Source organism: Antennarius striatus, chromosome 7 (assembly GCF_040054535.1).
Source record: "Antennarius striatus isolate MH-2024 chromosome 7, ASM4005453v1, whole genome shotgun sequence".
NCBI classification, from domain to species: Eukaryota; Metazoa; Chordata; class Actinopteri; order Lophiiformes; family Antennariidae; genus Antennarius; species Antennarius striatus.
This window is the reverse complement of record NC_090782.1, coordinates 11,212,838-11,788,054: the sequence shown is the minus strand read 5'-3', so window position 1 is coordinate 11,788,054 and position 575,217 is coordinate 11,212,838. Positions and strand designations below refer to the sequence as shown.

The following is a 575,217-nucleotide window of genomic DNA, read 5'->3' as shown; positions in this document are numbered from 1 at the left end:
TGATCACTTTCATCATTCTGATCATCATTCACAGTGGTTTTAATTCCTCTTTCAATGAGTTTGTCAGTAGGACTAATCTAACATGAACTTGTGGACTATCACTATTTTTCATTTACACAACAGAATTTGATGAGCTCAAATTCTTCTGGCAGGACTACCATCTACAGGAAGCCACAGAGGCCATAAAGCATTTTTCATCAAATATACATACTCTATTCCATTCTGTAAGAAACATTCATTCAATGATTTTCCGAACCGTTTCTTCCGCTTTTGCAGGTCATTGGGGTTGCTGGAGCCTCTCCCAGATTTACGGGTGAGAGGCTGGGATATGCCCTGGAGGTGTTGCAAGTGCAACGCGATGAAAAAAGCAAGCAATAGCATTTTACAAGCACTGTTTGATCTGTAAATGTTCTTAAATGCAATTATCTCCTATCTGTTACAGCAAAATTCTTACAGAATAAATATACCTGCCCACGTCAGTGATACGTTAAGACGGGACATCTCCTCAGAGCTTAAGTCATGTAGTCATTCAATGCCATAAAAGACAAGTGTAACAGAGTTATTGACAGTTGTACAAGTTGTATATCTACTGAACACCTGCTGGTGTTCAGTGGTGTTCTCCTGATCAGCTGCTTGAGCTTCATCATCTGTAGATTGGTGTCTTCAGCTGTAGTGGTCCGTCAGGGTCAGCAAGGCCTTTTCTGCTGGCCTAGACATGGTCCGCAACAGAATATTTTATGAATTTTATGGATCGATATATATTTGCTGTACTGCAATAAGCGTTCATCACCACGCTTTGCTGCTCTCTCCTCATTTGCTCCTCATTTAATCTTGTCTCCTTCCTATCCCACATGTCATCCTCCCAACAAATTTTATGTAATCCACCCTACAGTTTTTTCCATAATAGTGTGTCAATAAAGATAAGCAGAGAAGACTGGAAACAAAAACTATATAAAATGCAGTGAAAAATGTCCTGTTATATTCTAAATATTTTACATATGCAAGACAAATCTATTTTTACTGATCTTTTAGAATCAGATATGCCATGAATCATATTATTTTATAGCCCCACATTAAATATACTTCTATTTTTGTTTTAGTCCGGACCATTCCTGGCACAACACAGCTCTTACCATTGGATGCATGGTATGAAAGATAATTACAATGGGCCACTGGATTTTTACCTAAAAAAAAACAACAACTTCTGTGTCTGAAAGCAAAACTACTGAGACTCAAATGTAATAGGGATAGTAATAGGAAAATATTTTTTCAGCTGAATTATAAATTGATTGGGGCTTCAGGGGGTGGCTGGGAGAGCTTTTCAATCATTTATAGCAGATTTACAGTGAAGTCATTGCAAAGAATGACAAAACATACGGACTTTAAATAAGCCAACATATTTAATGAAAGTTCTACAGTATTTACGATTTTGAAAATATATCCAGTAACAGATTTTCTTAAATTCTTTGCACTCGTTCTCATTAGGTTTCTAAGAAAAGGACGTCTCCCTTGAGTTCAACAATTTTTTTCTACCTACAGGTTATATTTACACTATTTATATTCATTCATTCATTTTCTGCCGCTTCATCCGCCGTAGTGGGTCATGGGGAGCTAGAACCTATCTTAGCTGGCACAGGGCGTGAAGCGGGGAACACTCCGGGCATGATGCCAGTGCACCGTGGAGCCACACTCAAAGACAACCATGCACACACACACTCACTCCTAGGGACAATTTGGGATGGGCCAATCAATCTGAAACGCATACTTTTGGAGGTGGGAGGAAGCCGGAGAACTTTGAGACATGGAGAGAGCATGCAAACTCCGCACAGTTCACAATTATTACTACTTGACAGTGTCATCTTATTTGCAGCAAACTGCCAACTTCTGCACTGCCTTACTCTTTGATTCCTTATGGTGTATTTACCGTGATTTGTGAAGTGAAATGCTACGTGCATTCCCATTGGTCTAAATCGTTTCGTATTCATCCAATCGCCAATATGTATACAAACGTGCTAAATTTCTTTGATTTTCTTGTCCACAAAAAATCCATCCGTTTATCCATCCATCTTCTTGAAGACAAGGCAATCGTAATCGTACAGCAGCTTCCAGGTTGTGAGTCTCTGGTTCTGCTGGAGCGACTCCCAGCCTGTGATGGGTGAGAGCTAGGGTGCACCCTGGATAAGATGCCATCGTGGGGTCACAAGACAAATGACCATGCTCTCTCACACTTACAACCTGGCTGTGTAAAATTCACCTAAGCGGCATGTTCTTTGAGGTGGGGGAAAACCAGAGAACCCGGAGAGAACCCATGTAGACACGGTGAGAACCTACAAACTTGTGTAGAGTTGTTGTGGGGCAACAGCGCTACTTATTGCAACACTGTTCTGCCCTTGTTTGCTGAAAACACATAATGAAATTGAGTTGATGGGATCTAATTTTGAATGACACCATTAAAAAGGAAGTACCTTCTCTAAACTTTTCTCACCCGAGTTAGACCATTCACAGAGTGGATCAATTTCAATTAAAATCGGCAGAAATCCATTTATCAGCCACCTGTGGATACCAAGAATCGTTACAACTGTTTCGCCATCCTGCTTTAAATTACATCTCAAAGTTTTTACTGTGTTTGATGAGAAAATAAACTGGGTGAATTGTTGACTTGCCAGCCAAGAAGGAATTTATTCAGTGAAGCCAATTCACATGATTGCACATGATTTTTTTTTAATCTTCAAATTGCCTTAAAAAATTCACTATGAAGTGCTCCTAACATTGTTGAGTTCCTGCAGAGGTGATCAGCTGATGGTGTGACTTCTTTTGAGGTTTGCATGTGAGTAAGCGTATTGTTCTCCAGTTGGTTTAAAGAAACTGCACATTTCTCACAAAAATCCTTAAAAAAAAAAAAAAAATTTCCAGGTCTCTACATATACATAGTGGTCCTCCCTAACCCTACCAACTCCTGGATTCTGGAAAGAAAGGCTTCCCGCATTGACAGAAAAACAGAAAATTGTGCAAGACTCCATAAAAATGATTCGCTTCAGATCAGCACCCATTGTGACATAACAATGGGAGTGACTGACAGTGTGACTGACATATCCTGAGTCCGTCTGCGATAACACTCCCCTCTCCCCGGATGAGGGCGTGTTCAGCCCCGAGGTGAAAGTTCGTGTTCAGGCTAAGGGCGCAGTGTGTGGCAACATCCTGGCTGAGCGCTAGACACTGACAGTTCCTCACAAGCTGTTGAAGTCAGCTGGCATTTGACTAACCAGTTAGTTCTGTCTTGGTCTTTTATGTGTAGCCTGCCTTCTTTTTCTTTTGTGCCTGCACCTTTCAATGTTCATGAGCTTTGTCTGTCAAAGCCTTTCTTGTCTATTCCATCCCCCTCTCAAGGAGAGGATGTGGCTAACGATAGCATGGGCTAATGTTTACAGGCAACATAGCATCACATTGTCATTAAACATGAAACACAACCATGGTCTCTTCCGTTCTTCTTCAGCTGGGACAAAATAGAAGCAGTTATGTTGATTTGTACAACCAGCAACTGAGCAACTAGTGTGTTTAGCTCTGAATGACGACATTGGGACACACTGCTACCATACAGAACTTCACCTCAGAGATGAACACCCCCTTATCTGTGGAGAGGGGAGTGTTCTCACACTGATAGGGTGGGACCATGCAAATCACTCCTTTTAATACATCACGTAAGGTGTTGATTCTGATCAATGTTTTTGAGCATAGTTTCACCAGTTTGTTTGCTGAACAGTTGGTAGGCTGGAATCGGTGTAGAGGTAAATATGTCTTCCTTTTTGTTGGGGGACAGATAGTACTTATAGGAGGTCTCTCTCCTCAAAAGGGCTTGAAGCAACCTATGGATTCAATTTACTTATGAACCACTTTAGTTTAAAATTCCAGCTTATGTCATTTGGAAACACTTGACTAATCCCATTCATTTTGTTTTGTGCCAAAATGAGGCCACACACATACACACACTCATGCATGTCTAAGCAAAACAGCGGGAATGACCTGGGCATTACTGCTGATTGTAGTAATGACGATGTCATTATACTCATTATACTGGTAGAGAGGGACTAAAGCAATAAAAAAAGTGTATTGAAAAGCTGAGACTTGGCTACAGACTGCTGACAGTGCACAGTTGAGTCCAAAAAGGTTCCACCCTGTGCATTCGATCAATTGTTCAGAACAGGGAGAATATGTCACAGCAGCAGTGGGTTGGAGAGTTAGGTCTACCGTAATAATGTGACCATTTTACAAGAAACCCCACCACTTTCCTCTAATCCATTATAAAACAGTTTAACTTTGTCAATGAAAATTAAAGTTCATGTTTCCTCATCACTGAATTCTATGTGGAATTCATTATAAACATCCGCAATCATAGTTCAGCTTTGCTGTTGGCCACTGACCTTGAACTAATTAGGAGTTTTCTGGAGCACACCAACTGCTTACCAAGCCCTTTCCAACTCGGTGGCTGAAACTGATGGGAGCTTGAAAACCATGGATATTTCATTTTTGTGCTGTGACTACTCACAAATACCAACCCTGCAAAAAACCCTTCAATTTCCAAACCATTACACTAAGCGTAAATGTTTCAGCTAAAGTGTTTCCCTGTTGTGCTTGGGTAAGGAGGAAAGACAAGTCTTCCAAGATAACCTTAATATGACAGTCAGAACTCTTTTTCTAATAATGCAAAAGATATTGTCATATGGAATATGATTGATGTGTTAATTAAACATGATTTTTATAGAGTTAAAATGTTTTACTGATGTTTTTACTTCCTCTGATCCTGTCCTGATATTTCACATCTAAGATGATGATTCAGCAATTGTTTCAACAAAAGCAAGTTGGCCTCGGCTGCCTTGTGAAGCCACTAAACACTCTGACAGTGATAAAGCTCTCAGGTTGATGACCAACTCAACTGAATCCAAATCCAAGTCTGTCCTGAAGAGGAGAATCCTGACTTTGTGGACAGGTGGTGTTTGAGGACTTCCTGAAACAACTGGTGCATTTTGATGGAATTAGAGAATCTCTGCCCATAACACTTTAAATTTCAAGCCTTTTCTTCACCACGGACTAGTTTAATGCATTTAATATTTTCACAGACCGGCCTTCAAGGTATAGCAGATAAATACCATAAAAATAAAATCTTAATTTCTGCATGTCATCCGTTTGCATGTCGGCCTATCTTATGCAAATATAGGACTCATTTAACCCAACTAGAAGGCCAAAGATTCCCCAAATTAACACAAGGGACAATCAAATAATGGTCTGAGAGAAAGACCTTCCTCCAAGACCACAAACTTTATTACAAGGCAGCAAAGTACAAACGTAAATTGACCAATTCGGTCTCAATTACCTACAGGAACACTACAAGATTGTAAGTGTAGCTGTAGTCGGGGAGGGGCAAGTTACTGTAAATGAAGCCAGAGTACTCACCGCACTCCGTGCCCAACGCACACACATACTCATACAAAGCAAGAGTAAAACAACATGCAAAGGAAAGATATCAAATGTGAAGGCTGTGCGAAAATTACCACCACATACACACACACACACACACACACACACACACACACACACACACACACACACACACACACACACACACACACACACACACACACACACACACACACACACACACACACACACACTGAGGGGAGTTTGGATCCGAGGTGAGAAACCCTGACCACCAAACAGTCATCCCTAAAAATCAGATATGGAAGGAAATCAATCAATCAATCAACTTTTATTTATATAGCGCTTAATAACATCTGAAGATATTTCAAAGCGCTTTACAGATAGAAAGCCAACAATGCCCTCCAGAGCAAGCATAAGCGACGGTGGCGGGGAATTGTTGGTTCCTAATCCAACAAATAAAAAATAAAAAAATCTGTAGAGAGTGCAGAAAAAAAAATCATCAGTTTTCATTTTTCACCCTGAATATCTTCATAAATAAATATACCCAGATATATAATTTTCAGATCAATGTAAATGTCAATGAAAGCCCTTCGAGACATTCTTTGTGAATCTGGGCTATATAAGAATAAATAAACTTGAAACTATATGACAACTATTCATCATGATCTTAAATTCTTAACATAAACTTACTTATTTACATTTTTAAACACCTCTCTTACTATTTATCTCCTTTTAACATTTTAAATGTAAATGAAGTTTTACATTACTCTTTTTTGACTTTTAACCCAATGTGAGTTTTTTTTTATTTTTTATTTTGCATACTAGTCTGATCACTGAAGGGAAATTAAGAGAGCACACTAGTTCAGGGGGTCAAACTCATTTGAACCAAAGACCACAGCAGCATAACGGCTGTCCTCAAAGGGCCAGATGTAACTAATAAATGTAACTCAGTGTAATGTAAAATAAATGTAACTACTCCTTAATGTTAAATAACTCCGAATTTATTACTTTTCAAGTTACAAATATTACAGTTACAGAGAAAAAAAGTTTGCTTGTTGTTCTGTTGTAACATAAATCCTTTTAACTTGGACTTGATCCTTGATTAACTCCATCAAGCAAGGATCAAACTATCGAAGTGAATAAAGAAAAATAACATCAAACACAAGTTAAGTTAGGATAACTTTGTTCAAGATGTTAAAATGGTTAAATACTGCATTGTGGGAAATGTAGTTTTGGTCAAAGCACACTTTTGACCTTTTTATTTTTAGACACTCTGACCTGTGGTATCTCCAAACAGCAGATGTTTTCTGCTTCTGTTAGCATCCGTTCAGTGTCCACAGAACACAGAAGGTGAAGACATCTCACAATAGAGTAGATAAAGGCATCACTGCAATATGGCTACATCAATTCACCATTAAACTGGAGTGATGGTGGCAAGTATTAGCTCCGTGTGTCTTGTCACAGGACCTGTGACGCGAAACAAAGGAGACCTCCCTACAAGGCCTAGCATAACATGACTTCATGCTAACAGACAACATGAAAAAAAAAAAAAAATTTGAGTCGTTCAGAGCCATGACTTCCTAAAACTCCAAATATCTAATGATGCAGGGAGTGTTTGTTTACCAGATTCTAGGAGTTGGTCGGGTTAGGGAGGACCACTATATACTGTATATGTAGAGACCTGAAAAAGTGTGATTTTCATAATAGGGCCCCTTTAATGCATTCCAGGAACCACATGCAATTGAGGAATCCATGATCAAGATCACAATCCTTTTAACTTATTATTTACGGTAATTTAAACGTTTATGAACCTTCCCCATACTGATATGTAAACCACCTTCTATCTGTATTACCCTTTCCCTGACTCTTATCGACTGTTTAAAGCACTTTTTTGTCTCACAAAGTCCCGGACTGCCGGAACGAGCACACTTCCGGATGCCGTCAGCCAATAGAATGCGTGTATGGTATCACGTGACTGTCGACCAGAAATCCGCGATGAGGTAGAGTCCAATCTTTGATGCGCCAGGGCGCATTGTATTGTAATTACCAAAATAACACAATCTGATATCTTAACACAAACACACATAATATGTTGTCTGTATTTCTTTGATGAAACTACAGGATGTTAGCTTATTTAACCCCACTGTTAGCTTATTAAACCTCACTATTAATAACTTATTTAACCACACTTTTAGCTTATTTAACCACATTATTAGCTTGATTAACCTTAATAAACACACAGACTTGTTCATAACTAGTAAAATAAATCATGAATGTTGGACCTTACACCGTCTTCCTACCGATGCTTGTCTGCTCTGTCGTCAAGACTTCTCTCGTTAGCGTCTGGGTCACTCACCGCTACACTCAGAGTAGTTGACGCGCCACCTTGTGGTGAGGCGTGATAACGCAAACAAATGACACAAATGGGTTTAGTGCCCACGTGACACGATGTGACGTTTGTGTCTTGAGCTGCCGTTGGCAGACTTTAACAGCCGGTCTGAATTCTGATTGGCTGCATCAAAACTTTGAATTCTGACAACATCAAAGCAACAGGCTTCAAAAGCATATATATGTGTGTACAGAGAGAGGTCCATACAGTATCCAGCAGATGTCAGTTCATCATCCTAAGCTTGAGTAGACACAGTTGACCTGATCAGCAGTGACACATCAGTCATGGCTGTGCAGATGCTACTCCAGGTGAATGCCTGTTACTGTGATGTCCAAACACACATTTAGCTGTTAGTGGATTACTGGACATTGAAAAGGCAGGACATGTGCATCTCCTGACTGATTCCTTCAGTTGGCTCATCATGTTTTTCTATAGTCTGTCCCTGTCTCCTGAAACAACACTGGACAGGATTCTGCAAACTTTAACCAAAGCTCAAAATAAGTGCATCTAACAATTTTTTTCTTTCAATTTGGTTATTACTTTTACACCCGAGGCACATTTGAACTGAGATTTTTTTTTGTCCTTTCAGGGGTTACGGTGTACCCACAATTATAGACAGAGTTTTTTCCATTAGTGGGGACATCTATATCTCTGCACACTTATATTTTTCTTCCCTGTCTTCTGTGAAACAAATGATCAGGTGACTGTGTGGTTATTCACATATGTTTGTTTACACAGGAAAAATGTGGAATGGAAGTTGAGAACAATCAGACCACCAACCAGGAGAGCAAGTAAGATCACTTTTCATCATTTTATGGGTCATATTGAATTATTTGTTTGAATGTTTCGACAAGCCCAATATAAAGACATTTTTGTTTTTGTTTCAATTGCATAACTGTGCAAAAAATCTCCTTAAGTATGATCTAATTAATCTATTGTGAAACTGGGTCATGTGTGCTCCTGATGGAATCTGTGAATCACTAATCAACGATCAATATTTTCACTTCAGTGTCAATCATGAGGAGGACCTGAAACAAAGTACAATCCTTGACAGAGTGGACATCTCTGTGTCCAAAACCTCAAGAACAACTGAGACACAAACGAAGAAAACTAAGAAAGCTTTCAGAGGGTGCTGGTGGAAGGTACATTTATCCAAAATGAATATAGCAAATCAGATCTACTGACCAGAACAGTGCAGCCATTTTGTGTCCGTCTCTGCTCTATTTGCTCTATGCCCTACATGTTTTATGTTTTTATACCTGTCAGAAAGCCAAAAAGCCTCTTCTGAACAATAATGTGTCGGAAAACTCCACGTGTGGATCTCCTGATGCAGATGGCAGGTATGACATTCTTTAACTGTTTATTATGGTGCTTGTAATTACTTTGAATTGAATAGTGTATCGATTTGGTTTCATTACCCTGATTAGAACATACAGTGATATCACCATCTTGGTTTCCCTTTGTCACCAGCGTCAACAACATCCAGCTCTGCGGTGGTGATAGTAGTGCTGCAGCCATCACTGAAAATCCATTTGAATGGCTGCAGAGGCTGAAGTTGACAGTGGCTGATGGAGCAGATGAGAAACTCTGTGTTGAGTTAACTGGTTTAAGCAAGTTCGACCAGGAGGTTGACAGCGGAAGTCAACAGGAGGAAGCTAAGGTCACCACACAGCTCTCTGAAGAGGAGTTATCCTGCCTCGGGTCAGCACCAGAAACTCCCTTTTTCAAGTGTGAACCTTTGCTGAAACAGCTTGTAAGTGTAACTAAGGCCAGTCTGATTTTGGTGTTCTTTCTTGTTTAAGGCTCCCCAACTTGGGCATGACGTGCTACATGAATGCCGTCCTTCAAGCTCTCCTGACACTGACTCCCTTTGTTGAGGAGGTCCACAGCCAGAAGGAGGTGTGGGAGTCTGACCATCAATCTGAGCTCTTGAGGTACAGCACCGCCATGGACTCACGCTTTGGCTTCTCCTCTGGTTTCGCATGTGGAGAACAGTGATAACAAAATAATAAACAAATCCCACTCGTCTCATGAATTTTTCTCTTTCTAGAACGTTAATGAATGTTAAAGATTGCTGCCTCTCCAACCATGAGGTAGAGAAAACAGCCACACTGTTTCAGTGCAAGGAGATTGTTGCTTGCTTCAACCCTGAGTTTGATGATGATAAACAGAAAGTTAGTGTGATTTTGATTGAAGTATGTTTTAACTTACATCTCTCCACTAGACTTGTTTTAATATAACATCTTCTGACTCTTTGTTCCTGTTCAGGACGCCGGTGAGTTCCTCAGCTGTATTCTCAACATGCTGGGTTCTCTGAGCACTCATCTGAGCATTGAAGCCCTCATGAAGGACATCACATACACCTGTCCCGTCTCAGCTCACATTGGCTTCCAGATGTTGAACACCAGGACTTGCAAAGGGTACAAATGCTTCCACATTTTTATATCCACAGGGTAGAAATTCCCCATGTTTATTATTTGCATGGATTTGGTTACAGATTATCAAACCAGAATATGTTGTAATAAAACCTGCATTTCAGCTTCTAATTTAAACTGTTCTTTACTGTGCAGATGTGGTGGGATGTCCCAAAAGCAGGAGGACTTCATCAACCTGGCCCTGAGTCCCACATTTGGAGGCACTGTCAACCAGTGTCTCAGGGAATACCTGCAAGTAAGAGTCTAATTTTCCCAGATTTTTGATGCCTTTCCATTCACTTTTGCCCAATTTATTTAAAGATATCAATTTCATCAATGATTTTGATTCCGTACATGAAAACGTTTGAACTAAGCCCTGTTTCTTGCTTCTCTCCTCTCCTGCAGAAGAGCGACCTGGACTACTGGTGTGACTGTGGCTCTACATCCTCATCTGTAATGTGGTCCTTCTCAACTCTGCCAAAGTAAGTCCAATCATTCATCCTCACTGTTGTCCTCCTGTCCTCCTCTCTCAGCTCATTTCTAACCTTTTCTTCCTCCAACTTTCTTATATCAACAGTGTACTCATCATCCAGCTGCAGAGATTCAAGTACACGTTTGAAAGTTACTCATTCACCATCAGAAAACTCCGCCACCCAGTGATTTTATCAAGGCGTCTGAAGGTGGCTCCAACATGTGACACCTCTGAACAGGTGAGAGGAAAAAGCATTTGATCAACAATATTAATGATTAATGTAAACTGAATTTAAAGCAAAAGTCAGCCCGTCAACAATCATGTTGTTTTGAACTGTTTTTTTGTTTTAGGCTCGCTACTCTTTGGTCAGTGTCATCAGCCATTTAAGCCATTCAGCAAGTTCTGGTAAGTGTGTCTGACTTTTTTGGCATTTTTGAATGTTAAAATTTGAGAATGGACTGCCCCTCTAAAGGTAACTAATGTGTCTTTTTCTCTCAGGCCATTACATCTGTGACAGTGTTTACAGACAACAGAGTCAAAATGATGACACGAATCGTTGGCTCACTTTCAATGACGACAAAGTCAAGATGACAACAGCAAACTCTGTGTGTTACAAGCGGATGAGAGACGCCTACTTGCTGTTTTACCAGAAGCAGAAGTAGAAGAGTCAGACCCTGCAGCTGAGAGGCTACCCAGGGATCATGATGACCCCACATGTACCACAGATTTAGAGTTTAGAGATGAACAATATATTTTATATCAGCAAACACAATGATGTTTTATCCAATGGAAAATGAGCTTCTTTGTTTAAGTGCTGCTTTAATGCTGAATTATTATATGTAATCTTTTCCTTTCAGCTTATAATAATATTACATATTATTATATGTAATATTGTATATTATATGTCTTGAGGTATTATGTGACATGTAATTTAATGTTGTATTATTATATGTAATATTGTATATTAAATGTACTGACTGCCAGTAGAATTAACTGCTTAAATTTCCTTTTTAATTGTTTTGGTTCAAAATGTTTGCTGTTTGCAGCAAACTATCAACGACAAATACAGTTGAAATGTAGAGAATCATAGCCGAACATCTGCAGTAACAATAACACAGACTCATTACCACAAGGCAGGAGTGTCTAACTAAATCACGGAAGAGGCCAAAATTCCACACAGCTCCATTTACTGGTTTGTCTGATCAGTCTGTCCATTAGTCTGGGGATAAAAAACCATTGGAATGACACCGGAGTTCAAGCACTGGACAGCAAACACTTGTTATGTTGGGTGTGAGAGTGGAACGCCATCGGCCATGAACAAACACAGCAGGACTCTCAGTCATAGTGTTTACATTACTGATCAGTACAAATAAAAATTAACACTGGTTTGGCCACACACACCTTTAAACCCACATGTCATTACAGTTTTTTTCAGTCGCTAACAAGCATCTGTCCAAACAGAAGTCACATTTTCTAAACTCTTAACACAGACTCACACCTAAAAAGCACAATTGACCAAATGGTTAATTTTTTTCTCAAAAACACATTTTGTTAAATAAACACTAACTCTTTATTTCAAAATAAAACAATTCTTTGTCTGAAACACACAAGAGCATTCTGAACAGAAAACAACAACAACAGCAATTATGAGTCATTTGACTCATAATGCCTGTATCTCTGATATCATCCAAGGCGATGCACCTGGGATAGAACCGATTGGTACGCTGGATCCACCCTTGGTAATGATCAGCTGTGGGTCAATGGGGGGGCAGTGACTCAGCGGTGGAGCAGGTCGTCCAATGTTCCAAGATCGGCAGTTCGATCCCCGCTCCCACCCAAAAATACCCGGAGTTTGAGCTGACAGTGGCAGGTGTCAGCTCACCTCTGGAGCACTGCCGAGGTGCCCTTGAGCAAGGTGCCGTCCCCTTTACAAGTTGCTCATTTGGGCGCACCATAAAGGAGCTGCCCGCCACTCTACATCCCCCTGCATGCGTACAGGACCCCTGTGTGTGTGAGTGAGTGTTCAGGGCCTGTTCACACTAATATATGCATGTATGAATTACTAACACTAGAGTGTGCCACTAATTTCCGTTTCAAGATTAACTGAGTATATAAAATAAAAAGAATATTAAAAATTAAAAAAAAAAATTCAGTTGTTTGTTTATCAGCTGCTATACATTGTTTTGCGAAATGATATCTTTGTAGAAGCAGAGGTTTTTATACTGTATCTAAGGTTTAGAATATTGTTGTTGCTATTGTGGGATGTTGTGTGTTTACATTTGTAAATAATAAAAAAAACCAATCCATAATTTTGTTGGGAGGTATAGCTTGTCTGTTAAGAAAATGAAAGCATTGTGAAAATATGTTCACTGACTGCATAATGAGTGAAAACAACATGGAATGTGTGAATGGTATGGCCACAAAAGACCGATGCTGAGCTAATTGTGTTTAGAGTTTTGAAAATGTGACTGCTCTTTGGAAAAACGCTTGTTAGCGCCTGAAAAAAACTGTAGTGGCACACTCTAGTGTTAGTAATTCATACGTGCGTATACTGTATTAGTGTGAACAGGCCCTGAACACACAATCACACACAGAGGGGTCCTGTACACATGCAGGGGGAGGTAGAGTGGGGGGCAGCTCCTTTATGGCGCGCCCAAATGAGCAACTTGTAAAGGGGACGGCACCTTGCTCAAGGGCGCCTCGGCAGTGCTCCAGAGGTGAGCTGACACCTCCCACTGTCAGCTCAAACTCCGGGTATTTTTGGGTGGGAGTGGGGATCGAACTGCCGATCTTGGAACATTGGACGACCCGCTCTACCACCGAGTCACTGCCCCCCCATTGACACACAGCTGATCATTACCAAGGATGGATCTGGCGTACCAATCGGTTCAATCCCAGGTGCATCGCCTTGGATAATATCAGAGATCATAGAGATTAGAGACAGTAATTTTGTGTTTTTTTACGAAAGCCCCCCTGCCCCCCCTTTTTTCTGGGCTTTTTTCTGTCGTTGTTTTTTGTTGTTCAGAACGCTCTTGTGTGTTTTTATGAATATTTTGTTCACTGTAAGCTTTTTCTGTTCTATCATTTTGTAAACAGTATTTTTACTGTACCTCCTGTAATAAACTGTAAAGGGAAAAAAAACTGATTTGCTCTTCACTAGAATGCTTTTGAATGTGAACATTGCATGTGGACACAAAGCTCCCAACCAAGAAATTTTGTATACATTTTGCAGGCAAATACTAGCAAAATTGAAAATTAGAGGTTTTGGAGATAAAGTCAGAGAGGCCAGACTGAGATGGTTTGGACATGTCCAGAGGAGAGATAGTGAATATAATGGTAGAAGGATGCTGAGTTTTGAACTGCCAGGCAGGAGGCCTAGAGGAAGACCAAAGAGGAGGTTTATGGATGTAATGAGGGAAGACATGAAGGTAGTTGGTGTGAGAGAAGAGGATTCAAAGGACAGGGCTAGATGGAGGAAATTGATTCGCTGTGGCGACCTCTGAAGGGAAAAGCCGAAAGGAAAAGAAGAAGACTAGCAAAATTGAAACATGAAAGTCTATGCAACTTTTGTAATGTCAACAGTACCCAGTATTTTGAACCCTGGTGTACTTTGATTGACTGCATGTACCTTATGAAGTGAAAACAAGCAATATTGTTAGACACAGTGATTTCATTTAGAGTCGAATATCTAGTGTTTTGGTAAAATATGTGCAGACAAAGAATTGTTCTATTTTGAAATGAAGAGTTAGTGTTTATTTAACAAAATGTGTTTTTGAGAAGAAAATTAACCATTTGGACAATTGTGCTTTCAAGGTGTGAGTCTGTGTTAAGAGTTTAGAAAATGTGACTGCTGTTTGGACAAATGCTTGTTAGCGACTGAAAAAAACTGTAATGCACATTTTGAATGACATAATATATTTTCAACTCACTTGTGGAGTGCCTCCAAACATATCGGCTGGGACTGAAGGTGGCCCTCAGGCCAGTCAGAAAACCTGTCCCTTACTGCTGTTACCAAACAGGAAACAGGGTTGTTCAAAGTCTGAGCATAAATTCAGGAGTGTGTTTTTATGGAAAATGACTTAACGACATGAGAGTGCTGCTGAATGTCTAAATGTAGTATAACCCTGTATCATTCATTCATTCATCACTTGTCATTACATCCAGGAGCTCTTCCAGTGGATTGATGAATCTCTTCTGTCACAGAAACAAAGCCATTTAATCAGAGAGCAGAGCAGCAGAGGATGAATTCCTTGTTATGTGAGGGAGGGAGACATTTCAGTCCTAAAATCTGTTGCTGGCGAGTCACCTCATCAAAATGTTCCACCCACAGTGAAACACACACCTGCTTTTTATGAATCCGAAATGTGCAGCTATACAGTAAATCAGTCATCTGAAAATTGAATTACTGCAGCTCCATTCACCCCACACCAATCACAGTGTGAACACGATGCGGGCACCACAAAAGCTTTGTGTCTGAAATGAGATTAGAATGACTAATGTCTGTTGATGTATAATAGTTGTCTCACGCCTTATGAAGATTACACTAGCATTACACATTTTAGAGCCGGTGTATCATACGCTCTCCAGCATTGATGCACACACCACATGAGGTCCAGGAAATTTACCTCTTCTGACTGGCTTTAGTATTCAGTACTGTGGGAAGAAGAAGAAGAAGAAGAAGTATACTTTATTTATCCCGCAACCTGTAAAGGGGACGGCACCTTGCTTAAGGGCGCCTCGGCAGTGTTCCAGAGGTGAGTTGACTCCTCCCACTGTCAGCTCACACTCTGGGTATTTTTGGGTGGGAGTGGGGATTGAACCGCCAATCTTGGAACATTGGACGACCCGCTCCACCGCTGAGTCACTGCCCCCCCATTGACACACAGCTGATCATTACCAAGGGTGGATCCGGCGTACCAAGCGGTTCTATCCCAGGTGCTTCGCCTTGGATGATATCAGAGATCATAGAGATTAGAGACAGTCATTTTGTGTTTTTTTATGTAGGCCCCCCGCCCCCCTTTTTTTCTGGGCATTTTTTTCTGTTGTTTTTTTTTCTTTCAGAATGCTCTTGTGTGTTTCATGGGTATTTTGTTCACTGTAAGCTTTTTCTGTTCTATCATATTGTAAACAGTATTTTTACTGTACCTCCTGTAATAAACTGTAAAGGGAAAAAAATGATTTGCTCTTCACTGGAATGCTTTTGAATGTGAACATTGCATGTGGACACAAAGTTCCCAGCCAAGAAATTTTGTGTACATTTTGCATGCAAATACCAGTAAAACTGAAGCATAAAAGTCTATGTAATTTTTATAATGTCAACAATACCCAGTATTTTGAAACCTGGTGTACTTTGATTGACTGCATGTACCTGAATGAAGTGAAAACAAGAATTATTGTTTGACATGGTAATTTCATTTTGAGCTGAATATCCAGTGTTTTGGTCAAGTGTGTGTACAGAAAAAGATGTATTCTATTTTGAAATGAAGAGTTAGTGTTAATTAATTTTTTACTTGTTAAAAGTCAGTTTGGTAGCATCTGAATGTACAAGAGTCATTTCAGTGCACTTATTTCCTGACTGCACATGCAATTGATGTTTTTCCTGGGTTTATGAAACACTGTGTGCCTTTTCTACGACAATTGATTGGTTAGGATGTTCATAAACCTGTGGAAATGTTAAAAGAATTTGAAAGTGTAAAGGCTCAAGTTATTAAACGTTATTCAATTATTTTTATGGTTTTGTTAGGGTGGTAAATGGATGGAATGTAGATTCATGCCTCACCTATGTCCACCCTGATATGGATGTTGCTGCACATATTAGAGTTTAGCATGCAGCTCCACCTCACAGACCCATCCAGTTAAGCCTAGCACCAGTTTGTGTGGCTGCATAAAGCTGGTGTTGATCACAATTACTCATAAAATGCTTTACATTTAACGGGCCAGGAATTTTTTTGTGAGGTCTTTGAGTTTTATTACTATTAATGTCTCTGTTCTCCAAGCTATTTAACCCCATATTTATCAACTTGTAATTCAAAAACAATAACTCCATGCCCAATCGCTCTCAATTTGCGTTTATGCATCTAACGTTTTTCAGTATACTCAATATATAGTTTTTTCAGACAACTGAGTTATTTAATGCATGGCAACTTACTGTAAGGCATCTATTGTATAAGGTATAAAGTTAATTTGTGATTTACATTATATAGCAGATGTTGATCATGTAGATTTGTTAGGATTCGGCTTTATTTGACCATTGATGTGAAGAAGCACTAATGATTGATGAACTCTGTCTTTTATCATTCTCTATGGTGGAGCTAACAAACGAATACAGCTGAAGGTCAGAAGGAATCTATCAAGAAGGACCTTGAGTCAAACAGAAAAACCTGTAATAAGTTGTAGAAGAATAAAATGCTATTTCTTCTTGAGTTCCAGAAACATTTCAAATAGATTTAAAGATCCATGTAAATAGACTTTTTTCATGAAGAAATTTAAAGTATATAAAGGACTTGCTAATGTATTAAGATATCAAATATAAGTACAGCTGTTATAATGTCATCAATCATTTCTATTGTTAGTGTATAGCAGTTAGAGAAACGGATGAACACCCATTAATGTCCTCATTTCTGTGAGAAACTTTGCTGCTATGTGTGATTAACGACAGATCACTGCCAGTAAATGTTCTGTTGAAAATGAAACACAGCAGCAATGTAGACACCTCTTGGCCATCAAACTCAGTGTGTACTTACCGTACTGAGCAACCATTTGAAGGGAGCATATGCAGGAGATTCAACTACAGCAAAAAACTGAAGCCTGTTTTTTTGGACATGGATTTTGATGTGTAACAGGATGCTGGAGTCCGTCAGGCAGCAGCACACAGGCGTCTTTGAGCTGCATGGACTCCTGACAGGTGGTGTCACTCCTACGCGCTGCAAGCCGCTCAGTCGAGCAGTGCAGATGGTGCGTTGCATGCTGTGTATGTCGACAGATACTGTGTAACCCCCCCATCACCAATTCCTCTTCACAGCATGTCACATGATCTTCTTCTGCAGGAAGGAGTAATAACACAAGCGGTAATGTGTTTTGTATTTACAACAAGGATAGGAAAATATAATGTTGTGTAAAGACTAACGAAACAAACCAGCAAAGCATGAAATCATCGAGCAAAACACTGTTGACAACGATGTCATGAGGTGAAATGAGAGACAATGTTCTGAGTCACAGTATTTACATTACATTTCATGTGGAAGTAATAAATCTGAAAGTTGACTGAAATTTGCACATACCCATCTAAAACATGTAGTCCGAAAGTTGACATGAATTCTGTAGTGAATTCACTAAATGCCGCAAATATTATGAGTCAAAGTGAAGTGAGAACACAAACTGGGACCTGTCTCCTGTCCATCTGTTGTTGGGTATACCACATGCTTAAAAGGAGCAATTTGTAAAATGCTTAGCTTCAGGTACTGTATATTAGGGCAGGACATCACCGCCATGAATATAGCCTGCTACTATATTGTTAGTTGCAGTTATCCATCGCTGTTGCTATAGCAACCAATGATAGCTTTCTGGAACTCAGGCTGTATGGTTGTCCTTTACTGTTTCCTAAGGATAAAGGTGAGAGAATATTTTCTTCCTTGACGTTTTGATCGTTTGGCTTGTTTGTACACTTAGGTTGTAGTAACATGGACTGCCGGTGCACCTGTATGGGTGGTGTCATGACAAGAAAGCCTGAGGATAGCTGGTTCAGTGCAGTAAGCATGGCTGCAGTATAATAACCAGATAGCTTTCTATGCTCTTTTTGATCATGTGATCATGTTAGTTCATTGTATGAATGCTCTGAACTGAAAATCTGGTGGTATCTTACAAATTTCTCCTTTAATCATTGGCAAAAGAAACAAGTTTGGATGTCTTGCGTTTGTGCTCTCACTGCGCAGCAGCCATTTACCCTAGCTTAGCATAAGAAATGGAAACATAGGAACGTAGCTAGTTATACCTAGCTCTTCTAAAGCTCACTGATGAATAAAGGTTGTTTAATCTGGAGATACACAAAAGTAAACATGACAAGCTGTGGAAATCTGTTCTGACCAGAAAATAGTCACAAGATGTGCAGTTCAAGCATTTATGTTCATTAAATAGAACTCATTTGGCGGGCTACCCAGTGATCCATTAAGGTTGTGGATTAATGGTGGTTAGCATGTTTGTAGTCTTCATGCTATGCTAAGTCAACTGACTCTGTTGTAGATCTTAAAACATAAGCACGGTTACCAAGATGTTTAAATACCCCATAAATAACAGCAGTGAATGACTATTTTAAAAAATGCTGGTATGGATCCCATCACCCTCTGACCTTTAAATCAAAGCTACTGCTTGACATCTTAGCACACGGCTAATTGCCCTGATAATCATAGAAGGGAGTCCCAGCAGTCCCAGTGTCGACTGAAAAAAAACAAAAACAGTGAACATCTGGAGGCAAATCAGTTTGAGATTTTAGGAGTCATGTTAAAGCAAAGCTACACTAACCAGCGCTTCACAGAGCTAGCATGCACGACAGCGACCTCTATCCTACCAGCACATTCAAATAAGAAGTGTTTCTTTGTAAATGACTTCCAGATCTCAAACTCAAAGTTCAGAATTCAGTGATCGTATTTGTCCTTGTGCACATTAACGATCAGCAATGTGATGAGGCTTTGTCAGCTATCTCATCATGAGTAGCACGTGGTATTTCATCAACCCCCACTTAATGCTGTATGGGTACAGTTTTATTAACACACCTAAGGGGTTGTTGTGTGAACACTGGAGAGAGTCTGTGCCTCATCCTATGAGGCCGCCCGGCTCCTGAGATGTCAGAGCAGACAGTGATATACAGTCCATCGCTGTGAAACACATCTGTTCATAATTCCCTGTGACTGTCCAGATACAGAATCAGTGAGTGACAGTTCTGTCATTGTCCTGACTCACAATGACAGAAACGACTATTCTGTTCCTTAAAATGAGGAGAGAAATGAGTTGAAAACATCAGTGCATTAATTGACGTAGTAAAGCCAGTAGATTAAGTTGAAGAGGGAGAAGGTGAAAGGGAATATTATCCGTGACCATCTGTCGATGGTGTTCACATCGGTCAGGTCTGGGATTTTGATTTTGAGCTGCGAGGATCTCCTCCGCAGGCGGGTTTTCTTTAAATGTGCGTTTCTATCCAGGCTCGCCTCTCGCGGCGTGCTGGGCTTCCTGTACTGGACCCCCGAGTTGTCAAACATCATGGAGGAAGAGTTGTGGGTCTCGCTCACGGTGGTTGTGATCTCATTTCCTCCCACTTCGTTGTGGATCTCCAAGGTTGTCAGCAAAATGTTCCCCTGGGAGTCGACCTACACACAATAGACAGGAATGCTGTTAAAAATGGGCCCAGCGCTGAGGCTTTGGTGACTGATGACACAGGCGCAGCGCGCCTCAGGCCTCGTGCCGCCGTCTTCTAGAAGGCTGACAGATTGCAGCCTGAGAAACAGAGAGCGGCCTTCAAAAACAGGTTTCTTCTCCCAAAATTAAATCACTTCGCACAAATCAGCTCAAGGTTGGACTGGATGGCTGTAATACTCGTGTCATGACAACTATTGCTTTCCACACAAAACATATAAATCATTCAGACATGTGGCAAAAATAGAAGCACAGTATGAACAAAAATATGGTGGTGACGTGAGAGGAGGTGACTTGGCGAATATATTTTTCTTACCCCATAAAAACAGGATGAACTCACACCTCACTTGCATGATAAAAAACCTCCTTTTGTTAAATCTTTCAGATGTGTGATGAAACAAAGATATCAACATTTATTTATCACAAGAAATTTATGTGAATAACTTTGTGGAATGTGTGAAAACTCATTCTACAAAACTAGAATAAAATCTTCTCATTTGTCTTATTTGGAGTTTTCTCTTGAATCTGATCTGATTAACTCTCATACGTAACACATCCAGGTGTACTTGAATTAGTGGATAAATGGTAAACCTTTTTCAGCAACAACAGATCTACAGATCTTCCTTCCTTCATTCATTATGTATATTTTCATAAAGAAAACATTTTTTTTATTCTGTATTGAAAAACACTGAAAAACAGTGTCTTTCAGTTTTTATGGTAACAGATATATATGAAAAAATGTTAATATGATGATGGTGCTGATAAAACAGAAATTACTTAAACATTTCATAATTCTACAATGTTTTTATGGTAATGGAAATTAGAAATAATAATGAATGTGTGCTTGGGTTTACTCAGAGGATATAAAGGCCACGAACATATTCAGACGACAAGAAGGTGAAACCACAGAGGTGAAGAGAAAGACAAAACATACAGACAGAAATGGTTGGTTGAGATGTTGTGATTAAACACGTTCATCTTGAAATGAGGAGGTCCAACTTTGCTGTGCAGCAGCAAAGTTTCAGAGGAGGTTTTGTAGATGTGACACACAGGCTGTGACAGCCACTCACCCGCCGTGAGTGATGACGCCCCTTTACCTGATTGGACTGTTTAACACATGAAGACTTGCAATTGCGTCCCTCCAGAAAGGACTAGCCAGGAGAAACACAAACACAAACCTTTTCGTTTGAGGTTTTACTCAGAGGCTGGGTGAGAAGGAGGAAGTGGTCTGAACAAGACTACGGTTGACACAGAGCGTGACATCATTTGATCCAAGTGATTAATTTCTACCAATGTGCATGATATGTACACAGTGTATGTCCACATTCTACAATCTGTCTCTACTGAGTATAAACCTTTCTTATTATTTGCAGAAAGATTAGATATTTAATCTCAATCTGACTACAGGGTTTACTTTAGCATTTGAAGCTGTGGACCTCCAGACCTGCTGCCTTTGGGAAATGGATACAGACATATAGAATCTTAAAGACACTGCTATATACATCACACCACATGAACAGAACAGTCGGTACCACAGGTGGAAACTGAAATAATAGGCTTTACATTATAAGGACTGGCTTTACTGCAGTTAGTTTAAAATGCCTGTGGCTCTAAACAGACGACAGACTCTAGCGCACGTGACGCTCTTCTCACCTTGGGTTTATCAAATTTGTCATTATTCGTCTTTAGCGCCTTGTCTGCAAGTTTCTTCTGCATCTGAGGACCTCTTCCAAAGAAGATGTAGTTGACAAAGGCATACTCCAGCAGGGCCAGGAAGACGAAGACGAAGCAGCCCATCAGGTACATGTCTATCGCTTTGACGTAGGGAATTTTGGGCAGAGTCTCTCTTAGATGGGTGTTGATAGTTGTCATGGTAAGGACAGTGGTGATCCCTGGGAAGAAACCCACAAATAAGCTTAATCATAACCAATGTTAATTCACACAGAATTTCTTTTTGTTCCATGTTTTTGTGTCTGCCAGTGAAACAGCCTCTGCTTTACACACTCAACAAAAATAAAAACGCAACACTTTTGTTTTTGCTCCCATTTTTCATTAGGTGGATCTATAATTCATTCCAGATACACAATATTACCATTTCTCTCAAACATTGTTCACAAATCTGTCTAAATGTGTGATAGCGACCACTTCTGCTTTGCTGAGATAATCCATCCCACCTCACAGGTGTGCCACATCAAGATGCTGATCTGACACCATGATTAGTGCACAGGTGTACCTTATACTGCCCACAGTAAAAGGCCACCCTGAAATGCGCAGTTTTGTCTCACAGCAAAATGCCACAGATGCCACAAGCATTGAGGGAGAGTGCAATTGGCATGCTGACAGCTGGAATGTCAACCAGATCTGTTACTCATGCATTGAATGTCCATTTCTCCACCATAAGCGGTCTCCAAAGGCGTTTCAGAGAAAATGGCAGTACATCCAACCAGCCTCACAACCGCAGACCACATGTAACCACACCAGCCCAGGACCTCCATTTCCAGCAGGTTCACCTCCAAGATCCTCTGAGACCAGCCACTCAGACAGCTGCTGAAACAATTGGTTTGCATAACCAAACAATTTCTGCACAAACTGTCAGAAACCGTCTCAGGGAAGCTCAACTGAATGCTCGTCGTCCTCATCGGGGTCTTGACTGACTCCAGATCGTCGCCATAACAGACTTGAGTGGGCAAATGCTCACAATCGATGGCGTCTGGCACGTTGGAGAGGTGTTCTCTTCACGGATGAATCTCGGTTTACATTGTTCAGGGCAGATGGCAGACAGCGTGTGTGGCGTCATGTGGGTGAGCGCTTTGCTGATGTCAATGTTGTGGATCGAGTGGCCCATGGTGAGGGTGGGGTTATGGTATGGGCAGGAATGTGCTATGGACGAAGAGCACAGGTGCATTTTATTGATGGCATTTTGAATGCAAAGAGATACCGTGATGAGATCCTGAGGCCCATTGTTGTGCCATACATCCATGAACATCACATCATGTTTCAGCAAGATAATGCACGGTCCCATGTTGCAATGATCTGTACACAATTCTTGGAAGCTGAAAATGTCCCACTTCTTGCATGGACATGTCACCCATTCAGCATGTTTGGGATGTGCTTGACCGGCGTATACGACAGCGTGTACTAGTTCCCACAAATATCCAGCAACTTTGCACAGCCATTGAAGAGGAGTGGACCAACATTCCACAGGCCACAACTGACAATCTGATAAACTCTATGCGAAGATGTGTTGCACTGCATGAGGCAAATGGTGGTCACACCAGATACTGACTGGTTCTGAGTCCCCAGACCCCCAATAAAGTAAGAAAACCCTGCACATTTCAGAGTGGCCTTTTATTGTGGGCAGTATAAGGTACACCTGTGCACTCATCATGATGTAAGATCAGCATCTTGATGTAGCACACCTGTGAGGTGGGATGGATTATCTCAGCAAAGCGGAAGTGGTCACTACCACACATTTAGACAGATTTGTGAACAATGTTTGAGAGAAATGGTAATATTGTGTTCTGGAATGAATTTTAGATCTTTAAGTCCATCTCATGAAAAATGAGAGCAAAAACAAAAGTGTTGCGTTTATATTTTTGTTGAGTATATTTGAGTTTTTTTCTTAGTCTCATCACTGATGCGCCAACTGGACCAAATAATAACTAATGGATGGTAAAATGTTTAAACATGTTATGATTCCCATATTAATACATTTATTTTCAGCATTCACATTTACCATCATTTTTTGCTGTCAATGGAACAGAAAAGTTTTTTTCTCTCTATAACATTATAAATGAGATACAGTATGTGTAAAAAATCCGTTATCTCAGATCTATATCAAACCCAAGTCATAAAGAAAAGCATGAAAACCTTTCAAGACTGTTATGATGACGTTCCAGGATTCATGTTATTGGCGAGTCTGAACTGACTTACTTGGATGAGCAGGACGTGTTCCTCTATAAGGAAGCCAGGAGCAACCAGACTCAGCAAATACTCAGTAGTGTAGTAATTCCCTCCATAATGTGCAGCAGCAACAACAAATGTGCCCGTGTTGTTTTGTGTCTCCTGAAAGGCTCACCGACCAGGATGACGAGTCTATTTCTGTCGACTCAGGCTTACATAATTAAAATAAAAATGCTGCACACTACAGTCCTCTGTGTGTGTGTGTGTGTTTGGGGGGGGGGGGACGCCGTGGTTTTATGAGATTGATTTCTGCAGAACACGGACAAAAAATCTAAAATCTCTGCAGTCTCAGAGGAGTTACTCTGTAAGTATGAACCAAAGTGTTTTCAGGGCAACAACAACTCAGTTTGTTGTCGTTAACATTAAATCAGCACAAACTGATGGTATCTGCTGTGAACACCCATCCTGGGGGATCTGATCATACCTTTGACACCATCGGATCACAACTGACACCATAATAATGTGTGTCCCGTGTGCCACGTTCAGCCCTCTGCATAAATACATAAACACATCGCCGGGACAAGAGACCAGTGCTCTAATATAATATAAAGCCAAAAAATAACACATTGGTAGTTAAGAATTCACCTTGAACATTCATTCATTCATTGTCAGGACCCACTGCGGCCTGTTCCAGCAGACTGGGGGTGTGAGGCAGGGGACCCTCTCGGTGTGACGCCAGTGCACCGCGGAGCCACACAGAGACAGAGACAACCACATACGCATACATTTACTTTCATGGGGCAATTTGAGACCGGACAATAAACCTGAAGCACATGTTTTTGGAGGTGGGAGGAAGCCGGAGAACCTGGACAGAATCCACGCAGACACTGGGAGAACATGGAAACAGAGCGGGACTCTAACCCGCAACCGCCTTGCTGTGCGGCGACAGCGCTACCCACTGCACCACCTCACCTTGAGCACTGTTTCAAAAACTTGTGATGTCCCCACAAACCTATCCACTCAAAAAACCGACCTACTTCCTAAGGGAGTCTGGGGACATTCAAATTAACTTACAGTATATTATTTATACACATGTTCACATGTACAAATGATTATTGCTATCTTTACGACTACTACATGCATGTCACTATTCTAATAGAGGATAATTTACCTAACCCACCCACCCAGCAATTCTAGCTTAAGAACTCATCACATCGGTTCTGTTCAGGGGTGAACCAATGACAGTCAGGCTATACAGACATTGACAAAATATTTAAACAATGTTTATCTGCTGTTTACAAACTGCAATCTTCATGTGTTCAGTGAAATAGCTCTACTTCCAGTATTACTAATGATGCTTAAAAGACCAAAGAAGACTTTGGCTGACTTCATTAGTTTTCAGCGACACACTCTAATAAGAAATCTCTATCACAGTTATTACTTTAACAATGGACATTTAAAACAATGATACTGAAAACGTTACCCTGTTTAGTATTACATTAGATAAAAACATGCTGTTCCTCATCGTCACAGCCTGTCAATGAACATGATGTGTAAAAAACAACCATGCAGCTTAAAACATTATGCCAAATATGCCATACTATAATAATAAAAACAATAATAATCCTATTATTTCTGTACAATACTGTCATTTCAAATTTTAAACTACAATCATTTAAAAAACATCAGCAAGCTAAACGGCTACATGAATAACAGCTGATTCAGCTTTATTTACCGGGGACAGTTGTCACGTCTAAATCCAGTGCTTCAACTGTCAGAGAAGAGAAGCTTGTTCTCATCTTCCTCTTTACACTGAGGGGGAATTGTGGAATATTACTGTGAATCTGAGGAGAGATTTGTCTCCACATATCTACACATACAGTGAGACTCACACAGACCTTCACCTCAGCTCAAATGGAATTTCCCTCCGTTCATTTTTGAGGCCAGTTACATATCCCTGCAAATTTATTTTGCCTGAGGATACTCATGTGAACATAATGGTAGAGCGGATGGAAACTTGCAGTAAATCACCACCTAGAATTTTCAAATGTCAGGATTGGCAGTTGCTCCTTCTCACTCTCTCCCCCTTGGTGTCACACCTGGGTCCCACCTACCTGTGTGTTGCCACTCCTGGCAGCAGAGCAGCACACCTGTCTTCCATTTTCCAGACCTTCATGAGGACCAGCTTCCCACCATTCATCGCCAGTTTGTTTCGTTTGGACTGCTAGTCAGTATCATCACCGTGGCTCTCGTGACTCAAACCTTGACTTGTGGTAACTCTGTTCTCTCCATGTTTGTAGTTCCGGTCTGCTGCCTGTTGCCTGATCACTTTCCAGCCCACCTGCCTGCTTCAACTACTTACCTCCTGCCCCCCCCCCCCTCCTCAGCCTGGTCATTTGGTCCACCATCTCTCAACATTTTTGTTAAATAATTTTTTTTTCTCTTGCCTCACGTGCTTCGCATTTGGGTCCTACACAGTAAATGACAGTAAATGGTTTTAACTGCAATGATTGTTCCGTGTCTCAGACAGCAGTCTTCTCACTGTGGAGTCCTCACTGTCCCCTGAACAATTCTGTCCCACAAATGTACCAGCTGAGCAGGTGACTGTAAACACAGTTCAATAATTTTTTAATTCCATGCTATGATAACATTATCCTTCTTACATAGCAGTGAATAGATGATTTATGACAACTCTCATTTGGGTCAATATTCCATTAGAGATCAATGTGCTCTGGTGTAGGAAGGTGTTTTCCTGTGGTGACCTGAGCCTCTTACTGTTTCACTCCCAGAGGCATGTGGAAGGTGTGATTGTTAGATCCAGGTCAGCCTCCTATCACACGACAGAGCTAGCAGCCCCAAAAAGGCTGGAATGAAAATACAGCCATGGTAAAACATTTTATTTATCTAAATGCATATGACTTAAGAGAATTCAGAACTGATGTTGCTTATACAAGTCATGTGAATGAAACTGATGATCCTCAACACCACTGACCCTGGGCGTCTGATAACAAGCCCAGTTATGGCATAAAGAATTCTGAAATTTGCTAGAGGGCATTTAAGTTATAATTTGGATTAGAAGATGTCAAAAAAGTTCCTTATTTCTGTTAAACAAAATAATGGACATTACATAAGGGTGGGTGGGATAGGTGAGGAACCACAGGGCATTCATAACATTAACTCTGTAGTGGATCTCTTTGATAAAAACATTTTGCAAATGACAGCCGACCAAATGACAGGTGAAGAAAAAGTTCACTTCCAGTGAGGGACACACACACAAATTCAAACCAGTCAGAGATGCTTTCCTCTGGAATCTGCCCTACGAGTTCTGTTTTCTCTATCAGGCTCCATTTTAATGGTGTGTACCTGGTTAAATAAGTGGTGTGGTAAATGACTGATTAGAGCTTCAAGTTGCTTAAAACAGGTTAGGTCATGAAAATAATAGATTCCCATGACAATGAAGGCCATGTACCTCATGACATCTTTAACTTTTGGAAAAGCTGTGGATTAGGTGAAAAAATTGTCTTCCATTTATTGCAAGGTTGGTCGTTTGAGCCCGAATCGACATGTGAGCTACTTAACCCCAACCTGTTCCATAAGACCTGCTCATTGCTCCTTAGGGATCAGTCAAATGCACAGAAAAATGTCCCCCCAGGGATCAATAAAGTATTGAAAAAAAGGCTCTAACCATGTTTTAAAGAATGATTCTGAAATGCTGTCATATTTTTCACCTTTGCTACGCCAATCACACGTAAATAATAAAATGATTTTCATATTTCAAAAAAGTCTAAATGAGTTTTTGTAACACATTGTTCACTGCACATCCACATTGAACAGCAAACTGCAGGATCTCTGTGCAGCACAAATGACATGTGACTGAATGTGAAACTGAGGTCAACCCACTGCGTGGTAAACGTCATACCTAATGCAACTCTGGCAGCAGAGGCATCGTAATTTATCCAGAACGACACCCAGGACAAGATGGTGATAAGGATAGAGGGCATGTACGTCTGCAGGATGAAGTATCCGATGTTTCGCTTCAGCTTGAAGCTCAGAGACAGTCGAGGGTAGGCACCTGCAGGAAAGCACAGCGAAGAAAGCCCTCTTTAATTCAAGAGGAGTGAGGGGGTGTCTAGCATTCTGTTTTGGTTCCTATGGCAATGGCTTGCGAATTTATTCCATCACCATGGAAACATACAAGCATGGTGCTAATTGCAAATCATCTTTTGAAACTTTGATGCTATGTGTGTGTGTGTGTGTGTGTGTGTGTGTGTGTGTGTGTGTGTGTGTGTGTGTGTGTGTGTGTGTGTGTGTGTGTGTGTGTGTGTGTGTGTGTGTGTGTGTGTGTAAATGCAATAGTAGAGAAAAATGTAAAATTCACAAGTTTCATCACTGATTCACACGAGAGACTTTATCACTTCACAACATGGAGACCAAAGACAGAAAACACATAATGAGCAACCCAGCCTGAACCCACCAGTGGAAAAGACCACGTTCCTGGAAACCAGTTTGTAGTCGACTATGGAGAACTGAGGGAGCTCGATTCTTGTCACTCCAGTCACGGCCGTCTCTCCTCCTTTCCAGTAGAACTCTATGTCGTCTGTTGTGTAGCCATCTGCACAGCCAACAGGGAAGGTGTGATTCATGTGAGCAGAAATGAATTGGGAAACGCAGCTGTCTCATTTTGTTAGCGAGCTTGAATTACTAATATATTTGTATTTGCTGCAGTGTAATCTGGGAGCCTAATTGCTCCCCCTGATTTACAGTAACTCTTCTGAATCACACAGACCCGCCTGGATATGACTGCTGATTACATGAGATGTAAATCATGGGCATGTGTGTCACAGCGGGCAGACAGACTTCTAGAACATGCATGGGAGCCATAATTATCAACAGTGTTAGCGCAGATAGCCATATATTATCATGATGACGGGTGGAGTCAGATGAAGCTGTAATGTGGTCTACTCTAGAATCCACCGTCTGGTCGGAACCAGAATGGACACAGTGGGTCTGACTGGGGGGAGCGAAGCAGGCAATCTGAATGAGATACGACTGTTTAATAAATCAAATGCAATTCCTGTGCAGTTTCTGTCTCCATGAGATGAGGAGTGAGGCTTTAACTTACAACTCTCAATTTCCAGAGTGCAGTTCTGTTCATCCAGCGGGTATCTCCTCAGATCCATCATACAGGCTGCTGTCGTTGTGATTCTGAATCAAAGTGAAGCCACAGCACAGATATACATTACTCGGGCCGCCTTGCTTTAAGTTGTTTGAATGATTGTGTCAAATGCTGGAAAATAGCAAATACAAAGAGATGTGCTAGATTACATTTGACAAGACAAAAAATTGATTTTAAAACTCATTGAGACCCAAACGTCTTTGCTGTACAGTGACATTCATTCTATGTTTGGAAGTCAAGAGTCCCTGTCAGTTTGTGCTGATGGTTTAGAGACCTGCAGTCATACTCTGACAATCCTATCCTCAGCCCAGATTAATTTAAGAGGCATGACCTGAAAGGAGAGCCACTACATTAACAAGCATTAGCATGACAGCAGAAAAAAACACATTTCATTGGCAGCCTCCTAAATGATAGCATAAAGACATGTGATGCAAGTGATAAGAATAAATATAACCTGAGAGCATGAACAATGGATTGCTTGGCGCTCATTAAACTACAGTGGGCAGTGGTCTGGTTGTTGAAAATTGTGTTGAAAATGTTGAAATGTGTGAATACAACTGTTTGTGTGCAAACTTGTATGGATAAATATGCCTGTAGCTGCAATCAGTGATCAAATCTTTCCACAAGTAGCCCTACTGCAGTGGAGTGCAGTCATATGTGTTAAATAATTATAAATAAATAATTCCAGTTGTTTATTCCATTCATCTCAACTCATCATTTTTTTACACTCAAACTTGAAATGAGTTTTCAATCACAAACAAATGACTGAAGTTTTTTTCTTGGACACAGGAGTAAGGCATAACTTGTAGTTCATTTAAATCCATTTTTCTTTTCAGAACACATGATCTACAGCAGTGGTCCCCAACCTCCGGGCCGTCAACCAGTACCGGTCTGTTGATCAACTGGTACCGGGACGCACAGAAAGAATACAGAACTTTTTTTCCGTTTCATTTGTGATCTGATTCTGAACGATGGTTTTTTGGGGATTCTGTCCTCCACGTCTGTCTATGAGTCACTTGACGCTTGTCAAGAGGCTTGCCTCAGTCACATGACTACCTTCTTAAAGGGGATGCTCCAGCTGCAAACACAGAATACATTACCACTATATTGAAACTCACAAGCTAGCAAAACAAACAAGAAACCAACGTTGGTGTTATGTTACGAGGACACTGCCAATAAAGTTGATAAGCACTGGATTCCAGTTTATTATCATATTTAGAAAAAAAAAACAGCTTTTATGCTGGTTGTATTATTTCATTTTGTTGTGTTTACCTGCCTTTAAAGGCCGGTCCGTGAAAATGTTGTCTGACGTTAAACTGGTCCGTGGTGCAAAGAAGGTTGTGTACCAGTGATCTACTCTGCTGCTGGGTAAGTGGACTTGCTGTTCTGAGTACAGCCATTCCATAACAACTGTTGGGGATGGGTGATTACACATATATGGAGAGAAACCTCCTCACCAGCGTTTGTAATAACATGACATTAGATTAAAACAAAAGCATGAACACTGTGTAGTCTCCATGAGTAAAGGCTTTGGGGAAACTATGAAATAAACTGAGAGGACCTACGTGTGGGTTGTCAAGGTAACCACAGTTCTTACCTGAGGCCGTAAAGAACAGTACCATCCGGGTGTAGCCGAATCATGCGGTTCTTGACAGTGACACCATGAACAAAGGACTTCTTGTCGTTGAGGAAGTAGGTGTCTGGGACCCAGAGCTGGTCCGCTACTCTGTTGTCCAGAGTCAGGTTGAGAGGGATCCCTGCATAGGCCAGCCTCTTATCTCTCCAGTACTGCTGGAAGTACATCGTCAGAGTGTAGTCCTGGAGGGGGTGCAGACAAAAGAGCACGGTTACACTCTAAAAGTAGAATCTAATTCTACTACCACACTGTGGTGGATGCAGTAAAAACCAGAGGGTAGAGCACAGACAAAAAAGACTGGCTGGGAGCCAAATGACAAAAAAAAACCACTGTAAAAAAATGTTGTTCTCTGACTCTATAAGTATAGTTTCTGGCAATTCATGTGAGAAAATATAATTATTCACAAGCACTGAAGAAAGAGTTTCATCATCTTCTTTGCATAAAATCCAAAAAAATAGCACGTTTTTTAGTGATTCTCCAGTTCCATAACACTAAACATAATTTGTGCTCTTGTTGTTTGTATTATTCTCAATCAGAATCATAGCGGCAGAATGATGGTTCTCACTTGTTTCACAGACAGTTGGTTTTGATTTATTGATTTCAGTAAAATGGAAGTTCACTCAACTGAGCAAATTTCTTTCCAGGCTAACATTTTTTATGCCTGTCCTTCTAACATTGAGCAAGGTGAAGATTTCTCAAATCCAGAAGTGAAAAAAGTGATAGTTGCAAGATTGACAAATGGCTGTCTCATTAGAATCTTCTGAGTGATCAGACTTCAAGTCTCAATGAGAAAGTTCTGCCAGCTGCACAATCTCAACCTCAAGAGACTCCCGGTCCTGCAGGTACAGCATGAATGCATAGCTTTAGCTCAGTGATGGATAAAAAAAAAAAAAAGTGACAAAAGAAAGATGGACAAACAGACATATTACCAGGCATACATGCAATGTCATGAGGCTATTTTAATAATTTATTTGACATTTGTTTGTAGCCAGTTCCACAAGTGAATCCATCAGAACACAAAAGCTTTTCCAGGCCTTTAATGGAGCTCTTTATTGCTTGCCTGGCGTTGTTCTGCTGACTAATGTCCTTTTAAATAAATAAGCAGGTCTCAGGAAATAAACAAAAACTTGGCTAGCACTGAAAATGCCTACATCTAAATGCTCTGCTGTAATGACATGTCATAAATTGTAAAAATACCTAAATTTCCTTGGGATGTAAAAATCAATAGCAGTGTTTCTTTCTAATTATAGGACCCCACAGTTTGTCAATTAGGGAACCTCATTTTAGACAAATATAAAGAATTCCAATATTTACCCTCAGTGCATTATAGACAGCACCAGAGGAGTGAAGCCGTCGTATGAAGTATAGACTTGTTTTCTGTTTGAAATGTATTACACTAAATGATTTAACTGAAAGAATAATATAATATTGATTTCTATGAATTATTCAGTGTGTGTGTGCGTGAGTGTGTGTAACTCAGGAGACACATTTAGTCTCCAGTCATACCACATGGAAAAAGTTGCCACTAGTTACTGAAGCTGTGGGTTTTCAACCATTTAATTGCCTTTTTTGTTACACAGAGTATTTTGACAGTTGAAATATGATTAATGATACCACTGACTAAAATGTTATATAAAAAATGGGTCATAGACCATTTTTCAAGTTCTCAGAGTAGGTGTAGGCTTTACAGTAGTCGATGTAATTAGGTATAACTGCTGGGTTTTATTTCTTAAGTGTGTGTAGAGAGGCCTTTAGATAGATAGGTAGGTAGGTAGGTAGATAGGTAGGTAGACAGACAGACAGACAGACAGACAGACAGACAGACAGACAGACAGACAGACAGACAGACAGACAGACAGACAGACAGACAGACAGACAGACAGACAGACAGACAGACAGACAGACAGACAGACAGACAGACAGACAGACAGACAGACAGACAGACAGACAGACAGACAGACAGACAGACAGACAGATAGATCGATCCTGCTGTCATTACGCTCTCTCCCACATGGAGCAGAGGTGTGGGCGGGGTGAGTCAACTTCACACATGAGCTGCTCTACTATCAACCCTCTTACTCCAAGTCTGGACCACGGCTATTCCAATCTGTTCTTCATCTTCAGATCCCAGCGCAGCAGTCGACTTTGGCGTCTTATAGACTGATTTAGCATCTCGGAAAAAAAAAAATCACATACCACATAACACACGGAACACTACACCCTCATGCTGACTAACCTGCCGTGTCCCACAGGGCTCTAATCCAGGCCTCCGTGTGTTCCCTGAAGAGGCCTTACAGTTAGGCGACAGGAAGCAGCCCTGATCCAACAACTAACTCACTTGTGAAAATATTTTTGACTGCCTGTCTTATGCAAAAATAACTTCTGTTCTCTTTTCACAGACAGAAAGATTTTCTATGAGGCTCCATGTACTTCAGCAATAAGAATTTTTCTGATTTACTGTGTAATATTTGTTCTTATTCTCCATAAAGCTCTTTGTTTGTAAATGTACATTAATTTTATTACCACTGACTTTGTAGTGGTTAAGACTGTTGGGAATAGTTTTCTATAATACCAGTGCAGAATAAACATTGAATTAATAAGCAAACAATATCTGATCATACACTTTCAATTAAAATAGTCCCAGTAATTTTCCAAAATTTGGGCAGTAAAGAGGGGCACCAGGTAGCACTGTTGCCTTACTGATTCAGTTCCACCTGGGACTTTTCTGTGAAGAGTTTGTACCTTCTCCTTGTGTCTGCATGGGTTCTCTACAGGTTCTCAGGCTTTACCTCAGAAAATATGAAACTTATATTGAACTGCTTGCTGTAAATTTTCCATAGAGTGTGGATCTGTGATGAGCTGGCGTCTTGTCCAGAATGTATCTCACTTTTCAATTACACGATGATTACGGTCATTTCATCTTCAAGAAGATGAATGATTTACCAAAATTTGTGTGCCACATGAGGGAGCCAGCAAATGGCTGAAAAAGAAAAACCATGGTGACGACTTTTTAAATTTCTTGAGCTCTGAGTTCTGACAAAGAGTCAATCCATTGTACTTGCAACTTTCTTTTTCTCTCATCCATGTGTACTTTTCCATCTCATTTCCAAATTTAATGAACATGTTGTACGCTAGATTGGCTAGCTTACGCTAACAGCGCTAAAACTGACAAAAGGTCTTAATTCCTGAGGCACCAGTCCCAGTGGTGACCAGCAGAAAGCACAACCCCATCCTGTGGGGTGTTGTGGTTAGAAAAGGGCTAGATTGGGGAATGGTGTCAGAGAGACAGGAGTAATTATCTCAGGTGTCTGATGTTTTACTCAGTTCTCTTTCCGTCATACTACTTGATGGAACAAGTGAATCCACACAGAGTTAGCAGCAGGAATCTGCTGTTACAGACATTTAAAAATATAAAACTGCAAAAGCACTATCAAATGATAAACATTAGAAATGATTATCAGAATAGTTTTCATGTATCATCTTCTAATTCCTCTCATGATGTAAGATAGTTAGATATAGTATCTGTCTGTCCGTCTATCTATTTTCATTCATTCATCATTTATCCTTCATCCGCTGTTGCAAGTCATGGGGAGCTGGGGCCTATCCCAGCTGACTGAGGGCGTGACGCGGGGGAAACTCCGGGCGCGATGCCAGTGCACCACGGTATCTATCTCTTTATCTATCTTTTTCTATGGTTTAATTAATACGGTCCTAGATCACTTCCATTTAATATTGATTTTGAGATTTTGTTTCACGCATGAGCTTGACATGTATGAAGCACTGACAACTTGTTTTTTGTTTTTTTAAATGTAAAATGTTCTTTAAAAATCAATGTGACAGATTCTTTGTAGAGAACTGTCTGATTGTTCATCACCACCTGTCTGACTGTCTCCTTGCCACCTGTTCCCAGTGTATGTCTGCTGTTGTCAGGTCATGTGCTTTGCCTCCTACCTGCTCCTGTCATTTCCTGTATTACTCCATACTGTGTAGGGGCAGCATTGGCTTAGCGGTAGAGCGGGTCGTCCAATGTTCCCAAGATCGGCGATTCGATTCCCGCTCCCGCCCACCTCGGAGTGTGAGCTGACAGTGGGAGGTGTCAGCTCACCTCCGGAGCACTGCCGAGGCGCCCTTGAGCAAGGCGCCATCCCCTTTTACAAGTTGCTCATTTGGGGCGCACCCTAACCCGCCACTCAACCTCCCTTTACATGCCTACAGGCATGTGTGTGTGTGTGTGTGTGTGTGTGTGTGTGTGTGTGTGTGTGTGTGTGTGCTACAGGGGCCTGTACACACTAACAAGTACGCATGCGTTTGATTGAAGAATTTACTAACTACAGTGTGCTCTTAATTTCCCTTCGAGGATCAGACTTGTATATAAAAAATTTTCAAAATTATTTCCAGTTTTAATAAGTGTCGGTATTCTTTTTGTTCTTTGCTGTTTCGACTTTTCTTTATGGATTTGTTCAGCTCTCCTGTTGTCTGCACTTGCATTAAAGATCAATCTTTAACATAGGATTGATCTTCATGAGTGCTCAGAACTTACTCTCCAGGTGGAGCACTGGAGATCTTTAATTATGGCGTTGTTCCTACAGTCTCTGATACTGAGCAGTTATTACAAACAAGCCATGACTGGAACCTCCACTACGATCAAATGACTAAAGATTACAAGGAAGTAGCCTACATTTTAAAAATACATCTCGATACTCCTTCCTCTTATTTATGTTTATGTGCCCAAAGAGGGGTGTTGTTTGCTGTCAGATATGAAGAACATAAGTGACACAAAGGGGCTTGTTCTCAGCACTAGTGAGTAAATGAGGTCCAGTGGGACTCGTGTTATCTTGGGTTTGCACAGTGCACAGACTAGTGCTCTGATGTGGTTACTGTCTGCCAGTCAAACATTGTCTACGTCAACTTAACGCCAGGATATCTGCTGGGAATACAGGAATAGCACTCACAAACGCTGGGCCCATGCAAGAGGGGTTAATTCATCACTCCATGAGACGTCAAATTTTTCCCAGTAGATTTCAAACATGTGCTATATATATTTTTTACTAACCATCCATTAATAAATTCAGTTTCTGTATCCTCCCACATAATGTTTTACACCACCTTTCATGAAATGATTTTATTCTTTATTCCTAATGACAGTCTTCCTGTAAGTTTCGTAGTTTATTGAAGCAGATGCAGCTGAACTGTTTTTGTAGTTGAGGGTTGGAGCTCAGTAGATTAATAAAAGTCTTAGGATTCAACTTTTCAATCACTCATCGGTTGGACAGAAGTCACAATCTACTTGGGAAACATACACAATGATTACCAGCCAAAGATTTACATGAGATAGGACGTAGTTAATCACAGGAAAACACATGAATGAAACATCTCTAAAATGATCAGTTACTCAGAGACCTGATGTCAAAGAATGTGACTGAGTGTGTGAATACAATTTCAAAGTTTGATATACAGTCAGTTATTTCATTTGTTGCAGCACACCACAACAGGGCACCAGTAAAATGTATTTGCTTTTCTAATGCATGCATTAAGAGCCAACTTTTGTTGGGCATGCTGCCCAGGTCTAAAGCATGTTGAAGTGATCTTTACCACCTATTTGACAATTTTCTCTCTTTATTTTTAATGTGTCTGAGAGAACAACCTCATTATTTGACTGATGGACAATCTCCCTTTCAAGGATCCCAGTCATCTCATGACAACCACACATGCTTGAGAAACACAGAGGCATTTCCCCTCTGGTAACTGCAGATAGTAAAGCCACCACTCTTGAACCATTGTTTTGTACTACATTGGTTTTGATGGTTAACAGCAAGTCTTCTATTCACGCAGCTCGCCTGCTGCTGTGGAAAAAGCAATCTTGGGTGAAAAAAAAAATCTGGTGTGTCCTGTGCAGGACTTAATTAGACATCCTGCTGCCAGAGGAAGTCAACAGATGAGACATAGTCAGGAGGCAGGTTTACCACTGAGATGATAAGTCTCACAGCAATTTGATGAGATATATTCTCATAGAACCTTTTCATATATAATGCCCGAATGAAAACTCTGTAGCTAAATGACAGATGCTTTGTATTAAGCATGAACAGTATTTTCTGTTTTAGGTGTAGGTGTAAAGATTATACTGTTCAGTTCTTCAACCTTGGCTGCTTTCACCTGAATCAGGTATATTAACTCACTAAAAGCACTTAAACTATTTTTATTTTCAGCACTCTCTCAGAGAGCCAGTAGAAGAGCCGTGTTACACAGAGGTTTTATATTCCTGCAGGGTCAAGTCCTACAATTGTGCAACACTAAACACAGAATTGTTCCAGCAAAGTAGAAAACTCAGCATGTTATATAAAGGACCGCACCAGTATTTCTAGCATTTTTGGGGGGGGTGAGTAGCTGCAGACTGAGGCTATCTGGTGGAATATGTGGATACTTTTTGACTAAACCTTCAATATAAATTAGGGAGAACATCTGTAGTGTGAGTTTTAACTCCAGGCAGAAGGTGGATAATGTCAGAAATGTCATAACGGATAGGTGTTCCAGCATGTGATGGATCCATCTTCCAGCTGACTAAGTGTGGCTGCTGGATAAATGTGTAACAATGCCTTTGGGAGGACCTGCTTTATAGCTCGAGGTGCTTTATGTTCATGTACAGGTGGTTCTTTAAAAAAAAGTAGCTGTGGGGGATCACTTCTGAAGGAAAGATCCATAATAAAGACAAAGACACTGCATTTTCTTTGACTGTAACATGATTGTCTAGCTGGCGTGGTGTAATTTAAAAATATGACAATATGGAGGATAAATAGAAATCTTAACTCCCATGTTAAATATAGAGATGAGAGTGAGTAATGGCAGAAATATATTAATCTCCTTTCCTTGACTACAAACTCTGCAGCTCGCCCACACAGGCTATACTGGGAGAATACCTCGTGTGACTCCGACCGCAGGGAAGCCAACTTCCAACACCTTCATGGTCCTCACTTCTTTGAAGAACGATTGTACTCTGATTACTGTATCTTAGACTACATTAATTTAGTGCTAAGCTCTAAATACTGTAGTTTTGATTTTATAGTGAAAATAACTCTCAAAAGTTCACTCAGTATGTTGGTTGTTAAAAATCTTTCAATCACATACAGTATAGACAAACGCAAGGGGTTGCACCACGCACAGACGTTCAACAACACACAAAGCAGGAAATCAGATCAACATTAGAACTACTACTGATTAATAAATCAAGTAGTGAATATATATTAATTGCCAATATATCAAATAAATGTACTTTAGAAATGAGTGAATGTATGTGCAAAACTACTATTGGCCCATAGATTGCTGTCATAAGTTTGTACCAGCATCCTTGTAACATGTTTGCTTGGTTGATTCTCACTGATGACTCAACACTGGCTAATACACGTCCTTGGTACACTTTACATAAGAAGCTACCACATTCAGGTCTACCCATTAAACTGTAACCAATAGCCTACTAGTTGGGAAACAGATCTTGACGAACAGGAACAGACAGAGTGTGATGGGGCCATTCAGAGAGGATTTCCCTGTGGAGTACTTCTAAAGAAAGAGTCCTACAACAGGACCTTGTTATACAGTAGTTTCTCACTCCTCTTAAAGCACTGATCCGATCTAGACTGAGCACAGACTGAGAGTGATTAACTAAATGCAGTCTCTGATCCTATGAAGAGGTTAAAAGCTACTTTAAATAACACATAAGACCATGCATGTGCACAAATACACCTATATTGGGACAAACAAACAATCTGTCAATGATGCCTCAGAGAGACTCAGAAGTAACGGAAGTTTTATTATTATAAAAACATTTAAAAATATGAATAAGACCAAGATTTATTTGACATATAGTCAAGAGTATATACCGTTCAGCTTTGCTTTGTCTCAGTCTGTCCACAAAGTTACAGCTTCACTCATGGAAGTACCGTGAGGCTTAGCTGACAGATGTCTTTTCAATCAAGCTGTGCTGCAGATGACAAGCAGGTCTAATCTTCAGCCATACATCAATATGAAGCCTTCAGTTATCTGAATGGGCACCGGAGTCATCACTCACTCAGCTGTCATTTGTGTCCCGCTCCATTTCAATCTGGATGACATGCCAGGTGCTCTGCAAATATTACACTTCTACCACCAACCACTGAACACCAGAAGTTTCTGGATAACTATTAACCTCTAAAATTACTTATCGAATTCAAACAGATCTTTAGATCTTCTTCAGAGAAATGTAACTGCATTATTGGAAAGTAGTGCTCAACTTACAAACATTCAATTTACGAACATTCGGAGACAAGAACAAACGCAGGACTATTGTCATGCAGTTCCGCGTTCTGCCACAACCCCCATAAGGGCAGCACCGATGCGTTCACGCAGCTCCAACACTCGTCTCCCCATCTTGCTGCTGTTTGTTGTCTATGTGAACATCTCAGAGTGTCAGGCTTCCTTGGATACTTTACTGTTTATCATGGATGTCAAAGCAAAGGATAGTGAAGATAGTGGTCAAGTTAACTGAAGTAACGTAAATTTTATTAATATTTTTTATTAATATTTTTTAAAAACCGACATATAATAAAGAAAGATGCCACTTTGAAATGACCTGCACCTATATTGTTTTTTTTAGCATGTGTTGTTTTTATGTGGTCAAGTTGTCCCCCTGTTGGAACTAAACAATGGGGGAAATGTGTTTTCGGGTGGGTTTCTGCCTGGAAGCATTAACTGACGCTGAACTCTGAATGTTTTGCTATTTGATGTTAACTATTGGTCGAGTTAGCTGAGAAACTTAATGGAAGTAAAACAGAGTAATCAAACATAAGTGGTGTGTAGGACTTTTGATGACATCAGCACAGGAAGCACATCAGCACATAATTCACGTCAGTGTGGTGGAATTCCTCAGTGGATTAAAGCGTGATTTAAAATTAAAATGAACTGAAATGGTGATTATAGATTGAAATTCAATAAATAACGACTTATTCAACTTTAATTCAACTCATGAACAGCCTCTCGCAACAAATTTTGATATTCATATGTTGAGTAATACCTGCATATGAATATCCAGGAGATATGGTGTACATCTTACACTCTAAAGCAGTGGTTCTTAACCTGGGTTTGATCGAACCGTAGGGGTTCGGTGAGTCGGTCTCAGGGGTTCGGCGGAGACGGAGGTCAAGACAAAACACGATGTGTCGGGTGTTTTTGCCGAACATACACGAATCACTGTGTACGTTTGACACATTGTGTCAATTTGTGATGACACGCCCCCCTTAGCCATCACTGGCTGCAGGTGATCACGCTACATCGATTAGCCTACGTGTGCTACAGAGGATTCTGCACACTCAGTAGTCGATTTATGCCTGTCATGATGGTACGTCATATGATTGCTTCCTTAATATTTTAATTCATAGTAACTATGTTGAGCAAAAACAGAAAGTGGTCGGACGAATATGAGCAACGTGAATTTACATGTACTGTATAACGGAACATGATGGGTGTCAGCGTTCTGCATGATTTGCAATGTCAAGTTGAACAACTCTAGTCTGGCACTGGCACAAATAAAGGAAAACGTCCTTAAGGTACATGAAAAACAAAAGAAACAGACTTTGCTGTGAAAATAACATAAGAGTAGCACTTGTCAAGGTGAAGCCACGCATATCTGAACTGGTCTCTCAGTAACAACAGCAGAAGTCACACTGATTTGTAGGTAGGTAAATTTCATGTGAATTCATTCAATGTCTTGGTTTTGTTCTTTGAAAAAAGTTGCATTAATGCACAATTCATTACATACACCAGTAAAACATATACAGTACTTTCTTTGCATATTACAATTACAATTAATTAATTAAGTACATGTAAATTGGAAAACAATGTTGGTGACGTATTCAGTATCTTCAGTTTGAATATTTTTGCTATATATATATATATATGTGTGTGTGTGTGTGTGTGCATATATATTCATTCATCTTCCAACCCGCTTAATCCGCTAACGCAGGTCGCGGGGTAGCCAGTGCCTATCCTGGCAGTCTCAGGGCGTGAGGCGGGGGACACTCTGGGCACGACGCCAGTGTACCGCGGAGCTGTACATATATATATATATATATATATATATATATATATATATATATATATAATTTTTTTTTTTTTTTTTCCTTTTTTTTTTTTACTTTTTTTTTTACTAAAGAAGGGTTCGGTGAGTGAGCAAATGAAACATGCAGGGTTCCGTAGCTCCAACAAGGCTAAGAACTACTGCTCTAAAGATTCTGTGAGTTCCAAACACAGAAATATGCAAGCATAATTAACACACCTAGTTTTGGCTTCACACCAAAAAACACAGGTGATGATTTGTGAAGTTCATCTCCAAACAATTACAAAATCTATTACGTAAATCAGCATTTGGATCAAGACATACAGACATACAGTCTATGTAATCAACACTGAAGTGAATATATAGTATATACTGTAGATTAGACTGGCCTTGGCAACAGCAGATATCCAGTATAAATGAAAAACCTGATCAAAGAGACAGCTTGAAATGGTAGCTGAATTTATTCAGTGCAGCAGGCCTCAGTTTAACATTAGGTCAAAGATTTTGGACCTGATGATTTTTTTCAGTGAGAGTCAATCACATAAGCATATTGACTAACTGGAATCTTTGAGATGCTCTAGTGAGAACAATATGAGGTGAAGCTTCAAATGTCAAAAACTTTAGAGAAGCAACCAGAATTCACCAAGAAAGAATCCAAAAATAGCTGGCTCAGATAATGTACCAGCGGGCTGGTGGGGCTAGATGTTCAGGATACTGAATAAAGTGATCTACAGCTCCAGATACAAAATAAATGGAAGCAGTTCTGATGTGAGGTCACTTTGCCTCAGAGCTCTGTAGATTAAAAGCGTGATTCGTGATTCTGTTGGTTCCTGCACTTTTGATACTCCATCAGGATGGATATTTTTGGACATCTGGCACATCAAGCATGCAGTACCTCATGGACAGGATGAATTTGTTGTCATGAGCAAATCATTTACTGCATATGCTGGAGGGCCACTGGGAGATTGACTAGATCCTCCGTCACTGAAAGAATCTATTTCTCTCTGTCCCATCTGTAAGCCTAGGACCCTTAATACACAGAGCTTGATATGATCCCTACTGAAGAGGGATGCTTTTATACAGTAAATACAACCTGTGACTCTCCAGTTAAAGATGGTGGGGTGTCTGCATGGACAATAGGTGTGGCTAATGAGACCTATGGTAACAGATGAGATTTTCAAAGCTAATGAGAGGTGTAAAAAATGTGTGCCACAGGGAATCACATCTAAAACGCAGCCACTTCAAAATTACTTGGAAAAAAAACAAAAGACAGAAATCCAGCGGTTCTCACTAAGCCACACTCTGCTGGTGTGTGGAGATGCATTAAAATGCAGCGCAGGTACATTTCATCACACAAACTTGTCAGGGCAGCATGTCAGGGCTATTTCCTCTCGGTAGCATGTGACAAGGCATCAAGCTCTGTCAGCAGTTCGGACCAATGATAGATGGCATACAGACTGTTATACTGTAGAGCCCATGGTGTGCCAACCTTAACACACTTGTGCATGCATGCTGACACACACCTCTGAAGGTCCAATTTGTTTTTATATCTGAAAGAAGATGACATAGCAGCACAACTTACTGACCTCGTCTGCTAACAGGATTATTGGGGATGTGCTAGAGTCACAGCCAATGAACCAGATGTAAAACCATACAAGAAGCCATACTATGATACAGCTGATGACAAAAGTGGTTAGATGGCACTCTTACAGTGCCACAAAACCCCTTTTGTTAATACTAAATACTAAATACATACTAAATTCAAATTGTTGTGTTAGTTGTTGAATGTTACCTGTTTTCTAGATTCAAAATGTTTTTTTTAAATAATCATCTCATAAGTAGGGTAGAAGTTTTAACTTGTTACTTTATTAGTAGGTAATAATTAACATGTTACAGATCAGTTAAATCCAGTGACATTAAAAGGTATTGAGTTTCTAGCTTTGAAAATGTAACTATCTGTTTCGAGTAATAATCTGTTACAAATGAACCTAAATAAAATTACTAAGTATTTACAAATTACTTATGGATCCACTGAACACTATAAATGAGAACATGAGGGTTGCCAGGTTTCTTGGCAGAACCATCTGGACCAATTCTTAACAATTTATCAACATTCATAGATGCAGATGGGAAAGAACGCAGCAAATAAAAAGTACAAATACTTGGCACTACTGTAGATGTAGATGCTGATAAGTTGAAGTAAAAGAAGTGAGAAACAAAATATGATTGCCTTATTTGCAATTTTTGTTTGCATCTTACAATTACAATTAATTAATTACGTACATGTAAATTGGAAAACAATGTTGGTGACATATTCAGTATCTTTAGTTTGAATATTTTTGCAATATATTTGCTCATTACAGATAAGTTATACTGCAGCACTTTATGTGGTATTAATGCATGTTTTGTTTTTTTTAATCTAATGGACTTACATCTTGCTGCACAGATGACCAGTAACAACTTGAATCTTGATAAAGAATGACCATGGCCTTTTATCTTTTTTTTTTTAAAATGAACTAACATGACCATAAGGGACTGAAACCAAATTCCTAATAATAGTTTGGAAAACAGATAATTGGTAGTCAGTAAAGCATCAATAAAATATTAGCAGTTTCAGCCTAAAACACCATTGATAAAGCGTTCCCTACAAGTTTCCCTATTTTTCACAATGAAGAACAATAGTTCCTATTAATCTGTAATAGCAAAGAGTTCAGACTGAAGATCTGTATGCAACTTACCATATTGACTTCTGACACCATGTCAATACTCGCCACATCTATACTCATGCCAACAGCAACCGGTGGACCTTGAAATAAACGATAGTAACAAAAAGTAAAACTTAAAAACATTTATAACTATGTGCTGAACGAATTCAGTCTAAAAAAACAAAAATACAATAAAGTAGACACATTTACAACTAGTTGAGTGTAATAAAAGAAGGCAGGGCAACATTAGGGTGACGCGCACCACCGGAGGGAGACCAGACTTACCTCCAAAGTCCGGCCGAAGACGAATATCATATCCCTTCAACAGTTTATCCACGGTCTCCTTCACGTAAGACATGTTCCCCGGTTCGTTGACGCTGAAAGACAGAAGTCGACATGATGGTGACCCTTCCTGGGGAGCCTCTCGGTGCGCCCCGGCGCCAGACACTCACCTCTGGGCGCAGCACATCACCGCCACGACCAGCGGCAGCGACAGAACATCCCAGAGCCCCGATTTCTGGGGTCCCCACATCCCGCGAGTGGAGAGTGGCGCTCAGCGAATGAAGACACGACTACACCGAGAAATCAGGTGAGACTTCCTCCACACTGCGTGGAGCCCGTGAAAACATGCTCCAGGAGCGGGGCAGCGGAGCCGGTAGGGCGCCCCGCACCTCCGTCACTCGGTTAGCAGCAGCGGCTCTGACTCCTCAAAGCCTGTCCGACGTCCAGCAGCGCCTTCATGGAGGTGAAAACCCACTGGCCGCCGCCGCGTGGAGCCGCACGCGTGGAAAGCGGTGTCTGAGGGTGTGAGTAACCCCTCACACCCGCCATACTGACGCTGAATCTGAGTTTGAGACGTGAATATGACTTCATGTCGGTGAGCCTGTCTCACGTGACCGCTGCATGTCCCGAGCCGGGTGTCTCACCGAACGGGAGGCGGGAAGACGTCACCGCTGTCCTCCAGCGCGGGGACATTCAGCACCCCCGTGTTGTATGTCAGCTCTGTTACTGCGGTTAAGAGACTCTCCCTAAACAAACTGTTGGCTGGCTGTCTACATACCAAACAGGTGTGTTACAAATGTCCACTATATAATATTTAAACTACTAAAGCCCGGGAAAAAATTTAATTTGACAAAAGAACAATCCCCTGAATTGAAACTAGGGTTGACTGATTTAAAGTTCTTTTTCTTTTCCTTTCGGCTTTTCCCTTCAGGGGTCGCAACAGTGAATCAGTTGCCTCCATCTAACCTTGTCTTCTGCATCCTCTTCTCTCACACCAACTTACCTTCATTTCTTCTTTCACTACATCCATAAACTTCCTCTTTGGTCTTCCTCTAGGCTTCCTGCCTGGCAGTTCAAAACTCAGCATCCTTCTACCAATATATTCACTATCTCTCCTCTGGACATGTCCAAACCATCTCAGTCTGGCATCTCTGACTTTATCTCCAAAACCTCTAACATGTGCTGTCCCTCTGATGTACTCATTCCTGATCCTATCCTGACAGGTGACAACAGTCACCTCTTCTAGTCTTTGTTGTATCTCATTTTCCACATTCATCAACTCTTCAAAGTACTCTTTCCATCTTCCCATCACACTACTGGCACCTGTCAATAGACTTCCATCCCTATCCTTAATCACCCTAACCTGCTGCACGTCCTTTCCATCTTGGTCTCTCTGTCTTGCCAACCTGTATAGATTAGTCTCTCCCTCCTTACTGTCCAACCTAGCATACGAGTCATCATAAGCTCCTTGTTTGGCCTTTGCTACCTCTACCTTCACCTTCGGCTGCATCTCCCTGTACTCCTGTTTACTCTCCTCAGTCCTCTCAGTGTCCCACTTCTTCTTAGCTAACCTCTTTCTCTGTATACACTCCTGTACCTCCTCATTCCACCACCAAGTCTCCTTAACTACTTTCCTTCCAGATGACACACCAAGTACTCTCCTACCTGTCTCCCTGATCACATTAGCTGTAGTTGTCCAGTCATCTGGGAGCACCTCCTGACCACCCAGAGCCTGTCTTAACTCTTTCCTAAAAACCATGCAACACTTCATTTTTCAGCTTCCACCATTTCGTCTTCTGCTCTTCTTTTGCCCTCTTCATCTTCCACACCACCAGAGTCATCCTACACACCACCATCATATGCTGTTTGGCTACACTCTCGTCTACCGCTACTTTGCAGTCACTGATCTCCTTCACCTCCTACACCATCTACACAAGATGTAGTCAACCTGTGTGCTCCTACCACCACTCTTATAGGTCACCCTATGTTCCTGCCTCTTCTGGAAGAAAGTATTCACTATAGCCATTTCCATCCTTTTTGCAAAGTCAACTACCATCTGCCCTTCTGTATTCCTCTCCTGGACACCAAACCTGCCCAGCACCTCCTCATCACGTCTGTTTCCTGCATCAACATGTCCATTGAAGTCTGAACCAATGACAACTCTCTCACTTCTAGGTATGCTCCGCATCACTTCATCAAAGTACAACCAAAATTTCTCCTCCTCCAGCTCACATCCTACCTGTGGAGCATACCCACTAATAACATTGAACATCACACCTTCGATTTGGACACACAGTATGTCTACCTTCCCTCTCTGCTTCATGTCAGCCAACTCTCTACCTTTTCCTGTCATAGTTCCAACATTCAACGTCTACTCTCAGTCTACAACGTCTACTCTCAGTCCTATACTCTTGGCGTTCCTCTTCTCTCGCTTCCTACAAACACACTTTCCTCTCCTTCTTCGACCAACAGTAGTCCAATTTCCACCGGCACCCTGTAGGTCAACAGCACTGATGGCGGTCATTGTTAACCTGGGCCTCGACCGATCCGGTATGGAAGTCATAGGTTTGATTCGCATGTTTGATTTGGCAGAAGTTTTACGCCAAATGCCCTTCTTGACGCAATCCTCTGTATTTATCCAGGCTTGGGACCGGCACAATAAGACACTGGCTTGTGTCCTCTTGTGGCTACATTGGTTGACTGATTGACTGATTTAAGCATTTCGCCAAATTTCATTTGCCAGCCTTCACTTCACTTCACCTGCTGCTCAGTAAAGTGACGTCTTGTTCCCTGTGAAGGTGAACACTGGGCCTAATGAAGGGTCATGTTTGTGTGTTCTGTCTAAAGACCTCCTTGTCTGGATGGAGACCTCTCACAATTTAGTTTGAGCATGTTCTCAACCCTCAACCCTCACCGCCTGAAAGGAAAGCACCAGACCTCAATGAGGATTTTACAAAGGGAGAGCATGATACCCCCTTTCTCTAAAATGGCTGAACAGAAGGTGTGGACAAAGTTTAGCTGTAATGAAAGAATATAATCTAAGAAGGCACCATCAAGCGTCTCAGAAACACACAGACAAAGAAGTGATTTTCCTTTGAAGGAAGTTCGTTTTCGAACCTGTTGAAAAATGTTTTCACTTCAAAGTACTGACAGATCCATAAGAAAACATTGCGTTATTCATTTAATCATTAAATAATATACAGTCGGGTGGCACGGTGGCGCAGTGGGTAGCACTGCAAGGCGGTTCCGGGTTCGAGTGTGTGGAGTTTGCATGTTCTCCCCGTGTCTCCATGGGTGCTCTCTGGGTTCTCTGGCTTCCTCCCACCTCCAAAAACATGCACTTCAGCTTAATTGTCCGGCCCAAAATTGCCCGTAGTATGTAAGTGTGTGCGTCCGTGTTTGTTTGTGCCTCTGTGTGGCTCTGTGGTGCACTGGCATTGCGCCCGGAGTTTCCCCTGCCTCACGCCCCTAGGGAGCTGAGATAGGCTCCAGCTCCCCACAACAGCGGATAAAGCGCTTCGGCAGATGAATGAATGAGTGAATGAATGAATGAGAATATAATAATTTAGTAGAAGTAATACATTCTGTCTTTAGCTGTTTGCACTGACATGACCAGTAGTTCTCAGAGGCATCATCTTCATTGAACGTTTGCCAATTTCAGCTATATATTGTTCTGTATTGTTAAGGATTTGTGATACTTTCATTCACAAAGTCTAACCAAAATGTTTGTGAATAGCCTTTTCTTCCATCACTAAGACGAGGCAGTGATATGAAGATGCAGGTGTCATTAAACACTATTCTGATGAAACCAACATGTAATAATATTGATTAAAAAAGCAAGTAAATATACTAAAGTAATATCAAAATGGCAAAATAACAAAAATCTTGCATTTCTTTTGACTAGATTAATGTTAATAATAACTTGATTTTTGAAATTTTAATAGTTGTCAAAGAAAAAAGGCTATATTTGTAACTCAATTTGAGTCATCTAAATCTGAGTTACAAGATAATGTTGCTTAAATGTAATAAAAACAGCTTTTGATACAGGATTAGGATGAATTTAGTAGACAGACAGAATTGACACTGCAGGGTTAAGGTCGGGGTCAGTAATGATCTAGTGTTAACATTTGTTAACTTTTTAGCATTTAGCCTAGCATCAACCAGTTATTATTGCTTATGACCATCTCAATCTTTAGCAGGCAGAAGTTGGAGTTTACATAGGCCAGCTCTACATACTTTCCATGGTTCAGAAAACATGACTTAATGTCTTGCGAAAATAAAGTCATCATCTGACAACTAATCAGATTTTCAGGTTTGATCAATGACAAAGATCAGTACTAAATGAATAAGAGTTGTTTGTTCTTGATTCTTTGTAGCAGGTGTGGAAATAAATCTTAAGGTCTGCCGTGAAATTCTTTTGTTTCATTTGATTTAGATTGCTCCCTATCAATATTTGATTAGGCTGTAATCTATACACTTTTCTCCAAGTGCTTGTTTCTGTTTACTACTGTATTTACCAGAGTGGAAGAAGTTCAATAACACTGCAGTATTGTGCTTGGACTGGACTCTCCCCAACCTTTTTCCTCTGAAGACACAGAAGCCTTTCTGTGCATAGTAGAAGTAAGACTCTTCTACTTCTGAACTGTTCAGAGATTGACTCTTACCTTGTATCATAGATGGCGTAGAGCTTCTTGTTCACATCGACAGCATTCCTGTAAACAAAAAACAAGAAAAGCTTTCTGTAAGGTAAAGTACATAAAGAGCACATATTTTGCATAATCCCAGTTGAAGATGGGTTCTCCAAACTCACTGCTGGATCACAAATTACTCTTTGAACTTGATCTTATCTAATAAGATTTCAATTAAATCCACCACCTGTACCTGAATCAGTTGGTTGTGACATGACCTTAATCCCGGTGGAGATAGCTACAGAAAAATGAAATATACTGTAGTGTTCTATTTATATTGCTGGCAGATGTGTGACACATTGTCTCCTCCTGCAATCTGGACCATTAACCACAAAAAATAGGACTATTTCTTTTCAGGTGTATGTCCCACTTCCATCAGGACTACAATAGGCTGCCCTTAGGAGAGTGAAAATGGTGGTAGTGTAATGGATGAAGTTTATAAAAAGTAGTATAGATAAAAGAAAGCATCTCTAGATTTGATCTTTCTTGTCACATCACTATGCTAAAATCAGTCATATAATATTCTAAAAACAGTATTTTCTAATCAGATCTGATACCAGAATGTGGGCATTGAGAGACAGCAACGCTTTAAGGTGTTTGAAAATACAGATGATCTTACAAACTGCTGACTTAGGTTAACCTATAAACCAGGAACAAATGCTTGCTGAAAGCCAAAGTTTTGATTATCATCCCCTTTGAATGTCAGTCAAAACTGAAAGACACATGGATATCAACAGATGGATTTGTGATAATTGAAGTCACTGAAGATGCTTTCTTGCTCTACCTGTGGATTAGTAGAGTATGGGATTTTAAATCTTATTCTATATTGTTTTCATGGAAACATGTTGTGACCTGATGGGTGGTCATTCTCCAGAATTCCTGCAAGACACAAAAGGTTCAAGGGCAAAAAAAGAAAAAAACATTTCCTGACCTCAAGATGTTTCTGGATAGCATCAGCTTTTATATGAAAAGTAAAACAAGTGGTGAACCAGTTTTTACAGACCAAGAGTTTTATAGATTGAAAAAAATAAGGAAAAAAGTAAAAGGCGTGACTGTAGAAGAGATGATTGTAGAGAATGGATTTTTTTTTCTTAATTGTGTCTGTTTGGTTGTTGTTTTTTTTGATAAATGGTTAGATGTTTCTTTATTCAGAAAACGCACAGTACTATTGAAAATCTTTGTAAATCTCTTTTGGATTTCGTATCAACGTGATTATTTTGTAATTCTCTCTCTCTCTCTCTCTCTCTCTCTCTCTCTCTCTCTCTCTCTCTCTCTCTCTCTCTCTCTGTCTCTCTCTCTCCTCCAGTCACCCTTTATCTGTCTCCCCATCTACAATATCTCCTCTTTTCACTGCCCATTTATCCTCTGCTTTCCTGGCTGCTCGTCCATGTGATTGTCCACTCGAGTCCATCTGCACTTCTTGTGGACATGGACCTTTTGCGCAGCTTGCTGCGGGCTCCTCAGGGACCAAACTGAAGGATGGTCAGTCAGCACAAGTGTTGGGACGCCTTTATTTTCAGCTGCCAACATTTTAATCGCTCTGGGGTGAAATAAAGCTCGCTGACAGTCAAATTCGTCCTCGTTCCTTTCGCCAATATTCACTGATTGCGCGCGGATGGAGGTGTCGCTTCTCAGAATCGATGCCTGATATCGAACAGTGATGCGTTTGTGAGATATCCGGGAGAAGTTTGTCTGCGTCTGGAGGGGTGATCGTCGGCAGCTTGAGCTGTGCAGCCGAGAGGTGCTACAGGCCAGAGAACAGTCCGAGATGCTGCGGGAAGCACTGTAGCGCAAACCACGGTGCTGCTGGAGAGAACCTGCACCCGGGCAGCAAGACGGGCTTTTACGTTTTGCGCTCTCCTGAAAGGGAATTCTAGTGTGTAGGGTCGTGGATGAAGGGGATGCGGTGCGGGGTGCGCACGGTCACCGCAACACCGAGGGCTTGACTGTATTTGAGGAGAACGCGCACAGAGGATTGCGGGAGCACGGTGGTGGAGAATCACGGCCTGGGCGGAGACATGCGTGCAGCTTACAGGTAGATGCGATGCACTGAGGGTATGAGGAGAGGGATGACAACAAAAGCACACGCTGTTTGCAAGTTTTAACGTCCAGGAAGAGCAACTTCGAACGCGCCCATTCATCCAGACGTCAGTCAACTTCTGCAGGTCCTGCAGCTGCTGTCCTGTAGCGCCAGAGAGGAAGATTCCCAGAGATTTCCTCAGTGGGTAACGTGATACTAATTTGTGCATTCATTTACTGGCTGCTGGACACTTCAATGCATGCAGTGAGTCAAATACTATTAACTGTAAAAGCTTCTTTCTTCAGGTTACATCATTGTACTTTAGTTGTAATAATATTATTTGATATCTATGATCAATTTCCTCAATTTGCCTGTAAAAAAAAAAAACCCAGATTAAATTAACTGAATACGTTTCAGAGTGGTTTCTGTATATTCAGCTCTGAAGTGAGGGTGTCTGGTTTCAGGAATGGGTGATGGAATGAGCTGCAGCTTGGTCATGACACGTCTGTGGGTCTGTGTCCTGCTGGTGAGCGTCACCTGCCATCTGAGGTGAGGAACTGACTGCTGCAACTCTCCACATTCATTTTGATAAATGTAAACCACAATTAAATAAAAAAGACTTCTGGTACATGCATTAATTTCTCAAATCTGATTGTTGTTTTTTTTAAATAGTACAGTTGGACTATCTCATTCTGAAGCAGTCATTTAAAAATGTTTTTACATGCAGCCTCTCTCAGGATGCAACTGGAACACCCAAGGAGGCCGAGCTGAATGACAACATCACCATCTTCACACGAATCCTGGATGGACTGCTGGATGGTTACGACAACAGACTCCGCCCTGGACTGGGAGGTAAGTCTGCTGGACATTCAAACCGCAACACCTCTGGGTTAAAATACTCACTCCAATACAAGATGAGAACTGATTGTGTCTGCAAGAAAATGTCCTGTGTAGAGCTTTCTGCTACAATAATTACTAATACAACAAGCTCTGTGCTTCTGCTTGGAATTGGAAGATGCTCAGCCTCTATCAATAGCTGTAGAGATTAGAGACCTTCAGAGCCCTCAAAGAGTGTTCCTCTCCACAGCAGCATATGTCTTCCAACTGATTCAGACAGGATATATGTGTCTGCATACATTAAGAGACACCATCAGCTGTTTACATCGCTTTTAAGTGTGATTTAATAGGCCTGTGAACACACCTCAATGGACACGGTGTGCTGATTTGACCTTGGGAAAGCCATTACCCTGTCATTAAACAGCAGCTCCTTAGTTCACAGTGGCAGCAGGTCAGACTGGGCAAGGATGGGAAATTCACAATATAGGGCTGTGAGGAAAAGACCCTGAATCTGGTGGATATAATGCACAGAAGGTGCTGTGTAATTTTAGTGCAGCGATGTTTTGTCACCCAGTGCAGTGCTCAGAGATCACTGCTTGTAAACACTAGTCATCATTATGTATCATGAATTATATCTGAGAATTTTGTCCTCTGAGAGCATCTCACTGATCCTGCAGGTAATTGTCCTGAACACCAGTGAACTGCTCTAAAAATCTCAAGCTGTTTATGGTGTGTTGCATGCATCTGGCATGCAACACACCTTTATTTGTAAATACTTTCCAATATAGCTAATAAAATAGGCATTTGGGTAGAAAACATCATCTGGTCATGATCAGCACATGGGGAGAACTTTCAGCCACTCCAAAAACTAGGCTTTAAAACCCAGAATAATAAACAATAATTAATAATTACTAAACTAGCAATGATTAATAAATACTAAACAGTTGTGGCTCCCTTCTCAAACTGACACAATGCTCAGAGAAACCTAACCCCCACCAGGCCAGTTCAGATTCTCCCATGATGTTATTACACCTATAATTGACAGGCCTATGATAACCCTGGACCACAAAAACCCCAATGACCTGTGATAACTTTACTGTTGTTCGATTCTTAAGTATTCAATTGCAACTATACAGTATTTCACTAATGGTAGTTGTTTTTTTTCTGGATTCAGATCATTAACTTTTCAGAATTCATCAGATTTGACACACGAACAGAATCAGATCAGTTTCAGCTAAAGGTAAAGAGTAATTTTTAAACAATTCTGGATGATCAGGATCATTACCAGAATCTCATACATTGTTCCTGTGACTGTAGCTTATGGTGACAAAAACTTGTGATCATGGTGATCTGATGAATCCAACATTGGTGTAATAAAAAAAAGTAGTATAACAGTTTCCAAATTGCTGTTTAACATCTTTTATTTGTAGTTTGCCCTTTTTTTCTGCACCATGTTCGTCATCCTGATTCCCTTTTGAAGGCACATAGATTTCATCTGTTCTTACAGAAAAGGTGACGGAGATCAAAACCAACATATTCGTCACCAGCTTTGGTCCGGTCTCTGACACTGAAATGGTGAGTCACATTTTTACATTTTCGTTTGTGTTTATTACATTCACATTGTGTTTTATTGAAGTGTATTTAAGCGAGGATCCATGTACACAAACAGCTGTAGTGCTTTAACTCCACACACACTTGCACAGGGTTGAACTGACCGCTGAATGGGTGTGTGTTTGTAGGAGTACACTATCGACGTGTTCTTCCGTCAGAGCTGGAAAGATGAGCGACTGTGCTTCAAAGGGCCGATGGAGATGCTCCCCTTGAATAATCTGTTAGCCAGTAACATCTGGACTCCGGACACTTTTTTCCTGAACGGAAAGAAATCCATCGCACACAATATGACTACACCTAACAAGCTGCTGCGGCTGAAAGATGACGGGACTCTGCTGTACACCATGAGGTAAGCTCAATCGCTCTATCATGGCTGACCTTTACTTGTGTAACGGACCACAGTGGGAGGAACAATTCTCCTGAGCAGTAAAACTTTGAATCCCAGAGCTGAGGAGAGACTCAGAGATGCTGTGTAATCCAGTCAAAGTGGAAGGACGACTAAACATCCATCAGCCTGTAATACATCTTCGGTAATGGTTTTAATAAGCCCTGCTTCTCTCATACAGCCCACACACTCCTACTACATGTCTCAGTGGTGTGTTGATGCATCATTATGCTGCCCTCATGCTGTAACCTGGAGGTCAGAGAGACGGTTTGCCGTCCCCCAGCTCAGAGAACTGGATTTTTCCTCTTCCATCATCTTCATGTCACAGAAACCTTTACTCTGACAGGAAGACAGCCCGGGCACGACCTCATCTGGTGCTAAATCACTGATCCCATTTCATACATTGTGGCCATTATTTAAATTATGCATGAGCTGCTATAGAAATGTGTAAAGTATGTCTAGTTTACATTTTCTTCTTTTAGCACCAGTAATTTCTTTCCTTCCTTTTTTGAGTCCAAGCAATCTAATCCATCCATTCTCAGAGTGGCTTATGGGTGGTATTCGAGTGGAATCCATTTGAGGGGAAAAGATATTATAAAAAGATATTACATCTCAAATGGAAGCATCTCATTAATATCCACTTCGGTGTCCCTACCAACATGCTCTGATGCCTTCAAATCAAATAGCAAAGGAGAGGAAAAAGGAAGATATGTATGTGGGTGTATATCAAAAAATGCCTCTTGATCCATTGATCTGCTTTCTGCAAATATGCAGTACGTTTGTTAAAACTACAATCTTTTTGAAATGACCTCATGATGGCCCACTAATGCCTTTGTGTTTCATGCATGCATTGCTTTCCTATATAAGCAGCACCACACCTAGTGCACCATGAAAATCTCTTCAAACCGGACGATGCGTGCTTTACAGTGCATGTATTTCAGAGACGTTAGTGACGATGATACTATCGATCAAAGTGTGTTCCTATGAATTAAAAACATAATACACGCTCTTGTGTTTGTGAAATAACAATGCTGTTGTTTCAGCTTTTGGTGATTTGTCTGCTAGACTTCACTGTCATCATTGTTCATTATGATTTATTAAGGAGCCTCTACCCTATAGATTTAACTTCACTAATTAAAATGGTTCAGCGCTGCCCATACACGATGAACTCCATTTGTGGGTCGTAATAATGCTGCTATAATAAGCTACACTTACCTTCAAGAGCAGAATGTTCTCTGTAGTTCTACAATCTTTTCTTGTCATTCATCTCAATCATAGAAGAAAACATTTGATTCACACCAACAGAGAGAAGCTCTTGTTTTCATGACTGATTAATTTGCTGATTTTCTCAATTAAAGTTACTGTTTGCTTGTCAAAAGTTCAAAGACCTTTAATGAAAGGAGCAAATCTTCACAAGTGAGAAGTGAGAGCCACAAAAATTCAGCCATGCAACATGGTTTAGACTAGGTAATTAACAGAATAACAAAGGGAGCACTTGAGGACAATCTGGTAAACAGACCAGTAAACATAGACGTGCCCGTGAAAACATGATACTGTTCCAGCATATGAATCCTTTGTGATGCAGTCACTGTTATTGTCTCCCTACTCCTGCTCTCGAATTCACCATTTGCCCATTGAGGCTGGTGAATGTAGATGTGGGCCATATTTTCACTAAAACAGCTGACAAAGCAGATGACCTTTAATATACTGAGATCTCTCCTCTGCAGCAAACTTCAGTCTTATTTATGCACTGTGTTAGTACAGTATAATATAGTGCAGAGAATTATGGGCTGTGGTGGGTGTAAAGCTTTCCTCCACACATACAGTATACTGTATATGAGGCTTATAATTATGTAATGTAAGTAGAGAGTGGTCTCCCAGAGAAAAAAAAAAGCCATAGTTGCCAAATTAAAATCTGGAAATGTCATTTATTTTGTTTTCTGTATTACCAATGCCTCAGTTTATGACTGCAAATATTTTGACGTCACAAGATGCCACCAGCCTCACTGTGAAGTTTATTCTCTCTGAATGCATCCAATGGGTTCCTGCATCATACATTTCTGTTGGTTGCTATGGTTTATGATTAATATCATTGAATATACTGGTTGGCTTTCAAACTACTTTTGAATACACCTTTAAGTCCAAGTTTGCTGAGGATCGAAGAAGTTACCATCATTAGCAGTGACAGTGCAAACATCCTTCTACTGATGAGGCCCATACATCATCATCATGATGAAGATCATTCAGCAAACTGATGAAAGATTTTCGGTAAAACTAGCAACACATCACTAAACATACAGTAATACTTAAGTAGAAAGGAAATATGCAAACCAAATAAGCAAACCAACCAATTAAAATATTATTTTATTAAAATACTATATTATATTATTACATGTGATTATTAATGTCAGATCAAGTTATTTTAGCTTAAAACTGAGGATTCTTTTATGGGCAGTACTTTATTCTACATTTCTTGAACATCATGTCCCACAATTTTTCCTAAACGTAATCGTAATATTATTTATTACCTTCAGGAACACATATCCCGAAGGCTTTAAAGTAGATGCAGTAAGGGAAAAGGTTTTTATTGCTTTTTTATTGAGGTGGAAATTTATAAGAAATTTTAAATCGTCAAATAAAGTATAAATAATAGCAGTAATAGTCAGTATTTTGGTGTGAAATGTTACACCGTTTGGTTCGTGTTACAATTCTGGATATGTCCAGCAGGGCGCAGCATTAGATAAGAACAAGTGTGAGGCTACTGTACTTTTGACTTGATCACTTGATCAGCTCATTTGGGATTTTATTTCTAGGAAAGATTTATTTGTGCTCTTTTCCAGCAACAGGGGGCGCTCTCATCACACAAAATGACCATCCACTACCACTGAACACATTTTATGTAGTTACACTATTCTTCTACAATACTTTATTACTTTATTTTGGAAAAATTAAGCATTTTACTGCACTGGTAGCAATCAGTGACACACTAACAAAGGCACACCCTGATTTCCATTGGTTACTGGACGTATATGAAATTATGCTGCGCCCACATGATACAGGTTATGATAAAAATGGTGATAAATTTGTCTTCTCTACACATTAACTGGTTTGTTTTCTGGTTTGCTTTCAGACTGACTATATCAGCAGAATGCCCCATGCAGCTTGAAGATTTCCCGATGGATGCCCATGCTTGTCCCCTTAAATTTGGAAGCTGTGAGTAACCAACGCTTTAAGCAAATGCACATTGTGAGTAACAACATTAATCACACAAGAAAAGGTGACACATGAGCACTGAAAGTGTTGCCAAATCTTTCCCAATACACTTGAGGTCAGTCGGGAGAAATGTATTGTGTGATTTTGACATGGCATCAGTTTCTGTGTCTAAACTCATGCAGGGGATATGGGGATGGATGTCCCTGGATGTGCCTGACAGGTCACGTCCCTCAGGTAGAAAGCTATTGTTGTGCAGCAGATAGCCATGTAGACACTGACATACTGCTCCTGATTAAGCCATTCATCAAGATGTCAGAGCTGCACTACTGTATCCTTCCCTGCTCCAGCAACAGTAATGGGAAATATTTGAAACACACACAACAGAAATAACTAGAGACAATCACATACTAAATCTACATTTAGAACTAAAATACACTTTCACAAATCCAATCGTACGTCTCACTCATGCTCGGCTACAGAGGCATGAACATATCTCGGGAGCGTCAGTCATGTAATCTTAAGATTAGCTTGTCAGGCCTACCCTGCCACTGATGTGGAGGTTATCTTCGGCCTCGGAATTCTCAGGACATGGTGTTTAAGTGTGATGCATTCCTGGTATTAAGACATTCAGTCACTCCCACTGCTGGTTTATTCACCTCAACCAAACCTGAGACCAGGACAGGGGTAAGCTCAGGCTGCACTAACTTTTCTACTTGCCCCTCAGCTGTCTCGTGTTGGTTAACGGACGAGGAGAAAAGGAAAGTGAAAATCTACCTTGATTAATTAAATAAAGGGTAAATGCTAATCTGGTATCTAGTAGATTCAGTGAAACTGAGATTGAAGGTGGAAATACTACAGTAAATGATCTGCAAGGTCAGCTCTACGCAGCAGCTTGTCTCAGCTTAAGAAATATGCACACAATTAAAAGGAATGGTAGAACACAATTAACATAGATTGTGTTAAATAAAATGAGAAAAATATGAGTTGTTTTTTTTAATATTTGCTTCCTGAAGATAGAAAAGCTGGTATATGGAAGGAATTCATGATTTATGATGGAAATGTGAATAAAAATGCACATTAATTCATGTATTTTTGTTCAATAAGTGAGGATGGTAACCTATTTGGTTCATCGCAACATCGAAAACATCAACAGGTCATCAGCGTAAAATATCTACAGTATATGTAATTGTTTATACATCAATTAATTTGTGATTTACAATATATTCATTGACATATTGCCATTAGGGTATTATGCATTTAGATACATTTTGTGCTGCCTTTTTATTTGAAGACCTATTAGAAGCTGTGAGAGTATTTTATTCTATATCATCTGTAATCATCAGAACACAGGAGATTGAACAAACTGCGCACCATCCAGTAAAATATACAATGCTAACTTGCCTACAGAATGATTTCAAAAACGTAATGTTCAAGTAAAAGTATACCCTATATGAGGGTCTAAGCTGTAAAAGTTGCCATAGTGCAGGGTATCCTGTTTCCTCCGACTCCATTAACTATAGCTAATCCTTTGACCTAATGGACAGCACTCACCCGTGAGCTCCAGGCTTTCAAAGCTGCAGTAGACCTGTCCTGTGCTCTTGTGTTAATCACCTCTCATGGACTGAGCTCTGCTATTAACAGTCCCAGTCTCTGCCTCATGAGGCTGTCAGTGACAGCACACAGGAGTATGTTTGCTCCTGTCTGCCAGGTGTGACAGTAACTTTGGCATACAGTTACATCTGAGTCATGGACTCTTTATTCACCCGCTTCTACACGATGATGTGAAATTTCAGATTCTTGCTCACATGTACCCTTATTGAGTACATACCACCATGAAATTAAAAATGATTGGTTTGGTGTGATGACATAGAGCCCATCAAAAGAAGAACTTATAGAAAGAAGTCATACCAAGGCTATTATGGGCAGAACAAAGCAGTTCATGTTTTTATGTTGTTGCCATAGTAGGTTTTTATATGTTGGATCCATAATATTTTACAAATAAGCCTCAAAATGCAGCCAATAAGAGCAATGAATGTATGACCTCCTCCAACACCCACTGATGGAGGTGACTTCTTAGCTAACTGTCTAGTTCACAGAAGCTGGGAGGTAAAACTGTCCAAACATCATCATATGTTTCTCTATATTTTTGGATACAAAGCATTGTTTGGAGTCCTGATGCTAAGCTATGCTAACCCTCACCTGGCTATAGCTTCATATGTAATGTTTATTATATATTTATATTTTTTACAAATAGCCCATCTGAATGTGAAAGGGAGTAAATTTTCTTAAACTAACTCATAAAATATAAAAAACTAAACACAATTCACTTGACTGATTATAATCTTCATGCCTATTGTCTTTAAATTAACACCAATAGCATGATGCCTCACCATGAAATCACACTTTGATATTCATCACAATCACAAAACGTCCTCTTCACGTTTTTTTCTCATATGTTGGCTGGTTTTCATTTACATTGAAGTCAGGCTTATTTTCTTGACTTTCTTAGGCCAACATCCATTTAATGTTTATTTACCATGAACTAATCGATGCTTTGTGCTTTCTGGGAATTTTTTACTTTGGAAAATTGACTTTTTCTTGCATATGCAATGAACATATGCATTAACAATTAACATTGCCACAAACAGAGGAAAGACAAGTTACTTTTTTCTAACAATCTATCCTTGATGAAATGCACCAGGGGCGAAGTATTAGTATCCATAGCAAAATGTATTTAATGCTTGTTTGTATTAGTTTCGTAGAGCAGGCTTCTCTGTAGTCTGTTGGTAGGTTTACAGGTAAAGTTTTCTCTGTCTGTTCTGTTGGTCATATAGTGATTTTCTTGCAGGGCTTCTAATGAAATAGGAGCTGGCATCACACAGATGAAAATAGGATTAACACCTGTGAATGACCCGAAATACAAATAGACAGCAAGGAGACAGATTATCTGTAAACTCATTAGTATATTTCTTATTTTAGGTCACGTCCTAGCTCTTATTAATGACTGTCCCAAGCTGACATTATGCAGACTGACTGAGCCACTGAATGAGGCTGTATTTGTCCCTCTGAATGTAAGGCATTTTATCATCATTTTAACAGCTGGAGGAAAGACAGTTTTAACTATTCAGTGACAAGTGTTCTGTGACTGCCTGTGGGAAAACAGAGGAAATTACCAAAAGGTCACAGAGTTGGAGAAAGATTTTAAATGAGTCAGGACCGTGGGGAATAGTCTGCAGAATCACAAGGTGTCCACATTCACTTTGGCTTTTCAGCTCATTTGAGGACCACTAAAGCAAAGCATCCAAGATATAACCAATCATTTTCTTTATTAAAAAAAACTAATAGAATAGACAATTTTATGAGAATTACAGAGACAGGAGAAAACATGCAGTGTTTCCTGTGATCAACACAGCAGTTTGGAGACAGTGTTAGTGGTTGTTGTAACGCAACCAACACATCAACATGAGATCACTGTGTGAAGGTTGAGATCACATGATTGTCCTAGTTTGAGCATTTAATATACTTTTTAATTCTCTGTACACAATTGATCATGATGAGCTACAGTGGACATTTAACATGAACTGAAGCAGAGCACAGGATAATCAACAAACCTAATTGAAAGGTTCATTCCATTCTTTAACCTTTAACCTTCGCTAAATGACATATCACTGGACACACACCAGATACAGTTAATATGTAGCATGAACAATGATTCACTTCTGGTAATACAAAGCAGCAGCTCATACAAATAGAGCACACATGAAGCTCAAAAATACTAGAAAATGATGCATCGAGCAGAGAATGTGTGTGTCCTTGTGCTGGTCTATCAGTCAGTATCATCTGTCTGTCATGTCAGTGTTCACGTGTTTATGTTTGAAAACTGTTTTTAAAGGTGACAATCCTAAGACTAATTGCTAACAGGAGATTCAGTCATCTCATCAAACCAAGGGATCTTTTGTCTAGTGTGCTTTCAGTACTACTTTCTTTCATTGTGTTTTTAACCCTCCATCACGGCTCAACATAGAACTCTACCCAGAAATAAGGAGTGCATTTTATGCAGGTCTGCTTATTATTGACTGCTGAAGTGTCAAGTGTTAAGCAGGAAATGAGGGATAACATTCTTATGGGTATACGCATATAAAGATCCAGTGTCTAGTTCCTCTGCCAGTCATACCTGACCCAATGAGACTGTTGCCCCCGAGACCCGGCCCCGGATAAGACGTAAATGATGGATGGATGGATGGAAATTTATAAAATCCTGAAAAAGATTTTATTCTCTCGGATCAAAGCGTTGTCTCATAAACAAAGTTATCCGACTCAGAAAGTGATTCTACTTACTCTTACAATATATTTCAGTCTAATGTGTTGGATAGAAGATTGGTATGAGGCTTTGGTCCATATATTAAATAAAAGTGTGCTTAATATGGTTTAAAACTCACCAAAAAGGTTTGCGAGAAGTCACTAATGTCTGAATTGTCCACTAACATTCACTTCTTAAAACACTATACAGGTAGTCCTTAATCTACATACACAACTGGTTCAGAGAGGCTGTTTGTATGATGAACTGTTCGTAAGAGCAATCATCAGATCGAACTGTTCACTTCGTCTGATATTCGAATAGTCATTCTAACATGTTGTGAAAACTGCATCTGTTGGGTGTTAATTGTAAGCTGCTCAGCGTGGATTGTGGCAGAAAGGGGAACTACAGTAGTCTGAACAACCGCGGTGCGCGGTTGTTCATATCTATGAATGTCTGGAAGTAGGATGCTCGTATATTGAAGACCAACTGTATTGCTTTTTTCGAAAGAAATCATTGATTCCTTACATTTGAGTGAATAGAAAATAAGTCAATGCCATACAATGAAAAACAGTCTTTTAGAACTGCAAGATATTTAATCATACAACTGTTTGTGATCCTCAGTCACGAGTTGCTTCTCTTCACCAAGGTTATTGGTCGGTTGGGGGGTCAGTCGGTCGGTGGGTGGAAGGATTTGCAGGAAACAACCAGTTGACTTTGGGAGCGATGCAGATAAATTTTCCAGGAATGTTTTTTCAACTCTTTGCTTTGGTGTCACCTCTGCTGCTATTTTTATTTTTTCCATGCTACTTTTAAGCATGTTACATAACATGCCTCTTTTAACTTCTTTCATAGAAACTCTGGCCTTCATTTACTGACAAAGCTCTTTAGCTGAGAATAAAAATCACTTATAGCAATAATAAATGAGACTGTTTTGTTGGCTCATGAATCCAGAGAGTTTGTGTTTATTGTCCTAATGTAATGCTGCCCTAGAAAGCCTGGCTGGAGACAGTGCACCGTGTCTTTGAGACAGTAATCCACAGACTGTTTGACTTGGGTCAATCTAAATTGCTGTGAAGTCTTCTAACCTTCTAACACCACAGTTGCTGGATTAGTGCAATGTTGTTAGATTGGATACACACGTAGAGAGAGAGAGATAATCAGAGATAGTGAGGGAGAGGGGGGGGAGGAGAGAAAGAAATAGAGAGAGGGAGGGAGAGAGAGAGATTTCAGATTTGTTTGAAATGCATGGAAATCTAAAACAGGAATTAGAATATTTCACCACCAAAATTAAATAAGTTAAAAATTCCAAAACAATCCCGGAATCATGGAGGAAATCTGTCGGCGCCAACATTCACACACAACATCACACCATTGCTAACATCTGCATATTGTGATACGCTGAAACTGATTACATCAGATCCAAACATGAGCTCTTAACATCAACACCAAGTTAATCTCTGTGTAATGAAGCAGAGTAGGTAAAAGGTCAGGAGTTGTATTACAACCCAACTTCATTTCTTAGTAGCATCTCAGTGAGATATTGTAACCAGAACCTCTGAATAGTTCACAGTTTAGGTTTGCTGCTGCTACTGACTTATATCTGAATATCCAGACAATATTCCAAAGTGTATTCAAGGTTTACAAGACGCCAACGTCTTCCTTTCTACTCTGTGACTTCACGAAAAAATTCTCATCATCACTTTAAATTGTCCTTGAAGGGTGAGACTGATGTTATCTTTAAAGAAGACTAGTTTATCACAGTATATCCCTGTAAAACCACCAAAACCAATGTGTGTGTGTGTGTGTGTGTGTGTGTGTGTGTGTGCGTGTGCGTGCGTGCGTGTGTGCGTGCGTGCGTGTGTGTGTGTGTTTGTGGATGGATGATGGATTAATATCATCTTGAACTGAATTAAATTGATTTATGATAAAACTAAGGATGATATTTGAGGGTTGTTTTTTTTAATTAATATCTTTGTCCACTTAAATTAATTAATTCTTGATCAACAAAAAGTTATAAAAGGTGATTCTTGTTTTATCTTTATTTTATATTATTTTAACCTGCATTATTTTTATTCCATTATATTTGCTTTATTTTTTATTTTATTTTTTTATATTTATTTTTCGAATTGCAGTTCCACCAATTTTGGATGGATCTTTATTTGACGCTATTAATAGCTAAAAGTAATTTTGCCTACCCTTCAGTGACTGAAGATAGTCCTTGATCTAAAAACTGTTCTTTACACTTTTCTAATTTGAAAGTCAAGAGGTGTAAAGGGATATGTTGGTCAGATTTAGAGGAGATCAGGAGGGAAGCAAATCAGTGGTCCTGTACCTGAAAACTAACAAGACCAAAACATCTCTTATGTAACTGTAATCACATAAAATGTCATCTATCAAACTCATCTTTGCTTGATAAGCAGTAACAACAAAAGCTCCCAGAGAACACAACAGTAATACACAAACCTCTCCAGTCTGATGGGGAACAAGCCTTGCCGTTGCATGCTGCTGCTGATTTGTCATTTGCTTTGATCCACTGCAACATTTCATTAGAAGGACCTCAAATTTGACCCTCCACACAGGAGCAATTTGTGGATGAGTATTTTACTGACATGTACACACACAGGCCAGGGAACCAAAATCCCAACAATGAGTTACAGACAATCTACTGCCACCCATTTCAGAATAAATTCTGTCTGACGTAGGAAACGTTACCTTTGTCATTACGCCTGCTACTACCTCATCAATCTACTGATCTGTCGTATATTTCTGAAACATATCAAGACATGCAGCATCCTGCTTCTGGGAGAATTTCATTCAGATATTGTCAATTACTTTGCAGCCAATTCAAACACTGAGCAGTTCTGATTGTGTTGCTTCAACAGATGCGTATCCGGTGTCAGAGGTGGTCTACACGTGGACTCAGGGAGCAGCCAAGTCAGTGGTGGTGGCAGATGAAGGCTCCCGGCTCAATCAGTATCATCTGATTGGTCAGACCGCAGGAACTGAGGACATCTACACCAGCCGAGGTAACAGGCTTCACCTGACCCCCAGATGACCAGACCTCCAATACACACCCCAGCTTCTTACACCTTTCTCTCCTAGAACACCTCAGGCAGGAGTCAGGTTGTTAAGCCCAGGCGTCAGTCCTTCATTCATCTCATTGTTATTACACTGTGTGTCGTCCAGAGATGTTGTGAGGTTGTTGGGTTTTTTTTTTTAAATCAAGCTGGATAGACAATAGATGAGTCACAAGGATTTGAGAATGCCTCCCACACAGAGCCAGCTGTCTCTGGGGCAGCCAGAGAAGGGAAGGGGGGACAAAAAAATCACTTATCTGCGGTCTGAGCCATTGGGTCTGTAGGGTTAATCCGTATGTAGGCCCATCAGTTGTGCTTTTACTGAGTGACGTCACAGCTCTGGGACTGGCTGCTGCGACGGAGCCACGTGGAGGGGTGGGGGGCAACGGTTTAATACCGTTATGTAAAGAAGTATGATAATGCATTTCTGCTGTTTGTAGCTGGTGAGTTTATTACAGAGGGGGTGTTCCTATAGCTTAATGTACATGGAGATAGCTGCTTTATCCTTCATCTGCTGCAGAAAGAGGATGTTTATACTGGATAATGTATGAGAACCAAGGGTTTACTGCTGAGTACATAAAATGTGCTGGAGAAGACGCAAACACTGAACATGTTCAGATTGACAACCCCCACTGCCCTGGCACACAGAGCCAGCATGGTCTTAATTAGCGTTGCTAATCTGAGGTACAAACCCTCTTTACAAGCCAAGAATAGCTCAGCAAAGGGCTCACACTGGGTTCAGGTGACCTGTGACATGACAGGTTAAGCTGAAGAGGATGAAAATATAGCCAGAGGAATTTAATTCTTGACATGCTAAACTTCTAATTTCTTCACTTTGCATCTGCAGGTTGTAATCTGCAGGATGCAATTTGCATTTTCAGTGCAAAAAAAACCACAGCAACAGATGGTTTTGATCTGAACTTACCAGTTGACCAACATAGCTGCGTTGTTTTCCGCTATGAATGGCAGTTCCCCACAGACTTCCCAAAAACCAATCAGTAAAATCCACCACAGTCGCATTTTCATGCCTTGGAGGTTTCCATCCACTTCCAATTCTTGCAGACGGTCAGATGAGGGTGGGATTGGCCCAGTCGTGCCAGCACAGAGCAGGGCTGCCGGCTCGTAGTCCTTGGAGCGAAGACAACACAGGTGTCCTTTTTATTGAGGACATGGTGATTGTCATCGCATTAAGTGGACCATCCAAACTTTGGTCCAGTCCCTCTCAGCCCCCGTCTGCGTTGGTCATCTGTGCACCTGCTGATAATCACTAGTGACCAGGTCTGTTTTAGTGTTCCAGTCAAGCAGGAAAGGATGTTTGACTCCAATCAAGAGTGGCCCGGCCTGACAGAATGGGATGGACTCTCTGTCGCGCACACACACACACACGCGCACACACGCGCACAGACACACACACACACGCACACACACACACACACTCACACACACACACACTCACGCTCACACATACACAGAAAGAGAGAGAAGAGAGAGAGCGAGTGAGGGAGAGACAGTGTGAGAGTAGAGAGATATATACAGGATGCAGATTGTGACAAGGGATTAGTGGGACAGAAAAATCCGATTTTGCCAGGAGAAAGCAACAGTCATCTGTGGATTTTTATAGTTTATCAGACTCCATGGCCCGACAGGATATTTGAGAAAAGAAAAATCCTTCAAATGCAATCTTCAGTTGATTAACAGGATATGATGGTTTCACCACCAACTTATTTTTTTTTAAAATTAATCAGCCCAAACGTCCATGTTCAGATGAGTAGTCAGGCCCGGAGGCTGTCAGGTAAAGTTTACTTTACTTTACATCTGTTGATCACAGCCCACAAGGAACACAACAACAAACACCCTCAGAGATTTTTAATAGGAGGAAAAATACAAGAAACAAGACAAGTTAGACCCTGACTCCTAACCCTAACCCTAACTTAGAATGACTTTAAAAGGTCTCAGCAGAGGAATCCCCCTCGGCAATAGCAGAGGTTAATTCAGTGATTATCAAATACATCAAATGTATTATTATTAGTTCAACATACAATACACATATTCTTTTCCACAGTTCCTGCTATAATGTAATAAAGAGAACTTGTCATAACTTTGGTCAGTTAGAGTTCTGTTTATATAGAGCCAAATTCCAACAGAACTTACATCGAGGCGCATTACAAGAGCAACAGGTTTAGAGATGGTCGACGGTCCAGATACCCAAAAATAACCCAAGGGCAAGAACACAGTGACAGTGTGAGGAATCCTCAAGCAGGTCCAATAATACAGTAATAATAATCAAGGCAACATCAGGTGATTTTAACCAGGACCACAGCAGTAGATCCACTCCATTCAGGGGAACCCATGAGATGAAAAAGGGCCCCAGCAGTCTAAGCTTATAGCAGCAAAGCTAAGGACTAGCTAGTTTTTGCCAGGTTGCTTGCAACATTCCAGCTTGGCTCTTCTACACTAAACAATCTAACATCCTCTGTATGATGTTAGATTGCCTGAAGTCATCCAAAAGCTGTTGCCTTTGCATCAACAATGGTTCCAACTGTACGTTGGCTAACTGTGCACATCCTTCAAGGTTTCAGATCTTGTCTTCTGCCAGACCGACGGTGTGTGTGAAGCATAATGTCTCCTCATCCATCATTATCCATAGTTAAAGAGTGTAGTCCTCCACAAGTATATTAATTTAGCTGCTTTTTAGATTCAGGTTTTCATTACAAAATGTGGCAAAACACTCTAAAGGCCCGGATACACCAAACCATTACTAAACAATACAAACTTGAGGAGGTCTGACCAAAAAGACCAACAGATTCCTCCCTGACATACAACATGTAGACAAAGCACGTTGATTCCATAAACTGGAATCAACGTCTGCTTTGTCGTGCTTTGTCTGCATGAGAGGCGATAGCTCCAAACAGGTGGCAGCTGTGAGAATTCAAGAGTCTAAGTTGCAGACTAGAGGATCTACAGTAGGACTGCACGTGTATAAACTTTCACTGTTCTTTTCTCCACACAGAGAAGGATTTAGCAAAAATTTATTGTTAACACTGTGAGCCTTTCCTCTTGCTTCAGGTCAATACACGGTGATGATGGCTCACTTTTACCTGAAGCGGAAGATCGGCTACTTTGTCATCCAGACCTACATGCCTTGCTTCATGACTGTAATCCTCTCGCAAGTCTCCTTCTGGCTCAACCGGGAGTCCGTGCCAGCACGCACTGTTTTTGGTGAGTTAAGAAGACGTTGACATGACCTGGGATAAGATGCATGATTTAAATGAAGAGTTTACTTCTTCACCAGGCGTGACCACAGTGCTCACCATGACGACTCTCAGCATCAGTGCTCGGAACTCTCTGCCGAAGGTTGCTTACGCTACCGCCATGGATTGGTTCATCGCCGTATGCTACGCCTTCGTCTTCTCCGCCCTCATTGAGTTTGCTACCGTTAACTACTTCACCAAGAGGAGCTGGGCATGGGATGGAAAGAAGGCCATGGAGGCTCAACAGCCAAAGGTGCATCATGTGTGTGTGTGTGTGTGTGTGTGTGTGTGTGTGTGTGCATTTGTATGTGTTTTCAGGTGAGATCTTTTCAGCAGAGGTGCATTCGTATGTGTTTCTATTTAGAAGTGTAATGCTCACTGCTTTTGCAGACTTCCTGCTCTGTTGGGGTAGGGTTAGGTAATGATGTTGCTACATTTAGTGTAATGACACAAACATGAGTTATGCTAGTGTTCAAACATTACTTAACGAGTAAAATGATAGAAGGTGTTGTTTTTATTCTCTCTGAATTTACTGCCCTGTATATAACATAAATGAGTGACCCCTCCTGTAATCACAGTGACCTGTTGGCCATCAGAGACAACGGTCTATTTATCCACTACATGCTTCACTGTGATCATCAGCTAGTTGCTAATTTTCATTACTGCACAAGGGCAAAAATCCCCACTGGCAATATGTTGATGCTCTCCCAGTATTTATATGTATGTGTCACTAACAAGAGTTGTTTGCCCACTATGTTTCTGTCTCCCTGCAGAAGAAGGACCCTTTGGCTTTGTCTAAAAAGCCAAATAACACATGTTCAACTAGTGTGAATTATACAACCAACCTTATGAAGGATGCGTCCATCTCTACCATTTCCAATAGCACAGCTGTACAGCTCAGACCCTGTGAAACCAAGACCCCAGACCCAAAAAAAACTTACAATAGTGTCAGCAAGATTGACAAGATGTCCAGGATAGTATTCCCAGTACTGTTCGGGACCTTCAACCTGGTGTACTGGGCCACGTATCTCAATAGGGAACCAGTGATCAAAGGAGCTGTGTGAGCTTCATTCTCCTGACAACCACTTCAGGATTTCATAACTGGAACGCAATCAACATCAATACCAAGTACTTAGTCCTCTTATCAGAGATATGGTTTCTGAGGTCAAAATTGCATGTCTGTTGCTTCAGGAAAATGTTGCCATGTTTGCCTTGAGTTTGTACATGTGTGATATACAACCGTTCCTTCAAGTCAGTTTCATCTTTCTCATTTCAGAACTCCTGCCATTAATTTCTTTTTGACAGATTTCTTGATTTCATTTTTTTTTAATGATTAGGTATTCTGTTTTTATTTGAGTTCACAGTAGATGACGATACAGCAAGGCCAAATGCTATGCAAAGCAACCTTGTTATTGGATTCAACCTTTATAACTCTTACTTCGTAAGTTGAACTTTGCTTCCTTGTTATAAGTGGATGAATAGCCATGCTAAACGCTGATTGTGTTGCCTTCAGAGTGTGAGAACTCATTATGAATGCACTGAAATGTCATGTATTTACATCTTCAGCAGCCATGTTTTATCAAGACACTTTTTATTTCGTCTGTCTTTTTTTTTGTTTTCCATGAAATGTCTTTTTGTGTATATTTTAAATGAGGACAGATTGCAAGCTAAAGTAATAGTAGCTGCTTCTGTTTCTGGATCACAATGGTGAGAATTCTGTATGTGATGTACATAGTTAAAGGAACATGTATATATGCCCTGCATTAAGAAGAGTGCCATTACGCCAGTAAATTTAGCTTCTATATTATATTATTATATTGCATATACTGGAACAGTGTTAGTCTAGTGCTTCATTGACTGGATATTGAGAAATAAGCAACATCGCTTGAGCTTTTTTCAGTTTTGACAGTATATACAGTATTCTTTTAAATAAAACATTCTCTTTTTAGATCAGTTTGTTATTTCTATAACTTTCATGATGCTAATATTCTTGATAAATATGTGGATGGTTTTAGCAGAACTGTTGTCATGATTCTGAGAAAATTCTGTACTTAAGAAACTTACTGTAACTCAGATTTTCAGGACATTTATAGGGACAGAAAGCATAATTTTGTTACAACCAGGGGATGTGTGATTTCCGGATTTTAGGAAACACAAGATCGCATACTGATATAATTTTTCATCTCATAGAGGAATGATAATGGTATGACATCAAAAATATGCTCAGCCTATTTGCTTGTTTAGCTTGAGTATGATGGTAAGATTGAAGCCACACATCTGTACACTGTGGAGGTACGACGAAATGACAGTTACTTTAGCTTAGCATAAAGTTGGAAACTTCTCTCTTAACTCTCACCCACTCACGTTGTAACCTATTTGTCTGGAAGTGGAACCCGCATCAGTTTAAATGTTTTAGAAGAGCTACTTTATGACTTTAAACAACACAGACGAACCACAGTTATGGTGGACATACATTACTAGAATTTGGGATAAAACTGTAACTCTGATATATGTAACATTTTCTTTCTCTGTTACCTATTTGTATTTCCTGTTTTTGTACAGGAAAAAATTCACTTCCTCTCATTATGCAGGTCCATATTTGTCAGTTTATCTCAGTTCCATTAACTAACTCATTCTGTTATTATTGTTATTAGTAGTAGTAGTAATACTAGTAGTAGTAGTAGTAGTAGTAGTGGTAGTAGTAGTATTGCATGTGAAGTGGTAAGCAGTGTTGACAACACGATTGTGTTTTCATTTTAGTTGTGAAAATCTCAAACAAACATCGTATGGGGTTTTGTAGAAGTCTGCAATTACATAAAGAATAAAGAATTCCTTCTTTATGCTTTCTTCCAGTCTTTATGCTAAGCAAAACTCATTTCTGCCACTTACTTTCTGTTTATTCACATACATGAGAGCTGCATCTCTCCTCAGCAAGAAAGCAAATAAGTGACTGCAATGGAAGTAACCCAAGTTCAAGTGCTTTTTTACAAAGTTGCCTGAAGGCCTCATAAAGCTGAAGATGTTTCATGAGAAGCTTTCACGACTGCTTGCTTCACACCTTAGCAGAGGTTATGCAGCCTTCAGACTTTACTGAATTTTTAGGATCTGAGCATGATGTCTGTATAGGATTAAAATATGAATGTGACTCCATGCCTTCTGTGGGGCCTGTCTCTGTTAGTGTACAGAGCTCACGGGTTGGATTATTAAATTTAGATTATAGGTACATGCTACTCTTGAAATGCAAATATTTGAAGCAATAAATAATACTCTTATAAATGATGACATGTGTCTATGGTAATATGTAATCACTTGACATTCATTTTATTGATGCCTTCGTATCCATAACTGATCCTGTTTGACAATAGCTTTTTCTATATATTGCTACCAGCCAGACCCTCCCCCCTTTGTAAGCACAGTGCTTTCATATTTAGACTGTTTGTTTGTTTTTTTCTTATTTTATTTGAAGGTGTTTTTCTGTATAGGACATGTACATGACCAACTGAAGGATCTGGTCCACAGTGGAAACTTTTAAAAGTGTTTCTCTCTTCTTATTCATATCTTATTCTGAATAAAGCTTCACTTACTCCATCTGTCTGCTGTTGTTGGTCAATACCCTCACTGGAAAAAAATCCTGGTTTAACATAGTAGACATATAGATAAACCATGATTGAGTAGATGGTGTACAAATCTACAGATCATATTTACACACATTTATGCAGCCAATGTGATAAAAGGCTTGCCTTAATCTTGCTTGATGGAACAACGGTCTGCACATGTTTTTCCTTTGATTATGTACATGCACATCCAGATCATGCAGTCACTACAGTTGGTCTGCTGGTAAATCCATCTTGGGTGTCTCTGTGGCAGCAACATCTGGCTCACATCTGTTTGTCAAGGATTTAGTTCCATTTAAGTTGCTTTTTCCATTCAGCAGGCCCATACCCCGCACCAAATTAAGCTGTCACTGATGGCACCAAATGACATCAATCACAGCATATAGCTTGAGAAGGAAAGATGGACTACAGTAAGTGGTGGTGAGGAGGACTGGCTCTCTCACCCACCACTGCAGCACAATCTCATCACATTCGACGCCATCAGAATGTGATATAGCTCCCTGACCTTTATACACACATTAACATGGTCTCACCCAGAAAGAAAAATTGCCTTTATCCAGTTTGTCTTGCTAATGTAAAAAGAATATGTGCAAATATATTTTTGAATAAATAAAACACTCAGATATTATAGATATCTGAGATGTCTGCTAACAGTGGACAGGTGAAGAAAATAATAAAAGACTTCAAAGTAGTCGTGTGTTAAGGAAAGGGATTAGGATTAAAATTATTTTTCCATGTGACTCATATCACATAACACATCAGAAACATACGCAGGAAATGCATTAACCATTCAGTCCATCCAATTATGTAGGATGTAAAAGGGTCTCCATCACTTTTCCTCAATTTGAAGTAGTGTTAAGAGGCTTTTCCCTGGTTTTCTTCATGGTAAGGTCACCTGTTGGTGCACCTTACCATGTTTTGTCCCCTGGAAAGGGCTCCATGGAGGGATGTGATCACAATTAAATGGTATTTGAATGGAATGTGACCATCCCCCCTATATACAGTAGAATGCAATGTAGAATATTGCACATACATACATTGATTTGTCCTGTGGTATTTCTATAAGGCAACGATGTAAATTTAACAAGCATTTGACATAAAAATGTAAATCAAAGCAAAAAAAGAGACTGAAGGTAAATAACAGAGGAGGGGATCAGTTCTGAGGCTGAATACATCTGTAGAGTTGTAGCATGTCTGTCTGAGAATGCTATCTCTTCCCCCTGCTTCACATTCTTCATGCTAAACTAAGTGAATCAATGATCTTTACTATTCTTCCAGTCATCTCCTCTAGCTCTACAGCAAGCTGTTATTTTTGTTGACCTGTCAAACTGATGTACTGTATGTGTGCTGGCTCTGGCTGAAGAACTTGTAGTGGAACTAAAAGTGTTAAGAATGAAAAACCTGTGTGTATGAATAGGCAAATCTAATATAAGGCACTATTCATTATGGGGACTATCTATGACACGTCTGCAAAGCTGCTGAGTCAGTAGGGAAGAGAGGACATTGCTGTACCTTTATGCTCAGACATATGCTGCAGCTACTTTATCAGTATATGTAAGATGTGTAGCTGCTGAATGGACCCAACTCTGATGAAATTTCACTTCTGGAGTGCTGAGTGAACACTTTGCACTGTTACCAAAGACTGCATGTGAATCTGCAGAAACACAACGCAGCTACTGCATCAAACAACATTATATTATATTTTGTATTTATGTGATATTGGTTCTTTGAAGCATACACAGCATGCAGAAAACCCTTCTGCTATTTATTTCAGTGCAGTTGGCTTAGTTTGAAAGTGAACCGAACATTGTAATGTTTGATCACCTTGATACAGCCTACAGTTGTATTTAATGAAACCCCTTTTTAATTAGTCAAGGATTTCAAAATCACAGTAATAAATCTTTAAAGACTTAAAGAGTTAGACTATGTCCAAGACAGAAATGTAACGGGGAAATGAAAGCATTATCAGTAATTACATAAGCATAAAAGATGCTTTTGAAAAGTTAGACTATTCCTTTATTTGTCACATTCTCCACATTCTGCTTTTAAAAGTATAAAACCTGAGGCCTCACTTAAAGGATTGTCTTTGAATGTTGGCTTGAGCAGATTGAGAAAAAAACTTTCATTTCACATTCTGATGTTTTGAAGTGCAAATTCTGTTATTATCTGTGCGACCTTTAATCAACACAATTTGTTGTGTTCCCTTTGTAATCAATAAGAATATTATGTAGTGTTTTCATCTAGTGGCTGAACGAATGCTTGTGCAAATGAAGACGGCAACATTAAAAAGTGTAAATCATTGATGAGACACGCTCTGTTCAGATCTGTGGTGTTTGTGTGCCGATGCAGAGTCATAAAAAATCTTGCTGAAAGGTCAGAAAACTTTTACACTACAAGTTTCAAATGACACACAATGACAAATTGACTCTTTTATTTTCATTCATTCAAAATCAATCACCAACAACGAGCTGAGCAACAACCGAACTACAGTTGACACACGATTACTGTGACACACGTTTATAATGATATTTTCTTTAAATCAATGTTTTGCAACTCCTACTGAAAGAAACACTTAATCTTCATACACACTGGAAGCATTCATGATCATAGCTAATATGAATTTACATATGAATACACATATTTATACACTCTATACATTACATATAATGGGATTTCAAAAACTAATACTCTGAAATCGCGGGAATAATCTGAGCCCATTAAAATGAGGCCTGTTTGGCATTTAAACTGCTCCACCACATTACAGGTGTAATTATACCAGAATATAATAATACAAAATAAACTTGTCCCTAATCATTTCCTGTGGGAGCAGTGAGTCTTGCAGTGGGCAACACATGATTAACGAATGAATAAGGCTGCTGCTGATTTAAGGTGGATGATGAACTGTATATTATGCTCTTATAATGAGCTCCTCCTGCTGCTCTATTTGTCTGCATTTCTCCTTTAAACCAGCAGAGGATGACATTAGTCAGTCAGGCATCACTGCAGGCAGCACCCACCACTGACACACAGTCAGTCAGTACAGTGTCCTGAGCTACTGATTCTTGTTTCCATTGTTTACTTATTAATTTATTTTTATACCTCTTCAAGTACGTATATATATTTTAAGCCCATTGACAGGACTAGGCATTTACACCCAATATTTGTCCTTAGCTAACTAAACATTAAGCGAATAAACAACTGATTTTGGCACCATACCAACGATGCTGTGGCGTCTGGCTGTGATCAAAGGCTTATTTATCCCAGTCATTCACTTTCACCCTTAAAGAGTCTTTGTCTTAGAGGTGAAACACAAGACTTAAATAGAAGGAGAAATTGCTGTTTTGTTAATGGTGCACAAGTGCTTCACTGGGGCCTGGCCAAGGCTGTTCATTTAAAATGACAGCAGAGAAGAGCCAATGGGCTGTCCTGGTATCTCCGAAGGACCCTTTATAAACACCGCTGAGACGGCACGGCTGCTTTCCCCCAAATAATCACAGAAGAAGCCTTCATAACAATGTTCGTGTTGTTTCTTTTTATTTGCTCTACCTTCTTTACTTTTCTGTCTCTGCTTGAAATTATTTAAAGAAGGTACTCCTGGTCAGCAGCTGGGGCAGGAGCTTTCCAAAATTTTTCTCTTTTAGCGTGAATGTTCTGTGCTTGTGTTATTAAAACACAGAACTGGATTTGTTTTAAGTTAACCAGTTCTGACATCTACAATTTTGGATATTTCTAACTTCATTCACTCATTCAGAGGTTGTCTACTGCACCTCTAATGTGTGCATAGGTACCAGTGGTGGACCTAGGCTGTCTGAGGCCCATGGGCTACAGAAGGGGCCCCAGGACACAGAAAGATGTGCTGGCTTCAAGGTAAAACAGTTAAAATAGTTGTATGCAGAATCCAAATGAAAAGTAACTAAGACACAGGTAACTAGTTACAACTTCAGGTGGCTACATCATTTCGTCATTTGATGCACTCCCTAGAGGGCGCTGTACCACACTTTCTCCATTTTAAGCATATCCAGCAATGAAGTGTCTTTTTTATTGTGGTGGAAGGACACCTTAGAGGGCACTTCAGCTCATGTCTCATCTCCTGTAGGCATCAAGCAGGGAACAGTTACAAGAACGACTTCAAATGTAATCTATCTATCTATCTATCTATCTATCTATCTATCTATCTATCTATCTATCTATCTATCTATCTATCTATCTATCTATCTATCTACCTACCTACCTACCTACCTATCTATCTATCTATCTATCTATCTATCTATCTATCTATCTATCTATCTATCTATCTATCTATCTATCTATCTATCTATCTACCTACCTACCTACCTATCTATCTATCTATCTATCCCTCTGTCAAGTGTTTTCAAACAGTACCTTGTTAAACGTCTATTATAATAATAATATTGAAATAATATTTTCTCAAAGTTTTGTACTCCAGTTCTAGTTCGTCTTAACAGAGAGTTTTATTTTCACAGTAATAGGGCAGAAAGAAGACAAAAAAGACATAAAAGGATTCCCTCCTGGTTTGATAGTCGTTTTGAGATGTGGAAAAAGTACCTGTGAAGACAGTGTGGTGACACAGACTCACCAGGAGGACTTTTGGATGAATTCGGCGCGTTCAGAGGACGCCTTCAGCTTGTGCGCACCTGCGTAAAACCATGACTGTCGGCGAGCTGCTGCCTGACAAGTGAGGAGCTGCTCCTGCGTGTGAAAACAAGCGTGGGGAAGGATTTTGATTCTAACAATGATCGGAATTGCTCTGTCTGGATTACAAACCATGCGGTGCATTTCCTTGGCTTTATTCTCCGAGCAGCTCTGACCGTCGTGTCCAGACACCGACACGTGAAGTCTACGGACTCATCACTACGATCACTGGCCACCCGGAGGGAAACATGCCACCCAAAATATTGGCTTATATCTCACTCCTGTCTGTTCTTCACACAGGGTAAGTGGTGCACTTTAGTTCCTAAAGAAACTATTAATGATGTGTTCACTGGTGTTTGTCACTTGTCTGCAGAAGAAAACTTTCCTCTAAACTTTAAATTTACTTGAATGACTTTCATTGAGTATTGAGCCATTTTCCATGCATGCAGGCTGTAGAACACACTCCCCCACAGTACTAACACCCTCGTCTTGTGCGCCTGTGTAGCTCTCTGTCTGTGGACTATGAAGAAGACTATGAGGAGGTTACTGTCAACCAAATGCTGGCTCCTAAATCACAAGACACCGACACCACGGAATTACTCAACAATTTATTGAAAGAATATGATAAGAAACTGCGACCAGATATCGGAGGTAACTGATTCTTTATTTCCATTCTCTGTCATTTTTTCATAACTATTTCTTTTTCACCTGACTAATTGAAAACTGTGAATCAATGATATTCACAGATGTCAATCATCTGTTTCGATTACACTAAAAACTGCCTGAAACCTGAAGATTAAGCTGATGTTTCAAACTCATTCATGTAAAGTTGCTCTTAGATAACATTTAGTGTGTCTCAGTCATGAGAAACATAATAAAGGCAACCCTCGTGCAATATGAGAGTTGCTGTCTCAGAGAAGCCAATATAATATGTAAATATATAAAATAAATATTCTAATAATGTTTTAATAAATACTGTTTATATTACAAGGTCAGGCATCACAGCTGGTTATAACCATTGTGACGACTTATTGTTACCTTCAATTAAAGTCACACTGTTAGGATATCTTCAGCAAAACTATAGTAGTGGCATTTGTCATTGAAATTCATATCTGTGCTTGAAATCAGTAGTAGTGACGCCCCATTGTGTTTCAGATTTATTGACAAAATGCACTATATTTTATGTATTCTACATATTATACTGAAATACACTATATTTTATCTGTTTGCAAAAACCAAAGCAATCAAGAACAGTTTAAATAGCTCAATACAACAGAAATTACAGGAGTTTTTTTTTTTTTTTCGAAAGCATTTCCATAACACATCTTACAATACTGACTACTGCAGTCTCAAAATAATTCAGTGCTTCATGAGAAGCTTGTAGAGACTCAGTAGCTGCTATAACCTGCTGCAAACATGATACATTTCCACACACCAGCGTCATGCAGGAGGAATCTTAGCCCGTTGCTTGTGGATCAAGGACTCCAGTTCTGGAACATTCCTTGTTTATCTGCTGCATAAGGTTCCTCATCCTCATGGATGGCGAGATGCTGATTTCTTAAAAGGTTAACGTTCCATTTCATCAACCTATAGAGCAGCATCCCCAAACATCTGGGCTTTATCTAAATGGTTCTGAGCTGCTAGAGTGATGTTCTCACACTTTGTTGGTGGGCATGGAGCTCTCATGCATGGAGCCCTTATGTAAATGTGAGCTTGAGAGCAAAAAATCATTGTGATTCTTCTGTGGGAATAAGCCTGAGAAGTTCAGAAAAAGGGTTTAACCACATCCCTGCATATATCTCTAATGAGAGATGAAATTGAGAGGTTGAATCATTTTCAGATGGTAGTAGTCAGTAAAAGTAGTGTTTTGTGTTACGTGTGAAGGAAAAAAAATTTGTACTATCTCATGCAGGTTCTGTTCCTCTCTGAAGTGGTTTTTGCAAACAGGTCACCCTTATCCGCCCAAGGATATGATCCATCCAAATGGCATCAAAAGCTGACAGTTTTTGGGTAGAGGCCCTAAAGGTGTGCATTTTATAATCACTTTCTTTGGTTTGCTTTCTTTATTTTCAGATTAACTTTAAACAAGAAGGGAGATTGCTCAGTTTAATTGTTCAGTAGTGAAATTTAAAACCTACAGGCCAAAAATTGTACATTTTGTACATTCTATTATTTCCTTTGGTGTTTACTAAGTAACACAGTCTATAAAATGATAGAAGTTATGGTCTGTCCACATCAGCACAAGCTGAGCATTTCCTGTTTTTACAGTACTTGTGTCCTTGGAAAAACATCACCAGTTGTTGGATGCTTCCCAACTTTCCATGAAAATTTTTTTTTTTTTTAAATTACATTCTCATCCAAGAAACAGCCTTGGGTGTTTTATTTAATTTAGCACAGTTAAAAAATAAAGGAATTAGAATACATTTCATACCGACCACCTGCTCCTGGTTATTCAGTGGTATAACTGAATATAACATTGTTCGTTGTGAAACGCCTGGTTGTTTGACAGAGAATCAGCCAGTTTGCTTCTGACTCGCCTTCAGCAACAAAGGTCAAGATGTGGCTCATCATCATATCCTCATGAATATAAATTACACACTGAGGAAAAAAAAGGGAGACTTTTAGAATCCTCAGATGCTCATTCCATCACGTGTCGTGTATTGTATATGTCAAGTATGAGAGGATCTTTTCATTCAAACTCAGTTTCCACCTCTGTGTCCTCTCTAAATTCCTCTGGAGTCAGGATCAATGTAGTACGATGATCATGTTGTACCAAATGGGTTATTGGTTATTGGCTTCAACTGAAATATTCCTGTTTCATTGTGAGGTTGAAGCTCAAGTGGGTTTAAGACTCAGACTACAGCTTAGAGTGAAGCTGGAGGCCTTATACTATCTTTGTGAACCAATTTATGCTAGCCAGGCATGGGCAGTACAGCCCAGTGTTAAAAAAGCTCAGGGCTAAATTACTGAAGACACTTCTTTTATCAGTAGTTTGTCACCCTGCATTCTCTTCTCAGCCCACCCCAGGCTGCTGATCCCATTCAGACATAACTGCTTCTGGACCTAATAATTTTACTCAACCAAACTGAATCCACAGACTCATGGATCCCTCAATGTTTTGGGGTTGCACCTTGTTTTATTTTGAAATTTCTATTACTTTACATGTCACATTTAACAGTACTTCCTGCTTTTTATGATTGTGATTACGCTCATCTTTGTCATGAGTGCTCACCTCATTTTTTTCTTTATCATTTCAAACCCTCTGAGCAGCCTGCTGTTTTGGAACCCTTTTGGTTCCCTTGACCTAAACTGTGATTCTGTTTGTCAGTTTTGTGTTAGATCCATTTCAGATTTGTTTGTATTATTGGACGTCTCTGTCTCCTGGTGTCCTTGTTCAGTGGTCAGTGTACATCAGGTCAGATTGATGACACATACTCACTTATCAGGTTGTCATTTTAAATTGGTGAGAAACCATTATAAAGTAAATTTTAAATGCACAATTTATATAGCAATATATACAATCATACAAAGATCTTCCTTTAGATTGGTCTCTCATAAAACCTGCTCTCGTTATGCAAAATTAACTTCCTAAAGGCACAGACCCTCTTGGGAAAATGATGCACCTCAGGAAAATAAAGTGAGTAACTAATGCATGTTTACCTTATGGGCAAGACATGTCTGTCACCTTAATAAGAAAAGCTCAAACTTGTTTATCTTCAATGTGGAAGATGTTAGTCACTAAAACATTTCAAATTAAAATGAACTATGTTGACACATTTCAGCAGCATTACCCCAGCGGGGGCACAAGCTACAGAGAAACATGTTTTTATCACTGCTGGTCAACTGTAGTTCCTTCACGCAGTAACACAAATTGGTTGGATTGGTTCATGAGAGGATGAAAAAACTGAAAGCAACCCTCTTCAACATCTCTTCATTTCCTAGGTTCTTAGTATTTAGATATTTTACAGATACAGATAAATTTTACATTTCAGTTTAGTGTGTCTCCATTTTTGTAATTTGAACATTTTTAGCCAATAAAAACAAACACCAAGTTACAAGTTTAAGTGCCACACATGTTGTGACATGGTCCATTTTGCAATAATTGCCTGATTCATTTTTGCCTCGCACCTCAGGAACCAACCATCCATTTACATGGGAATCCTGCAGGAGCTTTCCAGGTTTGCTGTGTGTTAGTCAGGAATGATCTCAGCCTCAACACGATGAATATAAACCTCCACTGACAAGTTGCATCTGTTTCCTGAATAACAGATGTGACACACATTATGTCTCGCCATAAAATCACAACTTCATGTCTTTATATTTCTGTTTGTGTTTAAATTAAATACAAAAAAAGGTGTCAATTACTAAGATTTTGAGGCTCTGGTGGGCAAAATGTTTTTTATTCCACTCAGGTTTTTAGCTGTCGGCTTGAAACCTGAGACGGTGTCCGATTGTCTCTCCTAGGACTCGGCTAAAAAGCCAATAAGATTCCTCCATGTGACTGTCAGGCCTTTTTCATTTCAATTCATGTGTTCTTTTCTCTTGCATATTCTAATAGCAAAGACATGTGCAGTTAACCGAATCACCACACATGAATACTACAAAATGAACCTGGTGTCCCCGAGGGAGGGATGTAATTAATTCAGAAAATGAGTATACCTTAAAAATGTTCAGTAATGCCAGTGAGGGAGACAAGCAGTACTTACTCTGATCCACTCAGCGACATCCCATCCGTGTTTGACTCAGAGTGATTGGGGCCATTGGACTTTTATAACAGGATCTGGACAGTGAACCAGTTCAACTAGTCACTATGTAAGGTCAGGCCTAATAATGTAGGGCTAGTTGTGTTTGCCTCGGGACAGCTGTTGCATGTACAGTATACCACAGCCGTTACTATTGATACCACGCCTGGGTGTTTTCTTTTGGAGATGGGAGACAGATATCACTGTTACCCAGGATGTTGCTGAGGCGGACTAACAGAATTCACCCCTCTTGCCCTTTCATCCTGAGTCAGCTCTTCAGTGTTTCTCTTTTACACGACAATCCTCCTACTCTCTTCTCATACATGTTAAAAAATTGTGACCTTTTTTATTTTTCAAACTTTATTTTTCTCAATCAGTACTAGAGCTTCTGTTGCAGCAGATTTTTAAATACCTTGGTTTTTGTACAGTGGAGCAAATGAGGCTGCACAAGATGGGAAAAAACTGACACTGTGGTATTTTCTGTTTCTCTCATATATACTGTGATGTGAAAAAATCTAAGAACTTCTTACTATCCATCTGTTCATTTCTGTAGCTGCCTCTCCGGTGCAGGGGTGTGGGTGGCTGAGTCTATCGGATAGATTTCTATTGTAGAGCATTATGAGAGTTGTCCTTTTGTATCAAGCAAAAAAAGTTGTAGTTTGACATGTTTGAGTTAATTTCCCCATAGATGAACTTGACATTGCACCTCCTCCAATGCGACAATTGTCCACACACTCCAATGGGATGCTGAAGTGATTTATTACACAACTCCGATATCAACCAACACTTCTGTGCTTAGTGGGGACGAGGATACTATTATTAGAGCCAATGGAAGTGTTTGTTTCTTGGATCTGAAATCAGTTGGAGCAATTTGGAATATATTTATTGTCATTGGTGGAAAAAGCTGATGGGGGCTTTTTTTGGGGGGGCGGGGTTCTGTTGCACGTATTTTACTACCGGGTTAGATAGTAAAGTGTTGATCCTGAAACACATGACAACCAACAAGTGGAAGGCAAAAACTTTGATGTTCACATCATTGGGCAGTGATTTTTTCGTTGAATATGACATAAATTGTTTAGATCTTTGTTAAGTCAGATTCCTATGTGGTCTTAGATCTGGACCTGACACATTGTCATGTGACATGAATGAGAGTCCGAGGAGGAGAGCTATTTAACCACTATTGCTACACTAGGGGTTGGAGAAAGAGCAGGTAGTAATAACTGAGCTTTACTACAGCAGTAAATTAACATAAGATACAGAATCACTTTTAAGTATACAATTTAATATCTATATGACTCAATACGGAGACGGCAGCTCCCAATGTAATCTGGCTTCATGGTTCATTTAACAGATGCTTTCATGTTTTTAATCACACACCCCATCTTTAGTGGAAGATCAGTTTTTACTGTTACCATAAAATGATATTTTTTTCAACTGTATTCTTCACTTTTCAAACAGTCCCATAGAAGTTGGGTCATTACGTCTAAGTCAGTGGTTCTTAACCTGGGTTCGATGAGTCGGTCTCAAGGGTTCGGCGGAGACGGAGGTCAAGACAAAACACCCGATATGATGTGTCGACACTATGTGTCGGGTGTCATTGTCGAACATACATGAATCACTGTACGTTTGACACATCGTGTCAATTCATGATAACACACCCCCCTTAGCCATCACTGGTTGCAGGTGATCACGTGACGCTACATTAGCCTACCTGTGCTACATGGGATTTTGCGCACTCAGTAGTCGATTTATGCCTGTCATGATGGTACGTCATCTGATTGCTTTCTTCATATTTTAATTCATATGTTTAGCAAAAAAAGAAAGTGGTCGGACGAAAATGTGCAACGTGAATTTACATGTACTGTATAACGGAACGTGATGGGAGTCAGCGTTCTGCATGATTTGCAATGTCAAGTTGAGCAACTCTGGTCTCGCACTGGCAAGAATAAAGGACAACTTCCTTCAGCTGCATTGAAGAGAAAAGAAACAGACTTTGCTGTGAAAATGACATAAGAGTTCCTCTTGCCAAGGTGAAGCCACGCATATCTGAACTGGTCTCTCAAAAACAACAGCAGAAGTCACACTGATTTGCAGGTAGGTCATTTCATGTGAGTTCATGCACTGTCTTGGTTTTGTTCTTTGAAAAAGGTGACATTAATGCACAACTCATTAGATACACCAGTAAAACATATACTTATGTCTTAAATTTGAAAAACAATTAAAAAAATTTTTTACTAAAGAAGGGTTCAGTGAGTAAGAATATGAAACCGGCAGGGTTCGGTACCTCCAACAAGGTTAAGAACCACTGGTCTAAGTCTTTGTTCAAGAGTTCATTTTTTGGCATCTCACAGGCGTAATCTTTTGAAATTTGTGATGGTTCTCTCTGATCCTTTGTTTTATTCACTACAATAGAACTCTAAATCACTATATTTGGATTTGGATCTGAAGGTGATGTTGTGTAACTGAGGTGGAACAAAGTGAATAGAGTTTCTTTTTACAGTTTTCTACAAAGATTTCAACTATGAACATTTAGGTTAGGATGAAATATATAGAATGAAAACTGAATATTTCAGTAAAACAAGTGATTTAACTGTCATGTTGAACATGTTGTAAAGTTATTGAAACAAAGTTGAGGTGCCAGCAGGCAAAGAAATACAGTTTATTAACTTGATCAAAATAATATCCATGAGGGTGAGGAGGCAGACTCCTGCTCCAGCAACTGGCAGCGATCAGGGAAGACCTCACATTAGAAGCATTGCCTTGGACAGGAGGTGTTTGTGCGGCTGTGCTCTTCAGGGCTAACTTCCATTAAGACCAAGTACAGGGTACCAAAGAGGTCTGAGCAACAGCAGCCATGTAATGCCTCTCATCCATCAGTTATGTACATCCAGACTCAGGTTTCCTACTGGCAGTAAGTCACATTTTCCCCCTCTGTCATTAAACTCATTATGCAACTATGTGTGCATTGACCACTAGAGTGTGCGAATTTAAGTGTATTTCTCAGGTACCAATGCCACACTTCTCTTTTCTTCCTTTTGGTTGATGTAAACAAAATAAAAAGGGATTGTTGTCCTCAAATTTTCTTCAGGATAATTAAAGTACCTACCCACCCACCTACCCACCTCATGCCCACAAACCCCTCACACACTGTGTGCTACACTGTTAGCCACCAACCATAGCATGTTCTCACCACAGTCAGGGTCTTAGTAATAAACAGTGACCTTTTCACTAAACCACTTTAGGGACTATCTGTTTCTGCTTCTCTGTGTTTTTCCAGACACACACTCACACAAATTCAGCCACACAGTAAATAATTATTCTCTTGTGTATCCTCTATTCCTCCTTGGTTGCCCAGCGGAGAAAATTAACTTGTATGGTTATTTTCAAAGAAGCATTGATATTGTCAATTAGCCTGTTCCATTTTCAAATCCCCTGACCACAGAGCACAGCTAAGTGAATTTGTCATGATGCTGGTCTTTTGAAAGCAGACGGTGCATTAATGTCATTTGACCTTGTCCTCTTAAGTATTAATGAATGTGACCTTTAAAAGCTTGTAATGGCTCATGGTCAGACATTCCCACAGGCATTTCCTCAACATGGCTTGAATGTAAAGTGATAGTACTCCGGTAAATTTTGTCCACACGGAACTGAATCAGCATTTCAGTTTTAGAAATAAGTTTTTAAAAAAAACGTTAATAAAAACTGAGCGGCCACCAGACAAATTTTTTTTACAGCCAATTGGATAGACCAGTGACTATCTTCCCCATCATTTTAACTGTCTAATTGTGTCGTCACGTTTGTGTTGAGTGATTGTGGTCATGGCTGAACTCCCAGCAGTAAGTTAACGCTGCTCTGCCAGGCCTTCAGTAGATTCAGCAGTCAGTAATGAGGCAGGTTGTAGACTCTCACTGATTTATGTGTTTCATCAATGGGTTTACGTCAAATCTCTCACACTGTTCCTTGACTTTAAATTGTTGTGAGGTGATTTAAATGTGCTGAAGGCTCAGTCTGGATATTGCCAAAACAATGCTGATCACAAAACGTTGTAAATACAACTTGAGCACACAAAATATTTTCATTGAATGTGGTCCAGTTCAAATACGACAACTTTCTAAGGGACTCTTCTTTTCCTTTCGGCTTTTCCCTTCAGGGGTCGCCACAGCGAATCAATTGCCTCCATCTAGCCCTGTCCTTTGCATCCTCTTCTCTCACACCAACTACCTTCACGTCCTCCCTCATTACATCCATAAACCTCCTCTTTGGTCTTCTTCTAGGCCTCCTGCCTGGCAGTTCAAAACTCAGCATCCTTCTACCAATATATTCACTATCTCTCCTCTGGACATGTCCAAACCATCTCAATCTGGCCTCTCTGACTTTATCTCTAAAACCTCTAACATGTGCTGTCCCTCTGATGTACTCATTCCTGATCCTATCCTTCCTGGTCACTCCCAGAGAGAACCTCAGCATCTTCATCTCTGCTACCTCCAGCTCTGTCTCCTATCTTTTCCTCAGTGACACTGTCTCTAGACCAAACAAAATCGCTGGTCTCACCACAGTTTTGTACACCTTTCCTTTCATTTTAGCTTAAACTCTTCTATCACACATCACACCTGACACTTTCCTCCACCCGTTCCATCCTGTCTGTACACGCTTCTTCACCTCTTTTCCAGACTCTCCATTGCTCTGGAATGTTGACCCTGAGTACTTAAAATCCTCCACCTTCTTGATCTCTTCTCCCTCTAACCTCACTCTTCCACTTGGGTCCCTCTCATTCACACACATGTACTCTGTCTTACTGAGGCTAACCTTCATTCCTCTCCTTTCCAGGACAAACCTCCACCTCTCTAGCTTCTCCTCCACCTCTTCCCTGCTCTCACTGCAGATCCCAATGTCATCTGCAAACATCATAGTCCATGGGGATTCCTGTCTAACCTCGTCTGTCAGCCTGTCCATCACCATAGCGAACAAGAAGGGGCTCAGAGCTGACCCCTGATGCAGTCCCACCTCCACCTTGAACTCCTCTGTCACACCTACAGCACACCTCACCACTGTCTTACAGTCCTCATACATGTCCTGCACCGCTCTAACATGCTTCTCTGCCACTCCAGACTTCCTCATACAATACCACAGTTCCTCTCTGGGCACCCTGTCATAAGCTTTCTCCAGATCTACAAAAACACAATGCAGCTCTGTTTGGCCTTCTCTGTACTTCTCTATCAACATCCTCAAAGCAAATACTGCATTCATACTGATTCATCTGTAGTACTCTTTTTTGGCATGAAACCATACTGCTACTCATAAATGTTCACTTTTGACCTTAGTCTAGCTTCCACTACTCTTTCCCATAACTTCATTGTATGGCTCATCAGTTTTATTCCTCTGTAGTTCCCACAACTCTGCACATCTCCCTTGTTCTTAAAAATGGGCACCAGCGCACTTCTCCATTCCTCAGGCATCTTCTCACTATCTAAGATCCTGTTGAACAACCCAGTCAGAAACTCTACTGCCACCTCTCCTAGACACTTCCATACCTCTACAGGTATATCATCAGGACCGACTGCCTTTCCACTCTTCATCCTCTTCAGTGCCCTCCTCACTTCATCCTGACTAATATTTGCTACATCCTGGTCCACAACAGTCACCTCTTCTAGTCTTTGTTGTCTTTCATTTTCCACGTTCAAGCACTCTTTCCATCTTCCCATCACACTACTGGCACCTGTCAATAGACTTCCGTCTCTATCCTTAATCACCCTAACCTGCTGCATGTCCTTTCCATCTCTGTGTCTCTGTCTTGCCAACCGGTATAGATCAGTCTCTCCCTCCTTACTGTCCAACCTAGCATACAAGTCATCATAAGCTCCTTGTTTGGCCTTCGCTACCTCTACCTTCACCTTACGCTGCATCTCCCTGTACTCCTGTCTACTCTCCTCAGTCCTCTCAGTGTCCCACTTCCTCTTAGCTATCCTCTTTCTCTGTATACACTCCTGCACCTCCTCATTCCACCACCACCAAATCTCCTTATCTACTATACTTTCCTTCCAGATGACACACCAAGTACTCTCCTACCTGTCTCCCTGATCACATTAGCTGTACAGTAGTTGTCCAGTCATCTGGGAGCACCTCCTGACCACCCAGAGCCTGTCTTAACTCTTTCCTAAAAACCATGCAACACTTCATTTTTCAGCTTCCACCATTTCGTCTTCTGCTCTTCTTTTGCCCTCTTCATCTTCCACACCACCAGAGTCATCCTACACACCACCATCATATGCTGTTTGGCTACACTCTCGTCTACCGCTACTTTGCAGTCACTGATCTCCTTCACCTCCTACACCATCTACGCAAGATGTAGTCTACCTGTGTGCTCCTACCATCACTCTTATAGGTCACCCTACATTCCTGCCTCTTCTGGAAGAAAGTATTCACTACAGCCATTTCCATCCTTTTTGCAAAGTCAACTACTACCTGTCCTTCTTCGTTCCTCTCCTGGATACCAAACCTGCCCATCACTTCCTCATCACCTCTGTTACCTGCACCAACATGTCCATTGAAGTCTGCACCAATAATAACTCTCACTTCTAGGCATGCTCTGCATCACTTCATCAAAGTACAACCAGAATTTCTCCTTATCCAGCTCACATCCTACCTGTGGAGCATACCCACTAACAACATTGAACATCACACCTTCTATTTCTAGCGTCAGACTCATCACTCTATCCGACACTCTTTTTACCTCCAGGACATTCCTAACAAACTCCTCCTTCAAGATAACTCCTATGGAACAACTTGAACCCTGCTCCTAAACTTCTAGACTTGCTACCTTTCCACCTGGTTTCCTGGACACACAGTATGTCTACCTTCCTCCTCTGCATCATGTCAACCAACTCTTTACCTTTTCCTGTCATAGTTCCAACATTCAACATCCCTAATCTAAGTCCTATACTCTTGGCGCTCCTCTTCTCTTTCTTCGTGCAAACACACTTTCCTCCTCTCCTTTTTCAACCAACAGTAATCCAATTTCCACCGGTGCCTTGTAGGCACCGATGGCGGTCGTTGTTAACCTGGGCCTCGACCTATCCGGTATGGAAGTCGTAGGTTTGATTCACATCTTTGATGTGCATAATAAGACACTGGCTTGTGCCCTCTTGCGGCTACATTCTAACACAACTTTCTAAGGGACTAATGGAATAAAATAGACCCTTAAAAGTTGTTTTTCTTTCTCATTAATTTGCATAACGTTAACATTGACACTGTCATAAAGAGCATTCCTCTTTAAAAGCCCTTTGTGTTATGACAGTAGAAACATGTCAGCGCAATGTGTTGCCTTTCTCCCAGGAAAATGAGTGAGGCTTTTGTTCAGACCATCACCTGGTAAGTGAGGCGGTTACAAAAGAGGCTGTCAGGATGCATCAGGCTCAGCTCAGCAGAGGACAGTCGTTGATTGATGTGCTTTTCACTTAAATTCGCACACATAAATCACAGTTCTGGAAATGCTGAGGTTCACCCAGTAATAATAAGTGTCTGAAACTTACCGTATCCTCAGTGTGTATCTTATAGTTAGTTCCTTGGTTGTCAGATGTGTCATCTTTTATTGGTTTGTTATCACTTCTACCAAGAGGATGTGTTGTTTGTTGATTGGATTTTGTGTTTTAGTAGGACTTTTTAAAAAGTAATTACTGAATTTTTTTCGTGAAGGCAAATAACTGCCCAAGGACATCTGTTATGTCATTGGACATTGTTGATGAGCCAGATCATCATGTGCTTATAATTTTTAAAAAGTGTTTGTTTTTTTACCATTCGAGGATGTAGGCAATTACAGATTTTTTGCTTCAAATTTCAGTGACATAAATATTTGGAAGAAAATAACAACCTTAAGAGATCTCCTGGAAGTAACATTGAACATTCTGGATCCTGTGATTCACATTGTTCAAATTTAATGGGCTCACTGCAGATTTGATACTGTGATCTAGATAACCATCAAACTAATAAAGACACCAATGTGAGTTCAGATTCTAGGGACAGGGTTTCATGATCAAGGATTCATATTATGAGGATAAACTCGAGGGACCAGTGTTTCAGGAGCCATGACACCATGGGGAACCGGAGATGGTTGGTGGTGGTGGCCTATGTCTTGCAGTGCCACCCTGTCAAGGCTATCTCTGGTGGACTGCTAGCACATTGTTCTAAAAAATTTTATTAATAATACTGATTTTCAGGAAATTAGTTGAAGATCCTATTGTTTTTTCTGTTGTTCAAACAGAATACAATTGTGTGTTGTTGTTGTTTTGTTTCCCGATCACATGATCCTACTTCATGTATTCTACTCCTCAAGTCTGCTACTAATTGGAAGGATAAGGTTTTAGTCCTGCTGTAACTTGAAGCGTTTTCAGGCATGATAGTGCACCCCAAACTGTTCCTGATGGGAGGTCCATCAGTGTTTAAGCTGAGTGTAGACATGTCATAGGGAGCGTTCAATTAGAGGGGCTGAGCAGGTTGGTAGGTTGCTTGAATGTGGCTTTTTTAAGTCAGTAGAATGTCCTTTTAGCAATTATCCAGACTCAAAACCTTGTGATAGGCAGAAAATGTTGCTACACATGGTAATCTGTCGCTCAAGCAGTCAGTTGTTGAGTCTGTAACAGGAATTCCGATACCAAATGTTTATTTTCAATACTTGCGTTGACCCCAATGATGTTGCAATACATTGTAGGATGTATAAAGGGAACATATTTTAAGACATGAGTATAAAGTGTTTAATTGCAGAACAATTCACCATGACCATGTGACATGAGAATGAACTGGAAAGGGGAACACTCAGAGAATGTGTGACACAATCTGTTTTTTTTTCCACTATTTGTGTCTTGCTGCAAGTTGTTTTTACTTATTTAATCAATTTAATATTTCCTTGCATTGGTGGGGGAGGGACCAAAACTCAGTGTTTCAGTGGTTGATAAAGGCATTGGCCAGCTCTGCACAATGAAATCAATGTATGCATTTTCTGAAAGGTGTTAGAATTATGAACAAGTAATACAAATTCTGAAATAATTCAGGCTCTTTATTAAAAACTAGGGATGAGCGAGTACACCACTATCTGTATCTGTATCTGTTCAACCATTTAAAATATCTGTATAAGTATATGTACTCGGAATGGGCGGGGTTTAATCCGGAAGTGGGTGTATTTTCACCGGAAATGGGTGGGGCTTAAATCGGTGCATTATTTTAAGTCTGAAATTGATATGAATTGATCAGAAGTTGCTTCATTGTTAATTTTAAAACTATTTACAGAACAGCCCCAAAATTTAGATTCAAATCAATGTTTTTGATCACAAAAGTAAGAAGTATTTACAAAAAAGGTTTTTTATGTTCTCAGAACAGGAATATTCTTAAGTGTTTTTTTTATGTATGAATGAATATTAACGAACAGCCTCAGAATTGAGCTTCAATGTTTTTGATCACAATAGTAAAGGAACAATATCTAGAACAAGTGTATGAACTCAGAACATGAAGTGCATTAATGAATAGAACGCATGCAATAGAAAATTACGAACTACAAAGTATGCATGAATAAGAATGGTTATACTCAACACAAATTTTTAAAAACATTCTTTTTAATTTTTATGATTAAAATGTTTTCTTTAATTATGTAACAGTTAAAATATCTATACAGTATATAAATTATTAATTTGAACTGAAGTGAGAAAGTATCAAACTAAGAGCAAGCAGGTAAACAAAACAAAAAAAACCGACCCAAGTGGAGGTAATGCAGTTTCAGCACAACCTCCACCATTTCAGTAAACATTTCTGTGTACAGGATACAAGATTTTAGACAACACCAACAAGAAACAAAACAAAAATAAATTTGTATTCAGATTTATCACATATTTATTTTAAAAAGTAAATCAGTGCAGAAAATGTCAACAGAGGAAGTTGTTCACATCTGTAAAACTATTTTCGAGCTTTATGGGTTCATGAGTAACGGGTAGTTTTTTCCAGGGACTGCCTTCTTTCCTACCTCTGTATATGTCTATGATATACTGCACACCATGGTAGTTTCTATCCATGTCCACACTCAGAGCACTCACCTTGTCTTGAAGCAGAAATTATTCCTCCAGTTCACTGCTGTCCAATTAACCATAGTCACACCTCTAAATCAAAAACTTGTTGTTGTTTTTTAATGTTCAGGGTAACTGCATTGAAACTTAATATAGTTATTTTTCTGATGTTTTGTTGTACCTTTTATGTACTATATAAATTCTTTAAAGAAATATCAGTATTGTGACACTGATTTAAAAGTTTCCCAGGTCTACTTAGCATTCAGAAAGGGAAGCTAATCCCCTTAATCCCTTGAGCAATCATCACCAAGAGGCCTGCCCTCATACAGAGTGGGAAACACCTACTCTGTGCTCCCTGTGCCTTTTTGTGATTGTTGATGAGGACTTATTGAAAATCAAAGATGTATTATCTTCCTGACTAACGAGCCATTCAGGAAAGGATGTGGTGGGAAGACCCGAACCCACTCAGGATAACACAGGCCAACGGAGGTCAAAAAGAATTGATTGGTTTAATGCTTCACATGAGTGGAAGTTTAATCATCTCATTAAACCTTTAAATTCCTCGTAAACAGAACAGGCAGAGATTCCCCTTCAGGTGTTCGTTTGCATCTAAAATTATGTTAGATGTTAAGTTCACACTAAAGGAAGAGACAGAGAGAAAGAGAGAGAGGTTTATTTTACAATGGTTTAAATTAACTCAAACCCTACCAAGTCCACTTTGTTTCATCTTTTTTTTCTTATTATTTTTATTCAGCGAACACTTTTACACAGATCAATGCTGTTCAACAGGTATATTTCTAATTTCATGTGTATATTAAAAAGTAAACCTGTCTCCTATTTCCCATTAAAAAACACCTTGTCAGTCTGTCAACAACGGGACAAGGCTGCAGTTTGTCCTCCCTCTTCATCAGCGGTTAATGTACAGTCATCCATCACGTAGGTTCAGAGATCAAGCTGGACAGAGATTAGCTAATGTCTCTGAAGACCTGTTCATCACTATCTTCTCACCTAAAGGACAAATAAATCTCACCACAGCTCCAGACTTTCCTCTCGTCACTGAAGGACTGTATAAATGTCTCCTATCTCCCTGTTGTTATTTGAACAGCTCACAGTGTCTCAGCCACTCCTGTTGAATGTCTTATGAGACGGCATCCTGAATTTACAAAAGATTTAGTAGACCACCATCCCAATACAGTTCACCAATGACTGAGATGATAAAATATCATTCACGAGACTACTGAGCTCTAGTTTGTTATCTATGTTCCAAACGTTAATGAGCTCTTTCCATTTGCTGCATGACTAGTCCCATTTTAACTGCTGCTAAGTGGCACTTTAGGCAGGTGTAAAATTATAGCTTGCAACACAATCAGTACTGTATAATGAAGAAAGTAATGCAATACAGCTTTATTGCTAAAGGTGCAAATTTTAAAAAGAAAATAATTAACAATTTAACTGCTAATTATTTTGAGTTTTTTACAGCCAGTGACTTAGGCTCATTTTATCCTTACACACAGCTACACTGTTAACCCGGTGAGGTGATTTTTGTCGGTACTGAATACTGGCTCTTTGACATCATGTTGACAGTTACTCCATTCCATTTTAATCTGGAGCTGCACCGATCCGTTGAAAGTTTGATACTATATTTTTATATAAAAATAATTATTTTAATCAATATCCATGCCTAATTCATGAGAAAAGAAAGAAAATGTCATAAAATGCTTGCAATTCATATCATCGTCACTATGAATACAGAGAAAAAAATTGCAAATCCACTTCTTAACTTTGATCATCAAACTAAAATGCCTATTCTGGTCATATATCCAGATCCATCGACATACAGAACTATAGCCTCATCAACCTGAGCATGACGACATTCTCATATTAACATTTCTCTCATGGCATTATTGCACCAAAGTAAAGCCACGTTGAATCTTAGGCATTATGTGAACTGAGGCTTTCCACGTCTTTGTTTGTTTCATAGCTGAATAACATATTAAAATATTGTTTGATGAGGTGAAACTTTTTTCAGTGTCACGAAGAATAAAATCTGACTTATTTGCTTTTCATGGTGTTCTACCTTCATTGAAGGGTTGCAGTTACAGTCCAGAAATGAATGGAGGTAAAATTAAAAAAATATTTGACTATTTTTTCAAGTTGTACAGTAATTGGACATTCTGTTCAGAGACTGGGTTCACAGAAGGTCAAATGATGTCCAATCAGGTCTTTATTGAACTCAATCTGATTCAGGTAGCAATTCAGAAACACAAAATGTAAATTTGTTGCATGATTAAGTGCAAAGTGAAGACCATAAGAAGATGATACATTTTTCTTATAAATTCCTTATACGGAAAGAACACACAGTTTATAATGTGGATGTTTTTAAACTAAATTGTACAAATATAAATGAGCTGTGGTCACACGGTCTCTTGAGCCTGTCGCAGTGGCAACCCTGAACCCAGTGGTAGACACTGGAAGTTAGGGGTGCTGTCAACCTGAAAACGAAATATTGTCAAGCCAATTAAAATCATGGGTCTCTGACAGGTACCAACAAGCCAGGCGAACCACAGCCCAAGCGGTTATGGAGGTAAAAACTCGGGTCTGCGAGGAGTCAAGGAAGCCATTACAGGTTTATTGATCAGCCTCAAACAGATTCTGGCAAACTGTCCGGCATCTCAGGAAATGAAAGCGGTGCACAGCCATTCCCGTTTACAGAGGAGTCAAGGAGCTACTGATCTCGACTGGAGTTATTATTGGGTAGTCGAAGGAATGTTTTGAGGATCTCCTCAATCCCATTACCATATCTTCCACCTAAGAAGCAGTGCCACCAAGGAGCTTGGCACCGAGGTGGTTGCCAAACTCCTTGGTGGCAAGCACTGGGGGTGGATGAGATTTTCCCTGACTACCTAAAGTCTCTGGATGTGCAGGGATCGGCTTTGTTAACACGTCTCTGTAATGTTGCATAGCAGCCGGGGACAGTACCTCTGGATTGGTAGACTGGGGTGGTAGTCTCCCTCTTCAGGGAGACTAGAGGTTACACTCCAACTACAAGGGAACACACTCCTCAGCCTCCCAGGGAAAGTCTATTCCAGGGTACTGGAGAGGAGGATTAGATTCATAGTTGAACCTTGGATTCAGCAGGAACAATGTAGCTTTCAACCCAGTTGTAATATACTGGAACACCTCCTTACTCTTTAGGTGGTTGAGGGTTCACAGGAGTTTGCCCAACCAGTCCATGTGATTTATGGATTTGGAGAAGGCTTGTAACTGCGTCCCTCGTGGAATCTTGTGGTGAATGCTTGAGCAGTGTTGGGTCCAGGGCTTTGTAAGAGCTGCCCGGCACCTTTATGGTTTACATGGCCGGTGATAAATCAGGCCTGTTCTAGGTGCATGTTCGACTTCGGCAGGGTTTCCTTTTTTCACTGGTTCTGTTGATAATCTTTATGGACAGAATTTCCTGGTACAGCCAGAGGCCGGCGGGAGTCTGGTTTTGAGACCTCAGGGTTTCAACTGTTTTTTGCGGATGAACACTCAGGGATCTTCCTGGAAAAGCTAGAAGAAGTGTCTGGGGAGAGAAAAGTGTGAGCATCCCTGCTCAAACTGCTGCCTCTGTGACCCGGCCCTGGATAAATGGTAGAAGATGAATGGATGCATGGACGTGAGAAAAGAAGTGATTCGCACCCGTAGAGGTGCGAATTATGGAGAGATGGTGGCGTGAAGGGCAGCCTCTCAGCAGCGCCTTCGAAGCAGCTTGTGGGGTTCAGTGTCTTGCACAAGGGCACCTTGGCAGAGGTAAACTGATACCTCTCCAGCTACCAGCTCACACTCCAGACTTTTGGTCTACGCTGGACTTGAATCAACCACCCTTCTGTCCCCAAGCCCAGTCCATGTTAACTGAGCTACTGCCAACCCAGGTTTAATAATTATTATTGTATGTGTGTAAATTTTTTTCACTTGATGAATCCTTCTGAGATTACTGATCCATTTAATGAGATAGAATATTTAAGTATGGACGCACTGTTTGAAAATGAAGACAGGTCAGGAGAGATTACAGTATTCAGCTGTGCTGTCTTAACCAGCCGGCAGGGTTGAGTCTCCCCAGTTAATTTCTTGCCTTGCAGGCAGCTCCTCAGGTCACAATTCATCCTGTGAAACAGCTGACATTATTACCTGACGGCTTACACATAATAAGATGTTAACTCACTTCGAGGATTATGTTTGAAGTGCTTGCAGCCCTCTAACATCTTATGTGTTATGAATCAGGTGCTTCTTATTGCATCATTTACTGACATGCATAAAAAGACACAAGTTCTAATTTTAAGGTTTCGGTTTGCTTTTTTCATATTTTCAAATATTCTATATGTTCAGAACTTCAAAGGTGTATGTTTTAGGAGGTTCACACAGCAGATATGCAGCTGGTCTACCAGGTGTTGTATGCTTATGAACACACTTTTTAAAGAACCCGTCTGAGCAGGGATTCTCCAGAAGTGTCCTCCAGTGTGCCAGTTTCCATGTGAACTGCACGCTAGAATTCAGGCTGGCAGGTGGAAAAATTCTCACTGTGCACTTAATTGGCTGAGACAGATAGACTCCAAAGACAGGTAATGTAAAATGATGGAGGAGCTATGTGAGTGTAGATACCCGTGGCAGCAGTGTGTCACACCTGTCAGTTAGCCAGTTTCAAAGTTTAAGCTTCCAATGACAGCTTTGCAGCATGAAATCCTTGACTGCAGCGAAGTCGGGGAAGGCAAACATTGATACACAATGAGTGAAGCCGACAGATCGAGAGGAGAGAGATTGTAGACAAGAGTGAGGTAACACTGGAATTTGACTGAAAATCCTGGTCAATACCAGGACTCCCTGGTGGAGGTGACTGAGGGATCTCTTTCTCCTGCTCATCAGATGTGAAGCTGTATGACTTGTACTTAAAATCCAAAATCCATGAGGAACAAAAAAGCATGCAAAAAAGGCTTTGTTCAAACATAAATGGGAAATCACATCCATGACAATCGAACTATGGTCAAGACATCTCCATGGAATAAAATTGCAACGATTATGGATCTGTCTGAATGCTCGGAAGCTCTGTTCATTTTCAAAACTTGGACAATTTATGTGTCCTGTTCTGAAACACACAACTTTTGTAAAAAGCAAAGAATTTTTACTACACATCGGTAAATATGTGTCTTGTTTTTACAAGATCCAACTGTTTATATCTGCTAAAACAAGTTTATGAAATTGAACTAGTCTTATCCCAACCGGATATAGATCACATCGGATCTGTAGGGCTTTGCATTATTTTTCCATTCATAAACTCCTACTTAGGGTGTAGGCATAAAAATCGTCCTCTTTACTTGCAAAAATTCTGTAAGTAAGTAAAAGTTCAAGCTGTTCTGTAAGAGTGGTTGAGGTCCAGGAAATGTCACGTTAAAAGTCGCGAGTATATATGTAGATGATTGACAGGAGAGACACCAAAGGTATGCCGAGACATCGTGACATCAATTAGAGCAAGAACACAATCACATGAGCAGGAAAACACAGGAAGACGATGTCTGACACAAGAATAGATACAGTAAGTGAAAAAAAACCAGGAAACAAATGTACATGCAAGTGTATGTAAAGAGAACATGTAATTAGATACATTAGAAAAAATGGTCCCCTATAAAGTAGCTGTAATATGTTATATGTAGTGCATATGAATCCTGTCAGTAAATTCCAATGAAGAATAAAAACTTATAGGCTACTGTAGTGATGTGATGCTGATTATGCCACTGCGTGTCGTGTTTGTGATCTTATTTCAGCTGTTAATGAACAAAAACCATCCTCCACCTCCAGGCAAGATTGCAAATGTTGGACTTTGGCCCATCACAGCGCTTCATTTCAGATATGTTAGAGGCACTAACCATGCAGTCATCTGGCACCACAGATATTATTCAGTTAATGATTGGTTTCTGGCTTGGTAACCCACTGAGGAAAAGTGAGATTGAGAAGGAGTGGACTACTTTAAACCTTTTCTAATGTTTCTCCAACAGTCTTGTGGTGCTGGTCATTGACTTGTCACTGAGATGATCCGTAGTGAACAAGTCGAGAGGTGATTTATGGCAACACTTTGTGTGATGAAGTCTAACGTGTGATTATTATTAACAACCACAGCTCCCAGAGGACTGCACCTTGCTGCAGCTACTCACATTTCATTGGAATCAAAACAGCCGATTCTCATTGATCCAACTTCATTCTCTTTGATTAACTAAAGATTCAGGCAGGGTGTCTAAAAGAAAACCTTCATCAGTAATTACTTTCTTTTCTCCACAGTTAAACCGACTGTTATAGATGTGGACATATTTGTCAACAGCATCGGACCAGTGTCATCAATAAACATGGTAAGGAGAACCCTTTTATTGTAGCAGATATCAAATGCAGGCCTTTATGATAAAGATGTTGCTTATTTTCTTTTTTTCTTTTATTTTAAATAGTCCCTGATTAAATATATCAATCATCCACAGGCAAATATTTTTATCTACCTAATTTGATGCGATGATATATTCCAGGTATGCTCCTTAAATTATTTATAAAAACAACAATAATCACTTAAATTGTAATTCATCACAACGAGCAATAATGAATTTTTCATAAGCATATACTGTATGTCAAATATTTCTGAAGTGACACATGAATTAATTTAATGATTTACTGCAGAGGATGATGTGGGATAGTTAGAAAGACAGTGCTTTATTTATTGTTGTGAATGAAGGTCTTCTGTCCTGACTAGCACCAAGACAAATCTTTTTATGGAGTCCAGTTGCTGGTGGTGGTGGTGGCTGATGACTGCTGGCACAGCTGAAAAGATGTTAAGTAGGTCAACACTGGGCGATGGGGGTGGAGGTTAACAGTGGTATAAATGAACCAGAAGTACAGAGCAAAACTTTTTTAAAAACTGCATATTTAGACAGAAAGCTAAAGATGGCGGCGTGTTGCAGTGCTGCTGTACAGATGAGACCAGGTAATGAGTACAGCTGACATGTCAATCAATAGTCTCAGACAACAACAGCAGCAGGTAAAATAGATGTGAAGGATAAAACCTATGAGACTAAACTTTGCCCAAAGTGTACAAAATAATCTCACGAAGCTTCACTTCAATGACAACAAAGCGTGTTGACAAATTTGTTTATTTTTACATCTTGTACCAACCAGCTTAAACACTTTTACTTCCATAAAGGTTATGCTAACAAATGACAATAATTACATGTAAACAAACAAAATTCTTCTCTGAGCCCTCAATTAATGTTACAAAGCTAACAATATCTCAGCCCAGCTGCACTGATTTTAATTGTTTTGTCCACAAAGAGTCTTACGACGTCCAAGTGCAGGGATAACTCTGTGACATGATGACAGAGAATTTTATGATTATGTAATGAATTTATTCACACATTTCTCCAACTGTCTTACCGAGGTGACAGTTTCAAGGATGCTGATGTAACTGGTCAGCTCAGATAATAAAATGATAAGTTGATTGTCCTGCATAACAGTCATTATAATAATAATATATTTATGATTGAGATAAGTCATTGCATATCAGGGACTCACAATAGTTGTGACTCAGACATGTGGCTTTATATTTATTATACAATCACAGCTTTTAAGACTGTACGTGCCTGGGGCACATTAAAGACTTTAGCCTACTGCGTGATGGAAGGAGATGTACACTTCCTCACACCTGAGGGGTTAGCATGATATATTAATGAAAGCACAGTAGAGGTTTGGTCGGAAGCAAGAAATTCCTTGATGGAGTCAGCATGTGTGGATAATGGTTAGGGAGAATTAGTGGAAACCAATTTAAAACTAACAACAGAAATGAACAGATCAGGCATCTTGGCGCTGATCAGGATTGCATTTATTGATCTGATTTCTGGAGATTTTACAGCAAATGTTCAGCATTGAATGATTTACTGCAGAGGATGATGTGGGATAGTTAGAAAGACAGTGCTTTATTTATTATTGTGAATGAAGGTCTTCTGTCCTGACTAGCACCAAGACAAATCCTTTTATGGAGTCCAGTTGCTGGTGGTGGTGGTGGCTGATGACTCTGCTGGCACAGCTGAAAAGATGTTAAGTCTGTCAACACTGGGCGATGGGAGTGGAGGTTAACAGTGGTATGAATGAACCAAAGGTACAGAGCAAAACTCTAAAAAACTTCACATTTAGACATTTAGAATAGTTTATTTCACCTCATTATTATCTGACCTGAGTGATGACCAATAACTAAACCAGAACTCAGGGTACTGTCTGAGTGCTGAAAATACCAGAACTCTGTATTCCAAATATATCTGTAATATGAATTGATTGGCACACAGACCCACAAACAGAGAGAGTGCCTTCCACAGCCACTGATAAGTGATATTTCACCTATACCCAACCCAATTGATACTCAGTATCTGAGCCATCTGAGCATTTTATAGTCAATGGTATGGTGGTGGGTGAGTTAGCAGAGGTGTGTGTAGCTCATTGTTTTTCCTGTCACATAATGCGTTGTTAAATGTCTATATTGCTGTACCACTCTGACGTTAGAGGCTGTGCCCACATGACAAGCAAACCTTTCATATTATAGTCCTGGAATATTCATCATGCATTTATGTAAGCCAGTTATTTGGTTTGATTTATTAGTACTAATGTATGTTCAGGACACATTCATTGCTAACACCCAGAGAAGAATCCATATATAGAATCAATTGTCATACTTGTATTGTTTCTAATTGTGATGCAGTGAACGTTGTTATCCAGGATGTCATGACTCCAGGAGACAGGCGATGATTAATTTCCTTGACCTTGGGAATAAACTGAAGAAATTTTCAACTTCACTGAAACTTTTGAGTGAAATTAATTACATTTTTTTCAAACATTTAATTCTATCATTAGTTTGCTTGTATCAGTTCCCATGATGCAGTGGGGCCATTTACTTACAATACCTCAACGGTTTTAGTGGATTAGCTGCTGTCTCTATTGCAGCAGCAAAGATTTACCTTTAAAGTTAAATCCACATATTTTATTACTGTTTAACAAAAGGAGACATTCCTTACTACAATTAAATGTGAGTTATCACTACATGAATGCGTCTTCTCATCCATCCATTTATTTTATGCACTCTCAGCAAAGATGGAATGAACACTGTCAGCAAATTTTGCACATTTTACCAGGCTGTGCCTCGAACCTCTGCTCAAGGAGGTGTCATTTAAGGGACTCCTCAGATGTCTCAGATCATCAACCACAAAGAAAATTAATGAAACAAATGTAGTAATCAGGGTGGCATGGCGGCGCACAGCAAGGCGTGTCTGGGTTTGAGGCCCGCTCTGCATGGAGTTTGCATGTTCTCCCCGTGTCTGTGTGGGTTCGCGGTGCACTGGTGTTGCGGCCAGAGTGTACCCTGCCTCACGTCCTCAGTTGGCTGAGATAAGCTCTAGCACCCTGTGACCTGTGACAGCAGATGTAGCGGATTTAGAAAATTAATGAATTAATGTACAATTAAGATTTTTTCCTCTCATGTCCACAAGAAATTAAGGAACTTACCTCTAAATCTAAGACTGAGTCCTTTTATTATCTATGACCTGAAAGTCATGCTACTACAGCAATAGACAGTTTTAAAAAGCAAAAGAGCTTTTATTGACTGATTTAAGGACAAGCACTCATTAATTGTACATGATAATGGGGGGAAACTGGAGAACCCGGAGGAAACCCATTCAGACACGGAGAGAACATGGAAACTCTTCACAGAAAGGCCATGTTGGAAAGGATGAGGTTTGAACCCCTGCCCTTCTTGCTGTGAGGCAGCAGTGTTAACCACTACGCCACCATGCTGTCCATAAAGGCTCCACTACAGGTTTTCTCCTCCTTTATGTCTGTGCATGAGGATTTTGCAAATGTATTTTGCCACCTTGACTTTGTGGTGAAGTGCTGCATCTCCTTCTGCACAGTAATTCTTCTACACGCACCATCAGGAGATGGACTCCTGAAGCAGAGGAGGCTCTCAGAGACTGCTACAACACCACGGACTGGGACGTACTGCTGGGTGGACATGGCGAGGACATCGGTGGGATGACCCACTGTCTCTCGGACTATTTAAACACCAAGACAGTTCGGTGTTATCCAAATAACAAGCTGTGGATAACACAAGATGTCAAGGATGTCCTCAACAGGAAAAAGAAGGCATTCAGGACAAAGGATAAGGAGGAGATGATAAAAGCACAGAGGGTGGTCAGACGCTGTATAAAGGAGGCCAAGGACTCTTAGGCCCCGTCCAATCGATATCGGATATTTTAAAAACGCAACTTTTTTGCTGCGTTTACGCCGTCTGTCCACACGACAACGCAGATATCCGGAACGAAAACGCAACTTTTTAAAAACGCTGGCCGAGGTGGGTTTTTTTTAAAACGCTGGGTCTGCGTTGTCGTGTGGACGGTGTATCCGCAACTTTTTTAAAACGCTGACGTCTTGCCTGCGACGAAAACCGCTGTGACATCATATTTATGGGCCCGTGTGTTGTGACAACAAAACACGGAAGATTCCTATTGGATAAAATTTGACTCAATACTGCCACCACATGGTTTGGCATGCTTATAGCCTTCTTCAAAAATGCACTGGTGTGTTTACGTGTGGACGGAGATTTTTTTTAAAACGCTGTGGATTCGTGTGGACGCGAATCGTTTTCGATGCGTTTTTAAAAAGTTCAGTTTTTTTAAAAATCCGCTATCGTGTGGACGGGGCCTTACAGGAGGAAAGTGGAGCAGCAGCTGAGCACCAACAGCATGAGGGACGTCTGGGAAGGTGTGAGAAACATCACTGGACACAAAGCCAGGACCAGAACAGAGGGGGGAGGGGTGCAGAGGGCAAGCGACCTGAATGACTTTTTCAATAGGTTCAACCCCCCCCCCACACACCACTCCCCCACCACGCCCCTACCCACTCCCCCACCACATGCCCTTACCCCACCCTTCCTCTCATCCACCCTTCCACCATAGCTTCCACTCATCTGTAGTTACAGGGGAAGAAGAAGAAGAAGAGGAAGAAGGAGATATACTTTATTGATCCCCTCGGGGAAATTACATTTGTCACTCAGGTGTACAATTGTTACATGTGTTTCACAGTGTGTACAGGCCCCTGAAACAACCACAGCACACAAGGGGCCCTGTAAGCATGCAGTTAGTACACAATACACAACATCAAGCTGTACATCGGGAGGCAGAGTGACGGGCAGCAGCTTCCTGGAGTGCGCCCCAATAGAGCAGCTTGTAGGGGGGACGGCGCCTTGCTCAAGGGCGCCTTGCTCAAGGGCGCCTCAGCAGTGGCTGGGAGGTGAGCTGACGCCTCCCACCGTCAGCTCACACTCCGGAGATGTTCTGGCGGGAGCGGGAATCGATCCACTGATGGCTGGGTGATCTGTCTTCAAGACATCTGCTCTACCGCTGAACCACTGCCGCCCCCCACCATCCCCCTTCCCCCCAGTCCATCCTTCTCCAACAAACCTACCAAACCCCCCTCTGCAGCAGCAGAGCAGCCCCCCTCAATCCCCCTTCGCAGCCCCCCTCAGCCCTCCTACCCCCGAGCGCTCCTCCTCCCCTCATACCACCCCCTATCCTACCTCCATCAAGCCCACCTCAAGCTCCTGTTGATGTTCTATTAGTCTGTGGTCGCCAGCGTACGACAGGAAGCTGTGGGGTGTTGGGGAGGGAGCGTGCCCAAGGCGGATCTCTCCAGGCTAGAAAAGCTGATCAGGCGGGCCAGCTCAGTGGTCGGGATGAAACTGGACCCTCTGGCAACGGTGGCAGAGAAGAGAACCTTGGACAAACGACTGGACATCATGGACAATGTCAGCCACCCTCTGCACACCGTTACTAACAACCAGAGACTGCGCCTCCCAACATGTAGGACCAACAGACTGAAGAACTCCTTCATCCCCCGAGCCATTAAACTGCTCAACTCCTCTCTGGGGGAGATGAAGAAAAAGAGAGTCCACACGAGAGCGGAGGAATGACACAAACAATGCACCAAACAATGTAAACAATATACACACTGTCCATGCCTATCCAGGTTTATTTATTCATGCCCTTTTATTCCTAAGCCCCTTTATGTCTCTGTATTTGTATACTCTTTTTATTTGGTGGGTTATCTATTTATTACTCTTTCTATTTGGTGTTGGCATTACCTTCTGTGTGTCTTTTCTTTCTGTGTACTCACTGTGCTGTGTGCAGTGTGACGGAGAAATTAATTTCCCTGATGAAACCTCCCGAAGGGATGAAGGAAGTCCTACTCTACTCTCTCTCTACTCTAATTGAGTGTTGTTTGTGAGAAGGAAAACTATCACTTCGTCCTTCATTTTGTCCAGACATGATGATAAAGGGTTAGGGTTAGGGTGTGATAAAGCACACCGTGAATGACCCATTCAGAAGAAATAATAAGCCTTTTTAAAACGCAATGAACAACATGCATTGTGGGAGAAGGAAGTCTCTTTGTAATCATAAATAAGCTATTTTTATACCTGTCGGCCATGCAGTGTCCAAGGCAACCTTGTGTCATCCAGAAATTCCTACCAAGAAGAAAACTCCTGACCCTCATACTATTTCCATCCTGTAGAGAGAGGTGCCCAATCATCATACAATGGATATCCAGAGGAGAACAATATTCATACCATTTCATTTCCCACTGTGTATGCATGCTGCTGGCAGGACCGCTGAACATTGTTACTAAGGTTCCTGAAACACACAGCTTATTGTAATTGTACACAGGGCTCCTGCTGCCATTAACAATACATTGAAGATTTTGTATTCACTTAACAAAAATCAGCTTTCAATCTGTGGTCAGCTGGTTCGGCTTAATTACAGGATGGCTCCTATCCTAGAGGAAAAGAATGTTTTTACTTAATGAGGTCATGTGATGAATTAGATTTTTTGGGGGGTGGGGGGGTAGTAGGTTTGGGTAATGAAGTTGTCAGCAGGAGGTCCACATAATGAGGCTCATAAACAGAATAGATCTCAGAACAGAATATTAATATTCAGCCTTGAGGAGTTCAATCAGTGTGGAATGCACATGAAGAAATATTTTTCTCATTTTGCCTTTGTCCATAACGTTTGTGACACCTTTGTGACCAAAGGTCTTGTCATCGTTGGTCTATTTAAACTGAAGACAAATGGAACTGTAGACTCAGACTTTATTTTTGAACTACCAAATCTGCTGCTGTGATCATAGACCAGTGAACTCTCTTGTAAACTTGTGATTACATGAACCTTGTGAAGAATACTGAATTAACTGTGTAATTTAATACATCTTAATACATCTTTAAAATTAATCCTAATCTACATCCTTGTGTAATATACAGCATAGGCTTACTATGACATAGTCAAGTAGTTCTTATATGTATTTGAATTTGCAGTCGTTGCTAAGCTGAACAAGCAAATTAAGTGCTTTGCTGTTCAAGGCTTTAGCACATTGCAGACAGATTCGGTTAATCTGTTTATGAAGAAAAGGAAAACTTGAAAAGCAGATATTCTAAATATAAATATTTAAATACATATAAAATATATGAAGCATTTTTAAACCATTTCTCCATTGTATACCACCACAGGTTGAATTTTGTTTTGCTTCAATATACATCTTCACAGTTCCTACATTATTTTGTGTAACAATGTAACAAAATATAATTTAAATATTTTTACAGTTTTTGGACAATTTGGGTCTATTTTTTATTCCCCCCAAAACATCTACAGATTTGATTTAGTAAACATTAATGAACTTTGTGCAGATTAATAATGATAAGTAATAATGATTAATAATGCAGGTGAGTAGCAATATTATACTCTATATGCAAGTTTGTCATGCCTTAAAATTTATCGCAAATAAAATATTTAGTAGATGGAACTTTGCAAGGGCAGAATTGATGTTCGTTAAGAATTATCACTAAGATTTTTGTTTCACATCTTTCTAGTTGTGATCCTGGGAACCGGAGTCTATCCTTGGAACTGAAATCAAATTAATCTGATGATAAATGCATGTGCTTTAATAAGAGCAGCTGCTACTTTAACCTTTAAACTACAGCATAACTGGGACCCAGCCGTCTACCCATTTTGAATTGTGCTCATCTCTTTCGAACATTTTTTGCATAATATCCACCAAGGATGTGAAACATGTGAGTTAGATGAGGTTGACTGCTCAGTTGAATAGAGTGTTGACAGTTATGGAGATTAATGATGGAATGAAATTAAGTCTTAAGGCACAACGCACAGCACAGAGTGATGACAAATTTGTAACGTGAAGCCACCTCGAGCACATATGTCTGTTCTCTCTTACAGGGTAGGAGGATTGAGTTTTTCCCAGCATCCACTGAGTGAGGAGTTTGTTACACCCTTAGGACATTTTAAGTTTACTGTTCACCTGATCTATGTCATTAAACTGTGGGAAAGAACCCACGCAGATACGGGTAAAAGTAGTTGTCCTGATGCATTTCATGTTTTGCAAGTTGTAAAGCAGTTGTAAAAATCTAACAAGATCAAACAATAATTTTCTCTTTATGTGAAATGCACATAAAGAGAAAACACACCATAATCAAACTTTGATGATGCAAGTTTGTCTTCTTGTCCAAAGTGACCTTTAGCTAAATCTAATGAGAATACGTGGAGCGACTACAAGCCAACAGAGGAGCATGACAAGATGTCTCAAAGCACAGGACAGATGCAGCATGTACTGTAAGCATTTTGCTGCATAATCACAAAGAGCAAGTTTCACACTGCAGTCCTTTTTCGCCCTAGTTTAGAGAGTCTGGTGCAGTGATCATGACTGGAGTTGAGGAAGTGAACCCACTTTAATGTGAAACATATTTTGCCATGAAAACAACTTTCGGTGGGTGTATTTAAAAATGGGTGGTGTGGCTATGGCATCTAAAAGGGAGACTTGTGAAGAAAACAAAACAGCTCAGTGTCACAGAGTAATGAATTGAAAATAGAGGTTTTCTCTATCTAGTTCTGGAGTTCACTGTAATATCCGCTGTAAACCTTTCAAGAACACATCTGATCAATTTTCAATAATGTCTCGTTCATCAATATGACAAAAAGCATGCAACTGTGATGTATAATATTTTGTTCAAATATACTGAAAACATGTATTAGACATAAAAGTAGCATTATTAGCATTCTATAGACAATGTGGTGTTTAGGGGTGTCCTACTCGGGTCAGCTCAGATGGCAGATCCATTAAACCTTAAAACATGCTTTGTACGCATTAGGGAACATGAAGGCCATCATGTGTCTCCATTGTCTTTCACAAAAATAAAAGCTGCACCACTACAGTCAGCACATAGCAGTCTGATTTATATTTTGGTAATTTTTTAAGAGCTGATTAAGTTGCAAAATAATTTCCAACATCGATTGACGTTTAGCCATGTTTATTTCCATTAATGAATACTCTTTAGACCATGTCTAAAGTTAAGGTTATCATGAACAATACCAGCCACCCCCTGCACACCACCTTCTCCCAGCAGAGAAGCACCTTCAGCGGCAGACTGCTGTCACGCAGCACCTCCACAGGCTGAGGTCCTCCTTCGTACCCTGTGCCATCACGGGGTACAATGACTCTCTAGGGAGGAGCGGGGGGAGGTGGCGAGGTCAGCACGTGGTTGAACAGATTGAATTAAATTTTATACTGTTTATATTTTATTTATAAGTTATTATATAAGTCCTGTTAATATGCTGCATGTGTCTGTTAGTGTTGTGTATGTCTTGTGGTATGCCCTGTGATGTCAGTGTTTCTTTTTCTCCTGGTGTTTATCCAGTATTTATTCGCTATGTAATGCCTGAGCAGTGGATATGTACAATTTCCTCCGGGATTATTAAAGTATCTATCTATGTATCTATCTATCTATCTATCTATGTATCTATCTATCTATCTATCTATCTATCTATCTATCTATCTATCTATCTATCTATCTATCTATCTATCTATCTATCTATCTATCTATCTATCTATCTATCTATCTATCTATCTATCTATCTCTGTTGTCATTGGACAACGTTTCAAAACCGCTGGAGAAAATAATCCCTGATAAAATGAGCTGCTTTGCGTGTCCCTGTGTAGCTGTCAACGAGAGAGAATGACAAATAAGGGAATGAAATGTTTCAGTCAAACAATACTGAATCAAAACCAGCAAAGAAGTCTTTTGCCCAGGAGTTTTTCTAGTGATGTTGGTTAAACTACTTCAGAATTGCTGGACTTCCTCACTGTCCACTAAAAAAAAGAATTCCCTGAACTCTAAGACTAGACCATAAAATGAAGAAAAAACCCTGTCAAACTAATACACAACGATAACCATTACGTATTCTTCAGTCTGCAGGCATAAACCAATACACCTTAACAGTTCTGGTGGTATTTCTATGCAATATAAAGCATCTGACAGGTCTGCGTTACTCCAGGGATCTTTTGTTCTGTGCCTCAGCTGGAATGCATTTATCATGTGGGGTCTATCCCGACCTTGCAGCTGCGTCTTTGATTTTACTGAGTTTGTACAGTACAGTACCTCTAAATCAATGGCCTTAATATAGCAGCTCCTCTGATTCATGTGAGGTGAAAGACCCATTTTCTTTACAGCAACGTCTGCATAAATGGCTGAAAACAAACAAGCAGTGGTGAGGAGAAATAGAATCAATATCCTTTCAGCATAGTAATAATTTATTTTCATTATGAAAATACTTAAGATATTAGTAAAAAAAAAGAGAGAATGATAAGAAAAAATGGTGTGTTAGATATTTGCTGTCATCCTCCACCTGCAGACATTTTCATATGATTGTCATATCACTTGTATTCATTTGACGTACAGCATTTCAAGCACTGGTCATTAAATTCTGGATAATGTTCACTTACTTGGAAGCCCCTGAGCTCCATACACTCAAAGGTCACAAGAAACCCCTCGGTGCTGTTGATTATAGACTTTATTCTAATTGGTGAGCTATTCAAACTGGTGGGGAAAAGGTCAAATGCATTACAAGGGTTAGCAGATGCATGGGATGGTGCGGTTTGCCGGAGGAGGGCAGTCCTTCATTGTTACAGTTCACTGTACTCAACACCTTTATCTGAATTTTTATTTTAAACAACAATTCAAAAGCTGCTCAGAATCCCCATATTTCAATGTAACTCAGTGTTATCTGTGTCCATTTTTTCAGCCATGACTAAATCATCTTCCACATTATCTCACATAAGTAGCTACTATGATAGAAGTTCGGTAGAACCTATGCTAAATGGCAAAAATTACCAATTTCATTAATGTGTGTGAAACCATAGCATTTCGTTTAGCCCTGAGTTTGGTGTCAGTCAACCCAAGAACACATTACAGTGGGACCAGTCAATCACAAAACTGCTGCGCTCTGAAGTGTACCGGTACTCTTCTGCATCACCTATTTAACACTATTACTATGATTTACGAACCAAATATTATTTCTATTCATCTGTAATGATGCATTCAGATGCACATTGTGTGTCTGCATCAAGCTAAGCTCTATCCAGATGTATCTTGAGATGTATTTACTCCTGAGGCCTGTACCATAAAGCTTGATGAACCTAGCCGGGCTTCCTCTTACTAATCTGGCTTCACTTACCGAGACATCCGCCCTCCGGATTTTCAGTACCATAAAGCCGGCTATGAACTCACTAATTCAATTCAGGCATGTCCACTCTAGATCTGTGCGCGCTCACACAAAAAGGGTGGAGGTTGCTGCATGCGACCAGTCACAAACATGCAACAAACCGGCCAGAGCGGCATATTTCACAACGGAGGAGCAAACAATAATAATTAATAAATACGAGCAATACAAATCAATAATCCAGGCAAAAAGCAACACAGTTGCAGCTGCCAAACGGCGCAAGGATCGCTGGCACAAAATCGCCGAATGTGTCAATGCGGAAGTTAGTTCTATTATATTACTTCCCCACTATGACTGCACTTGTATATCTGACTACAGTAACATTTGTGTGTTCCATAAATGTATGTGTGTACGACATTTTTCATTATGGCATGTGACTGTAGCCCCCGCGACTTTATGAATAGCTCTACATACTGTGTTCTTCCCGAGGTTTTCGACATTGCCCACAAAGAGTACATATGAATGAATGAATCAATCCATGATTTACTTGAACAAATAATTGATAAATGCCATTTTATCTATGGCTTGCTTGTAACCCATCCAACAAGGGATTTAAGGACATCATAATAATTATGAACATCACTAAGAAATATATTAACTGTGGCAAAAAACGTCAGTGCAATGCACCCTGTCTGCGGGACTGTCAGCGCGTGGTTGCGGTGCGTTACATTACTGATGTAAGGCTCCAGCAGCTGACAGATGTAATGTAACCCCTCTCCCCAAAACCTGTACCTTTCGTACAGTGATTGTTCAGGCAATTCCAACGGATTACAGCGATCTCTAAATATTCTCTCGTGCCTGAGCGCTCTTCGCACAAGCTGTGCACCAAGATCCACGGGTTCTCATAAAACGGACAGCCCGTTTTCCAAGAGAACTGATTGGTCAGTAGGTGGGGCTGTTATACCTGCTGAGCTCTTATCCTGAACTTATCCTGCTCCGGAGCAGGGGTTCAGCATAGGTTACCGCGACAACGTAGCCCGATAGAAAGTCAGCCACCTTTATGGTACCGAAAAGCCAGGGTTAAGCCTGAAGTTATTACACTAAGCCGTAATCCAGCTTTATGGTACAGGCCTCTGGTCACCAACATAACTGTATTTTTAACAGTTTATTATTCACACCTCAAAGTGCTAAAATGACACGTACCAGGAAGGCAACTAGAACAACACCTCTTAAGGGGAACTTCACTTTAAAAATGGTTCCATTTACACTGACGTCAGCCCGTCTGTTGGTCTGAGAGGTGAATCATCCATCAGTATGACTGCCTTCAACAGAAACACGATCCTTCTGTCTGTCTGTCGGTCTGTCTGTCTAATCTGGTGGCAAATTAAAATACCATCTCAGCCCAAGTTATTCAGTTATCCATAGCACCTGTCGCAACATCATGATTTCCTGATCTTGCAAGACACAACCATAACTGAAGTACTATGTTGAAATCAGTTTGGAGCATGATAAAAAAAACACCCACTGCCATGCTTCAGAGTCACCAACCATGTGACATGTTTGTCCCACAGGGAAAACTGTCCACACGCAAAAGCAACCACTTTCTACCTACCTAACCACTTCACGGCACACTCACCCAGAACACATTCTAAACACAGAGCCTCAAACTATGCTTGAGTGCGACTTTTGGTTTTGTAAATATTGTCTAAGGTGAGAAGTCTCACTGAATTAGAGTTTCAGGCTGCTAGTCCACTTGACCTCTGTACCGTTTGTTTAAGTTGTTCTCTTGTTTAGCCCACCCTTATGTAGCTGGCAAAAACCAATCCTGATTTGGTTTCAGAGAGGAAGAAATTTAGATTAGCTCAATTATAGGGTTCAATAGTTTGTAACATTCTATTGCTTGTTTCATTTTGACGCCATGACTTTGTTTATTATCTTTTTATTTCACAATGAGATGATTGATATTCCTCTTATGTTTGTGTGGGAAATGTGTAATTGGAGTGAATCACCTTTTTGCTGGTAGCTAGCCTAGATTTGTCTATGGATTTTCTTCAAACCATGTTTTTCATACTCAACCACATAGCCTTTTGTAAAATAACCCTTTCAGTGAATTTAATGAAGATGTCACAGGTTTATGCACAGCCACATGATGCTTTTGTGTCAGTGAGCCACAGACAACAAAATAAAACAAAGACTGCTTTACATCAGTATTATCAGGTGCTTTAGGCTACAGCGAAGTGTAATGTATAGTGACTAGTGTGTGCAAGTACTGGGTTTGAGCCTGGTGTGAGTGGGTCTGTGATTGGGTTTATCTCACCTGACAAATTTCAGCTTGGATACAGTAGCTAAAGGCACATATTTTAGTTTTATAGTGTGTGAAGCTAAATGGTTTGTGGCCAACATGTATAATAAAACTGTTAAAATGGTGAATGAAGTTATTAATCTAACACACAGAAGTAGCAGGTGAGTAATTGAAATGAATACTGCTCCTTCTGGTAAAAATAAAGGATGATAGATGGCATACAGATGTGCTGATGAAATATAAAATCTTATTTAACAACAAAATGTTATTCTTAGGTTGGAAGTGAAGCTGTGCCTTTTTCTTTTTCTCCAAGAAAAAGGTCAGCATTAAATACGTATAAATGTTTTTAAATAAAATGAAATCAAAGGTCTTGATCTTTTCTTGTAGGAATACCAAATCGACATCATCTTTGCCCAGACGTGGACGGACAGCCGTCTCAGATACAACAGCACAATGAAAAAATTGACTCTTAACAGCAATATGGTTGGACTTATATGGCTACCGGATACCATCTTCAGAAACTCCAAGACTGCTGACTCCCACTGGATCACAATGCCCAATCAGCTGCTCAGAATATGGAATGATGGGAAGATACTTTACACCTTAAGGTAAACACTGAAAAGGTTTTTGTCTTTACTGAGAACTGAGAAAACATCAGAGACATTTAAAACGTAGCTTCAGTGGAGAAATGAAATCCAAAGTCAAAACAAACTGATGTATTGTTGAATATTCATTAGCATTACATTTCTAACAAAATGATGACACATTGTATAATAGAATGGAATAGTGAAAAAAGGTTCATCACAGTTCTTAAGACATTCGGTCAATGATACAAAAAAAATACTTGATTTGACATTTTCCACTAAAAGACCAGGGTAAGATTTACATCCCTGTTTAGAGCCCTGGTTGTTTGTAATAAGGCCCCCACATACTGAGATAATACAGTACATTTAAAAGTTCCTGATTCATTTGAAACTCAATTTACAGATCCTTGAATTTTTGCTTTTCTTAAATTGCAGTTTACACAAGTAAACAAAAAGAAGGTATTTTAAATGTCCTGTTTACTACCTGTAAAAATGTCACTGGTCTCAAGCTTCTGTAAGACATACTTTAGCGAAATATATAATATTGGGACTTCTTGGCAGCTTCTAAATTTAAACAATGACTTATGGTACATACATTTATTTAAATTTGAAGAATATAGTTATAAATTATAAATCAATAAAGAATATAAAATCACATTTTAATGTCAGCATAATTAAATAAGTGATCATTTAATCTTCCTGGAAATGACTTGGAATAATCAATTCGATCAGTTTATATTGCATCAGATTGTAGATCAGTCTTATATACTTTGAAATATACACAAATTATTTTATGATTGAAAAGTCCTTCAGAAGAACAGCACAAAAGCAATTATCTACTGTCATTACCAATGGTAAATGATAATCGTGCCCTAAAGCAGTATGTGATGGAAGCACGGGTTCACTATTAAAATAAACTGCACATTAAGCACAAAGCATTTCAAAGGGCTCCTCTGTGTTTTAGTCTAGTATCAATATATAGTGCTTGCTCATTGCGAATATCAAGCATTTTGGAGTTTTCTACTGTTTTGCCCTGATGTAGTTGAGAAAGTTAGTGGAGCTTGACCTTCATTGCTTATTAAAGCAGATAAGTAGAATCAGGTGAGACAAATTGGTGGATAAGTTAAAGACAGAAATATATTAAACCAGACCATGTGACCCTTACATAGAAGAACCCCTACAGGTCAATCATGCCAAGAGGTAGAGAGAGCTCAGAGGACCTCAGGAAGTAGTCCTCGTTAATCTGGGGAAAGATATGAAGTCACTTTTAAAAAATCTGCCTCATTGTTCCACCATATGACAGTTCTGCAAAAGAGTAAAAGACCTTTAATATCAGCAAGAGCCATGAATAATCATAATTTTTGATGCATCTTGGACACACGCCTCAACAATCAGAAAACTCGGTCAACATGTTTGACATGGGAGGTTTGCTAGGAAGAAGCCTCTAGTCTCAGAGAAGAACAAACCTGCCTGTCTCAACTTTGCCAGAAAGCACCTGGAGGAGTCTTAAGCCTTTTTGGATACATTCATTGGACAGATGGGTTCAAAATTGAATTTGGCAAAAACTTAATGTTGCTACCACCAAAAGAACATTCTCCCAAAAGTGAAGCATGGTAGTGGCAATGTCCCACGCATTCTTTTAATCCTCAAGAACTGAAAAAACTCCACAAACCCCAGAGAATCATGAATTCTGAGGAATAGTGTAAAATTTTGCTACATAACCTGAAGCCATCCGTTGTGAAGTCAAAGCTAGCAGAAGATGAATCATGCAACATGACAATGATCCAAAGCATTCCAGCAATACAAGCAAAGAAGAGCTCAAGAAGATTTGTGTTGTGCATGGACCCAGTCAGAGACACCGTCTCTCGAGTCACTTTTTGCTCGTCCTACAGTAGATGTGAGAAACTGATGTCACTATAGAACCCAATTGGTTGAAGTTACTGCTGTGAAAGGAGTTATGATACCCTATCCACCAAAGGCCTGGACATACTTTTGGAACCACAAACTCTTAGTTTTGTGATGATCTGTGTCTGCCATATGTGTTCTTCCTTATTCATACGTGCCTGGCTTTGTCTTCTTATTTATTGGTTTTCATTTCTGGTTTTCTGTTACTGCCATATTCTAGATTTGTTGCACCTGGTCTTGTTATCCTTGATTGTCTCATTTTTCACCCTCACGCATTCAGGTGATCATTTGTTCCACCTGCATCTAATTTTGCATGTCACTTCCTGCTCCGTGTACTTACTGTACTTCACTGCAGTGTAGCTTTGTCAATGTTGATCAGTATTTGTTTGTGCACAGAGCCGTGTATGCAATTCGTTGGTTTGTTACTTCCTTGACTGTTTCCGTACAACCACCAGATTACCTAGCCTCGTTTTGTATTTTTCTGGATCCTACCCTTGCCTGTTTTGACCACGATCTTTGTCTTTTGCTGTCTTTTGTATAACCTTTGCCCTGTCTCTTTGGATTATGATTTTTGTCCTGCCTCTTATGTCGCCTCTTGACACTGATCCGCTGTGTTTTTTTGGCTGTGAAACAAAACAAATAAAAGGCTTTTGATTTTTTTGGCACTTTGACTCTTGCGCCTGGTTTTTTCAGAGACTGTAACAGGTTTTTCTTATATCAACCACTTTTGGTAAAGAATAATATAAATATTTCTTTTCTTTGAGTCCATTGTTTGTAATGTCATTGCTGTGAATTGGGGTGTAACTACTGTAAATAATTTAGTACTTATTAAATTAAAAAATCATACCATTAAGGTAGGCTTCCTAAATCTTAAGCAGCACTGTATATGTCTAATACAGTAATCCTTCATGTATTCGCGCTTCAAGATGCATGGCTTCACTACATTGTGGATTTTTAGTAGGTAGTCATGTGATACCGTACACGCATGCTATTGGCTGCCAGCATTCTTGCTTGCGTTGCGTTCCAAGACTTACAGAAAGCAGTGCACTTCTGTGTATTAAAGAAATACTTTTTTTTAATACAAAAGTGTTTTAAACAGTCTATGAGAGTGTGGGAAAAGGTAATACAGATATAAAGTATCTGGTATGAGGTATCTGGTTTAATTTCAGTATGGGGAGCTTCATAAACTTTTAAATTAGCTTTAATAGTAAAATTAATGGTTTGTCGCTATGTCACAAAATTTTGTTTTTTGCAAGTTGTCCAGGAACACATTAAACACGAGTAACGAGGGATTACTGTATATGTAAATACCATATACGCAGTGTGTTTTTGCCACATGTTTTAATAAAATCTTTCTCCGTTGTTCACATTGTTGGAAGGTAACAAATGACATGAGTGAGCAAATTACCTTAGAGAAATAAATAGAAACATGAATTCTATTTGATAGTCGGGTTCCATAGAAAACCCATCTAGATAGTCTTTAATGCAGTTCAATTGATATTCAGTATTCAGGGCTGTGCAAACTTTGCGGAAGACAATGAAATGTCATTGGGTATTAATTGTGGACTGGCTTGGCTCCAGTAAGTGGAGATGACATTTTGTGATATCCGTGCCTCTCGCCCATCCATGATATAGTCCCAATCCTATGCTCTAATGAGGTTTAAAGATCATTTCAGAATTACATTACAAAGGTTTCTTTACTGTCTTTTTATTCTTGCTGTCTTGTATCTTTTGGAAGATGCACAATGTGTTTCACAACTGAAAACAGATCATCCACAGGGAGCAACCCGTGTCTAGATCACTGAATTTAGACAATGTCATGGAGCCTGTGATGGAAATCGTCAACTCCATCCACACACATGTGATTAACAACAGGCAATAAGAACCTCATGGTGGCCTGTTGCACTGAACGGTAAGGTGGCTGTCAAAAGGCCAGGTACGCTCTTGCTTCTTTGAGCGTTTGGATGCTGTGAAATTGTTGATGTACGAGAAGGTCAAGGACTATCCCGAGCTCTTGGACCTCCAGTGGATTATGGACATGGCCTTTGTGGTCGACATTCTATGTAACTTGGACAGACTGAACTTGACCGTGCAGAGGAATTTAATGATGCTGCCTGTTGTGGTGCAAATTGTGTTTACATCTGTCAACAAACTGAAGCTGTTCAAGGTGCATATTCAAAGAGGATATTTAATGAATTGCCCACTCTGCTAAAATCCAGCGGGCAAGTCACCAGCATCCCCTTGAATAAACAAAGGGCCAGATATGCAACACTGGTTGAAAACCTGAACAACCTATTTCTGTGATCTACAACTGAAAAGGCCCAGGATGTAATTACTATACTCATTTACTCGTTTAATGTTGAGGTGGACTGTTTGAAATCCCCTCTGGTCACAGATGAGGCTGCAACTGAGTTGGAGATGAGTGATCTTTGTGAGGAGGACCAAATGAAACCTGCTTTAAGGGAAGGGACCATTGAGTTCTAGAAAATTGTGCCTATGGAAAAATACCACCATGTCAAACAGGCTGCACTTAAAATACTGTCAATGTTTGGGTCAGCACACATCTGCAAGCCTGTTTTTTACCCTGAAACAAAGCATCAATTTGTTCTGACTGACACCCCTGAAAGAATAGCATCCAGTGGCAACAAGTGAAATCAATCCAGATTTGAAAAGGGTTAGTCAAGCCGAGGAATGCCAGACGTCGCAATGTCCATTGTTGAAAATGACTGGTCTGTTGTCTGAGAACTTTTCTATCATTATTGTGTGTGTGTGTGTGTGTGTGTGTGTGTGTGTGTGTGTGTGTGTGTGTGTGTGTGTGTGTGTGTGTGTGTGTGTGTGTGTGTGTGTGTGTGTGTGTGTGTGTGTGTGTGAGGAAGGGATGGCGTGATGTTCATGTGTGCCCATGTGTATGATGTGGTTCTTTGTGGTAACACAGTAACAAATGTGGTTCTTAGTCTCTGACTGGACAGAAATGTACTTTAATGATCCCCTTGGGGAAATTAGTTTTCCACTCGCAGTCTATATGACTGGGTGGCCCTCCCTGCTCTATGTGCATTGGTAGAATGACCCTGCAGCCACAGCTGGTCACTCATCGCTATCTGTGTTATGACCTTTAAGAATGAGAACAGTAGATGAGCCCCAGAAAACCACTGCCCCCCTGTGGCCACCCATGGACAGCTGCTTACTTTCTGCCCTTAAATTAGGGGAATAACGGTGGTCGAAATGAGGAAAACAAAGGCTCTTTCTTTCATCTCTATTGAACTGTTTTGTTTCACAGAATTAAAATAGAATTTATTAATTCATATTCGATACATTCAGTATCAGTCGTACAGTCAAAGCAGTAAGTAGCTTACGGTTGTGCTGCCATGCTATCTTTCATGGAGTGATAGTAACTACAAAGAAACTCTTTCAAGGTCATAAAACATAATTTTTCTTACAGACAACACTGCAATAACACTTACTGCTGACTTGTTCCCAGTTTTACAGTGCATTGTGTGCAGTAATTAGCTTAAATAAGGCAGATAATGGTGGGCAAAATCAGGAAGATCACAGAATGAAGCTCTTGCACTCACTCATCTCTATTGAATGAGGAGGCAGGTAATACCTCAGGGCCTCTACCATAGCCCCGAAACATTACCCTACGATCACAGAACAACCTGTCACACATATGCATAAAGTACATTACATATGCTTGTAGCTGTATATAGTACAAACAATACCATAAATAATTTGAAGAAAATAACTTTGATGATTGCAGCAGCTGAGTTCAGCATCTGGTCTCTAGTGGGTTACCACCAGACTTCAGATTTGTACCCCATAAATACTTAGAATAATAGAATAGAATTGAAATCAACCATGTTGTCAGTAAACCTACGACCTAAATTTACTGTTAACCTATTTTTGTCATTGTGTATTCCTCCCATTAACTATAATCATGGAAGTGCTTCAAGAATCCTTCACGACATCCTGTGTCATTCAGCTCACCTTAAGTGCCGTGACTCATAACAGAATTATTTTGTGTTTGAGTTGAATAAACTGAAACAAGCTCCCAATGTATTTACTGCTACTTGCGATGGAGAGGAGTTATTAACCTATTCTTTTTTGGTATAGTGTTTTGGCATTAGTCTTTACATATTATTAAATTAATTTCCTACCCCTAAAATAAGAAAACAGTTTTATCGGTAATGCTTACACACTGGAAACAACAGAAGAGACTCACTCATTTTCAGCTTCTGTTTTGGGGTGCTGTTTAGCTGTGGCCCCATCTGGTCTCCTTTTAACTAGACTGGAGGCGCCACTGCTCAAGAAAGAAAGTGCTGAGGGGAATGTGTCTAAGGGGCTTAAGATTGTTCTCGTGGTCATAACATTTGTACGCTTCCAGCATTTTGGAATAGCAATGCACAATATGAACACACAACACAGATAGCAGCTTTTTGTCTGCAGGGCAGAGTAGCATGACTTTTTATCAGTTCTTTCCTTGAAAGTAAAAAGACAGAAAGAAAATTCAAATGGTCACAAGTTCAGTGTGATCTTCTTCAAAAACAAACTTCAGGGACTCTCTTACACCCTGTTGAACATCAGGAGGCAGCTAAGTGTGTGAAGCCTTATAACATCTAGACAGGTGCAAATGATGGAGACAGAACCATGTTTGTTTTGGGGGTTTTGTTATTTTTTTGCTTTAAAATGCAGTCTTATGTGTGCACAAAGAAACAGTGCACTTTGTCAAAATGACAATTCTTCTGTAAATGTATGGCTTGTGCCTCAACAGAGAAAAACAGGCTGTCTTGACTTTGTACACATTCTATGGAAACCAAACCATTTTATAGCATGATTTCCCTGTTTTGTTCTGTTATTATTTATCAAGCTTATTTTAATCATTGTTTGCATTATTTACTAGCAGTGATGTACAACAGACTGGCTGAATTCTTCTTTTCCTAAAGGCCAGTGATGGTCTAGATTACAATCACTCATTCCCTGCAGCTCTTCCTGTGTTGATGGGGAAATGATCAGTGTGATGAGTGGATGAGGATCTGAAAACATCATAAAGTATAACAAAGCTTTTAAAGTGTTCAGACTACCTCTGAGAGGAAAGGATACGTTTGGCATCCATTTGCTTCTGGGAGAAAACTCCAAAGATAATTAATATATCTTTTAAAAATAACATACAAAAAGTATTTTGCACTGGATAAACTTTGAGAGCAACATATAAAGTTTTTTGTTGTTTTGTTTCAGGCTGACAATAAACGCAGAATGCCAGCTGCAGCTTCACAACTTTCCGATGGACGAACATTCCTGTCCACTGATCTTCTCCAGCTGTGAGTTGACCTTGAAGTTCTTTATAGAGACAATCTGGAGGCGCAACATCTGTCTGTCTCTCTAGAGTCTGTATCTACAGCATGTGACATCAGGTTTGGAATATGAGGTTCTGGTTTATTTTAATGTTTATATATTTCCACGTGCCCCTCAACGTTTGCATCACATCTGGCCTGCAGCTGCTTGTGAACTGTTTGTGGTGGAAAAGCAGATGGAGACATGTTGAAGTGGCCACAGTCAAGTCTTCCCTGTTGGTTAGACATACAGTACATTCTTTAGCACCTCCAAATGGGCTGTGTAGCTGCAGTAGTCCATCCATCAGCTTGGCTCATTCTGGTCAGCATATCCAGCATATCAGGATGTTTCTTCAAATGTCCTCAAATTTGGACTTGATCAACTTTATTGTGACATCATGAAATTCTGGAAAAAAAAATTCTTGTGATAATTCAACTCCGAGATTGTGACCACATTATGACAATAATCCATGTATATATCTTCTTGGTTGAAAATGTTTTGATTATCAGAATCAGCTTTAGTTGAACATGTCGTGATGACCCTCACCTCCGCAAACAGGTTGTGTGATTGTTTCAGTTTGTTTGTCTGTTTGCAGGATTATGCAGAATTTATGACCCAAAGTATTCCAAATATGATTCACTTTGGTGATGTTCTAGATCTGGATCTGGACCTGGTCCTTTTTCAAGGACTCTTTAATATTGGGAGGCGATTGTCATCATTTTGGGCTTATAACTATAGAACTATGCAAGCCAACTGTCTATCAACAATTAGGATTAACTCCAGCACAAAACAATCCACATGTTACTGCTTTGGCAAAGGTTTGCAATGGACAAGTGCTCTTGTTGCACCTTTGATGTAGTGCTCTATTAGTCCCCTGCACAAATATATGAAGACAGCATGTGTCTCATTCAGGAATATCCACTGCAAACATCCAATCCAATTCAATCCATTTAATTTCTATTGCACAATTTATTGAAACACAAGGTTTCCAAAGTGCTGCAGTCAATAAATGAACAACACAATAGATGCAACAGACCATAAAACAGTGAACATAATGCAATGAAATGAATTATCAAATAGAAAATCCAATAAAATTGGTTAAAATTAGTTAAAAAGTGAAATAAAATCAGATAAAAGCAATTAAAATAATGTTCAATAATATACAAAATTAAACGTACTATATGTCAAAATATTGACGATTTTTATTTATATATATATATTAATGTAAAGCCATTATTACATCAGGTCTGGATAGACACTGAAGTAATTGGTGTGACTTGACTGGCTGCTTGAGGCATATAGGCATATAGATGTTTGTCAGTCCTTCCAGTCCTTTTAGTCCTTCTGTCTGTCAGTGTGTTATAGGTGTTATTGGATTAACATGAAGCAGCAGTGATTAACGTTTCTCTTCAGTGTTAAGAGTTTGTTTTCCGATTTGTTCCTAGTTGAGTGTTGATCTATTCTGTTCAGTGTGTGTCATCATTGAAAGCCATGAATTCAGACAGGAGACTATGAACCTGTGTTCTGTGCTCTGAGCTACAATGCATTCACTGTCTGAGCTTGGTAGCTGCTAGCCGGATGAAGCGCAAGTACTGGAAATGAAATATCAGAACCTCACACAATTATTGCTGTATAATAGGTTCCCATAAGGCACAGAGCTCCGCGGGGGAGGATTTGCCTAACGTAACCTACTGTAAAATAATTTAATGGGGCTCTTTGCGACCATATGTGATATTTAAGGGGTTGTCGGTACATCCAGCAGGACATCCAGCAGCATTGATAGTGATGTACAGATGAAGCGTGATCTCTTGTGGGTCTCACAGATATTTATTACCAAACTCACAATGTGATTTAATATGACGGCCTCTGGCATCTTGTGCAGCACATTAGAATGTAGAACCTACTGACTACCACGTGTGGACCCATCCTACTGTGGTTCATCAAACCATCTCCTAAAACCACAGGACATCATCAGGCATTACACTGGTTTCCATGACAATGTTTGTGACTTCTGGTTAATAGAGGTGGACGTATTTTCAAAGCCAGTGCATGTGGTGATTGGAATAATTACCTAATAGCAATGTAAGCATGAAAAGTGTTTAACAGTCAGACGTCCAGAGAATCCGTGCACGCTGTAGATTATAAGCGGAGGGTAGAAGCCGTAGAATATCTTAAACATGGGATAAACATATGATTTTTTTTAAATGATATCATTCTTTAATCACAATTCCACATTAATAGATACATTGGATGTGTAACTAGGAGATAATGTGTCTGTTAATTAAAGCTGCTACAATCAATACACTTTATGTTTGATAAAATCACTGTCTGTGATTTACAATGTATTTTACTGCTGATACATATCATCATCGAGATCCAGGACTGTTTTAAAGAGTTCTTAACCCTTGTGGAATTACTTCAAGGATAAGTAGGTGTGTGTGTGTGGGGGGGGGGGGATACTCACATCACATCTTCAGATCTAGAAAACATCAGAGTCTGATCTGGATCCACAAATCCAGAGCTGGTGATCCACAATGTTATAGTCAGTGACTTACATCCAGAAGAAATAACATTAATGAAAGATTATTTCTTGACCAGCTATCAAGCTGATCTGAAATTCTAGTTGATGGCCCGGACTGAGTCATTATTAAGGTCAGCAATTATTAAATTCAGTCATTCTTTTCGGTGTGCAGAATGGACAAAATGACTTACAACAGGTTTTATTTGCAAATCTATGTAATGGAATGTGATTGGGAAGAAATCCCAATACGACTTGATAGATTACATTTTTCATAGTAATAAATAACAGTTAAAAAAAATAAGTATGGTAATCGGAAATTGCTATCAGGAAACTTCTTCATTTTGATTGCATTTCTGTTAAATATTATCTCTACCTTAATGACACTGTAACCTTTTAAATGATTACTTCTTTATTGTCACATACCTAATTCTTATACTTATTAATTAAATTTTGTAATGTGATTTTTAATGAATATTCAGTTGAACTTTTTTCTTCAGGCATCAAGGTATCTCTGTTGTGGAGATGGAAAGAGTGTTTCTGAGTTGGTGATATTTCTCTAGAATCCAAAAAGAGGAATATTGTCAATTGAATTTCCTTCAAAGGACATTTCCTATTTTATGGTGTTATGAAGACTGTGAAACAGAATGCAGCTGAAGCCTACTAAACATATATCTTTTATAAATGCACCATGTATGAGCCCATGACTAATGTTTTATGCATATATGTCCTACACAATGTTGCTCCATCACTGTTAGCATTCACAAGGGTTTGCTTTGTGCGTTTGACTGTGAGCTGTTATTTCATGAGGATAACCTAAAGAGCGACTGATTATTCTTTAATGACATCATTCATAATAAATGAGAAAATGTGGCGAAGGTTAATGGAAATCCGTCATGAAGCCTGTTTAAAAACAATTAGTAGTTTGTGACCTCGTCCCTCACAGTTAATGTACTGTATTTGTTAACTAAAACTCTATTACATAAAATTGCTATCAGGAAACGTCATCATTTTGTTAGCATTTCTGTTCAAATGATTGTGTCTGTTTAATACAGGATGGAACCAGCTCTATGCTAAAACATAAATGCAATCATTAAGCCATCATTAACTCACATGATGGATTAAAAAAGCACTCCAGGACTCCTTGCTCATCATGTGAAGGTCAGGTCCACATCAAGAAGGATTCCGTGCATTATCGAACCACAGCTTCCATTTAATCAACTTTCCTTCAGCTTCTGTCTTTGTTCCAGACTGTCTTTTCATTAGCCAGCCTCCAGCATCAGACAAATGTTGCTCTGAGTTGCCCTAGGTCTTCTTTGCACAGGACATCCATCATTTACGATGTACCAGGTAGCTCCAAGGGTCACACACAAACATATTCTGTGTAATTGCAGACGGATACCCGAGAGATGAGATGATTTACAAGTGGAGGAAGAACTCTGTGGAGGCGGCTGACCAAAAGTCATGGCGTCTCTACCAGTTTGATTTTATGGGCCTGAGAAACACGACAGACATAATAGAGACTACAGCAGGTAGGTTTGTTTCTCCCTCAGCAGTGGATATTTAGTTTTATATGACGCTGGGTTTGAAGAAGTACTGCCAGGAATCACTTCTCCGTATCGATTTACGGGCAACATACAATGTCATATGTGATATACGGAATTAATATCTACAATTTGAGGAGAAGACTACTAAATCATTTTCTAAGAAGGCGAGAAAACACATAGAGATGATGAATGAGCCAGTATCCACACATACTTCCCCATACATGAACTGTTTACTATAATTTCTTTATTGGGTAAATAAAAAAGTGAAGGTCCTGGTGAAAGCAGTCAATTCATAGATGAAAGAACAAATCCATAAAACTACTTGCTGTCTGATGATCATTTATGTAACAGCATCTTCTTTTTTACACCATTATGAAGTACAAGTCTCAAAGACATCTCTTTCTGTCATTGGAGCTCTTTATTTAACCACTGCTTTTACCAAACCTTGTTACAGACTGTTTAGAGCCGTTGAGCTGCACATCAGATTACATCCTCATGCTTCAAATAAATTTCCTCATTCAATGTATTAAACGTTGTCATATTCCAGATCACTGCCTTCTCATAGACCTGTCTTGGTACTGGTTCTGTAGTTTGTGGGTCATTTATTATCTGCTTATCGATGCTTCACATGATGACTCATGATTTCTTGTCTCCATCAGGAAAAGAACAGATCCTGGAATGGGTTCTATCACTCTGTCACATTTACTTTTCAGGGCATAATTAACAAATTGTTAAACATTTTTTCACAAAACTTTCTACACACAATAACCAGATACTGAACTGGTGCCTTTTTGTGTTATATGCATTTTTGTTGTTTTATTTTTTCAGTTCTTATGTTTATAATTTTGATTAAGGCTCTTTTATGTGTAAGGTTGGTCTCAAGCACAACACAAAAGTGGTCCAATATTGAACACATCTCTAAGGCGCCTTATTCATATTATTTCATTTACATACATTTAAAAAAAAAAAAATTTAAATTAAAAGAGAAAATAACATTTCGATCAAAAGCCATTAACTGAAATCTTAAGTCTGTCCTTCTTGGATGTAACACACACACGATTGATGATCTTGAATATTTCATTCTTTCTGATGCTATTTGGGGTTATTTTGCTCATATTAGGTACGTGTGTGTTAACTGTCACACTGAGAGTGTTGTTTTTTTCTCATACAGGTGATTATGTGGTGATGACAGTGTACTTTGACCTAAGCAGAAGAATGGGCTACTTCACCATCCAGACTTATATTCCCTGCATTCTCACTGTGGTTCTCTCCTGGGTGTCCTTCTGGATCAAAAAAGACGCAACTCCGGCCAGAACAGCCTTAGGTAGTACGATCTCACAGCAGCTCAGTAACTCACACCAGCACGCACTATTTATGTCTGGAATTTTGCTTTCAAAAATAGTAGCAATAAGTGCAAAGTAGACATCATCTCGAGGTTGTACTTCTCAGTTTGAACACTTGAACCTTACTTTGCTTTGACTGCTCTGTCTTTCTGTGCTGTCATCTATAATGCATGCATGTATGTTTGTCACCTAACTTGAGTCTCTCCATCTGCTTTTTATGTTTTTGGTGTGCTTTGTTTCCCTCTTTTGCACATGCTCTCTATTAGTTGTTGTCCAGTCCTGTGGAACATTTGGTGAAGGTAAATGATTAAAACCATTTTTCTCTGCTTAAACTTGGTTCATTGCTCTCTGTCTTGAGTGTGTTTTGATTTGCTGGGGCTTACAGTCAATGAGATGTTAAAGTACTGTAGTGCGGTTTCTGAACTGTAGACAGGTGTTGTATAATACAAAGAAACAATAATGTAAATTAATGTAATGTAATGTAACAGTTTAATGCAACTTCAACAACAGAGCCTTAACTTCCCATTTTCAGCACAATATTTTCAAACACAGTTGGAAGTGGTTGCACCTGTGTAATTTCTGAAGGTTTTGCTTACTGAAATGTGTTTCTCTCTATTTTTTGGTGAGGTGGTTTGTTCATGAGGAAAACGAACCTTGAATTTATTGCCACTAACACTGAAAGTTCATAAAGTGTACATGAAAGCACTTAGACACAGCAGAGAGCAGAGAACATAAACCAGCCAGTAAACACCAAATCACATTGATTCTAGCAGCACTGGGCCCTCTACAGACATAGATCTTTAGACCTATGCCCATAACATTAGTTGATTTATTAAATTTGCTGATTTATTCTAAAATAATTTTTACGATTTCTGAAAGTGTCAAATTCAATTCACCCCAAGTCATTGGTGTTTGAGTCCAAGTCATGTTGCAAGATGTTTCTGATTTTGTCAAGTCAATTTAAACTAATCATATTTATGATTTAAGTCCAAGTCATGTGACTTCAATGAGGTCCTATTTGGACCTCAGTGATTGGTAGTTACTATGCTGAGTACTAAGTAAGCTGGAAGACAAGAGCTTTGCGGAGTTTCCTCTCCTCAAACCTACCATTCTTACTACCATTAAGTGCAGATCTGTCACAGCATTGGCAGAAGACAGGTACATGTGATCATACTGAGATAAGTATGAGATATCCATTTAAAATCAATGGTACCAGCCTGTTACCACGGCAACCACAGTGAAATAGCAACAGATGTTTTGGGGGGGTTTAATAGGGAGAGGATAGTGGAGGGAGGAAAGAATGAAATCATGTAGAGATTTTTGAGGGATTCAGGTTCTTCAGAGTAAGGTCAAAAATCACCGCAGCTTCTACAAGTGATGTTGTCAAGATACAGACAAGGATAACATTAATGCAACAAGATGGAGATTATTTTACAGGTAAGTCCAGCCAGCGTCAAACATCTGACCAGAAGCTGTGAACAACTAGCTGGAGAACTTAGCAGAGCTTCAGGTAAATAAAAGTCATGTTTTCCTAAGCAGTTGTTGGATACCAAAAACAACAGCTTGAGTTGTAACACAACTTTTTTCCAATCAGAGTTATCATTTGTCTTTTTAATATAAAGAGTAAGGACCTTGACTCCACCGGCCTCCATCATAAAGACCAGGTATATTTTGAACTTGATGTGTAATGGATGGATAACTTACTTAGTAGTCAGTCGTAGCTCTGCGGGAGTCCAGACTCTTGGACTGTTTCAAATGAGCCCATGGTTCACTGATGGAAGCTCCAGAATCAGTAAGTCCTCCAGGAGGAGTGTCCAATAATTGGTCAACAGAATTCTGAAACTGAAGTGTTTGTCTCGTCCTTGGGTTGAAACACAACTGTGTGCCTCTAGTGATTGGAGCAGAGCCCGAAGTGAGTTTGTCTTGTTCCCTTCAGGTATAACCACTGTGCTGACAATGACGACCCTCAGCAGCGTGGCCAGGACGTCACTACCCAGAGTGTCCTACATCACTGCCATGGACCTCTTTGTGACCGTCTGCTTCCTCTTTGTCTTTGCTGCTCTGATGGAGTATGCAACGTTAAATTATTATTCATACAGCACTCGAAGACCCAGATACATGGAACCAAAACAATCGGTGAGTTGGCCTGTGTGTGTAATTTATTTCTGTTCAAACTGTTCAAATTGATATGGTAAGATAAACTTTATTGATCCCATAATACAGCTCAAGAGACAGAAAAAAATAATACCATAACCTAATTTTAAAAAATCTGTGTAATAAGTGACTGGCCATGGACACTGCATGCTGGTTAACTCAAATACCAGCCAAGTACCACAATAATGGAATATAAAACAGAATTTCCGTTTGGCACATTCCCATCCTTTCATCCAAGGACATGGTCATCCATCATTTATCTGCCCCGATGCGAGAACCACTTCAAAATGAAATGTGTTCTTGTCTGCCACATTCTCAACACTCCCACTGAAATTCTTTACCAGTTAAATAGAAAGACAGTGAGAACATAATCAAACTAGGATGACAACTATCAAATTAGGAAAATCAGATATGAATCAGCAATTCTAAATGGAAGGTCCTTTCAGTGCTTGGAATCTTTTCAGAAACACACTTTAGTGTTAAAATGATTAAACAAAGTTTATTACTAAGTTGTTATGATGAACATGAATGTGACAACAGAGAGGAGAACATCATTTCCTGTTAAGACAGAAAATATGTGTTTGCTGTCATATTCATTTTCACAATATCATATACAATGCTTTGGTAGCATCATTTCCTAAAGTAACCTGATGTGAATTTCTAAGCAATGCAAGAAAGAAAAGAAAAAAGATGTCCGTTAAAGTGATGTCCTCATGTTCCAGCATAATGTCACTTTATTTCTTCTGATAGAAGGTCGTTTTCTTATCCTGGGGCTGAAATAGAAACATCTTCCAGGGTTGAGATGATGTGACGCTGCCCTTCATAAGCTCTTCTGATAAGATTGTTACTATTTTAAGGGGTGCTGCATCAGTCTGAAGAAGCTTTCATGGCAGACAAACTCTTTCAGTCATCGACTGAAGAAGGGGATGGAACATGTCACGTCTTGTTCTGTGCTGAGCTCTGAGACTCTTATCCACCACCAAAGTGTGCAGCAGCTACCTGAACATACAGTAGATGAGGTGGAGGCTCAAGTCTTTATGGATATAAAGACGAACATTTTAACAGAAGTATAATGGGGCGGCTGTGGCTCAGTTGGTAGAGCGGATCGTCCGATGATCACAGAATCGGCGGTTCGATTCCAGCTCCCGACCAGCCATCTTCGAAGTGTGAACTGAAAGTGGGAGGTGGCAGCTCACCTCCTGAGCACTGCCGAGACGCCCTTGAGCAAGGCGCCGTGCCTCTCACAAGCTGCTCATTAGGACGCACCTTGAAGTAGCTGCCCCTTGGTCTGTCTCCCTCTGTATTTGAATTACATGCCTTCAGGCCCCTGGTGTGTGTGTGTGTGTGTGTGTGTGTGTGTGTGTGTGTGTGTGTGTGTGTGTGTGTGTGTGTGTGTGTGTGTGTGTGTGTGTGTGTGTGTGTTTCTGGGGCCTGGAAACACACATATACAGTGTATATGCATGTTTAAAAAATACAGTATACCATGAGTGAAAAAATAATTTCCCCATGGGGACAATAAAGTTTGTTTCTTCTTCTTGTATAGTATAAGTATTTTTTAATAGAGTAAAACAAATATAGCCTGTATACCCGTGAAACTACACAAAACATCATTGCAAGGTAGTGTCGTATTTGCTCTAGTCCGGCTTAATGGGCCTGTCTTAATCAATAAATGGGCATACATGCGTTAAAATGAGAATTTTGTAGTATTATCATAAACAATGTTGTCTGATTTTATTCTCATCATCATAATATTGTCAACCCAATCTTTGTATTTTCTCTTTATGTCCCTACTATTCCTGACTATACCCTTAGTCTTACAGACATTATATTAAAAGAAATCATAAGATATGGTACAAATGAAAAGACAATATTTAGAGTTTTGTATGATTTCTCTCATTTCTTTTGACCTAAAGAGATGGCTGATAACTTTATGTACCAAGATGTCTTTATCTGTAATGGGGAATAAACAGTTGTATGTCAGCTTCTGTGGAACTAGAAAAACAGTTTGAAGTCTGAGAAAGCTATTCTTAATGATGTCATCTAAGAAAAACACACTATTGACCCACTAGGGTTAACACCAGAGACACGACATGAATTAAATTGTCTGTATGTGCAATGATGTAATATTAGCTGTAAAAAAAAACAAAAAATTGAATATTCATGAAACAGGATGTCTGAGATGTCTCTGGAGCAAACTGAAAAACCTGATCAGCTGATGAAAACTGCCTCCTCTTCTTCTCAGAACTACTCTGTCCTGGATGTGGGACCGCCACACAGTGTCATCGCTTTAAACAACTCCATATACTGGCAGGACTTTGAGGACACCTGTGTCTACGAGTGCCTGGATGGGAAGGACTGCCAGAGCTTCTTCTGCTGCTTTGAGGAGTGTAAAGAAGGAGGGTGGAGAAAAGGTCACGTCCACATTGATCTACTTGAGCTGGACTCATACTCACGTGTCTTTTTCCCCACCTCCTTTTTGCTGTTCAACATTGTCTACTGGGTGGGATATCTCTACCTTTAGCACATTGCAGGAGTTTGGTCATGCAAAAGACTGCACAGTTAAACATAATAATATGGGAACACCAAATAAACTCTTTACCTGGAGATAAATGAGGAAGGGCAGTGCTTGTCTGCAGACATCTCTGCCTCTGTGACTTCAGGTATGAGAATACAACACAATACTGCTGCACACAGAGGCACAGTTAAAACAAAGAAGGAAATTTGCTTTCAAGAGGTTGATTCGTGTTTTAAGGATTGTTCTGGCACGTTATTATCCAGCCATCAGTCAAATCCAGTTGATGAAAATCCAAGGACATTCAAACCATTCATAGTGCCTTCCTCTGGAGGGGTTGATGCTGTCTGCTACAATAATCAGGGAATAATAATTTATTAATAATTTATAAAAATAAATAGAATAGCTTGGCTTTGACTGATTACGGCTGTACTTATATGTTCATGTATTTCGTCACACTGACTTTCAGTCATTAGGTTTGACTCATTCCTGCTTGTAACACTAGCACCCCCATACGGGTAAAATAACGAGAAAGGGAAGAGTCGAACTAACCTCCTGACAGAAAGAACAATAATTTCTGCTTTAATTGCATATATTGTCATGTCAGACAATGTGACCAGAGCGATGTATATGCATCTTTATTTATGTTTGTGTTCATACAGGCAACAGCTCTCATTGAGGTATCCAGAATGTGCATCTAGGGGTTGTATAGACTTTAAAAGCCTTGTATGAGAAGGTTTCCACTGCAACAGGCCATCCAATGTAGAGCACCGGTGCTCATTCCAGTACTATTAAAGAGATTCATTTATTTGACCCCTTGCAAATGCAAAGATGAGAAATCCTATCACTCTAAATATGCAGCTACTGTTAGCATCCAGATAGCTTATCTTAGCAATAAGACTGGAAACAGCAAGGCTGATTCTATACATATGTAGCAAAAACATATATGCCTACAAACAAATAAAACACAATATTTCAACTACAAATTTTCCCAAGACATTTTGAGTGTGAATGATCCTAAAAAGATTAATTAACATTAATTGTATTAATTAATAATTATTATTTACTATTAACGTACTTATTGCAAAATATAACGTAATATAACGTACAGTATAATGTAATAGAAATATAATTTAGGTTCAAAAGCTAGATGTGCTGTGTGGGTTAGGGTAATGTACAATAGTTGCAGTATTAGAAGTAGAGGTTGTAGTAGAATCAAGGGTGAAAGAGAGACAGGTGCAAAATACCTGACACTAGGACTACCCATAGTAAGACAAAGTAATATTTAGCAGTAATTTGTCTTAATATTAAGTGATGGCTTAGTAGATGTAGCAGTAAAAGCTGTGGCCCTATTGACAGTAGTGGCAGCAAGACATACAATAAAATAGTCCAGACATTAGTGGTGGAGGCTGATGATGCTGGTGAAGCTAATGAATGATGGGGGGTGATGAGGAGGTGGAGGGAGTGCAAAACAATGGCATTATTGAAGAGTCATATATAAAAAGACAGCAGCAAGATGATTGGCTGACAGCGAAGGTGAGCTGGTGTGCTATTGGACAGATGCGACCAGCTGATAACAGCTGCTTGCAACTGAATAATTCAGGAAAATGAGAATGGATGTGGGAACAAGTGTGAATAACAGAATGACGCAGAGAGATAACTTTATTATGAGAGCATGAAGGTTTAGTCTTCCTGACTGAACTTACACAAGCACTTAATTTCAATGCATCATGGCCCCAAACAGCAGCACATGTTATGCATGATCATGTCAGTTTCTAATTATTTCTGATTGATTTTTTTCCCTTTCTTATTGTTTTCACTTAAAAAGCTTAATATGTAATTTGGTGTATTATTTGTTTGGGCCCTGCTTTGCAAATTAAACACACAATATTACAGAGATACATTTTCTTACCATTTGAACAAAGAAATGAAGGCAGTTACCAGTCTTTAATGCTAATATTTGCTAACTGGCAAAGGGATTCAGCTCCATCTACAATAAACGTATATGAGCCTATTCTCATTTTATCTTTTATTCTGAGAAAAAAATATAAAGCCAATGTTAAAAGCTGTCCCAAGTGTTTCTTTGGAATAAATGTTGATTTTATTAGGTTAATGGATCGTTGTGGGTGGTATGCTCTACATGTCTAATTCTTTCTATATCATCACGACTTCGGTAGTTGCAAGAACAACAAATTTAATTTTACACAAAAGAGGCCTTGTGTGCACGTCCAGTGTTGCAAGCCTATTTGTAGATTATAATAAAGCAGTATCTCATAGATTTATTTTGAGCTGCAGCCCAAACATTCTCTGGAAGAAGTAACAAAAAAAATCAATTATTTTTTTCTGTTTGTTTTGGGTTTTTCCGAGCACAGTTTGAAGTGACAAAAACCAAATTTAATATGCTTAGTGTCATTTATATATTTACTGTAGGCTCACATTTGATGTTCCAACAAATAGGGATAACTCATCTCTGTGTGGCTGTTGACTCCAGTTTGCACACAGCATTCAATAAAACACTCTCCTGAGGATGTTGTTATGTATCTAGAAGAACAATTATAGTTTTGATATGAATCAGAAGTTGACTTTCCTGTTTAGATGTTGCATTAGTAACTCTTAAATTGCCTTAGTGTAGCCCAGCCAGAGCTGAGATGAACACCAGAAACATATTTACCTCCGATAATAACCTCAGCATGGTGAAGAACAATTCAGTGCAAGCTACTTCTTTTCCATGGGTTGTGTACTTTTTATATTCAATTTTAACTGTTCTGTCCTTCTATTAGATTTACTGTTTGTGCCAAATGTCACATATGTGCCCTGTCATCTATATTTTCTTGTCTGACTGACCCTAAAATGTTTTGGTACTGTGCATACAGAGTAGTATGTTGGGGAAAAACAAATATAATAGACAAAAAGCTGGCTGTTTTGAATTGTGTGGTATTTGGTGTTTGCCAGTTTTGATGCTGTGAAACTCATTATTCCTGACGGGAGAAGTAAACTCAGCCAACACTGCTGTAAAGTGTCGTCTGCTTTGCCTGCAGATAAGTGAAGCGTTGAATGAAACTGGATGCATCCACATATGTTAGTGCACCTGTTCAGCCCATCTCCTCAACACAACACACCCACACCAGTTCCTTTTCTATTCTTTTAGTTGGTAATGCAGTCATTCGTGAGATTAATCATACTTAACAATAATGAGAGCAATAACAAGCTTTTTGTTTTCTTTTTTTTTACGTTTTGCTGCCCACAATGTGAATACAGAACTGTTGTTTTGTATCAGATTTATGATCACTGTTTGTTTTGCAGTTGATTCGTGTCAATGGAGCAATATGCTTCCAAGTTCTGAGGGGCAATGCAATAAAGTATTCTGAGTGGTGCTATAATTTATGTTAGCTCTTGCGTTGCCATCTCAAAATAAAAACTGATTACATTTTTTTTTTAAAACAATGCAAAAATTACTTATTTTGGACAATTTTATTCATAAGACAACTGACGTGCTTCACTGTGGTGAAGCATGTGTCGCAGATTCCAGGTGTCCACCCTGGGATTGATCATTTCTATGTTTGCATTCCACCAGTAGAACCTTCTAATGCAGACCAGACTGTTGCCTGTGTGAATTATTATCACTGTCGCCTAAAGCACATCTACGAGACAGTTCTTGCATCATTCAACTCAATAGGTTTTCTCTAAGACTCAAATATATGTTAAGAGTTATTGAAAACATGGCTGTGGGTCGACTCTGGAATTTCACTATTATTGCTATTATTAGATTTTACTGAGACTATTTAGATGGATAAATAAAAACTGTATACAGAAGTTGTATAGGTGGTACTTTGATGGGGTCTACATAGAACATTTATGCATCCCAATCATGCTTTATTTAGCACGATGAAAAATTTGGACAAAACAATTCAATGTGCCTTTAAGATGATGCTATGGACTTTTCTTTGTCACAGCTGATCCTTACATACCATTTGAAGAGCCTAATTTCTACACTTCATGTCTTATTTACTGTTGCTTTTGCTTCATGTTTTTCCAGTGTGGACAGTCCACATTGTTTAGTGTTATCTTTCCAGATTGTGGGAGAGCAAAGAGGGTAAACAGTAGCTGGGATTTGATCCCAGGCCAGAATGTATGTGTGTGGTTCCAGACTGAATGAAGGAACTAGCTCTGGGCCTCATGAGAATCAGTAGGATTATGTAGATGGGGCATTTGAGGAACAGATATTTAAACCAGAAACATATCTGTCAGTCAGTAATGTGCTATGTAAATCACTTGCAAAGAAAGTTGTTTGTTATTGTGGATCTGAAATTGTTTCACTTAAACAGTGATTTGGTAATGTTGATTTGAAGTACAATAAACTTTAAAAATGTGTCCACATCCAGTGAGTATTTTTATAATAATAAGCCAAAGATACTTCTGTTTCAGTTCGTTCTCGCTTGTGTTCAAGGAAATGGTTGTCTTGTGGAACAATCTTAGTAGAAAGAGAGACGATGTGACACGACTGCTCATTCACTGATGTGTGGCTGAGATGCTGCACCTGCTGAACAGGACTGTGTTCCAGCCAAACCCTGTAGCCATATCAGCTATTTCCGACTTGCTCAACACACGATATTCAACTGTACACTTGCTTTTTTTTTTGTGACTCCAGCATGACATAGATAATGTAAATCTTGACTAAAAGGTGGGGTAAAGTTGAGATCATGCTCCTCGGCATTGTGATGTTCTTGGGTTGAGTCATTGTTCATGACTCTGCTCTGTCAGTTCCAGCATCTACAATCCATCGCTGCCACCTGTACATGATATATTTGAAGCATGCATTGCTACCAAGGACCAGGATATATGGAATAAAGTTGTTGTTTTTTTATAAATCTACATCAGTGCAGTTGATTATGTATCTCAAATGTCCTTTAAACTGATTGTTTTAGGAAGACTGAATGGTCTGCCTCCCAGGATAGACTCAGCCAAAAATCCAAATTAAGAAATATTGACATCTTGGTCAAGTCATTCCACTCATAAACTGTTAACAGCCTCCAAGAAAAAGATTAAATTGGTTCCAGTCTTCAACAAGCAAAATGTTTAAACCAGTTACAAGGTAGAGATTATTCACCTTGCAATAGAAAGCTTTTTCAAACTGGCTTCAAATTAAATGTGACTTGTCCTGAAGTGAATAAAACTTTTGTCTAAGTAGAGGAACGTCATTCGGATATCGCTTTGAAAAAGATTATAAATAAATTATGTTATCAGTTTTCCATTCCACCAGAAGGGAATAATGCGAGCTTCTGCACTGAACATGGTACTGAACTGAACAGACTGATATTAAACAACCTTCAATCTGTATTACCTTTTCCCACATTCTTGTTGACTGTTTAAAGTCACCCCCCTTGCTTCCAGCGAGGGACTCACTGGTGTGTGAAAGTGTGTGAATGGCCCGGTGGTGGTCGGAGAGGCAGTTGGTGCAGATGTACTGATCCAGGGCAGCTGTGACTGCACATGTATTTCACCATCACAAGTGTTAATGAATAATTGAACCACTGTGAGGACTTTGAGTGTCCACAAAAAAACTGCAACATAAATCTAATCCATTATTATTATTATTATTATTACTCACCTTATCCTCCCTCTCTCTTCAAGTTATAAACCTAATCTGTTTATTTAGGGCACGTGTGTCAAATTCATGGCCGAGTCACCAATTCATTTAACTGAGGAATAATTAGTTGTAATCTTATCAAATTGATGTTGCCAGTTCAGAATACTGCTGGTACTTGACAGTACAATACATATGAAATCTGTTTGGCTTGCAACATAGCACGTGTCTTGAATGTTGGGCCCCTTGTGTGATTGAGATATTAAATTCACACTTCAGGCCAGCATGGTGGCCCTGCTGCCTTATAGCAGGAAGGTCCCGGGTTCCGTTACACCCCGCTTTCCACCTTTCTGTGCGGAGTAAACTTGTTTTCTCCGTGTCTGTGTGGATTCTCTTCAGATTCCCAGCCTTCCTCCCACCTCCAAAAACACGAGACGTAGGTGACATGCTAATTGGACATGCTGTCCCTATGTGTGTTTAATGGCATGAATATTTGTCTGTCTTGGCCCTGCAATGGCATGACTGCAAAACATACTGACCTAATCCTCAGATTATTTCAGTATGTTTCAGTGGACTAATCTTTCATCATGACATTCTAGTGACAACTATAACTTCTACCTAATTTGGTCCAGTGTTGTAACCGATGACATCATCAACACTGTAAAAAAAAATGACAAGGACAATGAATATGAACAAAAACACAAGATTTAAAAATATTCAAAGTCTTTCACATTAACCAGTGACCCATTTTTAATCTAATTATTGCAGTTAAAAACTGTGCAGAGTGGATGTTGACAGGATAACGGCAACAGATTAAAGAAACAAAAGCAGGGAAGACTGGAGAATGTCTCAACTGTAAAAACATGTCTTTGTAAAATCTTTTTGAAAGCAGGTGCAAAACGCTGGCAGGAAGAGAGTACAGAGATTAGAACAAGCAGGGTGCAATCTGTTGGGGGGAGGAGGGGGCAGAATGAATGTGTCCACACTGAACAGCCTTCTTTTCGTTGCTGTAAATGGGCCAGACGTTGGTTTGTTTGCCACTCAGAAGTTCTCAGAGATATGGAAACAAGGGATAAATGCTGCAGATGACCCCAACAGAAAAGAAAAGACCACATGAAGTCTGACATCAGAGCAAACTTTTTACTTTCGGCATTAGGCTAAATCCTCTTGCCATGTTGGTGTGATCAGCCTTATCCATGGTCCTGAAGTCAAATTCGGACATCTTCATCATCTTCATCTTCTACATTATCACCGGCAAAGAAAATTAAATGTTTCATATCTTTTTAAGTTTGTGTTAAATATGAATGGTCAACGGGTTTAGGGTCGTAGGGTCTAACATTAACTTAAAGAATTAGGGTAGTTGCTTACTTATTTTTCATGACAACCATAGTCTAATAATCAAGAACTATTACACTGAGTGGAAAATCATAAAATGATGCAGCAATAATGCTGTGAAATTTTATTTGATCCTACCTGAATTTTCTGGCTTTTACCTGTATTTAGGGACCTGATATTGGTGCTGGTAGGATTGGATATGTTTTCTTTCCTTAAAAAATAACAGCATTTAAAACCTTTATTTACACAGGTTATTGCTGAAAAACACTTTTTCACAGCACTGTAAAATTAATCCTGACTGTTACTGAAGTTTTAATGTTTGACTAATTGGAAATGATTGTTGCGCAGACTTCTGGAACCATAAGGGGAATAGTTTTCTTTTAAATTAGTGCTATTTTTGTTGTAAAATACACAAGAATAAAAAAAATTAAATTAATAAAAAGCTATGACTTCTAAATTAAAATATGCTGAGGATGGTCAGAATACAGTCTACGATAAATGTTTCCATGAAGATGAGCATTTCTATATTTTCATCTGTACAGGTGCATTTTATACACCAACAGACATTAAAGAAGTCCAGCTTCATGCCATTCATAGATCATCACTGTATCTCCCAGATTACTCGGCAAAGTGGTAGTTACCATGGAAACTGGTTTTTCTGATATAAGGAAAGCCAATGCAAGATCTAATCACAGGCGTTGATGGGCATCTGACTCGTTTTTGTTGGCTGGCCTTGACGGCATTTTTCTCTTTTGCATTTCTCTGCAATTTTCAAAGTTTCCTTCCAACTTGGAAAATAATCCGCTTCAAGACATGTTCTAATACAAAAGAGAACACATGGGTTAATGTGTTTGTTTGTTTGTTTGTTTGTTTGTTTGTTTGTTTGTTTGTTTGTTTGTTTGTTGTTTTACCAGGGCCCTATTTCATACAGGAATTTGTCTCTCCATCTGTCAACTGTCTTAAAATATTTTGTTAACGTTTTTCATTTTATTGAGAAAAATGAGAAATGAGAATTTTTTTTATTTATTTATTCTTTTTACTGTCTTCTGTTTCTGCGAAGTAATTAAATGGGTCTATTGATTGATGGGTTTTGTATTCCATTAATCCATCTTCAGCCGCTTATCCGGGGCGATAGTCTCAGGAGGGATGCCCATACTTCCCACTCCCCAGACACGTCTTCCAGCTCCTCCGGGGGGATCCCGAGGCATTCCCAGGCCAGCCGAGAGACATAGTCTGGCGGGTACTCCCCTCTCAACAGCCAGTGACCATCAACGGCAGTGAGGTGGAGGTGGTAGGAAACTCTAAGTACCTGGGACTGCAGCTAGACAGCAAACTGGTCACTCAACAAGGACTGTGAACAAGAAGGGGCAGAGCAGGATGTACTTCCTAAGGAGGCTGGCCTCCTTCAACATTTGTCCTGAGCTCCTTCTCATGTTCTATCAGTCTGTCGTTTCCAGTGTGCTGTCATACGCCATTGTGTGTTGGGGTGGGGGGGCCAGGAAAAGAGACATGGACCGTATTAACAGACTCAGCCGCAGAGCGGGCTCAGTGGTCGGGCTGAGCCTGGACTCTGTGGAGACACTTCTGGAGAGCATCTGTAAGGTTTATTTGGCAGGACTCCTTATCTCTGTACTCTCTGGTCGGTGTTTCAGAAACTATGGCAAAACAATAACTGAGACTTAGCCTGACGTTAGCTTGTGCCAGACTGTAACTGGGCTTAAACAATAATAAACTTGTTTCATCAAACTGAGGATTTTTTTCTGTTATTTCTCTGTTGAAGTCAGCGGGACTTGAAGGAAAAGCTTGAAGACATTTCTTCCTCTCATCCAAGAGGCTTCTTCAGTTCAAAGTTAGCGTAATTCAACACAGAAATCTACCATGACCTGGGTGACTGAGAATCTCCAGAGTGATGTTCTTCTGGTTGTTGTTTGTAAAAGGTTCTCCACAGATTTTAAATCTGAAGCTGCCCTTCAATTTTTGTCAGTTCGGTCATCTTCTTCAACATGAAAAGCTTTTAGTCATCACGTCTTCAGTCCCTTCAGGTCACAGGCAATAACGGAGCCAATCCCAGCTAACTATAGGCGAGAGGCAGGGTAAACCCTGGACAAATTGCCAGTTCATCGCAGTGCCTTAGAGAAAGACAGACACCCATTTCCTCTCACACTCTCACCTACGGACAATTTGGAGTGGTCGATTCACCTAAGCTGTGTGTTTTTGGGGGTGGGAGGATGCAGGAGAGGACCCACACAGACACGGGGAGAACATACTAACTGCACAGGAAGGAATTGATCGAACTTGGAACCTTCTTTCTGTGAGGCAACAGCACTACCCACTGTGCTACGCCACTGCCCCCATTTTTTCTGTTTTAATTTAAATATTTTTGGAATTTTAATATATTTACACATTTACCTACACTCGTATTTGAGTAAAAAATGTGTTCACTTTCCTCCCTGTGATTCTCACCCAGTGGTGCGCTCAGGAACTGAAATTTAAGATCATTAATTTCACTCAATTGTTGTTGGTGCTGATCTATTTTGTTCCCTAATACATCTGTAAAAGGCTTTCTACTGTTTCACTTTGAAGATGGAATGTGATAAAAGATAGTGTGCATACCATCATGAATTTTTTTCTTTTGTTGCATGGAGTATTTGCCTGTTTTGTTTCAGACATCAGAAAGTCAACAAACACATTTCTGATGTAATCTTTGGCTTCAAAGAACACTCAGTCTGATATTGATATCTCCAGTAGACTTGAGCAGCTTCTTAAACATGTTTTGAGGAAGGTTTTGATATTATTCCCTTCAATTATATGGTATGTTAAACCCAAAGAGGTTTCAATAGATAATTCACCAATTAATGGTTTCAGCATTATTTGTCTCACCAAAACAAAATCTTACTTTCCCAAACTATTAATAATTATACATATATAACATGTCTATAAATCGATTTGAAATTCATTTTGATATATTTTGCAAGTGAGTTCTTCTTCTGAAGCGTCAGACCCCAGGGTTGCATTGGCTACCGGCTTTATTCCATGCCCTAAAACTTAAAAGTAATCACACTCTGAATATTTTATTAACTCTTTTATCTCCTGTAATATTAAAATTACATTAGATTCAGTGGTTTCCTCTTCCACAATTATGTCACATCTGATTGAACATTTCTCACCTTTACAATTCTCATTGACATTCAAGTCATGTCAAAACTTGTAAACATAAAACTACAGACATGTTGCCATGTTTTTACCAGCGTCTCCTTAGCAACCAGGGGAAACTACATCCTGAAATTCATGTTAATCTGACCACATCTGCATCCTGCTGGTTTCTCTTGTTCATCCTGTGCTCATAGACAACACACCCACACAGAAGGCCATCTCTGTGTGCCAAATGGTGCTATCTCCAGGACAGTTTTGAGTGTTATGAGCGCTGGGACGTATTCGTCCAACATCCCCCGTCATTCTGGTGACCAAAAACTGAAAGCATAAATGACCATAATATGACAGTTCTCACTCTGATAGTCATGAAATGCTTTTAAAAGATGTTTTTGCCCAAATAAAAGACACCATCCACATCAATGTCCACTCTTATTGTCATGGTCCCAGTTTTCCCACCGCCCGCCACCGGATTCCTATCACTACTAAAGCTCAGCTCAGACGTCAGTTCACTGCCGGGTTGTTTTCTGCCCCTCCCACTCTAAAACTATGAATGTGAACTTCTCCTCTGATGTTCTGCATGTGGGTCCTTACCCCTCCCCTAACGCTCATGTTTGTCTGTGCACTCTGTGCTCTAGCAGTCCTGTGGTGAAGTGATGTCTGCAGACGACATAGTCATGGTTGAATTGAATCATTGTGGAGACGACTAAACAGATGATCATGGGACTTGAGAATAAAGAGGGTAAAATACAACTTCTTCCAGACTAGCATAATTTATTTATATTTATATCAATGACAAATATTATTTATTCTGTGTGTTGTAAAGTAACTTAATTTTTCCCATTGTAAACTTCCCTTCCACCTGATGTTAATGCAGCTTCATTAGAAATACAAAAAATGTTTGAGACTCCCCCAAACATAAAAAAAAAAAAAACCAGACAAGTGACAGGACAAGGCCACCTCAGGGGTGATTCATATCTCAGCCCCTCTGGCCTCATCAGTGGGTCCACCCACATCCACAGGTCCTTGAATCACCACCCGTTAGTCAAAACTGAGTCTGCAGATAGACCTCCCAGACATGTGGGCCAGTAAACCAAACTAATTACCTTAAAAATCTTCCAGATACTCCAGACTCTCACTAGATTAATTCCCCGTTGTGACGCCACAGGCATTGATTCATAAATACTTGACATTCACTGTCTGTAAATGTCAATTTTTAGAACACGATGACGTCACTTCATTTCAGTTATGACAACTTCAGAATCCAAAAAACAAGAGAATAACTAGACATGGAAACTCCTGCCTCATGGATTTCCTCAGTCTTTGTCTCTTCTTTGTCTCCTTGAAATCATAAAGACAGTTTCTCATTAACTGACTGAAGCTTTAACTGTACTCCTCTGTGTGTGTGTGTGTGTGTGTGTGTGTGTGTGTGTGTGTGTGTGTGTGTGTGTGTGTGTGTGTGTGTGTGTGTGTGTGTGTGTGTGTGTGTGTGTTCATGTGTGCGTGCATGTGTGTGTGTTTGTGTGTCCTGCGTGAAAGTCCTCTCAAGTCATCTGAGTGTAAGTCAAAGTCACTTTGATTCCTGATTAAGTCAGAGTCAAGTAAGTCTCTTGGCCTCAAATGTCTGCCAGGACAAATGACACCAGTCCCCCACCTGTAGTAAAAGCCCTAACCCTAACCCAACACCAATAGAAAGTCCACAAAACCTTTGTGGAGCATGACATTAAAACAGCATTCTGATGAAATGACTTCATACAACATTTGCAATATAATCAAGTGTCCAGAAAATAGTTGACATGCACGTTTCAAAGCTATAATTGTAACTGCAGCCTCTAAGGTTAGGGTTACCTTGGTGTCAAATGTCTACAGATCCAGTGAACCGTTTTTGGGGGGTTTTGTGTGTGTCAATGTCAGAGTGGCAACATACTCCCTCTGCTCCTCTCTGTTTCTACTGTTTTCCTCTTTCTCATCTATCTCTCTCCCATCTGTTCACGTTTCCAGGGTTTGATGACCTGAACTGACCTTGTGGATCTTCTTCAAATGACATGAAGCTTGCGGGCTACTACAGACTACAGTGAGACATGCAGGAAACAAAAAAGCAAACACATCTTTTCAATCCATTTTGTGATCTTCTCCAGATTATGACCCATGAGCTGTATTCATTTCAGAAGAATACTAAAATGATGCTCCACTTTGAAGCAACGAAATCTTCTGGGAATTACAAGCTGCATGCAAGAGACGTGAGAAAAGAGCATTACAGTACTCAGAGAAAGTAGATATTTACCCCAAACAAAGTTGTTACACATTACATTCAAATTCATTAAGTCATATAAATAAAATAATAAATAAATGAATAAATGTTTTTAAAATCGTGTACCTTGATGTTCATGATTGGGTGGAATATACTGTAAGTGACAATTCATTACAAATGATGTAATAAGCAAGAAATCTAATTCCATGCAGTATACTACAAAAGAGTGAAAAGGCCTTAGAGGGGGAAAAAACAGACGAGAGACGATTTCATTACAGCAAGTAAATTGTTCTTTTAAACAGCTGCTGTTCTCACAATTAAAATAGGAGTATGAGAGACTGATCCGGTCTGTTCTGGTATCATGGTTTCCTAGATTTCCGATGTTAGAAGATTCTGTCCTTGTTGGTAGCTGGTGTTTGGTGTCATCACCTGATGCCAGCTTGCCAACATTATAAGAATAAATGACTAAAGATATTTTTATGTCAGGCAGAGGGTGGTTGGATGTGCATGTCTCAAGACAGACTAGACTTTGCCATTTTTGTTGAAAATCAGCATTGCGATAAAAGAAGAGGTGAAAGTACATTTTAAATAAGACGAACTATCTCATTAGTCGTGCTCAGTATGCAGACAGTGAACACATCCAGTACAAAAGCAGTGTGAATACAGAAGACTATATTATAAGCTTTATGAAAATATACCAGGAACACTAATCCTGTTGTGCTGTGAATAGTCAAGAAAAACAACTTTTAAGGCTTTTAAGTTTCACATCAGTGCTGACAATGTGAGTTTTGATAATCTGAGAATCACGATTCAAGCAGTCATTGGACTTGACATGAAAATAGGTTCCAAGTCATCAAAATCTGTGTGAAGTTTAAAAATGAAAAACTAACCCTAACCCTAAGTCCATCAAAATTCTAAATGAATTGAAGGTCAAATGTCATCTGTTGCATCTCAACTAGTGGAAACATGAAAGACGTTTCTGTGAAACCTCAGGAACATCTTGCCTGCCTTTGAGGTTATACACCCTCTGCTGGAAACAATAAACAAAGGGTTAATGCACATTGAAGGCTGTGCAAGGTTTCCAATGGGATGGAGCCAAAAGCACTTTGGTGGGCACACATTTCCAATCTGATACTGTCTGATCCGGACACACCCGACCAATTAATCACCTCATCTCCTATTCTCAAGACTTTGTATAATGGTACTGGACAGTACAGACCTTGTTCCCTTCAGATGGGGAAGCAAACCATTGAACTTGTCTATTATCTCAATGGGGTCCTTTTTTTCATCTGAGGTTATACGTGTGTGTGTCTATCCATGAACATTTTTGATTTGAAATTTAGAAATGTCTCATTACCAGTAGAAACACAAAACCTATGTTCTAGAAACAAACTAGAAACACACCAACTAGCTTCTGGTGACAATAGATTCTACTTGCTATTACTCCCTCATCCTCATCACTTTCTCTTTTCACTTTCTTTATATGTCTACTGCAGTCTTCTTCTTTCTTTTTTTCATTTTTGTGTGTCAGTGCAGAAAGTGAATACAAAACAATTGATATGCAAATTTTGTTGCTGCAGTTTACAATTACAATTGTGCTAATATTTCAATTAAAAGTTGATATGTAAGGGAATTTCATTTAAATATGCATTTCAAACCTTTACACAAACTATGGAAAAAACATTGAGCTTTCCAGTCCAATGGATGGATGGTTTTAATGTTAGCTAACAGGGTAGGTGATTCATTCAAGTAAACCAGTCATACTCAAGATGGATGGTGACTGTGGTTCAACATTTTTAACAGAGGCTATTTGTCAGTTGATGTCTGGAGAAGAATGTTATTAAGAAGAATTGTTCTGATAGATAAATAGAAGATGAATGTCATACAATATCTTTGCAGCGCCAAAGTAAGAGTTATTTTTAGGAAATAAATTGGAAGTCAGAAAACAGGCAGGTAGCACTGCCACTTGCTGCAGGACAAGGGCAAGTTCAGGCAAGCTGAAGCCCTTGGTTGTGATAAAGGACAACATGTTATGTTACAATTATCTAATGGTAGCTAGTCAATATAGGACACATGTGGCTGGAGGGGTTCACACTACCACAACAAAACATTACTATTATCGATAGTCACAATAATAGCAATAATATACTATATAAATCGTCAATATTTGTCAATTTTAAATATGGAATGCACCATTAATGCATATGTAAAACATGATAGACAAAACATCTGTGTAAAATATTTGTTTTTCATGCAGAAGTTCAGGTCTGGAACGACAAAAAATTCACCCTCAGCAGGTGGGCTTATGTAGCCAATCAGCTAATCAGTTTCCTCAAATCAAACTTAAGAAAAGTGATTGTTGATATCACCCCAAGTGAACTCGAGACTCCACTGAATTTGGAACTGTTCGTTATGAGAGACAATTTTATTATGACAAAAATGGCGCCCCCTGTCTAGGGAAAAGAGAAGTGAAGAGCCGATAGAAGTCACTGCAATCTGATGTACGATTTCAAGGGGAGCGTAAAATGAAATAACAATTAATTATTTAACCTCAAAGTAGGAACATGTTTTTCTACCTTAATTTTTTGTATTTATTTTTGCTGAGATGTTTGGTAAAATTCATTTGATACGGCACAAAAGATTTCAACAAATTAAACTACTATACTGGTGTGCTGTTATTTTTAACTTTTGAAATAAGCCAAGGTATAACTTAAGATTCATATTGAACATGAAAGAGTAAGCCTTCTTTCCATGTTACTTATGGCCTTTGAATCTTCTCTAATATTTGATATTAAAAAAAAGACAACCAGTTGGAACTCAGCGTACAACAACAATGACTGAAATGACAGTTATATATCTTATCATGTAGACAGTTGGTTATCAACTATGCTAAACTTAATTTGGTATATTTTACCTGCTGGTATATATTCATGACATTATTTGTATAAGATAGAGTTTGGATATAACTTGCATGTAACAGGACTGAAGTACTACACTCATTGGCATTGGGTGCCATTTAATCATGCACACAACATCAAGATAAAAAATCCCTTTAATTAAATGCTGCAGTCTTACTTCTCATCTTTGTACCATCTTGTACATGTCTATATACAGTGATCACTGAAAATGTAATACATTTTTGCCATAGATATGCAAAGAAGCATTATCTGAGTACACCATGGTAACAAGGCGGGTGAGTTTTTATCAACTGGGATCACCACTGTGGTTCAATAGGGAAGAGACAATGCTGACTTTCACTCTGAAACCTTTTGTCTGTTGGCTTGAAGAGAAAAAATAATGGGCCTTTAATAACTCCCTTTTGAATGTTGCGTGCTGTGACACATAGCTATCACAAGTAAGTGCAACATCTTGGGAAGTGAAGGATGATTCCATCTGAATCAGAATGAAGCTTAGTGTATGCAAGAGTTTCTAGGTTTGGGCTTCAACCACATACCTGATCTGACCAACGGACTATTTAGTTCTAGTCTGGTTAAACTTTCTAATGAGTGAGAACCTTTATTTACATTCAGATTTAAAGACCACCTGCTGTGACTTGACCCTCAGTGGCAGCTGGCTCTATGCGGGGCTCAAACCCTGCTCAGATATCCATATATGACATTCCTTAAGATACTGTATACTGTTGGATACTGACCTGGGTACCCAGATGAAAGAGACAACTCTTAAAGGGGACATATTATGAATAACTCATCTTTCCAGTGTCTCTACACAAGTCATTATACAGTACTATATATTTGTTTTCTCCAGCATATATACATATATTTTTTACATTCCCGTGCATCTTGTTGACCATATTGACCTCATTTTGGGTCAGAATGGATGCAGAAGCATCTTGCTGTATGGCAACAGCTTTTCCCACTGTGCACCATGCTGCCCTAGTTTTCTTTTATTTCAGTGTAACACAATCTTGTGTATAGCTATTTCTGCATCCTGTAGTGAGAACTCATCAAAACAAACAGGTTTGAGACCAGGATGATCAAGACTGATCTCCTGCAAGACACCAGTGTCCCTAAAACTTTTTACAAAATATTTTTTGTGGATGTATATGTTTTAAAATCATTGTCATGGCAATAACGTTCATATTCACAAGTGAAAACACACTATGAAACTGTGGCGATTATGGACCAAAACAAAAAAAGATGTGGCCCTAACAGTCAGTCAGGAAGTTGAAATTCATTATAAAGGCAGTAAGGGTGTGAAGAGTTGCATATTCAAGAGGCTGCTACCTGTAGGTCTATATATAAAAGTCTATATATAAAAGTCCATACTGATATGTGAAAAACTTACCTGAAAAATGTGAGGATAAGCAACAATCCAAAAATATTTTGTTGCCTTAAAGCTTAGTTATAAAGCAATGATGTGCAGAGCTTAAAATTTCAGATCACTTCATAAATGTAGCTTTATTTGAAACACAATGTTCTAAAAAAAATCAGCGTGAGCCAACTTGAATAAGAAACATCACAACCTTTATTGTCCACATCGTTCTCTGTCCATTTTTCAACTCAATAACTGTTGTATTTCTTTCTGAGACATATTTGTGAGGCTGAGATTTGGGCAGTTAACAAAAACATCTTTATAAAATCCCTTTCAGTGGATTCTGTGGTTCATTCAAAACGTCAAGACACATTTGGTAAACTAAGAGTGAAATGGTTTAAAACAAATTATACAGCACCCCTAACGTCACCAAAAGCATGTCTGAATTGTGGAGTAAACAATAAGAATGAATGTGTGACAATCAGCCACTCCCACTGAGGCACTGAAACCCCATACAGCATTAAGGACTGGGACCATTCTTTAAAAAAAGACACATTTCCTTCCCTTGAACTAACTTTTGCTGAGGACAAAAAGATTCAAGTTTTTGACAGTGTTGTTAAGCCAAAAGACAGAGCTCCAAGAATGATTGCATGACCATTCTCATTTTGTCAGATGTTTTGGTCAAAGCTTCTGTACTTCTCATTCATGTTGGTCTCCACTTTTGTGAAAGTCATCTTCCTGAATATGTCTCCTGTGCATCCTTTAGGGGCTGTAATCTGACTGGTCAATCAGTTTACACACCACATTACAGTAAGATGAATGCTTTGAGTCTCTCTGGCTCTGTACAGTAATGGATTACATGTTCCATCCCAGTCCAATGTGAGTGGCGAGCAGGTAGCACATGCCGATCGTACATGTCATAATCATCATAGGGAATCCTAGCCTGTAAGAAGCAAGAAAAGCATAGATTACAGTTTACGCTTTGTTAATATACTGTAATCTAGTGTTTGGATAAATCTAGTGAAATAGACGTACTAATGAGGAAACAACACTGGCATTAATAGTAAATAAAGAAGAACATGATCGAGATATGATCTGGATCATGAAAAGTTAATAGCGGTTATATTCATAAAGCCTCCTTTATGAATTTTCATTAACCGCTGTTATGCATATCTCTACGCCATATTTGTCATAGTGATACATGTTATAATCCTTAACACTTTGCCCCATGATGTAAATGTCTGTCCAATCACCATAAGGTCAGAGCTGCACAGCTGCCCAACACTGACCTGTTTTGCTCACGGATACTTCAGCCTGAGGGTGAATTCCTTTTCACTATTTACAGGTCTAAAGCAATTCCATGACTACAGGTGAGAGATGGGGTACACCCTGGACGCATCGCCAGTGCATCGACAGACAACCATTCGTGCATGCACTCATACTGACAGATAATTTAGAATGATCAGTTCATCTAAGTAACATGTTTTTGGAGGTGGGAGGAAGCCAGAGACCCCGGAGTGAACGCGCGCAGACACAGAAAGAACATGCAAACAAAAGCAACAGTTCTACCCATTAAATCTCAACAGGTTTGAGTAAAGCAGGTAAGAGGAAAGCATATGCATGTAGAAAGAATGTGAAAACATTTCAAGAGCACATAATCAGCTGTGCAGTGCAAACTACAGTGTAGGTTGCAGTTAACAGACTTAAATTTGTTGTTAATCTGTGATATTTTCAACCATTTACAAAGCCTATATGACAAAAACCAAACTGGTCAGTGTGAAGACTCAACTCAAGTAACAATGTCAAAATGAAGCAGAATTCCAGGTCAGGCTGCTTTCTACGTTGTTCATTCCTCATTTAGTATCATAAATTTGCAATGTGTCCTCTGATAACTCAGATCTGCATATGTTCAGTTGGATATCTGCCATGTCCTATATGGACACATGGCTGCTTAAATGGCCACAGATCTGTTTGCCCTCAGTCTCTGACACGGATCAGATTTGAAAGCTAAAAATAGAGGCTACATGTATATTGAATGTGACAGGGATTCGTTTTAAATTGGAGAAGCATTTGAAAATGGAGTACCACTACTAAATCATCAAGGGAACCAGTATCATTTGAAGCTGGTCAAGGATGGACTCCAAAAACATGTCTGGACCAAATGAACCTGAAAATAACTATAAACTTGCAAATGACATACTTCACAGCATTAGAGGTCCATATAACTGTGTTTATTTTCTAGTGGGCTGGTACAAGATGTTCATCACACACCTATACTGTATGTGTTATTTAGACTTACACATTCACCTCTAGTATTTGATTGTGTGAGGAGGCTGAACCTAAAGGAACCCACAAAAACCAATTGTAAAACAGCGCAAGTTACAGACAGAATAATCTATCAGTTGTAACAACAATGCTGACTCTTCTGGAACAGATTTGTTAAACCTATAAAATTATCAGATTGGATTTGCTCAAGGTGTTTCATGGTGCTTTTGTTTGAAACTACAAACTGGTGATGTGATATTGTTTGCATGACAAAACCATAGAGCATCCAGTGGGGATGTGTGAACACAGTTCAACAAATGTCTGATCAGGAGAGGAATTTGAAATGAAAATGTGTAATTAAATATGTCCCATGTGGTCGTGTTTCTCACTTGAATTACATTTGACTTCTAGAACAAGTGAGAAAATATGGACAGTTTCAAAAACACATAAGAATGAGTTACTGTACACACATCAAAAATAAAGATGAAAGAAAAGATCAAAATAAAGAGACAATAAATTTGATCAACTAGTACTGTATTTACATTTTCATTGAATAGTGTCTGAAGTATTGTCATTATTAATTCATTATTTATACAGACTCCCCCTGATCCAGACAATACTATGATTCCCCATTTAAAGATGACCTTTGACCTTGCCCAATATCGAGTCTTTTTAACTGAAGAATCTTCGGTTAAACAGTAAATATAAGTGTGATCATAAGCAATAATTGTGTATCAATTAATTACTTTTTCTTACAACAACAATTTTTTCATTGGAATGAATTAATTATGCAGTTTATATTCAATATGCATGTGAAAATGTCAAATTGGTAATTGAACTAAGGATGAATGTGTCTAGTCAAGCACTTAAACTCATTAATAATGATTTCAGAGCAGCGTGCTGGGGAATTTAAAATGCAACAGAGTCAGAGGGATCTTCTAAGTAGCCAACAGAACAAAGGTCACAGTGATTACCATTTTTATTTACACATCAAATGGTAAATAAGGAGTGAATAAATATGAGAACCCAGAAAAATGTTGGACAGAAACAGAAAGAAGAAGAATAAAATGCCTATCAGTATTCTGAACAATTATTTACAATAATTTACTTTTCAATCTATCTTATACAGGTATACCGCATCCTAACTCTTAACATCCCCTGCTCATCATGAATCATGGATGCAGGCCAACTTTTCATTCATCCATAACCCTTGACTGATCAAGGAAAACCACCACCATCATTTAACCACTCATTCTAATTTAGATCACCTCAACTGCTAAGTATTATTGGTCAAAATAACTTCATCTTCACGTTCTTTGTTTCTTCTCGATAATGTAGAGCTGGTTAAATCTGATGTAGTAAGTTAAACTACTGAACAGAAAACGTCAGACTAGCTGAACACAGCATTCAACCTCAGGCCCAGGGTCGCACAGCTCAATGGTGCCTACACTGATCTACCATAAACCTAAGTTTATTCTGAACTGCTCAGTATGATATACATATAGATATAGCTATAGCTTTTTAAGTTGTACTTTAATCAAAATATATAGAAACGGAAATATGGTTGTACAAGGTCAAGGTCTCTAAATAGCCCATTAACACAAGACGGCTGTGATTTATCTCTTTGTGGAATGAATGTCCGGTTAAGATGGATGCAGAAAGGAATCTAAAGTGTTATCATAATCAGACAAGCTGAGGTCACCCCTACCAGTAAATCTCCTTTTGCTGAGAAATACCTATTCTCCATCAAAGGGACAGGGGAAAGATGAGAAACAGAGAGAAACAAGTTTCACCTTGTTGGAACAAAGATACCATCTCCTTGTGATCTTCCACATTGACTTAATTGCATATTTTTGAAGCTCTTTGAAAGTTCCGATGCAATCTCAAAGACCTCCAACAGGAGGTATGTGCTTGTCTGACTGACATGAGACAGCGCTGCTGCCTACGACATTGGCCTGTGCTCCTCATTGTGTGGATGAGTTGCAAAATGCTCAGACACAGTTTTGAGGCTGTGGTGTGGTACAAAAAGTTTTATTTGTACCTTAAAATAAATACAAGATTGTTCTGTCTGGTTGCAGTGCAGGCCATGTTTTATGTAAAAAAAAAAAAATTCTCATGCATGTGACCAATGTTCCCAGCACAGATCTGGAGGCTGGTTATCTGCAGTCGGATGTGGTTTCAGAATGTCTGCCAGTCTGTCACGAACAGCTTCATTCCAGCTCAGAAACAATCAATAATAAATTATAAATTAATGATACCAACTCCAGTGATTCTTTTTTGTGTTTCGTTTAGCTAATTACCAGTGTGTGCTAGAGTGTACTGACAATCCCTCCGGGGATCAATAAAGTTGATTAAATTAATTTAAATTAAAATTAAATCACAAAATCACTAGTCATTCTTAGTGATTAATGAATAATTTTTGCATGCTCTTACTCTTCCTAACAATATGTGCAAGTTGATTTCCATAATATATTCTTTTAATTGTTTTTATTTGGAACTTAAGTGTTTTTAAAAAAGGGCGGCACGGTGGTGCAGTGGGTAGCGATGTGGCCGCGCAGCTATGCGATTCTGGGTTCGAGTCCCGCTCTGTGCGGAGTTTGCATGCTCTCCCCGTGTCTGTGTGGGTTCTCTCCGGGTTCTCCGGCTTCCTCCCACCTCCAAAAACATGCGCTTCAGGTTTATTGGCTGGTCCCAAATTGCCCGTAGGAATGAGTGTGTGTGTGCGTGGTTGTCTGTCTTTGCGTGTGGCTCCACGGTGCACTGGGGTCGTGCCCAGAGTGTCCCCCGCTTCATGCCCTATGCCAGATGGGATAGACTCCACCTCCCGTGGCCCGCTACAGCGGATAAAGCGGAAGAAAATGGATGGAGATTAAAACTTCTTTCAGTTTGGCCCTGAAGACATCAAAACTCAGCATTGGGGGGATGATATATTACACCTACGATGAGATTTTTCCCATTTTAATACTAAATGGTGAGATTTTCTGCTATTATAATATCATCACAAATCCCCACATTGCATTTTGAGGACATACAGAGGAAAACGCCACCACCAGATCTGCCATGTCTGTTCTTGGTAAACAACTTGTACCAAGCAAGGTTTAAAATCATTGTCAGATTGTAGGTTGTGCTGGTAGGCAGGGAGACTTGATCATCATGATGCTTATTCAAGCATGATTCAAGGTTTCCTCTATTATAACGGTCATGACCCCTGAGATTTCTCCTGTCAGGGTCAATAATGTTAATGTTTTTCCACCGTTTTTGGGTTAAAGCAGCTGAAGCTGAATGTCTTTTGTCTGCTCTTGGTCAGCAGGGGTCAGTACCTACCAAAAGGGGTCTAAGTAATGACAATGGGAGAACATGATCATTCATGAGTGTGCAAGGCTCATTGATTCATAAATTACCCATTGGCGTGAGTGTGTACATGAGTTATTGTTTGTCGTACACGTGGTTCTGTGATGCTCCAGCGACACGTTCGGAGGGTAGCCCGCCTCTCACCCATAGTCAGCTGGGATAGACCCTAGCATAACTCAAGACCCGCAGAGGGAAAAGCAGCTGTAGATGAGACAATTACAGTCGTCTTGCCTACAAGAGGATGGATGGATGGATGGATGGATGGATGGATGGATGGATGGATGGATGGATGGATGGATGGATGGATGGATGTAAGGACGGATGGACCAGCTAACTGCTCATTCACTCTTTTCCTTTGTGATAGTTTATCAATAAGTATCTCCATCCCTGTTGACTCATCTGGACTCCGAATGTATCTACAGCACTAATCAGTCTCAGATACCTGGAGTCACAGACAACTGCTATCCTCCTCACCCGTCTCTCTGAACAGCTGCAACCCTTCCCAATTACAGGCAAAGCGGCGAAGCGTCAGCCTCTAGCTATGCTACTGTCTGCTAACTGGAAACAGCAGCAAGGTAAGAGAGACAAAGTCGATGTGCTGCAATTGCACCCATTCCTTTCATGAAAAACATCAAGTAGATGGGCAATCTCCAGTATTTCCAGTACAATAAAAAGTGTGTTAACAAACAAACACAAAACTATGTAATGGTATTTTCCAGTTTTACCCAGATTTTTGGGAAGAATATGATGAAAAAAAGAAACAAAATGGCATGGCGATACTGTTAAAGTGTACCTTTTGGTATTTATTCTTTCACAGTAAGCAGTGATGAGCTCACTAAATATCTTCTACCCATTCTGCCTTAGGAACCCAACAAAACTGGACAAAATCATAATGGAGGATGCTAAAAACCCTGGATAAATTAGTCTTTAAATGTGAAAATGCCCAGACCAGTTTCCCCATAGGCAAAGTCCCAGAATTCAATGGAGGGAATTCAATGGAGGCAGAAGGGCTTGCTTGGTGTATATTTACAGTACATAACCCATCAAGGTCAGAAATTATAACCTTTTTATATAACTTTGTTTTTTTAATTCCAGCTTAAAAATTGTTTTTTGATACAATAAAAAAATTTCAGTGAACAACGGTTGAGAGACTTTTGGTTTTTGCCCAAACTAAACTCAGCATATGAAGGCTGTTAGCAGAAAAGTAGACCTTCAGGCACTGTAGGCTATGAGATTCAAAGTAATGCACAAGCCTGGCTTGATATCCACAGAGACAAACTTACAAAGATCTTTTATTCTGGACCAATTGATTTGATTGATTTGATTTGATATTGTATGTCTGGGAGAGAAGGGTTACCTGAAGAACTCCATGAAAGAAAAGCCGTATCCGTGTTGTTCAGCGATGCCTGCACACACGACATTGGCTGACGCGCCTATCAAAGTACCATTTCCTGTGTAGATAGGAAAGAAAAATGCTCAAAAAATCTGCCATTTTTTAAAGAATCTATGCAAATGTTTCTATATCATGACTTCATTATATAAAATGTGTGAAGAAGGGCACTAATTAAATCACTAATCATTAATACCTTTCCGGATATTTTCACCTTCAACCTTGCTTTAAGTTTTGCCATGTTTATTATACTAAAGGCAACATTTTGACAGTCTGAATGTTTGTTCTCTTCAGCACATCTCACATCTGAACTGGTGTCAGAATGCGGATGGAGCTGGGCAGCAGAACATGACACTGGATCAATACAGGTCTGTCACACTACACTTGATTAAACTGAAACACAGTGACAGCTCTCTAACCCTGTCTTTCTTTGTGTCCACCCACTTGAAGAGCCACACTGATGGTCCAGCTGCTCATGTCTGGGCAGGGCCAAGTGTGAGGCCTTGGACTGCTCTCAGCCCAGCCTGACCTCCACAGGTCATACAGGCTGTCACCTGGAGAATATGATGCCCCCTGGATAAAGATCTACACATTTCCAACAGGGGGTGAGTTATAAAGTCCCTGGTGACTGCAAGGAAGGTGTATCTTTATCGCCTCACTACCTGGTTTATATTTTGATTACATGAAGAGGACAGAAATACCAGCTTACCCCCCAGGCAGGCTCCCATTGCTAAGGCAAATATGAGAGGTTTTACAGGCAGGTTCACATCCACATCCTGACTGAGATTGATGAGAACTGGAATCTGTGGGTGCAGAGATAGATGGGAAGTAATTAAAAACATGCACTGCTTTTAGATTTACGGCTTCGTTGCTGAAGTCATCACAAATAGTTGTTCAACATGAACAAATTACCACAAGGCAGTCAGAGACTGCAACATCCCGCAACACCCCTGAATTCAAAATTTTACCCTGACCTACTTGCACAGGTCAAAGATCAAAGCTCATGCTCTGACCCACCTTCGTAGATCAACGCAGTAGCTTTGATCTATGGTCTTACTCACACTGGCCTTCTCCCTAGCCTTTCTATCTTACCCGGTTTCTCAAGGTCATCAGCTCATTTTCATCCTCTTTGCCACCCATGTGAGGTGTTTTTTGTTCCATCTTTCTATCTGCAATGGTTACGAAGATATTTGGCAGACTAACGGACGAACGAACGGACAGACAGACACGAAAACTGATGATTACAATACATTTGTATCCCACTTTGAAGCGGGATGTAAATACATACGTCGGGGCTCCATCTATTATATGGTGTGTGATGGCTTTTACATTCAACACTCATACAAGGCAGTGACGTGCGGTCAGAGGAGGGACGGCCTCACCTGCCATTACAAAAAGAAAAAAATGGAAAATGGAAAAAATAAATGTTTATATTTATCCAGTGATGTGTATTATAAAGTTATTTTCCGTTTAACGTCACAAATTTTACATTACTTTTTACTCAAAATCCCTGAATTTTCACTTTTACCTCTGAAATACGGAGAAGAGACCTGCGGTGAGGCACCAGCCAGCCGAGCCTCACCATGGATTGCGCAATGGCTCGGCTAGCTGCGCTGGTATGCTTTTCAGTGAGACCGTAATGCTATCTCTCTATATGTCACTTTTAAAATGTTGAAACATGTTTACTTTATGAACTAAATTTCCATAATTTAACAATTGTATATAATGTACAGTGTTTTTTGTCAACAACTGTATGTCTGTAACGCCTTTCTTGAGTTGAGCGGTCCTGAAACGACTGGGAAAAGGAACGAAGTGAGGCACGCAGTTCTTGTGCCTCATGCTAGAGGGCGCTGGTGATCCCACGGATTCGGCCAAGGAAGTCGACTCCTCGGCCAAAGAAAGAAGATTATGATGAAGTCAGTGCCTCACCAGACATGAACCTCACCGCACGTTACTGATGCAAGGGCTTCTGATCCCAACATGCTTGCAGAGCAAAATGAACTTTCCCGGAAACTGGATTATTTTCTGATTAAATTATTCAAATTTACCCTAAATATAAATGTAAAATATTAAAGCGTTCATGTGTAGTGAAGTAGACAATACTAACTTGGTGTGGCCATGTAGACCCACTGATGTGCTGTATTAACGGAGTGCTCTGAGCACCATCTCTAGGTGCATAGCTAGCAGAAAGGTGTGTTAGTCTGGCTCGGTCCAAAGGATGTAACATTCATCTATATTTTTAACTGTATTAATTAGTGGGCTGATAAGGTGTTAGGTTTATTGTTGGACAGGCGAGCTATTTGCAGGTTTGTTAATCTAAGATTGCTGCTGCTAGCTGTGAGTGCTTTCACTCACAGCTAGAAGGATGTAGTGCTTTATTAGACCTGCACTAAAAAAAATTAAATCAATTTGAAGAATTGCTTTATAAGCAGAGAAACACTTCAGTTAAAGAAAAGGCTATCTTCAAACTTTTTAATGAATGAATTGAAAAGTCAAAAATCTGTCAGTTTGATTCTAGAGGAATAACATCTCACTCTGTCAAGGGAATAATGTCTCCTTTTGTCACTGTCATCTTAATTGAGCACACTGGCGCAGCTCTGAAACTTCGATCTTTAAATAATCTTAATTTTCAGTAAAACGGACAGCTGATAACATTTGTACATAATTCATAAGCATCTGACAGAATACACGTAGACTCACAATCTGGCTTTCAATCTAAAGTCACACAGTGTGAGAGTGGTAATGTGGTCTGTGTGTAGCGCTGGGTAGCTAACGTTCATACGGCCTGGTGGGGACACACAGGGCTTGTTAGCCTGAATCCAGTCCAGAGCGACTGCTAGGTGTGTGGCTGATAGAAGCGCTAAAGGAAAACTTGTGTAGGTGGTTTGAAAAGATTTAAAGACAGATTTGTATATTTCCACGTGGTGGAATGTCGGGTTTGATTGGCCACTTCCAAATTGCCCGTACGAGTTAGTGTGTGTGTGTGTGTGTGTGCATGGTTGTCTGTCTTTGTGTGTGGCTCCGCGGTGCACTGGCGTCGTGCCCGGAGTGTCCCCTGCCTCACGCCCTATGCCAGCTGAGATAGGCTCCAGCTCCCTGTGACCCTCTACGACGGATGAAGCCGCAGAAAATGAATGAATGAATGAATGAATGAATGAATGTGTTTAGATGTGCCAAAACTGTTGGAGTTGATCCCTACTGATCCCTACTGCTCTGAAGGTCGATGTTAAAACTGTAGGCCTCTCACACAATTAAAATGTCTGTCTCAGGCATCCGCTGACCTGCCAGGGTCTCTTTATTAGACTTTATCAGGCTGGGCAAGATAATGAAAGGAAAGATTGTTTTGGTAACAACAGAAGAAACTTTCTTTTTGCCAGAAAATATTCTCATCAAGTTTTCCCTAATTAACGGCTGAAGTGCCAGACTGCTGCCTTGCTTGTCAGGAAGGACTCACCCATACTGTGTGGTTCATGTTGGTGGCCTGAATTAGAGGACCTGCCAGATGCACCTGTGTGAGCAATGGGATTATTCTGCTTTTTGACTTTGATTAAGAAGATGACCTGTGGGGAGTGTTTGTGTTGGATCCACTTGCATATATATGTATTAGCGGTAATTTAGGCCCAGGGTGGTCATGTGAAAATTTATGAAATAGTTGTAGGTTTTCTGTTAAGTTATGTTTAATGAGCGAATATGAAATACTTGCTATAGTGTGGAACATGATGGGAATGTTTTCTTTTTCATGTGTGTGTTATTTCACAGGGGTGAGGAGGAGTATGGGGCTTCGTGCCACAGCCTCTTACCATGGTGGCAGTGAAGGGAATGTTGTCAATGAGAGACGAAGCCAGAGCAGAGACCCACATCACCAAGATAATGGCTATAGCCAGCCGCTGGTCCTCTGGCACAGCCTGAGAGGGGAGATAAGAGAACATATTCATTGTCAGTCAGACACATGCACACACTGTTTTAAATCAAACTAACCAGTTGTATCATTCTTAGACACTGAATCTCCCCTTAAGGACCAAAGCCGCAGACGATGCAGATGTCTGCATGTGACACAGATGGTGGGCCTCAAGAGTTTTATATCAGTGATCTGCTGCATATGGACAGCAAGTTCAATTCTCCACATGTAGGGACCATGATGTAGTTTGTGGTCTTGTGATGGTCGTCTACTGTGTGTGCGTGTAGGTTAAAGATAATAATATCTCCCCCTTCCATGTTCTGCTTCTTGTTAAGGCTGTACAGTTGTACTGTAGCTCATCCATGGTCTGTGGAGGCTGAGCAGGTCAGAAGCAGCCCACCTGTCATTTGTGATCATGACTCTAACGCAAGTTGACTGAGGTATCTGGTGCAATCTCTGGCCAAGAAACAACTCAGATACATGATGCACACATAGCTGGAAACTAGTCAGATTGCTTCAGCCGTCAGGAAGAATCAGATGTAAACAAAATAATTGGATTCAGAGCACAATGAAAAGAGCAATAAGCATGGAATGTCCAATTATCAATTATAGATTATCATAGAAAAAACTCACTTTAATAAGCAGTGCTGTCTGTTCTCCAATATAGTCAATGAGCTGCAGCTGGGCTAAAGCCTGAAAAGAAAACAATAATACAAAGAGATTGTTAGTGTAAAAATCTGATTAGTGGGATTAAACCACTTTTATTGACTCCTAAGGCACAAAGGAAAGTCTATTGGTGTTGTGATCAAAAGTAAATGATCGCATAGTGGTGTCCCTTCACTATGGGGACTACTGTTTGATGCTACACCATGTTAATGGAATTCAACACAAGTTGTCTCAAACACTCAAGGGCATTCAACAAAGCAGCCTCGGTGCTGATAGTATAGCTCTAAGAACAGCCTTTCAAATGGAGCTATACGGGACAGCTCACTGTCCAATCTACTCTATAATATAAAGTCTATATGTATCTAAATATTGGAACTTTTTCAAGGATGTAACCTACATACTGTACACCACTCATCCCACAAATTAATGTTTCTCATAAATATGGCACAATTTAAAAGGGAAAGAAAAAGGCTTTCCAATGGTGGAATTGTCACAATAAAGAAGTTACCGAAAACTAATTTTCTTCCATTGATACATATTGTAGCTTAAATCAAATTTATGTTTTTGCTTTTCTATTATCTTTCATGTGATCAAAAAGCCCTTCAAAAATATCAGTGATTTTCCATTAAGAAAAAAATCCAATAACATATGAAATACCTCCATCAAAACAAAGAGGCCAGCAAAGAACAGTAATGTGGCCCATTCCACCCGATGCAAGATGATCTCAAAGTCCTGGATGTCGGCGAGAACAAGAAGCCACAGAGCGCCCAGGATTGCAATCCAACCTAAGAAAGGACAAAAAACATTTATCTCCCTTTGCTGTGAAAAACACTCCCACAAACATAAAAATATTTCAGAATGTTTTGTAGGAGACAATGAGCTCAGTGTAGTGTATGAGTATAGTTCACAAAAACACAAGGTGATGTTCAGGGCGCCTCAAATTAACTCAGATCTGCTCTCTGTTCATTTTGAATCAAACCCTCATTGTTGGAGGTATATTGCGATATTTCTACCTATACAGACGATATTCCGGTAAAACCTCTGTGGATTAAACTCCTTGTTTCTTTTCCTACATGCAGAATAAACCCAATTCACTGCTAACACACCACCAGAGTCCAGATAACTCACTCAATAAATACGTTTTTATCTAACTGTAACTAGCATGTCTTATGTAATTAAATAAAGTTCATTTCAAAGTTCAAAGAGGTTTGTGCTGCAGCTGGAGTTGTCATACAGTATGGTTGGATAAGAAACTCACTATCAATTCTAATCCATATAAATGTTAGAGTTTAAAGGAAGAATCAATAATTCTGTGCAAGGAGACTCCGTCAAATAAGAATCTATGAAACTTGGTCTTCAACTGTTTGATTTTTCCATTTTAAAATCTGTTATCAACTATGCTGATTTTTGGACAAAGACTTATATAGACTAATCCAATCTACATTGTTTTATTCTTTCATTTCACCTTTATTTTGGCATATTAAAATACCCATACAAACAACAGGACATCCACTTAAAACACTGCGGCATCTAAACAAAACTGATACTTCCGTCCATCATCGGTTTCATCATAATGCCTTTCTATTTATCTAAGGATATGTATAATAACTACATTTTTCATACCCTGGGTGCCACACAATCAAACCAGCTGGAGAGAGGTAGATGCCAAGGCTGCTGAGGAACGCAGGAAGTAAATAAAGATATAACAGTGCTCCTGTCAGTGGACAGGGATGTCCAAGCCTCCAAATCAATGATATGGTGAGTTTGTAGCTGACACAACCACACATGAATTAAAGGATGAGCCAATGATTTGAAAATCTTTCCAAGTGTAGTTAATAAAAGTTTAATGAAGACATCGTTTAAATGAACAGACTAGCCCTACTGCATAAGTCATTGCTGACTGTGACCCAGGTTTGGACAGAAGCTCATTCCTCCAGAGACAGGAAACACACCACTGTGGGGTCATTCTCATTTCATAAATGTCACAGGGAGGTAACCTGATAGTCGCTTAATTAACCGGGTACATTTGTGGGCCTCAGCAGAGAGGGGAGAGAAGACACGGTGGGCTTGCAGACAGACTTATTAACTTTAGTGACAATTTAGCGACGGCGTTGGTATTAATGAGACGTTGGGGCTGTTGGGTTGTCACATCAGAGTGTCAGACAGATGAGATCCAACCCTCAACCTCACCCAGATGTCCAGATTCATAAGCAGACCTGAAATATGCAAATCTACACATTCAAGCCTTGTTGGCCTCCATTAGCAGATTGGGTAACCAGTCACACTCCATGATGCTCACACTGACAGAAACGCTCACACCGCATACAACTCCAGCTACACTATAAAACAGCATGAATAGCTGTGGACTTTGGACTCCAAATTATCTTTAATAACACAACACATTACAAATGTGTTTTGTTGTGTTTCTGGTAACCAGAAACATAACTAAATATTTAAGTCTTGAGTTAGGTTTTTTCGTCAAAACAAAGCTAGAACTAGAACGAAGGCAGTCACAGACTACAACATCCCGCAACACCCATGAATTCAAAATTTTACCCTGACCTACCTGCATAGGTCAAAGATGAAAGCTAGTGTTCTGACCTGTTCTGACCATAGATCAAAGCTACTCACACTGGCCTCCCTCGTCTTTCTATCTTATCCGGTTCCTGAGTGTACAAAAGTTGAAATTTGACCTTAACCTAGTTTTCTCAAGTTGAAGGTCATCATTTCATTTTCATCCCCTTAGCTGCCCGAGTAATGCGTTTTTTGTTACATCTTTCTATCTGCAACGGTTGCGAAGATTTTGGTGGACTAACTAACGTACGGACCCCTAACCCAAACCCTAATGAACCCTAGCCCTAACGCTAATGAACCCTAACCCTAACCCTGATGAATCCTAGCCCTAACCCTAATGAACCCTAGCCCTAACCCTAATGAACCCTAACCCTAACCCTAATGAACCCTAATCCTAATGCTAACCCTAACCCCTAACCCCTAACCCTAAACACTGACAATTACAATACATCACCGCTTTGAAGCGGGATGTAATTATGCTGATGAATGGGGAAGAAAACTAAATAATACACATTCATTCACTAATTTTCTACCGTTAATTCCTCTTATTACAGGTCCTGGGGGTTGCTGGAGCTTATCCCAGCTGACCTGCAGCAAAGAGGCAGGGGACACTACAAGCATGGAGCCACATGTGGCAGAGCCACATGGAAGACAAACAGTCACTCACACACACACTTACACCTAAAGACAATTTTGAACTACCAATTCACCTATGGTGCATGCTCTTGGGGGTGGGAGGAAGCCAGAGAACCCAGAGAGAACCCACGCAGACATGGGGAGAACATGCAGACTCCGCGCAGAGCGTGACTCGAACCCTGAACCATCTTGCTGTGAGGAGAGAGCTACTCACTGCTCCACCATGCTACCTATTTTATATATATATATATATTTTATTTTTTTTATATTGCTATATTATACTGAGCTCCTTGATTTGCCAAATTAGGATAAAATTATTTAAAGAATAATTTATGTTCTCGGGAGCTTAAATGCATTATGCAAGAAGTGCACACAGCATTTGACTGTTCTGTATTCTTTAAAAAAATGTCATTGTTGGCTTTTCAGTCATATATTTATTGAGTTTACTCGTGATGTCTCAGCAGAGAAGCTCTAGTTTGTCATTCTTTATGCAGAATGTGCAGAATAATGACTAAATATAATACAATTATGAAAATTGGTTTCCATTCACCCTGGGGAAATTCAGTGTAAAACATAACCCTCCTTAACCTCCATAACCCTCCTTAACCCTCCCCAAGCATACAATTAAAGAAGTAAACTGGAGTTTAAAGTTTTAGGAAAACCAAATCAAAGAGTTAAAGCTGAGCTGATATTTAAAAAGGTCATTAGATTTATTATTTCCTTGAAACTAGTTTAAACCATGATTATATCAGTGTTAAATGTGCATATATGTTATTTATTTTCCATCTTAAAATATGTACACTTTGCAGCTTCTCTGTAAATCAAGGTTATTGCTACCTATATTTGCCAAGAAATTCTTTGAAACACAACTCTGTGATTTCAAACTAAATTATTTCATCAAAATACAATTTACGGCTTGAGAGGAACATAATCCATTAACATACGTTTGGAAATGCAGCAGTTAAATATGTCTGTTGCAGTCGGGTCTAAAAGCAGTTCAGTATCCATGTAATTTGTTGCTTGCATTTGCACATCAGGCCATTATCTGTGACAGAACCCACTGTGTTGAATAATTACATGACAGCACTGTTAATCCCTAGTGGAGTTTATAAAAACAGTGCCATAATAATAATAATGAGATGGTGCTGTGCTTACCCAAATCAAGATGAATGCTGGGGACGAAGGAATTGACAAAGAACATGAAGATCACCACGCCAAGGACGGACACACACTTCACCAACAGAACCTTGTCTGTTATTCTGTGCTGTGTAGGATAGAATTGTATTCTTTTATCATCCATGTTTGTGTTAGGCTAGGTTCCAAATACTTGTCATTCAGCTGGCATCGAGTCACAACAGTCACAACAGACAGGGAACATGTTTCAGGCCGTATGAGAACCTACCTTCTTCTGCAGCTCTTGAATGTTTTGCTCCCAGTTCTTATCCTCCTGAGAGATTTGTCTGTCAGACACGGAAGCATTTTAACCTTCTTTTTCTTAGTGCTGATACACACTTAATTTCAAAATATTTGTCATATCATAGACGGTTGTGTCTATAATCTACACCTAAGTTGTTGCATGATGGCTCAGATATTTGTTTCATTCATATAATGTCTCCATAATGTGCAAGACTACTTAAAATGTGTTCATGTGAAATTTAGTTGGGGTGTTCTTTTAACCTTTGGAAAGTCTTCATCATCTTGCGGAGCAGGCTTTCCAGGTTGAGGACCTTCTGCATCAGGAGGCATTTAACAGCTGTCTCCTCTCGGCTGGCCGGGTTGATGCGCTGAGCCGTCTGCCTCCAGACCAGGATCTCGTGTTTGAGTTCTACAGGAGCAGGAGAAACGGGACAGGTCATACGGATGCCTATAGAGTGCACAATCCACAAATGGACTGAAAATGAATCCATTATAATCTATTGACTGGGAACAGCTCCTACAGCTGACTGAGAGGCCAGAAAGATGTTTCCAGTAAACATACTGCGACCCCCATAGAGGGATGAATGCAGGCAGCCTATGGACACATCGACCTGCTCAGGAACAGCTGATGATGAAGCACAGATCCAGCCTGAGGGAGCTGGCTGCCTGTGTAGACATCAGCGGGTGACATCCCTTTTCGGGAAGGTTGCTAGGTGACCGTAATAGAATCTGACACATGGCAAAAATTACATTTCCATAAGTACATCTTTACAATTGCTACTCATAGCAGGGGTTCTAGAGCTGTTTTAGCTGCATTGCTATAGGAAGGGTGGTTGGGTGGGAGAAATTTAAACTCCACAGGGTGAGATTAACAGGGCCTGTATGTAGGGGCTTCCTTCAATCTGCATAGGACTCATTGTGAAAACACGGATCCTTTGAGGGAGTCTTCAGCACTGCTTCACCGGGAGAATGGTGCTTCCCTCTTCTATCAGTGCTGATCATTATCTGTATCCCTGGGCTCTCATATGCAAATATCTGCAGCCAATATGATGGAGGACACAGTTACTGTCCAAAGTAAATACTCCCTGTGGGTCCTGGTCCTGTTCCTGTTCTACGAACTCTCCTCCAGACACATTCAGGTCCTGAAGGATGGCTAAATAAGTGTCTCTTCTGCGTGGAGGGATTAGCTATAGGCTTTATACAACAGCACAATGTGGAAAGAGATTGGAGCCTAGATGGGAATCCTGTTCTTCTCTCAGCATGAGTGAAGCCACTTTTAATGCCAAGTTGTCGAAGCATAACCAGAATATAAAGAGTTTTTCCTCACTGGTGAGTCATCAGACTCCTGAGGGAGCAGACAGAGACAAAAGGTGAACGTTTTTCACCACAGAGGAAAGTGCTGAACTCAGCCATCAATATGAGTCCCCAATTAAAGTAGTTCGTAACCACATTTACCGAAGCAAATGTCTGACTTTACACCGGAAATGCAACTTTAAGTCTAGTTTTAAGTTGGAAAAAAGGGAACAATTCACCTGCATTATTGAAAACATTCTTTTCCTAAAATTTATTTATCTGTCTGCACTGTGTGTGCTATGTTTGAGCCCAGTGACAAAATTATTGGAGTGAACACCTGTGATCTTCAAAATTTTTAAGAACAACCAATCATTTTTGTATTATTCATGTTCTGAATTGTGTAATACTAATTTTCAATAAATTTCTGCAATATTTTAACCATCCTCTGGGGCATTAGTCATAATTGTCTGCTCCGATGCATAGAGGATGAATTAATTTCTTTTGATTGTGTTTCATAATTAAACACTTCAAACTCTCCTGCATGAAAAGTATTTCTTCAAAGAAACACACATGTAAAATAAAATCTCAACTCACCAACTATTTCAATGGACTCTTTGTTGTAGAGTTTTTTGTTCCAGTACAGCATCCGTAGGAAAGGAAAGGAGGTGAAGAGGACAAGGCATATTCCAAGAAACATGTAGCCGGTGAAACTGGCAAAATCAATCCCCTGTATGACAAAAAGTAATGATGTGTCAGGTAACACAACAGATAATCACGCTGGGGTCTGTTGTGATGAGGAACTGTGTTGCTCTGTATACAAACGTGATGAATGAATGAATGAATGAATGCTTTTTATTTCGAACATGTGCGCAGAAAAAGAATAATCAAGACAACAATAATACTAATAACACACAAAAAAATTCCCAAAAAGGAGTAGGATGAAGCATAAGCTTATTTAATCCTACCCCTTCAAGAGCGGGACTCGAACCCGGAATATGGTGTTCTGAGAAAGTATGAGGTTAAGACTCAGCTTTACTGTCTATTGAGGCAGAGAACAACATTATGCAGAAGCAATACTAGTATTTAAATGTTTATAGGTACATCAGGAGAAATAAATAGAGGTATATATTTAGTGGCATTTTAAGCAATAAATGCTTAGATTTGGGGGCGGCATGGTGGCACAGTGGGTAGCACTGTTGCCTCACAACATGGCGGGTTAGGGTTCGAGTCCCACTCTGTGTGGAGTTCGCATGCTCTCCCTGGGTCTGCGTGGGTTCTCTCCGGGTTCTCCGGCTTCCTCCCACCTCCCAAAGCATGCGCTTCAGGTTGATTGGCTGGTCCCAAATTGCCCGTAGGAGTGAGTGTGTGTGTGTGTGTGTGTGTGTGTGTGTGTGTGTGTGTGTGTGTGTGTGTGTGTGTGTGTGTGTGTGTGTGTGTGTGTGTGTGTGTGTGTGTGTGTGTGTGTGTGTGTGTGTGCATGATTGTTTGTCTTTGTGTGTGGCTCTGCGGTGCACTGGCGTCGTGCCCGGAGTGTCCCCCGCCTCACACCCTGTGCCAGCTGGTATAGGCTCCAGCTCCCCGTGACCCGCTACGGTGGATGAAGCGGCAGAAAATGAATGAATGAATGCTTAGATTTGAAGGTGTGACATAAAAACACAAAGAAGCTGTATGTTGTGGAGACAGAGGCATCATCAAGGTTCTTTATGTCCACCAAGCTATGATGATCTTTATATTTCTCCCAAAACAGTCCTTTCCAAACACTAGATTATAAATAAATAAGTAAATAAATGAATAAATTGAAGTATGTCCTTCTATTTAAAAATCAATCAACATCATCTATGTGTTAATCTATTTCTTGAAAGATAAATACTCAGGGTACAGGCTTCAGGATGGAGAGTTAGGGCTGAGTTATTTATACTGTCTTTATTCTTATAGCTACACAAGGATAAAGAATAGCAATAAATAGTGACCTACTATTATTGGATTTGTGCTACTTCTGGTTATAACAAAAGCCAAAGAAGGAGGAGTAAAATAGGGCTGACTTGATGAAACATTCAGTAGGATAACAACATATGGCAAAAAAATAATAAAATTCTCGTTTATGGTCTGAAAGTTATCCAATCATGTTTGTTTACATTAAAAAAAACAGTGTAATGGGTATGCAGAAGTAATTTTGGTCACATCAATTGAGAGGTAGATTAAATGCAAAGGTTAGTTTCCTGCCTTGCAGTTTAATTTCATCATAGTGACACCTTGTCACCTATCTCATACAGAAAATCCCAGACCTCTCCTGTATTCATGCTCTCAGGCCTCATGGGTTAACGTTAGCTACTCCTGCTAACCTGGAGTGAATGAAAGAAATCAAACTAAAAATCAATCAATAACCACTGTAACAAATTCCCACATCCTGCATCCAAATTTCAAGTAGAAAGACATAATAGTGCACAAACTAGAGAATTCTGTCTGTGAGTTTGTGTCTGTACTGTGTCTCTGTTTGCAGCACTCAGCTATGAGACGTGTCCATTTCAGAGCCAGTCTTAACAACTCCTCAGAACGGTTGGAAGAGACCCATTTGGCAGGACGATGTCCCTCAAAAAAAAAAAGAAGCACACCTAAAGGGGGTTAAGATTTTTATATGCACCATGCTAACTTGTTCTGCAACAAATCAAATACAAGGACACTGTGATGAGGGACAAAATCACCTAAACACACATTTCACAGCTGTGCCATTCTTTCTATCTCTGGATTTCTCCTGAAAATCCTCTCGAGGCAAACATGCAAACAAACAGGAAAGCAAACCTTGCATGCACACACACACATAAAAAGTCCTTATCAGCAGCCAGACATGACTGAATGAGCACGCTGCTGCTGGTGGTGCTGCTGCTGTGACCCAGCGGTTCTGTCAGCTTGGAAATGCAGCCAAGACAAACCGGATAGCAGGCTGTGGGGGGGTACATACTGCTGCACCTGCAACGTCTAAAATGTCACGCATAGCATGCAGATGCCACACTGAGCAGGGTGCAAATGTCATGTATTCCAGTGATCCAACATTTTATCTCTCTGAGAAGATAAAGAGAGAGTTTGAAGAGTATTTAATGAAGTTGTTTTCATTGAAATGAGTTGGACAAATACAGTTATGTAGCACTCATGTGAGTTGATCGTACATACTGGGTTTTCACAGGATCCTACAGGGGGGTTGGAGAATTTCAGAAGCAAAGGAGGTTAAGAAAATCCTTTTTTTCAATCACTATGACAACAAAACTGAAGAAATGAAAAACAATAAGTCTTAAATAACATGAGAATCACTGATATATTACCCTCAGCGAGGTGGTGCAAAGACAGATGTCACAAATGTCTCAAATACGTCATCTGCCGGATTTTCAGGTACCTAATGTCACATTACTGCATCCACATTGACGTCTGATCAGACACTTATTACAAAGAAAGATCTCCAACAGGCCCTGACCTGTCGCTGCAGACGACCAGATTCATTCTAGCATGAGAAGGTGTGGAGTCGTGGATGAATTTGCTGTAGGAGTGGAAGGCAGCAGGTACAGCAGTTCTGACTCCACAGGCTTCACCAATAATTACACCTGTCTCAGAACAGCTGTGGTACCGCTAATAACTGGGTTTGATACAGTAATAATTATACTAACAAATATGTACAACTCAAATCACATCAATGTCTGACGATGGAAAGACTTCTGATGTGATGGTAGGTGACGCTGGGCAGGTGTCACAGTTTCTTCCTCCGGTGTTTTGGCACTTTTAATTCCAATGATTTATGACAGTGACAGCAACAACATAAATTGGTTCCACTGCAATCCCTTGTCCATTCATCACCTGAACATCAGTATATAAATACACGGAGGGATTGTGCTAAACAAAGATAACACGTGTAGAAAGCAGCAAACACAGTTGATTAAAACGAGTCAGGACGTACCCACAACTCTTAGGTCATGAGTGTCAGAGATAATGAGAGAAACCTGAAGGTAAATGAAAGAAGGAAAGTCAGATAGGAGACTCTCATTTTGATGAGATTGTTAGAGACCAACAAAATTAAAAATCCATGAAAAGGTGGTGATTAAATTAAAAAAATTATTTGCAACATGTTTTTTACTTTTGTAGATTTGATCAAAGTGAATGATGATTTATCATCTCCATTTATGTACAATAATAATTTATGTACAGTAATAATAATAATAATTACTCCTCCACTTAATAATAATAATAATAATAATAATTACTCCTCCACTTACGTGGTTGAGAGAAGTCAAATGCAAAATATGGAGGCTGCCATGTTGGTGATGGTTTATGAGGCAATTTAACAAAGCGCAGCATGTGGATGGAAAGATTTTAAAGTTGCACCTCATCAATTTTGACAACAGTAGTCCCTCACGGCAACAGAATGTCTATCATTTATGCGTTTGTCTTGTGTAAAATGACAACATGACCATCAAACATGACAACATGCCCATCCTCATTGTCACCTGTTAACTGAGCTAAAAGTAGCTAAAGTTACAGGACTGCATACTTATTGCAGCTGAAACCTGTTGCTCTATTTATTGATTTTATATATTTTTATTGTTGATTCTTAACTGGACTTTGTATACAGTAATTCTGTACAGTGTCCTTGAGTGTCAAGAAAGGTGCCTTTAAATATATTGTATTATTATTATTATTATTATTATTGTTGTTGTTGTTGTTGTTGTTGTTTTTGTTATTATTATTATTGCTATTATTATTATTATTACTTGTCTCTAATTGGACTGGCTGCACCAGAACCTATTAAAATGTCAGGGTTTCGTTTGGTGTTGAGACAAAAACACTGGTTAACAGAGGTGATCAGATAGTTTTGTACGTACCTACAGTATTTATAAAGGCATTTTACGGAATAACAGAAGTTTACCAGTTTCCTCAGTAAGCATGTATTCCTGCTACTTAAGGGGTCCCTCTCACCTCATGAGGACAGTGCTGTTTGCTAGGTGTGTGGTTTGTGTCAGATTACATTGGCACAATATATTAGTGTGTGTTTAGACAGAGAGGTGAAAGTGCCTACTTCTTTGCGCAGGTTCTGATTCGACACTATAATCACATTGGGAGGATCTCCGACAGCTGTGGCAGCCCCTCCAATGTTGGTAAAGATTACTTCTGCAATCAGGACATGTCTGGGGTCTAGGTTAAGCACCTCACACAACCTGCAAAATCAGAGAGAGAAAAGCCCTTTAGCCCCGATTAGATTGGGGGGAAATAAGTGCATGCATAAAAAAAAGGATAAACCGTATTAGTCCTTAAACATTGTGTCTGCAGAGGATATCCACTCACTTGACTGGAAAACAAATTACTGCACCATTTTTCCCAGATTTGTGTCGTATTTTCTCAGTGTCTAATTTACACTGAGTCGAATTTCATCTATACTCTGACCTTCTAAAAACAATTTTAGGACTTAATAATAGTTTATTGTAACAACTTGATTCAAGGGCATGAAACAGAGATCCAGTGAAGGAGCGGAGGAGGGGGTGGCACACATACAGCCAGGTTTCTAAAGTTAATTGAACTTGTGTGTCTCGGTTCTTTTTTTAAAAAAGCGTATGGGGGGGGGTTTATTTTCAAGAATATTTGGTGAGCAAATATTCTTGATGATAAACCAAACCGTGGCTTTGGTTTATTATCAAAATTTACTAAATTTGACCAAAAAAGAGAGAGAGAATACGACAACAGCACAAGAACTGAAAAGACAGATTCTTTTCATTGAGCTTATCAAATCTGATATACAAATACATACATAACATCTAATACAATTCCTTTTAAATAAAAAAATCCTGCTTCAATGAGGGCCGATAGCAAACAACAGCAAGACGGACATTTAAGATACCTTATGGTGACTGGGGTGAAAAGCATCATGGTGGTCACATTGTCCAGAAAAGCAGAGAGAATGGCAGCGATGAGACAGAGGATGATGATCATTGGCCACACTCTTCCTCTGGATAACTGGTAAGCCTGCAGGAAGAAATCTTTCGATAAGTTACTGATAAAGAAAGTACTAAAATAAAGCTGATATCTTGTTTTACCTGAAGTACACTTGCAAGAAGGACAAACAGTCTGTGGAGTGTGCATCTGTCATCAGTACAGACGACTCACAAAACTTCTGAGATATGTTTCAGGTTGCTTACTTCCATTATTAGCAGTGACAAAACAAGTTAATGTATCCTGATATATAATGTGGTACGACAGAACTCCAAAACCCCGATCCAATGCTGTTCTAGGTCGTAGCTTAACAGTCCCACCTTTTTTTTAATAGAATAATGCCGTGTCAAAGCTGTTCTCAGGAAACATATTTTAATTTGGAGGGCCTGCCCTTGTCCAACCCACAATTAAAATTCATGAGCCTGCATGATCCCTCTGTTCTCTAGGTCTGACTGTTGCTGTACCTGAAGGACAGACGCCCTCCTTCAACATCTATGCAGAATATTCAGCAGTAAATGGAGCAGCTGGAGTTCTTTAAAAGATGGGAGGAATCCTGTACAGAGGATGAGGGTCTTATCTTCTTCAACCTCAGTGTGTGTGTGTGTGTGTGTGTGTGTGTGTGTGTGTGTGTGTGTGTGTGTGTGTGTGTGTGTGTGTGTGTGTGTGTGTGTGTGTGTGTGTGTGTGAACCCTGATTTGTGCTAGATCCTATGTTGATAATGTGGTGTCATTGTGAAATAGATTTGCCCTCAACCTGCTGAAATAAAGATTTTTTTGACAGATCCAGATTTGACCAGAACCACAACAAAATATATAATCAAAATGAAAAGCAAAAGCAAACTAACAAAAACCAAGCTTCCTTGAAAAGTAAAAAGTTCGTCTACTCAAAGAAGCTCCTGTCAGTTGACGTAAGTGGCCTAGTTTTATGATGCATCCTGTCAGCAGGTTCAAGCTGAACCGTTGGGTCAGGATGTGAAGACAGACAACTTACTTAGGTCAACTTACTGTATGTTGTGAAGATCAACATCAGAGTTCAAATAGGACAACATAAAACTACAGGCTCGTCACGTTTCAGCGCTGATTTCAAAAATAGCTCAAAGCCTGTCACCTTTGAGACAACTTTAGCAGTTTTCGTAGACCCACTCAACCACCAAATAGTGTATCGCTGAAACGTACAAGCTACAGTTACTGAAATGACAGCTATACTCTAAATGTCCAACGATGTCATTGACTTGTCATTTCCTTTGAGAACTTGGCTCCGTTGTTGTCGTCACTCACCTTCACTGCACAATAATCAAAGAAGCCAGTCTCTGAAAAAATAGCCACAAGCACCATCTGGAAGAAAAACATAGAAGCAACAATTTTCTATGTTATTACAAGATTATATGTCATCAAATAAGTGGTTGCTATAGGCAACAACAACACTGTCACAAGAGATGGTTGGTGAGACAGATATCCCACTAAGCTCCACTTCAGGATATTAATCCACTCTTTACAGTAAGACAACAACATCGTCCAAAAACACATCAAAAGTAGGTTTATTGTTCATATGTGCCAATGATTGCTTGTTTAAAAGTGTATTTTATTTCCAGTAAATACCAGGTATCTGAAATGTTTTGCCCTTAGGATTGGAATCTTTCCACAAAGTTCATCTGTTGTGTTTCTCATAATGTGATGAAATTTTCAGAGGCAGCTGTTGATAATGGAATTTGTCCAAAGGAAGCAACCATCTGTGATCATGCATCAGTATGAGCTGAGATCACAGATCTGAAAGACTTTCTGAATCATGACTGTTGATTATTTGTCATATAGGAGCACTGACATGAAAGTTAAAAAGAGTGTGAGAAGAAATATTTAATTCATTAATAATTCAGGTGGATTTCAGCGTTTCAGGCGAACTGTTGAATTTGATCCCCAGTACATGGGAGATATTTACATGAAGTTTCTTGAAAAAATATAAAACAGTTTTGATCCCGAAATGAAGCTTTAAGTCTATGCTACATCTGATGATTGTACTACCAAAGTATCCAGTTTTTTTCTTCTGTTGTCTTTTGTTTTTTTGTGTGTTAAAGCTTTCAGTCTAAAATGATTGTGGTTTATTATCAATTATGTGTAAATAATCACTCCAGAGTCTAACCATGCCAAAGAGAAGAGCCAGCGTCTCGTAGTCGATCCATTCCACCACGGTAACCAGACTGGGCCGCTGTGGACCACACAGAGAGAATAATTACATTCATTAGCAAAGATTTAGGAGGAAAAGGCAGGAAGAAAAGACTCAGATTAAATTAGTCTGAAATACACAAATCCCCAGTTGAGATCAGAGACAGTTAATTTCAGAACAGGACTGCACTCATCCTCCGGGTGTGTTTAACACGTGTATTTGAGCTGCAGTGGGAAAGCCTCAGAAATAACACTAATGATTCTCCCAGTGCACCTCACGGGATCAGTGCCTTCAGGTGGGAATCCTAATTAATATTATTAATTATACATTTCTGTGTGTTAGTTTCCAGCATACCGTAATGAGACCTACACTATAATAACTCCTGCAGTCGTGATGCAGCTGTTTCACACAAACGATCCAATTTCTTTCATTAAACCTTGAGAGAAACATAATTGCTCGAATCTAGAAGCTTGAGGGGAAGATTATCTGACTGATCCAAAATCATTTCATGTTAAATGAAATTCTTTCAATTTGTTTTATTTATATGGTCACTTTGAATCCTTACAGAAGATCAATAGATAGTTGTATTAGGAGCAAAGGAGAGTGGTTTTTAACTAATTGAACCACGGCTCATTCAAGAAATTAAGCAACACTTTTTAGTTAAATTGTGCATATTACTAGCAAGGTACCTCCTAGATAAAATAATAACAGTTGTAGTTCAAGATTTTTAATACAAGAAATGGATGAAATCACCAGAAGCTGATGACATTTCTTATGTCATTAAAAGAGTGTAAAAGAGACGTACATCACCAATGACAGCCAGGGCAGCCAGGGCTGCCAGAGATCCCAGCATGGAGGCCAAAGTTCGGTGCACAATCTGAGAATTCAAGACATTCTTTGATTTATTATTATTTATTTACTTATTTCACATTAAGATTTTTGGGATATATATATATCATTATTATCTGGCATCTTTCTATCACACATGTATTTATACCCCATCTCAATAAAATATCCAAATAAGATTTGCTGCAGCAGGACACGATGAGTCAATAATTCATTTTGAAGTTTGTGTTCTATCATGTATGACTTAAATACAGAACATCACAGGGATGACAGAAACATGTCCATAATACTATAAGACCTGACCTCCTTCACTATCACCACTGTCAGATGTGATGCATACCATTATCAAAGATTGAGGCATGTGAGAACAAACTTAAGGCTTCTATATTGGCAGATTTAATCTGAGTAAATGATGCTGCATGATAACTCTGTCGTATGCATTTGATTAGAACATCATCTTCAATGCACACTGACCTCGACTGAACTAGTCAACATAAAACTGGGTCCTGTCACTCAAAATGACTGTTAACAAAAATTTCTCTTTTATCACAGATGTGCTTAGATAATAAAGAAAAACAAGAGCATCTTCATCCTCTGCTTTTGTCTTCATCAAAAGTGACAAAATAAAAAGTGTGGTGTTATTCTGTTTTAGGCATGTGTGTGTGTGTGTGTGTGTGTGTGTGTGTGTGTGTGTGCGCGCGTGTGTGTGTGTGTGTGCGCGTGTGTGCGCGTGTGTGTGTGTGTGTGTGTGTGTGTGTGTGTGTGTGTGTGTGTGTGTGTGTGTGTGTGTGTGTGTGTGGTAGGAACTGGAACCTTTTGCATCCATCATTAAATCTCAGTAGGTGTAAATTGAGATTATTTAGCAGCTCATCAACGTAATGACATCTATCTAGAAAATGAGCTCCCATCATCATTCATACATGATTAATTTACACCAAATCAACTAGTATCAACCAAATGATCCATCAGTGACACGTTCCATTTTAAATAATGGTAAATCTACTGATTAGCATTATGGAATCAGTGTCACATTAAAGCCTGTGCACTTCTATAGATCCTGTTTTCATTATGGCTCAAATTCAGTATTGACAACTGTAATTATTAGTGGAAATAGAAGAAACAATACTTTCATTCACATCAACTCCTAATCTGGTCAATCAGCTGATATTTTTGTTCATCATGAGTTGTAGCATCAATCTAATCTAATCTAATCTAATCTAATCTAATCTAATCTAATCTAATCTAATCTAATCTAATCTAATCTAATCTAATCTAATCTAATCTAATCTAATCTAATCTAATCTAATCTGATCTATTCACACATAAAAGACTTGTGCTGATCTAAAACACAATCAATCAAGACGACGACCAGACGAGTGTTTGGACCTTAAAAAAATAGCTGACAAAATTCAGACTGTGACAGATGCTATCAAGCTGCACTTTTGGAAATGTAGACTCTCTTCTGATGCATTTCAGGTACAAGTCTGTATGCAAATAATCTGTTCCATAAAGTCCCTCAAGTTTACTGAAGTGCAACAGTAAATACTAGATCACAACTTTTGGAATATGATTTGGTGTCAGAACCTTTAATAGAGTATTATAGAGTATAGAGTAGAGTAATATAACATATTGTACTGGGAAAAGTCTGAAGCATGACAGGCCAGTTACCTCAAAGATGATGAGAATGTAGACTCCAGCCAGGATGATTCCGGCGATGGCCACCTGCGTCTCCACGCTGACGAAGAGCGACTGGTGGGTCATGGATAATGGCACCACCTCATTATTCTGCAGGAAGGCCTGAACCGTGATGGCGATGGGGTCACTGTGTGGGAAAGGAGGCAGCAGAGGACAATGTAGGTGGTGTTGTTTCTCATCTAACATTATGATCCTTTAATGAGACACTGCCATAAGTAATCAATTATTTTGCATTGGAATGCAGAAGCAGAAATAATTAAGGCTCCTTTGTTTTTATCTAGATGAACCCTCCCTGATAACACTCATGCAGTACTAGCTCTGAGTACCTGCTAAGCATCTCAAATGTTTTTGTTAACAATATCTGGTCACTTCGTTCAGCATGTAGAGGAATGGTCCAGTTGTGGATCACCTGTTGACACAGAACAGAACAACTGAGTTCACCTGTCACTGCATTTCACACACGATGCCTTCAGAATGAGTCTTCACCTGCTGGGCCCTCCTCCTGCGTTGTCCCGGCTGCTCCGTCTGCTCCACCTGGATCAGGATGTACTCCTGACTGGTGAGGTCGATCATTCCTCCGGCGAAGGGTCCCCCCACCTGCAGCTTCAGCAACGCATTGTCTCGGAAATCTGTCAGATTCATAGCTGATGGGACGGTCAAGAGAAAACTGTGGATGTGTTGGATGTGAGTTCAAAGGGAAAATGTACTATTTACTGTATGTCTGAGGATGTCTTTCCTCTTAACTCTCCTATTCCTCTCATGTAGTATTTATAGTGGAGATCCTCATGAACTAAACACATTTTAAACATTTGTCAAAGTCGTTCATATTTTTTTTTCTATCTACATCCCACTTCTCTGTTTACTAAAAACCCGTTATGCTTGATGCAACCCACTGTTTGAGTTGCAGTTTCAGAAATCAGCAAAAAATTTCACAGTGCAGCTGCAAAGGATACAGAAACTGTCTGTTGAAGACACCGCCAGCATCCTCCAGGGGTTGTCTCGATCTGGATACATGCTGAAGAACAACTGGAGCCAAAGGATGATCATCAACGTTATTCACCTCAATCAGAGCACAAATCCACCTCAAGTACCAGTTTTCACATCCGAATCAGATTCTTGACATTTACGTTGTATCATATGTCACAGGATATACTGTACACGCAGCATCCCTATACTGCTGTTGCAAGACATGTTTGAGGCAGTGACAGGACACCTTTAAGCACAGATTGCTTTGTCTTATAATATATCTGCAGCTGTTCCAGAAAGACACATCCACTTACGCTGCAGAGGATGACAATAGCAAAGATTGCAGCAACTCTGGAGACTCTGAAGCAGCATCTGAAAAGTCACAGATTGTAGAGTTATTGTACCAGTAACGAAGATAAAACGATGAACTATTTTATCACATAATAAACACTAAATGCATCTGAATGAATGGACCTTTATTGTGTGTATTTGTTCAGGTCACTAAGCGAGCTGATATACCATATATCCCATGATATCAGTGACAACACGAGGGGCCTCACTTCATGTTGTTGGTGAGTCTGAAGTAGAGGCTGAGGTTGTCCAGGGGGTCGTTCTTGTCCGTGGAGCCGGAGCGGGACAGGGACAGGCTGGTGACCTCACTGCCCAGCCGGTACCTCTTCTCCAGATCCAGGGATCCGCTGTCCCAGGCTGCTTGGCCCTCAATGAAGCCTGGGTCATGTATGGTCATGTAGGTAATACTGGGGGGTGGGGTGCACATGCTTCAGCATCAGCCATCAATTTAGACAACATTAGTATTCTTTATTGAACTGTAATGTCGATGACAGTTTGTCATTGTGAATGAAGAGGATTTGTTATTTAAGTAATATAAAAAGTCCACTAAATTCTTAAACTGCTTCAGTTAAAATCAGACACACACGCTGATTATGAAGCCCAGCTGCATTAAATTAATAATATAAAGAAATTGTGAAATGAATAATGACTTGAATAAATTATGTTGTCCTCAAATGTGACACTGTACTACAAAAAATTTATAAACTACTTAAAGTCACCTTATTATGATAAAATATTATTATTTTAGCATTGCTCACATTTTACTTCATGATGTCACTTTTAATGATGGTGGTGTTTCTTATTTTTTATTTAATGTGTGATAGTTTGATTTTCCATTATCTTAAGTATTACTCACCTGTCATCTGGGGAGAATTTCAGCAGAGGTGACCTCTCTGAAACATTGGCTGAGTTTGTTTTACCTCTGAGGATATTAAACATGCTGAAATTGTGCCTGAAAAAAAAAAATCCAAAGAAATACAATGAGAAGAAAAATGGTAAAATATAAATCTGAGATTTTCAAAAACACAGAAAACAGACGGTTTGTGGACTTTGACAGTGACATCAAATCTCTCAGCTGTCAGCTAGTGCCTGTTCGAGGCTGAGCTACAGACCCTTTACAGCCGGGGGTGAGAGAAAGGTGGGCGAGCAGCTGGTGCTTCAACACCTGAGGAGATCATTAGTGTGTCTCCCATCATCCTGCTGCTGCACAGGATCCCAGAGGCTGCAGAGGGCTGCTGCCCTCTGAGCATCACAGCTGGGTCCAAAACAATCTCTCTGACACACACACACACACACGTACACACACACACACGCACGCACGCACGCACGCACGCACGCACGCACGCACACACACACACTTGTCTTTTAAATCTGGTTAGGAATATTTCAATGTGAATCTTGCAGAACCAGTGCCTTCCTGTTATTCATTTAAACCAATCCACTATTTCATCAAATCTGAAGTCATCCTGGAAATACTCTGTAAAGTGTAGAGATGTCATGATAAGAGTTATGTAATGGAATCCCAACCCACTGAGCCAAAACTGTTCAAAGGAAATCAACTGAAAATTAAAGGTTCCTCTCCACTAATCTTGCAACAAGTTTTTGCTCTTTGCTCTGAAAAAGGTTGAGTACTTCAACATGTCCTTTGCTCATCCAAATCAAGCAGCTATGATTATTGTTAGTACTGTGATTTGATTAATATATTATTATTGTTTTCGATTGTTAGTAATCAGTCGCATCACAAGTGTTGTATAAGGGAGGTAATTAAGAAATAATGTCTTTCTTCTTTCATTCATTCATTTTCTATCGCTTTGTCCACCTTAGCGGGTCACGGGGAGCTGGAGCCTATCCCAGCTGGCATAGGGAGTGCTATTGTTGTTTTTATCGTACGAGTCTAGCAGAGTTACCCACCATACTCCCAACAGTTGGGGGCTCGGACTATGGCATGGGTGTTGGATAAAGCAGCAGATTACAATAAAGAAGTCTGCCACATTAATCCTCTTAGATACTCTTATACAACTATAAAGAGATTTACTGCATGTCTACAAATGTTTTCTCCCCTCGTCTTTGACTCTGATCCTGTCCCCTAGATGTGACTTGGCTTGGAGTTTAGAAGATGACTTTTTAGAGAGGAGTTAAGGACCTTGGGCAGAACAAAACCTGAGGCTTAAAATGGGAAGAATTACACAACGGTTCCTTTTAGGACACCTCAGTCAGATTAATATGATTAATTTTGCCCTACGAGAAATAAAGCATATTTTAAAGGAGTGGCTGTTCATTCTACTGATGCAGCGTTATTAAATATATTGTTTTATAGTCTGCATATTAATGATTTTTGATTAATTTGATATTATTTAATAGTTCGTTTCTTTTTTTACCACTAGGGGGCAGTGGTCACAGGGCAACAATGGCAGTATGGTCTTTCCAGTTGAGACCTCTGTCAAATACAGTATAAGCTAATTTAAACTCAAAACTGGTCATAGCAAAATTAGGATGCATTCAGAGTTATGTGTCTGGTCACATGTAAAAAAGAAAACACTGTAGAAAAAAACAATGTAGATTTAAAAACACTCAATCGCCTCATAGCAGCTCTCCATCAATTCCTGTGAAAAAGTATTGTCTCTGTTGTTAATAAATGTGAAACTATGTTCACCAGCCAACTTCTAAGTCATCGTGTTTGTCCTTCACTGCAGGGACTGTAGCATGCAGTAGGTTTATCAGGGCCTTTGTCTCCACAATGATGATGTGGGATGTGAGAGTGAAGTGCTGCTGGCAGTAAAACTAAAACAATAAGCTAAAAACAAATCTCTGCAGATCTAAGAAAAATAACAGACTGAAGAGATTTCTCTGTGGGTTTGTGTGCCACAATGCATGGTTTCGTATTTGGGTTCAAACTATTTATTGTATCAGTTCTAATATTGCACCATGGTAAATTAAAAGAACACAACAAAACAGTAACTGCATATTAAAAATCTCATGTCCCCTTCATTTAGAGAAAGTCTCTCGGTATCATCTGATCCTGGGTCAGTTGGATGAAGGCAGATTTGGATTCATAGTTGGGTGATTGTTCAACATCGCTTTCATAGGAGAAAAGGTGGAAAAAGGTGGAAAAAGTGGACAAATTGGCAGAAGATTGATGAACTTCCCTCTAAGATGAATATGATGCCATCTCCTGCAGTCAAACTCCGTGTGTTTATATCAATAGTTTGATCATAAACACTGTACATCATAACATCAGCTCACAGCTGATGCCATGTTTATTTTTCTTCTCTGTCCTTCAGTTCAGCCATTGCCTGAACAGACAAATAGCCTCAGAGCATCCAAAAGAACAAACCCACTGTACATGCATGATTACATTTCCAACTGCTGCAGGTTCACTCTTTATAGTTCCAGTCTAAGTGTCCATTAGACCATCACTTGTTTACTTTATGACCATGTTTAGTCATTTTCATATTTATTATGTAACCTGAGTCATGTTTTTAGTGTATGATCTCGATGTGTGGTGAAAATTCTTGTTGCACCTACAAGAACTCAAGAATTTAATCACCTGACTGCCTCTCTAGAGATTAAAATGTTGATCTCCATCATTGTCCTGTCAAACATAAAAGAGGTAATCCACTCTACTATAGTCCCTTGCAGGAGACACATAGCTATAAGCTGTAGTACACTGTCACATGCAACTTTTACTTAATGAGTTAATGAAGTAAAGAATTCCACAGTTTAATCCCAACAGTCACACCCATGAGTTTGAGATTGGTATCCCCCTGAGTGAATGAGATACACACACACACACACACACACACACACACACACACACACACACTGGGCTCTCTATGGGCAACTCGTTTCCGCCTATGTTCATGCATCCCCTTCAGGATTTGCCCAACATGGCATGTGCAACGTGAGGCGAGACAATGAAGGCTAAAAACTTAATAAACCAGAACACAAAAGAAATTAAATAAGTAAAACCTACCAACCTTTCAAATAGTGCCTTAAACAATAGTTTGGGTCAGCAGAATCAAATATTAAACATGTTGCTAACATGCAGTGTTTTCCCATTTTATGTTAATATGTTGAATTTATTTATTAGCAGATAAGGAGAAACACTAAATTCAGGAGCGACTGATGAATACGACTCCATTTAATCTACTATTGGTCCTGTGAGTTGAGGTAGTAAAAATATAAATGTTGATTACAGGAGCCATGAAGACAGATAAACTCTCAGTGCTACATTCACTGACACCCAGACCTATTCCGCTGGAGAGACTACAATACACACACACACGCACGCACGTCGTCAATCAGTCAGTCATTATCCGCCGCAGCGGGTCACGACGGCATAGGGCGTGAGGCGGGGGACATTCCGAGCACAACGCCAGTGCACCGCGGAGCCACACAAGACATACAACCATGCACACACACACACACCCATTCCTACAGGCAATTTGGCCAATCAACCTGAAGCGCACGCTTTTGGAGGTGGGAGGAAGCCGGAGAACCCGGAGAGAACCCACGCAGACACGGGGATCGGCATCGTGTGGACGGGGCCTGAAGTTAAGTAGAATATCATCCTTCCTAGACCAGAATTGGATCTCAACGGAAATTTCATATTTTGTGGGCATTAGTTTATTATTTATTATATCCATTAGACTATGGAGATGCCAGTTGCTTCTATTGACTCAATCCATTCAATTCTTGAAATTTGACAATAAACTATTGCATGTTGTACGATATATGTTGTCATTAATCCCCCTAGGGAGAGCAGAGTTCAGAAGTCATACCCATCGTCTTGTCGAACAGGCACAAAGCTTTCAGCGTGGATGACACACTGTCCTGAGGGTAGAACTGCAGACTGCTGCAGCTTCTGGGTTTCTCTCCTCTCTGAAATGCCCTGCAGCAAACGCAGCTCCCCCAGGTTCACTGCGACATCCTCTGGTGACCTCAGGCTGTTCCTGCCCTGATGGCCTTGGGCCGACGTCTGAGACATCTCAATCTCCAGGTTGCTTTTGTTCTCCAAATACATGGTGGCACAGCTGGAGGGGAAAAGAAGAGTTTCCATTAAAAAAATGTACGATTTAGCAGTTAAACCTGGGATCCTCATTTTTCACCATTTGCTGCACATAAAAATAGTCAAAAATTTGCTATTATCAATTAGATGTTAGTGTGATTTGGGCCATTTGACAAACATGAGTCAATTTATTACTTCTTTGTGTTCAGCTCCTATCTTCATCTTTGGGTTTTTGTAGGTCTTTTTAAGGTTTATTTTGTAGGTCTTTTTAAGGTTATTGTCACAACAGTGACAGTAAATAAATCAATGAAGTCGAATTTGATAACCCCAACAATGAACTGAAAGATGCATAAAAGTTGCGGTAAGGTTTACTCAGCGTACTCCTGTCACATAGAAGTAGTCATGTGATCGATCCCAAGATGTGAATGTTGATTATAGCAGCTTTATTCAAGTGAGAAAGAGCACCTTCAGAAAGTCTGCCACCTAAAGAAAACCCCAGCTGTTACTGACTAAACTTTTCAAAAGGAGGACTGAGGAGGAGTGATGCATGTGAGGCTGCTGGCCTCGATAAAGTCCTCGGTCATGTGCTCAATGCCTGTGCTGAGCAGCTGACCTGGGTCCTGGCGTCTTGAATCTCTCATTAGGCCAGGCAGTTGATCCTACGAGCTGTAAAACAACCTCCATTGTGTCGGTCGAAACATTCAACAACCACCACCCTGTTGCTCTTGGAGAGGCAGGTCTGAGGTCATGTCTCCCTCCCTTGATAACCTCCAACTCAACTCAGGCGAGTGTAAGCGTCACCCCGCCCACACCGACCTGCATGACAAGACCCCCGGTAGCACTCAACACCACCATCCCCTCCATGATCTTGTGGAAGCCATGACATTAACCCCTTCGTCTGCAACTGGAGACTGGACTTCCTAACAAACAAACCCCTATTTTTTGGGGGGTTAGACAACCTCACCTCCTCTACCCTCACCTGGAGCACCGGCATCCTGCATGGCTACAAGCTCCTAGACTCCCACTTCAATCCCATCATGAACATACAGTATAGCAGTGGGTCTCATCAGAAACCACAATGAGGAGGGCCACTACATGTATGGTGTGCCATCCAATTGTGGCACATTTGCCAACACCCACATAAACGGGACAGAGGATGGGCGTGACCCCAACCTCTTCTTCCCCAGTGTTTACGTCTCTGAATATCTCTCTTGGTCCCTAAACACATCTACACTGGTCAAGAAAGCTCTTCAGCTCCTCTTCATGGGGAGACGAAGGAAAGGCCATCAGTCTCCTCAGATTCTGGTGAATTTCTACCAGTTTACCATAGAGCATTCTCACGAATGCATTCTCTTCTTTCTTTATTCCATGTAAATTAGCAATGTACCTTGATAATAGGCTGATCTTAGTGCAGTTTATAGTGTTTTATTGCATTCTGTGTGTGTATTCACTTCATGAGACAATCATGTACTCTTTAGTCAGGTGATATCTCCATACATTACATGTAAATTACCCAATCACAATGTAATATTCTTTATTTCCCTTAAACGTCTGTTTGTGTATATTTTTGTAAATCAGTATGTGTTTGACTATTTATTTGCATTCTGGTGAGGTGTCAAACTTTTTTGTTGTTCTACACTTGTGCTGTGAAATGACAACATTCAATTTAAACTAATCTAATCTAGTGAATAAACCTTAGAAGAACAGCTCTGTCCAGCACAGAAGGATTAAATTACCATCATCCCATATACACCTGGAGTATCTCGCAGGGTTTTCTCAACCTGCTGCACTTCAAGCTTAATAAATCTTCAGACAAAAAAAAAACAATAAACAGATAAAACATGCAAACCGTTCAGCAGTATTGAAAATACCATTAAATGCACTGAAGTGTACACAGATTGGTATATAGGTGGAACCAAACAACTGCTCCACAAGCACATGGAACAGTACAGGAGATCCAGTTGTTCTGTAAGGTGTCCTTGAGTGTGAAGAAAGGCGCCTTTAAATAAAATTTACTTTTATTATTATTTTTTAAATTATTATTATTATTGTTGTTGTTGTTATTGTTATTGTTTAGAATGCATTAAGACAGCTGAGTGATCCATGGTGCCTGTCAAAGCCAGCAGGGGGTCTGGGTGTGAAGTCATTTTAAACATACACACCAATAGAAAAACCATATGAACTTGATGAACTTGATAGGATTACTGTACTGCGCATGTTATAAGTACAGAGAGAAAGAAAGACACACACACACACACACACGCAAATGGCACTGATCACATAATCTTCAATTCTCATTGGTTGAGCTTATTAGTAACCGAAACAATCATCACTTATTATTGATTCAAATCCATACTCACTACTTTATACCTCATGTTGTTTTTTGTTTGTATGCTAGATTGCTTTCTTGCTTCACATAATATTCTTCTCAAATAAATGTATCGTGCCTCATCATTGAGAAAAATGATGCCATTATAATTACATCGTATCTGTGTGACCACATGACAAACCTAAACACACACAGAGGTCAGTCACTGACACAGGAGGACTATATATGCTAAAGTTTTTTTTTTTAGATATACATTTTCCAAGAAAATACCACAAAATATACTGAGCGTTAACAATCAACCAGACATCCATCTACGTCAGTAGAAAATGACATGTACAAAGATTCTGTGGCTCTCTTTCAGGACGTAGTTCTTAAGTCTCCCTGAAGCCGAGTCCTCGAGTGACAGTGGAGTAAAACCACATAGAAATGTTCTGAAGCAAAGTTTAAATACAAACTTTAAGAAAAATTCAAAAACTTCTTATAGAGCAACTTCAGGAATTTAAAGAATTTATGAGACTTACCTTCAAACACAAAAATTTCCAAATGATAATGATGAAGAGGAAGGCAGGGCTGGAGGTGATGATAACGACAATAGTGGTGGTGATGATGATGATGATGATGATGATGATGATGATGATGATGATCAAGCTTGTGATGATACACAGTGAACATCCAGCAGTAAATGTTAACTGATGCAGACAATCCTGCAGGTTGTGTTTGTGTGTTCCTGTTTTTTTGCTGTTATATTTGATCACAGTGGTTTGACCAGAGACTGAGGTGTTTCCTTCACCCTGAGCTCCCCAGTCTGGAGGAGTTTAGAAGGAGGTGTGGTGTTTGAGTGTGTGTGTGTGTGTGTGTGTGTGTGTGTGTGTGTGTGTGTGTGTGTGTGTGTGTGTGTGTGTGTGTGTGTGTGTGTGTGTGTGTGTGTGTGTGTGTGTGTGTGTGTGTGTGTGTGTGTGTGTGTGTGTGTGTGTGTGTGTGTGTGTGTGTGTGTGTGTGTGTTGGGGGAGTGTCACAATATACTCTGAACGAATCACTGCAAACTTTCCCTTTCAGTCAGACTTCCAGACATTTTTTTAAAGCTTGTCTCCGCAGGGGCCGTTTGGGTTACCAATCTGAGACTTAGTCATATTCAGTTGATCAATGTTTAATGTTTTAAGCAAGTTAAATTCAACAATGGGGTTTAATATTTACAAATGAGACATAGGAAGGAGCACCATTAGCAGCTATGGCTCAGTCAAAGACCGTGTCTTTAATCCTTCATTACATTTAAATTTTACCCCCCCCAAAAAAAGGATTAGGATTTTAACATTCTGGCATTCATGTGTAAAATACACAGTACCTGACTGACAGGAAGTAAATGATTAGGAACTCCTTCCACTAAAACCCTTTCCACAGTGACTGTCATCTATTGGTGAAGTGTGCAATATCAGCATCAAATATATAATTCAATATTCATTCATCCTCCAAAAATGCCCCCCGCATCTGAGGGCTGACAATCAGTTGAATTCCACAACACGCCTGTTCCATTCTCAGAACTCAGTGAAGACAGTGGATCCCATTGATTCCTGTTGGATGGAGTCACCTGCTCTGGAATCACTGTTGCCTGTGACATCAGACAATGAAAGCTGCACACAGAAGATGTCCTGGGGGGAGACGGGATTCTGGTCTTGTGGGATGGTGTGAGACAGCTGCATGAAAAGAGCAATCACATGTACGCCAAGGAGAGAGGAGAGCGTGCCAGCGGCGCTGGGTGATGTACATACATACTTTACAAAATAATGCTGCCTTGGTGAGGCTGTGATGTTTAAGGTACTGATTGCTGATAGTCTGGCCATCATGAGACACAAAAATCATTATCAGCATGATCTTGAGGTGTGATTGAACCCTAAGGGAAAATGTAGTGAATGTATTTCAGAGGTAATAGTTTCAACCACTACTAAGGCTCCCATCTTATTGAATTTCAACCAAATAAGGAAGAAATAATGAGCACTTCAAATGTTGCACTACTGGAAACTGATGCAAATAAAGGTGGTCACAAAGTCGAAGTCCTAATAATGTAGAGCTATTACAATAAACAGTGTATTCATTGGTCTTACTCTGTAGTTACGGTGGTGGTAGTAGTAGTAATTATAGTAGTAGTAATAGTAGTAGTAGTAGTAGTAGTAGTGCAGTGGTAGTATTAGTAGTAGGTGCACTAGTAGTAGTAATAGTAGTAGTAGAGTTAGTACTAGTTCTAGTTAGTACTAGTAGTAATAGTAGTAGTGCTGCTGGTGGTAGTAGAAGTAGTAGTAGAGGTAGTAGTCGTAGTAGTAGTAATAGTAGTAGTAATAGTATTAGTAGCAGTAGTACTAGTAGTATAGTAGTAGTAGTATTAATAGTAGTAGGAGTGTTTTTTTATTACTAGTGGTAGTGGTATTAATAGTAGTTACAGTAGTTGTAAAGGTAGTAGTGGTGGTAGTAGTAGTAGAGATAGTTGTAGTAATGTAGTGATAGTAGAACAAATTGTAGCAGTAGTAGTAGCAGAGATAGTAGTAGTAATAGTAGTAGTAGTAGGTGCAGTAGTACTAGTAGTAATAGTAGTTGTAGAGATAGGAGTAGTAAGTACTAGTACTAGTTAGTACTAGTAGTAATAGTAGTAGTCCTGCTGGTGGTAGTAGAAGTAGTAGTAGAGGTAGTGGTAGTCCTCTTCTTTTCCTTTCGGCTTTTCCCTTCAGGGGTCGCCCCAGTGAATCAGTTGCCTCCATCTAACCCTGTCTTCTGCATCCTCTTCTCTCACACCAACTACCTTCATGTCCTCTTTCACTACATCCATAAACCTCCTCTTTGGTCTTCCTTTAGGCCTCCTGCCTGGCAGTTCAAAACTCAGTAGTAATAGTAGTATTAATAGTAGTAGTAGTAGTAGTTGTCTTATTAGTAAAGTTGTATTAATAGTAGTTGTAGAATATGGACAGGGTTCAATTGTAGTAGTAGTAGTAGTAGTAGTAGTAGTAGTAGTAGTAGTAGTACTAGTAGTAGCAATAGCAGTAGTATTACAGTTTTTTTCAGTCGCTAACCAGCGTTTGTCCAAACAGCAGTCACATTTTCTAAACTCTTAACACAGACTCAGACCTTGAAAGCACAATTGTCCAAATGGTTAATTTTCTTCTCAAATACACATTTTGCTAAATAAACACTAACTCTTCATTTCAAAATAGAACACTTCTTTGTCTGCACACACAATTTTTGGTTTTTTATGTACTCCAGCTTCACCAAATATTTTATACATTTTGTTTCATGAGAAATAAAGTGGAAGACTACCGGTAACTATAATTAGCGTGCTGGAATTTTGACCCTGGTTGATCGTGAAAGCACGAGAGGAGATTGGGTAAAGAGGAGATCTCAAATTGTCTTATATACCAAGTGGTGAATGCTGTAGTGAGAATGGATGATTGGCCAAATTTTGTTTTTATGCCATGAGATCTACCCACACTGCTTTTGTGATTGACCAGTCGACCACGATCAACCCTCGTCTACAGAATCAAGAGTTCCAATTGGATGGGACAGACACGTTTGGTTTGGAGTTCGGAAGAGTCATAGTGAGCAAGTTGTGATTCAGTAATCCTCAATGGGGGGTCAGCAATACACAGATTAGCATCATGAGCCAAAACATGAAGAAAATAATGTTAAAAGCAATTGTGTACTTGACTAGCAGTCATAGCAGAGAGACTGGTGCTCAAGGAGCCAGAGATCTCCAGCTAGTCCCACTCAAAAGTCTGGACCAACTTAAGTCTAAAAACATGCAAAAAAATAGAAGACCAGTGAGAATAAAGTGCTTCCACTGCTTTCAGGGCTCAATAAACTATGAAAAAAATAGTGAGATAGTTTTGTTGTTGTCAATGTTCTGTTTTTATCGAAGTAAGGTTTAAAGGTCATGGAGACAGAAGAACAGCTAACAAAGTTTTGAATGTGTCTTATTGCTGGTGTAAATGGATGAGCTTTGTCTTACAGGACAGGACTATACTGACCTGGGATCAGTGTAGTTAGTGACATTAACAAATCCTCTCGTGACTCCCTTTAGTGGTCAGGGAAGGTTTGATTCATGGGATAGTTTAAAAAGCAATATCAATCAATGGATTAATATGAATCAATCAGACTCATGTGTTGGGGGTCATGTTGCGGTCACACTGTGGCAAAGTGGGTAGCTCTGTTGCGTCACAGCAAGGAGGTCCTCGGTTCTATTCCACCTGGGGCCATTCTGTGAACCGAACTGATCCCTCCAGATTTCCCGTAGGTATGACTGTGAGTGTGAATGGGTGTTTGTGTTTCTATGTGGCCCTGCCATGAACTGGCATCTTATCCAGGGTGTACCCTGCATCTGCCTGATGTTACTAGGCTCCAGTGTAAACCCACAACCCGGATCCAGAGAAGTGGCTAAAGAAAATTGCCTTCAAGAAAAAGAATGAATGAATGAATGAATGAATGGATGGATGGATGGATGGATGGATGGATGGATGGATGGATGGATGGATGGATGGATGGATGGATGGATGGATGGATGGATGGATGAATGAATGAATTATTGAATGAGTGAAAGAGAGAATCTTCATACTCATACATACTTCATACATCTTCATAATTTATACATACATAACAGATTATGGTCTATTCCCCTCCTCAAACACCAGAGGAACTTAAGATGTGCACTCATAATTGGCTTCTTTTTGAATTTAAACTTGATATTCATTTCAGTTTGATTAGGTTTAAAACATTTCTAGTATCAGGGCCTTCACACCCAAAGTTTCTAATTTTTTAAACATCGCAAAGCTCATCTGGTCTTGGCACCAGTGGTTCCAGGTGTTGGATGAGAATGAACTCCAATAAATCAGACATTGAACCAATTAAAAAGAAGCTCCACCATCATGAAAAACAATATTTTTGTGCAGGTTGTCATCAAAATCCAGTACCTTCATTACCCACAAGGCCATTCAAATGTTGAATTTGAAACGTAACACTACTGGTGGCTAATGTACCCTTGCTAGACTGCAGCAGAGATGAGGGAAGCTCTCTGCTTTTCAAACACTTTTCCTTTCTCTTATTTTTTGTTGCCTCTGGCACAAACTGACACCACCTCAAGGGACATCAACGGAGGACATTAATCAGACGTTACACAGGTCCCAGCAGAGCTCCGAACGGCATTCTATACAGGAAGTAGAGGCCCCTGACACCTGTAATCACACACACACACGCACACACACACACACACACACACACACACACACACGCACACGCATGCCTGTATGCAACCACCCAGGCAGGCAGGCAGGCAGGCAGGCAGGCAGGCAGGCAGGCAGGCAGACAGACAGACAGACAGACAGACAGTCAGGCAGACAGACAGACAGACAGACAGACAGACAGACAGACAGACAGACAGACAGACAGACAGACAGACAGACAGACAGACAGACAGACAGACAGACAGTCAGGCAGACAGACAGACAGACAGACAGACAGACAGACAGACAGACAGACAGACAGACAGACAGACAGACAGACAGACAGACAGACAGACAGACAGCTGGTCTCTGCTTTGACAACACGTGACTGCCCTTGGAGATCCGAGGGGAGCACCACTGTTTCGTGTCGGTGACGCTGACCCTCGTCTCTGATCAGCTGGCTCTGTTTCATCTGTTATCAGTGATGACCTTCTGACTGGTGGAGAGAAGCATCTCTATCTGAGAACGGTTGTAGGGTCTGCTGATCTACCGCTAGGAGCCAGTTTAAATCAATGAGATAATTTGCCAAATATATTTATAACAGTAATTGGTCTTGTGCATAAAGTGAGACCGCCTTCTAAGCAACAGTGACTTACTGTTTGTGACCTACTGCTGAAAAGATCACTGGTGTCTCTCTCCCTTCCCTTACAGACATTTATAAAACCCGCCTCACCCGCAAAGCCATCAGCATTGCAGGTGATCCCACGCACCCCTCTCACAACCTTTTCAGCCTGCTGCCATCAGGTAGGAGACTGCAGAGTCTGTGAACCAGCAGGCTCAGGGACAGTTTCTTTTACCAGGCGGTCAGGTGGCTCCCTGCTCTGCCCCCTGCCGCAGCTCTGAACTCTACCCACACCCTGCTCTGCCCCCTCCCCAGCACCTGACCACCTATCTCTCCCTCCCCCCGTCAACTCAGGGACTGTGCACACATCACTTCCCCGATGGGATTAGAGTGTATAGAGATGTTAACCATCCCTTGTGTTTTGTCTTATACTTCGTGCTGTACTGTCTAATGTACTGTCTTTGTTGTACTGCTTAGAATAGAAAGCCTTTATTGTCACTATAGGTGGTAAAATGAGATTTGGGCTTGTTGCACTGCCTGTGTTGTACTGCCTATGTTGTCCTGCCTGTGTTGTCCTGCCTGTGTTGTACTATTTGTGTTGTCCCGTGTTGTACTACCTGTGTTGTACTGCCTGTTGTACTACCTGTGTTGTACTGCCTGTTGTACTGTCTGGGGGTTGTACTGCCTGTTGTACTGTCTACCGTGGCTCAGAGAAGACTGCAATTTAATCTGTATTGTATGTCGTGCATATATGGTACATTTGACAATAAAGCTGACTTTGACTTTGACTTACTCCGGCCGATTGATTGGGACTGACTGGGTCAGTCACGACCAGTGACGTGCGGTCATGGGAGGCAGGTGAGGCACGGCCTCACCTGCCATAATGAGAGAGAAAAAATGAAAAATGGAAGAAATAAATTAAATGGCTATATTTATCCAATGATGAGTATTATAAAGTTATTTTATATTCAAAATGGCAAATATTAGGTTATTTTTTACTCAAAATCGCTGAATTGTCGCATTTACCGCTGAAATACTGAAGAGACCTGCGGTGAGGCACCAGCCAGCCGAGCCTCACCATGGATTGATCAATGGCTCGTCTAGCTGCACTGGTATGCTTTTCAGTGAGACCGTAATGCTATCTCTCTATATGTCGCTATTAAAATGTTCAAACACGTTTGCTCTATGAACTAAATTTCCTTAATTTAGCTAATGTATGCAATGTACAGTGTTTTTGTCAACAACTTCATGAGTGTAACGTCTTTCTTGGGTTGAGCGGTCCTGAAACCGCTGTGACAAGGCACTACGTGAGGCACGATGCTGTCGTGCCTCAACGGTAGGGGGCGCTGGTGATCCCAGGGATTCTTCTTCCTCGGCCGTAGAAGAAGTGACAGCAAACTACAGCCATTCATTTGTTTTCCGCTCGCCTTGCCTTACCATATTTTATTTTTCGCTGCTTTTTTTCAGAAGGAGCGGTGCATGGACTTCATTTATAAGTAAACGCAACATATAAACAAACATGTAGGTGACAGCATAATGTATTTTTAAATCAAATGTGCTTATTTGTGTGCTACAGTACAGGATCATATGTTTGTAAATCTAATTATGATGAGATCAGTGCCTCACCATCCATGAACCTCACCGCACATCACAGGTCACAACTGCAATTCAACCATTGCGATCGAACTGTGCATAGTTGTAAGCCAGTGAGCCATGTTTAATTCCTGGAGAGGCTGGGTGGGACAATGTCTGAGGGTGCTGGGTTAGGAAATGAGACAGTGTAACCCAAAACAGAATAAATTCCAAATGCTTTGGATGCTCTGCAAAACATTGGTGAAATGCCATGACAGAAGGGAAGTTGTGAAATGTTTAAAGACACTTGACTTGACCATTCAAAAGGTAAAAGGTTTCACTAGAAACAGACAATTACAACATGATGGACGAGGACCATCAACAGTGAAAAATGTTTCACACAAAAGCACTTGTAAATAATCTGAGGATTCCTCCGTATAAAGACCATAATATCATGGAAAGATTTAGATAATCACTTGAAATGTTTGACCTGTCAGCATTAAATCTGACATGATTCTACAAAGCATATTAAGTGACATGAAATGAAGTCAAACATGAGAGGAGGAGAGAGTAGGGGAGAAAATAAGAGGAGGAGAGAGGGTCTGAAAGGAGGCACCGGTCTGAAGGTGGTGGATTTGTGGTGACTAGTTTGTTTATAATGTGGTTCAGATTTAACACAACACAGGTAACCAATAACTATCATACTGTTTTAGCCAGTGTTATTGATTTCTGGTGGGAAATATGTTCAAGACAAGGAAAATTAATTGAATATTGTAACTCAAAAGAAAATATTTAAAGCTGTTTGTAGTTTAAGCTTGAGGCTGTGTTCGAATTTTTCTAGGGGGCAAGCAGATTCTTCCAGAATACTTTTCATTCATTACATGAATGAATTACAAATCATCAGACAAAAATAAAGTCAATTGGACTTGTTACAAAAGCTTGAAGACATTTTATGTCCATCTTAAGGCCTCTTGGATAGAACAAGAATGTGTGTTGTGGGATTTATGTTAATGTATTGATCCTAATAATAATGTGAAACAATATATTTTTTAAATTCTGCACAGGGGTCATATTCTTGCAGCGATCTGAGTCACAAGCAACAAAAAAAAGTGATTCTAAAATTTAAAATGAAAATCACATATTTTAAATCCTTATAAGCCACGGCTGCAGTTGGATAATGTGAACACATACAGAACAGTCAGGTTCATTGTGTGGCAGTTGAAGGTAACGTGATGGGGTTAATTCTTCCCTTCCACTCCCCTCCCTCACTCCTTATATGGAAGAGCACCTGACTCCCACCAGTGGAACACACCTTGTGATTATTTCAGAAAAAACACTAAGTCCATAAAGAATGCTAATTATTTTTAAGCCATTTCAAGCCAAAAGCTTGCGAAACAGAGGTTTACTCTGTATTTGATCTACGCACAACCACGCGTGAATCTACAAGTGTGAGAAGTGGGTGTGGAAAAAAATACACACACACACTTGGGGTGTACTACGTCCAGAAAACATGAGAAATGTGAAGTCTACGCTTGAGTGAGCATGTGTCTCGAGATCCCCCACAAATCACTTTTATTTTCCAAGCATGAGGAAGGTTCAGCCTTTAGAGACCGAACACCCTAGACTCCAGCCTGGTGGGAGGGGGGCTACTACAGGATACGCCTGTAATCCCACAGAGCTACAGGAGGTGTCGAGGTCACAGGCCATCTCCCTCCTGTTGCAGCCTTCGTAGCCGTTACTGAACAAACCTAAACCCACACCTGGTTTTTGACCTAAGCGCTGACTGCTTAAATGAATGAAAGAACAAACTTGTCTGACCTAGTTTGGAGAGTTCATTGTGATGGTTTTGTGAAGGGAGCACCTTCTCATGGCACTTCAAATACCTTAGTCCAGAGTCCATCTAATCTACGGACCACAAGGAGCCAAACAAATAGGTCATTTTGGAATTATGACAAACATTGCTTTCATCACTGAGTTGTACAACCACGAGATTAAACAATGATTGTAGAATATTTGAACAAAAAAATGACAAAGCTTTTGTCTTTTTTGTTTGAATTTATTAACAGAAATTTTTATCAACATTGAATATGCATTAATAAGACCTTCTGTGAATACATGGCACAATCATTTTATATACATTCTTCAGGGAGACAGTGCACAAACTATGGTTCAGGGGATTAAATCCAAGATCTTAAAATGACTCTTCAGTAGGCTCTGACTGAGCCCAGTGACAATTTACAAACTAGGAACAGGTAATTCACACTAACAAGAGGGAGAACTCTACCACAGTGCTAGGCAGGAGCCGTGATGTGTTCTCTGTAATGATACATATACTGTATGATTCCCAAGTAACACAACGTGTGCAGTTGATCACCCCACTTTATTTTAAAGAAACTACCGGTACATCAGAGCAAACCAGTGTTTGTTCCTCTCTTCAGCTTATAGTGCTTTAAAGCCCATTGCACATTTATCCTCAGATCTTGGCGTCTAAGGAGATCGCCTTTATGAAATTGTACTTTAATCGGTGAGCTTCTAATTCAGTGTCCCGTCAAGTAGTCCTGGGTAGAGTCTGAAGCGAAGGAGTCCGCATCCTCATTATCGGAGTCTTCACTGCTGTCGTCGGCAGCGGGCTCCCCGGACAGGGCGATCCGGGCGTAGTCATCCGTGTCGATAGACTTGCAGAAGTGAATGGCGTACTTCAACTTCTCCTCCAGCACCTGTTTGCATGAATACCTGGGCAGCTTCAACAGGAAGAAACACGTGTAGGACTCTGGCAGGAAGTGGTCAGGTGGGTTGTACTTGTCCAGCACCTGTGAACAGAGGATGATGTCTGTGAGGTTCGGCCCAGTACATTCTACAGTGTCTGCTTTCAGTTTCAGAGTGGAACAGTGACAGTAGTCATCAATCAGTGAGGAGAGAAAGGAAGTGGGTGAGCAGTCAACCAACACAAAAACAGGCAGCAGGTAGAACAGCCTAAACGTACATTATAGTATAAATGTTGCTCTCCTCCATCTACTTTCTTGTAGAACATCTCAATGTGTCTCTGGCTGCTCAGTATTAATCTGATGTTGAGAGATGCAATGATGTGATTTGCAATTCTATTGAACAGGAGCGTGTCAGTTGGAGCGTTTCACACCGGAATGGCTGAAGGATGTCTGACCTCCTATAATGTCTCATTCTCTGGTATGAGTTCAGACCTGCTCACCTTGGGAAATATTTTGAAGAGCTACTGTAACTTTGAGCTCAGAGGCTTTCACTCCAGTTCACTGAACACAACTGTGACATCGAGTGAGTCAACATGTAAATCATCAGGGAAGAAAATGCCACATTTCTTGAGAAGAACACTTAACAAACAGACATTAAGATTTGGAGGAGTTGTTTTAGCGGCTTGTGTGAAGAATCTGACGTCAGATCAGAGGAGGATGAACCCCAGATAAAGACCTGAGACTAAAACACTTGCTCTGGTTTATATGATAAAAATGTTTATAATATGATAATACACTTGCCTCAAACATATTTCATTGTATGTGTGCAAACTGATCACAATTGGATCTTGAAAAGTGTAAATCTTTATATTGTATTGTATCACAGCAGTATCACAAGACAATGTCAACTATGAATGAAATCTGATTTCAATGTTATCTACTAACTAAATAATAGAATTAGCTGACAGGATTCAAATCAAACAGGTCTGATAATCATGTCAATCAACACACAGAAAATAATATAGAACTTTACTGGCATTAATATTTTCCCAAAGTTCAACAGTTTCAGATATACTCTTCCATTTGAAGTTTTGTTTTCTCATGTGACTCTGGAATCTCATAGTGGGCTCAGGCTGGAGTTTTTGTGCCAAAGCTGATAAATCTGAATCTCAGACTGACTGACCTCAGATGCCCCAGATGTCTTCTTCCAAAATGGTGATTCATTTAGTCTGCATAACAATTACACTACTATTCAGTGTTTTATAACGAGTCTTTGTGTGTTTGTCAGGCTGTGAATACTATTTGGTCAATTTAGTTGACTCAAGTTCGTGAAACTGGTGATGGATGTGTTCTGAGAGTTGCAGATTGTGTCTGCGTGTAATGCCTGGCATACTTGTGTTTCCCAATGAGTGGTCTTTCCTCTCTCAGAAGATGAGCAGGAGGATCTGGTTTAATTGTTTCTAAAAAAAATTCTACACATGTACTCCTTATTCTAATTTATTTGTTTTTAGAGCTTTATTTCATAATGAGGCCTTGGCCTTGTCTTGGCCCTTAAACAATTTGAAGTTTAGCTCTGCTTGTTTTCCACGTGATGGGAATTTTTAATTCACATCTCCAAACTGGAGGTCAGTTAGGGGTTGGGAAAATGTCTTGTCCCATGAGGAGTAGCAATGAATAGTCACTATCAATAAGTGTGGTGTCAGTGTAATTCTGTTTATGAGGCATTGGTCTCCTTCCTTGGTGAATGGACACCTGGAATCATTTGTCCCTCAGTGAGGAGATGAACAGTGGATACAAACACTCAGACAGACAGCAGAATAATTGAGGCGTTCTCTTCTTCATCTCTTTAGAGTGTTTGTTGGTGGAACAAAGACTCAGAATCATTTCACTATTCTGTGCATAAAGATTTAAACATGACAGGCTGTGGTTTCTTCTAGCTGCTGCTTGTAAAACAATAAGTCTGACAAAAAAAACCTCCTGGAAATTACGTCTGCTTTTATGCCAGTTTTTACAAACATTAAACTCTTAATTAAACATTAAACTGAATTCACTAATTCTTACCTGAACAACAAAATCTCGTCCACGGAAGTCAGCGATGGTGCGAGGCAGACGCGTGCGGCCCCAGACGAACCTGAGGAAGAGCGACCTCTCTGTGTTGGAGAAAGATTCCATGACCTCCCAGAACCACTGGATGAGCGGAGATGTAGGCTCCACCCCTTTGTATGTGGCCACTGACTTGAGCAGGTGGAGGGGGATGTCTGGGCTCCCACACACCTGAGGAGATGACAACATTTAAGAGTTACTCACGGACACAACCTGAGGACAAAGGTCACTTCACAACCTGCTCTCACTAACCATCGTTTCCAGTTCATAGCCAGTGAAAAGTGACAGCAAGGGGACTGGAACGACCCGAGCCATTCCCTCACGCACAGCAGAGACCTGCTCATCAAACTCATGGAGCCTGAAGACAGAATGAAATAAAAAAAGTTTAACCCTAAAATAAAACCTGTGAAGGGTCAGCTCTGCTCAGTTAGTCGGGTTCCTCGCCTGTAGTTAATCGCCAGGCGGACGTATTCTGCTCGGTTCTCCAGGGTAATGTGGGAGTACTTGGAGCTGAGCTGGATGTCCTGGCCGCTGGCGTTGGGTACGGTGAAAGGTAAGGTCATGGCCTCGAACTCCTCAGCAGTGGCCTCATTGTCTCGGATGTACATCAAGCCGGGAATAAAATCCTTATCAACCTGGGAAGTACAGAACAGATAAGCGATTTATATTCAATCTATCCATTTGTCATCACAACCTAGAATTTTATAGTGTGTGTGTGTGTGTGTGTGTGTGTGTGTGCGCGCGCTCTCATGCTCTCAACTCAGTCCTGCTGAGCTCCACTGGGATCCACTCTTTCTTCAGATTAATTTGACAACCAACCTTTGTTCATATCTCAAGGGCAGAACCACATAACAAGAGCAGCTTTGTGAAGAGGAAGATTCTTCTTCATAGTGATGGTTCGGGAGCTCATGATCCCAGTGTGAGGGCAGGAGAGCACTCACACCATCTATTAAACAAGACTGAGACTGTAGCTGATGACTTACTTTCCCTTCAAAGAATGTAAAATAATCAGCACCTTTGCAAAGAACAAGTCAAGTACGAAATGAAAGTACAGCTCGGGGAGCATGGTGGTTAGGCTAAAGTTTAATCTGAAAGGAGACGTAAAGGAATGTGCTTTCTGCAGGTTATAAAACTGATCACAAGGGCTTAAAATGTTACATCACTCGTGACAAGGAGAGACTTTCTTTTTCGTTTGTGAGAGCAGAGACAGCGCAGCAAGAGACAAAGTGAAGTTAGGGGAAATGTGAATGGTGCTTCACGTAAAAAAAAAAAAAATCACACCCATCGGTCACACTGAGAGAGTTGTGTTGTCAGAAATCAGCAGATGAAAACACAAAAATGTAGGAATGTGTGCCTGACACTCCCAGTGACGCGTAATGATGGGATTGCATGACACGAAGGACGAAGAAATAAAAGGAAAAACCGAACTGTTGACATTCAAAACAGCCACGAGTCAAACGTCACACCAAGATTACAGCCCTCTTAATAACTTACTTTTTTTGAAACTACAGCTGTTGTAAAAATGGAAATGATGAAAAACAGGAATAATTTATTTCAGATTAAGGCAGCCTGATTCATACACTGATCCACTGATTAAGTGGTTTGTTTTTTACTGCTGTTTAAAAAGTCATTATCTGTTACTAACAGACACAACATGTTTGGATAATTCTATGAGAGACCATGTTCTCATGATATATAATCGAACTCTGTTTATATGAGTGATTCCTGCATGAGACCTGGTGTATTCTCACTCATCAGTGTGTGTGATTGTACCTCACTGAGGTCAGCAATGGTCAGGTTCATGCCTGCCAGTTGTTTCCACACCGGCTCTGCCAGATTCAGGCTAAGAGGGCTTCCAGTCCGGATTGCGATGCCCAGCAGCACTCCTGCAGACACGGCAGCACATTACATACAGATCAAATACCAACCGTTATCTGTCACCGTGCTGTGCAGTGTTTCACTGAAACAGCAGAAATGTATATATACATAGATAATGAAGTATGCCCATTGGTCAGGCTGGCTGTTTGATCAGTGAAAATGTTCAAACACATGCATCTCTATAGGTTTCCTTAGCAAGGATTAACACCCCACAAGACCCGGCTGGGAGATTAACTGTATCATACCCAGGAAGCGGAACATGCTCATATGCAGAGAGGATTTGGCTGCGGGGTTGAGCAGGAAACAGTCCCTGTTGGCACCAGACTCATCACGGCCATTAGGGGTGACGATGAGCAGCGGAGTCAGGGCGTTTTGAAGCTCCTCACACATTTCAGCGATAGATTCGCTGTAGCCTCCCCCACAGTCGTCCACAGACTCCCCTGATGAAGAAAGAGAGGGCACACATCCTTCATTCTACTGTTAATTTAACATTAATCTTAAAGAATATATCAGAGGTGAAACAATGAGACGTGACAGCGAAGCACGTACCCACAAATTTGACCTTCCACACTCGGTGAGGGAGCAGCAGGTTGTCTGGGCTGAATGAACTCATTTTGGCACACATCTGACCAAATACCGACTTTGTCCCATCAGGACCTGCCAACCCGCCTTTGCTACGGGAACGCTTCACCTGGAGGTTGAAAGAACAGGGGGAAAAAAGGGGTTTGTTACTGTTCAGCATTAATAACTTCCTGCTAGGAACGGGTACTGGGTAGGACAGCTCTCTGCATCACAAATACCACTGGAACTAGCAGACCAGTCTAAAATCTCAGTCCAGAACTCCTGGACAGCACTAATCGCAGAAAAAATCTGTTACGAAAGACATCACATGCCAGGAGCTTGTATGGAATACAGCCTCCTGGTGAGAACGAGAGGAAGAGGGGGAGGCAGCTATGATTCCACTACAGTGAGAGGGAGCAGGAAGACTAAGAGAGAGTTAAAAGTGATTGTGAAACAGGTGATGAGTGAGTAGATGTTAAACTGGTTTCTGTTTTCGTGAATTTCCTTCTGTACCTGTATCCTGTTGAGCTCCACCACAGGTCCATGCTGTCTGTCCCTCACCATTGTGGCTTGAACCACCTTCCTGAAAGCTGCTTCCTGTTCCACCAAACATATAAAGCATATCAAACAAAAGCTCTGCACTATTCTACTATGAATTTAAACAGATCCCTTTTAGTAAGTCTCTAATTCTTTCTGGAATTTAAATCCTAACTAACTTACCTTTCCCTGGGAGATAAGGATGCCCCTAAGCGTGTCAAAGCCCACAGAGGGTCCATGTCCTGCCTGACCCAGCCGACCCTCGAGGTCAAACATGGGTATACAGGGGCAGAAGAGCTCTGAGATGTGATGGAGAAGCAGCAGCCTGTTCCTCAGCGCCATGATGGGGATCTCCTGCAGGTGGTTGTACTCCATGGGAACCTTTAAGACATACAAGCACTCATACATCAGCGACAGACATCTGATGATCTGCAATGATATCGCTGTCAGCGAGGCGTTACTGCCATCTACTGGAACATGTGGAGCCAACATACAAACTAATGCGTTACCTGAGCAGGCAGCTTCCCAGCATTAGTGGGCTTGCTGGTGGACCAGGCGAGGGTGTGGGCAGAGCCACAAGCCACCCTGTTGATTTTCTTTCCCTGCAGTGCAGCCACCAGCCGTGGCCTCTGGATGGCATTGGTGGTGCCATCTCCAAGTTGGCCCTCGTCGTTGTCACCCCACGTGTAAACCTCTCCTGAGCCAAACACAACAAGCAACGTTTTCTGTCAAGCTGCAACGCAACCTGAGGCCCGTATCATAAAGCTGGATCACGGCTTAGCAAGATAACTTCAGCTTAACCCTGGCTTTTCGGTACCATAAAGGTGGCTGACTTTCTATCGGGCTACGTTGTAGTGGTAACCTATGCTGAACACCTAACCTGCTCCGGAGCAGGATAAGTTCAGGATAAGAGCTCAGCAGGTATATCAGCCCCACCTACTGACCAATCAGTTCTCTTGGAAAATGGGCTGTCCGTTTTATGAGAACCCGTGGATCTTGGTGCACAGCTTGTGCGAAGAGCGCTCAGGCACGAGAGAATATTTAGAGATCGCTGTAATACGTTGGAATTGCCTGAACAATCACTGTACGAAAGGTACAGGTTTTGGGGAGAGGGGTTACATTACATCTGTCAGCTGCTGGAGCCTTACATCAGTAATGTAACGCACCGCAACCACGCGCTGACAGTCCCGCAGACAGTGTGCATTGCACTGAGGTTTTTTGCCACAGTTAATATATTTCTTAGTGATGTTCATAATTATTATGATGTCCTTAAATCCCTCGTTGGATGGGTTACAAGCAATTCACAGATAAAATGCCATAATCAATGACTTGTTTCAGTAAATCATGTATTGATTCATTCATTCATATGTACTCTCTGTTGGCAATGTCAAAAACCTTGGGAAGAACACAGTATGTAGAGCTATTCATAAAGTCGCGGAGGCTACAGTCACATGCCATAATGAAAAATGTCGTACACACATACATTTATGGAACACACAAATGTTACTGTAGTCAGATATACAAGTGCAGTCATAGTGGGGAAGTAATATTATAATAGAACTAACTTCCGCATTGACACAGTCGGCGATTTTGTGCCAGCGATCCTTGCGCTGTTTGGCAGCTGCAACTGTGTTGCTTTTTGCCGGGATTATTGATTTGTATTGCTCGTATTTATTAATTATTATTGTTTGCTCCTCCATTGTGAAATATGCGGCTAGGGCCGGTTTATGGCATGTTTGCGATTGGTTGCATGCAGCAACCTCCGCCCTTTTAATGTGAGCGCGCACAGATCTAGAGTGGACATGCCTGAATTGAATTAGTGAGTTGATAGCCGGCTTTATGGTACCGAAAATCCGGAGGGTGGATGTCTCGGTAAGTGAAGCCAGATAAGTAAGAGGAAGCCCGGCTAGGTTAATCAAGCCTTATGGTACAGGCCTCTGATGAGACCGAATTATATCAACTGGCAAGATGGCAGAGAAAACTTAACCAAGCCAACAGATGCATCAGTGGGAAATGTGCACAAAAATGTGAATCGTGCATTGTATGGTCTATCCTACCATCCTCTGTACAGCACACACAGTGCAGCGACCCCGTGGCAATGGCAATGACCTTTTTTCCTTGCAGCCCCTGTACTTGTCTGGGCCGTCGAACATGGTCATCGGAGCCGTGGCCCAGACGGTGATAGTCGCCTTTGCCCCTAAGGATGACAGGGGTTGGACATACAACTGAGTTATAGCCTCTCAAATGTGACAAACAGGTCATGGCAGATCCTTAGTTCAGCCCTGAAGAGTACGTACCATGTGTACACCGCTCCAGATTTAGTGAGAGCGACAGAAAACTGAGATCCACACTCCACCTTGACCACTCCAAGGCCAGTGAGAGAGTCAATCTAAAAACAAGGAAACGGCTTAGCAAGCATTTCATGGAGCTAAATGTAAAACCTTTGTGTAACTGAACTCCCTGGAACTCATGTAAAGGTTTAATGTCACACCCAATTAATAGAGCCATCGCCTGACTGGCGACTAATATTTAGATTATACATGCTGAAGGAGGTAAATTTAGCTGATGACTGGGAAGACAACTGCTGGTGGGATGAGTGGCAGGCTTTGTTTTAAAAAGCTTCCAGATGGAAGTTTACACATTAAAGTAACGAGCCGTCTTTGCACCAAAGGACAGAATGTCTGAATTACCATTTTCAAACATTCTGATCCCTTTAACCAGGTTGGTGTGTGTTACACTGCACACATGCATTTGTTGTGACTCGCCCTTAAATAAGGTGTCAGTGTTTGTCGTATTCATATCATTTGAAGCTCCTGATTAATCACAGCCTATTATTGTAAAATACTTTTTTTCTGAATCAGCTGACACCACTGCTGTTTCTTCATTGGAGCACAGCTGAATAAATGGTGACCAGAAAAGGTCAGCTGAACAACAGGTGATGTCATCATGTCTTATTCATTTTATGCATAATCTTGGTCACGGCTAGAACTCTTGTTGCCGGGAAACAGAGTGGAATGTCAATCCTAAAAGACGCATACTTCCTATGTACTCTGCCTGTGTGTGCCTGCTTTATGCTCTGTGCCTGAACTCAGACTGACTGAAGAGCAGATTTCTTATCTGTCAGTAATTTGAGAGAAAAAAAATCTACTTTTCAGGAGGTGAAAAAATGTGGTTCCTTAAACTATTCCTTCAACATCATCTGTGACAGACCCAAATTCTAAACCTTATGCCTAGTTGTTGTCACTACATACAGTATGTCGCCAGAAACATACTGTAACATCTGTGCATTTAGAATAACTAGGAGAATGAAATGACTCTCCTGCTGACCTTCCATCTTTGCTGCTGTGTAAATTACTTTACCTTCATGGGAATTTTGCAGCCATCACTGCCTCCTCGCCCCAATTTGCCGTAGTCGCCATCTCCCCAGGACCAGACCATGTCATCATCTGTTAGACACAAAGTCTGGGCATCCCCGCTGCCGCAGGCTACGTCAATGACCCTGTGTCCCTGCAGTGCATCCACCTGGAAATGGTACACAGACAGCAACATCAGCTTAATGTCAGTGTAACCATGTCAGAGTGAGGCTGAGTCAAGTGTGATTCCTGTTCAAACAGGCTTTTTTGGGTGCAGTGACAAACTTAGAGGGTACTACATGTGTAAATTCTTTCTAGAGCTAGGACAAACTGAGCTGAAGAGCACTAACCAGCTTGGGTTTGAGCTGGTCCTCGCTGTCCCCGTGACCCAACCGTCCATAGCGCCCTTTGCCCCAGGTGAAGAGCTCTCCACTGGTGGTGATGCAAGCGCTGTGTGCCCCTCCTGCTGCTATATCCACAACTTCAACGCCCCTCAAGGACTCGATCACACGGGGGCGGTCACACGGACTGAAGTCATGAGGAGGCACAGTTACAGGATGAGCAATTCATATCATCTGCATGTGTTAAGGTTTTAGATCAGTGGTTCTTAACCCTGGGTTCGATCGAACCCTAGGGGTTCGCTGAGTTGGCTGTCACACGGACTGAAGTCATGAGGAGGCACAGTTACAGGATGAGCAATTCATATCATCTGCTTCATCTGCATGTGTTAAGGTTTTAGATCAGTGGTTCTTAACCCTGGGTTCGATCGAACCCTAGGGGTTCGCTGAGTTGGTCTCAGGGATTTGGCGGAGACAGTGGTCAACACACACGAATCACTGTGTATGTTTGACACATCGTGTCAATTCGTGATGACACGCCCCCCTTAGCCATCACTGGCTGCAGGTGATCACGTGACGCTACATCGATTAGCCTACCTGTGCTACATGGGATTTTGTGCACTCAGTAGTCGATTTATGCCTGTCATGATGGTACGTCATGTGATAGCTTTCTTAATATTTTAATTCATGATAACTATGTTGAGCAAAAAAAGAAAGTGGTCGGACGAATATGTGCAAAGTGAATTTACATGTACTGTATAACGGAACGTGATGAGAGTCAGCGTTCTGCATGATTTGCAATGTCAAGTTGAGCAACTCTAGTCTAACACCAAACATAAAGGAACACTTCCTTAAGCTGCATGGAAAACAAAAGAAACAGACTGCTGTGAAAATGACATCAGAGTAGCACTTGCCAAGGTGAAGCCACTCATATCTGAACTGGTCTCTCAATAACAACAGCAGAAGTCACACTGATTTGCAGGTAGGTCATTTCATGTGAGTTCATGCACCGTCTTGGTTTTGTTCTTTGAAAAAGGTGACATTAATAGACAATTCATTAAATACACCAGTAAAACATATACTTATCTCTTAAATTAAAAAAAAAAAAAAAAAATTTACTAAAGAAGGGTTCGGTGAGTGAGCATATGAAACTGTCAGGGTTTGGTACCTCCAACAAGGTTAAGAACCACTGTTTTAGATATATGGATTCATATTAACTTGGTGTTAAAAGTTCAAAAGTGCATTATAGTTAAGCCCCAACCTTCTGTTCCCGTGGCCGAGTTTCCCATCCTCCGCCTCCCCCCACGAGTAGACCTCTCCCTCAGAGGACAGTGCCAGGCAGTGCTTCCCTCCAGAGTTCACAGCCACTTTCCTGATGAAGACATGCTGGATGGACTCCAGTAAGGTGGGCGTGGACACAGACTCTGTGCCCCCAATACCCAGTCTGCCCCCTGCTCCATATCCTGTGGCATACAGCTGAGGATCAACAAGACTGCTGTTAGTTGTACAGCATATTACATGTTACTGGTTGACATTGCTGATCAATACAACTGCTGGAATGGATTACAATTAAAAACAGAGTGTTTCAGTAAATGCTCTCTACATGAAAACACATACTAAACTCATAATAAATGAAACTAAATCCTATAATTGTTTTACCATCACAGATAGCACGAGAGTGACGACTGGGTTTATGATTAATGTTCAACAAGACATCATCAAGATCTCAATGCCTTTTTGACCACATGTGAGGTGAATATGGTCAACAAGCCCATAACCCAGAGAAATAAAGCACTTCAGAAGTAATTCCCTTTTGAAATGCTTTAATATAAACATATTCAATATAAATGTGATTTTAGTATCGGATGAATACTTTCAGTACCTCAACAGAAGGGGGTAACGACAAACAGGGAAGGAATGAAGTGATTCTATCTGTACCGCCCCAGCTTAAAAATACCTTTCCATCAGCAGTGACTGCAAACAGGGTCTGCTCTCCACCAATAAGCTGCACTGGCCGCAATGTAGCAAGGGCTTCAGTGGGCGTGGGCACCTTGACCTTTGCCCCCTCGATGCCCCCCAGCTGTCCTCTGTGGTTGTGGCCCCAGCCATAGATTGTGCCACTCCCTCCAGCAGAGAGGGTCCAGTCGTCTGGTCTCCTGTTCATCCACTGTACAAGCTGCTCATCGTGCTCACGCTTAAAAAGGTCATGGCTCTCATGGAGACCGTTCATGCTCTCGTGATCAGCCATGAGCTCACGAACCTTCTTTGTGACCTTTAAAAGCAGAGAAATGGATTAGGAACATTCGCAAGTCAGCATTTAATGAGGAAAAGCGCAGGCCGGCACCGAAGTCAGAGCCTGGTACACTGACCTCATCCAAGAAAGGTCTTGGTAGGGAAGTTCTTTTGTCTAGAGCCACGGCAACTCTAGAGGCAGTGCAGTACCGGCGGAACCAGGCCCACTTATGGGTCTCAGCACAACAGGGTAAGGTGTCAAGCTCTAGATCGCAGGCTAGAGCTACCAACACCTGAAAAAAATGTTTAAATTAGCCACAGACAGTAACTGAAATTCTGTGTAGAAATTCATTAAATATTGAGTTGGTGAGGAAATATATCTGAACATACCTTGAAAAACGGACTATGAAGCAGCTGCTTCCCTCCCCGGACAATCGGGTCCTCATACTCGTACTGTCTCTGGAGAGCCTCTGGCAGCCCCTTGACCAGAGCCGCCAGTGCACTACCTGTGAAACTCTGAAATGCAGATCATGCATCAACTGCAACTCATAGGACGTTATGAAATGCATTCTAAATCCATGCTTTGCTTTATTTTTGTAAGAGTTCTCAGATAAGTCACACTGCAGTAACTGTGTATGAGGTGAGGGACATAAAAAGCTGTTGGGCAAGACTCAACCCAAATACTACAACAGATTCTCTCGTGCTTGGTACAGAAAGAACAAGCTGTCACAATAAAAGTGAAAGGTAATGAATTAAAAACAAGGCTATCAACACTTGTTTAAATAAAACATAATTTTTACATTTATTTGTGAAAGTAAACGTAACATTGATAACAGCATTTGTGCAAATATTTTGTGAAATATTATTTTGCATTCATATTATAAAGTGATGTTTTACTCACCATAGAGCGAGCCTCGCCTTCACTGTCCCCCAGCAGCCTGTTGATGTTGATGGACTGACCGTACTCTGTGGTCAGAAGCTTTCGTAGTCTCTGCAGAGCCCACATCCTGTGTCCCGCAGCTGACAACATGACATCATATACAGCATGAATATATGATTCAAACAGAAATGTATTATCCGTACGTAGACATAAAAAAAGTCATGCCAGACCTAGCGCACTAAGCTGGGCACAAGCAGCGAGGGAGGCAGCCAGGCGAGGTACAATACTCCTGTTGGAGGCAAAGTTGAGCCTGAAGTCCAGCAAACAGGTGACCAGGTCCATGGAGGGGCAGGACAAGATACAGCGATCTGACAACAAGTCTTTGGGACCTGAAGAGTTGAACCAAAAAAGACTGAGTGTCACAGGGCACTGTATATGACAGAGCTGAAGTGCAATATATATATACAGTATATATAAAGTATATATAGTGGGATTTCAGAAACACACCCTGTCAAATCATACATGCTTTAGTGTGTCAGAGGTATGCTCACAACAGCATCACCTATCTGGTTTATTTATGCCAATGAACAGAGATTGTTTACCACCTGGTGACAAAATCAGTGAAAGCTTATTTGATGTACAGAGCATCTCACCAGCAGCAGGCATGATGGGATAGACAGTGAAGCGCCAGCCCCAGCCGTTCACAGAGCCATCACTGGTGAATTTCCATTTCAGCTCGTCTCCAGGGATTCTTAACTCACTGGACCAGTCGGACCACTCCCGACCTGGAGGAGACACACAGCAGGCCCCCGCATTCAGTTCTGATTCTTTGGCAAAAACCTCTACACATACATTCCTCCTGTCATCACCTGATCTGACAGAGACAATCCGATTGGCTCCATCCATGATTGTTAACGGGTCGTGGCGTCTCTCAGTTGAACACTGTCGGTCAAACTCTATCCTCAGGCCTTCAGCACCTACCAGAAGGAAACAGAGAAAACGTCTGTCGTAATGAACGTGTTCCTGAGGAGGGTCTCAAGGTACAAAGACCACAGAATGACATCGTTTTCTATTCTTACCCGGAATCTTCACAGTGCCGCTGGTAGACGTATCATCTGTGTACGGGTGACTGCTTTCTACCACAACTGGTTGAGAAGACAAACGGCCACTCTGTGAGTCTGTGGCGACGTCCTCCAGCTCGGTGACACACAACTCCAGCAGCATGTCAGCAACCTGCACACCATAATGAGAGCTCGCCACATCTAATGCTGTAATGGTTTTAAATCACTCATCTACATGGAATCAGGACATAGCATTCAGGAGGTCACCTGTGGATATGCAGTCCCCATGCCGGACAGCACAGCAGACAGCACCTCCTTCCCCTTCTCCCCTGAGCGATAAGATACTGCCAGTTTGAGCAGGTCCACCATGATACGCGTGTCATCAGGCACCAACAGACAGGTGAACTCATCAAGGTACTGAGGCTCTGGGCCGACCACTTTACTTTGACTCTCAGAGTCCTAAAGATGAAGATGAAACAAGTATATGACTGAGTTAGGAACACGTGGTTAAAGTTACAGAACAGACACGCTCAGTTGGACAGACTAGCCTCTTTTGTCTTGGTCATGGTTTCTGCTATAATGCTCGCTGCTCCCGGGTCATCAGTAACGGGTATGAAAGGACGCGATGAGGCTCCAGAGGCAGATGGAGTCATGGCTGACGATGGAGTGACTGCTTCTTCTGATGAAGGAACCTGACAAAGAAAAGAACAAATTTATTAGCTACTCCAATAAGATGCGACATACTCTAATCAACTTTCTAATTACTAGAGTACACTACTGCACACATGATTCAGATTCCCTTCACACATAAAACCCTCTTTTGTATGAAGGGAATGTGAATCAGTGAACTTTCACCTCAGCTGTTGTCCTCATTCTCTTCATCTCACATCGGTTCTCTTAAGCTACTGCTATAGCAAAAAGACAGCTGCTTCACCAGAAACTGAGAAACACTTTTAACTTATTGTGAAGGGGTCACAAGAAATTCAATGTATTTGTCACTGTGATTAGTCTTAAAACATTAACACTTATTTTCTAAATTTTTCTCCATTCATTGTCTTTAATTACACTTACAATACCTAACCATGGTCACGATACCTAACCATGGGTGACACAAAGTTCACCCCTTGATACAAAGTTATAAACTACAAAAGAAATTTTTAAAAATTAAAAAATTAAAAACTTGTGGTAAGAAAAATCTGAGAAAAGTTGAAATTCTCCCAAAAGCTTGAGCAATGTTTCCACATGCTTTGCTGAGTTGTGCAGCTACACAGATGGTCATTATGGAAATAATGACCATTTCATGGTTACTGTTTAGCAGAACTTAAGCGCTAGAATTGTTCAAGGCAGCACATTTATTACCAAAACATTATTGTGGGAAAACCCTCCCTGACATTTCATAAATACTGTTTCTGCGTGTAAAATTAAAGTGTCATTAGTTTAAGTTCCTCACCTCTCCTTTCTTGTCCTGCCAGGGATTGGGACTGACTCGCTCCTCAGCCTCAGGCAGGACGGGTGGACCGTCCTCATCACTCACGGTGGATGAGGATGAGGAGTCTGATGGAGGGACAGGCGAGCTGGAAGGACACTCTGCAGGCAGAATCATGCTGGCTGGCATCAGAGCACCGACCACTGCATCCCTGTGGGAACACATGTTCTGTCAGCACAATACTTACTGATGACAATTCCCAGGGAAAGTCATCAGAATAATTTAAAGGTCACATATTCAGGTAATCCTGCTCTGGAGTTACGCCTCAACAGGGCATATCTAACCTCTAGTTTGCTATGCAGGTGGCATTTAGCGTCACAAATTACATGTAGACAAGTCTAGACTTCCTCTGATTGTCCAACTGTCACATCCAAGTTCTACTTTTTCAATAACATCCAACCGTTATTAATATTTATTAGCTATTCCATGCTTTCCTTCCAACATTTTGATGACTTGAGTGTGTTTGTATGTATAATAATCCCTAGTTTATTCGCGCTTCAAGATGCATGGCTTCACTACATCATGGATTTTTATTAGGGAAGCCACGTGATACCGTACACGCATACTATTGGATGACAGCATCACAGACAGACTCACAGAACGCAGCACACTTCACAACAATTTTCTTTATTACAAGTGTTTTAAACAGTCTATAAGAATGTGGGAGAGGGTAATACAGATACTGTATAAGGTGGCTTAATATTAGTATGGCGAGGGTTCATAAAATACCGTAAATAATAAAATATATAGTTTGTTGCTATCTCGCGGAATTTTTTATTTCACTGGTGGTCCTGGAACGCATTAACCGCGAGTAACGAGGGATTACTGTAATCTGTGTTTACGGTTCAAGTCTCTTCTCTTTGATGTGGGACAAAAAGTCGTTGGACTGGCTGAGTAGCAGCTACATGCTGTGCATCCAATTCTTCTGACCCACTAGGAGAGGACGTACAGAAATCTTACCTGGCATACATGATTTGAAGAGCTGACAATACATGAGACAGGGCCTGCTGTTTGGCCAAGTTGCCGTCCAAGCTGAGTAGGATCTTTGCCAACGAGGGTCGGTTTGGCTTTATGTTGCTCTGCCCGTTCATCTTGTTGCTCACTGATGAGGAGTCACTGTCTGACTGGACGCCTGCAGGGAGCAGCAACACAACAATGAGACACACAGTCAGTGACATGAAACACCGTGAGAGCAACAACACGGGAGAAGAATGTCCAACCTTCGCTTGGAGAGTAGCTGCTACAGCTACCTAGACAAACACCGAATATCCCCCAGAATTGGCATCTGTAGACGCCAATTATGGGATCACGTTTTTCACTGGGGAGGGCTGGGGGACAGTTTGGTGGAGCTCATCAGTGAAAATCAGGCTTCTAGTCATAGAATTTAGCATCATGACGACTGATTAAGTTATAGAACAGAAGATGGCAAATCAGAGGAAAAAGAAGAAATTGCGGCCACTTCTGATGCAACAAAGTTTGCGTATGTCAGAGCACACCCGCAAGCATATACGGTATCGCTCTGAGAGAAGCATCTTGGGATCGGTCCAAGGACAGAAAGAAAACAGATAAATGTTGGAGCGTCGGAGTAAGTCTGTCGAAGAAGATCAACTGAAACAAAGCACTGGCAGCAAGCAGTTCTAAACGGATCATTAAGGACAATAATTCTCATAACAGGTTCAATTCAAATGCAAGTAATGAATTACAACAATATTTATCGGTGCATTACCTATTCAGACACTAATTAAGAATTATTTTTGTGTAATAATTTCAAACACGCCTCAAAATGTGCTTTTACTGTGATTTTTTCCCTTTCTAGAATGACTGAGTCTGGGCAGGTGCTTTGTGTTAATAACCTAAATACGATGCTCCCAGGGAGTCCCTGGCCGTCTGGAAAAGCACTGGCTCGTGAACTGAAGGCGTGGTCACATCCACAGTCGTCCAAGCAACGCTGTGAGATGAACCACATGCCACTCGAGTGATCTTCTGTCCCTCCAGACCCTGCACCAGGGTAGGCTTCCTGTTAACTGTGGTGGTTCCATTCCCCTGCTGTCCGTGATCGTTGTCGCCCCACGCATACACCTGAAACCAATACAACACCATCACTAGATTTCAATATTCATTCCTGTGAGCATCTGTCAATCACCTGAAGTAAATTAACTTCCTTTTCCAAGCTAGTGCATGAATAACACTGCCATGAGAAGAACTAAAGGCACCACTGACAGGCCTCAGCTTCTCTAAAATTGTCATTATTGAATGTTTTCAAAGGGAATGTATTAATCAACATGAAATAAATCATGTAATAGAAAACATCAGAGGTTTCTGGTGAAGTTGAGGGAGAATCGGTAAACAAACTCACATCTGGATCAGTGCTTTCAGCGGTACATTAAAGACTAAAGATTAAATTCACTTTACTTATCCCTCAATGGAGAAATTATCTTTACACTCATTCATTCATACATTTACACACACACACACACACACACACACACACACACACACACATATATGGTGTGTGTGTGTGTATCACAGCACAACGTTGTGTACAGGCCCCTAGAACAAACACAACACACTGGGGGCCTGTAGGTCTGCAATTAGTACAGCAGTACAGGGGAGGCAGAGTGACGGGTCATGACTTCAGGGTGTGCTCCTAATGATCAGCTTGTAGGGGGGACGGCGCCTTGCTCAAGGGCACCTCGACAGTGACCGGGAGCTGAGACCTCCCACAGGTAGGATGGACGGCAGGAGCGAGAATCAAACCACCAATGTCTAGTCATAAGGCATCCGCTCTACCACTGAGCTACTGCCAACCCAAACAAAACCCCAACCCCAAACCCCCCAACATGACTACCAGTACGTTACTGTGTGCTTTGGTTTATAAAAACTCTGCTGGCCGAGGCCAGAACCAACCTGTCCGGTGTCCGTCACAGCCAAACAGTGCAAAGCCCCAACAGCAACATGGACGATCTTTTTGCCCCTCAGTCCCTCCACCATCTGAGGCTTACGCACATGCACATCAGTGCCATGGCCCAAACGGAAGTAGTCGCCTTTACCCCTGTTTGGAAACAGACTCTGATTGAAAGACAAGAAGGGAGGTGGTTCTAATCACACAGCCTTCATCTCGTTCGTCCGTCTTACCAGGTCCACACAACTCCAGATTTAGTGAGAGCCAAAGAGAACTGCGCCCCACATTCGATTTGGCAGACACCCTGTCCGTTGAGTCTCTCTATGTTCTGAGGAATGTTGCAGCCCTCACTGCCTCCACGACCCAGCTTCCCAAAATCCCCATCGCCCCAGGAGAACACCAGTCCTGATGAAATCAAACACATAAAGCCAAAAACACTGAAACACATTTCACAAAGCAAAACATTTTATGTATATGAATACTAAAAATAATTTACTGACTCTTGTCTAAACGCCACAGGATCAAAAATACCTTCATCAGTGAGGGCCAGAGTTTGAGCGTCCCGACTCCCACAAGCCACCTGGATAACACGGTGTCCCAGAAGCACTTTAACCTGGATGACAAACACATACCATTGTGCAAAGACTTAATATGGCAGCGAGATTGATTTGGCCTTTATTAAACTTAAATCTAGTCGCGTCCCTGTGAAGACCTGAGTTATGCTGACATACCAGTTTAGGCCTCAGCTGAGTGGTGTTGTCTCCATGTCCCAGGCGGCCGTATTCCCCCAAACCCCAGCTGTACAGCTCCCCGCTGGAGGTGATGGCAGCACTGTGAGAACTGCCGCAGGCTATGTCACGGATACGCTTGGTCTTCAGGGCCTCTATTAACCGAGGCTTGTCACAGTTCCTGCCACAAAACATCATTCCCCTTTCTTTAATCCCATCACACTAATGAGTCACTTTTCAACACATCCACGACTTGGGGTAAAAGTAGAATTGAGAAAACAACGTACATTCTGCTAAAGTGTCCTAGTTTTCCATCATCTCCCTCTCCCCAGGAGAAGACCTTTCCATCCACAGTCAGGGCCATGGCGTGGCGGCCCCCAGAATGCACAGCGACCTTCTTCACCACATAGTTACTGAGTGCTGTGATTTGACGGGGGATGGGAATGGTCCCACTGGACAGGCCCAAGCCTAACCTGCCATTAGTGGCTTCTCCACATGCATAAATCTTCCCCTCGACTGTCACTGTGACACACACACAATGTTAACACCGAAAAATACTGATGTCTATTATATAACAATACTAAGTTCTATAACATCAATCTCCCACCTGCAAAGAGGCTTTTGGAACCGCCAGCCACTTGAACAACATTGAGTGCAGATAGAGTTTCAGAGAAGGAGGGCACTTTGATCTGTGAAGGACACAAACCAACCAGATTAGAGCTTCTGAGTGTCTCCCTCAGGCTCAACGTGACTATGTATCCGGTCCCATTTGTCGTACGCTGGTGGCTAAATCGTGTCCGTTCCATCCTCTGATGCGCTTCCACAACATAAATAAGCATTGTTAAAATATAACCATTCACAACATGGGCCTTTGTTACACAACTGATATTCAAGAAGATAAACACAATCACTGTAACTGCTTCATTTGAGTATTTTCATTTTACTATTTCAGATATTTTAATCATATTCAATTTAAAATTTAAAACTTTTTGCTCCTCCACATTTACATAATTGAAAAAATTATTTTGAAGGTGAAGATTTAATAATAAACAAGTATCAGATTTCAGAGTTAAAGTTCATTTACCTTGAGCAGCTATAACATCATCAGATAAATTTGAAGAAAACATTTCATTGATAAACTTTTTGTCCAGATGAATTAATTAACATATAGTGCATGTTTCAACCATACTGTCAAATACACTGCAGCTGTACCTTAGAACCCTTGAGTCCTCCCAGCTGATCCTTGTCATTCAGACCCCATACAAACACTTTGGTCCTGATGGTGGCTGCTGACTCCAATCCTGCAGACTTCTTACGAGCAAGGCTAAAGAACCAAACAGAAACACACAGAGTAAAATACTACTAATACTCCTTTTCGTTTTAATTGAAATGCCTTTGCCTTGATCGTTTGAAAAATAGTGATGTCCAAAGAACTTAACTCTTATTTACTGGGTTTAGACCACATGAACAGATCTAACATACTCCTAATGTCTGTCAATGATCTTAAACCAGTGTTAAACTTCAAAAATGACACTGAACTCTAAGAATGTACATATATCCAGTTCAAAATTTTTAATTCATTAATTACTGTGTCAAAACACAAACTGAAACAAATAAATAGAGGGTATATGGTCTGTAAGATTGATGTTTCCTCAAGATGATAAAAACATCCACAACCACATGTTTCTTGGACTGCATACCTCCCAGTGGCAGTTTTATCATCATCCTCTTCTTCATTGTCAGACGCCAGGAAAGGGACAGTGGCCAGGTCTTCATCCTCTGCTCTGATCCGTCCAACGATGCCAAGTCCATGAATCTTGCAGTCAATACCAGAGCTGCGGCACTGTTTGATTGCAATCTCAATGTACCTGTGATACTGGAGAGGAAGGCATTCAAGCTAATTATTATAACACACAAGACAGAAAAGAATGATTTGAAAACAATGTCTTCAACCAACCTCAGTGCAGTCACTGAGAAGGAAGGCGTTGGTGTCTGTCGGATTGATGTTGATAGTCTTCAGTTCTATCAAGTTATTCAAAGAGCTGCCACCTGAATAACCAGGGAAAAAAAGCAACAAAATGTAGAAATACATAGACAAACCTTGGTTTCCGACCACAATTCGTTCCAGAAGGCCGTTCGAATAGCAATTTGCTCGAATTCCAAATACATTTTTCCCATTACAAATAATGTAAATGGTTGTTCCAAGACACTAGAAAACTACCTTTTTTCAACATATGTTATTTCATAATGTCATTTATATATCAAATTGTATAGTAATAAAACATATCAAAGAAATGTAAAAGAAAGAAGCAAACACAAGAAACAAACAAACAAAAACATCAACGTAATCAGGTTAGCCTAAGGTATGAGTTACTGTCGTCTTTTGGACAGAAGTTTACAGTACTGTAACTCACACCATAGGCAATGGAACGCAAATTAAGTGAATAATTATTGAATACAGTAAACTAAAATAAAAAGCACATTACCGTCACATTTTCTTTCGACTTTTCTCGCCTTTTCTCGTGTGAGAAAAAGGTGTTTGTTTCACATTCGCGTCCAAATTTTGTTCGACTTCTAAGACGATAAAATTCCGAATATTTTGGTCGAATTTCGATTTGTTCAATGTCTAAAGCGTTCGAAAACCAAAGTTTGCTTGTAAATGTCAAGAGCAGGAAGAACTATTTAAAGTGCAAACAACAGATAATGACACACAGCATTTGTCCAATATAAATGCATTTTGAAAAAACAAAACAAAAAATACTTGCCTGACACCACAACTAGTGAAGGCATGTAGCTGCTGTCTGCAGGATCCACGGTCATTTTCAGCCTGTGCACAAGAACGTCAGGGAAGAGCTCGAGTCGAATCCAGTGCTGCAGAGGGAAGAATGGGAAGACCCGTAAAGTGTTACACTTTAAAAGCTGAGCTAAAGCACACTGCCATCCAGCTTAATAGAGCGTGCGATCTCCTACTTTTCCTTGTGAGCCAGAGGACTGCCAACACTGATCGCTGCAGTCAATGAGGCGTGACGCCTGGTTAACGGAGGATGAGACATTGAGGCTCTTGACAGCACGAGACCAATCATCAATCAGCATCCCTCGCTGGCTGCTGTGATGCTTCTTGAGTTGTTTTCCTGAACGTCCACAAAATGCTGGAGATTGGCCTGAATGAAGACAAAATGAACATTTTTACTCATACAGGGAAAAATTAACTCTTGTGATACCATAAAGGGAGAACGGGTGACTGACCAGGCTCATTGATTCTTCCAAAGGAATGCCGGGTGTTATGTTTGCGAGTCTTGAAGCACGTTTCACAGAAGTCAAAGTCTTCACAGTTTCTACATTTGAACCTGGCACCGTTTATGGGGAACATCTGGCAGCCGTCACATCTGCAGGCAACACAAGATGATATATGAACAGCATGTTAAAATGTACAGTTAAACGGTTTGACAGAAACTTTAAACATGTCTATACCTCACTCCAGGGTGAATACTGGGCACCAGTTCCATTTCAGATAACAAGCCAGTCCAGTGGGACTGCTGAGGGAAGTCCACAATCACATCCTTACCATTGGCACTGAAAGCTGAAAATAAAAGCAGTAACAGTTGAAGGTGTGTTTTCTTTACGTTGAAAGGGGAGACTTTCCAAGTATATTCATATCATTAACATGCACGTATCATCATACCATGAATATTGTTAAACTCTTAACTGTCACTGACTACTCATCTCAAAGATTTGGATATATTAGTAGTGGGCATAAAAAAACGCAGGAGTTAAAAATAGAATAGAATTCAGATCAACTAAGATCTGTAATCTAACGCCATCTCAATTTAAAAAGAGGGAATCTAACCAAACAATGAACAAACTACAATATATGCCGTCCGCAATATAACCATGAAACTGTTTCACAGATCCATTTCAGAAACATTTAGTTGTTCAACAACATGGACTGGCCAATTTTATGACAAGACAATCTTTCCAGTGTTAAATATACAGCAATACCTCGAGATACGAATATAATTTGTTCTATGACTGAGCTTGCAAGTCAAACAACTCATAACTCAAACAAATTTTCCCCATTTTAATTAGCTGAAATCATTTCAATCCACTCCAACCTTGTAAAAAATAGCCTCAAACTCCCTAAATTATGAAAAAAAGCACATATTTTTATCATCCAATAGGCATGCATACTCTTCCTTTTCAGAATCAATTATATATAAGCTACATAAACATAATTAAGTATGGAAAAATACACAAAAGTCACAAAAACACATGAGCTACATCTTCACAATGTGAAAGAGAATGAGATCCGGTCTCAGCTGATGTTGTATCCACCAACCAACTAGAAGTGGTGTCTTGAAGCACGGCTCGTATCTCAAAAAACTTGTATGTCGAGCAGCTCGTATCTCAACGTACTACTGTATGGTCATAACTGAGGTGTGAGGTCAGGTATTAAAGAACGTAACCTGAACAGAATAATGACAGACTTGATTTTTCTAACAACAGAGAGCTCACCTTTTACAACACCGACACTCCTGTGAGTGACAGAGCCCCATTTGTACTTGGGTGTGGTGACTGTGGGCTTCACCCTGACTTTGTCACCAATCTTTATATGAGAAGGAGAACTCTGTGGTGGGAATCCTACAAAAACAAAAGACACAACACATGGCAAAGGTGAGTAAAAAAACATGTTGCTAAGGTTCTCCTGAAATGGCTTGTTTCACACTGGATTACCAAGTAGCTCGATGTGGATGTAGCGAACCCAGTAAGTTCCTCCTTTCTGCTGCCAGTCACACTGCACGTTTAAATCATGAAGTCCATCTCTGTCCAGCTTAATAACTTTCCCAACATCTCCTTCATACACTTCCTCATAAGTTCTGCAGCACTTCACCATCATCCCCACCTGCAGAGAAGTCAGGTTCAGTCAGCTCCAATGTGTCACGTTTCCGTAATGCAGCGCTAGGTAGTGTTTAAACGGCTGCTGAACTCACCTGAATGTTCTCTCTCACATATACAGCATAATCATCATTGCTTTGAAAATCTGACCTCTTCTTAAATGTCTGGCTTTCAGTTACCACAGCACCTGGAGGCTAACGTGACACACACATGGCAATAATATTAATTATGTTAACAAAAAAATGAGTGGATTTAGGGAAATGTGAAAAAGAAGATAGCGTACCACTGGGAATGTCAGCTCTGTCTCCTCTAGCTCCTCCAGCACCTCCTCATCGGAGTATTCATCGGACACGGTGTCGGCGTCCGACAGCTCTGTGACATGAATGTCTGGATGGTCCAGCAGCCAGCCCACCAGAGACTCCACGCCTATGGGACAGTGGAAGCTTCATTTTAAAGCGTAGCTCAAAACATTAGATAAAAAATATGGCAGACACAGAGTTACTGTGGTTGCCAGGGTGATATTAACACAAGACTCAAATATATTTGTGTCTGATGAAACCTGTACCTGGTACACCTGAAGCACTGCCTGTGGTTCCAGACAGCGACTTCAAAGCAAATTCAATGTTTTTCCGTGGGAAACCCATTTCCATGAGCTGGAGGACAATGGGCAGCGGGGGCACGGGGGAGGTCTTCTGTTTCTTCTGTTTGGGAGGTCGGACATGCTGTACAGTCACAGGAGTGGTGGCCTCACTGGAGCTGCTCTCCTCAAACAGTGGAGAGGAAGGGTGGGCAGACTCCACAGCCAGGTACTGACACACCGCCAGAGCTGCAGCCTAAATCCAGTCACACACACATCACCCCAAGGTCAGTCTGAGTACTTCAACTCTAATCTACTAACCCTAACCACTGACAACGGGTTACTACAGAACGCTACACCGATTCACCTCCATCTCCTGCCTGTCAAAAATCGCCTTGATAGGAGAAGGCTGAGTGGCAGCAGACAGTAGCTGCTGCAGGAGGATCAATGGAGGCAGGGGGCCCTCAGGGGACAAGTCACCAACGTCGGAGGGTGAGGCAGCTGGATCCTCTACAAACACAAAAAAGGGGGGGTCACAAAAAAAGCACAAATAGGATGGACATGAGGAGCTTCAAAGTTGAGTTTATAGAAGAATGTTTTCCCAACTTTGAACTAATGTGTAATCTCAGGAACACTTCTGGGAGGGGGGGGGGGTGAGTTCAGACACTGACCAGTCACTCCTGCACTGGATTCAAAGACATTGAATTAACTGTGCAAAGAAATATTTCTGACCAGAAAACCCACTGGATTCAGGATGCTGTCACAATCCAGGAGGTTTGGAGAGTAATTCCTCTTGATTTGGTCAAAACATAAATAAAAATTGAGACTGTCTTAACATTTTAACTTAGTTTTACTTGTAAAGGAAGTGAATCCACAATTACAAAAACCTTTGCACATGACTATTGTTTATGTTCATTCTGTGACCTCTGCAAAAAAAACAACAACACTAAATAGAACTGAACATATCATCTTGCCACTTCTTCAGACCTGAATGTCTTCAGCCTAGTCCTGATATGTTTGATCCTCTGATTTCTTAGTTTATGAAACAGAGGAGGGAGGAGCCTAAATGTGGAGCCTCAGAGGGAGAAGGAACATGGAGCTGCTCACAAGTTACTGATCCTGAAAAGCAAACCCTTCACAGGGCTAAGTCTTACCACTGGGGTTCGGCCCGATGTCCACCACTGCTGACTGGGAGAGGATCTGCCTGAGTTTGTCCTGATGAGAGAGGAGTGCCCGTGCTGCCTTTAAAATGTACAGCCTCAGCTGCTGGCACCGCAACAAATGGAGGTCCACCTGGTCAGCTGGAAACAGAACAGTTCTGACTGAATCCATCGGAATATGCATTAGCTATGAACACAAAAGCAAAGCATCCTCCACAGCTACAAACATGTCACAATCAACAGCAGCAAAGACGGAATGACATAAGGGATGGTTACCATATATTTCTCTAGTGCAGACACAAAACACCATTTGCTAAGTATCTCTTGTGTACCTGTAAGGCCTCGACTCAGAGACTTCTTCATGCGTTGTTTCTCTAATTTGCTTCCAGCCAGGCTGACCAGCTGGGCCCAAACTGCTAGCATCGGCTCAGTGAAGGGCAGATTCTGCACCGTGAAAGTTACTGCAGGCAGCTGAGAAAAATGACAACAAAGGAAGGAAATCCTTATTGTTTCATAAACGCGTAAATTATGAAGGAGCGAATGCACTATATGAGAATGTAAAAATTTTCTATACTGGTTTGAGATGGCTGAGCAAGCAAACCCTATGGGTCCTCATCTCATGGAACTGGACAGTGATGCGTCCTTTCGGAGTGATGTGAGTAACTGTTCCTTCTCCATACTCCTCATGAATAACTTGGCCTCCGAGCCTGAGGCGTCCATCAATTCCTCCAATGACTGCCAGCACTGCCATCAGACTTCCCACTCCAGGACCATCTGAATCAGGAAAATACTCCTCCAGGAAGCACTGAAACAGAGAGAGGGGGCATTAACAAGTGCTATCATGTTAGAACAGATAAATTACATCAATGGAGAGAGTTTTCATTTCAATGTGCAATAATTGAATATTGCAGAATAATACAATTCTACTCACTGCTTCAGACTGGCAGCCAGCCATAACATCTCCAATGGAGCTGAGTTGAGTGTTGATATAATCATTAATCATGCAGTTCCACTGGCCAAGAGAGTGCAGAGTGCGCAAAACAGAAACAATCTCCTCAGCCAGGGTGCTGCTGTGAGTGGCCGTAAGAGATGCTTGGGGCCGGGACTTTCTCCTTCGCAGGGAACCTTCTGTGTGCAGGAAGAAGAAATTGCATTTACAACACAAATTTAAGATAGATTTCAAATGTGCACATGATCAACGTACCTCTGAGAAGTGGTAGGTCTGAGGAGCAGGTGATGAGTAAGCTTCCCAAGAAGGTAAACAACTTTTCCACCAGGAATTTCATGTCCTGAGAACGTTCTGTCTTGTCCCATGAGGGTAGGACTGCCTGCAGAAGACGTAGTGCCAGAATCTGAAAATACAAAAGGGTGGACAAGTGTTACTAGCAGATTCCCATCTTGAAATATTTCACACACAACAGATGAACAAAAATTTTCATAACAGGAAAGAAAATTTTAATAATGATATTTCCTTCATATCAAGTCATTGGTCTAACTGACGAGCGGGACTGAGAAAATTAGCCCTCATCCAGAAAATGAGACAGTTTCCAATAAAATTGGTCTGTAAGTAAGCCAGAGAGCATGTCATAACCAGCACAAAAGGCACATCTGACGCAATCATTGCTTGTCCTACCTGTCTCTGCAGTGTTATGGCATTGAAGGACTGGTGGCCTTCAACAATGCGGATGAGCAGGCCGATCCATGCAGAAGTGCTGAGCGTGCTACACATCTGGGGCATGAGAGCAATGCTTCGTATGAAGCCCAGGGTGCACCAGCTCCTGTGCTGCTCCCGTGAGACCAGTCTGTGGGAGTGAGAGCCTGGCAACAAAGATTGGTGCAGTTAGAATAAGACGGAACTCCAAAACCTGTCTTGGAAACACACATTTGTCCTCATCAGCATTCTAACTACCTGTAATGTCGTTGGCTCCACTTTCCACCAACATCCTCAGCAGTCCACAGAGGGTCCGTGTGGCGTCTGTTTGCAACACCTCTGCATAGATGCCAGCTGACAGAGACAGCGTCTTCAACAAGTTGACGGTGCTGGTTAGCATCATGGCTGTCGGGTGGCTGCTCTTCTGCATCAGCTCGCCTTCTGAAGCGACGAGGGGATGTTGTACACATCTTTAATTCATCCTCACTTGAAGATGTGATATTGCTTTGAAACAAACTTGATAACTGACCTATGTCATCCTCTGTGTCCGAGTCTTCAGTGGGGGGTTGGGCAGCTGGTGGTGGCTCTGCCAGTTTGAGGTCATATTTACCCTCTTTGCCCATCCTGTAGGAATTTGTGCTGCCAGTGTCCCACTGGACCCGGATCCAGCCATCTTCTCCCAGCTCCCCAATGACCCGACCAAGACCTGGTGCTGGTCCATCCTATGCAAGACATGGGGAGGGTCAAACGCTCAACACCAGGCTTCTCTTTACTCTTTTATAGAGTAATTATTTCGTAGTAATTGTGATTTGGCAGCCTATCAACAGCCAAAGCAGCTGTAATATAACATATGTTCAGGTACCTGATCTCCCCATTTCCAATCAACTCCCCTCATCACCCTGGTGCCTATCTTCATCATGGCAGCGAGCTCAGGGCCAGAGGCGGGTAGTGGGGCAGGAGCAGCCTCCTTTCTGGACTCTTCCAGTACGGTGGCCGAGCCTGCGAGTGCAGATGAACCAAGGTCCTCTTCGTTGCTGTCTGTACTAGGCCCTGAATATAAGACAAAGGAAGACATCAAACACCTCAATCCAAAGATGTATGCCCATTAGTTTCTATTCTGTCCGGGTTGCATGTGTTTGCCTGGACAGTGCTCACCTATGAGTCGGAGTATACTTTGTGTGAGGGCCAGTGTTCCAGAATTAAGCAGAAGACTAAGGCTGTTGGCCCCGTGTTTCAGGGACAGCATGTGTATCATGGACAGGAGGAACCGTGCTTGTGGAATGGTGCCAAGACTTGGTCCAGCTGGGTTCTCATCAGTGATGGTCTGTAACGGAACAGGCTGCACACCTGGTTAAACAACACAAAGACAACAAGTCAAAGACCCAAAGGATAAGAGGATTAGCTTTCACTCAGATAAAGCAGTTGTACAACCTTGAGACTTACAGAGCTCTTTGAAGCGGGCACTGGCCTCAAGCAGGATGTTGCGAACATTGTGGATGGCCCAGGAATACAACTTTCCAAATGTTACCTCCAAAAGCATGCGGTTGAAGGGAGGGATCAGATCCACGTCCTTCAGGCAGTCGGACAAGGGCTCTCTGTGAAGGAGAGGGATGATGTTTTAAAGGTTTACAACTCGCCACAACACAAAAAAGACAAAAATATCACACAATTATTAGCATTTTATTGTCACACAAAATCAAATGACCTGACTGAATGACATCAACTTCAAGCTCACTTATTTAATACTCCAACATCACTTAAATCAATCATCACTTCAAGAGTTTAGGGACACTTTTTTTTCCCCACAAATTCCTAGCTTACCCGATGTTGGACCCCTCTGGTATGACTCTTTGCCATCCACAGAGCATTGCATACTGTACAGATGGCAACAGGAAGCTTTTGGAGGCCAACTTCAGCATAGTGTCGATGCCCTCAAGTCTCACTTCTGCTCTCTCCAACTACGATCAAATGACATCCGTCAATTTCTTCACGTTTCAGCTAAATTATCGACATCTTTTTGTCCATTATTTTGTACCTAATCACAACGAATACTTCATTGATGATCCATTGCTTACAATCACCTGTTTGAGAAGACATTTTCGCATCTTCTCTACATCAAGGGGTTCCTCTTTTAGTGCAAACTCCACAACTGTGGCCATGAGGCTCGACTGGGAAAAGACACCCTGAACACTGTGTTTCAGCCACCGGTACTTTTGAACATTGGCTACGGTGTTCAGAAGTGGATGCCACTTGTCCTGCTGTAAAAGATATTATTAAAAAAATACAGAACTTTGAATAATTGCGAAGATGTTTTCAATCATTTACTGTCCATGAAGCCTGGTATACATTTTGTTAAAACTGATCACAGAAGATTGTGAATAAAAATCTGGTCCCATTAAAAACCTTCTAAAGAAGATTTCAACAATGAATGCATTTATTATATTTAATACCAACCTTGGTTGTCCTGCTAGTAGGAGATTTCCTGTCCACAGGTGTGGGACTGATCTGGACATTAGGCTCTCCTTCATTGGTCCCTTCATTCTCCAGCTTTGGTTCTTCTAGGTCAGTAGAATCTGACTTCTTAGGCACTGTAAAAGACATAACACAATTAATCTAAAATGTGAAAAAAAGAACATCACTGACCGGTAGGTCTGGAATTACAGTATTTTCCGCACTATAAGGCGCACCGGATAATAAGGCACACACAATAAAAAATAAATAAAATTTATTTGATAAACTGCAGCGGCTGTAGTTGCGCAATCCGTCCACTAGATAGAGCCACGCTGCTAAGACAGTCATGATTACATTCATGACTTCCTGACTACCTTTGAATGGCCCCTATTGTTATGTCAATAAGCCATTCTGAGCCTCATCAAGGAAACCTGATCACTTGATCATCTTAGAAAGAAGACAACACGCATATTAAAAAACCTGACATTAAAAACTGGTTGAATTCATTACGAGTGCAGTCAGTGCGAACAGAGCGGATTATTTTCTGATCTGAAGTTCGAAACAGATATTTAAGCTCCGACGTTCGTCTTCATTTATTAATTAAATATTGTTTCGATCGATCGGAAGTCCAGTCGGAGTTGAGGTGCAGCTATTTGCTGCTGTGTGCAATAAACAATTTTTTAACTAGTTTTTAATGTCAGGCTGCTAATTTACTGGCAAATATGACGCTGTTTTACTCCTAGAACTGACTTTAACGTCGGTGTCTCACCGCCGTGAATCTCACAGCACAGCTGCAGACAGAATACACAAGCCTGAATGCGCCCCTCCGCCGCCCGCCCAGAGCTATCAACTACATTTGTAAATCAATTGCAGTACAGTACACACCTTTGTCTAGCAGTGACTGCTCTTGAAATTTCAGAAAAGGCTGGAAGTTCAGCTTTCAGGGTCTTTCATTCACCTTTATGCCAGTTTCTCCGTGTGTTTCCACAGACTAATAGAATGGACCGTCACTAGATTCCAGATGACAGCACAATGGCATTTTTTAGACAGATTAAGTTTAAAGTGAGTTATTTCCGACGCCAAATAGTTAGGAAATACTGAGATCAGTCAGTCAGTCAAACTTTATTAATAGAATTGTTGAAAGTTCCTTATTTTTTCCTACGTAATCACCGGTGCTCCTACAGTCTGCTCTACCGTCTGAGCAGCTCAGTTAGAGCCGGGACTTCGGTGACGCCCCTTGACTACCGTTGTTAGGGGGCGTAGGCCCGAGTGCCTTGTGACGGTGCTCCTCTGGTGGTGGAGTGCCGGATTTTTTCAGCGATCATGTTTTTAACCAATATTAATATGAATATTAATCCATATATAAAACACACCGGATTATAAGGCGCACTACGGGTTTCTGAGAAAATTTTAGGCCTTTAGGTGCGCCTTATAGTGCGGAAAATACGGTACCTACCTCTTTTTTTCCTGCGGTCCCTGATCAGCTTCTGGGTGATCCTCCTCCAACGTGGCTGAGAGCTCAGCAGCTTCAGTTTAGAAACTATAGACAGGTCGTTGCTTACGGCTGGACGCAGCTCATTAAACAAGAACCGCAGACGCTCGATGACAGGGGCACACACCTCTTTGTAGGAGCGGCCTTGTTCCTGATGAGTCTGAAGTAAAAAGGACAAAAAATAAAACCTTGACCACTTTGTTTTCCTTGTGTCTACTGAAGTCCAGAATTTATTAATAATACCTTAATTAAAGAACACTTTGCCTGGTAGACCATGCGGCACACATCAATCACAGATTTCGGGAGGGACCTCTGTTTCCCCTGGTCCACACCCAAGGCACATTGACTGACAAGTGAAAGAGCAATGTGACCTGTGATAGAAAGAAAGTTTATACAGTGTTGCTGTCCAAATAAGGATCAGCATTTCGGATACACAAAAGTGGTTGATGTAAGAATTTAGAAATGCAAAGAACAAAGATTTCAATGTACATGTCGGTTCAGAAAACACTGACAAGCTAATTTCAACAACAATGTGAGACAAAATGATTTCTTAATTCCTCAAACAGCCTTTGTGAAACCAGTTGCTAGGTTACCAAGGTCTTGATGTTTGAGCAGGCAGCAGAGCAACAGGCGACCAACTTCCTCTACAGGGTGCTCCGGAGGGAAAGTGATGGGCGTAATAAGATGGTACTGCTTACAGCAACGCTCTATTTGGCACAGGAAGTCCTATAATTTGATGGCACAAAACATGAGAGCATGACTGCATCCATCTGGTCCACAGCTGCTGTGTCCCTACATTGTTCAGTGTTGGATCATTGCTGTCACATCCTTACCTTAACAGCGTGGTCCTGAGTGTTGTTGTCAGCAATGGCCTGCAGGAAAGGCTGTGCGTGGTCACTAAGGGTTATTCTTCGGGAGTAGAGTTTGGCTTTGTCTGGAGTGGTTGTACCGAGAGAGCTGCAGTGGTCTTCATCCTTCTCTTCGTTGTAGTTATAATGGATCTGACTAGTCTGCAGGCCTCCAGAGAATATGGAGGACTGGAGCCATTCTGAGAGAAATAATGAAGAAAAGCAATTTAAAAGGTTTAATTTGATACGCATACTGTGTGATTTTTCAGACTGAGATGCTTTAAAGTAACCTACTGGCACATTCAATCTCCATTGGCGACAGTGGAGTGCTCTTGGCCAGGTAGGAAGCGTGGAGACCCAGCAGCAGCCCCAGGTTCCTCTCAGTGTCAATTAGTGGGGAGGACAGACTGCTGAGGTCTGGAGTAGTGACTGTCTCCTGGTTAGGCTGTTGATGATAAAATATCAATATATCAGTGAGTGGACCCCACTATGAAGTATGTAGAATGTGTATTGGGATAGTCAGTACCTCCATGTACTGGCCCACACAGAAAGCTTGCATCGACTCTCTGGTGTCTTCAAACTGCAGAGCAGCTTCCAAAGCGACCACTGGGTCCTCTCCTGCAAACTGGGCTGTGAAAGGAGTTTAAGAAAATTCCTAAGATTATGGTATAGTGAATGGCGGCACAGTGGATAGCGCTGTCGCCTCACAGCAAGGAGGTCTGGCCTTCAAATCCACTTGAGACGCTCTGTTTGAACTTTGCATGTTCTCTCTCTGTGTGCGGTCTCTTTAGCTTCACTGGCATCCTTATAGGTGAATTGTTGACTTTGTACACATGACATGTGATGGGTTATTTTCCTTTTATGTGGCCCTGTGATAACCAACTTTTCCAGGGTGCACCCCATTATTGAAATAAACTGCGATTTCTAGAAGCAAAAAATAAATGAAAATATGTCCAGCTGTGTTCAGACTTGTTAAGTAGTGAAAAATGTCAATAATTCACCATATTCTCTTTGACATTGAGAAGAAGTGTTACATTCCGAAAAACATTTATGTAGCTTCACAGAAAAAAAACTGTAGATGGGATTTGATTTAAAATGTAAACAAGGCAGTCATAGACTGCAACATCCCGTGACGTCCCTGAATTAAAAATTTTACCCTGACCTACTTCCATCCATTTTCTGCTGCTGTATCCACCGTAGCGAGTCACGGGGAGCTGGATCCTATCCCAGCTGGCCGGTATAGGCTCCAGCAGGAGAACTGGAGAAGGGTGGGTGGGTTCTCTGCGTGGATTCTCCAGAGAAGCCGGAGAACCCTCACAGACACAGGGAGAGCATGCAAACTCTGCACAGAGCAGAACTCGAACCCGGACCCGCCTTGTTGTGAGGCGACAGCGCTACCCACTGCGCCACCCCCGACCTATTTGCATTGGTCAAAGATCAAAGCTAGAGCTCTGACCTACTGTCATTGATCAAAGCACTAGCTTTGATCTATGGTCTTACTCACACTGGCCTTCTCCCTCGTCTTTCTATCTTATCCGGTTCCTGAGTGCACAAATTGAACTTTGACCTTGACCTAGTTTTCTTAAGGTGAAGGTCATCATCTCATTTTCATCCCCTTTGCCGCCCAAGTAATGTGCTTTTTGTTTCACCTTTCTATCTGAAACGGTTGCGAAGATATTTGGTGGACATACTAACGGATGGACGGATGAACCAACACAATTACCCGCTTTGAGACGGGATGTAAAAAAAAAAAAAAACCACACACAAACACACCCACGCACTTGGATGTTCACAATCATGAGAAATGACCAGTAAAATTAAACTCTTGCTGAAGAGAAATTCCTCTCCTAGTGGAGAATATAGGAAGTGGAATGAATAAGACTGATCACGTGAACGTGGCTGCTCTCTGTTCCAATCCCTACTCCTAGGGGTGCGTTTGATTTTTCAAATCTCAATTTTAAAGGTAAAGCAATAGTTGTAGACTCAAATGCTCAAAAGAAAATGGGGGCCAGCATTCAACTAATTTATTCATGGGTAACTTAAATCAATTGCTGCATAGTTACCATTTGATAACATATGATTAGGGTGGGTGTTACCATTGGACTGCCCAAAAGATTCATTAGAAATAATTCTGTCAAATAAAAAACCACCTTAAAAACATGGTCCGAAGCAAACAAAAAGTTAAATATCCCCATGCCAACTTACGGAGCAACAGAAACAGAGTGGGTCAGGCATAGATAAAAACAGAATTTAAATCACACACAGATATTAGGACTGACTAAAAAGTAATCTGCAGTTGTCCTACATTTTCTTTGCTTGTTTAAGCTGTGTCTCTAAAGATATCACTGCACTGAATGTGTAAATTAACACAAAGAATTAATTGAAGAAAAAATGTTAAATCAAATTCCAAAAATGCATTTTTAACCCCACCTAGAACACTGTTTCCTGTAAGCGACTGGGACTGAGCCTGGAAGTCCTTGATGTCGTAGACCTTCCCTTCAATGACCGTCCAGAAACCCCCGTCTTTATTGTGGTTCTCCAGGTCAGCCTTGCGAATGAGAGAAACCTCCTCATTGTTCTTCGAACTCTGCCCCGTGAAAAAGGATCCTGCAACAGCCAAATAGGAACATATTACAGTCTAAACTTAACCCAAACTAACGCCACCTGTATATCTTCAATTAATTGAACAGGAATTATTTATGTGAAGTGATTTTTTAGACACAATAATAATACTCTTTTTAGAAATGCACGAATCGGTAATGATTTTTATTTTTACAAAGGGTAGTTATTATTTCTGTCTGGTCCGGTTGTCCTCTCAACACAATCTGTAACTAGCACAACAGATTAGATACGTTCAATTTGATCCCCTCGATAAAGAGTTACTTAAACTCAAAAAAGGACTGAATGTGTATCATTACAACAAAACCTCCTGCTTTTGGTTTGCTCCACGTTTCTGGTCCTCACAACAGGTAGTTCTTGGAATGTACAGTAGTCAAGCTAACTGTAGGTAGAGCTGGAATAAGGAGCTGCTGTTGACTGCCTCTGTATGCACCTATATTCTGATGGACTCACGTTAACTGGTAATAGCTAAGTATTAAATAAATTCATACTTGTAAACATCATCAACAGGAGGCTGTTAATGTTCATCTTTGGTTATTTTCAAAATGCAGTAAAAGCAATTCATCTTCACATTGTTCAGAAACAGGAGTAATAGTCAATTTGTCTGTTACCCAAAATGCCTGGCCAAGCCAGGTCCTCATTGTCATCCCTCTCATGTCCCGGGGCCAGGTGGTTGAAACGGTCAAGATGCTCCAGTAGTCCAGCAAGGAGAGGTATAGAACCAGTCTCCTGCATCACACCTGAGTCGATGGTGAGAAGGAGTAGGATGGACACCACCAGCTCTGGCAGCAACACCCCTTGCAAAGAAAAAACAACAAGGCATCTTTCCATAACGCTCAAAATGCCCTACAATGCATTCAGACCATAAATAGTGTAGTGAGATTTACCAGTTAGATCTCCTTCAATTACACGAGAGACTTCAGCAAAGTGGCGGTGACCAGTAGAGGCAATGTTGGTTGCCACTGGAAGGATGTCTCCAATGTGCGTACACACAAGGGCAATGTACTTCTTTAACAAGGAACCTACACCCAGAAGCTCTGGATCTGCAAACACAAAAAGAGAAATCTGAAGGACGTGGAGCACATGTTCAAACCTGAAAGCCGTCTCCTATCATTTAGATGAATAGAAACAAACATTTGGCTTGAATACAGAACTTACAGAACTTACCATATCCACTGTGCTCCTCTGAGCTGTTGACCCCCAGGTAGAGCTTGCTCACCAGCAGCCTCTGGAAGCGCAGCAACAGGTCCAGAGAGGCGGAGCGTTCCTTGCTGACATGTTCTGCCTCTAAAAAGTTGGAGATTCTTCGAGCAACATCCTTCAGCCTCGCAATGGTTTGGGAGGCTATGTTCCTGCAAATCAGAATGAGCGAATTAACAAGCTGATGACAAAGGATTACTCTGAATCACTTGATTTGGGCAAACAGCAGGTACCTCAGCAACTGTTGTACAAGCTGCACTAGAGGCAAACTTTGCTTTCCAGCAGACTCATAGATGCCTGTGTTGATGAGATCTTTGTCCAGCATAGTGCGACAACGGTGCATAGTGGAAACGTTGGCTTCTTGCTCATCAATCTCTTTCTCTTTCTGAGCCTCCTTCTTTGCTTCAATATCCTGTCAGGACAAGAATTTACAAAGTGATTCATCTATCCAATGAGGGTGATTCCAGGACCTCGAGGATGTGGATGAAGCAGATTTTAGCAATTACAATTCAGCGTTACAATTCCGGTGGTTCACAAATTGTGCAACATGTTTAAAAACTACATTTCCACAATGGAAGAAAACTGTGGGGTTGAATGAAAGAAGCTGACTAACTACGTAGAGAGAGGAGTTAGGACTCATACGCAGAATACTGACCTGTATCTCAGCAGTAATGGCTGCATTCAGAGCAGATTCCAACCCTCCGTCGGCCATCAGGCTGCTGACCAACAGGTCAATCATAAAACGCCGTCCAGGGCTCACACTCATTTCATTTCCAGAGGCTGAAACAGGAACTTTTTTTTTTAACTCTATCGTATACTGAACGGCCTGCTAGACGTTTACTCAGCAGCATCAAATGTTCTAAATTTTACCTACCTGCATTAGGCAGAAGTGACGATAATGCCCTCGCCCTTTCCTCGGCAGTGGGCAGCAGCACCGACCAGCCGCTCTGAAGAACTGCTTGGGCAGCTGCTTGCACAGTATTGAGCACTCCAGCATTGCTAGCTAGCACAACCACCGTTTGTTTCAGGTTGTTAAGCAACATGCTGCCGAGCCCCAACCCCAGCTCCTCGGGATCCACCTGGTTACTGATGGCTGCATGAAGCTGATGAGGAAGGTTTGAGAGTTATTCAAAAACACAAGTCAACAAAGGAAATAAACTGTAGTGTAAACTCTAAATTCCAAACTGGAGTGTAAACAGAACCTAAAGCTACAGTTTGTCACCTACCTGGAGCCTGAGGAGGTTAAGCGTGGCCACTATCATGCACTCCTTCTCCTGCGGCGGAGGCCAGTCTGAGCTGCCGTCCATGCCTTCGCTGATGTGTCGCAGAAGCAGGTCTAGCTGCTCAAAGGTCATGGGACAAACGTCCACTACAAAGGGCACCCGCTGTCCAACAGACCACTCAGAGCACGACGACCAGGCAAAACTCTGAATACACAAACACACTGTTACGTTTGGGTCCATCACCAAAAGAATCCAAAGTCAGTCAGTTTTGTCTTACCTGTCCCGGGCCACAGGAGACTCCCACTATGTGCTTGGAGTTGAGGCCTGGAAGTGCTTTAGGCTGCTTCTTGTTAGAGAAGAGCGTATCAAAATGCTGCAGCTTATCATTGCTGCCCCAACTGTGAACCTCTCCATCCTCAGTGAGGGCTAAACAGTGTGTCGAACCCACAGCAACATCCAAAACTTTCTTTCCTGATTGCATACAGAACAGACGACCATCAGTCTTTGTGATCTAAATTCTTACAATGGTAACGTACAATATTAAAAGGTGACAGTAAACTCACCCTGAAGACTCTCAAGCAGCTTGGGATAGCGAACATGCTCATCAGTGCCATGACCCAGGCGCTGGTTATCTCCTTTCCCCCAGGTGTACACTTGGCCATCTTTGGTGAGGGCCACTGAGAACTGGCTACCACAGCATACTTTCACTATGTCCAAGTCCTGCAGTTTCTCCACAAGTTTAGGCGTTTTGCAGCCATCACTGCCTCCTCTGCCCAGTTTACCATAGTCTCCATCCCCCCAGGACCAAACCTGGCCTGCAGAAACAGACAGTTTTCATCATAATGTATTCCATGATGCATCAAAGTCAAAGAGATCTTCTTTCTTACCGTTCTCTGTCACAGCAAGTGTTTGTGCATCACCGCTTCCGCATGCCACATCCACCACCTTTAGACCCTTCAATGCTGTCACCAGCACGGGCGTGGTCTGATCCTCACTGGAGCCTGTAAACCCAACCAGGCAACAACTCTTTTTAGTGACATGCCAGGCAATTATTCAAGGTGAAGCAGTTCAATGCAGCTTACCATGACCTAGCCGACCATAGTTCCCTCTGCCCCACGTGTAGAGTTCACCATCAGCAGTAATGGCAGCGCTGTATGTGCTCCCACAAGCAATTTGTACCACATGCTTTCCTGTCTGTTTCCCGTTGAAGGCCGTGATCATTGTGGGTTCTTCTAGATACCTGAAATGAAGTGAATATGGAAATGGTGTATGCTTATTTTTACCATCAAATAAAAAAAGCTTTCAGTTAATTTGAAAAGTAAGAACATTTGATTTGAGGATTAATTTAAGCCTTTAAATGTTAGTTGTTGTTTTTACATGCAGTCAGTGGCAGCAGTGGAAGCTTTGTCCTTTTTTGCACAATAACCTCAACAGGGGACATAACGCAAACATCATCACATGTTTATTGGCTTTGCTTGTTTTAATGCATCAATGCCATAAACCCATGGTTTTAGTATTGTTTAAGAATGCTGGAAACAAAAAGTCCTGTCAATTTGGAAGTCCCAGAATTTTTCTAGTTGCTTACGTCGTGTCTCCATGTCCAAGTCGGCCTCCATCGCCACAGCCCCATGAGAACACCTCCCCGTTGGAGGACAGCGCTAAAAAGTGCTGTCCGTCAGGATGAGCTGCCAGCTTCACGGTCTTTCTGGAGCTCAGGCCATGGATTAGCATGGGAGACTGCAAAAAAGTGACTGAGTGACCCAATCTGCAAACGGAACACAGCAACTTCTGCAACTCAGACATAAAGTGGGTTCACCAGAGAACTGACCAGCGTTGTGCTCTTGTAGTTCTGAGTGTAAACAGCACCGCTGCTGGACAGAATGAGGAACCCTTTTTCTGAACAGACAATTTGTGTGACTCCAAGGCTTGACAGGGCCTTACAGTGAATGGGCCCACTCACATTAGCATAAAGTTTCCAGCCCAACAGGCCCCAGGCGATTACCTCCTGCAAAGTTCCCTGAAATAAAGGAAGGAGACATCACATGATGATCATCTGTCACTGTGGTTACAGTTCTTCCATTTGACGATATACATAATCAAATGTTTAAGTTTGGTTAATTTAATTCATGCCATTTATAACTGCTGCTCAAAATTACACAAAGGAGACTGCAGAGCAAAGGTATGTATAGTATAAAAAACTGAGAGGCTTTGCACAGGAAATAAATTAAAGGAGCAGCATTACTGAGCTAAAAAAAACACTCAACTCGTTGCCAGTTGAAAAAGAAAGTTGTCACCTTGTGTGATGTGGGGGAGTTACAGTGAGGGGGGCTGCAGGGGGAGGCCAAGCGGTCCAAGTGAGCCATGATCACCACAGCTGTCTGACGAAGGTCAATCGCCAGATCATTATCCTGCGGCAAAGTCAGGTAGCGCAAGAAGCTCTCATTTGGACTCAGGGGGGCTATGGGGATCTGGAAAAAAACATCCAAAAAGATTTGATGTCTTGATTCTCAACCAGAAAAAAACAACTAATGACTGTCTCATTAGTGTATGTCTAATTTAGGAGTTTTCTTGTTTTTTCAGTGTTCTATCGGTCACCTCAGCTTCGTCTTCTGGAATGGGCTCCTCCTTGCTGTTGTGTATGTTCTGAAAGCGCAGCAAGAGTGGCAGCAAAGGGGCGCTGGTTCCCTGGGTGGAGCGCTCATTATCCATCTCTCTGGTGCCGCTTTCCCAAAGGCGCAGTAGCAACAGAACGGCAGACAGCAGCTGACTGGGGAGACAAAAAAAAGAAAATAATCAACATGAGCTATCAACATGGGGCTGTCAGCAGACATCGAAGCTCTGTGGCTACCTGAGAGTGCCCCTCTGTATAGCCAGCTCCAGCAAGATGGCCAGGGCCAGGTGCTGGTCCTGAAGAGGAATGTTGCCTTTGGGACCAGTACTTCCATATATGTCACTGACCCCAAAGACAAGACGCAAGAATTACAAAAGCTCATCCAGCAAATTTAGCAGTGTACAGAATTAAGTGATGACCAATAAATATCAAACCTGAGGAACTTTGTGGCCCTCTCCACAACCTCCAGCCACACTGATGACACAGTTCCCTCATCAAACAGCGTTGCCTCTGGCAGGGCACGAAGGGCATCCAGAGATTCCTGGAGGAGCTCGCTACACAGATCTGCATCATCACCTGCAACACACAAACCCATCTTTGTTTTAAATATGGCTGCTGCACACACAATACTGAGGACACTCAAAAACATACAAGTATTAATGAAGGCAAAACAAAGATATCCTAACAACGTAATGTCATATTTTCTTAAATCTGGGAACACCATTAATGCCACTGTGCATAAAATAATACAGACATGTCAGATATCTGATATAACACAGATTTTTTATTCATTCTATACAAGGGAAATAGGAACTATTAGTACATCACTTATTGATTCAGAGCTTCTTGATGAATTTGATCCTGACCCTGCAAAGACCAACAACCATCTTCTAAGGAGTAAGAAAAAAAGGTAGCAACTTCACCACAAAAGACTGGAATTTAAAAAAAAAAAAAGGTCCAGTACTTCTCTATGTATTCATTCAGAATGTGGCGGATGAACGAAAACATTGTTACTTGTCTGCTGGACTAACAATGTATTCAAGGAATACAGCTGGACTGAGGATGAGAGGCATAACTGTGAGTGTGTGTGCACTGCTCATGTTACAGGAAGGCTAGCGAGATGAGGTGGACTCTTTGTTCCCACCCAGTCCCTGTGGACTGGTGCTCTCAAGATCAAATCAGTACACGAAACAAAAGCAACATATCCATGTATCTCAATAGTAAAGACAACCTTGTAGCACTAGCACATTTTGACTGACATAAGCTGAGATGATGAACTGTGTTATACTGCATATTACTTGATATTCTAATATAAATCAAATACATTTTTTAATCCTAAAGGTTGAACCAGACGTCCCCACAATTCTACTTCTGGTTGTCTGTGATGATGGAGTCTTAAACACGTGTGATGACAGTTTGTTTGTCGCAATGATTACAAAATAAAGTACACTTTGTCTTTCTTCCAAAAAAATACTGAGTGAATTTGGGGCATGGACCAAAAACAAAGCCGATAACTTTAGTGTGACTCTGGATAAAGGGTTGATGCAGGAAATATTTCATACCTTTGCAGACAGGGGGAGGATTGTTTAGCAAAGATACTGAGTGTTAAGCTAGTTTATGAAAAACCATCAATGTGCATCCTAACATTCATTGTCTCATGAAGACTAGCAGGATGGAACACTGCACTTGTGTATTAACAGATCATGTGCTGGGTAGGCGCCCAAGGCTGCTGTATACAATGTTAAGTTACAGCAGTGACAAACCAACAGTCAGCTGCACCATTTACATCTGTAGCTTCTGGAGTCAAATGCCTTCAACAGACGAACTGTACACCAAAAAAAATGTTTAATAAACTATACATGACTAAAAGCTGTCATCAACAACATCACAGAAGACAATTTATATCATTAGTGGGGAGCAATTAATATCCTATTAATAAATGCAAGTTAACATGATATAAGCGTTGACAGTCAGGAAATTCTTTGTTTTACTATGATTCTAAAATATTTTTTAAAAATCACAAAATATGTTGACACATGAATAATACCATTCAAATTTATTTGAAACTTTGAAGACTGAAACTTACTTGAAAATGTGACAAATGCAGAGTCCAACTTTATATACTGTATATATATCACAGAAAGAAACTATCATTGATATACACACACACACACACACACACACACACACACACACACACACACACACACAGATTCAATCACCGAAGGGAAATTAGTGGCACACTCTACTTAGTTGAATCATGCATACGTGTTAGTGTGTACAGGCCCTGAACACACAAACACACACACGGCGTGCCTGTACGAGTGCAGGGGAGGTAGTGTGGCAGGCAGCTCCTTTGTGGTGCACCCAAATGAGCAACTTGTAAAGGTGATGGCGCCTTGCTCAAGGGCACCTCGGCAGTGCTCTGGACATTAACTGACATCTCCCACTGTCAGCTCACACTCCAGGTGTTTTTTTTGGGCGGGAGCGGGAATCAAACCGCTGATCTTAGAACATTGGACGACCCGCTCTACCGTCCGCTCTACCACTGAGCCATTACCGCCCCATAAACACAATGCATCAAAAAATAGTCGTCAAGGAAGTCACATTGTTGCAAATGTCCTAAAAAAAAATTCCAACACTTTACATCCGCAGGTTCTTCCACTGTCCATGTCACCACAACATCTCTGCGCATTTGATCTATTTTCATAGATCTAGTTTCCTGCATGTTTCGCTAAAAATAGCAGTCCCTCCATGTTGATTCTGCAACTTCCTAGAAAAAGAATTGATACCCTTAAACTTCTTCAGCTGTAGAAATACAACCAGCTCCTCTGTGATAGAGATTCATCTCTGATTGTTCACAATTCCTCAGCCTTTCCTTTTCTGGTATTATTAATCAATGACATTTCAGAGGAACGTCTAATCAAATGTCTCATATTGTGTTTGACACATTCCTATCAGCGACAGTAGGACTACCACCAGAGAAACTCTTGCAGCTTCGGTCTGATACCCTAAGCAAAGCTAAAAACACAGCATTAAGAAATATGTTGTTGTTTACTATGAGCCGCTTGTAAAATGGTGCAACACATTCATCCCAACCTACTGAACAACAGCTGTTGACCTGTCATTGCCCCCCTACTCGGTGCAAAACATCTTCATTACACCCGGACATTCTTACCTGACCTCCAGGCTCGCCGCAGGAAAGCAAAGGCAAAAGAGAGAGCTGCTCTGGAGCCGACCAAGGCCAGACCTTCAACGCCTTTACTGACCGGACGAGGGCTAAAGAATCACAAATAAAAAATAAACAAGGATGAATGCAGGATATAATAGTGTGTGGCCTCAGAAAGAATATAAAGTTCAACTAGCAAGCGTGAACAATGCCCTGAAATTTTTACTAGGAATTTCCTCCGGGATTAATAAAGTATCTATCTATCTATCTATCTATCTATCACTATTTTGTACATTCACTATGGTTCATTTTAATTATCATTACCTCTTATTGTCAGCAGCAGGCAGTGGAGGGCTGGGGGGCGTCTTCCAGTGGACCTCGTACTTCTCCTCCATCATGCTGTGGCTGAGGGAGATGTGGTAGCGCTCCAGGATCACCAGGCGCTGACACAGGCGCTGAGCAGACAGAGTACTTTTGGCCATCTGAACCGAGAGCTTCTGCTGGTCATCCACCAAAACCATCAGACAGTCCTTCAGCTCAGTTTCCTCTGAACACAAACAAAATGTCAATGAAGACATGAATATCTAAAGCATTATGGAAAGAATTTGTTACCTATAGTTTATCACAGAAAGAAACAATCATTGAAATTTGAGTCCAAGTTTACTTCAAACACATACAGACTGAATATGAATGTTACTAAAATTAAACTGTGACAAGTGTGTTCACATTTGTAATACACTACTTATTAAGTCTGTTTTTAATTATTAAAAAATACACGAAGGTTCCAATCCCAAATAAATGGAAAGAATTCCTTCAGGAAGGATATCGAGCGCAAAATGTTTACCAATTATAATGTGATCCAGTGCGACAGACCCAAGTGGGAGAATGCCAAAACGACAGGAAAAAAAAAAGACATTATCTTGTCTTAAAAATGTCCCATTAACCAAAAAAATCTTACTGACTTTTTTTAGGCAGAAATATTAAAATGAGTTGAATGTTTAACAGTTTTATTCACACTGCATTTAGTTTTTTTCACGACCTTCCGCCTCATTCTCTGCCACTCCCTCGAAGTTACAAGCAACCAAATTACATTAATCTTTGGGCTGATGAAACTTCTGTGATGATACGCAACCCGACAAAATATATGTTGTTTTAATATACGGATCCGGAACACATTAGCATGAATGTCTGTGTCATACCTACAATATTGAACAAAGCCTGAGAGATGGAAAGAAAACATTTTTTATGACCAATCTAAGACAATGTCCACAAATCTTTAACAGCAGTTAGACTGCATTTAAATTTTTACTTGACAATTTGGCAGTTTAATACATATGAAAAAGGAACAGTGGATGAGAGAAGACAAGCAAAAATGCTGATGTTTGTGCATTTCTGTAATCAAACTGCTAACTTTAAAAATCCAAGCTGAAATTTGATCTAAATTTTGAATGTAACTGTAAACGTAGAAGGTATTATATACTGCAAAGATTATTAACTTTTCTGTTTATCAAATACAACATATATAACTTTGCAATCGGTGTTGAAACCTTTTTTTACCGTTACATCATTATGACATTAGCAGTGTGGAATAAAGTGGTAAATACTCCTGCACTGTTCTTTGACCAGCAGCCCTGTTCTGATCTGGTTAGGATACATGCTTTACTACTATGCTTGTATCCATACTGCAGCTCTGCAAGAAAGACAAGATGAGTCAAAATAGCAGGTCTGAAATCCACTTAAGCTTTATGTAAGCCTGACTGGCCTGAGGTTGTATGAGTATACAATCAGCTGTCCTGAGCTGTCAGGACATATATGAGTCCCATTCAAACATGGGCTCAATTTATTACACATAGCCCATGGCTAAAAGCTAACGCTAGACAACTGATAAACTCAAAGGGTTCAGTGAAAAACAAGACCGCTGCTAGGATTCAGAGCAACTCAGTCACTCTTCCCTGCACCATTCTGCCCTCCACACAATAGGTTGGGTTTGGGCTCTAACCACTGAGATCAACATGTTCCAGATATTCAACCATTCAGTGGAAAAGAAGGAAGTGTGCTGTTTGAACTTTAAGCATCGGTGACAGAGCAGCCCCCTCCCTCCCCTCCCAAAGCAGTGTGCTTATCTCGCAACTCCATAACACGCTCCTACCCTATCCTACCAGTAAACACAGCGAGGGTCAGGGACGTCACCCGTGTGGGCCACATTATAACACCTACCAAGAGGCGCCCAGGAGTAAAAATAACTACTTAGACCTTCAGACTACGACTCATTTCAGTTTCCACAACTCACGTGCCAAGCAAGACACAAATACATCCGTGTGACCTAAGAGACACAAAATTAATAAACGTCAAAGGCCTTCAGGCGTTGTGAAACCACCTGCTGGCAGCATGGTATCCATTACCAATGTTGGAAACAAAAAGGTGTAAAATAGCAAAAGCTGCAACAGGAAAACAGGGCTCTGCGACAGGACCCACAACAGGACATTTTGTACCCTGATGCATTGAAACCTTTTTGTGCAGCTCTCACCTGGCTGCCGTCCCCAGTCCCAAGTGTCAATGATGGTGTGATGCACAGATGATGTCGTCTCCTCCTCCTCCTTCTTTTCTTTGTCATTTGGTTCTTCCTTCTTCTGGGTTACGAAGCAATCAGTGCAATCCTCTGGAAGAACAAAATTAAATTCTAGTATTCTTGTCCAACAGAGAGGATCAAAAGCAAATCCTAGTCATTAAGTTACGGAGTACATGTGTAACTAACATGTGTACTAACAGATGACAGCAATGTAATAAAACAAGGGGTACATGAATAATGTAATCTCTTAGTGCCATACCAGTGTGAGCCGATTCTTCTCTGTTGAATGATATCTCTTCATCATTGACCATTTCATTCCACATCTCACTAAGCCCCTCAGGAGAGAACATCCGCTGCAACAGAAAAAGAAACACAAGGAAATCAGCACAACGTATTTAATAAAAAAAACACATGTACTCACTTGATTATGTTTGACACTGGTTTGGCATAATAACAATAACAATAATAATATACCGGTATATATACGGTATAGCAATTGTCATTCAACAAATGCAGCATTGAATCTTTCATAATAAAGAATCTGCAAACACAGTGCTAAAAAAATAAAAGAAAAACAGAAATAGAATATAAATGGAACAGATAAATTACAACAGATATACAATTTCATCCGGGAGAAATAAACTATCTATCTACGCATAAAAATTAGCCAAATTGAGGATAAAATACAATATAGAAAATTAAAGTCAAGCCAAAAATAAGATCAAAATCAAGTACAGATATACAAAACAGAGCACTACTGAGCTCCAGTAGGTGGGAGAATGTGAGATGTCCAAGTGAAGAGACATTTTAAACACACAGACACACCCACACACACACACGAACACACAGACACACACACACAAACCAGACACTCAGACACACAGACACAGACACAGACACAGACACAGACACAGACACAGACACACACACACACACACACACACACACACACACACACACACACACACACACACACACACACACACACACAGGACCTATACAGATAAAAATAATAAGAGTGATAAGTAGCTACGTTCTGTGCCTTGCTCAAGGGCCCCCCATCTTGTAGTTTTTTAACACTTCTGCTAATAAACCAACAAAGAAACTAAAACGGATATTTAATGAATGAGATCATAAATAGTGGCACTATCGCTTATAGAACACTTCAAGGATAGATCTGCAGTGCAAATATGCCATTCACCTTGAGAGTATAACATTCAGACTTTTTCCTCACTACGAAAAATGAGCACCAACCTTGTTCTCAAGGATGCAACCACTTAAATATCAGAAACCATAGAGCCTACAGACACCAAAGCAGACACACAGGAATAAAGCTTCCATAAGCAGCACTGAGACGACTACTGATGCAAAACAACCTCGAATTTTACCTCTCATTTAGCTCAAAACAGGATTTCTAGAATTTCACGGGTGCAGTTTGTGGTTGGGATTATTGGGCTCACTGTATGACAAATCTGTAGTATGAGTAATCTCTAAGGCCATCATGTGTTGATTGAATACCTCATAAATTGGGATAGGACAGGATGGTGGCGCGTGCCCACACAGTGGTTCCTCTCTCTCCCGCTAGAGCGGTTCTTCAGTGTTTTTTTACCGCCTGTGGGTCTGAGAGGACTGTAATTTCATCTGTGCTGTATGTCGTGCATATGTTACATTTGACAATCAAGTTGACTATGACTGACTATAATTACAGCAATCACATGATTGTTTTCACAACAGAGACCTTTCCATTACCTTTTCAATCAGGCTTATGAGCCTAACCTTAGGATACCCCACAACACAGAAAACAACAACTATCTGAATAAGGATCATGCAGAACAGCAATATTTCGTGTGATCCGACATGTCAGCTAATTACAACATACTGTATATAGTCATTGTTCAGTTTGCCGTTTCATTCTTCTCAAGCTTAAAAGCAGAATTTTGACTTTTTATGCTATCTAGTGTGACATGCATCTACTTTTTAGCAAAAGTTTAAATCACTTCCATCAGAAAAATTACTGACTGACTTTAGAAATAATTAGTGTCTACAAGGAGCAGTGCAGTACATTCTATTACAGCAATAACCATATGGGAGAATTGCAGATAAGATGTAGTTGGATGAACGGAGCAAAATAAAATATTTCTACAAAAAAACTGTCAAATAGAATTTTTATTTCTACCCATCAAATGTGACTAGCACGATGTTATCCTAATTTGAGGAAGCAGTAATTTTCACATGTGTCACTCCTTACATACCTGTAAGTCAATCTTCAACCATTTGTCATGAAATCTCAGCTGAGCATCAAGAGTGAAAGATTGAGAAGGCATCTTCCCCTCTCCTTTCCTGGCTGCAAAGCAGCCAACCTGCATGATAGACAAGAGAGGAGATAGTTATTAAGACGCTAGACAAACACAGTACAGTAGTACAAACATATGTTAAGAGTCTGCTAATAATGCCTGATATAAAAGGGTTCGCATCATTAGAATGCTCCTATTCAGGGGCCTTTTTCATTATGTTTATCAAATAAACTGGCTAGTTTGTCTTATATTCACTTGATTCAGTTCCATAAAGCAAATTTTTTTAATATATAGCTGGCGCAGCATTCAAATGTTCCGGGTGGACCCCGTGGAACAAAAAAATGAAATAATTATAATTAGAACCAAAAATAATGGTGCACATACTGTAATATAAAATCAGGTTAATGATTGGAATGATAAAGAAAATGCTAAAATAAATTTGAAAATACTAAACTGATAATCAAGAAAGACAAAACATAACATGGGATGCTGGAAACATTAGCTGGTAAGGGCACACTGGCTTTACCATACAAGTCCAATATATAGTAGTTACTAATGCACTACTAATTCTACATACTAATAGTAAGTTACTATGGAAACAGCCTAGAAAACTCAAGTTTCGGTTGCTTAGCCAGAAAGAAAACAGTGATGCCTCTGTGGTGCCGCAACATAACCTGAGTTTAACAGAGACACTCGCTCAGAGCATTAAAGATGAGATAAAGTCATGTAAAACCAAATTAAAAATCAAAGCTATCATATCATTAATAGGTTCAACTGAGAATACGGTGTGTCTGCATCAAAGCTGACGGTGTGAACACAGCAGTAAACTGGCTGGATGAGCTAAAACAGCGATTAATGGAGCTGATTTAGCTTCAATTTATTTGTTAGTTTTTTGTGTCAGGCTTCAAATAAATCCTCGTGTAGTGTCGAGGCCCCAGAATCACTACTTTAAATTCAATAAAATAGATTAATACGGGCAATGTTTTTAAGTCAAAATATAACATGACTTCACACTGGTGACCTGCCAGTTTCCTCCAATTACACCCCAAAAACATAAAACCGATACCAATCGACAAAGCACGGGACTTAATCATTCCTAATTCTATGGTACATCCTAAAATATTAAAGCGATTATTAATAACTTAAGTCCTATGTAAACATTAAGTGATGCTGTTCACAATGCAAAATGATCACGTATTCCTTCAATTTTTTTTACTAATATTAAGACATGTAACACAATGTCACTTCGTTGTGTTAGCCATGGCTTTACTATGTAGTGATTGACGTGAGTTTCCGGATAGATATCTAGCCATGATTATAACGTTACATTATACTTTAATAGCAAAACCAGAATATCATATCAATAAATGCTACCAAGGACATATTCTCTGTTAACCTTGATACACTGGTTTTAACACGGTTATCACATCTAATAACAGATTCGGATGTTTACAACAGACAGATACAGCATCCGCACGTAGCAACGCAGCACCTACTTGAGGTAATTCTCACGTTAGCTTGGCAGCTAAAGCTAACTTCTTAGCCTCCTAGACAGCTAATACAAGCACAGCGTCAGCTAGCTAACGCTAAACTAGCGTTAATAATTCTTCATATAATGCACCATGACACTGAAATCAATTGGATGAAACCTACGCAGAAGTTCGCAAACACAGTGGGTTCAGTGTCATTTGTGATAACAAATATCTAAATTACCTGTGCTCGCTTCTCAAGCTATTCTCGTCCCCTCAGCTGCTTTGCTGCTGCATTAGCGAAAGGTTCATAATGGACTTGATTGACAGATCTCGGACTGAGGCACGAGGCATGGAAACAAACTACGTAAACGTAACTGCCAGATCTACTGCGATCGTAATGCACTACGGCAGCCCGGTGACGGGCGGGTCGGCCGCTGACTCTTTCTCCGCCCGCTCGTGCCGATCGGTAACATAATATGTGCACTCCTTTTTAGATGCAAGGCGGGACATAGGAGGGGAGGGGTGGGCCTGCAACGAGGGAAAATCTTCCGCTAGTTGGCGGTGTGTCTCATTTTATATCAAATAAAATACAGTACATTACAGTACTGTACTGTATATGTATACCCTATTTCATGAAACAAATGCTTCCCACACTGTATATAAATTCAAACACATGAAAACAGGTTTGGCAGAAAAGTTGACGTAAGCAATCTCCGTTCATCGAGGCAGTCAAATACAATGTCAATCCCAGCAGTCATTGGGTCCAAATTAAATTTTTATTAAAAGATCCCATGTATAGGTCGATGATAACTTCATATAGACCTATCTTACTGCCATGGACAAGAAATTAGAATTTTCTTTTTGGTTGGAAACCAGGCCATCCCAAAGCAATCCTAGACATATGTAGAATGTCACCAAATATTTTCACTACCAGCAAACCTTATTCGCCTTAAACAAAACATAAACATCGGGTGCAAAGGTGCCGCGCATGCGCACTTGTACACTTCCCTAATTCAAACCACGAAGTTGGCCTGACGATCTGGAAGATATTTGACGATCAGCTGATGTGATTGACATCATCCAGATTTATGCCTGCCGGCACGGTTCACGGCGGCGCCTCGTCGCCCGGGGCTGGAGTGCTCATAGCGGTGTTATCAAGTTTCATCAACGGCTCGACTTTTGTGCTTCACAAAAAGGGAATCCTGCGCTCCCGTGACAGAGGTAGACAGACCGCAGACGCATCAGTGATCGTTATGCACTTTATTCTGAATCTTTATCCTGAGACTTCCCGTGTGAATTCTTCTGTTTCCAGGCGGCTCGTACCTGACGGATGTGGTGTGGTGGACTGGAACAGTGTCCAGTGAGTACTGCGCCATCTATCGCCACTGGATGCCCTTTAATCCATATGACAAACCATATCATATTCTCTGTCCCTTATTTCAATATTTATTCATCTTCATAAATGCATAATATAGTACAGTAATTTCTTTTTTTAGTGGTTGTCGGTCAAATTGGTAATTTCTTGGCGTACAACGTAGCCCCTGCTGTGATAGTGACACCACTGGGAGCACTGGGAGTGTTATTTGGGTAAGTAAAATTTAAAACACTTGTAATGTGACATTTTGGTGAAAATACAATGACCAAAATTTTTATAAAGCAGCATAATGTTGTTATACTTGAGTAAGAGATATTTGTTTTTCACTGAAATGCCCTACTCTGTATGCCAGATATTTAAAAAAAAAAAAACACTTCTATGTCCTTCACTTTCTCCTCTATTCTTAGCAGCATTAGAACCTTATATCTGAATCTGAACATACAACAGCTGATCAGACGGGTTTGTTACCTCAGTCATTTGTATTGTTAACACTAAAACTACTTCAGTCTGTATAAATCACTGCTGCTGTCACTTTAAGCCTCTCCATCCTACTTTCATCCCATTGTATACATCGTCCAGATTTTACACCATTAACACTTTTCAGGAATCCATGAATTGCTTCATTTATCTTGCAACAAGACTTTGTTGTGTGATACAGGGCCGTGCTGTCCTCTTGGATCTTGAAGGAGCATTTAAATGTCTTGGGAAAACTGGGCTGTGTATTGTGCTGCTGTGGCTCCGTCACGTTGATCATCCACGCTCCTAAAGCACAGGTTGTAACATCGAGGCTGCAGTTAGAAGAGCGGCTGTCGGACCCAGGTGACCTGTTTATGTTTCTACTTTTAACTCATTCCAGTATTTGAAAAATGTGTCCTCCAGCATTTTTAATGATGAAGTAATCATTAGAAGTGTTACAAATGACAATATGATTTTTCTCATCCTGCAGCATTGATACTTTATGCCTTCTCGGTGCTCCTGCTGCTGCTCATACTAATTGTGTGGATTGCTCCATCTCATGGCACGTCCAACATAATGGTCTATGCTGTCATATGTTCCCTTTTGGGAGGTTTCACGGTTCCCAGCAGTAAAGGACTTGGCCTGGTTGCACAAGACGCCTTTGGACAAGGGCCCTCGAGCAGCAGAGCCCTGGCTCTCTTTGTGGGGCTGCTGGGAACGCTGGCTCTCAGCATCCTGACACAGTTCTTCTTCATCAACAAGGCCCTAGAATGTTTCAGCTCCAGCACATTTGAAGCCATCTACTATGTGACGTTCACATCTACTGTCATTCTTGCCTCTGCTATTGTTTTCAAGGAGTGGACAGAGCTGACTTTAACTGATAGTCTCGCCATGCTTTGTGGTCTGGCAACAGTGTGTGTTGGAGTGATTTTACTCCGCATTTCTCAAGAGGCTTTGATTACTTGGAAGAAGAAGACAGACTGACTGAGATCTCTTGATGAGTTTTGTGCAATACTGAATTTCTTGTAACATACAGTTCAAATTTAATTTGTGAAATCCACTTTAAATGAATAAAACTTGAATATAGCTGTAACTTACACTCAACAGTTTACTCTTATGTTTGATTAGTTTTAATGAAACTGCAACTACCTCTCATTGCTTTTAAGCAGCTCACTCAGATATATGTGTATATGTCTCTATTAATATTTTCCAATACTAACAAATAGCCTAACAAGACATTGGTAATTATTTAACAAGAACCCAAATAATTCTGTTTACTTTTATGTTGAGTGTTTGCCTTTAGTATTCCACCAATAATAGACTGAATTGAGGTAGAATCCTCTACACAACAGCTCATTTAGTGTGAGCCAAATTATTTAATGCAGTATTTTCTTTGGTGCAGGTGTTGTATGGAAAATGAACATCAACTATCACTGATTTGTGTCAGTACATTTATAAAACTAATCTACAAAATGAGCCTTTGTTCTGTGATTATTAGCCGTTTTGTCGGGTTGCGTTGTGGTTAGGTTACACGAGGGATTTAAACAAGATCTGTTTTTTGTTTATTTTTATGTTTACACTCATTTCTAGTAGTGTTTGTGTCAGCTTTGTGCTGGCTTTGGTGAGCATTTGTTGTATTGACAGATCCGTGAGAAATATACCATCATTACAGCTAAAAGGCCTCTATTGATGGGAGTTTGGTTATCTTTTGTTATTTCTAAATGTATTAGTTGACTGTTGTGGTGAAGAAGGAGCTGAGTCGCAAGACGTAGCTCTCGATTTACCGGTCACTCTACGTTCCTACTCTCACCTGTGGTCATGAGATTTGGGTCATGACCGAAAGGACAAGATCCCGAATACAAGGGGCTGGAATGAGTTTCCTCCGTAGAGTGTCTGGGCACCCCCTTAGAGATAGGGTGAGGAGCTCAGTCACCAGGGAGGAGCTCGGAGTAGAGCCGCTGCTCCTCCACCTCGAGCGGAGCCAGCTGAGGTGGCTCAGGCTTCTGTTGAGGATGCCTCCTGGATGCCTCCCTGGGGATGTTTTCCGGGCATGTCCTACCAGGAGGGTCCTCGAGGAAGACCTAGGACACGCTGGAGGGACTATGTCTCTCGGCTGGCCTGGGATCGCCTCGGACTCCCCCCGGAGGAGCTGGAGGAGGTGTCTGGGGAGAGGGAAGTATGGGCATCCCTACTGAGACTGTTGCCCCCGCGACCCGGCCCCGGATAAACGGTTGATGATGGATGGATGGATGGATGGAAAGTTGACTGTTGTGTATCTACAGGTTGTAATTACAAATAATTACGACCTGTAGGCTGTAATTATTTGTAATTGATATCCTTTGTAATTAAAGTTGTGGCAACAAACACAAATAGAAGTTGTTCTTGTTCTGAAAGCCATCATTAAAACACAGTTAATGTGCCTTAATCCTTCACAATCCTTAATCCTGTAGCAGCAAACTTTGCCACATATACCTTTATATTAAGGACCTTTGCCATTTGTGTTTTGTACAATTACATGCATACAATATCAGTTTAGGCTCATTTGCTATTGATTTATCACATAGGGAAAAACTCAAAAAAACAAAAACTTTAAACATCTGTGCACTGCAGAGGTGCCTTTTAATATATTAAGAGAGCTGTAACCATTTTATTTATTTGAAATGAGTTTATTTTTGAATTAACTACTCCTTAAATGCAGTTAGGAGGACATCTTTAACAATTTTGTATGATTAATTCTTAGTAAATTTTACTGTCAATGCAGAAGACAGGGTTAGATGGAGGCAATTGATTTGATGTGGCGACCCCTGAAGGGAAAAGCCGAAAGGAGAAGAAGAACTTTTGCTGCCAAACTTAGTTTTCTACAATAGGATAAACATGCATAGGTTCTGATGTGATTCATGTTGAATATAAACTTATTAAGTAAGCTTTTGTTCACAAACCTTTAGTAAGTCCAGTGTTGCTAACTTTCGTTAACACCAGGTTCATGAGCTCCAGCCTCCTTTGTGTGACCCGACACACCTGTGGGACTGCGCCTCAGCCAGCAGAGGGCGCACGGTTCAAAGGTCACGTCTCTGCCGTTGACAGACGGAGAGTCTCGCGGTGCGGCAGTGAAGCTAAACGGCGTGGGAACTGGCTGAATGTAAAGAAGGGAGAATGCTATGTCAAGCTAAGGCCCAGGCTGCCTTTTAGCTAACCTCTAGCTGCTGTGTGCTCGTTGGAGGAACCAGACAACTTTAAACTGGTATGTAACTCTCATAGTAGCCTATTAAACCTAGCCAGCAACCTGTACCCTTGCTAAATGCTAACTGATTTCTGATAAGCCAACCAGTTAGCCGTATGGCTAATGTAAGCTAACGTGGATAACACGTCTCATTCTAGACGCTCGATGGTGTTAAAATAATCCTAACGTGACTCTGTGGCACCATTGTGTAGTGTGTTTTCTTCTAAGAATGGTGTGGTCGTAATTAATAATCGAATACTTGTTTAACCGACTGTTGAAAGCGACTTAACGCTAGCTGGTCCCAGAGCTGTAGCTAGCCTGTTCAGGTCAGGAGCAGTGACACTTCCGGAATTCCTTTCTTTAGAAGAAGGATGTTGACAGAGCAGCGGAGTCACTCAAAGTTCTTTCATGTGTAACACCCAGACAACCGGTTGGCTTGTCAGCAGTCACTTGTGTGTCAATGTGCGACCAGGCAGCAGTAACAGTAGATAGATGGATATTTTCTCCACATCTAATCATACCTCATACTGTAACCTCACCTGTGAGAATGGTAAGTCACTGCATTGCTTCACCTGTGCGCTGTGTCTGTCATAGCTGATACGTATACTTTTGTTTTCTTCCATATGTCCTGCTCCCAGGTGTCGTTGCTAACCAGAACAGTAGTTTTGGTCAGCATCTACGTTGTTGGGTCATAAATGTGACAGACGACAACAACATAACCAGCCTCAATATGGGTCAGGACAGAGGGAAGTATGACTTCTATATAGGTCTAGGATTAGCCATCAGCTCCAGCATCTTCATCGGGGGCAGTTTTATCCTCAAGAAGAAAGGACTTCTGAGACTGGCGAAGAAGGGGTCGATGCGGGCAGGTACTGGATTTTTGTCAGTGTTTAATGGGCATGCAGTTCACCCTACACAGAAATCCTTTAGAAACTGTTAGCAGAGTTAAGGCACTCCCTGATCTATTTATGGAATACTTGACAGTTGACTAATAAGTCATACTTTACAAAGCCATGTCTATATTTTCGAACGTCTGTGTGTGTGTGTGTGTGTGTGTGTGTGTGTGTGTGTGTGTGTGTATGTGTGTATGAGTTAACAGCACTCCATTTCACTGTACCCATACTTAACTAGGCCTGTTTATTTATTTTTTATTTGTATACCTATTTATGATTTTCTATTTGTATATTCTTGATGGGTTATTTATTAATCTTTCTATTTGGTTTTGTACTACTTTTTATGTGCTGGTGCTTTCTGTGTGCTTTTTCTGTGTTTTGTGTACTTACTGTGCTGTGTGCGATGGAGAAATTCATTTCCCTGACGGAACCTCCTTAAGGGATAAAGTTATACTCTACTATACTCTATTTATCACCTAGTGCACATTAACTTCATTTCACCTGTCCTTCACCTTGGTTTCAATGCACATGTCTAATTGTAGTCATGATAGAGGTTTTGCTTACATGCGACTGATTTTTTTACGAGTTTACGAGTGGAGTCACGTTTTAAAAATAGTGTTCATTCCTCTGCTCGTCAGGACAGGGCGGTCATGCATATCTGAAAGAATGGCTGTGGTGGGCTGGCTTACTGTCAAGTAAGTAATGACAATCTTCAGCTAAGATATAAATGGAGTTAAATAATGTTGATTAAAATTAGTTTAGCTAACTTGTGCATAATTTGTAATACTTTTACTTCAAATTATTTGCAATTAATGTATTTTGTAATTAAGTTTTTGCAGCACACAAACCTCAAGCACTTGTTTTTCTGTGCCTGTTGTAATTATAACACACTTAACCTAATTTTCCTTAATCTGTCACAGTGGGAGCTGGTGAAGCAGCAAACTTTGCAGCATACGCCTTTGCTCCTGCGACTCTTGTCACCCCACTGGGAGCCCTCAGCGTGCTTGTCAGGTACAGACAACATCCTGAGTGTCTTGGAACAATGTTTTCCTAATATTTGTATGGATAGATTTATGTAGTAGAGTTACTACAGTTCACCATGAATGCCATTGCAGTGCCGTGCTGTCATCTTACTTCCTGACTGAGCGGTTAAACCTGCATGGGAAGCTTGGTTGCCTGCTTAGCATCTTGGGTTCCACTACCATGGTAATTCACGCTCCGCAGGAAGAAGAGATCAACAGCCTTGAACACATGACTAAGAAACTGGTTGACCCAGGTACAGTAAAAAAAAATTCAAAGCAAAATATTGTTATTGATTCACAAATGTTTACATCCTTGTCACCCTTTGTCAAAAACTTAGAAGATAAAATAGATGAAATCATTATTTCTTATAAAATATATAGATATATCTGTAGATCAAACACGAAGAGTTTTAGACATAATTCTTCATCCATGATTGCCATCTTAAGCCTTGTTTACCTCTCTTTCTTAGGGTTTTTTATCTTTGCCACTCTAGTCATCATTGTGGCTCTCATCTTCATATTTGTTGTGGGTCCACGCCACGGTCAGACAAATATCCTGGTGTACATCACCATCTGTTCAGTCATCGGGGCTCTGTCAGTGTCCTGTGTCAAAGGACTGGGAATCGCCATTAAGGAAGCAATTGCTGGGAAAAATGTGGTGAGCAATCCACTGGCATGGATCCTGCTTGTGGGTCTGGTCGCTTGTGTGAGCACTCAGATCAACTACCTGAACAAGGCTTTGGATATCTTCAACACCTCCCTGGTGACTCCTATCTACTACGTCTTCTTCACCACATCTGTGCTCACGTGTTCTGCCATCCTGTTCAAGGAATGGGAGCACATGGGCACAGACGATGTGATCGGAACGCTCAGCGGCTTCCTCACTATCATCGTGGGGATCTTCTTGCTCCATGCCTTCAAAGACATTAGCATTAGCTTGGCTTCTCTCGCTGTGTCCATGAGGAAGGAGGAGCGAGCCGTTCCAACTGCCAATGGCATGGGGTCCCACGGCACCTACGAACTGCTGTCGAATGAGTCCACAGAGGATGTGGAGGACAGGGAAATGGGATTGCCTTTTGACAGCATCTCTAGGAGAAATGGGGCAATGGCGTCCTCATTGGATCATTAAAGAACCCCTCCCCCCCTTCACCAACTGTGGCATTGTTGTAGTATAAGAATGAAGAAGACAATCAGCTCTAAGGGGAAGGTGACTGTGACAGACCAGTGGATTGTATTTGTTTTTATTTGCCTTACTGTTCTCACTATGACCTGGTCATATTCCATTCTTTAGAACTGAAATTCATTCCTGAAGCGCTGTAAATATGAGTTTTATAAGAAATGTTTTGCTATGTGTATATATGTATGTACAGTATATACATATTCATGCACTGACTTACTTTCTATAAATCAAATGTTTAATATATTCTACATGGGGTCCTGCTGACAAAGATGACAATTAAATGGACGGTCACTTTGATTTTGTCATGATACTTGAAAGTAACACATCTTTGTTGGACGTCATTCTGAACTTTTTTCTAGCATTTACCTGAAAAGCTCACGAGATAAACCAACAGATTTGTTACATATTTATTGAATTAAAATGATTAAAACATTGAAACAAGGCACAGTGAATAAATGCTTGACACAGGTATGAATGATTACTTTTCAATTTTCTTTAAAATGTATTGCATGCTTGTTCGACAATATAGAAAGTACAACATTGCTTTCACCCTGCTTAAAATTAAGCTGCTGTTCAAAACTAATATTTCACCACCGCAAGTTTTAAATACTCAACTGTTAAAACTAATTTCCCTCCCCTGATCTACAGCTTTCTGCAAGTATAAAACAGTAGTTCATCCAAAATTGGGAAATATCGATTCATTTCTGATAAGGCACAAGTGAATACAAAAAAAAATTGACAAATGAGGCCCTACTTGCTTACATTTAATGGTCCTGGACTTGAAGTAAAGGAGGAATATTTGTGGATACTCTGATAATGCTGCCAGTGTTTCAAAGTTGATGCTGGTGGTCAGTATGGCCTCAGCTGCTGGCGAGCGACTGGTGTATCGGTGGCTGGAAGCAGCGGACATGCTCCACCGGCATGTTCTCCCCATCTCCAGACTTCAGGTACTTGTTCAGGATGGCAAAAATCTCATTGTTGAGGACCTGGAATTTACGGATTCTGTCGACCATCTTTTTCAGCGGCTAAGAAAGAGAATATAAAACCTTATTGAGCCTTCAGTGTGTTGTGATCGTAGAAAACTATTTGACTAAAACGTGTTTAGTCACGCCTTGCTTACTCAGTGGTAAGACAACAGATAAGCGTTCTCTCAGGTTAAGGTCATGAACGGGTTCTGGGTGTAGTCTGCATAACAACAGGAGGTCATGTAATTACAATATCATGAACAAATTTATTTCAGTAATTCCGTTCAAAAAATGAAACTGGAATGTTAAATTCAATCATTACACAGACTGATGTGTTTCAAATGTTTGTTCCCTCTTAATTTTGATGATTATACCTGAATACTAATGAAAATCCCAAATTCAATATCTCAGAAAATAAGAATGTTGTGGAATGGATGAATATTGAAACTACCTGGTGCCACATACTAATCAGCTATTTGACACAACACACACACAGAGGCTTTTAAACAGTCTCTCAGGCCATGTCCACGCACAGCCGGGTACTTTTAAAAATATATATATTTTCCTACAGTTAGGCCCATCGTTCACACGACAAGGCATATCTCCATGACAAAAATGAAGGTTTTTCAAAATGCTGGCTGAAGTGAAGATTTTTTAAAACACTGAGTGTGCATTTTCATGTGAACAGATGAAACAGGAGTTTTTGGTAATAAAATGTCTTGCCTGCAATAAAACCTGCGGTGACATTGTGTGTGTGTGTGACCCGTGTGACCATGTAAAAACAGCACAGAGGTCGCCAAAACCGTGTTGTGGGATCGTCCTCATCTCATTGTCCATGGAACCCTATTTTAATGTACAAAGACAATAACATTCATTCATGTTCCTCGCTAATGACACAGACGAAGGTTCTGGGTCAAACCAGGATCCACTGCCTGATGGTGGGAGAACTTTAAGATGGAAGTTGTCCTCTAGGAGGAATGGCATGAGAATTTCAACACGTTCATGTCCTCTCTCCAGTCGTTCTTGGAGTTGTTACAGAGTTGTTCTGCCTATAAAAGTGATGATCAACGCACTTACGTGTTTACGTGTGGATGGAGATTTTTTTGAAAACGGTGTCGTGTGGATGCAAATTATTTTCTAAGCGGAGGGAAAAAAATAATTTTTAAAAATTCCCGGCTATGTGTGGACATGGCCTCAGTCATGGGAAGACAGCTGACCTGACAGTCATCCAACAGACGACCTCTGGCACCTTGTACAAGGAGGGCAAAACACCAAAGGTCATTGCCAGAGACTGGCTGTTCACAGAGCTCTGTGTCCAAGCACATCAATAGAGGTGAAGGGAAGGAAAGGATGTGGTAGAAAAGAGTGGACAAACAGGTACAACTGCACAATGGAGAGGATTGTCAAACAAAACCAATCCAAAAATGTGGGGGAGATTCACAAAGAGTGGACTGCACCAGACTTACTGCTTCAAGAACCACCGCCCACACACGTATCAAGACGTGGATCCAGGTGTCGCATTCCTGGTGTCAAACCACGCTTGAACAAGAGACAGTGTCAGAAGAGTCGCCTGGGCTAAAGTTCTAGAGTACTTCCTGCTTCCTGCAGCTGACCGACTTGAGGGAGATGTAGATTTTATTTTCCAACTTGGACTTGACCACAGCTACCAGTACCTGCTTGAAGGACCAGGGTATCCCTGTTCTTTATTGGCCAGCAAACTCGCCTGACCTTAACCCCATAGAAAATCCATGAGGCATTATGAAAAGTGATACGCCAGTCCCATGGATGCAAAAGAGCAGAAGGCCACTATCAGAGCAACCTGGGCTCTCATGACACCTGGACGGCGACACAGACTGATGGACTCCACGCCACACGTGGCTGCAGCAATTCAGGCAAAAGGAGCCCCAGGTAAGTACTGAGTGTTGGGCATGATCATACTTTCATTTGCAGAAAGTCTTTTGTATCAGTCTTAATATTCTAATTTTCTGAGACATTGAATTGTCATCAGTATTCAGGTATAATCATCAAAATTAAGGGACACATTTACATTATACCAGTCTGTGTATGATGAATGAATATAAGTTTCACTTTTTGAAAAGACTTACTGAAATAAACAATTATATGATATTGTAATTACTATACCTGACCAGAGAATCTCGAGTTTGCTGATCAACAGCATTTCTGCTGCTTTAAGTGACAGTCTAATCATTGTGTCTCAAACTCACCACGCTCTTGATAACCTCATCCTTGCCGTCGTGCTTCTGCACCTTGAGCAGGTGATAGCTGAAGTCGAGGATGTCGAAGCGCCTGTGCTGTCCAAGGAGAGCGATGATCATGCAGCCGGCCCAGTGGAGGCCGTCCCCGAAGCACTGCCTGGAAAACAGGTAGTGGAGTGCATGAATAAAGCTGGAGGACCTCAAATCACATGTGTTGGTATGATGCCGTGCAGATGCCACACTCACTCCACTGTGAACTCGTGGGCTCCCACAGGGATGCAGTAGACGAACTGCATGGCGCTCCAGAGACGATGAAACTCCACGCACTCGTCAACGTGCATCACACCGTTGCTAGGCAGCGGTCCACGCCAGATGGGGTCGTCTAAGAAGCCGCGCACACGGGTGAGGATGACCTCGAACATGGACAAGCCGCAGCACAGCCTCTCTTTGGTCAGGAGGTCGCCCTCACGAGCGATGGCAATTTGCTAATGGAAGAGAGAAAGGTTGTCATAGCAGAAATCTGAAGCTGTGGTTTTCAACACGTTCACTGGTGACACTTTGACTTGGATTCTGCACTGGACTGGCTGCTACCTGTGGGGTTCCAAGGCGCTCTATCAGTGGAACCATATGGAGGGCAGTGTATTTGGCTTCTAGGCGCTTCATCTTAGCATCGAGGCGTTCCCCCTCTGCAAGGAAGAGGAAAGCATCAATGACTACAAGTGTAATGTCTGCAGTAAGACCATCTGTGCATCCTGATCTCATTTATTCCTGAGAGCTCAATTTAAGAACATTGGTTGTTGCAGCACCGAGTTGCTGTAAACACTATTTCTTCCTGCTCAGACATGAAGGCCACTCCTTTTTAGGTGCAACTATGTGGATTTGGAACATCACAACATGACTGCAGGATTTGCATACACAATGAAATAAAATGTGACACACCACATAAAAAATAAAGTAGTGATTGACTTGAATTCTAAAGAAAACCTCTAAATCATTACACAACTGCTTCTCTATTTTTGCAAGAGATACATGGGACACATTTCAAGAATGCGGTGAATGGGATCTACCATGGTTACACAATGACCCGCCTCTCTCTGTCTCTGATTGGCTCAGCACAATAACAGCATTTCAAATGTTGCCCTTCGCTGGAATAACGGGAAGTGTACACTGTTATGATTTGTCAATACAGTACTGTATATTGTAACACTGGACTAACACAAATCTACACCTGTGACGTAAACGACCACCAACATGAACACTTTCCTCTTTCTCACACACACACACACACACACACACACACACACACACACACACACACACACACACACACACACACACACACACACACACACACACACACACACACACACACACACACACACACACACACACACACACACACACACACACACACACACACACACACTTATTAACTCCTTAATCTATTACACTCTTAATTTCTCCACCACCTGAACAAAACATCATAACCACCAGCTTGAGTCAAAGTTTGTGACAAAATACAAACATTCACAAAGATAATCAGAAGAATTGATGGCTTTGCAGTCACATCACAAAGTGTTAGTGTCAACACGTGACAAACAACTGACAACTGAGAGTTTAATTCGTTCCGTGACCGGCCTCGTAAGTCAAACTACTCGTAGTTTTTTTCCCTATTTAAAATAACTAAAATAATTTTAATACCTTCCAGTCTTGTAAAAAAGCCTCCAACCACCTATATTATGTGAAAAAACACATTTTGTAATTTCATTGTATTTATCTATTTGATTTATTATTTAATTTTATGTTTTATTTTATTTTTTAGCGTGACAGCCCCATCGAAACTCAAAACATTCATGTTTAGTTGTCAGCAGAAAGCCACAGAGAGAGATGTTGAGTCTCGTTGTGATTCTTTCTCAAATGTTCACTATAACCTTTTACTCTTGTGATTCTTGCCAAATTCATAGTTTTGTCACACATCCAAAAACGTATCTTATTGAATCTTATAGCATAATACCTAAAACCGGATTTAACTCAAGATGCAGCTGCTTAATTGGATAAACACGATGGCAGTCGCTGCATGAGGATAACAGTGACAGAAAATTTAAAGACTGATATTTAAATGAAAAATGTGATATCTTCTGAATGGAGCCATAAAATGTTATCTTATGTGGAAGTAGAGTTAATGCACATAAACTTAAACCTCCTTGTTTTCACTTGTAGAGAGAAACAGTCTTTGTGTGTCTCTTGAACCATTTTCCAACATTTTGTATTTCTAGTCGCTTTATTGAACACCTTTATTTAATAGGAATTGAAGTCAAGAATCGTGTGTGTGTGTGTGTGTGTATGTGTGTGTGTGTAACAATCATTGTGTGATGGTGTGATACTGTAATGGGTGTTGTTTAACTTTAAATTTAAATACTGGTATTTCATGTCATCCTTTGTGATTGTAATGTCTTTGTACAAACTTTTGGATAATCTTGTCGCTCCCTTGACAGACAGGGATGAAGTTTAACTAAATCATCATTGTCATGCAATGGAAATCAGAAACAAAGAAAACTGGATCATAGTGCTGCCTTGGTAGGATGAAATTGAAATAAAAATGTTGACCATTATCCCCTCATTTAAATAATTATGAAGCCATTTCTCTAAATGACTACCAGCATTTCACTCACCTTGAAAATAATACAGCATAAAAGCTACTTCTATACAGCACTGACAGACAGCAGGTTGTACAGAGTAGCTTCGGAACACCTGCCAAGTCCCTCAATTCATACACATAACAAACATAACATTTAAATATGCTGTAAGTTCTTTTTCATTCACCTTTGACATGGACTCTTGGAAGGATGTTCTGAAAAGGAGCAGCGTGCAGCAAATCACACACTTCTTCTTGTGACTGTGAGACAGAACAGTGAAGTCAAATAACATTAACATACAAAGTATGTTTGAACTGTTTCCTGACAAAGTGACATTTATTCATATTGCTCCAGGTGAATCCCGTACCAGACTCTGCTCGCTCAGCAGACAGAACAGGATGGCGTTGCCCACTTCTCTCAGGTTCTGAAAACACACCGTCTTGAGCTCAGCGTATTCAACAATGTCCTTCAACTGATGGTGAAAGAACTCCAGGATCCCTGAAACACACAGAGAACCTCATTTCCCACCTTATTTCACACCCGTCACACTGTCTGGTTCAGCTGATTGTGCAGCACAGCTAATTTTGTGAAGAACACAGTTAGTGCATGCTTTCAGGAGTTTTAATTTTGTGCAGCTGACTGGTCTGAGATCAGTCTCAGTCAGCACACACAGCCTGGCTAATTACCTGGGGATCCATACTCGTGTCGGGGAAGTCTGCAGATCTTCGGCATCACTTCCATCAGGGTCTTCACATACTGCATGATGGTGCCCTGAAGCTGTTCAAGAGAAAGTTAGCGTTACACACCAAAGTAAACGCAGCAGCTCAATGAAGAAACAATGAAGATCAGACACGTGAAAAGCTCGGAGCTCCGTTTGTTTACTGAGTTCACATCCGTCTCCTAAGTAACAAAGAACCCCAATTATGCATTCCACACACCTTTACTGAAAAACCAGTCCTACTCACCAGGCTCTTGACAACCTTCAAGAGCTCCTCCATCACCACAGCGATGCCCTGGTATCCCAGAAGTCTGCACATGACCTTGATGTGTGGCGGACCCACAAAATTCCTGTAGGCACCATAGATGCTGCTGTACGCCAGGTTCAGAGTCTACATTCAGCAGAAGGAGAAGGACTGAATATTTGTCGGGCAGATGCAACACATCTTATCCAGTCTTTTAAAGCTATTGTTAAATCATGGCCTTCATATTTACAAGAAGAACTCAAAAGTAATCTCCACTGCCTTTGGTGTATTTGTGGCTATTGTCACATTTTCACAGGGAAGATTGTAAACACAAACATAGAAAACACGAAGAACAACATTGGTTCATTTTGAACTTTTCACACAATGTAGTTAATAAATTAAGATAAATAATTAATTAAAATAATTACAGATTTTGGGACATTTGTTGTGCAGAGTTTAGACTTTAGCCTGAGGGTGGCGCTAGAGGAGAGCTCATGGGGTGTTAAAGATAATGCATATATTATATTTCTGCATACAAGTGAACATGTTTGCATGGAGGGAGCATCTGTGTCAGACGGCCACATCTCCAACATAAGGAATCATCCTCTGGGGACCACGACACTGAACAGCACATTTCATGACAATCTGGAAAATGCCAGATTTTGCTGCCGAATAAACGTTGGCACAGATGGACCGGCGGGACACATTTCAAATCCCCCATCAGAGATTTTAAGAAACCAGGGCAAAGACCAAATAGTTCATTGAATATGAATTAATTATCTAGATCAACGGACATTTCTGGCAATAAATTCGAATATTGGAATGTTAATCAAATAGTCAACTTGAACAGTTTCTACTAAGTCCACTCTAACATCACTGCTACAGATTTGTGATCCCTCTCTCTCCTGTCACCACTGAGTTAAAGCTGCTGCTCTAATCCAGCAGCACTGCCACTAGTGTGCCAGCAGCAGATCAGGACGGACAAATCTCTGGTCCACTCCTGAGGTTTACAAATCAAGCAGTGCCCAGACTCAGACCTGCAGATCCAGCGACAGCTGCACAGATGCTAATATGATTGAATAGCCAGACCACGGCATCGTCTCACGGAAGCAGCACCTCAGGCTCAGCAGATCGGTGCGTTCAACATGTGTGTTTATGGTAAGTCTGCCCGATCGCTCTCTGAATGGATGGTCACCAATGGTCTCTACATCACTGCTATGGAGACACATTTGCTGGATGCAACTTATGAAAGGATTCATAAACAAGTGTCATTAGTGAGAGAACAGAGCTGTCTTGTCTCAGAACTTGTACAGTAGTCAGACGTAAGCCTGGTGACTGATAGAAATTTAAATGACTTAAATAAACCAGGAATCTCTGGAGATTGTAATTTATTTAGAAAAGTCCACTAACAACATAATTTGATTGTATATTTTGTATCTCACTTCCAATGAGCACCACATTCTGCATCCGTTCAAGCAAAAGGGAAGCAAAGTGAGCACTTGGTGTAAATGGTACACTGAGTTTAAATTCAAGACCACATCTTTTTATCATTTTAGTGAAAAAGTCATTGTTATTAAAATGTTGAACTCAAACCTGAAGCCAGTTCAAGCTGTACCAGTGTGTTTGTTCTACTCCAGGTTATCACATCATCACCTGTCATGTAACAGGTGACTTAACAGGACAGATGAGCCTCTTCAAAAATAGTCTCGCATTACGTAATCTGCTGGACATCTGGACTTATGCTCACCTCCCTACCAGCGCTGCAGTTTTTTGCAGATAGGCTCTCGAACAATGCTTATTCTCCTTTCTTTGTTTCACTTCTCCTGCTCTAGATAATGTGTGTAAGACAGGCATGCAGTCCTTTTCAGAGATCATATTTGACCCAATGAATGAGATGTATAGGTAGGATATTTTAAAGTTAATTTGCATCTTTACCTAGCATAAGTGAGTATAGCATTTTCCGCACTATAAGGCACACTGGATTATAAAACGCACCCTTAATGATTTATTTATTTTATAATTATAACCTGAATTTCCCTTGGGATCATTAAAGTATATATCTATCTATCTATCTAATTTATTCCACATAAAAGGTGCACCAGAACAGAATGTCATCATTATGCATTATGAAGGAAGACGGCTGAGAAATTATGGCTCTATAACACCTGGAATTTCATGCTCTCTCTTTTTGCAGTGCAGTTTTTCATTCATAAACTGTAACAACTGAGGACAACTTGACCACCATTTCCAAGAGAGCAGCAGACAGAGAGCATTATGGGGGTCGTGGTCTACAACATATCGGCCTCGTCAGCTAGAGTGAGCTGGCCCCCATCCCCCACCTGCCTGGACACCTTCTACAGCGTCATGTATGACCCCAACTGGAACAGCCTGCTGATGGGCTACAAGCGCAAGAGCTTCATGCACGAGGAACGCATCCCCGTCAGTCAGACAAACACACACCTGGCCAACCTCCTCCCTCAGACCCCGTATTTCTTGTGTGTGACGTGTCAGGCAGCCAATCCGGTGCGAGATCAGTGTCAGGTGTTCAGCACTCAGAGTGATAGCAGTGAGGGTCACGACCGGGGCGGCTGGGAGCTTGCCATGGGCGTCTGGCTGACGTGCTGCATCTTGCTCCTGGTCATTGCCGGTATTCTGCTGTGGGGGTGTCTCCACACCGTCTGCTCAGTCCCCCATCAGGCTCCAGACGGATGCCATGTTTCCACCAACTCCATACATCAAGACATGACCGGGTCCAGACACCTCTACCCCCCCAGACGCAACAGCGAGGACCCCGTCAAACACGCCACCCTCATACAACGGCCCCTCCTCTCAACGCAGACCACCAGCCACATAATTACCCAAAACCACGAGCTGAGGGCCCTCGCTAAGCTGTGTGGCTCAGAGCCAGTATGAATCAACTGGATTAAGGTCACAGCCAAGTTTTGAATTATCCATTATCCACAGAGAAAATCTACGGAGGCCGGGACATGCAAGCGATATCTGATTATTTTAGATCTTGAATGAATAGTCTGTGCTTTGAGGGGTCTATCAATAAACAACGAAAATGAACGATGACCATCTGTCTGACCCAATGAAGGAAGAAATGTAAATATAGGAGGTAACATCTGAGAGCTTATTCACTTTCTGAATGAAAGGCACAAAATCTAAGTATGTTATTTCTTTTTAATAGTATGTGCTCTCCATTAAAATGTAATTACAGCAGCTCTGAATAAAGTCAATGAAAACAAATGTAGTCTTATGATGTCAGATGGAATAATGTAAATTGCAGTCTTTATTGTCTTGAATCACTAACACTGATGTATTATTGTTCACTGATGAAGTCCTAATAAGAACCCAGAGTGTGAAAATAAACACATTTTCAACAAACACTCGATCTAATAGTTGGTGCTGTTTAGAGATCGTTACTCTGAGTGACCGGGTTCAAAAAGTGACCCTGTCTTAGAGGAAAAATGTACAGTTTAGCTCTTTGAGCTCCACAAGGAGCTGCCTGTCTCTCCTTCCACTGAAGGCTCACATCTCCACAACTAAACCACCAAAAAAAAATCAAATCAAAAGAGAGAACTGGAAGTAAAAGAGAAAATACATATTTTTAAGTCCCTTGAAACTGAAAGATTCATCAAATGTTATGGATTATTGAACTACAAAGTACTGTAGCTCCTTTTAGCCCAGTCAAATCTTTCAGGACATTTTAAACTGACTGCGTTGTTAGTTTGAAACAATGAAAAATTATTTTTCCAGGCTGGAGCTCAACACGGACAAGTCATCATGCCGTACCGACTGTGTGCTGATTGGCGGGTGTGTTTGTTTTATCCCAAGCGTTAGCTTGCAGCTCTAAAACACACCTGGTTCACATCCCCACATAAGCAGATTAAGCACTCAGAGTTGTGCAACCTGACCATCATCAGATCTAATTCATGTTTATTTTATTATTTAGAGTCTGGGTCTGTTTTGCTAATTCGTTTATGGTGGTACCAAATGTTCATGTCACTCAGGATTGTGTGTTAACTGTGTGCATGTTTGGAACAGCTTGTTTGGATGAAAGGTTTTCAGCTGAAAATCAGCCTTCAGGTTTTAAATCATGGCTAACAGTCAGAAACTGACTTCATGCAAATCAGGCTGTGATTTCACCATCATCAGAATGTGAGCACAAAAATTAAAATAAAAATGAGTACAGGGACATTTGTGAAATCACAAATTACTAACACGCACACTAAAGAGGTCATACACAGTCTGATAGCAATCCCTAAAAATATCCCCCATTCATCATAACTTGCAAATGAGCTGATCTCTCATCTCATTCACTGTGGTTAATGAGTTTACTGACCTTTGACCCGTACAGGTAATGCGGCTGAGCGTTGGGTGGTTTGTCCCTTTGGAACTCCTGAGAGAAGGGCAGGATAGTGCGCACAAACCTGAACACACACATAGAGAACCAACATGTTTCACACATAACTTGTGTATCACAACCCCTGGGTGTGTGACGGACATGGCAGCAGAGCACAGGATGTTTAAACACTCAGTTGTGTTACTGACAGTTAATCATTTAAAATGTGAAAAATCACTGATTCAAAGCGGTGAAATATCAGAAGTTACATCCACATCAGCGCCGACAAGATCAGTGTTTTTCACCAAACAATTGTTGAACAATATTAGCATTTTTTCCCCACACACAGCTTTTCTAAAACAACAAGGTTGCAATATTGAGTAAAACATTTGTAAATAATAAGATTACCAACAAGAAACTGATGTGAAGTCACCCAGTTTTACTCCTGCAGTCGTCTCTTGGGAAAGACAGCTGCTGTTTTTCTATGACTACTTCTAAATAATGCTGGATGTATTAATTTACATGTCGTGTTTGATATGTATTTAGCATTGAGCCAATATCGTCACTACTTGTCAGCAGCTTGCTGGCAGAAAACTTCACGGCGCAGGAAGTGTTGCAATAGTGTACCACAGGACAAGTTAGGCAGGGATGGCTGTTGGATCAGACCTTCAATCTTTCATTGTTTCTAAACTGTATAGTCCTTTATTTTATTTTTTCATCAATACTTAGTGCCCCCCCCGAATAGTTCCTATTCTATGCGTGTTGTTGTAAATTCAACTTGCAAATTATTGCCGGGAAGTGATTTGTTTTTTGTACTAAACCTCTTTTTGCAAGATCAGTTTCGTCTAAGTACCACATGCACACGCGTGACTCCACGTTATTGTATTCATAGTAACAACTGATCACAACTACACACCTGTTGGTGGAGCCGTTGTAGCAGTAGTTGGGTAAGAAATCATAATTGAGCTCCCAGAAGACGTGCAGTGTTATCCGTCCGTAGGGGGCCGACACGTTGTGGTTGGCCTCACGGAACATGGCGTCCAGGCTGTCCAGAGTCAAGAACTTACTCAGGAGCTTGTGCGTCAAGCGGTTGATGTCCAGAAGACCTTCCAGTTCCTTTAACCAAATAATACAGAAAATATAGTCCACACAGGACACATGAATAGGAGGAAGCATAAATACACTGAAACAAGAGACCATTATTTATTCAAGGGGATAAAAGTTCCTACCATGATGGAGGTGAGGTCCTCACTCTCAAAGCGGTTGATGGCTAACTCTAAGGATTTGTAAAGGGCAGCTGAGACCCTCTGAGTGATCAGCCTGTTCAGATCAATGGAGCGGCCTAGAAGCTGAGGAGCATCACCAGTTAGTGAGGCCAAAACGACTTGAGAAATATCATGAGGATAGAGAACAGACGGGTTAAAAGGTTTGGTTCATTCAGTACCTGGACATGACGCTGCTTCAGGAGCGTCTCGTAGCGATTGGAGGGCGGCCAGGGAATGTTGGCCCCTTGACTCTTACAGTCTGCTCTCAGACGTTTGTCCAGGAGAAGACTGATGGATTCAGATAAAAAGACAGTGAGTATGAGTCTCTGCGTTTGTTGTATAATTTCTTAAGGAGTGATCCATTAAAGCAGTGATTCCACCTCTACGTCTGACACAGCATCACATCACCCCTATTCTGTGTTTTAAAAGCATCACTTTAAGTTGTTTAACTGTTGCTTACAGGTTTTAGTGTTTTGTCTTTCCATCATTCAACAATAAATACATTAACCTCAACATTTCTGCTACTGCTAATCAAAAGCTAACTGACAGCACCGGAGGACTGTTCTGTGTGTAGTTTGCATGTTCTCCCACCTCTGTGTGGGTTCCCTGTGGGTCTTCCAGCTTCCTCCCTCCACCTCAAACAGGGAGGAGCAGTGAACTGATAACTCTAAATTACCCGCTGGTGTGAATGTACATGTGGTTGGCTTCATAGTCTTTCTACATGGCCCTGTAATCAACAGACAGCTTGTCCAGGCTGCACCGTGCCTCTCAGCCAATGACAGCTGGGATAGGCTGAGGTTGGGAATTATTGTACTACAACACAGCTATACTGGAATAACTGAAAACATGAGAATGAACAGAGACTGAATTGTGAATTTCACCCACCTTCCTGCCAGAATCTTATAGTAAGCAAATATCTGATCAGCCAGCTTGTAGACAAACTGATCGAAGCACAAGTTCACCTGAAATACAAGCAAATGAAATGGGTATGTTTGAGAAAACATGTTTTGCTCTGTGATGACTATGTCAACAGAGAGGTAACAAGTCTTCACAATTTGTGCCGAGAGAGTTTCAGTTGTTAAAGGGAATAGAATGATTAAAACATGGAGCCAGCAGTGGGAGAAAAGAAAATGTCCATTCTCATTGTTCTTTGTTACATGTTATAGCCCACGGCATGTTACATTCTGAAGTTGAAATTAACCAAGTCCCTTTTCATGTGCATGAACTCCAAATGCAAACCATTCTGCTACTACAGTTACACAATGACCAGAATTGTATCACAATGGTGCATAAACCGGTTCCAAGTGGAGAATAAATGCATGGAAATTGTGTAGGAAGTTGAGAGTCTCTGTTGTTGCTCCAATTATCTAGTAAATAAAATAAATGTTTCATTACCTCAGCTTCTATCTCATCATAAAGGAACTGCTTCTTGAATTTGGTCAGGGCGTAGTTTGCGCTGTCATTGTACAAATCCAGGGGGTACAGCACGTATCTGAAGAAATAAAAAAAGACATTTTAATTCAAACATAACTTTATGTTAAACATTACAGACTGTATCAACTACAGCCTTGGCGTAGCGGTAAAACTGGAAAAGTAGTTAACCAACAACTCAGTAAATGTTTGGGAGGTGAATTTGATACTTTCAACAATAAACATTTATTTTGTTAAAATGCAGATTTTCAGCATTTTTGCTCAAACAGTTAATGAATTCCATCCCTGTCAATCCGTGCCAGCTGACATGCTTACATGATTATGTAAAACCTGCTACATATCAATGTAATCCTGCAGCAAAGATTTAACAGAGACACAAAAACATTTAGGCTTAATCTCTATTTTTAGGATTCTACACAGGGTCATTTTTTATACACATTCAACAGAAGAGGCAGTCATTAAGGTTGTTTTTCGCCTCTAGCTGGTTGTCTCGTCAACACAAAGCACAGAATAACTTGGGAAAAGTCATATACAGAATTGACGTCTCAGTGCTTTAAGACAATAAAACACTCGTCTTTGCCGTCAGGGGAAACATGATTTTTTTAAAACCCATAGTTGCTGCTTTTATGTTCAAACCTGTCATTATTCCAAAATTAACTTCTCAACTCCTCTAAAATATGAAGGCATTTGTATTCTCAAAAACAAACTTGAAAAACCTGAAATGTTTCCAGATAAAAAACATTGAAGAGAAACGTTTAAAGTGACTGTTTCACTGCGAGATAAAGCAAACAGATGCACATTGCTGTCCCTACTCCATCATGGAGGCTTCCTTTGTCTCCAGGATGTGGTCGGTCAGGATCCAGGGCATGGACATCTCGATGGGGAACTGGATCCTGCGGCCCATCGTGAGCTCCAGGAAGAACTCCCTGAACCAGAGCTGGGACAGGTCACAGCACTGCTGCAAGGTCTCTGAAGAGAAAGACAGGTTCAATGAGAGACGTCTAAGGGCCGTTTTAAGGGCCATGGAGCGTTATGGGATCAAATTGCCCCGTCTGTCTCACCACTGAAGTTCAACAGATGAGTATAGAAGAAGGATTCACGGTGAAACTTCTCGATGTCCAGGATGGTGGGGCCCTCCAGACTGCTGCGCAGAGTCTTCTTGGAGCCACTTTTGTCTGCAATGAGAGACTCCAGCATCGTCCTCACCATGTAGAGCTGCACAGACAGGGAGGTCCCAGTTACATAAAAGCTTTTTGAGGAAAGGAACAGAGAGGACTGGTTCTAGTGGGACAGACAGGAGGAGAGGACTGGTTTTAGTGCACTGACATGGTAAACCTGAGATGTTCAATTGAGAGACAAATGAGAATATTGTGACAGAAGATCCATGTATTGACATTCAGACACGGGAGACATCCACTGAGTTGCCTAGTTACAGAATAGCATGCGTGTGTGTGAGCGCATGTGTGTGATGTGGTGTGCAAAAACTGCAGCAGTGTTTGCAGCATGGCGACATTTCATTCACTTCAGCTTCTTCTTTTCAAACCCCCCACAGCTTTGGCCGGTTCCTCTTATTCACGGTCATTTTCATTGTCCTAGTTTAATCTTGTTTTCCGCTTTATTGCAGAGGACGATGGTGCTAATTTATATTACGCTGTGAGTTTATTTTTTCCTTTGGACATTTGTGGTCTTTCCACAACAGCAGGGAATCTAGAGTTCTTTTTAATTATCGACTAAAACACTCAGGAGTTCACCTCACGCTCTCAGACCATCCTCAATCCATCTCAAACACTCGCTACTTAAAATAGTTGCGGTAAAAGCTTTTGAATCTGGGCGGATAAACACAGAAGGCGATTCTTTTACTGACCTTATGGTCCTGCACCTGGAAAACAGATTAATTCTTGGAATTGACCTCTAAGCTGATAAATCTGCCTGGTTTATGCAACATAAGGGACACCAATGTCAAATGAAACTGAAAACCAATCCAACACTTAACCGACCAGTACTGACTCAGTGGTGATGTGCATGAATCTAAATGAGGTAATACTAACTAATGCGAATCAGACATAATGTAAGGACAAACCAGAACATGCTACAGGGCAGAGGAACCCCGCATAAAATCTCCTCAGCTCTTATCTCTCTGATCCAGGACTGATTCAACTGTGACGTGTGGAGTTCAGACCTGCTGATGCTAGAGTGCTGCATTAGCCTGATTAACATGAACCTCAGTCAGTGCTAGATCTGCGAGGCACAGGAACATTTAAAGCAAGGTGCACAACCTGAGTGCTGGAGGGCCCCACAGCGCGACGTGGAACCTTGATGTCAAATCCACCCTTGGGATCTTTCTCTCCACGGAGGGCGGGATCGTTGTGTGGCTCCCGGCCCGTCTCCCAATCGCACACAGTCTTCCGAATGGCCTGGAGGACGCTGTAGTGAGAGTGAAATCCAACGAATACAATGAGTTTTCTATCAAACTCTGGGCTAAGAAGCACCAGCAGTCAGGCACACATAACTGGTGCGTATAGCTTCCACTGGGAGTTATGTTATAATACAAGAAGTAATCAAAATAATGGTACGAAAGATTAAAATATTAAATGAATATGTTCATTCATCACTACTACTCTTTTCACCTAATATTTAGTTATTAGATCCATGGTTATTCCAAAGCTGTGGTTTTTCTAAGCATATCCCAAAATTAAATGTAATAGTAATTAACAAAATTGTTCGACTATGGATTTGTCGCCGTCTTTTTCTAAACTGTGATTACTGCGGTCACGCCAACCTCTGGATGACGTTTTTCTTCTTCTTGATGGCCTGTCTCAGGGGGTCACGCAGAGACACTTGAGCAAAGTCCTGCAGAGCGGAGTAGATGGTGTGGCGGATGGCGTGATTGAACACACTCTCCATGCGTCCCATCAGCACCTGCAGTCCCTTTATCATCGCCATCACCTGCCAAAAGCACAGCATTTAGCTGGTAACCGGGCTGATAGCAGATGTGTGTGTGGGATGAAGTCACAACTGACCTCGACGAGAGCAAACTTCTCCTCACTGGTGTAGTTGTATCTGGTGGCTCTTTCATACTCCTCGGCGTTGTCAGGACACTCTTTGTTGGAGTACTTGTCAGTTGGATGAACCAGTTTCCAGGAGTACTGAGAGGAAAGTTCATAAAAGATGTGACCGGAGAACAAAGTCAGAGTTATGTCTATTAATGTATTATCCTTTGTTTTAATGTATTATTCACTGTGCAAGCATTTTTCATCAAAGGAATAACAGATTATACAGAACAGAGGCTCACAAAAAAATCATCATCAGAAAAATATCAATTACTTTACTGAACAACTATAATACAAACATATATTTGCATAAATATATATTAAGTGTCGACAAAAAAAAGTAGTTGTACAATTTCAAATGCAAGTTCAATTAAATTCAAAACAAATAAACACAGAAAATGTTGCTTTTTACTGAACATTAATTAGCAGATAATAAGACCAGAAGCTCTCAGTGAACATATACCTAAGAGTTTCCAGGCTGTTTCAGTATGCAATACTGTAACCATGGTGATGTCACTGTGTTGACTGTGTTTGGCTCTATGTATTGTGTACTAATTACTTTGTCATGCATCAGTCACATTTCACATCCACTGTCTCAACATTTAATCATCTCTTTCCTGAGGCAGATCCATCCTTACAAAAAAATAAATAGAAGAGGGAAAAATGTTTTTTAACACAAAACGAAAATAAGATGGATAAAATAGACGCGGGATGACCAAGCAAAAATCGGTATGAATCAAATAACATTAACCTTTCCCTTAAATTGTTTTTCATATCCCTTTTGGCGGGGCAAAAAAATCTGAACTCTGCATCCAGATACAGATCTGCTTTCAAAATGTAAGCAACACTTCCGTGACTTTCAATCACTGCTTCCAAAACACTTTATATTGATTCATTAATACCTTCCTGTCACAAAAAGACAAGGGTGGACGATGACTTTATCCAATTCTGTAAAAAAATCATCAATACAGTATAAAGTAAAAATCTGCTCAATTTGAGCTTCCTCACCACTTCCATGACATGAGCACTCCACTGGGAGAGCAGCTGCATGCCCTGCAGCGCCAAGTCGAACAGCTTCCTGTACTCAGCATCCGTCTTTCTAGCCTCCTGACGGCCTGATCCGGTCACAACCTACACACACACACGCACACACACACACACACACACACACACACACACACACACAGGTGAACATTCATCAAACTGAACACTACATGCTCACCTGTACCGGCCTACTTAAATCCAAATCAAAAGCAAAGCGTGACATCATTGAGATGTCCATTCAGTCAGTCAGTTAACTTTTTTGTGAAACCCATTGTCATCTGTTAAAAAGCTACTTCCTTCAGTGCTGAGAATACAAATGCCCTCACATATTAGATGGTCTATCTGTGGTGAGGTTCATGGCGGCGAGGTACTGACGTTAAAGTCAGTTTTACGAGCCAGACAGAGTGGCGTATTTGTCATTAAATGAACAGCCTTACATTAAAAACTGGATAAAAAATATTTGCAATGCAAAGTGCAGCAGCAGCTGAGCCTCACCTCAGGTTGAACTACTGATCGAAAAAAGATTTAATTAATAAAAGACCAACATTGGAGCTTAAAGATCATAACCTTAAACTTGTTCTTTTCAAAGCAAGTGGTACACTTACTGTATAATGACTTTTTACCAGTATTTCATGTCAGGCTGCTCATGAAATGTAAGTACGCCACTCTATTTGGCTCGTAAAAATGACGTCAACATCAGTGCCTCACCGCCATGAACCTCACCGCAAACCATTGCCTACCTGTGACGATAATATCTGAGTCAAAGACTGGCAGGAGATGAATTTAATGTCTAAAGGTATGAAGCAATAGTGTGTATGCGCCGTATATTGCCACTCTTCAATCTGACACACTATCCCAGTGGAATGCCACACTAACCTCACTGTTGCTGTAACGAGCCAGCTCAGAGATGAAGCGCATGTGATCCTCACGGATCTGAATCATCTGCTCACAGATGTTGTACTGGGGGCTGCTGGATATAGATGTGCAGGTCCACCTGTGGGGTGACAGGAAGGCGTTCTTATTAAGAACAAAGACAGGCCAACACTGAAAACCACAAAAGAAAATGAAGAAGCCCACAGTATAAAGTAAATGCAATATGGCCTTGTGTAAAACATACCAGATTAAATGATTAAATAATAACAATACAAATACTATGGACAAATTTATTCTTTCTATTACCTTTTTCAGCTAAAACCTAACATAAATGTGTGAACACAGTCAAAAATGGTTTTGAGGATATGACCATTTCCATTATGATGCTAACATGTACATCACACTAAACCAAAGTATTAGATGAATTATAGTTTCATCCTGATGATGGCACACAGAATGTGACGCTGTCATCACTCATTCTGAAGTTGTGTCAGTCATTTGATGGAAAACCAAAGTTATCCTGGTTTAAATCAACTGACGGATGAACAAACAAACACTGCTCTCCATTGAAAGATGTCACTACAAACTACTGTTCTCCTCAGTATGTTGTCAGAGAGATCCGGGAAGCTGGGTGTTTAGACAGTTTTCAGTTGGGTTTATTAGCAATAAATACGAAAAATGGAGGTCCCATCTCTAAAATTTAGCAGTATAATAATAATTACAATCCTACTCTAAACTCATACCTGTAGTTCAGAGCTACTCTCCATTCTTCATACAGACATACTATTCCAGCATAAAGAAACAGTTCATTGATAAATTGAGCTTTACCTGTATTACAGCTGCAGACAAGCTTTCAGACATTTAATAAAGAGCTTAATGTTCATCTTTACATTTCACGCTGACACATTCCATATTGTCTCGATCACTTGTTTTACAGGATGATTTGTTTTTCCCGGCCCTAACTCAGACTGATCATATGGAAGAACGGTTCATTTGACCTGGATTTGTTCTCTTCAAAGTGAGCGCTGGTCTTGATGTACCGGGACAACTCGATCTGCATGTCACCAAACAGCGGAACCACCTGGAGTTGCTGGAATCACACAGAACACAGTTTGCATATTCCACACCATATTAAACAGAGGAAGTGCTGGAGAATATGAAATGGAAAAGAGGGTGATAAACAAAATAGTCTCCAGCTGTTGAAGGGGAAAATGTCCAAATAGTTTAATTTGTGAATAAACTAAAATGAAAGTCCTGACATTATTTTGTCTTTTGAAATTTTAGTCACTTCAAAGGAAAACAAAACAAGTGTTTTTTGGTAAAACTGAAATCAAATGTATTGATTCCACATAGGCTTTTTCATAATTTCCTCAGATTTCATTATTAAAATGAGTCAGTGAGTCAATCAATCAGTGATGAAACCAAGTAGAAAAAGTTCACTGATTTGAGGTGTTTATTATTTAAAAGGAAGTTGCATACATTCAGCTGTTGTCAGTTACTGTGAAGATGGAAGATGGTTTCTTTATCTGGTGCAATCATTGCAAAAAAATCTGTTATGAGAATGATTAAGCTGGATGCACAGCTTGGATATGTTGTTCTAACAAAGTTGATACAATATCTCAAAAGCCATTCTGACCTAAAGGAGGATGTCCAGAGTAATTCCAAACGTCTGGGAGTCACTCACTGGATGAGGTTCATTTGTCTCGTTTTATAACATGTGGTTGTGTGAGGATGTAAAGAGGATGTTGTGTGAAGCTTGACTTATCCAGAATGTCTTCCACCTAATTGTGTAAGACTAAAACTGATTAACTTCACTGATTTATACAAATTTATTTTGAAGAAACCTAAAAGAAATCATAAGATAAATATAATACAGCATTTCAACAGAATAAAAAAAACATTTACAATCAAGGAGACCTCTTTACATGGAACCTGGTTGGATGAGTATAAAAATTAAACCAAAACTGGGGGTGAGCAAAATACAACCCAACAAAATAAGAGCCTACATTTTCTTTGTGGATATACAGTACATCCATACCTTAAAAAACTTGTCGATCCTGGACAGGTTGATTCTCTTCTTTGCATCTAATTTGTAGATGTTACTGCTGTTCCCATCCATGAGGTACAAACCAAACCCCATCACCTAAGAGGTAGACAAATAAAACGTGAAAAGTAATTCCAACAATGCTCCAGGAATGATTTAAAAGTGAATGGGAATGCAGGGGCATTCCCAATCCAAGTTTCTTCCTGCAGATTCAGGATTTCACCTACTTTGAGCAGCATGTGTTTCTCACTAGGGGTGAGATACATCTTGTTCTCGTAGTAATCGACACATAGGTTGACAATGTCAGCCAGCAGCTCCTCGTATCCATTAATCACTTCCAGTTGCTGCTGCAAAGACTGCCAAAGAGCACAGAAGAGATGATGGGATGTTAAATTATAATGCTTTATTCATTTCGATATTCTGAATTCTCCTGACATTTATCAAGGCATGTAAAAAACATTCTCAGGAAACCTTTTGAAATCACTTTTGTAAATTGAAATGTCAGCTGCTGTTTGTGTTCTTAATCAATGTCCATAAATCAGAATAAACACAACTAAATTATAGTCATTACATCATAATCATACTGACTGAACATCATTAAGCCCATTGGACTGACCTGAGTGATTTTATTGTGGTTTGCCAGGAACATGGATAAAGTCTGAGACTCCTGGATGGATGATGGCTCAGACATTTTTCTCAGGAACTGTGCAGCTCTGGGAAAAACAAAACCATTTTTACTAACTGTGGGCTGCATTGACACCCAGACAGGATGCCCATATAATGTTGTGAGACTTACACTTTCACTTACAAAATCACAGGAAAAAGTTCTGTTTAGAACCAAAGTAACATGGATTGTAAGGTTTCATTATATCAGTCAAAATGCATATTGAATAGCAATAGATAATATATATGGTCTAATACAAGATAATAAGAATCTAATAGATAATAATTTAAATCTAAGATGTGAAGCCAAATCTCATTGTACCATGTACAGAAGAAAAAGAATGAGAACAAGAACAAAAACAAGAAGAAGAAAAGGAAAGATGCAGGAGCAGGAAACTTTTTGATAATGATTTATATCCCAAAGTTTTTTCTGTACATCTAGAAAAATTATTAAATTACAAAAACAGGATGACTTGCTAATAATGTGTGGCGCGTGTCCCTTTGTCCTTACAGTAATACATGAGACAAATAAACTATGAAAGTCACTCTCTAGCCATTCATGTAGAGACAATCTGAGCATTCATCAAACCAGCCAGAGAGACTGGTCAACTAAATCCTGAGGTGTGATGTTGGGTTGAGAGAAGATTGGTTTTCATGGCTGCTGAGTCATGCTGCCATCTAGTGGTTGTGTGTCAGCATGACTAATGTTCCTGGGTACCGTTTGTAAGCAGAGTGGTCGTTCTTGACGCTGCATTTCATGTTCTTCAGCTCGTCCAGCACGGCGAACATGTTGATGAACTTCCCCAGGGTCAGCAGGTACGCCTCGGACACAAAGTCCTTCCTGCGCTCGGTGTGACACAGGCGCCGCACTTCTCCACAGAAGCGGTCGATGGCTGTTCGCTGCAGGACAGAAGGGTTAGGTTTAGAAAACATCCAACATGTAGCAGACAGTGAAGGAAAGTCGCTGCTGGAAGTACCTGAAAGTACATGAAGTTCATCAGCTTGGTGACCTCAGGCTCCAGGACCTCCACCGTCTTCTCGTAAATCTCCACTCTGTTTGGCTGTTCGTTGCACTTCACCTGAGACACAGGGACAAGCAATCGTAAAAAATTAGAACCTCCCGAGGCATTTGTTCACAGTGCTATTATCATATGAGACCAGGACTGAAACATTCATTTCAATGTTGATTTAAATGGAAATTAATCTTTATTTTCCTTTCTTTTGGTCTTAACTAGTCCAAATGTAAAAGAAAAAAAAATATTCAATTTACAGCGATACTAATCATGACCTGCACACCCTCAGATTTAACAGGCTGACGCTACTAATATTGATTGGGTGTAGCATAGGCATAGTGTTAGTACCGAGGTTACCTGAGGTATTGCACGTGAGCAGCTCCTCCAGGTGTAGAGCATGATGGCGTACTCCTGCCCCTCCTCCAGCATCTCGTTCTAATTCAACAAACAGAACAACTCATTCATATTGACGACTGAAAATCACCAAAGAGGAATCAGACTTCTTTGTTGAATAGCATGACCAAAGACAAACGACATGGTCTTTGTTGTGGTCTTCGTGAGGACATGAAGACCACATTGAGTGTTTCCTAAGTGGATGGCAGTGAGTGGATCAGCCTGCCTTTGTACAAAGTCCTGTTTTTATTCAGATCCAGAGCTTTGATCCCTCGCTAATTAAACATAAAGCCCTCCTCTTCCTGTGAGGAGATGCCAACAGGCCGTGTATTTCTGGGCCTGGACTCTACGAGCAAACAATACCAGACTCTGATGGGACTGACGGGGTCCAAAACATTACTGAGATGAAAGAATGACATGAATCAGTGCTTATGATGCTTCCACAGATGAGTGGCCCTGCTGCCGTACCATGCTGGAGTGGACGGTGGCCTGCTCGATGTATCTGGCGATGCCGGTGACAAACGCATTTCGGTCCTCAAAGTTGGTGTTGAAGTTTGGCTGTGGATCATGGGAAATCATGATTAGAAACAAATCAAACTTGTCGACGTGTTAGACACCTGACATATTCCACACTGCTGTTGAATGTTCCTCAAGAAAAGGATACATCCAATCAGATCAAGCTACAGAGTTAGACACCTGACATATTCCACACTGCTGTTGAATGTTCCTCAAGAAAAGGATACATCCAATCAGATCAAGCTACAGATTTGAAGTTATAATGGTGCATTCTTGAGCTGGTTACTGAACGTATGCTGATAACTGCTGATCGACACGCTGCCTTTTGTAACATGAAACAAGATCATATCTCTGTCTGTATATAACAAATGGTTTATTTACATTAAGTGAACGGAGTATGAAGAAATGCTGCCTAAAAATATTTGAATAAATAAATTTAACAGGGAATTACTGATGGCTCCAAACTGCCTCAACTAGCTTATCTATTTTCTATACTCGAGGCCTTTCCAGGAAACATGGATGTCATAGATATATTTTTAATTGATGCAGGTGACAGCTCGGGGATTGTTTGGATTTCTTTTCATGTTCTTTCCCCAAATATACAATTTACTATTTAATTGCCACCTTTAACCTGAAAGGCAAAAGTTATGACTCCACTGTGGGTGAAACAGACACGGAGAGTTTGGTTTGAATAAAAACTCCAGCTGCTGCAGTTTTTCATAAAAAAGGGTTAACATCTTTTTTAAATATATCTTATATTTTGTGTTTCCCACAGCAGAAACAATCTAAAACAAACGTGGTCACACAAAGAAATTTGTTGACTAGCAGCCTCCAGAGCAAACCACTGATTCTCCGCCTGGACAGGTCATTATGTGTCACACAACCGTCAGCACTGACCTGATACATCACTGAGGAGGGGAGGGGCTCAATGCAGGGCTGCTGGTCCGGGAGGGGCAGCTCCTCCAGCAGGTCCACGTTGGAGAGAGCATCCTCCAACGTCACAGTGGACGTCATGTTGCTGAAAGGACAGAAACAAATACATTTATAACTTTCTTTCTGGTGCAAAAAGGACCTAGATCATTGTTTTTGAACAACGATCCAAAGGTTATTCTTGCAGGAACACTACTTCCTGCAAGAATAACCTACACATCAATAAAAGTGAGGCTGAGTCATGGCCTCTGCACTGATGATCACAAACTCAACGAATCTGGTAGCAGTTCACCGCTAATTCATTAAAATCTCTCCTCCATCTGGCCATAGGTTTTCCTGAAACAACAATTCTGAACAATTTTGGCACTTAGCATAAAGACCCTTCCAGATGTGTCTAGAACAACAAAGTTAACACAGGTTCAACAGAGTTTAATACCCAGATCTTCTGGCTTCATGTTTGTCATGTTGTACATTTTAACGTTGAGAACACGAATCAGGATGTTTAGAGGAATAACGATAATATTTTAGCATGATTCACAAAAGTCACTCGAAAAACCATGACAATAGAGATCTTCCATAATGACAGAATTAAATGTCTGCTGTGTGAATTCTACTCTACCTATGTCTCCTTAAATTATAAAAAATAAGGAAAGAACTTTGGTACCAATCAAAATTATTGACAAAAAGAAGTTTTTCTGCAAACAAAAAGAACCAAATAAAAAATTGACTGTAGTAAATAAAACAAGGCAGTCAAAGACTGCAACATCCCGCGACACCCCTGAATTCAAAATTTTACTCTGACCTACTTTCATAGGTCAGGGTCATTTATGATCCAACATGTAACTGGTGCATTCTATTTGCCACGAGGTTTCAGAGATTTGTACCTAAAAAGGTATAAAAGTGGAAAATGTGACCTTCACCTAGTTTTTTAAGGTCAAAGTTGTGATCTTTAATTTTCATCCCCTTGCCTCCCTGAATATAACGCCTTTTATTTGTCTTTCTATCTTATCTAGTTCCTGAGATATGTGCAAAAATATCTCAGGAATGAAATATCTCAGACCATAGATCAAAGCACAAGCTTTGATCTATGGTCTTACTCACACTGCCGTTCTCCCTCGTCTTTCTATCTTATCCGGTTCCTGGGTGTACAAAAGTTGAAATTTGACCTTGACATTGTTTTCTCAAGGTCAACGTTATCATCTCATTTTCATCCCCCTTGCCGCCCGAGTAATGTGCTTTTTGTTTCATCTTTCTATCTGCAACGGTTGGGAAGCTTTGGTGGACTAACAAATGGACGGACAGACGAACACAAAAACACTGACAATTACATCACCACTTTGCAGGATGTAATGACATTACACGAGAATACCGGTAGTTTAGTGTTGGATTTGTAGTTATGCAGCATGCTTTTATTTTCTCACACTGGCTGTTTGCCGTCAGTCACTCTGAACTGTGAAAACAACCTGCAGCGATCTGAGTCAACAGTCAAATAATCAGTGAATAACCCCCAAAAGCAGCTCCCAGTTTGCACAGGGACAGAGGTCACTGTACTTCATGTGAAACTACATCACAGGGAAAATGAATACCTTCATGGATCATTATAATATACAGTGATAAAGAAACGTCTACTTCTAAGGCCGTAGAAAACGTTCAGTAACATGACGGTAGTTAGCAGGCTCACTGACCTACTCCAAAACCCTCCGGCACATAAATTACTTGGATAATACCAAACGATAAATGGGAATCATCTGAGTAACTTCTAGCAAATCACATACAATTCTAAGTGGAGGTCCCTCTCCTTGCAGCAAACAGGAACATGAAGTCACTCCATAACTGATCGCTTCAGAACTTCCGCGCAGCTCTTTGCCCTCTTTGATACATGTGAAGCTGTTTTGATGCTTTAATGTCTTTAATGTTCATAGAATCAATGACTTTAAAGATAAGCAACAGTCATTCCTACCCCTCAGTTAGCTGGTCATTAATTTAAATATTTCCTTGCGAACTCACATGGTAAACTTTTGGGGTTGGGACAAATGATTTGTGCTCCTACCTGCAACCCTGGTAGAATCTTTGGTCCTAGAAAGTCTGTCATCATAATTACAGACATGGAGAGATGCTCCCTGGATATATAAATCCTGCTCTGTGACTTAACACAGTTCTGAGGGGCCAGACTTCCCATAAACATGAATTCTGTTCTTGACCACAAAATACTAATGGATAACATCAACTCAACAGCCTGCAAGTTGAAGTTCAGGTACAGGTGGGTCAAGACAATTATGTCAAACAAATGTCAAATAAAACGGCGTTTGTAGTTTTGGAGTAGCCCTGTCAAAGTCTGGTCCTGAGCCCGACTGAGAGGCTGAGGCAAAACCTGAAGGAGCAGCTCACGCTCACAAAACCTCCAATGTGGATGCTCTGAAGCAGCTCCACAAAGAACGGACAGACAGAATTCTAATTTTGTGTTTCTGGTTGGCTCTGTTTATGTAAAATTTTATTTGAAAAGACAATACAGGAAAGTAAGAGAGATGCACTAAAGTTAAAAAAAAGATTTCATAACCCTGTACCCAAGATTATGGATAAAGGCGAAGTGTCCTCTGGTTACAGATTAGCAAAAGTCATCTGAAGATAAAGATGAAATATCCCCTAAAATCCACAAACAAAATTATAAAAGTGTACCAGAATATGACAGGTCTCCAATTCTTCAGGTGAGGTAGACTATGTAGTTCCAGGAATAGGCCATGCAGAAGATGGCAAAACTTGTATTTCATCATAACAAAAGGCAAAATTTCTTACTTTGGTTCATTCAACCACAAAGAAGAGTGACCCTAGAATGCACTATATTTGTCATGTATGCTAAAAAAAACAAAGAAAAAGATGATGGGTGAACAAATGGGGCAGCATGGTGGTGCAGTGAGTAGCGCTGTCATCCCGCAGCAAGGCGATTCCGAGTTCGAGTCCCGCTCTGTGCGGAGTTTGTACAACACTGGTGTTTCACAAGCATTGTGCACTTATTGAAAATAAGTAAGGATACGTCAGTGATGGTCTGTGAACTCAATGAACTCATCACGGAGAGGTAGGGCTGTCAGGCGATTAAAAAAATTAATCTAATTACAGGATTTGTAATTAATTAATCTAATTAATCGCATTTTAATCTCATACCTGCTAAAGGCCCCCAAATAAAGAATTTGAATTCTAGGACATTACAAAATTTCAATAGAATGCACCAAGAGGAGAAAATTTGAAATCCACATTTTTATTGGTTAAGTGTGCTTTATAAATGAAATTCAAAATAAAAAAGGCCAAGCACATCAGCAAACCAATTAGGCCAGGTGCATTTCTCAAAAATGCAATACAAATACAGCTAAATAAAATAAATAAAATCAGAAATAAAATAAGGCTGAGTCTCAAATAGGCACATAAGCAGACTCTCAATCAAAATGAATACTAAAGCTGACTCAATACAGCAATTCAAAATGAATAGTATAAAATACCTCCAAATAAGGCTAAAGGGTAAGCTTAATGTTCACAACTGTGTCCTTGACATGTTTTGCATTTAAATGATACGTTGCTTTGGTGATATGAAAATTCTCTTTTACAAAAGGTACCTATAATAATAATAATAACAATAATAATAATAATGGATTAGATTTATATAGTACTTTTCTGGACACTCAAAGACGCTTTACATCGGATTCTTTATTCATTCACTTCTCATTCATACTTGGTGATGGTAAACTACGTGTGTAGCCACAGCTGCCCTGGGGCAGACTGATGGAGGCGTCTACAGCGCAGATTGGCAGCGCAGAATCACCGCGTTTATGTTGATAGTCCCGTCTGTTCTTTTTATAAATAAACTTTCCGCCCAAAGGTCAGAGTGTGCTTTGCCTCGCTCTCCCGTGTCGCGTCTATCTCTGTTGTCAGTCACCCTGCTTTTGACTAGTGGCGCAGGTAGGAAGTGACGTCACTGCAGCCTACGCGTCCCTCAATGGGCCAAATTTGCCACTCGCGATTAATTGCGTTAATTTTTATAGCGCATTAATTTGCAGCGTAATTAATTAATCTAACGCGTTAAAGTGACAGCCCTAGTTTTAAGTCTTCATTTCATTCGTTTCTTCTCATGTGCAATCATGGTCTTGCCGTGATTAAATGAACAACCTCCAGTGGTGCTACACCATTACTGTTCACCTAAACAATGAGCACAAACACAGATGAATGCAAAGCATGGACCAGTGGCTCCATCCATATCAGCAAACACCTTTAACATGGAGTTTAACTGACTTGCTCTTTTTTTAGAAGGAATAGAGACTTTTGTCAGACTAACTGCTGGGAGGGTCTTCCATTCATCACTATGAAGGACAAAAAAACATCCCAAGATGTTCCTTTAGATGTGAAGAGACTGATACACTTATAGAAACTTCGTTCAGAATCTCAAGAGTTTTGGGCAGAAATATGGAGAAAGGATTTGCAGCCCATTAGACAGTCAGAGGATAAGGCCACGCAGCAGTGAGGTTCAATAATTAATTGTGTGTTTTAGGATTACTGGGATTGTATTTGTGTGCGGGACATATTGGGTGGAGATATCCAAATACAGTAGTATTCATCTTTTTTAGAAGTAATAAGCCAGATAACTTATCTCCATGCATTTGGTGATTTGCTACTGCAGTGACTTCTGGGAAACGTGATATTCATGTCCCAACTTGGATCTTTAACCTTGAGGTTCTTTTCAACACCACACCTGGAATGTAGCTGATAGGCTTTCTTTCTGAGTGAGATAACTAGACGATGCCAGTGTGTGTCTGTTCAGTATGAAGGTCTAATGCAGGCCTGAACAAATGAACAAATCGATCTATTCTACACACATGTACAATGCATTTTGTTACCATAACTTCTTCTCCTTTCAACATTTCCCTTCAGGGGTCGCCACAACAAATCAGTAGCCTTCAGCTAACCCTGTCTTCTGCATCCTCTTCTCTCACACCAACTACCTTTATGTCCTTTTTCACTAAATCCATAAAACTCCTCTGTGTTCTTCCTTTCTTGTGGCTTCATTCATCTTGTTAGCATAGCGACATTGTCATAATGTTATGGCTCTGACATGATGAACTTGAAATGACACGATGCCCAAGTGCAGACTCAGAGCTTTAAGAGCATTATAGGATGTTTGTCCATCCTGGTGAAAGTACAGGAACAGATAGTGTCCATGCAATGTAGACGTTGAGTTGAGTGTCAGCAGTCTGATCTCTTAATCCTCATAAACTGTTATTTGATTATTAATTTCCTATAGACTTATTCGTATCAAATGCTTTTTCACTTCTATAGGGGTAAAAATAGGTATGGGAAATTGTGAAATACAGTTTTTAGATAAAAGAGGAAGTCCAAGGGGAAGCAGTAAGTACAGCAATTTTGAGAAGTTTTCCAAACTGAAGTGCAGTCAAGCCAGCATCAAACCAGAATAAAGGTCAGTTACAGAGGGAAGTCAGAGCCCAGACACAATGCATGTGATAACTATGAACATTTAAACTGAACGCAACTAAAGCAAGAGGGGATGCACACAGTTATTTGTTTCAAATACACAACTATAACAAGACCACAGCGTCTACAGACGTCTCCACTACCAGCAGGAGGTGATAGCAAAGTCACCACTGATCCTGACAGGTAACACTTCCTGCTGAAGTTGTTCACCATGTGATTGTAGGAGCTCTCTGTAATTACACTGTAAGGAGATTAAGCCAGCCTCAAGAAGGTAACCTGATGAAACACGAGGCAGTACCACACCACAACAGCAGAACGGCACCAGATATACCTCACATCAGCTTCTTGGATTTATATTCAAATCACGAAAGAGAGTTCAGGGGACAAGAAGAATAACAATAATAAACCTAGACGCATCATGTTTACATGTTAACAGTGATATCTGTATGGCCCCTGAATCCCAGCCAGGATAGCATACAGACCCAGAATGCTCCAATCAGCCAGCTGAACTCATTTAATGCCACCAATTGACTTAAAATTACAAACACCTCTTCTCACACTGTGTAATCTGGTTGTGCAGGTACAATAATAACCTGATAGTTTGTGCAGCTAATGGTAGCATAGGCTAATCAAATAGTCGTCACATTGTCATTAACTCACTGACCGTCAATGTTGTCTATAGACATCAATTCCGTTTTTCAAATTTGAGGGCAGGGAAACAGTTTGAGTTCGTCAGGAAAAAACCGGGCTTCTAATCATGGAATTTAGCATGATGACAACTGATCCAGTTACGGAACAGAGGATGGCAGATCAGAGGAAGATGGAGAAGCTGCAGCACCTAACGATTAAACAAAGTTTAGGTATGTCAATCGTCTCATCCTCAGCTGCTGATCCGCTTTGCGGGTCTGCTGGAGCCTATCCCAGCTGGTTGTGGGCGACACCCGGGGTACACCCCAGACAGACAACGAATCACACTCACACCTACGGACAACTTAGACTGTTCAATTCAGTCAAATTTGTTTTTTTGAGATGGGAGGAGGCCAGATAACCCAGAGAGAACCCACACATGGAAAATATACAACATGTGTTTGAGGGTAATCAAACACAAAACCTTCTTGCTGTCAGACCATAGCACTACACACTGTGCCACTATGCCACCCATACCAAACAGATGAGATGTTATGTTTGACACCTTTAACCGAGCTCAGCCATAGGAGCAGCTTACCCTGAAGTAGATGGGACAGCAGCAAACTACGCTCTGCAGAACATGTATCAGAAATGTTCTCTAGAACAGAGATTAAAACACTGTCATTTAATCTCAACTTTCATCATAAATCTCAACAGAAACAAAAGCATATCTTTACTTAAAAGTCAAATAGATAGATAGATAGATAGATAGATAGATAGATAGATAGATAGATAGATAGATAGATAGATAGATAGATAGATAGATAGATAGATAGATACGTTATTAATCCCGGAGGAAATGCTATATTTTATTTGAGTCATATTTTAAATATACTGTACATCTACAACACAAAAACATATCTATGGTCTCAAAACTAATATAATAAATATTTAATTTGTGACAAAAACAGGAGCAGTGGTGAATTAAAAACCACCGTTCTATTCCAGTAGCTTCACCACACTGCCTTAGAGAGTAGAATGGATACAGTAAAGGGGATTTTAATCCTCATTTGCCCTTCTAGTCTCTGAGATGCCACTCAACCACCGGAAGTAGAAACCCACACCACTTTCACCAAGATAAAAAAAACCAACTTTGATCCATCAAAGATATCCACTTTTATCTGTCCTCAACTTCCTCTGAGCAGAACAAGAAGAGCAGACAAGTTTAATGAACACTTGAAGCATCAGTTTCCACATAGTCTGTAAGCTATTTTATAAATAACACCAGATAATTCACTATGAACAAACGTGTGCAAATGCCAGAGAAGAACGTGATCCCAACCAAACAGGGACTCGGTCCTCTGGACTAAACACTCGCTGACCGCGTCTGCGTCCAAAACATTAAAATAACTTCGTCATTTTTTTAAACTAACTCCAGCTGTCAGAGCTGACTCAGAAAGAACACCACCCCAACCCCACCAGGGTGAACCCCACGTCCACTAGCCGTGTGGTGGCTGTGGAGTCTAGGGAGTGGAGCCGTCACTGTACCCTACAGTAATGGCCGGATCTCTGCTCCGAGCCGGGGCCTGAGATTAGTCACCGCCCGGGCCGGGACTACCAACAGGCCCGGCGCCCAACGAGCTGCTCACCCGCCTCGGTCCGACTAACAACACCTCCCCGTAAGACGCGACTCCTTAGCGGGTTAACTTTCACGAAAAGTCGTTGAGAAGGCGACACCCAAACATGTCTGTCAGCTTTTTCCCCCCACCGTTGGAAAGAAACAAAGTCTGGAAGCAACTTCACGTCCCGTCGGTTCTGCTCACCCGGAGTTGGTCGGTTAGCGAGGAGAAGTTCTGCCGACAGAACCCGACATGTACCGGCGGGTTGAAACCCTCTACCGACCGGGGCGTCCGGTCCTGGAAGTCTGAAGAGTTCTTTCTGCTTCGGGTCGGGACTACCAGGGGCGGGGGAGGAGAGCAGGAGTTCCTGTCCCTCAATGAGGGAAACTCAACAGGAAACTCCGCTCGGCGCTGCGCTGCCGGTGTCCTCCAGCAGGGCGGGTCAGGGAGCTGCGGGATGGGGAGGCGCGGGATGGGGAGGTGCGGGATGGGGAGGCGCGGGATGGGGAGGCGCGGGATGGGGAGGCGCGGGATGGGGAGGCGCGGGCGGAGGAATGTGCTGGAGGACACCGGGTGGGGTTGTCCAAAAAGACCACTCGGTCGACTCCAGGGACACGCATGAGTTAAACTTTACTTAACTCGTTAAGGCCATCCAGGATTTTCATACTTCTACCTCATCATTTGATGTTTTGGTGTGTTGTTTTTTGTTTTGTTTGTTTTGTTTTTTTTGTTTTTTTTTCGGAAACCCCGATGTTTACAATCTACATTTTGCATGCGAAAAAATTTCAAAATTTAGCAAAAAAATATATACAAATTTATGTTGATCAAAAAAAACGATTTTTCTGGTAATTAGTTCAATGTTCAGGCTTTAAGTAATTCTTCACCATGTAATGAATGAAAATGTATTTATTGTATATGTTAAGAAAATAAGTCCCGCTCTGTGTGGAGTTCGCATGCTCTCCCCGTGTCCGCGTGGGTTCTCTCCGGGTTCTCCGGCTTCCCCCCACCTCCCAAAGCATGCGCTTCAGGTTAACGGTCCCAAATTGCCCGTAGGAGTGAGTGTGTGCGACGCCAGTGCTCTGCAGTGCACTGGCGTCGTGCCCGGAGTGTCCCCTGCCTCACGCCCTATGCCAGCTGGGATAGGCTCCAGCTCCCCGTGACCTGCAGCGGCGGTACTTGAAAATGAATGAATGAATGTTAAGAAAATTGAATTAACAGTTTGTTACTAATAATAGCACTGCATCCTCACAACTAGAAGGTTCAGGACTTAAGTCCTTTCTGTACATAGTTTCTATGTTCCCCCCGTGTGGGGGGGTTCTCTCCGGGTTCCCACCTCCAAAAACCTGCATTTCAGGTGAACTGATCATTCCAAATTGTGCCTGAGTGATTGTTTACCTTTCATGGCTCCGCGGTGCACCGGCGTTGTTTCTGGAGTGCCCCCACCTCTAAGCTCGTAAGTGCACTGAGATAGGCTACCCCCTGAACCGTGAAATCAGAAGAAGCCAATAAGAAGATAAGTGAATGCATAATACGTGGCATTCACGGCCAAAACATGATAAAATAAGTAATCAAAAAGGGGGGAAAAGGTCCTTTCAACAATCAAGCAATTCTTTTCAAATGAGATCAAATGTCATTTGGTTCCAACAACATTGACCAATGGAATAAAAGACTTCCTTTCAGCCTGATCCGTTAGGGGTCAGGCTGAGCGAAAACAAACTTTATGCTGCATTTATCTGGGTGTGGGACCGGCCTACAGGCCACGAGCTTGAGCTCTCGTAGGGCTGTGTATGCTGAACGATGTACAACTGAATACATATTTTTATTAATATCGATTAGATATAACATTCATTTGATCATTTTCTGAAAGTGTTTATCCATCATAAATTCAGCAGAGGACTGGAGCCTAACCCAGCTGACGTTAGGCCAAAGAGACACATACAACCACTCTCATACGTCTATAGGCCCTTTTAGAGTCACCAGTACAGCTCTACTGCACATACCTCAGAAGAGAAGTCTGAGAACCCAGAGGGGTTTACAACACACACACACACACACACACACACACACACACACACACACACACACACACACACACACACACACACACACTGCTAGGATAGATGTTTGTGTATGCAAAATTGTTTTGTTGCCATGAATACACAAGGTAAAGCTAAAAACACAGACAATTGTGCCAACAATCCATAAAACACTGCTTGTTTTACGATCTTCATATTCATCAATTGTCAAGCTGTCACTTTCCACTGATGCCATGTGTGCTAGACTCCTTGCATGGTGGCCTAATCTGGACCAGAACATTGATCTGGATCATGAGTAAAGGGAAAATGGACTGCAGGTACACCAGGTGATCTTGTGTGGCATTAGAAGACGATCTATATTCCAAGTCTCAGCTGATTATACGCTCTTGATGGGGACTGAGACTGTATACACCAGCAGCCAAAATGTTTCCTTTGCAGGGTGGCTGAGTTCAGTTTTAGACAGGGTGAGATGCCAGGTCATTCAAAGGGAGCTTAGAGTAAAGTAGATGCTCATTTGCATAGAAAGGAGCCAGTTGAGATAATTCAGGCATCTGATTAGGAACTCTCAAGGGCTTTTCCCTTTAGAGGGTTTCTGACAAACGAAACAACGGAGACTGCTTCCTTGACTTGACCCAACTCCAGATAGATGGATGATTAAATGTCTTCAGGATGGGCCATCTCATGAAGTTGGGGGCAGATTGGACAATGGATAGTAATTACTTTAACAACGTATCAAAAATTTCCAAACTCTCAAGATGTAGTTAATTATTTGTCTATGTGGCTCTGATGAACACACAACTTGTACAGGGTGAAACCAGGTCTCCAACCAAATGCCAGCTGGGATAGGCTCCAACCCTCGCACTACCCCACACAGGATAGGAATAGACAGAAATAGATAAAACAATTCTGCTGTAAAACACCCCACAAATAGGGCGCATGGTGGTGCAGTGGGTAGAGAATTCGCCTCACAGCAAGAACCTACCAACATTTGTTGTGATATCCTCCTCAGTCAGACATCTATTCAGACCAAGAGCTGAGTCTGTAATATTAACAAAGTCTCACAATAAAACTTTCACATTACATTGAAAGATTTATTGTGCATATATGTACACATTTATACAATCCACATAAACAAGTCATTAAAAACACCTTTTCAAAAACTTTCTACATAGAAGCTGATGTATGTTTTCAAGCACCTTGTTGGACAATAAATACAATCTGCTGGCACATAGTCCATCTCCAAAAGTCCCAGCAGGACGTCAAATAATACTGCATGGAGCACATCATCAGGAACAATGACAACAGGAAAGAGATGGAGAACCAGAAAATGGAGTTCATTGCCCAAAAGAGAGACATGCATGGTTCCTCAGCACTGTTCAAAGCCCGCCATCAGGGAGAGAGCCAGGGACTCCACTGCAGCAGAGGGGAAAGGAAAGCCACTTGATTCATTGTGCTTGATTTATTTCTTTCTATGCAAAAGTTGTGAAGAAAATAACATCTGGATCAAATTAATGAAGGATCCATGTTTTGCTTACAGTGAGGGAACGAGCCACGGCACACGGCCTTGTTGAGTATCGTCACAAGGAACATGTGACAGTTTTTGAAGTCTGATTCCATTTTGTCGATGGCCTCGATCCTGGAAGTTAAAGACAGGTAAAGTATTGATACAAGCAGGCTGGTCAAGGAAGCTGCAGCAGCACAGATTTTAGGGATCATTACTTCAGAGACATACAACACTTTAGTGTCAGCACACCCCTTACTCTGAGATCTTCTAGAATTTTCACCTCCAATATGACGAGGATTGTGCAGTGCTCTGTGCAACTTAAACTCACTTCATTAAATTCATGTATGAAATTGCTTACTTCCAAACGTCAAATCCAGTTTGCCATCGATCAGAGAAAATGAGGACCAGATTCAGAACCTTCATTATTGCCTCTTTGACAAAACTGACCTGAGGAAACAACAGAATTGGTCGACAGCAGATACCTGACGAGTCACAAGTAGACCAAGGAGAGCCGAATTGTGACTTCAAAGAGAGAAGTGCAACTCAAGCAAAGGACAGTCAGCGGCAGTTACCTTCTCCCTCAGTAGACACCGATCGTGGATCGTTGCCAGATATCTGTAGTGGATCTTGATCAACTGGTCCAAATCCTTTGCTTCCTGTACTTGGTGCTGAAATTCTAGTCCTGTGCTGTGCAGAATCTGTAAAGGAGCAACGTTTAAGATCGTAAAGAAATGATCAAAATTAAAGTTAAAATGGTCTATGAATGCACCACCAGTGGATGCAGTGGATGTTTAAATGACTGTCTCACCCTGGTTGTGATGTAATTGTGCAGGCTGTTGACAAAGTGCATCAGTTTGACCCGCAGCAGACACATCCTGTGGATCTGCTGGTTTATAGGCTCTTTGGCCTTCACTTCTTCTGAGAGAGTCCCCTCCAGTTTCTTAGTGACATCTGTGAAATCTATGAGAAACAACATTAATTTCATACATCAGAAACAATACAATGGTTGCGTGGGTCTTCTGTTTGACTGGTGAGGAGAGAGAAACCTAGCAGCCCTTTACCAATCAGCAGCAGACTATTTCCTACACTGACCCAACCAATTCACACATGACCATGTTGTTGTAAAAGGAGCTTCATTCTAGAGGACCGGATATTTCAAAGAGCCACCTAAAGCCTTACCACTAAATCGAAGTGTGTCTAAACTGTACTTGGCCCATTTGATCTGCAGCAGCAGGAGAAACACTTGGTTGTAGATCTTCTGACACTCAGAGCTGATCACGATGTCAACGGGCCAGGGAACCTGTGGAACCAATGATAAGTTAACATCAACATGGCAGTTTAAATGTGAACAAACTGTAAGCACATACAGTATATTCTCAGTGTTTACCTTATAACTCAGGGTAAGCACCTCAAGATTGTTCACGGGATGTTTTTTCCTGGCAGGGTCGATCGGCTCCAGGAGAACAGTCAGCCTATCAAGTATTAAGTGATGGGATATAGTAGCTTTTCAAGATATAAAAAAACCTTTTTGATTATCAAAACACTCTACTCCAGTTCTTTACTTATGTGTTTGTAATACCTGCTGCTATCCTCAGGGTGGCGCTGTCCCACTGCCTCCTGCAGCTGGACATTGAGAAAAGACAGTTGCTGCCAGCTCTCCTTCTCCTGCACCTTATCAAAGATGGCCGTGTAAAAATCATACATGGTGTCTCCAGCTTCCAGCAGGAAGTAGTTCCTCATAGCCTGGAGGTATTCCAGCAGCCTGCAGGGGAATCAAGGAATTCAAATGCTGCACATGCAGGACAGAAAGCTCTCATATACTGAGAGTCAGTGGGCATTCTTACTTGTAGTCCTTCTTCAGAGTCTTCATCAGGTTTCCGCAGCATTCAATGTACCTCCTCTCAATGTGGGGGTAGAGACAGGAGCGCAGAGTGAGCTCGAAAGTTTGGCAGGTGATGGCCTGAGATGAGCGATCCACAATGAAATCACCTCCAGAGAAACGCTCGTGGAAGTCACTCTGCTCCAAGTAGAGCCTGAGAAGAGAAACAATCAGAGCTACTGCAGACTGTTAGAAACTCTAGAACTCAACAAGACTAAAACAGCTTTAAAATCCAATTTTTGCAAAGAACCAGATAGGAGATTTAAAATAAAACAGCAGTTCATATAGACCATCATATAATAATGGCTAATTTGAAGCCCTAGGCTTCATCTCAAAAGCACATCTGAACATTATAGCCGTTTTATTTGACTTCTAATTGAGAACAATGTTTCGTCTTACCTGGCAAAGTTGATAGCCAAGAGTGGATCATGGACGTCGTCGATCTCCAGGTGCTGTGCTATGATTGACTGCATCTTTATGAGGCTCCTCTTAGTGGCTTGTTGTTCAGTCACCGTGTCTGTGGGTGACTCTTCGCGGCTGCACAGGCGTGACTGCACCGACTCCAGAAACAACGTATACAAACTCTTCCTCTCTGCATCTACGGGATGACATTTTGGCATTGTTTAAAATTTTGCATTGCATTGTTTACTGAAGAAAACTAAAAACCGAATGACCTCTGGAGGATCCCTCTGACTGTTCAGCCTCTTTGCAGTCCAGGTTTTTGAGCAGCTGCATTGACTTCCCGGCCATGATGATCTGCTTGAGCACAGGCTTGAGGAAGGACACCATGGTGAGCTGCCTGTTGCTGGAGCCCTGATCCCCCCCAGAGCTGCCACTGGCTGCGTCGTTCAGCTTCTCCTCATTCTCCACCGTCTCAGACACACTGTACAGTGTGTAGGTGGCGTACCAGAAGTCTCTGTGGTTCACTGGGACATGCTTGTTTCTGGGCAAAGATGTCTGTCAGTTAGCCCTGCCACCATAACATTGGGTTACGAAGTTATATAGTTGATAAACAGTCAATGTTTTAAACCTCTGAATGATGAACTCCTTGGCAGGGTCAAACAGGTGGCCGTGAACAATCCACTCATCCACAATCTCCAGATAAGGTCTGACAGTCTCAGTCCATAGAGAAAATAACAAGGCCACCTAACAAGGATGACAACATACAGGAATAATCACATAGACCACTTCTTCCCTTACAAAGCTTGATGAATTCGGCTTTTTGAGTTTATTCACCGAGTTCAAAGTTGTAAAACAAACTCACTGCTTGCTCTGACGCTTCCCCCACGCTGTCATACTCAATAATAGCTTTGTACAGTGTGTTGAGCAAATGGGAAGCACGCACGACATTCGGGGTCTCACTGGGAACTTCTGCGACGCCCGTGCAGAAAACTTTGTGCAGCACCTTGATCTGTGCCAAGTGAGGGTTGAGCCGCTCCAGGACTGCAGACAGGGTGACTGTCTCATCTGGAACAAACAACACCTCCAACACTTGTAGAACAAGTTCCAGAATATTACAACAACTTGTGTTTGAAGATTTTCACCATGTAGAAATGTCTGTGTAGGTTCTCAGTCATCCAGGTCACGGTTATCCACAAAAGCTGTTTGAGTCGATCCACTGGACGTTAAGAAACTTGAAGTCAACTGAAGAAGTCTCTTGGATGAGAGACGAAACGTCTTCAAGAACTTCGTTAACGTCCAGTGGATCGACTCAAACAGCTTGTGGATAACCATGTAGAAAAGAGCAACTTGAAGGAAACAAAAAATGTACATGTGCATCACAGAATTAAAACGGAAGTGTGTGTATATTAAACTCCTGTTGATTTTCTACTGCACCAGCTAAAGGTAAACAAGCTAATTATTGATTACCACATCATACAGAGACTGACTCCATGTTCCTCGCCTGCTGGCCCTGTTCCAAAGACATTATTGTTACCATCTTTCTAATGTCACTCATAAAAAATGATGGGCTACCATCTTTATTCCTGAGTTCCACCACGGCTTTATTACATGTGTTTACGTGTCTTTGAACAGTCATTTTTATAAATCTTCCTCTATAAAAATAAAATCCTTCATTTAAAGACACCACAAAAAATGAAATGCATAATAGTACAGGGTCCAATCAATCAATCAATGCTTTTTTTTTATTTTAAAATAAATTTTCTCCCCACCAATTACTGCTTAAACCTCTACTCCACTACTCAAATGCGTGCTAACATCTACCAGGCACTCAAAGCTAACAGGGATTTTTCTGTCTTGGGCTTCGTAACATCACTTTTGTGATTCGTGCATTTTATGAGACAAAGATTCTTTTTGTTGGCTATTTGCTAAGAAAGCAAATCACATCAAAATGACAATATGCTCAATTATGCTTGGGTATCAAAACAATGATGACAGTATTGCCTGATGCCTCATCAAACATAGTCCAACTTCTTTTACTATAATCACAAGATACAACATGTTGTATTTATCCAATAGGCTGAGTCTCGAAGCCACGACACAAACTGATTCATGTAGTTTTCCATTATTACCTGTAAATAATACCAGTCTAATCTTGTATTGGTATTATAGTATGTGGTCACAGCATCATACAGGAATACTGACCATTACATATGAGCTCCCTCTCAATTGTCGTCAGCTCTTCTTTGAAGCCAGTGAAGTATTTGTTGAGTGCCCACACAAAGGCCTGATAGGTCCTGAAGGGAGGTTCAGAACCCTTCTTGGAGCCGTAGGCGGAACCGGAGCCTGGTGGGCAGGCCTCCGAGCTGTACCCCGTCACCTCATCTATGAACCTCTGCAGCCTGAACACTGCCTGCCCGTACACAGCAATATGCTCCAGCACAGAGTGCAGACAGTTCTGCAGCACAGAAAAACAACAGAGTCTTTCTCAAAGTGGACAGACAACACATTCATTCAGATACAATACAAGCTATTTTTATGTCTTACACTGGTCAGATGAGTTACAACCACATTGTTCCGTACCGACACCTTTCCATCATGGTGTTGGAATATGAAGTGTTTCTTAACCCCACAGAGGAGCCTGCAACACAACAGACACCCATCTTAACCTTGATAACAAAACAATAGTATCAATATGAGAGTGCAAAAAAGAAGATAATAAAAGTTTACAATATGGAGAAAGTGTCTGAATTTCTTTGGCGCAATAACAGAAGTGACACACCAAAGCTTTGCAACATCTTACCACAATGTCTCCCGGATTACTTGTGTCTCTGTGACAAAGGCCTTTTCTTCTGGCACATACAATGGATCTGTGTTATACAAGTGTTGATCCCTGACGAGAGAGATGCTGATCATGAATGTCTTGGTAACACAATTCACAAACATTCAAAAATAATGTTACATTTGTCAGGTACATACAGTTTAAAAATGATTCACTGATATTAACAATTTTTGTCTTATATTGGGGTTTAGGGCACTATTTTTTCTCCTAGAACATAATTTAATACAGTAAAATAAAATAGAAATTGAAGTAGCTTACAATGTTTAATTGACACCTTAATTATTCTTAGATTGTCAGACATGAAAAAAACTGTTTATGATACAACTGGTAATGGCTTGTATATAAGGGGAATCTGGGATACAAGTATCACACTTAAATATTGCATTTTAGCAATAGTCAAAAAACAAACTGAAAAATATAAAATTAAGTCAATTAATTTCAATTAAGTTCCAATATCAAATAATATTTTTGCATGACCAAATACATAGTAAACGTTATTTATTTATCCTGTTAGATTGCTAGAAGACACAGACTACAGAGTGAATAGCAATTCTTTAATAAAAATTACATGTGTGTAATTCAACAACTCAATATCATGGTGGCATAAAACATGGTGGCATACTCTTAAAACAAAATTTACTTTAATTTTTACTTTAATCTTCAAATATTTACATGTACTTTGAATAACTTTGGCACACCTATCCTGTGCGTATAGAAAGCCTGTCTTTATTGCTGTAAAATATTTGACATTGCTCTAAGTGTAAGAAAAAGCTATGTTTTCATGATACATTCTGAAGTGAAGTGAGTTTGGTGTCTTACCACACATTGAGTAAGTTGGAGTGTAAATGTAAGCTGTGTGGGAAGCGAGGAGCGTGAGCCACCCAGTAGGGCGTCACCACATGCTGCTCCAGCCACACCCGGGCATCAGGCTCACCCACTGGAACACACAAACAAAATTTACTCTGAAATAGCTTCAATGCAGACCAAAACACGGCTTCATTGCTTCTGTTTGTTAATTTCATAATGGATTCTGCCATCTATTCAGTCTTACAACACTGTGTGGCATTTCCTCACCATTCCATTTAACTTGAACTGTCTTGTTATTGTTGTCCTGGTCTTCCTGAGGCGTTCTGTCCAACTGGATCCCGGAGTCCTCTCTGCTGATTGGCTGCTGGCCATCATCCTCCTCACTCTCCTCTTCAGACCACTCCTAAACACAGTTAGAACTGATTTTATTCTTTTGCACCGCTCACTTTACCGCTCTTATGCACTATAGTGTTGTGTCTATTGTAAAGGTCTTCTCTCTCCGTACACATGTACAGGCTGTGCTTGACAGTTTTATGACAATTATTATGCATGTCTAACCTCAGGTTAGTTCTATTCAAATCCAGCAAATAATGATTTACTCACAGGGGTATCTGGGTATGGTCCAGTAAAAACTTCCTCACCCTCCATCAGATATCTAGGCCAGTCAAATGTGTCTTCTTCTGTAGACACAAGATGTCACGATAATGAGTGACATGTACAGGTAAGTGTTTTCAAACTACGTAAAACTGTCACATGAGAAGGTAAGTGTGTGAGACACATTCTCTCACCATCCTCCTTCACCCTGGGTCGCTCGGTAAAGTCGATGTTTGACGGGGACTTCGATAAGTGGAGCAGCAGCGACAGTAGGCTGAAGTGTACATCAGTCTGCAATAAAATCAAGAGGAAAGAAGCATCTATGGTGTGCATCTTGTCGGTGAAGGGTATCTATCTGGATCGGTGTTAGGATCACTGATAGGTCAGCCTCAGTCAAAGCTATACCTTTACCTTTGCTCCATCTGTATTTGGTAAAGGTGAGTTCAGAAACTCTTCAGTCAACCTCTTCCAGCTTTCCGCTTTATTCAGGTCTGAGTGGACCATGAGCTTCTCGTGGATTCTGGAAACAAAGCAGATTACGAATACATGAAAATAACAACAAAAGTAATGTCGACCTCAGTGCTAAATATCAACAACTGTCAAAGCTCCAATTTAATGAAATAGATGAACCTGTTACTAAACACTGCACGGAAATGCAAATTAACCACGAATCGAATTAAAAAGACTCACTGACCCACTTATGTTGCGTTGGATTTTATGGCTGTCCACGTCCAAGAAGCGATGAAACCTGTGAAGAACCGAGACTGTCACTGGCTACCCACACTACAGCTGATGTTTGTTTACATGTTAGCAGCTAACGAGTCACCGCTCATCTTGTCACTAGCTAAATCACCTGAAATTTGACCAAGCGAATTTCATAGCCATCTGAAAGTTCTGGTCATCCTCGTCCTCGACTCCACCGATGCATCTGATCAACTTCTTTGTTTCCCTCTCCGTCTCCTTTTCGAAGGTGCTCCAGTGAGCCATGTTGCTGCTGACGGTGGGCTAGCAGCTAGCTAAATGCTACATGGGCATAAGTGGAAACAGCTATTTGACAGACCGGATGTGGATGCTAGCTACACCGTTAATACGGACGAGGAAATGTTAGCATGACCGTGTCATTTAACGAAAAGACACGGTCGATTTCACTCACACTTCATGAATTCTGTCGCTATAGCAATGCTAAAACATGGACCCTACTACTGTCAAGGTATGAACTGTCCCACAGTCCCTCTGATTGGCTAGTACTCGTTTTGATGAGTTAGTCGTTAGTAATGAGAGTGACTGATTGGCTGGAGTTAGGCCAGCGCTGCTGGGATAAACCAATCAGAGTTAGAGTGGGGCGGGACATGGTATCACAATAGTAGGAGGATATAGTATATTCGCGCGCATTAAGTCCCTCCCAGCTCCCACAACAATCGAGGACGAACACACAAACGTTTATTGAAAGAGAATTAAAACTGGACTCTACTGTATAAGAAAGAATTTTTTTTTAAAAACTTAGTCCCATAATTCTTTGCAACCTAGTGACGATACAGGGGCAGCTGTGAATCTGGGCTATATCAAATTAAATAAACTTGAAACGTGCTGATTTAATGTCGCTCCGCCTCGCTCGCTAACGGACTACTTGTTGGAACGAACCGTTCAACGCGAGAAAACGTGTTGAAAACAGTCCTGTGTGAAGTGGTGCTGTGTCTTTGATGGGGCGTGGTTAAAGCCCATTTACACACACACACAACACACACACACATGCTCCTTTCTCTTGCACACGTAACTTTACTGAGGCGACCACGGCGCGCAATGTTGCGCTGATCAGATGTGGATGTAGGAGCGAACCCTTCCCGGAGAGAGGAAATGAAGAGAAGGCTGAATAAAAAATATTTGATTCTGATCCTGGCGTATTCAGGTTTACTCCTTCTAATCCCGTACGTGTTAGATTACCGGGATAAATCCGCTCAGCACACCAGACGCGGACCGCCGCAGCAGCAGCTCCGATGCCCGGACTTGGAGAACACGGTCGCCCAAATGTGGGGTAACGGGTACGGACTGAACGCCAGCGACGCCACGGAGCACACCGTCAACAGGAGTCAGACCCGGATCCACGTCTACCTACACGCCACCTGGAGGACCGGCTCCTCGTTTCTGGGGGAGTTGTTCAACCAGCACCCCGATGTCTTCTACCTGTACGAGCCGATGTGGCACATCTGGCAGGCTTTGTACCCGGGGGACGCGGCCAGCCTCCAGGGCGCCGTGCGGGACATGATGAACGCGCTGTACCGCTGCGACTTCTCGGTCCTCAAACTTTACGCCGGCTCTCAGAACATCACCACCTCGTTCATATTCGGATGGAAACTGAACAAGGTGATATGTTCGCAGCCGCTGTGTGACGCACACAAGCGACACGAAATCGGTCTGGTGAAAGAGGACCAGTGCGCAAAGTGCAAGAAGCGCGATATCAGGGAGCTGGAGAAGGAGTGTAAGAAGTACCCGGTGATGGTGATCAAAGGGGTGCGCGTTTTGGACCTGAGCACGCTGGTCCCCCTGATGAAAGATCCCACCATAAACCTGCAGATCGTTCAGCTGTTCAGAGACCCGAGGGCCGTGCACAACTCCCGCCTCAAGTCCAAGCAAGCCCTGGTGAAGGAGAGCATCCAGGTGCTGAGGAGCAAGAAACAGACCGACAAATACAAGCGGCTGCTGATGCCGAACGCCAAGGTGAACCGAGCCGAGGGCTACGTGTCCACCGCCATGGAGCTCATCTGTGACAACTGGCTGAGCGACATGATGCTGGTCACCAACGCGCCTCCCTGGGTGAGGAGGAACTACTTCCGCATCCGCTACGAGGACCTGGTCCTGCGCCCCATGGAGGAGCTCCAGAGGCTCTACCGCTTCTCCAACCTGTCCACGTCCCCCGCTTTGGAGAAGTTTGCGCTGAACATGACGCACGGCCAGGGCTATTCGTCAGACAGGCCGTTCCTGATATCATCACGGGATGCGAAGGAGGCGATCTATGCCTGGAGGGAGCGACTCAACGTGGAGCAGATAAAGCAGGTGGAGGCCTACTGCAGTGAGGTGATGAGACAGCTGGGGTATCCCAAGAACAGCCTGGACAAATCCACATGAGGAATCCGAGGATTAAAGGTGCGCTTATGAAGGTTTAATTGCTACAGAGATGGGAAGATGGGCTTTTGTTGTATGAAACAAGACGGAAGGGGTGGTGCACACACTGTTTTTAAAACTACACCCCTGTCAGGATAGGAAGTTGATGATAGAACCAAAAATACCCATCACATCTGTTCTGACCCTTGACCTGTGACCCACTCCTGACTGGAAAACTGCATTCATGCAAGAACCAATAGAACACTAAATTTGCATTCACTTAAACTCGGGACATAGGCAGCAAGATTGATGTGTTTAATTTAAAGCTCCACTTCCACTGAGTAGAGTAATTTGAGTGTACGAATCCTGGTCACTTTTCCATCTGCGCGTTTGTCTCTGATTTTTATACCATGACTTTGGTTCAACTTTCAACTTCCAATGTGGAAACCTAAAAGGTACATGAGCCATAACCATTTTTACATATTTGACCTTTTTTAATTGAAAACCAAACAACAGACGCATTATATTTTTCAGAGTTTTTCTAAATGACAAGTTACGCCTGGAGTTCACCTCTGATTTTAATAACATTTGATATTCTGGACAAACACGCTGTCTGTAAAGAATCTACCTGTTTGATCGTGTTCTCCTCTATGTATTATCTTTACACCCACACTGTACCCTTATCTCAAATGCCGCTGGGACCCCATATCCCTCTTAGTTCTCTGTCATGTAAATGAGTCATATGTCAGGCTTTTGAGAATTGCATTCCAATTTTGCCATTTAGAAACAAATGATGCCACTGTAAGATTTTTTTTTATTGTTACCAGACAAAGACAGTCACAGAATTATTTGTCCCTCCATAACCACTGACTGATCTGCTGTTTAAGAAAGGCCTCTTTGTTTCCCCTGGCAGTGGATAGCGGGGGGCTGGCAGTGAGTCTCTGGGCTCTGCTGTCAAGAAGGGGGTCATTGTGTATGGCTGTCCGTGACAGGGTAGAGCCTCCAGGGTTACCACCAGCCTGTCTCCACCAGCTTTCATAAGCGAACCCTTTAGAACTGCTCTGCCTCTATGGAGCAGAAAAAAGGGAAGGAGTCTTGGGGTGCCTCCTATTGCAATGCCTCCTCTTATACATTCACTTTAAGTGAGCAACTGGGATGTTTTATACAGGAACGGTTTATCCAAAAATGAAAATTTGGTTTTTATATTCTCACCTTAAAACAGGTGGAAGGTCTCTGTCCCGACTAACGACTGACTAACTTCAGCAACAGTGCTGGGACTTGCTTTAAAATGTATGTACAGGAGATAAAGCGTAAAATGATTCCATAACACTCACAAGTTGTAATATTAGTCCCAAAAAATCAACTGAAAATTATTTTAAAACACGTTTTTCAGACATTTGAAGATGAAAAGCTCTGTAGCCTGCAAGCTAACAGAGACAGCACCCTATGATGGTAGATCGCACTGCTAGACAAAATCAAGCTTGTATGTTTTTCAGTATTTTTAGGAGAATGCTGCAACTGTTTTTCCAGAAATGTTTTGAGGATGATTGGACCTCAATCTCACTATCCATCAGCAGTGGGGTGATTACATGATAACTGAATTATAATTTCTGGTCTGTTTATTTAAGGGTTTTAGTTTAATCTTTGGGGGGGTTTTTTCTCTCTCTCTCTCCCAGGGGCCTGGTATTCGAGACTGAGGGCAAAAGGTGGAATTAAACAAGCAGCTGGAATGCGTTCCACCGGGAGCTCACAGGAATGGCTCTTAGGTTGTTTTCCTTCAGCTGGAGTCGGGTCGATGAACTGGAGAAAATCCAAGTGGAAAGTGCAACTGTTCACACAGTTGCATTTGATACAGAGAGACGGCAGCTTATAATTCTTACAGTGTTACCTCTTTAACAGGAGTCAGATCGGAGCAGATAGACCATGTATGTAAATGATAGAGGACAAAAGAAGGAAGAGAGATGAGGCAGGGTTGTGCCTCTATCCTTCTGTCCTTTTAGTAGCACTAATCCCTCCACAAATCCCCAGCAGGCAAGGGCCATAAAAAGCCCCAGAGGGGAACCTTCTTGGGAGATTACTGCCAGCGTCCAGGGTGGCAGCATCAGCTTCACCTGCACAACGTAACCGACTGGCCTGCTGCTAAGCATGGCAGTAATCTCAAGCATTACCGATGCTTAACTACAGTTGGCTCACTAACAATGCCAGTGTGGATGCTTTGAAAGGAGAAACTACAGTATTTTGTAGAGAAGAGGCCAGACTGAGGAGCTATTGTTCCACCCCCGGCCCCTCAGGAATCTGGACAGCTGCGGTCGCCCCACTGACAAAACACTCACAAGGCTGTGAAATTTTCTAAGATTTCACAGATGTGTCTTGGAGAGCGGTCTCTGCCCTCTGAGAATGAGCCCTTCTGCAGGTTGCATGAAGGCAACAGACGGTACTGATTCATGTTGTTCATCTTTATTATTATTTGTAGCTATGTTTGGTAAATTGCTGGGACACCCCTCCGGCTGTTGAGGAGGGAGAAAGTCTAGACCAGCATCCACTTGTTCAACTTAAGAAGTTGGTTCTGTGATACTAGCTGTGGGCGGAATGCCTGATGAAGTTCTGTTGACGAAGACATAACGATGAGAATATTTAAACTGACTTCAATAAAGGGTTGGTTAAAAACTACATGTGTTTTTGTCGTGTGCAGTGATGCTGAATGGGATTACGTTTTGATGGCTTGGGGACGAAGATTTAAAACACTATACTTAGCATCATAGTGTGTGTGTGTGTGTGTGTGTGTGTGTGTGTTCACAGCTGTATAATGTAGGTTAGTATTTAACATCCATTGTTCAGTGTGTTATGGTTATTGGTCCGTTAAAATATGTCACAAGACTCACCAGATTAAAAATGTATTTTAAACTTTATTTCCACATTTACCAGAATTTGTTTTACTGATTGCTGCAGTAAAAACTATTCATCTCACTGGACATCATCCTCATAACAAAAAACACTGTTAATTACAGTATCTGTTGTTAAATACTCAGCCAATCTTTACAGATTTACTTTTGCAAAGGCTCGAAATTTTTTATTCTTTTAAATTAAATTCTGTATTCCCAGACTACCAGACAATAAACACTGCTGACCCGAAAGCACAACAAAGATTGCTTCCAGTGTCCCACTCTTCCAGATTAGACACACAAGCTTTGGATGCTGCTTCGTGGAACAGTTAAGGAAAACTCAGATGTTTGGGGTCTCAGTCAGCGGAATGTCTGGAGGAGGGAGGATGAAGCTGAAAGAACACTCAACCTACAGCGAAGCACGGCGGTGCTTCAGTGACGCTCTGGAGCTGCTTTGCTTCCTCAGACACTGGAAACCTGCAGCTTTCACATGGATTCTATCAAGGATTAAGAAGTCCTCATCGTCAGTGAGGAAGGTGAAGTAACTGGAAGTTCCAAAAGGACAAGAATCCCAAACACACCTCAAGGTCCACTAGGACCTGTTGTATTGCAAACTATTTCAAACCTAACAGTTAGCTGGAATAAGCTGATGCAGAAACACATGCAGTTCATGTGGGATTGTATTCTAATAGTATTCTAGTATCATAACGATAGTGTGGTTTAGTTTCTTTTATGGATTATTGGAGAAAATGAACACAGCTGATTGGCTCACAATTTGGCAGTTTTTATTAACATGGTGACATGCAAGCCATGGCAGGTAGAATCAGGCAGCCAGTTACCTTTGCAGCACGTCCTCACATCAACAAGTGAGTGACAGCTCATGGTTCTCAGGTACAGATTGTAAATAAAGCCAGAAAAATGACTGACAGCACAGTAGTCAGGAGATGAGTGCTCATGAGGGTTGTAATAGGCCCTCGAGTGTCTTCTGCCTAAGGTAAAGTGCTAAACGCTGCTATTTTATATGTCCACAGACAACAGTTGACTATTAGTTTACTGACCACAAACTGCTCCCATGATGCACAAAAACACTGCAGAGCAGAAACTGAAGAAATTCAACCGAACTGATTTAGAATCACAAGGCAGTGACTACCTACTTACTTAGTGTGAAAGGATCTATCTGGAGGATGGGTAACCTAACCATATTTCTGAACATCTCTGATCACCATGTAGCAAATGATGAATGAGTGATTTTTTTTAATGTCACACGTCGACGTGCTTCAGTTTCAGACTGTGAAAGAAGTCAGAGCGCACAGCTTCAGTCTAGATGACCCACAGTTCCTGCAGCTCGACTACAGCTTACGTAACTACATTCATTTCCTCTTCACAGTCCTCAGCCATAAAACTTGTGCAGCGATTCTACTCGGTGTGAAATCCTCAGATCCAACTTGCACAATCAAGCTTTTAACACCAGCCCCCGTGCAACATCCAGTGTGTGCAGCAAAAACAAGACAGCATGTGCTGTGAGGTGAATCTTAAATGGTTAGCCGTTTACATGTGGAGAAGGGAGCTCAAAATGTGAGAGGCTGCGGAAAAAAGACTAAATTAAAAAAAACCTACCAACTACTAGGGTGACTAGTTAGTTCCTCCAGCTGCTCCATTAGCTTTAAGAGCTGGGTTTAGCTCTTTACACACTATAAAGTCTATCAATATGCTACTGCATAGTAATATGCAAATGACAAAATATTTCCCCTCATAAACACGTTGCAGGAGTAATTCCTAAAGCCGTAGATGCAGTAGGAGGACTTAACATCAGTCAGAGACACCCCCACCATGGTGTTGAACCTAAACGTGACAGGCCCATTATGACTCCTTTATCATAACCTAATTTGGTATCACTTTAGTGTCATAATGACTTATTATATTTGCAAGTTTTCTTCCACATGTGCCACAGTTCCACCCAGCTTTCATTATAATCTGGGTCACATTAATAGACTGGTCCAACAACTGTTCAAGTATCGTGCAATGTTCAAGAAAAGCAGACACACACACACACACACACACACACACACACACACACACACACACACACACACACACACACACACACACACACACACACACACACACACACACACACACACACTCACACACACACACACACTGAAGTTTATCTCCTGGAGTTTCATGAAAATCTGTCAAGCAGTTTTTGTGTGATCTGTTTGACAAACAGATGAATGGTGGCAAAAGCGTAACCTATCTGGTGTGGATGCATGGAGCTAAAGCCATCATTTTGATCATATGAAGGATTTACATGTTTGACTCTTAAAACAATTTTGTCATTTTAAGGTGCTCTGCATCGCTGGAGGCAACTGGGCAACAGGGGATATAAAGTACTGATTTAAGTTATCTGTATTGAATCTTGCATACAGCTGCAAAGATTTATAAAATGATGCATCATTTGGTGCCAAATTAGAAACTTAATGATTATTTTACTCTCCACACTGTCAAAAGAAGCTGGATTTGCTCTTGGTTGTTATCAATAACACTTTCTACATTCAGGGTAAAGCCAATGATAGCAGCTGGTAATAAATTTGCCTATTTTTTAAATATAATTGGCCAATAACGTAATAAAAGTCCTGAACCGATAACACAATAATTTTTTGGCTGATAATGTAATAATTTATTACTAACCTTAACCCATAATTATTACGTTACACTTTTAGCCACAAGACCCTGACCCCTTACCCCAACCACTAACCCTAACGCCTAATTATTACGTTATTAGCCGAAAGTTATTACGGTATCTTCTGCTGTTACATTAGTGGCTTCTTCAAGGTTGTTGTTCTCAGATGGAGTCCATATGATTGTGTGCAGAGAATAGGTGATGGATGTTGATAAATGACCATCCCTAAACATCTGATTTAATGTAATAAGTTAAAGGATGACAGGAAATCAATGGTATATTTCATTAGTTATTAAGTGCAACCTGTGCATGCATGCAATCATACCTTTACTAAATTTAGCTTAAAGCTAAAGCTCATACCAATAGTCCCCTGGCATTTTGTAGACTATAGCAGTACATGTGGTCGACATAGTTTTTTTTTTTTTAATATTCCAAGTTATGAAGAAGGCTTGCCCTTAAGTTTGTATTGTTGGTTTTTTTTGTCTCAAAGTTGCTCATCGGCTGCGTAATCATTTTTTAAAGCTTTTGGAAATCAGTATTATATCACAGAAAACAATATAATTAACATCAAAACACTTAGTCTTTCATGTTATTGAGAAAATCAAGTCAGTAAACAGAAAATGATCCAGACCCGTCCAAAGGGACAACAGTCATGGGATGGAATGCAGTGAAAAAAGCAGTTCCAGTCCAGAGGAACAAAGAACATCATTGTTGCTAATTACATGCTCACGTTGTTCACCCCATTACTTCAGCCTCCACAGGCTGTGGTGGTGGAGAGGGTGCCTCCTTTACTGTCCTCCTCCACAGTCCTCGCATCACAATCCGCAGCATCTTCACAAACTCCACACTGGTCTGTTCAGATCCAGAAGAATGGCTAGAAACTATTCTAGGGCAGATTTCCAGGCCCCGTTCCATTATTGTACTTTTGTCCTCTCCGGATGGTCAATCACAGTCGCACGTTAACTTTCACATGAGGATTTTTTTTTGTACTCATGCCCTGCATGAAGTTTCCCCTCCAGTGTATGCAGACGAACCAATCAATGAAACTGTGTCACAGTTAAAGTAAAGGGAGAGAATATTCTCCAGCTCCTAATGAGGCTCACAGAGATCTTCTCCCAGGCCTGGACGGATCTGAGCTGCTTGGGACCCTCACCTCTCATCTACTATAATTTCTCCACTCCACTTTATCTCTGTGGGAGTGGACCATCTGCCTGCAGAACGTATCGAGCTTGAGGGTGGTGTGGAATTGAGGGAAGTTCAGGGACAGTGCAGGCAAAAAGACTGAAGGGTCAGGCGTTCTCCTCAATGGGGAAAACTAGGTGTGTTCCACGGCTCAGCAGCTCCTGCTCGCGGAAGTCCAGCTCACGTTCCAGCACCTCCTCTGAGGTGCTGCCACTCCGTTTTCCATTCGCGCTCCAGCCCGACCCTCCGGCTGCATCCCCTCCTCCGTTGGAGGCCCCGTTGGATGTGATGGCGGTGTCACCGAACATGAAGGTCAGGTCACCGTCGTTGTTGAGGAGGTCGGAGTCGTGATCCCTCAGCTGCTCGTGGTTCTGTTAACACATTCACAACAGAGCGTGAAGGGAGGGATGGGAAACATGAAGGGGGGGCACACAGAGTGGTACAGTACAAAGGCTTGTGAGGGGAGGATGCTGTAGTCTCACGGGAGGAGGAGACGTTCACTTATGAGACTCGGCTTCAAACAGGAAACCACCAGTTGGAATAAATCCAGTACAGTATATATTGTAAGAGCATAGGCACTAAATATTGCATTGTGGGTAAGCAATCATGTTACAAAACTACAGCGTGCGCTTCTCGCAGCTCTAACTGACTGGCTGACAATCAATGGTCTGTCTATGTCCCCCGGGGAGAACCGGATGAGTCGACACTGGGTCAGCAGGGATTACTCTGATGAGGGGATTAAAACAAAGAGATGACATAACCCCTTCTCTCCAGCTGGGAAATAAAAAATAAACCCTTCAGACATTTTATGGATTAAATAAGTATGGCTGCTTTCTATTAGAATAGTCAAATCACATTAAGGCAAACTAAGATTTTACTGCAGAAGGAATAAAGAAGGCAGACTAAAGATAAAAAAGACAACTGTAACTTAAAAGATGAATGTGGTCATTCATTGTAATTGGAAATAACTTTCTAAAACATAGATGAAAGGTTCTATATGTGTAGCCAAAACTGTAAACACTGTGAATCAAAAATTATTTAAAAAGTCAGTGATTTATTGGTGGTCTCTTAAAATGAATGTAGGCACTGTAGTATTTTTCTTTTTTTTAAATTTTATTATTATTATTTTCCACAAAAATGTTTACTCTGAGTATAAGTTAGTTACAAAGTTATAATAGGACTTGACTGTCAGAGACTTGCAGGCATGTCCACCTCCTTGTAAGACTTAAGATTTTCACCTATAAATAACACATATGAAAACTTTGAATCAAAACCTAGATGTTTAAAAAAATAGTAATTTAAATGGAGTAAAAACAAGAAAAACAAGATTCAAACTTGAATTTCCTGTGTGAGAGATCGTAACAACTGGACCTCCTTATATAACATTATTAACAGCGCACAATAAACCTTTTAGTTCTTTTGATGAAACATTTGGTTTCTGGAAAGAATTCACTGAATTTCCATAAGGACTGTAAAATGAAGACTTGAAGGCGCTCCACAAAGTTGGCATGTATGTAGTTGACAAGAGAAGGCTGGTTACGTCTTTTCACTGAATTTTTTGACTAATTTTTTGACTAATATAGCCGCAAGAGGACACATGCCAGTGTCTTATTGTGCCGGTCCCAAGCCCGGATAAATACAGAGGGTTGTGTCAGGAAGGGCATCTGACATAAAACCGCCATCAGTGCTGTTGACCTACAGGGTGCCGATGGAAATTGGACTACTGTTGGCCGAAGAAGAAGAGGAGGAAAGTGTGCCCGTTGGAAGAGAGAGAAGAGGAACGCCAAGAGTATAGGACTGAGAGTAGGGTCATTGAATGTTGGAACTATGACAGGAAGAGGTAGAGAGTTGGTTGACATGATGCAGAGGAGGAAGGTAGACATCCTGTGTGTCCAGGAGACCAGGTGGAAAGGTAGCAAGGCTAGGAGTTTAGAAGCAGGGTTCAAGTTGTTCTATCATGGTGTAGATAGGAAGAGAAATGGAGTAGGAGTTATCTTAAAGGAGGAGTTTGTTAAGAACATCCTGGAGGTAAAAAGAGTGTCGGATAGAGTGATGAGTCTGAAGCTAGAAATTGAAGGTTTGATGTTCAATGCTGTTAGTGGGTATGTGCCACACGTAGGATGTTAGCTGGAGGAGAAGGAGGATTCTGGTTGGACTTTGATGAAGTGATGCAGAGCATGCCTAGAAGTGAGAGAGTTGTCATTGGTGCAGACTTTAATGGACATGTTGGTGCAGGAAACAGAGGTGATGAGGAGGTGATGGGCAGGTTTGGTATCCAAGAGAGGAACGCAGAAGGACAGATGGTGGTTGACTTTGCAAAAAGCATGGAAGTGGCTATAGTGAATACTTTCTTCCAGAAGAGGCAGGAACATAGAGTGACCTATAAGAGTGGTGGTAAGAGCACACAGGTAGACTACATCTTGTGTAGACGGCGTAACCTGAAGGAGATCAGTGACTGTAAAGTAGTGGTAGGTGAGAGTGTAGCCAAACAGCATAGAATGGTGGTGTGTAGAAGAGTTGATTAACATGGAAAATGAGAGAGAACAAAGACAAGAAGATGTGACTGTTGTGGACCAAGAAGTAGCAAAGATTAGTCAGGATGAAGTGAGGAGGGCATTGACGAGGATGAAGACTGGAAAGGCAGTTGGTCCTGATGATATACCTGTAGAGGTTTGGAAGTGTCTAGGAGAGGTGGCAGTATAGGGTTTCTGACTGGGTTGTTCAACAGGATCTTAGATAGTGAGAAGATGCCTGAGGAATGGAGGAGAAGTGTGCTGGTGGCCATTTTTAAGAACAAGGGAGATGTGCAGAGTTGTGGCAACTACAGAGGAATAAAGCTGATGAGCCATACAATGAAGTTATGGGAAAGAGTAGTTGAAGCTAGACTAAGGGCAGAAGCTAGCATTTGTGAGCAGCAGTATGGTTTCATGCCAAAAAAAGAGTACTACAGATGCAGTATTTGCTTTGAGGACGTTGATAGAGAAGTACAGAGAAGGCCAGACGGAGCTGCATTGTGTTTTTGTAGATCTGGAGAAAGCTTATGACAGGGTGCCCAGAGAGGAACTGTAGTATTGTATGAAGAAGTCTGGACTGGCAGAGAAGTATGTTAGAGCGGTGCAGGACATGTATGAGGACTGTAAGACAGTGGTGAGGTGTGCTGTAGGTGTGACAGAGGAGTTCAAGGTGGAGGTGGGTCTTCATCAGGGATCAGCTCTGAGCCCCTTCTTGTTTGCTATGGTGATGGACAGGCTGACAGACGAGGTTAGACAGGAATCTCCATGGACTATGATGTTTGCAGATGACATTGGGATCTGCAGTGAGAGCAGGGAACAGGTGGAGGAGAAGCTAGAGAGGTGGAGGTTTGTCCTGGAAAGGAGAGGAATGAAGGTTAGCTGCAGTAAGACAGAGTACATGTGTGTGAATGAGAGGGACCCAGGTGGAAGAGTGAGGTTACAGGGAGAAGAGATCAAGAAGGTGGAGGATTTTAAGTACTTAGGGTCAACAGTCCAGAGCAATGGAGAGTGTAGAAAAGAGGTGAAGAAGAGTGTACAGGCAGGATGGAACAGGTGGAGGAAAGTGTCAGGTGTGATGTGTGATAGAAGAGTTTCAGCTAAAATGAAAGGAAAGGTGTACACAACTGTGGTGAGACCAGTGATGTTGTTTGGTCTAGAGACAGTGTCCCTGAGGAAAAGACAGGAGACAGAGCTGGAGGTAGCAGAGATGAAGATGCTGAGTTTCTCTTTGGGAGTGACCAGGATGGATAGGATCAGGAATGAGTACATCAGAGGGACAGCACATGTTAGAGGTTTTGGAGATAAGTCAGAGAGGCCAGACTGAGATGGTTTGGACATGTCCAGAGGAGAGATAGTGAATATATTGGTAGAAGGATGTTGAGTTTTGAACTGCCAGGCAGGAGGCCTAGAGGAAGACCAAAGACGAGGTTTATGGATGTAGTGAAAGAGGACATGAAGGTAGTTGGTGTGAGAGAAGAGGATGCAGAAGACAGGGTTAGATGGAGGCAACTGATTCGCTGTGGCGACCCCTGAAGGGAAAAGCCGAAAGGAAAAGAAGTTTGAATTTTTTGACTAAAATTTAAAAAATAGAATTTTACCAGACATATTCTTGACGGTGAGTATAATTTATTTATTTTTAGACTTTTCTTTGGCATATAATGTACAATTAAAATTATTTTTATATTTGTCTATTCTTAAAAAACCCTTACAAAGACTAAATTTCCAGCTTAGAGCCCTATTTTAAATTAAATTCATTTGGAATCAACAGGAAAGTTTCAAGTTTCAAGTTTATTTATTCTTATATAGCCCAGATTCACATTCAACAATGTCTCAAAGGGCTTTACAATCTGCACATAGACCATTGTGCACTGCGAGCAGTACGACCCTCACATCGGATAAGGAAAAACTCCCCCCAAAACACATTCAATGACATCCGTAACTACAGGGGCTTCGGTGCAGCATTAAATCAAAGGACTACAGAACTACACTCCCTAGGAATTACATTTTAATAACAATCTGTGTCTCATTTCCAGTACGGAAATGTCATTTAAATGTTGGAGCCCAGCATAGACCGAGACTCTGTGGTTGACTGATAGCAGAGAGAATTATGTCCAAAAGAAATTAAAGTATTTCACATGGATTGAATTCAAGTGTGACCATCCAGTCAGAGGAGGTTTGTGTTTAAAATATTTGAGTGGGCTCTGCACGATGGCTTTCAGACCTGCGATCATCATTGACGTGGAGCTGAAAAGAGTCTTTCCTGCCTGTTGAATGCCCAAAGGCCTCTCGACTGTCCGTTTTCCATGAGCTTTGTTTGCTTGCTGGCAGGCACTTTGATAGCATTGCAACTCTACTGAGAGAAAACCCTTCAGTATTCAAAGAGTATTTCTCAAGATCCAGGCTCAGGTCTGACCAGAAGAACAGGAAGTGAAAAACCCTCATTTATTCATGAGTTCAAGGAATTCCTTGGTTAAAATGTTATTTTCTGGTAATAACTAATTAGAAACAAGTAAAATCAAATGTATGATTTTGATTCTACCAGCATTAAAACATGGGACATTCTACATTTCTACATTTAAACACGTTTTAATTAATCTTGTCTGTTGAATAAATGTCACATACTCTCAAAGAAGAATAAAAATACATTAGATCTGTGAAAAGGTAAGCATCATTTTTAGCAAATGAAAACTATTCCCATGTCCTGTGCTAACATTGAAATGATGAACTTAGGAAGGGGTGTTTTCATTTCATTGTGTCTTAACAAGAAATATTTGATTTTCCTCACTTTCTGACACATAACACTAACAAACAGGTAGCTACCTAGATTAGCCTCCTTCAGAAGGTAACAAACTCAGTCTATACTACAGTCTTCTATACTGTTTATTTAAATAAATTTAACAGATGATATAATGTGTTATATACTAAACTAGCGGGAACCCGTGGAAATTCCACGATAGAAACAATAATATCAGACTTCGTTTGTTTTCTTGTTTTTCTTCGCCGTCACAAGAAAACAAACCGCTGTGTCCAAAGAAACCGTAACGGCTCCGTGTGTGTGGGACGGACTAACGCTAAGATGAAGGCCGCTTTGGCGTTATGGTCCGGCCGTCTGGGTTCGTGAGTTTGGTCCTGGTGAATAAAGCATCAGGGTTCCCCACACGACAACGTGACGTCCGTCACAATCAAAGAATATTAACCGCTATGTTTGACAAAGCCAAAATGGCTCCCTTAGTGAGAGGCATGAAGACCGGAGCTAGTGGCCCCAACTTCTGGGTAGACACGGGAAGGTGACAGCGTGAGGTTTTCAAGTGAGCTTATTCAAATATATAGGTGGGAAGATAGGAGAAACTGGTGGGTGGGTTTATTAATATTGGACTGGACCAGGCTAGCTGTTCACCCATTGCTATTCACTGCTAAGCTAACTGGCTCCTAGTGTTATCCGTCTTCTCCTTCCATCTGTGTGTCGATTCTTTAGGCTTCCTTCAGTGTAAACGTTTGTTGGTGGCAGCCTGTGTGGGTTCTCACCTCGTAGGCCTGAGGGCTGGTCAGACAGCTGGCCAGCGGTCCACAGTAGGCCGGTAGGGTGGAGGTGAGCGGTGGGCCGCTGTGTGTCAGAATGGGCTTCAGGTAACTGGACAGCCATTAAGGAGAATGACGTGAATACTTTCAGTAGATGGATGTTAATGCCTCACAGCTACACCACTACATCATATTATTATTATTTAAAGACTGTATGAACCGTAATGAGGTCCTACATTAAAGACTAACTAATCTTTAACATGTTATAGGTCAAATGTAACTAATTGGGAATAAAAGATATCAACATTAAACCCAAGAAGACGCTTGTCAGTTTAAATTGTCTTGATATATTTTAAAGAATGCAGAAAATGTCAAATTGTCCTTTAGCCTTGTTCTGGGACAGTTCCAAGATGTTGAACAGTTTATTCATCAGGCACCATGTCAGAGCATACTGGTTTTCATCAACAAGAAAAGCCAAATGCTGCTCTTAGTAAAATACAAACTATAATCCAACAGAGCATGACTGACACGGAATTACAGTGTGACTCTCTCTTCCCACAGTGAGCGGGAAACATTTCAAATGATTAATTATGACTGAACGGTGCTGAGGGTGTCTGCCAGCAGGATATATTTGGAGTCTAAATCTCTGTGGGATTCTATCACCTGCTGAGGATAAGGTGACTTTGTGACGCTTGGCAGCAGAGAGGGAACCAATAAGCTTGTCTGCTTTTTTTGTGTAATTAGTTAGAATTGCACTGTTGGACTAATCTGGTTTAACCAGGTAGCATTGAAAAACACAAAAATCAGTACATGGAAGTCCCTGCACCATGTTTTCCTCTGATGCGTTGGGACGACTGTATCTAACATGTGTTACCAGAGAGAAAGCCTCTAACACAGCAGCTCCATCTTCAGCAGCTACCAACAACCACCTGGGGAGGCAGCTGTCGAGACCAGGTGGGAGGAAGAGGAGGATGAGATGCTAAGCACTGAAGCAGAGGCTGTAATTCAGAACAATAAAACAACAACTGAGACTATACATATCATATATAGAGTAGAAAGGGAAAGAGGCCAATCCCCCTGAGTGGATGCATGACCCAATAAAAGCAGATGTGAGCGTTGTGTGAAACAAATGATTATTCTGTGGTCGAGCAGCAAATTGTTGGAAGGCCGTCCTTCTTTCTGTGAAGCAGGGAACACGAAAGGATACTTGTGATCAAAGGTGTACCACAGTCTGAAGAGCCAAGCACTCTCCTGTTTAGTTCTACTTTGTCCTTCAGCCTGGCTGCCATCCTAAAGAAAAAACAGACATAAACGTGAGGTTATGTTTTGTTTTTCCTGTATCATTACTGTTTATTCTGTTGGGCTCTTTTTGCCATTTGTTTCTATGTATTGTGTTCAAGTGTGTATTGTATATTACTTATGAGTCATATAGTATATTTCACACAATTCAGAGTCAAAATGACAAATGTACATCATAATTACTCATGTTTAGTTATTTAAGTGATCTACATTGTCTGAAAAATATTTTTTGACAATACAATTTTCAAATTTTTAGTTTAGAAATGTAATGTTTTTTAAAAAAATTAAAAATTTAATATTTAAATTTTTAAATTTTAATCTAGTCTTTTAATTTTAATCTAATCTAAAATTTTTAAAATAAATTTCTTTCAATTAAAAAATATCTAACATTATTTTAAATCTTAACTCATTCTCATATACACATATTTTACAAGAGCTCTAATCAAATAAGTGACCTTCTCTCTCTGCATGCGACAGTGGGTTTAAACTTGAAAGAGTAATAAGCTTCACCATTAAAAGAGAAAAAATATTGAGATGTGCTTTGAGTTCATTGCACACCACAGCAGCCATTCTGTCTGCCGTCTCTTTCCACACATTCAGCTGCACCTCTCTAGATCACGTGCATCTCCAGATGTGCTGAGTGTGCTCCATAACCACATTAAATTGCAGAAGTAGAAGTGTTTCAGCTGATAAAGCAACATTCGAAATCACAATTAGTTGGCTGCAACGTCCTCACCCCCTGTAAGACCTGGAAGCTGTCTCCACCAGGCTGTAGGTCTTGATCCGGATCCACACCAACCCTGACAAGTGAAAGAAGAAAGAAAATATTCACTATAATAAAAAGCAATTATTTTAATTTCACAAAGGCTGTTTTGATTTGATGATCGATGCAAATCAGTAGCATTTGTCAGTCCACTACTTTATTTAACGTGATTTCTCTATAGAGGTTAACACTTTTGAGTTGGATGTTTTGTGCAACATTTGACCCAAAAGCTTTATGAACAGGTTATCACCAACACCCTAAAGCACCGCCCAGCCACCACTGACCCAGAAACAGAGACCCTCCAGCAAGCAAGATTAAATGATGCTCATCATATGATTACAGTATATGATGTTGTGTGTGAACATAAGTCATGTGACATATCTTCCTGTTGTTTAAGAAACCATTTTAAAAACTAGATCATCTGTAAACCTTAAACAATGCAGAGATCAATGCTTCTTTACTCAATGTCAGGAAACAGGGTTCTTCTAACCGTAACCCATAATTAACACAGAAATTACTGACACATTGATATTATCAGATACAAAACAAGCACAAGCAAGGCTTAAAACAGCCAGAACAGATGTTATCCCATATCGAAGATGGATGAAACAAAATAAAACAAACACTGTGCTACAGCGGACGAAGCGGCAGAAGATGAATGAATGAATGTCTTAACAAAGCGTAGCCTTTTGTCAGAATACAGCTGTCAGTGCAATGTCCTTCTTCAAACTATTTAAAAAATGCTCTTAAGTCTTCAAAAAGCCTCATTGACAATTATTCTCCTCTCATGTCTCCATATTAATATGAAGCCAAGAAAATCAGCTACCACTCACTGCTCTGCCCCTGTTGTAGAAGACACAACTGTTGAATGTCCTTTGAATGACTGCCGTTTGTATCTATAAAGGAAGTCTTCTGGATCGTAGCCACACATCTAAATACCAAAGTCCTTGAAATCTGTCATACAGACAATAAGTGATAGGCCTCTGAATTCACTGGTCACAGCCAAAAAACAAATGTTAGATGAATGTAAGGCCTAATTTCTGCAAATGTCCAGCAGATTTGTGATGCATGATTAAAATACAGTTATGAGTGATTCTGGAGATAGGGAACAGGTGTCCCCTGGAACGGGATAACGCCTGGGCCCTATAGTTTAAATAGTGAGCCTATTAAAAGCCATACACGATTAATCAATATGTCAGTGAGGTAATGATGGAAAATGATGGATACTGGTAATAAAAAATATGAGGAGTGGTGGGCAGACTGAGACACAGTCGCACTACTGACCCTTTAGAATGAAAGAGAGCATGGAGCAATATTTTGAGCCTGCCTCAAACTGTTTTCACCTGTCCTGCAGGAATAAACACCTGTTGACTTTGAATATAACTGTGTACAGTATTTTCCGCACTATAAGGCACACCTAAAAGCCTTTAATTTTCTCAAAAACCAACAGTGCACCTTATAATCGGTGTGCCTCATACATGAAAAAAGTTTTAAAATAGGCCATTCATTGAAGGTGCATCTTATAGTCCAGTACGCCTTATAGTGCGGAAAATACTGTATTACATTTTCTTGCTAAGGTAGAACCTCAGATTTGATTAACATGGTTTGTAGCAGTTAGGATACATAGAGATTTGATCACATCTGGACGAGGACCTGGGAACAACCTGGACATCCCCTGCGTTTATCATTTGGGCTAAGCTAATCTAAGATAAGCTAAGCAGCTGCAGACGACAGCCCCAGCAGCCAACGTCCTCAGCTCATAATCAGCATCAACAAGAATGAAATTTGGAAACTTGTTGCATGCTTCCATTAGACGAACACATTCCAGTCATTGTAGCTGGACATGAATAATTTCCCTGTGGTGTCTCTTACCAACAGAGAGGGATTTAAATGAACACAAGAAGATTTTAAAGGGGCACTTTTAATTCACATAAGCTCTGGAGCAGTTGAGTCTAATCCTGGTGGACAGAGGCCAAAGCAGCTAACAGCCTTTTATGGTTACGGTAAATCTGAAACAGTAAGTGAAACTAATGAGAAACTCAACACTTGTCTCAGACAAAATCCTTCTGAGCGAAAACGTAATGAATGTATTCTTCTCCTGAGCAGCTTGATAAGGAGCAGCCGACACGGGGACTCTACACGACTCCGCACAGGATCTTCAGCAGCACAGAGGTCATCGGACATGCAAAGACAAAGAAGTGCAAACCCTGCGAGGGCTGCATCAGGAAGGATCTGTGAGATTAGGACTGCAGTGGGGCCCAGAAGAGAGGCCCCTCCCAGCACACATCACCACTGATAAGCAACAGTCTGGGGCGGCAGACGTTCAATCCACTAGGTCCAGGCTTGGGGAACAGAAGATGGCTGATTCAAGACCAGTGTGGACCAAAATCCATGGAGCATGAACTGGTAATCGGAGGGGTGCCGGTTCACCTTGTGAGCACAGCGGAGATGCCCTTGAGCATGGCACTGAGCTCCAAGTAACTCATTTGGCGCTATGTGGCTGCCTGCTGCTCTACCATCATGCTCTTCCTGTTTTTATGCTTTGTGTGTGTGCTTTGGCCTGTATATACAGTATGTGTGTGTGGAACATACTGTATATAAGAGTGGAAAAATAATACACAGTATTATCTGCACTATAAGGCGCACTGGACTACAAAGCACACCTTCAACAAATGGCCTACTTTAAAGCTTTTTATACATATGGATTATAAGGCATACACTGGATTATGAGGCACACTGTCGGTTTTTGAGAACATTAAAGGCTTTTAGGTGCGCCTTATAGCGCAGAAAATATTGTACTGTAATCATCTCTCCAGGGATGATTACAGTATGCCGATCAACATTACAGCATCTTATGTCTTCACAAATGCAAATACTTATGTGAGTGTCCCACTTACTTAAATTCACACTCTGACCTTTAACACTAACTCTAAAAACACTTCCTCCTTAAATCCATTACAACAGTCATCACCAACTGTTTAGTTTTCAGGGTTTCGCTCCTCCAGGGATGACAGTCCTGAACACAGTGAAAACATTGTGGTGCCGCTCTCACTCAGTCTCCATCCTCATTCTGCAAACACTTTGCAGATCAGTTCACACATATATGCTTCTTCTGGGCAACAGTGTGTGTGTGTGACTCATTCTTTGCACTGCCGTGTGAAAAACCAGAGAAACCTCTAGAGAGAGCTTTCAGCCTGGAAAGTCATCCAACAGCAGCACCTCCACCAGAGCTGCAAGCCTGTTCTCCTAAAATCCCACAAATCGTCCAGAGTTCACCTTTTACTGTCGAGGATATGAAACAGTAACTCCGTGTTTCCCTTAATCAAAAAACCAGAAGTAAGCAGCAAGAAGCAGATTCAGATTTGTAGCAACCACACTTTCCCAACACCAGCGAGTTTGCACACAGTCAGATACGACACCTGAAGTACTTCCATTCCCCATGTCGGCGTTGATCTTCCTGAAACGCTCTGCCACCTCCAGCGCTGTTACATCAACAAACACACACACGCTCAGCATCAAGTACATTGAAGATGAAGTATCAGGTAATAAATTTAGTGAGTCTTTTTTTAAAAATAACTATATTGTGTGTTGGATGTTTATTTAAAGAACGGGGACGGTCCCAAAGCAACATGAACATCTGAGGTCTCAGGTTTAACCCTAACTTTATATCCACTTATTGACTGAATGTCATCTGTGTGTTCATACTTTGGATTCAAGCATGTCCTCTTTATCATTCTCCGGAAGAATGGTTTACAGTCAGTGTTCGGTAAAGTGTATGTCAGGAGGAGGGGAGAGCGTAAGCGGATAAAAACACCCACTAGTTTGAAATCTGTAATTGGTAACAGCCTCTGCTTTGGCGCAGAGGCACTGCAGATGTTTAGACAGACAAAAAAACATTTAAAAAACAACCCCAAAACACTGGATTTAATACCCACAGTTTCACTTTCAAGTCTTATCAAGTTCCAGATGAGACTCAATCTCTGTGTACAATATCACAGGCAGGAAAAATAATTTTATTTGAAGGTTTAACAGCGAGTGTCATAACAGACATGGAGCAGGAGCAGACAATGACGAGCAGAGCGATGCATCCCATAAAAACAGAGGAACACTGAAGTGTGGTGACACTAGCTGTGGAATCAAAGAAACACCACTGCTGCTTTTTCTGCGCCTGTTCCTAGTTTTCAGAGACGTATCAATGGCATAAAATTCTTAACTTACAGTTAAGTTAATTAATGAAATACAACTTTACATTTATTGACTCTTATGTACTGCAGGTCAAAAATGATAAGATCACATCCTGTTTAATGAATGTTGCTATTGGAATCAGGGTTGTGGTTTCAGCTCAGTGTCAACGAACTGTTTATTTTTGGTCAGCAAGTTTTAGTTTCATCAGCTTCACACATCACACGACGCCTAGAGTGAAACTTCTGCTTCTTTCAGTGCTGCATTTCCTTCTTCTATTCATCTTTTGACTACCACTTCAGCTTCTTGCAGTATTACACTCAGCACCGGTGTAACTCGGACAACCTTTAATTCTGTTTTAACAATCTGCTCTAAAAAAAAACCCTAACACATGCTAGGAGTTTAAGTCCAATCTTCAGCAGTGGGGTTGAGGGATCTACAGCTCTAAACGATCTCAGAGGGCTCTGTTTCTGTCTCCCCTGCTGGGCCTCGGTGATAAGCTGCACGTCTGCCCGCTAAAAAAACATTCATCAAAACACAAGAACAGAAACCCTTTCCTCTCTGAATCCAGACGCCTCCTAACCCAGCACCAGTCCTCCATCATATTCCTGCTATTAAAACTCGCAGCATCACCACGACTGACTTTTTTGACACCTCAGTCAAAGGAGTGGCTCATAACAATAGTAAATACTACTTGAAAAGTCTTATTCAGTGTTTAATACAGGCAAATAGACTGTAAGTAAACATGCAGTCAGGCATTGTTTAATTCCATATATTATTTGATGTCTGGCTGCTCCTCACAGCTTTGAAGTTCACCCCATAAAGAGGAAAAACATGTAGATTTATACACATACAAAGAAAATGATGTCTACATTTGAGCTGAGATCAGCCTGACATGCACCGCATGTCTCTGTTACCATGGCAATGACTTCATCTGGGAGATCTTGGCAGCACACTAAATATCCAACAAACACCATAGTTGCTGCTCGGCATTACTCATATTAAACAGAGTCTGCTCACTCAGTCTGCTGCCGTCACACACATCGCCAGCCCATAATCTGCTTTTTCATGATGGACACAAACTCAGAGAGGAGAGGTTGGACTTCAAGCACACAGATGGAGAAACGGCAAACATCCCATCACCTATAGCATCTCGGCAATTCAGGAACAATGAGATTTAGAGTGTGAAAACCTGCAGGATTTCAGGCTGCAGGAAAACAGAAGATTTTTTTAAAGATGCCATTTAAGTTCCTGTAGGCTGCAAGCTCTATTTGAATGAAAGGAAAACCATGGGACATGGTAAGTCAGCCAGAGGACAGATCTCTGAACACAAGATCATGATGAAACCAGAAGGCAGTTGTATATCAAGCAACCTTGTTTTCATTATTTGTAGTCCAGTAACTGTGGGAATAATCTGATTAATCTGATGTCACGAAACAAATGGAGGACAGAATCAAGTAAATCAGTGTTCAGATGTGTGAAACTGTAAAGCAGGAGTTATCATTAATTACAGTGTAAATATAGTTATTTTTGTTGTGATGACTTGATCCACTGAAAGTACGTCACAAAATCATGTCACCTGATGTGGAGCCAGGACAGCATTGGTGTTGTCCCACCACCGAACACCCAGACGGTGAAGAAGACGATGAGCAGCGTGGTGGTGAACATCATCTGGCGGGCATAGGTGGCCGTGTCCCGGATGGCCAGAGCGAACGCCATGGCCCCCCTCAGACCTGGAGGGAGTTTCCCATCAGAAACCCATCAGTGGATCAACAGAAAATCTGCTGCCTGATTAGAAGCACGTTACAGATTCTAAAACACTCGTGGTTTTTATACTGTTAGAAAATCAAATCAAGTGCCTCCAAAATGATTTTGTAATATTTGTAATATTTCACAGATCAAATGCTTGAAAATCACATTAATCAACAATAATCATAATGTAGAATCCTGAATCATGTTCAATCTCTTCTGTACCAGCAAACATCATCATGTGCTGGAAGTTTCCCTTGATCTTGTGTCTTCTGCCGAGGTTTAGCAGGAAGGACAGCGGGTAAATGTTGAACGCTCTTCCAATGAATATGGCAATCTGGCAGGCAGGTCAAGAGATCATCTGAACAATTTATTGATTCTGAGTAAAGTAACATATAATATTTTTTTAGCATGATCTGATTCTTTTTGAACTACAGCAGCAAAGGTCTTTTCAGATGTGGAAAACAAAGCTCTAATTAAGGGTGAGCTCCAAATAACTACACAATCACGTCAGACTGTTTGGCCTTAAAGGATACAAAAGCCCCTAAGATGAAGATTGGGCTGAAGATGTGATTCTGGAAGGTGAACAAAGCCAGACCCATGTAAGAGAAGATGAAATTCTCAGCCAGGAAGTGAAGGACCTCGAATAGCTGCAGGGAAAACAACATTTATCATCAGCTCAGTGCAGTAGAAATAAGAAAACGTTAGTTTGTTCAGTTTCGCAGGCGTTCCCAAGCTGCACTGGTTCAAACCCTCTCCCCCTGGGAGCTATGTGCTTCATATGTTCCCTCACAATCCAGCCAGGCTTTAGGAGCTGTTTTCTATTTCCTCTCCTGGGGCACCAGGGTAGTTACACAACTGACTTCATCCATCCTCGCTCTGGGAAAAAGACACGGGTCAAACACATTGACAGACAGTTGTCTGTGTTCACACTGCCTTTGTCTCCAATCTGATCTTTTTAGTCTGACAGCTCATTATGAAAATTTAATATAAACCTGATTAAAATTTTAACCTCATTTCTCCCAGTTGCTGTCGGCTCTATCCTCCATTGCTGGCAGAACATGATGTGAGCGTGGTCACTGGTAGAAAAGCCACATATATTCTGATATGACTGTTCACACTGCTTTTACGTTAGCAGTAATAAGATTTGCACCTGATTTTGGATTAAAATATGAAAATAGCTAAGAAAAGCTGAGATTTGGTTTCAGATTTGGTGATTTGGTGTCCTGAAAAAACATATCTGAGTCAAATAAATGAAAAATAAAATTTGATGTAGTTGTATTTTCCTGCAGTGTGAACGTAGCCACAGACACATGCGATTGTTTGAACCTCCGCATTGTAAACAGTGTGTGCAGCTTACACCAGAAGTCTGCCACAAACTGGTCCACAATGTGTCACGCTGCATGTTGTCTACATCTTAATCTGTATCCTGTCTGTCAAACTGAACCCCGCTGGGAAGCCAACAGTCTAGTGAAGAGGGATGTCCTCACACAACTCCGATTAAGGTCCCAGCAGGCTGATCACTGAGCCATCTGTCACCGGCACAATATTCCAACAATCAGGGGCTTCAAACAGTCCAAATAAATCAAAAACAATGGATGCTGTGCGAGCAGGAAGATGGCTGAAGCTACCTGCTTGGTGCGCTTTGTGGACTCTTCAGATAGGTTATTGTAGGTGTAGTGAGCCTGTGTGATGCCACAGAACAGCACAGCCACGACACCTAGGGGACAACACACACACACACACACACACACACACACACACACACTGAGTACAGTGAATGAAACACAGTAAAACTAGGATGTAAATAACTCTTAAGTAGGAACATCAGAATTAAAGTGGCTCGCTTTTTAGATCTGTTTTCAAATCACATTCCTCCAGTTTAAACTCCTCACACTAACATTATTTGGCATAAATGATAGTAAAGCATGTGGAGAATGATCAGACTAGTTATTACTTATGCAATAAAAACCTTCCAAAACATATCTTTAAAGTAGAGACAAGAAATTGACAGAGAGGAACTACTGACACTGTTAGATAATTGAAGTTGAAAAAATGAGAACATTACATGGACAGAGAAAGTTTGATGAGAGATTTATTTGTGTTGCTTTATGAGAAATGTAGGATTCTATGTTTTTAGAGCTTCACAACAACAAAGGGAAAACGGATATATGTTGTCTACTACCTACACTTTGGTCAGTCTTAATATGTCTGGGTGTATCGGCTGCAGAGAATAAAACGTGAACCTCTTTAATATTCTATCAGAGGAAAAGGAAGGAACTTTACATTGATGTCCTGCTATTGGAAAACCTCTGGTGTGGACAAACCTGATGTGTGCATCCCTGGGATGTGCTTCAAGAAAAATGTGTGCATCCCAACATGATGTTTATGCCTGCCAAAAGTAATAACAGAGTATACCGTAGAAGTGTATGCAAAAATATTGAGTTTTGCCAAGAGCACAATATAAAAACTAAATGAACTGTTTATTTCAATGTTTTTATTATAACTGTTAACTGTTTAAGTAAAAAAAGTGAAGTTATACATAAGTTTTAGCAAAATGTTAAAGCCAAGTAGTCTTTTTTTTAAAAAAGAAAAAACAGTATTAGAAATAAAGAAAAATGTAATAGAAGTTTTTTTTCACTTTTGCTTTTCACTTAATATTTTTCTTTGCCTTTAATTTATATACTGTATTCTCCTGTGGACTCTGCACCAAGCTTACAGAGCCTTCTCCACACACATTTCAGTAATATCTGTCTTTTTCTTCGTTAACTTTTGATTGTTTTTTATGAGAGAAAGCACTCACTGTCACTTGCTTTTTCTCCAACGTTTGCATCTTTTTCAGAGGCATGGTGATAATGAATCAATCAACCTAATGAGCGACAGCTTATGGCTGCTCAGGAGGGTCTAACTAACTCCTCACTCTCACTGCAGCGTGTAAAATGAGCAGATGTTGTGTTGCCGTTTGGTCGATTTTAATAAGGCTGAATCACGCAGGTGAGTCTCATAATATAACATAATGGCGATTTCCGGGTTCAAAATTTAAGTGGAGAAATGGAAGAATTGTGAATATTTTTGTTGAATGGAAGTGCATTTAGAGCTTGCGTCCCAGGGACTCACGCTGTCTGCTGATCGTGCATCCCTGTCATTAAATGTGGACGCACGCAAACCAGAACACTGATAACTTCTAAATTAATAGACACAAAATCAAATTGATTTCATTAAGATCACACGTATGCAGGGTCTCTTTCTATTCTCACCACAGCTGTCATGTCCCTACATACCTTCACCATCACACTGTGTTGATGCTCACCTGTGAACCTACAGGCCTCGGCTAGCAGGAAGGTGCTCCACGACATGAGGAAGAAGAGCGCCGTCTCCAGCAGCGGGAAGCAGTGTAGCTTTGTAAACTTGGTGACGTGGAGTTGAACATTAAGGCACAACACTGTCTGGGAACTTTACAAATTCCGATAAGTCAAATAAGACACACAACGACACTTCAATGTGGAAATGAGACATCATACTTTAACTTTGAAGTGGACTTTTGAGAAAGGATATGAGAGCCGTGACAACACCTGTGGCCGCACCCATCACAAAGGAGCCGCTGAAAATCCCCAGGAAAACCCCCACGGATTTGAAAAAGGCTGAGGCGTCAAACATGTGTGTGTTTGCACCGCTGGGCTGATAAGCCACAATAGACCTAAAATATCAAACAAGACATTATAGCAGGGGTGAACCATAAAACTATTTATAAAACTTTTGATTTATGGATTTCTATATAAATGAATGAGGCCTCCTTTTGCAACAGTGTGTGCAGCTGGGATCATAAACAGGCTCTGCTGGAGGTTGGTCTGACATCCTCCACTAGAGGGAGGCAGAGAGCTCTCTATCTGTGGAGGGGAGCTCAGCTCTGCCTCACATGACTGGTGAATTTCACCATCAGGAAGCAGAGAGCTCTAAACCACAGACAGATATTAACCTTGTAAAAGAAAAAAATTAAAATTTGAATCTTGCAGAAATGCGTCTTACGATGACAACACAATGGCCACAGCATCATTCATGACACTTTCTCCAAACAGCAGAGCGTAGAGATCCCCGTCTGCGTGGAGCTCATTGAAGATGGCCAACACCGTGACTGCAGGGACAGCAACGCAGACCAGACATTCAATCTGTCATTTGTTTTACACACAGCCTTATTCATGTTACTCTATTCTGCCTGTGGCATACCAGGGTCTGTGGCAGAGATAATGGCACCAAAGAAAAGGCAGTCAGTGTAGTAGAACTTGTCAGTCAGCTGTCCGACCTGTTGCATCAGTTTGACCACACCGTACATCAGATTCCTGGAGATAGAAGGCAAGAACAGCGCATCACTGGTGTGATATCTGGCGTGTGTGATTCACTTCACTGTAAATGTTCGGCACAGGAAATCTTCCATCTATGAAAACAATTAGAGGCTGTTTGTAAGTTGAAATGTTCATAAGTCATTGTTTATTATCGACAAGCTTATGCCATCACTACTCTAAATACTAACAAATATTCCCTAAGACGTACCAGAAATGGTAACAGGACATAAAAACAACACATAATAAATTAAATACTGCAGTACTGTAATGTAACTTTTACATCTCTGGCCTCTACACCTCCTCGTTGCTGATGCTCTTCCTGCTAATCAAAAGTCCAACATGCTACTTTACGCTTGATTACTCTGTTTTTTTTCCATGAAGTTTCTCAATAAACTCGGCCGATAGTTAACATTAAAACAACAAAACATTCAGAGTTCAGTGTTCTAAATTCAAAAAACTGTTAATGCTTCCGGGCAGAAACCTAAACCAGCCAACATTGGTTCCTACTTTTACCTGAGCACCAACTATTCCCAGGAGACCCAATGCGTCATTTGTCTCCTACAGGGGGACAACCCCGTCAATACTTTTAAATAATAAAATAACAGACAGGTTGTGACAGAGTTGCTGATGCTAATTTTTTAACCAGACAAGAATTCTCGACCAACAGGAGGATCTACAGTGGAGCAAACTATTCACTTAGTCTTATATTTGCTGAGTTACTTTGACATGATGTGAAATCTGAATTTCATGTTACGCTGCTTGATGAGGGCTGAAGTAGTCAGATATGGCGGCACACGGTTGTTCACATCTACGAATGTTTGTAAGTTGGATGTTTGTATCTTGAAGACTACCTGTACGTCAGTGAGGGCAGAAGGTCACCAAGCATCAAACACAGCAACAGAACATTTAAACCTGACAGGTCCTGAACAGATGGCAGACACTCACCCAATGACAAAACAGGAGATGGCCGTACCAAGAAATGCGTAGGTTATGATGGAGCCCAGATTCCTGAAGAAGTGTCTCTGGAAAATACAAGAAGAATTTAAGACGAGAAGAGAAAACATACATCAAGCAAAAGTTTACAGAGTTGCAGGCAGAAGCAAAGATGATTCAACCCTCTTTGCATATCAGGCTTGTTGGCAAAATTTACTATTTGTCAGTTTCATCTTCCTCATAGACAGCAAGAAATTTTCTTCTCAACTGTCCTGACACTTGATGAATCCATCTTCCCCATGCTGCTGGTTTCTAGTGTCTGTGGGAGCAATGCAGCCTGAGAACATCCCAGAACCACGGCTATGCTTCAATGACCAGTCTTCTCTTCATCATATGATTCATCTTTCACTCCTCCTCCTCCAGACGTACCACTAACGCCAAAAGATTTGCAAGGGTGTTTTGTTATAAGTTATTAAATGGCATCCAATAATTCTGAAGCTGTGGTAGTAATTTCCCTTCCATCTGTAGCTTTTCTCTTCCATTGTCAGACACTGTAGAGGTTTGATTAGACATTCTTCATCTTTCTTTTCTTCAGATCAGTAAAGGCCTCCGGCGTGTCACTCCCCATCGAACAGGACTACAGTCACAATGTACACTCAGCTGTTTAACTGGCTTTAAAACAAACTCTTTCTATAGCAAATACGTCTTCTGATCACTTCAAGTGCTGAGAAACTAAATATTTGCAGATCTCCAGAATATGAGTTTCTTCCTCACTGAACGTCGGAAGCGGTTCTTGTATAAACAAAAAAAACAAACCTAAGCAAACAGAAAAATGTGTGCAATGATGATTCCATCCAGGATGAAACGTTTAACAGCATCTGATCGTGTCTAAATGTGCATGAATTAGAGTCCTGTGCTTCCCTCAGCAGATTTGAACAGATAATGAACTGAATCAATAAATTAATGACCACAGAGACACACAAACACAAAAGCTGCACACTCCTGCTTGTCTTTTCAACTTCAGGCTTCACAAGAACTCCCAGTGCAAAGGAAAACTGTGACCTCTTCTTCCTGCTGAGATACTTAAGAAATTCCATGTTGAACTAGAAATCATTTGGAGTAAAGACCAGCCAAGGCAGGTCATCCTTACACCGTGTCATTTCAACTAAAACAAACAGTCCCTTGTTCAGTTGACCCTCGTGATGCCACGCTTTGCTTCAAAAACCCCTAGAATCTGGAATCACATCGAAATCATTATCCTTTTGACAGTTATTGAAGAGCAACTATAATTGACTGATAATGGTTTTCTTCAGGGCGGAGCGCCAAAGCTGGATCGCTTCTTCCACGTCACCAGTCTACCCTCCAGTTTTATCTATCCAGAAGTTAATCTGTCAGTGATAAAAATATCCAAAACACTTAAACATTGGATAAATAGACCAAAACCGTTTCATCCTTGATGGTGGTGATGACAGGTTTCGTGTAAAAAAAACACACCAATCCTTACATCCTGCAGCAGAAACCAAAAGCAGCCTCAGATCACACACAAACATTTATAACCGTATTATAACAAAGGCTTGGGGCTACCAAACAAACCTCCTCGGTTTAGCTATTGGAATCGAGGTTGTAACCACTGACTGCAGCCTCGTAGCACAAAGTGGACAGGAAGTGGGGTTGAGGATGAAACGCGCCATCAAACGACTTTGAGGTAACTGACACCTTTGTTGTTTTTTTATTTGTTGGTTGTCTGCTCTCAGACCAGCTGACTGCTTTCTCCTGTGTCTAACAATCTTCTCGGTGTGAGTCAGGTTTGGTTTATTTCGTAGCGGTCAGATCACATGATCCAGTTTTTCCTTGGTGGTTTGTTGTGGGATGCCATAGTCTTTTTTTCATATCTAGGTTTTTGTTGGTTTACTCTGTTATCTGACGTTTGGACTCATGTAGATTACAAACGCTGCTGGATTTGAATGACTGTGGTGAACCTACTTTGGTTTTATTGACTAATGATTAAAGTTCTCCATTCTGTGCTCCTTACAATGTGACATTTAACTAACACGGCATGTTGGCATACGAGCCTTTGACTATTAACACAACACTACGACTGAAACTGAGGGGGCTAGTTTAGCAAGTACTGAACATGTTTTAGATTGTACCTTATGAGTCATTATTGCTAACAATTCATCTCACATGACATCGAACAGTTGCTGAGATGTTTAGGAGCAAAAGGCTTGATCAAACGGGTGTCATCCAGGCTGCTAATGTGGCTAAAAGCAGAAATCAGTTTGCTTTTAATGTATGGACATCTATATGAATGAATGAGGACTCCTTTTGCATATATGTATATGGTCAGATCCTTACAGGTTACCTGCAACAGGATAATCCCCCTCATTCATCTGGCCTGATATAATCTATCACTATTCATCCTAATCAGAATATATAAGATGACACCATCTGATAATTTTTTTTTAATTTTCCATTATTTCATGGACACTAAAGCAACTAAAACCTACAATTGTCAAATGTAAGATTCTCCAGCTGCTGTATCAGAAATTCACAAACTGTTAACATGGTGGATTGAAAATTCACAGAGTGGAGCCACTTCAAGGATTAAGAAATCTGTTGCTCAACAGTCAAAAGCAGAACCCATCCTACTGTTGGCTGTTTCTGACTTCATGAGCATAAATTACAGGAAAAGAGGAAATAACAGTCAAATGCTCGGGACTTTCCTTTAAATAGAAAGCTAATGTTCAAGAACAAATGCTTTCATTTTGGCCAGTGAAGGTTTTCTGTCCAAAAAGATCACCTGGTTCACAAAACTTCATCACCTCACTTCATTGTGCATCATGAGACGTCTGCTCTGAAAGACTTAACAGTGCTGATGTAAAAATGACCTCTTACCTTCTTCAGACTGTACCCAGCATGGAAGATAATGGGAGGCAGCAAAATGTTGAAGAAAACCTCGGGGTCAAAAGTCACCTGGAAAAGATTTTTTTTTTTTTTAAAGAGTCAGCAAGGTAAATCTAGCAAAATGTAATTTTAATTTTTTCCCCTTGTGTTTGCTTGCTTGTTTGTTTGTTTGTTTGTTTGTTTGTTTGTCAGTGACACCATGCAAAAACTACTTAACACACTTTCATGAATATTGATTGGATGGTTGGGCATCAAACCCATTCAAGGGTTATGATATTTTTCTGCTATGTTGAACTTCACGAGACCTTTATGGACTGTCTTTATGGATCATCCTCAAATCATGACTAAACTAATCAAATATTGTTGTTGTTTTTTTTAATAACTGTGAAGTCAGTAATGCCATTCCAGATTTTAGTGGTTGGATCATGATAGAGAAGTAATCCGATGAGGGCGACTTGGGATGGAAGTTACATAATGGGGGGGCTGATCTTCCCTGGTTGAGGTCTACTGGTGTTCTGACTGTCACCTTTCTCAGCATATCATTCTGCTCCACGTTGTTAATCTCTCTGGAGTTGATTTCTCCTTTGAGGGCGTACTCAAAGAACTTGCCGCTGACATTCAGCAGCAGGGTGCTGACGGGCCCCTTGTTCAGCGTGCAGCTCAGCGGAGCCTTGTTGTGGTAGCTGGTGGCAGGGATGCCGTACCGCAGGATCACCCCGACCAGCAAACCTGATGGAATCAGAGGAGAAATCAATGACAGCCAGACAAACATCAGTACTGGAAAATGTATGTATGCTTTTGATTTGCGAGCCCTGCAGCAGCACAGAAGAAAAATTAGACACTGTTGGGAGGATGAACGCCAGAAAGAAGGGAATGAGGCAAGCAGTTGGAGAACATAAATCATCTGATGGGACAGTTATCTGCAGGACACATTGGAGAGCAACACTGCCAGTGCTGTGCTGTCGTCCTATCACAGAGTTAGCCTGATGCATCTAACCCTGGCTTTGACCAAACCAGACAACAAACAATGAGCATTTATTAGAAGGTTGACTAAATGATAGCAGAGTTTTTAGCTGTTGTTTCTTAAAAGATGTCTTCTAATGACAGAATTTATAGAGGAAAATTGCATATTTTAGAATAAGAACGTCAACCCTGCAACACTTGATGGTCTTGTGACTCATTAACATATGATGCATTGATTGGTCTTGATTATCACGTCTCAGTAAGCAGCTGAGCGTTCCAACTGAAAAACATGGTTTCCAGTAAAGTCTGCTGGACAGCAAATCAATACGGTGACAAGGTTCCCACTTGGCAGCGCTTCCACACTGGTGTCAGTCCAAACAACACACTGGGCTCGAACACAAGCATTTAACTTTAGCATTTCAAACTGGATCCAGCTTTTCATTAAAGCTATGAGTTCATCCTATCTGAATAAATATGACTCATAATTCATTAGCCAGAATGGAAAATGTGCACATGAATTATGTGTAATTTATGAGTTAATTATGAGTTAATTATGGCCTGGTGTCAGGAAGGAGTACATCCCATAGTAAAATTATTAGTGTTTTTTCAGCTTCAGAACATTACCCACATTTGATGAGGTCACAAACAAAACTAAACTGGAAGAACGTCAAAACACTGTTTACCTTCAGAGCACTAAAAACAAGTCAAAGTCTTCCTCCTGTGAAGTCTGTTGTTAATGACTGACATCTGCAGCACTGAATGGAATAGGCTTGAGATATGAGTGGAGACCAAACACAGATGTGCTGTCGCTGTAGTCTGAACTGAAATAATTCAACTCAGGATTATCCATCACTCATTGTGGCAGTCGTTACAGACCCTGGTTGTATCACTTCATCATGATTGATCATTTATTCCAGAGACAGACTTTAATTTTGCCTTAAATTGCAGTGAAATAAGCAGAATTTTGGTTTCTTCTCTGCATCTGTTAGAAAATAAAACTCTGGCACATAAATATATCCAACTCACAGCCAGTGTCGGTCTGAGTGATCACCATCATGAACTCTGCTGTCCTTCTCTTGTATTTCCTGGCCTTAATTACCAAACTCCTTTTGGTTAACCGGTTTTTTTTTTCTCTTGTAGTTTAAACATTTCCCCTAATTCTCTAAGAATAAACCCGACCCCTGAGGGTATCCTAGGAGATGAAATAGATTATAGTATGCACATAGGCCTCTGTTATCTAATTTCTTACATTTGCGCGCATGGCGCTTGTCCAAGTTTCCTGACATATATCGGGGCTGTGCTTCCCGGTCAGACATGAATGAAGCCACACATGCATGGAGATCTGAGACGGCACCTTCTACATCTAACAGCTATGGCCCGGCTGTGTGCGCCGGTGGAACGCAGAGATGCGCGTCAGTGGGTTTTAATCATCTCCGCATTTCCAGCCTCCTCTGTGCCAGCAGCAGGCAGACTGAATCACGCAAAACCAGCGGGATGGTGGTGTAGATGTGAAGGAGAGACACTGCATGTGGGTGTATGTCCATTCAACATATAATCCCATAAGCCTCACCGTAAATCATTGCCAGTCCGGTTTCGTGAAGAAAACGGAAGCGTCTGTGCTTGAAGAGCCATATGGTGAGAATCGTTAAGGTCAAAAGGAAAATGAATGTCAGCAAATTAACGCTGTCCCGACGGTGACTTTCCTCAGCTTCCTTCTCACTGGCAAGTTCCTCCATTCCGTCTCCCTCCGCCCTCAGTCCCGACACCGCGGTCAGTAGGATCCAAACGGGGAGCATCGTGTCCGGCAGCGCCAGGGCTGCGCTGCGCTTCGGATGTCGGAGAGCGTCCATGGCGCAGGATGATGCTGACAGCCCGCCGCCTCTACGACCTGTCACTACTGGCAGGCATGCGCCTCCAGAGCCGAGCGAGCAAACAACCTTGTGTTAGAAGAGCAGTTCAACCTTTTAAAGACACACTGCACCACGGAGCACTGCGCTGCCCTGCTGGTGGGAACTGACGCGCACCGTCACCCGAGTAGAAGGACTCCGAGCTGCTGAGCCATTGTCCTGGCGTTTTGATGAATAAGCAATTCGAGGGTCTGTCAAAACAGGAACTTCACATGGGTTGGACGTTAGAAGTTTTTTGTTTTTTTTCTTTGCAAGATCAGTAAAAACAAATATCCGCTGTGGATACTGCGGCCTTGGTAGTGATAAAGAAGAGTTGAGAGGTGGGACCCTGCGTTATGCTCTGGGGTACCATATCTATTTGCCAGCAATCTTGCACATGTATGCTAAATTTTTCGAGTCCGTACTTCACCTTTTCACATATTTGAATGAAAACAGTTGCAGTAGTCTCCTGCATAACTTGGCTTTTTTTTTAATTTATAGAAAGGAAAGGTCAATTGTATCCAATTGTCCATATCCTTCCAAAAATGTCTTTTCCCTCACGCCTTCATCTTCCACCTATTGCAGAAATTAATCCAGTAGTTTTTGCAAACCCACAAACAGAGTGATAAAGAAAATAAAGACAAATACAAAAAGGTTATATTGACAGAAAAACAAAATTAGTGCGAATCGCGCATTATATCAGGTCCCAACACATGCATCATTTCTAAAAAAAATAAACACAATAATGCAAAATGTGTATTTAACAGGTTTTTTTGTTTATGACACTTTAATAATTGCTGTGCTTGGTCTCCATTCCTACATTGTGTATTATCCTTTCTTCATACGGTACGTGTGTGAGTTAGTAGAACAAATAAAACATATACATCTATTGTCTTATTATACGATACTGTGTCATTTTGCCAGGCACATCTTTATTTTCGTGCTGAGGTCCACTTGTGTTATTGTTGACCCTGAGTACTGATGGAAATACATGATATTAATTCTGGTCACCTCTTCAGTGACTGACACTCTAATACTGCCTGTGCCAAGTGGACTATTTCACTCTCTCGCCTTGTAACATGTTACATTCTGCACACAGACTGTGTTAAGCGTATTACTAAGATGGTCCTTTTCACAAAGCTTTTACCATATATTCCACAAGTGCAGCAGAATAATATAGTTGGTCAGTCACTTGATGGTTGTATGGCAACACATAATGACGAGGGATGAACACAAAAGCCAAGCTTCAAAGCATCTTCCACAGGGGCATGAAGGGGATTACCTATTATTAGAGCGTCCTAGTGGCTTAAGTTGCAGGCTAATCTTATGTCTGCTTGGACACGTTTACATGATTGCAGCTTGTTGTGCTCAATTGTCATCTTTTCAACTGCAGTTTATACTACAATCACGTAAATCTACATGGAGGAAATCGTCACACGTTATTCGCATTAATTGAATAAAATCTTTTGGGTCATTTATGATTTAGATTAGGCAATTATTTAATTTAACATAACCTATTTACATGGACTAGTAGCCTTGATCATGATTTTTGAGGCGAAGACTACACCTTCAGTCCTGTATGGCGTAAACGTTGCTTAGTGGATGAGGCGTTCAAGGGTGATTGGCAAAATGAGACTTTTTCTTACGAGGGGGTATTTTAATTATTGATGTCTATGGCGTTTATATACAGTAATATAGAATGTATATTTTGCCACTGAATAATATAGACGTAGCTACCATTTCAAATTGAAATCGGGCAGAATATTTTTTAAAACTTTGTATTCGCTATAGTGCTTTTTATTCATTCATTCATTCATTCATTTTCAAGTACCGCCGCTGCATCCTCCGCAGCGGGTCACGGGGAGCTGGAGCCAATCCCAGCTGGCATAGAGCGTGAGGCGGGGGACACTCCGTGCACGACGCCAGTGCACCGCGGAGCCACATACAAAGACGCACACACACTCCTACGGGCAATTTGGGACCGGCCAATCAGCCTGAAGCGCATGTTTTTGGAGGTGGGAGGAAGCCGTAGAATCTGGAGAGAACCCACGCAGACACGGGGAGAGGTTTTTATATTATGCTCAAAAACATTTAAACATTTGTAAAATACAATTCCTGCATTATAAAAACGCATCATGAGCGCACACACCCTCTTTCCGTCCCATGACTAAATCAACGTCTGTAATTGGCTAATTCTGACTACGACTCTGGATTCCGATTGGTTCCTAAACGAAGCGAGGAAACAGGAAGTTGAAAAAAAATCTTGTCAACTAAAGTACACGGAAGCTTCTACCTCAAAAATTGCACTGCGCAAACTATTGTTGCAGAAAGACCATTTGGCTTATTTGGTCGCCATTGAAATACGAAAATGGGGTGTTTCTTTTCGAAAAAATCCAAAAGAAAGTCATCCGGAAAAGAGGATCTTACACCGACGACCACGACTGTCGAAACTACGACAAGCAACGCGGTTCCCCTTGGCAACAACACAGAGGAGGCACCAAAACAGTACAGCTGGGATAAAAGAGAAAAGGTAACACGCATGAAAACATAAAACTCAAAACAAAGGCTTAGCGTAGATTAATTACTGTTTGGTGAAATTGGTGGCATTTTAACTGGCGAAACTTGATAAACATTTAAAGCCGTTTGAAGTCGCTTCCAGGTGGATGAAAAGAGGTGAAATTAGATATTTCTCCATTAATCTGAGTCATAGATTCCAAATCCAGGTCGTGTTTTAGTCTTTTGAACCTGCTCTGTGGGAGTCACTGTGTTTCACCGACCACTGACGATACCTTATCTCTATTTTTTATTTACATAAGATTTTCTGAGTGCGGGAGCTACGGGCATGGCGCATATGTGCTGAGATTCATTGCGCCACTTCATTGTTTATGCAATCCAAATTACCGCAATTTACTCTACTTAATACATCAACTGTCAGGTATGCACCCAGGGTTGCACCACCCCGTGCTATTAGTAAGTTGAGAATAGTTTTGAGTTTTAAACTCAAAGCCTGTCAGCGTCTCTCTTCATGCACCCATCCTTATCTCATTATAGGATTACTGTACTACACACACTGTATGCAGGGGTTACTGTCGGTGCACACACTCCAGTTAATGTGGTCTTCACTTCCGTTTGGACTCCTGCAATGTCACACCCCAATCATTATGAAGTAAATAAAGCGTAACCTAATGCATTCTTTAGTGTTTAGCAATTTAATGAGTCTCACAATAGTTTACACATGTGTCAGTCTTGGAGTGTCACTAATGTATTGAAAGGTCAAACAAATACTAGCAGACTAAAAATATAGATGACATCCACAATTGTTATAAGAATGTCTGAAATGCTTGATATGCTCAGTCGCACAAGACAATTTTTGAGCAACATTCAGCAGAGCACACACCTGAACCCCGGCCCAACAATCCTAGGATTGGCCTATATCCAACCTACAGGGATCTTAAATGATAAATCATGATTTTTTTGTGTAAAAGATAACACAGCACACCCTAATCTGAGCTGGTTTATAACTGTATCTGTGTTAGCCTCCACAGATAACACATATCTCCATGTGATTCCATATAGAGGTTAATAACAATCAGCCTCTACCAACAAAAGATCTGGATCTGAATTCTGTGATAAACAGTTTCAAATGCCTCAATGTAGTTAATGTTTAAATGTCTAAAATGCTCAATATTGAGTTTTTAAAGAACCATGTCTCTAGCTGGATGCACACCAGATACAGACATATCCTTCCACTAAATTTTGTGGAAATCAGTTTAGTAATTTTTGGAAAATCCTGTAGTGAAAAAAAAAAGATCCAGAGCCGATTTAATAGATCTGTCCCAGGACACGGCCCAACACCTCCACAAAATTTGTAAAATTAGTTTATAACTTTTCAAATAACTGTGCTGACAACCAAATATAAATAACCTGCAAGTGTGGGTGAAAACATCCTCTTGGCAGAAGAGCTCATCAGTCTTGTTATTTGATGATGGAGGTGAGATTGTCATTTGCAGGTGTGGTTCAAACAAGTAAAGCCTCTAAATATACTGTTAGAAAACTCATCCAGTCACTTTTCTCTTTCACAGGTCGATCCTAAAGATTACATGCTGACTGGGCTCAAAGATGTCACCGTGGGTCGTCTGCCTGGAAAGCTGAACGGACAACAGTTTGTCATCCAAGAGTGTGAGAACTGCAACATCTACGTGTTGGACCACTCAGCGACTATCACCATCGACGACTGTGTCAACTGCCGTATTGTTCTGGGACCTGTCAAGGGAAGCGTCTTCTTCAGAGACTGCAAAGACATCAAGTGTGTGGTTGCTTGTCAGCAGTTTCGCACGCGGGACTGTAAAAAGATGGATGTCTTCTTATGTTGTGCCACTCAGCCCATCATCGAGTCGTCTACAGGTATGAAGTTTGGCTGCTATCAGTACTACTACGCTGAGCTGGGCTTCCACTTTAAGGACGCAGGGCTCAGCATATTCAACAACAACTGGAGCAACATCCACGACTTCACACCCGTGTCTGGAGAGAACAACTGGAGCCTGCTGCCAGAGACTTCGGCAGTTCAGGATTTTGTGCCGGTCCCAGACGCCGAGTCTGAATTCAAATCTGTGCGAATTTCCACCGACCCCTCACGCAGCATTGTGCCTTTGACAAAGGGAGGGAGGCGTAAGGACAGCGAAGAGTCCTGCCTCTTTGTTTTCTTCGCTGGAGAGTACGCCACTGCAAATGCTCGCAAAATGATTGATGAGGTGAGAAGAGTGAACGAAGCTGAGTGTGAGGAGCTATCAGGAGCATGTGTAGGTTAGGAATGGAAAGAATGGTGGTGGCATCAGAGCTGACCTCCTGATACTCTCTGCTAAAGATTAGCTGCAGTCAGCCAAACTTTAAATGTGCTTTAAAATGCTGCAGGCTGAATTAAGTTAAATCTTGAACAGTAGCAACCTTCCATTAAATGTCTTTCAAATAATCCAAAACAGTTTTATCAATCTCAGGATGGATACCATCGGGATTAAATTGATAACATCAGGACAGAAGACGTTTTTATTACAATTCCTCCCATATTTGATTTTAAAATGCTGGCTTCTGCAGTTGAGGCTGCCGCACAAATAATCAGTGGCTTTTTTGACACATTTGTGGGATACATGTTTCATGAATTATTAGTTAAATATAAACAATTAAAAGGTTTTGTCTGCTTAGAAATGTCTGTCTTCTAAGTCATCTACAAATGAAGTATGATGTTTCAGAATGCTAGGCCTCTACTCTAAGCTGCCTTTTTAGCTATACAAACATTCAAGAGATGTTTCTGTTACTGCCAAAGTATGCATTACTCATTCACTCAAGTATGAGACTGGATCCACATGTGACAGTCAGGGCATGTTGCTGCAAGATTCTTTTCTTCTACAGTTTCTCTCCAGTGTGTTCATGCATCGAGGATATTTGTCAGTGCTTGACTTTTTTTTTTTCTGCAAACCTTTGATTTTTTTTGTTCAACTTCTCATTTACGCAGGCGATTGCTAAAGGTTTTGTGCTGATCCAGACCAAGCATGTCTCAATGCGACCTGAGGAGGCAAAGAGGGTGTTTCAGAATGATGCAGAAGACCTTGTGGAGTTAATTAAAAAAGGTACAGTAGTTGGTGATTCTGTTTAGCTTCTCAGGAACTCAGATGCAGAGAGCTGATTGATATGCCTACAGGTGAAGGTGTAGGGTGAACTAACAGTGTACGTTCTATCTGCATCTCCTCCAAAACTTGCTAGACAGAATTGAGCTAAATTTAGCACATGATTTGCTGAAACCCTGAAAGTGTTTTTCTCAGTTAGTTTGTGCTATTAGCCAAATTTGAGTGTAAACTATTTGAATGTTGTTCTGTCATTGCTCTGCTGTGATAGAGATTGTGTTCTGTCCACATCGGCAGAAATTTATTTAGATGCAACATTTCATTCAGGGCCTCTGTTTTAATTAAAAATGACAAGTCCCAGGATTTAGATGTTTCTGTCTCTCCACTAAAGGTCCTGTCACTGCCCTGGAGCTGAACGGTGACGGAGTCGTGGAGGCCTGCAAGAACATTGCTAATGAAATGTTCAGTGGGACAAAGGTAATTATGCTGTAGTTGTGCCACATTGGATCATATTTGTTTTCTAGAAAAACTCAAACCTTGAAAATTTTCTCTTTTTTTTTTCCCCTGCAGATTTTTGTCTCTGATAACAAAAACACATCCTCTCGGGACGTGGACAACTTCTTTAACTTCGCTGACATGCAGATGGGCTTGTGAATTGAAGCGTAAACGGCTCGTCGGTTATTTAATCCCAGCCATTCGTTTCAGTTTGAACAAGAGTAGATTTGATTCTTTCCCTGTTTCCTTCTCAAACGATATGTGGAGAAACAACATATAAAGAATTGTGTTTGATGAAGTCTCATTCATGTGTCTGTTGATTAAATTCACCACCGATCCTCCAGAAACAGGTGCTGTCAACTTTTCATCCTTTAGTTGCTACATGTGCTGTGAATATTTATATTTCTAAGAATGTATTCAGTAATTTGGATGCTTCTATCTGTTGTGAATGTATCTCCTTGCTGGTAATGTAATTAATTTTAATGTATAGCTTTGTTTTTCTTAACTGTCTCGAATCATCACTGCAGTGAAAAATAAGCATGAGCACAAGAATGCCTGAGGAAAAACTATTTTCTATATGTAGGTCAAGTTCTTCTTGCCGCTGAGGATTTATTTGTGTTTGTGTTTTGGACTTTGGACTCTTTTAAACTGTATTTATGAATGCTAGATGAACGATTGCTAGATTTCTATTAGGCCAAAGCTGAGAATGTTTATCTTGCTGTTCAATCAGACTCACTGATGTGTTCACACTAAACAGTGTGAACACGTGCTGACTGTTCAATGTAGGCCACTCTTGGATTATTTTTTTATTTTGTCATTTGTCATGTTTGTTTTATACCCTTGACTGAATGTTTTTGTATAGACAAAAATTAGTGTATTTTGTTATATTTTAGTGAAAGTTGTGACTTCCTTTTTGGAATAAGACATTTTTTCATGTAAACTAAGGAGTATGTGATTCATCACTGAGGCTGGTCATTGAGTGACAGACTTGAACAAAACATTTATAATTATGAAATACTGGAATTAATCCTTCCCCTGGAGTTAGATTACTTTTATTTTTTCCCCTGAATGAAACCCCTTTGATAAAGGTTTTCCATTAGAAAAAAAAAGTATTAGAAACATCCTATTTTCTCTTCATAGTGCAATCAACATCTTTGTAAATCAAAGAGCTCTTAATGTTTACCTTGAAGAGTTGAACATTTTTGAATAATCTGAATAGATATTCTCTGGTTGTGTGTTTTTGCAATGTTATGAACACAACTAATCAACTTCATAAATCATCTTTTTGCCAGGTGATTGAATGTTAGGCACAGCTTTAATGCTTTTCTGAATCAGGAAGTTCACTACAGCATGCTGTTGACTTATCAGTTTTCATTTCACTTCCACCTCCTAACATCATTTTTGATCATTTGGCTCAGTGTCAGTGGTTCCTGTGACGTTTGACCTCACCCAGCCGGTGCTGGGGCCTGCGACTTCATTATCAGTGACAACTGATTCATGCCGATTTCTTTAAGTCTGCAATCAGCCTGTTGTATCATTTGGTTTTGTAGTTTCCATTAAGAAGAAAAAGGAACAAAGTAATAATTTACTGTTGTATTTGTAAGTCTTTTCTACTTGTGCATTCAGTTTTTTGTAGAGCAATCTGTGTTTTCCAGTGCACACCTGATTGTAATGTGTGGTTTCTACACTGACACTCTGTCTTGATAAAGTGACATTAAAGGTCATAAGATATCTGACAACAACCATGACTGGTTACTTCTTCCTACCGCTGCAGAAAAAGAAAACCACATGTTTACCTTGTGCTGGCATGTTATCAAGGTTTGTCATTAGGACTACTCAAACACTATTTAAGTGAGGGTTGGACCTATTCAGGGACAAGCTATTTAAAAATTTAGTGTGAAATTTTTCAGGAAGCATAGTAATAGTCTTTTGGAGAGGTGGTGTCTGTGAGTATTTGGAGGTAAAGAAAAACATTTTTTTTTTTTTAAATTAAAAGATTAAAATCAAAGAAAAAGATTAAATCCATCACGAAGCCTGTATTCTAGATATAAATTACTGTTTGGAACCTAGGATGTGGCCATGAGTCGCTTTCGGACACATTGGATGAAAGGTGGTCGGGCCTCGGTGGAGATAGTGTACTCGCTATGCTAGTTACCAACCTACTCTGCGTACGTGGTATAAAAGAGAGACGCCAAGACATAAAACGAGCGCACCCTGGATGCCTTGAGTCGGCGGGGATTAGGACCCGGCGGGATGCGCGGTACAATAGAGCTGTTGTTCCGTAGTGGTGTACAGATTGGAGCTTCTGACTGTGGTGGGATACAGAAAAACTACATTTAATCCGCATCTGGAAGCACAGCCTGTGTTTTTAGCCGTGGATCGTGGGAGCTGTGAGTGGACGGGAACGTGTGTGGAGTAAGGCGGGCGGTGGAGCGTGGACTGGAGGTAAGGGGGAAGGAATGTGAACAATATGTTCGTGTATCCAGTGCGGCTCGGTGTGCCAGGATTTGCCCTGGTTGGTCTGTCCAGGCCACGGGGCCTGTTCCCGTTCATTCCCGGGTCCTTTAACACTTTCACTTCATTTCCCGTGGCCCACGCGGCTCTCATAACACGCCGGTCCCTGCTTTGCATAACAATCTCACTCGGCTCAGTGGGTATTTGTCTTAATGGCTTTAGGAAGTGACATCTTTGTGTAATGGTGGCGCCCATGTTTGATTTTTTTCCCAGCCTGCAGTGAAGCCCACTTCAGGCCTGCGCGTGCGAGCGTGTTTGGCGCCAACGAGGCTGTCTGGGAAGGGTCGCGAGTCGGTCGGGTTACTGTTCGACTAGTTCTCAGTCCAGACTAGTTAACGGTGGCGGACACCCACCCGTCCCGCCAGAACAGCTGCAGGTAGGAGTCCCCCCGTGTAAACACGGCACTAATCGCTCGTTTGTTGGTTAATTCCTGTCACATCACTGGAGTCTTTATAATGTGATGTCATATCCGTGCGCTAACCCAGACTACACTGTCTGTGTGACGTGACGTAAGGAGGTGGCAGTGTGACGTCACACCGGCCGGAGCTGCAGTGGTTCCTGCAGTGGAGTTCAGCTGGTGGGGTCTGATCCTGACCTGTCGTGGGGCAGAGAGTGGGTGAAGGTTCAACTCCCACTGATTGGTTTTCATTTTGTCTGGAGCAGCTGGTTATTATTTAGTTTGAGTTATTTCTGTTGTATCACACACAAGAAATCATCCCACAGTCACTGTGACCATTTTTGTAGTCTGACTAAAACATTCCTGTGCTAAAAGTGTAAAATTCCACAGTGACCTATTAAAACTGGAGTGCACTCAAAAGTTCCTTCCTAGTCTTTTGTCACATGTGTTTTATTGTTAATCATTGATTTGATGTTATAAGGATTCCTTTGGAAACTTTTATTTTAATTAAGGTTAAGGAATTTTAGAATTACTTCAAACTAGCCTAATTGTCAACATGTGTTTACATTTCAGTCCTCATTTCAGGTCATCATTATCATTTTGTCTGCTGGTGACAGTTTAAGGAAAAGATCAACACAGAACAGGTTCTGATTTGCATGTAGCTCTTATGTTTAACCACACCCAGCTCCAAGCGGGGCCTTTTACACGTTTAAGACTGAAAATAGGTCATTTTCGCCCCAATCATTGGCTTCAAAAGAAATGAAACCATTGCGTATGCTACCCGACCAACAATAGTTGGTTTCTGATTTAGAAAAAATAGTCGGTAAGATTTTTTTGTGAGCAGCAGTATGGTTTCATGCCAATTTGTGAGCAGTTATATGGTTTCATGCCAAAAAAGAGTACTACAGATGCAGTATTTACTTTATGGATTGTGGTAGAGAACTACAGAGAATGCCAAACGGAGCTGCATTGTGTTTTTGTAGATCTGGAGAAAACTTATGACAGGGTGTCCAGAAAGGAACTGTGGTATTGTACGAGAAAGTCTGGAGTGGCAGAGAAGTATGTTAGAGCGGTGCAGGACATGTATGAGGACTGTAAGACAGTGGTGAGGTGTGCTGTAGGTGTGACGGAGGAGTTCAAGGTGGAGGTGGGACTGCATCAGGGATCAGCTCTGAGCCCCTTCTTGTTCGCTATGGTGATGGACAGGCTGACAGACGAGGTTAGACAGGAATCTCCATGGACTATGATGTTTGCAGATGACATTGTGATCTGAAGTGAGAGCAGGGAACAGGTGGAGGAGAAGCTAGAGAGGTGGAGGTTTGTCCTGGAAAGGAGAGAAATGAAGGTTAGCCGCAGTAAGACAGAATACATGTGTGTGAATCAGAGGGACACACTTAGGGTCAACAGTCCAGAGCAATGGAGAGTGTGGAAAAGGGGTGAAGAAGCGTGTACAGGCAGGATGGAACGGGTGGAGGAAAGTGTCAGGTGTGATGTGTGATAGAAGAGTTTCAGATGAAATGAAAGTTGTACAAAACTGTGGTGAGACCAGCGATGTTGTTTGGTCTAGAGACAGTGTCACTGAGGAAAAGACAGGAGACAGAGCTGGAGGTAGCAGAGATGAAGATGCTGAGGTTCTCTTTGGGAGTGACCAGGAAGGATAGGATCAGGAATGAGTACATCAGAGGGACAGCACATGTTAGAGGTTTTGGAGATAAAGTCAGAGAGGCCAGACTGAGATGGTTTGGACATGTCCAGAGGAGAGATAGTGAATATATTGGTAGAAGGATGCTGAGTTTTGAACTGCCAGGCAGGAGGCCTAGAGGAAGACCAAAGAGGAGGTTTATGGATGCAGTGAAAGAGGACATGAAGGTATTTGGTGTGAGAGAAGAGGATGCAGAAGACAGGGTTAGATGGAGGCAATTGATTCGCTGTGGTGACCCCTGATGGGAAAAGCCAAAAGGAAAAGAAGGAGTCGGTAAGATTTTATCTGTTTTCTGGACAAAACTGCAAAGTTTGTTTTGAAACTGTTTTTTTTTTGGCTCTAATAGTAGTTGTTGGTTTAGTCTATGATGGTGTTTAATGATAGTGTTGTGTCTTTTCTCAACATTAATTGTCATAGTTGTCACTTTCAAAGTTTTGTGGCCTCCGTTCGGTTTCCTTATGGAGTGCCTTCCTTTTCTAAACAGCTCCGTAATGGAGCTTCCCTCCCCAGCAGCCTGGCACACTTCAGATGGGATAGCTGAACTCCCTGGTGAACCCACAGACAGCCACTTGTGAGCAGTGTTCATTTGTAGTGAGATCAGATCACCATCAATGTCTGACTGATGGTTCCTTGAACCAAACTCTTACCCCAACGAATCAAATCCAGATCTTTTCTGATGTTTTTGTGCTGGTGATGATGGACACTAGGGCTGCATGATTGTGGGGAAAAAATGTGAATCCTAATTTTTGATATTCACAAATCTCCGACAAGGTTTCTTTTTCCCTAAAGAGAAATGTTTTATGAACTTTCTCCTCAAACTCTTCCTCACTCAGTCGTCTGATTTGAAACATTTCCGCTGCCAAGGCTTTCCGCCTCCCTAAGTCACATGGTCACAAGCTGTGCTCTCATAGGTTCAGGGAGAATCAATATTAGTGCTGCATTCAGGGACCTTTGGATTCTGTAGACAAATGTGGCAGCATTTGGATGGAGTAGTCGGAAAATGCAGAACAATCATTTAAAACTGAGATCACCGTGATGGTTGAATCAAAATCTTATAATCTGTAATCGTGAAAAGCATTCAACCAGCTGTGTTTTCTAATTTCTGTTGTATATGTAGTTCATCCAGAGAAATATCTGCAATATTAATTGTTCATGCATTGTCTGATGAGGAGTTTTGAGTCCCTGAACACAACGTTTGCAGCGTTCAGGGATGGAGACTCCTGTCAGGAGGAGATGAGTTCTGATTTTTATCTCCAAAACAGCGCTGAGATTTAGTCGGGAGGTGACTGACGTCAGCGTTTACAGGGAAACTGACTTGTAGCCTGTATTTATACAAAAATACACTAATCTGGTGAGAATCATTGTGATGATATTCCAGTGCTGCAGCAAGGAGTCAGTTAAAGCTTTGATTGGTTTTCTGATCGCTTTGAACTCTAGGAAATTGGGATCAGCACTTTCCAAAGGTTTGTGATGCTTCATAGATTAAATATCAGTTAGTCACCCTGTTGGTTGAAACTAAACAGATCAATAAATTATGGAAATGATATTTGATTTCAGCTCACAGTACAGAGTGTGTGTGAATCAGTGGGGTGGACGACGGACCTGTGGCGCTGTGTGTGTGTGCGTGCGTGTGTTTGTGTGTGTGTGTGGGCGTTATCTGCCAACAGCCTCCTAACGCCCTGAGTGCAGCCATTCATGTCCTCACTGTGGTGCAGCTGGCCCGGCTTCATGCTCCTGCCCTCCTGTCCCGGACGGGAATGTGAGGCTGGAACAGCCTGCTACTGTATTTAGGCTGCTGTGGGTTTGAGTCCCGTCGTATTTTGAAATGTTTCACTGAATCCTTTGAGCGCTTCAGCAAAAATGGAAGCCCGTTGCTGTTTTTGACTTGACCTTAAACTGCCAGCATTTAAGTAAAAGATGCAAAACTTGGACAAATCATCACCATTACAACCATAATGTTAAATTTATGCAGTTAGCTACTTCCTGGTGGCTTCTGGGGTTCAGGAACACAAATTGAAATGGTGGTGTCAGATTTTTATGAGGATAAGTCTTCTTTACCAAACACAGAAACAAAAAGAACATACGACATAAACCAGATCTGGGGAGGCCCAGAAATTTGTAGCCGCCAAGCTAAATGCGTAGCCACGTGCCCCACCTGGAAGGTACACAAGTCTGCCTGTGTGCGCAGATGATGAGCTGGACTGGAAGGTGGAGCGAGGACAGATACTGAGTTCTTGGTGAAGTAGAGGATTTTACTTTAAAGAAGCCATTTGATAACTTCTTTTCAAACACTTTTAGGATCCCAGAGCTACTGGAGTTTTTATTTATTCATTTTTATTGTGCTATGATTCTTCTGATGTTGATTTTTGAAGTAACTCTCCATCTTAATCATACATGCTTTGTGGAAAGTGAGCAGGAAATGTAAGCAGAGACTGTTTAATATCATAACCAGTGCCTGCACACTTCTGCTCAATGCTTTATTTTGAGTCTGTGCTAAATAATTCACAGTTCGGTTTCCAGCCAAACACTTATATTTAGAAAAGTCAAACGTTTTGCGCCTGCTACATCTTTTTCTTTTACTACTTCCTTTGCTTGTCGTGCTAACGTTTATTTCTGTTTGCAGACAGAGCATTAAGTGCGTTAAGGACTTATCAGAGGAATCTACTAGCATGCTTTTCAATTTGAAATTTATGGTGAGTCACTATTTGTTCGGATTGAGTGAAAAAAAGATCTTAAAGTTTAATTCACTGTGACTTTAAGCACCACCAGTTGATATATCTTAAAGAGTTGTGAATGTCTTTTTCCGCAGGATGTTACAGGATGAAACGCCTCAAGTCCTCAAGTAGCAGCGACAGTTCTGACAATGAGAGTGAGTCGTCCATCCAGAGGAGCCCTTGACATACAATATTTTTTGCACTATAAGGCGCACCTAAAAGCCTTTAATTATCTCAAAAACCAACAGTGCGCCTTATAATCCAGTGCGCCTTGTATATGAAAACAGTTTTGCAATAGGCCATCAATTGGAGGGGCACCTTTATAATCAGAAACGCCTTTTAACAGATGCGCCTTATATCTGAAAAAAAGTTTTGGAATGTGCCATTCATTGAAGGTGCACCTTATAGTTCAGAAAATACTGTAAATCGTTTAGGGTATCCACTCTTTGATTCACTCTTTATCTATGCAGGTCCCTCTACGTCCTTCTTCTCCTCTAACAAGGATGGTAGTAATCATGGAACCCCCGCCTCCCACCAGAAGAAACCAGCTGAAGTAAGTCCCCGTCCCTATTGTCGTTCTGTCGGCTAAATGTGAGCAGTCGTTTGTGTGATGGTGCGTCATCGCGTCTCTCACAGGTGTTCAGAAAAGACCTGATCAGTGCAATGAAGCTGCCGGACTCCCACCATGTGCCCCCGGAGGACTACTACCTGCTGGCAGACACCTGGAAGCAGGAGTGGGAGAAAGGCGTTCAGGTGCTGGCCAGTCCAGACACCATCCCAGAGGCGTCGGTCAGGTGGGACGTCAAGATATCCCAGCATGGAATGCTTCGTTTTTATTGAGGTTTCATGCTGACAGATTTTCACTGTGTGTGTTTCGCTTTCAGAGTTATTGCACAGAAAACCAAGGAGGTGCTTTACACCCACCAGAAGAAGTACATCCAGTGCTGGAGCCAGGAGTCCAAAGAGCTGGGCGTGGTGAACATCAGAGAGCTGGCTGAGGCCATGTGTCGCTACGATCTGGACGACGTGGACCTTTATTGGCTGCATGTGATCAACAGAGAGCTGCAGCTCATGGGTAAGGGAGCGGATCGTACGGCGGTAATTCGTCAGGACAGCAGAGCGCAGTTAGCATCATATTAGGCCACCCCAGCAGTCTGCTGGGCTCGTCTGACCGCTTGGGGTTTTCTTTTTGTTTGCCTTGCAGGCGAGGAGCCTATAGACGAGCTGACGATGGAGCGAGCCATGGAGGCCCTGGAGAGGCAGTGCCATGACAACATGAAACACGCCATCGAGACTGTGGAAGGCCTGGGGATTGAATACGACGAGGACGTCATCTGTGACGTGTGCCGCTCTCCCGACAGTGAAGAGGGCAACGACATGGTGTTCTGTGATAAGTGCAACATCTGTGTGCATCAGGTGATTCTGTGCTTTCACCTCAGAATAAATACTTATTCAGTTAAGATAAGATTTAAGAGTTTCACTGACGAGCTCCTCCAGACTCCCCATTGAAAATTGTAACTGATGTCTATAGATGTCAATGGCAGCCAGTGAGTTAAGTCCAAATCAGTGCCTTGAAATAGTTTTTTTCTTATTTTCAGTCATTAACTGATCCAACCCGCTGCTCTCTCCACAGGCCTGTTATGGTATCGTCAAAGTGCCTGTTGGAAACTGGCTGTGCAGGACGTGTGTCCTGGGCCTCGACCCCCAGTGCCTCCTCTGCCCTAAGAAGGGTGGTGCGATGAAGGCCACTCGTGCCGGCACCAAGTGGGCTCATGTTAGTTGTGCCTTGTGGATTCCGGAGGTAAATACACTTATATCATCTGCTTTCTGTTTAGATCTGTTATTCTACTGGAAACATTGCATCAGCTCTTATTGTGACGGACATTCTCCTGTTGGTAGGTGAGCATCGCTTGTCCTGAGAGGATGGAGCCCATCACCAAAGTGTCCCACATCCCACCCAGCCGCTGGTCCCTCATATGCAGTCTGTGTAAACTGAAGACGGGTGCTTGCATCCAGGTGAGTGTGTGTCCTCACGGACTGCACTAGTGTGTACTGTAACCACATCAACACAGCGATCCTTAAGGAATCCGTCCCGAAACATCTCCCCACGTACAAACTGTCCAATAAATACCTCCTTTGATTGGGTTAGAAGCTCTAGCTTGCCCTGCTTCATTGTAGGTAGAAGACATTCATTTCCGTTCCAGAAACTCTCCATCAGTGGAACATCACTGAGTTACTGAAGGGTCATGGTTCTATGAAGCCCTGTTTGTGGATAATCTCTTTCCTTTCAAGAGCGATACGAGAATTTAGACACCACTCTTGTCTATGTGTGCTAATTATGAAGCTACAGCTAGTCAGTAGCTGGTACCTTACCAGAGAAATGAAGGGCTGAAAATTTTGTACATCCATAGGTCGCAGCAGTTTGACCATAAAGTCGCAGGTTTTGAGGTGTTGTAACATGGGATGTTTGGATTGAGTCAGTCCTTCATCTCCAGCGTCTCACCATCGATTCATTGACGCCAAGTTTACATGCAGCAGCTCCGTTTCCTACATTGACAGCCAGATCGATTGCCTTTAACTTAAAAGCGGCATCATACGTCTTTCTTTGCGTTTTCGTCATAAGGGGTGTTCATGATGTGCAAAACACAATCAAACTCCAGCAGCGTCTTCCTCGCCGCATTATCTTTTCAACCCATCTGGCTCGCTCTCGTACTTCCTGCTAGAACACTTCCTGCAGCCGTTGGCCCGTAAAAAAACTACAGATTAGTTGTGTGTTTGTTTAAGCTTCAGGGTTCAAAGTGTGTGAAAAAAAGTAGCAGTTTATAGTCTGGAAACTATTGTAATCCTGCACTCAGCGACAACACACTCATAAAATGTTAATGTGGAGTTTGTATGTTCTCCTCATGTCTGCATGGATTCCCTTTGGGTTCTCTGGCTTCCTCAAACCTCCAAAAACATGCAGCTTAGGTGAACTGGTCACACCAAATTATCTGTTTGGTTGTCTGTCTTCTGTGTGGCCCTGCGATGAGCAGGCGTCTTATCCGGGGTGTACCCCTCTTCTCATTACCAACAGGGATAGGTTCCAGCTGCCTTTTGGCCTGTACTTTTGATAATCATCTGAAGACAAGATGATTATGATTGTCTTGCTCAAGAAAATGAATGAAACTGAGGTATTTACAGTAATCCCTCGCGCATTTGTGCATCAACACGTGCGACTTGACATCATCGCGGATTTTTAGTAGGTAGTCACGTGATGCCATATGTGCATTCTATTGGCTGACGGCAACCGGAAGTGCTTTAAACAGTCGATCAGCGTGTGGGAAAAGGTAATACAGATAGAAGGTTGTTTAATATCTGTATGGGGAGGGTTCATAAACTTTTAAATTACCTTAAATAATAAGATAAATAGTTTTTGTCCCTGTATCGCAAAATTTGTTATTCACGTGTGGTTCCTGGAACGCATTAATCACGAGTAATGAGGGAGCACTGTACTGGCTTGTTTCTTATCTTCTTGTAAAATCAGGCAGATTGGCTGCTTCCAAGCAGACAGTCTCCTTGTTGTAGTTTCATATTTAGTGTAAAAAATTAAGAGTGGTGTTAACTTAAAATATATTTGGCAAAAGGTACATTTTTGTTAATCAAAAATTTATTGTGCCGCTAAAACAATCACACAACACTACATACTGAATGAATTTATTAATGCTGCTGTGACCTCAGTCCCAGTGACTTCCTGTTAACATGATAACCTGCCTCCACCTGTCTACCAGTGCTCTGTAAAGAACTGCACCATCCCCTTTCACGTGACGTGTGCCTTTGAGCACAGCCTGGAGATGAAGACCATTCTAGATGAAGGAGATGAAGTCAAGTTCAAGTCATTCTGCCTCAAGCACAGCAAGTCTAAAACAGGGGAGACTGGCCTGAGCCCAGCTCGCTCCAAACCAGCTGCAGAGGTGGAGAAGGTCGGTCAGCGGGCGCAAAGACTGCAGGAGCTGGAGGAGGAGTTCTACGCTCTGATCCAGCTGCAGGAGGTAGCCCAAGCCCTGGGGCTCTCAGACCGCCTGGCAGACTTCATCTACCAGTATTGGAAGCTGAAGAGGAAATCCAACTTCAACAGAGCTCTGCTGCCCCCTAAGGAGGAGGAGGAGAACGTGGTGCTTCAGCCTCAAGAGGACAGCATCCACACACGAATGCGCATGTTCATGCACCTGCGGCAGGATTTGGAAAGGGTTAGTGTTCCAAATATTCATCAGCGTCTCCCAATGTTTAAAAAAAAAAGATTTGTTTTTCTGGCCCCAGCCCAACCCTAGTTACAGGGGATGGTGTATTTTAAGATCATTCTGTTAGCTGTTTGAAGTCTTTATGCACTCATCTGCCATATTCTGGGTAGATACCATTTGATATTTGTAGGGATGTATGAAATTTTATTGATTTATTTTCATTGCACTTTATTTAGATAGTGAAGCCTTGTTTTTAATCAAGCATGTATTAATGTGAATGTTTTGTCTTTTCCATTTTCCCATGGAGCAGGTCAGGAACTTGTGCTACATGGTGAGTCGACGGGAGAAACTGAAGCTTCTGCAGAGTAAAGCCCAGGAGCAGATGTTCAACCTCCATGTGAAGCTCATGGACCAGGAGGTGTCTGCTGGTGAGGCCTCTGCTCTTCTGTCAGCATTATCAGAACAGTTGATTCAAAAAGTTCTTGAGTGTTCAATCTTTTTTTAATCTGAGTCTCTTTATGTCAGCAGGCCTTCCTTCTTCATTCCCAGCAGAGAGCGTTCTGTTCCACCCCCCTCCCAGGATAACTCTGAAGCTGAAAATGCCCAAGACCTTAAGTCTTGGAAATGGAAATCCCAGCTCCAAATTTGGCAACGGGCCGCTCTGCCCGGACAACAGTGGGAATGTTACTGAGCTGGCGGGTGAAGGACTGGGTCAGGGGAAGCCTCTTATGCACTCGCGCGGTCGAAGAGAGGAACGCTCCAACGGGCGCCTATCATCCAGCTCGGCCCCGCCCCTTAAACTCACGGGCAAACCTTTGGCGCTGCAGGCCGCGCTGCACGGACACCCCTCCCACAGTAACAGCAAGCTGGACCTGGACCGAGCGTGTGTGGCTAAACCCAACGGCCTCGCTGACAAGTTTGTGTCTCAGAAGGACAGTTCCTGCCAGACGCCCGGCGGCCAGGACGCCTCCCATCAGCCTCTGGACAAGAGCAGCTTTCGTAAGTCCGCCATGGAGCACTTTGGCAGGTCCTTCAAGGAGGCAACTATTAACCTGGTACGGACCACAGCCGACCTCCGGGCGTCGGACAAACTGTCCCGAGAGGGCTCGGCTAAGGAGAGGCTGTGGGCTAAACCCTCGTCTGAACACAAAGTAAAAACGTCCAGATCGTACCAGGACAGCGATGGCTACTGTCCTGACCTGGAGCTCAGCGACTCGGAGCCCGAAGCCAGAGGGAGGCACCGGCGCCTGGCCAGGCTGCATCAGCCAGACGCCCCGAGGAAAGGAGTCAGTCCAGGGAAACAGTCGCTGGGCTCCAGACACACCATGCAGAGGTGACAGCTGATGGCTGAGCCCCATTCCACCCCATCAGGAACCGGACTGGAGCTCATGCGGCTCCATAAATGACAGAAAATGCCTGCCGGTCGTCAAGAACATCTCCCTGTTGGTTCCGTAGGAGAACGTAGCTCTGTGCTGCTAAGAGGAACAGTTCTGCCATGATCATGTTAGTGTTACATTTTGTAGTCTTTATGAAATACCCCCACACACACACACACAAACATACTGGCCTCTCATTACTGCTGTACACGTCCACATCGTGATGTAAATAACGTTTGACAGAAGGAACTGCTTCACTGATCCTTCAACTGCAAAATCAAAGTTGTCCAAAGTTGCAGTAAGTGAACCCAGACTGGATCTAGAATCTGCTGCAGCGACTTCTGGTACACAGACAACAAACAGACTTGTTCCCATTTTAGATTTGTCCATTAGTGGAGTAGTTTTTATCGACACAAAGCCTTCTGTGTGTAGGGATACAGTTTTACATTATTAGTACCTTCAGTCATGGGATAAATGTGTGAGACAGGATAATTACATTCCTTGAGGTGATCTTCAGTGATGTAGTTGTGCCTGAGTTTATTAACAAAAGCTGGAATCGTTCATTTTATTACTGAACTCATCACATGATCCGCCCTGAGGATCGCAGACAGAACTCAAAATCACATTTGGAACTGTTTTCAGTCTTTTCTGTTCCTTGTGTTCATTTTTTTAAACAAATGAATAAAAAATGAATGTGACCTAGATTTACTGTCAAGTTTTAATACTTGTCTCGCTCCAAAATTCAATGTCTGTATCTCACAAATCACACATACCAGCTTTACCACACATTCCACATGTATTATCTGTGACACAGTCATGTCATTTGACAATTGTAGTTTTAAATTACAAGTAAATTTTTGTGATTTCAGTGAAAATTTTTTTTTTTGCTGATTCTATGGTTGATGTCTGGAACAGATCTCATCAATTAGGTATATGTTTTAGCTTCACTGAACTTTAGACATAACTTTTAGTAGTCATGTGATTCTTTATAAATTTTATTTGACTTTTCTTCATTGTCCATGTTATATACCAAAAACAATACTTAAAGGATTAAGGACATTTTGTATGCAGATGTATTTACCATGTTTCACAAAAATCCATCAAGTAAATTTTCTGTGATCCTTCAGACTGAACCAGACCATCCATCTTCACGTTCTTCATTCCTCACTGATTTTCAAAATCTGTAAAGGGACCTGGCCAAGGCTGCAGCACAGAAGCTGATCCAGTCAGTAGATGGTAGATCCAAACAACTAGAAATGAATAAAGGATTGATAACGATTCAAAACATTCGTGTTTTCATACACAAAGTTTTATTCGGTACAGTGACAGCAAATTTCATCTCGACAGTTTTGCTGAAAGTAAATGCAAACAAACACGCAGTTTATATTGATCTGCTCTCCACTACATGCTAACAATAATATTGTCGCCAGTCAGCTGAGGGAGTGGAATCAGTTTGTCTTCTTGTTTATTGATGTGTTGATGAAGCTGAAGTTATCTGAACAAACTGACAGCTGAATCAATTCATTCTGGGGAAGCACAAAGGTCACAGTCCTAAAGTCAAAACGTGTTCATTCAGATGTGTGTTCAGGGAAAAGACATCTTTGGTATATGTACAGTATAAAACTAGAAAATGTAGACACAGATTTAAACATTTGATCTTAATCTATTTTTAAATGTTTTTAAACCTTGCCTTACTGACTACTTCAGCTGTTATCTTATTCCACATTCTGATGCTCCAAACATCACAGAGCTACAGATACATCTACCTATTTAATAACAGCAGCTGTAGATTATATATAACCTTTCATAAGATAACCCTTTTTAAAGGACTTTGGCATAGCCTGATAATATCTAACAGGCTGCTGATCAGAGGTAAAATATCTGTAAGCAGTTTTGTGAGGTGTGGTCCAGGACAACGGGTTATTGGTTCACAGGAGGAAATAACACAAGTTAGAGACACACAGCGGTGTGTTTGTCTGGATTTTATTTTTTGTCCACACTAAAATGTTTCAGAAAACTAAATTAATTGAAGTATTAGTCAAAGGTAACACAAGTAAACATAAAAGGATTTTATAATTGAACGTTTTTATTATTGAGGAAAATTATTGAGAAAAAAACATGATCAGGTTTCTGAATTAGTTTCTAAATAATATTGAAATAAATATTATTGGTAATAATATAGTAACCATATACATAAATATAATTTAAATAAAATTTTAAATTATGTAATTTTTTTAATACATATTTTATTTTATTTTTTTCTTTGCTATGCTGCTTGATAACATTTGACGCTGCTGACTGGCGCGTATCTGGCCACACCCCCTCAGTGACGTCACCTCAGGTGCTTGTCAGTCAGCCCCGGATGGGATCTACCTGCTGTGGCTGCGGCTGTGTGGCTGTGGGGTCTGCGGTGAGCTGGGCTTCCACACCGTGTCCGTGGGCTCTTTAAGAACGAGTGTTCGTGTCTCTGCTGATCCGTGGGCAGCAGGCGGCGCCGCCGCCCTCCCCGCTCCCCACTCCCTCTGCTGCCGCACCGGCTGACACCCACCCGGGGCGTGGAGCGGCTGCGTCCCTCCGATGCCGCTGAAGCAGCCCGATCAGGAGTGGATGTTTCCCCGCGGTGGGTGATCGACAGTGATCCCGGGTTGTGCAGGTGTAAACGGTAACGGGACCGAGCCGGGGCGTGTTAGCGGGTAGGATGGACGACTTCTGGAGCCCCCCGGCGGTTTCAATCATCGTGTTGGGTGGATCACCTGGTTCGGCTGGTTTGGGCGCAGCAGTTTGACCAAGTGAGTAATGAACGAGACGGAAGCTGTCGTGTGACTCCGTGGGACTCTGAAGGTGAAGTTTAACACTAAAAACACAGAAAATGTCCCACAGCGGCTTCGCTCGTCCATCTCAGCGAGTGTTCGTGTGAATCCAGAGCCAGAGCTGTGTGACATGTCCTCGATGTCCGGGCTGAGCCTCGGAGAGCTGCCCATGGAGAGCTGGATGTCCCAGCTGCCCGGAGCTCTGTGGGACACCCCGCTGGAACACCTGGCCATCCCCGGTGGGTGATGGGTGGCTATTATTACTACATACATGTGATGTATGACTGACTTAAATAATAATAATAATAATAATAATAATAATAATAATAATAAATAGTAGTAGTAGTAGTAGTAATCCTTTAATGATCCCCATAGGGAAATAATTGTTTCCTCTCTAAAAAAATCATATACTTATATATGATATACTTATATATATACGGCAGGATGGAACAGGTGGAGAAAAGTGTCAGGTGTGATAGAAGAGTTTCAGATAAAATGAAAGGGAAGGTGTACAAAACTGTGGTGAGACCAGTGATGTTGTTTGGTCTAGAGACAGTGTCATTGAGGAAAAGACAGGAGACAGAGCTGGAGGTAGCAGAGATGGAGGTTCTCTTTGGGAGTGACCAGGAAGGATAGGATCAGGAATGAGTACATCAGAGGGACAGCACATGTTAGAGGTTTTGGAGATAAAGACAGAGGCCAGACTGAGATGGTTTGGACATGTCCAGAGGAGAGATAGTGAATATATTGGTAGAAGGATGCTGAGTTTTGAACTGCCAGGCAGGAGGCCTAAAGGAAGACCAAAGAGGAGGTTTATGGATGTAGTGAGAGAAGACATGAAGGTAGTTGGTGTGAGAGAAGAGGATGCAGAAGACAGGGTTAGATGGAGGCAAGTGATTAGCTGTGGTGACCCCTGAAGGGAGAAGCTGAAAGGAAAAGAAGACATCGAACTAGCCCACACATACACACACACACACACACACACACAAAAGTGCATGTAAGGACCTTCCCTGCTCAAGTGCACCTCGGCAGTGCTCAGAACCTGGCACCTCTCCACTGCCAGTTCACACTTCAAAATTTTTGGTCCACATGGGTCTTGAACCAGCCACCCTCTAGTGCCCACCCCAGTACTTAGTGGACTGAGCTACTGCAGCCCCCTAAATATAGCCGCTTTAACTGCTTACACATTGTAAACTCTTTAGATGTATGGATAAATATAAATAAAGTAAACGTAAGCAGTTTGTTTCACTATGAGTCACAGATGCACTTAGATCCCTCCGTCATCCATCCTTTTTCTTTCCATTATCTGAGCTGGATTGCGGTAGCAGCCTGAGTGAGGCTGTTCCAGCCGTTCCTCATCCCATCAACACTTTAGGATACGAGTTGTATCGTCTCTCCACTGAATGGAAGGACTGGGTCCACCCTTGGATCTTCTTCCGGGTGGATGTGCTTCCTCCAGAGGGGCACACCCAGGACTCATCTGAACCAAAGGCCTGAATGACCTCAGCAGGCTCCTGTAGGGGTCGAAGGGCATCGTCTCTGCTCCACAACACATAGAAATACAGAAACACACTTAAAACGTCAACAACACAACATGCAGTTTATTTACATTGTGTTATTTGCTGTGTGTTGATACATAAGTGAAATTTTCCTTTGTATACCTGTGTTTGTGTCTGTTGGCTCATGTTTCCTGTACATCATATTTATCCTATTTCCATTTAGGCAGCCACAATGCAATCACCTACTGTCTGGACACGAACGACAGATCTCCTGTTGACCTGACTCAGCCACACATGCTACAAAAGCTCGACAAATACATGAAGCCCCTCATCCGCCCCTTTTTGTACAAGTGGGCGATAACACAGGTAATTAATCTGAGAACTAATCGATCACCTTGTTGTTTCTAGAGAAATGTTTTAAAGCTGGAGCTCACTTGTGCATTTGTTTTCCTTGTTTGTTTGTTTTTTGCAGGACTCCACTATAAAGCAGCAGCTGGACTGTGGGGTCAGATACTGTGACCTGAGAATCGCACACAGGCCCAACGACAGCTCCACGGATCTGTACTTCTACCACGGTGTTTACACCACACTCACTGTGGAGGTGAGGTAACAAACACCAGTGAACACATAACCTCACTGACAGTTAACTGGAAGATAAGAAGGAAATGCTAAACTGTTGTGTAAAAGCAGCACAAGGACAAAAGATTAAGAAAATACATAAACTCAGCCATGATATGGAACTAATGTTTGTTAATATCAGCCATAAAAACTATGAAACACAATTACGACTGTGGCAACAGAACCAGTTGTTGAGATAAGGCTGAGGGTTGTGCACAAACCAGCAGCTTGTGTTTTCTTTGCAGACAGTTCTGATGGAGATTAAAGAGTGGCTGGATGATCATCCTAAAGAGGTGGTCATCCTCTCCTTCAGCCATTTCCTCGGCCTGAACCATGAACTTCACGCGCTGCTGCTCACAACTATACGGAACATATTCACCTCCAAACTCTGTCCCAAAACAGTACGACTTCTTCCATTTTAAATAAGCGCTTAAGGACTAAAGCTGGCTTTGATTATATTATTATTGTTGTCAATGAATCTTGGGAACAGGCCCAAACCAACATGAATCCCACAGACTAGTATCTTCTGTGTCCTCCTGACATTCAGCACCAATATGTTCTAATCCACAGCTCACAAATACATTTTTTACTCCTGTTTGAGTAACATTTATTAAAACCAATGGTGCTCAAGTGTTGAAACAATATATTACCGGTATATCTGAAAATTGACTGCTAGTTTTGGCTTAGGCCAAAACTATGGGTTTCATGAGGTGGAATCACACTGCTTTCAATCAACAAATTATCTATATACTATAACACCTGACAATGAAATTAAACCTTTTATTCTGTTGATTTCAGGAAATGCTAACTCTTCGAAACCTGTGGGCATTAGGGTGCTCAGTGATCGTGTCCTATGAACACAACATAGTCAGCTGTCACAGTGACCTGTGGCCTCATATTCCTTACTGGTGGGCCAACAAATGTCAAGCAGAGGCTCTTATTGAGGCATTTGAACACAGGAAAAAACATGGCCGGCCAGGTATTGTGCGATTATGAATAAAACTTCGCTTTTTTAAAAAATAATGCAGTATTTTGCCACTGAAATGCATGTATTTGTGCTTCAGTAGGTTTTTTTGTCACTGGAATCAATCTGACAGAGGACCTGAAGTACATCTGCACACACCCGACGGAGTCCCTGAAGGACCTGGTGATGTCCACGTATCCCATCCTGCTGAGCTGGGTGAAGGAGCAGACTCCTGGCTCCCGAGAAGACTCTCTCAATATCATTGCAGGGGACTTTATCTCAGAGAGCCAGTTTGTACCAACTGTTGTCGCACTGAATGATAAACTGCTGAATAGGTCCACATGACTTGTTACCATTTTGCATTAATCTGCAAAAAAATGTGAAACACAGCATGAAAAATACTTGAGCTTATTTTGTTAGGAGTGACACAAAAACACTCAAACACTCAATGCACTGCAGTGAAATATGCATTTTGGTCTTGAAGCTGCTTGAACGCTGCTTTGGTATTTTTGACTTGCACCCAGTTTGCTTACATTTAATTCACTCTTTATGCAATGTGCTTCAGAGGTGACCAGTTTCATGTTATGGTGACCAAAGCAATAATGATATAACTCATCTCACTTTAACGTAGGCATTTTAGATGAGTAAGCACAAGAAATATTTAATAAGCACATGTTAATGTGACGCTAGTCATGACCTTTTATAATTATGAGATGAAGTAGCTAATCTTCATCACCTACAATACAGTACATGTATTCTTAGTGAAGGTAGACATTACATGTATGCAATATGCATGGAATATTTATTTGCATGGACTGAAACTTGACTGTTCTTTTTATGATCTACTCTAGCCAACAGGTACAGCCTTTATTTGAAGTAAAGACTTCACCTATGTGCCTGTGGGAATAAGCTTTTACAGTATACAAGTGTTTTATAGCAAATAGTCACACTTTCATTCTATGAACATCCAGATTTATAAATCAGTGTTAAATTGTTTCCTTCAAATATGACATCACTGGAGTAAATCTCCACTCCCTGTGGCATTTGTTTCACTTACACAAAAGAATTGTCTATGGTGCTTTCAGGCCACAAAGAGCCATGTGGGTAAAAATCTTTTGTGTTTCCTGATACTATGTTTTCCATTGCAATGCTTTACTGTTACCTCACAATAGTTTGTGTACCATTGTTCATCTGAAACTCTGCTGCTCTGGGATCCTTTCAGTCCAAACATTTTCATGGTTGATAACATGATGGGGAATTGCTTATGTAAAGATCTGCTACACACATGAGTTCATTATAGGAGTCTTAACCTTGTAAAATTAAATCTTACTACACATATCCAGATAATGTCTTCTACACTCAGCCTGATTCATAGAGCTATTTACAATGAGGGAAATAAGGGTCATTAATATATTTAGCACTACAAAATGGAGTTCTAATTATTGTCACAAAATCAATTTCCTCAGTTCAACGAGCCAAAGTCACATATTACTTAAAAAGAATAACACTTAAATTTGTGTTTATTTTGCATTTAAAGTATATGGCTTGAACTTCAAAATGAAATAAACAGTTTAATATTTATTACTTGAGTCTTCCCTGATTCTCGCATATTTTGTTGTCTTTCATTTAAAGAGGCTCTGTGTTGTTTACAGTTATAAAAATGTGTCATGGTGACATTAAAATACTGTATGCTAAAACATAATTATTATACACATACAATATTTACTTGAACATGTGTGGCTCCGTTAGGCTTCCGTACTTCCTGGTGTAGTGTGCGTCCCGTGACCAAAGGTGTCGGAATTTGTAGTTCATCTGTAACTTTTGCTCCGCCTCCAATCAAACGTCATAGTAACGAAGCCGGAGGTGTTTTGGCTATTTTAGTTTTATTGTGTTCATAATCACTTCCTGTATAGGAACACATACATATTTTAACGACAGTTCCACAGGAACGACCGAATCTAGCGTAACTCTACCGACAACAACACCGCGGAAGAACCAGGAAATTCAAACCTCCCATCACATCGATCAATTGAAGGAATGAGACGGATTGATCAGGTCATATGATGACCGGTGGAGACCGTCTGCTGCTGCCGGCCAACATGGAACCAAGCGCCCAGGACTGGATGTCGGCTCTGCCCGAGGAGCTGTGGGACGTCCCCCTGTCCAGCCTGGCGTTACCCGGTAACCTCACCTGTAACCTCACCTGTAACCTCACCTGTAGCCTCACCTGTCCGTGGGTTCATGCTTCTTCTGACCTGATGGTGACGTCAGATCAGATCATACACATACAGGCTGTTGATCGTGTGTTTAGCTCGAGCAGCACAGGGTATTTCTGGTTCAGAGTTGGTATGAGGAGCTCTAACATGTGGGGGGTGATCCACCTGTGTGACCAGGGAGCCATGACGCCATGAGTTACTGCCTTGACATCAACTCCCCCCTGGTGCCTTCAGAACCAGACACCTTCAGGCTCCTGGATGGGCTTCTCTCCTGCCTCACTAGACCGCTCATATTTAAATGGACAACAACACAGGTATGAATGTGTGAAGGCACACAGAAGCTAAGAGCTGATCAAATTATTGATAAATAGTGGTGTGAGGATCTCAATGGGAGGCAGGTTTTGTGTTTTCACCTATTGTTCCTGAAACAAGGAGCAGCAACACGTCCAGAACCTCTGACCTGCAGTCCAGCGATGAAGACTTGGATGACTGACCCATTTACATGCGCACATTGGATCACTGTTGACCTTGATTATATTACGAGTAGGCTATCGATACTGATTAATAGCATTAAACAATTTTTTTTGGAAAGTCTATTTTTACCTTAAATTTAAAATGTAGTGAGCGGATAAACATTTGTTTCATAAGTACGGCAGCATCGTCACTAGATCGATGAAATAAATTTTTACCGCAAATACTGAATTAAGATATTGATTTTTCAACATGAGATTGATATAGGAAGTGATATTGTATCACTAGTAAATACTTCACAATCCACCCACTCACCACCTTGTCCCAGATGTTCACTAGTAATCCAGTTTGTTTGTGGTTCATCCATTTGCATCTGTTTCAGCCTCAGTTTTGATGTTGAGAATCAAATCTGTTTATTTAGAGACATTTTTTCACTGTGAACAGGCATCAAATGCAACTGCCCTAATCTGTTTAATCATTTAAGGATTGGAATAACACATTTGAACAATTTAATCGTTTATAAAAATGGTGAAACAAATATATACGACTATCAGACATTTTTCTATAGAGCTCCTATAAACGTCTCATTTCTCTTCCTCGCAGGACAAAAGCATCGAGGAGCAGCTCTCGATGGGGATTCGCTACTTCGACCTTCGCATTGCACACAAACCCAACGATTCCTCCAGCGACCTGTACTTCACACACATCATCTACACACACCTAACCGCTTTGGTGAGAACCGTCACTGGTTTAAACCTTCAGTTTGCTCTCCTGCAGAAGGTCATTATAAAATGTGCCTCCTCTACAGGATGCTCTGCTGTCTGTTGCCAGCTGGCTGCACTCTCATCCAAAGGAGATCGTTATTCTCGCTTGCAGTCATTTTGAAGGAATCAATGATCAACTCCATCAAGCCTTCATTTTTACCCTGAAGAAGCTATTTGGTTCAAAGCTCTGCCCCCGGACAGTGAGTGTTGTCTCCACACAGCTGATTCATGATGTGAAACTTGCCTGAAACAACCTTTTCTGCCCCCACAGGAATCCGACCTCACCTTACGGAGTCTGTGGTCATCCGGCTATCAGGTCATCCTGTCTTATGACTCCGAGACAGCGCTGAGTCATCAAGAGCTGTGGCCCGCCATTCCCTACTGGTGGGCCAACCAGCGCACAGCGAAGGGAGTGATCAGTTACCTCGAGTTTGAAAAAGACCTGGGACGTCCAGGTGAGTTTCACTCCCACTTTGGTTCTTCTTTCCTGTTATTCGGGTGTGTCTTTAAGAAGCTATTCTGTTTATTTGCGTTCTTTCTTCCAAAAGATGGCTTCTTCGTTTCGGGCCTGAACCTGACGGCTGATCGCTCTTACATCATCAAGAACCCAAAGCAATCCCTGCGGACGCTGACTTTCAGTAACTGGGAGAGTTTGAGGAAATGGTTGGAGGACCAGCACCCGGGGTCCAGCCCCAGGAGCCTCAACATCATAGCAGGAGACTTTTTGGGTCCACTTCCTCTCTGCTCTCTGGTCATTGCACTGAACCAGAAACTACTAAAGAAGAATTCCATTAAGTGAAAGATATAAAGCTGTGATTTTATTTTACAAGAATCATTCTTAAAATTACTACTGCATACCTGATTTTTTCTTCTGTATATTTTTGTCACTTTCAGATTTGTGTCTACATTTAAAATGTCTGCTGATGTGATTAAGGGCTTTATAAATAAAATTGATTGATTGATTGATTAAAGGATTAACATCCTTGTTACAATCCTTGTTGTCAATGACATCAGAGGCCGATGAGTGAATGGCATTTGTCACTACGTATATTGTTTGTAGCTTGAGAAGGCAGCTGGGCATCAGTCAAAATGATGATGCGACATTCAAGAGACACAACAATGATAAAGAAGAGATTAGCAGAGAACGAGCCAGATCAGCTCTGTGAGGCTGGACAAATTCACCTCAAGTGTTTTCAATGCTCAATTTAACTAACTATTTTTTTAAACTATTGTTTGTCGTTTCTTTGGTGATGACATCCTGCAGCAGGAACAATTCCTACCCTCTTCCTTTAGCTACCTGCCTCCGAACAGTTTCTTAAAGCGTCCATACGCAGCGCTGCTGATGATGACCTCAACCACAGCTGAGCCTGTGTCTGCTTCCACCTGCACATCCTGTACTGTCGCTTCCTTGTACAGCCAACTGTGGATGAAGATGAGCATTTACTGTTGATGAGCCCTTGCATTAAAAACAAAAGCATAGTGAGAAAAAAAGTCGATCTCACCTTAACTGAGGACTGCTGAGGTCAACTTTGATGTCCAAACAGAGTCTTCCTGTGGCGTTCATAACCTTCTCCTCCACTGTGTTCTTCAGCTCTTCCAGGCCCCGTTCTTCCAGGGCAGATATGGACAGTGCATCTAGTTCAGTGGGCTGATAGCTGAGGGGGGCAAAACACAATACCTACTTTCATTTTCTGAAGATTAAACCACAGTCCATCTCAACCCCATTCACACAACAGATATATTACCCAGGCAAGAAACATTCAGCCCATCAAATGTTCTCCATCAATGACTTTTTTCAATCCGGTTTGCCTTTATAGATCAGCCACAGCATAAAAAGTAATCTGGCATGCAGGATTTGTTTGTCTTACTTGTCGATGAGGTCAATTTTATTGTGGACTTCTATCATGGAGCTCATCAGCCTGTCAGGAATTTGCAGCTTTGTGAGGACATTGAGCACATTCACCTTCTGATTGACTGTCTCTGGGTGACTGATGTCTCTGACGTGAACCAAAAGATCCTGGAGGTGCAACAAGAACAAGCTTCTCTGAAAAACTGCAGTCACGCTAAAAATGTCCAAACATTCAAAGATCCAAACAGCCTTCATTTGATCACAAAAAGCCTTGAAATGAGCAGGAGGTACTCACTGAGTGTTTAATATCTTCAAGCGTGGCAGAGAAGGAGTCGATGAGCCGGTGGGGTAACTGGGAAAGAAAGCCAATGCTGTCCACATACAGGACTTTCATGTGATTGGGCAACTGGCCACCGTGGACGGTGACATCAAGGGTCGCGAAAAGTTTGTTTCTGGGCTGTAGGCCGTCGTCACCCGTCAGCGCTTTGATCAGAGTGGTTTTTCCTTGACAGACAGAAGAACATAAAGCAAAAGTGGTCCATAGCAGAAAACTTCAGCCCAAACATCAGATTTCCCAACTGGGCCGGTCTCTCACCACAGTTCGTGTATCCTAACACGGACACGATGGGGAACTCCTTGTGTTTACGCTGAGATCGGAGGAGGTTTCTCCTTTTTTGCACTTTTCCCAGCACTGAGCGTATCTTGATCTCTCGCTCCTTCAACAGTCGCTGCTGGACCTCAAACAGGGTTTCACCTGCAAAGACCAATCACTGAGCTGGAGCTCCTCTCTGACACTCATCCACGCTCCGCTGACTAACACACTCTGCTGACTATTATTCAGGTGTCAAGAATTTACCTGAACCGCCGATATATCTTGCTCCTCCGCCCTGCTGATCCAAGTTTGCCATTTCATTTTTCAGACGAGATCTACCACATCACATAAAAACAGATCAGAGCCCCGGTCCCACAGCAAAACATGTTTTAACATGGTTAAAACACAGGAAAATCTAGATTAGCTATGGGATATTTTGAGCAAGCAACGCTACCTCAACAAGGGTATCTCTGCCAGAGAGATCTGCAACTTGGCCTCTTTAGTTTTGGCATTGCAACGGAAGATGTGGAGCACCACCGTATATCTGTCAAAGACTTTCACCCCCCATGCATCTTCCAGCTCCTTCTGTGTGGATGAAAAATATTGATGTTCAAAACGTTTCTTTACCCAGCCAGTAAGCAATCCCATGATCTCACCTCAGACAAAGGAGACAGACGCTCAACGTTCACAAAAACAGCAGTGATTCCTGCAGTGTTCCTGATTTTCTCTGAAGGGAGGATGAAACACAAATCCATCACATCAAGCGTCACTGATCCGACGAATAAACTCACAGGTGGACACAAAGTAGACGCCTGATACCTGTCAGAGACTGGAAGTTGCCTTTGCCAAATATCTTCTTCTTCTCTGGTGTCTTGGTGGAAACAATGGCCTTATTTACCACTCTCCAGTCGTCCAAAGTGTTAACCAGCCCCACAGCCTCCGCCATCATCAGATCAGCTACAAACATCGTTTAAATGAGTGTTAAACCACTCAGCAGGATCCATACACTCCCATCCATGTTCCTGTCTTCTTACCTGTGGTCAGGAACTGCTTCCTACTGCCCCACTTGACGTCAGGGTGAACGATGAACACCCTGTGGTGGCCCTCCCCGGTGCCCACAGGAACATGCTGCTGGAACAACTCTTCCGCCTCTCGATCATCAATGACATCTTCCTCCTCCTCCTCCTCCTCCTCGGTTAGGTTTCTATAGCGACCAACGCTGGAGTCATCCGTGCTGCTCAGGTTCGGTGCAGAGAGAGCAAACCCCCTGAGGTGTGCAGCGAGGACCTGGGGTGTGTGATGGGGTGTGTGATGGGGTGTGTGATGGGGTGTCCAGGTCGTCAGTGCTCTCTGACAGCTCAGTGTCCAGTGTCGGTGCAGGAATGGTCGCCATGACTGAATCCCCCTCAGTGTTGTCATGTTGCTCTACTGCTGCTGGTTGTCTACTGTAGACCTACCATGTGACAATGCTGCTGAAGAGTCTAAATGTTGGCCTACGTTAAAATAACACCAACCAAAAAGCGGTGAGCCGTAGAGTCACAGATAGAAAATATTTTCACACTTAATAATCATGTCTGACGTTAACACTGGGGTCAGTTGTTTCTGCTAAAAAGTAAAACATGCTATCTGTTGTGTATCTGGTGCGGATGCATTATGGGACATTTTCTTCCAGAATTATGTCCACCAGGAAGTGTTTCTTCACACGTTCTGTACGACACCGTAAATTAGTCTATCTACTAAACGTTTTAAGAATTTAAAATGTATATAAAAACGTATAAATACAATTCATAAACATTTATGTATCTCGCAAATTCTCCTTGAACGGAATAATATACGCAAATTGGAAGGAAGCGGAGCCTACAAGACCATTCGCTGAGAAAAAAGTATTTATTTTGTAGTTCTGTTATACGTCATCTCCGGTGTCGTCATTTCCTTTAAGTGTTCGCAAAAAACAGCTACACTAAGAAACACACAAAAACATGGACTATAGCGTTAACAGAAATACTGAGTTGAACAAAATAAAATTTATATTTTGGTTCTCTATCATCTCAGTTTAGTCCGTTCTTTGGTGGAGTTCAGGGGAATTTTAAATGTAATTTTCAGTTATATTTCACTGCAAGTCCATGAAGACTAGTACTGTATTTCTGATTTGTAAATGTCTTCTGTCAGGGAGGGAAGCCAATTAAAGGGCTGAATCATTTTGTTAAAAAACTTTATTTTTTGTTTGGATTCATGTATTTTTTATTAAAAATATCTCCAGTGAAAGAAAGGACTGTCTGGATTGGGAATATAATTCTATAAAATAAAATAAAAACAAGTGGCTTTCAGATTTTCTACAAACTATTTTCTGAATAAAAAGTTCAGACAAGCCTCTTAAAACACGTGGCTACACCATCATAGCATCACTACTGTATTCATGAGAAGCGGATCCGATTATTTTTATTTCACTAATTATACAAGTGACAATGTTTTAAACACTTTTATCGATTTCAAACTTGCATTAATACTATTTTGCCAGTAAAATATTATGAACAAGGGTTCTGGGGAAAAATATATCACTTTCCAACCATCTAGGGATTGTTCGCGTCTGTAGTTGGGACGGAGAGGAATTAGGGTGGTGTGTGTGTGTGTGTGTGTGTGTGTGTGTATGTGTGTGTGTGTGTGCGCGCGTGCGTGTGTGTGTGTGTGTGTGTGTGTGTGATCACTGTCTTCTACTGCTTACCTCACAGAGGGCGTGTGTCACCTGAAGGAGTCCAACAGGTTGGGTAAATCCTGGTAGTGTGTCCCCTTTCAGGACGGTGTCTGCTCAATGAAAGGAGGCTGTTGTTTCTCGTGCTGTGCTGAACGATTTCTCTCGTATTTTTGGACAATCAGACGACGAAACAAAAGGCGAGATTAACACCAGAAGAATGGGAGAACAAGCCGCGACTTGACTGACAATAACTTCCTTCAAAGAAAGGAAATGTTTTGGGGGAGTTAAAGGAACGAGCAGGATCCAGAGACCGGGTTTAGACCCCAGGGAGCGGGCTTAGAACCCAGGGAACGGGCGGGAACGACCACTGATGGACCCCTCTTTAGATCTAACCTGGATCATTTTGGAGTGTTTTTGCGTCTATCGCGCGCAAATGCGCCCTCAGAGCGCGATGTGGCGCACAGGACTGCTGCTGTGTTTACTCAGTTCCTGCTCCTGTCTGGGTGAGATGATTCTGTTAAGTCATCCATGTTTAAACAGAAAAACAATCACACCGACCTTACCGGTGATTAACATGTGCTCTGTTCCATCTCTGCAGAAGAGTGCGTCCTTGGAATAGTTGGACAGCCGGTGTCGCTGCCCTGTCTGTCCCCTAACTTGGACAATCTGACCAACTTCTCCATTGAGTGGAGGAGAGATGATGAGGTAGTGCTGAGGTCTGTGTTTGAGGACAATAAAAACGTGGAGGAACTGAGCGCCAACAGCGCCAACATCCCAGATGATGCTGCTCAGACTGGTAACTTCTCGCTGGAGCTGCCCACGGTTCATCCTACGGAGCACAACAAGACCTACAGTCTGATCGTCATCTCAGAAGAAGATTCAAACGCTGCCATGTGCACCGTTTGCCTCAACATAGCAGGTCAGTGTCAGGCAGCAGATCTCAGCCCATGTTGTCAAGACATCCACTCATGTTTCTGTTGGCTGTTTGCAGCCAGTTTCAGTTTGCCAACGCTGCTGCAGATGGAGAACAATGAGGAGGGAGATGAGATGAGCTTCCACTGCCACTCTCGTGGTGGCTTCCCAGAGCCATCCATCCATTGGCTCATCAACAACACCGAGGAGCCCCCCGAGGGCTCGGTGAGGACTGTGGCGCTGCCTCTGCCAGACTCCCATCTGTTCAATGTCACCAGCTTCCTGACCATGAACGTCTCCCAGGGCTCCAGCGTGACCTGCGGCGTGGAAAATCAGCTCATGAACCAAACCTTGGCATCAACAATCCGTGAGTAGTGGATGAGTCATGAAGCTTCAGGGGAGCTCCAGTGGGTTACACCCGGTTCGCTAATGTCTGGTTCTTATTGGTGCCCAGTTGGAGTCAAGGACAGCCGTGTGGTGGTCCGAGCATCAGAGGCCATGTGGATCTTCAGCACAGCTCTCTGTGCAGTGGTTGGGGTCTTGGTGATAATCGGGGTCGGCTACCAGATTTTCTTGGACAGGTTAAGTAAGAAGAAGAAGATCGTATATGAACAATCAATAAGAGGTAGGAATCCAAAAACTGTCACACGAGACACTGATCGGCTCAGATGCTGTTTAATTCAAAATAATTCAGAGTTCATAATTTTAATCTATTCTTTGGGCTATAGATGTTATAAAATTTGAAAAATAAAAGCATAAGAATATAGAAATACATATGCAGTCGAAAGATAAAACAAGAAAGACACTCATTAGAATGCCTACATTCACAAAGGACCAGTTTCCAGATGCAGAATTTGTATCAGCTGATTATTACATTTTACTTATACAGGTTTCTCTGTAGATACCAGACCCCTAAGTAGCCCAGAATAATTTGACTTTTTCCCTTGAGAAGTTACAGATGATGTAGAAAAACAAATTATTGACCTAAAAAAAGTTGATTGGTTCAATTGTGGCTGTAAACCAAACCTCCCACCAAGTTTCATAGAAATCAATTCAGTAGTTTTTGTGTTATCCTGCTTATAATCAAACAACAGCTCGACAGATGAAAACAAAAAGTAAAAATAAAGAACAGGAATTACAAAACGAGGATTTACCAGGAATAAAAGGATCTACACAGAAATCAATGTCCCTCAGAGCAATAAAATACATTTGAGGATGTGACCTAAAACCTTTATGTCACACATAAATGTGTGTGTGTGTGTGTGCGTGCGCGCGCGCACGCGCGTGCATGTTTGTTTGTGTTTGTGTGCGTTTTATTAGCAATGGCTGGTGCCACTTTTTAGCAAACATGGTGAGGACACTTGTTTAGTCAGTTATGAGGTCAGTCGTGCATTAAACCACAGATATCTGACTGTGTGAATCCCAACCTGGTGCTCATGACTCTGGAGGTGAAAATCATGTGACACGTTACACGAACAGTCAACACTCTCTAATGCATTTTTCTTGGGGATCTGATGAAGTAAATTACTGTAACTGAAAATTAAAATCAAATATTCCTCCCCTACTGCAAACTGAGGGCTGGAATCTCATGATGATTCCAGCCCTTAAGAATGAAGCTAACGATTGTTGTTTGATCCTACGACTGTATTGGAATGTTTCCAGAGGAAAATTTGAATGAAATTGAATATTTTCTTGACATTTGATGTAGTGTCACAGATGTTCGTTTCAGTGTGGAATTGTTCCCAACAGGGTGTGACAGCAGAGGTCTGGTGCTTGGACTGGTTGATCCTGAACAGCCACTGTCACCATCGGGGGTGGTTCAGGATCAGTCAACCAATCAGAGCATTGCTCCTGAATAATTCTAATAACTTGTTGTGTTCAGTTTGGGAAAATTCTGATGAAAGTAAAACTGAAATAAGTATAGTTTTCTGAATATAAACTTGGGTCATTTTTTCATTAAGAACTGTGGTTTTAAATGCTTCCTGTCAGGAAACAAAAGACGAAGTCCGTACCCGAACACCGAGGTGACGGAGGAAACAGAGGTGATGAAGTCAGACCCAAAGGAGACTAACGTTTAAAAGTGGACTAATTACAACGTTGTTGACCCAACACCTCATACTGTAAAATATGTGTTTCTGACACTAGTGGGTCACCCACTAATACACTACATACGTATATCATGCTTTCATATTCTTCTGTTTCCCACAGCTATGACTTGTTTTAATAAAGATTTAAAAAATCACTCATGGAGCTCTTTGAGTTCTACTGTGTTTAAATTTTCCCATCATGGCAGAAACATGACAGTGAAAATGTGGGCAGAAATCAATGAAGGAGAAATTGAGAAATTTATATCTCCAAAAACAAAACAAAACATTAAAAAAAACTCTTCAAAAGTGCAACCTGAAGAAGAGAGTAACTTTAGAGTCCTTGAACTTCTTTAAGCCTTCATTTTGGTGTCACATGGCGTCAGCTGCTTCATTCCTATCTGGTGTCTTTGCACCTTCCTCTCCAGGTTGCAGCGATCAGTTCAATCCTTCCTTCACAATGTAGATATCGTCCCGACGCTGTGCTGTAATCGGGATCTGTTGCCGGATTTCTGCTAAATACTGAAGGTCTGGGATCAGATAGAGAGGGGATAAGTGTAGGCTCTATCAATACTGTCTGCAGATACAAGCAGAGCGCCGATTCGCTCACCAATGTCAGCATAAATCACGGTCTCCTCTGCTCCGGCTTTTGAGATGACTTCTCCCCTGAAACCACAGATTTCAACAATGTCAACTCTGCAACGTTTAAAACCTAGAAACATTCAGACAGCAGGAGAACAAAAAACTTTCAATATGATCCAGTATCTGACCACCTGCAGTCTCTGATGCAACGTTGATCTTATTTGTCTCTTCGTTTTATGTTGCTCAGAGTTTACAAAGTCTCACTCTGGGATTCTGTAGATTTTACTCCGCATTATTTACTTGAAAAATTAAATCTTTTATAATAAAACCTGTGATCGTTCATTAGATTCATCTTTAAACAAAAACAGTACACCTTAAGTTGTACGTCAACTTCAATAATTTTGCATATTAATAAAGTTGATGGGGTATTTTATTTAGGCAATGCGCCTCTAAAAAGTTGGTTTTGGGTTAATAACAGTTGTGTAACACCAAATACACCAGTCTAGGCTACGTGGGCAAATAATCCATTAGTTTAACAACAAGGTGCGATAACCACAGACCGCAAAATCAGTAAAAGATGCGAAGGATCAGGGGAACCACTACATACGGGGCAAAAACAGAAACAAGCATTGAGTACCCCTGGTATTCATCTCCTTATGCGACACATCATTAAAACTCACAAGACTCACTTGTACAACAATGTCCTGAGAAACCGTCACATCTGTGATGCTGACAGGTACAGACAGGCTTTTGAACATGTGGTGCCATACAGACAAAGTTCTCTTCAGGGACATCTTGATTATTACAGAGAAACAGTGAAGATATATTCTGCTGCCTTACAACAGCGAATTAAAGAGTTCAGCTACAAGACTGGTCCCTGTCCAAGTCCAGACCTGTCCCCAGTTCAAAAACCATGAAATTTGAAAACCAAATATGACAACAGAGATCTCAAACTATTGATAATCAACTTCAGTCATAAATCAAGAAGAAATAGGAAGAATTCAACTCTAAAACTTCCTCATTTAGTGTTGTCTGTTCCTGAACACCGAGGGTTGATAGAACACAAGTGAAAATGAACCTGTCACGGCTGTGGGACACACAGCCGTGAGTTGAGTATCTGACACTGAGGCCAACTGTCTTTGGTAAACACATCTACCCACTTCCGTGTCACTTACACACATAAAGAGTGGAACCAACTGTGAGCCTTTTATTTGTCTTTCAGCCGGTTCTCTGTTTAATTGGACATTTCATGCCTTCTTTCACGTTGCTGTGGCTTCACAGCATGTCTGATGGACAATCTTCTGTCCACTGCTTCCTTGTAGTTTTAGCTTATGAATTCACTCTATTACAGTCACAAAGTTACACTGTTCTTACTGTACCATGGGTTAACAACAGTGCTGTGACCCCAAGCGATATACGAAGCCGTCTCATCCCTGGCAGGAGATGCTGTGGCCACATAAAGCTGGTTATCCAGGGCCCTGTCAGGGATACAATACAATCTGGGATGTTAATCGTATAAATGGGACATATAAATCATTGTCAGAGGAACATATAGAATATCAACTAATTATTTTTCTGAAGTAAAGTTTTTAGCACCTGCCCCTCTGCAGTAGTTCCCAGTGGGCCGGACCCGTGGTCATGTTGAAGGCTCCTGGGTAGACCAGCAGCTGACAGCCTGGAGGCAAACAGGACAACCTGATCAACAGTCGAACTCAGCAGCGGAAACAGCAGACGGCCAAAGAACAGTCGAGTCACGTACCTTTCTTACTGTAGAGTTGAGCCAGCTCAGCAAACCTCAAGTCATAACAGATCCCCACGCCCACTTTACAGAATGCTGTTATTGCAGAGAAGACATGTTAAAATGATGCTCGTCATTTTAACATGTCAGGAAGTCAGGAGGAGTCACTCACGTGTTTCAAACACGGACAAACGGTTGCCTGGGCTCAGGACCTCAGACTCCTGAAAGCGGATTTTCCCGGGAACATCAATGTCAAAAAGGTGAATCTGTGACAGATGGAGGGAAGCACCTTGAGCTGGTGAACGTGGGCCTAAAAGCTCTTTGAGGTTTAAACCGAGGGTCCAGTAGCACACACACCTTCCTGTGCTTCAGCAGCAGCTGTCCGTCAGGCCCAAACACTGTACAGGTGTTGTACAACTTCCCTTCATCTTCTTCAGGGATTGATCCTGGTGAACGACACATATCGCAAACGGTTCAATTTCATTAAAAAAATTCCAGAATCAAACAACATGCATACACATCCCAGAGTTACACCTGAGAAAGACTATCATCTGAGTTAACAGGTACCCACTGAAGGGAAGGTACTCCCACACCTCCAGTGTGTAAGTGACCCCACCAGGCCTCCTTACCTCCCACTAGATAAACCTTGTTCTCCTTCGCGGCCTCCGCCAGCAGCTGGGTGGACTCTCCTGGGATCCTCTCAGCATACGCTGGGAAGAAGCTGGTTCCATAGGGGGAGTTGAAGCACTCCTGTGTTAATGACAAGTAGCAGAAGTTGTTTGTTTGTTTTCTGTCTTAATCACGCCCTCTCCCTAAAGGTGATTATTGTTGTAGTTCCACCGATTAAATCCATAGTTAAAACGCATCTACATTTACGACCACCACATCCCATCAAAACACTTGTGTGTGCATCTATATCAGTGACCCCCAACCCCCAACTTGACCCTGGGTCAATTTTATTCATGATCTGATTCTGAATTATGTTTTGTTTTGGTAAATAACCAGATTCTCTCCTACACATCTGTCTTGACGCTTGTCAAGATGCTTGCCTCAGTCACATGACTACCTTCTTAAAGGGGCCGCTCCCTTTAAGAATACATTACAGTAGGGGTCCTCAAACTTTTTCCTGTAAGGGCCACATAACTTTCCCCTTCTCTGATGGGGGGGGCCAGGGTCAGTTTGTAACATAAAAACTGCGAAGATCGAAGGGGTGCTTAAATGTAAACATTTACTGTCTTCTAGAATCAAATGTTAATAATCCTTTTCGGTTATTATGTCATTTGGAAGTTGTGCTTTTTCACTTGCTCCCCCCCAAAAAAAGCGCTAGTTTTACCTCACATGCTTCTATGTGTGAATACATGTCCAAATGCGTTTCCCCAAGCTAGCAAAAGAAAGGAAAAACAAACGACTTTAGAGAGAATAAAAGAGTCAGTGAGGGGACAGAAGAACTTACTACTTAAAAGAAGGAGAAAGCTGCAACAGCACGCTGGCTGTTAGCTTGAGCACAACAACAAAAACAAGAAGCCATTGATAGACGTTTTGACACCGACGACTTTATTTTTGTGAGTAAGGAGCACGAACAGACCTTCAAGCTGCCATGTTTCAGCACCAGCTGTTAGAACCGACCGACCCCAGCCTGCACGTCGACTCACCGGCAGCAGCACCAACTGGCTGCCTCGACCCGCAGCTTCCTTCACCAGACCGCGGGCTCTGCTCAGGTTGTCCGCCTTGACGCTGGACACATGCAGCTGGATCACAGCCAGACGGAACGCTGGCACAACAGACCGTCACTATGTTTTAGTACCTTTTAACTTTACACGTGAATGTCAGTGACTGGAGGACGTGTCGGTGGACTGCAGCACAGATAATTAACTGATAATTATAAGAGTCGATTAGTTATAACACAAATTAACAACAGGGAGATGTGTACTTACTGGACATCGCTTTTGCTAAAGTTGACATGTATGCAGAAGTGTTCGGTGTCACAGTCCAGAGGAAACCAACGCGTCACGTGATTCCAGGGGCGCGGAATTGCTTTTCAAAATAAGAGTCTTAATGTAGTCCACAGCCTTGGTATGGCTTCATGAAACTAAAGTTCAGTCAAACCACATGAAGAACATCTGTAGATGTGAGTTGAATCTATTCACATCTACACGCTACTCTGGAACTCTTCCGTAACGTTTGTGTGACGTTACGAATTTTTATTGCGAAGCTTGCAGACGCCCCGTTAGTACGTCATCAGGGAGGGACGGAAAAATTCAGTTGTAACATTAGAAAACTTTTAAAAACATTGAGTGTGACCGATGAGTGTCTTAAGTCCTGGTTCACCTGCCTTATCTGTAAACTAGGTAATAGTAGAGTTAGGTTTAATGATTAGTCGTTTATTTCTAGTTGAGTTCATTGTGGTAAAACCTGTGGTAACATTAATTTGTTCACTTGACTTGAAGACTCAGCTGCTAAGTTAGCCTGATTGAAAAACTCCAGGCTGCATCGTTTGAATGAGTGGTTGCTGAAAATATTTTGTAGGTTTACAATTTGCATGGAAAGTTAACTTCTCCAACATTACAGCAAGAGGAAAGAATGGTTATTAAGTAATTTTAGTGCAGTATAGTGAACAGAATAACAAACGGATCATATTAAGAGTTGGATTTGACCTCAGTACTTGAAATGGACTTTCATATCCAAATTAAACGTAATGTAAAGAAAGACATTTGGCTATTGGTTATTCTTTCCTGGTTTTCACATGGAATGAAAATATATCTTAAACCAAAGAAGCCGATAAATCCATTTAGCAAATAACTTCCCAACCCGGAGGAAGAATGTAGGCACCCCCTGAATGGCTTATTGACTTTAAATTTACAAGAAAGCAAATACCACTGTTTTTATGTAAACGTACAGAATAACAAGTAAACAGCTGAGGTTAAATATTCTCCATTTATTAAAAACAGTAATGCTTAGAAAATAATAGCAGTACAGTAAGGTGCAAATAACACTCAAGATTGAGACAAATTGACTAGTGGTGACATCCTAGCCAGTGGTTTTACAGAGCAATGTAATACAACTGGTAGAGATGTTCCAGTCAATACTGAAAAATCACAAAATTACAACATACTGCATGGATTAGATGGGAATGCAATGAAAGGCCGATGTAAAACAAGTCAATTCACGAGTCTCTGATTCAAGTTTTGGTTTCCACTATGTTTAAATTGGACCACTCCCCACCGTTTCATTTAAAATAGACAAATGGGACTCTCTGGAAATTACTTTCATCTGGAGCCGTCAAAAATATGCTGCATCACTGTAGACACGCTTGAACCAGCCTACGCAGCTGGACTTTGACAAAAATGAATAAATGAGAACAAAGCAGGGAAAGACCAAATCAGATTCAGAGATTAGAGGAAAAGCAGGAAGGTATGCGACAGGTTGCCAGGATCATTCTTCACAGGCATGAGGCCAAAGGCAACAGCGGCACACAGGTGAAACCTATTTCACTTCCACAATGGAGAACAGACCAAATTCCAAATATAGATATAATGAATTTACTTCTTACACATTCTTTTCATTCCCATGCCTAAAAGTGCAAAGGACAGTTCTTGCTGCAAAAATCTTTTATTTGTAAATATGTGGAAAGTAGCAGCATTCCAGATGATTAAAAAAATATTTGTTATAGGATCATTGAGAAGACTAAGTCACAGGATGATTCCAAATTGGATGGAAAATTACTTTGGGCTATGAATCGTTGTTGAGATCTACGTCAAACTGTTACGGAATGAGGTTAGTGATGAGGTTAAGCAGATAGAATGAATAGAAAGAAACGGGAGCTGGTTGGAAGTCAGTTTTACTGCATATTCTAACTATCAGGATTTGCTCTCAATGAGACGCAAAAGTCTGTGCTGATAAAGAGCGGCTTACACAACATATACTTCACATATTTATAAATGTCCTCAATGCCTGTCGGACAATAAAAGATCAAATACAGTTACGGTGGTCTTGTCTCATGTGCTAGCACTGCTTTGTGCTATTTGTTTTTGGTGAGGGGGTGCCTTAATAGTGACCAAATCTACAGAATGTTAAAACCATTTGAAGCAGGATCTGTTTTTTTTTTTGTAAACACACCTGTAAACAAGAACTGTTGGTTGTTGAAACTAAACAAACATCTTTTCCTAGAATCATCCAGAAACACCCCTAATACAGCAAAATGAAAAGAAAATCCTATCAAAGGGAGGAATTCTGCAGTTAAACCACCACACAGTTATACTGGGTCGGAAAAGATACTTTTAGTCTAAATGTTGAGTTGGTTCAAAGAAAGCTACTCTAAATTTTCTAAATGAAGAGGTTTGTTAGAGCTGCATACGTTGAGTACAAAACACGTGGGTCAAAAATGAGACACTGGAAAAGAGGATCGAGGCAGAGACTGAGCGGGTCAGTCCGTACGCTACGTTAAGGCCAAAGGAAAGCTGATAAAGTAGAATTGCACAGCGATGAAATCACGATTTATCAATAATCAACAGAAACATACAGTATAATCAATATTGTCTTAAATTAGAATAAGAACGGTTGATGACTGCAGAGCACCTAAGTGTGTCATCATCCAGTCAGTCCCACAGGCCTGTAGTCAACAGTGTGTCCCCAGGTCCCAGACAAAGACAACACAGAGCTTCACAGTCCGCTGCATTGGGTCTGTCCAGGAGGGACAGCAGGAGAATCTCACTCCTGGCAGACGGAGGTGTTTCTTACAGTTTGTGTCTCCGCTGGCCATCAGACCCTGTTTCATTTACGAGCTCTCCAGAGCATCCAGGACTTTCATGATCTGCTGCTTAATGACTTTAGTGGCATCGCCTGCATTGGGTATCAAGTATCTGAGACGGGAGGAAAGCAGAGGACACAAGTAATGACTACCAATAAACAGGATACTAATACTGTTTGTCTTTTTGCAAAACAAAAACTGAGTTTGAGTTGTTCACACCAGTCCAGTTCCAGTATGTATCTGTGTCTGCCCAGACTCACATGATAAATGTTGTGACTGGAGTGCTGGGATTATATGAATAACATATTGAACTACCTTCAATGAGGTAAAGCAGAGTGGATCAAAGCGCGGTTTCACACTTAAGTGCTGCGTTGCCTCTCCTGACTTCAGACAGCGTAACCAGCACCAACTCATTAACAATGATAGTTTTATGATCAGTGAAATATGAGATGTGAAATCAGTACCTCTCGACTGCTGAGATCTCCACTCCAGCTGAGTTGTTGCTGCCAAACTTGAAGGTGATGAGTTCTGGGTGCTTCTTTTTGGATGTGATCTTCACCACGGAGCTCAGTGCTTGTCTGGACTGGATGTAGGCGAAGCCTCTCCTCGAGGCGATCTCCCGCAGACAGTACATGTGAGTCGCCGTGATCAACAAGTGGCTGAGGAAACAGCAGATTAAAGTCTGTCATGGATTCCCACATGAATGTGATGGTTCATGTTTGAGGAAGAAAAAAAAGAATAGTCATGTTTACATGAAAGTTCTTGATTCTTGAGTTCCTGCTTTGACAACTCACCTCGGGAACATGTGTCCAGTTTCTTTTACCTCATTACACGGAATGTGATGTTTCACATCTGGTTTGTGTATCCAAGTCTGAACATTGACAACTTCCTTCCTGTCCTCGTCTGACATGGAGGAGCTGTCGATCTCATCTGAAGAAATGACGAATACAAAAAAACAATTTATTGTTTCTTATTTACAAATCTCACCTTATTTGAACTCATTAGCTTAATTTCCACTGCCGTGACACGCAGTGGACTTTACCAGTATCGTACTCTTCTTCATCAGCGATACTGAAAACAGGCTTTACCCCACGGTACGGTTTGCCAACCCGGTCGCTGCTACTCACGTGTCTGTAGAGGGAAAGCAACGGATGTGAGTTTCATGAATGCCTGTGATGAAACATGTGTAACACAAAGCCTTCACACAGAGATGGCACGACAAACTCCAGGCTGCAGTAAGACATTCTTAAATCGCTACCACCAAATTAAGCTGTTAGATTTAAAGAAAAGGGTTAATGAGACATTAAGAGAACCTAGAGATTAGTTTGTATTTGATATTCAGGGCTATATGCAGCAAATTATAGTGTTTTTATCTGATTCACACTGGATTCATCTTTCTGCAAAGCCCTGCTTATCATCTAAAAGAACAACAAAATGGAGAAACAGGTTGATACGAGCATCTGTAAGCAAACAGCAGTGACAGGTTCTGCTAAGACCCTTCATGTGTTCAGACTAGAGTAGGGTTGATCCAGGCTAATAATTCAAACAGGTGTGGTTTGAAGCAACAGACTGAATTCCACCACAAGGTGAAAGACTAAATTCAACATCTGAGGCAATGAATGGGAGTACAGCAACACCACAATCCACCAGGACAACTGTGACACTCTCAGCATCACTCAGAGAACTTTTCTTCTTAAAAGTCCTAATATCACAAAAATAAATTAAAAAATTTTTTTTCAAATCTTTCAGCCTGGTGTAGGTTGAGAAAACATGGCAGCGGTCCTGAGAGATAACACCGACTTGCTGAATGCTGCATGCAAACATAACGATTAGCGGCTAAATCAACTTTCATGACATCAGACCGGTTCATTCATCGAATTAGACAGAGTCCCTCTAGCCAATCCTACTGGAAAGAAAGTAACAGCAGCCTCAGGGGGTTGTGGATGTACAGATGATTCGGTGCGTCCTGACAGGCCACAGCAGCTTCAGTGGTGAACCAAACAGCAGTGGTGAGTGTTGTTAGTGAAAGCATGGACAGAACCGTGGCACCTCTTCAGCAGCCTGGCCATACTGTATGGGTAACGCGGTGTTACATGAGTGGCGTGGGCAGAGATGCTGCTGCTAAGCATGCGTTAATGTGACCCAGACGTCGTTCCCTAGGACCCGGCGGACTGGCACTGGTCTACAGCCAGTGGACATGCTGGTGACAAGCAGCTTGATGTCAGTTTAGCTCTTACCGATCAGGAGCCACCTTCTCTGGCCAGGGCAGATTGAAAGATATTCTAGTATGAAATAAGGCACAAGGAATGGTGAACTGAAAATACAATAAACTGTCAAACTAAACGACGTTAGTCAGTGTTTGGTTTGATGGCTGCAGGTTGTGTAATATTTGACCAGCAGTGTGATTTTCCCCAAATAAAATGCAGTAGCAGCCAATATGTGCTACTATGTCAATTTTGGTTGATTTCACATTTAAGAAATGTGACGTTTGTTTTCTACATGAGGTGACTTAACTGCCTTTGCTTTTATTCAAGTTTTAATTAAGAATCAAAACACAAGAGAAGGAAATAGGCCTCACCTTTCTACAGGGGTGGAGGTGTTCTCGATAAAGCTGATCATCTTTTCTTTCACGTTTACTGATTTGGACTTGAGAGCAAAAGTCATTTTGTTGACCAGGGACTTGACGCCTTTGCCATCTCCAGGGCCACTCAGCGACTCTCCCTGTGTCAAAAGGAAAAATGATGCTTTCAAAAAGAGCAATAAGATGGAAACATCAATGCAGAGCAAGGTCCTGCTGCATCTGTTCCTAAATGTTTTTGGCCGTCTTACATCAGCAGAGCTGAGGCTGCTGTGGGATCCTGAGGTGCTGACGATCCAGTGGAGGTAAGATGAGTCGAGGCCCTCAACATTCATGTCGACAAGATGCTTCTGTAGAGCTGCAATCACACAACTCTGAATTGTCACTTCTAACAAATGTTGAAACTGCTTATATGGCCAGAGGCGTACAAAACTAAGCATGGAGACAGAGACAAAAACTTTCATGATGGGGGTTGTCAAGTGATCTACTATAATAATAGTAATGACCATCCACTTACCCATGAAACCTCCTTTCGCAATGCTGACATATTCCTTGTTTTTCTGAGGCAAGAAAGAATAATTAGCAAAATGCAAAGTAAAATGCAAACACGCAAAAATAAGGGATTTTTAGTTATATCTATCAACCTCCATACCCCCCACCTGCAGGAAATGTGCCAGCACCATGTTCATGTACATGTCCTCCTCCTCCCTTCCGCTGCCCATGAAGCACAGGTGCTCCCCGCTGGCAATGGAGCCAGACTCCAAAGACTGCTTCTGAGCCTCCAGGAGGGATTTCACCGACAGGGCAAACTCAGATGGGTTCTGAAGCATCTGAGGGGAATAAAGGATAACACACTCATTATTCTGCTATTATTGGTATTCTCCACACATCTGAGAATCAATACAGACTGCTCTCACCAGGTCTGAGTCCAGATGGAAAGCTGTGGAGAGGTGTCCAGAGTTATACTGCTCTGCAGGCCGACAGTCCACCACAAAGAAACGGACCCCATCCTAAAAATAAAGGTGCGATATCACAAGAGTGTTTACTTTAATTCTATGTACACGTCTAACTCTCAAATAGTGAAAACTTTATTGTGTAGATGAGGACAGTGTGACTATTAATGACCTGCTGCAGCTGGTTGGCCTGCAGGATCTCAGGGACAGACACGGGGAGGCAGAGAGCCTGACTCAAGTCAGTGTCCTCCTCTTTCAGCATCACCAGGCTGCTTCCAAACAGATTTTGGTTCATCTATGGAGGAAAAAACACACATTAATACTGCAGTTTGATTCTTCTCAGCACTATTCCATCCAGCAGTTTATCTGCTCATCTCGCTTTACCTTTCGGAGTGACAAAGGTGTCTTGCTCTGGTAATACTGAGCCAAAGAAAACAAATCTTCAATGTCCTCTGCCTCCAGCAGAGAAGGAGATGCTTCCAGCATTTCTATTACAAAGAAAACCTTTTAGGTCCAGTGTTTAAAATAACATCAAACAATCCCAAAATAAAACAGCAAAACAAACTCACTGATGATTTCCTCTTTGCTGTCTCCTTCTTGTGCAAGGATGCTCTCTCTGAGGACAAACCAGAGAAATACAATTATAATTCAAATTTATATTCAAGGTTCTTCAGCATGATCGTGTGTCACTGTACAGCCTCTTACTTGGCATTGACGAGGATGATGAGCATGAGGAAAAAGATGAGGAAGGGGTCAGCCTGCGGGAGGTAGAAGTCCCACAGGGCCTGCGTAACTTCTGGAAGGCAGTGGCTGGAAAACAGACTTCCCATCTTTGAGGAAATACAAACAAGGATATAAAAATGTTTATGATTAAAAAAACCCAAAATGTTTCAGAATAACTTGGAAGAAGCTGTGAAAAACAAATGCACACCCAGTTGATGGCATAGGAGTCCGGTGTGATTTTTTTGGTATCCAAGAAGGAGCAGAGCTCTGGCTCATGGTACTGCAGCAGTAGTCTGTACAGGTGGAACGGCCGACCGTTTGTCACACAGTCCCTGAAACAAGACAGACGTTACTATTCAGATTTGTTCTCCAGACTTCCTGTGAGTGGAATATGAAGCATGAATAAATGTTGCTCCGACCTGGGGATGTATTTGTTCATGAAAGCATAGAAGCAGTTGTACAGGTCGCTGCGGGGCAGCCCCAGCCCTAGAAGTGGTTTCAGCAGGTGCGGCCAGGCCAGGTCCGGAGTGAAGGAAATGTTTCGGGATTTGCAGTAGAAAGTGATGACTGACTCAACATCGGACACCATGTCATTCTTCTCTTCCTCCGACACCCCCAGCTGGTCTGAAGATGGAAACCCAAGCAGGAAGCGTTGGTTGGGTTTTTATAGAAGTATCAGCACAGAATGATGGAATTCTCATTTGGTATTCAAAAACAAAAAAGCAGAGTGAAGGAGAATGTGCAGTGGTGAAGAAATCTAATGTGTGATAAACCTGAAAGACTAAATAACACACGAAGGACCTCTGGATGCCTGGTTCTTCCGTGCATCATTCTCACAAGATGCTTATTTTGGACTCTTGAGAAAAGTTGTAAGAAAAGGTATTTGTGTTTCTAAAATCATAACAACAATGAATGTAGTCCAATAAACACAATTTTTGGTTCTCTCCTGCCGTTTCTTTGCGTTTGTGTTTGTGTGTATGCTTTAAAAAAAACTCTACAAGAAGAGGCCTACGAGTCCATTCTGTGGATGTTTTGGTTAAAAAAAATTAATGTAATCTCAAAAGACCCATTTTCTGTTTCTGTGTGATGATGCTCCTTTTATGATTTCTGCTTGTAATTTAACAGTAATTCAATGCATGGGCAGAATGTTGTCCTTTTGGAGGGGGCGGCAGTGGCTCAGCGGTAGAGCAGATGTCCTGTAGAAAGATCGCTCCAGCCATCGGTGGATCGAATCCCGCTCCCACCAGGATACTACAAGAGTGTGAGCTGACAGTGGGAGGCGTCAGCTCACCGCTCAGCCACTGCCGAGGTGCCCCTGAGCAAGGCGCCGTCCCCCCCTACAAGCTGCTCAATTGGGGTGCGTTCCGAAAGCCGCTGCCCGTCACTCTGCCTCCCGATGCATAGTTTAATGTTGTGTAATAACTGCATGCTTACAGGCCACCTTGTGTGCTGTGTTCAGGGGGCTGTATACACTGTATGTTAAACTAACACCAAAAAAAAGTATATACCTGGGTGACAATGTAATGTAGATTAATTGGAATTAACTTCTTCTTTTTAACAATTCATCTTGTGTAAATGTACCTCCTATCCACAACACAATTAGACTATTTATAGTTCAGAAAATGTGTTTTGCTTGTAGTGGCTGATGTTATTATGAGCTCGCAGCTGTCTGGTCGGCTCACTTCTTTCTAACTGCAGCAGATAAATTAGGATTTGGAACCTGACGTTCTCCAAACCAAACTGGTGTGTGTGTGTGTGTGTGTTTGCACTCTTGAAGTAACTCCAACAATTCAGGACCGTGTCAAGGAGTCCACTCACCAATCAGCTGTTGACTGCGGTTGTGAATGAGGGTTTGTTCTAGTAAATCAAGAACGCCGTCCCACGGAGACAGACTGTCTCCTTTACCAGAGACATTGAGAGCAATCTGCCAACAAAAAGACAAGATTTATCTGTGAGCCAATCAGCTACTGATACCAGAACACTTCATGATCACATGTTTCTGGATTTGTTAACTGTCTCATTAAAAAAACAAAAACAGTAAACCCGGCCAGAAAATGTGTCACCTATTACTTTGGTTTTCAATTTTGTAATGTTACAACAGTATTTATTCATCTCATACAAGTGAATAACTATTATTATCAAAGTTACAGAGCATTCTCTAGTGTGCATGAAGCCTTTCGTATGGCGTCACATGACCCTGAATACACATCTCATCTCAGCAGCCCATTTATCTGACAAAAAGACACTGACTTTCTGATATACAGGCTTCAATAAACATTACTAGCGGCAATTCATTCGCTCCTACACAATGTCAATTCCACATCTTGGGATAAATGAAGTTTATCTTCTATTTATCTTCCCTTTTTTGTTTTACAGCTCACCATAAAGAGTCAAATTGCTCTGTAGACGTGGACGGTTTCTTTTCTTTTTTTTTTGCACTGGACGCCCTCATGCCACAACTGATACACAACTTGAACCCCCACGTCTACATAAGATCAAGAGTTAGCCATCACCTATCAATCCAGCTATCATCCTGTGTACACTGTTATAAAAACAATTCTGCTTTTGCAATAGGCAGTGTTTTTCAGCAAGTATGGACGGTTTCATCTTGTATTTCTCACCTTCCACATTTTGACTCTGTGTTGAGCTGAATCCTCTTGAACCAGGAAGAGTCCTCTCTCCATCTCCATGTCTGAGCCACCGGAGTCCAAAGCCTCAGCTAGATCCTGGTCCCTGAAGAAAAATAGAAAACACAGTTAAAGGGTCAATAGATTAACCACGACACACAGGTAAAATCTCCATTTAATATTTATTAACTTTTAATAACATCAGAATAATCCTTGCTGTTTACACTGTGAATAATTAAGTCTTTTATGAAGCACGTTGTAACTTTGAAATATGTTAGATAATTAAAGTTATTTTGCTATGATAAAATTGTTTTTACCATCAACAAAATGGAAAAAATAACCTATACTCACATCAGCTATCCTGATAGTTAACTGATTATTTAATCAGGTACCTAAGTTACAAAGTTTGGCCAGACGAAAGGAAACAGCCATCATCTTCTGTCAACCAATCTCTGCACAAAGAGCGTGGTTTATAATGGGACATTAAAATATTTGGTTTTTCTTTGCAATAAAACAAAATTTGCTGTATATTGCTGGTCTATTTATAACAGGTGGTTTTCTCCTGCAGATACCATCACAAACAGGATATTTCTATGATTATCTCCAAACCACTCAGGTTTCTAACTAGTCTGACAGGTCAGACACTTGTCATTCGGTTCTGATTAGATCCGATCAGAGCAGCTGGAGCTTCTGGTTCACATTAAAGGGAAGCAAAACACGTCAAATGCAAAAAAAAATTAACAGATGCCAACAAATGTTTACCGTAGCTTTTCAGGAAGTTGTGCTTTAATTAACGACTGCAATTATATTCCATCAAAGAAAACTTGGCTAATTAGCTTTAGCTGACTAGCTGTCAGGCACTAGCTTGTACGAGCTGGTTGTAGACCACTGGTAACTACTGGGATCAACATGTCACCACTATGTGAAGCTACATGAAAACTGTATCATCATACCTTGACAAGTTTGTTGAGAATAGAAAATATTTTCACGTCATTCAGCAAACAAATACTTACCAGGTTCCCTGAAGGGCTTCGTCCGCGGCATCCGCCATTGTGTTTGACGAGTCACGTCATTCGGCGTCAACAGTCCAAATCTCGCGATATCTTGACTCGGACTAACGCGCATTTTGGGGTGCCACGTGACCGCAATGTATTAGTTCGGATTCCACAGAGATGGATTTTTAGATATGTTGAGAAAGTATATCTGCGATATACTTTCTCAACATAATCAGATAGAAACTTTAAAATTTTGCCTTTGTCATTAAAATAAATTACATACACCCCCACCAATAAAAAAAACATGCGGACGACTGGACAATCCACCGCTGAACACAACCGGATCTACTGTATATCAGACCATTGACCAGATGACAGATTAAATACATATTTGGGGTTATATGCATTGGGCCAGAGTACAGTAACAAACAGATGGCACCGATATCCAGATAATACAGATTCAGTCATTCAATTGCATCGGAGAAATTTGGGTTCACCCCTGGAAACGCTGGCGGTGCAGTTCTGCAGAGGGTGTTTCTGAAGAGTAACATGTTTTGCAGGTAAGAAAAAAACTTTTGAAGGTAATACTTATTCCAGGAATTATAAATTTATTAGCATTCATATTCTCTTTCACTTTGGTCACCATACATGTAGTTGAATGATAGTGTAGCATATACCAAACGGCCTCACATTTAATTATAACTGCATTTTTTTTCAAAGGCTACTGTATGTTTGAATGTTCCAACTTCAAAAAAGTTTTTTTTTTTTGTTTAGCAGTTTTTACCAGATTTTATTGTAACATTCAGTAATACAAATAGCCATCACTGCTGATAAATGAACACCAGAGGGGTATTAGAATTTAGTTTTCCCAACATTAACATTCAGCATTGGTGAATAAAGTTATTATTTTTACAAAGCGCGGATGCTACTTGAGAAGTAAATCATGCATGATAGATCCTGCATGTAGATTGGAAATAAGGCTGGGGGGGGGGAAAATCACAATAAAATAGAAAGTTGATGTTTTCTGATTAAAGTGAGTTAGGAAAAAGAGCACTGAACACCCAATCCTTTATGACATCTTCAGACACTAAAGGCAATTCAAGAAAAAAAACTTAAAAGCTAAAGTTCATCAAGAGTTTCTAATCAAGTGTTTTTCCCAGTCTCTTAAAGTTGGGGTTTTCCTAGTGTTCCAAGACAACACGCGAGTTGCATTTACGATTATGAAGTGAACATACCGCACAAAGTATATAAAAAAAAAAAACAGGCAGTGCCAACATTAAAAAACAAAAACAAAAAAAAACACTTCAGGATGCTAAACTAAGCCTTCTGACGCCCCATGTCCATGGAACCAGTTTCAGCACACAAACACTGACATTACACATTATTTTAAACTTGCATTCAGAACTGAAAATGTTCATATTTGGAAGAAGGTGGACAAAACCACTTCAGATCAAACATAAATTAAGTATGAGCTGTCCATTATAACTCTTCATTAAACTCACAGCATTTTTGGGAGATTTGTGTGTCACAAAAACGTCCTAGTCAGCAATTCAGACTGCATACAATTCAATTCTCTTACACTTTACATAAAGACTTATTTTTAAACACGAATACATGGCCGTTCATGTATTTTCTCTCCAGATGACAGTCTCTAGGGTTAGACAGCAATATTCTGGTTGAATTGTCAACTAAGCAAAGCAATGACGTGACCCCACACTCCCCTGGCCTTCCGCCCAGATGGAACCGCGAATCAACCAAAGGTCCTGACCACAGCCTTGGTCTGAACATAAGCAGAACTCCTCTGTGATAACATGAAAATCTTAATGTGATGTAAACAGAGCATTCAGGGCCTTTCCTTTTTTCTTACATAAATCAGTACTCAAAACAAAGTCAGACAATTGTAGTTTTAACACGGTAATAAAGACATTGGCAATCAGTTGGTGGAAAAGTTACAGTGTCGGAGGTTTCAGCCCATACTTCCTTGCCACTTCTGTTTGGGCATATGCTGCATCACATAATGAGTACAAATGGGCCATCTCCATCTCTGACTTGGCTAGGTTGATCGCCTTGTTGAACATGTCTATTGCCTTGTCCAGGTTGCCCCTGAAAGGAAAGTTTAATGGTTATTATGAGCTCCTGAAGGATTTTTATAATGTTCATTGTTGGTCAGTTTGTTAGTCTCACCTTTGAACTTCAATGGTTCCCATCGTCTCATAGGCAAAGTCACACTTGTTGTCTATTTCAATTGCCTTACTGATGAGATCTAGACCCAAGTCAAGGTCTTGTTTCCACTGGAGCTGTAATAAGCTGGTCATAAGACATAGACAAATTTTAACAAGTTATGATGACATCTACAAGTTGTTGTAACCGATATGTCTCTATAAAGGTAAACAAGCCTACCCCTTGTGAACGTATGTGGTCGCATTGTCTGGTTCCAGTTCGATACACTTGTCATACATCTCGTCTGCTTTTCCAAACTGCTGCTGATCAGTCAAAGCCTGAAAAAATACACCACTGGACTGTAATGAACACATCAACAAGGCCTGTATCTGCTTTGTTGTCTGAAGTAGCCCTGGCACGGCACCCGGACTTCAACTTTGTGTGAGCTATGGAAAACAGTGATGTTGGACATCCTTGTAGTTTCTAGTAGTCTCAATAATCAGACAAGAGTGATATCTGCTCTGTGCAAAGACATGCATTTGTCTGTTTATTCTGATAGTTTTGATAGTGATATTGATACTGAAATTTTGCATGACATATACAGTGCTATTCAATTTTAAACTTTAAACTACTTTTACTATACACTATTCATTTATGTTAATTCAAATTTCTAAATCTTGATGAATTACAAGATTTAGAAGAAACCATTTTTTATCCATTGAAACATTTATTTAAAGGGGTAATATTATGAAAAACACATTTTGCCTGATCTCTAACCCTACTAGCTCCTAGAATGAGGTAAACAAGCAGGTCGTGGATACTGTTCAGCCCACAAACTGGTGAAACGGTGCTCAAAATCAGAATCAGCTCCTTTCCTGACATAACAAAAAAGATTTATAACCTGGCCCCTTCTGCATGAGAAATCCCCCCTCTAACCAGATAAGGGCATGTTCATCCCTGGGGTGAAGTGTGTCCAGCGGCAAGGTAACAGTGTGTCTCAATGTCGTCACTCAGAGCTAGACACGCTAGTTGCTCAGTTGTTGGTTGCACAAATCAACATAACTGCTTCTATTCTGTCCCAATCTAAGAACAGAAGAGACCGTGGTTGTGTTTCATGTTTAATTACAACGCGCAGGCTGCGTTGGCTGTAAACATTAGCCCATGCTACCGTTAGCCACATCATCTGTCAGAGTGGCGTGTAAACGACAAGGTAGGCGTTGACAAATAGAGCTCATTAGCATTTAAAGGTGCAGGAACAGAAACAGCCTGTTCTCAGTAGAGCTCATCTTAACGACTAATAAACAGCTGAAATTCAGTACCACGGATCAGTTTGGGGCAATCCCTTTTGAATACAGTCTAGTTGGACATCAGACAGTTGTGTGAAATTGATTAGAAAGAGTATGAGACCTTTGAATAAAAAAAATTTTTTTCATAAAATGTGAAGAAAAAAATTTATCCTTTGCCTCATTAAGACTATAACACATCTAAGCTATTATGCTATAAAATCATCCAGTGAAATGAGAACAGAAAATCAGTGATTATTTTACCTGAGCATAAAGAGCGTAGCCCTCAGCACACTTGGGGAACCGTCTAATAACATCCTCAAAGCCATCCATTGCTGTCTGCACTTGTGATGGGTTGTTTCCAGTATATGCTTGCCTGTACTGAAGAGCAGAAGAATAAACTCAGTGTCTAGACAACAGGCAGGGGGAGGAGGGACAGAAAGGTTAAAACACAAATTCACTTTAAATGTTAGTAAGTGACATAATGGCGCGCTGGCTGATACCATTTGTCTATGATAATACCTTAATGGCGCTTAATAGCTGTGTGAGCAGACATTATCCAGCTTGTCACTCCCATTTCCAAAAACCCATAAAATACAGGTGTTCAAACATGACCATAACACAAATAAAAAACTGAAGTCAATCAACAAATGACACCAGGAAACAGAAAATGACTATCTACATCTCTAGATTTAGCCACAAGACAGTGAATATCCTCACAATAATGGAGGTGGTCTGGGTTTAAAAAGCTTCTGTTCAAGAATTGACATGCTGGAACACGTTTAGCTCGATCAGTGGAGCATCTGCTAGAGATTCCTATTCTGCATTTCTTCCCCCCATTCACTCCTGCTGTCTCTTCTTGTGCGAGTGGCAAAGACGTCAAAACATCCAAAAAGGATTGTGCTGTTTAACTCATTGGCTGCCACTGACATAGACATCAATGCTGTTTTTCAACTGGTAGGGTTGTAACTCATGTCAAGAAGAACAAAAGACAGCAAGTACAGTACATCTCAAAAGTTAAAAGTTTTCGTTAAACACATTGTTTCCCATGATACATTAAGATCTATTAGTAAGAGTGAGCAAAATAAATCATTATTAACAAAACAGAAATTTAATATATATTCTGTTCTGTATTGTGTTTGACTATTTTCAAACATTTGGGTGAAGTATTTACCAGAGCAAAACATTTCTGTGCCTGGGCGAGAGCAGAGTCAGGCCTGAGCAGGATGCACTCATCAAAGTCTCCCACTGCCTCGTCTACCTGGTCCAGCAAGATTTTCAGCTGAGAGGAAACAAGCCTTTAGACAAAGAGCTGCTGCCTAAGCAAGATATTTCAAATTTTAAGCTCCGATCAGTTAAAAACAACATGTTAGCTACCTGACCCCTGTGGTGATACACATCAGGGTTGCGTGTGTCGATCTCGGCTGCCATGTTGAAATCTTGTGTGGAGAGCAGCGGCTGCTGCTGCTGCATATACATGCTTCCACGCTTGATTAAAGCATTGGCTCGTAGCTGCAACAAGCAAGAGACAGGACAGAGTTTTTACATCCCTATTATCTTATTATCCACTGGCCTAGTAATGTGATCGGCTAAGAACAGGCTACCAAATTAAAGACAGTACCTTCACATTAGCGTCCTGCATGTTGATTACACGGTCTAAGTCAGGCTGTGCAGCTGTAGCGTTGCCAATCAGCAAGTAAAACGTGGCGCGCAGCAAGAGGGCCTCTGCAGTGTATCGACCACCTGACTCCATCTCCTTGGTGCATTCACTGATGATTTTGTCATAGTTCTCCTCCTCCATGTACTGCTTTGCCTTCAGGTAGCCAGAGCTAAAACAGATGAACAAACAGAAGAGGACAGTAAAAATCTCACAGGTGATAAGTCACAGTTCGAAAAACCCCCAAATTGTGAAGTAAGACAAGACAAATATGCTTTTCCCATTATGTAAGAGGCTTCAGATTGAACTCAGTTCTGTTCCACCTCTGGGTCTGTCATTGACAGATGTAATGGTGGACAAGAGCTGCATTATATATCATTTCTTGGTAGGTGCCACAATGCGAACATGTACAACAGTCACACTATAAAACAAGCAACGGAAAATAAACTAAACAAGCCATTGAGCAACTTTCTGGCTTCTTGATGTAAAAAAGAAAACTCCCAAGTTTGTCATTTTTCATCAATAATCTTCAAAAAAAGTAAGTGACTTTAGTCAGGTTTGTTCTTCCATCAAGTTAATTAATGACTAACATGATGGGAACATTAGAATACATGTAAATAACACAACTGTGACACACAAGACAAACTTTGAAACTTAATTTGTTAGGATACTTTTAAGGTACCCCAAGTGAAATTTTATGCTTAGTCACATCTCCGCATCTTTCACAGGAACAAACTAATAATGACCAGCGATAATGTAGTCATAGCAATGATTTACCTGATTCTTTGACTTTTCTGCTGGCACCACCAGCTGACTAATATTTCTATTTCTTCTCTAAACTCATAAATATTATCTCAATAAAATTCCCAACATTCAACATTTGGTGAACAATTAGTGAACTCTAAGATTCTTATAGCTGTCCGACCAGCACCAAGTTCAGGTTGGACATTCTCTGTAAAATATCTTACTGCAATTAAAAATAAGTAGTAAAACATAATTTTTGATGTCCGCCCACTGTAAACTTTCTGTGCTCAAAGTCAAGCGTGAATGAAAACGATGAAGTAAAAAAAGTTTTCCCTTTCACCCCATCAACCCTTCACATTTTTCAGCATCTTGCTGTATGTCACCAGTTCTTTCAACCCAGCTTTTACACCTACAACACGTCTCAGGCCAAGTACACACTGTCTGACCTGCCGGGGACCTCAGCCGCCTCGCCCTCCTTGTCCTTGTCTTCATCTTTCTTCTCTCCCTTCTGCAGGGGTTGTGAGATAATGTCATCTGTGAATGAGCTGAAGTACGATTTGATGAACTGAGGAGAGGGCATCATTGGTTCACGGTTCTAAAGAAGAGGGGTTTCAAAAGTTTGCTGTGACAATTCAGTGAAATAAATGTACAAAAAAACGTTGTGAAAACTGGACACACCTTGTATTTCTCTTTAGCCTTCTCTTTCCCCAGCTGTTTCAGCACCTTGTCTGCTAGCAACATGCTCTGCTGGTTCTGGAAAGCCTCAAGGATACACACCGCTGTGACATCTGGAGGACACATAGGAAGCAAAAGTGACTGAGTGAGCCACAAAGCACTACATTTTTTATACACACACACACACACACACACACACACACACACACACACACACACACAAACACACACATTATAGAAAAAAAAAAGAAAACAGTCTCCTACCCTCTAGACACTCTCTTTTGTTGTCTAGTTTTTCCAGTGCTTTCGCCCTCCTGAACAGAGCCTTGATGTAACGTGGATTCAACTCCACAGCCTGACAACAGTCCTCCACCACTTCTGTCCATTTCAACTGAAATAGTTGTAACAATTTAAAAGGAATGCATTCTGAAATATATCAACATCTGAAAATACAGCAGTCAATAGATGTCCACTATTCGGGGAAAACTGTACAGCACACCCAGGGTTTGGTCTTACGACACCACTGGTTTGTTTAGTGTGAACAGACAGACATCACATTTAACTCTGGGAGGTAAAGGTTCAGTCATTTAAGTTGTAAAGACATTAATTTGTACAGAGTCTATTACACACCAACCAAAACAGCCCCACTTTTTCAGCTGGTATTTTAATTTGAGATTTGAGAAAATAATTTTGGGTTTTTTTCTTCAAAATGCACTGTCAGTAGTGGTACAGTAAATAAATTCAGTGACAAGGAAGGTGTGTTGATTTGGATGGCTCTCTATCTGCAGCATCTTTGGGAAGGTGTGTGTAGACATACCCTCATTATAGAAATGGATGGACAAAATATACAAAGAGGTATCTCAAAAACTAGCAACCACAGGGACATTTAAAAGAATCCGCCAACCTGCTGTTCATAGGCTGCCGCTCTGTTCTGGAAGAACGTGGATAAATCACTCTTATGGTCTGCAGGGCAGAGACCAATTGCCTCTGTGTAACACTGGATGGCATTCTCATATTTGCCAGCCTTGAAGTATTTGTTTCCCTTGTTCTTTGCAGCTTGGGCCCGATCCAAAGGGCTCTAAATGAGAGAGAGAAAGAGTGAAAGAGAGAGGGGGGGGGGGGTTAAAGAAATAATTGATAGTTCTCCTGTGACCCAATGTACTGGTTTACGCATGAAAATGCTTGACTACATCTTTCTCTCATACAGAAGATATTATTTTTTTCCTTCATTTTCATTATGCAACACCAGTAATAATAAGCTTAATTTGTATAGCACCTTTCATGCATGAAATGCAGATGAAAGTGTATCTCTATAAAGTGTTTAAAAAGGGCCATTAATGATAAAAGAACATTAAAACACAATCAAAATATAAGCATTGACAGGCTGTGCTATTGGACTGCACATGGATGCCAAGGACTGAATGAAAGAAATATTTAAAAGAACTACAATAACACAAACTTTATGGCAAAAACTGCAATGCTGCGCAGCTTTTGATGGACAAGTTCACATGTCTAAGTAAACAACCTTTTTTCACATGCAATACATCAACCAGTGTGTTGGCTGAGGCACACAGACTAGCATGTTAGCCAGCATTCAGATAGTACATTAAGGTCATTATAAAGATGTAATAACAGCTACTTATAATATATTCATCCTTATTGGTGACACTTCATGACAATTTGACTGGTATGACACAGTCAAAGCAAGCGTTAATTAAAACCCAAGACATTAGCTAAGTCAAAGAAGCCGCACATTATTGCAGAGATGTTCATAGTGGCTGTAACCACAAAAACTGAACACAATGCTGGCTCCTGCCAGATTTTACAACCGACAAGTAGATCAATTACATTTCTAGCTCGCACCCATGCATGCATGCACATATGTGTGAGAGTGTGTTTGTATATGTGTGTACATGGGTATTAGTTGTTAGAAGGATGCAGAGTGTATGTTGCTACACACATTTCAAACAGGGCTGACTCAAGATTTCATAGACTCTTTTTTTGTGACTGGAATCTCTACCTTTTCCTGTCATAGTTCCAACATTAAACGTCCCTACTCTTTGTCCTATACTCTTGGCGCTCCTCTTTCTTCATGCGAATGCACTTTCCTCCTCTCCTTCTTCGACCAACAGTAATCCAATTTCCACCGGCACCCTGTAGGTCAACAGCGCCTATGGCGGTTGTTGTTAACCTGGGCCTCGACCGATCCGGTATGGAAGTCATAGGTTTGATTCGCATCTTTGATTTGGCAAAAGTTTTTTGCCGGATGCCCTTCCTGACGCAACCCTCTGTATTTATCCGGGCTTGGGACCGGCACTATAAGACACTGGCTTGTGCCCTCTTGCGGCTACATTTGTGACTGGAATAAAATGTGTTTTGTTTACCATCAGTGATTTTATGTTATCAACAAAAATATTAATTAAAAAAAATCTATATTGGCAGATCCAAATCAATAATTTTTACCTGGAACTTAAATATATGAAATCCTTCTGAATGACTGAATCTTAATAATAACATGCCTCACTCAAAAAATCCATGCCCAATGCAATTTGCTTCTTTCCAAATGCTTTCTAATCCCTTAGACTAAGATTGAACACCGTTGTGGAACATCATGTATTGTCTATGCCTGAATATTTGTTATTTTCACTTGCACATTAAACACAATCTCATCAGAAACAACTGACATTATTTAAGCGTATCTTGCGGACAATCAAATATAGTTGATCAGGTTGCCTCCTCCAAACCAGCATGGCGAAGGTCAAGTCTCTACTAAGTATGTACAGTATAATGGGGATTCATCAACAGCATCACACTCAACATCTGAGTCGTCATAGGACTCCGTGTACTTTGTGAAATAGTAAATAATATAGGTGAGAAAATCACGTGTTCACTTTTCACGACTATAGTATAATGACCTCAGACAGAACTCGGTAGCCCAAGTGTGGCTGGAACTAAGAACTAAAGCACTGACCGAGCAAAACTGCTCCAATAATAACATACTGTTGCCTCTAGACTGTGATAAAGTGAAAAAATGATCGATCAATACATAAAATAACTGTATTGAAAGGATACCGAAACTGAAATTACACAAATACCCGCCTCCGTCACATACAGACATGGCAACGTTAGCAAAGGCCAACAGACAAGCTAGCTTCATGTATTTCTATACAGCAAGTTATCAGTTGCGCATTTATTGTTCAACATGCATGGTATTTAATTAGCTAATTTACGCTTGTACTGTTAGCTTAGAAAGCTAGCTAGCATTTAACATTGCCTGATCCCGTTCTGAGGGGCTGGTTGATGTCGGCCTAGCTCTGATGAGGGTAGCTGACAGACTACAGTCCTAGTATGTAAGTGTCCTTGACTGCACTTTACCGGCATCTTTACTCAACAGACCGCATGCAATGGACCATGAACGCTCAAGCTACGGTGCTACAACATGCTAGCAGCAGCGGCGGGAGGGCGCGCGGCTACAGTCACGTTACCATGTTCTCCTGGTCCGGGGCGGCTCGCGCTCCGTCGCTTTGGCCCTGCGACGGGCTCGCGCTGCCTTCTGGAGTTATCCGCTCACCGGTTCCACTGCTTTCCTTCCTGCTGCGATTCCACAGGTAAACCGCCCCGACTCCTAACACGATAGGAGTCCCGACGAGCAGAGCCAGCTGCCAACGCGGGAGTCCGGTGCCGGACGGCGGCTCGACTGGCTTCGAAGCAGCCATGATAAGCACGGAGCGAGAGCTAGCCACACACCACTACAAGCAGCGTGAGGGACCGCCGTCTCTTCTTCCTGTGCTCGGCGAGGTCATCCCAGGGAATCATGGGAAAAGCCTAGTGGCAGGCAAGTCACGAGAAAAGGTAGTTGTAGTTCTCTAACTGCATGTTGTAGTCCAAACATCACTTACGAGGATTAAAGACAACCGCTTTTAAAGACACGAGGAGTAAGTTTCCTTGGTACTACAGCAGAACGTTTTAGTTGCTCGTTAGGATTACATTAGAGTCCAAGTTGCGCTGAGACGCAGCAGAACATTAGATCGGAATCACAATAACTATGACGAAGACTTTAACAGGTGCCCGTTGGAAAATGTTATAAAAATGTTGCAAGTACAATCTCCAGTACTAAAACATTTACAGAATAGAAATAAATCAACAAAGAAGAAAAAACCCCGAAAGAGAATATAGTAATATTGATATTAAGTAGTCTATCCTGACGTGATAATCATTGCCAAAATTACCATCTAGTTTCCAGTGCGTGCATAGTCTATTTCGTAGAATGTAACACACACACACGCACAGGCACAGGCACACGCACACGTGCAGGTTGGATGCAGCCACCAGATGGCAGTGCTGTTGACTTTATCTATGATATACAGGTAATCGCTATAATAATAATAATAATAATAACAATAATAATAATAATAAAGAATAATATTAATTTCGTTGTAATAAATGACCAATGTAGTTACAAATTTTGTGTACTTCAGTCAGTATGTACAACTATATTTTTTAAAAGACAGTGGAAAATACATTGTTGACATTAAAAAAATTGTATTATCACAATCATTTTTTTGGTCAACTTCGTCTATTTACAGTGCATAGGCATTTCAGCTGTAACTTGCGAAATGTTACTTTAAATTCTGGATATTTTAAATTTTATTACACATGTTTGTGTCCTTGCTAAATTCAGTCGCTTCACTGTCCCATTTCAGGTCTTTGAGCTGCCCTGTCTGGACACTGCTGGAGTCTGACTATCAATTTATGCCCAAGGCCATGTGTCCTCAAACAGCGACCAGCACTGAACACTTTTCAGAGCCAACTGTATTTAGCTAGTCAGCCCGGTCCTCTCAACAACACAAACATTTGATAAGCTTTCCCTTCATGGGGTGGTCTTTAATATAAAAAGTAGTTACCTGGTCACATAACACAGCGATTGTTTCATTCAGTTTTTTGAGATGAATTCAAATACATGTTTAAATCTAATAAAAAGCCTTCCATTTCAAATTCTTACAAAAATAATGACAAATATGTAAAACACTTTGATTTGTTCAGATTTACCAAAAACACACTGTTGCCCTCGTGGCAGTACCTTGCTCACTGTCACAGGATCTCGTTTGGAAAAGCCATAAAATCCATTTCATCCTTTGAATTACAACACATGATGAGACACTTTAACCATATACTATGTATGACTGTGTATGTGCTGCGCCTCTCTTTACATTTCATGCAGATACTGCTATATAAAGGTGAAAAGAGCTGGTGATAGTGTTGACAGCAAGGATGTCTGATCATCTGGCTATTCCAGACTCTTCTTGTTATTCCTGTAAAATCTGCCTGCTATTTTTAGCACCGCCTGGATTAACTTTAGTCGCTGCCACTTGATGTTTGGAAACCTGTGACCACTGAAAATTGGCTGCACTCCTATGATACTGCAAATAGTTTAAATGAAGAGACCAGGAGCTTTGAAAATCAGGAGCTTTTGAAAATCACCAATGGAAATCCGTTATTGAAGTGAAATAATTACATCACATGCTAATGCATGTACATTTTATTTACACAATCTGCATGGAGAAGAAATTAAGATCATTGAGATTGTTGCCTCTGAAATGATTTGCAGCTTTTGATACTTTCAGTTTTTCCAGAATTATTTTTAAATTCATATGCAGCCGTAGTAGTACCTTCTCCTGGAACTGAAAACTGAGATGAATGGAGCTTTACACAAGTAGGCATTTAGCAGTATTTAAAAATGTAACAGTACTTATTTATATTTAAACAATTCATTAGATTAGGATTAATAGATTTTTAATCTGAAATAGCATATTAAAATTCACTGATGGACAGTCCATGTAACATAGGATGCCACTCTACAGTGTGTCACATATTTAACATCATGATTTTTAAAAAAATCTTGTACAGTTTGTTAGTGACATGGCCTGGTGGTAAAGTGACCCTGTACGTCAACACAAAAGGTTTAACTGGGCTCAAATCCTTGTGATCCTTTACTTTGTGGGGTGTACATGTTCTCCCCTGGTCTCTGACGGATCTCTCCCGGTACTCTGGGTCCTCTGGCTTCCTTCCACAGTCCAAAAGAGCACACTACAGGTGAATATTTTGCTACACATATGAATTGACTGTGTGTGTGAATGTGAGCATGAATGTTTATTTGTCTTTCCTGTCATGAACTGGTGTGCAGGGTATTTCCTTCCCAATGTCAGCTGGGATAGGCTCCAGTGACCCTGCATAGGATCAGCAGTGACAGAAAATGGATAGATGGATCATTGGAGTGTAAAATATTAATGTGTTACATTAATGTCTTCCTCTGCACTATGTACTTTCAAACTATAAATTGAACGTATGGTAAAAATTATGTGTTTATCATGTGTTTTGCTAAAGGATAAATAAATGTACTCCATAACATCTGACATACAAAATGTGTTTGTTGATATGTCTTCACACATATGCAGATGTCGCTTCCTCTCTGCCCTGTGTAACAGAAGCCACAGGCTCTCATCACACGCTGGTGGATAAGGGTGGCCTGCACTCCATAATTATTGACAGGTTTGATGTACTCTGCTCGTGGAAAGTATGGGGAAATTGGAGTTTGAGTTGTCTACCCTCAGGCCTGTGACTGTAATGGAAAGATTAAAAGCAGTGGTCACATCAGCCCCCCAGTGCCAAAATACTAGCCATCCTTCTCTGCCTCCCACCTCCCTGTCTACTCCCCATCATCTCTGATTTTACTTTCTCCCAGCAACGATAACCAGATTAATGGGGATTCGCTTCCACAAAAGCTAAGCCGTTTATTTTTAGTTCATCTAAAATTAAAACTACAGCAGCAGTGCTAATTGAAGTGAGTTACCGTTGCCTTATTGGACAGGATTGTGTAGTACAGCAGACAGTAAGCCGGGGCATCAGCAGGTTGGCCCAGCATTGCCTTTACCCTCAGTGCCACCGGGCTTGGATCACACTTTCTTTTGCTCCCTGCAACTCCCCACCATGTCTCTCAGGCTCCTGCCTGCCTTTGTTGTGGATAATGATGAGGATGATGATGGAAACTTCACCAAATGGATGAGCAGCTATTGGGGTCATGGAACAGAAGCTGGACACTCCAGAGATAGGAAGGGTAGTTTCAGGAGACCTGCAAGAACAAATGCGGACCGGAGAGCGTCACTCCCAACTGTGGTGAGGACCGCTAGCATTTAATAACACTGAATGTGATCTTGTTGAATGTACAATGTTAAAGTTCAAATTGTCATGTTTGACTGACCACAGCATAAAAAGTGAAAACTGATGTAACTGATGTAACTCTGTGATGCTACTGTTAGAAATACTTGGATACATAATACAACATACAACATAAATAATTAATCAAATAATTATGATTAAACAATTAGCAATGTGTTGCTGTGGTAGACGGAGGGCTACAGTGAAGTCGGTGCTGGGTACACGGGGAGATCAAGACACCTGCTTAACAAAATATTTTAGGGGAGACATGGCTACCAATAGAAATCAAGTGAGGCACTAGTTAAAGCCCCCTGCTGACAGTACCCATCACCTCAGTATGGACAACCAGCAAAAATTATCTCTCATGATATATGGTTGAAGTAGAAATAAATTATTCTGTATCAGTTTTGGCTCATGACAGCATCAGCATGTATGCATACACACTGTAGGGCTGTGAGTGCTTGTCTGTAGCCTGTCTTGAACGTACAGTAGACCATAAACCTCCTCCAGGACTCCAGTACACACACACCCATACACACACACGCACACACACACACACACACACACACACACACACACACACACACACACACACACACACACACACACACACACACACACACACACACACACACACACACACACACACACACACATACATGCACATATAAAGTGTTGTACAGAACTGACTTTATACTGGTTAATTTTACTTCCTGAAACTGATGTTGTTTTAGACATTACACAGCATTTTGTCCAAATGAAGCTGACAGTTTTGTATGTTTTTCAGTTATGGAATGAATATAGGACGAGGCTGTCAGCACAATCTACACACACATCCTCTAAACATCAGAGGGACAAGCATTAATTTGAATCTGCTTAGTTCATGTGTTTCCACTGAAAGCTAAGCTTTCTCACATAAAGCTAAATCCACATTGTGTCCACATTTGAAAGTCTTCCGTTTATTTGAAATATGCAAATATCAGCGTTAACAGGCAGGTAAAGTAAAGCAGAAGCAGATGATAATATGATGGCACAGGCTCATATATATCGACCAACAGCTGCAGCTCAACTGAACATGTGATTTATTTTCAATGTCAAAGTCTCTGCCAGCAGAGATCAACCTCAGCATTTTATCTGGAGGAGGATTGAGCCTAATGACACAACCTAATCCATGAATAAATAAATATTTACTGCTATATAGAACTCAAACACATCACACAGTGTTTCAAACCGCGGAGCTCCTTGTACTCACACTAGGCGTAATTACCAGGAAGGATCTTCTAAGCATGGTACGTATTAGGTTTCACTGTGGGACATATTGTTTGTATTGTATGACACATGCGTCACTCTGGATTGTTTTTGGTTAATTATTTCATTATTGACTTTAATAACAGTGGACTAAGTTGTACTTTATTTTGGCTGTTACCTTGTAAACTCGCCTTCTGTTCACAGCTTAGAGTTACTTAGTAGGTTACTTAAGAACATTAGGAGAGATTAAACTACACACAAACACTCAGCGTAGCTGTCCATTTGGTCCATTGTTAGTCACATTTCCAGCTATTATGGAAATATTACACTATTGATTTCCTTTGGGCTGAGATCAATTTTCCAGTTGTGTAATGGCAGATATTCTCTGTGGTCCACAGTCACAACTAGATGCCATGAAGCTGAACAGGCTGCACGCAGCAGCGATGGCACCGACCCCGAGCCACATCAAAACCAGAGAGGAGAAGGGGGAGGTCAGGCACCACCAGAGGGTCCGTCGTGCCTCCTCAGATGACAACAGCCGTCCCAAATCAGCCATCCCAGAGAACCGCATCACCACCATCCCAGAGCTCACAGAGTCGATCGAGAGGAGGCTCTGTCTCACTGATAAGAAGTCCATGTCTCTGGTGACCATGATGCATACGAATGTTTTATAGTTTTATTTACTAGCCTGATGTTCAATCAGTATCACGATCAGATTCGTTCATTGTGATTCGTTCAAAGTTAAAGTTGATTCCTTCTTTTACAGACTGATGACAAGAAGTTGTGTCTCGTCTGTCATGAGGAGTTGAGGAAGACTGGAGGGGGGGTACAGGAGCTGCACTGTACGCACCGCTTTCACAAAGAGGTAACACATCTCTACCAGTCACACAGGGCGTAATGCATCCTGTTGCAAAAGAATCTCGTTCACTCCTCTCCCAGCATGTCAGATCCTCTGTGCAGCTTATTCTCTTATGTGCATGAGTTAAAAGGGGGTGAAAACAACACTTGAAACCTTTCTCCGAAGCATGGTCTACCCTACAGACCCCCTTGTCTGAGGACTTGACACATAAGAGATCACAATATCTCCATTTGATTGGTATGAAGGTGGTTCGAAGATTAGAGCAGTGTCGGCCTCGAAGCAGCAGTGAGGCCGCAGTCGTTCAGATGAGGCTGTCAGACGTGAGGAGGAAATCAGCAGACGGCCCCATCACCACAGAGAAGGAGCAGAATGCACTCCGACGTCAGCTGTCCCTGAGGAGACATCGTTGATATCATTCTGTGGAGGGAGGTGACATACTGTTGGAAAAGTGGTTGGTTTTCACTGACACACTACGGACCAGAAGTCTCCTGATCTTTTCCCACAAATTGGTGTAATGTTTATGTGAAGATCTCACAGCCTTGACTGTGCTTTCACGATTTTAACTTTCTCATCAGTGTGTCAGAAGCAAAACATGAGAATTCATAAATGAATCTTCAAGACAAAAAGTAGCTTCAAGAAGTTAGAATACAGTATATGTATTTTTAGGAGTTGATATAAATTGTGCGGTAAAAAAAGAGTGGGTGTGTATAATTGATATAAAATTTATAACACTTTTCCTGCTACGAGCTGAATTGAAATATTATATGACTTAATATCTGGTAAAGAATATGGGCTTCTATGTAACACCACTTTGAGCACTGCTGTCATACTGTAATCTGATATAATGTTAAGTTATATATGACAAGTTAAAGAATATGATTATCTTCTAGTCATAAAATAGTTTAAGAAGATTTTTCATTAGGAGAGTATTTTTGAGTATTTTTACCACATTTAGAAAATCTTTCAGCAGACCCACATTATAACAGTAATAACAGTATGAAAATTTAAAATTGCTGCATATATATTAAAGATGGCACTTAGAGTAGATTTAATCAATTTACCTCAGCCACTGTTATTTATTTTATCTATAGATTTCTACTGAAACCATATACTTTAGACTTGTAACACAATGTCTGTCATTTTCATTGTTGTGTGCGTTGTTACTGAAAAAAGTTAAAATGAATAACCAAGGAAATATATTCCCACATCATCTACTTACTATGTGACCTGCTTTCTAAAGCATTGTTTGGTCTCTAACTTACAGCTCCTCTTCAAAAGTAGAGTATAAATATAAATATTTCAAAATTATGTCCCCTCAGCTCAGAGTCAGTGGTAACTGTGTTGGTCAGCATCTTAAAAATGACATCAGGGAGGATCACCAAGAAAGCAGAGGCATTCAGTTGGGCTAAGGAAAATAGATGCAATATTATAAAAATAATCAATATTTTCAATGTGTTTCAGTGCATGGAGCAGTGGCTGTGGAGGAAACAGATGTGTCCCACATGTTGTGTCCATGTGTCCATGGTGAAGCCCCTCCACTGGCCTTCATCTAGAACCAAAGTCCCTTAACAGTCTTGCGTTCACACCTGCTGTATCTGCATGCTGATGTGACCCACTGACCCCCCCCCCCACCTCAACAACACCTCAGTCCCACTGCATGAACCTGCAATACCATCATCTGTTACGTGAGACCCTGAGTGGACACTGTGTGGGAGTAATGGGCCCGCTCAGTACAACGATTTGGAGGGATGTCAAACTCTTAATCTGTTTAAAACGATAACTGTTTTGCATAAGTCACTGCTCTAAGTAGACGTTTTTCCTGCATTTTGTCATTATTATGTTATTAAAAATCCCAGAACTCAGTGCTGAACCACACCTGTAGTTTATAAATCCATATTCCACAAAATGAATTCTATTCTATTCTTACAGTTTGTGTTGTTGCACATCTCATTTCCCTTAAAGGACTGGTATTTTAGGAATGATTTGATTTCCGTTAGAGAATTGTGGGGCAGATAGGTACTGCTTTCATTTGTGTGTTTTGGCTCTAGCTAGCAGCTGATTAGCTTCGCTCAGCACAAGCACTGAAAACAAACTGAGCTATGACTGATTTTTGTAATGTTGGTCTGAAGATAGAGATTTTTTGTTGATAGAGCCAGGCTAGCTGTGTGGAAGCGAAATAATGCATGTGTAGGTCACATTTCAAATCAGAGGAAACACAATCAAATGTACAATCAAATGTACCACCCTGTTTCCAGTCCTTATGATAAACCAACTACCAGGTGGCTTTAATATGATTTACCCAAAATGCTAAACGATTTGTTTTGTTGTGTAATTCAACTTTTTATTTCATTTCCATTTATATAAACAACAACTGACATCATTGGTATCAGTAATGGTTCAGTAATAATATTGAAATACTCTCTGACTTAAAGTACTTGATATTATAGCCTGACAGATTAGAATATGAGTTAATACTTTCAAGTAACTCTGGTAGTGACTCAGCAGACTCTGCTATTACAACTAAATGCCATCTGCATACATAAATAACTTATTTTCTCTTCCACTTGCCCTCTTCCCAAACAGAAAGTATTCTTGATGTGAATCCAATGTTAATTTGAAGAAAAGGATTTGAGCTCCTTTGTTAATGTGTTGCTGAACACCTCATCCTGGAGAAACTACCCAGTATTCAGTGTCCACATGTCTTGTCTGTCTTTGTAGATCTATATGTCACTCTGCCGTGTCAACGTCACTCCAAACCGTTTCTATGACATTTAATCAACCATCTAAAATATTAGAGAGCTTATTTAAGTGCTTAGGTTTATATTTATTATTGAAACTGTATTTACGATTCTCTCTTGTCTGTCAACAACCAAGTTAATGCTATATACTAACTGACTTCAGAATATCATATTTGCATTTTCAAGTGAGCTGGCTGTGCTATTATGTGTTGTAGACTCAGTCTAAGTCAGAGACAGGAATGCATTTTCTGGTACAGTATCTGACAATGGTACATAATAAATTACGACATAAACAACTTTAACTTCACTAAAATGAATATGTGACTGAGTGCATGTAGCTGAGTTCATCTTGTATTCATGAAATGTGCTCTTCAACTGTTAAATTGATAAAAATTGACTCCTATTTCCACTGGAGAAATGAGCCTGCTCCATCTTCCTGAAATGTTTTGCATGTGAAAATATTTTGGAGTGCTAAATGTCCAGTAGAATTTAACTGCTTGTATATAAATGTATCTAAATTAGCATGCAATTATATAAACACAATTTTATTACTACTAACAGAAATTCCACGCAGGAACCAAGAGGAATCCATATTTACACAGACAAAGTTTATTACTATCAAATTATTCATTTTGTTCATCTTCTTATCCGCTTCTTCCACTTTCATGGGTCACGTGGGTTGCTGGAGCCTATCTCAGCGGACATATGGGCGAGAGGCGGGGTACACACCGGCTGCAAAACTGGCGCACTGAGGAGCCACACGAAAGACAAACAAACACACACGCGCACACAGACACACACACACACACACACACACATACATCTATCAACCAATTCACCAGAAGTGCATGCTGTGGAGGAGGGAGGAAGCCGCAGAACCCGGAGAGAACCCACTAAATGAAGCTACCAAGTTTTATTTTATCCCTTTAACTGTGAAATGATGTAATTCCATACTTTACTGTCCTTTAAGAGTCAAACTTTTGAATACTTTAACTACAACAACAAGCATTTGAACATTTTAAGGATCTTGCCTGGAACCAAACTTAAACTGGATTAAATGACCAGTGCAGATGTTTGAAAGACAAAGAGAAAGTACAATCAACAGACAACAACCCCTCAGATGCTCTGGTCACTGTATTCATGTGAATAAACTGTTGACACACAGTACAGTACTGTCCTCCACTTGTGGCTTTGGCTTGTTAAATGAAAGCACATTGGCTTGACATGCTCTTGTTTAAAGTGGTTTTCTTTAAACAATCATCCACTTTTCTGTCTGTCTGTCTCTCGCCCTTTCTTACTGGTCTACAATCATAAGAAATAGCTGCTTTATCCTGCAGTTTAACCTTTCACAAATACACACATTTATTTTATTTATTTATATAGCGCTTAATCACATCTAAAGACATTTCAAAGCCTTTTACAGATAGAAAGCCAATAATGCCCTCCAGAGCAAGCATAAGCGACGGTGGCAGGGAAAAACTCCCTCATTGAGGAAGAAACTCCGGGCAGGACCCAGGCTCTGGAGGGCGGTCACCCGCTTTGACCTGTTGGTTAGGAAAGAGAAATACAATGGGGAAAGAAATAGGTCAAGTAAAACAGACAGAGGGAGAGGGAGAGAGAGGCAGATAGGCCAGTTTGAGTTAAATGTCCATAGTGAGCTGTTGCTGAATTGGGGGTGGGATTTCCAGGCCTCTGAATAGCCTGTCTTCCATCCGCGTTCTCCACCTGTGGAACAGAGGCACAAAGACAGTATCGTGCAGACAAAGAGTGTGATTTGACAGTAGTAATAAATTCTAGGAGCATAGAAAGATAAAGAAAGAGAAGGAGAAGTGACAGAAGCTCCAGAGTATCTCCCTTTAACGGGAGAGACAGAGAAAAATACCCTCAGCAGCCTAAACCTGTAGCAGCATACCTAGTTGGGTGTGTGTTATTTCTAATTGTAGGCACTATCAAAGAGGAGGGTTTGTAGTCTACTCTTAAATAAGCTGAGAGTGTCTGCCCCCCGGACCGAGGCAGGGAGTTCCTGAAGCTTCTGCCTCCTGTTCTACTCTTAAAAACCAGACGGGTCACCAGAAATCCTACATCCTCGGATCGAAGGGCCCTGGGTGGGTGATACACTTCAATAAGATCTTCAATGTAAAACAGAGCCTTACAGTGGAGAGCTTTATATGTAATCATAAGGAGTTTGAATTGTATTCTATAATTAATCGGGAGCCAATGTAGTGATGCTAGGACAGGAGAGATGCATTCTCTCCTCCCAGGTCAAGTCAGTAAGCGGGCAGCTGCATTCTGAACTAACTGTAGAGTCCTAATAGAGGAGCTAGGACAGCCCGATAATAAGGAATTGCGTTAATCTAATATAGAAGACATGAATGATTTTTTTATGCGTCTTTAAGGGATAAGAAATTTCTAACTTTCGCAATATTTCGCAAGTGAAAGAAGGCTGTCTGGGATACAAACTTGATATGAGAATCAAAAGACAGATCTTGATCAAAAATCACTCCCAAGTTCCTGACTTCGTTGGTGGAGGATAGAGCAATGCTATCTAAGTGAATTGCAATGTTAGAGAAATCAATTCTAAGATGCTTCGGCCCAATAATAATGACTTCAGTTTTGTTACTGTTCAACATTAAGAAATTGTGAAGCATCCAGGATTTAATATCCCTGAGGCAGGTTTCCAATTTATTTAGCTGATCAGATTCATTTTTAAAAAATTGATAAATGTAATTGAGTATCGTCAGCATAACAATGAAAATTAATGTTATGTTTCCTTATAATATATCCCAATGGTAACATATACAGATACACATTAAATAAAAATACATTTTAAATAAATGAATATACACATTATGAACAGAGGGTGGTAAAAAATCATATGAGTCAAGGTGGTTTTAGAATCATGTATTTCTGTGATTGTTAGATATCTAAGTAGTGTCCTGGAATTTAGGCATACAATTAATATAATTTCAACTCCTTCATTCCACACTTCCTTATACTCCATATAGGTCCTCATAATCATAATGAAGGAGGGATGTACAGTAATGTGTTTTTCCATTACTCTAAATTTACAGGTGTTCTCTGCTGAGGCAGCATTTCACTAAACTAGATCTTGGGCGGGGATCGGTTCAAGGCCCATGTGGTCCAAAATGTTCGGAGTGTGAAATGGCAGTGGAGAGGTGCAAGTTCACCTCCTGAGCACTGCTGAGGTGCCCTTGAGCAAGGCACCGTCTCCTTACAAGTTGCTCAATTGGGGGCATTTCAGGTGATGACCTCTTGATCATTGAGAGAATACCAAGATCTTTCTTTCTTCCATTACCTGTTGTTTCTTCTTCTGTTTAGGGTCTGAATGATGAGAAGAAACCTGTGCTTCTCTGTTCCAAATAATGAATAAATAGATGATTGATTTGGAATTACTGTGATTAGTGCTGTGATCTGTGGGTTTTATGTCCAGTGTTTCCAATCAGAGAAGGATCCATCCTCCTGGTGCAGGACAAGAACGTCCCCTGCTGAAGTCTACGTGCCGGAGGTCATGTGTCTGGGATGGAAAATAGCGGTTTACACTCAGACAGGGAGGCGGAGTGGAAGTGCACACGTGGACATCTGAGACCGACGGGAGCTCCAGCCAATCACAGGACAGGACTGTGACGTCACTCATCATTATCATCCAATGGGATAGTTTCATTAGGACAGACTTGAAAACGGCATAGACTTGGAAAAAATAAGAAAAAAGGGGCTGGAAGACGATGTGGTTTGGAGGCTGCAGGGAGTCGATCGAGTAATCTGCCTGTCTTGTTTCTAATAAGGGGTTAGAAGGAAAATCGCTGTTTGATTTTCTTTTTTTAATAGCATTTATTAAACTGGAACATGAGACTTTTTTGACTGTTGACTGATTTCTCAACTTTTCATCTTCAGGAGCTACTTTGGTAAGAGACCTCCTCTATATTTATACCTAAAGGAATTCTAAAGCTTGTGAGGTATTAAAATGTATTTGTAAAATAGTATAAATAAATAAATTAACCACACTAAAGTTTTATATATGAACCAGGCGTTGTGCAGCATAATTGCGTTTTTCCCATTAGGCTTATGTAAGAAATACTTAATGTTTTCGACTTGGCTCACTTTTAGGCCACATTTATATGTTGATCCACACCAAATAATCATGAACACGTTTAACTCTTGTCTTTTATCACTTCTTTTCGTTCTTCGCCTTCTTTTATCAGCTGAGTTAATAACTTAAAAGAACTCTTTACGCATAAGCTTTACATTCTTTTGTCCGCTGCGTTAGAGTCAACAACCCAGTGATCACACATGACAAGACAAGAATGGCTGAAAAAATGGTATATTAATGGTAATTTACTGTAAGAATAAAAATGATGCATATATTTTCATTATATTTGAAGACATTTGCAAGTGGTCCATAAAACAGACTTAATCAGACGTCTTTACTACCTGGATAAAAATAGAAAAAAAACAGCTGATGTTTTTTAAAAGAACGGCACTTCAAGCCCATCTCTTTGGCGTTGTGTTATTCATATAATAATCAAAAAGTAGTCAAATATTTTGCGGAGGGAGTATTTAGGTTTAAGAAGAAGAGAAGCATATCACGGACTATTCAAAAGATATTTAACAGACAATGCACGCAACAAATAGGCATCAGGCCTAGTAGTTGTAAAGTATTGTTGAAATTTAATTGTATTTTGGATAATTATTAACACATATACAGTACATTAGATTATTATTATAATCGGTCAGGGTAGGGCTAGAACATAGTAGAGTGGCACCCTGATGTTAAATAGATGTCATGATGAATAAGTGTCTGATTTGAATACGAAAATAAACGTCAGAGACCTCAATATTGAACCCAGTTAGGCTAAAGTGTTATATAATTTTATTAAGTCATTTCCACTCATAAATATTCAATAATAGTTTACTCTCCAAAATACAAAATGTAAACCCAAAATTTGTTGTTTATATTGTTTTGTAATCAGGCTAAAACTGGAGACTCCTTTATCAACACTGGAGAGACATGTAGCTGTGATTGCCATGGCAACCAAAGTGTTTTCCTCTGTCTGGAGAGGGTGCACTGGCAGTGGGCCATCTGACACAGATGAGCCCGGTTTAACATCAAACAGTCACTCTTTATTGAATGTCCTCTTTCTAATGGTTGCGTTGCTGGGAGGAATATTGTCATCTCCATCTCAAAGAGGCGACAGCCAGGCACCGTTTTCTCTTTCTCTCCATTGATTTCACTCCTTTTTTCTCAGAGTATGTTATAGCTTGTTTATTACCAGGGCACTGTAACTAAAAAGCTTCATAAGGGGTAATCTTCTGTTTTGTTTTTGAAGGGGGGGGCACTGCCAAAACACACAATAATTATGTGTGATTATAATGCTTAACTAAATTACAGGTAGTTGGACTGTTTCTCCATTGCTTACACACAGCTCGCCATGCTAAAAATACTGTATAACCATTAGAAGAATTGATTGATGTGTGTTATTACATAACACAAATTAAGTTCTATTCATTTTTTCACCCTTTGTTATTTCTCTGTCCTGATTTTTTTGTTTGTTAGGCTGCTTTTTCGTTCTATGTTTTAGGCTGCGTAAGTCATGGGAAGCTTCAAGGGTCATGCACTCCCTGGAAGCTTCTTCCTGGTCGCTGGGATCTGGTGGACAGGAAAACACTCCCTGTGGCACACCACCCGCAGGAACAAGAACATAGGGTCCAGTCGACTGGCAGGCAGAGCCCTGCAGCGCCGCCTGGAGATCCTGGAAAGCTCCGTCATATTCTTCTTCTCTTTTGTTGGTTAGTATGTGACAACAGCAGCGAGCTGATCGAGGCAGTAATGACTGATGAATGAATGAGTGTGATACAAGTAATCAGATGTAGTGTTCACTCTTCTGACGGTTTTTTCCACTGTGATCTTCAGGGATACTGGCAGAACAGTTTCTAGCAAATGGGCCGAGGTTCCAGCTCTATGACTCCACAGAGAGACACTGGGTGTCTCTAATGATCTGGCAGCATTCCACCATGTACCTGTTCTTCGGCCTGGCTGGAGCTTTGTCTCTGATCATCCACACCACAGAGGCTGCGCCGCTAGCACTGGATAGGATAATGCTGGCGGTCGCCTTCTTTAATGAAGGTAAGACACCCATAGTCAGATGCTGTCGATCAGGTTATCAGTGCATCCATGTGACTAACCGCCTCAATTATTTGAGTCTATTGTCTTTAGCAGTACTGATTTTGTGTATGTGTTCCACTCTCATCAATGATTTTATTGTTTGTGTTGTTTTGTCTGTTGGTTTGTTGCCTTAGAGACATTTGCACAAAACTTTTAGGCCATATCTGTTTTGACAAATTGGATTGTTCAGCATCGGCAGAGATCGGCTCTGCATTGAACGCCCTTTTCCTTTCACATCAGTCGAACAATATGACAGCATTTCCGTGTACTCCAGGTGGCTGCAAAAGGAAAGTGTTTCCGCCCTGGGCAAACAGTCAGCAACATCATTAATAGATTAAAAGAGACTAGTTGCCATTTAAAACAATGAGAAACACCAAAGCTCCATTTAGCATCTTGATAAATTTACTAAAAACATTTTGAAAAAGGTGAGGAAAGCTTAAAGCTCTTCCTCACACTGACCCACACACAGATTGAACATCATACCCAAGACTTATGCAGAATAAGGCATACCCTACAGTTATCATTTCAAATATGTTTCTGACTTTACTGATGGATATCTTTATAGTTTAATAGTTTTACAATCTCTAGTTTCTTATATATTAATTAACACATTGCAGATAGCTGTTTATATTGTACATTTCTGTTTATTGTGTATTTTACTGCTTTATGTGCTTTCAGTTGCCCCTTGGGGACAAATAAAGTTTGAAATTGAATTTGAATTGAGTATACTTTGGTCTTTTACTGCTTTATGTGCTATCAATCGCCCCTCGGGGACAAATAAATTTTTTTGAATCTGAATTTGAATTGAATATACAGTATGTAAGTCTTTTTTTAAAAACAAATACAGTTTATTTGATAATAACTACACAGACAGAAATGTATGAGGAAGAAAAGAAATACAGGGGCTGAAGAAATTTTTCTTTAACAATTTTTGTGTTTTTCCATTGATGAGCATCTCTTTATTTTGGCAGGATTTCTGTTCTTCTTCCATCTCCATGGCAGGAGTATGCTGGATGTTCATGTCCATCAGCTCCTTCTCTACTCCATCTTTGGCAGCGCTCTCCTTGCTTTCCTAGAGGTCTTCCATCGAGGTAACATCCTCCTGGAGCTGCTCCGCTGCACCCTCACCGTCCTGCAGGGCAGCTGGTTCTGGCAGGTAAATTTGAGTCTGAGTATGTGCATGTTAGAGCAGAAGTCAGGGCAGTGCAGCATAATTCACGGTGCTGCTTTGGCCTCAGATCGGATTTGTGCTGTATCCTCCCCACGGTCCTGAGTGGGACTTGGACGATCACAACAACATGATGTTTGTCACCGTGTGTTATTCCTGGCACCTCGCCTTTGCCTTGCTCGCCGTGAGCGTTCTCTATTGCACTGTCAGCTGGTGAGAACCTTTTTGGTCTTGCAAATTTATCTATTCTGGGATTGGGTCACTCATAGCATTGTATTGAGCTCTGTCTTTTGTTGTGTGTTTTCTGTAGTGTGGTTCGTTCCAGATTGAGGAGGACTCCTCCAATGGAAATGGGACTTCTGAAGCCCAGAGAGAGGGATGCAGAGTCAGAAGATGAGATTTTATGAAAAGGTCACGCCCACTGATGGTCTTATCAAATATCAGGGATATAATGTTTATTGGTCCAGCATCAGGAAGACAGGAAGCAAGGCATGCAGACAGAGAGGGGACAGGACTTATATCAGGATGCCTTGCTGTACAAATACTGTATTCCTCTACCTCTGCCTTTTACAACCAGCTGTCAACCCGTTTAGCCTTACTCTATTTGGTAAATGCTATTTATTTAATGTGACCTTATGCTTTTCATATATACTGTCATGTTATTTTTATTGATTAATTTGCACACACTGTATGTGAGAACATTAACTCAAAAGGGAACACTTTTTTTAACCGGTTGGGTGCTTTTTATCTCATTCGCCAAAAAACTTTTGACATTTGGTGTCAACAAGTATTATTTTACATTTTTGTTTTCATTTCACAATGTTACTATTTGCTTTTTGATAATATTTGATAATAGATATTAGTATTGTTAATGTTTGCCTTTCATTTTCAATTATGTAATATTTTATGCCATAAATATGTTTGTGTGTGTGTGTGTGTGTGTGTGTGTGTGTGTGTGTGTGTGTGTGTGTGTGTGTGTGTGTGTGTGTTTGTGTATTATAATATATATTGAGTATACCAGCACTATCTGTTGAATTCATGCCTTACCTTACACACTCTCTGATGACTACACAGTTTGTACAATTAATCTCCATAATAAATGACTTCCCTTTTTTCACTGAAATAGTAAACTCATGTTATATTTCATGGATTCCATGTGAATGTCATTATCACTACATTATGTCATCAGGAAGTAGGAATATTTTTTTTCCTGTTCAGTGCTCCTGTTCACTCAAGACATATAAGAATGCAACATATCACCAATGACGACAGACGCTAAAAAAAGATCGTCTGTGATGAGGACCAATCACTCTTCTCAAAAAGTGATACGTCCGCTACAAACGGTACACTACGGTACGCTACAAACGCGCAACAGTGGTTTACGACTGAATTAAAGTCATTATCAATCATTTTGCATATGAGTAATCAATCAGTCTGCAAACGATTGATCAGGGGCTCTAGCACAACACAACGAACCAGTGGACCGGTTGAAAGAACATGTTTCTAATCACTGCTTTAAAAAATTCCTTAACCACAACAATTGATCCATGACAAAAACAGTTGAAGATTATTTTTCATTAGTTTCATTTTATAGTCACTAATCATTGCTCTATTTTATAACTGAAATATTTCATAGGGATGGGAAAAAATATGTAATGAACTTAATAATAAAGGGAAAAACACCGGACTACAGTTTCACACTCACTGTCATAAAATGCTTTAAATCCTTGTCATCCGGATAAAATCGACTGACGTCTCAATGTTGCGTGTCGTTGATTTGATTTTGCGTTAAATTGGGATCAGAGTGAGACCTCTGTATCTGCTATTTGAACAGGTAACTTCACCTGACAGCTCACAGGCCTCCCAGCAGTCACGTGAAGAGGCTGTCCATCCTCGTACATTTAAGGAAACAGGTAAACTTTTCACCTGGCTCCCGGAAACAAGCAGTTCATAGCATCAGTTCGGTTCCGTCCACACGGATCTCAGCTATGGATAAACTCAAATCGGTTCTAAGCGGCGAAGAGGCGCGCAGCGACGACCGAACCATTATAGAGGTGAGGGGGTGAGCTTCAGGTGACAAGTGTTACTTACATGAAACGCGAACGATGACAACTATTCTGTGTGATGCAGACCGTCAATGAAGCCTCCACGATGAGCTGGGCTACGCGCGTCAGGGGGTTCGTCGCCTGCTTCGTGGTGGGGGCCGCCTGCACCGTTCTGGTAACATCTGCATTTTTAACAGCTAATCTGTTGCAGTCCCATACAATAGGGAAGAGGCAGCGAGCGGCCATGTGGCTCTACTGGTTCTTCTAGCCCTGAGGAATGCTGAAAACCAGTAGTCATTCATTCTCAGCTGAACCCTGGAGTTAAATGTCACCAACCAGCCTCATGTCTGTCTTACAGGGAGTGTGTATGCTCTTCATCCCCAGGATTGGTATCACACTCTTCATTGTGTTTTACACCTTTGGGAACATATGTGCTCTGGGTAGGTGAGTATCCACAGCAATGAGAACTCATCACATTCAAACAGTTTACTGGGTTTAAAACAAAACAACCTCCTACTCGACTCATTTATCTATCTTTATGTTACAAATAGACTGCGCGGATATACTGTTCATTTTATTGGGTACACCTTGCTTCTACTGGGTTGGATCTGCTTTTGCTTTCAGAACTGTCTAATCCATTGTGTCAAATGGCATTGTTCCTGAATTCGAAGTTTACGCTATTGGTCTAATGATCCTATCCAGTACCCTGGAATAGAGTTTTCCTCCATGCGATGTTACATAGTCACGCCAACCAAGACAATTCCCGTACATCCTGAGACTACAGGTACTCGGAGTGCATCTCATATAATAAAGTGCCCTGTCACTGAGGAGCTTTTCAACCACCTCATATTTTTTCCACCGCTCAACAAAATCCTCAGCCAAGAGCAGCAGTTCCCTGCCTCTACTGTAAATAGTCTTGGTGGTGCATCGCTTCCTGAGGTATCGAACAGTTAGCCTGGATTTCGTTGAGGCTGATTGATAGTCCTTCTCCACAGCCTCCCTAAACTTCTGAGACTCAAGTTTTGTCTTGCATGACCACTCAGGCCATGGTATGGCAGGTACACGTTAGTTGTGTCCTGACTCCTTCAAGTCATAAATGCTTGATAAGACTCCTTTTTAAAAATGTTTTTTTTTTATATACTATTCTGATCCTTGAAGGGAAATTACGAGCACACTCTAGTTAGTGAAACACTTCAATCGCATGCACACATGTTAGTTTTTACAGGCCCCTGTAGCACACTCATGCCTGTAGGCTGCCTGCCACTCTACCTCCCCTGCATGCATGCAGGGAAGGTAGAGTGGCGGGCAGCTCCTTCATCCTACACTCCTTCATCGTACGCCCCAAATGAGCAACTTTTAAAGGGGGACGGTGCCTTACTCAAGAGTGCCTCGGCAGTGCTCCGGAGGTGAGCTGACACCTCCCAATGTCAGCTCACCTCCGGGTGTTTTTTTTTTCTTGGGCGGGAGCAGGAATCAAACCGCCAATCTTAGGAACATTGGACGACCTGCTCAACCGCCCGCTGTACCACTGAGCCACTGCCGCCCATAAGAGGGATGCTTGCCAGCATCCCTTACTTATTGCGTCCATCCCCAAGTTTGTGTGTTGCCACAACAGGCACTGGAAGTCTTATGACCACAGCTCTGAGTAGGACGTGGAGAGCATGGTCCACTCTGGCTCAGTACGCCTTCCCTGGGATCTGGGAGAAGCTCTCCCAGACGTTAGAGTGGACAGTGTGGACAGACCCTCATGACACGTTTCGGCCTGTCGAGTCTGCCTGGGCAACTGCTCCGCCAGTGGATCCAGCTCTTCACCAGGTGCCTCTCTCTTCGTCGAGGTCCAATGACAACAACCAAGTCTATCATTGACCTCCGGCCTGGGGAGTCCTGGTGCCATGTGCGCTAATGGACACCTCTGTGCTCAACAAGGTGTTTGTTATGGACAAACTGACTATCACAGGAGGCCAGGAACAGAACACGACTCACCCGACTCACATTCAGGTAGAGGAGGAAACCCTACCAGGAGAATAAATTCCCTGACAACATAGGTCCTAGGATCAATCGGACACTCAAACTCCCCCACCACGATAAGATAGCAGTTCAAGGTTAAGGGGAGGGAGGGTTGACTATATAAATGTTAATTTTCATACTTGCCTTTTACAGACACACTGTTCTGCAGATTGACTGATAATATTTTGATGATATTATAATCTGCAGATGATGAAATCATTTCCTGCATTTTTGTTTTGAAGCGTATTGTTCTTAAATGGCTGGACTACATAGATTTTTGCTAGTTGATGAGTCTCTCCCATTTGTGCTTGCGATTTGTCCAATAAGTGTTAACATGGGCAGCATGTTCATACTTTTAAAAGTTACTTCATGTTTATTCCATGACCCTGTCTCACAGCACCATGTTTCTGATGGGACCTGTGAAGCAGTTAAAACGGATGTGTGACAAAACCAGAGCACTAGCCACCACAATCATGATTGTAAGTGTACAAAACCAGTGATGAGTTTTCTTTTCACTCTGTTCCATGCATCTATAGCTGCATGTGATCAATCCTCAGTCTAATAGGCCACTCATTTTTGAACACATAATGACATTAGCCTTGACAGAAAACTGAATATGGCTTGTTTCTAATCGAAATGTACTCTGTCACAAAGTGAGGAAAGAAAAAGAACAAAAGATGTTGATGTATAAGGATGCATTCCTGAAGAGCTATTGTCCAACACCAACCAGCATGTCATAGCAGCATCCATGTTTTCATTCTTTTTCTTCCTTTGTGTTTTCTAGACATGTCTTGTGTTGACTCTCTGCGCTGCATTCTGGGTGAGTGAGAGCAGCAGCAGTTCTGATCACTTCTGACCTTTAGTTGAAGTCCTTCAGGCAGCAACGATCTTTTTCTTTCTTACAGTGGAAGAACTTTGGACTTGCTTTACTTTTTGTTATTTTGCAAATCTTGTCATTTTCCTGGTGAGTACCAATTTCTCTGCATGAATTTTAGTGTTGGATTAAGTCAAATGTTGTTGTTTTTTTCTTTTTGCAGGTACAGTCTGTCGTACATCCCGTTTGTGAGGTGTGTTATTTGGACACAATTTATTTCATTAATCCCAGTTGTTTCCAAATCAAAATGTCAATTTAAGCTTGTCTTGACATGTGAACTTTGTGAAATCTTTTCCAGGGAAGCGATATTGAGGTTGGTGGCACTCTGCCTGAAGTGAAGTCCTGTGATGGTACGCCGAGTTCCGGTTTGATGAAGTGTTTTAACAAAGGTGCCGGTCTTTAACTGAAGTTACAGAAACGGGTTCCTGGTTCTGTTTCAGAGAGTCTATGACTCTTCTTCCTGCAAATACCCAGGCTACAGTTGTTTTATCTCCAAAGTGTGTCATTCACTGCACTTTCTGTTTTGGTAGGTACCAATTATTTGAGAAATTTCTATGTGTGTATTTGATTACTAATGTGTTAATATTTATGATAAATGAACGTGTTGATGGATTCATAATTAAAATATAATTGAGTTATTTTCACTAATGAGACGTAAAGGGAAATGCACCACAGCCGCAATACGAAATAAATGAGAGATGGAGCTTTCATATGAAGTGACAATTGTGGGCTAAAATAGAAAGATGCCAAACAGAATAATGTGTTTTTATTTAGCATCATTTAATGCAACATCCCTACAAGAACATTAGTACTGATTACATCATATTTTCATATATCTTATAGAAAGGTTTGTTCTGTAAGACTGTATAAGCATTTAAATTGTGTTATTTGTATATGTGTTTAACCTCGCTTTTCTTGAATGTTATTTTAAATGTAGCTCACTGCACAAAGACTTTTCAGTAGTTATATTTATAAGCATGACCAAAGAGTTTGGGCTTCATGGAGGCTGTGTAGTCAGCAGCATTGGAGACTCGTGTTGACAATGCATGAATGAAGTTTTAAGATTATTTTTAACCTGATGTCATGAATGAATTTCATCCAATTATTCTCATAGTAATCTATAATGGGACCTCCATTCAGTCACAGCACCAGTTGTGTATTCATATTTGTCTTTTGTTTCCATTAGAACATGAATAGTTATAGTTATTTATAAATTTTAAATATAAATGTGAATGTGAGAAAAATTAAAATGTACAAAAGTACCACGTGTGTTGTTTTTCTTTTATGATACGTAATGACACTGCCTATGGAGCAGAGGTGGAGCACATTAGAGTCCTGTACAGTATTACTTGTATCTATGTGGGCGAACATGACTTCTTCTACCCACCAATCCTACTCTGCTCAATAAAGTAATATATGATGTAGGATTATATTTAAATAATGCAATGGAATATACTGTGCATCATCTATTTAGTCCTGAGACATTAGATAAATTATGGTATCGTGAAATTGAGTTTTAAAAAACCAAACAAAAACCCACCGCAAAAAATGACCCAAAGAAAACGAATTTGTTATTTTCCCAAATTTATTTTCCATATCTACAGCAAGCATACGGTATATTTAATTTCCTTTAAATTGCCTTTGTCAGGTCACGTAATTTAATTTTCAATTTTGAGGAAAATGATAATACCCTACATTCAACTGACAACTAGACTGTTCTACACACACATGAACTCAAACAATGGATATACTGTAGTTAAGTTTGAAAGTATTGATTATGAAAATCAATAAAAATCAAAGATTTTCTTTGTGTGCATATATATATATACTATATATATATATATATATATATATATATATATAGTATATACATATGTACAGTTATATATTCACACACACACACACACACACACACACAGGTATAGATACAGTAGGTAGATTATACAAGCTACTTGAAACTGCTATGAAACAATGTAGAAAATACAAATATTAGTACCCTGTAGGAATAAAAATATGCAGTTCATACATGAAGATGGATATATTGAACATAATTTCCTGTGGCATGTCGTTTCTGTTGTTAATTTATAACAATCATTATTGTTTTCAAAATACTTTTCAGTATCTTTATTCATATTGCCAGGCAGGAGGCCTAGAGGAAGACCAAGAAGGAGGTTTATGGATATAGTGAAAGAGGACATGAAAGAGGACATGAAGGTAGTTGATGTGAGAGAAGAGGATGCAGAAGACAGGGTTAGATGGCGGCAACAGATTCGCTGTGGCGACCCCTGAAGGGAAAAACCCAAAGGAAGAAGACGTCATTGAGGGTTCAGGCTCTTCAGGGCTGTCCCAACTCATCCTCCTATTCCTCGATTGATTTTTGTCTTCGGTCTCACTGTCTTTCCTTCTGCGCTTCTTTCCTCTCTGCCAAGGAAGGTCTTCGAGGAGTCTAACAGCTCAGGGCTCCTGAGGGATTCAAATAAGATCAGCAGCAAAAGGGTCATGGTGGAGCTGCTAGTCGGGAGGGTCAACCTCATCCTCTTCGTTGTCTGTTGTGATTCCATATACATCATCTTTCTCCAAAAAATCTGAGTTGTAACAAGAGTCTTCAGAGTACCAGGAATCGTCATCAGACTCAGTCTCGATATCTGACTCATTCTCAATCCCGTAGAGTTCTGGAGGGTTTGGATCAGGAAGCAAGAGGTAGAAGCCAGTGCCTGAAGGGACAAAAGTTAAAACAGACTTGTAATTATAAACATCAAGACAGTAAATATTTAGGATTAACTAAGCATCCATGTTATAATTCCACTTGTCCCTCAGTTTGGATGACCTTTTGCTCAGAAACTGCGTGTGCCTATGACTGTGTCCCGATTATCGAGGTCGTGCGAACAGTGAAAGGACAGTCAAGCAATCCATGTAATTTACACAGGCCAGTAGTACACATGAATGTGTGAAAGTAAAAACTACAACCTAACCATGAACAAACTACAGCTGTAAAGTCCACGTCACTAAGCAAGTGGCGCATAAGTCATCTTCAATATAGGGTGCAAAGCTGAATGTTAAGGGTACAAGGCTGAAAACTGGGTGTGTGAGGATGAAAATAGGGATGTCTTAACTCATCCTCTTCTTCCTTGTTTGACTTTCCTCTTCGTTCTCACCGTCCTCCCTCCTGTGCTTCTCTCCTCTTTGCAGAGGGAGGTTTTGCAGGAGTCTAACAGCTTGGGGCTGCTGAGGGACTTCTACAAGATCAGCAGCAAAACGGTCACAGTGGAGCTGCTGGTCAGAAGGGCCAGGAGGGTCATCCTCTCCTTTGTCTGTTGTGATTTCATATCCATTATCTTCCATAGAAAAATTTGAGCTGTAACAAGACTCTGTAAAGGACCTGGAATCATCATCAGACTCACCTTCCTCATTGCTGTGTCCAGACCTGATGAATTCTGGAGGGTTTGGTTGAGGAAGCAAGAGGTAGAAGCCATTGCCTGAAGGGATGAAAGTTAAAACAGCCTTCTATTTATAGATATTAAAACAATACATAGTTATGATTAACTAAGCAACAACGTGAAAAAATATTGTGCACACAAATCTAGAAATCTATTGTTCCGTGAAGAGTGTGAAGTATACTGTATATTCAGTTACGAGTATAAGGGGTATTATTGTTCATCAATAGAAGTGAGAGAATATACAGTTCATGAAAGTCCTGCAGCTCAACAGCTACACAATGACATTAAAAATTATTTAGCATGCAAGCAGGTGTCTCCACCAGAAGCTATGTGGAGAATGTCTAAGTTTCGCATGCACGCTACATCTGACACTGTTCACAGACTTAGGGTTGAAAACCAGCACTGGGTCTTTTTGCAAAGAGGAGATGCAGAGAGCAGCAGCGTAAGCATGCAACCACTGCTACGGTGTGCTTTGCACTTAATGAGCATAATTTAAATGCATGCACCCACTTAAATCAGAACATACCACTGCACTATGTTGTCAACAACTCAACAAAAATTTGGACCCCCAGAATGAGGAACACAAATGTCATCAGCAGGATGTATACAGTTAATCCAACTGATGTAAAACAACCAGCTATTCAAGTTGGTAACCACCATGGTGTTTTTGATACATTTACTAATAAACATAGACAAATAGCAGAAGTGATTTGCGACCGGGGCGAAAACCGCGTTGTCTCTCCTGAATCTGCAGTTTGACTATAGGTCGAACCCACTGTCTCATCTGGTCCTTCAGAAAGAAAGAGGGGTGAGGAGTCTCTTCCAACAATTCAACCACCACAAGGCTGCAGGCCCAGACTCCATCTCTCCCTCCACCTTGAAGCATTGTGCCAACCAGCTGGCTCCGGTGTTCACTCACATCTTCAACACCTCACTGGAGACCTGCCACGTACCAGCGTGCTCCAAGACTTCAGCCATTGTCCCAGTCCCCAAGAAGACAAGGATCACAAGACTTAATGACTACAGACCCGTTGCTCTGACATCTGTAGTCATGAAGTCCTTTGAGCGCCTTGTCTTGACCCACCTCAAGGACATTACTGGTAACTTCCTGGACCCTCTACAGTTTGCCTACAGAGCCAACAGATCTGTAGACAATGCTTTAAACACGGCACTGCACTTTGTAGTCCAGCACCTGGACTGCCCAGGATCCTACGCCAGGATTCTGTTAGTGGACTTAAGTTCTGCTTTCAATACAATCGTCCCAGCTCTGCTCCATGACAAGCTCTCCCAGCTGAATGTGCCCGTGCCCATGTGCAGATGGATTACGGACTTCCTGACAGACAGACGGCAGTTTGTGAGGCTGGGGAAGCACGTCTCCGACACCCGGACTATCAGCACTGGATCCCCTCAAGGTTGCGTTCTTTCCCCTCTGCTCTTCTCCCTGTACACTAACTGCTGCACATCTGATCACAAGTCTGTCAAACTCCTGAAGCTGACGACACCACCTTCATCGGCCTCATCTCTGATGGGGATGAGTTGGTCTGCAGAAGGGAGTTGGACCGGCTGGTATCATGGTGCAGCAGGAACACCCTGGAGCTCAATGCTCTCAAAACAGTGGAGATGATAGTGGACTTCAGGAAAGACCCTCCTGCCCTCCCCCCCATCATCATCTGTGACTGTCCAGTGACCTTCCACTTCTTGGGCACCACCATCTCCCGGGAGCTCAAATGGGAGCAGAACATCAGCTCCCTCAACAAGAAGGCTCAGCAGAGGATGCATTTCTTGCGGCAGCTGAAGAAGTTTCACCTCCCTCTGAAGATGCTGGTGAACTTCTACACTGCCACCATTCAATCAATTCTCACATCCTCCATGACAATGTGGTTTGCTGCGGCCAGGGACAAGGCCAAGCTTCAGCATGTCATCCGCTTGGCAGAAAAGGTGATCGGCTCCCACACCTTGAGGAACTGTTCGACACAAGGACCCGTGAACGTGCAGCCAGGATTGCTGCTGACCTCTCTCATCCCGGCCACAACCTGTTCCAGACCCTCCCCCCTGGCAAGAGGCAATGGTCCATCTGGGCCAGGACATCACGCCACAAAAATAGCTTCTTCCCCACTGCAGTCAGCCTCATGAACAATGCCCCCCCCCCCCAGGTAACCATCCGCTCCTCACTGCTCTGCAAAGACAGTTTACTCTTTGGGCTTTTAAAAAAAAAAAAAAATCACCTGTAAACACCAACCATAACCTCACCTAATGTAAATTGTAAATATTTTTTTTATTCCTTATTCCTATTCCTTATTATTCCTTATTGCTTCTCTTCTACATTTGGATGCACCGACACTGCGTCAAGTTCCTCGTGTGGTAAACTTCACTGTACCTGGCAATAAACTATTTTCTGATTCAGATATCCTCAGTTGAGGTCAGCAGTTCTCTGCCTCTACTGTAAAGAGTGTTGGCTGCGCACCCCTTTCCCCTCCTAAGGTGCTGAATGGTTAGCCAGAATTTCTTAGAGGCTGACCAATAGTCCTCCTCCATGGCCTCCCCGAACTCCACCCAGAGCTTTTGCCTCTGCGACTACTCGAGCTGCCTCTGGAGTCCTACAATTCAGCAAGATTTGGTAGGACTCCTTCTTCAGCTTGACAGCATCCTTTAACCCCCCCAACACCAGATGGTGTTGGGGGGGTTACTGCCACGACAGGCACCAGAGACCTTGCAACCACAGCTCCGAGCAGCCGCTTCGACAATGGAGGTGGAGAATATGGAGAATATGACTCAATGTCCCCAGCCTCCTGTAGGTTCTGAGAGAAGCTCTCCCGGAGGTGGGAGTTGAAGACCTCACTGACAGAGGGTTCTGACAGATGTTGCCAACAGACTCTCAAAACACGTCGGGGTCTGCAGAGACTGTCCGGTCCCCTGCTCTGTCAAAGATTTAGTTCACCACTAGGTGGTGAGTGGTTGATAGCTCTGCCCCTCTCTTCACCCAAGTGTCCAACACGCTGTCGGAGATCTGATCATCATTGACCTCCAGCCTAGGTGGTGCCATGTGCACTTATGGACATCCATGTGGTTGAGCAAGGCGTTTGTTATGGACAAACAATAACAGAACACCACTCGTGTTCAGATCTGGGAGGCCGTTCATTCTAATCACCCCTTTCTAGATTTCACTGACATTGCCCACATGAGTGTTGAAGTCCCCAAGGAGAACAATGGAGTCCTCATTCGGAGCACTAATTCAGTACCCCTCCCAGGGACTCCAAGAAGGCCACTGCTGTTTGGCCTGTAGGCCAACCTGTCACCAACCCGAAAGCACAAGGACACAACCCTCTTGTTCACTGGGGTGAACTCCAACATATGACGCCTCTCACCTTGGGCAACACCAGAAAAATGGAACCTTCAAAAATGTTTCAACCTCTGCCTGAAATTAATTTATTATTGAAATACATCATTCCTGGAAATAACATACAACAAAACACAGAATCCATTAATATAATATAATATAATATAATATAATATAATATAATATAATATAATATAATATAATATAATATAATATAACATAAGGTAAGATGAGATAAGATAAAATAAGGTAAGATAAGATAAGATAATATAACATGCTATACATTTAATATAAAATATAATACAGACAGCATGGTGGCACTGTGGGTAGTGCTGTAGCAAGAAGGTTCCAGGTTCGTTCTTTTCTGTGTGGAGTTTGTATGTTCTCTCTGTGTCTCCGTTGGTTCTCTCATGACTCTCCTGCTTCCTCCCATATCCCAAACTTGGGTGAATTGATCACAATAATTGCCCGAAGGTGTGAGTGTATTTGTCCTGTGGTCCCGCAATTAGTCTCGCAACATTCTGTTAATTGTGTATGATGTAGAAGTTGACTTTAGACACACGCCGTCCAAAAGTCTCAATAAAATGTTAACAGGTTAGTGCTAATTTTACAAACATAATAAGAGTTAACAGATAGCTTTTTAAATTCAGCATGATTGCACTTTCTTTTCTAAGCGTCAAAACTCACACTGCGCTTTTACTGTGCAAATAAGGAATTAATGTTACTTACAATGTAAAAGAAATCCCAAAATCCTGGGGGCTCCTGGCTGCAGCTGCCTCACGTCGCACATGCTCTTGACCTTTCAGTATGGAAGCACTTGTCACACTGCAAGAAGTTAGCGGGGATTTCTACACCCCACTGGAACTACAAAGCTTTGATCTCTGTGATGTGTCATCGAGATCAAAGTACAAGCTGATGATGCAACCAAAGCATATGGAGACTGTTAGTTCCTGAGCGATGCCAGTGGAGCATCATGGTTACGATAGTTTTTTAAATATTTTTTTAATCTAACCTTTGGAGGAGAAGCTAGTGAGGTGGAGGTTTGTCCTGGAAAGGAGAGGAATGAAGGTTAGCCACAGTAAGACAGAGTACATGTGTGTGAATGAGAGGGACCCAAGTGGAAGAGTAAGGTTAGAGGGAGAAGAGATCAAGAAGGTGGAGGATTTTAAGTACTTAGGCTCAACAGTCCAGAGCAATGGAGAGTGTGGAAAAGAGGTGAAGAAGTGTGTACAGGCAGGATGGAACGGGTGGAGGAAAGTGTCAGGTGTGATGTGTGATAGAAGAGTTTCAGCTAAAATGAAAGGAAAGGTGTACAAAACTGTGGTGAGACCAGCGATGTTGTTTGGTCTAGAGACAGTGTCACTGAGGAAAAGACAGGAGACAGAGCTGGAGGTATCAGAGATGAAGATGCTGAGGTTCTCTTTGGCAGTGACCAGGAAGGATAGGATCAGGAATGAGTACATCAGAGGGACAGCACATGTTAGAGGTTTTAGAGATAAAGTCAGAGAGGCCAGACTGAGATGGTTTGGACATGTCCAGAGGAGAGATAGTGAATATATTGGTAGAAGGATGCTGAGTTTTGAACTGCCAGGCAGGAGACCTAGAGGAAGACCAAAGAGGAGGTTTATGGATGTAATGAGGGAAGACATGAAGGTAGTTGGTGTGAGAGAAGAGGATTCAAAGGACAGGGCTAGATGGAGGAAATTGATTCGCTGTGGCGACCCCTGAAGGGAAAAGCCGAAAGGAAAAGAAGAAGAAGAATCTAACCTTTATTTAATCAGGAACCTTGAGTTAGAATAACTCCGCCAGGGAGTCCGGGCCAAGACAGACGGCAAAGTGTTACACGATACACAAATAATACAATAAATAAATGAAATATAAATAAATAATATAATAATCATATAAATAATACAAAACACAATACACAAAAGCCACAGAATACACCATAATTGACACACAACACACACTGGGGTACAATTAATAACGGACAGATCGAAGGAACTAAAAGAGAAGCCCTCGCAATTATTAGGAATAAAACAAACAATGAATTTTAAAAAGGTTTGAATACCTAGGGGCGGAAGTGGCTCAGTGGTAGAGCGCGTGGTAAAGCAAGTCGTCCTATGATTCAAGATAGGCGGTTTGGTTCCCACTCCCGCCCAAAAACACCCAGAGTGTGAGCTAACAGTGGGAAGTGTCAGCTCACACTCCGGAGCACTGCTGAGGCACCCTTGAGCAAGGCGCCATCCTATTTACAAATTGCTCATGAATGGCGCACCATGAAGGAGCTGCCTGCCACTCTACCTTACCTTGCATGCCTACAGGACCCCTTGTGTGTGTGTGCGTGTGCTACAGGAGCCTGTACACACTATTATGTATGTATGCGTGCTTTTGAACTAACGACTAACTAGAGTGTGCCTTCTTAATTTCCCTTCGGGGATCAAATCAGTATATAAAATTACAAGAATAAATTAATTTAGAGAAACAACATGGTTTGTTAGTTACGGACATCATTTAATCTCCCAGCAGACACCGGAGATCCACTCACGTAATTTATTCTGCTCACATGGAGTCTAACAGAGAAATGTCAAGCTTAATCAATAAATCTACAAATCCCCCACCTAGTAGAGGGATTTAAAACACCCCCAATCAACCAAAACAAAGTGACACCATAAACGTAGCATATACTGTATTATAATAACATTTCCCTCTTTGAGGACAGGTAGAAGAAAAGAAAACATGAAGTACGTCTAAGAATGGAAAGATAGAGGCATGGAGTGCTAGAAGAACAAAGACAAGACGTCAATAAGTTCTCATTTCAAAATTAATAATACATATTATTTTAGTAAACTGCTGTTTTTTTATATTTGTGTGTAACAGTTAAATATTAGTCCCTGATGTACAGCTTGAAATTACACTCTTTGGCGACTGATAAAAGTCATGTAAAAAAAGTGTTGCGTTATATGCTGTAAGTCTATATTATGTTTATATGCTCTTTAATTAAACCTCTGCTCGAAATAAATTTATTACTGAAAATACAAATAACATCTCACAAAACGCATGTAATTAACGTGGGTCCCGTTAGTCTTAAAATTAAAGTAAGTCTGAAAATCAATAAAATTCTAAAGTTTTCTCTTTGTGTATGTTTTTTGCACGTTGTTGTTTTCCTTCCCTGTTTCCTGGAGGGGCGTGTCCAAACGAGACGCGCCTTTTTCCGGATTCACGTGATCCAGTCAGGAAGTGAAGTTGAGTTTAATGCCAGCGGATGTTTCTGTCTGTACATGTCCCTGTTAGATTCCCGTACAACTAGTCCGGTCGATCTGCAGACATGACAGACATTTTGCTTAAGATTAAAAATACCTTAACGGAGAAAAAGAAGACTTCATTTTCACAGCGTGATTTAGAGAAGTTTGGATTAAGAGGTATAATGATTCTGTAACTTATTCAACAAATATTTACGTGACGATTTGAACTACATTTGAATGGACATCATGTATTTATGGTAGTTTATTTCGCAGTTTTACTTTTTTAATAAATCCTCTTGTCATACTCGTGCTTTTATTTCCACTTCATTAAACGATCGTCTATACTGTAGTTTGTGTTGTTGCTGTACAGTATTTGAGTTCTAGCCGTGATGAGTTGTCCCGTTGTCTCCTCACAGGCATCCAGCTAAGACCCTACCAGCTGGATGGGGTGCAGTGGCTGACCCAGTGTCTGAAGAACCAGCAAGGCTGCATTTTAGGAGACGAGATGGGTTTGGGAAAAACCTGTCAGGTGTGGGATCAATAAATCTCTGATAACTACATTAATAACAAAAACATATGACGGTATCTAATCAAAATACTGAACCACCATGTTGTTCTTCAGTAAGGGATTCTCCGTCTGAGATGTGGTTGTCAGAAAAGATCACTATCCTCTTTCACCTCAGTCATGATCAGACAATCTGTTCCCCTGTTAAAATTCACAATAAAAGCAATTACACTCAATCATGGAAGAAACATACTTAATTTATCCCTGCAGGGAAATTATTCTTTCCAGGATTTTTTGTAAAATCTATTTTCCCACACAAATAAGTGTACAAGCCCCTGCTGACTCACACACATACACTGCCTGTCCATACTCCAAACATTTAGTCCACTCGGGTCTTGAACCAGACACCCTCCGGTCCCCAGCCAAAGACCTAATGGACTGAGCTACTACCATTCCCCCAAGGGCAACCAAATTAGCTGATCAAACACTTATTCAGTATTTATTATTAATATCATGACATGAATTTTCTATTTTTGTATATAACTAAGTAGCTAACTAACTGGCATATTTTGACACACCTAATTTACATTTCTGCTTTTCCTACTTCATCATCTCAAAATAAATCAATTTAATTTTCAGTTTTATTTGTATAACACTGAATCATTACATGTTATATGGAGTCCCTTGACAAGAAGCATAGGTCTAGATCACGCTTGGTGACAGTGCTGGGGAACAACTGCCTTTTAACAGGCAGTAAACTTGAGCAAAATTAAGACTTAAGTTTGTTGAAGACGTTTCACTTCTCATCCAAGAGCTTTCTTCAGTTCTGACTTGTAGGGATATAAAGATACAGCTGTCCCATTTTCTCTGCAGATTAAATGATTTGTAATTTTTTTCTGCAGACAATTTCCTTGCTTCTGTATGCATCGGAGTCCCTCGGGAAGAAAGGTCTGTTCCTGGTGCTGAGTCCACTCTCTGTAATGGATAATTGGAGAAAGGAGTTAGAATGGTACAGCCACATGCAGATATAACCATACACCTCTTTTCTATTGTGACACAATCACCTGCCATCTCCACTGTCTCTCTTAGACTGTACTTTATTTAACTTGTGGTTTACTCTGGTAGCTTCGCCCCCTGTCTGACTGTGCTGTGTTACAAGGGGGACAAAGAGAGACGAGCTGAGCTTCAGCAGGAAATGGACACAGAGGATTTTCAAGTTCTTCTCACTACATATGAGGTCTGTTGCTCATTTGAGTGAACAAAAGCACTAAACTTTATTTTGAGAGTGACTCAAAGAATGAAAAAAAAAAACCCCTTTCATTGACAGCTGTGCCTCAAAGATGCTTCTTTCTTGAGACGGTGAGTGCAGATTTGTCCACTGAGCTTCTGAGAAGAAATAGTCCACCTGCTAGGAATGATATCATGATTCTGTAGTGATCGTCTTTCATACAATAAGTTCATGTTCCTGAGTAAAAACAAACTTCACCCTATTCTTCAGGTGGAAGTGGAACGTGCTTGTTGTAGATGAAGCTCACAGACTGAAGAGTCAGAGTTCACTATTGCACAAAGTCTTAACACAGGTACGGAGCTGCAGCTGGCGGTACAAATTTAATGCTCTACCGACCTGGTTTAATCATTGGTGTTTGTCGTGTGTGTGTACATGTGTGTGTGTTGTATATAGTTTCCAGCTGATTTCAGGGTCCTGCTGACAGGGACGCCCATCCAAAACAACCTGCAGGAGCTCTACTCCCTGCTCAGCTTCATTCAGCCCAGTATTTTTGCAGTGGATGACACAGATTACTTTGTGAACTTTTACTCCAGTGTACAAAGTCAGCCTGCTCTCGGTAAGGTGGTCTCTGTGTATGATATGACCACAAGGATGGAGATGACAAGTGGAGAATTAAATATCCAGGGTTGTTTATCCAAACACGGACAAGCAAATGCCAGATTTTGGAATACACTAGTTGCACAAGTTTCTCTGTATTTTTTGTACTGTGTACTGAAGATGCTGTTTAACTAAGCTATGGTGTAGGGATCAGCAACTGACTGTCTAGACAGCAAATCCTTCTGACATTAAGGGAAAGTAAATGGGCATATTTGTAACTGATGTCATCACAGGGACTGGTAGAATGGTGCATTACACATTGAAGGCAAAGTAAAATAGTGTTTTAGTCAACAGTGGTGTCAAGTGAACCAGAAAAACAGTTTGGACTTCAGCCAAGGCGAAGTTCTGACATCCTGCTAAAAGGCTTTAGTTGACTACTTCGGCTGTAGAGCCTGAGGACTTGCTCACTAACTCAACACTGACCCTCCATGTCACCTGTATGTTTCTGTCTCCAGCTGCTGAGCTGCAGAGTGTCCTGGAGCCCTTTCTGCTGCGTAGAGTCAAATCAGAGGTGGCTGTAGATCTACCAAAGAAAACAGAGCTGGTGGTGTATCACGGCATGTCGGCGCTGCAGAAAAAATACTACAAAGCCCTTCTGATGAAGGATCCAGGTGAGACTGGTATACCATGGTGTCTAACCCAGTACACACACATACACACACACACACACACACACACACACACACACACACACACACACACACACACACACACACACACACACACACACAGACACACACACACACACACACACACACACACACACACACACACACACACACACACACACACACACAGACACGCAGGTATGGATAAGTAGATTATACCTATAGTCAGTTGCTTTTCATCATCTTCAAAATGCATCAAAGAAGTGAAAGCATTGGTAGGAAGTCACCATCCAGCTGTCCTGGGACATGAACCCACAAGATGTTAAGAAGCTACATGAGAGCTGGATGCCATTAAACTATTTCCTGTCAAAGGAATAGGATCAGTGCCCCAAGTCACTGTAGCAGTTGTTTAAAAAGAATGAGGACAGTAAAACTTGTAAACCTTGAATCATTTCACATTCTGTTCACATGATTCTCTTGTTTCCAGAGGCTTTTGGGAATGATCAGGGAAACAAGAACCGGCTTCTGAACATCTTGATGAACCTGAGGAAGTGTGTTGGCCACCCATACCTGTTTGATGGTGAGATGTGCTCAGTGGTAAATGAACGGTGAAAGAGGTATTTGTGATTGTACAGGAACAGGTTAATGTTGGTCCCTGTTTCGTGGTTAGGTGTGGAGCCGGAGCCGTTTGAGATGGGGGAGCATCTCATTGAAGCCAGTGGGAAGCTCTGCCTACTGGACAGCATGCTGACTTACCTTCATAAAGGGTTTGACTGTCTAGTATCAGTTTTTAGGCTCCACCTGGTGGTACTTTACGCACATTGTGACTGATACTGTATTTGTTTTAGACACATATTCCACTATGAACAGTGTCTTATTGCTTTAACACTCTCTTGTTGGTGAAGTGGTCACCGGGTCTTGCTGTTCTCTCAAATGACGAGGATGCTGGATATTCTTCAGGATTACATGGAATACAGAGGTGAGACCGTGTAGTGTCTCAATGTTTTTAAGTGGCATATGTTTCAATGACTTTTGAAAACATTACAATCAACTTTCATACACATTCTTTTGAAACATAAAAAAAGGGTTAAAGTAATCCCTCGTTACTCGCAGTTAATGCGTTCCAGGACCAACCGCAAAAAATGAAATTGCGCGATATAGCGACCAAGTATTTATTTCATTATTTACAGTAATTGAAATATTTTTGAACAGTCCCCATACTGATATTAAACCATCTTATATCTGTATTACCTTTTCCCACACTCTTATAGACTTGTTACACCCCTGGTGTTTCTTATGGTGGGCAGGGATGACGCACACAATATGCCTTGAACGGTCTTTATTTGGCAACCAGCCTTAGCTAGGAACAAAAAAGAACTGACAACGATTTCCTACTCACACTCTCACTCCCGCTCTCCTGCCCACCTTCTCAGTGTCACAAACACAAGCAGAACACACACACACACACATAGGCCAACTGTGTTCTCCACAGAGATCAGTGCTAACTTGAACTTTTCCTCTCAGGTTATAGTTATGAACGTTTGGATGGGTCTGTCCGAGGAGAAGAACGAAATCTAGCGGTGAAAAACTTCAGCACCAAAGACATCTTTGTGTTTCTCCTCAGCACTAAAGCAGGTGACTGAAGCACTAAACAATCCACATGAAGGCAAACTGTTTCTGATCATGTTTGTTGTGTCCATGCATGTGGGACTGTCAGTGACTACCTTAGTTCTTACTCCAATGATGAAATCAATAACATTACTGTGAATCAATTACTGCTGTGTTGACTACAAACAAACCAACTTGAACCATGTTATTTATGTTCAATCTCACTAAAGTACAATACTGTAATCAAATCTCATACTATTATATCAAACAGGAATTTTCACGCCAAAATTGTAGTTTATGTATAGTTGTAACAAAAATTGAGGAATGACCTCCAGACACAGAACCACTTCCTCCAAACTCACACTCTGTCCCCTTCTGTTTGGCTTGTCTGCTGCTCAGTGACCCTGTGCCACCTCGCTTGATGCAGACACAGGTCCAAACATTGTCTCCTCTACCCCGACCTGTTCGATAGCCAGTTAGTTAAAGCGCTACTCTAGGATACAGCGAGCAAACTGCCCACTGTTCCAGATCTCAATGAACTAAATGAGATTCACAAAGACTGTCTGAGAATGTCAGAATAACATGTTCAATACTTCCTCATATCAACAGTCAAAAAGGTTATCGAGCTTGGCCTAAACAGCAAATGTCAGGTTTTTGATGTTGCTCCATAGATGTGACCTCCCCTGCTGCTGCTCTGAGGCCACAGAGAAGGTGTTTAGTTCATACACCAGAAATGTGACCTCTCAACTTAACCACTGATTTGTCTTAATTATTTTATTATTTTGCCAACTTCATTTTCATTTCCATTATTCTCATGAAAATTCTCATTTTTATGAGAATAGTACCAAATACAATCCTTCTTTCCTTAACATTTTATAGTACAGGTATTATTAGGAAATAAGACAAATCTAAATACATTACTGTTTGCTTAGTAAACAGGCATAGAAAAGATGGTATTTCCTACAAGGTTACATGTTTAAAATGAATCTGAACACCATCATGTTTCATGTATTTAATTTGAATTTCACTCATGGGAAGCTGTCCTACACATCACAAAGATCTCAGGCCACTTAATTTCATTCTTTAAATTGTATGAAAAAATAAAACTGTAAACTCTTATTCACAGTTTATGAACTAGATGTGCTGTATAAAGATTGGAGTTGTTCAAGACATCAAAGTGATTAATTACATCCTCTACACATTGTACCAAGTGTGGGGTAATTTTGCATTTTGAGTCCACAGTGACTGTGTTGCAAGCTTCACTGCACATCTAAATCCTCTGCTAAGTTCAGAGACGCGACAGAGAGGGAAGTAGTCTGATGATAAAGATCAGCGCTGTGACAGGATGACAACCCGCTGAAAATGTGAATGTTAGAAGAGAGAATTTCCTGCCACAGATTGTCGGTTTTGTTGTGATTCCTGAAACTTCATGAGTAAATAAGCAGAAATTGCTTCAAGTGAAATCTGTAGTCTTTCTAGACGTTGGTCTTTGACTGTTCAACAATCCGTCTCTGCAGGGGGAGTGGGCTTGAACCTCACAGCTGCTGACACAGTTATTTTCATGGACAGCGATTTCAACCCTCAAAATGACTTACAGGCTGCTGCCCGCTGCCATCGGATTGGTCAAAATAGGTGATGTGTGTTAAAAATGATTCGTAGCAGAAATGCTCCGACATGATGTTACGGAGATTATCAGACATCATTCAGACATCAGTTATTTTAAGGCTTTGAACGTGTAGGTCATCGGCACAGGGCTATACTCCTTTAACAAAAATAGTAAAAACAGATGCTGGACAACAAGAGAAATTGTCTAGTTTTTTCCACATATTATTCTTTGGCCAAGGTTGGAGTGTACTTCACCCATAATGCAACTCGACCACCTACTGTTAGAGGTTCTGTTGTTGGGTTGTGTTGTTCTACATGTAGATAATGTAGCCTCCATCTTCTAGCCCACAGCGGACATGAGCACCTCTGTCCAACTCCACCATCCCAAGTTTTCATTTTCAGTTTTGTAATCTTCAAGAGGACATTATTCAGACATCACTCAGCTCCATGTGGACACACAGAAAGGCTTTATACAGTTTCACACAGTAGAAATACTCTGCTACACCTAAATACATGAAGTTTTGAATATAACGGCAGGTAGGCCAAGCACTTAAATGAAAGGTGCTACTGAGGTGCATTATGGGAACTGAAGTCTGAATCAAACTGCATTCAAGGGACTAAAATTCAACCCCTGTTGCATTCTATTCTTTAGAATTCTGTCTCCCCTAAGCATAATAACGCTAAAACCTTGGGGAATGCCTCCAATCTGTAATCTGACTGATTTTTGACAGGCCGGTGAAGGTGGTCCGCCTCCTCGCCAGGGATACTGTGGAGGAGATCATGTACTCCCGCGCCGTGTCCAAGTTACAGCTGACCAACACGGTTATTGAAGAAGGACGCTTCTCTTTGCTAGACCAGGCTCAGTCAGCTGCTGCAGGCCTGAAGGTCTGTGATTCCCACAAAAACATCACGTACATTCTTCCTCTGCCCTCTCCAGTTGCTACAGCTGCAGTGCTCTTCTTCTTCACCTTTAATTGTCCCGTCCCGTGTTTCCTAACTTTACAGCTAAGTGAGATCTTGAAGTTTGGGATAGACAAGCTCTTGTCATCAGAGGAAAGCTCTGTGCAGGATGTGGAACTAGAGAAGATCCTCGGTCCATCACGTGGGGCTGAATGGGTGGAGGATGAGGACTTCCCCCTACTCAGAGAGGAGGAAGAGGCGGAAGAGAACCATTCTGACTCGGATGGGCCTAGTATGTTTTATATTTTAATCATGTCTCTGGCATGTAAATGTCTCTCTTTCACTTTTGGTTCCCAACCTGCAAACGTAGCCACACATGAAAACACACTGCAGACTTAATTTTTATGTCCATGTTTTCCCGTAAGTCATACTCTACTCTCCCGTCCTTCAGACCACATGTACTGCTTTGAGGGGAAGGATTACAGTAAGGACCCCAGCTCTGAGGACCAGAAGGGCTTCGGCCGTCTCCTGGAGGAGCAGCTGGAGGAGTTGCAGAGTGCTGTCAAAGAGGGAAGAGCGTTACGGCACAAAGCTGGAGTAAGATTCCTTCAGCTCCTGGATGATGAGAGCGTGTTTGAGATGTGACAGCATCGCGTTTATTTGAAACATGCCTGTGTTGCAGGGGAGGTTCTAGATGGGGATGTTGTATCAGTTTGACGTGCAAATTGTATGTTTATGTAGGCAGCGGCTATGTTTTGATACTCGTTAATTTTTCATTTCGTTTAACTTTTAAATACATTTTGCTTTATTGTGCTTTACACATACACGGATCGTTCCCATATGGACCTACAGTGTTATACATTTGCATACAAATGTCTGTTCTAGATTTTACATATGACAAAAATTGTTTCCCTTTTAGAAACACAGCTAAAGAAATTAATGATCAACCATTCAGAAGATGACATAAATGTGAAGGATTCAGAACTAAATTAAAAAACAGTATTCACTGTCTTTACACAGTTTTTAAAGTTTGAAAATTTTTAATTGCTGAACAACTTGAATATAAACCTAAAAGAAAAGCTTGACTTTAGATTTGGTGTTTAATTGATGCTCTCACTCACAAATAACTGGAAATCTTTATCACTGTGACTGTGATTTTGGTCTTATAGCATTTAAATAAAGTTTAAAGTGTTTAGAATTCAAGAATCAGTTTTAGCAGACATTTACCGCTATTTATTTTCTTTAGCATTTCCTCCGTGTGCTCCCAGGTTTCACTGTCAGCAGCTCTTGTGTATCCATCAAGGAAGAGGAAACCTCTCTCTGAGGCTGAGCTGGAGCAGCGGCGACAGAAACGGCAAGAGGCTGCCGCCAAGAGAGCCAAACTTCAGGAGGACGCAAAGAATAAACAAGAAGAGCAGAAACTCAAGAAAAAGTAAAGCTTCATCCCTCAGTTATTTCCCCTTCCCTCACAGAGCTTCAACATTTTTGTCACAGTTTGCCATCGCTCTGTTCCATGCAGAATGGCATGGTGGGAGTCGTGCGGCTACAGATCACGTTGTCTGCCTTCCTTGGACAGTGAAGAAGAAGAAGAGGAAGAGGAGGATGAGGATGATAACAGCGTGTGCTCCGCTGACGCAGACAGCACAGCCATACACTACGTACTGGGGGACGTCACTCATCCTCACACGGCTCAGGGAAACGCCATCATCGTCCACTGCGTCGGTAGGACGCCTGTACGACCTCGTCTCCGTGGCTCCAACGTGTCTCCTGGTGTAAAGACAACATTTTTTCTTCATTTGTTTTTATTTAGACGATTCAGGCAGGTGGGGCAGAGGAGGCTTGTTCACCGCTCTGGAAGGGAGGTCAGATGAACCGCGAAAGCAGTACGAGTTGGCTGGCAAGATGAAAGGTGTGTTAGCCGCTCTGTCATCACACTCAAGTGTTTGTTTGGTCTATAAAGTGTACCGTGTTCTTTCTTTTAGATTTGGACCTTGGTAATGTGGTGCTCTTCCCCATAGATGACAAACAGTCCAGATTAGACGGCCAGGATCAAGTAAGCCCAGTCTGAGTGAAACTCAGCTATCTGAAATGCATATTTGTTTTGTATTTAATTACATTTATGCGTGTTCTGCTTCTTAGCAACATGTTTAATCATGAATTCTTGTGGTTTCATGTGTCACGGTAGTATTTACATTCTGTTAAAGCGGCATCCGGCTGGATTGTGGTGATTCTTTTAACTCGATACAATCTCCTTCCTGTCACCTCAGTTAGCCCTGATTGTGGCGCAGCAAAGAGACAAAGCCAACAATCTGTCTGGGATCTCTCTGACAGCTCTGGATGAAGGACTTAAAAAGATTTACGCCGCAGCCAAAAGAAATAAGGGTACAGTAAAACAATTAATAAGTATCACAGCAGTTTCATCAAGTGGAAATGTTCATAGTGGAACTGTACATAATTTCTGTGAGGCCATCCAGCTTTAAATTAACATCTGTCTTCCTACTAACACACTGATAATTAAGTCTGAGTAATGACAGGAAGAAAGGATCGTGTGATTATTGTTGGACAGGCTTGACAAGATGTGCGAGACACAATGTGTGTGTGTGTTTGTGTGTGTGTGTGTGTGTGCGTGCGTGTGTGCGTGCGTGTGTGTGTGTGTGTCAGTCTGCTTGTGCAAAAAAACAAAACACAACACAACAATCGGAGGAGGTATTATTCCATCAGCCCATCAGAAGGCTCAGAGCTGAACCGTCCAACCTTTTGTAGAGCTTCCTGTTAATGAGAGCCGCTTCAAACATCTCAACAGAAACATGTCAAGTCAGGCACGCCGGCTCCTTTGACACACAGAACAGTACAATCCTGACATTGTTTCTGAATTCTGTTCCCGGAAAAGCGAGCGTCCATCTTCCTCGCATCGGACACTCCACCAAAGGCTTCAACTGGTACGGCACAGAGAGGCTGATCAGGAAGCAGCTGGCCTCAAGAGGCATCGCCACCTTCATGTATCCTTCAGAGTGGAGGAGCTAAACAGGAATCTTTTCCCAGAAGCTGACAGATCCGTGTCTTTTTCCCTTAAATTGACTGACAGATATTATCACAGCAGAACAGCAAAGAAACCTGCCCCCACCTCCAGGCCATCATCATCATCATCATCCTCCTCCTCCCCCCAACCACAGCTGCGTAACACAGAGAAAGTGAAAGATGAGGCAGAAGGAGAATCCCCCGGCCCCTCCACTTCTCTCCAGGGCCCTGTCCCCCCGGGGTTCCCCAGTTTCATGAGGGGAGTGCGAGTGTTTTTCTACAACCTGCCTGCGTCAGAAAGGAAGAGGCTGGCCCGCTACCTCATCACATATCCTCTCAGTCTTAATGTCGCTGTGTTGAGCTGATGGGCTGCATGCATGTCTTCCTGTGAGATCAGTCCTAGCAGACAGTTCATGTGTTTTAAGTGTGATCACATGTTTTGGGGGGGCTTATGAGGCAGTGAGTCTTCTACATATTTACATTTCTGATTGTATTACGATGTCAAAATGTCACTGCTCCTTAGCTTCAGTGCACCTATGATGGAGACGAGGAGGACATCATGAGTCCGGAAGTCACCCACATAGTTGCAGAGGTGGAGAGCAGCTTCCACAGGCGGGTTAGTAGCTGACTGAAGATCACTGATAGTCATCTGACCTCTGCTTTACACCGGCGGTTTTGCTAAGCTGCACCTGTCATGTATGGGACAGCTTTTTAACACAACTTTGTTCATCTAGACCACTTGTATCAAACTCAAGGGCCGGGGGCCAAATGTGGCCCGCCACATCATTTTATGTGCCCTGCGAGAGCATAAAAGGTCAGAGTGTCTAAAAATAAATAGGTCGAAAGTGTGCTTTTGAACAAAAACTACATTTCCCACAATGCAGTAATTACGCCCCATTTTAACTTTGAGAAAAACTTTTTAAACAAAGTTAATGTTCTAACTTGTGTTTGATGTTATTTTTCTTTATTCTCTCACCATTATGCTGATGTGGCCCTCGGTGAGAATGAGTTTGACACCCCTGGTCTAGACAGAGGCTGTTTGTTTTAGCAGCTTGTGCACATAGTAGAAACAGAAACATGTGAAGAAATCTATAATTAAAAGTTAAATAATGACAACAAAATTGGTAGATGATGATAATAAAATACACTACTGAGTTCAATAAGAAAAAATACACTTGAGCATTTAAAAGAAGAATAAGATAAGATGGCTTAAAGTTGATGTTACACAAGCAGATCAATGTCCATCAAAAGCCCTCTTCCAGAACACACAGCAGCAGCCACAGCGGTGTGTGTGAAATGTGTGTCTGTAATGTGTGTGTGAACAGGAGCTGCAGGAGCTGGCGGGTCGTTACACTCAGGCTGTTCCTGTGCAGAAGGGCTGGCTGGAGTCCTGCTTCTCCAGGCAGCTACAAGTCAGCTGCGCTCCGTTCCTGTTGGCATGGAAGCGCGTCGGTGACGTCACCGGTCCAGATAGGTCCAATGAATGAGACTAGAATAAAATAAAAGAGGAATAGTGTGAAACCTGAGTCACTGGCTTCTTCTTTGTGTGTGTGTGTGTGTGTGTGTGTGTGTGTGTGTGTGTGTGTGTGTGTGTGTGTGTGTGTGTGTGTGTGTGTGTGTGTGTGTGTGTGTGTGTGTGTGTGTGTGTGTGTGTGTGTGTGTGTGTGTGTGTGTGTGTGTGTGTGTCAGACAGTGGTTAAGGTGGAGCCAGTCGGCGGGCGGTGCTGCGCGGCTCCACAGTCCTCACCGCAGTCAGTCAGTGTTTATCATCGTGTCGGGGAATAGGTGCGAGTGGACGAGTTGTGTGTGTGTGTGTGTGTGTGTCTGTGTCTGTGTGTGTGTGTGACTATATGGACAGGAGTTTGTGTTTTTAAGCTGAGATCTTGGCGCGTCGCTCGGAGGACTTGTAGGAGTTGGTCCGTCAGGAGCGCAGCGGTGAGGTAATAACGCTTCACTTACACGTAATAGAACCAATCTAACAAACTACTTGACGTATGGATGTGTTTATTCGAATTTTACTATTATTTGTATTTTTGAATTTATCTTTAAAAATCATTTTTTTGAGTGTGAAACATGATGGAACGCCCAATTTGTTCATAAGTTTGGATAACATTTGAAATAATTTAGCAGTCTTTTTTTTTTTTTGACCATACATGTAATATTTTGACTATTCTGTTCTTCTACTGACAGTAGGATCTAATTAACGTGGCGCACGTTGCCTGAAAGGTCAACCGATGGCTTTCTGCGCGCAGTGATATGTGAGGTGGTGAGGCGCGTCGCGTGCGTTCGGCTGTGCTGCGGTTGTGTCGGTTTATGAGGAGCAAGTGACGCGAGGGAAGCTGATCGCGTGTGATTGGATGAGCAGAGACAGAGCGGCCCTCAGCTGGAGGTCTGGAAGAACCAGATGAAAAACCCGACGCCTGTTCGTGTTTTACTGAAATAAATGCCTTCCCACTCCTCCCCGACAAAGGCCTCCAGTTTTGTAACATTCCTGGTTTACCTGTTGTAACCACCTTCTTCAGATCCCAGTAGTGATGTTCTATGGGATCCGAGCCAGGTGACTTATGGTTACTGTAGATCCAGGACTTCTTCTGACACCAAGTCTTGGTGGACCTCGAGGTCCTTTTGGAACTCCCGATGACTTCGTCTTCCTCCCTGCTTTTTGCCAAAAATATACAGTGGGAGTTGAATAATCATTCTTTGAACTGTATCTGGGTCAGTGTTTGTGCTAAGGTAACATCTATGTGGTAGATTTGAGATGTCTGGGGGGAAAAAAATTTTATGTTCACGTTTGTAATGATGTTGTGAAAAGAATAGTGAGGATACGGCTGTGAATCAGAGGTACCATCACGGAAAAATCCAAAGTCACATTTGAATCTTTTTGAAGTCTTGCTGATTTTCCGTCTGAGTGTGTGTTCTGGTGGTGAGAGGCATCATTTCCTTATTCCCACATGAGAGTTTGTCTCCTGAGTATTAACCACCAGTCATTCAGAGAAAAGTCCCCTGTGTGGGAGACGCCGCTCGCGGCTGCATCTCATGCAAATCAAAAGGACATCAACATGAGTGTGGGCTGACATCACCATCAGCTTTGTGAATACCTTTAATGGTAACCTAGCAGCTCGACGCTGTGACATGGACAAAACGGACGTTGCTCTACTTTTAATCAGTCTTTTGAAATGTGTTTTTGTGAGCAGAGGTTCCTGTGGGGCGTCAATCACACACACATGGACGTCAGGAGGAAGAGGCCTGATGATGATGCCCTCTTCTGTGTTCTCAGCTTCAGCACCAAACAGGTGAACACAGTCGACCCCTTTGGTTTCAAAGGATACCCATGTGATTGAAGATGATTAGGAGCGTGTTTCTTCTTCACAGTCACGCTACTCAGTTGAGCCGATGTAACATGCCTGAGGAGGATGATGAAACCATGAGCACAGCAGAGCAGGAAGCCAGCACCGTGCCCACCTCCAACCCCCACCTCAGTGACACCGGCGCGCTCCCGGAGTGCCCCGCTCCTCCTGTTGACTCTCTGTTCAGTGGGCAGAGGCTGGATGGGCAGCAGGAACGCAAAGACACCCTCACTCACCCCTTCCTGAGCTACGTGTCGTACCTGCCGCCCCGCAGCCTGCCCGTCGGCTACGGCCAGCCGACCCCGTTCCCCAGTCGGGCCGACAGCTCTTGGCTTCACCGCAGCTTGACCAGCAGCTGGTTTGGGAATCCCAGCAGCCTCCCGTCTTCTCTGAGCCACAAAGATTACTGGAGCAGTCCTGAGGACGGCTGCATGCTGAGACACAAGCCCCCGTCCTCGTCTGGGAGGCACAGCAGCGGCGCCAGCAGCCTGGAGCAGCCACTGTCCCTGTGCTCCAACCCGCCTTCGGCCAACCTCTACCACCACTCCCTGCCACCCTACACCTGCTCACCCCAGGGGGCCGCTTGCTGCGCCCAATGCCCCGCAGAGGCATTCATCAGGCAGCCTGTGGCCCACACGCCGGTGTGGCCCCTGTATCACCAGGCTCACGGCCCCTATGGTGAGTGTACCGTCCACCAACTCCAGACTCAGGTTCATGTTTTGTGCTAAACATGTTGTTTCCTTTCAGAGCCGGGAGACTGCAGACGTCACGGATCTGGATACACACACATGTAAGTAGTTAGACGTGTGCTGCTCCACTTGTGTCTCTACGTTCGGTCTCTATACGTCTGGTGTCTTTACGTCTGATGTGTCCACGTCTGGTGTCTCCACATCTGGTATCTCTATGTCTGGTGTCTCTATGTCTGGTCTCTCCACGTCTGGTATCTGTACGTCTGGCGTGTCCATGTCTGGTGTCTCTACGTCTGGTCTCTCCACGTCTGGTATCTCTATGTCTGGTGTCTCTATGTCTGGTATCTCTATGTCTGGTGTCTGTATGTCTGGTGTCTCTATGTCTGGTGTCTCCACGTCTGGTGTGTCCATGTCTGGTGTCTCCATGTCTGGTGTCTCCACGTCTGGTGTGTCCATGTCTGGTGTCTCCATGTCTGGTGTGTCCATGTCTGGTGTGTCTACGTCTGGTGTGTCTCTATGTCTGGTTTCTCTACGTCTGGTATCTCTACGTCTGGTGTCTCTACGTCTCCTATCTCTACGTCTCCTGTCTCTACGTCTCCTGTCTCCACGTGTAACTGAAGCTCCTTTCCTCCCTGTAGTGGACCCAAAGCTCTGGCCAAAGAGAACAGCCCTCCTTACAGCACACAGCTCTCTCTGGAGCAGCGTGAGTGTTGACCAGCGGCCAATGCAGACTGTCACTGTTGACAGAGCCACTTCTTTATCTATGTGTGTATGTATTCTTCCTGATTAACAGGGCGGGTGTTCGTTACCTACGAAGCAGACAACGACAAGCACGTCAATGAAATCATCAACTTCGTTGCCCTGCTGCGACACAACGGATTCGATACGCATGTACGTACCGGTAGTTTCATCTGGGATGATGAAGACAGGAAGGGGTGACGTTAGAAAATAAAGCTTTACAGAGCGTGCGTTTATTGTTAATTAGATTATTTGGACTCTTTTTACAAATGCCAGAGTTTTGCTGTTTCCACATTTCCACACTACTGTAAATACGTCAGTAACGTCGGGGAAAGTTTGAAAAACATGTTCATAAGATTGAGTCAGGAAGCATCGGGATGCCCCGAATGTTTGCCTATCACTTTCTAGTCATGTGCATATCAATAAAGTTTAATTAGACTGAATGACTAATTGAAACAGATGAATCAGCGTAAACAGAAATTCACTATTAAAAAAACCAACATTGTTCAAATCATTTAAATACTGTCTGAGTGTGAGCTTTCGTTGTGTTCAACATGCCGTCGTCTTGGGCCTGTAGGCAAACACCAGATAAATACCAACGAATCATGTTTATGAACACAAACTCTTGTGTTGTTGTGTTGTAGTTTGCAGTCACAGATCGGCCTGTTGGGTGTAGTTTGTTGACTGGTGTGTTTGTTGTTTGTCTCAGATCGATATTTTTGAGCAGCAGTTCAGGAGTATAAGCAAGATAGACTTCATGGAGCGCTACCTCAGTGAGGTGAGAACCAAACTAAAGGAAGTCTTTCTGCAGGTTCCACTACAGTCCAATAAACACTCTGATCTTCAACCCTGTCCACAGAAGGATTACCTGATCATCATCATCATCAGTCCAAAGTACTATCAGACAGTGACAGCACCCCCCGTTGGCCTGGAGAACGATGAGCGAACCTTCAACACCGTCTACATACACAAACAGGTTCGCAGTCAACACTGAAACATTCACTTACAATTTTTCTCTTTTTTGCTGAGTCATTGTTCCTTGTTTGTGCCATGCAGCTCCAGAATGAGTTCATCCACAACGGAAGCAAGAACTTCAGGTTCATCCCCATCGTGTTCCCTGGAGCTAGAAAGGTGAGTGGTGTGGTCCAGGTTAGGAGGAGTGCTTCTACACGAGAACCTTCTACTAAAAATGATCTCCTGTTCTACTCTTCGATCCCAGACCCACCCGTCTGGCACACCAAGAGTTCTCGGTTCTTGTCGGTCTGATTGGAGCTCAAACCTCACCAGTCGGCCTCTCTGCTGCCTGTGTTTCTCCTCAGTGTCACGTACCCAACTGGCTTCAGAACACACACGTTTACGCGTGGCCACGCGACAGAGACGACATCCTGCGCCGACTGATGAGAGTGGAGAAGTACAACCCGCCCCCCATCGGGTCGCTGCCCACCATAGTCTCCATCCCCATCTAGAGAACCCCGACCTGAGGGGGCAGACTGGACTGACCTGGTGAACAGACACACAGCGCAGGGCGGTTTAGTGACTGTGACGTTTGTGGGTGCTGTGTTAGTGTTTCTCATCCTGTAAATTGTGTAATTATTTCCTTGACATTACTCATGAAGCACAGGTGAAGTTCCACTCGTGTTGTGACGTTAACAGATGAGCTGTTTGATCTCTGCAGGTCATCATGCCATGCTTCATTAACCCATGAATCAGCCGTGTAGGTTAGACGTCACAGTTCCCAGATTTGTTCAGGTGACTGAGCAACTTATCATGGTTAATAATCAGATGATTTTATTAGCAGAATGGAGCAGTAGGGTTTTATGGTAAGTAAACACGTCCCGAGTCCAGGCTTCATCATTGCCGTGTCTATCTAAAGCAAACAGACTAGCAGCTGGATGGAGATAGTGCTGTACAAAATGATTTTTACAGCGCATGGTAGAAAGTGTTTGAGATTTTCTTTCAGCATTATTTGAAGCGTATTTTAAATGATTGACTGTTTCTGCGCATTTTGGTCTTTTTACTACAAATCAAGCCACTGGTTTTTTGGGGAGCTGTGATGAAATTGTAGTTTCCAAAGTCTGATTGTCATAGCCTGTTAAAAGGCAAAATTGGTATTTTGATCAGATACAACAGAGAATGGGAGATATTTTTAATTTTTTGCACTGCAGTCATCTTAGGTGGATTCATTGTAAAACCAAAGACATCAGAAATAATTACAAAAACAAGACGTGTGTCTTTCGGAGATCATTTTGTCAGACAAAAGAAACACGTCTTGTGTTTGGGAGAACATTGACAAGCAGAGACCTGGGTCTGGTTTGCCTGTGGGGCAATAGGTGTTTGTTGCAGACAGCCAACTGCATTTTTCTGCATCAACAGTACAAAGAAAGTTGAAGGCGTGATTTTCTATCAATGACAGCTCCACCAAAGAGCTGCTGCGTTTGATTCTAGTGGTGTCTGCGTAAAGACTCAAACAGGATGTTCTATCAAGACGAGCAGCTGACACAGCTGCCTGCCCGGTGTGGTAGGGCTTCTCAAGAATCAGCGATTTCAAACCTCAAATGGGTCATCACAGCCGTGTGCGGTTAGACAGCAATCACATGGAACGTTATGACACTTTTTTAAAAAATGTGTTCTCCATCCCTGCAGAAATTTAAAAAATCCTCTAGTAGCTACATCTGGAACAATGTAGAACGGGTCGGGTGTCACAAGGTGGTTTAATGGGTTTATCTTCACAAGAGGTAACACTGCAGATGTTCATACAGACATCATAAAAAAATTAATACAGTGTTTCATATATTCATCCATATATTGAAAAGTACATGAAATAATAATCTTAATAACAAAACAAAAAGACAACGACATCTGTAATAAAAGTGGATTACAAAGTGACATTTTATGTAAATAACTCTTAAGAATTAGGTAACAGAAAACAAAATCAGACAATAGTTCCATGTAACTGTATGTAAAAACATTGAAGTGCTATTTGTTCAAAGCTACAAAAGACATTTAAAAAGCAGGAAGTGTTTTTTAATTTCCTTCAAGGAAAAGTACTATAAAATAAGTTACAGTACAGTGAATTTGTCCAAGCCGACTTTTGTTCCCGTCTTCCAGCCTTTCGTAAGCACGATCTCAGGAGTAACTCGTACAGGAGTAGAGACGCCGTTTCCCCACAAAGGAGATGAACAGCCGGGCCGTTTGTCCATAACTGAGTGTCGAGTGTGATTTATAATAGTCGCACAAACACTTCTGAAAACATGAAACCTTCTAATCTTCAACATCAACTGTGTGTCAACCTGCCCGCTTCCTGGGTAGAAAGAACTTTGTACTTCATGAGCTCAGAAAATTTGACAAATACTTCATGTTTAGTCACAGAACACAGAGGCGAGCTCTCAGACGTCATCCGCTGGCAAAGGAGGTATGTTGAACCTTGGTCTAGTGAAAAAAGCCATTTTCTCTCTGCAGAAAGGAGAACAGAAAATGATGTCATTGTTCTACATTGTAATAAAATCAACAGTGCTGTAAACAAAATGACAAACATGATTATTTCTATTTTGGAAAGGTTTTTATTTGATGTAGTGGTTTTAAGTGATAATGAAATGGTGTCATGTCTTTGTTTTCATGTTGGATTAGTTTCTCAATAATGTCTGTAGTAATACTGTACTGTGTGTATTCATACCTAAACGGTTCTCATTTCCTGCCCTTTGTGGACTTTATTAAATTCAAGGACCAAACACTTCATTATTCATGCTCATTTTTTACGAGAGAACATTGCATTCTGTGTTGTTTGTCGCCTGTAAATTGCCCCACACACACACAGAAATTTCACACACACAGAATGAAACGACACAGCTTCACACTCAGCTGTTTCTGTGATACCAAAACAATGCTGTACAACCACTGAAGCTCGTGGGACTAGATTCTTATTTGGATCCACACAACACCGCATGCTGAGGTTTAAAGTTCTTCCAACCTGGTAGTCATGTTGGACCGCCGCCCTGAGGCAATCTGGTTGCTCAAAAATCCCAAGCATGCAGAAAAGCAGACATAACTTTTATTATTCAATTATTATTGAAAGAACCTTACGGCATTTATAGTTGAACCCTAATATATATTTTTCGTTCAATTAAAGATATTTCACTGCATCGTTTCTGCAAAATTATTTTTTTAAAGTTTATATCAATGTATGAAACCAGTCTTCAAAATATTTATGAGCCCATAAGAACACATAAATGCTGCTCTCAACCAGTTTTTGGTTCCTAGCTCGCCTCCTCTGGAACCGCTTTACTGAACTCTTATTTCATTGGCTGAAAATGAGGCCTTTCCAGGAATGTACCTGTTTTTGTCAATGTTTCATTTTATAATAACCACACCTGTAGGCGGGACCCGCCTGCAGCATGACGTCAACCATCAGCCTGCAGGCGGGATCATGGAGGACAGATTTCTGAAGCATTATTCCCTGGAACAGAACGACGTAATGCCTCATCTGATAAAAACCTGGACCCACCCTTTAATCTGAATCCACACAAACCAACAGAAACAAACCATTCAGAAAGAGAACCAGAGGCTTCTTGTTAAAGAGCTCCACATTTAGGTTTATAATCTGCATCATCAGCAACTCTGAAGCTCCGCCTTTCGTCAGCGTGACAGAACAACCCCCACCTGAATGTTTGCACCGGCAGGGGCTCCTTCTGGCTCTGACCCCTCATCTGCAGAACCTCTTTGGAGGCCTTCCTCAGCCTCCTCTCTGCTGCCTCCTCCTGACGCTGCTCCTGCTTGGTCTGGGTGGCCTGTGGATCGACCAAACACAACGCATGAGACCGACTTTTGTGCATCTCTCGGAGCAACTGTTGCTGCAGCTCCACCCCACCTGTCTCTGGGCCTCCTTGAGGAGGCAGCGAAAGCGCTCGTCCCTCAGGGCCCAGTGGGGGAGCTCCGTCTCCTCCCTGACGTGCGTCTCCTCCAGGCGCAGCTTCAGCTCCCTCAGGGTGTTCAGCTCCTCCATCAGCTGCCTCTGACGCGTCCGGCAGGCCTGGAGGTCCAGCTCCAGGTCCAGGGAGGTGCGTGTCGGCTGCTCGGCCAGAGAGGAGCGGTAGGACTGCTGCTGAAACACACACACATACACACACACACACATCTCAGGAACACGTATAACTCACACACACAGTCCTGACAGGAATGATGAAGACTACCTGCTTATATCGCAGCGTCCTCCTTTCCAGAGTGTTCCTGACAAACGGTGATTTCTTTGGTAGAGTTGAGCTGTCGCTGTCGCTGCGATACAACTGGAAGGTAACAACCATCATGACATCATCACGGGGCTGTCAGCCAATCAGAACGTTAACTGTGAACCATCAGCTGCCGGCCCTCACCCTGCAGACGTACTGACTCCGGGCTCCGGGAGAGAAGGTCTGAGAGCGAACGATGGTACTACCGCGCATGAAAGGCGAAGCGTGACCCCAGCGGCCCCCCCTCTCTTTGGGCCGGACTCGCACCGGCTCCGGGAACAGACCCTCCGTCATGGTGGCCTTCTCCACCTGCAGAAACACACCCACAGCTCTGCCAGGCGTCTGTCTGCACACGGCCGGGCTGCGGGCCGCCCCTCCTGCGGACCTTACCCTCACTGTGGACAGCTTGGTGGTCCGAACACAGCGCCCTCCGCTGGTGATGCAGATGCCCTCTGCACACAGGCCCTCCGAGTAGGCCGCCGTGAACGCCGTGCTGTTGCTGCAGCCGCTGTCCACCGACTCCGCCTGCCAGCTCCTGAAAAACACACACACCCGTCATTTGAACACAAGCTGAAGGCAAAAAAGAAAAAGGAAAAGAAGAGCAAGTTTTGAACTAAACATGACAGAACTTGGTTGCAGCAGAAACTGACTGCACCTTTCAGATGCCACTTCTCCAGACTCATCCTTCTTCTGTAGCCGCTGCAGCTCCACCTCTCCCTCCTGCTCCTCCAGATGGGTGGTGGTGGTGGTGGGGGTGGTGCGTGACAACAGCGTGCAGGAGGCGTCCTGGGATGTCAAAGAGCCATCTGTCAGAAACTGATCTCAACAGCATTCTACCGGAGGGCTAGTTTGGCTGGTGAGACACCTCGTTGTTCATTAGACACTTCATTAGACCCCCACTGGAGCTACGGGCCGCTAACATTATCAAGCAGAATTCTTTCAATTCTACAGCAAAGCAGTTCTTTGTTTTTTCCCCCCACAACAAATCAGCTTTGCTCATTTGTTTGGTTAAAGGCTTTTTTCTATTTACAAAAACTCACTCAAAACTATAAAATCTCTCTAAACACTTTTATATCAGGTGCTACAAAAACAGAGGCACAGGCCGAAGTCCTCACATTGTTGTGAAATCTGTCTGAACAGGTAAAAAAACGCAAGAAAAAAACAAATAATTTCCACAAAATGACATTTATTTTCCTACCTTCACCTCATCTGACATCGTCTAATAAAATGACTCAAACTGTTTTGGAAGTCAAACACAAAACTGCTTCCACACTACATAATTCAAACCTGTTTGTCACCACCTCTATATAATTACAAACCTCATGTTAGGTGCGTGTGAAAAGTTGTGAATCGACATCCAAACCTGATGTCTCTGCCAGAGAATTGACGATCTGTCCTGATGAATTAGCACCAGTGTTCTCACTATGTTCAATGTTAAGTCTGACTTTTGGTGTTGGTTGTGGTCCTGCCAGATTTTTCACAGACAGAAACAAACAAAAAAAAAAAATCCTGGAGTCCTAGAAGGAGAGCAAACGTCCTCTCATCAAACATTTGACTAAATTTCCTGTAAACTCTGTGTCCTGTGGCGTCTGCTGGATGAGAGCGTGTTCAATCTGACATGTTTGTATTTACTGTATCTTCATGTTCCACGACTGATGCCACTTCTGCTCTCCTGTGTGCATCGAGGGGCCACTTTAGTTTATTTGTTTATTTATTTACCACTTTAGCAGCTTATTTGATCCTGAGATGTTCTTATTGAACAAATAATCCTAATGACAAACAGCTGATATTGTTTTCTCTACTAACAAGCATAAGATAAAACCTTTCACTAATAATCTGTTAGAAGCCACTCAACTTTTACATTTCTCTTGCCTGTCTGATCATGAGCTGATCTTGCCTTTTGTTTTCTCTAACACTCCCTGTGACGCTTCTCTCAGTCTCCTTGAAGCCGGTACCTCAGATCACCTGCAGCATTCAGCCATGTGACCTCTGAACTCTGATCCTACTCACTGAATGAATGGCTGGGTGCTTCTTTACCATGGCTCTGGGCCTTTGCTCCTCTTCCTGGCTGTCCTGGTGTCTGCGGTGGCCGAGGCTCTTCTGCTCAGTTCGGGGAAACTCTGCTCCGCTCAGCGTCTGCACTCTGTGCCAGTGGTAAACCATCTCTGCAGAGCCCTCATACTCCACCAGGCTCACCTGGGCCGTGCCCTGCAGGGACACACAACATGCACAAATGTACAGTATGATTCAGATCAGCACTGCCTTCTCCATCATCAGCGGTGTCGCTGCTCGGCCTTCCAGACCCACCAGCAGATCCTCCTGCGCCTGAGGTCCCAGTGAGCAGACAGAAAGCTGCAGAGCGCACACCGCCAGGGTGTTAGCCGCCACAGGAATGCGGAAGACTTCATTGAAACTCATGTGGGATTGCGGCTCCAACGCTGAGCAGCAGTAAAACGCACAGGCCCGGCCGGCGTCCAGCGGAATCAAGTGCACCTTCACGTACCTGGACAGGAAATGATGTCATGACCAGAAATGAAGCGATTTGACATCGCTGTAGTCTTTTTTTGTGTCGAACTGAAACAAATTTCTATTTGAAATTCATTTTACAATCAAAGCAGAAACGGATTCGTCTGTTTAATCTGTCCGCTGCTGCGTTCTGCAGGATATTCGACTGGTATAGCTCTTTTTTTCAAACGTAATTTTCAATAGAAACAAAACAGACTTGATCGGTTTGAACAGATGAGTTGATGGTGAGCAGAGACGAGGAGGAGCGGGGGTTAAAACTAAGGTACAGTATTTTCCGCACTATAAGGTGCACTGGATTATAAGGCGCACCTTCAATGGATACCTATTCCAATTGTTTTTTCCATATATAAGGCGCACTGGATCATAAGCCAAATTGTCGCTTATTGAGAAAATTAAAGGCTATTAGTTGCGCCTTATAGTGTGGAAAATGCTATAAAGTATAGAATTGTAATTTCGAGCGAACCCAGTAACACTGACGTTTAATGGTTGTGAATCAGGTCCTGGAATTTAATAATATTCCTTTCCAGCTTTAGATGATGATGACCTACTTTCTCTGCACCCCTACAACTCATGAATTATGTGTTCCACCTGTCCCTGTCATTTCTGTTCCAGTTCCTCCTGAATATTTTCTCTTTCACCCTGCAGGCAGGCATGTCCTGATGGAGTCTTTTTTTCTACTTTACTTCCAATAATCTTAAAATATTTCACGGAAAGAACACGTTCTCCTGTAGAAGCAAACATGAGACATAGTTGTCAACATGTCAGTCGCGTGACGCTTGTTTCTACAGTACATACTTACGTAAGAGTTTAAACAGATGTGAAAGGATACAGAGATACTCTAGAACGTCAAATCAAAGGGTCGACATAAATGATATCTCAGCTGGAAGAGGCTGGAAGTTTTTAAGGTGGATCTACAAGAGGATTCAACATATTTCCCAGCAGTCAAACAGATTCTAGGTGTTACAGATGTTTCCTCTCATGCAGACTTCATTCTAGCACTGATTGGAAACGTCTGGGACGGTTTGACTTCAGCCTTGGAGAGCAGCTTCGTCTTTTCATTCAGAATCACAAACGTCAGCTCATGTTAGCAGGAGGATCAACAGACGAACGTTTGAGCAGATACTGCATCTCCACTTCAAACTGATTGATCTGCAAACACATGAGGCGCTGAGGGGACGGCGTGGAGATGTTTCTCCCAGAAGAGACAACACGTGGACCGACATATGAATGTGATTTGTGATGCCTTTTTATTTTAGAGCTTGTGCGTCCAATTTTAAATAACTTGTTAAAAAAAGAACAGCCACAGCAGAACTTCATTAGGTTTCCTTTTAGGGTGTTTTTTTTTAATTTAATGAAAGAAATTTATTTACAAATGAAGAGTTATTGATCTCTGATTTCCAATTCATCTGATCCACCATATCTCCGAAGATTGCTTGGTTTACTTACAGGTCAAGTGAGGTTCATTCATTCCACACTGAAGTCACCTGTCGCTATGGTAACGTCACTGACCTCAGTAACTCCATGTAATCATAATCAGCTTGTGCTTGTGGCACACAACTCAAGGAAAATTTCTGCTCCTGCATTGCTTTTTGCTTTTTCAGTTTACCACAGAGTTTAATCAAGTACTAAACATATTCTGCACATATCTGACCATTTTTTGAGGAATCTGGATCATCAAACATCTAACATAAACAGTAAGGAGAAAGAATGAAAAAGGTTTAAATTTAGAGAAGAATCATCTTTTAAAATGTGTCTGTTGGTGATGGAGTTCAGCTCCAGACAGAAGCGTCACTGACCCACAGCTGCTGCTGGACGGATGTGTTCTACCTACTCTAAGACGCCATACGTACAGTAGGATGTATGGATGCATTTACTCTGCTCATCTAACACAGACATTGTCTTTATTGTTTGCCCCCAAGACTCTTCTTCAGATTCAAGTTACAGTGGTACATGTACTTACGAATAACTCTACTTACGACGTTTTCTACTTACGAGACGCCTCAACAGGAAAATATTGCCTCTAGTTACGAAAGAAATTTAGAGTTACGAAAGGTAAAAATACAGTATGGGCTGATACTCGCAGCTCCCAAAGGTTCCTGAACGCAACATTCTTATAGCTGCTCTGCCATTGGCTATTACGTAGCATCCTGGCATCCCATTGGCTAAGAGGGACCTCCTCGTAGCCAATGAGGAGGTCCCTCATTGGCTAAGGACGCTGTATAGGTGTCTATGCACAAGCTGAATAGGTGTCTATGCAGCGTCCTCATCATTCGGCCCTCGATCCATGACATGTTTTGATAGTTTTACGTAAATATATTAACTATGGTATTCACTATGGACCCCAAGAAAGTGACGGAGAAAAGAGGAAAGGAAAGACGAAGTAAAGAGTTTTTTTGTCCGTACAAACAAAGCAAGAAATAATAGAAAAGCATGAAACAGGGATGCGTTTGTTTAATCTCACCAAAGAATATGGGCGTAATGCATCTACAATCGACAAGTTATTAAAACAAAAGGAAGTTTAAGGAGTTTAATGCATCATGTGGGTGGTTGGAGAAGTTCAAAAGGAGGACTGGAATTCACTCTGTTGTTCGGCATCATGAGATAGGAGCGCATGAACCAAAGAAGGCAAAAAAACAATGGGGACAGCAGTTAAAAGGTAAATGACCATCATATTTATTCTTTATTCTTTGTTTTTTACATTATGCAAAACTCGCATTTATTGTGTAATAATCTAATCGTAACATGTATTTGTTACATGTTTTGATGCATTTTTATGCTTTATAAAACATTTATGTCTGAATTTTGGGGGGCTTGGAACCGATTAGGGCATTTGCATGGAAAACGCGTCTCTACTTATGAAATTTTCTACTTACGTAATTTCTTCCAGAACCAATTAATTTCGTAAGTAGAGGTACCACTGTATTTGATAGTCACAGCTGAAAAGGAGATTCTCTTTGTGTCACTTCACAGTAATGTTTTGAAATATCTTGAGCCGTGACCCTCATGATGATATTTCACCTTAACTCCTAAATATGCATAGGTTAAAGGTTCAGACATCACCCTACCCCTAGTTTCCAGATGTGCTGCTAAGCTAAGCTAAACCATATTCCTGCTTCTGATTTAACACGTAGACATTTTGTCACCTAACGTCCACAGAAAATACAAAAATATGTTTCAACTGTTTTTTTTTAATCATCAGTACTCACACTTTATGTCCGTCTCTCACAATGGACCGGTTCAGGTTCTTGAGCTGTAGCACATGCAGCCGCAGGGAGTGACAGCTGGATTCCCACCTGTACAACAGGAATTGGGGTGAGTAATTGAAGCCACACACACACTGGACTTGTGAACACCCAGAATTTACTCACAGCAGGCCCAGATGGATTTGGGTGGGCTCGCTCAGAGCCGTCATCTCTTTCATGTAGTTCATCTCATCCGATTCCTCTGCCCTGTTGGAGGAACGAGATGAGGAATAAACTGCTGAATAAGATGCTGATGTCAAAACCAAGCTGCACTGCAGTTTTCTCCTCTGACACTGGAGGGAGTAGTTCCTCCAATTTAGTACTGTGTGGGTTAGGGCGGCCCATCTCTCACCTTCGGCCCCAGGCCTCGAACACACCGCTGTCTGTCGCCAGGGCGTCCTCTGACATGCCTGCAGAGACCCTCCTGGCCCTCCTGCCACTCCGGTTCCCACTGTTGCCCCTCAGAGTCACCCCTAACCAGGAAAACACACCCAGTTAATGATCAGGGAGTTCTGATTCTGTGCAAGAAGGCTGACATCTCCCCCACTTGCCTGTGGAAGTGAACGCCCCTTGAGCGCCGGCGTCTCTGTGATGCCCCACAGCGGGGCCAACCGCGTCCTCGCTGCTCAACATGACGCCGTGCGCCAGCGGCTGCGACTGCGCCCGCAGACCCTCAAGCAGCCCACGGCCCGCCTGCTCCATGTACTCCTCCGTCATCTGGATGAGAGGGCAGTCCTGGGGGGCAGAGTGGTAGGGTGTGTCCATGGGAGAGCTGGGGGGCGACAAGGAGGAAAGAGAAGAGCGAGACGAGAGGGACGCCAGCGACTGAGGGGTGTCGTGGGAGCGTTTGCTCTTGCTCTGGGCCAGAGGGTCGGGGTTGAAGATGGAGCAGTCTCTGGCCACCGCCTCCAGAGGCAGCAGGTAGCGTAAGTGGGGGTCATGTGGCTCCCCGAGCCCGTCGTGACGCTCATACTGCGGGACACCGTAGATGTCGGTGAAGCTGATGGAGCTGAGGGACCCCCGGCTGGAGGCCAGGGACCCCCGGCTGGAGGCCAGAGACCCCCGGCTGCTGCTGGACGACACCGTCAGAGAACTGGCCGACATGCTGGGGACACAGAAGAGAACACACACATCAGACCAGAATCAGAGGTGCTCTGGACACGCTGAAGCGGGGGCAGTGGAGGTGTGGGCACCTCTTCAGCTGCGTGTGAAGGTAGGTGGTGATGCGCGTGGCCTCCTCCAGCTGCCTCAGCAGGACGTTCCTCTTCTCCTGCTGCAGGATCCTGTCGCCGGGAACAGTCAGTCAGTTTCATGAGGCAAATGAGGCAACAAGTTGATATTTAATTATCTTAAAAACAGTTTGCAATTTAGGAACTGAAATCTCAGGTTCAAAATATCAGCTTCTCGTTTTTAAGAATGCACTTATTTATATTAAGAAATCTGTCATCAGCTACTGCAGCGCATCTCCTTACAGATCGTATCGCTCTTGTTCTGGTCTCACTCCATTGGCTACCTGAGTCTTCTAGAACTGATTTTCAGATTGTATTTTTGTTTTTTAAATCTCTCGATAGGCTGGACTCTCAGATCTGATTCACATCCATTCACGTGCACCATGGAAGTCCGAGATTCACGGAACGCAGCACACTTCTGGATGCCATCAGCCAATACAATGCACGTACGGTATCACGTGACTGCTTACCAAAAATCTGCGATGAGGTGAAGTCGCGGGCTTTGATGTGCGAATGCGCTCTGTAATCTTATGTTAATAACATTTGTCTTCTATCAAGGTCAGTGTCAAAGCGTAGAAGCTATAACTACTGAATTCGCGCCACCATCCCGCTCACCTCTGATTGGCTCCCTGGCTCTGGGAGCTGTGGGCTCTCTGCACCTCCTCCTCCAGCCTGCAGCGCTCCTCCTCCAGCTGCAGTAACGTCTCCGGAGGATGCTGCTGCTTGCTGACCAGGATGATCTCCTGCAGGAGGGCCTCCTTCTCACGCAGGAGCTGCATGAAGTCCCGATCCCGGTCGGCCTCGGCTCGCCCCGACCAGCTCTCGCTGTCCAGCTGTGCTAGCTGGTGCTGGATGCTCTGCACTCTGGGAAAGTAGCGAAGAAGGAACATCATGTAGAGCAAAAAACGTATGTAGAATGTTCTCCTGACATCTGGCACAGGCTCAACGGCTGGTACACATGACACACAGTTATTAGAGATCACACTTTAGCGTAGCCACCATCCTACAGTTAAACATTCAGATATAGTGACAAACATTAGGGAAGGACTTTCTATCCACGTTTTTCATTTATAATGTTGCTTCAACCAGAACTTTTTGTCAACGTATACTCTTAACTGTACTATAATAAAAGTCTTTCTTTCCACACCTGGCACATTCCCCAAAAAAAATGTTTATTTTGAATAAGAATTTTGATTTCGCTGAACTTTTAATAGTTTAGAGCGTTGATGTGACTGTTAGATACATCCTCTGAGTTCTCACTCACAGCGACATTTACTGAAGCAGCTCCACATGACTCAGCAGACACTCGATGACTCCCAGCAGTCATCGTCTACCTGCTGTCTTACAGGTGACCCCCACCATCACCTTCACTCAGACGGGTGTCAGTGGGACCTCAGAGTCCTCACGCCAATGAAATAATCGTGTTTATGTATGCTGTATTTCAGACGGGGTGACTCAGTGACAAAACATGCAAGTTTCCACAGGTCTTCCCCCCTCCCTCTCTGATGTCATGGGCTGGCACTGCTGCTGCTCAGTCACTGCAGCAACACGAGTCCTGTTTCAAACGTGTGCACAAAGCCAGCGTGACGACATTCTTCCCGCTGCATCTGCTGTCACGCTGTTGTTCTACAGCTGAGGTTCACATAACTACTGGACGTTATTAAAAATGAACATTGAGGGAGCGTGTGTTCAACTCCTACGCTTGCGTTTGTTGATTCTACCCGGGTTATAATTCAGCCTTCGAGCTGAGCGGAGATATATTTGACTGAACAGTGCGAGTGTTAAACCACCTTGTGGAGGAGCGGGGTGTGCACCAGGCAGGCGGTGGGCTGCACACACACAAAGGCAGCACACAGTCAGCAGCGTAGCGGGGAAGAATTTGACCACCCAGCTCATTCCTCTGGCCAGACGTCGCTCGGCAGCCAAATACTATTCATAACACGCCCTCCCAGCGGACGGCGAGGCAGAGCCAGGAGGAGGCTGATGGTGTGAGTCACAGCTGCGTGACGGTGTGTCACACGACTACAACTGATAAACAGCCGACAAAAACACTCACTTTTTCTTTGCTTCCTCGTACTGCCAGTTCACTTTGACTTTGTCCACTAAATGTGAGGACTCCTGGGAACCGTACTGCAACAAAGACACAATCAGAGATCAGACATGCCCACAGGTTACAGAGCACACCACAACATTTCTCATTGTAGATCTATGAAGTGAGCTTCTAGCAGGTGATCTCACCTCTCCCATGATGTCCGTCTGACAGCCGGTGTCACAGAACTGCTGCAGGCTGCATGAATCCTCCACGGGTCCAGTGCTGTTCGCTACCTCGTTGGACGAGTCGCCAATAATTAAGCTGCTTTGGAAGTTCATGGTCAGCTTGGCCAGGCTCTGTGGGACGGAGGAGAGATTAAAAATGAAACAGGATATTAAAAAGACACGTAATAATATCATCTAAAAAAATACAAGGAATAAGATGAACGGGAAAAAAATGGTGATGCTAATTTCAAACTGTTTCATTAACGTTGTGTCTTTTGACTCCTGTTTGTGTTCATAAACAAAGACATGAGAAAATTCCTCTAAACGCAGCAGAACAATCTGAATCATCGCACCTCATTCATAAACTCCATTACAGCTTTTTGCTTTGCTGACAAATTTGGAGATGCGGTCAGTGATTCAGATATCTAGAACTGTGTTGGATGTTGGTGATGATGCAGTAGAACAAGCTGACAGACACTAGAGGTCAGCAGAGAATATTCCAGCGAAGCTTTCTGGCCGGCGGGAGCAGGGGCTACCTGGATGAGGTCCTGCCTCTCCTTTTCGCCCGTGCTGATGGCCTTCTTGATGCTGCGCAGCTCGTTGAAGATGGCTTGAGCCTCGTCCAGCTTGTAGTTCGTTTGACTGCAGGACATCTTCCTGTCGATCCTGTAGTACAAACACACACAGTAAGATATGTGTTTGGTGGTGGAGGAATCAAACCTCATTGAATCAGTTGATGTTTTTAACAAGCAGTTTGTAGTAAAAACCACTTATATATGATCAAATGTGAGACCTCTCCCCAACTTGTACCAGAGTCGACTAGAATAAAACTAAATAAACATCAAAAACTTAATTATCTGAGTGTCAGTCTCATTATTTCTGTATATTTTCTTTTCTTTCCAGCTATGTATTTTGTTTTAAAACCATAAGAAAAATTAAAATATGTCCAAACATTGCATCTACAAGCCCTGTAAGCCTTTTAAGCTTCCCAAACACTCATCTTATTGTAGTCTAGGCTGACATCAATAGATCCTTCAACTTGATAAAACATAATAAAACTTATAAAGTGAATCATTATGCTCATTAGATCATTTCAACAGATTTAAATATAAATGATTCCTCTCAGCTGGTAAAGCTAAAATGTACCTGCTGGGCATCATTTCACTGACAACCATCACACCATTAGTCTGCAGCAGAAGAATTCCATCTCTTATTATTATTTTGGGCCTGTGGTCTGTTATGAAATCCTGACACTGCATGTGATGGTTTGGTGTAAATGCCAGCCTCTGTCTCCACATGCTGGGACATTGTTCAGGCCTTTGAAGAGCTGCTGTGATTGGACGAGACAAATATGAATCCATAAATCCACCTACTAACTCAACTTCTTCCCTGGAGTCTCTGTGCTTTATGTCCTTTTAGGTTTTCTCAGGTTCACCCCTCATCACCCATCCGCTGTAGACCTGCTCTTCCCATCCCCTAACCTAATCATCGGCTGGAGTCCAGCTTCTTTTTTTCCTCCCCGCCACCATAATATTTCACCCCTCATCCGCCCATCCGCTGTGGACCTGCACCTCCAAGCCCACCAGTATCACCCCTCATCTATCCATCGGCTAGAGTCCTGCTTCCTTTCTTCCTCCGTGCCGCCATATAGTCATCCACGCAGCTGTAATGGGGCCTTGAATTTACCAATGGGAAACATGTATAGAAGACAACAACCCCAATCGTCTAACTATAACCACATTGACACTGTCTCTATCTGGTCTATCTGCCACTCTCTCTCTGTCTCTTTCCCTGTTCTTATCTTCCTTTAATTTCTTTTCCACCCAACCGGTCGAGGCGGATGGCCGCCCAAAAGAGTCTGGGTCCTGTCCGGAGTTTCTACCTCATCGAGGGAGTTTTTCCCCGCCACTGTCGCTTATGCTTGCTCTGGAGGGTTCAGTTGGGTTTCTCTGTCTGTTAAAGCGCTTTGAAATGTCTGTTGTCATGATTAAGCGCTATATAAATAAAACTTGATTCACTTGATTGATAAGGAGACCAATCGATCCTCGTCTGTCTGGATCAATAACAGATCATCTAACGACCAAAACCTGCTTTGAAGTGAATGGTCATGTATGCTAGAATGTAGGTATGATGGTGGTGGTGGTGGTGGGGGTTCTCGGTTTGCTGGTGGGTGCCTCCTCCATCACTGGGCTGGCCTCCGCTCTCACCACAGCCGCTTCCTCCACTCTCCTTCAACGGCAGGTACTGTTCATCCACCCAGCCCTGCCTCTGCCTCCCCAAACAAGCCCTGCTTTGTCCCCCCACCCCCACCCCCACCCAACCACATTGGCAGCACTTGGGAGTTTATATTCTTAGAAAAAGAAAAAAAAGGGCCCTACCCACCTCTCAGTGCCTGCTTGTATTGAACCCTGTGTAGTTTCGCCTGAAGTGATTGGATCTTTAATTCCCAGGTGAGACGCTGGTGAACATGTAGTGAAAACCTGACTCATCCATCCAGATGAGAGGAATTAGAAACGAGGAGGTCAGATTCCTGCAGACCAAACTGTCCAAGAGAGGTGAACTCCCACATTTTTTTTTTTTTTGGAAGGGGCAGTGAAAATGAGGCCGTTAGTCCGTTTTATCTGACATGACACAGAACGGCCAATTAGCTGTGCTGCTGACGCCGGCTGATGGAGGAGAACAACAAACGTACGCTTGGCCCCCACCTCAGAGGGCAACAACAAACCTAGACTAACGATAGGACACACACACACACACACACACACACACACACACACACACACACACACACACACACTGGAACTCAAAGGGAGGATGCATCCATATTTTCTGTATTCTCCCTGCTATTCTGGGAATCGCTCGAGTCGACTTCTATCTGTGAGATAAGCGACTCTGCCAGGACTCAGGAAGTGCAAAGGAATTTGCTGCCAGATATCTCTGTGTTTTTGAAACTCGCTCTGGAGCCCACACCTCCCTTCCCTCTCTCTCCCTCTCTCTCCCCCCTCCTCCTCCTCTCTCCACGGAGCAACTTCCTCTCCAGGCTGGGCCTTGGCTCCCTGCACTCCACTGGTGCATCCTCTTCCTGAGGTGGAGTCCCCTTTTCCATCAAAACTCCCTCCATTTGCCCTTTTTCTCAAACACCCCCCCCCCTGCAAGAGGTGGAGTTTATGATTCTAACATGAAATTTGGGAGCATTCAGAAATGTTTCTACGACATAAGACGCTACGTTGAATGAGTTAAAAAAAAAAAAGGAAAGACAGAACAGCTGCTTCTGAAATACTAGAGAAGAGCGTCTCATGATTGTTTACTTCAGAGCTGAAACGGGTCCTTCTGTTCTGAAACCCAAACAAATCTGTACTTGGGTGGATTGAATAAACATTCAAACAATTCTGAACTACTTGAAACACTTTTAAGAACATTTACATTTTGTAAAGGAAGAACAAGAAGCAGAAAGGGAGAGGTGAAGAACGAGGATGAAGCTGAGACGGAGTGAAAAACGGGGGGAAAGGCCGCTGGGCGGGGGGCAGCGGCGCCGAGCGTTAGAGGAAGGAGAAGGGTGGTCATGGGAGGAAGGGTGGGTGTGTGTGTGTGTGTGTGTGTGTGTGTGTGTGTGTGTGTGTGTGTGTGTGTGTGTGTGGGACATGGATACACAGGAACACTCACTCCTGCAGGGTCTCCACTCCCATTTCCTTGTAGTGCAGCTCCTGCTTCACCTGGGCCAGCTCCTGCTTCAGCCTGGAGAGCTGGGGACACACACGGCACAGCACCGGTTTACCATGGCGCACAACGGCTCACTCACCACATCACCAGGCAAAACTGCTGAGTCATGACTATTAACATACAGGAATGTGCCTCTGCTTGTACAGCGATGTACGCACACACTCACACACACAATGCCTGATTTAAGTTTGATTCTGGATAGATTCTGTTCCTGTGGTCGATATTAATTCAGTATTTTTTGCTCCACATTTTACATGTCAGCTTTATTTAACTTGTCAAAGTTACTCTACAAACTAAAAGCATTTATACAACATCCTGAGTTTGGCTCCATCCTCAGATGTTAAGAGAAAATCCTGTTTTCACATTTGATAGATGTGAGCGTTCACCAGGGGTTCAGATGAAAGATGCTGCCGAGCTGCATTATGGGAAATGTTTGGCCGGCCTTGACCCACACTGTGCTCATTTGATGATCGAATCGCATTTTATATTTAGATACTCTATTGTCTGACAACTCCAGTAGTCTAATGTGGAGCGTCGCAGCAGGAACCGCTGACTGGACGGAGGAGGACCTCCGGAAGCAAGATGGCTATGAAGGACTTCAGTTCATGTGTGTTTAGATTTTAAACGACAAGGTAAAGAACCGATTAGATAATAAAATCAGTTAAAACTATTTCTCCCAATGAGCAGCATTAAAACGACGTCCTCCTCCTCCTCAGGCTAAACAGGAAACACCCTCACTCATGTGACTGGTCCCAGAGCACTGTCCAACCTGACCTAGCCTCTGCCTGACCCTTTGATGGTGATCTCATCCTCATCCTCTGGAGGCCCCCCCAGGCCAGAGCCACAGTATCCTGTAGGGGCCACACCCCAGCCCCCTTTCTACCCAATATGCCCCTCACAGCAGCCCATTGTTCTCCTGCGATAATGACTTACCCGCTCCCGTCTACAAGCTATTTCCACTTTGATTTGGTCGGGGTCGTATTTCGCGTTGGAAGACAGACCAGAGAGCGCTGTGAACACACAGAGACAAAGACACAGGGATCAGCGGTGTGTGTGTGTGTGTGTGTGTGTGTGTGTGTGTGGGTGGGTGGATGGGTGATTTCAGAGTCAACGTCTGATGTTTGAAGGAGGATCTAGAGTTGCCCCCCCCCCCCCCCAGGACACTGGACACTGGGTGGAGGTTGATAAATAACAGGGTGGGGTGAACAAGTAATGGAGGGTTGGAAGATTTCCTGCACCCCCAACCAGTTCCTGAAGGGAAATCAGCCGTATGGGACAGACAACCCGGTCAGTCAAGGTCATGTGTGTGAACTCTGGTGTGTGTGTGTGTGTGTGTGTGTGTGTGTGTGTGTGTGTGTGTGTGTGTGTGTGTGCCTTACTGCTGGTGATGGAGCGGCTGTCCTCTGACAGCTCGTTGAACAGCAGCATCTCCTGCTGAGCCAGCTCCAGGCGCTGCTGCTTCACCAGGTAGATCTCCTTCTTGGCTTTGAGGGCCTCCTGGGCCACCACCAGGTACTCCTTCAGCATGCGCTCCTGCTCCTGCCGCCACTGCGTGCGTGGGTTCTCGATCTGGGTGGTCTCTGCAGACCGGACACAATGAGAGGGACTCACATTCAAACGATCCTTCAGACGAGTGATGGAATCCCAGAGCAGAGCCCTGTGGTGCCCGACACACACACACTCTACTTTCATTCATTCCACACTGAGTGGTGTTTTTAATTCATTCTACATCTTACACACGTGGGCGGATAAAAGCAGACACTCACTGTTGATGTGGTCGATGTAGTAAACCCCCACTTGCTGGTCGTAAACCTCCTCCCATCCGAGTGGCAGCTCATCGCCGACACAGTCAGCAAACGTCAGCGGCTTGGTGATCCTGAAATCATTTGAAATCCATTCAGCCCAAACGTAAGGGGTACACACCACACACACACACCACACACACACCCACACACACGAGTGCTTTGTCTTATCATGTGAAGACTTGCTACACTCAACCACCTCCACTTCTGTATCCAGTTACCCAGAGAACCCTGCTCCATTTATCATGATTATAAAATCAATTTTATGTCTTCACCTTCTGCATCTTCATGACAAATTTTTCATCTAATAAGATAAAGAAAATGAAGAAGCAGAGAAAACAGTTGACACAAAGTAGAACATCACAATTTAACACAGACACAGGGATGTAGAGCTACACTCGTGTTCAACTAAAACGATTGCTATCGCTGTCAAAAGCCAAACTGCAGTAAGTTCACATTTAATCACAATTATTCAACGCTCACTGTGGACTTTGGTTTGATTGGATGAGGAATTAAGCCAGTGTGGATCGCACCGTGTTAAAAAAACAAGAACTGACATCTTCCTTTAGTTTCCAGGGATCCCTTCAAACCCTGTGGATAAACACTCACCTAAAGGCCTCATGATTTACTGAACCCTATGTGGCGAGTGGGCGTACAAACTCGGAGTGTCAGGCTGTTTACATGACGATGACAGGGCAGAACTAATGACATCAGACCTACACACAACCAAATCCATGGAGGTACACACATGAGCATGCTGTGAGGCGGCAGGCCTGATGACAGCAGCACACACTGCAGAATAACCATCTGTTCCATCAGTCAGCACAAACTACAGGTTCGGTGGCGGCGACCCGTTCCATCAGGGGGCACCCGGGGCCCCGTTCTGGAATGGTGTGCTTCCAGCGATAGGACAAGCCTGGAGAGAGAGACTGAGGTTTTCTACACCACGTTCCTCAGGAGAGGAGCTCCACAAAACTCACTCCATCACATCATGGTGTTCATGCAAAAACCACGAGACAAATTCTACCAGTTCCACTCAGAACCACTCTGACTGGTTCGCAACAGCCAGTAAAACCTCTAGTGTGCAGCTTACCCAAAATATCTTCAGAGATATCAGCGGCACTCATGCATGTTTCCCTCAGTGTCTCCTACAACTATGTCTTTTTGGCTCCTGCCGTCCTGCCTGCATGGGCTGAAGGCGATCCTAATTAATGAACGCTCACACGGGCTTCCCAGAAACCCTCCACAATGCCTCAGATTCAGTCAACTCCCTTCGCATTTCACACATTTTTGGACAATTCTACGGACCTCGTCACATACGTGGAGCTCTGCAGGCACAGCGAGAGGACAGTCAAATTATTCTTTCATATAATTCTGAGAAAAAATGAGATGAATGTGATCATGACTGAAACAAAAGGTAACTCTGACCTAAAACATACATTAATGATCACAAGACACAGTTGAACAGATGAGAGATTTTGTGAGAATTTTCCTTTCACTCCTGGACACTTTAGTAAACATAATGTAATGTAACGTCTGAGCTGTTCAAATCATTTTCACAATTAATCAATTCTTTGCTTTTAAATGTCAAGTGTCAGGTTCAAACAACCTTCATCAAGAAATACCAAAACACTTCCAGAGAGATCCTGAAGCCATGTCTTTAAAAGCCTTGTTGTGTCCAAACCTCAGATAATCTATCATTGAATTTAGCGATTGCTAACCTTTCTGGCTTGTGACTGTTGGTCGTGAACACTCCCAAAGACGGATGTGAAGACTTTAATTTGTTTTAATTTGCATCGTCCCATGAAGCTACTCAATATTTAATGAGAAATAAAGTGTCTAATACAATAAAGTATTCATCATGGAGATGTTTTCCTTCCTGTTCCATAATTTGTTCTCCATCCTGTCCTGCCTCTGATGACTTGTGGGATCTTTCTAAAGGGAGGCACAGCTTGAGAACTGGATAAATTAAGCAACAGCTCTGCCTCATTGATCAAACACTGTACTGAAGTCACACGTAAGCCAACGTCTAGAAGGATTTTAACATGAGCCTGGTGCCTGCAGTCAAACAGCAGGACAAAGCAAACACAGACACACTCCCACCTGCTCCTGCTTTAAGTGTTTGTTGAAGGTAAACGAATGCCAGGACATTAACTGCACTTATAAATACTTAAAAACCACTCATCCCAGGCAGAGGGGCTTTAAGTCGACCGAGTCATGTATGAAATACGCTGCATGATGTGGGGGGGGGGTGTTCAGTCCTCAGCTGACCCTCGACCTCCTCCGAGGGAAAAAACATGTCCTCTCAGATTTGGATCTGAACATCTGAATGTTTGGTTTGTTCCACAGTCTTGTGACGGCAGCCTCTGCTGATTTTCTTTTCTTTTTTTTTTTGCGAGTCATGATTCGGTCTTGGGAGCTTCTGAAACCAGAATTCTGACGTAAACCATGACAAACATTTATTACGATAACCTTCATCCTCAACTCTGTATCATTAACCAGTCTGGTAGTGGGCTGGATTACCACTGTGTGCTAACACCCTTCATCAGTCGTCATCATCGCCTAGGAGAGTGTGAGGCTTCACTCCGGTACGTCAGCCATAACACTGATTACTGTAATAACTGTGTGACTACAGGATTATTGTAATGCTGAAGGTCTCAACCTTTCTGAATGGATCACTAGAGCTGTTCATGGTCAATCATAGTCCCCAGAAGATGAACCCCACATGAGACTCTTCTTTTAGCTTCCTTCAGCACCATCAGATGGTTAAAACCATTTTTTTCAAGATGAAGACGTCATTTGGGGATTGGCACGGAATTGATGGGACTGTTGAAATATTCATGATCTCCTGAGGATGATTGTCACAACCAATTCCCATAGTTTGTGTTTACTTAATGCTAAACTACTCCAAACCCACATTGATTTTTATCAGTCTGCATTTCCGTGATATTGTCATGCAAAAAATAATCTGGGATACTCAACAGACATTATATTTAACCCACTTCTAAATGTGTCTCAGCATTTGTCCGTCACTCTTAAATAAGCAGAATGAAACTGACAGAGGCTTTAACGGACGTTCAGCTGTGGAAGACTGACATCGCTAGGCACGCCTCACCACCACCACCAAACCAAATATATTTAGGTGTCAGAGACATTTGCTCATTCTAGAATAATCTGTGCCATCCTGGGTTGTCTCCAGAGGATATTTCTATCTGAAGCAACAGGCCTTGTTATATTTTATCCTGGAACACAACCAGCCTGGTTTGATTTGAGCTACTAGCTACTAGCTCAACCACAATCGCTACAAGATGACTCTCCTGTTTTCTCATTGGATCAACTCCATATTAATAAAAACATGCAGTTGATTTCTCCGCTGTAACTTCATTTGGGACGCTGTCGCCGTGACCTCAGTTCAGGAGCGCGGGAAGATGAACGCTGACACAGATGTTTCATTGAGTAATGGCTGACTGTATAAATACAGTAAACACTAACGTGATAAAACTGAGTCAACCACAGCAGCCTGTTAGTGAGCAACACGCCTCAAACAAATCACAACAACAAACTCATCCAACAGCTGACATCCGTTCATCATCCCATCCGGCTGCTGGAATCGACCAATAAGAAGACAGATTTTACCTCGATGGGTCAATAACGGAATTCTGGATGTTTTAGTTTTACTCTGATGCGAACCACAGACACCACCTGCCTTCACTCTCATATTGTTAGCTGGTCTCCATGGCAACTGACTGACAGTCTGGGAAAAAAAATGGCCACAAGTGTTGTTGGTTTTCAAATTCCTCTCCATGTTAAAAAAGAAATGTGAAAACAACTTTGGAAGGAATGTCATTTATGCACAGCCTCTCTGAGGGCCGCTGTGGCATCTGGGAGCAGCTGACAGACATCCGTTTCTCCCATTATGTGTAGAATCCTATGGAAATAGGTCTCCTATAAGTAGACTGACAGCTCTGTCTCTGGACACATTTAGACGCCGTCTGGATGCCGTCTACCCACCTCACAACTACCTAGTTTACCCCAAGGAAGGCAGAAGACACAACCAGAGAGAGAACACTTCATTCTTATTCAGAGGGCGTTAAAGTCTGACCAAATTAAAGTTGTCACCAAACAAGCAGCTGTTGAATCCCAGCAGGAGGTCTCCTGCTCGTTTCTAGTCTGTTGTTTCTACGACATTTTTCTTTCTTTGTGAATAAGAACTCTACAAATGTGTTGAAGGAAAAAAAGGACAATGGTGGCCGAGAGCTGGAGGTTGGTCCACCGAGTCTGGCATGTCCTGTTTAGGAAGCACTCTTCACAATATACACATAAAACCCCAGCCCCGCCGCCTCAGAGGGGCATCGACACATCCTGACAACTGATGTGAAGTTATTTCCACACAACCGAGCGTGTTTTTATTGTTGTAAACCATCCAAAAGGAATGGTGATGGGGGGAACAACAGCAGGTGGTACTGTCTGGATCCATCAGAGCTGGATTTACAATACATGACGGAGGTGGAATTCGAAGAACATATGGAGAACACAGAAAACACACAAGGCAGAATGACACGGGCAACCCCCCCCCCCCCAAAAAGGGAAAAAAATAGCATCATAATGAAAACACTGGGGAAGCAAAATAACAGCAGGGTTCAGCACATATGAATAACCTTTGGGCGCTGGAACCACAGCTCACCCTTTCCAGGATAATTGAATTTGGTGTGCTTTGTGACCGAGCATAAAGGCCTCCCTTTGCTGAGCGGCAGGCCGGCCGTGCTTGTTGCATAATAGAGCTAATAAAGGGGGCCTACGGGGCCCGGCGTGGAGAGGAGGAGGTCGACACGTGGGAACGGCCTCTGTTCTGCTGCTTTGTCTGGGGCCCGAAAGTGAGCAGAGCCCCTGGGCATTAGTGCAGGCATGCCTCACATAACGCTCATTCCACAGTCACAGAAAAGCCCACTGAGGAGGGGGGTTTATCGGCGGGGCTGCCTCCAGCCAACTCAGGTACCCATCGTCCCTCATGGTGGCCACTGGGTGTGAATGTACCGAACGCAGAGCCTCCTCTGAATGCTGGACTGGGCCCTCAGCAGCCCAGAGATCTGTGTTCAGACTTTAATCTGATCCTCCACTGCTGGCTGTAATCTAACAGTCCAATCCAGCCCCCCACCCCCACACCACCGCCCACGGGCCTCGGCGTACCAGCGGGAACAAACTTGACCTCTGGGTGACACGGTGCATCACCATCATCACTGACATTTCTTCCTGAGCTCAATGGCTCATGTGTTTCAGTGATGATTCAGCGCTCACACACCTCGCCGTGGGTCAGCAGACTCACACACAACGGGCCGCCATAGTGGGAGACGCTGAACACGCCAGCTCTGACAACAGCTGTGTGACACAAACTGTTGCATCACTCAGCTTTGGTTTCTGATGATGAGGAGTTGGCCAGAACAACCCAACGCCTTCAAACACAGACCGGAAAAGACCCAAAACATGGACATCTTAGTGTAAAAGTGTTCAGAAGCTAAACAGAAGGCCAGTTGTGTCAGATTTTTCCTTCACGGTTCTCCTTCTAGGTGATGGAGGTGTGGAGTGTAACACCACGTCGCCCTGAATGAGAACCGTTCTGTGTGCTCTTCATATTCTCCCATTGTCTGCTTCACTTCCCCATCTTCATACCCACTTCTAAAACATGCTAAGGGAGTGAGGCGGTCATCTCAGGTGAACACTGGCTACATGTTCAGGGTGTACCACGCCTCAGGCCAGCTGAGAGGGGCTCCAGCATCAGTGAGCGTTCTCACTTGGAGAGCATCCACAGGGGTTCTGATGTGTCACATCAGCAGGAACAAGATTCATACCTGAGATAGGACCACGAATGAAAGTGGTTCAAAACTGTAACTAAAATGATCAGAACTTGAAAAAACAAGAAGGATCCAAATCCAGTTTGAGCAAAGGAATCACATTTGAGGCATGTCTGAGTGAAGGAAGCATCTTAGCGCTGAGAAACGATGCTTTGAGGCCGGTGGTCCAACTAAAAACCCATTTTTGTGACCAGAAGTTTGAACATTTGTTGATGGGTAATTTCAACATTTCATGTCAATAAATCAACCTTGTACTAAATCTCTTAAAATATTCAACAAATTAAACAATACACAAAAATATTTCCTAGTAATTCATTAAATATTTCAGGATGCAGGGCTCTGATTAGAACAGCAGACTGTGAGCTTCAGGGCTGAACCCTGAAGTGGGCATCAGGTGGTGACAGCAGACCTTCCTTTGGTGGACAGAATCGCTACATCAGTGAGCTGCACCACAACAAATACAATAACGAACCAATGCAGTCAGAGACCGCAACATCCCGCGACACCCCTGAATTCAAAATTTTACCCTGCCCTACTTGCATAGATCAGAGATCAAAGCACTAGCTGTTATCTACGGTCTCACTCACGCTGGCCTTCTCCCTTGTCTTTCTATCTTATCCTGTTCCTGAGTGTACAAAAGTTGAAATTTGACCTTGACCTAGTTTTCTTAAGGTCAAGGTCATTATCTCAATCACATCCCCTTTGCCACCCAGGTAATGTGCTTTTTCTTTCATCTTTCTATCTGCAACGGCTGTGAAGATAATTGGTGGACACCCTAACAGACGAACGAACGAACACAGAAACACTGACAATTACAATACATCACCGCTTTGAAGAGGGATGTAAAAATCAGTTTTTGGTCATGTAATCAGAAAACCCCCAGGTCCCCACTGAAAGCTGATGATGAAGAGATGCTGCTATCTCCACACAACAATGCTTCATCAACCAACAGCAAGGAAGAAGAGGAGGAGGAGGAGGAGGAGGAGGACTGAAGGAAATCATGTTTGACTTATCAAGATGAAGATCATATGAACAGATCCAGTTCAAAATGCCACACAGACGGAAACAGAGTCACATGTGTTTCCCACAGCACCCGTTTCACTCAGGCCTGTGGATTTTTGCCGTTCCCAGGTGATGCTGCCGTGTTAGAATATTTGTTCTAATCCCAGTAATCTCACATAGTCTGCTCTGAATGCCGGATTGAGCTCCGTTCAGGGCTGGTCAAATCCCAGTCCCTACAAACACACATCCTTAGAGCTTTCCCAGTGGCCCAAGTAGCATTCCTGACATATTTTCACAAAGATTTCTGGGAGTTGGAGTTTAACAGTGTGGCTGCGTTGCACTCCTTCTCCAACGCAGTGAAACACACTTTTAAAGGGTCATTATGGGATAAACCAACAACATCATTATGGGGGACAGACTGACACCCGGCTGGACTGGACACATTTCTGAGAACAGAAAGTTGGTGAATAACAAAAGCTGTGTGTGTGTGTGTGTGTGTGTGTGTGTGTGTGTGTGTGTGTGTGTGTGTGTGTGTGTGTACCACGAATGTTTCAGGACAGTGGCAGCCATAAATCTACAGACTCTGTATGTTTGAGGCAGACATGAGGAGAGGTAAACCAGGCAGACCCAGGCTGGGATTCGAACCCACCTCGTTCGACTCCAACCTGAGGCTGAGTCAGGGGGGGGGGGGGATAGAGGAACGCTGGGCGTTACATCCCGTGTTTGTATGGGGGCGGCACTTCTACTGCCAAATGTCATCTGATTCATCGTTTGTGGCGACAATATCTCCCACAATGTGATGTCACATTCAGAGCACTGGTGGGAATTTACTCCCCTGACCCCCCTAATCTGAAGCAGTCCCCCTCTCTAGACCCTTCTGATTTACACTAGTGTGTTCTGACTTGAATTCCAGTGATTTACAGTGTGTGTGTGTGTGTGTGTGTGTGTGTGTGTGTCCCCGAGCCGTCAGCCTACCTGTCTCTGGGGTCGATCCATGACGTCTGCCGGGTGTTGTGGTCGATGAAGAACACCCTGCCGTCATAGTCCCGGGCTTCCTCCCAGCCCGCGGGCAGCGGCAGCTCGGAGCTCTCTCTCCGCTTCCCGCCGCTCAGCCGCGGCATGGCGTCGGGCTGCTGGGGCGGCTCGAGCCCTCTGCCCCGCGTCTTTCCCCCCGGATAGCGCTGGCGGCTCACTGCATTCCCACCAGCTCCACCTCCGCCAACTTCCTCCGACAGAAAGTAGAGCCGTAAATGGAAAAGTTTCCACCGAGTTGTCCGTTGAGAAGAGTCCCGTTATCGGTACATCCACGCTTCTGCTTCACTCCCCCCAACAAAAAGTAGTCCCCACCGCGGCGCTCTCACGCTCCTCGGTCCTCCATGTTCGCCTCCTCCACCATATTTCATTCCTCCGTGTCCATATTCGGCTAGGGGGGATTTGCATAAACGGTCGGACGTACGACAGACGGAGCTCCTCTGACCAATGGGAGACGTTCACGGCCCGACGCTGCGATGGAAGTTGTGAAAATAAAGTTGGTAACGTGTATTTAATGGTTTACCTCAACGATCATCCAGACAAGCGGTGAGGGTAGAAACAGCATTAAACGTCTCTCACAGGAGAGTTCCGTGTTCAAATAACAACCTGTGGATTTGCTGACAAAACTGAATATTAACTTCATATAATCAATAATTTATCACTGTCAATGTGTAAAACGTGTCTGGTTATAAGCGTGTTTGTTGTTGACAGGAGTTTAGTGTAGTTTAAATCCAGAGAATAGACGGCCGCAGGGTTCGCTGTTTACAGACAGGTTTAAACTAGTGCAGCAGCGCCACCTGGTGTCTTCTATAGCAACTACAACTACACCACGTTACAAAGCGGCTGTAAACACATACTGTACTGACATTTATATAAACTTGTATGTGCGTGATTTATCCAGACAATAACAATAAAATAAACAGTAATACAACTAACAAGCAGTAAAAACTATATCATATATTTGATGAAACACTAATGAAACCATAAAATATGTTTGGGTATTTTTTTTCTTTCATGGACAACTGCTGAGTAACTAATATAAATTCTAAGAATCAGAAGGTGAGGGATTATGTGAGTCGACATTTATTCATTCAGAATTTGACTATAATGATGAAAATGACTATTACTTAACACTAAATAAATATCTCTGTTCTTCAGGATCACAACTTAGTAGGCATTTTCAAAGGGGCAGAAAATATACAAATCTATGGATTTGAAGTTCAATGCAATACGCAGGGATTTTCAAAATGTTTGAATCTAGCACCATCAGGGTGGTGTGGTCTGACCACAAGCTATACCTATTTATAAACCCTTCACCATTAATTACGTTGCAGCAAGATCTATTCTGTCATTTTTAACAAAACTTTTTCCCGTCATGAAATTTATATGTCAGTCAAGTTCACTGAAAATTAATCGTGTCTTGTGAAGCCATTCTGAATGAGAATCTCATTCTAAGATTTTATTATTCTAGTTCGTGCTTTAATAGGTCTGATGTCAGTCATTTGATAATTCCTCCATTCATTAATTGGTTTTCTATATCCGCTTCATACGCTGTCGCGGGTCGCGGGATGCTGGAGCCTATTCCAACCGACTGGGCATGTGAGGCAGGGGACACTCTTGGTGCGACATCAGTGCACCACTGAGGCACATACATGACAGACAGACACTCACGTACACACTCACACCTACTGAACCTACTGAACCTTGTATAGAGATGTTAACCATCCCTTGTGTTTTGTCTTATACTTCGTGCTGTACTGTCTGTGTTGTACTGCTTGTTGCACTGCCTGTGTTGTACTGCCTGTCTTGTACTGCCTGTGTTGTACTGCTTGTGTAGTACTGCTTGTTGCACTGCATGTGTTGTACTGTCTGTGTTGTCCCGTGTTGTACTACCTGTGTTGTACTGCCTGTTGTACTGTCTGTGTTGTACTGCCTGTTGTACTGTCTACCGTGGGTCAGAGAGGACTACAATTTCATCTGTGCTGTATGTCGTGCATACATGGTACATTTGACAATAAAGCTGACTTTGACTTTGACTTTGAATTTGGGACTGGCCAATTCACCTAAGGTACATGTTTGTTGACGTTGGAAGAATTTAAATTAAATAAAAGGTTCTTCATTTATAGTCATGAATGGCCACTAAAATAATGAGTATTAAATTACCGTGTAATACACAATACCAGTCAACATTTCTATTGGTAGATAAATCACACCTATAGGTTGAATCACATACTGTACAGTATTTCTTTAGTGGTAATGCATGAGTTTGATACTGTGGATAGAGGTTTTTTGATGACCACTATCTGCAACCAGCAGGAACTACAACAACAAGACTTTTTTTCACCTAGCTGTAACTTTTATTCAGATTTTTGATTCACTGATTTTAGTATCAACTATTGTTTCATTGGGAATTTCCATAATTTCCATAGACTACCATGACATTTCTAGAAAAAGTTAAGTTGTTAAGTCTATTCTTTGGCATACTTATTCCATAGCATATGTCTGTCAATCACATCTCACACATCAGTCTGAATTTCCACTGGTTATTGACTGAGGTTTTCATATCAGATATCAGCTGTTCTGATCAGCTGGTCACATTGATCCATATCACATTGCTACTGACTTTTTAAAATATTGTGTGTAACTTTGGATTAGTTCTGTTGTTATCCACATCCGCCACTTCGCAAAACATATTTACCAATTTCATCATTTCACCAGTCTCAACAGAGTCATTGGCCACCTCCACCGCCAGTGCCTGAACTCCACAGGGGTGATTTATGTTGCTACTTCTTAGGACAAATGTCATTCCATCACAATCTCTCTGAAGATCCAAAGACTTTCCACAGGTAAAATTACAGCATGTCGTAACTATTAATAACTATTACTGTTATTAATTCATTTGTCTCCTGAAGGAATTCTGTGCTTTGAGTCATTACCAGCCATTGGTGCAGCTTGAAAACCTACAAAACCTTGTAGTGTGTGTGCGTGTGTGTGCGTGTGTGTGCGTGTGTGTGCGCGTGTGCGTGTGTGTGTGTGCGTGTGTGTGTGTGTGTGCGTGCACGGGAATGTGTTGGGTCTCTGTAAAGACGTCAGAGCAGTCAGCTGAGTTGACGGAGAAGGAGGAGTGTGGCAGTCTGGGGGTCTTATCTGTGCATTTTTGTTGGTGTGTTTGTTCCTGCTTGTGTACCTCTGTGTGTGTTTATGGCTGGAAGACATTTGTTCTCATCACAGTTTTGATCTCTTGCCTCCTACGATCGTTTCCCACAAGCTACGTAGTGTTCATGCGAGAACACACTGCTGCTTCTGTTGTAGTCACATGCAGCACAAAGCCTGACTCTGACCTGGCTATCATGATCGATTCTAAAGTATATTAACTGTTTTTATTAATTGTGAGACATTTCACATTTTATCTCCTTTGTGTCATTTTATGGCACTGACAATACTTGAATTATTTCCCCTGGAAGACTTCATTGTACATTAATAATAGCTTATTTATGGCTATGATGTCATAAGTCCAGATGTACACTTTGAGGACAGAACTGATTGTTGTTGAAAGGAGTCAAAATCTCTAACACATGTTTTAAAGTAGAGTTGTATGGTATTTTTGAAGGCAGCTCAGGTTCTGAGAAGCTTATCTTTGATTGGCATTCATAAATAATGGTTTGACCGTGCTGTCGTGAGTTGGCCCACAATTGTTTATTCATACAGCTGCCTTGTTGTCTTTGTCAGGCCACACAGGATGAACATGAATGGACATCAGGGAGTTCATTTCATACATAAAAATGTACTAGATTACATACTGTCTGCATGTCTGCCTTTGGGATTTCAGCTCCTGCTGCTCATTGGCACAGCAGCGGGAGCAGGAGGACCACAAAGGGGAGGGCCCAACAGGCCCCCTCTCCTCCCTGCAACAGAAAATGTGTTCTCCTCTGAGTGGGAACTATTTGTGAAAGCGCTCACAATCCAGCACCGGAGCAGTCAACTCTAACCACCAGGTGTTCTGGGCAGCTTCATTCCTGACTGACATCCACAGGCCTCTCCATCTCGAGTGCGTCCAGAGAAGAAGACCTCTTGTGGCTCTGTCAAGCGTGACCAGAGCGAGAACGAGAGATGGACGCCTGCGCCTGTGCTGTGGAGCTGCTTGGCATGCTGGTGTATGTTGGAGCGTGGCTGTGCGCTTTAGCCACCACTATTTTACCGCAGTGGCTGACCATGTCCACCACGCTGCTGCCGGTGGAGAGCTACGAGCTGGGTCTGTGGGAGACGTGCGTGGTCCAGGATGTTGGAGGAATGGAGTGCAGAGCTTATGACAGCTTGCTGGGCCTGTCCAGAGACCTGAAGCTGGCGCGCATCCTCATGTGTGCATCCCTGGCTGTGGGCATGCTGGGAATGCTGGTGGCCATTCCTGGACTCTACTTGGTGAACAGCTGTAAGGGACACGGAGGCTACAGAACCAAGAGGACTTTAACCGTCATCGGCGGGGTGATGGCAATGATTTCTGGAGTGCTGTGTCTTATTCCAGTGTCCTACATGGCCCATTTAGCTGTGATACATTTCTTTGATGATACTGTACCTGATGTGGTGCCACGGTGGGAGTTTGGCGATGCCCTTTTCTGTGGATGGGCCGGAGGGTTTTTTTTTATTGTGGCCGGGGTCCTTCTGGTCACCTCTTGCTTATATTCCCAGGTGGAGCCTCAGCCTGTCCTGCAGCGGAGATACCAGGTCATGAGTACCGATGTTTCCTTCAAGAAGCGTGCAGAGTATATTTAATAAAGCACAAGCGATGAAATTATTACCTGTTTAGGAACTGACAGCACAACTCAATGACCCGTAGAACTGCACTTCAAACTGCTTTAATATAATGATATAAACAAATGGGTCTTTAAAGGCAGCATCTTGTATGAGGCTTGCTTCCACTTGTGGATTTTGATGAAAACAGCTTTAGAAAACATTGAAAATGAAACTTTATAGAACAAAATCCACCAAAGCTCCACTGAATATGTGTTGCCGTTGTCTTGCACAATCTATACCTGCACAATTTAACACTAAATTTTCCGAAAACCTGCTGTGACCAGTAAAAATGACTATTTTTTTAACATATGTTTTATAAAATGATTTATTTTCCTTACTCTGGGGTAGTGTCAGAATATATTTCTTCGTATTTATGCAGACAAAGAATACAATATTGTTTCTAGAGTGTTTCATAGGACTTTGTTTAAAATGCTGTGGTTGTAAATTATTATTGATACTAAACTACATAGAAAACACAAGTTATTTGCTTAAATGCTGTGCTGTGGAGCACATTCAGATGATTCATATAAAGAATTCTATTGAAATTCTATTCCGTAAATTGTCTTTTTTTCATTTGAAAATGATAATAAAAATATTTTTGCATTTGATGTTGAAATATGCTGAATACGATCATTTCTTTTATCTTTTGCCTGTACAATGAGAAGCTGTGGCATGAGTCCAAATGATAGGTCTTTCCGTGAGAGGTGGAAACAACTAACCCTAACCCTAACCCTAACCCCCTAACCCTAACCCTAACCCTAACCCTAACCCCCTAACCCTAACCCTAACCTAACCCTAACCCTAAACCTAACCCTAACCCCCTAACCCTAACCCTAACCCTAACACCCTAACCCTAACCCTAACCCTAACCCTAACCCTAACCCTAACCCCTAACCCTAACCCTAACCCCTAACCCCTAACCCTAACCCTAACCCCTAACCCTAACCCTAACCCTATCTTATTTTGGTCTGGAGTGGTCACTGGTCGCTGCAGACAGCCAGCTCAGCAGAAGAGTGGGGTGACTGAAAACAGTCGCCTCGGTCAGTTAGGTGTGTCTGCAGCGGTGGAAACACAGCTTGAGACTAATTCCATCAGATTTCCTGGTCACTTGCTGAGCTAAGCTGTATTTAATGAATGCTCTAATGGGCAGCATGTACTGTGAAGAATGTAGAACAGGTTGCCCTCACAGCACTCACTTTGACATAATTACACAAATTTGCCAAAGGTCAGAGGGCGCTGCTGCTCTCTGCACTCCATCTATACCTGTCATCTACATCCACACAGGTAGAGACACATATGTGTTGTTGCAGCGAGGGGAGAACAGTTTTAAAGCTGATCATTGGAACATTTTGCATAGTCAGTAATTACAGAATGAAGTTAATCGGTGATAATGATGTTGTCACAGAAGCAAATGTTACCTAAGAAGCTAAAGACAATATAAAAATGGTCCTGTCAGGCCTTGCATTGAGGATTTAGAGGCGTCCTCTCACAGGAGGTGTCTCCCAGTGCAGTGAAAACAACTGCAGAGATGTTCTTTTTGATTATTGTAAGTACTGTGGGAGCGGCTTGGCAACACCGGAAATTGCATGCAGTCTTCTTGAAAGGAATTAAAACAATCAGATGGCAAATGAAGAACCCCATTCAGACAGGCTGATAAGGAAACTGCTCACAGCAACGGACAATATGAGCAGATTTACTGCCTTTAAAATGACTGATGCACTATGACCCTCCATATTGGCCGTTCAGATGATAAGGTGAGATTCAAACGTCAAGATATGATCTAAATTATAGTATTGTATAATAGATTTTCAACTGCTTAACGCTAACAGATAAAGCATCGTGATAACAGTCACTGCATCTGAAAACAAAGCTCCTCATGTGTCTCATCACACAGGAAGGGATGAAGAAAACACTACATATCACAAGTAAAGGTGTTGTATGTGACGACTGATCAACAACTGATTACACTGATTGCATCAATAGTAGAAGTGTTCAATCTGTGGGGAAATAGTGTTTTGACATTTTCAGATTTCTAATCCTCAGGCACTTATAGACATACATTCTTTTGTGTCCATAATAATGGAGCTGGTTTAGTTCATTTACATACAGCTGGATGTTCAGATCCCAGTCAAAATGTTAACAACTTGTTTTGATCATATATTTCTTGGAGTGGTGAGGTATGGCCAAAACAACACACACCTTGATTTAATGGTGGTCCAGACCATTACAGGACCACGATGCATTGCATTGTTACTCACTACTTGCTCAAGGCGTTCCACAGGGAAACGCTTGACAAAGAGCTGCACCTTTATTTCTTCCTATAGAGGACACCAGACTAATGATTTTAACAATAGTTGAATTATAATTGTTTTGGTTTTTTTTAAATTCACCTGTTGTTGTTGAGGAGTGGAGTTAAAAACAAATTTTTCCAACCTGAGATGTAGCGTCATGATAGCTATTACACCAAGTGTCAAAAGAACAAAACAAAACACACACATTCAAGTATATTAGGATGCTCTGTACTTCACAAGATTTGTTTAGTATAATTACACAACGTTTACCCTGGCAATATTTTTATATGATCTTAATGTCTTGGATTTGATTGAAGGAAATTAACATGCAACTCATCACTCAGTCCTGTTTGGAATGTTAACTCTGTGGAACATAACTAACAGAAAACAACCTGTCATGAACTGTCCTCAGGGGTCATCGCTGTAAATCTGTAGCGGGCACAGATTAGCTCATGCTCACGCTAACAGGTGTTTTATCTTACGCTATGCTTTACTTTGTCTTCCGTTGTTTTCTAATCACGTTTCCTCTTTTGAACATTATAGTTTATTCGGTGTATGACTTACCTTAACCCATTAGATAAAATAGAACCAGCTGTAGGTTTTATGTCAGCCTTATCTGAAGAAGGGAATGTGCAAGAAAGACGTGGGAGGGTGTTGTAGACAAAGAGAGATGTAATGAGAATGTTCAAATACTTTTCCCAAATCTTTTATCTGGGCTAGAGGAATGTTTCTGAATCTTGTTGAGTTAGGGTTGATCCAGTTAATAATGTGTTTGTCCTGTTACAGATCACTGGAACAGAATAAGCAGTTTTCCTCTTTTTTTTGATAAAGCACCTGATGATCTCAGCAGACCGATCAGAACCGGTCTACCTTTCATCCTCTCCTGCAACTCGTGTTTTTGACGGAGATCTGTGCTCGGATGAAGAGAGGCTTTTGTTTCCCGGCAGCTCGCCGCCTCCAAGGTGGCCACTGGGCAACAGCGTGTGTCTGTGTGTAAGTCCTCCATGGCAACAATACTAAGGTGCCCCCCCCCCCTCCATGCTCACATGCCTGCTCTCGTCAGCCTCCTACCCACGTCACATGAGCCGGACCCTCCGTCAACCTGACCCAGCGAGGCCCCTCAGAAGCCCACACCCTGACATTTCATCTCATATCCTCTGTGTGGTGATAAAACCGATCGGTCGTGTCAGAGTGATCGATAACTCCAGACAACACGATTGGATAACACAAGAGATTAACTTTATTATTACCTGTTCCTGAACTGTGGTTTTACACATCCAGAACACCTGTGTCCTCGAACTGCATGTCAAACACAATCTAGTCCCTTGTTTACGCCAATCAAGATACTGCTGTTAATAATTCATCATGTGAGAAAGGTGTTGTTGGTACTGATGAACCAAAACACAACTTAGATTATTCTGAATTCTTTTTTTAAAGTTGATTTTACATTTCAGTTTGGTTTTTTTTTACACCTGGTTTGATATTCTATCTGAATTGGCTGTTTTGTTTTGTTTTTTTAAATCCAGCACAAAGTTGCCCTACAAAGGCAAACTGCAGTATCTATCCTTCTATCTCATTCTATAGCCTCTGAATCAGTTACATATTTTATGTTTCAGCTCCACTGTGCTTCATATGATCCTTCCTGAGTCATTTCCCATCATGAAGCTTCTCCATGGTGAAAGGTGGGATTATCCATCCCACGCTTGTTTGAAAGTTCAGATGACCGTGACAGGGTCGTTTCTGTCCAGGCACCGTGGAGGGGGTCCCTGATGTCTTTGGGTGGGTCTGAGCTCAGGCCCGTCCAGGCGTAGCGGTAGCAAAGGAAAACCGTCCCACTGGTGAGCATCACGACGGAGGCGAATACTCCCACTCCAATGGCTGGGCCGACGTGCTGCCTCACCGGAGCAGAGAGCTGGAAGTCAGGAGGAAAGTCTATGGTGCTGTTGGTCAGAACCGAGCTCATGTTCCACAACAGGGGTATCAAACAGAACACCGCTGTCAGAATATACAACATCCCCGCCAGCAGGAAGTTGAGCCTCAGGTGCTTCCGATCCTCCACGGAGAAGTAGGCCAACCTCACGGCAGACGCAGCACTGATGTTCGCCGCCATGCCGGAGATCACCGCCAGCATCATCAGAACCTGAGCCACAGCGATCTCTGCCGGCGCAAAGCCATCTGAGATGCCGATGCTGTGACAGGTCTCAAATTTAGGAAAGAGGGGGCTGTTGAAACACACCCTCCAGATGCCCACCCAGGCCACGCCCGAGGTGATGACAGACACATCGGGTACCTGCCACAGACGCCACTCATTCATGCCAACCGTGGCCATGATGAGGATCCACGCCAGAAACCCGGACGTCAGGCCAAAGAACTGCCAGTGAGCTGTGTGAACCAGGTGTCTCATGCTTCTCAGTGTGACTGTTGGTGCTCAGAGAGGCCGATGGTGGACATGGTAGAGTCAAAACATCCGTCACACCTGCTGAAAACACAAACATCTGCAGCGTGTTAAAGCAGCTTAGAATGAAGTCAGGTTTGATTTCTATACTCATTATTAGTCTCACATTTAATGGCACTTAGAAATACTGTATAACATCACAAATTGAAGAATGGAAAATAGATGTGGAAATATGGAAATAGAAATAATACACATGGATAATATGAAACAAAGATGATTTGCTCCAATTTACCTTCAATTCCAGAATCAAAAAGCTCAGAACTCTTATACTGGAACATCATCATAAAGAAGTATAGGAATAACAGTTAGAGAAAAGGAGTCCCCGAACTATCACTGTTGTATTCTCTCTAATGCGAAAAGTCATTGTTGAACCAGAGAAAAGCCCTTTTGTGAGGATAGCACTAACATATTTCTGAAAACATGAAAGGAAATGCTCTGCAATGATCTTAAATCATTCTTTCAGATCTGCCTGGTCTGACAGATGATCTGTGTGTTTAGACGCCTCCATGAATAAATGAAGCATGCAATTCTTTTGCTATGAGATGCTGATACTGTGGTGTCCTGTAGCCAAGAGGCATTTCACCATTAAAATGAGATTTCAACATTTCTCTACATATTCTTTACTGGGACCACTAAATAAATGAAGCAGAACTCTCTTTTACCAAACCTCAGCAACATACACATTACATAAACTACTTAAGGTCAGTTTGACCCAGTAAACTCAAAGCTTTTTAATATTCAAGTGCTCAGTATACAAACAGTATAAGAAGACTTTTTTTCAAGACACTGAATCCTGAACAGGGACGGTGTGTGGGTAAAAACCTCAATACTCTACTGCTCCAGTCAGGCAGCTATTACCTTAGCAAGTTTGGTAAAATAAACACCAATACCATCAAAGATTAAAATTCAGATTTGGATAAATGGTGTAGTTCCTGTTTTGCAGTAACCTGTTGGTAAACCGACTCAATACTGTAGTTAATGTTTGCCCATTGAAAGATTTACATAAGTAGTATAATAAACTGAGTGAACTGATGACCCTTCTGGTGGATTCACTCACCTGAATGGGGAGATCCCGTTCTCTTTGGTAAACACCAAACCTCTCCTGTAGTTGCTCAAAGAGAAGCAGAATAATTTTTCTCACCTCGCTCCGATAAATGAGGACGGCCGCCGCACCTTAATGTTAGAGGTATTCCTCGTCAAGTCACCAGCGTCCACATTATCAGGGGTCAGGAGGAAGTGGTGAAGTTAATGAATGATAGTGGAACATATTCTGAAGTCAATCAGACACTCCAGTGAGGGCCAGCAGACTCTTTATTTGACACAAAGGAGCTCAGCTGATTAAGTGTTAAGAGTCAGGCTGAAGCAAAGCAGGAAGCCTGTGACCAAACATCATCATATGTACAGAACACATCGCCCAATCGGGTTCACCGTTAGAAAACAAAATTAGCATCTGAAATTTAGACATTGATAAACTGATGATGAAAATGCACAAAATGCTTTGTAGTGATTTACCTCAGTAAGTTGTTGAAAAGCCATCAACAATGCTGAGAAAATATATATTCATCTGGAAGAACAGTAGCTATGTGGTAGCTATGGATTCAACATCTGCTCCAAGAATATAATAAAACCACAGTGAATTCATCAGATAACATACACACCTGATCAGCAGATACCTTCCAATCTCACAATCTAAGCTATTATTCTTGGCTGTGAATTAAACAGAGCAGCACTGACGGATGCAACATGCACTAGTGGATTAAAAGATGGTGCCATGGGCGACACTCAAGGCCCGTCTAATGTGGATTATACTTGAGAATAAATCTGAATTTGAAGTGCTAACTTTTATTCCATTTAGTGAAGGTGAACAAGTGCTCTTTAAAATGCTCAGTGTCTGCACAACTTTTCTTCAGGATCATTCACTAACATTTCATCATGTTCATCTGGGGTTTATTGAAGAGGAAAAAGCTCTTCAGTGAAATTGTAGCCAAAAAAAACCTTTCTTCTAAGCAGCCATTAGTTTATTAATGTTGACAAAACCCTTTGTGTTTGTTGAAATATTTGGCCAGTTCTTTTAGATTAAGTGAAAAGAGGTACAGAATGTGAAATTATTTAAATGTAAAACATGATAAATACTTCTAGTCGCCCAGCGTGTGACACACATCTGAGGGCTTAAATCAGTTAAAATACTGTCCCCTCCTGTGTGGATTGAAAAGGCTAAAATAAATTACTAAAAACATAATACAACAAAGGAAAACGGCATCAAACACAGTAGATAGAGTGGTTGGATGATGCCAGGAAAAGCAGCATCTTTCACAAAGGAGTGACTTGTGGATGGTGTCAGTCCTGTCCAGCTGGGGTAAGAGTAGATATGAAGCAGTACCCCGTAGGCTGATGAGGCCTCACAGAACTATATCTAGTAAAGCAGGTCATCTCAGCTCTGTCTCCCTCTGCTGGACACACACCTCCACTGCTACTTACAGACAACTTGCTCAAGTAGCCAACATCCTCAGAAGGTGAGCCTCTGCTCGATGGGCAGGCTGTCCATCAGACACTTGAGCTGTTCTTCGCCCAGTTTGATTTTATCCTCCAGTTTGCGCTGCTCGATGATGAGCGCAGACTTCATCTTGACAAAGTGCTCGTAGTCTGTGAGGGTGTCCTCCTCCAGATAGTTGGCAAGAATTTCATAAACCACACGCTCCCGACGGTCCAGATTCTCTTTCAGCTCTTTTGCGTCCTCGTGCTGTCGAATTAACAGCTTCCGCTTCTCAATCAATGTGTGCTGTGGATGAAAGAAGGGATGTGATGAGATGTATCAAGGAACAAAGCACAGGAAGCAAATCTTTTTCTTCATGGTTCACATTCACTCACTCTCTCCTCAGCAGTAGCATCCTCCTCCAGGCTGTTGAGGGCATTCTCCACCCTGGCCAGACGACCCGATAGGGACAGCAGCAGGCTCACCACCTTGTCCAGGTCCCCCACAAACATCCGGAACTTATCGTGCTCATTGGGTTTGCACACCTGCTGGACGTGGACCTCCACCTCATCTCCCAGAGCGTTGTTGTCCAGGATGTCCTCCTGAAGACTCTCCCGGGCCTCCCGCAAAACCTGAAGCTTCTTGCTGAGGCTGTCAATCAGCTCTTGCTGCATAAACAGAAGACATGCCTTAATGTCATTTCTTTCTAAGAGAAACTAAACTTTCCTAGCATGCTTACTCCTAAAATGTCGGATTTTGTTCCCACATGAACACTAAATATGAAAGTGATGGTTGTTACCTTCTTGTTGGCCAGATCAATATCCAGTTCGTCTTCAGTGTCTTCCTCCTCTGGTTCCTGCTCCTGCATGTCCTTCATCTTAATGAGCAGCTCAGCTTTGGGAGCAGATGTGCTGTAATATGTAGAGCTGGTAACCATGGTGACAGCCGCTGCCATGCCGTCTTCCTTTTCCCTGAAATGAAAAGAAATAAAGTTCCTCAAATTACATTAAGTACAAACACTTTCATATCAATGTCATGTCTCCGGATTGTGTGTGATTCCGTATGATTTTGTGTGTGTGTGTGTGTGTGTGTGTGTGTGTGTGTGTGTGTGTGTGTGTGTGTGTGTGTGTGTGTAGTATGGAGGGAGCGGCCTTCTTAGTAATTGTTTTTCTTTCTGTATTTTTAACTCTGTAAAGCAATTTGCATTGCAAGTTCTTGCATGAAAAGTGATTTATAAATAAAGTTGATTTAATTTTCTTATTTTAGGTCACCAATTTCAAAAATATAACTAGTTTGCCAATTCCTGACTTGAAGCTCTGTAGTAAGAAACTCTTCTTATAATGCTTTGAAATTAAAATTATTCACAGTGTAAAAATGTTCAAAACATAAGCAGGTGAGAAGAATTTGGTAAATTTATCTAATCTTTCGTTCAATCATCCTGATTTGTTTGTGAATTATTTGACAGACAGCCTGCCTGTGGTTGGATGAATCCATGTGTGCATGTAGAGGGAGGTGAGTATTTTATGTACAGCAGGTAAAGAACCTTAGTTTACCACAGATACAATAACTACTGTAGAGCTGACCTTTCCTCAGCAGGCAGGGGGGCTGTCTGCTTTGGGGGCAACTTCCTGCGCTGGTGAGCCCCATCCAACAGCTGCTCCCCTTGAGGGAAGATTCCCTCCATCAAGTCCATTGTGGTCATTTTTCTGTTATCGAGGATATCAGCTAGTGATTTATCTTTTCCCATGATGTCCCTGGCCAGATCCTCTCTCTTCTGATCCTCAGACGTTCCTCTGGTTGCTGGTACATCATTGTTGCCGGATTCGTCTGTGGTCTGACTGCTGCACGTGATGTGATCTCTCACACTACTCATGTAAGGGTCTCTCTGGGGCTTTGGGTCCATCTGTGCTGCTGCACTACTGTCAGCCTCCTTCTGGCGAGTAAAGGCGTAGAAGCCCGAGTCCTGCCCCGCTGCTCCCAGACTACTGAGACCGGTTGAAGCAGGAGCCACAGGCTCCATGGAGGGGAGATCGCTGTGCTGCAGAAACGGACAGCTCTCCTTCTCTGTGACTCCCTCTGAGTGTACAATCCTGACAGGCACTTTCTTCACCACAGAATTTTGGTTTTCTGTCATATGTTCCATCCTGAAATGTTAGAGAAACACTCTTACAAAATAAAGTAGGTATTTTCCATTTAACTTCAACCGTTAAACAACAAAAAGAAAACTCTGGCTGCAGTTACTTCAGCCATATGTTCATTTAAAGTTTCATTGCAAGATGGAAACCGAGACTTCCTTCCATGGCTAATTCATCTGGAATATCCAAACCATCTGGACTCCTCTCACCGCTTTGGCTTCTGCTAGCTGTAATCCTACTGTACAGCTAAAAATTAACAACTGAAAATATCAATTAGCTCTTGATCATGAAATTGGACCACTTTTTAGTCATATAATCGCAGAATGCCGCAATGTGGAGTAGTAAGAGGGATTTGTTAGACAGTGGCCTGATAGCTCTCACATGTTGATTCGTTGACAGTCAGCTCCTTTGTACAAGTAGCAAAAGGACAAGACAAGAGGAAGTGCCACTGTTGTCTGACTACAACAGCTAGTAAACAGTCGCAGCAATAAAAATGTGAACAAACAAAAAAAGTTTACCTGTTTGAATGTTCATCCGGTAGAGAGGCTGGCGGCTTGTCACTGAGTCTCTGAGGAAAAAACTGTGGAGATGGAGAGCGCTGCCCCTCCATAGTGGCCAGCCCTGAAGGTCTGTGGGAGGAAGCTGGGGGAGAGAAGCCAGGCTGAAGATTGGACGTTGATAGATGATGAACTGCCCCTTGTCCTTTGTCCTCCAGTCCTCTGACTTGCTCAGAATCACCCTTTGCAGCGAGGTTAGTTACAAAGACGGACTTGGGGTCAGGGTTAGGAGAGCAGTGGGTGAAGCCCTCGCTCTGGGAACCACTGAGGGACTTGAGGGAGTCAACCTCTGGGAATCTGGGTGGAGGCGACTTCTCCAGTGCAAAGGACTTCTTCCTGGGCCCGGACGGAGGCTCAGTGTGGTGGTGTTCCTCTGGGTGAGGGAGGGCCGACTCTGTGAGACTGTGAGAAATAGATGATGGTCTGTGGTTCACCGCTGCAGGGGCAGTTCTGTGTCTGCTGTCAGGGCTGGCTCCCATCATGGGCGGAGGGGGTGGTGCTGGGTAATGTTCAAACTCCACAGACTTTTCTCTAAATATGCAGTCACCAAGTGCTCTGTCAGGGAGCCTGAGAAACACAATAGAAAGCTTTAAATTACACAGTGTAAAAGCCAGGCAGCACCAACTATCATCTGCAGCTAAATCAAATAATACACTGTGGCAAAAGCTGTATTCATCTCACCAGCAGCCACTGTGATTATACCAGTGCGACAACACACACGTCTCCTTCCCTACGGCACGACTCTTCCTTGGTAACTATTCAGCTGGCGGCCTGATGAATACTTCAGTACCCACAAGTCAGCGTAGAGAGAAATAATCTTCCAATGTAGAGAAGCAAGATTGAATCACTTTTTCCTGCCTGAATCATACTTGCAGTTTTTAACTCTTTGTAGGTAAAGCTAGTTTAATGTTTGAGATCACATTAGAAAAAGATCTGAACCAGTATGTAGTCTGTAATCTAGTTTGTAACACAGTGACATGTAATGATGTCATTAGATGTGAACTGTAAGGCGAAAACCCACAAAACCATCAAATACTTCAAGGCCACAGAAAACGCTTCTGTGTGGTCACATACAAATTGAATTGAGAGCACTCCGACACACACATCACACTGCTTTGATTAACTGTACTGACTTTGTGGTCACAAGACACAGCGCTGTGACTGACAGATGCCGAAAAGCATCTGTTGGTCACAACTGCTGCTACAGCTCCCACCCTCCATCACACCTCAGAACTCCATCACATGGAGAGCCGGTGTTATTACTGCAGTATCTAGTAGGACAAATACGAGTTATGCTGCCACAGTGACAGCAAATTCAAGGTAGTTCACAAATCACACTTATTTATGTAAAATATGACACTAGTAATTAACCTGGACACACAACAATAACTGGTAACACAGTAATTTTTATGGATACAGTCTCATTTTTAAGGGCATCCACTAGCTTGTCTGTCTGCAGGATTACTCAAAAAGTTATGGCCAGATACCATGTGATTCTAGGGGTAGACTTTCGTGGTCAATATTATGAGACTCAAACTACCATGGGAGCATTACTAATAAATGTAGATATATAAATACTATAAGTTCAGTGACGTTAAGAAGACTTAATGGAGGTAAATTCTTGTCTAGATGCTGGAGCTCCTCAAAAGAAGTTCAAACACTATAGCCATCACAACCTTTTATTAAACTAGAATTTACAACTACACTGTTACTTGTAAAACAGGATGCAAATATATTTGAATAAATAAAAAGCCATGCTAGAAAATTAGTCAAAATAAATATAGAACAGATTCAAGCACAGCCTGTTAAACTAATCTAAAAATTAAAGTATTGTCCTGACTCACCCCATGTACTACTGCTGTAATTTCCGTGGAAGAGAAGTAAAAGCAGGCGTTTAGCGTCTGATGAAAATGACTGAAGCCACCTGTTGGTATCTCTTTACGCTCATATCCATGACACCACGTGGGTGGGGCGCACCTCCATACACTCATCTCCCTGACTTCTCAATGACAATAACATCCTCTTTATTGTTCCTGTCATGCAAATGTGAGTGTCATATGGGGTTGGCCCTACAATGAGGTTGCACAAGATGAGACACTCTACACCCATGAATGAGTTTCACCTGTGGGCGGTAATGCATTAAGACTCCTGAATAACTGGTTACAAACCATGAAGTCATTGCTCCCACATCACCATGCAGTTAAAAATGTAAATATAATATTGACGCTTTTCATTTGGTAACATGATATCACATTAATGCTATGTGCTACCTCTGCTATCCCTCCCATAAATCAGTCACGAAAGAGGAAGACTTAATCTAAAGTGGCCAAACCAAAGTTATTTATGAGTTCATAAAATTATTTTATCATCTAGGTTTAAATGTTTCTCAATTCTCAAAAAAGTATATTAGGGGATTTTTGTGAGTTGTGATTGAAGGTTATCCTGTCTATAGCTCTTGGGTGACTCTATTCTTCTCCTACACCTACATCTGTTCATATGCATGGCAGCCAGCAGTGTGCAAACTCCATGAAGGTCGAGTAATGTTACGTGTCTGCTTAACTTGCCTGACTCATGCTCAAGTTCCATGGAATCTTTTTTTTCCATAGTTAGAGAAAATGCTACATCAAGTGGAAAGAGATCCCTGCACCAACCCCTCCATCCAGATGTGAACCTAGTGTACACCAACCAACAAATGAAGACGCAAATTCTATGTTCGTCACTTCAGTTTGTCTCTTTAGCAAGCTATTAGTCTGATGCTCAAGGGAAATGTCGTTATATTGTTTGGTTCAAAAGACAAGTTTACTGGATTTTTAATTACAGGATCAATAATAGTTGACCAAGTTTTAAAGCAATCCATTTCCCAGTTCTTAACGTAAACCTCATGGTGGAAAATGAATGTCTCTACAGAATTTCATGACATTTCATCCAATATCTGTTGAACCTTTTCCATCCACAACCATATGATGGTTATGGCTAGAAACTATAACCATGATAAATCCATGCCTTCAGAACTCCAGTCCTCATTACATTCTGACAGATGGCGGAACACTTCCTCACTGTCTCAAACGAGGTCAGCTGCTTTGCCTAGGCCAGTGAGCCTTCTCTAGACGACACAGAGCGCAGCCAGAGATACGACTTATGTTGTCACAGCTGCACCAAGGCAGTGCCACTGGTATGCTGCCACAGATTACAAAGACTTCACTGTTCCTCTACTACTTTACAGTACTCTATTATTGATGAAACTCTGTAGTAGAAACACAACAACCCCACAATAAGTACAGACAAAAAATAAATACAAAGAACAAATGTCCAGTTGTTAACTCTGAGAGAACTTCAGAATATCCAAAATGCCAGAAACCAATAGCAAAGGAAAAATATGGCTATTGGACACTGAGACCAAACATAGTCCCACTGAAAAAAAGATATTGCTGTATTGCCTAGAACAAATGAAATGTACTCACCTTGTAGTAGAGTTGAGTGGTTCAGTAGGTTCACTCTCAGTCTGGGAATATTCCATCTCAGCCTTTGAAGGGATTGGAATTGAACAAACACAATGTTAGTGATAGAAAACCATCCAAATAATCCAAAGAAAAGTCTTCAAGTCATTCAAAGATCAAAGTTCCTGTCTTTTGTTGATTATGTTTCCAAACTCACGTTGAAGGTTTCTAGCTTACAGTTGTGAAAAAAGCAGGTTGATGGTACTCTCCTTTCCTTAAGCTAAGGGTGTGTCATATGAACAAACATGGATTAATATTTGACTTGGCTCTTTCCTTTTCTCCTTTCACTTCACTCAGTATGTTTGTATATTTGAAATGTGAAGCCATTTGAGGACTTGATTGTGTTAAAACATTTAAGCTACAAAAGCTAAGTTACAACAACCAAGAGACCATTCTTCTATTTTTCCAATAAAATGCCTGTTCCTCATTTCTTTCGGCTTTTTCCTTCGCCACAGCAGATTAGTTGCCTCCATCTAACCCTGTCTTCTGCATCCTCTTCTCTCACACCAACTACCTTCATGTCCTCTCTCACTACATCCATAAACCTCCTCTTTGGTCTTCCTCTAGGCCTCCTGCCTGGCAGTTCAAAACTCAGCATCCTTCTACCAATATATTCACTATCTCTCCTCTGGACATGTCCAAACCATCTCAGTCTTGCCTCTCTGACTTTATCTCCAAAACCTCTATAACATGTGCTGTCCCTCTGATGTACTCATTCCTGATCCTATCCTTCCTGGTCACTCCCAAAGAGAACCTCAGCATCTTAATCTCTGCTACCTCCAGCTCTGTCTCCTGTCTTTTCCTCAGTGACACTGTCTCTAGACCAAATGAAATGCCTGTTTAAGTTTTTTTTTTTATACATGTCTAATAATCTTTTCTCACCTGGCTAGACATGTTAGATGAAGGAGATGATCGGGATCTCTCATGGAAACAGGTAGTTTGGGTTCTTTCGTCTGGTCCTGGATCAAGGATGTTATCAGCTGATGGATAGCGGGCAGAGGATATAGTTGCAGGTTTGCTTTTCTGTATATTCCACTTCGCTTCATATTCAGCAAATGTGCCCAGTCTTTGTTGGTTTAGGAAAGACAGCTTATCTGTGGAATAAGGCTCTTCAGTGTGTTCTCTGCTCCTGGTGTCTTTCAACATTTCTGGCCCTGTTTCACTGGTTGTGGAAAGACTTCTGACCTTGGTATCTGTGGGGCTCTTGGTATGGCTCTGAGGTGGATTGTGACTGGAGAAAGCAGATTTCCCACTTTCTATAAAAAGCTTCTGTTCACCTAGTGAGGAGCTTGCATTTTGATTGTGCGTGGGATCTTCCTTCACCCCAATTTCATGGATTTTATCAGGTTCAGAGAAAGACCTCACCTTCTTCTCAGCAGGAAAACGCTTCCGACCACCAATTCGACTTACCTGACCACTGGCTTGCACTGATTTACTCATGAAAGGCTCCAAGACATTTGGCACTGGAGTAGCATCTTTGCTAGTTAGCATCGAGGGGGGGTAATTGGACAAGGCTTCTGCCACAGGGTGCTCAAGTAAAACAGGTTCCAGGTCTTTTCTTCTAAAAGATGTAGCCATGAGCACCCTTGCTTGTGCTTCCTTCAGATTAACTTTATAGGTATTGCTGAAGGTGCCTTCAGCAGAGGTTGGCGTGTTTTTTTCCGTGGACTTCCAGACACCCTGATTGCCTTCCGTCTCAACTTCACTACCAGGAAGGGTAGCTGCACTCTTACTTTTCTGCATCTTTGCTTTTCTCATCTGAATCTCATTCCTTAGTGTGGTGGCAAATCGTTCACTGCGTCTCACCTGCTTGCTCTCAAAGAACTCAGGGTCTGGGTCGGCTGCCACTGGATCTGCATCATCCATAAACAGAGAGTGTAGCATTGGAGTGGCCTGGGAGCAGATCTTGTTGCTCCCTTGGCAGGGACGTCTGATATCTTGGGGTAATTCTCTATGTTGCAGAGGCTGAGACCTGCGCTGTTCAGACTGTTTGCCTGAACGATAACTCACAAACTGCGCGTCTGTATTTTGTGTGTTTTGACCTCTCTGGAATGCCCTGTCATCACAACTGGACATAGGTGTAGACTTTTCCAGTACACAAAATCCTTGTTGCTTGATGTGTCCATTACTGTCTTTAATGTGCGAGGAGTGCTGCTGAGGCAGACTGTACTTTGATTTTGTCTGTGGGCAAAGGGAGTTCTGTTCATTTCCAGTCTGCCCCAGGTCTGTGCTTGTAGCACTCTTCATGTCCTCTGATTTTCCTGGCTGTGTAGGCAAACATGTTGTGACACAGTAATAACGACTTTGTCCACTGATGTCAGAGTTTTGGTCAGTGGCTGTGGGAGACAAGGAGGTGCTTAAATTCTTTCTATGGTTTTGGCCAAAATGTTGTGGAGAACCATTGGTAGGCAGTACCTGCATGCTAGAATAGTGGACACCTACGTTCTGTGGCTTTGGTACAGATGTGGTCCAGGGCTGTGAATAAAAAGTGCTTTTGTCACTATGATGCCTTTGATGGGAGGGCTGGCCCTGTCGAACGTCACTGCTGGACAGAGAGAACTGCTTGTTTGAGACAAACTGCTTAAGACCTGTTTTATCGGATGAAGTGTAAAAAACATTGTCAGTTTTTGGGGATAGGTTGTGGCTGCGGCGATTTTCATTGGAAGCCTTAAAGGAAACATGTGATTCAGTTCCTTCAGACTGACCTATAACAAGCCCCCTTTCATGTACCTTTGTTGCATTAAAGCTGTCGCTGCGTGCAGGTGGAAGGGGTGGTGGAGGAGAGGGGGAAGTAGTCCTCTTTTTTTCAGGGACATGCCAAACAGGTCCAAAGCTGGTTCTATTTGACGTGGAGTGGCGGGAACCAGCCAAGTCCTCAGTCTGTGGACCCTCGCCGCCTGTGCTCACTCCTGGCATCTGAAAGTATGGCAGCCTGTCTTCTTGTTTGACTCCCTCAATCACAATCTGACTGTTTCTACCAGTGTTCTGCTTTCCTCCAGCATCCCACTGACTGAATTTATTGAGCATGTTCTCTGTTGAGGCCGTATTGCTCTTTGACAACGTATAGTCTGGTGTTCCAGAGCTGGTGGAGAAGGAGCTGTAGGCAGAGTCTCGCTTCCCTCCTCCAAGATGCTCCATGCTGTTGTTGGATTTTGCAGGTGACAGCTGACCGGTAGGATACGAGTGCGGGGCATGTTCTAAACTGTCCATACTGCCCAGAGAGCTGAACTGATCAGAGACTCTGCGTAGGTTTGTCTGCTCCCAGCCAGACGAAAGATCGGTTGAGGATGAGCTGAAGGTTGAAGCAAAGGATCAAATGACTACAAACATGAACCTTGTCTCCCCTAAAAACAGATTTATTGTTAATCAAGTTATTAATAATGGGATTGAATTCTGGATTCACTCCTCTCATAGCCATAAATCATACTCATACACTTCTGATTTTAGCTGCTTGATATTCAATACTGAGCCAATAGACGCAAACTTCAAGTTTTACTGGTTACCTTGCATCATATCTGGTGTGCCAGTCTGGCATGTGTGGAGACTGCGTTTTGGCAGACTCCGACTGACTTTCATTGAACTTGGTGGAGTGCCAAGAGTGAGGCCTGCTTATGGGTTCATTCCTCCTGCAGATAGAGCAAAAAACACAGCCTGGATTAGAGACTAGACACTAACAGTATGTTCCTGTACACAAAGTTTCTGTTATTGCAAGCTAGCAAACCTACCCCTTAAAGCGATTTTTTCTGAATTGCATGTAAAGAGATGTGAACAGAACATACCAGCATAAAATGACACTCAAATACTAATTAATTTCTTCATTAACAGAGACACAAACATGTCTAAACATGTCATAGACAGACAGGTGTTTTGCATGCGGCACAGAAGAAATGCACATCATTCATCTGATGGCATGAACCACAAGACTAATGGCAAGGGTAAGTTACTGTTAGGGAAATGAATATGATATGATTACCAGATGAATTATTAACTTGATTATGAGATGAGCACAGTCAGCAGGACTAGGAGAGTTGGTACTACTGATTATGATGAAGCCTTGAACACGACTGTTACCTCATTGAACTTCGCAAAATCTTCGTAAGAAAGCTTCTTGCCACATGCACGTCATTCTCTGAGGGCATTTTGTGACTTACAAAATCCGTTTTCATATTCCTGGGCAGCAGGGGAAGGAACACAAACACTAAGAGCTCACCGTCAATTGTGTGGACTCACAATAGAAGACAGAGCACCTGGTATTTGGCACATGAGCACCACTGATATCTCAAAAAGGCCTTTGGAGATTAGTGCATCAGAAAATCACTGGGACAGACGTTTTGTTGATCTCCTCTGATTAAAAAGAGTTAATAGTATAAATTCGTAGGACAGTTATACACCCGCTGCAGAAGTGTAAGCGTGACATGATACATTGTGTTACAACTCCCTCTTCTGGTCAAACTTACGCAATTACATGAGTTCAAACAGTGAAATAAATATGAAAAGAAAATAAACAATGAAAAACGAACAGATAAAATCAGACACAGCTCCCTCTCTCTCTTCATACCTATTATTTTAGCACTAAATAGCTGAGGTGAGCGAGTTGTGCTCAGACTTTGCCATATGGTCCCAGGGGGAAGAGAAGCCCAGCGTGAGGCAGGGGGCTTAACAGAATGGAGAATCTCTTACACAATCAGATCAGCCACATCACCCCTCAGTCCAAGCTGTCGTCTGCCTCACTGGAAGCAATTCTACCTTCAATGAGGCTGAAAACTTACATCATTTAACAGAAGGGACTCACCCACGGAATAAACACTGAATGACAAACAATATTTGGATATATTTTGGATATTTTATCAAGGAAACTTGGCATCTTATTTTCTACATCAGCAAATTAAATTCGTGAAAAATTCTAGGTCTACGTATAGACTTAGCTTGTTTTTCTGTAATTTGACTTCATGTACGAATTTACAAACCAGCTTCTATCATCTTTCAAAGAAACACCTAACGCAAATCGAATTTTTCAACCACTTGTAGATTTCTTCTTTGTTTCATTTTATGTTATATGTATGTATATACATTACACCAATCTTTACAGAAACACAATTGGGAAATTTTGTGGTTATACTAGTAAAATATTTTAGACAAAGCTTTACTGGCTCATGATCTCACAGGACTCTGGACCTGCCGCACAAAAGCTGTGAGGTCAGGAGGTCCTGCCCCTTCTGTCACCTTGTCTAAAGGCCTTCAGTGATCTGATGACAAGAGGTCCAAACAACAATTTCCTTCAGAAGAAGACCTGAGAACAACTAGTGGGTGAAATGAATAACATTTCATTAAGAATATTTTTATTCACCCCTCATTTCATGGACTCAGAATTTTCAGATCCAGACTGATTTAATTAATCTAGATGAAGTAGAACAATTTCACAAAATTAATTGTGGATTAGAGTTAAAGCCTATTTAGAGGACAAAGAAAATCCAACATAGGGAACAGTTTTCCTTGTCTCCTCACAGTCTGTGTTTCTAGGGCACTACGCGCTAGCCACACATGGCGCCTGCTATTGGTATGCAAATGAAGCCAGTTTTATTAGGCCTATCGTCAGGGCTACAGCTGGACCAACACAGATATGCTAGGAAAGTGAATCAGTTAGCTGGGGGGCAGGGGAGAGATTGTTTTCCGACTGATCAGTTCAGAGCCCTGTCTCCGGTACCAACCAGTCCACATTCAAAAAGAAACAAACATGTATATACATACAACATACATCCAAATGCCAACAGAAAAACTTGTTACACTTCAAGACAAACTATTAACAAATGAATCAATACTGCATTTCATGGATTTATACAGAAAATTTATAAGCCTTTTCACTCCAAGATTAATCTGTGTCTGGTTTTGCAGTGCAATCTTTCTGATCATGGCTTAACCTAAATGATGGATGACCTCATGCTGATCAGATAAGAACAGTTAGAAGAATAACAGAGTATTATGGTCACGAAACCAAACAAAGGAAGCTTCAATATGCCACCCAGTCATTCACTGGTGGGAGTTCTTTCAAACTTATGAGTCATAGGTTGGAAAATGCAAAAAAAAAGAAGAAGTGATTAACATATCAAATCATTTTCATATTGACTCACCAAATATCTGGATGTAGGAGATTAAAATGGACCAAAAAGAAAATGTGTAATCCACACAACAGTAAAAGACTCAAGAGCAGATTTGGAGTGAGTCTGGTCGTGTCTGTGTGGTCAGACCCCACATCGCACTGATACCTCAAAGACGGGCTAAAATAAAGCGACATACAGGTGGCTGTGGTCAGACCATCATATCACTGCAAACCCACTACCTCCAAACATACTCGAATAAACACCTTAAAAGCATAATATTCAGCACAGAATGGCCATATCTAAAAAGTTCTTTGAGCAGAATTAGTTTGGACAGAGGGCAGATCTCCATCAGGTTTACGGGGCGGTTACCCCAGAGAAGGGGTGGAGGAGAAGGAGGAGGGCTTTTGTCACAGCCAGTCCCCTCAGAGTATTCCTCCAGCCCGCCTCGTCTCATTGGCTCTGGGAGGTTAATATGCTAATACCAGACTCTTCTCTTCACATCTCCCCTTTTGCTTGGCAGACATGCATTTCTACCATTACTATGGCAACAAGTTGCTCTCTGGGGTGGCACCTTGTTTCCTCAAAGCCCGGGATAATGAACTATCCAAGCAGGGGTGTTGGGAATACATGGAAAATAGAACACAGCTTTCTACAGATGAAAATCCAACAGATTTTCAATAATGTCAAAACCTGTGCATCCTTGGAGTGAAACTGATTTCAGAGCAATTGCTTTAATAAGTTTGGGATTTTTGATTTTATCAAAGATCAATATTGAATTACTTTAAATGCATGAAAAGTAAAGATACCTTCACAAGTTTGACAGCTCTGCTTTCTTGGCATTTGCACATTGATCAGCCTCAATTTGCCAATATCAGCTAGCTGGCTCGATTTCAGCTAAGAAAGTACCTATTACAAAAATGTGAGAAATAAAGTCAAATTAAATAGTATTTGACCCTTTTACTGACAGATACAGTCTATTTGGTAACCTTTATTAAGCAAATATATTACATATTATACAAATATTATTTGTTCCTTTCAAACTGGTTTTTAAATTCTAACTTTAACCTTTTCATTTTTTAACAAATGCCATACTTTAACTTTTCTGTTTTGAATTTGAATGATCAAAATAATCCCAGTCATGTTTGTTTCTTTGTCAATTTAACGATACATACATCTGATAACAGGCAAGTAGACTAGTAAAAATGGTTGTGGGTAGGGGAAGACGAAAAAGAATACGACAAAGAAGAACAAGACGAAGAACAAGAAGAAGAACAACAACACACATGTTCAAGAAAAAAGGGACGGCAGTAGCTCAGCCCACTATCGCTTCTTGGCCTTTTCGCTAACTGTGGTCACTCCAGTACAGCAGGACATTTTCAAGTTTGTTGAAATAGTTCCTGACTTTTTGGGATTGGCGGCATGTTGGTATAGTGGTTAGCAGTGTTGCTTCACAGCAAGAAGGTCATGGGTTCAAACCCCAGTTTTTTCAACACGGCCTTTCTGTGTACAGTTTGCATGTTCTCTCCATGTCTGACTGGATTTTACTCCATGATACAGTGGCTGAGGACCAACTCTCCATCTAGCCTTGAAATTCTTTTGTATGATTGTATGATGACAATAAAAGTTTATTTCTTTCTTTTAGGTCTTGGCTTGGGGACCAGAGGGTGGCTGTATGGAGCGTATGGAGTACGGAGCATTAACTGGTAGCTGGAAAGCATCCAGTTCCTGAGCCGTGCCGAGATGCCCTTGAGCAAGGTACGACCTCCACAAGTTGCTCGTTGGGCGATATGTGGCTGCCCACAGCTCTACCATCATGTTCTCCCAATTTGCATTCCTAAGCCTTTTGTGTGTGTGTGTGTGTGTGTGTGTGTGTGTGTGTGTGTGTGTGTGTGTGTGTGTGTGTGTGTGTGCTACAGCCTTTATATATGTGTATGGAATATATAAGGGTGGAAAATGGATTTCCCTACAGGGATCACTATAGCATAAAAACCCCCACAAAAATGTCTGATCTGTTGTGAGAAGAGCAGTCAGCATTCATTCCAAACCAGGTGGATGTATTTACTGCTCTATAGTATTTGCACAAAATAAAGTATGTACAGTACAAGGTAGAGGCTTCATGCACCCAACCTGCACTTTGCAGGTGAGCCAGTGGATTCCAATTGGTCCCTGAGGGTCCGACAATGGCCCTCTTCAGCAGACCTACAATCAAACCAGTCATGTTCCGGGCGAGAGAGGTGAACCGTGAGCTACATGTAATGACCAGCACATTCCTGGGAAGAGTGGCATTCCAGTTGTCAAGTCACCAGTTGTCTGCACTGACCCACAACCCAGAAACACCTGGAAATTTTCTGTCTGACATTGAGGTTTTGAACTATGTCCCTATAATAAAGTGCTCCAGGTCCGGTGTCTCAAACGCCATTCTAGTTCATGTCCAATCAGCGTTTCAGAGAGAGTGTACAAGTTTACCAACCACCTGCCACTTAAAACCTGCTGTGGTGTTAACATCCTCAACAGACCAGTCAGTTCATACATGGCAGAGTAATTCATCTCTGCAGTCATCTGACGTGATCAGGTATGACTTGCTCTCTCCATGCTGCTGGATATACACATATAAATCTGTGCACCACAGTGGTTTAAAAACAGAAATTTATTTTATAAAATATTTTCTGATTTTGCAAAAAATATGAAACAATTAAAAATTAGTTGTAGACAAGGTATACAAAATCTCCTGACCGATTCTGTCTTTTTTTTTTTAAAAAAATAATTCAGTGAATAAGGTTAAATCACTGGAAACAGTGGGTTTAAAACAGCGACTACATGTCAGGTGAGACACACATCAGACATCAAGTAACACAGATACAGCGATGGTGCAGCAAAATGCCACACAAGGAAAAAAAACAGCTTTGTTTTTTGAGTGCAGACATTAGAATGAAGGGCTAATAATTTACATTTTGTTATAGCTTGACTGAGAGATTGACTGAGATGTTTCTGGCACAATAGTCTCAAAAACATCAACATGGTTCAGAAAATCTGTGAATATTACAGTTATTAGTTTGGAAGTGAACGTTTTCTGAGTGAACTCAAATGGGTCATTAATGTGTCTTAGGTGTACTCACACCTGTATTTAGACATATCCTTTTTGTGATCTGATGACAGTAAATACCAGGTCTTAACGAGTCCTTACTCAAACTCTCATGCAAGCCAAGCAGCAAGAACAAATAATAAAGACATTAACTGTAGTCATCACAGATTAAGCAACAGTCCCAAAGACTGTGTGTGATTGAAATCTTCTTCCTGTAGTTACAGCTACATCAATCAAGCTACCTTGGAACAAACCAAAAATAAATCAAGGACTGCAAATTAAAACAAGACTACAATGAAATCTCTAAACTCTGATTTCCTCAGCTGAGAGTCAAAGAATTTCATTAAATGGACTTACAGCAGGAATGAATGTAAAGCATTTCAAACATGCAATGCAGACTATTTTAGAAAAACAGAGCAGTAACTCTGCAACCCTCCTGCAATCTCAAACTATAAGCTAGGCTGATAACATTTTGCAGGCATAATTCCATTGTGCTCTAAGCATCTTTGGTGGTCTAAAGCATCTAAAACAGCCACATGCTGTATGGAATTAAAGTACTGTATTTGATTTCATGAGACTAGAAACATATTTTATCTTTGAAAAGATAATGAGTTATGGTGGTATCCACAGTACTTCCATAACAGTGCCAGAAGGGGGAAACCAAATGCTACAACATGTGTCGAGCTGCATCTGGTAAAGTTTAATGATTCACTCTGCTGTTGGTTGCATTTACTGCAAATGCCTCATGTTTATGGAAAGAAAGGGAAACTTAACAATGGGGATCCTGGAGCTCACAATATCCCCTCTAAGCCAAACTAGAGAGTTGGACAATACAGTGTGAGCACTTCTAAGCAGAAGGCTCGAGTTCCGTAACGTCAAAACTAAGGACAAATGAAAAAACTATTTGTTTTACAATGGCCCCAGAATCTATTTCAGAATCTGTTTCAGCAGATTCTGGGACCAAAGACCACCGTATGTGTTGTCAATGTCATTTGTTTCTACCAAATACTGAAAAAAAGTCCTCATCTGACAGACTGAAAGAGAGTATGATGGTTTTGTTGAAGTGTTTGCAAAGACCACTTGATGCTTTCCCACAGATAACCACACCTATCAGTTCTGTATGAGGTGTTTGAGAAGCCTCGCCTCTTCCTGCTCCCAAGACATTACACCAATAATCTCACATTAGTCACTGCATGCAAAATAAAAGAAGCTCCTCCTTTGTGCGGTCACACCTGTAGACAATAGCAGGTTCTGACAGCTTCCTGATCCCGGTTCAACTATCCAAACTTATCCCTCAGATAGAAAGAAGGGTGAGGAAAGGTTTCCCGGTTTACACCTAACATGCTGAGGCACAGATAAAGCTACCATCCATTACAAGGGCTCTGTCTGGGTACTGCTAGTCATACGCAATGGTAAACATTAAAACCTCTTCCGGAGGTAGACGGAGTCTCACAGGACGAAGTCTGTTTAAAATGCAAAATGAACAATAGCACCCGTCCTTGAAAGGAAATGACTCTCCATTCACAATTACAGACATAGCGAAATGACAATACCTTCTGCTATCCTGACCATAAATCTACCCAGTATTTACTTCCCTGCTCTGTCAGAATCTCCATTTTAAAGTCTGTGGCTAGAGATATATGACTTAAAAACGGAAAAGGGTTTCATTTATCCGAACTCCACACAGATGTGTATTTTTACACATCAATATATTCAAATATGTCCATCTTTATGCTGGTGAATGTATACGTTTCTGTGTTGTATTAAACATGACACTCTGGATGCTATGCAGGAGGCAGGGCCACATTCAGTCTTGTGAAAGGTTCTCTGTGACACATGGCACAAGTTTGACTTTCCTGATACGTAATTACTTGGATTAGGGCTAGGCTTGAGTAAGAAATGTTGGCAGGTTTGATTAGCTGAACACTAGACTGGACCAGACTATATTTTATGACTAAGTCCTGCACTTGAGTCATCAACTGCTCACATTGAGCCCATAAACAGCAGACTAGCATCACTGGGATCTGTCAGGAAAACTGCCACGTCATGTTTTATTTTTCACAACAGCAATTCAATCTATATTTCTTCTAAGTTTTAATTGAAATATAGAAAACAATAAGAATTTCAGCCTCCTGCAAAGTGATAGAAGATGGCAGCAACTATATTTCCAGTGCAGATGGAGCCTCGCAATTAAAGAGATGAAAGGCATGAAGACCCTTTTCTACAACGCCCTCATTTATTTACACACAACAAACAAACAAGTGCATTTAAAAAGAAGGCAAGTGTTCCACAGGTTAAGGCGTCAGTTGCATCTAAGATACGCGTCAATCAGCGATTATGAAGAACAAAATACTATATAAATAGTAATCAGTACCCTCCCTGTTACATGACAGATGATCCCATCCTCCACTCAGAAAAGCAGCTTCAGACCTCACACTGTCTCCATGACTTCAAGACAGTTTCTATTTTCTTTTGTGTGTTTAAATGTAATTAGCTGTTAATTGCTGCTTCTTTCTACCTAAATCTCTCTGTTTACAGTTAGGCAAATAATAAGAGGTCATCATACCGTATCACTCCTTTGTCACGTCCTTGCATCTCGCCAGTTTGCTCCCTTCATATATTTGGTTCTTCTTCTTATTTTTCATTAAAGTATATTCATGCCATCTTGAAAAGGTTGTCTAATAAGGATTTCACTGAGTTTTATATTCCTATAGATGTTCAGAGATCAGGAGCCTTGTTAGCAGCTTCAGTGCTCATGTCTTAGCTGAATTTCTACTGGGCATTAAATTTGAATACAGAAAGTGTTTAGACTATTAAAAGTTAAATGTAACTTTAACAGGATGATAAAAACATTAGTATTGTAATGTGAACATAACACTTAACTCGTACCATCTTGTTTCTGATGACAGCTCTCTTTGGTGGGAGTCAGTGGGAGTATTCTAACATGACTGTGTGCATACTTCCACTAACTTGTAGCGGTCAGTTAAACTGCCATTTTAAACTAGCAGCATACTTTCATTCCCACCTGTCTGTTGGCTGGTTTGCTCGACATAAAACTGGTTTTTGCTTGTGCATCAGACCAGTCACACCCTAAACCTACCGAACCCTGACACACATGTTTTTTATAGCCTGCTATGCTCAGGTCTTTGAGAATGGGGTGACAAATTTCCCTTTGGGATTATTAAAGTGTTCAGTAATTATTTCATTCATTCAAATTTGATTAGTGGCAGCACCAATATGAGTAAATTACTGTATCAAGAGTCTGTAATTCAACCACTTTTTTAATACTGTATTTTTTAACATTTTTTTCACCCGATCCAAACCCAAGTCAATGATAAAAGACAAACTCAAATATGTAGAGGTCAAAACTATGGTCTCACATATGTCATCTCATATATGTAGGGACCAAAAGTGTTCAAGTTTTTCATGCTTAACTCCTCATAGTTCTAAGCTCAATGAGAGAATTTGTTTTAATCATATCCATTCAAAACAATCAAATCTACACTTATGTTTCCTTGTTTCCAGAACTTATAATACACTCGCCTGTTGAGAGTGAAACCCCATCAGTCAGTCAGTCAGTCTCACAGCTACAACCTCGTGGAGAGACAAATGGTGATTGGACTTTCTTGTACAGATGGATTTGGTCAGGGGTTGCGTTAAGACATGATACAATATAGACTGAAGCACAGATAGACAATAGGTCCAATGTTTCACATACAGCAAGGCCATTTATAACAAGGCCTTCATGACTAAGTTGACAAATGATTCATCTGATAAACAAGACATGAACGCTAGAGTAGAGTATAACTTTATTTAAAATAAATACTAGAAACAATAGCTTGGGATCAGTAGGTCACAAGGACTGGCTTATGACAGACTGAAGCAGGCCTACAATTCAACAGTGTCAGAAATGAAGTACAGTAAAGAAAATGTTGCAAATTAGAAATTAGCATCTCCATGAGAAAAAACAACAACAATGCCATAAAGATTCATTTACACTAAACTAGCCCTGACTTGTTCTTCCTATACCCGCCTAAGGGAACATGATGTCAACCAAAACATCTAAATTTTTGCAGCTTGATCATGAATAACTGACATAAACCCCTGCAACCCAGTGTAACCTTGTAAAACAGGACCATCCTGCTAGCAACAGCTCAGCAGTGATAGCTTACAGGTGCAACAGACTGACAGCTAGCTCATGAATACAACATGAAGCGTAACAGATGAGAGGGCCATCATCCCCGTCTCCACCACTCCACCATCAAGGATTGTTAGAGATGTAACCACGGTGACCTGTAAGCTTGGGAGGGTGAAAGCGGCATATGTGGAAGTACAGAGCACAGGAACTGGTTCCTAACCTTTTCACCACCAGGCTGAGGTTCTTGTGGGAGCCTTTCACCAGGCAGATAGCCTCCTGTCTGTAGCCGCTCAGGGGAATCTCGTTGATGTTGACAAGCTCGTCTCCCACCTGGAGATTCACTGCAGCTGCCTTGCTGCCCTCCTCAACCTGGAGATAAACACAGCAGACAGAAAACAGGGCATTAAACACTCTTTTGGTGAGATACCAAACGAAACCATTTTGTCCCAGCAAACTAGCAAGTCAGCAAATATCTATGACAGTGGTATGGTAATCAAGCTTCCAACACCACCCACTTTCTGTCAATTAATAACATACTGCACCTCTGAAATAGACTGATAGTAATAAGTTATATTAAATTACTGTCTTTTTGGCAGTACAGAGTCTACAGTATTGTTATATTATATTCTTTTAGCCTTATTCAAATCAAATAACAACAACATACCATACTAATCACAATACAACAAAAAGGGATTTTAAAAAACTTACTATTTTTCTTACGTGTAAAAAATTACTATTTTACACTTGAAGCACTAATAAATAAATGAAGCATCCAAATAAGGGCTGGGTATTAACCTTTTAAGATTAAAAAACTAAAAAACATCTCATTTGTATGCCTGACTACCATTTTGTCATAAAAATGCTTTCCCCTGTTTTGAGCTGCCTCTGGCAGTAATGCAGAACCACTGCCAGAACATAAAAGCAATACATCTACAGGCTGCCTGAACCCACTATTATCAAGTGAAGGACAACACACTATTATCCTAAGGCAGACAAATGCATGCTAGCAGGTGAAAACTACAGTGTGGAGCATCTTTCAAAGACATTTATAGAAATGACCTGCTGCCCCACCTCAGGAAAAACAAACCCAACGACCAGCAGAAAAAGGTCAAATGACATTTCAACAATCAATGGTGGGTTTACGCAGCAGTAAGTAAGTCTGACAACACATGCAGCATAATCTCACAGGTGACGGCTAAAGACACGTTTGCCATTGGCTTTGTTGAAGGTAACAGATTTCACAATCTAGTTGGATTTGTGCCCCAATGCCAGAGAAATTAGTAATACGGTTCCTGTATGACACAAGCTTTGCTGCGTGTTTCTGTGGGAGTATTTCTGCTTCTTATGCCCTAACCTTCACTAAATGCAGTTCATTCGTTCATTCATTCATTTTCACAACCGCTTCATTCACTGTCGGAGAACATGCAAACTCCGCTCAGGGCGGGACGCGAATCCATAACCGCCTTTCTATGCAGCAACAGCGCTACCAAGTGCGCCATCACCAAATGTTGTCTAAACACTAAAAAAGTTAAATAAAGTTCCTTAAACCTGGTTACTTGGGTGTCACAGACCGTGAATGGATACACACCAACGATGTGATTGCATAACCTCACGCTACCTCACCTTGCTGGTACTTGCTGCTTCTCAGTACTTCAGAACCCTACTGTTTGTGGGTTTTACAGGTTATTGTCTGGTCTTGTTTGCATCTCTCCGAGCCATGAGAGAAATAAAAGCTGTTTATTTTAATAAATCTATATATAATCCCTCAAATAAAAAAATATCCTGTGCTATTTAGGCAGCATCTAAAACAAAAACATATTCAAAAGAGACAAATATGGTGGCAAATTATCTCTCCTCTAAAATACTAACTAACCAGAACTGATTTTTAAATCTTGAATGCTCAACTTTGAATTACATGAATTAATGTAGTACTAATTAAGTCCAATCCTTGTAGAAATCAAGTTCAGCATGAAAACTAAGATTTCTTCGTTTTCTTGTTTATGCTCTTGGTGTATTTTATTTGGTAACAAAGAGAGAACTTGGTTTCTCAAAGTTAACAGCAGGAAAGAAGAAAAAAAAAAGGATCAAAAGCCATGAAAATAATTCAAACGCTCCTGTCCAAGCCAGTGGTATGAAAAATGTAACCCTATTGTGTTTGTTTGAGAGCGGACACCTGGAATAACACATCAGTCAAAGGGAAGTGCAGTGAACAGTGCACAATGTGCTGAAGCTATGGGTTGCTATTGTTGGGGAATCTCCAGACGACCCACCTATCAGAAGACGTTAAACTGAGCAAAAGCCTCTGAAGTGTTAGATAGCCCAACCCTGAAGGTCAGTGCTTCCCTCACACTGATGGAGAGACAGATAAAAGTCATCGACCACACAATTCAGTAGGGAAAGACACGCAACATAGAAGTGGGCACATTAAGAGACAAAGTCAAGCTCTGCAGCTGATTATCAGCCCTCCACCAAAAGTGTGAGAGAGGGAACATGACTCAACTGCAGAGGTATGTGTACATTTACAGACCATTACGTGTTATATGGCCTTTCTCCTCAGCAAAGAAACTAAAACCCAGATAGCTCTAATCAGGGCCCCTTCTCATTTCTCCATAATACCTATTTTAATGCGGGGTTACAGTAGGGCAAACCCAGGACATTTATGACTGCTGGCTGCACTCCTGAGTTGGTCCTGATTTGGTAATGTATTCTGTAGAGAAACGGAGTCACCGCCTGATGCATCTGCAGGAGGTTAGAGTGTTAAAATGCACATGAAACACTCTTAGAGGATAATTCTCGCCAGTTAGAACATATTTAACTGGAGCATGTAAGCACCAAATATATCACACTGTTTATCTTTCACAGGGGTGAATTAGTGGCTGTGGGCCGTGCAAGATTAAAGTAAGATCTCTGAAGTGTTGGAGTACAAGTCACAAACTGTATGACAGGAAAAACCCATGTTTCTTCTCTCAATACTTCAGAAATAGATCTGCTAAGGATACATGGATACATATCTCCATTTTAAAAAGGATCCGTAATTTCACACAGAAACTTGGCAGTGTGGTTTCTATCAAATGATTCTCAAATCACTGAGTTTAGTTAGTAAAGGCTAGTTTCAGCTTTGGGTGCATTTTGTCCGTATAAATATAGTCTGCAGGACTGAGTGACCCCCCCTTCCCCGTCCCTCCCATCCCTGAGTGTAGCTCACTAGTTTAGGACTACGACACTGTGGAGGAAAGAGTCAAAGATATATGAATAGTTTCATGTAATGGGTTGACCATAGATATAAAAAGTCACAAGACAAATTTAATCTTTGAAGTTTGTTTAAACAATTTTTCTCATTTCCATTTGTGTAAAGCATGTAAGGTTAAAAATATGTATTTAGACAGTTCTAAACTCTAGAATAAATTTGAATCGAGACTGCTCTGAAAACTCTTCAGCTCTTTGCCTACAGAAAAGACATGAGAAGGAGAAGTCAGCTCAGAGGTAGTTCAGAGAAAGCAAACAGCCACAGTGCAGGAGAACAGAGCAGGCATTATGAAACGATGAGTGAAACCAGTCAGAAGGTGCCTATTGTTGATGACAATACTTGACTTGTGTTATCCACAAACTGCTGTAAAATGAAACAAAATTAAGTTTATAAGAATGTAAAAAAAAAAAACCCCAACAACTGTCAGTGTCATGCATTGTGATATAAGATGTAATTGTAAATAAAGGCAGTGTTCTGACAGGATGAGGGCAGAAGGATTATTGTGCTTTTCTAAACATATTTCACCATGACTGCTCAATCAGCATGAGGCATACCATGTCCTCTGTTTACCATCTTCTACAATCAGTCACAGTGCAGACATCCTGGAGGACTGAGGATCCTCAGAAATAGCCTCACACCTCTGTGTGGGATGTGAAGGGAAGGATGTGGTTGCTGTGAGGGTCAAGAATGTGTCTTTTTCTGCTGACTTATGTCCTGTGCAGGCTGACAGGGCATTGAACTCAGACCTCTGGTGGGGTTCAAGGTTCTGGCTGCAGGCACCAGAGGAGATGAGGTGTCTAATAGAACAGTATTTGCCGTTATCCTTCAAACACCTTTAGTGCTAGTTCAGGGTAAAATGTCATTTTAGACCACAGGTCCTCAACACATACCCTGTTCATTCATCATATCAACATCAACTGCAATTCAACAGGGTGCTTGTGAAGGGAGCTAGACACTTATTTTAACTTTCTTCTAGTTAAAAAAAAAGCCAAAATTATTTTATTTCATATAGTAAGAAGTGAAATGATAACACACATCTGAAATCTGGTAGAGAGACTTATGCTCTCCTCAGGATGAAATGTAAGCAGTCTGTTCCCTTAAATCTCTAACATAACAAAACAGTCAGACGAGGATAAAAGGTTTTGACATATAAATATACATATATCCGCAAGAAGTATGACACATCCAAACAGTCTAAGTGGTATACTTCATGGTGAGGGTGTGAATAGTAGCCTATTAACAGGCTAAGCTAGGATGAGCACAGAGAAAATCATTACCAATTTACCTAAAACCGTTAAACAGCACTGAATTACTAATATAAATGGCAAGTGTTTTTTAAGGTGACAGTTTCTCCTTGATACTGCCTAGGGAGCCAACCTCAATTCTGGCATTAAATATAACCTCAGTTTTATATTCTCCTGAACTTGTCACTTTATCAGGGCCAGTGTCCAATTGAAATCTGAATTTTGTGGATCTACTTCAGTTCTCGTACACATTATTTATGCATTGGATGGTTTCTCCGGTAACATTTGCCATCCTTGGCTTCTTATACAAGTTGAAAAACCTTTTGTGGGAAAACATTTACATTACTCTACAAACAGTTCCATTAAAGATAATATTTAAAACTTAACATCCTAAAGTGAACTTTTGTTTCTGAATTTCAAGATAAAATATAGGTGGACTTAATTTTGAGCCACGAAGATGTCCTAACATTAGATCAAGGCTAAAGAAAAGTCGCATTTCAGATGCTGCATAAGCGCTGGACATTGAAATCAAAAGCACACCCTGAGCTGTTCTCTCTGTCTCCTCCATATTAATGCTGGCATTCCTTCCTCTAATATCCTGACTTCTACAAACACCCAACTTTGTGGGAGGTAGAACACGTCTCCTCACAAGGCTCATAATTATATTCTCCATGAATAAACTTAGCTCTGAAAGTTGTGCAATAGTAAAACAGTCAAATCCTGCCCAGTGCATACAAAGGATTCAATAATTGATAAAGCATGTTTACCTGCACGTGATTTATCACAGTGTGTATGAACAGAGACTTTTATTCAGTGTGCTTGGTATGTTCTGAAAAAGCAAACAAGTTTTTCTGCCACATTAAAGCTGGTAGAGGACACATATGGATGAGATGCATGCCCAGCTGCTTTGTGTAAAACAGGATTATGTAAGTTTATTGAGCCTAAGGATTTTAAGTCCATGAAGACCTTAAGCATAACCTGAGTTATGAATGGAATGTTAAGAATTTTAATTAGATCCAGGTTTTTTAACCAATACTTTAAACCTCTTATCAACTGTGGGCATGTTTTTATGATCTTCTATTTTGGCAATCAGAGAGAATTCCCACAAAGCCAACAGCCAACAATCTCAATCCCTTAGGCCTTTGTCAACACGGTTTCTCAAGTGATTACGCAGACAAACCTACAAAACCAAAGAAAAAGACACAGCGATAATAATAATAAAAGTAGTAATAATATGTCACAAAGGTAATGCAGGTAAATGTCAAGTGAATTCCCATATTTACTAAAAACAACACCGTCCAGTGGACTGTAGCTCAAGTATGGATGGCTGCAGAACCTTTAATAGAAAAATTCACACATGTGCAGCTGTGTAAAATGGGTCGAGAAAGCAGTCATACAGGGAGCTTATTTTATCATTTATAGTCTCATGTCATCACAAAGTGATTTCTGACATTTTCCTTATAGAACAGAGTTAATACAGTAGAATGTTTTAATGTTAACTAAATAGTGGGTTTGATATAGTTCAGATCAAGTTCAACATATATTACAAGCAGCTTTTAGCTCCAGATGGAAGTCTTACCTGTCCAGACAGGCTTTTTAAAACAGTGTTCACAAACGATGACACATATGTAAGAACAGCAGACAGTAGGCTCAAATTCACCATGTCAACACACGGCATCAGGTTGTAAAACGCAGGCCAAGTCTACTGTGTGTCCACATTTCATGCCATTAGCTAGAAATGTTGGAATAAGAGGCCGCAAGCATTACTGCATTATGAGATCACTGAGTCATTTCTCTACGTGCCACCCAATAAGATTCTGGGTTGTTAATAAATTGGCGAAAAGTTTAAAAGATTAACAGGAAGGAGGATTTAACATCTCACCATCTGATGCAAACAGATCTGCTCTTTCCTTGGTCTTCAAGTGGCATTCAGCGACAAACATTAACAAAAATATTCTGTCAATATCAAACCAAAGAACAGGAGTCCAAATGGATAATGTACCACCTCAGCAATGTGATCCTGTCATTTAACCTTACAGCTCAGGGGCTTAAAATGCTCAGAATTCTAGTCATTTGAATTACATTCCTGTAAAACCGAGGGTAATAGGGTGAAGGTGATCCTGGCTGTATCGCTCTAAGCCTTGTGTGGTGCCTGACGTCCTGAGTTTTGCCATTGGGATTTGAACTTTGTACCACTGTGTCAACACAGGACAACTAACAAAAACCAAGCTTGGGTAAAGCTCCTGACAAACAGGTGCTGGTATTTTACCATGTTGAATTAACTATCAAGGTCTTTTGTGGTAAATCATTACACATTCAGCAGAGACGTAAAGTTACTGAGAGATTTCAGCACTGATTGGGTTGAGCTACGCCTGGGTTCTCTTTCTCTGATGGGAACTCATGCATATTGGGACTCTTAACTCCCATTAACAAAGTCATGATGTATAATAATTATTAGCTTTTTATTTGAAATCACAACTTTCTGAACTTAGATTTTATTACACATATAACCTTGATGGGGGGATAATAATTACTGAGATGAGATGTTGGCATATTCACAATTTATAGTACATTTCAGATTAAAACGTGTAAAAGTGAACCATGAAAAATCAAGCCATCTGCAGAGTGAGTACAACTCATCTCTTGGGAACTTTTGGGAGTGACAGAATTTGATGGCAAACCATTCAGTTGTTGGTGTAATATTTCTGTCTAGATCTCACTCTCTGAACTACAGATCAATATTAGCCCTCATGTAAGTATCACAAAAAAGAGTGAAGTCATATATCCAGAGATTAACTTTTGCTTCGCTTCCTTCAGTGTGGATGCAGCAAACAGATAAGAAGGGACCAAAAGAGACTGTTTATCCAAAAGTCAGAAACACAAAACACGCATCATTGTAGTGCTATTTATTCAACTAGATTATTTTTTTACTCCAAGCTTTGGTGATATCTTAAGTAAAGACATGTGTCGTCTCTTGAAGATGAAAATGGTTGTTGGTGCTCAATCAAACAAAACAACCAAACAAAAACCTTAACAGCAACATCTATTTCTAGACATTACGAGCTGCACGAGGCAGCCCACATTTAAACATCATGTGAAAACTAGATTTGTTTTGAATCACAGCCGAGAGGGAAACACACATTGATCTACTCCTTATAGGGCAGAATGATAACTTAAATTGTGTTGTACTTCCCTCAGCTGAGATGCAACATTAGTTAGCTTAGATAATAATAATAATAATGTTAATGTTATTATTATCATTAACAACAATAATAATGGATTAGATTTATATAGAACTTTTCTAGGCATTCAAATTTGCTTTTACAGTGGATCCAACATTCATTCACTCCTCATTGGTGATGGTGAAGTACATGTGTAGTCACAGCTGTCCTGTGGCAAAATGACCTATACATGGCAGCCAGTCCGCGCCTACAGCCCCTTCGACCACCACCGGAACAATCACACACCAGCAAGTCCCTCACTGGAGGCAAGGAGGGTAAAGTGTCTTGCCCAAGCATACGATGACTGGTGACTAAGGGAGCATGAGCGGGAATCGAACCACCGATCCTACAATCATTGTATATTTAAAAAGCGGTGGAGGGTTAGCAAAATACACACCCTCAACAGAGACAGAGAGTGAGGGAGTGAGGGTGTGTGTGTGTGTGTGTGTGTGTGTGCGCGCACGAATGTGCGTGTGTGGAGTAAATAGCCATAGCCCTGGTGTTAACTGCAGTAAATGTTATTGTTCGTCAGCCCTAAACATCTGGCAAGCTGTGTTCTTATCAGTGGGATCACGTGTCGCATTTACTGTCACTACAGGGAAACACATCTCAGTCCAGTACAACATTGTGTTTTCATGGGCACCTTTCCTACACAAGACCTGCTGTTACTAGCATCTTAGAGATGATTTCTCTAACATTGCAATTTACTTAGATGGCATTGCTCTATCCTCCACCAACGAAGTCAGGAACTTAGGAGTGATTTTTGATCAAGATCTGTCCTTTGATTTTCATATCAAGTTTGTATCCCAGACAGCCTTCTTTCACTTGCGAAATATTGCGAAAGTTAGAAATTTCTTATCCTTTAAAGACGCAGAGAAAATCATTCATGTCTTTGTTACTTCTAGATTGGATTAGCGCAATTCCTTATTATCGGGCTGTCCTAGCTCCTCTATTAGGACCCTACAGTTAGTTCAGAATGCAGCTGCCCGCTTACTGACTCGAACTGGGAGGAGAGAGCACATCTCTCATGTCCTAGCGTCACTTCATTGGCTCCCGATTAATTATAGAATACAATTCAAAGTCCTCATCACATATAAATCTCTCCACTGTAAGGCTCCGTCTTACATTGAAGATCTTATTGAAGTGTATCACCCCCCCCAGGGCCCTTCGATCCAAGGATGCAGGATTTCTGGTGACCCCTCGGGTTTTTAAGAGTAGAACACGAGGCAGAAGCTTCAGCTATCTGGCTCCTTTACTCTGGAACGAACTCCCTGCCTCGGTCCGGGGTGCAGACTCCCTTAGCTTATTTAAGAGTAGACTAAAAACCCTCCTCTTTGATGGAGCCTACAATTAGATATAACACACACCCCACTAGATATGCTGCTATAGGCCTAGGCTGCTGAGGGTATTTTTCTCCATCTCTCCCGTTAAAGGGAGATACTCTGGAGCTTCTGTCACTTCTTTCTTTCTTTCTTTCTTCTTTCTTCTTTCTATGCTCCTAGAATTTATTATTATTTTCAAATTACACTCTTTGTCCGCACAATACTGCCGCTGTCTTTGTGCCTCTGTTCCACAGGTGGAGAAGGTGGATGGAAGACAGGATATCGAAAGGCCTGGAAAACCCACCCCCAATTCAGCGACAGTGCACTATGGACATTAAACTCAAACTGGCCTATCTGCCTCTCTCTCTCTCCCTCTGTCTCTTTTACTTGACCTATTTCTTTCCCCAATGTATTTCTCTTTCCCAACCAACAGGTCAAGGTGGATGACCACCCTCCAGAGCCTGGGTCCTGCCCGGAATTTCTTCCTCAATGAGGGAGTTTTTCCCCACCACCGTCGCTTATGCTTGCTCTGGAGGGCATTGTTGGCTTTCTATCGGTAAAGCGCTTTGAAATGTCTTCAGATGTGATTAAGCACTATATAAATAAAAGTTGATTGAATTGATTGATTGACTACCACGGGTGTGGGCTGTTCATCATAACATTATAGACCTCAGTGTCTTGCCTAGTATATCAGAGTTTGGAAAGCTAAACCAAACCTTACGAATCAAGCCGATTTGGGCCGTAACAAAAAAGGTTTATTCACGGTTGCTTGTGTCACCAGAATTAACATCATACAGCATAAAGGGTCTCTGAAGACATGAGACCAGTACAAAAAATAATGCAGTGAATGGTTCCTATTTATATTTGACAGAATATTTCCATATGCAGTGTAAGGACTCAACAAAATCATCACTTTTTTTTAGTTCTTTGACAATATGATAGGAAACAGCAGATACAAGAGGGGGGGAATTATATAACTGTTAAAAAATTTATTCACCATCCCATTCTCAAACCAGCAAACACGGAAACTATCCACCTCTTCTGACATAGAACCTTTTATAGGAGAATTACCTTGGTTATGAGCAGAGGCTCTCGGTGCTCCAATCCTCCTCTGAGTGTAAATCCCCACGGTGCTCCTCCTGAAAGAAATATATCCACAAGCCTCGGGCCCTCGCCATCTCTGCCCCTAGCATCCAGGTCTCCTGATTTCTGCATCACATGCCAGCGTCTCTCTGTCTCTGTAGAAAGTGGATCATTTTTATATCCCTCAGTGTTCATGGTACTGTGTGGAAAAAAAGACAAAGCATGAAAGCATGTGAGTGAGAAAATAATAAACACTTAAAAAGACTGAACAATCCTGACAATCCTGACCCAAAGGGATTTTTTATAGTCAATTCTGTTCACAACCTACTACTACACATTTAACCTATGAGCAGGTTTTGGTTCAATGTTTTGCTAATGAACCTATAAAACTCCCTTTGAAACGTGTCCAAACAACCTTGTAAGAACACAAAGCTACAATAAGGTGTTCACTGGGGCTAAAAGAACTGGGTGATATCATCTTTATTTTGATCAATTTAAGATATGACCATGACTGAATTGATCACTTTCAAAGCTCAGCACTGTTGGACCACATGTTATAGCGTTGATCTTTTAAGCCTTCCTAAACCTCAGTATGACCTTAAAATTGATACACATGAATATAGCTCACCAGCATCTATTAGTGTTTTATTTGAACTTCTTCATTTAAAAGAATAATGGCAGTCTGCTAAGAACAAGCTGCTGTTTCAATACAAAAGAAACATACTTTTATTATCACCTTGGGGAATATAATTTTTTTTAGACCGCTGACATCTTAATCTGTTGAATGCTTGACATAACACACACCCACAATCAAAATTTATCAGAGACAAACATTTTTTCTCTCTAAAACCGTAAATTCATGACTGATATGGCAACATCATTTCATTAAATGTCCAACACACCTCAAATAAACTTACAAATACTGTATTTACTCACTACTGGAGACTGGAACAATATCATTGAGTGCAATTTTAAATTGGCAACAATCTAAACACAGTACCATTGCAGAATGATATTGAATTGGAATACCTGCAATATTTAAGAAAGAAAGCACATAGCTGGACTGATTGTTTTTTAGGTAAGAAAATTAATTTGGTTACCATACAAAACATTATTACACTTTTATAAATACTCAAAAAATATGAAATAATTAATCTTTAATTGACTTCAGTAATATTTCTGTGGTTTTGGACTCCCAGCTTTATGCTTATTTTTTAAATGATGTTATGAGAGCCTAAAGCGAATGCGATTCAAATGTTTACCATGACTGACTGGACTGTATGAGAGCCAACTTTCTCTTAATTTAAAAGAAAGTTATCTTAAAGGCGAAAGGCTAGTAATTAGCTAACAACTCCGGTCATCATGAAAGCAGTTTTGTCTGCATGGCACGAAATTGTTTCTAATTTTGTGATTAATACATGACATTCATAACGCTGCACAAACACCTGTTGTCATGCTCCAAACAAGTTTCCTTCAGTTTAATGCTCATATGTGTGAGAATAAACTCACTATCGATGCCGTGCAGCACAATGGAAACCATCTCCGCCTGTACCAACAAATACGCAAAACTAAACTGAGTGTAGCACAAAATTTTAACAGGTGACTATGTATGAAAGAAATATTTGATCATGACAAAAACTACATTTCTCGGTTCTGTGAAGTCATGGCGTTCTGCCGTGAAACTACTTTCTTAGACGGCTGGCCTTACCTGGGAATTCAACTTCTGGATAAAGCGATGAACAAGAGCGCCTCGTCGGTGTGGAGCGCAGCTATATGCCAGGTTTACGTTGGAGACAGCTCATTTTTCTACTCGTTTTATCTTCCAATGAATGCATTTTCAGAGTTTTGCCAACTCGGCGAGTTGTTCCGTAGGTGAAGCTGAAAGTTTAACCGTCCACAGCTCAGTACATTAGTCCGTATCTCACTTCATGCTACAAAACAAGAACGACACACTGACACACTCAAGATAGTTTAAATTAGCTTAGCTGAGCTAGCTTCATCCATGTACAACAGGGATAACAAGTGTCACGAACATACGGCACAAGGTCGCCATCTACTGTTAGCTAGCAAGTAAGGTACGAGTTTACACTAATTTTACTTTGTTGTTCTCTTAGCTTGGAAATATTAATTCGCGACTTTAATATATTCATGGGCGGGTAAAGAATGATAAACTACAGTAAGTCACCATTTAGCTTGCTAACTATTAATTTAGTCAAGCTAATAGTAATTTGCCGGGAGCGCGTGCGTTACTATGACAACCCGTAGGGCTAGGACGGAAACACCAAAGGGACAAACTTAAACGATTTGCGGAAATTATCAACGGTAAAACGTCATCAGCCACCGCCGAGAAAATCCGAGTCAAGCTGTTTGAGATCTCTTTTAGAAAACGGAGTATTTCATCAGTAGACATAGGGAATAAATCCTCATAAATTTGTTTATAACATATTTACACGATGTTAAAGAAGTGGGGAACCTGGTTTGGTATGAAAGACGAAAATGATCAGCTTAAAAAACAAGACGAGTCTGTCGTGAACGAACAACAGAGTCCGGATGTAAACAAGTCGTCTGTTCTGCAAGAAGACGGACAGATGCCTCAGCGACACCAAAACGCTTTCTTCAGTGGTAGGTCTGTTAAAATGTGGTGTCGATTCACAGTAAACACTGCAGTGCTAGTAGCTGGATTAGTAGACCGTTCTTCCGGTGAGGTGTTGTTTTGCTGCCGCTGTGGTACTCGTGTACCCGACGCCATACCCACTGTCTGTTATGTTTATTCTCTACAGATTACATGTATAATTTCGCCAGCAATGCGTCGAAGAAACTGTCAGATTCCGTTGTTGAAACAGCGCAAACAATAAAGAAAAGCGTGGAGGAAGGGACGTTAAATGGGATTATTGATAAGGTACATCTCTTGATTGACATTTTTTCCACCTCTTTCTGTCGTCAAAAAAATGCTTTGATCTATTCAGCTGTACGTTTTCTACCCTCAGACCATTTTGGGTGATTTCCAGAAAGAACAAGAAAAATTTGTTCAGGAGAAAAAATCTAAGAAATCTGGTAAGTGTTGAATAATATGCATGTTTACTTATTCAGTATAAATACCTGATATATTCTATGTTATAGTGACTGCACTATATTTCATTGTTTTTAGGTGCTGCTGTGCCACCGTGGGTTGGTGTTAATGAAGAGGAAACAGTACAGCAGCAGATCTTAGCTCTGTCAGCCGTGAGAGCTCCTAAAATGTTTCTTTATATAAGGAAAAATAACATAAATTTGTTTAATTTCAGGAAACCTGTGAAATCAGTTTGTTGTTTTGCTCATCGACAGGACAAAAGAAATTTTTTACGAGATCCTCCTGCTGGGGTGCAGTTTCATTTTGACTGTGAACAAATGTATCCAGTCGCCCTGGTGATGTTGGAAGAAGATGAGCTCTTAAGGAAGATGCGCTTCCATATGGTCCCCAAAGAGTGAGAGTGTCTTGTCACAAACATTGTGCTGTGTTTCAGCTTGACATTTCCACAAGATTTCTTTTAAACCAAAATATGTATTGCATATTTACTTCTACAACAGAGATAACTGCTGCTTCTCTTTGTTTTTTTATTTTAGGGTGAAAGAGGAAACATTCTGGAAGAATTATTTCTACCGCGTGTCCTTAATTAAACAGTCAGCTCAGCTCACAGCTCTAGTGGCACAGCAGGCCGCTGTGCAGAGGGATGTGGACAAAACTGGAACCAGTCCTGAGGATGTTCATGAGAGGGGTAAAACTATGTTCATATTGTTATTTTAAATCCATTCCTCCTCTGCCCTACGATGCGCTGACAACACGGCTAGGGTGTACCCCACCTCTCACTTAGACCATGTAGACTCAGGCAACACACATGACCCACAAGGCAGAAAAGCAGCTGAACACCACATTATCACGGTCATCTCATGTTCAAAAAGATGGACGGACAGACGGATGGATGGATGAATGGATGGATTGGTGACAACCCACCCATCCATTCATCTGGATGGATGGGTGAATCCTCACATACTTGAAAGCTGTGCTTTTAAATAGTCTACAGTGAAAGTCTTAATTGAAATACAGGAATAAGTACTAAAACATTATCAAAATGTATTTTAACTATCAGTACACTGTAAAAGTACACACTATTTTAACTATCAGTATACTGTAAAAGTACACACTATCAACAATTTTAAATTTCAGAATAATAAACTAAAACCTCATTTAATTTAGAAAGGTTTTACAATGAGAAGTGTTTTAACTTCAAACTGAGGACCAGTAAAATGATAATAATGTGAACTGTAAATCTGGTTCTGCTAGACAACAAGTTACTAACACTATAGAAAAAATAAAGGCAGTGAATGAAGTAGAAACTAAAGTAGTAATGCTTAAGTACAGTATCTGACAAGTGTATTTAGGTACAGCATTTATGTACTCAATAATACATTCACTGTGGTGCACAAAGCCATAAATAGTCTGAGAAATATGAGCATCACATTACTTCAATCAGTAAATATGCTGTACATGTAAGATAATGTCACAATATAATTGTTATAGGTTCAGCAAATGGAAGAACTGTCTCTGCCACCTGCAGCACCAAACCAAAGACAAGTGAGGTAAGCCATGTGTTTTAAAGAAAATGAAACAAACACCAGAAAGTAGTGGACCAAAAGCAATGCAGTTTAAGTCCAACCGCATTCTGTTTCTGCTATGAAAGGATGATGAGCAAATCTCTACCAGCCCACCTGTTGCTGAGTTTGTGAGTGACGCTTTTGACTCATGCAAAATAAATGAGGACGACCTACGCAAAGAAATGGAACAGCTGGTTCTGGACAAGAAGGAGCATCCAGATTCACAACAGAGTGAGACTTCCTGTCATCCCAGCACATATAACTAACATATCATCAGTATGTCTATCTGTCTATAAGAATCTTTTTGCTTGGAGGATATCTTTTAAAACATACATACAACATACATACATTGCCAGCATTTCCAAACTTTCATAATAAGTAGCTGAGGATTTTAAATTTCCTGTAAATTTTGGTGATTCAAAAGAACTTAGGACACTGTATAAAATATAGATGGAAATGGATTGTACTCATTTACAAAATGGTAAAACTAAAAAAAAGCTTAAAGATCACATCAAATGTTGAAAATGAGAAATTTCTACAATTACGCCCACATGGCCAACATATTTCTACAACACTGGAACAATGACAACAAAAAACTAGAAAAGCTGTGATGAAGCTGAGGTCCTCCTTCATGCCCCATGCCATCAGGGGGTACAATGACTCTCAAGAGGAGCAGGGGGGAGGTGGCAAGGTCTGCCCACGGTTGAATGGAGGGGAGGAGATGTCAGCCTGTGCTGCAGTGTAGTGGGGCCAAGCTGTTGTGATGTTTTGATATTGGATAGTGACGCCTTATATTTTTGACCATTGTGAGATAGATATTAGATAGATATTAGATGTTGTGATATTGGACAGATAGATTTTGTGATATTAGATAGATATTAGATGTTGTGATATTAGATGTTGTGATATTAGATGTTGTGATATTAGATAGTGATACCTTACATTGTAAGAAGGGTGTACCTTACCCACCATGTGGGCCTCCTGCCAATTTTCACTCGCACTTTTTATTTTTATTTATGTTATTTTATTTTATTTTCAATTTTATACTGTTTATATTTTAGTGATAATTTAGTATATGTCCTGTTAATGCTACATGTGTCTGCTAGTGTAGTGTAGGTCTTGTGTTATGTCCTTTGGTGTCAGTGTTTCTGTTTTTTTATCCAGTATTTATTTATCATGTAATGCCTGAGCATGTGCAATTTCATCCGGGATTTATAAAGTATATATCTATCTATTTAAAAGAAAACTGCTGGAACAAACTAAACATATTATTGTCTGTAAACACAGTTCATCGGTGCTCCACAAATTCAACTCAAACATGCAAAGAGAAAATCGTATGTGAACCAGAAAAATTGCTGCCTTCATTTAGCCTGAGCTCGTTTACAATGGACTGAGGCGGAAAACTGTCCCCTGGTCTACAGAGCAAAAAATGAAATTCTTTTTTGAAATGATGTATGCCACATCTTCTCTGCTGCAGAGGAGAAGGACCATCAGGCTTGTTTTCATCAGACAGTTAAAAATCCAGCATCCAAGAAGGCGTGGGAGTGCATTATTATACATGGTGTGGTTCTGTAGTAAAACAGTGTGAAAGTGGCCAGCCTGCAGTCCTGACAGGTCAGAGATTGAACTAAAAAAAGATGCAAAACTCCTGACTGGCTGAAATTCGACATCAGGCAAGACTTTAAAATGACGGCAGCTGGTCTCAGTTCCAACTGCTTACCTGCTGTTGTTGAAAAGAAGTGATGCGGCACAGTGGTCAGTGTGACCCCGTTCCGAATCCAGGAACAAGGTCACAGGAAATGTGTTTTTGGCATTAAATTCTAAATTATTTTTTAATTTAGGACATTTGAAATGGGGTCTTTGTGCTATTTGCAATTAAATATGGGGTTTCATTGATTTGCAAGTCTTTGCATGTTGTTTATAATTTAAATATTTCACTGCCTGTCAGTCTTGTTGGAAATGAGTTTGTATTTCCATAGAAATATAAATTTTAGGGTGAGTTTTGAGGGTGGATTTTCTGTCCAGAGCCAGACTTACAGGCTTTAATTCTTACTACAATTCTTAATTTAGTTTTGAGTGGAAAAACTATTTGATGGTCAGTCAAATGACCTTTTGTTAAATGGATTGTCGTGTAAGTTACTAGAGAATAGTGAGTGACTTGATGTTGTTTTTTTCAGACGAGAATGCCGACTGGGAGAAAGAGCTGCAAGAAGAACTTCAAGAGTATGATGTGTTGGATGCTAATGAAAACCAAGATGACAACTGGGACAAGGAGATTGAAGAGATGCTAAAGGAGGACCGTTAGGAGACATTTACACAAGCACATCCAGCCTTTAGTGTTTGGTCAGAGACAGTGCATGGTGACGGATTCAGTCCTCCCTATGGAATAAATAATTTCCTGGTTGTTTTTTAAGATCTCTGCAGACTAAGAAAAATGTACTATCATTCCCTTCAGTGAATTATCTATGGCATGAATAGATTCATGGATATATATATATAAGTCCCCTGCAATTAAAAGCAAACCTGCAACTCACGTTCATAAGTAACTCAGTTGTGGCGTCAGGAAATAAAATGAAACCAACATTTGCTGAAGGTGGTAAATATTGACATATACACAGTTCTTAAGCTAGAGCTAAGTACTACAACAAGTAGCTACAGATCTATTAAATAAAGTCAGCAATGTTTGTTATTCAGCGGTATTGATAATTGACATGAGTTTTGCTCCTCCTAGCTGACATCAGCCACCTTCAGCTATTGATCAGCCAGACTGGCTGCAGCAGTTGAACCACTGAGTGAAAAATTATTGAGTAATGGTTCGTTTTATGCTTTTAAACCTGATCCTATCTGTTGGTAAGGCCAGGGTCTATCTTTTTATGAAAAATGAAATACCCTTGAGTGATAAATTCTAGTCAGAGATACCACATTACTATTATTTCAGGTTCATCTTAATTAACCGTTCGTGGCCTTGACCTAATCCTGTCTCACACAATCAAAACTTCAGAATGAAGTATAAGATCATAGATGTGATGTTTGAGTGTGTCTCCCTCTCCTCACTGGGACCAGCTCTCTGCTGCTGAGAGATGAACGTTTTCTGATTTTATGTGATCAGCAAAGTATATTTAAAATGTTGAATTTCACTGAGCTGTTTTTTGTAAATGGTCGGTTTGTTGCCAAAAATGTGATAACATTTGCTGGCACTCTTGACTTTATTGTATTTTGCATTTAAAATGACAATAAAGGCTTTCTGTTCTATATTATTCTGTTAACATGTTCCATTCTAAATCAGTCAACAGTGTATTAATGCATAGAATGTAAGAAACATATCAATTGTAAAAAGTGTTTGTTTGTGAAGGGCCCATTTCTTGGCCTCTCATCCAAAACACTGTCTTTATTCCATCACACTGAGCTCTTATTTTTGTAGTCCTCAGTGAAAAACCACCAGATGTAAAGTTCAAAATCTGAGGACAGACATATAGACAGGTTTAGTCAAAATAGATAAATGAATGACTGAATGTATTTTCTGTGATTTTGTTTCCCTACTTTATGCATAGATCTTTGTGTTCTTCGTATTTAGACCAGAACTAATTCTGGACTGTGGACTCAAAACCCAAGTTCACCTCCTAATGTGTATGTAAATCTTCTGTGTAGTATATTAAAGTTTAAGTTCAAGCAAATGTATTTAGACTTTTTGTTACGTCTAAGATTGATGGTTTCTGCAAACTTCCTGTACATAGAGCTCATGTATGCATGTATACCTGCCATTCAATAAGAATAACATTAAATCAGCAGCAGCTTGTGAGCTGTGGAGATGAAAATGAATAGAAGTGAGCTGCTTGTGATAGTACAGCCTCCTTGACATGAGAACTCTTAATTGTTGAATTTGACAGGCAAACTTGAGCTCCTCCACCTCAGATCCACTTCAGACGCTGTAGCTCTAAATAACAGTTAATAATAAAGTAAACATAGTTTAGTAATGTAATACCCCGGCTGTACCTCTGCAGTCACCAATGCACAGAAGAGATATATCAAATATCCTATATGTCACACTTATGACCTATAATAACAGCATACACAATGAATTTTATAAAAGTGACTGAAGGAAGATTTAATATTTCAACATTTCCACAAAGCAGAAAAAGGAAGGAAAACAAGTACATGAAAAATGAAAACTTCATCATGTACATCAAAAACAGAAGGAATGTTTTGTTTACACATTCACTGTGCTGGAGGCATTGAAAGTGTTTGAGTCAGCTGACATGTTTTCTTTTACGATTTGCTCATTTAAAAGAAATCTTTATAACCTGCTGCTGTTTATGATGCATGCTATTCCCATTTTATTTTTCACTCACAGTGGTAATAGGTAGTTTACGTGGTGCACAGTGTGTATTTTCCTACTTTGTTGTATATAAATCACTGTGAATGAGCAGCAGACAGTGGAATGGGTTGTAAAGTTCACAATGTCATCTTAAATCAAACATCCTGGCAGGAGCTCTTGACTGTGAGATTGTCATTCTGTTTAGATGCTGATACAGATTTTGACTAAATCAACAAAGATTATACATGAAGATGAAACGGTAATCTCTGCTCTTCGCTAGTAGTACTCATATAACTTCTATGATGAAGACATTCTGCCTTTACACAGTAAACGGCATCCAGAGGTTTCACACAGATAAATAAGAGCTAAAGGAGGGATTACTGTACAGTACACGTGCAGGTGGTGAAATAATCACATTGCTTTGTGTGTGATGGATGAGTATTTAATTGTTTGCTGACTTGCCTATGACAAATAAAAATTATCTATAAATTACACGCATAATTTTACATGAATAACAAATTCAGTGCATTTACCTGCCAAACCTCAGGAGCATATTAATTCAATAAAATTTAAGGCATTCACCATTAAATAAAATCCTCCAATCAGAAAAGGAAAAGGAACACACAGCACAGAGTGAGACAGCCTGGAGACTCCTGTAAAGAACATACAGTCTGTCTTCTCTTCAAACTGCAGCCGTGTTTAACAGTATAAGCACAGTTTTCTATATATAGTATCAGATGAAACATCACTCTTTGGTTTTGTTAATGCAATACTTCACAACACTTCCTGCAACACAGGTCTGACAGATTTGAATCTAAGTTTATTACAGATGATTAAGATCACAGAAGAGAGTAATCAGCTGTGGACTGGAAAGCAGTCAAAAACAAAACATTAGTGTTCCCCTGTTTTTCAATGGTAACAGTTAACATCATCACACTGAACTAACAACATGAAGGCAGTGGGAACAACCCAACAGTGATACATCGTTTGTCTCAGATAGAAGTAGGCAGTAAAGGCAGAGTTGGGGGAGACACCATGTGTGAGTGCTCAAAGGTGGGCTTGTTGTCAGCTACATACAGCAGAATATCTGGCAGATGAAGCAGTGTTTGGCAGGAAGACGATGATGATGATGAAGGTCATGTTTATGTCAGCCCAATTTCCTCCAGTACGCTGCGTGGAGTTTCTCCATCCTGTGGAGGGAGAGAAGAACCGCAGCCTCATGCAAGTGTTTGATCAGCTGAACGCACGCACGCGCGCGCACACACAAACACACATACACACAGATAACGTTCTATTTTTCAATAACACAGGTGTGGATAACATTAGTGATGGCTCCATTAACATGTTATAACTGATGATCTGCGTGATAACACCACCTTTATCGGTCTGCCTGTCCACTTACTGAGCTTTAGAACACCAGCCAGCGTTCACCCCAACACATGTGTGTTCAAGGACTGTGACCTGTAGGATGCACAGGCTGGAAATTGAACTCATGACCTTCTGATTAGTGGAGGACCACACTATCTCTACCTCCTGAACCACAGCAACCCCAGAACAGTGTGTGAGCATACGCCACACCAGAGCTCTGGAATTGGGTCACCTAAATGGAATGCAGCCATCATTAATGCAGCACTGGCTCCATAGTTTGGACTAATTTTCTGATATGAGTTGGTATGTGTTTATTTTAACATTATAATGATTCTAATGAAATAGAATCCCAAAGGAACATCTTTAACATTAAATATGAGGGTCAGGATGGTGTGGCAGATGGAAAGGGAAACACTTACTTTGGCATCCTGAAAGGAGGTTGAGCAGAAAGCAGAGAGAGGAGTGTTGTCAGAGCAGTGAGACTTGTTTTGTGTTCAAAAATACGACCTTCTTCAACACAGGGACGCCTTGTCAACATTCATGCTCAGTGACAAACAAAGCTACATTCACAAATGAGACGTCTTTCAGTTTTGGTGCAGACTTAAAATAGTTTGGTGCATACCATAATCACGCTGACCATTTTCTTACATTACACTCAGAGTGGGAGGCTCACATGTCATTCTTCATTGTTTCAGGTTACAAGTTTGTAATGAATACAAACTGTAAACAAACACACTGAGGGCAGTGACGATCTGGAGGTTCTTTTGGCTACACAAAACTAACAGCTGAGCTAACATGAAATTATTTTGATGTGACCTGTGACCTGAAACATGCCAGCTGAATTTCACACCCGGCCAAATGGCTGCTGTGTGAATACAGTTTATTAATGCACACAAGCATCTCATCAGGCTGATAAAATACATTTCAGTCAGGAGGTTGAAATCAGAAGAGAAAGAAAGACTCAAGTGTGGTTTACTGACAAAGAATCATCAACATTTTATTAATTAAATCTATTATATACATTAATAAAATATCTATTTATCAATACGGTATATCCTACTTTGTAGGACAGAGATAAACAATAACAGATCACATTATATTAAACGGTGTTTAGTGAGCATGTAAAGAATATAAAGACTACTATTTTAAGTCTATTTAAATGTGTGTTGTCTGTATAAAAAAGCCAATGGAGCTTTTAGTCAATTAGTCTAAAACACATTAATCTAGTGTCACTAAAACCACTTACCATTAGGGTAGGATTTATTATATTTATTTAAATAGGAAATAGATAAGATCTAAAAATAAATTACATAAAAATATCATATTAATGCTGAATGTTGAACTGCTAGGTCTTCTCGATGAACAACCTGAACTAGGATTTTTATTTAGAATACATAAAGCTATGACTCAAAAACACTGATATTAGACATAAAAACTAAACTAATACTGACATATCAGAGACATTTAAAGGAACAGGATGCATTCGCTACCCACCTAAAACTGACATAATGTGATTTCAATCATAAATCAGGATCAATGATGGATGAATGGATGAATGAATGAATGGATGAATGAATGAATGAATGAACGGATGAATGAATGAGCCTGTAGTCTTTAACAATTCAGATAATCGTATTATCTTTTCAAGGACACAGGATACTGCACACATAAACACAATCAGACACATTTGTGCACACTTCTCCCACGCGGTCTGAGTGGCACCAACAGATTGTGTAAGAAACGTCCATTCTGAGGAAGCAGTGTGATGTGACTCGCTTTCAGTTTGACAACTCACAGCACACTTCCACTGGTGGTTTTCCATTATTTGCAACCTTAATAAAAATATTTTAATTGAACTCCTTTTGATCAAAAACGGCAGCTGGGCATCACTCTTGACCCCCAGAAACAGGTAAAAAAAATCTCAACACTACAAAATGTTGTTTAATTCGAAAGACTCTCTATTCTAGTTGACATTAAGCTGGGTAACTAATCTATTTAATAAAATACATTAGGTGAGATAAATGTTGACATATGTCACCTGACTAGTTACCCTCAAAAGGGAACTAGTTTAATTCCAACCAGTGATTGGCTATACAGTACGTTGAATATCAGATTCCTGTCTCTTACACTAACTGTCCTCTACTACCACCTGACAGACGATAAAATAAAATACTTTCTGTCAAAAAGCCTACTTTTGGATCATGATGGCATGTGATGCAAACTTCATATTTCTTTAACAGCTGTAATAAAAAATAAAAGTACACTTTGTCTTCAACTGGTGCAATAAGAGGAGGAATGACAGACATGGAACAACATGTCACCACTGATTATATATGATATCCATAAACATATTGACAATAAACTTCAGGAGAGTGCCGAAAGAAGCCTCATAATTTTTACCATTTACTGCAGTTTTGGATTTCCTTTTAATATACTGTGTCAATATCGTGACATTACTGTGTTGTGACTGTCACCTATTGAATAGTGAGCTGAGAGTACTGTTACACCCCCAGTCCAATGACAATGGCAGGCGCTCAAAGGGCAGAGAGGAGGATGCCAGGCATGCAGGGTGGATAGAGCAGCAGCAGCAGCAGCGATGGCAGCCAATCAGTACACAGGCACATTAAAGTACTCATGACGGGGCTGGGGGAGAGAAAACAAGACAACACTGAGTCGAAACAACCACCTCATACAGTCAGGACAGGACATGTGGCACACAGTGGCGCAGGATGGGGGTGTCACGTAAGACAAACTGACCGACGTCCTGCCTTTAACTCAAAGGAATCAATAATTTAAAGGGGAAATAGGTTGTGTGTGTGTGTGCGTGTGTGTGTATTTATGCTACACAAAGCTAATGACTTCATAGGGTTAGCTTACCTCTCATGTCTGACTGCTATCATTCTTCTCCTCAAACTGTCAGCAGGAAGGTGATTAAGTTTAATTCTTAAGACGTCAAACTATTCCTAGAGCAACATTATACATTATCTCTGCTTCATGCAAACTCAAAGGGGTCTTTATGTCTTTGTTGGGTTTGAAGATAAGTTCAGAAATAAGCTTTGTTTACGTTGGGTCATATTCTGCTCATTTTTGGGAAACTTAATAAACAACAGTGGCTTATATGAAAGACAGAATTACTGACATTCCTCTGAAATGTTGAGTTCCACTTTGAGTGAGAGAGTTTTAAGTATTTGTCAGATATGGTTTCATGTTTACTGCTTGCTTGGTTTAGCTGAGGATTTGCAATTTAAAAGTCAACTCTCACAACTACCGAAATGCAATATTCATGTAGAAAATCATGATATGGTGTCAAGGAAGTGTAACATACAAAGGAAAAACAGATTAACACAGTTCACTTTCAAAAAAAACATATCACTGGATGTGGATTCTAACTAGTGATGCAAGACCAGGGTCAAGAAAGAGGAACTGACTTCAGACACGCTATGAAAAAGGTTCAAGATTTATAGTGTTTAAGATACACATGTAGGAAACTGGTTCTAGTTACAGCTAGGAGGTTCTAGTGGTGTGGAGGGCTTAAATCTACACACACAGGGTAATCACCTCAGCCAGCCTAATTCTGGAAAAGCCCAGAGGACTCAGAGACCATGTTTGGGACAGTCACACCTGTGAGGTAAATAGTTTGGTCAGGACATTAATGGACAGAACAAAGCACTGCTGGTCAGCTTGGGTCAAGTTAAAATGACTCCAGAACCACCAGCGTCTGTTCAGGGACGGTGCACCAACAAAATAACAACACCCCCCACTCCCTCACCAGGACGTCGATGCTCACGTTCGCTCTGAGCAGGAGGTCTTCAGAGGCATCAAAATTCTACGAGACGATCTGCTTACTGGCACCAAGTAATGACCAGCTACTCAGAAATGTTTCATTAAAGGCTTATTAAAATAACTTTGGCCAAATCTCCTGCGGCATGTTTTCCATGTAATTATAGAACTATGCACTTACAAAAGCCTCATTCTGAACGTGGCTCCATCCTATGCTGCTGCATTGTTTCCACTTATAAATCATTTTCAGATGCTCGAAAGAATGAAGACCTCGTTTTTTAATTATAGAAGTTTTTACATTTATATCTTTTCCACTGTATTGTATCGGCTCTAATCAATTATACTCACCGCAAATGTGTTCGCTTGATATAGTAATAATTTTTGATATATTGTAATGTGGTATTTTGAAGGTTTAGATAATTTATCTGATTCCAGGGAAGGCACCACTAATAACTAATAATAACTGATACTAACACTAACTTTCCCCTAAACTTCCTTCCTTCCTACCCGATAATTATCCTTGTCTTTTAAGATCTAAAGATGAAAAGAGAATAGTTGTGAGCAAACCTGCAGAATGATTATTAGTAAAAGAAAAACAGTACCATTATTAAACAACATTTAATATCACGAATGTGTTAGTAAAACAGGCTCATCTTCACACAGGCAGCACAGCTCTAAAATTCATCCATGATGAATTTCTTTCATTTCAGCAAAATTACAATTAATGGCCCAGCTTTTAGATTTAGGGGCAGCTAGCAGTGCAGATGCAGGCTGGTACTAACTGAATGACCCTCACTTCAACCCTCTCTTCTCAAGAAGGTGGAACCTTTACTTTCTTCAGGTACCACAGAGTGAGGATTAGACAAGTAGAAAAACACAGATGATCACACACTAATAAAAAGAACATAAATACAGATATTGTACTTTTATGACAACAAATTGCCCTAAATCCCACACACCGGACCATTAAGTGCAAAAATCTGAAGTAGAATCCATAAGGAACTAAATTAAACTAAATGAACAGTAACATCGACAGTTGGTCAGATTATTCTGCCTGTTAGTGAAAATGATTGGGGTCAGATATGTTGTCAACATTCAGGTTCATGCCTGGTGTGACCCTCACTGTTGCATCATGAATCGTACACAGAGCTTTGAGTCCTAGTGACATGACTACATGCAAAATCAGCCCACAGCACGCAGACCTGCAAACCCATGCCGACTGACTGATGGCACCAGTCTAGTAGTTACTGAGTGCCTGTATGGACTTTTGGTCCATTACAAGATCTCCTCATTTGGCAAACTCCCCCAGTCGTCACTCTGGCTCTACAAATACAGAATTGAACTAGTCAGACACTTCATCTTGCTGGACACTGGCGGGACACTAAGTTCTCAAGAATACGGCTATTTCTTGGTCCTGTAATGAACAGCTTCCAGTCTATCCTCAGGGATTCTGGACCTGCACGAGCAGCAGCTGCATAATAGTAAATGATAATGGACCACATGGTTTCTTCATGCTTCTCAATTCTATGGCTCATTTCTTGACCTACACTCAGCCCCTTTGTGCTCCAGGTTTGGTAACAGTCATCAAATTTTGAGGTCATTTGTGAACTTATGTGTGCTTATGTTTTGTCATGACATACAGTATGTTCTCTGATCTATGTGATGCGTATATCACAATGTTATGAAGTGAAACATGAGGTAAACAATGAATAAAGCTCATTGGACATCAATAAATTACAGACAAATGAACAGTTTTATGTTCAAACATGAAATGGAACCGATAGGCCCTGAGGAGTAGTCGCTGTAAAATGGCATGATGATAAATTAACCTGAGGGCTGCAGTGGAAATAATGACCTGATGTTTTATTGGCTATGATGCAGCAGGGAATAGAAATACACATAAAGACTTATTACCAACATTTTTTTTTTCTGAGCTGAATCTATCATCCAGTTTTCACTGCACTAACAGCATCTGTATTAAAGTACAAATATACTGTACACCTTTAAGTACATTCCCTTCCTATTTTTGGATTCAGGTTTTGCATCACTTATTAGATGTCTTACTACTTGGTTGCTTTCATGAATGTAAATACATTTTAAAAATGTAAATTTATAAAATTTTCTTTAGTCTCTAACACCTGTATCTAACTCTGTCTCCTTTATTAATAAATGGAAACTACTTTTAAGGAACTTTAAATTCACCTTCATTCATCGTTTCCTATTAATTCCATTACCACAGAGGGAAGGTGTCTGAATTTAGTTTTAGCTTTCGATGAATGACATGAATGAATTCCAGTGACAGTGAGCCCCTTGTGTCCTGAAGAAACACACGACTGTGGTGTGTGCTGCTGCACTGCTGCATAAGCGTTTTGTAAGCATCATAATATTAGTGACTCCGTGGTTTTGCTACTGTAATTATCCTCCCTGTGTGTGAAACGCTGATCTAGACCAGAAGTCTTTGTGTGGTCTCAGCAGTTCAGACAATGGATCTTTGTTTTTAACTAAAACCTGAAATATGTACCTACCTACCTACCTGTCTATCTATCTATCTATCTATCTATCTATCTATCTATCTATCTATCTATCTATCTATCTATCTATCTATCTATCTATCTATCTATCTATCTATCTATCTATCTATCTATCTATCTATCTATCTATCTATCTATCTATCTATCTATCTATCTATCTATTTATTTTTATATGAACGATAAAACAAGACTGTAAAAATGTATAATTTCAAAGATCAGAATTATTTTGACCATTTTAGTTTCTTATTGAAGAAAAACAAACAAATATTCTGAAACTATTGTCTTCTTTTTCATGTGTACCGCTGTTAAAAAAGACTGACTGGTTAGTGCCAGGGATTACGGTTACATGAAAGATATCTGGGTTTTAAAAAACCACACCAGCAACTTCAATATTTGCAGTGTGTTCTTGACACTTCAGATGTTGCTGTTGCTGGTGTGTCGTTTCTATGGATTCATCTACTGCTACTGATCTAATACTATCTAATACTACAGCAAGGGTTCTTTTGTACATACTGCACCTGTAAACAGGCCCATCTGAAAGTCTATATTCTGAAAATCAAAATGGTTGCGAATATCAGGAAAAGAGAGAAAAAAGGCAGTCAAGCAAAGTAAGTGGACGACAGTAAAGCAGTGATGACAAGGAAGGAGGACAAATCAATCATAAATGAATCAAGAGAACCACAGTAAAATCAGGTAAAAAGTAAAATAAGATTTAGCTTTGGTCATGTGTGAGACAGTGTGTAGGAAAGGAACACTTCAGACTCTGCTCAGATGGAGGATTGATGACTTAGCTATAAGCACTCCACATGACACTTTCTTTGAGTCACTTTCCAACATTCTTTCTGACTTTAGCTGAGATTATTTAATAAGGAATTAAGTACAGTGAGTTTTAATGCAAGTAGCTCTGACGCATACCTCACATAATGTTCACAATTGTACTCCAAGAAACCTTTAACTGATGCATAAATATCTTTAGAGACACAGCTGGAGCTTCTCTTCTCTCTTTTGACCTTGATAAAACTTTAAATTCAATGAAAATATTTTTAATTAATTAAAAATACATCTTTGATGACACATATGGTCTCTATAGTGGCTTTTATGTCTGCACTGGATTGACATTACATTACCCTGTTGCAGAGTCATTAAAACATAAAATAAAAATCTGTGGTTATTCACTGTTGTCATTTCATCTAACTGATGTTAACCTCATTGTGAAGTCGTAAGCTATGGCTAATGCTACCCAAACATTTCATACTGCAGGTGGAAAGCATCCAAATGGAGAAATACCATCTGGCTTTTATTGTGAAGGAGTGACGCATTTAGAAGTGACAAAGACCTTTTCTCAAAAAACACGCCAACAAAGGATCCTGACAAACCAAATATGGCATCACTTATTGGAACAATAAGGCACAGCTGCAGTAGATACATTCCCACCAATCTATCTTTATGTGCCTTTTATATTTGCAAAAGAAAAAAAACAGTGGAAATACAGATGATTCAAACAGACAGAAAAAAAAACATTTTATGCAAGGCTGTTTTGTTATGTGATTTAAAAATCGAAAGGAACACAGTGAAATGGAAACAGAAAAGTACCTTTCGTTACCGCTGGCAACCATAGACGTCACCAAATACAGTAGAATCGAACTCTTTATAACTTGAAATGATGATGTAGTACTGGTTTAATAATGTCTTAGTAATGGTTTGTCTTACCTCCTGCAGTAAGTCGGCCTGCTCGATAGCCTTCAAGACGTTCTTTTTGGATGTTTCCTGAGCTTCCCCACCCAGCAAGAATTCATCTAAAATGAAGTACGCCTTCTCAAAGTTGAATATAATGTCCAGCTCACACACCTATTTTTTGGAAATCAAATAAAAAATATACAAATAAAGATCCTAAATGTTCAGTAAAAGACTGATGTGGACACGCAACATTCAAATGAATGAACAAACACGTACACTGCCAAAGTATTTATCCAGCAGCTCCACGTATCTGTGGATGATTTCCAGCGTGATGAGCTCGTTGTCCTGGTTTTCTATAGCGCAGCAGAAGTACAGGCTAGCATACCTGCAACACAGGGACAAGCTGGCCAACGTTAACCTGACAACATAGAATCTAGGGTTGTGATGACTGATTTCACTCCTTTTCATAAGTTAAGATAAGATAAGATAAGATAAGATAAGATAAGATAAGATAAGATAAGATAAGATAAGATAAGATAAGATAAGATAAGATAAGATAAGATAAGATAAGATAAGATAAGAGAGACCTTTATTAATCCCACAGTAGGGAAATTTGCATGATTGCAGCATCAGAGGGGAGAGGGGTTCATACATACAGGTACATACATATTAATATATATAACATATGATATAAAGTACATATTAACATATGATATACATATTAACAATTTACAATCACTAAATCACGTTACACAAGTTCTTCAAGTGATTTGACTGTCTCCCAGTTTGCAGCAGTCGTGTTGAGAGCGCACAGAGGATGGCTGTTTCCTGTGTGCACCTATTCAATGAAAAGTTAGAAGCCGGGTGGAAGAGACTGCTTGAGTTAAGCCTGATTCTGGCGTGGTTCTTTATCCCTGATAATCCCTGAGGCGCTCATGAGGCATGTGATGATTGGGTCATAAAGGAGCTGGTCAGTTGATCCCTAGCAGCTCAGGGCAGGGGGGTACAATGGACGAGGTTATAGGTTTTCAAAAGACAAGTAACAAGTCTCAAACAGGAGAGACTGATTGACTTTATTCTATGTTTCTATTACATATACTTTAATGATCCCAAACTGTGAAATTCACATATTATTGAATGGATTCATGATCCATTCCATCTATCTGGTGTGTACAAGTGAACACTAGGCACAGCCAAGCTCAGCAGGCACAAAGGGTTCAGTTCAGTTGTTAGCCGTCTGTGGTTCAGAGCAGGACACAACACTTTCACTGTGGTTGTCTCTAATGGAGATGGGACATAGAGTCTCTGTAGAGGTGGTTCCTGATACATTTAGTTCAATCTCAGCTATTTGATGGCAAATTCATAATGATTTTTTATGTATATGGACTTTAGAGATACACAGAACGTAAAGGATGAATATTTTTGGATTACAAGTGTACGTGTTTGTGTGCGCGCGCGCGCGCACACACACACACACACACACACACACACACACACACACACACATACACACTTATAGTTTCTACACACAGGATGTTCGTATGGGGAAACGTACGTTGCATTACTCCTTCAATAACTGCCTGTTCCAGATCTAATTATCCAGATCCTATTTCAACTCTAACAACAGTAATGACTCATCTATTAAATTAGACACCATTTCCACTGGGTGTCCTAGAGCTCAGTGGACTGTGAGGAAGAGCTTGTATCCACATATTTGACCTGACACCGTTTTTTCCTTTTTATCACAAAAGCCAATCTGTCATTTAAAATAAAAACACCACAGACGTAGATTTTCAAAATGTTTGTGGCCATTCCTGTCTCCTTCAAATTAAAGCACAAGTCACATTTTCAAAGTCATTATTATCTCGGATCTTCCTCTACACCTTCAGCAAGAGTATTGCTTGTTTTGGCACAGGCTTATAACATTAATCACACTCCTGTATCCAGGACGTGTTCCTGGATACTTTTAGAGAGATGAAAGCAGAACAGACGCAATGAAAATAAAGTCCATTAGACTGTTTTTGACGCAAAAAACCCACAAAAAATGAAAAATGGCCAAACAACATGCCACTTAGATCTAGGAGCTAAACAAATATTAGTGTGGTTGTGTAAGAATGCACAATTGCTGATGTGACAGAAGTTTGTGTGTCCACGTTGGGTCACCAGGGCTCAGCAATAGCCTGCCTGTCTGCCTGTTGGCACGGCAACGGGACATAATAGGGCAAAATGAACGCTTGTTGTCGTTGTGGTCTGAGGCAGTCATGCTGTCACAGATTGTCCTGGTTCTCTAACTGAGCTGTCCCTGAATGACAGGTCCAAGAATTTCCTAAAGAGCGAGATGCTCTGCGTGAAGCGTTTCCCTTGGCGACCGTACCCACCTCTTATAAACAACCTTCAGGTCTCTCCACTCCAGGAAGCTGCACATTTTGGGCTTTCGAGCCAGAACTGTCTGCACCAACTCTCTGGTGATCTTCTTCTTCTCCTTATCAGACAAAGGCACGTACCACTTCTGGAGCCGCAGTTTGCCTTGTCGACTGAACAGAAGCATGAACTGCATCTGCAATGAAGAGGAGAGAGACACCAGAGGAGCTGTGGAACTCTGTGACAGAGGACAGGGAGGAGTGGGTGGCAAAGAGGATTCCGAACAGCGAATCATTTTTTATCCCAATACAGACAGAGAGTTTCACTTATTATAACATCTGAAGCCCAATTATGGGGATCAATTAGTGTGGGAGAGGCTCCAGAAATTGTAAAAAATTAAATAAAATCTGAGGAGGTTTAGGTGATTATTAAAAGGATATCAATTAATTTACTCAATATATACATAATGACTATTAGTAACAGAACATAACATATATATAACACACTTTAGTGGTTGTAAATCTCTGTGTTTGGATAAACTAAACAGTATTTCACTACAAACAAATCCATGAATTCACTCAAGACGTAAATAATAAGAGACTTTTATTGTAATAAGGAGCGACGGAGCCGGTTCTCCTCAGTGCAGACATCACATTCTGTCATGAGCCACACACATCACGGAAGTACCGTTAACAGCATCACTCAGCAGTTAGCATTAGCCTAGCCACGCACGAGCCTCTTCAAATAGATTCGCGCGAGCCTCCTGTGATGACCCGCTAAATCAGACACCCTCCACACAACTTACCTTGACTCGCTTGTAGTTTATTCTCGTATGAAGAAACGACCCACCCAACGCCACCCTGAAACATACGTGGGGAGGCGGGATTCAGATCGTGATTGGCCAATTAAGTGTCACCAACGCTTCTGGTTGGTGCAAATATCTCCAAGTCTCCGCCCAACCCTCGCTTTAAATCAAATGAGATGAGATGATTGGTTTGTTTCTACATCAATCAAACTGCAAGCGGCCGGACTGCTCGTTTCATTAGTTAAGCAGGTGCTTCGTACGATGTGAAGACGAGTTCTGTGTTTGTTCTTTTAAATTTTTTGTACTTTATCCTTTTGTTGGTACAATTTCATTAAAAATTTAAAGAATGGTCAAGCAACAAAAAAGCGGGAGTTGGTCCTATTTACCTACAGTATATTACAGTCATATGTCAGTAATAAGGAACTAAATACAGCAGAAGACCTTCATGGAGGAGTTGCTTCGCAATTAAGTCAGTAGTTTATGTAGCATCAAATGGAGATTGAGGGAGATCGCAATATTGAATAATCTAAGATAATTTTTTTAATTCTTAATTGTCAACCAGTCGGTTTAAAACATAAAACAAGAATTTAGGAATACTTGTGTTTTGGGCACTACTGTATTGCCATCTCTCAGTCAGGGGTGTCTAATTTTCACCGAGGGTCACGTCAGAATAATGGCTGATAGGGCCAGATGTAACTCATAAATGTAACTAAATAATCTAACATAAATGTAACTGATCCCTAATGTTAAATAACTCAGAATTTATTACTTATTGAAGTTACAACCATTACAGTTGCACAGAAAAATGTTTGCGTGTTATTCTGTTATCAATTATTTTAATTTGTTAGGTTATTAAACCCACTGAACTCCATCAATCAAGGATCAAACCATCCAAGTGAATAAAGAAAAATAACACAACGCTCTAACACAAGTTAGAACATTAACTTTGTTCAAGACGATGGTGTCAAAGTTAAAATGGGCTTGTTTACTGCATTTTGGGAAATGTACTTTTTGGTCAAAGCGGGCCACATAAAATGATGTGGCGGGTCACATTTGGTTCCTGGGCCATGAGTTTGACACATGTGCCCTAAGTGAAGATGAATATGGTATAAAGACTGGAAATAAGGTTAAAAGTATCCTCATTATTCTCTAGTAAATAATATTTTCCTTAAATGATGGTATTTATTGTGTATTAAGCACAATAAAACAAGCCTCCTTTGGTAGTTGCTAAGAGAGTATGAGATAAGGCCATCACGGTCAGAGGATTACAGTAATCCTATCCACTAGTGTTGGATATCACACAGACGTATCCATCCAGAACAGCAGTAGAGGAAGATGGAGGCCGCTGCTCAGTGTGCTGCTGTGCTGTCCCTCATGCTGCTGTCTCAGGGTAAGTCAAAGGGCAGCAGCTTCAGTATTATTATTTAATCATAATGCGCTTTGCCTGCCTTAATAGTCAGAAATAAGCTCTCTGTTGCAGCTTATGTGTTTCCCCTTAATGGAACTTATTGTTTCATTATGAAGAGGTGTGTAGAGAGTAGATTGTTGTTTGTAAAACATATTTTTTTTGTTCAATATCTTCTGTTTTTTTTCTCACTTTAAGTTTCCTCTGGTTGCATATACACACAGATCATCCAGAATGATCAGCTATCATGGCTATAAAGAACCTGTAATGAAAAAAAAAGATGTTTCATCATAGAGTTTAGCATAGTTATAAATATTTACCTTTTGGTTTTTAATGCTGTTTATACTTTCACATGTAATGTCACCATCTCGCTCCATATTTGACGCTTCTTTTGCCATGGCTCAGTTCTGATCGCTGTTCACTCTCAGGAGGTAAGGACTTCATATTAACCCCATACGGGATTTTTGACTCAAGCTGGGACAGATTGATATCTCCACATGATTGTTCCACAGGAGGAGAAGGCTGCCCACGCTGGAGACATCCCGGACGAGGAGCTGCAGGTGGAGGACCAACAAGTGATTGAGACTTGGACTGGGACCATGAAGGCCTGCACCTGTGACTGCGAATCTGCTGAGTCAACAACACGGAATCCTGTCCTGCCTACCTCACTGCAGCCACTGCCTCCCCAAGGTCACTCGCTGAAATGCATGCCAGGTAAGGACAGTTACTGGGTCTTCATCAAGAGAGAGCTTATTGACATTAATGACAGGAAGCGCTGGATCCTGTGGAATGTATCTCAAGGACAAATAGAGCTCCATCTGGTGTGATGGATCTCACAGTTGATGATGACTGACTCTGTCCTCGGCCATCCGTCTTTGTGGTCTCCACTGTCGTCTTGCTTTAAGCAGACAGGACTGTAGGGATGGTGACAGTTTCAGCTGAAGACATGAATAACTGTGATCAAGAGGCCTGGAAGTAGAAACGCCGCTCAATAATCTCATTACCTGTGCAGGTTTGTGATGAGCAGATTAATATGCCAAAAATAGGACATGTCCTTCATTTAAAATGATGCTTGGGAAAGTAGCACACATCAGAGGATATAGCTATCAATGTCTTCCTCCTTATCAGGCGAGATTTGAAATGTCACATCTTAGAGTGAGCTATCTCACTGGGAAAAGGAAAGCCAGTCAGAATAAATGAGGATGCAGGTATTATGATATCATGCTGCGCATTAGTGTGTGCTGTGTGGGTAGAATGTAATAGAGTACTGTGTGAGTACTGAGTAGATTTAGTCTTACCAATCAAAAATTGTTAAAGCCATATGTCTGTCCTTATCACAGAATGCCCTTATCACAGAGCTCTGGGCTTTGAATCTGGATCTGTGACATCAGATCAGATTAGCTGCTCCAATCAGGACCAGTACGCCGGCTGGTACTCCTCCTGGATGCCCAACAAGGCGCGCATTAACAACCAAGGCTTTGGGTAAGACATGACATCTGAGTTCTACTTCTTATTGCAGTGAATACAATAACAAAAGCATTTTGGTCATTTGGGTCAGGTGTGCGTGGCTCTCCAAGTTCAATGACCAGCATCAGTGGATCCAGATCGACCTGAAGGAGGTGCAGGTGGTGTCTGGGATCCTTACCCAGGGTCGCTGTGACGCCGATGAGTGGATTACTAAGTACAGCGTCCAGTATCGTACCCTGGAAACCCTCAACTGGGTCTATTACAAAGACCAGACAGGAAACAACAGGGTGAGCACACAAGGTGTAAGTCAGTGTCTTAGGGGAGAGAGAAGTTTAAGTCTCACTGTGCTATATGTGGTTAGTGTTGTTTGCCTCACAGCAAGAAGGTTCTGGGTTTGATTCTTTTCTGCGAGGAGTTTTCCTCGTGTCTGTGTGGGTTCTCTCCAGGTTCTCCAGCTTCCTCCCACCTCTAAAAACATGCATCTTTGCTGAATTGATCAGTCTAAATCACTTGTCAAACTCAAGGCCCGGGGGCCAAATGTGGCCTGCCAGATCATTTTATGTGGCCCGCGAGAGCATAAAAGGTCAGAGTGTGTAAAAATAAACAGATCAAAAGTGTGCTTTGGGAACAACTACATTTCCCACAGTGCAGTAATCAAGCGCATGTTAACGGTGACAATCACGTTTTGAACAAAGTTAATTTCAACTTGTGTTTGATGCTATTATTTTTCATTCTTTGGATAGTTCGATCCTTGATTGATGGAGTTCTGTGGGTTTAATAACCTGACAAATTAAAAGGATTTATGTTATAACAGAGAAACAAACAAATTTTTGCTGTGTAACTGTAATGTTTGTCACTTGAATAGGTAATAAATTCAGTTATTAAACATTAAGGAGAAGTTACATTAAGGAGTAGTTACATTTATTTTACATGACACTGAGTTACTTTTAGTTACCTTAATAAGTTACATCTGGCCCTTTGGGGACAACCATCACGCTGATGTGGCCCTTATCCAGGGTGTACCCCGCCTCTCACTCGTAGCCAGCTGGGATAGGCTCCAGCAGATCCATGACCCGCAAGACAGAAAAGCGGCTGTAAATGATTGTGTTTGTTTAAGTAAAGTAAATGGATGGATGTGCTGCATGTACAGAGTTCAGTTTGAAGGATAGTCATGTCTTCTGAATCTTGTAAAAGTTACTGGTCTGTATTTCTATCATTGATACTCCCACAATATCAGAGATACCTCATCAAACCAGAGGGTGGTGTTCACTCTCTGTGAACCTTCACTCAGTGTGCTCTACATCACGGCTGCTCCCACGTCTGTCACGAGTAACTGAAACACCCAGCTTGTATTGAACTTACGTTCTGCCCACAGAACATGTCACCACATCTTTATAAGGGACGATTAGCTTCAAATACCTGCTGGAGGTCAGCAGATCGAGGTCAAAGTTACAGCTTGTCCTTAAGAGTGTTAGTACCACATATTTTTGTACAGACCAAATTACGATTCATTCATTTGATCCACAAGTGGGTCACGGGTTTACGCTGGAGCCTATCCCAAGGGACATCAAGTGGGAAGTGGGGTACAATTCACCTAAGTTTTGTGTTGTTTGTGGTGGGAGAAGGCTGCAGAACCCACAGACATCTTACACAGGACCGGGGTGAACATAGAAAGATGGAATCGAACCCAGGACCTTCTTGCTGCAAGACAACAGCGCTAACCGCCATGATGCCCTATAGATGTCACATGTAATCAGCAGTTAAACCACTGCAACCCTTCATCCTCCATTAGGCTCATACTGGCTATTTAAAGCTCATCATCACCTCTTGATTGCTGCATCAACTATGAGCTACTTTACATCTCAACCAGTCTTTCAACCTCCAATTGTAGCCCCAGCTTTATTTCTGCCAGTCACCATTTGAATATTGAAATGAACAGTCTTACCACAATGCAGCAATTCATTGTGCAAAGGTTTGTGAAAAATAAGAAAATGTCTGTGAGCCGGCGGCACGGTGGCGCAGTGGTTAGCGCTGCCGCCTCACAACACGGCAGACCCAAGTTCGAGTCCTGCTCTGTGCGTAGGTTTTCTCTGGCTTCCTCCCACCTCCAAAAGCATGCGCTTCAGGTTGATTGGCTGTTCCAAATTGCCTGTAGGAATGAGTGTGTGTGTGCATGGTTGTATGTCTTTGTGTGCGGCTCCGCTGTGCACCCAGAGTGTCCCCCGCCTCACACCGAGATAGGCTCCGGCTCCCCGTGACCCACCACGACGGATATAGCAGTGGTAATCTGAAGATGACTGACTGTCTGTGATCCTAAATAGTATTAACAATAGAGTGTGACCTGAGAGGCTCAATGTGGCACATTCATAATAATAACATAATTCTTCAGACTTCTCTTCTCTTCTTCTGTTAATATTGAGCCTGATCAGCTTGTATGTGACAAAGAAAAAAAATATCTGATGGAGGACTGGGAATGTCAGTTTATTTAATATTTTGTTTTTTTGCATTTAACCCCTAAGAAAAAGGTATTAAATTAGTTTATATGAACTTTTGGGTGCGAAATGAATGAAATGATGTCATCAATTCAATAGGAAAACCTAATGAGGTACCTCAATCAATTATGACACCTTTCACCAATCAATTCCTGCATTTCTAATCATAGCTGTAAATTGATTTTCTTTGGAGCTTAGAGTCTAATTCATGAATTTACTAGCACCATATCCGCTGCTTAGTTGTTGTAAAATACATTAAAATAAAACAGACACAACTGTCTACAGGAGTCATGATAATAAAATGACCTTAATTTTTCCTCAGGTCTTCTATGGAAACTCTGACCGCTCCTCCACCGTACAGAACCTGCTGCGCCCACCCATTGTAGCCCGATACATCCGCCTGCTGCCGCTGGGCTGGCACACCCGCGTTGCCATGAGGATGGAGCTGCTCATGTGCATGAATAAATGTACCTGAAGTTAACTTCCTCTCTACCCAACCTTAATTGACAGCCTGCCGTGTGCCAAAAGGGTGAAGTTTGTCTGGTACTCAAAGATCCACTGACCTTCACCTTTTTAGCATGACTGCCTGTTCTTTTTTGTTGTTGTTCTTGAAGCAAATGAAGTCAGGGCAGGCTGATGTGTTTAATGTCTTTAAGTTGACTCAACTGGACACCCTCATCAATGCATACAAAGAGTCCCATTTTAAAATGCAGTAAAGCTACAGGAATAAATTATGAATATTTGCTAATTCAAACTGTGTTTGAACTGAAGTCGAAAATAAAAAAAAAACAAAAAACAGATTAAGAGTCAAATCAAATTAGTTTGTTTTATTTGAGAGTTACCATTACACATGTAAACATGGATAATCTAAGATTGTTAAGAAGTTGTTTGTGGGGTTATGTCCTCATGTAAATAAAAAGCAGATGAACACTGACAATGCTACTAGTTTGTGTCTGTAATAAAAGCACAAATGTAATAATACTTGATTTCAATTAAACAGCTGATGAACATCTTCTGAAATAAATATTACCAAACAAGTAGTCACACAGTATTAATATAATACACAGTGCTCCTACAGTCAAATGCTGATCTGAAGAAAAATGCATTGTGTCTAATATAGTGTGCAAAGTCCTTAGATGCACATTGCACAACACGATACAGTTATGTTTGGACTGCGTTCAGTCTTCACACACTGTCACCGTGATTATAACGAAATGAAGAATTTACAGAGTGATATTGCTGAACCACAATCTTTCCAAAGTGCAACATTACAAAAGCTTCAATCTATTTCTGCTAAGCTACTTTCATGGCACTTCATCCGAGACAGAAAACAATGTTACAGTACAGAGATTCTTTCCAACTGCGGTGTGATGCTGAGATTTCTCAAAACTTGTCCTTTGTGGCTCAGAGTGTGTTATCAGTTAGTAATACACCAGAAAGTGATTCCCAACCAAAGGGACATGTAGGCCACGGTTGTTTCTGCAGTTGCAGGGAATTACATGTAAAGACAAGGAAGAGGTGCTGAGCTAATTTCAAAAGATAATTTATATGTTCACCTTTTGACTGACCTGTAAAAGCTGAACTGACTGAGACTGACAAGCCAGAAACATTCTGGATCCTCTCATGAGTGAATTTCATTCAAAGCAGACAATTAACAAGATGGTAAGATGGCCCTGTATCCTACAGCTGTTTTAAATTGCATGTCTGACAAAAAAAGTTTAGGTTTTAATTTTCAAAAATACATAAAAAGCAAAAAAGTTCCCAAATTCCAAAAAGGCACCTCACCAACATGCAGACGATACAAAAGGTTTTGAGTTATGGGTCAGAAATCCTTATCTAGGGCAAATCCCACTCACAGATGGAGTCTAAGTTTAACGTAACCATGGAAATTAAAAAACAACAACATCAAAAACATCATAAATACCAAAAGGCACCACTTTATCTTAAGTCTAATGTTTGCAACATTTTGTGAAAATGTATTAAACAGTTTTTGAAAAATGAGACAAAACAAGAACACAGTTGGCACCCATTCACGTCTCTCATTTTGTTCTTGGCTAAAAAGTTACCCAAATGTCTTCAATGAATTAATAAGAAAGTACAGATAGAGTTTAAATAGGTAATAGCTAAATGGATCAAACAATATAGAGCTCAACATAATGGACATTTAAAAATAACCAGTTGAAAATAATGGGGAACTGCCTGAAATAGTAATTAATAGTTGAGTAGTGAATGACATAATAGTGATATATACCTAATTTAAAAATAGCAAACAAGATAGGGAAATATAGCTAAAACTACCCCGTCAAAATGAGAAAATAAATGTAAACCTTAATTTACATTTTATTTGCAGTGTCAAAAACATGAATCAAACGAACCTGTATGACGGGTGGTGTTACAGACGGTTTCTGGGGTTCTCCAAAAGCTGTTTGAGTAGATCCACTGGATCGACTCAAATGAGACTTCTTCTGAAGAAGAAGTCTCTTGGATGAGAGACGAAACGTCTTCAAGAACTTTCTCAAAGTCCAGTGGATCGACTCAAACAGCTTTTGGATAACCATGACCTGGATGACTGAAAAGCTACACAGACAACTTCCTGGGGTTCCTCTGACATGGATGAGAGGAAACCTCGGACAGCAGTGGTTGGGAACCACTGCACCTGCACCCCCCACCCCCCACAATGGCTTTTTGTTCCTAGGTGCTGAAAAAACGAAACCATATTTTGGTTGCATTTGTACATTTGGAAGCTGCTTAAGTGAAATCTTTGATGAGCAACACACTCGACTTGAATTTGACTTCTGGTCATGAGAGGATCACATCCTTCAGTACCACATTCTAGTTATTGGCTCTTTCAAGTTTACAGCAAGGCTTATTGTATAATGTATGTAGGAGCTCCTAAGAACACACACACATATAAACATTTCAGGGAATAACTTTAGATTACTACCAAAAGCAGTTGTCAGTGACAACCTGTATGAGAAGCTTTACTATGTGTGTTGTATTTGAAATGACCGAGATGTAAACAGTTGATTATTTAATATCTGTCAAAAATATCTGTATGAAAATTATGATTTACACATATTATACACAAAGAGTCAGTGCCTTAATGTAAATTAGTGCATGGTTCAGTCATCTCATTCAGGAAATATTAGATGCAGTGCTGCATTACCTCCTATGGAGGGCGATCTAAGTTGGGATTCCTCCCTATTTGTGGCACCATAGCGTCTAAAATGGCTGCATTACAAAAATACATAAACAGGAAACATCCTTAAAAAGAACAAGAAGATTTAAGCTTTACAGATTGTCATTGCCAACTCAAAAAAAAAAAGAAAAACGCACTACACCTAAATTTTCAGGAGCGAGACTGCTTTGACTTTTGAGTTTCTGTAACCAGCATAAGAAACATGACACTTTTGATGAGTTACAATCCTGGGAGAGATGAACACGACGCAGGTTTACTGAGAACAGCTTATACTGTAACAACCAGTAAAATATCACTTTAGAATGTCTAGATAGTATTAAGGAAATACTAAGCAGTAAAATGTACTATATTTCTATATCAATTAGAAACAAAAATACTTACACTTAAAATCTACTATTCATTTATCTGCGCACACACACACGCGCGCGCGCGATCGCGCACACACATACACACACACACACACACACACAAATATATACATACATACAGTATACACATACTGTATATATGTATGTGCATGTGTGTGCAGCCATTTTAAATATATTTATTTATAATACAAATTATAATCAGAATAATATACTACCATATACTAATATAAAGTCTATCAAACATGGAAGCTTTCAAAAAAAGACGTAAAAAGGCCTTCGGCCTGTTTGCAAGCAGAGTTTCAAACTAAACGTTTGGTATCTGAGTATTCAGCAGGTGTACGGTTATGTAAGGGACACGTTCAGTACGAGCAATAGGGGAACGGAGGAGTCTGAAATGGATCTGAGCGCTGCAGGTGATGGGAGATCACAGAGCCGTCTCTTTCAGGTCATTGAGGTTTGGCATACGAGACCTGGAGGGGCGCCCAAATCCATGACCGTTCTGGCCTCCCTTGATGCTCATTTGCTCCGGATAGGGGTTTCCCTCCGGGCGGCCCAAGGCGGACGTGTGCCAGCCGGACTCCAGCTGTCCGGTCAGCGGGTAGGCTGCTTGTCGGCTCTTCAGCTGAGGCGTACTAACCCCTGAGTGACCCCGGCTTTCTGTGAATCCACCTTGAGCGGAACCTGGGTTAGGCAGAGGCTGGTAGCGCATGTCAGAGGGCGCTGTCTGGTTGGACGATGAAGACGAAAGGTGCAACAGTTTGCGCAGAGATTTCAGTGGCTGACTCTGAGAGGGAAAAGCCACATTAAAGATGGACAACACATCATTCACACGATCTGGAACCACATGCTTCATGGAATCAATGTTTTCGATGTGAGACATACTGGAGAGTGTGAATCGGAGATTTTCTCGGGGGGCCAGTCTTTATCCCTGTCCCGCTCTTGGTCCCGGTCTCTGCTTTTGTCTCGGGTCCTGTGGCGGCTACCCTGGTGACCAGAGGACCTGGAGGTCTTCTGGATGACTGCGTCCACCCCCTCACTAGGAACCTTTTAGACAATGTGTGTAAATATCACTTAAACTAGTCAAACCCAAATTCTACAACTTCTGACCAAGCAAGGTAAACACAACATAAAGGACAACAAGAAACACACTGAATATGATTCTTTTTTCTGAGGTGAAATAAGCAACAAATACTTACCCCATGCTCTATTACTAGTCATACAGACATACACAATTTGTATGAGTTACATTTGTTGTGAGTATAATAGTGGATCTGAAACTTATATGCCAGTAGACCACTGTTGAGTTAGGTCATAAAAATAAAAAACACTTAACATGCATGTGGTGACAAAATTCCTATGCATTGACTGACCTGAGGAAGGAAAGAGACAACACCTTTTGTTTATGATCAGAGTACATGTTTCATGATATTTATACAATCTGTGACATATCTAGCTCCTTTAAATTTTCCAAATTATTTCCTGATTGTGTAGCAAACACTTTTCTCCACTGAGTCTGACTTTGACTGCCTGATTCCTCCAGGCCAGATTGTGTTTATTTGTGCTCTGTCGTTAGCTGTAACTGTATCTCAGCATTTGAACAGACTGTCACATATAAATAGAAATGTGAGAGGAAAAAAGACTCTCAAACACCTGTGTCATACTAAACCACTGCTGCCGCTGAGACATCAGTGAGGTAACATGTCAAAATGTGGCAGCTTTTATATTTAGCTTCTCCTTTGTTTTCTTGCCCTGATCTGTGCTCTGTCATAAAATAAAGGGTTTAAATGTACTTTGAGGGGTGGAAGAGGAATTGAATGGCTCTGCGTGATGCTGGTCAACAGTAAAGCGAATGTTCTCCTTCGTCCTCAGCTCATTACCAGACATGCTGTTCAGGCTGTGGTCAAAACCAGTTTCCACCGATCAGAATCAAAGAACGCATCAAGACAACCAACCAGATCCATCCATCCACAACTGGACTTGTTTTCCAGTTTCATCTAATTGAAGAATAAATGATCAAAATCAATAATCTTTGAAAGTAGCCAAATTTTTAGTTTGGATGTAGATGAATATGACTGGACTACCTTGAGTGATTTTTTTCCCAATAAAACGATCAAAGAAAATCAATGACACAAGCTCATAGTGAAAAAAATAAAGCATTCTTCATTCATTTTGTTAATTCATGCACTGTCAGTTTGGTGGCGTAGAGTAAGGAGGTGAGTAGTATAGTATAAACATTGTGTACCATGGAGGAGGACACTACAGGGAGGACTCTCACAGAGGAACTATGCTTTATGTTATTCTTTGGGATAAATAGAGGGAAAAGACATTTCTTGATGGTAGGAGGCCTTCCATCAGGGACTTGCATCTGTAACATAGAGGTACATGACTGGTGGCAAGGGGAACATGATACACATGACAACAAGAAAAAATGATTTTATATCTCCGTATAGGTGCCAATAAGCTATTAAACTCTGAAAAGCAGAGGAGAAGTATGTAGACAGACAGTGAGGGACACATGTATGAAACAATGCATCCAGGCATGGCCTGCATCCTCAGAGGGACTTGCATGCATGTTACCATTTGAGGTTTTTTCTTTTTCTTCTTTATTGCTCTGAAGAAACCCTGCTTCTCCTTTTCTTTGGACGGCTCCGAGGGGTTCAACACAACAGTATCTGGGCCAGTCCTGAAAGTAAAACCATGCTGTACATGATGCCCCAAATAAGAACGTGCGATATCTTTAAACTCCTGATAAAAGCTGACAGTTTCTATTAAAGCTACCATGATACAGTATGTGACCTGCCAGTTACTGAATACACCCGAGAAACGTTCATACTGGTGCAGTGAAAGTGTTTGTGTTGTTTTAAAGGAAATTTAAGTTAGAGATGATGTTATTACATGTGTCCTGTTGTATAAAAAGGTGATAATTACCAGGGGTCAAAAGCTGGCTGACGTTTGGAGTGGCTTGTCAAACTCGTGCTGTCCCCTGAGTGACCTGAGCTCCGACTCTGACCCCTGCTATCGTGGAAGGAGTTGTCCGGCCTTGGAGAGGGGACTGTTTTGATGCATGGAGAGAAGACGTAGTAAGAAACTTCTGTCTCAAGTCTTACAAAACGTTCACTGCACAACAAAAGCTCACCGAATAATTCAAAATAAATAAAAATATGACATTGTCCAATAACAAGAGAAACAAAAGACAGCAAATGGAGAACTGTGGTGATCAAATCTTTTCTGTACAACAAAGTTGCAGAGAAAAGTGTTTTCACAGAATATTACTAAGATGACCTTGTCGTCCCGGCAGACAGCAATTTCCATTTAAATAGCAACGTGTCAGGTGCAGGCACGTATGGGTTTTAAAATACTGAAGGTGACACTGATCAGTTCAATTCATCTTACATTCAAAACACTATTATGAATATGATGCTACATAGAACCTCTATGTGTCATTTTGCATTACTTTTGACTTTAAGAAATGGGTTTGGACATGCCCTTAAAGAACTTGTTCTTTAAACCACGGGATACAGTTTGCTCAGGAAGATAGTCACAAGCACACCTAGAGATCTTTCCTTCAGCCTCAGCTGTTAATATTCAAGTCCAAATTAGTGAATGTTGGTGTGCTAACATGTTAACATGCTAACATGCTAAACTAAAACTGCAAATACAGTGATGCCTCGTTACTTGCGGTTAATGCGTTCAAGGACCACCCGCAAAAAACGAAATTCCGCGATACAGCGACAAAATATTTAATTTAAGTAATTTAAACAGTTTAAACGTTTAAGAACCCTCCCCATACTGATATTTAACCACCTTATATCTGTATTACCTTTTCTCACACTCTTATATATTGTTTCAAGTGGTTTTAAGTGTTTCTTTAATACACAGAAGTGCGTTACGTACCGTGAGTCTCGAAACGCAGCGCACTTCCGGATGCTGTCAGCCAATTCAATGCGCGTACCGTATCACAGTATTTGCACATCAAGAAGCCGGGCATCTTGATGTGCAAATGCACGAAGGATTTACTGTAATACCCCTGAACATTAACATGGGGCTCCTGGTAGCTGGGCCTCCGCCCATGGGGCCTTGCTGGACTTAGCCCGAAAGGAAAACATGGGCCTAACTTCCGGTGGAGTGACCGCCCACCAAGGGAGCCATAGAGGACAGGTCCAATGTGCATTGGTTGGCAGTTGATGGTTGGAGTTTAGCCCAGTGAACATGAGAGTTGCATCCCTACACCTTTGGGTTGGGAACAGGTCTCACTGTTATTTCGGCGTACGGGCGGAACAGCAGTGCAGAATACCCGGCCTTCTTGGATTCTCTGGGAAGGGTATTGGATAATGTCTGGGGGACTTCGGTGCTCACGTGGGCAGTGATAGTGAGATTTCGAGGGGGGTGACTGGGATGAACAGCCTTCCCGATCTGAATATGAGTGGTGTTCTGTTCCTGGTCTTGTGTGTGTGCTAGTCAGTTTGTCCAAAAGAAACACCTTTGGACAAAAGCACAAGGACGTCCATAAGTGCACATGGCACAAGGAAACCCTAAGCTGGGGGTTGATGATTGACTTTGTGAAGATCATTTAACTTCAGCTATGTGTCTTGGACACTTTGGTGAAGAGAGGGACAGAGCTGTCAACATGCTTACAACATGTTGTGATATTGAATCTCTGGCCAAGCAGGGGGCCACACAGACTTGGCAGGGGGCTGGCCCAAATGTGTAATAAGGGCCTATTGAGAACCTCTGTCAGTGCAGTCTTCAACTCCCACTCCGGGAGAGCTTCTCCCAGATGCTGGGGAGGCTGGGGAGATTGAGTCAGAGTGGACCATCAATCAATCAATCAAGTTTTATTTATATAGCACTTAATCATGACAGCAGACATTTCAAAGCGCTTTAACAGACAGAGAAACCCAACTGAACCCTCCAGAGCAAGCATAAGCAACAGTGGCAGGGAAAAACTCCCTCCATGAGGAAGAGCCATGTTCTCCTCCATTATTAAAATGGCTGCTTGGAACTGTGGTCTTAATGCCTCTGGTGCCTGTCAGGGCAGCAACCCCCGAGCATGGTGGTGGATGCTGGAAGTAAGGGATGATGTCAAGCTGAAGACAGAGTCTTATCAAGCCTTGTTGACTTGTAGGAGACAGCCAACAGGTAATGGCAGGCCAGGAGTGCTGTGGCCCAAGCAGTTATGGAAACAAAAACTTGGGTCTGGGAGGAATTTGGGAAAGCTATGGAGGAGGACTACTGGTCGGCTTTGATGAAATTCTGGCAAACCGTCCAGCACCTCAAGAGGGGAAAGTGGCACACCGCCAACACTGTTTACAGTGGAGATGGACCTTGACTGGGGATGTTGTTGGGCAGGGGTACTACCATGTCTGTCATGTAGTAAGAAAGGGCTGGGGTCTCAGAGGTGGACTCGACCATCACCCAAGCTGAATTCACCAAGGTGGTTGCCAAGGGCTTGGTGGCAAAGCACTGGGGGTGGATGAGATTTGCTTCATTAACTCTCTGGAGGTGCAGGGATTGTCTTGGTTGACGTGTCTTGGTAACATCACATGGTGGTTGGGACAGTGCCTCTGGATTGGTATACCATGGTGGTGGTCCCCCTTTTCTAGGGGATCAGCCTCCCAGGAAAAGTCTATTCCAGGCTTCTGGAGAGGAGGCTTAGACTCATAATCGAACCTCAGATTCAGGAGGCACAAAGCAGTTAAGTTCCGGCTGCGGAACACTGGACCAACTCTACATTGTGGCCCAAGGGTGCCCGAGGGTTTGTGGTAGTTCATCCAACCAGTGCAAATGAGCTTTGTGGATTTGGAAATTACCAGTACTGTTCATAATCTTTATGGACAGAATGGTCATGAGCTTTGGGTCATGACGGCAAAGACAAGATCCCAGATACAAGCAGCTGACACACGTTGGTTGGGCACACCCTCAGAGAGAGGTTGGAGTTCAGTTACAGTAGAGGAGTTTAGTGTACAGCCAGCTGTGGTGGCCTGTCTTGTTTTCAATGCCTCCTGGATACCTCCCTAGGGAGGAGTTCTGGGCATATCCCACTGGGAGGGGTCTGTGGGAAGACCTAAGACATACTGGAGAGACTACATCTCTCAGCTGGGCTGGAAATTCCCCGAGTTCCTCCCCCAATGAGCTAAAAGAGGTGTCGAGGTAGAGAGAAGTGTGGGCATCCTTGTTCAGATTGTTGCCTATGTGACGGATAAGCGGTAGAAGATGAATAGATGGAACATTAACATGTTAATATTTTTATTTCAGGCATACACATCTTAGCATTTATCTCAAAGCACCATAGTGCTTTAGCACAACTTCATAGAGCCACTTGCATGCCTACACTTTTATAAACCAAATTCTTGTCAAGATTTTTTAATATTTTAGCTGCTTTTGAAAGTTTTTGAAACTCTTGAACATCAATTTTGTGTCAAGCTCCAAAATCAATTTGTGGAATTTATTTGAAATAAGGAAAAAAAAACTGTAACCCTAATGAGCAGGCTGATGGCCCTGATCAATGAAATTACTGGAGTAGTAGTACAATGATAATCATCATTGACGTGAAGCTAGAAAATGAACTGACATCTTGGTGTCCAGAGGGTAGTGAAAGAAAGAGACATTCAGAGTGTGTAATTAAACCAACCTCTGTAGAAGCTGCCCACCCTCCGAGGCATGGATTCACTGTAAATGTTGCGGTTCTCTTTGGAAGAGCCCCCATCTTCTGTTTGCTGGTCGTGATATAGGCCCACCTGAGTCACAACAAAAAACTTTGTCATGCAGAAAATCTAACGCCAACAGTTTTGCTGCCTCGCTATCTGAGCTGATATTTTTATTTACCTTTCAGAACAGAATGCAGGAGAGACACCAAGATTCAAGAGTGGTCATAATAATAAAACCACATCTTTGAAGGCTATAAATTTCTTCTTGAATCAAACTAAAATGTGCACTGATGACAAACCTCACTGCACTATCGTGAGCAGTCACATTAAAGGGAAGCAAAGCAAACAGAGAAAATGAAGAGGCATTGGATGTAAAGAGACAGCAAAAGAGAGTGCAGTTCATGACAGCAGCATCCACCCACATCCAGTCTACCGAGAGCGCGGATGTGGGTGGGGAATGGTGGGTGCAGGCAGAATGTCGGACCTCATTTTTTTGCCGCTGTGTGTGAAATGATGCGGCGTTGTCCCTTGTGGAGTCCCTTATTGGGGGTCTGCTCTGCGTGGCCTCATTGGGTGCCTGTTCACTCTGTTAATGGAAAAATGACGAAGCATGATGTGAGCTCAGCAATGCAGCGCACACATACAAACACGCACACACACAATTATATATATATATATATATATATATATATATATATATATATATATATATATATATATATATGTATGTATGTATGTATGTATATATATACACACACACATATACACACATATAGTATATACACAGTATGTACAGTATATACACTGTATATATACTGTACGTTTATATATACAGACACTGTAAGTGTGTATATATATATTTATATATACTGTATATATACTATATACTGTATATGTATACTATGTACTGTATGCACAAACACACACACACACACACACACACACACACACACACACACACACACACACACACACACACACACACACACACAGCATATATATTATAATGACATTCTGTATGTACTGCATAAAAAGAAAAAAAGCTGCATTTCCTGACTAATGCTAATAAAGATCATGATATTTTCAGATGCCACCAGAATAAATCTTGGCCTCGTTGTTGTAGAAACTGAGACTGAGGTAAAGTTATCCAACACCACCAGATGTAGGCATTTGGTATGATTAGATCATGTAGGCTTAGGTTTGCAGATTTTTGATGTGGGCTGATGACTGACCCTGCTCATGTCTTCCTCCCTGGAGGAGCCCCCTGAGTGGCGAGGCAGTGTGCGGTGCTGCAGCTGTGGGGAAAGGAGCTGGAGGCTGCTGGCTCTGGTGGGTATGCCCTGCCCCACCGTCAGGCCCTCGTCAGCCCCGTGTGTCCTCTGGTGGTCTCTGCGTACATACATCGAATGACGGTGAGGCCGCTGCTGGGAGGAAAAGGGACTAGTGTATCCCTGACTGTAAGACAGAGGATCATGAGGGGCAGACAAGGAATGTCCGTGGCTCCTCTCACTTTCCCCCGGCTCTAGAGTATCTGGAGATTTGGCCTCGTCTGAGGCTTTATGGCGGAGGGAGGACCGCCTGTAGGATGAGTCCAGAGTGTTGCTCTCTCTGTCAGAGCGCATGCTTCCCCTGCCAGCCAGGCCAGGCCCCAGCCTGTCCACTCGGCGGGACGCCGGGCTGCTAGGGGCCGTTAGGTCGAGGCAGCTTGAAGGGAAATAGCGAGATGTGGGCTCATCAGCATAAAGATGCACGTCATTTAAGTTTCCCACTGACTTGGCATCGCTAAGTGTACCGTAGCTCTTGGACAAGTTCAGGTAGGCAAACTTAGAAGAAGGTGTGGCACCATGAGAGTCCATGTAGCTGTGCCGACTGTGTTTCTCCCCTGACTGAAGCGTGTTGGTCTTCCCCTCCACAAAAGAGTGTCGGTGCTGCTGTGAACGAAAGTTGGATTTGAGGTACTTGGCTCCAGGACCGTCGGACACCTTGGAACCAAGGTTCATGTCAAAGTCGCCCTTGCTCTTGGCTTCTCCAGGGCTGAGCAGATGAGGCAGGTTGCTGCTGGCCAAGTCCATGTTGCATGACGTGGAGTGGTTGTAGATCTGCGCCTGATAGTTTTTAGGATGCAAAGTGGGACTGAGGTTGATCGCTGCTGGCAAGTTGCCGTTGAGAAAGCTGTCATTGCTGGGGTGGAGGTCTTCATGGCGGGGCAAGCTGGAGCACTCTCTGCTGCTGGAGCGGTGGCCTCCTGAGCTCTTTCCTCCATGGCTCCTAAACAACAGAGGAAAGACAGAACATCATCAACATAGACGATGTCAGTTACAATTCATCAAACTGTAGGAACCATCTGAAATAAGTAACTGCATCAGATTTCTATGTAGAAATCTTAGTCATAAAACAACAAGAGACATGACATGTCACTTATTACCAAGGTCTTTCTAAGCAATAATAATCCAATTTATAAATTATATTAGTTATATAAAGTTATATAAAAGCCACAGCTTTGAACAGGTTCATGGAACGTTCCTTGAGACTTACCAGAAACAATTACAGGGCATAAAAGCGACACATAAATTAAATGAAGTACTGTAGTACCATTATGTAGCTTTTATATCTCTACCTGTGCTGAATGAATTTTATCCTCGGGGGATGTAGAGGCTAAGCCAAGCTTTAATTTCCTGATGTATTTCACCACACTTACGTCAATGACCCGCTGATGCGCTTCCTGGTAACAGGGCTTTGAACCAGTTCAAAACGAAAACCGGAAACTTTTGGTATTTTGGCAGGAACGAAACCGAGAACTTTATATTTTTTAATGTTCCGGAACAGAATCGGAACAGAAAATAATTGTAAACCGGTTAATACTGGGGGGTTTTTTTTCTTGAAAAAAATATTTGACCTCATGTTTCACTTCCTGTCATTCACTGGACGCAGGATGAGAGCAGAGGGAAGTAGCGGCTATCAGCAGCAGTTACGAAAAGGGCAGTCTCCCAGTCACAATTTAATCATAACAGGTAAACACTGCAGTATGTCAAACTTAAAATGTATGATTTAGACATTAACTCATTGGCTGCAGTCATTTTCAGAGCAGTGTGTTCCTGTACTGCCATCGCTTTGTAGCAATACTGAGCTATGGGAGAAGCACAATGAATATCTGTTGTTCAGCAATAAATGACATAGTGGAAGTTATTCTTGTTTTATTTCATGTAGTGTCTAAGTAGGAGGCAGAAGCCTTAACTACAGTGATACGATCGTTATAAAGCAGTAGTGTAGTGCAGTGGTACTGTTTACTGTAGGGTAGGGATATATCTATAATTATAGTATATAAACTAATTGCTTTAGTTGCCAATTAAATTTAAAAGTCCTTAAGTTACCGTATTTCGAGGGATTCCACAGTTGTTACGGGGACTGCATAGACGAGGAGAGGCCACAAGACTCTGGGCAGAATAGAGCGCTGGTAGATCCAGGCTTTAAATCTACCAGGCAGGCCAGACTTGTCCACCCTGGTGAGCCATGCTCCTAGTTGCACACCAAACTCCTGGATGGCAGCAGAGTCTTTCAGGCTTGAGTCAAAGATCTTCCCCAAGCTCTTGACTGGCTGCTCCGTGATGGATGGGATTGCAGTTCCAGAGATCGAGAACCGGTACTTATCCATCACCTTCCCCCTCTTTAGTATCATGGACCCCGACTTGGAGGGCTTGAAACTCATCCTAGCCCATGTGATGAGTCTCTCCAATCCCTGCAAGATCCACCTGCTCCCTGGAACTGATGTTGTTTTGATGGTAAGGTCATCCATGTAGGCTCTTATAGGGGGCTGATGAACACCTGATCTGGATAGGGGCCCTCTGCATTCCACCTCTGCAGCCTTGACCACCATGTTCATTGCCAGTGCGAAAAAGGGTAACAGAGATGGTACAACCTGTTATTATTCCTTTCCCAAGGCAATGCCAGCCTGATGTTACTGAGCCAGAAGTGAACCTGAGCCTGAAATTGGCGTAATAATCCAGGATCAGGTGCTTGATCTTACTGGGAACGTAGTGGAGGTGTAGCACTAGCTCAACTAGTTTGTGTGGGATGGACCCGTAGGCGTTAGGTCCAACCACAACACAGCGAGATCGCCTCTGTTTTCATGGGCCTCTCTGATGAGCTGTGTGACTACACCAGTGTGCTCTAGACAGCCGGGAGCTCCAGGAATCCCACCCTTCTGTACTGAAATGTTGATGCATTTGTTCTTGAGGAGAAACTCGGTCTGTCTTCGGGAGACGATGCTGAAGAACACCTTCCCTTCCACACTCAGTAGAGAGATTGTCTGAAACTGGTTGATGTTTTTCGAGTCCTCCTCCTTGGGGATCTAAACTCCTTCTGCACACCTCCACTGGTTGGCCACTCTCCCCCTTCGCCAGATCACCTTCAGGGTCTTCCATAGATGTCGGAGAAGCTCTGAACAGCGCTTGTAGACGAGGTAAGGTACCCCACTGGGGCCTGGGGAAGATGCTGAGCGGGCTGCCTTTATGACCTCTTCGACCTCCTTCAGACTAGGCTCCGTCAGCTTGAACTCTGCTATTGGTGGGGCAGGGCTGACGAGAGCTTTGTTGAGTCCTAGATCTTGTTCCTTCAGTGGGTCGCTCAAAGTTTTCTGGAGGAAGTGGTTCACTTCTTCTTTTGAGCACTCGAGCCGGATACTGTGTTTATCCCCAAGCAGCTGTTTGGCAAAACGGAAGGGATTGGCAATGAAGACCACGCGCTTCCTGGCTCTCTCTCTTCCCCGCCTCTTGTGCCACTCTGCTATGCGTAGGGTTATCAGCTTCTTCCGCAGTTCTGCCAATGGTTGTTTCTCCTCCTCAATAGCTCTCTTGAACTGTCTCTTGAGGGTTTGGAGCTCCTGGCGCAGTTGGTGTATCTTAGTGGCCCTGCGGTTCATGGTGTAGGATGTGGTCTTGGTGTTACCCTTCTCAGTCCAGCCAAATCTTTGTGAGCCATAGCTGACAATGATGGTGGTGGCTTGGAGTCTGCTGTCAACGTCTCCTTTGGCTGTGGCTCGAATGATGTTGGACACGTCCTTGTCAAACTGCCGCCACTCGCTCCGTCTGCTTGCTGGGGGCCATTTAATCCGCTGCTGTGGAACTACTCTGTCGGGGTTGGGAGACTCTGGTACGTGGAGGGACTGGGATCTGTGGGTTGCCTCCTGTCCGGGCTCCTCCTGCGTCTCACCAGGTCCAAGACCTGTGCGTTGTACCTCGCTCTTCCGCTCCAAACATTTCATTCTGGCCTGATGGATTTTTAGGCCACGTTTGTTTTTAGATAGCTTGCCGCAGATACATGTCATACTCGTAGTCAGTTCGTTTGCGGGGGTCATGTCTTCACAGCACGGCAGGAGCATGTATAATCCTCGGCAGAGTCAAGGTTCAGCAGAACTCAGGATAGGGTTCTTTTTTAAACTGTTTCAGAGTTTCGGAAACCACTGTCAGGATCCACTTACGCAGCAAAGAACCCCCAGATATTTTTAAAGTCATAAAATTATAAAGGGGCCTTTTAGTAAATAAATTACTTTATTTGAGGTGGCCCTCAACGACACTAAAATTACCTGCTACATATTGAGAAATGAGAAATTAATAATTGTAAATGCAGCGATCGTGCTACAACCTCTGCTGTTTTAGATATTCTTACTTGTGTCATCGTTTTCAATTTGTAAGTACACCTACCTAGTACAGATGACATCAGATACCTGGTTGGTAGAAATGTTCTCAATTGGCTTTGTCATTAACAACTCTATTCTTGTGTATTCTTTTGTGTAACGTATGTTGTATGACTGTATGGGACCATAACAAAACAAGTAGGACAGGGATAGCAGGTACTGACCACAAAAACGCTGTAAATCAATTTTTTTAATTTTATTTATTAATTTGTCAATTATGATGAATAAACAAGTCTATCAGGTTATAGAGTGACACAGATGTATTCCATATATGATTCTTAGCCAAAGCTCATTTATGACCACCGTCCCTGGGTAGGCTGGTCAACTTGAAGACACGTGTATATTAATATAAAACTACAAACTTCCCAGTAGGTATGACTGTCTCTACTGTAATTAGATGTTGTGTAACAGGATCACACGCGACTTTCCACCGCTTTATCTGTCAGTCAGTCACCATGATTTGGGAAAAATCAGGAGGGATTTCTACAAGATAGTTCAATTTTTAGTATTTTCATTCTGTGCTGGCCCTCTGGAGCTTCCAAGCATTACACTTCACTGTCGAAGTTGTTTAATCTTCTTGCTGCATGTCTATGTTTCAATTGGATGAACTCTGTTTGTGCTTGCTGGTGAGTGAAAGCACATTAAATCTTCTCACAAAGGGAAACACATTCTACATAAGTGTCACTACATTTCGTGCTGCAGGTAATGGTCTAAAAACAACACTCACATTAGCATAAGGGATAAAAACAGAACAGCTTCATCTAGCTATCGTTCTCCCTGCTGACCTGCTGGGGGTGGTGTTGTCTCCGTGGTGTGGTTTTCTCTTGGAGGAGCGTACAGGTGTAGGTGTGGGTGGGCCGGGAAGCTCCACCAGCCGCAAGGTTTGGAAGGCGTGATGGTTGAGGCTCTGCTCCGTAAGAAAGCGCTCCGTTGGGTTCAGCAGCAGCAGGCTCTAACACACACACACACACACACACACACACACACACACACACACACACACACACACACACACACACACACACACACACACACACACACACACACACGCGTACACAGATGGAGCCCGTGAGTCCTCCAGACACCCTGGTCATCCAAAACTCGCTGGCAAACTGAAACAGTCATGCTACTATGACTCATCACCATTATGATAAAAGTCAGACTACTGCTACATTTAATTGTGTCTTGTAGTCATAACTACAAACACGCCAAATAACGATGTGAACTATAGTTTTTAACATTTTCTTTTCGCTCCATGTACTCAAAATAAAGCCGAACATCGTTCAGTGACAACAAGGGAACTATTACGACGAACACTCTTTGCAAGCCAGGCAGCCACACATTAGCAAGCCTAACAAAGTCTAAATACTAATGAGATGCCTGTCTTTGCTGAAGTCAGCCCTGAGATGACATTATGTTAGCAGTGAGTCATTATCTACTGAGAAAAGCGCAAGAGCACCAGCACAGCCCACATTCTTGACACAGAGCCCCTGTTTATAGTGCAGGCACAGCAGTAACAGCAGTGCTGGAGCGACAATATGAGCCAAGAGATGCTGAAGCGGCAAGGTGCATACATGGAGTCACGTCATAAGCTCCACCATAATGATGGCATTATCAGGTGAGGCTTTATGAATACAGAGTGTTTTCTATGTCACATGAGCAGAAATGAATTCCAATGATTGAAAAAGACAAAAATATCCACGCAGCTTCACAAGCTTTGTCAGATCTGGGACTCTACCTTCAGCAGATCCAGCAGAGCTCCACCGATGATGCCCAGGTACCTCCGCTCCAAAGTTTGGGGGTGGTTCACAGCAGGAAACTACAAGAGATCATAATGATGAAAAAGGATTGTACAGGAAAAATATGAAGAATTTAGCCACAACAAGTTACTTCTCTCTAGAAAGTGTGTACGTGTGTACAGTAGATGACTTATTTTCATTACTAGAAAGCCAAAGGAGGGTACGAACATTTTGAACAGAAAGGGGAGTATTTTCCAATCAGATATTGGCAGGGTCTTTATTTTTCTAATTAACTAAGCTAGTCAACACTCATAATGCTTTAGAAGACATAGTTCAGCTAGATTTAACTGGTTAAAACAAAGTCCTTTGAGGTCATCAGGATGATCCTAGCACTGGGGCCAGGGAAAGAGTTTATGAGCATTTGGGCTGGAAGCATTATTGACAATCACAACAATATATACAAAGAATTCAGAAGCTGTTTCTTGACATTTGATTCTTTGGTTACCAATAAGCTTCCAGAAAGTGTTCTTTGTTGCACACGCCTTACTGAAAATATTTTGGGAAACCAAATGAGTGGAGAGTTCAAACCTTGCATCGGTCTGAAAGGTCATCTTGTGTTTTTAGACAAAAGTAATGTGTGGAAAGGTGTGGCTGCCTTTGGTTCAGTTGCAGAGCATCCATCCATCCATCCATCCATCCATCCATCCATCCATTCATCCATCCATTCTCTTGTAGGCTGTTCTTCAGCCGCATTTTCGTCCCTTTGGGTCACGGGTGATGGGTGGGTTACACTCTAGATGCGTCGCCAGTGCATCATGGGGCCACTCACACCAATGGACTGGAGTGATCAATTCACGTAAACTGCATGTTTTTGGAAGTGGGAAGAAGCCAGGGAACCCAGAGAGAACCCATGCGTAAATGGGGGGAACAAACAGAAAGGAATTGAACCCTGAACCTCATGGCTGTGAGGCGACAGCGCTACCCACTGCACCATTGTGTTGTCCAGTCGTAGAGCATGTGCTCCTTATATACGGCAAAAATCTAGGAGGAGGCAAGGCTTTGATTCTGCCCATATACCTTTGCTGCCTGTCTTCTACCTTCTCCCTTAGCATTTCCTGTCTACCCTTCAGATGTCCTGTCAGGTAAAAACACTCCCCAAATAAAAATGAAACAATATGCAAAGATACACCAAAGAAAAGTGTGCTGTCTGAAATAATCTGTTTGATCTGCATTTGATTTATTGCTCTCTGACAATGAATTTATATTTAAATCTAGAGTGGAATATTTTACTTAAACACTTGTGCTCTTGTAAAACACTTCATCTCAATCTTTCCTTTGGACATAATTTTTCTTCTGACTGCTGTGAATGCTTTTTAGCCAAAAAACATCCAGAAGCTGTTCTTTTCACATCACACATTTCCATGTGTTGCAGAAGGCACTTCGTAGGTGGTCAGTGTGATAAAACAATGATTAACTATTCCGCGATCACTGACTCATAAGTGTTGTCTGGTTTCTTGTTGGTCTCCTGCTTAATGTTTTTAAAAAGAGTTTGTGTGGTTCCCTTCTCCCTTCTCATGGACATCTCAGCTATTTCTTTCATTGTTTTCCATTGAGGGAGGGGCTTGAACATGATCCATAAGAGAGCGTTACTAACAGAGTGTCATTTGAATCATTAACGGTATTGAACGGCTGCAGAGATTAGTCTGCTAGGCTACTAAGAGTAGATAAGGCATTTATTTAAAACGACAGGATTTCTGTCATCCGCCTGTCTTCCAGAAGAGAGTACTACAAAATAACCGCAATTTGAGCTTGAATTCAAAATGCAGTACATTTTTTTAAAGGCAGCATTAGCAACCATGCTAGTCTTTATCAGTAAGTATTCACTGTCAGGTATTCACAGAGGGACATTTTGGAAACTCATAATTATATCCGGAAGTGTGGGCAGAGAGAAAGGACAACCCGGGTCTGTGTAACACCAGCCTGCCACAGAAGACTTATCACTGCCTTCCTTCGCAGGACATAAAGGATACATGATACACGATGAGTCATTGCTATCCAATCAGTCACAGCAAACTCAGCAGAGAGAAAAACAAGTGGAGAGTGCAGAGATAAAGCAGGAGCAGAAAATAAATAAGGGAAGAAGAAGAAGAGAGGGAGGGAGGGAAGAAGAGGAGGGAGAAAGAGACAGGAGAGAAGATCAAGACGAGGCTGATGGATAGACAGAAATGAGCAGCCAATGAAACAAGGGGAGGAGTCAGCAGTGTGAGGCATAGTGAGGATCAGGGTGTTACCCGCAGCCCGTGGAAGCGAGGGTTGTTATAGAACAGCTTCATCTGCTCCGGTGGCAGAGGGCCCAACACTTTTTGGATGGTGAAGAGCTGATCGATCTCACTCTCTCCTGGGAAGAGAGGCTGTCCATCACTCAGTTCTCCTAAAATGCAGCCCACCGACCACATGTCCACCGCCTTCCCGTAAGGAGCTCTGGGAGCAGACATTAAAGGGGACGCTGATTAACGATTGGCATACGTTCACACTTACGCTGTTAGGTAATGACTGAGCTCTCAGGCTGTGTAATAAAAACACTAGACAAACCCCAGCAAGAGCTCTGGAGAGCGGTACCATCTCGTGGCCACATACTCAGTGTAATTGGCGTCGGTGCCCTCAGAGAGATTACGCGCAAAGCCTGGAAAGAGAAGACAGAGGAAGCCATATAGTGTAATGAGGAGCCTTATGTTATGGTCTATATACTGAGACACCAAAAATGATATTCACCACTCTCTGGATAGCGGTTATGATTCACAGATCTAAGTTATAATAAAGCAGTCGACTTAAGGAAAGCTGCACTTAAAGAGATGATGATCCCTCTTATGAGAGCTTGTATTAAAGCACTTCCATGACCCTGAAGCATAACTATAAATTTACAAATACAGCTATTGTCACAATCTAATAGTTAGTCTGATGGAAATAGCAGTAGACAATGTAACATCCTCATTCATCTTTGTTATTGTCAAGAGTTGGATGAGAAAATTAAATGTATGAAGCTTCAGCTGAGAAGATTGATAGTTTGCTGCAGCTAAATAATGACAAAGACACACAAGAAAGAAACTGCAGGCTCATGAGTGGTATCAATTTTCTTATCAACTTAGCAAAAACAAAACAGTAAATAAGCACAAAACATGAATGATAAATGCACTCAGAGCAAAGCCAAAGCTAAATATGTAAGGATAAACAATTTATTTGATAATTTCTGCATTAATAAATGCTTGACAAAGGTCACAAACACTGAAATACAGTGTTGCAATCATTCAAGATATACAAAGTCTACAACTACACACAATAACAATGTGCACTGTTTACATTATTTCTGTTCTCAACGCACTGAGCAAACAGCAGGTCTTCAGTCTCTCACTGCAGACTGTCTACATGGTCTTGGCTATGCCATGTTTTCTTTTTTCTCTCCATTTCTTACGGAGCTGCCAGATTGAATCAAGATTAGCCTCTTGTTTTCCAAGACATCTCATTAACTGAGATGAGGGGAAAAGCACAGTGGTAGCATGAGAAGAAAAGCAGAGGGCTGCACACACAGCTTTAGATAACCGGATGAGGCTGCCCGCTGCCCCTGCGTAGCAGTGGTTTCATCTTAATATAGTCTCTGTTGTAAACGCTCCCTTTAAATCACAGTGCTGACTGTTAAGCTGCCTTCCTTGCAGCTCCTACAGCACAAGTTCTCAATAGATATGCTCACCAAAGTCACATAACTTGAGGACGTCATCAGAGCTGATGAGAAGGTTTTCTGGCTTTATATCTGTGGAGGAAGAAAGCACATAAGCTTGTATCATTACATCACCACTGGGATCATTCCTGTCACCACATCTTCATCTGGTTTGTGGAAAAATTGCATTTTTTAGTTCAGTTGACAGAATATTTGCAAAAAAAAGAATCAAATTGTAGTCATAAAATGTCACAGAGTGTAAAGCAACAGTGGTAGAGATAGACTGTAAAGCTGTCCTGCAGCATACATGCTTGGTATACCACAGGCCATTTGGATGCCTGCTTGGTTCATTTACCATGCCAAGAACTCTACCAGACCATCTGGTTTCTGGCTCTGCTGTAAGTAATTCACCCAAAAGTCACACATTGCTAACAATAAAGGGGTTGATAGAACACATTCTGTAGGAGAACCTGCTAGGACAAAGTTTAATGACATACACTGACTCTGTTCTACAGTGAAAAAGAACATTTACTACAGCTGGTACCACTTTAGATGCTGTCCTCTCTGGACCTGAACAGGCTGCTGGGAACTCAGGACTAATCATGGTCGGAGCGTCTCTTCTCTACCTCCACCTGTCGGTGTTTTTATAACGCGTCATAGACAGAGTGACTTTACCCCGATGAACGATGTCGTGTTTGTGGCACCAGTGAATGGCTCTGATTAGCTGGTAGATGTAGCTGCGTGCTTTGTCAGTCGGCACACCATTGGGTAATTCCTCAAGCAGCTCAAGCATGTTCTGAAAGAGAAATAACAAAACAAGGTGACACCATGCAGGGTGACAGTAACACATACAAAAACACAGTCTAGAGATCAAAAAAGAACAAGCTAACCTTCTCCACATACTCAAAGACAAGGTAGAGTTTTCCTCTCCTGCGGAAGGCCTCCTTCAGCTCCACAATGTTCTCCTGCTTGAGGGTGCGGAGCATCTTAAGCTCCCGTAGCGTTGTTTCTTTAACCTCCTCATTTTCTGCATGACAGAGGGACACAGAGGGAAGAGGAATCACGCTGGGTTTGCGAGCAATGACGGGATGTATTGAGATGGTGAATGGTTTGAGAACAAGAAAACATTGATGATTGAATTACCTTCACTGTCCTTGAATTTCTTAATGGCCACAATTTCATTGGTGTCCTGCAGTAAAAACACAGAGGAGACAGGAACAAATCAATCTTTGAGTTTATTGCTCTTAATCTGAGAGGTCAAAAACAGCACCCACCTATCAACAGCAGCTATTAACAGTACTTGAAATGAAGGAAGGAAATATAAAACCTTGCTTTAAAAAAATTGAAGACCTTTTTCTTCTTTCATTAATCACTTCGTCTTTTTTCAGTATAAAATATCAATCATTTACAAAAGAGCAATGTTAAACATTTGAAAGTTTGAATGGCGTTATTTCCTTATTAGAACATGAAACTTCAATTTTTAAAGGTCCCATATTATTTGGAACCTTCATTATAAGGTCTCCACATACTGGATATATAGCGGTCAGGATGCAATTTGTCAAAAGGACGAAGAGGGGTGTTTTTTTTAGCATGAAAACATAAGCAATCAGTAAACAATCAATAAGCTATATGCGCCTAAATTACAACCAGTTGAACATTCATATTTAATACAAACTTAAAAAGACATAAGTTTCTCTGCCGGCCACAATTTGGAAGACAGCCTGATAAGAGCAGATCACAACAACATGTCTAGAGGATTTAGCCTAATGCTAACGGTCTGTAAAACGTAACATTTAGACCCCATAGATTCAGATTTCATGTCATGTCAAAATGACTCAGCAAATATAAGAAAAAGTGAACAGTTTGCTCTGATGTCAGACTTCATGTGGTCATTTCTTTTTTCCCCTTAGTGCTTCATCTTCAGTGTTTATTCCTTATTTTCTCCACATCTCTGTGAACTTTTGAGCAGGAAACAAACTCACACTGTATTTATATTCATGGAGACATTCACCAACACGGAGACTGAAGACAATTCAGGTCAGGTTGAAAGTTAGAGCAGCAATGTAGACTATTAGCTTCCTGTTAGAAAACTCTGTTTCAACCCGTCTGTTATTTCATATGATTTTAAAGTATTGATGGGGTTGTCCCCCAGTAGCAACTAGGAACTATTGGGCCTCTTGGGTATGATTGGTGCACAGGTTTATGCAGGAACCAATGTTGGCCTCTGCCTGGAAGCATTAACTGTTTTTTTAACTTTTGAACACCGAACTGAATGTTTTGCTTTCTGATGTTAACTATTAGTGGAGTAAAATGAGAAACTTAATGAAAATAAAGCAGATTAATCAAGCATAAAGGGGCGTGTCAGACTGTTGATGACCAGGTAGTGCATCAGCGTGTCATTCATGTCAGTGTGGTGGAATATCTCAGTGGTTAAAGCTTGGCTTAGCCTCTACACTTTGAGATAAAATTCATTCATCGTAAACATTAGCACATGCTACTGTTAGCCACATCCTCTCTGTGAGAGGGGCATGTCACAGACAAGGTAGGTGTTGACAGACAGAGCTCATTAGCATTTAAAGGTGCAAGAACAGATATTTTTAGTAGAGCTCATATGAGCGACTTCTAAACACGACTACGGATCAGTTTGGGGCAATATATTCAGAATACATAGATGTCTGACAGTTGTGTGCAATTGATTTTAATATGGGACATTTAGATAAAAACATTTACAGTGACCTCTGAGTTTGGGAAATGTTTAATAGACAGAGTAAAGCAGGAAATAATGAATGAAACATGACTGATATCAATGAGTCGCAGGTGGACATACACCCTACAATAGTTTGAAGCAGACTGCATTGTATCAGGGTGTCATTGATCTGCCTGCTGGTTACCAGGACAAATGGGACAGGCGCACTGGGAAGGAAAAGTACTGCAGTCACTTCCAGATAAGCATGAGTGACAAGAAATAATCAACAACACATGGTGTAAACAAAAACATTGGGAACTAATCCCCACCGGGACACCCCTCACCATCGCTGCATGAAGATCCCTGTGAGAGACGCCCCACCACTCGCCCCATTTCTCCACATGTCCTAGTTAGACCTGGTATTTCTGCCTATGGCTCAGAGCTGTGCTCCAGTTTCCCCTGTCACACAGCCAACGGCAGCCTCGCACTGCTCCAACATGGATCACACTGAACGCTGAGCCCCCCTCCCAGCACAGAGAAACGCAAGATGACTCACAGCAGGGTCAACTTCAAGAGCATCACTGTACTGAGCACATGCAAGGTACCCTGGTGATAGAAGACGATGCGCTGCTGGGTATAAATAAAAAAGCCTGTTATAGTTGTGAATGTTCACTAACACAGGGAATAAAACTAGATTAGCAACTACGGCGCCTCTCAACTCATCAGGATCAGAAGTCTTGAAAATCTTTTGTATCATGCAACCAACTTATCACTTATGTAAGCGTTCACACTGGTGCCTGGCAACCTCACAGTGATGCCAAGAGATGCTTGTCTACCATGTACCACCCAGTAACTACAACTAGTCATTTTAAATCTCTGTTCTTCACTCCGTATGTTCTTGTATTCCTCACAGACGTGAGCATGTAGCTACTCTTAATAGCCAACAAGAAGGCAGATCTGGAAGTCAAGAGCCACAAAGGGCCCACATATGTGGTCCACACAGAGGGGCCATTATGAAATGTTAAAGTCAAGAAAAAAGTAAAAATTCTCACTTCATACTCAAACCTCTGACTTCAATCTGATGGAATCATTGCACGCTTCTGCACGACTCTGCAGATGCAGCCTCATGCCCATCTCAAGTCACTTAAGAATTACTACATCAATCTTATAATAAACATAGGATTCTCTTGACATCCAAGTTGCAACAAAGGTCATAAATGTGGTAATCCTTCTATTGAAAGATTCCCTTCCACCTGACATAAACATAGTGGCACTAAAATTACAAGACGTGTTTGAAACCAAAAACAACAAAAGTCAAGGACAGCACAGAGGCACTTCAGGGACCAATCAGAGTACAGAATGGGCCACTGCCCCTCCAGTACCACCCCCTGAATCTACCTATGATTAAAATGATAAATTATCCCTATAAACAGGATATAGTGACTCATTTATAAACATCTTAAAGGAAGTCCAGTTTTTCTAATTGGCAGATTCATCTCTCTGCTGGTTGCAGGTCTCACAATTTTTGCTGAATTAGCATCTATCCAGGCTACAAAAAATCCCTTTGGACCCCGACTGTGTTGGCATGACAGACACTACAATACTATTTTATGCACTCCATGAACTGGACACTGGAACATACTGAAAACACGAAGTGAAAACAGCAGGGATCCTTTGGATGAACAAACTTGATGTATTTCACAACTTGATGTATGTCAACAACTTGATTTGATCCTAAGTGAAGGACATTCAACACCAAATAACATTTGATTTGATTCAACAACATGAAGCAGTCATCCTGAAAATATACAAGGTGAGACAAATAAAAAAAAATGTTCAAGTTTACATTTCATTTTCATTATGTGTGTCTCTTCATGTTGGATGGGTTGCTGTTGTGCTGTATCTGCCCTTAAAGATTTTTGTGCAAAAATGTTATTTTAAGCTCTTCAGGAATTCCCCTGTGGTTTATGAGGCTTATTTCTGCAGGAGAGAAACAACCGTTTACAGATTGATTTTTCCATTCAACATGCACCAATCTTCCAGGACCCAAACAGCACTGATTGACAACAAAGTTTTGCATTTCTGCCAGGTTTGGGTGTGTGAAAGGTTTTATCCAGTCCATTATAGCTAAACTTGGAGAACAATGGCCACTCAAGAAACCTGAGAAATGGCCAGAGAACACTATAGCAAATAAAAATTAATCAGTCATTCAAAAATAAATCAAAAAGCTGATAGATCTAAAATACAATCAAACAGGCTCCCTCATCACATTACCCCACATTAATTTACTTTGAGTACCTTGTGTTTAACTTAAACTTATATTAAAGCTACACATAGTTTATAACTACAAAGTAAATATGCTTCTGTTTCTTAATCCAACTACTATCACTTCTAAAATTAATACTATGAAGTAGGGCTGTCAGTTTAACGCGTTAATTATTCATTCATTCATTCATTCATCTTCCAACCCGCTTAATCCGCTGACGCAGGTCGCGGGCGCGTTAATTAGATTAATTAATTACGCTGCAAATTAAAGCGCTATAAAAATTAACGCAAAAATTAATCGTGAGTGGCAAGTCAATGCGCAAGCATTTTAAATTTGGCCCATTGAGGGACCCGTAGGCTGCAGTGACGTCACTTCCTACCTGTGCCACTAGTCAAAAGCAGGGTGACTGATAACAGAGATGGACGCGATACAGGAGAGCGAGTCAAGCCCACTCGGACCTTTGGGCGCAAAGTTTATTTATAAAAAGAACAAAGATGGGACTATCAACAAAAACGCAGGGATTTGTACCTTTTGTAAAAGTGAATTTTCAGCTCCAACCTAATGTATCATTTAAATGCAAAACCTGTAAAGGACACAGAGTTCTGTTGTCAGTTCCTATAACGTTAGCGTACCGTTTTAAAGGAAATGCCTGTTGGCATCTTGCTATTGATGCTGCCTTATTTAGAGGCATGTTATGCTATTCATTTTGAATTGCTGCATTGATTCAGCTTTAGTATTCATTTTGATTTAGAGTCTGCTTATGTGCCTTTTTGAGACTCAGCCTTATTTTATTTCTGAATTTTATTTATTTTATTTAACTGTATTTGTATTGCATTTTTGAGAAATGCACTTGGCCTAATGGGTTTGCTGTTGTGCTTGGCCTTTTTTCTTTTGAATTTCATTTATAAAGCACACTTAACCAATAAAAATGTGGATTGCAGATCTTCTCTTCTTGGTGTATTCTATTGATTAGTCATGCGCTACAATTTTGTAATGTCCTAGAATTCAAATTCTTTATTTGGGGGGTTTTAGCAGGTATGAGATTAAAATGTGATTAATTAGATTAATTAATTACAAATCCTGTAATTAATTAGATACATTTTCTTAATCTTCTGACAGCACTACTATGAAGCACCAAATTGGTAGATTGCTTTGTAAATAGTCTTATGTACAAACTGAACAGTTTACACTTTGAAAAGAGCTGATTGTGACACGACAGTAAGCTAGTCAGAACACTTTACTGTTACGCAGTCATGAGCTAAAGCTCGTAATACACTGGATTTCAAACATACAGCAATGCTACCATGACTCAACCATGTCTGCATTCACCCTTCCACAGATCTCAAATGAATTATGTAAAACAGAGCTGAAAAACGTGTCATTGTTGAGCAGAAACTCTCCTGAGTAGACAGATTAACATCAACAGTAATCAAGTTAGAGGAAAGAATTGTGTTCCGACATGGTCACCTTTGATATTCAGTTATTGTTATCTATTTTTGGGGTTTATAGCTAATGTCAATAATAAAAGTTCAAATCTGACCACTGATTGAAGGACGTGGAGACCAAAGAGGCAGTATGTTCTTCTAAATACGATTATCAACAATGTACATGTTCATAATTGTTAATAGAAAAGTAAAAATATGTCACATGTGATGCGTTACTGTTACTAAACTAAAAATGGCAGCAGAAGCACAAGCATTTTGTGACGTGTCCTCTGGTGGCAGGGTTAGCTTGGTTATTGACGAATCAGCTGACGAGAGATCCTGTTCGCCGTTCGCCATCTCATATCACATAATGGACAAATTTTTGGGACTGATTAAACTGAAACTCTGATGGTATCCAGACAGCAGTGCAGAAAACTGCACTTCTCTCTGGGGGGTTTATACTTTCATTTAAGATGCATTAGTGACCACAGCCAAACCAGGAATGCCTCTGCAGGTGTTTTCCCACTGAACATATCTGAGAAAACATTTGCATTGATGTAGATGAGGTTGGAATACATCTTCAGAGTGGAGGCAGAGAAAGATCCATTTAAAAATGCTGTAAATATCACTCCCTGGGAATAATAAAGGACATAATTAATTTCTGAATTATCTATTTTTGCTAATCTGGACAAAAGCTGCTGTCTCATGTGACATAATTACTATAGGAGGATGTATTCACAGCTGGGCTTCAGGTTTTTATTTGGTTTAAAGTTCATTCGGCTTAACTGCATCAATCAACCCATCATTAAGAACATCAATTTGGTGTTGGCTTGTTCCTACATGGAGCATAAATGATCAAACAGCCAAAATACCCTGTTAAGTCATTATTTACACTCCAAATAAGGAGATCAAACATGAACAGCTTGGACGTGACATTTGCTATTAACAGCCCAGTGGATCTGGGATGATGAACGCTGTGAGCAGTAAGCCAACACAAAGTTGAGTAGGTAGCAGGGAAACAACTTAAAACGCAACACAACAGGGCAAGTTCATGACTGTTTCATCGTTTGGAATAGACAACAATACACAACAACACACCCTGTGACAGCAATGAGCATCTCTCACACCGGGCTGCTCGATCAGCCCTTCAGTTTACCTGGTGGACGGCAGGTGATGGAACACACAATACACAGGAGACAACTGCTGTGGAGTTTAATACTGAAACAGATGTTTAATGTCATGTGCAAGTAAAACAATTTTTTTAACTTCCTTTTTTTTTTTTTTTTAACAAAAAATGCAAAAATAAGAATGTTGATCTAATATCATTCATTCATTCATTTTCAATACCCACAGCAGACAAAAGCGGCTAGAAGATGAATGAATGAACATATACAGTAAATGTACTGTAGATGTATGCTCATTTATTTTTTCATTCCAAAGTCAATCAGAACGGAACTCAGTAAAATGCACATCTCCTACAAATAGAATTAAATCCGAAAACAAAAACTTCACTACTAGATTGAATGCTGGTATGTGACAATGTTATGTACTGCTTTGTAGTATAATGTACTGATGTGTAACCAGGAACCTCTGATAAAGGCCACATCCAGGTCTTGAGATGCCATAAGAAAGGTTACATCACCAGCTGGGCTAACAATCTGTGTCGATCAAGCTTCAGAACTAGAAATATTCTTCCACTAACAGCGGACAATGACAACTTTCAGACAGGAAGATATGTCTGCTGTATGTCCCCTGTATCTCTGGCTCCTGACGGCACCACATAGACAAGTATTCCAATCAAGGTGACCTATTTAATGCTAGATGTGAGAGTCTTTTTTCCTCTGCTGTCCCAGTTTCTGTTCACTGGGCACAAAAATAACCGTTCCCTTCACAGGGGGCGGACAGACTTTATTTCCTCCACTAAGTGAGTGAGGATGTTACCGACAGCTACTCTGTTATTTAAGAGGGATAAATACTGAAGTCTATTGCATCAATTTTATTTTCTGTGCGAATAAAAAAGGCACTGGTTATACAATCTAAAAAATAAAGTTCAAGTCTTGCCACAATAAAAAACATTAAAAATTAAGCACCATTTATAATCAAGACAGGACAAACAACAGATGACTCACAGAGATGACCTAATAGATGTAATCAACACATTAATGACAATTACTTTTTGGACTGTTGTGTCGCATCTCCATTTACCAACTCAAAGTCACAGGCAACAGGAAAGCAAGCATGAAGGACTCATTTCCATCAGACAAGAGACGTCTTCTCAGTGGGCAAAGTGACAGAGAGTTGAAGGACAGATGAAATGATTGTTTATGACAGGTTACATATACCCTGACCAATAAACAACCCAATGAGTGACAACACAGCAGCTTGTGCTCATTTGAAATGAAATAAAATTAACTGGAATAAAATGAAATACACTTTGATAACCGCCATGGGGAATTTGCTAGTTTTTCACTTGTGGTTAATATATCTTGAAACATGCATATTATATATATAATATATATATATATATATATATATATATATATATATATATATATATATATATATATATATATATATATATATATATATATATATATATATATATATAATATGTATATATATATACATATATATACATATATATATATACACACATATATATATACATATGTGTGTGTGTGTGTGTGTGTGTGTGTGTGTGTGTACAGACCCCTGAGACAAACACACACACACACACACACGCACACACACACACACACACACACACACACACACACACACACACAAACACAAGGTTTGTTTGGGCCTCTAATGTATCAGAGTAGGGGTTATATACTCTGTGTGACATCAAGCAACACAGAACTGTTCAGATTGTGTAGCTTTGCCTTCAATCTTGATGAATTGTTGAGTTATGATCTTTGCTTATTTATTTGATTATTTAATTATTTTGTTTGTTATTGTTGATTTTTTTTCCTTGCCTTGCCTGAAATGAATGAATAAATGAAATGAAAAATGAAAATGAAATCTTCATCTTTTCAGGAAATATATGACCCGCTTTATGACTAATGTACAGTACACCTGTAGACGCTTCCTGTGAGTTTACAACTCAACAACACTCAAGAAGGGAATGGAGGAAAACAGTTGTTACAGTTTTTAAAGTTGAATTCTGTCTTGTTCTCGTTTGATTTACAACGGTAGTTTCTCAACAGCCCGACGCCTCTGTTGTCCGGCTTGGTTCCTCAGAATTCACATGTTTTCAGTGGGGATAGAGCTGAGCTGCAACAGTACCAACAGTACCAGTCTAGTTCCTGCACTTCTTCTGGTGTAAGGCAGCAGAGATGGAGTAAATGTTTCTTCTAAACCTGTTTGTACTTTCCAGGATTGATGGAGCCTCCGATGTCATAGTTGGTCATGGGCTCAAACACTAATATACATCACTGATGATATTTTACTTTGTGCAGGAAACAATTTGGATAGTCGTTTTCCTCTTGAGCGCAGAGAACGAAATCAGGTCCAGAGAATTCAAGACTGCTTCTGGTTGTTGATAAATGACTTTTGACAAACTGTTTATGGACGATGGTTTTCCAAACTCACAGGCTACATCCTGATACTACCACCTGTTTCATATGAACCGTGCTACTTGTGGAATTGTCCAATCAGCTGTGCTTGAGCATTTCACAACTGATTCAATGCCATTATTGTTCCTAACTAAACCATTTAGGGGATGTTTGAATAATAAGAAATTCAAAATGAGCACACTACAAAAATTATTTTAGGGGATTTTACCTGTCTTGGAAAAAAAACGGGAAATATTGACATAAAACACAGGATATAACATCTTAATGAGACTTAATAAAAGAGGACTCCTCTCACTAGCTTTACATTTACTTTTACAGACATGAGAGTGACATCAATATGATGTAATCCCCAGCAAGAAAGCAAGAATGATCAGACTTTTCACTCCAGTGACAAATCAAGTCGCTACTTGAGCTACCTGTACTATAGGTGAAACAATGCTGTTACAACGCTGAGGTAACACATAGGACTATAATTTCATGTATGACTAATATTGGCCAAACTGGTCGTCCAGGCACCCACTGAATCATTATATTTGGCACATAAGACGTGAGAGGAAAGAACACACACATTATTCCACATTGACCTCATTAGTAAACTACTTTAAACACCATTGAGATAGCTTTTGGTGAGTTAGTGGGCTGTAGCTACTGTAAGCAGCACACACGCCTGGGCTGGTTCTACATGCTGCGTCCCCATTGGCTGAATGTGTTGGCAAAGAATGGCTCCATGTTGGCATTTGTCTTCAGCACTCTGGGGTTCTGTGATCCTAAATCATGCCAGGAAAATTGTCCCCTGTGCCATGTGGGAAGTGCCAAGACCCTTCAACAACAGAAGCACACATTGTGCATGTGGAGCCCTCTTGCCATGAGCCACATATGTTCTCCCTCACATGCTATTAATAGGTGATGTGATCATGAGACGTTCAAGAGAACACATGATATATGATCTCAACTCATCAAGATATGTACAATTAATGACAGCTCAGAGTTATGAAGTGAGAGAACTGATTTACTGATTTACTTAGTCAGTTTCGCCTCACATGTGTCAACTAACGCACACACATGGGTGTGGACAGGCGACTACTTACCATCAATTCCTGCTGATGTTGTTCAATTTGATATTTTTGCAAACGTCACATTATCTTCTGTTAACAAGCCAGCTTCCTCTTCACCCACACGATTGTTAAACAGTAACGTGACGTTGATTTGCTTCAGCTTTGTGACAGCTTCAGTATCCAAAATCATGAAAGTTTCTTGTCTTCAATGTCAAAGAATAAAATGTATGCAGTGATGAATCATGGACCGAGCTGTAGTACATACCTAATATATACATGTATCTCCCCAGCCAATCACGGTGCTCTACATATATACGTGTGTGTGTGTGTGTGTGTGTGTGTGTGTGTGTGTGTGTGTGTGTGTGTCTGTGTGTGTGTATGTATACGTGTGTGCGCACACACACACACACACACACACACACACACATTAGATATTAGATAGATATGGATTGATGGACGGGTGGGTAGACAGAAAGACGGGCAGACAGACAGACAGACAGACAGACAGACAGACAGACAGATGCTGTTTAACAGATCTCGATTCCTCTTAGATTTTCAGCTAACAAATAATTGAAACTTTTTTCCACTGAAATTCACTTTTTAAAATAAAGTAAATGTAAACACAAACAGTTCCACATCGTCTGAATACCAGACATACTCACAGCTTTGTGTTTACACCTGCTGTTTCTGTCAACCACAAAGGGATGTATACAGTATAATGTTACGTGCAGGGTGTCAAGCAGCTGATTGGGAAAGGAGGTGGCAGGTTTGTACTGTCAACAAAAACAAAGAGGTGTATGTTTTTTCCCCCCCAAAAAAAGTGCGGGCGGTCATCTTTCCACAGCTTTAAGGAGATGATGAATCCTTACATACGCCTGGAGATTCCTTTAAGGTAAATTTGTGTAAACATTGACTTCCTGATCATTTGTAGGGGCTTACATGTCATCTCGAGCTTTACATCAGTATTCTTGACATCTCTACCCTGTTGGCAGACACTTTCCCATGATGCAGCTTCCTTGAAGGACTGTATTAGCCCTTACGGTATGTGAATCTGGTAAAGATCCAATCATTCTAGGTATTCAGAACACCTCTCCAGCCAGGGCCAGGGCTTTCATGGAGAATCCTACTTCTTTAACAGTTATAAAAGAGAAAAAAAATAGAAAAAATTCAGTGCTTTGAATCTAAACCTGAGTCACTTCAGAACCTTGACGCTGTCAATGTTTCACCTCTGACTGCTGAAACCATTTCATGGGATAACAAACACATCCAGGGTAAGCGTGTGTGTTCTGCCCATACCTGAGACATGCTTAAATAAATAGGAACCACAGTCATGTTTACACTCCACACTTAGATACCTCTGCATGTTAGGATGCTGATAGACCAACAGCTATAGAGAAAGCTTTGACTTGAATTTAAGTTAAGGACATTATAAACTTAGATGAAGGGTGACATTTAGAAAAGGTCACAAAGCTGAGCAGCAGGACTTACAGCAGTCTATCAAAGAAACGGTGATAACAGGAGTACGGGTTTATTAAATTAAAAGAAAGAAAATAAACTGAATAGATTCCACTTTCTGTTACAATCAATTCCACAGTGTTGTTTAAGCAGAACTGTGCAGCAGATTGTGCAGCAGGTTAATATTAAATGTTTCACAAACTCAACACTCAGCCACTCCTGCACTGTGAAACATTATACATAATTACTAATACTGTCCCTATTTAAAACAGAATGCTTTTCCTTTGACATCACTACGACACATGGATAATATGAACCCAGGTTTCTAGTTTCATTCCAGAAATATTTGCTGGGTCAACAGAGAACTGATTATCTGGCTCTACCATATGCAAACACGCGAGTCAATGATCTCATGGTCAGACTGGAGCAAAAGGGTTACGACTCTCCACCCTGATACTCCCAGCGAATTAACAACGGAAAGATCAGCATCACAGTACAAACAATCTTATTTCACCATGTTAATAGTGTTATTTAGAACTGATCAGAATACAGCAAAGGCTGATGAGAAAGCGATGTTTCAAAACTATTTGCATGACATGGACAGCTGGGGGTGGGGTGCACTGATTCAATCCTTCATGAGATGAACATGTGTAGAAAACTTCATGACAAGCCATCCCAGAGGCACTGATAACTTAAAAACTGTGTGTTTAATCTCACGATGGGCCAAAAGAAAAGTCAGACAATCAACAAAGTCAGCCCTGTTCATCTGCAGGGATTTTATTTTTGAAATGCTGAGTTAGCTTTAACATTTAAAAACAAGTGCATATTACCTCATTACCATATCCTCATTGATGCTCTGCTAGTATGATTAAGTTCAGGGAAAAAAGAATGTTAATCATCGTAAAATGAATTATGAAGCACGATTCACCTTGCTCCTCACTGAGGAGAACGATACCTGGAACATCTTTGAGTTTCAGCTGGCAAAAACTGAAAATGCAGCAACCCAGAACCTGTGCCACTAATTTCCTGCATTATACCACAATAAAACTCAACATTCCTATTAAATAGAGGGAAAAGAAGAATTTCTGAAGCCAAGCATGTTCATTTGTTAATCTGTTTGCAAGGAAAAGGTACTAACAAAAACCTACAAGGTAAAGCATCTGTGGAACTTTAGGAAAGCAGCATCCAGTCATACATTCTGTACGAACCGTGACCACATTCTATATGTCGTATTAGTTCTTACACTCTGCTGTACATCCTTGGAAGGGCCTCCATATATCATGACTAATAAATGAAAAGCAATTTGTGAGAGTAGAAAGAATAGGTTTGTGACATCATTATGATCATCATTATGATGTCTTGAACTGAGGTCCTTTAATCACACCCAGCAGCTAGCATACGGCCTTTACTCACTGATGTTCTGCTGCATGCAGTTCTGATTCCAAAGAAATCGGGATGCTGACCCAAATACCATTTTTGAGGCTTTGAGGTTTCATGAAGAATTACCTGCAAATAGTCAGAGCTTAAGCTGTGCACACAGAGCACAAAGGCTCCCTGGCTGTTCTTTATGTGTGCAGGGTTTGGGACTTAACGCACTTCTTTATCAGTCCTCTGACTCGTACAGTGTCGCTGATGAAAGGTCTTCTTTCAAAAGCTGATCTGAAGGTGGATTACCATGGCAATGGAGGAAGACAGTGGTGGTCCTAGAATCTGGAGGGCCCACGAAAACAGGTAGAATGATATCTGACCTGAATGAGCCCTATTTGGGGTAGATAGTTTCATCTTTACATTTTTTTTTAATGTCCAGCATATTAAAAATGAAACATTAAATATCTAGAATAAACTGTAAGTCCAAACGCATTGTCCAGAAGGAAGTCATTGTGTAAAGTTTTTGTTTTTTCAGGAATCATGGACACATGCGACGTTTGTGCGGTAAAATTTGGAAGCAAATATGTATATGAAGAAAAAACTTGCTGGAAGAAAAAATATGTTAATTATCCACCTCACTTATCTGCTCACTCTGTTTAGGTTACCATCGAGGCAAAAAACTATAAACTACGTATATTTCTACATGCAATTTAAAACGCTTTGAAATTATGTTCTTCACACAAAGCCCAGCCGATCACTAAGGCCTTTTAGATCCATGTTCACATGTTGTAAACCACATGTGGTGATATGAATGCAGTTTGTACATTCATAAGGTTGTTTGGAAATCCATGGAGGCATACTTGTATTTTCACCCTTCCTATATCAGTCCCCAGCTCATTCTTGGCTCTAATTATTCCTGTTAAAAGCATTGTATAAGGCAAATCTGAGGGGCGTGTCGCTGGTGAAATAAGTATGTGCTGTAAGCGCGAGCAGCTGCAACTGAGCAGCAGTGCTTGTCACACACAAATACAGCCATTTTCTCTGGCCGGCACACTTCCATGCCCAGTCAGCCCCATTAAAGCCTTAGGAAGCTTACGTTGAAATGTTTGTGTCCTTGTATGTGTGTGTTTGACTGTGTGCTTATGTCTGTGTGTAAGCACACATAATTATGCAGCATGGATCTGTGTGTTAGCCCTTGAAAAAACATGTCGCTTCATTCACAATAACAATACAATATTATCCGGATGGCGTCGGTCCCCATTGATCCGCAGCTACAGAATTCATCCTACTTCTCAAGGTAGATATGATAAAATTACATCAGAACACACCAGGTCTAAAGCAGAGCAGCAAAGTGTCAAACATCAAGAGGATTTGCTGCACGCAGGAGCAACAATGAGCTGTAATAAGAGACATTCTAAATTAGCATGAAGTCAAACACTTCCCAGCAAATACTCTTTAAATCTTTTTCAAGTGCATTGCCATTACAGGCAATATAATAGTATCTGTATGCTTTGTGTATTGTTGAGTACCCAATACCTACGAGAGTCATTAGCATGGTAAAACTGTCTGAGATCAAGAATGGTGACTGTTCCCCGGTTACAATGATTGTTTCACGTGGCTTATATATATATATATACTGTATTAGACAGTAGCAAATAAATGAATGACTGATCATTCTTTTCTAGAGTGCAGATGACTTGCAAATAGTTCTTGTAGAACTCTTTTGATCGCTGTGATTTTTAAATTCTTTTGCGTTGCAAAATTATTCAAAGGTGCATAAACATATTTTTTGTGACTTCACGGCAAAATAATTGCAATAAGTTGAATGTATGGACCTACCATGTTATAATATCGTTGTTTGACATAACTTTTGAGTTGCTAAAAGCTGCATTTTACTAGCTTTATCATGAAAGCATTTAGTGTAAACAGCTGCTGCTCATGATTCTATTAATTAATCAGATAGTTCTGAAACAAGTGATAAAGAGGGACTCCTTTCACCCTACATGCAGCAAATCTGTCAAGTTAAAAAGATAATACTGAGTTTGCAATCCAGTGTTGCTCAACTTCACATATCTGATGCTCACAGCTTCAGAAATAAAAGTAATTTGTCAATAAACAATGCCACAACAACTGAACAGTATATACTGTGTATAATTCTATGACTGGCAGCACAAATGCACTGTGGACATAAAGACGATACAGAGTTTATTCTGTAAAAAAAACCTGCCTTTAAACCCGAAATACAGGCTAAAACATCACGGGGAACAAATATTTGCAATTATGGTAATGATGACAGATTTTTGCACAAATAAACACGGTGAAGACAGTACTACAGTCAAACCAATAGCCTCCATCTGTTGTGTAGACCTAACAGAGGCCTATTGATGTCAGTTCCGTAACATAAAATGGAGACACTGGTATTTGCAGCTTCATAGGCCTGGGATCAATCAATGTGAATAGCAGAGCCCCGTAACTCCATCCTGTTATTTTGGCTTAGATCGTGGCTTTTTACTTTCAGTGCCCAGCCAGGTTGTCTTCTGGGATTCTCACACTTAAGCTACGTGGCTAACGGATGCCTCAGGTAAGGTTCTTTCTGCAGTGAACTGTGACATGATGGCGGCTGCACAGCGACAGTAACACAAGTTAAACAAGGACTTTGATGAAGGCTCAGAAATGGTTTGTCTGTTTCCTGCAGAGCTTAATATGTAGGAGGCAGTTTGTCTCATTCAAGCTGGATTGCTGTCAATTCCTGGCACAGCCTCTTCCTTAAATGGACTGAGATGACAAGGTTATTACTGCAGTGTGGGTCGTCTGCTTTTCATAGTACTCATTTATTTTTTATTTTTTTGCTGTGGTTCCTTCATTGTTATACAAAAATAACAATTACTTCAAGAGCCTATTTTACATGACTGTGGCAGAGTAACTAAAGAATTTAATTTAACAAATTTGCCACCAATCAAAGCAGAGTTTTCTCATTGTTGAAATCAGCTGGGAGGCAAAGGTTTTTTGTTACCGAAGGCATTACAGTGTTTCAAACACAATTCAGTAAAGTCAAACGGACTGGACAGGTGCTTGAAATACACATTCTTCAGGTGACCTTGACGAGGTGTTTGTGTCTGGTATTCTCTAGACTTCTAGGTTCCTCACAAATTTCCCCACTGTGGGACAATAAAGGATTATTATTATTATTATTATTCTTAACCTCTGCCAGACAGAAACCTGATATCAGCATGCAGCGACTAACACCAAATAATATCATTAATGCTCATTCTTATACGTGGTTAAGGGTCTTCTTCAACACAATCACAGAGGACACTCCAATCCCATCTTTAAAGGAAATGTGAAAAATAAGAACATAGTCTCAGGCTCCATGTATATTTTCTTACTTACAATAATGAGTTTAGGACACCAACATCTTTCCAAACTCAAGGTATACTCTCTCTCAAATATGCTCCATCTTGCTTGCCTGCTAACACAACCTTTCACACAAATCGAGTTGAACTATTCTCATCAGTGAGTCAAATCCATCCAATAGCAAAGCAGCACACCATCATTATCAACCAATCATTGTAATGCTGTGTATTTAAATAGGACTCTCTCCATTGATTTAGTTATTTTACGCTGCTGTGTTGGAACCTAACACCACAAACACCCAGTGTTCAAGATTCTCCGACATCATTCATCAGTTTCACAGGGTCGTCAGCCACCACCACAAGTGTCTTGATCTAAATGTATAGATATGCCTTGTTTCTCTGGACTGGTGCTCTTTGATATCAACCTCCCTCAAGGCCCAAACACCTTCTGACATAATAAGTATCATATATCTGTGATGGAGTGTATTTTCTCTACTTCAACCACAAGTTCCTCCTGACTGAAATAAACAGATGACAAATAAGGTCATCTGGAGGTACCACCTGCAGTGCTGATAAAATTCAACAATCGTAAACTCAAAATTGCTCTTCTGAAAGAATGCTTCAAACTGAAAGGAAAAAAATGTCTACATTAATGAAAATCACTAAAAAGAATGCTGATATCGCTATAAAACCTCGACGACTGAAGAAGAATGGGTTGATTGACAACACCTAGACGAACAACTGCAGGATCTTCATCAGAACAAAGGGGCTTTCTCCAGAGCAGATGAAAACAATGGTGATCAGGAGTGCAGAGGAGTTGGTGAAATATGAGCAATAAAGATGGACAAGAATTGTTACTACACCAAAGATCAGCACAACAGAGTCACTTTAATATTGGGACCTCTACAATTTTAGACATGTCAAGTATTGCATGGAACAGTTGAAAAAAAATCACCATCGTCATGTCAGAAACATGGATTAACGAACAAAAAAACAAAAACAAAAAAAACAAACCATGGATTTGTGATATCATGGGATAACATAAAATTTGACAATTTAAAGAGCATGTTGATATCTTTTGACAATATAATACCATGTGAAACTGTTAAAGTGTCTGCAACAAACTGGTTAATTCTTGTATAAACACTGTCTGCTGAAAGAGGTTAATATGATCATTATAGTCTTGTGGAGAACACTGGCAAGGTCAACTTCTAGTTTTGACTATCTATGATGTTGACTATCTATGAACCTTGTGTTCCTCGGAAGAATGTAAACATGCTTATACTCTAGATAGGTAGGTAGGTAGGTAGGTAGGTAGGTAGATAGGTAGATAGATAGATAGATAGATAGATAGATAGATAGATAGATAGATAGATAGATAGATAGATAGATAGATAGATAGATAGATAGATAGATAGATAGATAGATAGATAGATAGATAGATAGATAGATAGATAGATAGAGAGATAGATAGATAGATAGATAGATAGATAGATAGATAGATAGATAGATAGATAGATAGATAGATAGATAGATAGATAGATAGATAGATAGATAGATAGATAGATAGATAGATAGATAGATAGATAGATAGATAGATAGATAGATACAGTATACTTTAATAATACCAAGGGAAATTCGGGGTGACATCTGCTCAAAGAGATACAAGTAAATAATAAATACACATAACAGTGACGAAATTGACACAGACAAAGATGTCGCATAAGTTACATGATTAACATAATGACATAATTATACAACAGAAAAACAGAAGAACCTAACGTAAAAAGGAAGTGTAGGAACATGAAAGAAGCGTGAGAAGAAAGGATGGATGAACCGGGCTGTTACCCAAGCAGTAAACCAACACAAAGGGTAAAAGGCTAATATCTGGAAGTGGATAAGGGTATGAACGTCTGTCAAAATTCAATGTATGAAATGGTTGAAAACTTTTAATGTCTGAGTTTGTTGATTACATATTGTAATGAGAGATTTTTGTCGATTCTGGGGGACGGGAATTTCACAAGCCTATTGGCTTCTACCCGTCTGCCCCTTTTTTCGGATGTTGTTGTTGATGTTGTAAGTGTGACAAGGGTGTGAAGTCTGTTATATTAACATGTCTGAAAAAAGTAAACTTATATAATATATATAATATATTATATTAATATATATTAATATATAATAATAATAATAATAATAATAATAATAATAATAATAATAATAATAATAATAATAATAATAATAATAATAATAATAATAATAAGGTATTCCAATTTCCAGCCACAATATTTGACTGCGGCATTAACTGATTGTTGGTTTGGTCTTTCCATGGGTTTTACTGACAGGATGAAAAATACAGATATTCACCAGATGTATCCTTTATGATGTTGATTAAGGAAGACAGTTGGAAAATGTTTACAGTGAAATGCTCATGATAAGATAAAATCTGGACAACAACTAATGGCTGAAATGGTTTGACCAAAAAGACCGATAAATAACAAGAGACTGAGATGATTATAGGAAAACTCATCAGATCTTACCTTGTGTCTGCACTTTAAAACAACACCATAAGCTCCTAAAAAAAGAGAATGTGTTCAAATTAAATCAATCACATCCATTTTCATGATGTATTGAAAGTACTTGTGTACAATAGACATTTAATTTTACGTCCTGTATAATGACACTGGTCAAACACATAATAAACAAAAATAAGGCCAGAAATCAGATGATTTGAAATGAACATTTCCTTTGTGATCTATAATCATTACTGAATCACAACTAGCTCAATTCAGAGTTTCTCCCTGACACATGAAGTGAGGTATCTAACACAAAATGATGCATTTCCGCAGAGTGAGCTGTGTGTCTTCTTTCTTCACATGTGTTGATTTGAATTAAGAAACAAACCCCCCTACTATAACAGGACAGGTGGCTGAGGAAGTAGGACACAAGTATTGGCAAGCTACAGTAGATGTGATGTTATCAACCCTGGCAGTCACACATACACATCCCCTGGGGGTTCAACAGGAATTCTTGGCATATGACAAACGGCTTCTTCCCAAACATATCAATGGTGCAAGAAGTCTTCAAGAGGCTGCTCAGATACATTCATAGGCTTTTAAATGCAAAGAATATTTATGTATATTAGCTTCTTATCCCTCTTATTGAGGGATAGAATTGGTTGGACCATCTTTTGACTCCAATGGCGTTATAAAGGAAGAGACCGGCAAGTCGTGTTAAATCAGCTATGATGGCAATTAAGAACATTTTTTTTCATTGGTTCTAAAAGGCTATGAAAAAAAAACATGACAGTATTTCCACACTATAAGGCACACTGGACTATAAGGCGCACCTTCAATGAATGGCCTATTTTAAAACTTTCTTCATATATAAGGCATACTGGATTAGAGGGCGCACTGTGGGTTTTTGAGAAAATTAAAGGCTTTTAGCTTATAGTGCGGAAAATACTGTACATGAGGACACTTAAATGAATTTGTCCCGAAGAGTATATCTTAGTACAAAGCTTCAAATCACGTGAGCACTGGCAATTTAAAACAAGAGACAGACAGGCAGACAAAACTAAATCCCTTGTCATTTTATGATGTCAGTGGGATGATAAATTGTCTTTCCATGAGGATACATCAAAACGCATTGAATGCTTTAACCATTTTAAAATGATTTAATAACAATAAAAATACACAATAAGCTGACAGAATTGAAAGTTTAATTAACAAAATTTAATTCACCAAAAGTTATCAAATATGTCCCAATTATGCGATGACCACATACCATAAAACAACATGAACAGACCATTCATTTTGCCCCTCAGATAAGATACTAGATGTTATTGTGGAAGATTCCATGTATTTTTAATTATTATGGTCAGGATGCATGTTGGGCTCAGCTCTACAGCAAAATCCACTGACCTCATGAGCACTGAAGAACACTTTGGAGTGTACTGCGCCTTGTGCTGACAAACTCTTGCAGCTTCCAGACTGACTCATCTTTGGACAGACACTCAGCCTTCAAAGCCAACACAAAAATCCCTCTGTCTTCTAGAGCCTCATCATACACTCCATAGAAACCTCTAGGATGTGGGAGTACAAGTGTGAAAAGTAGGACAAGCGGGTGGCCTCACCTCAGGGCCACTTAGGAGAAAAGAGAAGCCGTGAGGAGCGTGTGGAGAGAATTTAAAGACTAACCACTCAATCCTATTGCTCTTAACAAATCACCTTTCACCTCTACAAAAACATGGGTATGAATTCAGTTTCTAGTACAGTGACTAGATTCAATCTTTCCATCTTCAATTTGTTCTTCATTAATAAACACATAAAAACTGTCCTTGACCTTACAGAGTTGTTTGATCGCGAACAGCAGACCAGGCTTTTAACAGTCATGTTCCAAAAGCAAATTGGATGCAGGCAATCAAATAATTGCTCACTTAAAAGCCCTACAACCAATCTGTGAGTGAACTACCTCACATGAGGCCGCAGCTGACGACTGCACTGGATTCATAGTCGAGGAAACGTGCTCTGTCTTCTTGTGTGTTTGACATGAATGCATTTTGTAGTGCCATTAAACGCAACACTCACCTTCACCCACAATTCCAAGGACTTCAAATTTATTCATTACATCACCGATGTCAGGGATCTTCATGAAGTCAAACGGTATGGAGCGTGAGGTGTAGGGAGCTCAGGGACAGGACAGCGTGCGGCGGCCGGCTGTTGGCTCCAGAGGGTCATGCTCCAGTTGTACGCCATTATATCCAACACATTCTTCAGAGGCTTCCTTTGACCTGCACAATCACACATCAAATAATAAATATTTATATTTACCAAGAAATTTTAAGGGATGTTTTTCAGAAATATTAAGTTATGTCTATTTACTTGAATTAATTACAAGATTAAAATAGAAGCAGAAGTTCAGAAAAATTGGACGTAAAAAGTGTATTTAGATACTTGCACACCAGCTCTGTCCTCATGTCCCAAACTCGACACCTCTGATTTATTACCCAGCTTCCTATTAAATATTTGAGGTCCCACTTAAAATAATCTTGATGACATCAGGCTTAAAAAAAAAAAGCATCCCTCCCTTCTCCCTTCTGGGCAAGCAATGATGAAAAAACAGACATTAATGTGTCAAATGACTGGAGCACAAGTTAACATTTAGGTGTTATGTTTCAGACAAAAATTCAAAAGCTATTATTAACAGCTCGTAAACATTCCTTGTTGAATTCCTACCTTTTTTGGAGCGAAACGGGCAAACCTAATCTCTGAATGTGATCACGTCCTCTGGTATCCACACACTGTTTACTCTCATGAAATCAGATAAGATTCCTGCCAGCAGGGCTTACAGCACATATCCTACTCTCACTCCCAGTCTCCTACAGGTCTGTGGGCACAGGAGCTATTCATCAGTATGCAAAACCTCAGCACTAAAATAAACTGTCTCCCACAACACTAAACACAGCTATGCGCTCTATTACTCCCATATCTTACTCAGCTGAACACCAGCAACACAGATAAACTGACAGCAACTATAAGTAAACTTGATGAAGACGGATGGCGTCAGAGGAAATGTTTCTGCTCATCTCTCCTTTCAAAACACCAGTGTGCTGCCTGCTACATTTCACAGCCTGTGTTTAACGGCATGCAGCCTATTGTTTTCCAGGGCAGATTTCAGCCGACAACTCTCCAGGCCCGCAGATAGAAGGCTAATATGATGAGGAATGCACTGGGTATGGCTGTGGATCATGTATTTAATCTCTATCAACAGAATGACTCATGCGTGGTAATGGACTAGAGTCTGTGGAATTCAAATACAGGACCCTTAAACCTCCTCATATGATCACTGCACTCTTACCTTTACCAGAATTAAGGTTCCTGATCTTTATAATTAGACAAGGTGGGAAGAATTCAAGTAAAATAAAGGATCCAGTTTAGAACATCACTGTCATTTGAGATCATTTGACAACATTATAGAAAATCAGAACAGCAACAACCAGTGTACACTCACACTGATGGTGAAGAAAATAATGTGTGTTGCATGTGAGTGTGTGTGACTGAATGTGTGTGTGAGCTACCACTGCCCACAGAATCCACGCAGATTCCACATTTTCGATGCAGAGCAGCAATAAATCCAACAAGTCACACACACACACACGCACACACACACACACACACACACACACACACACACACACACACACACACACACACACACACACAGGGATACACTAGAAACAACTTGGTACCAGACGTGACAACATCTCCATCCAGCCCACAGTGGACTCTGGCCAGCTGGGTTATAATGAAGTTAGTGCTGCTGCCTTCACTGTGCCCTTAATTCACAAAACATGCAAAAAACGCCAATTTAGCCAAAAACAAAAATCACGTTGCCTTTCCGTGAGGCTCGGAAAAGATCAACGCAGAGCTTAAAATCTTATTTTTTATCACGAAAAACCAAGGTACTCACTCAGTCAGAGTTTGGGGGTAAACGAAGGACCTGAGCCGATAAATCCACCCACCAGCGGAGATATTTTCATTGCAGCAGGCATCTACAGCCACTGGATCGTGCGTTTGACAAGCTGCAAGCAGATCGCCAGGCAACAGTTTGAGGGACGTGACAACTACCAATGGGAACTCTCAAGTTGTTTATTTTTTTTATTTGAACGCCCCCTCCGGAGGACCAATCAGAGGGCCGAACGGCATCAAGAGGCGGAAACTGTGTTACGATATGACGCTACTTCGCATGAGGCTGAACATAATGACATGCTTACTAATTTCTCAATTACATAATTTAGAATTTTGTACTCATTGTATTTAAAATAATTTATCCAGAGGGCATTCCTTATTGCAGGAGAAGCTCTTTGTTATAAAAGTGTTATAAAGCAGCATAATTCATTAACACAGCAAACACTTGAAATTATCTTGGTGGGGCAATAACTAACAAATCCCACTTCACTATTTTCTACAAATTGCTGTATAGAGTTTATGTAATAGTTTTTACGTTATTTTGTTTTGTTTTTCATATTTTTGCATTATGCTTAGAGGAATATTGTAATGGTTACTCTATGGAAAGTTGCCCTTTCAAGTTTCCCATGGCAACAAATGAATGTGTCTAAATCTGTGTGTGATACATCTTGGAAGGGGAGTGATTATTGTTCTGCATAAATGCTAAGGAGAACCTCCGATCATCTTGAAGATATTTAGCAATGAAAATGTATGGATCTGTGGAACAATCTAAATATATAAAGGGCATAGCTATTGACGTTAATATAATGTAAAAGTTGTCAATGAAGAAATGTGTTATTTGCAAAATCATTCCGCCTGAATTTTTTTACAATATTTATTATTAAAATATGCTATTTATTGACTTTAAAAAACTAAATCAATCAAGAACATCTTAGCCAGGTCAATATATCAGACATTGTGAATGTTTCCCCCCCCAAACAAAGCAGAAACGATGCTTTTCCTGACTATGATGTGATTCATATCCAGACAATGGCGTCCAGCAGTGCTATTGATGAACTGCCTGCTCCTCACTAACAAAGACCTCTAGCTAAGCAATATTCTGGATTTATGAAGCAATCACCTTTATTCATTCTTGGTCTTTTGGAACATCCAATGACTTTATCTTCCTCCCAGGTGGTGAAACGATTTCTTCATCTTACCTTCCACACACTGCAAATTTCCAGTGAGGAAGCAAAGCAGCCCCAGAGCATCACTGAGACACTGGTCATGTTTCATTCTGGGTAGAGTTCCGTTCAGAATCAGCTTCATTCTTTCCCCTTTGGACACACCACTGACACACAGGACGCATCACAGTTTTGCACCACAAAACAAAATCTATCTGGTTGCTTGTGACTTTTAGAGCTGACTTTCCTTATCGTTTAGGATCAGTGGTGTTTTACGTCTACGCCTTTGGGGATAGATATGTTAACAGAAAAAAAACAAGACTGAAGGCAGAGTTTTTAACCAAACTACATCAATAACAACAATGATGATGATGAAATTTGAGGCACTGAATATAT

The 575,217-nt window shown here is 41.3% G+C and overlaps 34 protein-coding genes across 69 annotated transcripts; 19 read left to right on the top strand and 15 right to left on the bottom strand.

Annotated features, from left to right (window-relative positions):
- Nucleotides 1–17,901: 17,901 nt before the first annotated feature.
- gabrb3 (gamma-aminobutyric acid type A receptor subunit beta3) lies at nt 17,902–65,063 on the bottom strand. The gene is made up of 10 exons (XM_068318892.1): nt 64,953–65,063; nt 48,561–48,608; nt 43,900–43,991; nt 43,648–43,715; nt 30,790–31,010; nt 29,139–29,221; nt 28,491–28,628; nt 27,936–28,088; nt 21,767–22,005; nt 17,902–20,067 (listed from the first exon to the last, which is right to left on the bottom strand). The coding sequence occupies exons 1-10, from the start codon at nt 65,051–65,053 to the stop codon at nt 19,729–19,731; spliced, it is 1,482 nt and encodes a 493-aa protein (XP_068174993.1). The 5' UTR covers nt 65,054–65,063; the 3' UTR covers nt 17,902–19,728.
- On the top strand, nt 51,068–68,342 carry gabra5 (gamma-aminobutyric acid type A receptor subunit alpha5). The gene is made up of 9 exons (XM_068319935.1): nt 51,068–51,153; nt 51,332–51,456; nt 52,949–53,016; nt 53,181–53,401; nt 56,568–56,650; nt 63,833–63,976; nt 67,094–67,246; nt 67,320–67,531; nt 68,052–68,342. Exons 1-9 carry the CDS (start codon nt 51,071–51,073, stop codon nt 68,340–68,342), a joined length of 1,380 nt encoding a protein of 459 aa, XP_068176036.1. The 5' UTR covers nt 51,068–51,070.
- Nucleotides 68,343–75,564: 7,222 nt separating this feature from the next.
- On the top strand, nt 75,565–132,954 carry LOC137599407 (gamma-aminobutyric acid receptor subunit gamma-3). The gene is made up of 9 exons (XM_068320327.1): nt 75,565–75,846; nt 76,051–76,196; nt 96,640–96,707; nt 110,626–110,846; nt 117,960–118,042; nt 121,968–122,105; nt 123,292–123,444; nt 125,400–125,599; nt 127,860–132,954. Exons 1-9 carry the CDS (start codon nt 75,794–75,796, stop codon nt 128,136–128,138), a joined length of 1,341 nt encoding a protein of 446 aa, XP_068176428.1. The 5' UTR covers nt 75,565–75,793; the 3' UTR covers nt 128,139–132,954.
- Nucleotides 132,955–144,945: 11,991 nt separating this feature from the next.
- oca2 (oculocutaneous albinism II) lies at nt 144,946–182,313 on the bottom strand. Its single transcript, XM_068319753.1, has 24 exons — nt 182,054–182,313; nt 178,977–179,228; nt 175,052–175,147; nt 174,405–174,602; nt 174,159–174,216; nt 173,832–173,904; nt 173,365–173,522; nt 173,205–173,287; nt 172,852–173,005; nt 171,143–171,214; nt 170,314–170,379; nt 169,455–169,511; nt 168,086–168,210; nt 167,270–167,408; nt 162,805–162,937; nt 161,179–161,326; nt 160,904–160,961; nt 160,657–160,765; nt 156,949–157,076; nt 156,259–156,318; nt 155,528–155,632; nt 152,437–152,530; nt 151,695–151,788; nt 144,946–145,664 (listed from the first exon to the last, which is right to left on the bottom strand). The coding sequence occupies exons 2-24, from the start codon at nt 179,216–179,218 to the stop codon at nt 145,577–145,579; spliced, it is 2,538 nt and encodes an 845-aa protein (XP_068175854.1). The 5' UTR covers nt 179,219–179,228; nt 182,054–182,313; the 3' UTR covers nt 144,946–145,576.
- Nucleotides 182,314–190,966: 8,653 nt separating this feature from the next.
- Nucleotides 190,967–240,326, bottom strand: herc2 (HECT and RLD domain containing E3 ubiquitin protein ligase 2). 4 transcript variants are annotated; one of them, XM_068318506.1, is made up of 91 exons: nt 240,156–240,326; nt 238,401–238,508; nt 236,408–236,501; nt 236,107–236,238; nt 233,904–234,126; nt 233,589–233,689; nt 230,845–230,986; nt 230,648–230,752; nt 230,395–230,566; nt 230,094–230,267; nt 229,628–229,816; nt 229,385–229,536; nt 228,882–229,039; nt 228,687–228,800; nt 228,363–228,614; nt 228,077–228,270; nt 227,803–228,003; nt 227,451–227,679; nt 227,232–227,368; nt 226,810–226,988; nt 226,544–226,728; nt 226,264–226,419; nt 225,988–226,173; nt 225,188–225,364; nt 223,284–223,387; nt 223,052–223,202; nt 222,743–222,957; nt 222,503–222,635; nt 222,153–222,280; nt 221,874–222,069; nt 220,421–220,554; nt 220,048–220,221; nt 219,788–219,924; nt 219,410–219,561; nt 219,122–219,313; nt 218,829–219,016; nt 218,496–218,688; nt 218,225–218,407; nt 217,949–218,133; nt 217,520–217,667; nt 217,247–217,443; nt 216,890–217,120; nt 216,648–216,786; nt 216,310–216,456; nt 215,523–215,665; nt 215,144–215,411; nt 214,862–215,004; nt 214,674–214,772; nt 214,417–214,585; nt 214,198–214,323; nt 213,157–213,265; nt 212,932–213,071; nt 212,656–212,846; nt 212,451–212,556; nt 211,643–211,734; nt 211,386–211,561; nt 210,898–211,009; nt 210,293–210,374; nt 209,973–210,207; nt 209,689–209,866; nt 209,489–209,570; nt 209,191–209,362; nt 208,963–209,107; nt 207,909–208,134; nt 207,016–207,187; nt 206,020–206,206; nt 205,118–205,261; nt 204,837–205,028; nt 204,588–204,741; nt 204,378–204,485; nt 204,162–204,293; nt 203,739–203,897; nt 203,530–203,648; nt 203,019–203,144; nt 202,766–202,921; nt 202,354–202,668; nt 201,658–201,872; nt 200,409–200,586; nt 200,066–200,227; nt 199,003–199,094; nt 198,763–198,902; nt 197,215–197,402; nt 196,889–197,086; nt 196,682–196,765; nt 196,157–196,298; nt 195,853–196,047; nt 195,503–195,615; nt 194,174–194,364; nt 193,982–194,087; nt 193,688–193,900; nt 190,967–191,731 (listed from the first exon to the last, which is right to left on the bottom strand). In XM_068318506.1, the coding sequence occupies exons 2-91, from the start codon at nt 238,470–238,472 to the stop codon at nt 191,459–191,461; spliced, it is 14,499 nt and encodes a 4,832-aa protein (XP_068174607.1). In that variant the 5' UTR covers nt 238,473–238,508; nt 240,156–240,326; the 3' UTR covers nt 190,967–191,458. The 4 variants fall into 4 exon arrangements, with proteins under 4 accessions (XP_068174607.1, XP_068174606.1, XP_068174608.1 ...); XM_068318505.1 differs by having other exon boundaries at nt 220,048–220,224; nt 240,156–240,325; XM_068318507.1 differs by having other exon boundaries at nt 220,048–220,224; nt 227,232–227,356; nt 240,156–240,325.
- Nucleotides 240,327–240,940: 614 nt separating this feature from the next.
- On the top strand, nt 240,941–243,167 carry nipa1 (NIPA magnesium transporter 1). The gene is made up of 5 exons (XM_068320168.1): nt 240,941–241,135; nt 241,227–241,274; nt 241,411–241,501; nt 241,948–242,108; nt 242,236–243,167. Exons 1-5 carry the CDS (start codon nt 241,003–241,005, stop codon nt 242,727–242,729), a joined length of 927 nt encoding a protein of 308 aa, XP_068176269.1. The 5' UTR covers nt 240,941–241,002; the 3' UTR covers nt 242,730–243,167.
- Nucleotides 243,168–244,807: 1,640 nt separating this feature from the next.
- Nucleotides 244,808–248,502, top strand: nipa2 (NIPA magnesium transporter 2). Of its 2 annotated transcripts, none has more exons than XM_068318742.1 (6): nt 244,808–244,986; nt 245,604–245,834; nt 246,497–246,553; nt 246,779–246,869; nt 246,974–247,134; nt 247,351–248,502. In XM_068318742.1, the coding sequence occupies exons 2-6, from the start codon at nt 245,696–245,698 to the stop codon at nt 248,007–248,009; spliced, it is 1,107 nt and encodes a 368-aa protein (XP_068174843.1). In that variant the 5' UTR covers nt 244,808–244,986; nt 245,604–245,695; the 3' UTR covers nt 248,010–248,502. The 2 variants fall into 2 exon arrangements, with proteins under 2 accessions (XP_068174843.1, XP_068174842.1); XM_068318741.1 differs by lacking the exon at nt 244,808–244,986 and adding an exon at nt 245,142–245,515.
- On the bottom strand, nt 248,452–280,530 carry cyfip1 (cytoplasmic FMR1 interacting protein 1). Of its 3 annotated transcripts, none has more exons than XM_068318738.1 (31): nt 280,329–280,530; nt 272,374–272,494; nt 271,429–271,518; nt 270,925–271,002; nt 270,532–270,633; nt 270,273–270,454; nt 269,508–269,604; nt 269,119–269,247; nt 268,886–268,990; nt 267,846–267,937; nt 266,851–266,968; nt 265,939–266,061; nt 264,901–265,026; nt 264,660–264,826; nt 264,157–264,304; nt 262,942–263,095; nt 262,693–262,849; nt 261,845–261,941; nt 261,335–261,411; nt 260,629–260,737; nt 260,414–260,533; nt 260,101–260,300; nt 259,185–259,272; nt 254,843–254,986; nt 254,564–254,654; nt 254,245–254,375; nt 254,065–254,137; nt 251,833–251,927; nt 251,488–251,726; nt 251,251–251,398; nt 248,452–249,085 (listed from the first exon to the last, which is right to left on the bottom strand). In XM_068318738.1, the coding sequence occupies exons 2-31, from the start codon at nt 272,488–272,490 to the stop codon at nt 248,921–248,923; spliced, it is 3,762 nt and encodes a 1,253-aa protein (XP_068174839.1). In that variant the 5' UTR covers nt 272,491–272,494; nt 280,329–280,530; the 3' UTR covers nt 248,452–248,920. The 3 variants fall into 3 exon arrangements, with proteins under 3 accessions (XP_068174839.1, XP_068174840.1, XP_068174841.1); XM_068318739.1 differs by lacking the exon at nt 280,329–280,530 and adding an exon at nt 280,274–280,297; XM_068318740.1 differs by lacking the exon at nt 280,329–280,530 and adding an exon at nt 280,155–280,178.
- LOC137599367 (fibronectin type III domain-containing protein 9) lies at nt 255,736–258,185 on the top strand. Of its 2 annotated transcripts, none has more exons than XM_068320250.1 (2): nt 255,736–255,997; nt 257,039–258,185. In XM_068320250.1, the coding sequence occupies exon 2, from the start codon at nt 257,114–257,116 to the stop codon at nt 257,750–257,752; it is 639 nt and encodes a 212-aa protein (XP_068176351.1). In that variant the 5' UTR covers nt 255,736–255,997; nt 257,039–257,113; the 3' UTR covers nt 257,753–258,185. The 2 variants fall into 2 exon arrangements, with proteins under 2 accessions (XP_068176351.1, XP_068176349.1); XM_068320248.1 differs by having other exon boundaries at nt 257,034–258,185.
- A 2,713-nt stretch (nt 280,531–283,243) lies between the features above and the next one.
- On the bottom strand, nt 283,244–291,377 carry tubgcp5 (tubulin gamma complex component 5). 2 transcript variants are annotated; one of them, XM_068320464.1, is made up of 23 exons: nt 291,039–291,377; nt 290,880–290,933; nt 290,597–290,705; nt 290,380–290,476; nt 290,195–290,271; nt 289,859–289,994; nt 289,604–289,721; nt 288,746–288,835; nt 288,490–288,583; nt 288,148–288,400; nt 286,808–287,034; nt 286,574–286,689; nt 286,218–286,486; nt 285,943–286,141; nt 285,509–285,697; nt 285,244–285,426; nt 285,052–285,136; nt 284,844–284,964; nt 284,473–284,624; nt 284,237–284,362; nt 284,023–284,111; nt 283,696–283,796; nt 283,244–283,573 (listed from the first exon to the last, which is right to left on the bottom strand). In XM_068320464.1, the coding sequence occupies exons 1-23, from the start codon at nt 291,170–291,172 to the stop codon at nt 283,527–283,529; spliced, it is 3,066 nt and encodes a 1,021-aa protein (XP_068176565.1). In that variant the 5' UTR covers nt 291,173–291,377; the 3' UTR covers nt 283,244–283,526. The 2 variants fall into 2 exon arrangements, with proteins under 2 accessions (XP_068176565.1, XP_068176566.1); XM_068320465.1 differs by having other exon boundaries at nt 286,808–287,010.
- Nucleotides 291,378–291,912: 535 nt separating this feature from the next.
- Nucleotides 291,913–296,048, top strand: chst7 (carbohydrate (N-acetylglucosamine 6-O) sulfotransferase 7). Its single transcript, XM_068320467.1, has 2 exons — nt 291,913–293,326; nt 294,961–296,048. Exon 1 carries the CDS (start codon nt 292,040–292,042, stop codon nt 293,306–293,308), a length of 1,269 nt encoding a protein of 422 aa, XP_068176568.1. The 5' UTR covers nt 291,913–292,039; the 3' UTR covers nt 293,309–293,326; nt 294,961–296,048.
- Nucleotides 296,049–297,892: 1,844 nt separating this feature from the next.
- slc9a7 (solute carrier family 9 member 7) lies at nt 297,893–325,787 on the bottom strand. 2 transcript variants are annotated; one of them, XM_068320469.1, is made up of 17 exons: nt 324,767–325,787; nt 322,760–322,962; nt 322,225–322,302; nt 319,342–319,418; nt 318,281–318,393; nt 318,083–318,188; nt 317,612–317,753; nt 317,367–317,472; nt 315,688–315,776; nt 314,593–314,706; nt 314,282–314,393; nt 313,887–314,040; nt 311,545–311,607; nt 308,099–308,162; nt 307,271–307,353; nt 306,070–306,175; nt 297,893–300,402 (listed from the first exon to the last, which is right to left on the bottom strand). In XM_068320469.1, exons 1-17 carry the CDS (start codon nt 325,044–325,046, stop codon nt 300,139–300,141), a joined length of 2,154 nt encoding a protein of 717 aa, XP_068176570.1. In that variant the 5' UTR covers nt 325,047–325,787; the 3' UTR covers nt 297,893–300,138. The 2 variants fall into 2 exon arrangements, with proteins under 2 accessions (XP_068176570.1, XP_068176569.1); XM_068320468.1 differs by lacking the exon at nt 311,545–311,607.
- A 1,563-nt stretch (nt 325,788–327,350) lies between these two features.
- Nucleotides 327,351–332,928, top strand: rp2 (RP2 activator of ARL3 GTPase). Its single transcript, XM_068319568.1, has 5 exons — nt 327,351–327,612; nt 329,165–329,833; nt 330,592–330,706; nt 331,092–331,177; nt 331,271–332,928. Exons 1-5 carry the CDS (start codon nt 327,451–327,453, stop codon nt 331,352–331,354), a joined length of 1,116 nt encoding a protein of 371 aa, XP_068175669.1. The 5' UTR covers nt 327,351–327,450; the 3' UTR covers nt 331,355–332,928.
- Nucleotides 332,929–333,432: 504 nt separating this feature from the next.
- Nucleotides 333,433–345,328, top strand: jade3 (jade family PHD finger 3). Of its 6 annotated transcripts, XM_068319234.1 has the most exons (13): nt 333,433–333,640; nt 333,923–334,085; nt 338,432–338,501; nt 338,618–338,677; nt 338,993–339,075; nt 339,159–339,316; nt 339,407–339,597; nt 339,727–339,938; nt 340,156–340,323; nt 340,422–340,538; nt 342,290–342,748; nt 343,050–343,167; nt 343,265–345,327. In XM_068319234.1, exons 4-13 carry the CDS (start codon nt 338,629–338,631, stop codon nt 344,074–344,076), a joined length of 2,367 nt encoding a protein of 788 aa, XP_068175335.1. In that variant the 5' UTR covers nt 333,433–333,640; nt 333,923–334,085; nt 338,432–338,501; nt 338,618–338,628; the 3' UTR covers nt 344,077–345,327. The 6 variants fall into 6 exon arrangements, with proteins under 6 accessions (XP_068175335.1, XP_068175333.1, XP_068175337.1 ...); XM_068319232.1 differs by lacking the exon at nt 333,923–334,085; XM_068319236.1 differs by lacking the exon at nt 333,923–334,085 and having other exon boundaries at nt 343,268–345,326.
- Nucleotides 345,329–346,489: 1,161 nt separating this feature from the next.
- Nucleotides 346,490–351,568, top strand: LOC137598772 (phosphatidylinositol-specific phospholipase C, X domain containing 1). Of its 3 annotated transcripts, none has more exons than XM_068319240.1 (7): nt 346,490–346,904; nt 346,996–347,164; nt 348,648–348,790; nt 348,897–349,025; nt 349,288–349,443; nt 349,841–350,021; nt 350,110–351,568. In XM_068319240.1, exons 2-7 carry the CDS (start codon nt 347,056–347,058, stop codon nt 350,349–350,351), a joined length of 960 nt encoding a protein of 319 aa, XP_068175341.1. In that variant the 5' UTR covers nt 346,490–346,904; nt 346,996–347,055; the 3' UTR covers nt 350,352–351,568. The 3 variants fall into 3 exon arrangements, with proteins under 3 accessions (XP_068175341.1, XP_068175338.1, XP_068175340.1); XM_068319237.1 differs by having other exon boundaries at nt 350,107–351,568; XM_068319239.1 differs by having other exon boundaries at nt 346,982–347,164; nt 350,107–351,568.
- Nucleotides 351,569–351,864: 296 nt separating this feature from the next.
- On the top strand, nt 351,865–354,266 carry LOC137598698 (phosphatidylinositol specific phospholipase C X domain containing 1). Of its 2 annotated transcripts, XM_068319132.1 has the most exons (6): nt 351,865–352,187; nt 352,400–352,536; nt 353,297–353,425; nt 353,502–353,657; nt 353,729–353,912; nt 354,006–354,266. In XM_068319132.1, exons 1-6 carry the CDS (start codon nt 352,067–352,069, stop codon nt 354,254–354,256), a joined length of 978 nt encoding a protein of 325 aa, XP_068175233.1. In that variant the 5' UTR covers nt 351,865–352,066; the 3' UTR covers nt 354,257–354,266. The 2 variants fall into 2 exon arrangements, with proteins under 2 accessions (XP_068175233.1, XP_068175232.1); XM_068319131.1 differs by having other exon boundaries at nt 353,729–354,266.
- Nucleotides 354,254–357,553, bottom strand: gtpbp6 (GTP binding protein 6 (putative)). 2 transcript variants are annotated; one of them, XM_068319129.1, is made up of 10 exons: nt 356,933–357,553; nt 356,718–356,855; nt 356,555–356,625; nt 356,353–356,483; nt 356,163–356,233; nt 355,902–356,060; nt 355,602–355,810; nt 355,326–355,474; nt 354,960–355,112; nt 354,254–354,877 (listed from the first exon to the last, which is right to left on the bottom strand). In XM_068319129.1, exons 1-10 carry the CDS (start codon nt 357,315–357,317, stop codon nt 354,751–354,753), a joined length of 1,593 nt encoding a protein of 530 aa, XP_068175230.1. In that variant the 5' UTR covers nt 357,318–357,553; the 3' UTR covers nt 354,254–354,750. The 2 variants fall into 2 exon arrangements, with proteins under 2 accessions (XP_068175230.1, XP_068175231.1); XM_068319130.1 differs by having other exon boundaries at nt 356,353–356,480.
- Nucleotides 357,554–358,651: 1,098 nt separating this feature from the next.
- On the top strand, nt 358,652–361,625 carry LOC137598718 (ICOS ligand-like). Its single transcript, XM_068319169.1, has 5 exons — nt 358,652–359,093; nt 359,189–359,509; nt 359,582–359,869; nt 359,957–360,127; nt 361,492–361,625. The coding sequence occupies exons 1-5, from the start codon at nt 358,961–358,963 to the stop codon at nt 361,578–361,580; spliced, it is 1,002 nt and encodes a 333-aa protein (XP_068175270.1). The 5' UTR covers nt 358,652–358,960; the 3' UTR covers nt 361,581–361,625.
- A 354-nt stretch (nt 361,626–361,979) lies between these two features.
- Nucleotides 361,980–365,921, bottom strand: nit2 (nitrilase family, member 2). Its single transcript, XM_068319170.1, has 10 exons — nt 365,841–365,921; nt 365,559–365,677; nt 364,536–364,656; nt 364,264–364,352; nt 364,079–364,172; nt 363,928–364,002; nt 363,765–363,843; nt 363,548–363,646; nt 362,197–362,252; nt 361,980–362,116 (listed from the first exon to the last, which is right to left on the bottom strand). The coding sequence occupies exons 1-10, from the start codon at nt 365,866–365,868 to the stop codon at nt 362,025–362,027; spliced, it is 852 nt and encodes a 283-aa protein (XP_068175271.1). The 5' UTR covers nt 365,869–365,921; the 3' UTR covers nt 361,980–362,024.
- A 905-nt stretch (nt 365,922–366,826) lies between these two features.
- tbc1d23 (TBC1 domain family, member 23) lies at nt 366,827–376,599 on the bottom strand. 2 transcript variants are annotated; one of them, XM_068320213.1, is made up of 19 exons: nt 376,548–376,599; nt 375,529–375,640; nt 374,726–374,831; nt 373,327–373,531; nt 373,116–373,239; nt 372,890–373,014; nt 372,754–372,800; nt 372,569–372,672; nt 372,357–372,479; nt 372,149–372,241; nt 371,891–372,061; nt 371,749–371,791; nt 371,483–371,589; nt 371,232–371,374; nt 370,891–370,935; nt 369,696–369,784; nt 369,448–369,583; nt 369,118–369,312; nt 366,827–368,765 (listed from the first exon to the last, which is right to left on the bottom strand). In XM_068320213.1, the coding sequence occupies exons 1-19, from the start codon at nt 376,583–376,585 to the stop codon at nt 368,681–368,683; spliced, it is 2,091 nt and encodes a 696-aa protein (XP_068176314.1). In that variant the 5' UTR covers nt 376,586–376,599; the 3' UTR covers nt 366,827–368,680. The 2 variants fall into 2 exon arrangements, with proteins under 2 accessions (XP_068176314.1, XP_068176316.1); XM_068320215.1 differs by lacking the exon at nt 370,891–370,935.
- Nucleotides 376,600–377,114: 515 nt separating this feature from the next.
- tomm70a (translocase of outer mitochondrial membrane 70 homolog A (S. cerevisiae)) lies at nt 377,115–386,864 on the bottom strand. Its single transcript, XM_068319197.1, has 12 exons — nt 386,534–386,864; nt 383,953–384,126; nt 383,313–383,439; nt 383,052–383,161; nt 382,820–382,968; nt 381,594–381,801; nt 381,350–381,484; nt 381,147–381,254; nt 380,237–380,353; nt 378,930–379,027; nt 378,714–378,836; nt 377,115–378,632 (listed from the first exon to the last, which is right to left on the bottom strand). Exons 1-12 carry the CDS (start codon nt 386,762–386,764, stop codon nt 378,479–378,481), a joined length of 1,734 nt encoding a protein of 577 aa, XP_068175298.1. The 5' UTR covers nt 386,765–386,864; the 3' UTR covers nt 377,115–378,478.
- Nucleotides 386,865–389,089: 2,225 nt separating this feature from the next.
- On the top strand, nt 389,090–396,292 carry lnp1 (leukemia NUP98 fusion partner 1; the record flags this gene model as incomplete). The annotated part of the gene is made up of 6 exons (XM_068319286.1): nt 389,090–389,141; nt 389,534–389,597; nt 390,047–390,221; nt 391,910–392,155; nt 392,278–392,376; nt 392,616–396,292. Coding segments are annotated over 6 exons (801 nt in total), but the record flags the coding sequence as incomplete, so codon positions are not given.
- A 2,555-nt stretch (nt 396,293–398,847) lies between these two features.
- tmem45a (transmembrane protein 45a) lies at nt 398,848–403,818 on the top strand. Of its 2 annotated transcripts, none has more exons than XM_068319399.1 (6): nt 398,848–399,031; nt 400,706–400,913; nt 401,038–401,250; nt 402,261–402,445; nt 402,528–402,670; nt 402,768–403,818. In XM_068319399.1, the coding sequence occupies exons 2-6, from the start codon at nt 400,718–400,720 to the stop codon at nt 402,862–402,864; spliced, it is 834 nt and encodes a 277-aa protein (XP_068175500.1). In that variant the 5' UTR covers nt 398,848–399,031; nt 400,706–400,717; the 3' UTR covers nt 402,865–403,818. The 2 variants fall into 2 exon arrangements, with proteins under 2 accessions (XP_068175500.1, XP_068175499.1); XM_068319398.1 differs by having other exon boundaries at nt 400,681–400,913; nt 402,768–403,816.
- A 544-nt stretch (nt 403,819–404,362) lies between these two features.
- On the top strand, nt 404,363–408,576 carry sft2d2a (SFT2 domain containing 2a). Its single transcript, XM_068320047.1, has 8 exons — nt 404,363–404,511; nt 404,588–404,677; nt 404,861–404,946; nt 406,907–406,988; nt 407,294–407,329; nt 407,415–407,473; nt 407,547–407,576; nt 407,682–408,576. Exons 1-8 carry the CDS (start codon nt 404,446–404,448, stop codon nt 407,719–407,721), a joined length of 489 nt encoding a protein of 162 aa, XP_068176148.1. The 5' UTR covers nt 404,363–404,445; the 3' UTR covers nt 407,722–408,576.
- An 8,829-nt stretch (nt 408,577–417,405) lies between these two features.
- chd1l (chromodomain helicase DNA binding protein 1-like) lies at nt 417,406–429,041 on the top strand. Of its 2 annotated transcripts, none has more exons than XM_068319096.1 (25): nt 417,406–417,576; nt 417,816–417,928; nt 418,807–418,913; nt 419,030–419,141; nt 419,232–419,263; nt 419,403–419,484; nt 419,586–419,748; nt 420,245–420,400; nt 420,885–420,977; nt 421,068–421,164; nt 421,303–421,376; nt 421,922–422,032; nt 423,523–423,637; nt 424,342–424,495; nt 424,616–424,802; nt 424,962–425,107; nt 425,779–425,942; nt 426,030–426,232; nt 426,321–426,419; nt 426,493–426,563; nt 426,778–426,892; nt 427,401–427,509; nt 427,596–427,856; nt 428,063–428,144; nt 428,854–429,041. In XM_068319096.1, exons 1-25 carry the CDS (start codon nt 417,483–417,485, stop codon nt 429,013–429,015), a joined length of 3,102 nt encoding a protein of 1,033 aa, XP_068175197.1. In that variant the 5' UTR covers nt 417,406–417,482; the 3' UTR covers nt 429,016–429,041. The 2 variants fall into 2 exon arrangements, with proteins under 2 accessions (XP_068175197.1, XP_068175196.1); XM_068319095.1 differs by having other exon boundaries at nt 427,314–427,509.
- Nucleotides 429,042–429,178: 137 nt separating this feature from the next.
- Nucleotides 429,179–435,796, top strand: traf3ip2l (TRAF3 interacting protein 2-like). Of its 2 annotated transcripts, none has more exons than XM_068318536.1 (10): nt 429,179–429,463; nt 430,723–430,821; nt 430,901–431,553; nt 431,623–431,665; nt 432,203–432,267; nt 432,358–432,455; nt 433,012–433,080; nt 433,162–433,278; nt 433,359–433,433; nt 433,622–435,796. In XM_068318536.1, exons 2-10 carry the CDS (start codon nt 430,778–430,780, stop codon nt 433,766–433,768), a joined length of 1,311 nt encoding a protein of 436 aa, XP_068174637.1. In that variant the 5' UTR covers nt 429,179–429,463; nt 430,723–430,777; the 3' UTR covers nt 433,769–435,796. The 2 variants fall into 2 exon arrangements, with proteins under 2 accessions (XP_068174637.1, XP_068174636.1); XM_068318535.1 differs by having other exon boundaries at nt 429,180–429,468.
- Nucleotides 434,995–460,658, bottom strand: wwc3 (WWC family member 3). Of its 4 annotated transcripts, none has more exons than XM_068318530.1 (23): nt 460,126–460,658; nt 452,264–452,373; nt 451,877–452,077; nt 451,431–451,507; nt 450,441–450,520; nt 447,314–447,443; nt 446,760–446,909; nt 446,578–446,651; nt 445,137–445,385; nt 444,486–444,575; nt 443,844–444,397; nt 443,645–443,765; nt 443,419–443,499; nt 443,257–443,343; nt 439,832–440,027; nt 439,535–439,732; nt 438,180–438,310; nt 437,915–438,059; nt 437,669–437,833; nt 437,489–437,581; nt 437,167–437,400; nt 436,959–437,086; nt 434,995–435,755 (listed from the first exon to the last, which is right to left on the bottom strand). In XM_068318530.1, the coding sequence occupies exons 1-23, from the start codon at nt 460,269–460,271 to the stop codon at nt 435,689–435,691; spliced, it is 3,507 nt and encodes a 1,168-aa protein (XP_068174631.1). In that variant the 5' UTR covers nt 460,272–460,658; the 3' UTR covers nt 434,995–435,688. The 4 variants fall into 4 exon arrangements, with proteins under 4 accessions (XP_068174631.1, XP_068174632.1, XP_068174633.1 ...); XM_068318531.1 differs by having other exon boundaries at nt 437,167–437,397; nt 460,126–460,641; XM_068318532.1 differs by having other exon boundaries at nt 439,562–439,732; nt 460,126–460,640.
- Nucleotides 460,659–462,629: 1,971 nt separating this feature from the next.
- On the top strand, nt 462,630–465,557 carry LOC137598432 (putative claudin-24). The gene is made up of 2 exons (XM_068318537.1): nt 462,630–463,028; nt 463,912–465,557. The coding sequence occupies exon 2, from the start codon at nt 464,293–464,295 to the stop codon at nt 464,950–464,952; it is 660 nt and encodes a 219-aa protein (XP_068174638.1). The 5' UTR covers nt 462,630–463,028; nt 463,912–464,292; the 3' UTR covers nt 464,953–465,557.
- A 2,617-nt stretch (nt 465,558–468,174) lies between these two features.
- Nucleotides 468,175–470,875, bottom strand: cldn34a (claudin 34a). Its single transcript, XM_068319827.1, has 2 exons — nt 470,777–470,875; nt 468,175–469,740 (listed from the first exon to the last, which is right to left on the bottom strand). Exon 2 carries the CDS (start codon nt 469,666–469,668, stop codon nt 468,922–468,924), a length of 747 nt encoding a protein of 248 aa, XP_068175928.1. The 5' UTR covers nt 469,669–469,740; nt 470,777–470,875; the 3' UTR covers nt 468,175–468,921.
- Nucleotides 470,876–470,997: 122 nt separating this feature from the next.
- shroom2a (shroom family member 2a) lies at nt 470,998–503,776 on the bottom strand. Of its 3 annotated transcripts, XM_068319823.1 has the most exons (11): nt 503,525–503,776; nt 501,805–502,015; nt 491,920–492,068; nt 481,885–482,007; nt 479,264–481,673; nt 478,346–478,407; nt 474,846–475,451; nt 473,776–474,336; nt 472,992–473,163; nt 472,588–472,860; nt 470,998–472,498 (listed from the first exon to the last, which is right to left on the bottom strand). In XM_068319823.1, exons 2-11 carry the CDS (start codon nt 502,009–502,011, stop codon nt 472,226–472,228), a joined length of 4,836 nt encoding a protein of 1,611 aa, XP_068175924.1. In that variant the 5' UTR covers nt 502,012–502,015; nt 503,525–503,776; the 3' UTR covers nt 470,998–472,225. The 3 variants fall into 3 exon arrangements, with proteins under 3 accessions (XP_068175924.1, XP_068175925.1, XP_068175926.1); XM_068319824.1 differs by lacking the exons at nt 501,805–502,015; nt 503,525–503,776 and adding an exon at nt 498,073–498,315; XM_068319825.1 differs by lacking the exons at nt 491,920–492,068; nt 501,805–502,015; nt 503,525–503,776 and adding an exon at nt 484,510–484,632.
- A 373-nt stretch (nt 503,777–504,149) lies between these two features.
- On the top strand, nt 504,150–510,126 carry syap1 (synapse associated protein 1). The gene is made up of 9 exons (XM_068319907.1): nt 504,150–504,438; nt 504,597–504,715; nt 504,804–504,870; nt 504,965–505,038; nt 505,141–505,280; nt 505,420–505,571; nt 506,375–506,433; nt 506,535–506,679; nt 508,626–510,126. The coding sequence occupies exons 1-9, from the start codon at nt 504,270–504,272 to the stop codon at nt 508,751–508,753; spliced, it is 1,053 nt and encodes a 350-aa protein (XP_068176008.1). The 5' UTR covers nt 504,150–504,269; the 3' UTR covers nt 508,754–510,126.
- A 315-nt stretch (nt 510,127–510,441) lies between these two features.
- LOC137599168 (AP-1 complex subunit sigma-2) lies at nt 510,442–523,364 on the bottom strand. 6 transcript variants are annotated; one of them, XM_068319910.1, is made up of 8 exons: nt 523,168–523,194; nt 522,498–522,676; nt 520,396–520,504; nt 520,153–520,290; nt 518,961–518,991; nt 515,690–515,752; nt 512,551–514,774; nt 510,442–511,953 (listed from the first exon to the last, which is right to left on the bottom strand). In XM_068319910.1, exons 1-6 carry the CDS (start codon nt 523,177–523,179, stop codon nt 515,700–515,702), a joined length of 522 nt encoding a protein of 173 aa, XP_068176011.1. In that variant the 5' UTR covers nt 523,180–523,194; the 3' UTR covers nt 510,442–511,953; nt 512,551–514,774; nt 515,690–515,699. The 6 variants fall into 6 exon arrangements, with proteins under 6 accessions (XP_068176011.1, XP_068176015.1, XP_068176012.1 ...); XM_068319911.1 differs by lacking the exon at nt 523,168–523,194 and adding an exon at nt 523,286–523,364 and having other exon boundaries at nt 510,443–511,953; XM_068319914.1 differs by lacking the exon at nt 515,690–515,752.
- Nucleotides 523,365–524,599: 1,235 nt separating this feature from the next.
- Nucleotides 524,600–529,312, top strand: LOC137599167 (retinoschisin-like). Its single transcript, XM_068319908.1, has 6 exons — nt 524,600–524,675; nt 525,096–525,121; nt 525,203–525,404; nt 526,031–526,172; nt 526,249–526,444; nt 528,972–529,312. The coding sequence occupies exons 1-6, from the start codon at nt 524,621–524,623 to the stop codon at nt 529,122–529,124; spliced, it is 774 nt and encodes a 257-aa protein (XP_068176009.1). The 5' UTR covers nt 524,600–524,620; the 3' UTR covers nt 529,125–529,312.
- A 148-nt stretch (nt 529,313–529,460) lies between these two features.
- LOC137599164 (cyclin-dependent kinase-like 5) lies at nt 529,461–573,789 on the bottom strand. 4 transcript variants are annotated; one of them, XM_068319903.1, is made up of 19 exons: nt 573,660–573,789; nt 571,778–571,980; nt 569,729–569,763; nt 551,150–551,195; nt 550,897–551,033; nt 550,682–550,802; nt 550,040–550,099; nt 548,887–548,977; nt 548,586–548,775; nt 546,294–546,374; nt 545,341–545,507; nt 540,096–541,131; nt 539,348–539,449; nt 538,848–538,953; nt 535,145–535,268; nt 534,794–534,899; nt 534,459–534,581; nt 533,099–533,260; nt 529,461–533,000 (listed from the first exon to the last, which is right to left on the bottom strand). In XM_068319903.1, exons 2-19 carry the CDS (start codon nt 571,839–571,841, stop codon nt 532,641–532,643), a joined length of 3,111 nt encoding a protein of 1,036 aa, XP_068176004.1. In that variant the 5' UTR covers nt 571,842–571,980; nt 573,660–573,789; the 3' UTR covers nt 529,461–532,640. The 4 variants fall into 4 exon arrangements, with proteins under 4 accessions (XP_068176004.1, XP_068176006.1, XP_068176005.1 ...); XM_068319905.1 differs by lacking the exon at nt 534,459–534,581; XM_068319904.1 differs by lacking the exon at nt 539,348–539,449.
- Between the last annotated feature and the right edge of the window lie 1,428 nt (nt 573,790–575,217).

Bases quoted from the DNA above. Each gene is read 5' to 3' on its own strand.
- cyfip1 (XM_068318738.1), bottom strand. From the start codon at position 272,490: ATGACGTCCACTGTGACGTTGGAGGATGCTCTCTCCAACGTGGACCTG. The intron at 265,027-265,938 runs GTGAGGAAGCTC...CTTTCCTCTCAG, and splicing joins GTGCTCATGTCATGGAAGTG to TACTCCTGGAAACTGGTTCA. The intron at 260,301-260,413 runs GTAGGAACTTTT...ATTTGGTTAAAG, and splicing joins AGGACCTCACCTCCATCATG to GAACTGGAAGGTCTTCTGGA.
- traf3ip2l (XM_068318536.1), top strand. From the start codon at position 430,778: ATGATGATGCCCTCTTCTGTGTTCTCAGCTTCAGCACCAAACAG. The intron at 431,666-432,202 runs GTAAGTAGTTAG...TCCTCCCTGTAG, and splicing joins GGATCTGGATACACACACAT to TGGACCCAAAGCTCTGGCCA. The intron at 432,456-433,011 runs GTACGTACCGGT...TGTTTGTCTCAG, and splicing joins ACAACGGATTCGATACGCAT to ATCGATATTTTTGAGCAGCA.
- sft2d2a (XM_068320047.1), top strand. From the start codon at position 404,446: ATGGATAAACTCAAATCGGTTCTAAGCGGCGAAGAGGCGCGCAGCGAC. The intron at 404,947-406,906 runs GTGAGTATCCAC...CCTGTCTCACAG, and splicing joins AACATATGTGCTCTGGGTAG to CACCATGTTTCTGATGGGAC. The intron at 407,474-407,546 runs GTGAGTACCAAT...TTCTTTTTGCAG, and splicing joins CAAATCTTGTCATTTTCCTG to GTACAGTCTGTCGTACATCC.
- jade3 (XM_068319230.1), top strand. From the start codon at position 338,869: ATGCGCCTTATATCTGAAAAAAAGTTTTGGAATGTGCCATTCATTGAA. The intron at 340,324-340,421 runs GTAAATACACTT...TCCTGTTGGTAG, and splicing joins GTGCCTTGTGGATTCCGGAG to GTGAGCATCGCTTGTCCTGA. The intron at 342,749-343,049 runs GTTAGTGTTCCA...CCCATGGAGCAG, and splicing joins TGCGGCAGGATTTGGAAAGG to GTCAGGAACTTGTGCTACAT.
- gtpbp6 (XM_068319129.1), bottom strand. From the start codon at position 357,317: ATGACAACACTGAGGGGGATTCAGTCATGGCGACCATTCCTGCACCGA. The intron at 356,234-356,352 runs GTAGCGTTGCTT...GTGATGTGGTAG, and splicing joins GCAGAGATACCCTTGTTGAG to ATCTCGTCTGAAAAATGAAA. The intron at 355,113-355,325 runs GTAAGACAAACA...TGCCCCCCTCAG, and splicing joins AAAATTGACCTCATCGACAA to CTATCAGCCCACTGAACTAG.
- slc9a7 (XM_068320469.1), bottom strand. From the start codon at position 325,046: ATGGACGCTCTCCGACATCCGAAGCGCAGCGCAGCCCTGGCGCTGCCG. The intron at 322,963-324,766 runs GTGAGGCTTATG...TGATTCCATCAG, and splicing joins CGGACTGGCAATGATTTACG to GTTTGCTGGTCGGGGTGATC. The intron at 306,176-307,270 runs GTATCCTTTCGT...ATGGCTGTCCAG, and splicing joins TGGTACACCTTTGATCACAA to TTACCTGAAGCCCATTCTGA.
- chst7 (XM_068320467.1), top strand. From the start codon at position 292,040: ATGAAGAGAAGGCTGAATAAAAAATATTTGATTCTGATCCTGGCGTAT.
- LOC137599407 (XM_068320327.1), top strand. From the start codon at position 75,794: ATGCCACCCAAAATATTGGCTTATATCTCACTCCTGTCTGTTCTTCAC. The intron at 118,043-121,967 runs GTGAGTTGACCT...GTGTAATTGCAG, and splicing joins TCCACTGATCTTCTCCAGCT to ACGGATACCCGAGAGATGAG. The intron at 122,106-123,291 runs GTAGGTTTGTTT...TTTCTCATACAG, and splicing joins CATAATAGAGACTACAGCAG to GTGATTATGTGGTGATGACA.
- LOC137598432 (XM_068318537.1), top strand. From the start codon at position 464,293: ATGGACGCCTGCGCCTGTGCTGTGGAGCTGCTTGGCATGCTGGTGTAT.
- syap1 (XM_068319907.1), top strand. From the start codon at position 504,270: ATGTTAAAGAAGTGGGGAACCTGGTTTGGTATGAAAGACGAAAATGAT. The intron at 504,716-504,803 runs GTACATCTCTTG...TTCTACCCTCAG, and splicing joins TAAATGGGATTATTGATAAG to ACCATTTTGGGTGATTTCCA. The intron at 506,680-508,625 runs GTGAGACTTCCT...TGTTTTTTTCAG, and splicing joins GCATCCAGATTCACAACAGA to ACGAGAATGCCGACTGGGAG.
- LOC137599168 (XM_068319910.1), bottom strand. The intron at 518,992-520,152 runs GTAAGACAAACC...TTTGATTTTCAG, and splicing joins AGGCCGACTTACTGCAGGAG to AATATAGACTTTCAGATGGG. The intron at 515,753-518,960 runs GTGCAGTATGTA...TTTACCTCACAG, and splicing joins TCAGATGGGCCTGTTTACAG to GTGTGACTGTCCCAAACATG.
- chd1l (XM_068319095.1), top strand. From the start codon at position 417,483: ATGACAGACATTTTGCTTAAGATTAAAAATACCTTAACGGAGAAAAAG. The intron at 419,485-419,585 runs GTACGGAGCTGC...TGTTGTATATAG, and splicing joins TGCACAAAGTCTTAACACAG to TTTCCAGCTGATTTCAGGGT. The intron at 422,033-423,522 runs GTGACTGAAGCA...CCGTCTCTGCAG, and splicing joins TCTCCTCAGCACTAAAGCAG to GGGGAGTGGGCTTGAACCTC.
- tmem45a (XM_068319399.1), top strand. From the start codon at position 400,718: ATGGGAAGCTTCAAGGGTCATGCACTCCCTGGAAGCTTCTTCCTGGTC. The intron at 400,914-401,037 runs GTTAGTATGTGA...TGTGATCTTCAG, and splicing joins ATTCTTCTTCTCTTTTGTTG to GGATACTGGCAGAACAGTTT. The intron at 401,251-402,260 runs GTAAGACACCCA...TTATTTTGGCAG, and splicing joins GGTCGCCTTCTTTAATGAAG to GATTTCTGTTCTTCTTCCAT.
- LOC137598718 (XM_068319169.1), top strand. From the start codon at position 358,961: ATGGACCCCTCTTTAGATCTAACCTGGATCATTTTGGAGTGTTTTTGC. The intron at 359,094-359,188 runs GTGAGATGATTC...CCATCTCTGCAG, and splicing joins CAGTTCCTGCTCCTGTCTGG to AAGAGTGCGTCCTTGGAATA. The intron at 360,128-361,491 runs GTAGGAATCCAA...GCTTCCTGTCAG, and splicing joins ATATGAACAATCAATAAGAG to GAAACAAAAGACGAAGTCCG.
- nipa1 (XM_068320168.1), top strand. From the start codon at position 241,003: ATGCCTGCCGGCACGGTTCACGGCGGCGCCTCGTCGCCCGGGGCTGGA. The intron at 241,136-241,226 runs GTAGACAGACCG...TTCTGTTTCCAG, and splicing joins CCTGCGCTCCCGTGACAGAG to GCGGCTCGTACCTGACGGAT. The intron at 242,109-242,235 runs GTGACCTGTTTA...CTCATCCTGCAG, and splicing joins AGAGCGGCTGTCGGACCCAG to CATTGATACTTTATGCCTTC.
- LOC137598772 (XM_068319237.1), top strand. From the start codon at position 347,056: ATGTCCTCGATGTCCGGGCTGAGCCTCGGAGAGCTGCCCATGGAGAGC. The intron at 348,791-348,896 runs GTAATTAATCTG...TGTTTTTTGCAG, and splicing joins ACAAGTGGGCGATAACACAG to GACTCCACTATAAAGCAGCA. The intron at 349,026-349,287 runs GTGAGGTAACAA...TTTTCTTTGCAG, and splicing joins ACACCACACTCACTGTGGAG to ACAGTTCTGATGGAGATTAA.
- herc2 (XM_068318505.1), bottom strand. From the start codon at position 238,472: ATGCCTTCTCAATCTTTCACTCTTGATGCTCAGCTGAGATTTCATGAC. The intron at 219,314-219,409 runs GTAAGTCTCAAG...TTGTTTAACCAG, and splicing joins TGCCCGCTTCAAAGAGCTCT to GTGTGCAGCCTGTTCCGTTA. The intron at 213,072-213,156 runs GTATAGACATGT...TGTTGCCTGCAG, and splicing joins AGTATTCACCCTGGAGTGAG to ATGTGACGGCTGCCAGATGT.
- nit2 (XM_068319170.1), bottom strand. From the start codon at position 365,868: ATGTCAACTTTAGCAAAAGCGATGTCCA. The intron at 362,253-363,547 runs GTACAGTAAGAA...CTGTGGTTTCAG, and splicing joins AGCACTGTTGTTAACCCATG to GGGAGAAGTCATCTCAAAAG. The intron at 362,117-362,196 runs GTGAGCGAATCG...ATCTGATCCCAG, and splicing joins CGTGATTTATGCTGACATTG to ACCTTCAGTATTTAGCAGAA.
- tbc1d23 (XM_068320213.1), bottom strand. From the start codon at position 376,585: ATGGCGGATGCCGCGGACGAAGCCCTTCAGGGAACCTG. The intron at 371,792-371,890 runs GTGGGGGGTATG...TTCTTGCCTCAG, and splicing joins TGCTGGCACATTTCCTGCAG to AAAAACAAGGAATATGTCAG. The intron at 369,313-369,447 runs GTGAGTTGTCAA...CTGTTTCCTCAG, and splicing joins ACTGGACACATGTTCCCGAG to CCACTTGTTGATCACGGCGA.
- LOC137599167 (XM_068319908.1), top strand. From the start codon at position 524,621: ATGGAGGCCGCTGCTCAGTGTGCTGCTGTGCTGTCCCTCATGCTGCTG. The intron at 524,676-525,095 runs GTAAGTCAAAGG...GCCATGGCTCAG, and splicing joins CCTCATGCTGCTGTCTCAGG to TTCTGATCGCTGTTCACTCT. The intron at 526,173-526,248 runs GTAAGACATGAC...CATTTGGGTCAG, and splicing joins ATTAACAACCAAGGCTTTGG to GTGTGCGTGGCTCTCCAAGT.
- LOC137599164 (XM_068319903.1), bottom strand. From the start codon at position 571,841: ATGAAGATCCCTGACATCGGTGATGTAATGAATAAATTTGAAGTCCTT. The intron at 551,034-551,149 runs GTAATTCAATCA...TCTGTCATGCAG, and splicing joins GAAATTCAAGGACAGTGAAG to AAAATGAGGAGGTTAAAGAA. The intron at 548,776-548,886 runs GTTTGTCTAGTG...GTCTGCTCCCAG, and splicing joins TCTCCAGAGCTCTTGCTGGG to AGCTCCTTACGGGAAGGCGG.
- nipa2 (XM_068318741.1), top strand. From the start codon at position 245,458: ATGGATATTTTCTCCACATCTAATCATACCTCATACTGTAACCTCACC. The intron at 245,835-246,496 runs GTACTGGATTTT...TCTGCTCGTCAG, and splicing joins GAAGGGGTCGATGCGGGCAG to GACAGGGCGGTCATGCATAT. The intron at 247,135-247,350 runs GTACAGTAAAAA...TCTCTTTCTTAG, and splicing joins TAAGAAACTGGTTGACCCAG to GGTTTTTTATCTTTGCCACT.
- rp2 (XM_068319568.1), top strand. From the start codon at position 327,451: ATGGGGTGTTTCTTTTCGAAAAAATCCAAAAGAAAGTCATCCGGAAAA. The intron at 329,834-330,591 runs GTGAGAAGAGTG...TCATTTACGCAG, and splicing joins CTCGCAAAATGATTGATGAG to GCGATTGCTAAAGGTTTTGT. The intron at 331,178-331,270 runs GTAATTATGCTG...TTTCCCCTGCAG, and splicing joins AAATGTTCAGTGGGACAAAG to ATTTTTGTCTCTGATAACAA.
- tubgcp5 (XM_068320464.1), bottom strand. From the start codon at position 291,172: ATGGCTCACTGGAGCACCTTCGAAAAGGAGACGGAGAGGGAAACAAAG. The intron at 288,401-288,489 runs GTAAGACATAAA...TCTGTGCTGCAG, and splicing joins TTGTAACTCATCTGACCAGT to AACTGTCTGCACTCTGTGCT. The intron at 284,112-284,236 runs GTAACTGCCGCT...TTGTTTCCTCAG, and splicing joins GGTGTCTACTGAGGGAGAAG to GTCAGTTTTGTCAAAGAGGC.
- gabra5 (XM_068319935.1), top strand. From the start codon at position 51,071: ATGGGTGATGGAATGAGCTGCAGCTTGGTCATGACACGTCTGTGGGTC. The intron at 53,402-56,567 runs GTAAGCTCAATC...GTTTGCTTTCAG, and splicing joins ACTCTGCTGTACACCATGAG to ACTGACTATATCAGCAGAAT. The intron at 63,977-67,093 runs GTAACAGGCTTC...CTCTTGCTTCAG, and splicing joins GGACATCTACACCAGCCGAG to GTCAATACACGGTGATGATG.
- oca2 (XM_068319753.1), bottom strand. From the start codon at position 179,218: ATGTATTTGGAGAACAAAAGCAACCTGGAGATTGAGATGTCTCAGACG. The intron at 175,148-178,976 runs GTATGACTTCTG...TTTTTTTTTCAG, and splicing joins CCTGTTCGACAAGACGATGG to GCACAATTTCAGCATGTTTA. The intron at 169,512-170,313 runs GTTAGACTCTGG...TTTTTCTTCCAG, and splicing joins TGGCTCTTCTCTTTGGCATG to ATGGTGCTTGTGGCTATTTT.
- tomm70a (XM_068319197.1), bottom strand. From the start codon at position 386,764: ATGGCTGCTTCGAAGCCAGTCGAGCCGCCGTCCGGCACCGGACTCCCG. The intron at 383,162-383,312 runs GTAGGAGACTGT...TGTGTCCTCCAG, and splicing joins CAAAAGAGAGTGTCTAGAGG to ATGTCACAGCGGTGTGTATC. The intron at 382,969-383,051 runs GTGTGTCCAGTT...CCTCTTCTTTAG, and splicing joins AGGCTAAAGAGAAATACAAG to AACCGTGAACCAATGATGCC.
- shroom2a (XM_068319823.1), bottom strand. From the start codon at position 502,011: ATGAACACTGAGGGATATAAAAATGATCCACTTTCTACAGAGACAGAG. The intron at 492,069-501,804 runs GTAATTCTCCTA...GTTTATCTCCAG, and splicing joins AGCCTCTGCTCATAACCAAG to GTTGAGGAGGGCAGCAAGGC. The intron at 482,008-491,919 runs GTTAGGAACCAG...CTCTATCTGCAG, and splicing joins CTCAGCCTGGTGGTGAAAAG to GAGGAATGAACCCATAAGCA.
- gabrb3 (XM_068318892.1), bottom strand. From the start codon at position 65,053: ATGAAAATGCGACTGTGGTGGATTTTACTGATTGGTTTTTGGGAAGTC. The intron at 28,629-29,138 runs GTAAGTTAAAGC...TTGGCTGTGCAG, and splicing joins CACTCTGGAAATTGAGAGTT to ATGGCTACACAACAGACGAC. The intron at 20,068-21,766 runs GTGAGAAGAGCG...TATTGTGTGTAG, and splicing joins ACAAATTTGATAAACCCAAG to GTCGACTCCCAGGGGAACAT.
- wwc3 (XM_068318530.1), bottom strand. From the start codon at position 460,271: ATGCCGCGGCTGAGCGGCGGGAAGCGGAGAGAGAGCTCCGAGCTGCCG. The intron at 446,652-446,759 runs GTGAGATCACCT...TCTTTGTTGCAG, and splicing joins AGACGGACATCATGGGAGAG to TACGGTTCCCAGGAGTCCTC. The intron at 443,500-443,644 runs GTGAGAGATGGG...TTCCTCCAACAG, and splicing joins TTCGAGGCCTGGGGCCGAAG to GGCAGAGGAATCGGATGAGA.
- cldn34a (XM_068319827.1), bottom strand. From the start codon at position 469,668: ATGAGACACCTGGTTCACACAGCTCACTGGCAGTTCTTTGGCCTGACG.
- LOC137598698 (XM_068319131.1), top strand. From the start codon at position 352,067: ATGATGACCGGTGGAGACCGTCTGCTGCTGCCGGCCAACATGGAACCA. The intron at 353,426-353,501 runs GTGAGAACCGTC...CCTCCTCTACAG, and splicing joins ACACACACCTAACCGCTTTG to GATGCTCTGCTGTCTGTTGC. The intron at 353,658-353,728 runs GTGAGTGTTGTC...CTGCCCCCACAG, and splicing joins CAAAGCTCTGCCCCCGGACA to GAATCCGACCTCACCTTACG.
- LOC137599367 (XM_068320250.1), top strand. From the start codon at position 257,114: ATGGGGGTCGTGGTCTACAACATATCGGCCTCGTCAGCTAGAGTGAGC.